General features: G+C 43.4%; 5 protein-coding genes across 8 annotated transcripts; 2 read left to right on the top strand and 3 right to left on the bottom strand.

The window, feature by feature from the left end:
• The first annotated feature begins 128,849 nt into the window (after positions 1 to 128,849).
• Positions 128,850 to 181,349, top strand: NAT8L (N-acetyltransferase 8 like). 2 transcript variants are annotated; one of them, XM_073342731.2, is made up of 3 exons: positions 128,850 to 129,584; positions 132,118 to 132,282; positions 180,677 to 181,349. In XM_073342731.2, the coding sequence occupies exons 1-3, from the start codon at positions 129,251 to 129,253 to the stop codon at positions 181,042 to 181,044; spliced, it is 867 nt and encodes a 288-aa protein (XP_073198832.1). In that variant the 5' UTR covers positions 128,850 to 129,250; the 3' UTR covers positions 181,045 to 181,349. The 2 variants fall into 2 exon arrangements, with proteins under 2 accessions (XP_073198832.1, XP_073198833.1); XM_073342732.1 differs by lacking the exon at positions 128,850 to 129,584 and adding an exon at positions 130,522 to 130,874 and having other exon boundaries at positions 132,086 to 132,282.
• An 86,395-nt stretch (positions 181,350 to 267,744) lies between these two features.
• Positions 267,745 to 503,927, bottom strand: POLN (DNA polymerase nu). The gene is made up of 23 exons (XM_073343208.1): positions 503,849 to 503,927; positions 491,458 to 491,508; positions 489,946 to 490,092; positions 484,581 to 484,666; positions 467,089 to 467,604; positions 461,863 to 462,059; positions 452,691 to 452,797; positions 441,492 to 441,649; positions 434,979 to 435,047; positions 408,014 to 408,074; positions 407,399 to 407,463; positions 376,651 to 376,734; positions 375,641 to 375,730; positions 365,909 to 365,965; positions 365,033 to 365,086; positions 364,723 to 364,788; positions 320,130 to 320,187; positions 317,881 to 317,958; positions 316,880 to 316,994; positions 287,174 to 287,256; positions 282,156 to 282,287; positions 270,539 to 270,649; positions 267,745 to 267,917 (listed from the first exon to the last, which is right to left on the bottom strand). The coding sequence occupies exons 3-23, from the start codon at positions 490,085 to 490,087 to the stop codon at positions 267,745 to 267,747; spliced, it is 2,502 nt and encodes an 833-aa protein (XP_073199309.1). The 5' UTR covers positions 490,088 to 490,092; positions 491,458 to 491,508; positions 503,849 to 503,927.
• On the bottom strand, positions 491,855 to 503,936 carry HAUS3 (HAUS augmin like complex subunit 3). 2 transcript variants are annotated; one of them, XM_073342730.1, is made up of 5 exons: positions 503,849 to 503,936; positions 502,288 to 503,290; positions 498,453 to 498,895; positions 494,943 to 495,171; positions 491,855 to 493,317 (listed from the first exon to the last, which is right to left on the bottom strand). In XM_073342730.1, the coding sequence occupies exons 2-5, from the start codon at positions 503,197 to 503,199 to the stop codon at positions 493,084 to 493,086; spliced, it is 1,818 nt and encodes a 605-aa protein (XP_073198831.1). In that variant the 5' UTR covers positions 503,200 to 503,290; positions 503,849 to 503,936; the 3' UTR covers positions 491,855 to 493,083. The 2 variants fall into 2 exon arrangements, with proteins under 2 accessions (XP_073198831.1, XP_073198830.1); XM_073342729.1 differs by having other exon boundaries at positions 502,288 to 503,287.
• A 2,236-nt stretch (positions 503,937 to 506,172) lies between these two features.
• Positions 506,173 to 520,193, top strand: LOC144930518 (uncharacterized). The gene is made up of 3 exons (XM_078852598.1): positions 506,173 to 507,231; positions 514,754 to 514,872; positions 518,537 to 520,193. Exons 1-3 carry the CDS (start codon positions 507,037 to 507,039, stop codon positions 518,631 to 518,633), a joined length of 411 nt encoding a protein of 136 aa, XP_078708724.1. The 5' UTR covers positions 506,173 to 507,036; the 3' UTR covers positions 518,634 to 520,193.
• Positions 511,965 to 568,284, bottom strand: MXD4 (MAX dimerization protein 4). 2 transcript variants are annotated; one of them, XM_073342728.2, is made up of 6 exons: positions 568,078 to 568,284; positions 567,441 to 567,537; positions 548,161 to 548,190; positions 525,137 to 525,251; positions 520,035 to 520,194; positions 511,965 to 517,486 (listed from the first exon to the last, which is right to left on the bottom strand). In XM_073342728.2, the coding sequence occupies exons 1-6, from the start codon at positions 568,139 to 568,141 to the stop codon at positions 517,338 to 517,340; spliced, it is 615 nt and encodes a 204-aa protein (XP_073198829.1). In that variant the 5' UTR covers positions 568,142 to 568,284; the 3' UTR covers positions 511,965 to 517,337. The 2 variants fall into 2 exon arrangements, with proteins under 2 accessions (XP_073198829.1, XP_073198828.1); XM_073342727.2 differs by having other exon boundaries at positions 567,441 to 567,540; positions 568,078 to 568,283.
• Positions 568,285 to 576,716: the final 8,432 nt, after the last annotated feature.

Genomic DNA, 576,716 nt, shown 5'->3' with positions numbered 1-576,716 from the left:
CCTTTCTCTATCCCTGGATCACTCTCTGGTATTCTAGCCATTGATTGCTATTGCCCGTGTTGCCCTGTCTCTGTTATCAGACAGCAGGTCTAAGACTATGGATGTTCTCAGGGGGAGCAAAGAAGAATAAATGAGGCAGCTACTTGAATAGACCCCATGGGTGGTTGCAGCAGGAGCCACTGTGGAAGCAGAGAGGAAAACCCACAGGACACCAGCTTAAAAGAAGTCACTTGTGGGTGTTTCCAGCATCAGCTCTGATAGCATGGCATGTCCCTGCAGAAGAGGCCATTATACTAACTCGCTGTAACCATCTCAGATCTCCCCACTCCCTGGTGCTCCAGTCCACTGCATTTATAATTTCTTCACCTGCTGCTGCTCCTCCCCCAAGATGTCTGGCCAATTGGAAAGCAGGATAGGAGAAAGGGTGGGACTTCAATCACCTTAGTTTATTCTGGCTGCTGGGGCTGCAGGCCTGCTGGTGCTGGCAAGCAGAATCCAGTGCCTTTTCAAATATCCTGGGTAAATCGGTACAGTTGATGGGTCAGTATTCAAACTCTATTGCAGCTTGTAGCACACAGTGAGTAATCGGAGGCAGCACAGTGCATGAAAAACTTGAAATCCTTATGCTGCTTTGTTTGGGGCTGGGTCCCAAATTGTGGCTTAGCTGGCATGCTCTTTCCGACAGGGTTATCTCTGAGGAAGTGTCTGCAATGTCGACTGTGTCATGTACTGCACTTCTATAGCACACCCATCTGCCTGGCAACAGTCCAAGTACTGGAAAGAATCCACTTGCCCCAGGAGCTCTTCTGGTTTTGTCTATTTAAAGTCCTCCTGTTCTCGGATCTTTATTCCAAACACATCCAGACCGTTCTCCTTGTCTGCTTTGGTTCCGCTTGGCACAGATCTCCAAAAGGTTGCTAGTGAGATGCATTTCTTACCGCATCTGAGATCTGAAATATAGCTGAAATGTGGTTAATTAAAATGAAAGTTTTTGCCTCACTTCCTCAGGATGGTAGGGACCCAGAGTGCTAGGCTGGCAGTTGATGTCAGACAGCAATTTGAACAGTGTGGGCGGCGGCGAGGAACAGACCCTTGCAATAGGCCGGATCCTCAGCTGGTGTAAACTGGCATAGCTTTATTGATTCCCAGTAGATCACCCCCATTGACTTCATTGCAGCTGTGACAACTTAAACATGCTGAAGATCTTGCCCATCAACCTCTGGCCAGCCCAAGACTGTCATTAACCAGCTACAAAGGGAGCTCTCCTTATCCAGGTCAGCTCAACGTTGAGCTGTTAAAGAGGAACAGAGGAAAGGAGAATAGGAGGAATCCGCTCTCCCAGTAAAATTATTTTAAAAATTAACCACAAAACAGCACCATTTGGGGCAATTGCAACCAGGGAACCTGTTGTCAGGGGTTCTAATCCAGGCCAGGTCTATACTACAGATTTCTGCTGGCATACCTATCTCTGTCAGGGTGTGAGTTCGGACTGCCGTAGCTATGCTGACAGATGTTCCTAGGGCAGACCCAGCTATGCCAGCAAAACTGCTCTTCCGCCAGCGTAGCTGTACAAAGCACAGCTTTGCCAGTGTAGCTGCATCCATTTTCAGAGCACTCCGCTAGTATGGTATATTTATGGCTATACCAGTAAAATGCTTCTAGTGTGTAGACATGGCCCTAGTCTCCATCCTGTGCTCACGCTGGATTTACAAGCAGAAGAACTTGAATGATAACTGTTATCAAATGAATATTTTATGTCCCCCCTGCCCCATTAACATGTTTCATTAGATTGGTAAAGCGCGATGTAAGCTAGAGGGAAATGGGTTTGCCACATCCCGCTGAGCCCCAATGCAGACAACATCACAGATGAGGGGGGTTTCTCCAGAAGATGGTGTCTGTGTTGGATGCCGCTGTGCAGTAGTAGACACAAGCCCTTTACTTCCAGACCAGAATTAAAATTTTGATTCAGCTCACAAACAGTCATCCCCGCTGGCCATTGCCAACAACTCTGTACTGGTCTGCCACCACTGGCAGGCTTTGCTCAGGAGAGGCCTAGCACTGGACCACAGGAAAACTGGGGTGAGTGATTCTGAATGGCACCTGCTTTATGCTATGTCAAACTCAAGATGGTGCGTAATCCCACCAAACTCTCTCTCAGAAAAATGCTGGTGACAGGAGCCAGGGAGAGAGATGACAGCAGCCCCTGTTAATGAAAAATTATTTTTCAAATATGATTCCGAACTGTAAGAGATGTTAGTTTTTCAGGGATCCCACAATTCTGCAGTAAGTGGGGCTGGGCTTATTCTCAGCGCTACCAGCATGCGTTGTATTTGCAATGAAATTCGAGAGGTTTAAAAATTTAGCATTTTCACAGTTTGTAGCGAATAAAAGCACGAAAAAATAATTTAAAAAAAAAAACAATAAAAATTGGAACGAAAATGCTCCCATCTTCAAATGTTTTGTTCATGCAATGTTTCACATGGCTCACAATCTAAATAGAAAGGCAGGCAGAAAGGGAAAACATAGGCATAGAAAGGTAAAGTTACATGCCGAAGGTCACTCAGTGGGCAGTGGCAGACTTAGGAGGCAGGTGTTCTATTCCTGGTTCTTAGTTCAATTTATTATGAAGAAATACTTTACTTGTGTAACCCTTTTGCCAAGTGGACTTGGTAGCAGCAAGGGCTGGGTTCAATATCTAGGGATTTCTTTTCAACAATGCAACACAGAACCGGCTTGAGCCCCCGCCCAGTAACCTGGGAACATTATACACACACCATGGGCATAATTAAGAGGCAACAGTTCCCCTTTCGCAAGCAGAGTCTGAGTGTAGAAAAGAAACCATTAATGAAAGGAGGGAAGTCACCGAGTGCTGTTTGGGAAAATGCTGCAAGCACGATTCAGCCCTGAGCAAAACATCTGCCCCAGGGTATGTTGCTCAGTGTCTTTTGCCTCAGGTTCTTGAGTTCAACAACCAAAAAATCCTTTAATGTGTCGCTCTCCCTCCACCACACCCCACTCACAGTGGTTGTCTTTGGTCAACGAAGACCCAGAGTTCGGAGGTGCATCTGTGTGAGTTTAGGTCCCACCACAGGGGGAGATGGGAAGAGAAGGCACTTGCTCGCTCTGCCAGCCACTCACTGCGTCTCTGGCCGCCCCGCCAGCCGCTGGCTGATGCACACATCACCTTCAGCTGCTATCTGCTTCGCTACTGTGACCTCTGAAGGTCAGTCTCTTGAGGTTCCACCCAGTTCTTAGTGATTTCCAGCTCTCAGTGGGGGAACTTGACCGCTGAAGCAGGCTGGATGGAAATGCTGTCCCACAACATGTGAGTTCAGCTCTAGTGATCACTTAACAAAACAAAAGACTCCCAATTGAGTCTTTATTAGCGCTATCTGGGGAGGGACAGGTTAAACTATGTCCAGGACTCTTAGGCAGAGCCCACACCTCCCTGCAGGGACATCTGTGACTAAGAGAACCAGGCAGAGGAAAAGACGGGCTAGTGAAGGAGAAACAGCTCAGGAACAGGTTTGCGGAGTTGGAAAATGAAGAAAGGGCACAGCAGGTGGTCACTGAAGGTGAGAGGGCAAGGAAGAAGAGAAGAGCAGCTAGTCCTATAGGAAAAGGGCAAGAGTCGATGGACATAACACCAATTATGAGCCCCAGGAGGATATGGGATGGGTTGCAGAGGATTGCAAGGGACAATAGGAATCGAGAGGACTTGCAGCCAGAGGGAACATAGGATAGACTGGAGAATCGCACCATCACCAGGAAAAGGCAAGTCTACGTGATTGGGGACTCCTTACTGAGAAGAATAGACAGGCCTGTAACAAGAGCTGATCCAGAGAACAGAAGGATGTGCTGTCTGCCAAGTGCTAAGATATGGGATGTGGACCTGAGGCTGGAGAGGATCCTAACTGGAGCGGGAAAGAATCCACTGATTGTCCTTCATGTGGGAACAAATGATACGGCTAGATTCTCACTGGAATGTATCAAGGGAGACTATGCCAGGCTTGGGAAGACGCTTAAGGAAATCGAGGCTCAGGTGATCTTTAGTGGGATTCTGCCTGTTCCTAGAGAAGGGCAACAAAGGTGTGACAAGATTATGATGCTCAACAGATGGCTCAGGCAGTGGTGCTATAAGGAGGGCTTTGGGATATATGGCCACTGGGAAGCATTCAAGGACAGAGGACTGTTCTCTCGGGATGGACTTCACCTGAGTAAGGTGGGAAATAGACTTCTAGGATGGAGGATGGCACAACTGATCAAGAGAGCTTTAAACTAGGAATCTGGGGGAGGTGGTTGGGAAATGTCCAGGTAATCTCCATGCTGGATTTTAACGGTGAGAGGGAAGAAAAGGAAATAAGAAAGGATACAGCCGTGGGTAGGAGAATGGACATAAGGAGGAAGGGCAGTGTGGATACCAGTCTAATAGGTGATACTGGCCGTAGAATGTCTGTGCCTAATCGGGTACAGAATGTGAGCGAGGCCAAACAGCAATAATTAAGATGTTTGTTCACCAATGCGAGGAGCCGGGGTAACAAAATGGAGGAACTAGAGCTACTGGTGCAGGAAGTGAAACCAGATACTATAGGTTTCAGAGGAGCAGCCGGGTTAGTCCGTCTTCGCAAAAAGAAAAGGAGGACTTGTGGCACCTTAGAGACTAACCAATTTATTTGAGCATGAGCTTTTGTGAGCTACAGCTCACTTCATCGGATGCATTCAGTGGGCCCGCTCTTCTCCGCCCTCCCCACTCCCTGCTGCTGCTGCAGAGCAGGCAAGCTCCCCCCTCCCCTGCCTCTTTCCCCAGCGTGCTCGGTTCCTGCCCCTCCTCCCTCCCTGCCACCGATCAGCTGATGGCCCTTGCGGGGGAGGGGAAGAAGTGGAGCAGGAGCACGCTCGCTGCTCGGGGAGGAGGTGGAGAAGAGGTGGGGACGGGGCCTTGGAGAAGGGGCGGGTGGAATCAGGGCATATCCCCTCCAGCCCCCTGCCGTGAGCCGCTCTGGAAAGGGGGCTGGGAGTACCCCCACGACCCCAGCCCTCTGCCCTGACCCCTATACCCCCCCACACCCCAGCCTCCTGCCCTGAGCCCTGCACCCCCCTCACACACACCCACGACCCTTGCCCTGCCTCCAGTACCCCCCCCACCTAGCCCCCCCCTCCATGCCCTGACTCTTGCACCCTCTCCCGCCACCTTCCCACCTGCACCCCTTGCACCAAATGGGAGCTGCCCAGGTAAGCACTCCACACCCAAACCCCAACCCTGAGCCTCCTCCCTCATTCTAGCTCCTGGCCAGACCCTACACCCCAACCCCCAGCCTGCTCCTTCACCCCCAGCCCTGTGCTCAGTGCACTCCCACCCTCAGCTCAGTGCAGAGAGAAAGGAAGAGAATGGGCTAGAACCAGGGAGAAGGTAGGTACTCACTATGTGGGCAGGGCCGGGATCCCAGACTGGCAGCGGGCTGAACCCTGGCTGGCAGGAGCCAGCGGACCGAATCCCGGACCGAATCCCAGACCGGCAGCGGGCTGAGTGGCAGCAGGCTGAGCCGCTCAGCCCACTGCCAGTCTGGGGTCCCAGCCGCTGGCCCCACTCAGCCCACTGCCGGTCTGGGGTTCTGGCTGCCGGCCCTTTGCCAACTGGGATCCCAGCCGCAGGCCCCACTCAGCCTGCTGCCGGCCTAGGTGAACGGAACCCCAGGCTGGCAGTGGGCTGAGCCGGCCGGGGGCGTAAGAGCAGCATTTTAATTTAATTTTAAATGAAGCTTCTTAAACATTTTGAAAACCTTGTTTACTTTACATACGACAATGGTTTAGTTATATGATATATAGACTTAGAGAGAGAGACCTTCTAAAAACATTAAAATGTATTACTGGCACGCGAAACCTTAAATTAAAGTGAATAAATGAGAACTCGGCACACCACTTCTGAAAGGTTGCCAACCCCTGAATTAGATGAAGGCTTCTAAGGGTCAGAGGAGTGAAGTTCTGGAACAGCCTTCCCAGGGAAGCAGTGGGGGAAAAAGACATATCTGGCTTCAAGACTAAGCTTGATAAGTTTGTGGAAGGGACGATATGATGGGATAGCCTAATTTTGGCAATTAATTGATCTTCAACTATTAGTGGTAGATATGCCCGATGGGATGTTAGATGGGGTGGGATCTGAGTTACTACAGAGAATTCTTTCCTGTGTGTCTGGCTGGTGAGTCTTGCCCACATGCTCAGGGTTTAGCTGATTGCCATATTTGGGGTCAGGAAGGAATTTTCCTCCAGTGCAGATTGGCAGAGGCCCTGGGGGGTTTTCGCCTTCCTCTGCAGCGTGGGGCACGGGTCACTTGCTGGAGGATTCTCTGCACCTTGAAGTCTTTAAACCACGATTTGAGGACTTCAGCTCAGACATAGGTAAGGGGTTTGTTACAGGAGTGGGTGGGTGAGATTCTGTGGCCTGCATTGTGCAGGAGGTCAGACTAGACGATCATAATGATCCCTTCTGACCTTAGTCTATGATCTGTCCCCACCCCCTCTACTTTTACAGGGGTCTGGCATTCAGTTCAGTTGAGGGTGGCTGCCCTCAATAAGGACAGGCTAAGCACAGTTCGGCTGCCCTTTACTCATACGATAAGGATAGGTTTCAAAGTAGGCGCCGTGTTAGTCTGTATTCGCAAAAAGAAAAGGAGTACTTGTGGCACCTTAGAGACTAACCAATTTATTTGCGCATAAGCTTTTGTGAGCTACAGCTCACTTCATCGGATGCATTCGATGAAGTGAGCTGTAGCTCATGAAAACTTATGCTCAAATAAATTGGTTAGTCTCTAAGGTGCCACAAGTACTCCTTTTCTTTTTACAATAAGGATAACAACTTTTCATTACCCCTACATTCAAATTTTCTTCAAGCTTATGTTAAAATTATCTAATGCACAGGTTAAGGAAAGAGTCTACATCTGGGTATAATGCTTAAATTATCCCAAAGTACAAAGTTTAGTTTAAAACTCAAATACATACAGTATATAATCTGCAATATTCCAAATTAAGGTGAATAAATTTAATGATAGTTAAAATATTAGCATCCAAAATTCAGGTACATCACTCATAAAAGTCATACTAAGAGTAGCTTGTGGAAAGCAAATATAGCAATGAGTGTAGATTGTCCCTCAGGAATTGAGAATTTAGGACAGGTAGTCCCTCAGTAAATACAATCCATCAGAAAAGTATTTCTGTTACTTTCCTGACTTCACTTCTCAATGGCACTCCAGCGCATCTCTCCTGGTACTGCTGATGTCTGGTAATGTGTCCTAAATAGATGTTCCTTGACCACCTGATGGCATCTGATACCATTGCTGCATCAGCTGAGCTTAGCGCTGACCGATTCCACATTCCCGCAATACTTGCTCGTTACTGGGGTCCCATGTGCTCAGGGCTCTGATGATCAGCCTGTGTATTTGAACCTTATAACCCCTAGCTCTCAAGGCATCGGCCAGGAGGTGCATTTCCCCACCTTTTGAGCTCAGGCATTGTGGAAGGCCTGGGTCCTGTTCTCAAAGGGGGTCTGACATCCACCATGATGATTTTCTTCTGTTCCTCTTTCGTGATGATGTCCGGTTGTAGCTGACTGTCCGTTCCAGGGATAGCGGAGTTCATGCCAACCTTCCCCACAGGTGGCGGGATAGGTTTGACTAAGTGATGCTGGGTGGCATTGTCACAACTGCCAGGCTCTGGAATGGGGCTTGCAGCTGCGCACTCTAGATGTCAGGCACACCCTGGCTTTCTATCTGGAGTGCACCCAGCCCTTCCACAGATTCACCCAGCTCTTTATTGTGGTAGGTGACAGGATGAGGGGTCTCCCGGTGTCCTCTCAGAGGATTTTGAATTGGATCCCCACCTGCATCCGTAGTGTCTCATTGGCATAGCCGCACTTCCTACATTGCTTGTCCCAATTCCTGTGGCGGACGGCTCTATTCAGTGGGACACAGTTGAGCCGGGCCCTGTGGATGAACTTCCAGTTGGCAAATTGGGTGAAGCTGCCTCCAGGGAGGAAGTGGTTGCTGGCATCCCACTTGCATGTCACCTCAAAGGCTTTACCCTGGTCCGTATTCAGGTACTGCCAATGGATGGCATCCTTCAGAGTCCTCTTCAGCATGGTTCTAGCTCTCGGAGTGATGATTGTGTGCTCCGTATTCTTGACCTGTGGTACCAAGACTCCCAGCTCCTGACATTCCTCACCACATCCAGTGGCAGCCGATGTGCTTCTCTCGCCATCACGTAGCATTGCAGGCACGAATCCAAAATGAAGCAAAGTCTCCCCTGTCTCTCCCAAATTTGCTGTCCAGGGAGCCGCTCAGGTTGGTGGCGACATCTTGGTCAGAGGGGTCCTGGTGATTCGCTTCCTGATGACATCATGCATAGCACTCGCTGTGATGTTCCACACTATGGCATCCAGGCAAGTCAGAGGGTGGAAGGCATGAGTAATCACTGCAACGTCACACGGATCACCCATTCGAGGGATGTTGGCGCTGCCCTGCCTGTGTGAGATGTACACCAGTTCATTACTGGCCCTCTAGGGAAGGAACATCCACTTTTTCACTAACTGTCTTACGGTGTTGTCCGCCTTGTTGAGACATATCTTCGCCACTGCAGATCCCCTCAGGACAAATGAAATACGGGGGATCAGGAAGGAGTTCTAGGCATTGAACTTCTACCATGGTGCCCATAGGGAGGAGCTGATCTTGGCCACATCCCGTAGGATCTCCACAATGGTCTCTCAGGTGTCTGCTGGATGCGAAAATCCATGGCCATGCCAAGATGTTTGGTATGTTTGCCCATCCTACTAAAGTGATTTGTAACCTCACACCAACTGAAGCTGATCACTTTGGCAACACAGCTTCACCTGCTGGATACCTAGGCAGAGTGGGTGTGTTCATGTAAATATAGTCTTGTCCTGACGCCTTTTCCCTTCCCCAGCTAGCTGTCAGGGGAGAGCTCATTCGGACCCTGCTTACATTTGGATACATGTTTTGCACACAGCACAGTCTGAATGCAAAATGCATCAGTGTTTCCAAGCTGAGGGGTTTTCCCCTCCACAAGCTTCCTTTTTTTAACTGTTAGGGTCCTGGCAATTGCAAATGACAAGAATTTGTAGGTTTAACCCATCTACTGCTGGCTTATCCATCCCAACAGCCAGGCTGCTGTTCTCTTTGAATAGAGAATTAATAAACTCTCAGGCCCTGTTCCCAGGTCCAGACGAGCTGTGCTTGGCCTGGTACCTGAAGTGATGGAGGCATCTGTGGCTTACACAACCTTTGTATTCCCCCAGTCCTGGGCCAGCCAGGGGCTGGTTTGCCCCCAGGAATCAATCAAGTGAGCATCTGGGCTGTTCTAAGGGCTGTTCTAAGTTACATTTGGCTGGTATCCACCCCGCAGTGGGTGGAGCACATAGATGCTCTCCTGCATGACATGCTTTATCCATGACAAGAGTGGAGTACACCAGCTCCACACTGCTTACACAGGGGGAACCCTCAGCAGGCTAGTCAGGCCAGCTTTATGGTTCCTGGCAGTCCCTGATCTATTCAGCTGCATAACAGGGGTGCACTACCTGGAATGGCCAGCAGGGTTCAAGTGGTTATTGAAACAAGGCATCTGTTCTCAAGCCAATTAACTGGACAGGTTTAACTTGCTGACAACTGCTCGCACTCAAAGCGGAGCATGAGAGTACCACAGGCCAGCCAGCAATGGGCTGGAAGGCCTGTTTTGTTTTTTAAGAAAACATTTTACAGACAAAACCCTGTGTAGCTTGACTCATTAACTGCTAGGAATGGGGGTGGAGGAATGAGAACCTTCTGCATATATTGCGAGACAATAGGACTTGTTTCGGGTAGACCAGCAGGGTGGGGCTGTAACTAGGAATACAGTAATGGAGGTACGCTTAGATGGAATATATAGCAAGACACTGTCTGATCAGGGAGCTGTCTGACTCCGAGGCATGGCCTTCCCAAGGAAAATGGTGGAGGTCCCATTTGAATCATTTGAAACTAGTCTGGACAAAGTACTGGAGAACAGACTATCTGATACAGACCCATCCTGCCTTGGCAGTTGGCTGGTTGGGCTGATATTTTTATGGTTCTATATTCCATAGGGAGGAAACTGTAAACCAAAGACCATGTTCTTTACCTGATTAGCTCTTAGCAATGTCTTGCCACTTTTCTGGTTCATATGAAAAACCAGGTGTTGGGCAATTCTTCCCAGCTTGTTTTCTTTCCCAAAAATGGAGGTCCTCGTTCTGCTTTCACTTCCTCTGGTGTAAGTTTGACGCTTCACTGATGTCCATAAAGTACGCCCAGAAGAGGGCCTAGAGTTATCCACGTTACATCCCTGTTCACACAGAATATAAAACCCTTTTGTTGTAGGCCCCTCTATCAGAGTCTGGGTGGTGTTTCAAATGCTATTCCAGGGTCCGATGCCATGTGCTACACCAGAAAATACCATTTAAACCCCCCCAGTTCAGTGCATTTGGATTTGAATAAATGATCATTCCAAAGAGTGGAAAAGATAATTTGTGTGAAGCAATGTAGGTCACGATATGTATCAGAAAGCGTGTGTAAACTGCACAGCATCACTATGACTTTGTCAATTCCTTGTTCAAAGCAAACCCTGTGGGATGCAGCCTACTCTGGATGTGCATCATTTTCCTATTCTAACATGTGCTTGCAGGTAATTTGTCACAACCTTTGGCATGTTTTACAAGAGAAGATACATTATAGTGCTCACTCAGGCGGTATGTTTTGGAGTAATCCCTGAATCCTCATCAGTAGGAGCTAAAAGGTGCATGAATTAAGCATAATCCTTCTTTTTACCGTTAAAGTGGATGAATGTATTTGCTCCACAACATAATAACCAAGGCTCTTTTCCTTATTAGTCACTTAAATGAGTCAGTTACTCTCAAACATGCCATCTTCACTTAGTAATGTCAGATCTTCATGGCTTCTAATCTCTGTATCCAAACAGCAATGTGGTGGTCCCTGCCTCCCCCAAGTCGTTCCTCCAGATCCACTTCCCCCATAACACCCACAGGAAATTTACCATCCTATAATGGCTAGACAGAGGGGTAGTTGGTGGAGAATTTCTCAATAACTCACTATCATTCTTTTCTTCATTTGTTAATTACACAAATATTTAAGCTCTTGCAACATGAAAAAAACATATTTGAGAGTACATCAATGGATCTGAAAAAAAACAAACAACCAAATCTGAACACCCCTGAAGTAAGTGTGTGTGTGTGTGTGTGTTTGTTTCAGGGAGAGACTGGAGGCAGACAACCTAGCCCAGCTTTGATTTAATTTTGCAATCCCAACCTTTATTATGGGCCAAAGTAGCCATTGGGGAGTTCACAATCCAGGTGTTGTACTTAGATCTATCCTTGCGTAGACCTGGCCTCAATCTCCTTCCCACCCCCTTTCTTTTGGAGCTCAAAGGCAAATAAGGAGCAAATGCAATTATAGGGTGACACCACTGGAGGTCAGCAGGGAGCACAACTCTTTACCTTGGAAAGTTTTCTCTGGTAGCCGACTTAAATTATTTCTCACACTAGGGGGAACTTCAGGCTGTTTACATTTTTATTGCGCCTCATGCTGCTCCAGCAGGAAGGGACTTTAAAATAAAATGCAATCATAATCTGTCTGTGCTGTGGAGAATACAGCTCTCTCTCAGCCGGAAAGATTCCACTCTTAGCATGGTTAGGTTCCCAGAAATCTGAAAGTCAAGAGAGAATGATGCTGCAGCCTAACAGGATGTGGCCCTGTTAACAGAGGCAGGAATCTGGAACTCCAGACTGTGCTGTCAGGCTCCTTGTCAAGACAAGATTGGAAGAGAGTCTACCCTGGCCCAGTATGCATGCACTGGTTAGACTTTGATGCCGTGTGATAAGTCACAATGTGAGTTGGTGGTTTATTCTGCAGCCTCAGCCATTTAATCTAGTGCTGTGCTGGATAAAGTAAAATAAATGCTCCTGGATCTACGACTCTCTAAAATGTTGTTCCCTGCTAAATGCTTCCCATAATTTACCCAGCTAGCTCCCCAGGAGCCCTGCCCATGCAGCAAAGACAGTCTAGTCTGGTGAACCCAGCAGGTAACAAGACAGGCTGAAAAATACATTACAGGGTAAAAAGAAAAGGAGTACTTGTGGCACCTTAGAGACTAACCAATTTATTTGAGCATGAGCTTTCGTGAGCTACAGCTCACTTCATCGGATGCATACCGTGGAAACTGCAGAAGACATTATATACACAGAGACCATGAAACAATACCTCCTCCCACCCCACTGTCCTGCTGGTAATAGCTTACCTAAAGTGATCATCAAATTGGGCCATTTCCAGTACAACTCCAGGTTTTCTCACCCTCCGCCCCCCCCGCCCCCCACAAACTCACTCTCCTGCTGGTAATAGCCCATCCAAAGTGACCACTCTCTTTAAAATGTGTATGATAATCAAGGTGGGCCATTTCCAGCACAAATCCAGGTTTTCTCACCCCCCCACCCCCCTCCAAAAACCACACACACAAACTCACTCTCCTGCTGGTAATAGCTTATCCAAAGTGACCACTCTCTTTAAAATGTGTATGAAAATCAAGGTGGGCCATTTCCAGCACAAATACAGGTTTTCTCACCCCTCCACCCCCTTTTTTTTTCAAAAAAACACACACAAAAACTCACTCTCCTGCTGGTAATAGCTTATCCAAAGCAACCACTCTCCCTACAATGTGTAGGCTAATGTAGTGCCAATCTTTAAAAAAGGGAAGAAGGAAGATCCTGGGAACTACAGGCCAGTCAGCCTCACCTCAGTCCCTGGAAAAATCATGGAGCAGGTCCTCAAAGAATCAATCCTGAAGCACTTGCATGAGAGGAAAGTGATCAGGAACAGCCAGCATGGATTCACCAAGGGAAGGTCATGCCTGACTAATCTAATCACCTTTTATGATGAGATTACTGGTTCTGTGGATGAAGGGAAAGCAGTGGATGTATTGTTTCTTGACTTTAGCAAAGCTTTTGACACGGTCTCCCATAGTATTCTTGTCAGCAAGTTAAGGAAGTATGGGCTGGATGAATGCACTATAAGGTGGGTAGAAAGCTGGCTAGATTGTCGGGCTCAACGGGTAGTGATCAATGGCTCCATGTCTAGTTGGCAGCCGGTATCAAGTGGAGTGCCCCAAGGGTCGGTCCTGGGGCCGGTTTTATTCAATATCTTCATAAATGATCTGGAGGATGGTGTGGATTGCACTCTCAGCAAATTTGCGGATGATACTAAACTGGGAGGAGTGGTAGATACGCTGGAGGGGAGGGATAGGATACAGAAGGACCTAGACCAATTGGAAGATTGGGCCAAAAGGAATCTGATGAGGTTCAATAAGGATAAGTGCAGGGTCCTGCACTTAGGACGGAAGAACCCAATGCACAGCTACAGACTAGGGACCGAATGGCTAGGCAGCAGTTCTGCGGAAAAGGACCTAGGGGTGACAGTGAACGAGAAGCTGGATATGAGTCAGCAGTGTTCCCTTGTTGCCAAGAAGGCCAATGGCATTTTGGGATGTATAAGTAGGGGCATAGCGAGCAGATCGAGGGATGTGATCGTTCCCCTCTATTCGACATTGGTGAGGCCTCATCTGGAGTACTGTGTCCAGTTTTGGGCCCCACACTTCAAGAAGGATGTGGATAAATTGGAGAGAGTCCAGCGAAGGGCAACAAAAATGATTAGGGGACTGGAACACATGAGTTATGAGGAGAGGCTGAGGGAGCTGGGATTGTTTAGCCTGCAGAAGAGAAGAATGAGGGGGGATTTGATAGCTGCTTTCAACTACCTGAAAGGGGGTTCCAAAGAGGATGGCTCTAGACTGTTCTCAATGGTAGCAGATGACAGAACGAGGAGTAATGGTCTCAAGTTGCAGTGGGGGAGGTTTAGATTGGATATTAGGAAAAACTTTTTCACTAAGAGGGTGGTGAAACACTGGAATGCGTTACCTAGGGAGGTGGTAGAATCTCCTTCCTTAGAGGTTTTTAAGGTCAGGCTTGACAAAGCCCTGGCTGGGATGATTTAACTGGGAATTGGTCCTGCTTTGAGCAGGGGGTTGGACTAGATGACCTTCTGGGGTCCCTTCCAACCCTGATATTCTATGATTCTATGATTCTATGTGCATGATAATCAAGGTGGGCCATTTCCAGCACAAATACAGGTTTTCTCACCCCCCCACCCCCATACACACACACACACACAAACTCACTCTCCTGCTGGCAATAGCTCATCCAAACTGACCACTCTCCTTACAATGTGCATGATAATCAAGGTGGGCCATTTCCAGCACAAATCTAAGTTTAACCAGTATAACAATGTATACCTTCAGATCAGCGGCACTGCTATGGGTACCCGCATGGCCCCACAGTATGCCAACATTTTTATGGCTGACTTAGAACAACGCTTCCTCAGCTCTCGTCCCCTAACGCCCCTACTCTACTTGCGCTATATTGATGATATCTTCATCATCTGGACCCATGGAAAAGAAGCCCTTGAGGAATTCCACCTTGTTTTCAACAATTTCCATCCCACCATCAACCTCAGCCTGGTCCAGTCCACACAAGAGATCCACTTCCTGGACACTACAGTGCTAATAAACAATGGTCACATAAACACCACCCTATACTGGAAACCTACTGACCGCTATTCCTACCTACATGCCTCCAGCTTTCACTCTGACCACACCACACAATCCATCGTCTACAGCCAAGCTCTGCGATACAACCGCATTTGCTCCAACCCCTCAGACAGAGACAAACACCTACAAGATCTCTATCAAGCATTCTTACAACTACAATACTCACCTGCGGAAGTGAAGAAACAGATTGATAGAGCCAGAAGAGTTCCCAGAAGTCACCTACTACAGGACAGGCCTAACAAAGAAAATAACAGAACACCACTAGCCGTCACCTTCAGCCCCCAACTAAAACCCCTCCAACACATTATTAAGGATCTACAACCTATCCTGAAGGATGACCCAACACTCTCACAAAGCTTGGGAGACAGGCCAGTCCTTGCCTACAGACAGCCCCCCAACCTGAAGCAAATACTCACCAACAACCACATACCACACAACAGAACCACTAACCCAGGAACCTATCCTTGCAACAAAGCCCGTTGCCAACTGTGCCCACATATCTATTCAGGGGACACCATCACAGGGCCTAATAGCATCAGCCACACTATCAGAGGCTCGTTCACCTGCACATCCACCAATGTGATATATGCCATCATGTGCCAGCAATGCCCCTCTGCCATGTACATTGGTCAAACTGGACAATCTCTACGTAAAAGAATAAATGGACACAAATCAGATGTCAAGAATTATAACATTCATAAACCAGTCGGAGAACACTTCAATCTCTCTGGTCACGCAATCACAGACATGAAGGTCGCTATCTTACAACAAAAAAACTTCAAATCCAGACTCCAGTGAGAAACTGCTGAATTGGAATTCATTTGCAAATTGGATACTATTAATTTAGGCTTAAATAGAGACTGGGAGTGGCTAAGTCATTATGCAAGGTAGCCTATTTCCCCTTGTTTTTTTCTAAACCCCCCCCTCCCCCCCGACGTTCTGGTTAAACTTGGATTTATGCTGGAAATGGCCCACCTTGATTATCATGCACATTGTAAGGAGAGTGGTCAGTTTGGATGAGCTATTGCCAGCAGGAGAGTGAGTTTGTGTGTGTGTGTGGGGGGTGTGTGTGTGAGAAAACCTGTATTTGTGCTGGAAATGGCCCACCTTGATTATCATGCACATTGTAATGAGAGTGGTTGCTTTGGATAAGCTATTACCAGCAGGAGAGTGAGTTTTTGTGTGTGTGTTTTTTTGGAAAAAAAAAGGGGGTGGGAGGGTGAGAAAACCTGTATTTGTGGTGGAAATGGCCCACCTTGATTTTCATACACATTGTGAGGAGAGGTTTCAGAGTAACAGCCGTGTTAGTCTGTATTCGCAAAAAGAAAAGGAGTACTCTGTAGTTCACGAAAGCTCATGCTCAAATAAATTGGTTAGTCTCTAAGGTGCCACAAGTACTCCTTTTCTTATTGTGAGGAGAATGGTCACTTTGGATAAGCTATTACCAGCAGGAGAGTGAGTTTGTGTGTGTGGTTTTTGGAGGGGGGTGGGGGGGGTGAGAAAACCTGGATTTGTGCTGGAAATGGCCCACCTTGATTATCATACGCATTTTAAAGAGAGTGGTCACTTTGGATGGGCTATTACCAGCAGGAGAGTGAGTTTGTGTGTGTGTGGGGGGGGGGGGGGCAGAGGGTGAGAAAACCTGGATTTGTGCTGGAAATGGCCCAACTTGATGATCACTTTAGATAAGCTATTACCAGCAGGAGAGTGGGGTGGGAGGAGGTATTGTTTCATGGTCTCTGTGTATATAATGTCTTCTGCAGTTTCCACGGTATGCATCCAATGAAGTGAGCTGTAGCTCACGAAAGCTCATGCTCAAATAAATTGGTTAGTCTCTAGGGTGCCACAAGTACTCCTTTTCTTTTTGCGAATACAGACTAACACGGCTGTTACTCTGAAACAATACAAACTGTGGCCTCTTAAGAGATTGATTCATAGAGAAGGTAATAGCAGTCTTTGTTTGAATCTGAGACCCTTTTGAGTAGTTCAGTTCAGTCTTGAAGATACAATAACTAACTGCCAATCTCTCTTAAATTATCTTTTCCTTTCTTATGCTCCTGCCTTTGGCCTTCTCATTTTCTTTTACTCTTTCTTTCGTTGATAGTTAAGTATCTGACACTGATGCATTAATTTTTCCCCTCTGTAGTTATCAGTTGTCAGTGACCGAGTGCGTTGTCATCTGAGGGGGATTTTCCTATTCTATAACATAAAGCAATAGTAGGTAATTTGGGGTAGATCAGTAGTTATTATCATTTTGCCTAGAATGAATGTATGCTTTGGCTTTTATATTTGCCATACTCTTTTGTGGGGAGCTGCATGCACCCTGTAGGGTAATGAGAACAGGAAATAAGAATAAATACTGCAGGATTGGGGACTTGAATTGAGACAGTATAAGTTGTGCTGTAATAATGCTTTCCATCCAGGGATGTCAAAGGCTTTTACAAACAAGCATTAACTAGGCCTCAAGCCCCCCTGGGAAAATAGATATTACTGTACCTATTGTATGACTGGCAAAACTAAGGCACAATGAAGTTAAGACCCAAACTTCCAAATGTGACCTCTTGATTTTGGAGACCTCCAAAAACCAAGTTACCAATTTCAGATGCAGATGGTCTGATTCTCCACTGCCCTGCATCCACACCAGTGAAAATTGAGGAGGTGAAAGCTTATGAAATTAGAATGGAAGGCAATTTATATGCACTTTATGTTCACTTTTCACTTGTGCAAATAACTACACAAGGTGGAAGGCAATTGTTAACAGGAGTGCTCTTTAGGAATTCTCTAATATATATTACACACACACAAACTACATTAAGAGCAGTTGCAAAGTCAAGCAATCAAAAGTTAAGAAATGCCAGAATTAGCTCCTGTGCAACTTTAATTTGGCCCCCTTATACATGATCACATACTGTTTTTCTACAAGACCCCTGCTTCATTCACGCAGGATGGACAGGGCTCAGTTAGCGAGCTGGTATTCAATATTTTGTTTTCTCCTATTATTCATTATGTGACCCTAGCCCTTATTTACTATACCCAATTCAATCCCTGCTTTGAAGTCAGAGATATGAATTCCTCATGGGCTTTTGTATGGTGCTCATCATTAGATTATCCTATTGCTTCACAAACATTCATTTCTCTCCACAGTACCCCTGGGAGATGGGGGAATATTGTCCCCATTGGACAGATGAGGGTCTGAGGCACAGAGAGATTAAGATTAAAACCCGCCCCCTCACCCTGCTAATTTTGGGTACCCAATCTGAGATACCTGGGATCTGATTTTTTTCCAGAGTATTTAGCATTATGTAGCATGTTATATGTTCAAAGCTTCTGTTGACTTCAGTGGCTGCTGGGAGTGCTCTTTGCTTCTGCAAATCTGATCCCAAGGTCTCAAGTCAGGCACTGAGAAAATGAGGAGCATGCAATTCATGGCCATCTGTGAAAAGTTTGGTTTAAGTGACATGCCCAGCATCACACAGGAACTCTGTGGCAGAGGCAGGGATTGAATCCGGTTCTCCAGGATAGAATTCAACTGCCTTAATCATGTGGTTTGAGCATTGGCCTGCTAAACCCAGTGTTGTGAGTTCAATCCTTGAGGGGGCCGTTTAGGGATCTGGGGCAAAAATTGGGGATTGGTCCTGCTTCAAGCAGGGGGGTTGGACTAGATGATCTCCTGAGGTCCCTTCCAACCCTAACCTTCTATGATTCTATGAGACGGTCCTTTATTTTCCAGTCATTCCCTGCCTCATTCACCACAGGCAGGGGTCCTACAGACAATAGCTTCCTTTACTACACAACCCTGATTATCTCTAGAGTAGCTCCATCCTGTGCACAGAGTGAGGCAGGCGTTCTCTGGAGAAAATAGTAAGTGATCATGTAATTAAAGACAATATCCTAATACATACATATATACATACATGAAGGCTGAATTAATTCCCCCTGGATTCCAGTTGTCTTGTGCTACAGTCTGTTTGCCTGCCTCCTCCAGCTCTCAGACCCAGTCCTTTTCCCTGCCAAACACTCAGTCAGTTTCTCTCCTCCCCACCTGCATCCTCTAGTCTGTCTCACCTGTGTGCTATATTGAAAACTGTTAAAATTGTAAGCTATAATTTAAGTCCTCAGAGTCTGGTGCCGCTTGCAGACTAGGGAATTTTCTAGGGAAACGTGATTAGAGTCAGTTCTGCAAAGAGCCAGCCTAGAGTAAAGGGAATTGGATTGTGCCTCTCTGTTTTAGGGAGCAGCCTGCTTGTCTGTCTCTGTATCTGGGGTCTTGTGTGTTAGGGTTCTAAATGTTAAGTAGTGTTATGCTGCAACCTTCCAGCAAGAGTATTTTTACCTAACTTTGTTTGAATGCTGGGAACATAACAGAAACTGGCGACAAGGATGGGATTATGGGAAAAAAAAGATATAAAATTGCTACATATGGCAATATGGACAGTTTCCAGTTTAAGGAAAAGGAGGAAGATTTTGTGGCACATACTCAGACTTGAGCAATGTTTTTATGAAAATGCTCTAGAAGATACTGATATTTGCCTAACACTGGTTGTAAAAACCACATTTTCAGTGCTTAAAGACTTGTTTTACACAAGAACCTGGTGAGTTGGAGAAGTACAGAATAGAGCTTTTAAAAAAGCATTATGCACCTACCATAAATTTAACAGAGAAGCCAAACAGAAGGCAAAAGCATCTCTGAATTTTTGGCAAGCCTGAAAAAACTCTTGTTGCTACTTGTTGGTTTGGTAATTTTCTGAAAGAGGCTCTCAGAGATCAATTTGTTTTTGAAGTAAAACACCCTGAATTCAGAGAGAAGGAGGCTGTTGAATGTTGGGTATAAGAAGGAACTGCCACTCGAGAAAGCTGTGGAAACTGCTCTGTTAAAATCTACAAAAGTGTGCCAAACTTGAAAACAATCTGGCCCCATTGTGCCAGGCCTGGGAAGAAGGCCCTCAGGAAGGGGTGAAAGAGGACAAAACTGCTCAGCACTACTCAGAAGATTCAAACAAAATGGAGGGAGCCTTGTTTCCACTGTTTGGGGACATCCTACTGGCAGGAGCAAGGTTTCTTTAACAAGCTGCAGTGCAATAAATGGGGTAATGGGGACATGCCAGCTGGGCTTGCCACAGTACACCAGAGGATATGCGGAGATGAAGGAATCCGTGCCTACTGTCATAGGTGCTGACTTCCCCTGTACCCGGGGGGTGCTCAACCCCCCCAGACCCACTCTGCCCTAGCCCCACCTCTTCCCTGCCTCTTTCTGCCCCCACTCCTCCCCCTCCAACTTGTATGCCTCAAAACAGCTGTTTGCGGCAGACGGGAGGCCCTGGGAGGGAGGGGAAGAAGTGATCAGTGGGGCCACCAGCAGAGGAGAGATGCTGGGTGGTAGTGGGGAGCTAAGCACCTGCTAATTAGCACCTATGCTTTCTGTAGTCCATAGGGCTAACCTGCTGGCTTACTTCATTATATTCTGCCTTTATTTACTGGTTTGCTTTATTATGTTTGGTTAGCATTTTTGTATTGAATTACTAGATATGTTAACCTAAGAAAGTCTGGACTTAATGGTAATCACAGGGTACACCACAGAAACATGGAAGTGACAACCATAAACCACTTTGGGCAAGAAATAATAGGTTTGAGAATGATCTAATTGGAATTAATATTGTGATACAGCATGGCCAGAAGGCAGCAGGAGAGTGATATAAGAGAGAGCTGTAAGTCCCAGGATGAGGAGAAGCCTTATTCTCTGTAGAGAGAAGAAAGGTTTCTATAGATTAATTAAAAGCACCTGAAGCCAATTAGAGCACTTGAAGCCAGTCACCTGATTAAAAACCCCCTGCTTCAATCTTCCAGGTGAAGGAGTTAGAGCAGAGAGGTTTAGAGTTGGAGCAGAGGAGAGTTTGGAGAAGTGCCATGGCTGGCTAGAAGACCAAGACCCTAGGTAAAGAGACACTCAGCTTGTGCAGAGAGAGGGCAGGAAGCCCACAAGCTGAAGAGCAAGAGAGGGAAGTAGCCCAGTGGAGGGAAGCACTAGTTCAAGTGGTTTGCCACTATCCCTAGGGCCCCTTGGCTGGGACCTGGAGAAGAGGGTGGGCCCGGGTCCCTCCCTCTCCACTACCCTTCTCTGGGTTACTAGTGGGACAGTAGATACCCTAGTTCAGGGTCCAGTTTCCTGCCCCTTAACATCCCTCCCACACACAAGAAGAGGAAGCGTGGGACCCATCATAATCATGCTAGCAATTTGCCACAATATGTATGAATATGCTACCCTATAAGTGTACCTCAATCTTATGTGGGTGAGGAAGTTAGATTTGGGCATGGTTATTAGCATGAATATTCAGGATAGTCCTCAGGCCCTATAACAGGGCAAACCACCATGTCGGGTCAGCCTTTTTCTCCTTTAGCCTTTGAGTTTCTTGGCTGTCTGTTAACTTACCTACTTGGTATTTGACACTTTTGCTCTATTATTCACCATCAATCTCCACAGCACAGAGGAACCTGGACCATCAGAGTCATTTGGCATGTCAGGGATGCAGACGGTCCTTTGCCTCTTACCCCCAGCTCCCCAAGGAAGGGTGTATGTGCTAATCTAGGAAGCTTCTGTAAAGAATGCCCCTTTTGGTTTGGAGTTTTGAAAGGCTTTTTCATTTATTTTAATAAGTCTCTAAGGCCATGTTTTGTCCTCAGCATGAGTGTTCTTGCCATACCCCCTCAGGGTCCCTACAAGATATTGAACTCACTACATTTAATTCTGTGTAGTCTGACACCGGGACAAGAATCTTATTATCTTCTGGTCAGATCAATTGGCGAGCCTATTTTATAATATACTAACTTCTAAATCAGGCAGCACTACAAGTAGGAGCCACCAAACTAGTTATGTGACTGTGGAGGAGTCAGACTCAGATGCAGCTTGTTATGGTGGAAAATGAACATACATATCCCCCAATTATGCTAATGTAAAGGAAAATGATGTGACATTGAGAATGGAAATAGATGCAGGAGAAATAGGTGGATGAGGTAATATTTTTTTTATCAAATCAACTAAAAGATATTACCTCACCCACCTTGTCTCTCTAATACCCTGGGGCCAACAAGGCTACAACAACACTGCCAACAATAGATACAGGAGCAGCAATGTCTGTGATTTCCGAAGGGGTGCACCAAAGAACATTTCCTGGAGTAAGACTAAAAGAAACTAAATGTGCTTTTAGAGAACTATAGAAAAAGGCAGATAGGAGTATTGGCAGTTTCCCTGTCACAGTAACTTATCTATTTACCATTAGTTAATTGTAACTGAAGGAAATGGCCCTCCACTAATGGGCAGACGCTGGTTATTAAATGGGATTCGAGTGCAGTATGCTGCATACCAGACAGAGTGGGAAAACTGAAAGAAAAATATAAAGCCATATTTAGTACAGACATGGATGTGGTAAAAGGCATACCAGCAAGGCTAGTTGTGTCTGACAAGGCCATGCCCAAGTTCCTGACGGCTAAACTTCTATGCCATATACTCTGTGAGAGACTGCAGAAAAGAAACTAGATAAACTGCAAAAGCAGGGCATAATTTCACCTGTGAAGTTCAGTGAATGCTCCTATTGTGTGTATCCCAAAGTGTGACAGCAGCACAAGAATTTGTAGTGTCTATAAGGTCATACACCCCTGGCTGGAAATGAACCAATATCCAATTCCAAAACCACAAGATTTATTGGCAAAACTGGCAGGGAGAGAGAAGTGTACCTAACTAGACTTGTTCTAAGCCTACAAATCTGTGGCATTGGAGCCAGATTCAAAAAATTGACCATGAACAGACACAAGGAGCTATTTAGGTCTGAAAGTTTACCTATGGGGTAGTCAGTTCACCTGCTGAGTTTTAAAGAATAATGGATCAGGTACTGCAGGGGGTTAATGGTGGTTGTCTGTTTGGATGACATTAATAACTGGGAGTAATTCAAAGGAACGTTTAAAACAAACTTAGAGGAGGTTCTAAAAAGACTGTAATTTTTTTGGTTTTAAAGTTGTGTCCGCTTTTTTCCAAAATCAGGGTACTTACTTGGGGCATTGTATAGATGCAGAAGCAGCAGGTCCATTAAAAGAGAAGACAAAAGCCACTGAGAATGCACCAGACCACAGAATGTTTGGAGCTTAGATAGTATAACAGGCCCAGAAACAATTGTGGAAAATCCATTCCAAACTCACCATCAGCCTGCCTGATGGCAGCCCTGTTATGGAAAAATGATGTGGATTTGGACAGAAAATTAAAATGAGGCTTTTGAGGAAGCAAAAAAGGAACTCGGCAGTTTCCAGTCTAGTGGCACATTTTAACCTGGAGCTTCCCATGACACTAGGGTGCGATGCCTCCCCCGGAGGAGTTGGGTTGTCATTGCGCATGTGGGTAAAGATGGGAGTGAGAAACCCAGAGCATTTGCTTACAGAACATTATCAATGGCTGAGAGATACTATTCACAAACAGAACAAGAGGTGTTGGGCATCATTTTGGAGGTTAAATTCTTCCAATACCTATGGGGGGTGGGGGGAAAATTACTCTCATCACTGATTTGTAAACTACTGATGAAAATACTGGGCCTACAAGCAGGCACTCCCTGGCTAACGGGAGCGGGTTTAGCTGCCTATCAGTGTGACATTTATTACTGACCACCAGAAAAACCATACTAATGCAGATGCACTGTCCTGTTTGCCCCTTTACATTTAAATTCTGTGTATGGAATCACTTTCCTAGATGACCTCGCTAATCCAAGTAAGGAAACTGCTTGGGAAACAAGAAGAGACCCCCTTTTGGTTAAGATGATGCACTATACGCTGCCGGAATGGCCAAATCACATAACCAAAGAGAACCTTAGTCCTTAACTCCAGTTTCCTGAAACACTATCCTTGAACAATGGCCGTTTGCTATGGGGACTAAGTAATAACAAGGAGCTTATACGTGAGTAGCACCAAGAAGTGGTGTGAATGAAAGGGGTGGCTGGAAGTTATTTTTAGTGGCTGGTTTCAGATTGAGATGTAGAAATGGAAAGCAGCTACTGTGACTTCTATAATAGCCACTGAAACAGGCCGGAAATGGCACCGTGTCACCCATTGAAGTGAGCTACAGAGCTGCACATGGTCTTTGCAGGAAAAAAAAGTACATGTACTTTTAGTCATCCATTGATGCTTATTCTTGGAGGCCGGAGGTGGTGTGCATGACAACTTTCTCTGTAAAAACAATGGAGTGCTTTACAATATGTTGGTAACCTGTGGGTTACCTAAGGAGTTGTTTCAGATAACATTCCACAATTTGAGGGATGTCAGACATTTCTATGGCAATATTGGGTGAAACAGTCTAGATCACCTGCTTATCACCCATCCTCAAATTGATTGACACAGTATTTTGTGCAGAAGCTGAAATGAACATTAGACCCAAATGATGGGAGACCCCTGCCATATTGCATTGCAACTTTCTTGTTTACATGTATATCTACTCCAGTCTACCACTCAAAAGACTCAGTGGGTGGGTGAAGAGGGTCGGGGGGACGGTGTGGGAAAGCAGATATTTGGACCAGTGACACATTTGGTAGAGGTAAAAGGGGAGTTAATGAAGAGGCACATTGATCAACTGTTACCAGATAAAGAAAAGAGATAAATCAGTGTGTGGAAACTATTGAGGCATTGCCTTGCTATCTGCAGCAGGGAAAATTCTTGCCCGTATCCTCTTCAACTGATTACTTCCCCTTGCTGAGGAAATATTGCCGGAATCTCAGTGTGGATTTAGACTATCCTGTGGGACAATCAACATGATCTTCATTGCCTGTAAAATCAAGGAAAAGTCTCGGGAGCAAATTCAGGATCTGTACATGGCTTTCATCGATTTGACAAAGGCCTTTGACTCTGTCAATCACGAAACCCTGTGGAAGGTGCTGGCCAGATTTGGCTGCTCTCCAAAATTTATTAAGGTCCTAAGGCTTCTCCATGATCAGATGATTGCCACGGTTCTCTGTAATGGCCCTGAGATGGAACCTTTTATCATTAAAATTGGGGTTAAGCAAGGATGCGTTATTGCCCCAACCCTGTTTTCCATCTATTTAGCAGTCATTCTGGTCCTCGTTGAAGATCACCTCCCCAGTGGAGTTAACATTCAATATAGACTAGATGGGCGGCTGTTTTATCTTCGATGTCTCGGCTTGAAGTCTAAAGTCTTCAGGGCATCCATTACTGATCTTCAGTACGCTGATGATTGTCATCCTCGCACGCACTGACCATACTGGATTTTCTTGCACAAGCTTACTGAAGCCTAGGACTTACTCAATACTGAGTAGACTAAAGTGCTCTATCAACCTGCTTCAGGCCTTGCACGTGACCCACCACAAATCACCACCGAGAGTCAGACTTTGGAGACAGTTGAGCACTTTTGCTACCTTGATAGCCAACTTTCTCAAAATGCAAAAGTCGATGGTGAGATCCAGCACAGGATCCAATGTGCAACTGCTTCCTTTGGAAAATTGCTCCGACGTATTTTCATGGTCCGTGACCTACGGCAGGACACCAAGATCCAGGTCGATAAGACAATTGTTGTTCCTACACTTCTCTATGGATGCAAAAGCTGGGTGACCTATTGAATCATAGAATCATAGAATATCAGGGTTGGAAGGGACCTCAGGAGGTCATCTAGTCCAACCCCCTGCTCAAAGCAGGACCAATCCCCAGTTAAATCATCCTAGCCAGGGCTTTGTCAAGCCTGACCTTAAAAACTTCTAAGGAAGGAGATTCTACCACCTCCCTAGGTAACGCATTCCAGTGTTTCACCACCCTCCTAGTGAAAAAGTTTTTCCTAATATCCAATCTAAACCTCCCCCACTGCAACTTGAGACCATTACTCCTTGTCCTGTCCTCTTCTACCACTGAGAATAGTCTAGAACCATCCTCTCTGGAACCACCTCTCAGGTAGTTGAAAGCAGCTATCAAATCCCCCCTCATTCTTCTCTTCTGCAGACTAAACAATCCCAGTTCCCTCAGCCTCTCCTCATAAGTCATGTGTTCCAGACCCCTAATCATTTTTGTTGACAGCACCTCAAGAGTCTGGAGAGGTCCCACCAATGATGCCTCCAGAAGATCCTTTGCATTAAGTGGCAAGATCGCCACACTAACACCAGAATCCTTGCTGAAGCCAAGGTCATCAACATTGAAGCAATGATCCTCATGCACCAACTTTGCTGGGCTGGACATTGTGTGTGGATGCCAGACTCTCACCTCCCAAAACAAGCCCTCTACTTTCAGCTCACCCCTGATCAGAGATCCCTTGGTGGTCAGAGGACACGCTACAAAGACACACTGAAAGCGTATCTTAAGAAAACTGATGTGGACATCGCAAGCTGGAAAGAGCAAGCCACCAACCGACCCCAATGATGCCATATCCTCCAACAGACAGTGGCCCGCTTCGTGGAGAAGTGCCTTGACCTCAAAGCTGAAAAGAGAGAGAGGAGAAAGGAAAAAGAAATAACTTTCTCCCAGCAGGCTTCTGGTCTGCCACAAAATGTCTGTACCTACTGTGGGCGGATTTGCAGTTCCAGGATCAGACTCCTGAGTCATCTATGTAAATCCGTAACAGAGATCATCCTCGAAATCGAGGGAAAGCCAATCAATCACCAGATGAAAGCTTGATATGGTTACAGGATGTGGCCCCTGAAGTCAGTTAAAATGGTTGTAGGTTTTATTGCTGAGAGGAAGAGGAGGAGGTGCTGGTGGTGCCAGAAGATGGTGGCTGAGCGAGGGAGAGAGTGTGCAAGTGATTCTGCTGGGAGTGACCCAAACAGTATCAGTAAGGAACCAGACAAAGGTCGGGTATCATTTTCTCTCCCTGACAGGCACCACTGGCCACAGCGAAATCCGATTAAACTTGTGATTTTCTGTGTGTGTGTCTGGTAACTGAGGAATACACAGGGAAGTGTGGTATATTCAACTGTGTAAAAAAAAAAAATTACAAGCAGTTACTTTAAATCCTAAAGGTTTTCCTGGTCCTGCTTGCAAGGTAGGGAGTTCTGTAGGAGTTGTGTGATCAGAGTCAGTTCTGCAGAGAGCCAGCCTAGAATAATGGGGTGAGTTGTACATGTTTTAGGGAGGAACTTTCCTTTCTTTCTTTTTCCTTTTCCTTTGTCCGTCCCTTGTTTTTAATCTAACAAGAAAGAAAGGAGGACGGAACGAAAGAAAGAAAGTACCCTTGCTGGAAGTTTGCAGTGTACCACAACTTTATTTCTTAGGTTTTTGAATTCTAACTTCTCTGTGTGTATCCTGTGAACATAACATATGCAAATACCGGACAAACTGGCAATGACTGCCTCGGGAGATGGCAGAGGTAAAGCCAGAAAGTCTAGCCACACAGGAATCACCTGTGGGACAATGGCAAGAGAAGGAAGGGATCCAAAATAAAACCACTCCAAGTGGAACAGCAGAGCAGTGCAGTGTATAGGAATTGGTAGTGACCCTTTAAATAGTTTGTGAACTCTCTGGTCACCTTCACTACCGTCAGTGTTTCAGAAGCCTGCCAGAGCACCAGCACAAGTGCATGTACCTTGTATGTTGTGTATGGTTAGTCAACACGGTTATTTGAACACTGCTGTGCCCTTATGGTTCCTTCTTCTTGTGTGTTGTGTAAAGAACAAAAGACGGCAAGCAGCAAAGCTGCCTACTCATTTCAAAGACATGGAATGATTCAGTTTCCTTTATAGGAATATATCTGTGCAGGAATGCTCTGTAAAACAGATGTCTGAATCTATGTAACCAGATAAGGGCCAGAAGGTGGCACTCAGCAATACACGGCATAGTTCCTGGGTTTTGCAGGACCAATAAAACTACTCCTTGTGCAGAGCAAATGGCTTCTTGCGTGATGCTCTTTGTCTGGGGCTATTTTCAGAAATGGGGACTCGACCCTTAATGTATCCTTAGCCTTACTGTATGCTCAGAGCTTGATTTTTTTTTTCCAGAGGCGATAGGCAACCACAAAACCTCTATGGAGGCCAACAGGAGCTGTGGGTGCTCAAAATCAGACTCAAGACGTGTGGTGCTGGGTATCCTACAGTCACATGGCAGTTTAGGTAGCTCCACTTACGATGGAGTTTTCAGATGTCACCCAGGAAATGTGTAACAGAACACAACCAACTCTCCCAGCATCCAGTCCTGGGCTTTAACCATTAAACCACGCTTTCCAAATATCATCCATTAAACAGGCAACCCATCCATTAAACAAGCAACCTATCCATAGATCTCTTTTCAACAAGCAACCTCATTAAGGTGGAATCATTTTGTAAGCTTTCCCCTTTAAGCGTTTGCCAGAAGACTAACACTATTTTAATAGTAAGCATTCATAGACAATGGTGAAAATATTTTTTTAAGCTTATCTTCCAAGCATTCCAAATACATTTGCTAGCTTGCAGGGGAAAGCTTAGTGGAATCAGAATTGTAAATTAGCAAAGTGACCTGCCTGCTTCTCTAAAGAGAATTAGCATATCAGGAACCAAATCAAAAGAGAAGAAATGCTACAGTTTATTGCCTTCAGAAATATTAGCAGTAAATGGTGCAATGTGTCAGAGTGGCACTTGGGATGTATCCAACTTAGCTTTTTGCTGCATGCAATTTATTTTAAGTTCCTCTATATTTCCCCATTGTTCCCACACATGAAATCTTTTGGCATTCCTCACTGGGGTTCTCCACTGATGTTTCTGCAAGTCTGCCCAGGTCTTTGTGACTAGGGCTCATGTTTGACTGGCACTATGCATACCTGGTGAATCAGAGTAGACCTGGTGCCCATGCAAGCATCGTTCAGATGACTTTGGTTGTCTACCCACATGCCCCAAGTCTGCCGTACACAGAAAGTGGTAAAACTGTCTTCACACCATCCCTAAAGGATATTATTGCAACACATATTTGTAAGGCACCTGTCACAATGATGCTTTTGCAGGGAACAACTTAAACGGTTTAGATTAAGAACATATGGGAGGGGGAAGCTTGTGTGGGAAGTTTATTTACTTCTAGGAGCATGGATTTGTCAGCTGTTCTCTCTCTCTCTCTCCTTGATGGACTGAGCATGAGCAGTCTGTTGTATTGGTGAAACAACCCGCGCTCTCCTATCCGTAATCGGTCAGAGTGCAGGATGGGTGCCTCTTTGCAGAATAACATCTCATATACATCAAAAGAGTAAATAAATAAAGTAACTCGTGGGGCCAGATTCTGTTGCACACTAGTGTAACTCCATTGGCTTTGGTGGAGTGTCTCCTTGTTTACTCAAGTACCACAGAGATCAGGTCTGTGATGAGAACCCTGTGGCAGGAATAAGGGTACCGCAGGAATGGTGTAGTTTAGAACCTCACTAGCACACTGAGGCATATATGCCATATGCAAACATAGATGTCTCCCCCATTCTCCCTCATGCCTTGCCCCTTCTAACCCTCTCCATTGGCAAGCAAAGGAGTGGGCATGCAGAGAGTGTTCAGAATTATCACCACTCACTGTGGGGCCTCTACCTTGAAGGAACCCAACTGCAAAGCTTCTGCTTGCTCTTGTATTAGTGGATAGAAAATGTTTTTTACATTGTTGAATGAACTGATCAAAGTTACTTTCATTTGCCACTTAGTTTTCTTTGTTAAAGTGGAACATGTTAAACTGATAGTTGTCATTAGTACCTTTATTTCCACTATCGGGCAAGAATAACGTTCTTTTGTTGATTAAGGTGTACTATTAAAATTTCTATATAACTAGTCCTAAAAGAAAAGGAAATCTAAATCAACGATATGCTGGCTAAAGAGGGATCCTTGCACTGGCGGGAAAAGCCCGATGATATGTAACGTAGCCAGAAATCCACTTGTGTGTTGCCAGTGGATGAGGGGCATTGGGAGTCTCCCAGCAGAGACTTGGGAGTCTCCCAGTCATTTCAAATGCCATGATACACACTGGCTTCTAGTGAAACCTTGTTTCGAGAATGGCAATTTATTAGAGATTTTTGAACAATCAAGTGCTCTCTTTTACAGACCAGCTTCACCACCTCCCCAAGCTTGTACTGAAATCACAGCCCAGATTCTGTGACATTAAAGTGGTGGTTGTGGTAAGAGATTTATGGGCCTAAATGCAGGATTATGGTTTCACTGAAGGATCAAGAAGCAGAAGTCATTACAATTGTGAGATTAGGAATTTTAAGAGGCAGATTGCTGTGAGGAATGAAGGAGTTTGACTTTGACCCTAAACTCTCTCCTTTCCAGTTCAGTAAATGGGGGATACAAGATTAGAATAGAGGTAGGAAATGGAAAAGTTGAGTGAATGGATTTTCTCTATCCGCTACAAGAATATCCGTTGTGGAAATACAGCTCAGGCAGGAGTCGGAGCGTATGGGCCAGCAGAAACTAAAGAAAAGCCTGAAAGAGCAATAAGGAATTCAGACTTGGGTATCAATATACACAGTTTGCACAAGAAAAGAAATGGCATTCTGGGATGATGCCTCGCAGAATCCAGGACCGCACCCTGGGAGACAACATATTAGTGTTCAAGAAGTGGAGGTCTATTACCTATCACAAACCCTAGTGGTTAGGTAGAAGAAAGACAGACAGGCAAACTAAGAAGCCAAAGAAGTAGACAGACTGTGTCCAGGCATGATAGTATATAATGCACCACTGAGATGAAGACAGAGAAACCAAGGGTCTAATGACAGAAGATCACTGACTGCATATAGGAGGGCAGGTTTCAGTGCCATGAAGAAGGCAAAGGCCCTGCTGGAAATGATCAAGGTTTTGCTAGCTCAGGTAATTGTGGTGTGTGTGTGTGTGTGTGTGTGTGTGTATTTGTATTTTGAGGAAGAGGGATGACTTATATGATATCAGTGGCATCCGATTAAGTTATTGCTGCCATATAGGGACAAGGAGAAACACAGTGGAAAAAACAAAAACATGACACATCTGAGGTGCTTCTGTTTACTGTAAAGATATCAGAAGTCATGGAAGCTGAAATGGATTGAGGGAGCAAATGAGGACACAGTAGATTGGAGCTAGAGATGGGTATGGTCTCTTATGGAATAAAGGAAATTGCTTGTGTGACTCAGTGGTTCTCAACCAGGGGTACACGTACCCTTGGGGATACACAGAGATCTTCCAGGGGGTACATCAACTCATCTAGGTATTTGCCTCCTTTTACAACGGGCTACATAAAAAGCACTAGCAAAGTCAATACAAACTAAAGTTTCATACAGAAAATGACTTGTTTATATTGCTCTATATACTACACACTGAAATGTAAGCACAATATTTATATTATGGGTAAAAATGAGAAAGTAAGCAATTTGTCAGTAATGTGCGGTGGCACTTTTGTATTTTTGTCTGATTTTGTAAGCGAGTAGTTTAAGTGAGGTGAAACTTGGGGTATGCAAGATAAATCAGACTCTTGAAAGGGGTACAGTAGTCTGGAAAGATTGAGAACCCCTGATGTAATCCACTGATGAGTGTATGTTACAGGTGCCACGCTGTGCCAATCCACAAAGGATATGAATTGTGACAGGCCCCAGATCAAAAGCTTTAGCTCAAGATGTAGCAGCTTATGCTTTTAATTTTGGAGGTCCCTGGCCCAACCTCCAGTGTGTCGGCCACAAGGCAGCTGTCACGCTTGTGCTGGGAGGTGGAGAGAGAGGAAGAGGAGTTCACAGGGCTAAGGAGGAGCATGGGTTGCTTTTGGCAATTTAAAATCTAACATTAAATCTTAGTATTCTAGATTGTATCATGTGTAATATGCAAAGTGGCATTGAGAACCTGGAGAGTTCTAATCTACTTTCTTCCCCTTTCTGTGCCCATCTGTAAAATGGGAATAATAATAATACTCTTCTACCTGAAAGGGATGTTTTGAAGATTATGAAGATATGATGCTTTGCATCTTCAAAGCACTTTGCAAACATTAACTATTGTTATTTCCAGATCTCATGATGGATTCTCAAGCCAGCAAAATCCATGGCTTCTGAATACACCAGTCAGTGATTCTGTGCACAATGAGGTCATTGTATCAATGTGAGCGAACAATGTTAAAGAAAGTAATGGTCTTTAAATGGAGTAAGTTGGTACAGAATTGAGGACCCACTTACAGAGGAAGGAACCAGAGGAAAAAAATTTTAATTGAGAATATTTAGTTTGCAGTAGTTGCAAGGTTAATATTTTGAGGTGTAAGTGGGAGAGGGAAGTTGGGATTAGGTAGAGAACTGTTAAACTCAGCTAAGAAATGGTTGTTTTAATGCTGTCACAAATGTAGTAGTGCGGAGGAGAAGGTTATATAGAAATAATATCTCTAGTACTAATCTCCAAGTTAGCCACAAAAGACTAGAGTTTAAATTGCTCACCAGAATTAATCACATGATGCATCAGTATGCCTTGGAAATCGCCACAGAGTAAATCAGCTCAAAGCAGTGATGGGCCAGATCCTCATCAGGTATGAATTCAGTCTCCCCTAAAACCAGCACAAATAATCAAATGGCGTAAATCACCATCAAATAATTCAAACTGCAACTCTGAAAGTGAGATTTCTGCTGTCAGATCCTCCAGTACTAATGTTACCAGACCAACTGACCTATGAAAAGCTTCACAAAAGGCTAGATACCAATCTCAGTAACACCGGCATAAATTCACAGGGTCTCCACTGGAGCCAATGAAGTTTCTGAAGGTTGATAGCTTCATAACTGGGAGCAGAATATGGCTCCCAACAAAGAAGCATTTTGAGATGAATTCAGCTCTGCTGCTAGTCTGCACTCACTGGTTACTCCATCCAGTGGTGATCCCAACCTTGTTCCCTCTCCTGACACCCCAGGAAAACTCCTAAGTGGAAAAATCATTGACCATTTTAAGTTGCAAGTAGCAGCTTCCAAGAAGCTGCTGACTGTGGTAAAAAAACCAGCCCAAATGATAGATGTTATGGTTCAAGTCATTGCATGATTGCCATTAAAAGCTCCTCTAAATATGGCACATAGTGAACATATGGATCCATCATCAGTGAATGATTTGAATTAAATTAGCAGCCAGACTCTTACAGACCTTCTCATGTTACAAGCTCTGTTGTATCATTAAACGAGCAGACCACATAGATAACATGGTGCCTTTTACAGTGCACTTCCATTTGCTCAGCAGATGATCCAGTTAATCATTCTGAATGAACTATGCCTCAGCTGAAACTTTCAGTCTTATGTGCACAGGGAAGTTGTGCTCATCACAGGTGTCTCTCTCTAAGTTTTTGGTTGGTCTTGGACGGGTTGGAGAGATGACCACGGATATCAGGGTCATAGATCAAAGTAGTAACTCTAGGTCTTCAATGGTCAATGCTCACCATTTCTCCCTTCTGATTCCTGGGATATGATTCTTAGGCATCAGTGGGGTCCTGTGAGGGATGGGGAAGGACTCCCTGGATCCCCTGTGTCCCTTTGTCCTTTATGTGTCATTTCCACTGTCCCAGCTGGCAGTCTTTGGGGGGACCTCTCTGCAGGCCGCTGCCCATAGGCCAGGGTTTGGCTCTTGTTCCTCCCCTTCCCTTGTAAGTGTGTGTGTGTGGAGATCAGGCTGGAACAAGGACCAGTCTCTCAGGCAGCCCCAGGAGAGTCAGATCTAAGGGCTCAGTCCCACAGAGTCTATTGCCTCCTTACAGGGTTTAGCTTCTACCCCTCTTCCTGGGGCATGTGGGGCATGTTGTATACCCATCAGTCAGGATGGCTTCAGCAGCTGTCTCTCTCATGGTTATCTCCTCCTTTGCTGGATTCCCTCTGTTACCAGCAATCCCTGGGTGGAGCAACCTTCTTCCTGTTCACCGCTCTTTCTGTGGTGAGTTCCTCTTTTTTTAAGCTCCTCCCCTTCCAGGCTGAGCAAGCCTTGCAGTTGTGTCTTTTTGGTGTGGAACGGACCCAGAGGAGCTCGTTAGCCTCCTTCATACCAGGGTGAGGGCTTGTCCCTTCACAGGTCCGCTGGCTCTTCATGGATTTCAGTGTCTTGTCTCTAGCGGGTCTGCTACATGGATTAACTTTTCAGATTTAGTGACTATAGAAGCTAGTTGACATTCCGGTCAGGAGGAACAATATTCTCTCACTTCATGGTGCACATCTGGCTGGTAGAATCAAGCTAAGACCCAGGCCAATGTCTTTTCTCTTCTCGGGTAACCCGTGCAGGGCACGTCCTGTGCCAGTTGCAATGTGGCCCAGTGGTACCAGTGCGGTATTAGCAGCTGGTCCCACAGCACCCGTTTGATTCTTCCTGAGTTCAAAGTGTGGTAATAGATCGCCTCCCTGGGACTGTCACTTCTCCATCTATGGGGGTCAGTTGCTTGTATGCACAGCTTAGCATAGGGTCACTTAGAATCATAGAATATCAAGGTTGGAAGGGATCTCAGGAGGTCATCTAGTCCAACCCCCTGCTCAAAGCAGGACCAATCCCCAACTAAATCATCCAAGCCAAGGCTTTGTCAAGCCTGACCTTGAAAACCTCTAAGGAAGGAGATTCCACCACCTCCCTAGGTAATGCATTGTGCTTCACCACCCTCCTACTGAAATTTCTTTTCCTAATATCCAACCTAAACCTCCCCCACTGCAACTTGAGACCATTACTCCTTGTTCTGCCATCTGCTACCACTGAGAACAGTCTAGATCCATCCTCTTTGGAACCCCCTATCAGGTAGTTGAAAGCAGCTATCAAATCCCCCCTCATTCCTCTCTTCTGCAGACTAAACAATCCCAGTTCCCTCAGCCTCTCCTCATAAGTCATGTGTTCCAGTCCCCTAATCATTTTTGTTGCCCTCCGCTGGACTCTTTCCAATTTTTCCACATCCTTCTTGTAGTGTGGGGGCCAAAACTGGACACAGTACTCCAGATGAAGCCTCACCAATGTCAAATAGAGAGGAATGATCACTTCCCTCAATCTGCTGGCAATGCCGCTACTTATACAGCCCAAAATGCCGATAGCCTTCTTGGCAACAAGGGCACGCTTGACCCATATCCAGCTTCTCGTCCACTGTAACCCCTAGGTCCTTTTCTGCAGAACTGCTGCCAAGCCATTCGGTTCCTAGTCTGTAGCAGTGAATGGGATTCTTCTGTCCTAAGTGCAGGACTCTGCACTTGTCCTTGTTTAACCTCATCAGATTTCTTTTGGCCCAATCCTCTAATTTGTTTAGGTCCCTCCATATCCTATCCCTGCCCTCCAGCATATCTACAATTCCTCCCAGTTTAGTGTCATCTGCAAACTTGTTGAGGGTGCAGTCCACTCCATCCTCCAGAACATTAATGAAGATATTGAACAAAACTGGCCCCAGGACTGACTCTTGGGGCACTCTGCTTGATACCGGCTGCCAGCTAGACATGGAGCCGTTGATCTCTACCCATTGAGCCTGACGATCTAGCCAGCTTTCTATCCACCTTATAGTCCATCCAGCCCATACTTCTTTAACTTGCTGGCAAGAATACTGTGGGAGACCGTATCAAAAGCTTTGCTAAAGTCAAGGAATAACACATCCACTGCTTTCCCCTCATCCACAGAGCCAGTTATCTCGTCATAGAAGGCAATTAGGTTAGTCAGACATGACTTGCCCTTGGTGAATCCATGCTGACTGTTCCTGATCACTTTCCTCTCCTCTAAGTGCTTCAGAATTGATTCCTTGAGGACCTGCTCCATGATTTTTCCAGGAACTGAGGGGAGGCTGACTGGCTTGTAGTTCCCCAGATCCTCCTCCTTCCCTTTTTTTAAAGATGGACACTACAGTAGCCTTTTTCCAGTCTTCTGGGACCTCACCCGATCGCCATGAGTTTTCAAAAATAATGGCCCTGCAATCACATAGAATCACAGGGTTGCAAGGGATCTCAGGAGGTCATCTAGTCCAACCCCCTGCTCAAAGCAGGACCAATCCCCAATTTTTGCCCCAGATCCCTAAATATCCCCCTCAAGGATTGAACTCACAACCCTGGGTTTAGCAGGCCAGTGCTCAAACCACTGAGTTATCTGCCAACTCCTTTAGCACCCTTGGATGCAGTGTATCCGGTCCCATGGACTTGTGCTCATCCTGCTTTTCTAAATAGTCCTGAACCACTTCTTTCTTCACAGAGGGCTGGTCGCATCCTCCCCATGCTGTGCTGTCCAGTGCAGCAGTCTGGGAGCTGACCTTGTTCGTGAAGGCAGAGGCAAAAAAAGCACTGAGTACATTAGCTTTTTCCACATCCTCTGTCACTAGGTTGCCTCCCTCATTCAGGAAGGGGCCCACGCTTTCCTTGACTTGCTTCTTGTTGCTAACATACCTGAAGAAACCCTTCTTGTTACTCTTAACATCTTTTGCTAGCTGCAACTCCAAGTGTGATTTGGCCTTCCTGATTTCACTCCTGCATGCCCAATCAATAATTTTATACTGCTCCCTAGTCATTTGTCGAATCTTCTACTTCTTGTAAGCTTCTTTTTTGTGTTAAGCCAAGCTGGTCACCTGCCATATTTACTATTCTTTCTACACATCATGGTGGTTTGTTCCTGTAACCTCAATAAGGATTCTTTAAAATACAGCCAGCTCTCCTGGACTCCTTTCCCCCTCATATTATTGTCCCAGGAGATCCTGCCCATCAGTTCCCTGAGGGAATCAAAGGGACTCACTTCTTTGTTCTACCATGAAATTCCTGTCCCCTAGGACAGTATGGGCTCCGACCATCAGCTATAGCCGCTGACTGGGGTAGGTCTTGACATCGCCATGGATACATTGAGGTTGGATCATTTTCTTGGGAGTGGCATCACTTCCCCCCATGGAAGTTTGGACCACCGTCTGGCTGCAGCCAGAGTCCAAGAGTCCCTGACTCAGCTTCTTCTGGATCATTACCAGTACTATCAACTTAGGAGAAGTTTTTTTTCTAGGGCCAGTTTTTTACTGTCCAGCTCTGAGCATACACACATTCCATCAGTGAGCACACACTCTCTTTATGTGCCTTTTCTGCCCACAAGAATGGCATGTTACTGGGCTGGGTCACTGGCCTCTTGCCTAATTATAGGGAGGCCTGATGCTGGCCAGACCTCCACCTGTGAGGCCTGCCTCCATCGTCTCGGGTACCGGGTGGTTTCATGGGCAGCGTGGCCCTTGTGCTTGGCCTCCTAGCCCTCTTAGGCCTGCCTCAGTCTTAAGGTGCAATCTACCTGCCTGAGAGGACCTGTTTTTAGACGCATCCCCTGAAAGGGTCTGCGGTGGGCACTGGCTCACCCCTGCTGATGTCTGGGGTGACTCTACCTTGAGTGACTCTTCTGCCTGTACAAAATCCACAATTAACCTAACTTCTTCTGACAGTGTCCCTAGGCGATGCCATAATGCCCATTCCCTGCCTTCCATGGGCAATATCTTTCTAATTTGCTCTGTTACAATGGCCTCAGCCATTTGGGTCCCTGGGTGTTCCTCTGGGTGTAGCCACTTCCAGCAGTGCTCCTTCAACCACTGTACTACCATGCACAGTCAGGCCCCCTTGGGTATCTCTCTGCCCTAAGCCATTGGCGGTAAGTTTCATCTGAAATATCCAGATAGTCTAAAATGGCAGACTTCACTTGCTTTTAATCCTTCACCCGTTCCGAGTCCAGAGTATGGTAGGTGACCAATGCTGAACCCATCAGGTATAGGGCTAGGATTGAGGCCCATCATTCTGGGGGTCACTGGGCTGCTAGTGCCACCCTCTTGAATGTGATTAAAAAGGCTTCAGGATCATCCTCCAGACCCATCTTAGTGAGCTGCTGCACTTCCTTTACCCACCTATACCACTTCTCTGGTTCCATCTTGTGTGGAGCTCCTATTGAGATCTGGGAGCAGGCGGGCACAAGCCCACCCATCTATATAGGTCCCTCTCCTAGTCTAAGGGAGGGAGCAACTGAACGTAGGGCTCAAATAGCTCTGGGGAATGACTAATAAGAAAACAGGGACAGGAGTCAGGTCATAGGGCCCTGAGCAAGGAACCAAAGGGGGACACTGAGCAGAGAACCCTGGACAGTGCCCACCGCACTTCAAAGGTGTCTAGGAAGCCAGCGGACGCGGCCCAGAGGAACTCTGCCAAGACGCATGATTGGACAGAGGAGCAAAAATAGGTCCAACAGTCACCGAGCACCTCCCTCTCCAGGCTCCTCCTCCTTGTTTTATAAATGGCCACTTTGGCTAATGCCAGGAGAAGGCTGATGAGGAGGTCTTGTGACTTCATTGGGTCATGGACAGGGTATGCATAATTCAGGAGGTGCAGGGAAAAGTGCAGCCAAAACTTCAGGAGAATGTTCTGAAGGAGCCGTAAAAGGTGCCGCAATCTGGTGCACTCCAGATAAATGTGTGCTGGTGTCTTCCTCATGCCACAAAAAAGGCAAGTGTCAGGGTTAGGGGTGAACCATGCCAAGTACATGCCCATGCTCTCAGATCCATGAAGAAGCCGCCACCTGATATCCCTGGAAGGTTGTGGAACTAAGGTGGAATACAGACTGGTCCACTGGGTTCCTCACCCTCCACAGATGGCCTTATTGAAATTCTGGGAGGTGGGCGGGCACAAGCTTCTAAAGGCCCCTCCCCCAGCCTCATGGGAGGAGCCACTGGACCTGGGACTCGGCTAAATACAGGGAACAACTAAAGAATAACAGGGTGAGGAGTGGAGGTCAAAGGTTCAAAACTAGGATTCTACAGGGAGACACTGAGCAAAGAATCCCGGACAGTGTCCACTGCTCCTCAAAGCTGTCTAAAGACCCAGTGGACATCACCCAGAGGAACTCTGTCTGCATATGTGAGACAAGGGAGGAACGGAAATAGGCCCCACGGTTGCAGAACACCTCCCCATCCAGCATCCTCCTCCTGATGTTCTAGATGGCTACTTTGGCCAGTGCCAAGAGGAGGTTGATGAGGAGGCCTTGCAACTTCGTGGGGCCATGGACAGGGTGTGCCTAGGGGAAAAGTGCAGCCAGAACCTCATCAGGAGGTTCTGGAGGAGCTGGAATAAGGGCTGCAACCTGGCACGTTCTAGATAAGCATGCACCAGGGTTTCCCTCACACTGCAGAAGGGGCAGGCATCAGGAATGGGGGTGAACTGCCTCAGGTACACGCCCATGCTCACGGCTCCATGAAGAAGCCACCAACCCATATCCCTGGTGGGCTGTGGGACCAGCGTGGAGTACAGGCTGGCCCACCAGGGTTCTTCCTCCTCTACAGGTGGTGGTAGGTCCTGCCACTTGGTGTCGGGGTGGGACACGAGGGTGAGGAAGTGAAACGTGTGGCACACAAGCATGTAGAATTATTCTCTAGGCGCGGTTCGAAAGCGAACTGGCTACAGGGTGCGCAGCTGGCTTGGGTTGTGGAAGGGAGGGGACTCACAGGGCAGGGGCCCGATGAAGAAGTCTGGAGGGTCTGGGGTGAGGGTTGGGCAGGGAGCACCCTCCCTCAGGACCCGCTCAAGGAGAACCTGAGAGGCAGGTGCTAAGGCTGCCCTCAGCTCCTGGAGTATGCACTGGGGAACATGAGGGGTGGACAGCCCCAGGTGCCAGTCAAGTGCTAGGGGATCCACCCAATCCCCTGGTCGCAGTCCAGGAGGTCTCCGATTCTGGTGATTTCTGCAGGACCAAACTCTTGTGATCTGAGGAGGACTCTGCAACCTGCACACCAAGCTGGGGGTTGTGTAGAAGGGGCTCTATGAGGAGATCTACCCACACGGTGACCACCGCAGATCTGGTTGCCGAGACTCAGCTTCCAGGCCAAGAGGAGGTCCTGGTAGAAGACCGGAAGCTCGGAGAAGTCTCTTGAAAGACCTTTCAGATAGAAGGGGAAAAAAAGCTGCTGGGCATGACAGAGCCCGCACAAGCAGTGGAGAAAGGCATGTGCCAACACGCTCCATGCCACACTACCTGCACTGCCAAGGAGTCTCCGCAGGGCCTGGTGCCAGAATACATAGACCTGGCTGCGAAGGTAGGCCAGGTCCTGTCCTACCACCTCCAGGGGAAGACTCAAAACCCCCATAGAGACCCAGTGCAGTCCTGGCCCAAAGAACTCCAGAGCCAACCTCTGGAGCTGAGCCAGGATTCCTGGGGCTGGTCTCAGGGTGTTGAGCCAGTGCCAGAGCATGGATAGGACCAGCTGATTGAGCACCAGCACCCTCCCATGCAGGGAAAGGCACTGGAGCAGTCCTGTCCACCTCCACAACTGCTCAGCCACCCTGTCCTCCAAATCTTGCCAGCTCTCCAGTGGGAAGGGATGGCTGGCAGAAAGGTAAATGCCCAGATAGAGCAGTGGACTCATGCTCCACCGCATGGCCTGAAGCATAGGTGGGAGGGAGCTTGCCTGCCACCCATCCCTGACCCATCAGGCCAGAGCTCTTGACCCAGTTGACCCGGGCAGAGTAGGCTGCTGAGTAAATGGACTGGCAGGCCTCCAACTGCACCAGGCTGCCTGGTTCCTGGACCACAAGGAGCATGTCATTGGCATACACTGACAGGACCCACCCACAACTCCGGCTTATGGAGAACCAACCCCATCAACCTCCTATGGAGGAGGGGCTCAATGGCCATAATCTACAGCTGGCCTGACAGCAGACAGCCTTGACGCACCTCTCGCACAAAGTTGACAGGTTCCAGTTGAGCTTGACCAGACACTCCATGGAGGCATACAGCACCTGAAGAAAACCCTCCAGCTGGGGCCTGAAGCTGAGTGGCTGCAGAAGGCCTAGGAGATACTTGGGATCCACCCTGTCGAACACCTTCTCCTGGTCCAGGGACAGGAGGGCAAACAGACCATCCCTACACCCAAGCTCCAGGAGGTCCTGAATCAAATAAAGGCTGTCAAACATAGTACGGCCTGGGACAGAGTAGGTCTGGTGGGGTGGGACACATCAGCATGGCTCACCTCCACAACAGCAGGCGCACTCCACTCCCCTATAGACATAGCCCAGACAATGGCAAAGGTCGGGCTGAGGATCTCCCAGAACACACAGTAGAACTCCATGATTAGCCCGTCTGTGCCCGGAGATTTATTGTGGGCATGAGATAGAGGTCTTCTGAGAACTGAGTCAGAGTGAGAAGTAGTGCCAGTCGGTCCCAGTTGCCCGGGCTAACTGCTGGGAGTCTGTCCCAGAGCACCTGCAGGTATCAGCGTCAATTGGCTCTGGGGAGAAGAGGCTGGTGTAGAAGGCCCTAGCCCTCCCATGCATCTCCACCGGACCTGTGGAGGGGGTATCATTCCCTTCTAGAAGACAGGGAACATGCTGCTTTGGCCCCCTCTTTTTCTCTAGGGCATAGAAGAAGTGGGAGCTGTGATCCATCTCCCAAAGGAGACTGATGTGGGATTGAATGAAAGCACCTCGGGCCTGATGGTCCTTGAGGGCCCAGAGTTGCTTCCACTTCTCCTGGCATGTTCTGCAGAGGGATGGATCTCTGTGGCTGGCAGCCAGATGCCTCTCCAGCTCCAAGACCTCCTGCTCCAGCTGCCCTATCATCCCCTCCCTCCGCCAGCTGGCCTCCTGGGTCTAGTCACGGCAGAAGAGCCAGGCGCAGACTTTCTCCACATCCCACCACCACTGTGCAAAGGGAAAGGCATGCCTTTGCCAGGTCAGCCAGAACTCCCAAAGGATGCCACAAAGCCCACGTCCTCCAGTAAGCTGTTATTAAAATGCCAATAGGCTGGCCCTGGCCTCTCCATGGTGAAAGAGGCTATCATGGCCATCAGATGGTGGTCCAAGAATGGGGCCAGCCAAATGCTGGAGAAGTGGGCCCATGAAAGATGAAAATGAGACAAATAAATGTGATCCAACTAGGAGTAGCACAGCGGATCAGTCTCCCCTGGACCATAAGTAAAGGTGGAATCATCGTCAGGGGGCTGGTTGCACCAGACGTCCACCAGGGAGTGGTGGCCTACAATATCCCTGAGGATGCTTGCAACAGTCAGGCACCTGAATGGTCCCTGAGTGGTCCCGCTCTTTGAAGGTGGTATTAAAGTCCCCACCCAGGACCAGGCACTCTCAAGAATCCAGGCAGCTGAGGAAGGCGGACGCCTGCCGAAAGAAGCGCACCTACTCCGGGCCTGATGTCAGGGCATAGACGTTGATGAGATTAATATCAACCCCTCCATGTAGGTGCAGCATCTACTGAAGTCTGGGAGGGAGGCAGGCACAAGCCCACCTGCATCTGAAGGCCCCTAATCCACCCTACATGGAGGAGCTACTGGGCCTGGGATTCAAATAATGATGCGGGACAACTAATGAATAACAGGGTCAGGAGTGAGGGTCACAGGTACAAAATCAGGGAGCCAGAGGGGGACACTGAGGAGAGAACCCTGGACAGCACTCACTGCTCCTCAAAGGTGTCTAGGGAGCAAGTGAACTCTGCCCAAAGGTGTGAAACAAGGCTGAAATGGAAATAGGCCCCACAGTCACTGAGCACCTCCCCATCCTGCATCCTCCTCCTCATATAGATGGCCACTTTGGCCAGCTCCAGAAGGAAGTTGACAAGGAGGTCTAGTGACTTCATGGGGCCATGGACAGGGTGTGCATAGATGAAAAGTGCAGTCAGAACCTTAAGAGAAGGTTCTGGAGGAGCCAGAAAAGGGGCTGCAGCCTGGCATACTGAAGGTAAATGTGCACCAGAGTCTCCCTCATGCCACAGAAATGGCAGGCATCAGAAATAGGGGTGAACTGCGCCAGGTATATGCCCATGCTCATGACTCCATGAAGGAGTTGCTGATATTCCCAGTGGGCCATGGAATGAAGGTGGAATACAGGCTGCCCACCAGGGTTCCTCACGCTCCACAGGTGGTAAAAGGTCCCTCCACTTAGTGTCAGGGGGGACATGAGGGTGAGGAAATGAAATGTATGGAGCATGAGCCCTTGACATGGTTCAGAAATGAACCAGCTGCATATCAGAGCCAGCTGGATTATGCTGTGGGGATCCAGGGGAATTTGCAGAGCAGGGGGCCCAATGAAACAACGTGGAGGGCCGGGGTGAGGGACAGGTGGGGAGCGTGCTCAAGGAAAGCCTGAGAGATAGGCAGTAAGGCTGCACTCACCTCCTGGAGTACATGCTTTGGAGTATGAGGGATGGAGAGCAGCACCTGCTGACTGAATGCCAGGGGATCCATGCAGCCCCCCCGGTCGTAGTCCAGGACCCTCTGATCCTTCTGGTTCCTGCCAGGATCAACCTCTGGTGCACAACTCGGTGTGCAGGTGGCAGTTGTGTGGCAGGGGCTGTGAGAGGAGATCTACCCCCTGAGTGACCACCATGGACCTGGTTGTCGAGACAAGCTTCCAGGTCCAGAGGAGGTCCTGGTAAAAGACCGGCAGCTCAGAGTGGTCTGGCGGAAGACCCCTTGGATGGAGAAAAAACTGCTGCTGGTCATATCAGAGGCGGCGGAGTAAGATGTGCACCAACACGCTCCACGACAGACTACATGCACCATAAAGGAGTCTCTGCAGGGCCGGGAGGTGGAAGACATGGACCTGACTGCAGAGGTAGACCAGGCCCTGTCCTCCTTTCTCCAGGGGAAGACTCAGAACACTATGGAGACCCAGTACAGTCCTGGTCAGAAGAACTCCAGAGCTAACTCCTGGAGATGGCCAGGATACCTGGGGCTGGGCTCAGGGTGTTGAGCCGGTGCCAGAGCATGGACAGAACTAGCTGGTTAAGCACCCGTGCCCTCCCCTGCAGGGAAAAGCACTGGAGCGGTCCTGTCCTCCACAGCTATTCAGCCATCCTACCCTCCAAATATTGCCAGTTCTCCAGAAGGATGTGGAAAGGTAAATGCATAGATAGAGCAGTGGACCCATGCTCCACCAGATGGCCTGAAGCATGGGTGGGAGGGAGCTTGCCTGCCACCTGTCCCCGACCATCAGGCCAGAGTTCTTGACCCAGCTGGCCAAGGCAGAGGAGGCCACTGAGTAGATTGCCTAGCAAGCCTCCACCTGCCCTAGGTCGCAAGGAGCATGTTGTCAGAGTACATCAACAGGATCACCCACAACTCTGGTTCATGGAGCACCAACCCCGTCAACCTCCTATGGAGGAAGGGCTTGATGGCCCGAGTGTAAAGCTGGCCTAACAGCGGACAGCTTTGATGCACCCCTTGCCGAAAGCTGACATGTTCGGTCAGGGTGCAGTTGAGCTTGACAAAACACTCTGTAGAAGTGTACAGCATCTGGAGAAAACCCACAAACTGGGGTCCAAAGCTGAATGGCTGCAAAGGGCCCAGGAGATACCCATGGTCCACCCTGTTAAATGCCTTCTCCTGGCCCAGGGACAGGAGGGCGAATGACAGGCCATCCCTACACCCAAGCTCCAGGAGGTCCTGGACCAAATACAAGTTGATAAAGATGGTACGGCCTGGGACGGTGTAGCTGTGGTCGGGGTAGACCATGTCTGCTAGCATGGACCCCAGTCACAGCGAGATGGCCTTCACTATGACTTTATAGTCTGTGCTGAGGGGAGAGATGGGATGCCAATTTCAAAGGTCACGGAGGTCTCCCTTCTTCAGCAGCAAGGTGAGCACAGCTTGCCTGCACGACAGCAGGAGAACCCTACTCCACAAGCACTTGGCCCAGATGATGCCGAGGATGTCCCAGAACACGTGGTAGAGCTCCATGGTCAGCCTGTGTAGACATGAGACTGAGCGCTTCTGAGAACTCGGTCAGTGCGAGAGGCAGCTCCAGCCGGTCCCAGTTGCCTGCGCTGACAGTCAGTTTATCCCAGAGCACTCTGCAGACATCTACATTGGTCCTATCCAGGGAGAAAAGATTGCTGTAGAAGGCCCAGGCCCTCCCATGCATCTCTTCCAGATACCTGAGGGGGGCACCATCCTCCACCAAAAGTCAGGTGGCATGCTTCTTAGCTCCCCTCTTTTTCTCAAGGGCATAGAAGAAGCAGGAGCCATGATCCATCTCCCAAAGGAGACGGATGTGGGATCAAACAAAGGTGCCCTAAGCCTGGTGGTCCTTGAGGGCCTCGAGCTCCTCCCACTTCTCCCAGCATGCTCCACAGAGGGATGGATGCTTGGGGCTGGCGGCCAGATGTCACCTCCAAAACCTCCCACTCCAGCTGCTCTATCACCACATCCCTCCGCTGACTGGCGTCCTGGATGGAGTCGCGGCAGAAAAGCCAGGTATGAACCTTCCCCACATCCCACCAATGCTGCATCGAGGGAAAGGAACACCTCTGCCCTTGCCAGGCCAGCTAGAACTCCTGGAAGGACACCACAAAGCCCACGTTCTCCTGCAAGCTATTATTAAAATGCCAGTAGGCCAGCCCTGGACTCTCTATAGTAAGAGAGGCCATCACAGCCATCAAATAGTGATCCAAGAACAGGGTCTGCTGGACCGCTGGAGGAGTGGGCCTGCAAAGGATGGAAATGAGGAAAAATAAATGCGGTCCAACTAGGAGTGGCACAGCTGATCGCCCTTCACCCCAACATAAGGAAAGGTGGGTGATTGTAGACCACCGCTCCCTGGTAGACATCTGGTGCAACCATCTCCCCGAGGACGCCCATGGTAACCTGGCTCCTCTCAGTCCGCAAGTGGTCCCGCCCAGGACCAGGCACTTGTGAGGATCCAAAGTGCCAAGGAAGGTGGACACCTGCTGAAAGAAATGCACTCTCTCCAGGCCTGATGTCGGGACATTAAATATTGACATGATTCAACATCAGCCTCTCCCCATGGGCCCAGAGGTGCACCAGGTGACCCAGAAGTCTTGTGTGGAGCAGCTGAGCTCTATCACCTCAGAGGCTTTGTTTTGGATTTTTTTTTGGACCCCTTGTATCCAGCGTAATGTGCCTGCATTCTCCACCAATTTGGTGGGGGGTGGAGGGAAGGACTCTCTGGACCCCGTCCTTGGGTCCCGCTATCTTTGGATACCCCCTCCTTTCCCCCAGTTGGCAGTCTTTGGGGGGACTTCTCTGCAGGCCACTGCCCACAGTCTGGGGCTTGGCTCTCATTCCTCCCCTTCCCCTGCAAAAGGGGGATGATCTGGTTGGAACAAGAACCAGTCTCTGAGGTAGCCCCTAGAGAGTCAGCTCTAAGGGGTCAGTCCCACGGAGTCTATTGCCCCCTCACAGGGTTTAGCTTCTACCCCTCTTCCTAGGGCTTGTTGTGTACAGTCAGCCAGGATGGCTTTGGGAGCCATGAGTCTCACGGTTATCTCCTCCTTGGCTGGATTCAGTCTGCCTCCAGCAATCCCTGGGCAGAACAACTTTCTTTCTGTTCACTGCCCTTCCTGCGGTGAGTTCCCTTTTTAAGCTCCTCCCACTCCAAGCTGAGTGAGCGTTGCAGGCATGGCTTGTTGTCATGGAACAGACCCAGAGGAGCTCGTTAGCTTCCTTCATACCAGAGTGAGAGAGTGTCCCTTCACAGCTCCTCTGGTGCTTCAAGGATTTCCGTGTCTTGTCTCCAGCGGGTCTGCTCCGTGGTTTAACTTTTCAGATCTCATGAATGCAGAAGCGATGGCACAGGCTTTTGGTCCATTTCCAGTTCTGCGCTGGTGCTCTCAGGATTTCTCTGGTAGCATTAGTCTGGCGATGCAGTTTGATTCTGGAGGTCTGGACAAAGTGTAAATATATCTGGACTGAATAAATACTTCTAGGGAAGGACGAGACATGGGTTGGAGTTGTTCAGAACAAAATGCTCTCTCCTCTCTAGTGCGCAGTAATGCTTTCCTTTATCTTAACAAGGTCCTTGTGCTTAGATAGGTCTAGTTGTTTAATCAGGATAATTTTATCACATTTGTGGCGTGTGTCAGGCCAAGTTCTCTCTCTCTCAGGCAGAGTTCTACCGTTTCCCTTCTCTGTTAAAGGTTAGTTGTGTTGAACAGAGCAATTATCCTGCGCTGCATCTCGGGGGCATGATTGACACACACTGTTGGTCAAAAGCTGTTAAATAATCCTCTGGTAGTAAAGTCCTTTTGTTCCCAAATCTGTGTTCAGTCTGTTAGCTGCCTGCTTTGATTTTCTCCCTCTCAGCCTAAGGAACCCACAACTAAATGGCTAGGTCGTGCCACTGAAATGCAGTGCATCAGACGGGGTGATGCAGAGCTGCACTGCCCCACAGGAGCCCTGAAAGGCCACACCCCTTGTGTGTGCAAAGGATGCGTGTGATGCAATTTATTTCCCCCCTTGTGGCTGGCCAGGGCATAGGTGTCGGGTCATTGCCTTGCCACTTCCCATCCAATTTGGGAGCCACTAGAGTGTAAGCAGGGAGCAGTTCCTCAGAGCACAAAGGTGATGGATTTCCTGGCACTTACACAGACTGCCACTGTTGAGAATCAAGCCCTGTCTTAGGGAATCACAATGCCACAGACAGACAATAACTCTACATACCCTGGAGCTCAGGAGGCTAGAGAAGATGTCACTATGGCCACCATATTGCAAAGCAGCAAACTGGTTGGGAGGGATAGTGGCAAAAGGTCTGAAAAATGGCCATATAGTGGGATTTCCTGCCCAACTCGGGACATTAGAGTGGATTGTGCACCCAGGAATCCTGATCTTTCATCTCTCTCGTAAACTGTAGTTGTCAATTCTGGTGGAGAGCAAATTCACTACTGATATTTGCCGCAGATCTTGTGTCTGCTGGGAGCTGCCCTGAAATCAGCCATGATTGGCCACCCCCAGGTGCAGCTGGACCCAGTGCAAGCTGGAGCCAGTTTAATTGAAACGGACTTCTATGATAAGTGGCTTTTAGACCAAATGGAATCTTTTACAAGAAGATCCATTTCATAGATTGGTGGGGTGGGGTGGGGGGAAAGAAGGCTGCTGAAAAAATGAAAGCTGGAATGTTTTAGTAGCTGGCATTTGAAAAAAATCTCAGTTTTCATTTTTCCTGTGGAAAAACCCTCAAAACGTATCCAAAACTTTACATAAAAGTGATTTTTTTTTTGCTTTTCTTAACTTTTTGAAGAAAATAATATGTACACGTTGGCTCTCTGACAAACAACGCTGTGACTGATTCAGCTTATTTCAGTGTCAAGCAGTCAAGGAGTAAGCTGCTCTAGTACAAATCACAGCTCTCCTTGTCCACAAGGTCTACAGTGGTGGCTGGTCACTGAAGGCTAGAATTCTGGCAAATTCCTAATGTAGGCAAAGCCAGGGTATAAAACTTCTTCGTGATGAGCCTCCTAGCTGGGAAAGTGATTAAAGTAATTACAGAGCTAGTCCCAACTGGAAAATAATATGTTTGAGAAGATGGCAATTAACAGATTAGCAGTTCTATTGTTTCTAATTGTCACTTTGCATATAATAGAAACCATCCCCTGTGGCTTGCAAAGCATTCCCAGGCTTTGTCTTCACTGCCCTCCACCCTCCCAAAAAGTGTGTGTTACTAGGATGCTCTACTGTAAAATCCTAGTGGAGACAAGGCTCTGTAGTTTTTACAGTGGGGTAGTTAGGTGGGCTCATCACTAAACCTCTGCCCATAGTTGAGCAAGCCTAGATACATACCCTTAGTTATTACTGTTTTCAAGTTATTACTCCTTTTTCTTGGCATAGATGGGGCCTAAAGGGAGAGTCAGAGGATGTGTTGTATGTTTGTTTGTCCTTGCGAGGAAGAGGATACAGAGCATTGTCCAAGAAGTCACTGGGGAGAAAAGCACTGGCTAGGTGTGAAAGCTTTGAATGTGCAGCTTTTCCTATTGGAATCCATTTCTGTTCAAAGCCTGTCTCTGCAGGACTGCCATATCTGTACATAACTGGTTATTTTAATATGCCTTTGTCTGCTGTCCACACATTTTCTCTCCTCAAAGAAATACTTTATTTATCGGGTCCCAGAGCAGCTGCCTTTTGCCTTTTCATTATAAAGATTTTCTCTTTCATATTTGGCTTCAGTCATCTTGATTGGAATGATTGATTAATAAGGAAATATTTGCTGTACAAACTCCACTGGAGAACACAGAACCTAAAACTGAGGCTACTCCAGCTTGATTTACAGCAGTAAATCTGTCTGCTATGGCCCTAATTCTACTCAGGAAGAGTTCCACTGAGGATTTTATTGGAGTTACAAGTAGTATCTACATGTCTGCAGGGTGAATGGAGTACTCTTCAAGTTGACTCACTGAGCATTTTTCTATTTTTTTTTTACGATTATCTTTTAAGAAAATCCGAACAGATTATCCTTTAATTATGAATATAAGATAGCAACATTACACTGCACAAATACAAACTTCTTTGAAAGCACAGGAGTGCAAATTTTCTTATTTACATGACTTGCATGTACCATATTTAATTATTAGTGGTAAAATTCCAGTACCCAGGACATCTTGCCATACTTTATAACATTGCTCGCCCTTTCACTGTATGTAGGCTTTTCAGATTTAAGGCAAAACAAAAAATCTTTCATTGTGTAATGTGCTTGTGAAGGATCCAATCTAGCCTTTCTTTAAATCAATGGGAGTCTTTTTTCCTTGACTTCACTGGGAGTTTGATAGGGCTATTAGTGTGTCTCTGACTGATAGGCATTACCTTTCTCTGTTCTTCAGACGTCTTTCCAGCCAAAGCCATTACTTGTTGTGGGGAACTTTCAGGCTCCCTGGTTATTTTCTAAACTGTGTCAGCTGGTACATAGCACAGCTGAGCTCACTGCACTGTGAGATTGGTATACATTAGATGAGGTACCTCAAGAGCATTTCATATGAATACCCATAGAAAAATCTATTCAGAGGAAGTAATCAGAAGCCGATCCAATCTCCCAAGGCCCAGTGCACAATTGGTGTTATGCACATGAAACAAACAAACAATAAGCAAGGCTTTTGAGATTTCTTTAGGCATGAAAGCCGCTAACAGGTACTCTGTCACACAAAATACGTTTCGCAACAGGGACAGTGAACAAAATACAATCCAAGCCCCTCTCCCCGCCTCCAATAACTGTCATTTCAAAGAGGATAATGCTATATATGTGAAAGATCAATTAATTCAAGCTCCAAAGCAAATTAACTGATGGCTTTTATAGCCATGTTCACAGTAGGGGTTACCCCATACATCATGGCAATAGAGGTTATGCCATACATCAACACCAGATGTTGCAGACCTTGTGTTTGCAGAGGATAGAAGTGACACCTCCTACACCTATGATAGGGTGCAGGATGAGTTTCCTTGCCAAGTACCATGTTCTAGTGGCTAGTGAATGTGTAAGTAGGGCAATGTGAGGCCTTGGGAATTCTGGTTCCTGAACAGGCTCGCAAGAAGGGGAAGGGCTCAGTCTGGTCACAGATATACTGATGTTGAATAAAGGGAGGAATAGCCAATATATTAGAGTCACAGATTTTAAGGCCACCAGGGACCATAATGATCATCTAGGCTGATCTGCCTAATAACACAGGCCGTAAAACCTCACCCAGTAATTCCTGCATCAAGCCCTTAATTAGGAAAAATACCATTTCTATCGAACCCCTCTATTGTCCCTGTAAGGAGGGGAGGTGGAGATGTTGATTCCTACAGGTGCAGGCCTTCCAGTACCTTCAGAGAAACCGAATGGGGAAGAATTTTCTGAAATCTTGGTAGTTGGGGTAGTGCATAATCCGGGAGCTGTGTGCTTTGGAAATACTTGTCTTTGTGTGTTTTGTGTAATGAGTGTGGGCTTTTTCTTTACACACAATTACCTGTACGCTTGCGGTGCCTATTTTTTTAGTAATGTACAGCTAATGTGAAACCAATGAAAATGACAGAGCCCCTTCCCCTCACTGTAATACTAAAAGCATATAATGAAGAGGCCATGCCTGTTTGAGGGATAGGCCAAGCAATAGTTTGACAGAAGGAGCAAACTGGAAGCAAATCCAGTTTATTAGACAAGTTACTAGTCCGTTTTGGACACATCCAAACTCTGGATCTGGATCTGTAAGTATTTAATGAGAAACTGGGTAGGCTGTATAATATAAAGGCAGTCACGTAGGTGAACCTCTCCGTGCCACCTGCAATTTACAAGTGTTGTTCCCTGCTGTTTGTCTTAACAGTCTGTGGACAATGGGTTTGTTAGACTAGAGAATAGTAACTGTCCCTATAAAGCAGGATGAATAAGGAACTCAGTGAGCCTGTTAGACAGAAAGGACAAGGCTAAGGGTGCGGGGCAGGGAATGTAAAGTGACATCAACATCAGTGTTCCATCCCTGCCTTTGGGTGGAGGAGCTGAGTCCTTCTCTCTGGGGTGCAAATGTGTCCTCCAAAGCTGGACTGGTAGGGGCAAATCAGCAGGCTTGATTAGATGGACTCCAAAGAAATACAAGACCATTAACACCAGAGGGGATTGATTATTCAGCCTGGTTAAAGAACACACAAACTTCATTAGGGGATTCTGGGGAAATCGATAAAGGTGTTAGAGTAGTCACGTATTTGGATAACTTCTTAGGGCCAGATTATATCATATACTGGCCCTCAGCTGGCACAAGTCTTTCTGGTTCTCCCTGGAGCACAGAGTTTGCACTGGCTGGATCTCCCCTCTGGATGGTATAGTCTGCCCCTGGTGTCTGACCAGTTCTGCAGGCTGGTGCAGAGGGAGGGGCAGTGCCATTCTGTTTGTACAGCACCTAGCACAATGCAGTCCTGGTCGCTGACTAGAGCTTCTAGGCATGACTGCAAAACAAATAATTCATAATGGTCCTGCTGCTAGCCCTCCCCCTTGTGGGTGGTTTGCAGGGGAGCTATGTGCTCTTCCAAGTTCTGGGACCACTACTGTCTCTGGCTTTGCATGAGGGCTGAAAGGGAAAAGTATTCCTTGCACCCTTCCCCCACACGCACACCAGCACTAAGGCTAGGCATAGCCTTTGTTTGAATATAGGTTTTAAGGCCAGGAGGGACCCATCATCTTGTTTGACTTCCTGTCTATCAGAGGCAATAGAATTTCACCTTGTTTTGAGCCCAATAACTTCTGTTTAAAGTATATATTTCAGCAAGGCTTCCATCCATCCAGTATTGAATAGAAGTCCCCTTCCCCACTTCATGGAACGTTTCAGGGAGGGGGATTAGGAATATGGCCTCCTCAAGCGGTTTCTCTTGAAGTGCAACCAGAGGCCTCAACATGTCTGATAGGTCCTTCATGATCCGCAGCATCTCATCCTGCATGCCACGCTTGAGATCCTGGGCTGCTCTCATGCTCTCCATGTCCAGTTCTTCAGACAGTGAAATCCTCCAGGCTCTTAGCTTTGTGTCAGCTGTGTCGGCTGTCCCAGAGGTGTTCATTATCTCGTTGAACATGTCATCACACATTCTTTTTTTTGTATTCTAATCTGGGAAAGGCTCTGTGCTGGTGTGGAGGATCAGTTGAAAGCCAAGCTTTCCATTGTAAGGCATGCAAAACACAAGGCAACCACTGTCAGTGCATACCTAGGGTTTAGTAAAAAATTGCTAGTTAAAAATCATTCCCCTTATTCCACTGAAGTGCAAGCCAGAACATAATTAGTATCCCTAGCTATTCAATGAACTGATTTGCTGTTCCAGCCATGGTGAGTATGGCCCAGGGGCATGGGTGATGGGCCTTTGCTTTGCAACTTGTGGGCAAGCTGTGTCGGGAGCACAGGTGGACAGTGCCCCCTCCCCTTAGCAACATGGACTATGTGCAGACACCAGGGACCAGTATTGAGCCTCCCAAAGTGTGTTCTTTGTCCAAGGTGGGCCCTGGTAGTGTAGGGGGCAGGAGGATTGCAGCTACAAGAGAACATAGGAAGCCCTCCACCCCCAAACCCCCTACTTCCCTTCATGCTGCTGGTAGCAGTCATCCTGTGTTTGCAGATGCTTAGGTCAATGCCAATCCCTGCCACCCAAACCACCAGCATGTTCGGGAAACTGCGGTTGAGGGACCCAGAAATCACCATGGGTGGGAGATCACATGCTCTATTGGCTGTGGTGTGAGCCCTAGTAATGAAAACTGCCACTCTCTTCCCTAGGTGATATCAATCTCCTGAGGGTAACAGAGGTGGCAAGGGAGCAGATGCTGCAAGCGTCTCAGTGCAGACCTGATCCTTTTATGTTGCAATGCTGTGTATCACAATGATGCCAGCGGAATTAATACTGGAGTGGCGTGGGAAAGCATCTTACCATGCTAGAAGAAATAAGGCAGCCCTCCCCAGAAACCTTTTGCAAGGGATTGCAGAGAACCTCCATGAAAGTTTCCTGGAGATCTCCACAGAAGATTCCCAGGCCATCCCTGTGCACATAAACAGTCTTTTCTGGGGGTCAACCTCTTCGTAGCTGGAGCGGCCACTGGGAATCAGACACCCACTGCCCCTCACTTTTTCTTCAGATTAAACATCAAATATAAGAGCATGTAACTCCTACAGTTTGAATGGAATTGCATACTCACCAGAGGTGCCTTCCCCTGTGACTAGCTGGACTGCTTCCAAGGTTAAAAATAGCTCCTGGCTCTCTGGGAGAATGGATCCCGCTCTTGCCTATCTCGCATTCTCCTCCTCCTCATCCAAAATCTCTTCCCTATGGTTCCCTATGGTACCATCTTCCCTATGCAGTCAAAATTACCAGAGTCCATAATCACTTGTTTAGTCAAGTATCCCATAATGGATTGTTGACTGACTTTTCCCCTTAATTGCTTCTCAAGTAGCTGTGGCTGATAATGTTTATGAGAAACATTACCCTACATTTACCAGTTGGCTGAGACCACTTTGGGAGCTAAAATAGTGCCCACAGCCACCAGTGCTTGAAACTTAAAAAGAATGTCTAAGAAAAACAGGAGCTTTCTGGTGGGAGAGGAGTATAAAATGGTCCCTCTTAAAAAGGGACAGTTGGTATATGTGAAACCAACTGGACTAAAGCCCAAGCAAGATTCATCCTCCTACTCGGCCAGTATTATATGGCACCTATTAGCACTGGGGAAACCATTCTTGTGTATAGGTTAACTCCCCTTCCACTGCACTGGTGCTGTATTTCAGCTCTCCTCTATACTTGGGTGCTGAACTGGCTTGAAGCAGGTGAGAGGGTAGAACTGTTGCTGTTTTCTTTCAGGGCGTTAGAAGTCTGTGTTATAATCTATAGACAGAGCAAATTGCCCCCAAACACTAAACACGTAGCTGGAGCAAGGAATTTTTATCAAGAGTTTACAGAAATCTTGGTCCTCCTTTGTCCTTGCTCCTTGACACACAAAGTTAGGGAAGTTCCTCCTCGTTGGAGATATGTCAGTGGCAAAAGAAAGCACTAAATATATCTGCAGTTTGTTTCCAGCCCAGCAGAGCTGAAGGTCGAGTGCAAAAACAAAAAGGGGGGAAACCTTGTAACCTTGTTTTGTGCTGGTTTTGTTTTGCAGTGGGCTGGGCTCTTTGGCAGTTCAGGGGAGGCCACCCACAAACTCAGAACTATCTATCGTGTGAATTTGAGCAATAGACTGGGGTGGGCCAAAGTTTCACTCTGGGGCCAGAGGCAGTCCACAGAGGTCTACCATGCACCCTGCAGCCACCATCATCTTTAATGTGGAAGGACAGCCTATGGACACTGTAGATGCTAGCATACAGTATTCCTCCTTGATCCCAGGCCCTCTGATAAAATCATAGATTGTATACCAGGGCCTTGTGATGGGGGCACATTTACCCTTAGATTAGAGCGTCCCCTTGCATCAGGGTTTATGATCACCAATATTCTCATTTTCAGTGCCTCCTGCAGGCTGTCTGCCTCTCAAGAGATCTTCCAGGGTCTGGCCAAGTCACATAAAACTTCAGTCCCTTCTGGGGTAACAGACAGTTGCAAGTGAAAGTCCAAAGTAGATCTCTAGAGTCTAAGCTAATACATTATTCTGCTTTGCCTCCTGGGCTATTGAAATCTTCTGCTTCTGGGCCCCTTCTACTGGCCACTGCAAAGCTTCTGAGATGCTGCTTCTTCCTCAGCAGGACTCTCCCACTGCCATCCTTCCCCAAGGATTTGGGCAGTTTACCTCTGGGGTCTCCCTATTCCCTCTTATAAGCCGCTATCTCAGGACTTCGCCCATAGGAGCCTAACCTGCTCTCTGTGGGTTTCTTCTACCCATTGTAGGTCCTAACTCAGGGATCCCCACACAGGAGACTACTCTGTTCCACGCCCTGGGGACTACCAGCCAGGTTCTCCCAGGCCCTTCCTAAGGGGGAACCCTCTTTGTTCCTCTTTCCTGGGTCTCCTCTTTCGCAGAATACTCTTCCCCTCCTACTTCCTTCCCAGGAGCAGTCTTCAACTGTAAGATATTCTGGTCTGGAGGCTTATGTCAGCTTTCTTCCCTGGAGCTCCCCACTGCCTGCCTTCCCTAGGGACCCTGACAGTGCTCTTTGGGGCTCTTACTGTCAACTCTGAGCCCTCATTCAGGGCTTGCCTCCACAGAGCTGTGGATTCCTTCCAGCATGCAATGGCTGTAGACCATCTCCAGAGACAAAATTCTTTGAGCAGTTCTTCACATTCTGGAGTGCAGTTAACTCATCCTTCGTGCAAGTATGAGGCAGTAGCTTCTTAATTGTGACACGAGAGATGTGTGAGGATTCAATGAGTTTGTATTGGTCAGGTGGCAATACCATGAAGTCTTCTTTCTGGTAATATTTTTAATTGATTCCTCTGCATACATGTCAAACACAAGGTGGACTTAGTCATAGTCTAGTATTTTCTCTGTAGCCTCATACTTCAGGGTTCAACAAAATCTCAGCAGATATTAACAGTTTCTGGTTTGTCAAGAGCTTGTACCTCAGCCTGACCATCTATGATTGCTACTCTGAAAGGCCACTACACTCATAGAAGATGATTTGAAATAAAATAGCAAACCTGCTGGTATTGAGGTCGCTGCGACCACCGATACACCACTTAAAGTAGCAGCACAGGTCACACAGTGTTATTTTGTCAGGTTTGGGGCATCAGCTGTAGATCCCTGAAACTCCCACGTACTACAGGATAGAATGCTGTTCTCTAAAAATTTAGCAGCTGGACATCAGCACTGTGGACATCAGCACTTTCTTCTGCTTTTCATAGTGGTAGGTCTTTTGCAGCTTTTAAGGATATTCGCTGTGATTCACGTCTATGGATACGATAGCTAAAAACTACGTCCATATCTCACAGTTCATCTTCAATAAGTGCTTTAAGAGCCTTTCTGCTCAGCATTTGTTCCTCTTTGATCCCTAAAAGCACATATTTCTCTGTACTTAGCCTCTATATTGGCCATCACCACCACTTTTCCATTCATTAAAGCCTCTGCAAGGCAATTTATGAACTGAGTCACATGGTTTTCAGTAGTAAAATTAGTATTTGTTTCTGTTGCTTTTACTTTTTCACCCAACACATTACAGACATTCTTGGTGTACCACTTGATGTGCTGTGCAATATTGTATGCATGTGTGTCTCTTGGGTCAATGCATCCTCTTAACTCTACTTTCCATGCAACATTCTTGCTGGGAGTGACTGCTTCATATAGTTTCTCACCTGTTGAAACTGTGCTTAATGGATACCTTCAGGTTTCTGGCTTTTTGCAGAAGATGCAGGTGTTCTTCTCGATAGGTAGCCCTTGGGACCTACTATAAGGCAGGTTTAGCTCACAGCTGGCACTTGTCATGACGTTTTCCATTTTTTCCTGATACTCGATGTACTTCCTCTCCTACCTTCCATAAACTGGATTTGGTGTGCACTTCTTATAGCATTTAAGATGGCACAGAGCATTGTGTTTAACCTGGTCCTCCGCGGCAGTATTCTCCGAAGATTCAGCTACGAGTCAATTCTCTTCAGCTCCCCATTGATGGTGAAAAATGATCAAGACCAAAGTTATAAATAAAAAAGGATTTTGTGATAAATTTGGGGATTGCAATTAATTATGTTCTGTTATGTAACTCTGTCCATACCATTTGTGGTGGGAGTTGCCTTACCAAGTGTGAGAAATCCAATCTTTTCATATATTTATACCTGCTCCTGTATTTTCCACTCCATGCATCTGATGAAATGGGTTCTAGCCCTCAAAAGCTTATGCCCAAATAAATTTGTTAGTCTCTAAGGTGCCACAAGGACTCCTAGTAATTTCTGGCTTGATGCTGATGTCTTAACCAGTACCTTATCACAACTCTTTTGGCATAACAAAAAAAAACCTGATAATTAATACCACTGAACCACTTCTTTTTGCTGCAAATCAACTTGAAGCACTCCTTCCATTTCAAGTAGTCTGCAACACTAAAAAAATGAATCAGGTATCCTGTTCTGAGCATTAACTGATAGCACCGTACTGTCAGTGGAGGTCACAGGTTAACCTTGTGAGGGCTGCAAGTTTGACATGCCTGTGTTAAAGTATAATTACAAAACGTTGATTTTTAAATGTTTTCTCGAATATATATCTACATGATTGTTCTAGGTTTGACGTGTTTGATCCCATTGTGTTTGTGGGAGAAAGGACTTTTGAGGAATATCCGACTTAACTCATTTCCAACAATACGTATTATAAACTTTCCACCAACCGAAGAACCTGGAGCTGAGAGCTAGGGTCATGGGGGGGCAGCAAGTCCCCCCTCAACACTGCAGGGAGTGATACCCGTGACACTGGCAGACAGCTTGACAATACTATTGAAATTATGATTCTGTGGATTTTTACTAATCAAATGACATCTCCCTTTCTATCATTAATTTACTCAGGGAATTACACACGCTCCCAGACTAAAATCCCTCCTGTTGGCTCAACCCATGTTTATACAGCCTCATTTTCCAAATGATTAGTTGGGGACAGGAAAATGATTAAAGATCTCTGCACTGGCCTCTGTGGAAGAGACTGGCCAAAGGCACAAGAGAGGAACTATCACAGGGATAAAGCTGATTGGAAAATGAAAAGGTACTTTTTGGGGGGGAGAAATGGAAAATTGTTAAGTGTTTTTTCATTTTGAAAGGTTCAGAATTGGACCATTTTTTCAAAAGAGACATTAAAATGTTTGTGTGGAAACTTTTATCAAAAATATTGAAATTGTTAATTAACTGAAAATCTGGTTTCTGATATACACATTTTTTTGTTTATTGATCACGGATTTTTCTGGAAATGAAAAATTTCTATAGTATTGCCACCACAATCTTTCATAAAACAAACCAATCATCAATCTTTTTGCCAAAAAAAAAAAAATTCTCCAAAACTTTGATCATCCCTACTCAGAAGTAATTATGGGAGAACTGGAGCCTGCAGGCTGCAACCGGAGCTGGCTGGTTGACTACTAGAAATCAAAGCAACACAGGAAAAGCTCTTAGGGCACCCTCCACACACACATGAATTGCTCTCTTCCATTAACAAACAACATGACGAGACAGATAAGGACAAAACCTTATTTAAAACTCCAAGGGAAATATCTATAAAGATGATGGTGATCAATTGTTTTTCATGTCCTGATATCTCCATGCGCAGGTGTGGCTCCCACAGCTCCCATTGGCCACGGTTCCCGGCCAATGGGAGCTGCAGAGCCAGCACCTGGAGTGGGGTGGGAGCAGTGCACAAAGCTGCCTAGCCGTGCCTCTGCCAAGGAGCAGCAGGGCCATGTCTCTGTTTGCGAGAAGCCTCCCAAGGTGAGCACCACCCAGATCCAGCACCCCGAAACCCCTCCTGTGCCCCACCTCCCTGCCCCGAGCCCTCCCAGAGCCCTCCCAGAACCCCTCATCGCCGTTCCTCCACCTAGGAGCAGCAGGGACATGTCACTGCTTCTGGGGAGCCACCAAAGCCAGGTATGGAGCCTGCCGGGCCTGTGCCAACTAGCCTATAAACCAGACTTTCAATGAAGATCAGAAATGCCGGTTTATAGAGCTTTGCGGTTGGTAAAGTGCCAGATAACACAGCTTTCACTGTATCTAGGGTTTCTCTTAATAACTAAACTGGTTGAGTCCCCACCCAGAACTGGGGAAGACTAAACACTCCCTCCCATGGTGTCCTTAACAGGCAGAACTTCCCCACTCACAAACACTCTGGGACTATTTACGAACAAAGGAATCTTTATTAGGGGACAGGGAACACAGTCATAAACTCAGCAAAAAGCAGCAACGGAAAAGATATGGAAATAAAGAGTAAAAAACCCCACCTTCCTTGGCAGCAGTCTGTCTATCTCCCTTCCAACCTGCTGGCGAGAATGTCCTGCAGGTCATACTCTTGGCCACACACTTTCCCCATTAAACTCCATTCATGGTTTGGATCAGCAAGTAGAAATAGTCCAGGTGTCTCTTGTTAGGTCTGTCTCTAGTCCCAAAGGAGTCACTTGCCTGGTCTGACCTGGTAGCATCATCACCTAACCAGCTTAGTAATTCACCTTTATTATAGTGCTCAGTAGATAGGGCCTCACCTGAGTCCACTGATGCCATCTCTTGCTACGAGTCCTCTGCATCCTCTCTCACAACAAAGTCACTATGGGTGGGGAGCACTTCAGACTCTCAAGTAGAGTCTTAGCTGCTTGGAAATGAGCTCTTCAACAAGAGATAGGAGCTCTTTCCCTCTCTGAGCTTCTTTGGGAGCCTACTACCCACCCACCCCCTGCCCAAATCCAAATTCATGTATATTTATGGGGACCTCCCAAGCGTCACTAGAGGAATTGTGGGATAGGCAGCCTATGCAAATGAAGCTGATTATGGCAACACTGTCACCTTGTCATGACTGGAGGGAGTAGAGAGCTCTTTTCCTTCTGCTTCTCGCTAAAGCTGGGCAGAAATTTTTTGACAAAAGCTTCATCAGAAAAGCCAATTAGTCAACCCCAATATGGCTTGTGAAAATGGTCTGGGGTCAGTGGTGAGCTGGAGCCAGTTCGCACCGGTTCACGTGAACCGGTTGATAAATTTTGAAGCCGGTTTAGAACCGGTTGTTAAAGGGGTGGACAAACTCCGGCCCGCAGACCACATCCAGTCCAGGGGCCCATTCTGCCCGGCCCACCTGAGCTGTCGGCTGGGGAGGCTCCCCTGAGAATCCCTTTGTAATTTTTACTCACCTGGCAGTGCTCCGGGTCTTCAGCGGCGGGTCCGTCACTCGCTCCATGTCTTCGGCGGCAGTTTGGCGGCAGGTCATTCAGTGCCGCCGAAGACCCTGAGCGACTGAAGGACCTGCTGCCGAAGTGCCGCAGAAGACCCAGAGCGACTGAAGGAACCGGTTCTTCAGCTTTTGGCAGCTTATCACTGCCTGGGGTCCATTATTTTTTGTTGCGTTGCAGCCTGGGTTTCGGGCTCCCTGCTCTGGAACTGGGAGACTGACAGCCTTGTGAGCCCTGGCTGCAGCTGGCAGTCTATTCCCAGATCAGGCAGGGAGCCTGGAACCCTGCAGAGCCCCAGCTCAAGCCAAGTCTCCTTGCCATAAAGCCAGGAACCTGGAAGTCCTGGAATGGGCTTCCAGGATCTATGGCTCCAAGGGAGCCCTGTCATGCAGACTGCCCTAGGATCCCAGGAATCCTTCCAGACTGTCAGGCAAGCTAGCTCCCTGTGTTACCTGAATCCTGAGCAGGCATCCTGGGGAAAAGTCTGGCTGCAAGTCTGGAGTCTGAAGACCCTGGGGTCTTTTGCCCAGGGAGTATGGGCCGGGGGGCCTGCCCCAGAGCCATACACCCTGGGAGCTGCTGACTGAAATTGACATTCTTGTCAGTTTCACTGCTATTATAGGTTTCAGAGTAGCAGTTGTGTTAATCTGTATTCCCAAAAGGAAAAGGAGTACTTGTGGCACCTTAGAGACTAAATAAATTGGTTAGTCTCTAAGGTGCCACAAGTACTCCACTGCTATTATAGTGATTTCAATCAACAGCTGCCAGGGTGCTGTTGTGGAGTACATTTCATGGTGGTGTTTCCAATTATTTTGGAATTTCCAGTTTTCTAGAAATTTCAAAATATTGAAATTTGCCTGCAATGAGAAATCCCAGGTAAGTCAGTTCTACTTCTAGCCATAGGGTTTACATAAGAAACATATGGCAATCCATATGACTATGTCCCTCAAGTGCTGAGAATGTTTAACCCCCTGGTAAACAGGGACTGATTCTGACTGATCAGAGGTTTTATGCCCTGTAGCTCGATTGATGATGGAATTACTCCTGGTGTATGCTATAAGTGAGATCCCAAGCATTCCCACTAACCTGAGTTAAGTGAAAAGGATAGTTTAGAGACACACTTAAATTGCCTTTAGAAGCTTCGTGATGCGGGTAGTGTTGGGAAATTCAGTAGATAAAGAGAAGAGATTATTTTTAAATGTTTATTTTGTTTTATTATTCTCCTGCTCATTATCTGGGCAATTCAGGTTGAGCCTTGTGTATCTTTGAAGGTCAGCGCTGGCAATCAGGCAGCTAATTGCATCACAAATGACTTTGTAATTGAGTGGAGTGAGTGAGACTCTTCAGTCTGGCAAATTTAATAGAGATGGGCCTGAGCTGCATCTTTCCCATTCAAATCTATTAATCAAATCTTCTGACTTTGGGGGTGTTTTTGGCTGAGGAGTTAATTGTAGGTTTGGGGTGGTATTCAGATCTGTGGTTTGACTGCTTGCCCCCCTGTAAAATGTCATTTAAATCACTCTTTGCAAGCACCAATGTGCTTCACAAAAAACGTGATATAAAGTTTAAAAAGAAGAGCAACTAGAGAAATGAGTTTTTAAAGATTTAATTTGAATTGAAACCATTCATTTAAAAAAAAAGACTCAAACCAGAGAATTTGTTTGCTGTCCTAGTTCTTTCAAAATAAGGTTTTAAGTATGGTCTCGTGGATCCTGAAAGATTATTTAAAGCCTGTGTAATGCAGCATGGCAAATGTTGGGATTCAGATAACACCATGGTAATTTATCTCATTGTATTCTCATGCCATAAATTATGCACATATTGGAGCTTTGTTCTGAATGAATCTCTCTGGAATGCTACCTACCAATATCCAGCCATTAGAAAGACCCTCACTTGCCTTGATTTGTGATTTGAGGCCCCCTCCCCCCAGTCAGTGTACCAGGAGTACTTGATGAACATGAAGGTACCCATAACAACAGTGTCATCTTAACTGTCTTGAACAATCTTGTTATCAAAATTATTAAAACAATTCTCCCATGTGAGAGCAATATGGGTAAAAGCCTAATGTTTAGAAATAGCCAGTAGTAAAAATGTAGTTACTAGAGCAGGGGTGGGCAAACTTTTTGGCCCGAGGGCCATATCTGAGTATGGAAATTGTATGGCTCCGGCTGGCGGTGCATGCTCTGGGGTGGGACTGGGGATGAGGGGTTTAGAGTGCAGGAGGGTGCTCCAGGCTAGGTTCAGTGGGTTCAGAGGGCAGGAGGGGGATCAGGGCTGGGGCAGGGGTTGGGCGCGGGAGGGGCTCAGGGGTGCAGGCTCTGGTGGCACTTATCTCACATAGGGCTAGCAGTGGCATGTCCCCACTCCAGCTCCTACGCAGAGGTGCGGCCAGGCAGCTCTGCGCACTGCCCCGTCTGCAGGTGCCACCCCTGCAGTTCTCATTGGCCACGGTCTTTAACTTGAAGTCTTTAAATCATGATTTGAGGACCTCAGTAACTCAGCCTGAGGTTAGGGGTCTATTTCAGGAGTGAGTGGGTGAGGTTCTATGGCCTGCCATGTGCAGGAGGTCAAACTAGATGATCATGATGGTCCCTTCTGGCCTTAAAGTCTGAGTCTATGACAAAGATGCAGCAAAAGCCAACCCAGAGCAATGCACTTCAACAGATTTGCAGCCAAATATTTTTTCTCCACACCCATTTTTATCTTGTTTCATATTCTGTAGGATTTTGGCCTTGTAAAGAGTGTTGTTAAATGTTACAATAATCCTCTCTGATTGCATTATTTATGGGTGTGTGAGACACCAGCAGAGGTGCTCCTGAGGTGATGATACAAAGGGAGAACCGTTCAATGAGGAATGGAGTTGTCCTGAATGTAGTAACTGGTTAGAAAAGAGACTACGGAAACTGTTGTCTCATGCCTAGAAAAGCTGGGGAGACTGTACAGTTGAGGTACTTGGGTGTTGTGTAGACATTCAAGCTATATCATGTGGGCATGCACACCCTCACTCACTCATCCAGCACAGATCCAGTGTACTCTACTGACTTCAGTGGAATTACTCTGGATTAATATTTATGTTCCTGAACACAGAATTTTGCCCTTACATAGAGGTGTCTATAACACAAAGCCTTAAGAAACAATCTAGTATGAGTCTTTATGGCAGGGGCATAGTCCCTTCATAAATCCTTCTGTGCTTCTCTGACTCTTGTATCTGGGATTCCCTGAGGATGGACAAATTCAGTCATTATGAATGTGAGACCTAGAGTGATCTTAGTTTCCGGGCCTTGCTCTGGGGTAAAGTCTTTATCCTGTGATATTCCATATGTGACTCATTTGGTCAGTATAAAGGTAGTTTTATCCAGCTTGTTCTGTCCTCCTATAATGTGCACCCAGACAGAGAAACTCATGTGCATGACAAAGTGTGCTAGAGTAGAGTACATTCACAAGCTGGCGAGAATAGTTTCCTTGCACTTTCATTTGCACAGGTGAAAAACTAGAGGTTATGTGGGAGGCGGGGCTCCCTCCTCATAGACAATAAAAGGCTATATTGGCTTTACCTCCTTCCAGGAGCTCAGCCTTGCTTCCCTTGCAGCTGTACCTGATACCACCCTGCAGAAGAATGCACTATTTATTTCAAGTCCACTTCAAAAAGGAGTGTTGGCTGAATGTTATCAGTTCAAAGGAAGTGTCTTCTCCAGAGAACCTATTTCCCCAAATTAGTCCACCGTGGCAAGCAACCATTAAGAGACTGAAGTTTACAGCCCTGTGAGTGTTGTGCTTAGAACTCCTCATCCTCCAGTTTTGCCAAAATGTTTAGCAATTCGGACACTGCTTGTAGCCCAAAGCGAATCTTGGGGTTCTTCCCCATATCTCACTTTGTACGTAATTTATAGGTATGTAATTATGATAATAAATGTTTCAAAGCTAATTGTTTCATTAAGGAAAAAAAGTAGAAGCCCCTCCATTCCTGAGCAGCCCAACAGTAACCTGTCAGTCACTTCTGGAAAGGTGCTATTGAATTCAATAGGAATTAAACAATGAGAATGAACAGATATTACTCTGAAAACCTGGGTCATTTCAGACAGAGAATACTGTCCTGTCTATAGAACTTGTAAACCAGCCTATAGCATTCTGTAGCCAGGATATAATTCTCTATTAATTCTACAAGATGGTTTAAGAACCCTGGAGAAAGTTTGTTATTTTCTATAAGACTTTTCCACAAGAGGTTTGCCTGGCAAACAAAATGGAGGTGAAAGACTTGGGGGATCATATTTCACTTGCAAGGTTTACAGGAGTAACACGGCCAGCTACTGCAAACTTCCTTTGCAGGGTAACCAGGGCTTCTCCCTAGGCCCCTCAGTAGAACTCAAAACTAGAAACAAAATTAAGCACTAGTGAAACATTTTCCACCCCTCACTGGGCTTCAGCCTCTTGTCTTTCTTGGGCTCCTCTTCAGCTCCCCAGTCCTTTTCTGGAACATTGGCCCCAAGACTCCCCTGGACCCTGGTCCTGGTTCCATGGTCCGCCTCTATATTTAGTGCTACTCCTGTGGTTCCCGCTCCAGCCACAACCCAGCTCAGCCACTCTCTTCCACAGTCAGCACCTTGCTGCTGAGCCTCCTTCTTAGATACAACTCTGCCCACATGTAGCAGGGCAGAGCTAATTAGGGGCAGGCCATGCTGTTACAGACAGGTTATTCCATAGCTGTACCCCATGCGGTTTCTTACATTTTCACGTGAAGCATCTGGTGCAGAAGTAGGATAATGGACTAGATCCAATAAAGGAATGTTTATGTTCCTTCTTTTTACCTGCTGTTTAAATACTCCCTTTCAATCTGCTTTCTAGGAACCACTCTTGTAGCCCCACGGAAACCAGTGGCCCAAATTAATCTCTCTTATAATTCCACTGAAGTATATGGAATTACATCCTGGGGAAATTTGGCCCAGTGGGGGCAACTCCCATGAGTAAGGGCTGCAGGCCCAGGCCCATATTCAGCTCTTATTTCTTTCTCTCAACTAGCTTGTGATATAGAGAGTGTAACATTTTCTCAAGCTTATTGGTTTCTGCAAGTCATCACCTGGTTTCCCATGACTGGCCTGCTGCAGTGATTCTTCTTTTACAACATTTTTGCATATTCTTACTCTGAAATATCTTGAGAGCCAAGCAGGGGGGTTGGTCTGTTGGGAGGACAGATGAGTCTATGAGATGACCTAAGATGGTCTGCAGGATAAAAAGACAGGAGAACCCTATACCCAATGTGTACTTCCCCTATTCTGCCTTCTAAATCTCTCACTTCATAATCTTGCTGTATATATACATCAGTATTGATCTTTCTAAAAGAAGTTTGTGGAATTCTTTGTGGTCTACCTTCAGTGCCTCTCTCCTTTACTGCGTTGTCTGTTTACAGGAATTTCCCCAGGAAGCTGTCTGCTCTATACTACAGCAGCAGCTGCAGCAAACGGTTTTCAGCTATTGCTTCTGTTATCCGCTAAGTTTGCCAGTGCTTTCCTTCTAGCTTCCTACAGTTCAGGCCTACCTAATTATTCCCATTGTGTTATCTGTTCTTCCTTCTCTGACTCACTGGCAAACCCAACAAAGACAGAAAAGCTCATCGAGTGAGCCAGGGGATTATTTCTGCCATGGTTATACACACATTTAGCACAGCCACTGCACTGTTCTGTAAACTTCCACTGCAAAAGCAATTTCAGTGTCTCGGCCCATTAAGCAAACACAACACAAATCACTTCTATGTGAGCAAGCTGTCAATTTCCCAAAATATCTTTAGAAGCAAACCTGAGTAGGTATGTCTGCATTCCTGGTGCAAAAAGCACAGATTCTTATAACACTGGAGTCATCATGGTCCACAAGGACAAAAGGCGTGTTTCACATCTCAAGCACATGACTCCATTGAAGAACAATGTATTCAGACACACACTGCTCTCTGCAGGTTAACAAGAGTTAGTTATTAGTGAAACACCCTTAACGTCAGATAAAGATAACAGTTATCATCACTGATATTATTCCAAATCTTACAAAGCATTAGCGATAATTTAAAGTTGGGATGATTCATTCAAAACAACCCTGCTATATGTCGGACATGAAAATGTCACCAGTTGTTAGTTCATCAGCATATATAACAGCAGGGTTTTAGTTTTCTTAGTTGGGTAGGTCTGGATTACAATGACATTAAGTCCTATCACTCAGGATACCCTTGCTCTCTTTTCCATGGCTTGATTTATTTGTCATTGTAATCCGGACATGGTATTATGGAATACACCTGTAATCTGTCCCTAATTTATTTTTTCCCCACACATAACACCCTCCTTTGATCACAGTATCACCATTCTTAGGGATAGGGTCTGAATCATCTCTAGCCTTGATAACCCTTTCATTCACTTTGCTCACAATCTCTGCACCTTTTCCCTGTCCCCTCTTAGGCACAGAACATCTTCCCAACTCTGGCCTATCAAACTGCTCGTCCCTAAATGAAATCCCTCCTAAAGACTCTCTTGTTCTGCAATGCCCACAATAAGTGAGTCAATAATATTGTCTTACACAATGATGATTTGTGTCATGGTCATACTCAATACATAGCAAAGGATGGCCTCTGTCCTGAAGTGCTTCCACTCTAAAGGGACAAGCAACAGACAAAAGAATTAGGAGTAAGATACAATGTACAAGCAAAGTGTTTGGGATGCTGGTAGTTCCATGTTGTTCATTTTGCTGGTTGCTGCAATATGTGAAGGGTTGGGGTGGCAAGGGAACAAAAAAAGTATTTACAATTTGTTATACATAACATATTTTACATACATTACCAGTTTTTTTTAAGGGATACAGGTCGGGTATATCCAGCAGCCCCTCAGCCTAACTATCACAGCTGGTTGAAAAAAAGAGACTTAATTCTTTCAAAAAGTTTCACAAAAATGTCATCCCTTTTTGTTATTATTGAGACTTTGAGAAACAATGTTGAAAATTTGAAACCAGCTCCCCTAGCCATTGTTAACTGGCTGATTTCTCGCAGACATCATCAGTGAAGTGGGTCTCAAGGAGGGATTTGAATTTATTTTTTGTTTCACGCACACATAAGCTTGACTAAACCACCAAGCTGTGCACATGCCTAAACTGAATAACCTTGGGGCCAGTTCTTGTAATTTTCCTTTCCCATCTGTTCCCTACTGGTTGTATTGTAGCTACAATTTACTTGATAAGCTCTTTTGAGGGCAGGGACCATTGGTGAAATCCTGGTCTTATTGAAGTCAATGGGAGCTTTTTCATTGACTTCAGGAGAGCCAGGATTTTACCCCACGTCTTTCCAAGTCTTCTGTGAACAGCTAGAGTCTCTTTGGGTAATAAAAACAATAATTACTATGACTAGCCCTTTAAAGCAGGGACTGTCATTTACTAGATGTTTGTACAGCACTTAATACAACAGGGCCCCCACCTGGTTGGTCTCTAGGCCTGACTGCAATATAAATGTTAAATAAAAACTGAACCACCTTCCAATGCATCAGTTGTACTACACTGTTTGATTTCTTTTGATTATAACGGAGACTGTACTTCTTGAAAACATACTTTTTTTTTAGAAAGCACAGTATAAAGGACCACTTACAAGGTTGCGGTGGTTTTTGTTTCTTAAGGCCCCCTCTTGAACACATGTATGCATGTAAGTAACACTCCTCACGTGAGTAACAGCACTGAGGTCAAGCTGTTATCATGCTATCAAACACCAGTAATCATGAGGGGGCACTAGAGAGCTGTCAGCAGAAGAGACATTTTGAATGAGACCTGAGGAAAGCTTATCTCAGAAGCCTTTCAAACCAATAGCAAGCTGTAGTTTCCTTTTACCATTTTCCTCTCACCATCTTAAAAAAAAATGGGTACAATATATCATGATGCAATAACAGAGCAGGTGTCTGGTAAAGGTGGAACAATGGGTTTTTTAATGATGACATTCCCAACATTGCCTGCCTCCAAAAACCCTGAGAGATCTTTATTTCCAAGTGTATGGTATACACTAGGCTTTCTGACGTGTGAAAGTACTTCACAGCAGAAATGTGCAACTAAATGAATTAATAAAACTAATAAAATGAATCTATAAAATGCAGACTTGAAGTCTTGATTAAAGAAATAGAAGTTTTTAAAGAATGGACTGTGGATTTAATGAAACCCAGTCCGCTAGAGAGTCAAAAGAAAATCCTCTAGCTTACAGGAAAAACTAAGGATTTGAAAAGTTGCTCCAGGGCATTTCATTTGCATCTTGTTGGCATACCGGGGTGGGGGGGTGGGGGGGCTGGTGAGGGCCTGGGTCACATCATGCTTGTGACCATGCTGCTAACAGATGTCCTTGAAATTGATCTTTCCTACCCTCTTGAAATGGAATGCACATATGGCACAAAAACTGCATCCAGAACCTCACAAACTCAGACTCACATTGGCCATTAATTTTGGGTGCCCACTTTTTAAAATGTGGACAGTAGTGAACGACCCTGCTCCAATGGAGTTAATGGTGCAAACCTCCCATTAAAATCAATGGGAACAGAATTGGGATCCAAATTACCCACAACAAAAAACACATGCTTAATTATAATCTATTTATAGCAAACCCAGGACTTTTCACAGAGCTTTAATTCCATGGGCAGTTTGAAGGAGCAGTAACAATTCTTTTTGAATTAGAGGGAGACAAAAGGATGTTAGACAAAATTCCAGGTTTTGAGTGTAAACTCAAAAATGGCTTAATATATTTTTGAGACTTTCCAGAAATATTCTCTGTAGTCTTGAGAGGAAATATGCCAATTTCGAAACCAAAGCTATAGGAAATGTTAAAATAGGGCTTTAATATGGAAGCTGGTCGTAATCTTAGCTATGGAGAAGCTACTGCCTCTGTATCCACAATACAGAATATTTACTTGCGCCAGCCTAGCTTTGTAGGAGGGAAGGGGTGCATTTCTATCCAGATATATATTCCCTTTAGGTAGGTGATTGTTTTTTGAAATAGATTACCCTTGGGAAAAGACTCCATTATCATAATTACAAGAAAAAACTTTTGCAAACTCAAACTAGCTTTGTGATCTAGTTTGCAAAAAACCCCACAACCTTCACAAGGTTCACTTATTCTTACTTGAAATAATGCAGAAGCTTGTTGTGGTTGCACTACTTTCTGCCCACTGGTTATGTAAATGTATTTACTGCTGCCCAGAACTTCAGGTTGTTAGTTTGAGAATAGCTGTGTTCTGGGCTGGAGCACAAGCGGTGGTTTGATCTAATAATCACATTAAGTTGCAGCCCTAGCTGAACAGAACATCAGGATCTGAGTCAGTTCTTACGTGGGTTTTGCACAGATGTACCTTCATTGACCTTAGTGGACTTAATCTTAATTTACACCAGGGTGAGACTGGAATTAGCTCTGCAATATCTTATTGCTGTCCAACATATGGGTTGGAAACGAGTGATCTGACAAGGGATCGTTGATTATGCATAGCTCTGTGGGTTGAGTTCCATTGTAACAAAGACTGCCACAGAGAGAGAGAGAGAGAGAGAGTTAAATTTGCCTTTTTCCTGGATTAGAGGGCTCAGCCTTTGCATTTTCCTTCAACAACCCTCTCACTCCATGTTCACCCTTTGTCCTTCCAGTTTATGTTCACCCACTACCCACTAAATTGAGATCCTATTAAGCTTCACACCTGCAGTGGCTTTGTCCTCAGAATACTTTGCTGCAGCTAGTTAACTCTCTTCAACGTAGCATAAATTCAATACAGGTGCATTTTTATCATTCATAGGCAGAAAATGAGCGAGCTCTGGGTTGATCATGTGCCTGGGCCAATGTGATCAAGTTAGCAGGTTTAGAGCTGATCTGTCATAGTCTGGCATTGAGACTAAATTCCAATCCCTACATTTTTTTCAAGCTATTTTCCCATAGTCATGGTCTTACCTCTTGATGGGAAAGATTGTGCTGAGGTACAGCTTGGCACATCTTGCAGCAAAATGGCTTCTGACACTGTACTGCCTTCTACCCTTGTAATTAGCAAAGGGAAGGCCTGTATTTTCAGACTCCTTCTCCTCCTCAGTTCTCCTTTCCCTCTCTTACAATCTCCCTCTTCCGTCACTTGCATTCTGCTTATAGCAGTCACTCTTAAAAAACATTCCCATAGTGCCTTAGGTAGTTAGAGAATGTTACCTAGCATTTATTGTATTCTTTCATCTTCTCAGCAGCTGGTATACAGAATGCAGAGGGAACTAGGCTCAAAGGGGGTAGCAATATTTAAGGATGATGAGTGTACTTAAAAATTCCATCTGAAGTTTCACTAAACATGATGTTTTTCTTCACCTTTTATCCTAAACTCTTGTGTTGCTGTTAAACAACTGCTGTCTTCCATTCCAAAGCACTTCAGTGGAGGGGGTGAGTGTGCGCAGTTGTAAAGCGCTGTTGTGATCTTTCTAGCTAAAAGGCACTATACAATGGAAGATCACTACCGTTTGCAACCAGATTAATTACTCTTTATTGTTTGAGATGAATGACATATATTGCTTCTTTAAAGGGGCTTCCCAAGTCAGTTTTAAACATCAATAGAAGATGGGATATTCAGTTCATCACTGATTATAAACCAATATGGACACATTTAGGCTATATAATTATTATCAACATGCTTTCAGTGTGACGAAGGGTCTAAAAATAATCAACTATAATAGAAGATAAGGAATGGTGAGATTCAATCTGAGAGTCGAGTGAGAGTAGGGAGAGAGGGAGCAGGCAAGAAGAGGAGAGCATACTTTAAATATGAGAGTTTACTCCATCCAATTTAGGAATGAGCATTTTGTTGTCCTGGTAATAACAATATTTATAGAATGCTGAGTGCAGGCCTTGCAATGTTCTGTTTGCACAAAGTATTTGATTTTAGTAGCAATAACCGTGAAATTAAATGTTGGCAAATTTTCAGGTGTTTTTTAATTTTAAGACATTATATTAAAAATCAGACATTCTACCAGAAAATCTTTTAAGCGAAGAAGTGTCAGTTTATCAACGAGGACATGGAATTCCTAACACTCCCTGAACTCATTCTTTCTAGAAGGTTTTCTATAACACCAATCACTCTAGTATCTAAGCCTTTAGGCTGCATATAACATTTCATGCAAAATCCAAATTATTTACTCATCTGATGGACAAAGACCAATTTTTATATTTTAAAATACAAATTGCTCCCAAACCCGGATTCTGCAAGGTACTTGCACAAATGCCTAACTTTAAACATATGACTATTCCTGTTGACTTCAGTGGGACTAGCCATGTGTTTAAGTACCTTGCTAAACTTGGGCCTTAATATTAATATATTTACACTCATAGATCCCTGTCAAGGTTCCTTCCCCACTCTGAACTCTAGGGTACAGATGTGGGGACCTGCACGAAAGACCTCCTAAGCTTATTCTTACCAGCTTAGGTTAAAAACTTCCCCAAGGTACAAACTTTGCCTTGTCCTTGAACTGTATGCTGCCACCACCAAGAGTGTTAAACAAAGAACAGGGAAAGAGACCACTTGGAGATGTCTTCCCCAAAAATATCCCCCCCCCCAAGCCCTACACCCCCTTTCCTGGGGAAGGCTTGATAATAATCCTCACCAATTGGTACAGGTGAACACAGACCCCAACCCTTGGATCTTAAGAACAATAAAAATCAATCAGGTTCTTAAAAGAAGAATTTTAATTAAAGAAAAGGTAAAAGAATCACCTCTGTAAAATCAGGATGGTAAATACCTTACAGGGTAATCAGATTCAAAACAAAGAGAATCCCTCTAAGCAAAACCTTAAGTTACAAAAAGATACAAAAACAGGAATATACATTCCCTCCAGCACAGCTTATTTTACCAGCCATTAAACAAAAGAAAATCTAACACATTTTCTAGGTAGATTACTTACTAACTTTACAGGAGTTGTAAGGCTGCATTCCTGCATTCCTGTTCCCAGCAAAAGCATCACACAGACAGACCAAACCCTTTGTTCCCCCCCTCCAGATTTGAAAGAATCTTGTTCCCTCATTGGCTATTTTGGGTCAGGTGCCAGTGGGGTTACCTTAGCTTCTTAACCCTTTACAGGTGAAAGGATTTTCCCTCTGGCCAGGAGGGATTTTATAGCACTGTATACAGAAAGGTGATTACCGTTCCCTTTATATTTATGACAATCCCTCTATCTTCTTTTATAGTATCCATCATAATGGAATTAGAGCACATCCCAAAACTACAGTGTACACATTAAAATATATTTCTCTCTCTCTTACTCTCTCCCCCACTTCCCTTACAGTCAACTGGGACTGGGCTTGTTTATTTTTCTATTTTTTAAGGGATTGTCCTCTGAAAACCAGGATGAATGGAACATGCTTAGGCTCATGTACTAAAGGAGAACTATAGCTGCACGTAAATGCTGATGGAATAAAAATATGGTGCACATATTAAAAATGAATGTTCAGCCACGTCTGGAAATATTAGCATCCACTTCAGAACCCAGTCCCTGAAAATGAAGCTAGATAGAGTCCCTTTTGGAGAATGCTGCCATTTTGCTGATCGTCTGGGCCAGATCTTGCTCCCAGCAAACTCAGTGGGAATTTCACCCTGTGTTGGGACGCAGGAAATGAGCTCATTTCAGAGCATGACAAAGCAGGGGATTTCAAAGATGTTGTCAAATATTGTCATTTCTCATATTTTTTATATTGATCAGACATGATAATAGAATTTATCTTACAACAGCTTTGCCTACTTATTATTAATTATTTTGATTCCAATAGCACCCCGAAGCCCCAGTCAGGATCAGAGTCTAATTGAGCTGGATGCTGTCTCTTTTAATCTATTCAGTGCTGAGTTATGTTTCTGAGGCCAAATTCAGTGCTAGCATAAGTGGGGGCAACTTAGTTAACATCACTGGTGTTGCCTCCATTTGCATTAGAGTCTAATTAAGCCCTACATCTCTTACCCTACATCACCAGGCTGTCATGATGGTCCACTGATTGTTTATTATACTCAACATACTTATTATTTTACTGATTTGCTCTCCTTCACACATAGACGTTGTGACCTGAATATCCCTTGTATTACATTGCAGCTCCCTACTAAATTTTTCACTTCTGTGTTCCTTTTGCACTCTCTTGGGAAGGGTCTGACACAGAGGTGTAGAAACACTAGCGTAGGAGCTGTGCAGAGCTTTACTGCAAACAGTCACTTCCAGTAACTTCTATTGCTAGTGAACTTTCCTGATTGGCCCATAAATCCCTTTGGGCTGGGCTCTGCAACAGTTTACTCAGTAAAGGATAAGAGTCCACTGGTCATGCTGAATGGCCCATTTGTGTCTCCAGACCTCCTGGATCTCACTTCCTCTTTTCTTCCCAAGTCAGCTTTTCCTGTGCCCAATCACGTTTTCTACCCGGAGTGCTGCTGTTGGCATGTTGTTGTCTGGAAGCTCCAAATGGAGAGTTCCTCACGAGGATTTGTTTTAACTTTCTCTTCCACCAAAACACAAAGTTCCACATTGTTCTAAAATACTTTTAGGACACGAACATCGCTACACTCCACATACATAAACACCAGCTCTGGAAACATGGCCTCATTCTGCCACAGCCCTGCATTCCCAAATAGTTATAGCACTGGCTCTTCCCCGGGAAGGCTTATAGGCTTACAGCGTAGCTTCATGCTGCGTACAAAGAGTTCATTTAGACAAATGCTATGTGAGAGACTGTGGTTTCAGTCTCCAAGGAAAATTGGCACCGAAATCTTACAGTATTTGTACTTTGCAGAGATTATCATTATTTTCTATTAATATCTCTGCTCCAGTTAGGCAAAAATGTGTGACACGGTAAATAGAAGAGTGATACTTTTAACCAAAGTTACAAATTTTACAAAACAACAACTCCCGATTTGTGAGCCTTTAGTTTACTCTTGGTTCATATTTTCAAGTTTCCCGCCATTAACTTTGAGGACTAGAAACTTACTTTAAAAAAATTAAATCTGAGATTCTCCTTTAATCGGTTGCTCCCCAGAGCTGAGGCTTAAAGATAAAACCCAGACGTTATGAGACTCATGATAAAATCATAAGAATTGGCAACACTAAGTCGTAAGAATAAAAATATTCTAGAAGGGTTGTACTATAGTCCCTTGAGGAGGAAAAGCATATTTACTGAACAGTTTTTAGGGATAGCAGAGAGCCAACTAAGTCTCTTAAAAAAGGCAATGATGGGTGATCTCAGCTACCCACATACAAACAAGTCAAATGTCACATTGGGACAAGTTTTAGAGAAGCAATTTCTTGATATGTTAAATGATCATGTCTTGGAACAGCTAGTTCTAGAACACACAAAAAGCGAGGCTATTCTTGACTGAGTCCTAAATACAACACACAGGAGTTGGTTGAAAGAGTAACTAGCCAGTCAGTGCCAGATTTTCAAAGATATTTAGGTGCCCAAATATACAGATAGGTGCCTAGTGGGATTTTGAAAAGCACCTATGTAAATAAAGTGCCTGACTCTATAGGCCATAGGTGCTTGCCTGGGTGCTTTTGCAGATCCACTGTGTCTATCTGCATCTTTGAAAACCTAGCCCTACGTGATGATCACTATGGTATAATTAAGTTCATCTTTAGGGAATGGACAATATCAAGAGTTAACATTGTGACACTAAACTTCAGAAAGATGGATTAAAAAAAAGAAGCTAGTTAAAAAGACACTAAATCTAAAGTGAGGAAATTAAAAACATTAATGTAAAATCCTGTCTCTGTTGAAATCCATGGTAACACCCCATTGACTTTAATAGGGCCAGTAATTCATCCTTAGACTCAGCATATAGATAACTTAAGTAGCCATAACTGAGTCATAGAAGGGTGGCCAGACTCCTAAACAAAAAAGAAAACAGGAAGACTGTGATGGTGCTTCTGCAGTGAGTGAACCCCTTTACAAAGACAATAGAAAAATTCAGGATGGTTAAATGGCAAAGTTGGCTGAGCCAAAGCAGTCATCCATCAGGAAATGGAAATCCAGCCCAAGTGAGACCAATAGAAAGAAGCATAAAACTTTGGTAGGTTCAATGTAAAATAGAAATTAGAAAAGATAATTGGATGTTGGAGGCATATCTACTCTTTTCAGTTACTAAAAATGCACTGTCAAAGACTAAAGTGTTGAAAGATAAAGTATTGGAATAAAAATAGTTAAAGAACAACAAGTCCACAAGACTGCCTGGGATACACACAGGAGTTCTGAAGAAACTGAAAAATAAAGTGAACGAGCTGCTAATACAAATATTCAGGGTACATTTTCAAAAATGCCTAAGTAAGGTAGGACCCTAAGTCTGAGGCCATCTGTACACTACAAAATGATGTCGACCTAAGTTACATCAGCATTCAGCCGCCACAGTTATTACATCACTTGTGCATGTTCACACTATGTTCCTTGTGTTGGCAGTGTGCATCCTCCCCAGGAGAGCTTATCATAGAATCATAGAATATCAGGGTTGGAAGAGACCTCTGGAGGTCATCTAGTCCAATCCCCTGCGCAAAGCAGGACCAATCCCCAACTAAATCATCCCAGCCAGGGCTTTGTTAAGCTGGGCCTTAAAAACCTCTAAGGATGGAGATTCACCACCTCTCTAGGTAATCCATTCCAGTGCTTCACCACCCTCCTAGTGAAATAGTGTTTCCTAATATCCAACCTAGGCCTCCCCCACTGAAACTTGAGACCATTGCTTCTTGTTCTGTCATCTGCCACCACTGAGAACAGCCTAGCTCCATCCTCTTTGGAACCCCCCTTCAGGTAATTGAAGGCTGCTATCAAATCCCCCCTCACTCTTCTCTTCTGCAGACTACATAACCCCAGTTCCCTGAGCCTCTCGTCATAAGTCATGTACCCTAGCCCCCTAATCATTTTCGTTGCCTTCTGCTGGACTTTGTCCAATTTGTCCACATCCCTTCTGTAGTGGGGGGACCAAAACTGGATGCAATGCTCCAGGTGTCACCTCACCTGTACCGAACAAAGGGGAATAATCACTTCCCTTGTTCTGCGGTAATGTGCCTACTAATACAGACCAATATGCCATTGGCCTTCTTGGCAACAAGGGCACACTGCTGACTCATATCCAGCTTCTTGTCCACTGTAATCCCCAGGTCCTTTTCTGCAGAACTGCTGCTTAGCCAGTTGGTCCCCAGCCTGTAGCAGTTAATGGGATTCTTCCTTCCTAAGTGCAGAACTCTGCACTTGTCCTTGTTGAACCTCATCAGATTTCTTTTGGCCCAATCCTCCAATTAATCCCATCATCCAGATCATTAATAAAGATGTTGATCAAAACTGGCCCCAGGACCGACCCCTGGGGCACTCCGCTTGGTCCCGGCTGCCAACTAGACATCGAGCTGTTGATCACTATCCATTGAGCCCGACAATCTAGCCAGCTTTCTGTCCACCTTATAGTCCATATCTACTTATATCGATGCAGAGGCTAGATTGCTGTGGGACGTAGAAAGAGATCATTCAAGGTTCCTGGCAGCATTCAAGGAGCAGCTGGAGACAATGGAGCTCCAGGTCTGGGCCCAAGAAACAAGCACTGAGGGGTGGTTTGGGATGACAAGCAGTGGCTGCAGAACTTTTGGATGTGCAAGGCCACATTCCAGGCTCTGTGTGCCAAACTTGCCCCAGCCCTCCAGCACAGGGACACCAGAATGAGAGTCACGCTGACAGCTGAGAAGTGAGCAGCGATTGTACCGTGAAAACTTGCAATGCCAGATTGCTACTGGTGAGTCGGGAATCAATTTGGAGTCGGGTAATCCATCACAGAGGCAGTTGTCATGCAAGTGTGCAGAGCCATTAATCGCCTCCTGTGACTCTGAGCAATTGCAGCTCTGTGACTCTGAGCAACATGCAACACGTAATGGATGGTTTTGAAGCAATGGGGTTCCCAAACTGAGGTGGAGCAATAGATGGCATACACATCCCTATTTTAGCACCAGAAAGAGCTACTTTTCTATGGTTGTGCAAGCACTGAAGGATCACCGGAGATGCTTTACCGACATCAATATGGGCTGGTCAGGGAAAGTACATGATGCACGCATCTTTAGGAACACAGGAGAGCTACAACCGGGGACTTTCTCCCCCAACCAGCAGATTACCATTGGGAATGTTGAAATGCCAGTAGTGATGTTGGACGACCCAGCCTACACCTTGCTCCCATGGCTCATGAAGCTGTACACCGCCCACCTTGACAGCACCAAGAAGCATTTCAAAAACAGGCTCAAAAGGTGCAGAATGACAGTTGAATGTGCCCTTGGTCATTTGAAGAGTTGCCAGCATTGTCTACTTACAAGAATGGATCTCAGTGAAAAAAAGATCTCAGTGGTTATAGCTGCCTGCTGTGGCCTGTATAATATCTGTAAAGCAAGAGGGAAAAGTCTCTGTCATGGTCGAGGAGCTCACTGCTGAATTTGAACAGCCTGATACAGGGGCTATAAGAAGAGCTCAACGTGGTGCTATATGGGCTCATGGAGGCTTTGAAAGACTGCTTTAACAGTGAGCCAGAATATTAATATTGTCTGAGAATGATGTTATGGGTTCTGTGACAAAATGAAATAACAGGAAATTGTTGGGTGTCAGACCTGCTCAGACCAGGCAACTTATGTTGTGAACTAATAAAGATAAATTATGTTCCAAAAATAGAATTTTGTTCTGTAACATGAACCAGGCAAATAAAAAATAGTTAGAACTTCCTAAACTTAATAAATTAAGGAAACACAACTTATGAAGGGGAAAGAACAGTCATGTCCATTTCAGGTACACATACACCAACCATGTATTTCACACTTCAGTGTATGACTAGCTGTGGTTGCCTTTAATGTCCCCCAGGGTGGAGTGGTAGGGAAAGTGCAGCTGCCCCTGATGTCACATTGAATCAGGGAGGTCCTGACATTTAGTTGTGTATCAGTTGCATAAGGAGGCAAGCACAGGAATCTTGGATCTGCAGGTCCACCAGAGTCAGCAGCATTTGTTTGCTGCTTGAGAAGCCCCATTATGTCCTGGTGCATCTCCCGCTCCTTTTTCCTGCTTGGACTGCCAGGCCTTTCTCCTCTCCACTCTTTCCTTCTCCATGCTGTCTGCAGGGTTCATCCTCCAGGCCCTGGTCTCATTCTCTGATACAGCACAGGCTTGCAGGATCTCCTGGAACACGTCATCCTGAGTCGACTGGAACGCCCAGTCGAAAAGGGACCGTGGCAGCTCTGGTCAGCACCGCTGACCAGGTCATTAAAAGTCCAGTTGGTGGTGTAGGCAGGCTCCCTGCCAGGCTCCGCATGGCTCCCAGGAAGCTGCCAGCATCTCCCTCTGGTTCCTAGGGAGAGGGACGGTCACGAGGGCTCTGTGCGCTGTCCCCACCCCCAGCGCCAGCTCAGCAGCTCCCATTAACCAGGAACCATGACCAATGGGAGCTGCAGGGGTGGTGCCTGCTGGAACAGGCAGCGTGCAGAGCCATGTGGTCATGCCTCCATTTAGGAGCCAGAGGGCCATGTCACTGCTTCCCAGGAGCCACTTGAAGTAAGCGCCACCCAGAGCCCGTACCGTGAACCCTCCTCCCGTGCCTCAACCCCACTTCAGAGCCCATACCACCAGCTAGAGCCAACCCCTCATTTTTGGCCTCACCCTGGGGTCCGCACCCCTAGCCCAGAGCCTCATACCCCCTCCAACACCCCAACCCCCTGCCTCAGCCTGGAGCCCTCTCCTGCACCCCAAACTCCTCATCTCTAGTCCCACCCCAGAGCCCACACCCTCAGCCAGAGCCCTCACCCCCTCCTGCACCCCAGCCCGGAGCCCTCTCCTGCACCCCGAACCCCTCATCTCTGGCTCCACCCCAGAACCCGCACCCGGAGCCCTCACCCCCTCTTGCATCCCAACCCCCTGCCCCAGCCTGGTGAAAGTGAGTGAGTGAGCAAGGGTGGGGGAGAGCGAGCGTTGGAGGGAGTGGGGATGGAGTGAGCAGCGGCGTGGCCTTGGAGAAGGGGCGGAACAGGGGGCAGGGCAAGGGTGTTCGGTTTTCTGCAAATAGAAAGTTGACAACCCTAATCCACAGAGCTCTTGCTGGTGGTGATGGTGGGGTCTCCGCCAAGGATGACATGGGTAGGATCCCCCGGGGGAATAACATGAGGAGGAAAGGCTGATGGGTAGGATCCCCTGGGGGAATAACATGAGGGGGAAAAGAGTCCAGGAGAGCTGGCTGTATTTCAAGGAATCCCTATTGAAGTTACAGGGACAAACCATCCCGATGTGTCGAAAGAATAGTAAATATGGCAGGCGACCAGCTTGGCTTAACGGTGAAATCCTTGCGGATCTTAAACATAAAAAAGAAGCTTACAAGAAGTGGAAGATTGGCCAGATGACCAGGGAAGAGTATAAAAATATTGCTCGGGCATGTAGGAATGAAATCAGGAGGGCCAAATCACACCTGGAGCTGCAGCTAGCAAGAGATGTTAAGAGTAACAAGAAGGGTTTCTTCAGGTATGTTGGCAACAAGAAGAAAGCCAAGGAAAGTGTGGGCCCCTTACTGAATGAGGGAGGCAACCTAGTGACAGAGGATGTGGAAAAAGCTAATGTACTCAATGCTTTCTTTGCCTCTGTCTTCACGAACAAGGTCAGCTCCCAGACTGCTGCGCTAGGCAATACAGCATGGGGAGTAGGTGGCCAGCCCTCTGTGGAGAAAGAAGTGGTTAGGGACTATTAGAAAAGCTGGAAATGCACAAGTCCATGGGGCCGGATGCGTTGCATCCAAGAGTGCTAAAGGAATTGGCGGCTGTGATTGCTGAGCCATTGGCCATTATCTTTGAAAACTCGTGGCGAACGGGGGAAGTCCTGGATGACTGGAAAAAGGCTAATGTAGTGCCAATCTTTAAAAAAGGGAAGAAGGAGGATCCTGGGAACTACAGGCCAGTCAGCCTCACCTCAGTCCCTGGAAAAATCATGGAGCAGGTCCTCAAGGAATCTATCATGAAGCACTTAACACGAGAGGAAAGTGATCAGGAACAGTCAGCATGGATTCACCAAGGGAAGGTCATGCCTGACTAATCTAATCGCCTTCTATGATGAGATTACTGGTTCTGTGGATGAAGGGAAAGCAGTGGATGTATTGTTTCTTGACTTTAGCAAAGCTTTTGACACGGTCTCCCATAGTATTCTTGTCAGCAAGTTAAAGAAGTATGGGCTGGATGAATGCACTGTAAGGTGGGTAGAAAGTTGGCTAGATTGTCGGGCTCAACGGGTAGTGATCAATGGCTCCATGTCTAGTTGGCAGCCAGTATCAAGTGGAGTGCCCCAAGGGAAGGTCCTGGGGCCAGTTTTGTTCAATATCTTCATAAATGATCTGGAGGATGGTGTGGATTGCACTCTCAGCAAATTTGCGGATGATACTAAACTAGGAGGAGTGGTAGATACGGTGGCAGGTAGGGATAGGATACAGAGGGACCTAGATAAATTGGAGGATTGGGCCAAAAGAAATCTGATGAGGTTCAACAAGGATAAGTGCAGGGTCCTGCACTTAGGACGGAAGAATCCAATGCACCGCTACAGACTAGGGACCGAATGGCTAGGCAGCAGTTCTGCGGAAAAGGACCTAGGGGTGACAGTGGATGAGAAGCTGGATATGAGTCAACAGTGTGCCCTTGTTGCCAAGAAGGCCAATGGCATTTTGGGATGTATAAGTAGGGGCATAGCCAGCAGATCGAGGGATGTGATTGTTCCTCTCTATTCGACATTGGTGAGGCCTCATCTGGAGTACTGTGTCCAGTTTTGGGCCCCACACTACGAGAAGGATGTGGATAAATTGGAGAGAGTCCAGCGAAGGGGAACAAAAATGATTAGGGGTCTGGAACACATGACTTATGAGGAGAGGCTGAGGGAACTGGGATTGTTTAGTCTGCAGAAGAGAAGAATGAGGGGGGATTTGATAGCTGCTTTCAACTACCTGAGAGGTGGTTCCAAAGAGGATGGTTCTAGACTATTCTCAGTGGTAGAAGAGGACAGGACAAGGAGTAATGGTCTGAAGTTGCAGTGGGGGAGGTTTAGGCTGGATATTAGGAAAAACTTTTTCACTAGGAGGGTGGTGAAACACTGGAATGCGTTACCTAGGGAGGTGGTAGAATCTCCTTCCTTAGAAGTTTTTAAGGTCAGGCTTAACAAAGCCCTGGCTGGGATGATTTAATTGGGGATTGGTCCTGCTTTGAGCAGGGGGTTGGACTAGATGACCTCCTGAGGTCCCTTCCAACCCTGATATTCTATGATTCTATGATTCTATGACATGCAGCAATTTGTAAAAGCAGCAGGTCTGCAGCTCTGCACCAGTTCTATTGTTGGCCTCCCTTGTCTACTGGTATGCCTACTGCAGCTCCTTGGCTTTCATACATCACTTCTGCTGGTCCCTGTTGTAGCCCTTCTCCTGCATGTCCCGTCCAATCTGTTCGTAGATGTCAACATTTCTATGGCTGGGTCAGAACTGTGTCTGCATGGCCTCTTCTCCCAACAAGCCCAGGAGATCCAACACTTGGAAGGAACGCGTCTGCAGAGGGTAGCCACCATGGTCAGCTGGGCAGTTACACACAACAATGGAGAGTTGCTAGGTGTGCTTGCCAAGCCGGGCAACCAGGAAAAGGAATTTAAAAAATTCACGGGACTTTAAAGGGGAGGAGCAGCTTCCTGTCCACCTGGCCCCTGAGCAGTGGAGTTCACAACAGTGACCAGAGCAGTCAGCGTGGGGCATTGTGGGACAGCTTCTGGAAGCCAGTAACTGTTGATATAAGTAATGGAATGTCTACACTGACACTCCCTCAACCTAACTACATGGACCTTGATTCTTGGGGAGTTGGTGTTATTAAGTCGGCGTAGCAGGGCAGTTATGTTGGCAGGAGCAAAATTTAAGTATAGACACATCCACGGCTAGGTTGATGTAAGCTGCCTTGCATCAACCAATGTAGTGTAGACCAGGCCTGACTAACTTAGAATTTTATAATGCTGCCTATCACCACAGTGTTTGAGTATCTTCCACATAAAATCAATAGCAATAGTGAAGTCCCTAGTTAACTTCACACACTCTCTAGTACTCTGGGGTCAGAACTCTGCCTGGCATAGATGTTTGGGGGGAGGGGGAGGCATTGCAAGGAGTTTGGGAATCAAAGGGGTGTTTGAATTCTGAGTGCCACTTATGATAGAAAGTCTTTGCAATGGTTCATAAATACAGTCTGCTATGGGTGTTGTTTGGATTCAGAATCTTCACTGGAGGAGAAATTTGGTCAGTCTTTTAATTGGTAGACTGCCGATAAACATCTGATGGGCATGGCTTGCCATCTCTTGGCAGTTCTGAAGTGCACTTACAAACCATGTGCTTATACACCAGCATTTGATTATTTTATGTCCAAATAAAAGGAAAGACGCAGTGCGGAGGAGACAAGGATTTTGGCTGAATCTTGTCTGTCTCTCCATGCATACAGAGAGCAGGGCAGGTCATCTTAGTTAGAAAGGCTTAAAGACATCTGGAGTAGGTGGGTGGTAGTTACCGGACATATTCAGGAAGCTGTTTCTGAAGCTGCACAGAGGGTTTCCACTGAAGGCAAGCAATCTTACAGGTTCCACATCTGAGAACTGAGCCAATCAGAGCTCGTCAGGGGAAAAGTTATAAATATAGGCGGTGGAGACAGCCCTGTGTACTCAGCAGCTGATCAACACGGGACCAAGAGATGTGTCTGTATCGCATGCATTCCAATACCTATATCAGTCTGGATACAGGCAGGCTTTATGGATTTTCCGCCTGTTGTTTGTTGAGGAGATTCTGCTGAGACACTGCCATTCTCCTCAGGCTCTGGAGAATCCAGGTGATGGACACACATGCATTTTGAGGCCCCCCTGTAAAGACTGAGAGAAACTATCCCTGCGAGAGCAGAATGGAATGTGACTGTATGTGGTTGCCAAAGTTCAAAAGCATAATTGTTTTATCAGAATCTCTCATTGAAATACATGTAAGAGCAGCATAAAGAACAAATAAATTTACTACCTAATAGTTTAGTTTAAGAACATTAATCAACATATTTCTAATATTTTTTGGAAACGTGTTTTTATTAAGTGTTTTGTTCACTAAGAATCTGTATGGTACTCTCCTTCTGAGGCTGACTGGCAGCTGTTATTACCACGCACATTCAGGGCTTTGCATATCTTCGCTCAGAGGTTCAATTCTGGGGTTGTCTACACAGGACACTCAGGAAAATTAATCTGAATTCATTAAAGGTGTGAATTTAAAGTGGATTAGTTCAATTGCTTTATACCTGTATATGGACACTCTCATTCAGAATTGAAGTGGCCTTAATTCAGTTTAGCTTACTTCACTTTTGGAAGCCCTCTGTATAATACTTTTTCCCCCCTGAAGAGTTCTGAAAAGATAGAACTCTGTCCTGTGCTGGAACTGAGATGCAGGAAAAGGGAAGTTATAAGTATCATTACCTCAGCCCATTAAATACTGAATTATTTAATCTGTCTCTTGAACTACAACTGATAAGAATGAGACAAATGGCATCTGACGGCCATTTATATTTGATTCATGTTTGAGCTTGCAAGCTGCACCTTTGAATGTGTGCTAACTTATCAGTGTGTTTTTATGCATTTTGATCCTACTCACCAAAATACCCTTGCAGGTTTTGTACAGGTTTTCAGCTGTATTACATGGTTGTTGGGTGCGATTTTCAGAAGCACAAGGCATTGGTAAACTCAGTGATTTTGAAAATCCTACCTAATGTTGGTGATAAAATAGTGATACCTTTAGTCAGAACTATCCCTTGGGTATGGCGAATTGGGGTGACTGCTCCGGGTTGTGCTCTTTGGGGGACCCTGTGGGCCGGCACGATTGGCCGGCGCAGTCAGTCCCGGAAGTGACAGGTCGGTCCCCAAAGGGATGGATTTGTCATTTCTGCCCTGGGCCCCACAACCCCTAGGGACGGTCTTTCCTTTAGTGGAGAACTGTGCTCTACCTAAGCAATTAAATGTCCCGTTTCAAGAGGAGTATTCAGCTATGTGTTTGGAACCCCTTTTATGGTCTTTTTGTGATGCCGGTAATGACACAAAAGGACTGAAGATGTGCCAGAAATTAGATTCCATGTCTTCCTACCTGCCTGCCAAGTGCCTTGCATATCAATGGTGCTAAAGAAATAATAATAATTATTATTTGGTAAGTTCCTGCATTGTGCAGAATAAGGCCTTTGTCAAAATGGGAACCACATGATCAAAAAGGGAACCAATTTGTCTGGCAATTCTTATATAACTCAAGAGAACAACCATTGGGCACTTGGGTCTTACCTAATTGCATGTGCTTAATTACCTGACTGCATGCACCTAATTAATTTCTAATACTATCATGGGAGAATCCAAGGTCTTTCCAAATAATCCTCTAGTTTCCAGAGATTAATCCCCTCAAGAAAAGAATCAGTTTGTTATTGACCCTTGGGCCTGACCAGCACTCTGTTCCATTTTTCTTCCAGCACACACTTCAGAGTGGCAAGTAAAGAACGGTTTCAGAGTAGCAGTCGTGTTAGTCTGTATCCGTAAAAAGAAAAGGAGTACTTGTGGCACCTTAGCGACTGATGACCCATCACTCTCACAGATCTTGGGAGACAGGCCAGTCCTTGCTTACAGACAGCCCCCCAACCTGAAGCAAATACTCACCAGCAACCACACACCACACAACAAAAACACTAACCCAGGAACCTATCCTTGCAACAAAACCCGTTGCCAACTATGTCCACATATCTATTCAGGGGACACCATCATAGGGCCTAATCACATCAGCCACACTATTAGAGGCTCGTTCACCTGCTCATCTACCAATGTGATATATGGCATCATGTGCCAGCAATGCCCCTCTGCCATGTACATTGGCCAAACCAGACAGTCTCTACGTAAAAGAATAAATGGACACAAATCAGACGGCAAGAATTATAACATTCAAAAATCAGTCGGAGAACACGTCAATCTCTCTGGTCACTCGATTATTGATCTAAAAGTGGCAATTCTTCAACAAAAAAACTTCAAAAACAGACTCCAATGAGGGACTGCTGAATTAGAATTAATTTGCAAACTGGATACAATTAACTTAGGCTTGAATAACGGCTGGGAGTGGATGTGTCATTACACAAAGTAAAACTATTTCCCCTTGTTTATTTCCTCTCCTACTGTCCTTGTATACTGCTGGAAATGGCCCACCTTGATTATCACTACAAAAGGTTCCCATCCCCCCAACCCCGCTCTCCTGCTGGTAATAGCTCACCTTTCCTGATCACTCTTGTTACAGTCTGTATGGTAACACCCATTGTTTCATGTTCTCTATGTATATAAATCTCCCCACTGTATTTTCCACTGAATGCATCTGATGCAGTGAGCTGTAGCTCACAAAAGCTTATGCTCAAATAAATTTGTTAGTCTCTAAGGTGCCACAAGTACTCCTTTTCTTTTTGCAAGTAAAGAAGAGTGCTGATCAGAGGGAGTGGGGCTCCCACATGCAACGGCAAAACCCAGTGCAATTGACAGGCACATGGAAATCCCCTACCCTTTCATTTAGGAAATCAATTTCTGACCGTTTAATTTTCATTTAGAAAAAAAATCTGTCCCTACTTATCTTTCATAGGTCTAACCTAGTCACATTCTCTTTCCATCTGGCCAGCAGCACCTCTGCAGTCACTACTTTAACTTGCCCCATGTAAAGTTCAAGAATTGCCTCAGTTTCCCTTGCATAAAAGACAAACAACGCCTTGCACTTTCATAGGAACACAGGAATTTTTACACCTGAGCACTGGACTGGAAGTCAGGAGTTGTAGCGCCTAATTCTGGCTCTACCATTAACTTATTAAGTGACCTTGGACAAGTCGTGTAGTAACATTTCTGTGCCAGTTTCCCCATCGGTAAAATGGGAATAACAAGACTTACTTCAGAGGCATGTTGTGAGGCTTAATTTATCAATGTTTGTCAAGTGTTTTGAGATCCCTAGATGGGAGGGACAAAGAAGATCAAGGGATTGTTATTAGTTATTTATTATTTATTTTATTATATCAAATATGGTCCATTTTATCCTTTATAATTTCTCCAGTGAAGGATACCTCAGAAGAAAGCATACCCCACTCTGGACTTAATTCCAACATTATGCACCTCAGGAGTAAATCTCTTCCTACCCCAAATAGTGATTGGCTTGTGGCTTAAGGAATGAGAATTTATACCCTTTGTCATTTCATCCTGCAATTACATATGCTACATTTTCCAGGTAAAGATCTAATCCTTACTGGAGTCTTACTAAGCTGTTGGCCTGCAGCAGTAATGCAGTGGTCATGCACTTAGGGACTAACAACATGAATTTTTGCTATAAACTGGGGGTGTATCTGTTGGAAATAACAGAGGAGGAGAATGACCTGGGTGTACCAGTTGATCACAGGAAGACTATGAGCTGCCAATGTGATGCAGCCATGAAAACGGCTAATGCAATCCAAGGCCTTGCATCAGGCAAGGTATTTCCAGTGGAGATAGGGAAGAGTTATTACCATTATGTAAGGCAGTGGTGAGACCTCATCTGGAATACTGTGTTCAGTTCTGGTCTCCCATGTTTAAGAAAGATGATTCAAACTGCAACAGGTACAGAGAAGGGCTACTAGGATTATCAGCAGAATGGAGACCCTACCTTACAAGAGGAGATTTAAGGATCTTGGGTTGTTTAGCCTAACCAAACAAAGGCTGAGGGGAGATTTGATTGCTGTCTATAAATACAGAAGAGGAATAAACACATTGGAGGGAGAGGAGTTATTTACATTAAGGGCCTATGTTGGCACAAGAACAAATGGATATAAACTGGTTATCAATAAGTTTAGGCTTGAAATTAGATGAAGGTTTCTAACCATCAGAGGAGTGAAGTTCTGAAACAGGACAAGGGCAGCAGTGCAGGCAAAAAACCTTAGTTGTTTCAAGACTGAACTTGATAAGTTTGTGGAGGGGATGGTATGATGAGACTGCCTACAAAGGCATATGCGCCATCCATGACTGCTATTAGCAAATATCTCCAATGGCCACAGATGGAGCGTTAGATAGTGAGGGCTCTGAGTTACGACAAGAATTCTTTCCAGGTGTCTGGCTGGTGTCTCTCGCCCATAGGCTCAGAATCTAACTGATCACCATATTTGGGGTTGGGAAGGAATTTTCCCCCAGGTCAAATTGGCAGAGACCCTGGGAGGAGGGGGCAGTTGCCTTCCTCTGTAGCATGGGATACTGGTCACTTGCTGATTTAAACTTGTGTAAATGGTCGATTCTTTGTAAACGGAAGTCTTTTAAATCAAGATTTGAGGACTTCAGTAACTCAGCCGGAGGTGAGCGGTCTATTACAGAGGTGGGTGTGTGAGGTTCTGTGGCCTGCAATGTGCAGAAGGTCAGACTAGATTATCCTGATGGTCCCTTCTGGCCTTACAGTCTATGAACAGGTTATGCAGGTTAATTATATGGTTAATCACAAGTTAATTATATGTGGTGTAAATAAGTGCTTCCTTGTATTCTTGTTTGGTTTGTTGTCTTTTAATTTAGAGTGCCCTCAAGGTCTTGTACCATGGGAAAGGGTAGATAGGAGTGTCCATTTTGCCTTCTCTGTCCCATCCTGTATTTGATATACTCTGTCTCTATTAAATAAATTATAAATTGTCTCTTTACTCTCCTCATAAAAAAAATTGTCAACTTTCCTCCTCTTCCATTAGTCACGTGCCTTGACCTTCTCTGTACCATCTCAATTTCTGCTACGTCTTCTTTGAGATCAGGGACCTATTTCAGCCCTGGTGTAAACAGAGGCAACTCCACTGTGGAACTTCTGCTCGGATTGGACGCAATATTGTAGGTGGGACTATACTACCATGTTATAGAATGGCCTGTATTATTTTCTATATTCACTTCATCTCTATCCTAGAAGAGAGCTTTATTACCTAACTTTATCTTAGTATAGCTGCTTTTTTCACTAATTTCTGCATACTGACCAGCCATCTTCACTGAGCTGCCAGCAGTGTCTCCTAGAGGCAGATTCTCAGTTGGTGTAAATTTTCATATCTCCATTGAAGCCGTTACCTTGCATTTGTCTACTGTGACTTTCATTTGCCATCATGTTGCCCAATTACCTAGTTTAGGGCCCCATGCTGCAGAATATCTCCTAAGGCATCCAGAGTGCTCTCAATTCCCTTGCAAAATTGGACCATGAATTAGTTTTTTCCTGAGTTTCTAGTACTTCTTCGTGGTCTTGACTGTCCTGAATAATTTTGTATCATCGGTATGTCTTTGCCTCCTGGATAGCTATACACACAACACCAGCCTTAGTTCTAATCCCTGAAGCAACCTATTATTAATCTCTTTCCGTTGCTTAGAATTGACCATTTGTTCCTACTCTTTGCTTCTTATCTCTTACCAGTTTTTAATCCATGACAGGACTTTACCTTTCACCTCATGCTTGCCAAGTTTCCTCAATAGCTTCTTGTGTTGGACTTTATCAAAAGCCTTTTGAAAGCCCACTGGGTTCTCATTTATCCACTATTTTGTTAACTCTTTGAAAGAATTCTAGCAAAAGAGAGAGATGTGATTTCCACTTATAGAAATTCTGCTGGTTGGTACTAACATTTATAATATTTTTCTATAATGTATTTCCTTGAAGTAAGGTTGAACAGTTTAATTCCAGGAATCACACTTAGTACTTACTTTTTAAAAAATTAAATGTGTACAACCTGGGCCAGCCTCCAGTTCTCAAGATAGTGGGTGTTTTTAGTGATAAACTGCATAATTTTAGTAGGTCATCTACTTTGGTCTTTAGTTCTTTCCTTCAGAACTCTTAGGTGCCTGCCACCCAATCTTGGTGATACATTGACATTGAGTCCCTCAAGTCATCCAATTATCAGTTTGTTTGTTTGTTTTAAACACCTCTGCATCTGGCAGTGCCTTACCATCAAAATCTGGGAAGGGTAACCCGAGATCGACTGCTCCTTAATCGTCCTTTGGGGTGAAGAGGGAGGCAAAGAAATCACGCATCATCTTCTCTGCAAACCTCCTTCACCCCTTTTATTATCCCCTTTTATTTCTTAGCAAACTCATTGACTTCCTTGTGAGTTTCCTACTTTGGATGCACTCAAATATAGAATTAGTCATATTTAGCACTTTGTACATGGCTTTCAAAAAATATAAAGAGCTAAGGGCCAGATTCTCTCATGCTCTGTAGTACCTTACTCAGCAAATAGTCTCAGGGAGTTTAGTTGGCTGCTCACAACATAAAGTCCTACTCCTTTAGACCTGTAATTTTGATTTGGAAACTTCTGGACTTAAGAGACTGATGTTTAAAAATTTCACACTTATTTAGCATCGTATTAAATCACATCTAACTCCTTTGTCTCACGAATCTTCATGGCATGATTTTTTTTTTTTTTTTTTTGCAAATAATGTCCCATTGCAGCAGCAATCATTGTCATTCACTATTTTAAATTAATTCAGCTCCCTGGTAGCTGTCCCAATAAAACAGCTATCTCTGTTAAGGATTTACCTAGGCCAGAAAAAGCAGTCCGTGTTAACAAACATATTTTATAAACTTGTCCTAACCACAACCTTTTTCTGACCTTGATCAAACAGTTTAAAAGAATTACTGTCCATCTACACTAGGGAAAATGTCAGTTAGCTAACCCCAGCATCTCTTCCTAAGCTAGACGTGCCCTAAACGTGTTCGTCTTTATCTATATTTGTTCTGCTGATTGCTTCTTCACCCTTTTAAGACACCATCCTGCAAGGGGCCAAGCGTCTCTTCAGAAATTCTGAGCACCCTTAAATCCTACTGAGCATCCTCTTCACTGGGAGTTGAGTGGGTTCAGCATCTCTTAGGATATGCTCAGCACTGCACAGATTGAGCCCTTTCACCTCCATTTTACCAGCCATTTCACCTGGTTTGTATTAACATCTATGTGGTTGGACTTCCATTTTCACATCCTTTTGCTCTAATAATGAAACTGATAAGAAACATCAAAAATACAGTGAATGAATAAAGGATGTTCTTGTTACACTGCATTTAGGTACAGCTGAAAATACTTTTCATACAGTGGGCCTGACTGTTCACTGTTCCTGTCCTCCACCAGTGATTTAAATGGAATTATATTGATGTAAACGCTGGAGTGATGCAGTATGAAAGTAGGCCCAGTGGATTGAATTCACCTCCTCAATCCCCAGTTTATACAGGCATAAACTCTGGCTGAGGACCCTGGTGGTGGAAACTCTGCCAGGGGACCAGGTAGTACTGGCAGAAAGTGCCGCAACCTCATGCAGAGGATGTGTGAGAATGGATAAAGGGCAAGTGCAGCCCCAAAAGTGGGTGGTGCTGGACAAAAGGGAGGCATAACTAGCAGAGCACCAATTCAACTGCTTCCCACAGGGGCTTCTATCCGTGGAATTCCTAGAGAGAATTAAAGCTGCTACTGGGATAGGAACTTCAGCACAGCCTTCTACAGGCATGAGCAGTTGCTGTCACAAAGTCAGTTTAGCTCATGGAGGCGAGTGTACTTTACCTTTCCTGGCACCAGCTGCTTTTCAGTTTGGCCCAATACGTGTCTAATTGCATCAAGTCATCCCTTGGGAATTCTGGGTGCAGTTCTGGCCCCACTGAAGTCAATGGCAAAACTCCCATCTGCTCTGAAAAGCAAGCATAGCTTTTAATTTTGGTTAAGGTAAGAGTCAGGAGAAAGATCTTAGAGTCATCTTGGATAGTTCTCTGAGGACGTCCATGCAGTGTGCAGCGGCAGTCAAAAAAGCAAATGGGATGTTAGAAATCATTAAAAAAGGGATAGAGAATAAGACAGAGAATATCTTATTGCCTTTATATAAATCCATGGTACGCCCACATCTTGAATACTGCATACCGATGTGGTCCCCTCATCTCAAAAAAGATCTACTAGCATTAGAAAAGGTTCAGAAAAGGGCAACTAAAATGATTAGGGGTTTGGAACGGGTCCCATATGAGGAGAGATTAAAGAGGCTGGAACTTTTCATCTTGGAAAAGAGGAGACTAAGGGGGGATATGATAGAGGTATATGAAATCATGAGTGGTGTGGAGAAAGTGAATAAGGAAAAGTTATTTACTTGTTCCCATAATATAAGAACTAGGGGCCACCAAATGAAACGAATGGATAGCAGGTTTAAAACAAATAAAAGGAACTTCTTCACTCAGCAGACAGTCAACCTGCGAAGGCTAGGACTATAACAGGGTTTAAAAGAGAACTGGCTAAAGTCATGGAGGTTAAGTCCATTAATGGCTATTAGCCAGGATGGGTAAGGAATGGTGTCCCTAGCCTCTGTTTGTCAGAGGGTGGAGATGGATGGCAGGAGAGAGATCACTAGATCATCACCTGTTAGGTTCACTCCCTCTGGGGCACCTGGCATTGGCCACCATCAGTAGACAGGATACTGGTCTGGATGGACCTTTGGTCTGACCCAGTATGGCCATTCTTATGTTCTTATGTCCCTGCACAGGAGTTCTCCAAGGGTGAAATCCTGGCCCCTCTGAAGTCAATGGGAGTTTTGCCATTGGCTTCCATGGAGCCAGGATTTCTCTCCAGGTCATCTTCACTCCCACATTTTCTTTCTTTAAAAAATGACACATACATCAATGATTTTTTTTTAAAAAATAGTAATTCAGAGCATTGTCAGCATGGAAGTAGGATACATATTCAGTGAAATACTGTGTAGCATACTCCTTAGACATCCACTAATATAGTGTGACTCTCTCCACAGGGCCACAGAGCAGAAGTACAGAAGTCTATGGCTCTCACAAGGAGCCACAGAATTCCCAGGACTGTGGAAAAAGGTAAGGCAAAAGGAGTTAGTGTACAGCTATAATCCTCAGGAGTGTCAGAAACTGTGCAGATGTCTGAGTGCTGATAAAGGGTACAGAGTTTGAGCATTACAGTTGCCAAGGAATTAATTCCCAGATCATATAGACAACTAATTAGCAGAATAACTGAAAGGAGAAAAAACTACCTGAAGGTCTGACTGTGCCCTCTCTTATGTGCAAGCAGCATATACAACTGCATCTCCTGGGACAGCAAGATTCCAAGAGCTTTAAATCTGCCAAATCTGGGGTGAGTGGCCATGCACCCCATATATGTCAGCAAATCATAGTATTTAAGCCACATGCCTCCTTTGGAAACAAACTGAACTTTTCTTAAAGATGTCTTGGGGCGTGAGCCAAAGGTCATTAAAAACAATGGAAAGACTCCCATTAACTGCATCAGGCTTTGGATCATACTTTCGTGTAAAAGCAACCAGAAAGCTGGCTACACATGTAGAGAGCTGCCAAAAGAGCAAACCTGAGAAGAGTAAAGAATTTAGTATAACTGTTTATTTAAAGAAGAAACATTCAAACAAACTAAGTCACTGTTACCTCAGGTAGAGAAATCAGAGTCTTATTCTGCTTCCAGAAATTAGAAAAGTAATCTTCATAGAGTGAACCTTGTTTCTTCATCTCTGCAAATACTTGACATCTTTTCATCAAATCCTGGCAAGTTACATTAATGTTTCAGCTGCTCTTGCCTTTTTAAAAATATTGCTCCTGACCCCCCAGGGACCCACAGACTACTAAATTCTCAGAATATCGGTGCTCTTAGGTGTATTTTCGAGGAAGTCTTTTGACAGTTGTAAAAACAAGTTGCCCTGTTTATGCTGTGGAACACTATTACGTTTGGGTTTCTCTAATGGGACCAAAAGAGTTGATCTGATGGAGAAAATTACAGAGGTGGGAAACTCAGTCGTGTTTCATACCTTCTTACAGTCAAGAGAGATTGACCAACAGGGTATGAAATAAGATACAATACAGTGCTACCCTGGCCAGAGGAGGGATTAGGAAAAAAGTAGATAATATTTGCTGGAAAAGGAAAGGAGTTATACACAATGGGAAGGCAGTACATCATTTCCTTACATGTCAGTGGGCTGACTGATTGCATAAAATGGAAAAGAGTTTTGCTGCACCTGAAAAAATGGAATAGTGCCTTTGGATTCCTGCAGGAAATATATCACCTAGGCCTAAATCCAAATGGGTAAATCAGGGTTCAGCCCTAGAGCATAAAAATCAAAACAAACACCTGATGTTCCGTTCTTCAAAACCCTAGCTTTTACCGTACTTACTTATGGGACTAACAAAGGGGGAAGATTGTTATGGGGCAGGAATAAATTTTGTTTAGTATGAATTAACTTTTTATCAATATCACTGACCTCAGCCTACAAAATACATCACAGCTCAAGTTTATCTAGCCTTTCTTCAGGGACTTTCAGGGCTCCAGCTGGAAGGATTGTGCTTTCAGATACATGCGGATTAGTCTTTCAAGAGCTACAAGCTGACTATTATACCACTGTTACAGAACCTGGCCATAAGGAAGTGCCTGCTCATTTCCTTAATAGGGAGAGTAAAGGCAATGAAATGAATGCACTCTTAGTCAGGTTTTAGACTCTCCCTAAACCCTTCCCAGAGAGAGATTTTGCCCTTTTGAACTGTTGGATATCACTTTCTCCAGGCAGCTAGGCAACCAAGAATAACACCATGCCATATAGCTGAGAGAAAGTGAATGGACTCACACTTCCAAACTTTCTCTTGTACCATTAGGCAGCCCTGATCATTGTTACTACAGTGGCTGGGGAACCTGGATGGAAGACCTTGGCCATACTGTTATAACCTGGCGCAATCCTCCTCATTGAATGGACCCCAGCCCTGGCCCAGGTGCTTCTAAGATCCCCTGGATCTGTGTACTGACTGGTCACTGTTTCTCGCTCTGTGTCTCTCGGGCAAATTCCCAGGATCAGGCCCTCCATGTCTGACACCCTCCTTGGGCAGAGGGACCCTGCTATTCCATCACCATAGGCTCTGAAATCGGCGCCACATCCCTTCTCAGCCCCCAGTTGCTTAGACATGTTCCTCCAGAGTCCATCTAGCTCTGGGAGCACTAGTTTCTCAATTAACCCTCTCAGGGATAATGTGACAGTAAGGCAGATACTGCAGCCTTAGCCGAGGAATTTCTTAACCACAGAGACTTTTACTCTTGAAGAGCAGTAGAGTGTTAGAGACCTTTGGAAAACAACAAACCTCTGAACGCTAGTCCCCTGGTCAGAACTCCCCACTCCTCTGAGCCCTAAGCTTGGCCAGAGTCCATAGCCAGGCAGCCCTTCCTGTCTTCTGGGCTTGGTTGTTTTATTTCTGGCATTGGTCAGCCTCCCCATTGTTACAGCCACTCAGGGTATGTAGGGAGCAAAACACATGAAGTCTGGTTTCAACAACTGCTTCTTTATAACTTACCAATTGGCCTGCAGCAACCTGGCAAAACTCCTCACCCTCAAATGCATGTTTAGGGACTATCCTAAAATAACTGTCCTGAACATACAACATCCCTCCCCCTTAAAGTTCAACATAAGTTTCTTGATAGGAAAATCAACAGCTCAATATAGTAACTGGAACTCTAACTAGAGGTGCTGGGCAGACTGCCTGATCTTGTGTGGCAAAAAAGGAAAAAGGTGATTATTCTGCCCAAGTCACCCACTATCTACAGATTCAAGAGTTTAGGGGTTTGTGTTGTCTCATGGAGTGGTGGCAGACTGGAGTAGATATTCCTGGCATACCCAGGAGAGGAGAAAATGCTACAGACACAGTAGTTCTAAGAGACTGAGAGTCCCTTGAGAGGTCCACTCCAGTACATGCTCCAACAGGAGTAGACTCTATCTCCCCAACTCTGAACTTGGGTGAATCACAGGAAAAGTAGCATATGCTGATCCTCTGGCTGGAGTCCTTTGAGCCTGACTCAAGTTCTTTGCTTCCTGTAGCTTTTATGACTGTGCCAGGCAGCCATTTGGGCATTTCCACAAAATTGTGACCCTGAATGAGTACTCCAAGAGTCAAAAAGTATGTGCCCTGTTGACGGTCATGATTGTATTTAATATTTTCTTGATGTTGATGCACTTGTTTCTCCAAGCAAGGTTTCAAGAAACTCCAGCTGGTACATACTGGCTGCCTCATAAGTACTTCCGCAGGCGATATCCCCATTATGGCATGAGGGGTTGTTCTCTAATTATTCAAAAACTGAGACAGCCTGGTCTGCAACCCTGTCTAGTAACCCTTCTAAGTCCATTCTTAAAGGACTGAACAGCCTATTTGTGGATGGGTAGTAGGGAGCAGATGTGATATGTTTGATCACATTAGCCCTCAAGAAGGCCTGAAATTCCTCATTGGTAAAGACACTAGCATTGTCAGAGACCACAGACTCAGGGAGTCCATGTGTTCTAAATAAGAAACAAAACTCCTCAATAGTTATAAATTAGGTAGCTACTCTGAGCAAAATTACTTCCATCCTCAGGAGCACCACAGCACTGCATCCATGTACAGTGCTTTGCACGTGTCAGTCAGGGCACCTCGTCGCCAATATGTTACAGCTGCTCAGGGCGTGGCGGGAGCACAACACACATCAGGTCTCAACAATTGCTTCTTTATTAACTTACAAAAAGGCCCCCAGGGTCCAGGCAAAACTCCCCATCCCAGAATACATGTTTAGGGACTATCCTAAAATAACTATCCTGAACCCCAAGGAGACAACACCCAGCCAGAGAGGACCCCTCCTTAAATAAAATCTCCCCTCATTAGCCAGGTGGAGAAACTGCAGCTCTCCCAGCTAAGAGCTTAGACAGGGGAGTTCCAGCCCCGCGCTCCCAGACAGGCTTCTCTGTAGAGTCCATTCAAAGTCACTAGCTTTGCTGGTAGAAAAGCCATTGTTCCAGAAGGGAGGAGTCATCAAATATTGATGCCCTTGCTGGCTCTTTCATTGTTAGCTGTCTCTGAGCCCCCTGCGGACATGAACATGCAGTGTCTAAAGCAGCCTGATCTTGTCAGGCCAAGACAGTTTTTCCCCAACATGGAACACAAAATGACAGCACACAAAATGGATGGTCATACTTTGACACACAAGTCTCATGCGCAGGAGCCCAACTGAACATTCTACCATTAGCATGTAAGGTCCAAGACATAAGCAAAGCCTTGTTCATCTGATGGGTAACCCACACCTAAACCTTTCATGTGATACTTAACGGACAAGTTGTCACTCATTCCCTTCTGCTGCAGGTTTGCAGCATCTGCTTGTCTTTCCAAATATTTGCCTGAACCACCTGATTAGCTTGAGGGGAAAAAGCTATGTTTACATTTAGCTTTTGGAGGAAGGAATTATCTTATGCCTATCACACAGGATTGGAAGCCAGAAGATTTGTATTCTCTTCCCAGTTTTGCCAAATACTGTCTCTTTGACTTAGGCAAGACCCTAATACTTCTCAGTTTCAGTTTTCTTAGTTCTAAAATGGGGCTAATAATACTTCATTACCTCATTTTGGCATTGTGAAGCTTACTTCATTAATGTCTGTAAAGCACTTTGAGATCTTTGGAGGGAACATTCTACAGAAGTAAGAGTGTCCTAAACTGGGCTTTCAAAAATATAGGCACCTACAATTAGTGGCCATTTCTGAACATGTTGGCCTATATTAATTGTCCTCCTCTTTTTAGCCCAAGAGAAGATCTTGCTTCTGGGACAGGAATGTTACTATAGGTGTCTCAAGCGGGACGCAAAAAATTAGGTGAAATTTTTGGCAACAGTGCCCAAAGTGCGGTAATCCCTCATTAGGTGCCCAGGCCCTCCCTATTTCTGCCTTAGCCGACCTAGCTAGTTAAAGGTTCAGGCAGTTAACCCTGATGCCTGTTATCTGATCCCCTCTTGAATACTGAAAACCAGAGGAAAACCCTGAGGACAGTCATGGTCAGGACAGTCCCTGACAGTCTGGCAGCCCCTAAAGGAACTGTGTTATCGAGGAAACCTGGGAGGCAGAGTTGAGGCAAAGGACCAGCTGTAGGAGAGACTAAAAGAACATATGTACCCGATAATAAAGCATATAGTTGGAGTGTCCCATGAATCAGTTCAGGAACTATTTCCAACCCAGTGGAGGTTAAAAAAATGATCAAATCTAATTACTGTCTCTTGTTGCACTTCTTGGGATCACTGCTCCATGTGCCGACTTTTTCAGGTAGTACTAGTCCTCTGGAACAAGAGTTGGGAGAGCTACTTCTGGGCCTGCAATATGGCTCAAGCCATTTAAACCTGCCCCTGACAAAGTACTGGCGAATTTAGGGAGCAACAGCATGTGGCTCAATCCTGCACTTCGTGGGGGATGGATTTAAATCGTCTCCAGTTCTTTTCCATTTCTAATTTCTTTGACATTTTAGGCGGGGTTTGCTTCTCCTCTGCTTTGTGACGTGGTTGGGATCCCTGCTCTCCAGGTTGCTTGTGGTCATTGTTTGGAGCAAGTCTATAATCTTACTGGACTCAATTCTGGCATTCTATGACCATAGAGGGCCCAAATATGCATAGAAAATACAACTTTTCCCCAGCAAGGCGCAATCATACCTTGTACGGGGAATTGATTTCTTCTTATCATTAACATTGAAATATCTGCTTTGTCTTGGAGCTCATTAAAAGATTAGTGTCATGTAAAACTTGCATAGTGATAATATATGACTTAGTTAAAGGTAACCTCTTCCCACTGAGTAGTTAACTTTCCTCAGGCACTAACTAAACCTTCTCCTGGAGCTGTCTTTCAGAAATAAATCTGCAAGTGCTACCATCCCCCTGAACGCCTCCTGTGATGAAGTGTGTAAACCCTGTCCCTGACGGGAAAGGGATAACCAGCCATCTGAGGCTGAATTAGCCACCTCCTGTTACTTCTGGCTTGGCTGTTAAGCTTGAGAGAAGGAAAAGGGGAAACTCCAGCCTATGGAGGCTGGTGGGGGAAGTAAAGCAGACAGGCTGTCCTGTGAATGGTCAGGAGCCTGACTGGAGTTAGGATCCCTGATGAGCTGCAGCCTGCCTGACCCCCTGAGTAAGGGAAGGAATGTGCCAGCCCCTGGACGGTGAGGTTTTGTTTGAGGCACAGGAGTGTAATGACAGACTGTAGTGGCCAAGGCTTGCCTGTGAGGTAGAGACAGCAAGCTGAGCCCAAGGGTTGGTTGTCTTCATATTTTTGTTGCATTTTGGTAAAAGGCCCCCAGAAGGGGTTGGACTCCATAAAGTGGTTTGACCAGAGGGCCAGGTCATTCCTGCAGCTGGAGTAGGTCAAACACTGGGGAAACTGAGGCAAAGTTGCTGCAGCACTAAATCTGGCCACAAGCAGGTGTGCTGGAGAGTGACAACTTTGCTACATCTCCCCACACCACTGACCACAGTCCTGGCAGCTTCATCTGTGACTTCGCTTCCCCTGGATATTGTAGTCGTCACTGGCTGATGGGGCATTGACCTGAGGCAGCTGGGCATGCAAGTGGGTTGATGCACACTCCTTAGTTCCACTCACCGCTCTCAATTTCCTGTGCTCATCCTAGTGACAGGTTCACACAGGGTGGGCAGGCTGGGAAACAGCAGCACAAATGAAGATAGGTCATTTGGAAGCACAGCCATAGGGCAAAAACCAAGACGATTCCTTGAGGAAGTCAGGAGCATGGTGGACTGCAACCAAATCTGGGAAACATAAGAGAACTTGCATAGTTCATTCCTTATGCTGCAGCTGTCCCTCCCATGCTTGCAAGGGTGACAGAGTCTGACAAGAGGTGCCTAGTCTTGATCTTATTGGATGGCAGCTGTTTGAATAAGCTTGCCAGTACAGCTGGTCAGGAATTTTTCAACAAAACAATATTCATTGGAAATGTTGATTCATTGAAACTGAAATTTTTCCTGAGAAAGCTGGTTTCAATTAATTTTTCAACTGAAATTTTTCTTTTGCAATTGTCATCATTTTGTTGTGATATTTTCTAAGTGGAAAAATTCCAGTTCTTCCATTTGAAACAATGTGTCATTTTGAAATTTAACCTATAATAAAAAAAAATACATAAAAATGGTTGAAATCAAAATGAAATGTTTCAAAATGATCAAAATGCAGTATTTTGATTAACACAAAACTGGTGTGTTTTTCCAGCTTCTGAACATTTTCAAGATTTTCACTTTTTGTGCCAATTGGGGACTTTTTTCAGTATCTCAGATTTTCATGGGACAGGAAGCTGGTTTCCCACCCAACTCCGGAGCACAGTTCGGGCAGATTACACTCAGACATTGTTTTGCATGGAGTGCTGCCGTGTGTACACTTGCAACCAGGATTATCCAAAGGGCAGTCGTGCAATGCGCTAGTTACCCCAAACAATAATATTAGCAGTGAACACATCAGAACAATTTTGACAATGCTGGTCCTAGCACTACACCCCACGGTCTTGCCTCTGGCAGATACTCACCCATTTGGGGGCAGGGAAGAGATGCTCCGTTCCACTGGGGGCTCTGGGAGGCACTGTAACTGACTCCCGGAGCTCCATGTGTGATATCCTTGCGTCTCAGTACCTGGGTAGCTCCACTTTCCAGTGCAGGGAGGAGCCCTGGCCCCACCCCTTCCCAGAACCCTTTGGAGATGCTAGCATAGGCAGCCGCACTAGCCGTAGGGAGTTCTTGCCCCCCATGGATGCAAGGACACCATTGTGCTCTGCCCCTGCAAGGGGCTGAGAGTTTCCTTGCACCCTCTCCCTCTCATGCATATCTGCACTGGCACAGCCTGGCACTGAATGCTGACAGTGTATTAAAGCTGAGCCACCATCTGTCTAAGGGGCAAGCTTTCACCCATCTGACTCTTGTTCTGGATGAGAGTCCCTTGTGTCTGAATTGGCACCAATACTCTGGCACCTTTCATCATAGTATAGGAGCAATGACCTTAGACACAGGGAGGTTCAGTGACTTGCCCTAGGTCACACAGCAAGCCAAAGGCACAGTCTAGAACAGAGACTGGCATTTTCAAAGGTGCCTATGAGAGATAAGCATCCAGCTCCAACTAAGAGCCTATTACAGTTGGATAGATGACTTCCTTGGATACCTTTGCAAACCCCAGCAAGAAATTAGACCTCCTGATCGCCATTCTCATATCCTAACCACTAGGCAGCGAGGCGGCTCCGGTTTTTGGGTGTCAGGACTGAGATGTGTGGTAAATAACATGACACAGTTTTAGTCTGAAAAATCTTTTAGTTTTCTGGTCCCAACTGGCAAATACTCCATGGACTAGATTGAAACCTGGTGTGAGAGGTACAACTTGAAGTCAATGAAGTTTCCCACCAGACCTGAATTCTCCACTTATGTTGAATGTCTGGGAACAGGCAATAATGGTTCTGCTGGCCACCAGCTCCTTATTTATTGCTGTAGTTCTTTTGATGCTGTATGCCCACTCAGTACAGATTCGGTTCCTGCAATATCTAGCTTTAGGTCCTGGGGGATCCATATCAGTGGGAACACTGGGGGGTATTTTGTGCTGGTAGGTTGAGCAGATGAGGATTTTAAAGATGATTTGATGGTTCAGGGACTGGGCTCGGGGGAAGGGGTCAATCTCCAGCTCCGTCACAGATTTCCTGTGTAATCCTGGGCAAATCAAATAATCTCTCTCTGCCTCAGGTTCCCCTGTAAAATGGGGATAACACTAATACTTCCTTTCTCCTGCCCTTTGTCTGCCTTCTTGATTTAGATTGTGATTTAGATTTAGATTTAGACAGTCTTGGTGGCAGGTGTCTGTCTCTTCTTTACTCTGTGTTTATACAGTGACTAGCCCGAGGCCCTAACCTTGATCTAGGCACGACTCTAATACAAATAGCAAATGTTCATTTGATTCTGGAAATCCAGGGGTTGGATTTTATTTTGAAGACCTTTGTCTTTTACGAAGGATGTGTGTAACTTTGTCACAGGAGTATGTTTTCTCATAGAAAGCTTCCACTGGCCTCAGCAACAAGGACCTGGCTGTTGTTTCTTCTGTCACTTCTGGCGTCTCTCACACCCCACGCAGGCCAGCACATCATCAGACACTTTACCTAGGGCTGCTGCTGGGCTCGGTGCACTCCTGCATTTGCTGTGAAAGGCCTTTAGCGTGGCACGGAGAGATTTGCCTTGCCCGATGTTATCTGCTGCATCCCCTCCAGAAGGATTCATCAGGCACGATGAGGCGTCCTTGCTGTGGAAAATGTTGTTCATGAGCCTTATCGCTGTTTGTGGCATGATTCTTTATCAGCTGGGTTCCCAGGATTCTCTAGTTCTTGATGAGTGTTTTCATCTGCTAAACTACACACATAACTTGTTTTAGGAGAGAAGGGCCAACTCCTGAGAGGTGCTGACCCCTGCAGCCATGTCTCAGGATTGGGCCCAAAGTAGCCAGGGCATTACTCCTCTGAATCTTTCTTCTAGGTTGGTCCAGCCTCTTTTTTAAAATGGATTTACTAGCACCCAGACAAATGGTGACTTAATTAGGATTACTCATAATTTATGCCGCTGTAAGTGGGAGGAAAGCCAGGCCCACGCTGTTTAGTCTGTCAGCTGGCATCTCACTATCTGACTTCCTTTTCTAGCAGGACCAGCTGTTCCTTCACAATCAGTTTCACTAAGATAGTAGATTCATCTAAACATGCCATTCTTATGAATGTCCCCAGACTAAAATCAATCGTATGTCCTCCAGACACAGTCACTGTTCACACAGGGCCCTGTTTCCCCTGTCCTGCAGAAAAAATTGTGTGGGGTGGGGAGGAGGGGGCAGGCGTGGAAATCTTCACAGGACTGTTACTGGAGTTTTTGCCACAGTGGTTCTGTCAGAGCTATCTTTGTTGACATACATAAAGCTCCACATTCAGGCACACAACGTGAAAAGCTGCTTTAAGGCAACTTTAGTTATCCCTCCCCTCCCCCACAATCTATTACCGAGGCTTTTCTAGCACTGGGGGAGCCGATGAGTTTGTTGTACTGTCATAGCACACCACAAGAGACCCACCCTGTGTTTGTCATATACCGTTGGAAGAGGGGGGGAAGACAGCAGCAAGCTATTTAGAAACAGGAAGAAACAGCAGTACAGCCTCACACCGTAGGGAGGGTTTGGAAATCCCAGGAGCTGGGTAGCCAGCTGAGCTGAGGCATCGAACAACGTTGTCAGCAGTGAATGCTGAGAGCAGGTTTTTGAAGCATTAGTACCCACATTCTGTTCTGACAATTCCCCTTGTTGTCTCAGGCCCCCAAACTGGGTACCCCTATCTTCTGCAGTCTTCCCAAAAGAGGCCCTTTGAGTATTCAGCTCTATGCCTGTCTGTAGCTTCTACAGAAGAACATGTGGGAAAGACCCCAGGTAGCTATGTAAGCATACCAGCCCCAGGCGCTGTGCTAGAAGGCAAGAGATAGGTAACATTGGCACTATCCTGAGAACAGCTCGAACACAAAGCAATCAGGGGGATGAAGCATAAGACAGAAGCTGTGTGTTTACCCTGAGCTGGCATTACCCGCTCTTTGGATTTGGGTAAAGACAACACCAGAGTTTGCAGGTCTGATTCTGCCCTCATTCATATCTTCTGCACCAGCAGCAGGCCATGGCCTGTGCCAGCAGGCCAACCACTCTCCAGAGCAGAGGGAACCAGTCATTGCTTCTTCCACCAGGCCACCTGAGCAGACAGAAGAGTCAAGCACATGAACTAGAGGAAGTTGCCCCAGAAAGCCATTGCTGGGAAGGTGGGAAAAAACCACCTCTGCCCCCCAGAGAGGGGAGCAGCAGGAAGCCCAGGAGGAGCACAGCTATGTCAGTACAAATCACGCCCCTGACTGTGATAAGTACCAAAATCTTCAGGGTTGACCCAGCCTTAGGTTTGTGTGTAACCCTGGTTATCAGCAGGTGGGTTTGAACCTGGGATCTCAGGAGCTTAGTGCACAAGTCCAAAACCAACTGGCTGTTTATTAAGGCTGTAGAGCAGACTCAGTTTCTCTCTCTCTCTCTTTCTAAGTGGTCTCAGTCCCACTAGATGGGACAGAACACCCCACCCAGAAGGTGTTTGGGTTATACGTGCATGTCCCTGTATTTCATTGTCTTCTTAGGTAGCTGTTTCTTTTTTTAATTAATGTGTGCAGTGGTCAGTTACAGCCCCTGCCCTTTTGGCACTCTCTCGGGCATTTTGCATCCTTCCTCTAGGAGCAGGATTGCTGCACAATACCTAGTTTTTCTCTCTAGACGCATCTCACTGATATCACCTTAGACTGAAAGTGGAAAGCATTAGCGGATCCTCCTAGGATTTAAACCCATGGTTCCTAGGGCTCCAGGCAGCCTAAACTTGATACTTAAGCCAGTGAACTACACCTTCCAAGTAACCAACTCACTAAATCTTCAGGGACAGATTGATTGATGCTGCTGGAAGTCTGGAGACATTACGGTGACCTCATGCTATTGAGCAGGAACCAACTGGTCCTTCAGGTGCTGGTGCTTAAAACAGGTGGATTAAATCCCCCTACACAAGAAAATACAGCATTTAAGTTACTAGACAGCGTCAAACTTGCATCTGATGAACTCTTAATAGATAAGTGCTGAACAGTCAAATAGCGTATCACCCAGAACAGCTGGATCTAATATAAAGTGACTCAGGATGATACATAGCTGGCATTGTATGAATAACAGATGGACACTGGGTTGGTTGTAGCAGCTTGTTGATGTACTGAGGCAACTGAAAAGAGACTCACATAACCATGGAGAGTCATTCTTTGTCTGTACACTGAAATTGAGATGACAAGAATTTGGGTTTACAACAGATGTTAATATACAGATTTTTGATGCCCAGTTCCCAGAGAGATGGATAGAAAGAAAATCTCAAGGCAAAAGATGGTTTTATCAAGTGGGAGTTGTAGTGAGGAATGTGGTCCAAGAGCAGATTGCGAGTTAACTGATATAATTTGCAGATCTGATTGGCGTTGGAATCCCTGTGTATTAATCTTTAAAGCCTCCCTCTAGTCAAACAGGCTCAGCAATGTCTGTGGTAGCATCCTTGTGCAAATGTGCAGGACATCCAGATTGGATGCACTCTTGTCAATTTGAGTTCCTGACCTTAGTAAGGAGATGATGACAATGATGATTCCAGGTGAGAATAGTATCTGCATTGCTTATAGCATCTCCTGGTTGCTAATGTACAGTGAGACATTCTAGGTTGGGGCAGGGCACATGGAATGGTCTTGGTAGGCATAATGAGCTCCCCCTCCCTTCCCCCAGTGGTCAGAAAACTTTCCCTTTATTTTTTTTAGTAGTTTATGTTTAACACAGTACCATACTGTTTGCTTTTTTGTTGTTTCGGCTGCTGCCTGACTGCATACTTCTGGTTTGAAGTGAGGTGTGTGGTTGACTGGTCAGTTCATAACTCTGGTATTCATAACTCTGAGGTTCTACTGTACAAAACAAGAACTAAAATCCCACTGGTAAATTGCTGAGTACACTCCCTGCTGTGCATAGCCAATCAAGTTATGGGGAGTGAACTATTTTCAGGAGATTTGCTGAAAATAACATGGGGCAAGCAGTAAACAGAATTATCTGCTAGATCAGTGTTTCCCAAACTTGGGATACTGCTTGTTCAGGGAGAGCCCCTGGAGGGCCGGGCCGGTTTGTTTACCTGCCGCATCCGCAGGTTCGACCAATCGCGGCTTCCACTGGCCGTGGTTCGCCGCTGCAGGCCAATGGGGGCTGCGGGAAGTGGCGTGGGCCAAGGGACGTAATACTGTGCTGGTAGACTATAGACCCTAGCTCTGCCTCTAGAGACAGCATGAGCTTGTGGATAAGGCACTGGCTTAGGTTACAGAAGCCCTAAATTTTATTCCTAGTTCACAACAACTGACTGTTGGGTGAGTCACTTCCCTTCCTGCCTTTTATCTATTTACATCACAAGTTCTTTGGGGCAGGAGCGCTCTTACTATGTGTTTGGTTAATTCCTAGGACATTTGGGGCATCTGTAATACCGGTAAGAGTACGGAATAGGTGTGACTGAAAAAGCAACTTGTGTGGGAGATCACAGCTTAATTGTATACAGCATCCACACCAAGGTTAGTTTCTAAGATCCAAAAAAAATGCAGAGCAACAAACTCATGTAATTAACAATAGTTTCAATTGTTCTGCTCTACTCAGCACTGGTGAGGCCTTAGCTGGAGTATTATGTCTAGTTCTGGGCACCACACTTTCAGAAAGATGTGGACATATTGGAGAGAGTCCAGAGGAGGGCAACAAAAATGCTAAAAGGTTTAGAAAACCTGACCTCTGAAAAAACTGGGCATGTTACAGTCTTGAGAAAAGGGCCCTGATAACAGAATTCAAATACATTATGGGCTGTTACAGAAAGGATGGTGACCAATTGTTCTTCATGTTCACTGAAGGTAGAACAAGAAGTAATGGGCTTAATCTGCAGCAAGGGAGATTTAGGTTAGATATTAGGAAAACCTTTCTAACTGTAGGTACTGGAACAGGCTTCCAAGGGAGGTTGTGAATCCCCATTATTGGAGGGTTTTAAGAACAGGTTAGACCAACACCTATCCGGGATGGTTTAGGTATACTTGGACTAGATGACCTCTCAAGGTCTCTTCCATCTCTACATTTCCCTGATTCTATGAAATCAGGAGAAATTCCACTGAAATCAATGGAGTTACAGGGTTGTAGCCCAAGGTTAAAGGTATAACAGAAATAAAAATCAAAAGGATCAAATGTGTTTTCAGTTTGACCACTACATTCAGAGTTCCTCCAGCTGAGAAAAGAACTGGGCCCAGGGTGTCTGAATCAAGACTTCAGGTTCTGTTCCTGGTTCTGTCACTTCCTTGTTATGTGACCTGAGGCAAGTCACTTCACCTCTCCCCATCTCAGTTTATCTAACTGGGAAATGCATGTAGTACTTTTCATATAACTCTTCCATATTTCTGTCTATACCAGAATTCATAAAGCACCTATCACTGAACAATCTAGGTGCTGAGTGCTATGTGGGCATCTGTTTCACATGAGGTGTTTGCAGAATGTTTTGAACTCTTCAGTGCTTATCTGCTGAACTTTGGTTAAATGAAGGTTGATTATACCAGGCTCTTCGCCATGCTCTGGATCCCCTACCCGCCAAGTGTGCTGCGAAGATGTGACATTTTGTTTGGATGAATGGCTTTAAAGTCTGGAGTTGGTTTCCCCAAGCCTGGTGCACTGTTAAATAAATACCAGCTGGCTTTAAAGAAGCAGCAATCCAATTAGTGGCTGCTGGCATTCTCCTTCCTGTGCTCTAGGCTTTTGGAATGTGGAGTGCAGCGTTTCTCTATATAAGCTAGCTGGACAGCTCATACATTCACTGCACTCAATACTTGGAGAACCTGGAGTTAAGTACTTTCAAAAGTTTCCAGCAGTTCCCCCAATCAATCAAACTCATTTGTCCAAAGAATGACCTCCAAGGTCTCTGGAATTATACTGCTTATACATGTTTCAGAGTAACAGCCATGTTAGTCTGTATTCGCAAAAAGAAAAGGAGGCACCTTAGAGACTAACCAATTTATCTGAGCATAAGCTTTCATGAGCTACAGCTCACTTCATCGGATGCATACTGTGGAAAGTACAGAAGATCTTTTTATATACACAAACCATGAAAAAATGGGTGTTGACCACTACAAAAGGTTTTCTCTCCCCCCACCCCACTCTCCTGCTGGAACGTCTTGGGGGAGGGGGGGAAGAACTCTATTTGTGGGTATTTTCAAAATATTGCATACGTTCCTTCTGCTGTAATGAACTGATCTGTGCTTCTCAGCCTCAGAACAGTCAGGCAATGATGAGCAACTGATCAACTGGCAAACCAATTACTGATCAGCAACAGAATGCAGCTACCAATACAGAAATTGTATTTAGAAGCAGATGCTAGCTGCTCTCTTGGGAAAGCTGAGAGGGCCAAAGTGTTGAGGAGCTTGCTTTTCCAAGGATGCATACTTCACTTGAAGATGCTAAAATTAAACCTTGGGTGTTTATCTCGAGTGCTCTGAGCTTCTCTTCAGTACTGCACAGTGCTGCTCGGTTTTTGGTCTTATATATAAAATCATTTCCCCTTCTCTATTTAAACTAACTCTTTAGAAGATTGGTACTGAAATAAGGTGACCAGATGTCCTGTTTTTAAAGGGACAGTCCCATATTTAAGCCCTCCTGCAGGTGTCCTGACTTTTTCTTAAAAATGGGCAAATTGTCCCGTATTTTCTGTCTCCCCCATCACATCAGTACTGGCGGGTCCTGCTGCTGGGTGGATCCCTGCTAGCCAGCCGCCCACCAGCAGTGACTGGCGGGGGACCAGTGGCTCATGCTGGGGCTCATCAGGCTGGTGGCGGGGCAAAGCTGCAGCACACAGGGCCAGCCACTTCCTCTGCTGGTCCATCAGTGCCGCCCCCACTGCGTGCTGGCTCTCGGCCAGCAGGGCCCATCCCATTTCTGGACGGCACTGGCTGCGCGCTGCGGTGGCTGGTGAGTGCGGGCAGGTGCCAGGCGGTGGCCAGTTACGTGTCACCTCTGCTGGACATTCATCAGCCCTTTACGTCCTCCCCCTTTCTCTCTCCTCTCCCTGCTTTGCCCCTTCATCCCTGGCAGCTCCTCCATATCCCCCCGGCGGGGCTCACCCCACTCCTTGTGCTGTGAAGAGAACCAGCCCCTGCTCGGAATGCTCAGCTCATCAACAGCCTGACCAGCAGGCTCCTTCCTTCTCCCATTGCCTCTGGCCGGGCTGGCACCCCAGGAAAGCCCAAGACTCTCCGGCCCGGGGCGTTGGACAGTAGCCGAGTCCTGCATGTGCAAAAACCCTGCACAGCGCTAGCATGGGGAAGCCTCTCCGCCCTTCAGCTAAGTTCTGGAGCGGCGGGGAGGGGGGGAAGCAATTTCCAGCCTGTTCGCATCCTGGCCCTGCAGGCTCCAAAGCAGTCCCCCGGGCAGGGGCTTAGCACCCTCGTTGCGCCCCCCGCCCCAACATCCTGGGTCTTGCCCCTAAGGAGCCTGGGGCTGCTCCATCACTCCTCCTCTGCTGAGCCACCTTTCTGGCCGGGTTCACTGAAATCCCTGCTGTCAGGTTTCCAGGGCCCTGGTGCACAATGCATCCTCAGGGCTTAATCCCTTCCTGCTCACCTTGGAGCCAGGCCAGGGGATAGGAGGTGGCTGGGTTATGTTGGTGACCAGCAGCAGCTTTTGACACTGTGTGGGCAGGAAGGGACAAGCTGCTTCCAGACAGGGGGCGGGCAGGGAGAAATGAGTTCTGCAAAGACATGGGCCAGGTCATCCCTTCCCCCTGCGGCTGGAAGCAGCTTCAGTCCCTTCCCTCTCTCACAGTGCAGGAAAGCTACTGTTGGCCAAATTCTGGTGTGAACCCTGGCAAAATTCTGGGGAGGGGGGGGCATGTGACCCTGCAAGCCCACCCCCGCATGTATTGCCTTGGGAAAACACGGCGCCAGGTACCAGGAGAGCCGAGTCTGTCCCAGGGGCCCAGCCAGACATGGAGGGCGGAGAGCACCGGACAGGGAGGGTCGGGTCTGTCCTGAAAGGTGCACGGGAGTGTGTGTGTGTGTGTCACCTCTCCACGTATGAACCCTAAAGCCTTAAAGATAAGAAAGTAAATAAAAAGAATCCAGCTACACAGTGTTTCTTTTTAACAGGGGCTCAGTCAATTTGACGTTAATTTGAACGTTTGTACAGCATAGTTCTGATTGATTGCCATTGAACTTGCTTGACTATGAGTAATTTTACCAGGTGTCCCGTATTCAGCATAGGGAAATATGGTCACCCTATACTGAAATCTGTTTCCTAGCTGATTTACCCCTGCCTCCATCGTGCACCCAGTCTGGGTTGTTATTGCAGAGTAGGTTTGTTATTGTAGGGTTACTGGTGGCAGCTGGGCTGCTGCCTGCCATGTTAATATTTGTTTTTCAAGAGCAAGAATTTGAAGCTCTATTTAAAAAAAAACAAAAACAAAAAAACCCCAATATAAAGAATTCAGCATACTGGGGAAAAAACAGATGTGAGATCAAAATCAATCAAATCGTGGCCTTGGATAGTTATCCTTTAAATTGGGGACTGGATACCTCAGGGAATGGACATGTGACACGGGAACCCTTCACCTTTACACTAGAACTTTGCCTCCAGCCCAGATTATTATTATGCTCAAATAAATTGGTTAGTCTCTAAGGTGCCACAAGTACTCCTTTTCTTTTTGCGAATACAGACTAACACGGCTGTTACTCTGAAACCTGTCATTATTATTATGGGCTCTCCAGGGCAGGCACCATGTCTTCCTTCTTGTTTGTATCACAATGGGGAGCTCAATCCTGATGAACCAGTGTGCATCAAAAAGTAAAATACCCCCACCACAACTGCCATCCTTGTTGACAGTCTCAGCTGGTAGGCCATGGAGCAAGAAGACAACTACCTTCTCACTGCTAACTATCCTTCCAGCTCCAGATTCAAAGCTATAGCTGTTGTGCTATAGTTTTTACTACCAGGACCTTTGTTTTTCAGAGAGGACTTCAAGAGCCCAAAGAATCAAACCCATTTCATAAGGGCTAAATTCATATATATTAACAAACAGATGGACAACCGACCTCCCCTCCCCGATCCCCTCACCGAGTGTTGCTTTCAATATATGATGTCTCAATGTAAAGCTACATGGAGCTAAGACGAAAAAGGATTTTATTTCAGTTAATATGGTCTCTGAACATAAGATCTGGTAACAAGATCACAAGAAAGAGGCAGTTAGAGTCAATTTGATACCTGCTTTTAATTTTCAAATAAATTTGCCCTTGTTACAGATTGCACAATCTGTGTACAGCAAAGGATAGGGGAAGAAACCTATGGAATTGTATTGAAAAACCAAGGCTGAATAGAAAGTCATTCAACAGGTAAAGCGTTTCATATTGTAGCAGAAAGAGTCCTGCCAGTGAAAGAAAATTCGTCTGAATTCTTGTCCAGGGTAACTAAACCCTTGAATACAGCTGTTTGTTTTCATTTGTTACCCAGGGAAGCCATCAAAGAAAGCAAGATAGGATTTATTTTGGTAGCTGCAGCACTCAGAGTACAACCCAGCAAACAAATCATCATATCTGATACTGGGGTTCCATTTAATACCCAGGTGTTAAAAGCTAGAACCCTACTGGCCATTAAGAGAATCTTGTGGCTAGAAATAAGATAGATGCATACTGTTGTTCTTCCCTGTAGATGTTTTGTTTCTCATGTGCTGTGAGTGACAAGCAGTCTATGTCCTGAAGGCAAAATGCATGTTAATACCCTTGAAGCCATTCCTTTATTGAGACTATTTGCTACATTTGCACTGAGAATTCCTAACATGAGGATTAATCCACAGTCATAAGACGTGAGGTCACTATACTTATAGTCCTAAATTCAGGGAGACAAAAATAATTTAAATGCTATTATTTTCTCAGCAGCTACAGTAATTTCTAGTAATAAAATTACACCGTGACTGTCTCAAACTCCAGTGTTGCTATGTACCATTAACACTAAGAAGCAGAGCGGAGCCTAGCTCCAAATACCAATCGCCAGGACCAGAATGCTGTATAATTCAAATTCAGTATTAGAATTGTGAAGCTTGAAGCCATCTCTGCTAAAGATGCATATTTTTGCCACTGAGTCAGTGGGTCTTGAAGCAATCTTGTTGCAGGAAGAAAAGGAAAAAGAATATCTAGAGCTGTATGTTAGCTAGAGAGGGGAAATGATTTTATATATAATGTCAAAAATCCAGCAGCCCTGCACAATATTGAAGAGAAGCTCAGGGCACTTGAGATAAAGACACGAGATTTAATTTTAGCATCTTGGAGTGAAGTATGCATCCTTGTAAGAGCAGGCTCCTCAACATCTTGGCCCTCTGAGCTTTCTCAAGGGAACTGGGTGGAGTGACCCTTTGTAATTACAACCCTTCCTCAGCCACCCAAACTTTGTGGTGTTTACCCATAGGAAAAAACCTCTCTCTTAAATTCAGTGGAATTAACCAACTCAATACTAGGTGTTGCCGCTAGATGACTTTGCCTTTTCGCTGTTTCCACCCCAGTTTTCCCTTCTGGGTACCAAGACACTCCAGCCTTTGTGGTAGAGAAAATTAGATACAATCCAAGATGAAAAGAGAAGTGAGAGGCTCACCTGGATTGGGTCCAGAAGATATCAATGGGCATCTTGTATAATTGCAGTGCTGCTGCAGAGAGATCAGCAGAAGTCTTCAGTTCCGAGCCCCCTCAGTTTGACATCCAGGGAGCTGCTTGCAGGATGTCCTCTACCAGGGGCCCTCAAGTTTAGAATTAATTTCCCCGTGGCTCAAAAGAGCCTGAATCTGTTGACCTTCAGGATGGGATCTCATCTATTTCCTTGGGTGAGGATTCAGAGGGATGTGCTGGTGATAAGGGCTGGGGGTTTTAGGCTTGACAGAGTATGTCTTCATCCAGGCAACCCAGGAGAACATCTTGTCCTCACCCCCTCTTCTCCCTTCTTTCAGGGTAACCTATATAAAGCTATCAACAGCTCTAGCTGGGATGCATCCTGCTTTCTCAGGCCTGTATTATCGCCTTCCTTGCTTCTCTGGTGCATGACATTTCTGAACACCATCAGAGACCCTTTTTTGGTTGTGACAAGCTCTTCTGTCACAGCTTCCTTGAGTAGATTTTCAATCAAGTGATTGCTTTTTCAAATAAGCTTGTATACTGCCAAATGCTATCAAAATAATTATAGCCGTGTATGTTTATATGGCAATTCTCATCCTAAAAGAAGGCAAACCTACTTTACAAACTCAGCAAACTGATAGGCATAAACACAGCAACTGTTTGACAGTGAACAACCACAGGACACACTTGTTTTGAACTGGAAGCCAGGAATACCAGGGCAGATCCTCAGCTGGTGTAAATGATCATAACTCCAGGACAATTTACCACAGATAAGAAGCGGTCCCACTGTATCCAGCTGAAACTGCAGGGATAATTTATTCTGTTCTATATACTCTCCTGTGTTGGTTCTTACACTATGCTCATCACTGTCGACAGCTATAATTACACCTGTTGGAACTTGTCCAGGGCACTCGTGCTAACACCTTCACTCTCGTAAAAGTGCCAGGGGATTGTTAATGGTCACAAATGATGAAGACTTCAGTTTTATCTGAAAGATGGCACATCCAGCCCCACACTGCCCCCTAGCACCATGCTGTGGCGTTGGTCAGTGCTGACTCAAAGGAAAGAGTAAAACTCCTCCTCTAGGTTTCCAAGTGCCTCTAGTCTTTAGATTGTAACGTCCTTTGGGCAGGAAATGTCTGTATTTATGTGTCTTGTACAGTGTGGAGCAGCCTGTTAGCACCCAATGTATAATAATAAAAAAGTGTCACATACCAAATCCCCTACACTATATCCTGCAGCATGTAAAAGACTCTCCACCCAAATATCTGTGCTGCCAGTTCCCACAATTTTATCATGACAGCTGGTGTTTTTCTTAAAGCCCCATCTGCTGGAATCAAGAGATTGCATGAGTCTCTCGTCTTTCTTGTCTTTTTTTTTTTTTTTCTGTAAGGGAAGTTTCTAGTTCTCCTGATTGTGGAGAAAAGCTTGAAAACAGGAAGTGAGTGAATCTCAAAGGCTCAGAAGGCAGATAAAAAGAACCCACCATTTATTTATTTAAGCCAGTCTCATGATTTCTTGTGTCCTGACACATGATGTTAGAACACGTAGGGTTGGCAGTACTAAAGTATTGCCCCATTCCTTCCCTGTTTAGCTGTCAGAACTGACAAGAATCCTTGCATGAGATGACATGACTGCAGATCCACTATGTCATCCACCTTCCTCCATATCTTGTACTCGTTACTCATGAGTGAATTACAACACTATTTAAACAGGAATGACTGCATTTCTAGAATATAATTTAATATAAACTCAGTTACAGAGAGCATCATGTACTGTTTGCAGGAAATCACTTTGCTCCACTGGTGATCATTTGATGTCAAAAGGACAAATTCACAGCTGAAATAAGCAGACATAACTCCCTTGACTTGAATGAAGTTGCATCTACTTACATGATCAATGAATTTGGTGTTAAGAGTCCCTGATCTCTCCTTCCTATGTTTATGATGCTCTCTACACCGTCGCTGATGATTTGTTTGTGAAAGCTATACTTCTCTTTACACTTGTTTTAGGCATTCCAGCTGTTTGGAGAGAACTGATTTCTCTAATTAACCTTGAAACTCTCAGACTGACTTTGTATTATTAGGGCTCTATCTTTCATCTTGTTTTCTGTTCCTTTCAGCTTCAAAAATTTACTTTCATCCATTTTAAATTTTGCAGACTTGGTCCAATCTTTTCAGTGCTGTGCGCTGGATGCTAGCTTTGGGGCACCACTGCGGGCCAGGTACAGAAATATAATTCCAGATTCTAGAATCAGATTGTTTTTTCCCTCGAGTTAGGAGGATTTAGCCACGAAGGCAATAATGGGGTTAAGAAGTACTGTAATAAAATTACATTAAAGAAGAGAATAGCTCACCTCACAGTGAGAACCTTGAGGAAAAGGATTTTTTCGCACCAGAGTCCCAGGGTTGACATCAATATTCATAGTGGTAAATTGGAGATAGCAGCCAAGGGTTTCACTCTCCAGCTGGTTGCCATGTTTTGACTTCATATGTTTCCTTACTGAGACTGCACTACTGCAGATGTATGTGCTTCTGAACACTGAACACAGCTTCAGTGCGTAGTCTTAAATTGGGAAACCAATCCTGAGGAACATGTTTCCAGACATTTCCATGCAATTCATTCTTCACAGAAAGAAAAAAAGGATCAGTCTGCAGTTCAAACAGCTGTAGCTGAAGATCTTGTTGCTGCTCAAGGGGTACCTCCATCAGCCATCTATTCCATCAGGAGGAGGATGCTGGATGGGGAGGTGCTCTGCGATTGTGTGGCCTATTACTGCTCCTCCCTTGGTTCACATACCTGGGCAGAGTTCCTCTGGGCTGTGTCTGCTGGCTCCTTAGAGGAGGAGCAGTGGGCACTGTCCGGGATCCTCTACTCAGTGTCCCCTTCTGGATCCCTGATTTTGAACCTGTGACCCTCACTCCTGTCCCTGTTTTTCATTTGTTGTCCCCTGTCATTATTTGAGCCCTGGGTTCAGTAGCCCCTCCTCTTAGGCTGTGGGAGGGGCCTTCAGATGTGGGCAGGCAATAGGTGGTGCCTCCATCAGATTGTTGTACTGCAGTTGAATGCTGGATCTCAAACTCTCAAAATCTGCATAACTGATACTGAACTCGACTGATATAATTTCCAGGAAGCTGCAAAAATCAGCTTAATCAATCTCAGCTGAGAATTCCTTGCATGATGGAAAATGAATGATGCTGTTCTTCTGAAGGGATGCATTGAAAATTCCACGTTTTCTGTGGAAGGTGTCAACATGGCCCCGAACAGCAGAAATATTCTGATCTCTATCTTGCAGCCTGAGACTGAGCATATTGAAATGAGTTGTTATATCTGTTAAGAAGGGGACAGTGAGCAAAGAAATGCTGGGTCTTTCAAGTGCTCTTACACGGGATGGTTTTGCTTATTTTCTCTTCTTTCAGAAATGCAAGGATCTGCTTTCTAAGTTGAAAAAAATGTAGAAGGCACTTTCCTGCACTCAGCCACTGAAATTGAGAACAGAAAAGAAAACCTTCATATTCTGCATTTAACTCCTGAAGGAAATGGATACATTTTCTTTGCCTCTGTGCTGTTTCCTCGATGGATGATGTTGACAACTTAGTTTGAAATGCCCTATTCTCTGCATCAGTTTTTCTTTTCTTGCCTGCAGTTCTCTGCAGTGACTTGTACCCTTGCACATGGATCAGTGTTGCACCATGTTTTATTTAAAATTCACAAAGCACATGCCACCATAAACACTGTCAAGATTCCTTCCCCACTCTGAACTCTAGGTTACAGATGTGGGGACCCGCATGAAAGACCCCCCTAAGCTTATTTCTACCAGCTTAGGTTAAAACTTCCCCAAGGCACAAAGTCTTTGCCCTTGGATTAGGTAAAACGCTGCCACTACCAAGTGTTTTAGACAAAGAACAGGGAAAGGACCACTTGGAATTCCTATTTCCCCAAAATATTCCCCCAAGCCCTTATACCCCCTTTCCTGGGGAGGCTTGAGAATAAACAAGATGAGCACAAACCCCTTGGATTTTTAAAACCCAAAAAACCCAATCAGATTCTTAAAAATCAGAACTTTATTAGAAGAACACAAAAAAGATAAGAGAACAACTCTGTAAGATCAGAATGGAAGATAATCTTTCAGGCAGTCAGATTCAAAACATAGAGAATCTCTCTAGGCAAGACCTTAAGTTACAAAAAGACACAAAAACAGGAACACACATTTCCTCCAGCACAGCAAATTTACAAGCCAAAACAAAGAAAACCTAAAGCATTTTTTAGCTAGATTATTTACTAACTTTACAGGAGTTGGAGGGCTTGTATCCTTGATCTGTTCCCTGCAAAGGTATCACACAGACAGACAGATAAAAGCCTTTCCCCCGCCCCCTCCAGATTTGAAAGTATCTTGTCCCCTCATTGGTCATTTTGGGTCAGATGCCAGCGAGGTTACCTTAGCTTCTTAACCCTTTACAGGTAGAAGCTTTTGCCTCTGGCCAGGAGGGATTTTATAGCACGGTATACAAAAAGGTGGTTACCCTTCCCTTTATATTTCTGACAAACACAATACACAGATATGCTCACAGCAGAAACTCGAAAACAGCTAACCTCCCAACTCAGGGAGGAGACTCTGGCAGAGGCCTCACAGTTGCCTTAGGAAGCCGGGCTGCAGGCAGCTGAAAATCATTCGGAATCATCCCATGGGCTGGATCCCGCCTTCAGGCTGTGGTTGGGCCACCGGTGTTTGTAGTCTAGGCATGGGGGAAGGGTCCACCCACTCTGCTAAGCAGTACAGCTGGTCGCAAGCATTCAAAAATCATGAATCAAGCCTGAAAATATGATGAGCTTAGCTTAAAAATCATGAGATTTTGAAATGATACTGTAATTTTGTGGTTCGTTTTATTTGCTTTCTAGTTTCTGAGCCTTTAGGTGCACCTGGGTCACATTTTTAAGCTTTTCTCAGAAACTATGAGGGGCAGAGAGTTACTCTCTGTCTTTTTTTTTTTAATGGAAGATGAGATTCTTTCCCAATCTCATGACTCTGGGAGCTAGAGCTTTGACAAAATCCTCAAGATCATGAGACTTGTGATAAAATTGCAAGAGTTGGCAATGCATTTGCAAAAGTGCATTTGCAAAAGCAGCCTTAACATCCCCAGCTCGGGGTATGTCTACACACAGCTGGGAGGGTGCTTCTGTGTGCTAGATGCCAGAGTATGTACGCAGGAGGGTGGATGGGACTATACTTGAGTTAGTGCATCTGTCTACCCATGCTGGAAAGCACACTCCAAGTTGCTGTGTAGCCATACCCTAAGGCCTGGTCTACACTATGGGGTTAGGTCAAATTTAGCCGCGTTAGGTCGATTTAAAAATGACCGTGTCCACACAACGAACCCCATTCCATCAACCTAAAGGGCTCTTAAAATTGACTTCTGTACTCCTCCCCGACGAGGGGAGCAGTGCTAAAATCGACCTTGCTGGGTCAAATTTGGGGTAGTGCGGACACAAATCGACGGTATTGGCCTCCAGGAGCTATCCCAGAGTGCTCCATTATGACTGCTCTGGACAGCACTTTCAATTCCGATGCACTAGCCAGGTACGCAGGAAAACCCCCGGGAACTTTTGAATTTCATTTCCTGTTTGGTCAGCGTGGCGAACTCAGCAGCACAGGTGACCATGCAGTCTCAGAATCGCAAACGAGGGAATCGCTTACAGGGAATTAAAATCAACAAAGGGGGCGGGTTTGCATAGAGGAGAAACACACACAACTGTCACACCAAAGCCTGGCCAGTCATGAAACTGGTTTTCAAAGCCTCTCTGATGTGCAGCGCGCCTACCTGTGCTTTTCTAATCGCCCTGGTGTCTGGCTGCTCAAAATCGGATGCCAGGCAATTTGCCTCAACCTCCCACCCTGCCATAAACATCTCCCCCTTACTCTCACAGATATTATGGAGCACACAGCAAGCAACAATAACAATGGGAATGTTGGTTGTGCTGAGGTCTTACCTAGTCAGCAAACAGCACCAGCAAGGTTTTAAATGTCCAAAGGCACATTCTACCACCATTCTGCACTTGCTCAGCCTATAGTTGAACAGCTCCTTACTACTGTCCAGGCTGCCTGTGTACGGCTTCATGAGCCATGGGAGCAAGAGCTAGGCTAGGTCCCCAAGGATAACTATTGGCATTTCAACATCCCCAACGGTAATTTTCTGGTCTGGGAAGTAAGTCCCTTCTTGCAGCTGCTCAAACAGCCCGGAGTTCCTAAATATGCAAGCGTCATGCACCTTTCCCGGCCATCCCACGTTGATGTCAGTGAAACGTCCCTTGTGATCCACCAGTGCTTGCAGCACCATTGAGAAGTACCCCTTGTGGTTTATGTACTGGTTGGCAAGGTGGTCCGGTGCCAAGATGGGGATATGCGTTCTGTCTATCACCCCACCACAGTTAGGGAACCCTATTGCAGCAAAGCCAGCCAGTATGACCTGCACATTTCCCAGAGTCACTACCCTGGATAACAGAACATCAATGATTGCATTGGCTACTTGGATCACAGCAGCCCCCACAGTAGACTTGCCAACTCCAAATTGATTCCTGACTGACCTGTAGCAGTCAGGCATTGCAAGCTTCCACAGGGCAATCGCCACTTGCTTCTCAATTGTCACGGCAGTTCTCATCTTGGTATTCCTGCGCTTCAGGGTGGGGGAAAGCAACTCACAGAGTTCCAGGAAAGTGGCCTTACGCATACGAAAGTTTTGCAGCCACTGGGAATCATCCCATACCTGCAACAGTGCGGTCCCACCAGTCTGTGCTTGTTTGTTGGGCCAGGAATCGGCGTTCCACTGTATCAACCAGCCCCACTGCTGCCATGATGTCCCAATTGCCACATCCCGTGCTTTCAGTAACATCGGTGTCCATGTCCTCATCAAAATCCTCCTAGTGTTGGCGTCTCTTAGCCCGGTTCTGCATATACTCTAGGATAATGTGCGAGGTGTTTACAATGCTCACAACAGCAGCAGTGACGGTGAGCTGAGCGGGCTCCATGCTTGCCATGGTATGGTATCTGCAGGAGAGCAGAGTTGCAGCAGAAGCAGTGGATGATGACGGTTAGCAGTCCTACTGCACCATCTGCTGACAGCAGCACCCAGGACACAACAGAGGTGGTGATGGTGAGCTGAGCTGAGTGGGCTCCATACTTGCTGTGGTATGGAGTCTGCATGGAAAAAAGGCACGGAACGATTGTCTGACATTGCTTTCACAGAGGGAGGGGCGACTGATGACATGTACCCAAAACCACCTGCAACAATGTTTTTGCCCTATCAGGCATTGGTAGCTTAACCCAGAATTCCAATGGGCAGTGGAGACTACAGGAACTGTGGGATAGTTACCCACAGTGCATCGCTCTGTACGATGCTAGCCACGGTAGTGAGGACGCACTCTGCCAACTTAATGCGCTTAGTGTGGACATACGCAATTGACTGTATAAAATCGATTTCTAAAAATCAACTTCTATAAGATTGACCTAATTTCATAGTGTAGACATACCCTAAGTGACTTCAGGATTTTGCTGATTGCTCAGCAAGATGGTGGTGGTAGCAATGGGGGAAAAAAGGATTTTAGCTGATGTGTGCCAGAAGATGGACAGGAGCTGCTCAACCAGCCAGGGCAGAAAACAATTTCAGCCACCCCTCCACCCTCACCCTAGTGGCCATGCAACAAAACCAAAAAAACCCACTAGCCAATAAGTGGAGAGAGGTGGGGGAAAATAGTCAATCAGCAGAGCAAAAATGGCTGGCCCATCAGAGCTGTGGGGAAAAAAAGCCGAGTGGAACAGCAGTCCAGTCCCCCTAGAAGCTGGTGCCCAGGGTGGCTGCCCTGCTCGCAGGCCTCTAGGACCAGCCCAGGTTACAGGCTGGGCAAGAACCTTGCTCCTTGGTAGGGGAGAATTTAGGCCATACTCTGGGTGCTTGGAAAGGAAATAATTGCAAAATTTGTGTCATAGTGTAGCATAAAAATAGACTTTTAACACTACCTTTACTGACAGCCACATAATATGCTTAACATTATATACAATTATAATACACCTGTACATATAACACCGAATAGAGCACTGGACTCAGGACACCCAAGCTATATTTCTGGTTCTGCCATTGTCCTGCTGGCTGACCTTGGGAAGTCACTCCACCTCTTTGTGCCTCAGTTTCCCCACCTGTCAAATGGGGATAATGATACTGACCTCCCTTGTAAAGCACGTTGGAATCTGTTGATGCGGAGCACTAGATAAAGGCTAGGCATTGTTAGGAGCACCCATAGTACAAGTGTTTAACTACTATTGTGATGGGTGCTAGAGGAAACCCCTAATATATTTAGGGTATTATTTATTGAACCTTGCAATGCTTGACTCTTTACAAATACACAAAACACAGACCCTGCTCCCAGGAGCTTACAGTCTAGTCTGGACACAGACAAGACAAATCTGATTGAAATAGCACGTGGCATGCCAATATGAGAGGGAGGTAGAGTAAGACTGCAGCAAAGACTTTGCAGAAGATTTGAGAAGGGATCTGAAGGAAGTTTGCTTGGCATACACAAGGGAGGTGATTCCAGGCTGGGTGGAAGAAGGTCCAAAGACAAGAGAGGTAGATTAATACAAAAGGAGCAGCCAGGACAGGGCCTCCGGCCAAGCCAAGAGAGCTAGAGGAGGAGCAGAGATGTTATTAATGTGACCCTACTAAATTCGCGGCCATGAAAAATGCATCACGGACCATGAAATATGGTCTCCCCCCATGAAATCTGTATAGTATAGGGTAAAAGCACACAGAAGACCAGATTTCACGGGGGGAGACCAGCATTTCTCAAATTGGGGGTCCTGACCAAAAAGGAAGCTGCAGGGGAGTTGCAAATAGGGAATCGCGGTATTGGCACCCTTACTTCTGCACTGCCTTCAGAGCCAGGTGGCTGGAGAGCAGCAGCTGTTGGCCAGGCACCCAGCTCTGAAGGGGGTAACCTGCCAGCAGCAGTGCAGAAGTAAGGGTGGCAATACCATACCATGACAGAGCTGGGTGGCTGGAGAGTGGCAGCTGCTGACAGAGGGCCCAACTCCGCAGGCAACAGTGCAGAAGTGAGGGTGGCAGTACCATACCAGGCCGTCCTTACTTCTGCGCTGCTGCTGGCAGCGGCTCTGCCTTCAGAGCTGGGCTCCCGGCCAGCAGCCACCGCTCTCCAGCTGCCCATTACTGCCGCTGCCAGCAGCAACGCAGAAGGGTAGCAGTACTTCAACCTCCACCCTATAATAACCTTGCGGCCCCCCCCACACACACCCACAACTCCATTTTGGGTCAGGATCCCTACAATTACAACACCGTGAAAAAGAAGTAGCACCTGAATGTCAGCAGCCAACCTCCACTTTCCCTGTTGTAAGCAAAACAACGGTACATGTGCAGCTAAATTAAGCTATTTCACAGGAGATGTCAGTTTTAGACTTCTAAGGCCTTGCCTGCACAAGGAAAACTAGGAATCCTAATTCTTCAGCAAGGACTTGCGTATGAGACATAAAAGTCGCTATACTCAAAAATCACACTGTTCTGATCCACCTATTCTGGTATTTTGCGTCCCCATAATGCATCTAGCCAGCTGTGTAATGCTGTATATGGGGAGGGAAGGGGAGGGGAAGAAATTCTTCCGGATCCCTGCAGTGATCTTGATCAATAACAGAGACAGTAGATACATAAGTGTAGTATGTCCCTGCAAGCAAGTTATTCCTGTTCTTCCCTGTATGGTGAAAACAAGGGGCATAAATTAAAGTTGCTTTATTTCACCTTAACCCGTGATTGATTTTACCATAATCCCAACAACTTCTTCCCAACTTTCTGTTCACTGAGTCTCCCTTGCACATCACACACCCAGTGAGAATGTGTTAACTTAAGTATGGTTTAGAAATCCACTTTACCTTGCTTGCACCCAGTAACACAAGACCAAGAGGCTATTCAATCACATCAAAATGTGGGAAATTCATTGCAACAGAAAGTTGTTGAGGTCAAGAATTTAAGATTCAAAAACGGGATTGGGCATTTATGTGGCTATAAAGAATATCCAGAGTTGTTATAATTAATGAAACCAAACATTTCAGAAGGGATATTAAAACTTATTCTTCGGGGATCTCTATTAGCAATCAGGGGGTAGCGGGATGGGAGATTGACCCTATTTCCCTACTGTGGGGTTCTTATTAGAGCTGTGTGAATAATGGGGTTTTCAGTTTGCTGACAATTCTGAAAAACTGGTGGGGGGGGCTGGGTGGAAGGGGAAATCATTTTGAATCAAGCCAGAAATGAAATTTTTCAAAGTATTTAGCTAATTGAAAAGTAAAAAAAAAATTGTCTGGAGTTGAACAAAACATGAGTTTGACCTGGAACAAAATGCTTCATTTAGCTTCATCATAACATTTCATATCAAATTTAGTCTAGACTGAGGGACTTGGAATCACTTCTGCATAGACATGTTGTCACTTAACCTCTTTGTTTAGTCATCTGTAAAACGGGTACTGTAAAGCTTCCCTCCCTAACTCATTCAGTCAATCGGTAAAATTCATTCAGATCCTTACCTGAAAGGTGCTCTGTAAATACAAAGAACAGTCACAGCAGTGATCATTTTAAGTGAATGACAGAAAAACCTGTGAAAAATCAGACCTGACTTGAGCCGTGACCATATAGGGTTAAAAATAGGTGCTTTCCCCATGGCCATATTGACATTCCATGCTGACAAATATGTGGGCATTTAAATCACTGCCGGAGGCAAAGCTGCAGCCACACACTTTACTATTTGAATGGGAGGAGACTGGGCAAACCATAGGTATAGCCATGTGTGTAATCCAAAACCAGAATGGCATGGGGCGTACCCTTCAGAGAGAATTCATCCTTCATTAGATATGATTTTAACCCTTTATGAACCTCCAAAATGCTGTTTGTTCCATGCCAGTACTCTTAGAAAAAACGTGGCACTGCAAATACTATCTTATAATTGCATAAGCAAAGCTGTGTACACTGGGAGTGAAAACAGCATTTCGGAATTGGTTAGAATAGGGTTTTTATACACTGTGATTGTAATTAGACATTGATTTTTAGACATTGGGGGCACTAGGCTGAACTTATCCTATTTACCATGCTCCCAAATGCCCAAAGAACAGTTTAAATGCCTGTGGAGAAAATAGCAGTAAATAAGGGGGTTATAAAGGGTTAAAATGAAACTTCTATATATCAATTGAGACAAAATGTGCAGTGATGTGACAAGAGCTCTTGGGCGTACTCAGCAGTGTTGCAGAATGCTTTTTACCGGTGGTTTTCAACCTGTGGGCCGTGGACTATGTTTACGGGGTCCATGAAAGGTTGTCATAACTATAGAACAGTGGTTTTCAATCTGTGGTCATAGAACAATAGGGTTAAAAAGGAACGCAAGGGTCATCTAGTGTAGTCCTCTGGGGGTCCACAGACTATGTCTAAGATTTCCAAAGGAGTTCACACCTCTATTCCAAATTTATTAGGGGTCCGCAAATGCAAAAACGTAGAAAACCACTGCCATACACTGAGTGAATATAAGGAATAAACTATGAAAACCCAACACATCCTTTTCTAGAGCTCCCTAGATGATTTAATGATCAATCATTAAAAGCAACACAATGTTCTCAATGAAGTACACGGAACCATTGAACTAAAATTTCAGATTTGCTTTGGCCTTTCGCCGATATTAAAATTTTTAATGGTTTAGTACCAGGAAATGTTGTGCAAGTTATTACAGGCTCCAGCCAGAGCCCGGAAGTCTACACAGCAATGAAACAACCTGATAGCCCGAGCCCAGGTCGGCTGACACAGGCCAGCCACAGATTTTTCTTTGTTGTATAGACATATCCTAAATAATCCCTTTTTAGGATTAAGCAAGAAATTTTTATGCCCCAGAGACACAGAAAATTGTCTTGTATTCATATGCCCATCTTACAAATTAACAAAGTCAGAGATCAATTTACATTTTTCTTCCTTCCCAACCCTACGCAGATGAAATTCAGCGTATACGGCCTCCAGAGGTTCCAGAAGAGACACAACAGATAAGAACTCTTGACAAGTGGGTTATCAGAGTGTCCATGCCCAGGTTCTCCAGCCAAATGCTAGTGTGTGCTCAGTATCTTGAAGAAGTTTTTAGTGGACGTATGAGAAGATTCTCAGATCTGTGAGCCAAGTCATGGATCTGAGGAATTCTGGAGAGATATAGCTCTTTCTAATTAAGAACAAAGGTTTGTAAATCTTGATATGTTCCTTGATTTTCTGATGATGGAGATATTAAGGGTACAACACAAAACTGCCTCCCAGGAGAAGTTCCAGGTAATGAAAGAAGGATGCTGTAGATTTTCTGCATTTCACAGAACTTTGTGCTCTTTCTGCTTTAAATTGATTAATCACCAAATCTGAATGGTAAAATTATTGTAGTGGCTTGTATTACTGAGACCTAGCCATTGTACCAGGGGTTTCAGCCCAAGGTTCTACACTGCAGAGCACACCAGAGCCTCTCTCCTCAAGTCCACTGGATGTCTGCAGGCCTGCGAGCAACGGCTTACAAAAATTTGGTTCTGTGCAGCATAGGTGCTGGTATTGGGGGTGCAGCAGCACGCCCTGGCTTGAGGTGGTTTCCATCATATACAGGGTTCAGTAGCTCTCAGCACCCCCCCACTAAACAAATTGTGCCAGCACCCCTTCTATGCAGTGTAGTTGTAGCAGTGTCACTCCCAGGATATTAGAGAGACAAGGAGGGTTGTGGTAATATCTTTTATTGGACCAACTTCTGATGGTGAGAGAGAGACCATGTTGGTCCAATAAAAGATATTTCTTCACCCACCTTGTCTCACTGAAGATCTGGTTGAAAGGGGACCTACCCTGGAGAATACCTCTCCTTAAGGAAGAACATATAAAAGCCCTTTTCTAGCAGAGGAAGTTTCATTTGTTTAAAGGTTGCAGTAGTCTGGGTTAGAAGAAAAGATTTGATCTGGCTCAGTCCCTTTGACTCCCATCTTTGACACCTAAAAGTTTCACAGAGTATGCATGTAGTGCATTTCTCTGGGATGGGATAGAAAGATTTTGTGATCAAGTACCATGCCTTTGGAGTTTCTCTTATGATTGGGTTGCAGGGATGGTGTCCCTACCTTGTTTGCCAGAAGCTGGGAATGGGCGACAGGGCATGGTTCACTTGATGATTACCTCTTTTGTTCATTCCCCCTGAAGCATCTGGCATTGGCCACTGTTGGTAGCTTGGCTAAATGGACTGGGCTAGATGGACCTTTGGTCCGACCCAGTATGGTCATTCTTTTATTCTTATGCTCTGCAAAGTGTTATGGCAAGTGACTCCCCATTACCACAGATCAAATCTGAAGCACTTCCAGTGCTTACCAGCTTGATATGTTTAGTCTCTAATTCTTCTAAGTGGAGTCAGTCACAAATAGGGCCACCCAATTGTAAAGTTTCTTGTGTAGAATATTCAGATCTCTCCAGTTCTCAACCATGTGTAGTTTACTCAAACTGATTCTGGGGATTTTGCCTTTCCGCAGGAATGCATCAAACATCCATAAAAATTGTCTTCTTATACCAAACAGGGAGAAGGGCTGACAGCAGCTGAATAAAATTCAGGACTCTAAAAAGAATGTCCATCTTAATTAAATTAGCTAGATCCATCAGGTTCATGGGAAGTTCATGCCATCTGGTTAGATACACCCTTAGGTTCTGGAGAAGCAGAAGTAAATGAAGAGGAAAATGCTTAGTGACTTGGGATGACAACTGCATTCTAAAATACTCAACGCCCCTGGCAAAGCAGTTGGCTTGCCAAACATTTAACAATTTCCCTTCTTTTCTTAGGGCCCAAATTGGCTCCCTTTAAAGTCAATTGGAGTTTTGCACGATGAGAGCAGGATTGGGCCCTGACTTTTCATTGACATTTGCTTCAGTCAGTCACGGTTGACTGCTCTTTCACTAATTCCTCCCTTTATTTTCCACAGCTCAGCAACAGAGTTAGAGCTTCTAGTGTCCTCCAGTTTCTAGTGAAATCTGAAAATCTAGGTTTAAAATAAAGGAGAAAGAACAGTTTTGTGGTTATGCCAGTGGTTACGCCAGTACCAAGATTCAAGAGATCTGGTTCAATGCCTGCTTTTGTAACAGACTCATTGTGTGACCATGGGCAAGTCATTTAATATCTCTGTGCCCCTGTTCCCTGTCTGTAAAATGAGGGTAGTAGTACTTGCAGGAGTGTTGAGAGAATACATTAATCAGTGTTTGTGAGATACATGGGTCTCATCACTGTAGTATCTGGGTAAGTGCTAAAGGCTTGCATACACATGGAATTATTCCTGATTAACTCTATTAACTCCTATTCTGGAATAAGGATGTCCACACATAGAGTTAATCAGGAATAATTCTATATGTACACAAGCCCTCAGACAGGTAAAATAGGGGAGTCCTGGGCTGGACGGGAGGGAGGAAGCTTCAGTGATTACAATACATCCAGGACATTATTCTTCTTAAAAAGGAACGGGATGGGTTCTTACTACTGATTTTTATGTATCTTGGCTAATTATTAAACAACAAGTGCACACTGCTAGTTGTCTCAGGAAAGTGAAATGTCTGACTAGAAGAGGTCAAACAAAAATATATGGACCTCTGACTTCTACATAGCCTAGCTAGATGAAAATTAAATATTGTTTAAAATATACTTCAAAGACATAAAGATCTTGCCTGAGGTCTGTAGTTTTCAGGGTCTATATTAGCTGTTACCACTCAAGAAAGAGATCTTGGAGTTATCGTGGATAGTTCTCTGAAGACATCCGCTTAACATGCAGCAGCAGGCAGTCAAAAAAACTAACAGAACATTAGGAACAGGATACTCTCCAAGAATACCATGCCCACAGTCAGCAGCAAACAATTGCCATGCGTACACAAAGATGCACATTGACAGGGCACACCATCCTGTGTGCACCTTATTACTGCGGCTTGCATAAACTGTATTACCTGATGCAGCAAAAAGCTGCAGATTAACCTTCCTGTCTGGACAAGACCTAAAGGGCTGTAAATTAAAAAGAATACTTCAGCTCAGTGTTTGCCTTTAGATTTTAGAAAATAAGAATGGCAATAGTGGGTCAGACCAGTGGTCCATCTAGCCCAGCATCCTGTCCTCTGACAGTGGCAAGTGCCAGATAATTCAGAGACAATGAACAGAGCAGGGTAATTATCGAGTGCTCCACCCCATCATCCAGTCCCAGTTTCCGGCAGTCAGAAGTATAGGGACACCTAGAACATGGGGTTGTGTCCCTGACGAACCTGGCTAACAGCCATTCGTGGACCTATCCTCCATGAACTTATCTAGCTCTTTTTTTGAACCCAGTAACAATTTTGACCTTCACAACAATCCCTAGCAATGAGTTCTCCAGGTGGACTGTGCGTTGTGTGAAGAAGTACTTCCTTATGTTTGTTTTAAACCTGCTGCCTCTTAATTTTATTTGGTGACCTGTGGTTCTTGTGTTAGGTCAAGGGGTAAATAACACTTCCTTACTCACTTTCTCCACATCATTCTTGATTCTACAGACCTCCCTCATAGCCCACCTTAGCCATCTCTTTTCCAACCTGAAAAAGTCCCAGTCTTTTTAATCTCTCCTCATCTGGAAGTTGTTCCATCCCCTTCATCATTTTTGCCAATTCTAATATATCTTTTTTGAGATGGGACAACCAGAACTGTACACAGTATTCCAGGTGTGGACGTACCATGGATTTAAATAGTGACTTTACCATATTTTATGTTTTATTATCTAGCCCGTTCCTAATGTTCTGCTAGCTTTTTAGACTGCTGCTGCACATTAACCAGAGGTTTTCACAGAGAGCTATCCACGATGACTCCAAGATCTCTTTCTTGAATGGTAACAGCTAACTTAGTCCTCATCATTTTATATGTATAGTTGGGATTATGTTTTCCAGTGTCCATTACTTTGCACTAATCTACACTGAATTTCATCAATCATTTTGGTGCTCAGTCACCCAGTTTTGTGAGATCCCTTTGCAACTCTTTGCAGTCAGCTTTGCACTTAACTACCATGGGGTAATTTTGTATCATCTACCAACTTCGCCACCTCACTGTTGACCCCATTTTCCAGCTTAGTTATAAATATGTTGAACTGCACTGGCCCCAGTACAGTTCCCTGGGTGACTCTGCTATTTACCTGACCCCACTGTGAAAACTGACCATTTTATTCCTACCTTTGTTTCCTAGCTTTTCACCAGTTACTGATCTCATCAATACACTGAACAGCCGCTGTGCTTGTCTTGCCTAGTAAATTCTCAGCAGTATAAACACAGGGCGATTATAATTCAAGAGTTATCAAACCACAAACATTTCCTTTATTGCCAGGCATTATTCCTATTGTTTGATCTCATGGCTGTTAACGGAAGAGCAGCTCCACTCGCAGGCACTTAAATTTCAAGTCTCTCTGGGTCCAACCCCTGCACCACTGTTTGTAGCCAGCGCCTGGTGCTCCAGCCTCTTGCAGTAAAACCCAGCGGGAACCGGCAGCCTGGGGAGAAGGCAGCTCATGCCAGCAGCCTGGGCTCCAGTGGGAGAGGCGGGCGATTGCTCCTTTCTTCGCCGCCCGCATTAATGAAGCTGGGAAGCGCTGTCGCCAGCCCTTTCCCCACGCGCCTCCTCGCCAAGCCGCGCTGCGCGCAAGCCAGTGGCTAAGCCGCTACCTGCACTGAAGCTGCAAGGCGCATGCTTCAAGCGGAGGAGGGAGCTGGAGGAGTGGGGGGAGACCAGCGATGCTGTCCCGGCCGGTTGAAACCGGGATAGACTGAGCTGTTGGGCGCTGCGGAGACGAGAGTCCTTCTCCTCCTCCTCCTGCGGGTCCGCGCCCCTCCTCCAGCCCCAGCTCCTTGTGGGTTGCTGGAGTTGGCGGGTCCGCCTGTTTGAATGGCTTTGCCGAGCCCTAATTCTCCAGGAAGCCTCGAGGGGAGGCTCCGGCCAATGCACAGCCCGAGTAACGGGCGCAGGGTTGTCCCGGGCAGGGAGACCCCCCCCACACACCCTGCGTCTAGTCGCCCGAGGAGCAAAACGCGCTGCCCTGGCAGTCCGAGGCGCGAGGGCGCTTCATCGTGGGAGTGGCGCGCCGGAGCCTGCTGGCGGAGTGCGCCCCGGGGGCTGGGGCACGTTACTCACCTTTATTGGCGCCCGGCGGAAAACAATGCAGCGCCGTAGTGCCGGGCACGGGATTCCTGCTGCAGAAAAAGTTCAGCGCGACCTAAGCTTGTGTGTGTGTTATTTGATGACAACTGAAAATGTTTCTTTTGATTGTTTTCTTGTAAGGGGGGGAAGAATCGCGCGAGGAAAGCAATCCCCTAATGTTTGCCACACCAAAATCCCTTTGAATGTTGTTCACGTGGGTTCGAGATCGCTGTTTACTTCTGTGGAGCTGAGCGGTGTATTTTTAGAAATAGGGACTGGGGGTGGAGAGTGCTGCTTTTATATGCACGAAGGGAGGGAAGAAAGAATTAATCCCCGGAAACTATCCGCAGTGGTGAGTGACTTGCTCTCCCACTCAAGAAAAGCGAACTCCCCCCCAGCTGAATGTGGCCTCCAGCAGGAACTTAGCCAGGTGTTAGTTACATTTTTGAAAAGTAAGCAAATGCATTTTGAAACCAGAATGTTCCCTAATGAAAATTCAAAGTTGTCATTAGTTTGTCACCCCTATCGCTTTTGATATAAGGCCTTATTAATAAATACATGCCGCACTTCGTGCATTATAAACTCTACATACTTTGAGACCAAATTCGAATCACTAGGATTAGGTGCCAAATCAACCTCAAGTTTTCCACTTTCTTGAGACCATTAATGAGATTCCATGCTGCAGAATAATGACTATATAGGTATATATCAGTGGATTTTTAGACAGATGTTCTAGATAACTGGCTATATATGCGCATGTATACACAAGAATCTATATACATACAGCCATGTAAATGTATGCAAGCATGTATATACAGAGAGATAGTCACTATTTCTAGAACAATCTGTGCATGTTTTTCCTACATAGATTTTACTGAAACAAAGAGGAATTGGTAGTCTTTTAAGGAGCAGGTAGTTTTCAAGAAGAATTCTAGATTACCTAAATGCCAGACATTTTATGCTGCGAACTCTGCAACGTGTCAACCTGAACCTCAGTCAGAGCCCTTGCTAAACAAAGTCAATCATACTCCTCTCCTCTCCAAGGAGACAGGCCCACCTCTGACAGATTTGCGTAGTATCTGTATACCCCAGCAGGGCTTGGATAGTTAAAAGAAGAGGAAATGAAATGCATGCTGTAGTAATGAGCAATAAAACGCAAGGCAAAGGAGGTGTTTCTCCTCCCCACCCCTGGAGATCACATGGTGACCCCTGCCAGCCAATACAAAGGACGCTAGGACCCTGAGGGACCCCCTGATTCCGAATTGCACCGGCTCTGCTGCATTATAAATACTTCTCCAAAATGCACTGGCCCTCCTTTCTCGCTTTCCACGCAGCTCCGTTTGTTTCGCACTCATAAAAGCTGCTCCTCTCAGTTACTGCTTGGCGTGTTTTGTTTCTTATTTAAAGCCGGGCTCCTTTTTGTTTCTCGGCCAGTTTGCATGCATTGTTCGTCTCCCAAAATGGTTTGTGAGACTAAGATTGTGGCGGAAGATCATGAATCAATTTCAGGATCCAAAAAAGATGCGATCATTGTGTCTTCCTCCCAGATGTGGCCCTCCTTATCTGGCTCACCTTCCTCCTCCGCAGCTTCTCTGAGTGGTGTGGAAGAGGATTTCAAGAAAGACAACGTTTATATACGAGAATTTCATCCTTCCGAGCAAGAGGTGGTGCGCCGTATATTTTATGAAGGAATCATGGAAAGGATTCCTAACACCGCATTTAGAGGGTTAAAACACCACCCCCTCATTCAGTTGCTCTATGGGATACTCGCTAGTAAGTATATTCACTTTTTTTTAGGGGGCACACTTGTTCAGCAATTGTAATAAAAAGGAAGAATGGTAATAAGATCTGTGTTGAAGGATGGAGAACCCATCCCTGCATCGATCCTATTAATATTTGGTGCAGAATTGCTGTCTCAGAGCTGCTGGTGCTGGAGGGAAAGAACAGCCGCAGCCTCAGCATCTTATCCTGTCATGGTGCAAAAGTCAGGCCAGTTAAAAAGTCGCAATATTGCAAAGAGCGGATCTCTACCTCGGGCGACTGCGAGGAGCAGGAACGCAGCACTGGACCGTGAGCCCCGCTTTGGAGATCACTGCAGAGCGGAGTGTGCAACACCGATCGATGCACTCCGCCTGCACTCCGCATGCGGGCAGCAGCCAGCCTGCGAGCAACGTGTGGGTGGGGGTTCCCTGCTTGCACATGGGGTGCGCGTGGCTACTGGCTAGGGGTGGGGAGCGTCCTCCGGGGAGATAAGTTGGGGGCGGATGTTCTCTGCAGGTCTGAGGGGCTGCGTGTCCAAGGGGCTTCCCTCTAGAGGGAGCGGGGCGCGCGGCCGGCTCCGGTGGCTCTGGGTGTCTAGGAGAGGTATCCCCGGACTGGGTGTCGGGGGCAGGGACTTGCGAGCTCTGCTTCTGCCTGTGTGTGAGCGCGCGCAAGGGGAGGGGAGGGGAGGTGAGGGGGGGCCCCTGCAGCTCGCTGGGGAAGGGGGTGCAGGGGTGTGTATTGTGTGCGTCTCCCTGCACTGGCGGGCGGAGGAGAAGTGTGGGGCGGGGCGGCGGGTGCTCCTCTCTGCAAGCCTGCGGGGGTTTGCTGCCCGGGGCCGGTGCGCCCGGCGCAGCCTGGCCGGAGCGGGGCCGGGAGCTGCTGCCGCCTGTGCGGGAGGCGGCGGCGGCGAGTCCCTGCGCGGCGCAGACAGACTCGCCTTTCCAGTTATTCCAGGCCGGGATGCTGCGCTCCGCTGGGGCGGGGGGAGGTGAAGCGATGAATGGGAGCGGCGCCGCCGCCGCCGCCGCTCTCCGCCCGCCGCTTTCCCCGCTCTCTCTCGGCACCTGGGCGGGGCAGCGGCTGCAGCCGGGTTCCAGCGTTACCTAGAGACCGCCGGGCTCGGGCGCGAGACGCCGCCGCTGCGGGACGTTGGACCCGGGAGGTCTCGCGCCACCTCCTGGCTGCAGAGGCGGCGGCTGGGGTCTCCCTGCGGCGTGCAGCCGCGCGGGGCCCTGACCTCAGCGGGGTCGAGGGGCGAGACGTTGTTTGTAACCAGCGCGTATTGCAGAGAGCTGCCCGGTTTAGTATTAATTCAAAGCCGCGTGCCTTATGAGTTTATTAAACATTGCATCTTCGGGGTTGATGCAAGTTACAAAGCTGCATAAAACGTAAACTAAGGCGGGATCCCTGCCTTGGCCAGCTGGCAGCCGAGAGGAAACTAGATTGTTCCGATATTTACTTGCTCCTTGATAGGGTTTAATAGCTGAAAAAAAATTACCTCTGCAAGATAATGTCAGTTGCCGTCAATGCAAAAGCCCCCCCAAAGAAAACACCATGTGGACCCTTTTTCTCTCTCATGCCCTTGCCCTTTGCATGCGGCAAGACGGCTGGTTCCTTCACTTTTTGGGCCAGGGAGAGAGAAGGGAATGATAAAGAATGTCAGGTAACTTTGTAATTATTGGTAAGATACTAAATGCACCTGAGAACAATGAAGTCTATGCCCGCCTCTCTCTGTGTGCCTATGTGATTGATCTAAAAACATCCTTGCTTAAGATTCACAGCTTTCAAAGTGGTAAGTGATGATGGGGCCAGCAGCCATCTCAGTGCTGTCTGCTGTTTTATTTTCGGTAGGCCAGCATTACGTTGCTTCCTGATACTGAAGCAGGCTAGTGTAAGGTTTTGGGATGACTGGCCCTTAGGGACCTTCTGGAAAACCTGTATAACTTCCAGTGACCAAAATAATTAATTAATAAGCACACAGCTACTGGGTGGTGTGCACAAAATATCTTCCTTAGTCACAGTTGTGCTTTGTCCCCTGTAGTGCTGTAGAAATGGAAAGTCACATGTGGACATCTTGGTTTTAGTGCTTTGATTTCTCTGCAGGGACTGGTGATGCAGTCAAATCTTGTCTGAGCAGCAATCGCAGACATATCTTAATAGAGACACCATCTGTCTTTGATATTTGTGTGACGCAATGATATTTGCAGGATTTTTCAACTGTGGCAAGTTGGATGGGAGCTTTTACAGAAACACACTGCAAAATCCTTCATCAAATGTGATATAATTATTATAGTTGAATTTTTTAAAGTAACTTGTGAATTGGGAGTCTTAAATAAAACTTTTTACAGGCTGTTCTTAAATGAAAAATGTGCTATTAATCTAAAATACATTATTGTGAAAATGTAAATTGATTAGCTTTTGTTTATATTGTACAAATGTATGTTATGTCTGATTTTTTTTTTAAATGGGTTTCTATTCCGAAATCAACACTAAATTCTCTTTTCTGACAGGTATCGTTTATTTCTCTTCCTTATCTCCATAGTAATATGCTTTGTTGTGACCAAGTCCTTGCTGCTGACCTGCTGTTTGCCCATCTTTCTGATGGGTATGAGGTACTACTTCAGTAGAAAAGTTATCCTCAGCTATCTCGAGTGCGCGCTGCATACGGACATGTCTGATATTGAGAATTATTACATGAAACCACCAGGTGAGTATTAATTCCATGGAGGGAACATTCACCAAATCCTGCTCATGGAAAAATGGCCTTTTAATAGCTTTTCTCATGTCAACAGCACTGAGAAATCTTACAAATGGCCAGAATGCAACCTGCTGGCTGCACAAAATATGAGGAACCACCCTAATCTTTAATACGGATATACAGCCCAGGGAGCCTACAGGTTCCAGAATGCAGTGCTCGCTCAATTTCAGCATTCTGGCATAGTAGCTGGGATCATGGAGAAGCACTGCATGCTGGACCTATAGTTTCCTTGGGATGCACTTTTGTGTTAAAGGTAGTTGCGCCAGTCTGTTCTATTTAATGAGAATTATATCCATTGGACTCTATAAGTTGCCCATGCATCCTCCAGCTGACAGCATCCAGCACAGGGTGGGACAGGGAGATGGAAGGAATTTTAGCAAAACTGCTTAGAAGGACCCACTTGCATACCACCACTTCAGATTTGGGAGCCACACATTTTAGTTAGTCTGTATATTTTCATATATCATTCAAGAAGAACTTCCCATAAACAAGTGTTTTGGAAGAGGTATGAAGCAGGTAGGTAAAGAGGTACTGTCTATCTGCACATGTGATGTATGCATCTATATATTCATAATGTGTGTGTACTGTGTGTTATACAATTCTTATTTTTTGTTACGTAAATATGTTGTTAGGGTCTCCTAAATGCTCACAAATAGAAGGTGAATTGTCACAGGAATCTGTCAAAGAAACAGAGGAAAGGGAAAACCTTGTTTTTAAATTATATATATTTTTTGTTTTAATTTATGATAGACACCAATATATGGGGATATTTGAGTTCCCCTTGATACCTAATATGGGTGATTAATATTTGAGGCTACAAATATATTTCATTAGTGACTGGTTAGGAGTGTAAAGCTAATGGCCAGTAACTTTCTGAAGCCAGGTTATTATTGCTACTGTAGACTTTTTTTTTTAATGTGTTTTCATTTTCCCCCGGCAACATTTCTGTTCTGCAAGTGTAAGATCCTCCTACTGGCCATTTCTAGAGGATTAACATATTATAATACAACAACCAAGTACATTTTTTCTCCATTTCCAACATTCAGTATTCTTTAAAAAAATTGTTCATTCTGTAATAAAAATATTAATACGCCTTTGAACAATTTCTTTCGGATCTTGTTTCTCATCTAAATACATTAACTGGTTCTCACAAATATTATGTCTGATTCTACAGTGTCTAATTTAAATTGGGAAGATCAGTGTTTTATAGCAATTGACTGATTTGGGGTGATGTATAGTGTGCATGTAATTAAAATGTCAAACTTCATTAAAGGAGGTGCTACCTTAAAAATAAGGGTTAAAAATGAAAAATGTTTAACCTCTGCAGTGGTTATTAATGAAAGAAAGTGTGGGCTCTTGTGCAGCTTTTTTGACAAGTGATCTGGAATTCTTGACAAAGGGTATAATCTGAATTTGAAAAGTGTTTTTAGACATGCATCTTTCATTAACGCTTGTGAGTTGTATGGCTAGTGCTCAAGTTATGAATCTCAATGAATATATTTACAGCATTAGTATGTATAGAAAATTAAGTTAGAAAATGTACTCAGATGAAGAATGAGAAACTTCAGTAGTTATTTGCTTTACGTTACTGCAGAGAACAAGTAATCAGTGCAATCACATTCTCTTTATGAATGAGACGCATCTGATTTTTACAGTGTTAAACTCTGCCTTTATTTACTGACATCATGGGTCATTCAATTTTGGAATAAACTCATGGACTTCCCTCTTGGTTTAATCTGTCAGAATTTAAACACGAGTAGACAGGGTTCAAATGTGCCTTAAATGGCAGGTTTACGCCAGATTTATAGTATCAGTACTGCTTATTGAAGGGTTGCTCATGTCAGAAGTGTTGAACAACTTGGCACAATTCATAGCCTCTGCTGAGGAGAGCTTCAGGGCCAGAACGGGACTGAAACTGCAGGTCAGGGTTGAGGCTTAGTGGTGAAGCTACTAGGTGCAAGCTTTATTATATGTGTGGGGAAGCTTCCAATGCACCTACCTATTCAATGTGGAACCCTATGTAATGCTAGCTGGCCTCTGTTTTCATGAGCATCAAATTCACCCTTCCCTCCTATTCCCAAAACATATACAGCTTTCAGTTTCACATTCCCTCCCTTTGATTTAAGATATCAAGACAAACTGTCATTTTTCCAGCACTGCCTTGAATGTGGTAGGCTTTTGAGATTGTAAAGTTTGCTTACATCCTGGAGGTGGCTTGGAGTGTGGATGAGTAAGTCAGTTGTATGCTAAGCCAGTTATATTCTATCAGTTTGCACAACATGCAGACGTGATGATATACAAATTCCAACCACAAGTATTTTATTCCTCATAATCTGCTGTTAGGACACAAGCCACAAATTATTACAGTGCTCTCAAATGAAAAGTGCTGGCTCCCTGTTACAACTTGTACAGTACTGACAGCAACTACATAGATAATTTGCTAACACCTTTTCTGAAACCAAGGTGTGAGTGAACTCCCATAAGTTTCACAAGCTCACCAGAGTCTTCTGTGTTCTCCATTATTTTGCTTAAAACTGGATTTAAATCCCTTTATTTTTCCATGAAAATATTCCTGTATCATCGCCAGACTTGCAAACCTTTCTCTGCAGGTATGGAGGGGAAATCATGCTGTCCTCAGGACTGAGTGAAAAAACACAAAAAAATGGAATCCTAATATTTGAGTGGAACGTAAACATCAAGACAGATAAACGTTAAGGCTGGGATTTTCAAATACTTGGTTCCCAACTCCCATTAAATTCAATTAGTTGGATGCCTAACTCCCTTTGGCTCCTTGGATATCCCTATGTAAGTGCTTGCTATTTTTGAATTTGAACGTGGAGGATATGGGAACAGTGTTTCATACAGTGGTACATCAGAAAAAGGACAGATGGCCAGTCTTGAAACTGCTAGAACCATAATGTCTGATCATGCTGCCATTGAAGAAGTTTTGCTATTATCTTTGATGGGATCAGGATTATTTATTTGTAGTGCACTAGCAACTGGAGGCCCTAATGAGGAGCAGAGCTCGGTTGTACAGTGAGACGTACAGACGTGTGGTATGTATGGCAGTTGTAGGCCAGATATAGCAATAGCCCACAGTGAACAAATATGACAAAACACTGTTTAAAAATGACCCAAAAGATCTGATCTATAGGGACTCAGTAGGCAGTATATGGGGTCACTTTTACAGACATTAACCAGAAAGGACACAGCTTCCAATGTGTTTTGAAATCCCAGCCAGAGTAATTACTAATGGAAGCTTTGAAGTGAATTGCCTCTGTTGCTATTTCATGACCTTTGGTATAGATGCATTACTTACTCATCAGGCTTGAAGACCCAATGTTCAGCAATTCTTTGCATTATTGGTGTGGTGTTGTTTTTTCTTTCTACATGTTTTGTAGAATAGCTGTTTCTTTCTGATCCACTGGTCCCAAATAAATGTATTTTAGTTATTGCTGGTTTTTAAGTTTTCTCTAGTGCTCAGATACTTGGAGATGGGCTCTGTATATACAGATAAATACATAATGCTGACTGGAGTTTTGCAGAATTAGATTTGACAAAACTCAGTTTTTCAGTTTTCTCTCTTACTTGCCCCATTATTTAGGGACCGATCTAGCAAAGCACTTATGCACACACTTAACTGTAAGCACACAAGTAATCCAATTGACTGCAACTGACTTTAATAGGATACTCATATGTTTAGTACTCTCCTGGATTGGGGATTTAGTGCATAAGAGCAGATTATTAAAACACCCTGATGCTGTAAGTAATCTTGTCTTTCTAATTTTAAAAATGTGAAAAGACTAACATTTCATGTTTGAAATGATGGCATTGACACATTCTTCCCAGATACTAAGAAAGAGTAGTGGGGAAAACATTACAGATGACGGGGCATCACTGTTAATTGTGAGTGACTTGAATTTTAGTGTAAAGAAATTAATCTTTATTGCCTGTCAGGGAAATAGATGAGCTGAATTTTTGGAAGTGACTAGCCTTACATTTAATGATAGATTCACTTATCTGTCTTTAGAAAATTTCTGAGTCTAATGTTGTCGTGTGTGGGCTCTACGATGTAATTAAGTTTTTAAATCAGTAGTTGCAACAGTGAGAAGTTAATTTGAAATTGAACCCTGCCTCTAGTAGTTCTTAACATAAATAAGATGTGCACAGCTGGATTTTTGTGTACAGTACTTTTGTGGTATGACAGTTTTATTGCCTAATCAATTTCACAGTGTCTTCTTAAGTTTTAACTGTAACATTCTTTCACAGTTTTGATGTTTTGTATATTTTTGTAGTGGCTCAGGATTCTTCAAAAATTGGGATCTAGACTGGAAAACCAATGGAAAATTAAGTAGTTGCCACTAAAAAGGATGATCACTTTTAAGCCAAGTAAATCTAGCCTTTTTATCATTTGAATTCTGGTTAAATGTGTTAAAATCTGACAATAGCCTGGGTATTTAGGATTTTTCTGTATTCTGAGTGGCTGCAACTTAATATATGGTGTCTTATTAACTGATTCGGACTGGTGTAAAAGGCTGTGAACACACTCCTATTGCAAAAACAAAAGGAGACTTGTGGCACCTGAGAGACTAACAAATTTATTTGAGCATAAGCTTTCGTGAGCTACAGCTCACTTCATCAGATGCATTCAGTGGAAAATAAACTTCAAAAACAGACTCCAACGAGAGACTGCTGAATTGGAATTAATTTGCAAACTGGATACAATTAACTTAGGCTTGAATAAAGACTGGGAGTGGATGGATCATTACACAAAGTAAAACTATTTCTCCATGTTTATTCTCCCCACCCCCCACTGTTCCTCAGACATTCTTGTCAATTGCTGGAAATGGCCCACCTTGATTATCACTACAAAAGGTGTCGGTGTCCTCCTCTTCGTCCCCCCCCTCCTTACAGTGTGTATGGTAACACCCATTGTTTCATGTTCTCTATGTATATAAATCTCCCCACTGTATTTTCCACTGAATGCGTCCGATGAAGTGAGCTGTAGCTTACGAAAGCTTGTGCTCAAATAAATTTGTTAGTCTCTAAGGTGCCAAAAGTACTCCTTTTCTTTTTGCGAATACAGACTAACACAGCTGCTACTCTGACTCCTATTGCAGTTTAGTTTAAATTGACCAGGAACAGGTTTAATCTAAAGTGAAGTAAGCTACTCTTAGATTGAAATGACAGGAGTTTATACTGGTTTATCTCAACCCTTTTAACTGAATTTATTTAACGAAACTGGTGCAGGCTTTCAGAGTGACCAGCTCAGTCAGTGGGCTAGATTGTGATCTTGTCTTACGTGTCCAGGCAGGAGAGTAAGAGGACATAAGACCCCACCCTCCTGAATCCAGGTCTGGTGCTGAGCACAGCCCCTGCATTCCCTGTCCCCTTCACCCTTTTCCCTCCCAAGGAAATGGGCAGAGCATGTACCGCTGCCCTCGATGCACCAGTGGGTAGAGTTAGGCTGGCACAAGGGGGATGGTAAGTTGCACTCTGTATTTAAGAAAAAGGAGCAAGGGAGAAGTGGTGATTCCAGTACAGTTTCTTCGAGGGCTCTTCCTTGAGTGGCACAGCTACACAGGGCAGAGCCCCAGAGAGGTAGGCCCCTGTCCTACTTCAGTGAATTTGATAGAAGTTTTGCCAGTATTGTGACTTTATTCTAGTCTAGCTGAGATCAGAAATTTGTCCAGTGAGTTTATTTGTCCGTTAACTAAGGAGTGGGTCAGTTACACAGAGGAGTATTGGTAACTTATTTTATCTCGGAATTTTCTTTTTGGTGGCCTCTTGTCTAGCTAGAGATCAGAGAATTCTGTGCTTTATGCTGTAGTTCTTGGGCCTGCTTCCTCTCATCCTACAATGGGTTTATGCCACTGGAACACCATTTACCTCCTTACCAGTTTAGAGAGTTCAGAACCTGGCCCATTGATATTAAATGAAGGGCCCCATCCTGAAAACATTTGCACGTGTAAGTAGCCCTGTTGCATACAGTAGAGTTATGCTGGGTATGTCTACACAGCAAAGAAAAACCCACAACTGGCCTGTGCCAGCTGACTTGGGTTGTGGGGCAGTTTTAATGCTGTATAGACTTATGGGTGTGGGCTGGAGCCTGGGCTTTGGGACCCTCCCACCCCACCGGGTCCTAGAGGACCCTAGAGGGTCTTTTCTGTTGAGAAGTCAGATCCTTAAAACTATTTTGAAACCCTCACACAATTGCTTTATTAAAGAGGATGAAGGTAGGAACACTTGAAGTTAAAATTGCCTGATATTTTCCATTATAAGGCTCTGTTTTCAGTTGCTTATAACTTTGCCCAGTTTAAACTGTTTGGGCTGAAATTTTCCATGCTGTGTGGGTGTCTGCCTCAGGTTGACAGGATTTATGTATTGTATTTTTCTTTGAAAAAAATTAACAAAAATGGGTCAGCTGAGAAAAAAATGTTTTTGCCCACGTTAACAAATTGGTTGTAAGGATTTCCTCCGAGATTGTTGTATAACTTCATTGGTGTGTTAGATACAGAAACTCTCATGGCTACCACCGTTAAAGTGTTATTTCCTTTTAATTGCCCACCTGAGCTTGAAAAAATAAAGTCCTCAAAGTAAAGGTTGAAATACTGCAAAATTTGATGTCATCTGTTCGTTTTACCTAACTAGGGTGTTGGGTTTCTTCAAGAGCCTGATTGCATATGTGCAAATGGGATAGAAGTGCATTATCAAGCTCCATCCCTCATCTTTGTCTGTCTGTTCCATTTTTGCTAACAGGAAGGGTATTAATGTGCAGAATTCTGCTCTTGAATATGTATATCCATAAACTAAAAGCAGATCTCACTTGAGATGTACCATCTTTGATAGTTTCCTGTATTAACATTAGATTCCTCATGGTACATTTTGCAATATGCAATAACAAATTATTTTTGTGTTACTAGAAAACCTGGATTAAAATATATACATAGCCCATAATTGTACATACAGATATATATATATTATGCAAGAATATATTAAATTAATAATGGGATTGGTGGTTTGTGATTTTTTGAATCCCATAACAAGCCATGTGTATCAGTATTATAAGGTTTTTAATAGGCCCCCCATATATAAAAGTGCCATTAATTAAACTGTCATGCTGGAAGTTGCAAGTGGAGTAAAGTAGACATCAGCAGTTACGCAGAGGTAATTATTTTTTCAAGACTTTCAAACAGAAGCAACGCAAGGACATTTTAAAAGTAAAATTACAGTAGCATCATTCATTTCTGTTTGCTCTACATCTTAGAGTAGCTTTTAAAAACACTTTGATTTCTCATAATTTTTTCTGACTGCATTCTACTAGCCAGCTTCTCTTGTGTGTATTAATGTACATCCTAAGGGGCCGTGTGGAAATATAATCCCCAGTTTGAAAGTGAAGCATTGGCATCAATGGCTGCAACCAGTGGCTGGCTCTTTTTTCCCAGTTGCATGTTTGTCCTCTTCTCCCTCCTCTCATCCCCTTGCCTAGGAATAATTGCCAAAATGGGTGCCTAAAGTTAGGTTCCTAGCCTAAGATTTTCAAAGAGGGTCTTAAAATGAGGCGCCATGCTTGGGTACCTAAATAAGTGGCAAAATTTTCAGAAGTGCTGACATCCATTGAGACACAACTTTGGATTTAGGAGTCTGACTTTTAGCGCCTGTTTTTGAAAATCTGCACCCTTAAGAGCCAGATAGGCAAAATCAATGAGTGTTAGGCATCTCAGTGCTTTTGAAAGTCCCAGTGGGTGCTTATCTGCTTCTTTAGGCGACTTAATACCTTTGAAAATCTGGCCCTACATCCTTATTTGGTACTTAAATAAGAGTTCTGATTTTCAAAAGTGCCAAACGCTATTTGTTCCCACTGACCTCAGTGAGAGGTAATGAGTGGGTACTCAGCGCCATTTACATATAAGATGCCTAAATAAAGATTTAGGAACCTAAGTTTAGACACTTACTTTTTTAAAATCTTGGCTGTACTGTTACCCTGGTTGTACTGTCCATGGCTGTCTCTAACACAGGATTTCTTTTTGTATTGCAGTATTACTGAAGATTTTTTTTAAAAATCATAACAAAGCTGTGTACTGCTACATCATCAGATGTAACCCCAGACTGCTGCAGGGGAGAGCAACATAGCCGAACATTTTGTCAATACCTGGTTCTGTAGTAGTTAGGAGAGCACTGTAAAGCCTTTTGTTGTGCTTTTTTTTTTTTTTTTTTTAAAGACCTAAGGAATAAAGTGGAAAGTTCACCAGTGGTTCATAGCATAGTTTTAGTTTTTTCTTGCAAGAAGCAAGGAATTACTCAGGAATCTTGTTCTGACAAGTGCTTCGTGAGATCATTCTGTAATCTTCTGATCTAAAACCATCAAACAGTGTGTCTCCCCCCCTTCCCCCCCGCATCTGTTATTCCTATTCGGTGCCAATCATGATACAACTTTTGCTAATGGCAAAATAAAATCACTAAAAAGCCTGAGTTATGCTTTATATGAATAATTTAACACTTATGCAACAGTTAATAATGCTCTAATAAACGATACAGACATGAGTGGTTACAAGCGTGCGATTTTTCAGCTTAGGGCGTATCTATACGACAGGCACTGCAGTGTTACTGCTGCTGCTCTGCCACTGTGGCTCTGTAGTGTAGACTCCTCCTATGCTGACAGAAGGGGTTTTTGTGTCCGTGTAGGTAATCTGCATTGACCATTGACCTAGCTGCATCTACACTGGGGGAAGGTTGGTTTAACTGTGGTGCTCTGAGGTGTGGATGTTTTACTCCCCGGAGCAACATAGCTAGTTTGATCTAAATTTTAAGTGTAGACCAGGGCTATAAGGGTATGTCTAAACAGCAAAAGCTGTGTGCAGGCTAGCCTACTTGAAGTCCCTTGCATCCAGCTCGTGTGGGTACCAGTAGCACAACATGGGTTTCTGAACGTGCCAGCAAGCGGCATACCTGTCCAGGAGCTGTGCCAGGCATGTACTGCCGATGCTGAAGACTGCACTGCCCTGTCTTCACTGCTGCTGTTACCTGCACTAGCTGGATTCAAGTTAGCTTGGGCAGGCTAGTCCATGCATAGCCTTTGCTGTGTAGACATACTCTGTTAGATGATTATAAGACATGTTTATAAGCAGCCTGTTGACCTGTTGGACTCTCACAATAAGTTGATTAGCCATTTATTAAAACATCTGCTAATCATTTAATCTTTTTATAAGCAATTTTTCAATGTATCATCAATATAAAATGTGACCAACATCTCTTTTAAGAATGGAAAGTGTGGAAATACCTGGCAGGAAATGACAATTCTGCCTTTTTACGGGTGTGAGAGCTCCTACAATTTAACAGCAAGTTAGGGTTTGATATTTTTTTAAGCCTAATTCGGCAAGTAGAAAAATATGAATTTTTAAAAAATGGATCTCAGAAAAGATTCATTTAGCTTTGTGTATTTTAAAAAATCAACTGAACGGGACCTTACTATTGGAAAATATGGATTTAAAACACTATAAAAGTTCCTGAAATATAAAGCAAACAACCATCAGGCAGGTTTTTTTCTTTTTTTCTTTTCTGTTAAAGTGACTGTGGCTTGTGTGAGGTACCTAACTTATATCAGTGGAAACAGAGTTTTCTCTCTCTCTCTCTCTCTCTCTCAGAGAGACAAAGAGAGAGAACCAGAATCACAAGTTGCAAGTATGGAAGCTTCTCTGGCTCTGTCCCATCAATGTACTTTTGAATCTGACTTGGAAGCCACCTCCAGAGGTGTGAGTACTTACCTTTCTGCATATGCAGTTGTAGGTCTCACTGCTAGTTGTCCTGGTGGTGGTTTTGTGATGGAACAGCTGTCCACTAGAAAATGACCACCACCACGCATCTCATACAATAGAGATCTGAACAGCTATTATGTAATAACTTGGTAGTAGTGTTGAATTATTGGTGACTCGTTACTAAGTCTTTGGATTATCTTCTACCTGTCCTTCTTTTTCTTCCCTCCCCATCCCCCAGTGCTTTCAGTGTATGATCAGCAAGTTATGTCCTACTAGTCAGCTAACATAGACTACACTACAACTGTGTCATACTGTAGGCCACTTGCATCTCTAATTTCTATAATTCCGTTAGGCCATTTTGTCCATCTCCATGTCATATTCTCCAGTGAATTTGGACTTGTTTTGAAATTTTTGTAACTGTGGAGGTTTCCCACATTTTGTTAGGGTGACTGTTCCAGAGCCCAGGAAGTTTCTCCCTGCTTTCCCTTCCCCCCACCTCTCCCACCAAAGGTCTTTCTTTCCTTGGAGTTTACAATGCTCAGATACTTGAGGATGCTTATTATAGTGCCTCTTCATTTATGTGGAAAATGAGAACATCCAGCGTTATAATAAATATTTAAAAAAAAACCACCCCAACAATAGACAATCAAGAGGTCTAGAAGGGATATAAATCCTCATGATGCAGAGCATAAAGCAGCCTCTAACACATGGAGGTTAGGAGGACACTTTTCTTGGAGACAGTTTAACTACAAACAGCCACAGTTTCTTGCCCCTTCCTCTAAAGTGTCTGGTGCTGGTTACTGTCAGATAGAGAACACTGAACAAGATGGACCACTAGTCCTATAGAGCATGGCAGTTCCTGTGAGAAGGATCAGTGCAACCAGAACTATAAGAAGTGGTTCTATGGGACATGTAAAATAACCACTGAAATCAAGACTGCATAAGCGACATGTCTCATGGGATGGTTGTTGGTTTTATGAGGTTAACAGGTACTTACCATGCCAAACCTTGCTTAGCTTATGAAATGTAGAAAAATCACAGTCCATTGCAGTAGAGCTGTGGGCTAGTGGATATTTTGTTCTTTTCAATGTTTCCCCCAGAGAACAAGGTAACAGCATCAGAAACACTGCATAACACTACGAGTGGAGCCCTGGAGAAGCCCCTGACTATCTAGTCTTCCAAAAGAAAATAATGTCAATAATAAAATAGTTCTGTGCAACTTTTGATACCAGCGAGACAAAAAACAAAAGTAGAGCACCTGCCATTTTCAGGCACTAATCCGTCCAATCACTAACCAGGCTTAAACGGGCTTAGCTAAAGAGTAAGCCATTGTGGCACTATCTGAGTTTGTAAAGCTAGTGGTATAATACTTTTATAAAATGCTGTAAGGCTGAAAACCAGGGAATGTTCGTGATGTAAGAAAAGGGCAATTTAACAGTCGTCAGGTGGAATTAAAAAGTCCAAACTGTTTAAAAGATGTATTCTTTAAAGTGTCATTTCAAACTTCTCCTGCCTCTGAAGTCAACTAGATTTACTTAATGGGTCTGGAAGAAAAATCTGGTTTTGGTTCAGAACCTGCAGGTGTTCTGAGGGTCACATCAAGCTGTGTCTTTCAGCATCTCAAAGGCCCTGGTTTTCATTCAGGAGAAAGGCTCTGAAAATGTTTATCCAAAAACTTCACTTCTGGGCTGAGATTGAAGTAGGAGAAAGTTCAGATTAAAGGCCTAATTCAGCAAAGTGCTTAAATCCAGTTGTTGTCCGTGAGAATCAAGCTCGTGCTTCGTGCTCCTCTGAATAGAGATGGGATTACTTGTTTACTTTAGGGTAGGGCATTGCTGAATCGGGGCCAACATTTTGTGGAGGTTTTCTTCTTTTGTTCTTTTCATGTTTTTGTGGCCATGTCTATACTATAAAGTTAAATCGACTTCATGGAAGTCGACATCAAGCCTCCGATTTAAGCCAGTCAATCTTGCATGTCCACACTAGGCTCATTGTGTCGGTGGAGTGCATCCTCACTAGCAGGGCTTTCATTGACGCACGGAGCACTCCACTGTGGGTAGCTATCTCACAGTGCACGTAGCCAGGTGGAATTTTGGGTTGGCCTTGCAATGACTTATGGGACCAAAACATTGGTGGTGATGGGAACATTGCGTTAGCTTCCCATGATGCACTTACCTCCCTTCCTCCCTGAAATCAACAGCAAACAAGCCAAGCCTTTTTTGTGTCTTTTTTTGTAAGCTAGGGTTACCCACGCAGACACCATAGCACAATAAGCATGGACCCTGCTCAGCTGTACACTGTTGTTGTGAGCATTACAAATACCTCGCTCCTTATCCTGCAGTATTTACACAGCCGATGTAGGAGCCACCACACGGAACAATGTGTTGCCATGCAAGGAGTCCTGCTGGAAGACCTAGAGCAGAGCAATTCGCAGTGGCTGGCAACAGTCACACCTCACCTTGATGCGGTTGAGCGTCATTTCTGGGCCCGGGAAACAAGCACTGACTGGTGGGAACGCATCGTTATGCAGCTATGGGATGACGAGCAGTGGCCGCAGTACTTTTGAATGTGTAAGGCCACTTTCACGGAACTGTGTGAAGAGCTTTCCCCAGCGCTGAAGTGCAGCAATACTAAAGTGAGAGCTGCTCTGACAGTGGAGAAGCGAGTGGTGATAGCTCTGTGGAAGCTTGCAACGCCAGACTGCTACTGGTCAGTGGGGCATCAATCTGGAGTGGGTAAATCTACTGTGGGATCTGTTGTGATCCAAGTTTGCAGGGCCATCAACAGAGTTCTGCTAAGAAGGGTAGTGACTCTGGGCAACATGGAGGACATAGTGGATGGTTTTGCCGCAATGGGGTTCCCTAATTGCGGTGGGGCGATAGATGGAACGCCTAGTCCTATCTTGACACCAGACCACCTTATCAGAGTACATAAACCGAAAGGGGTACTTCTCAATGGTGTTGCAAGCGGTGCGGGATCACAGGGGCCATTTCACTGACATCAAAAGGGGATGGTCGGGAAAGGTGCATGATGCACGCATCTTTAGGAACACAGGTCTGTTCAGAAAGCTGCAAGCAGGGACTTTCTTTCCAGACTGCACAATAACCATTGGTGATGCTGAGATCGTCTGGCAGCCAATTTTGAGCTGCCAGACACCAGGGCAAAAAGAAAAGCACATCGAGGGGCTCTGTCTCCGTGAGGCTTTGAAAACCAGTTTCAGCAATGGTCCAGAGTAATCTGTGATGTTCCTTACCAATCTGTCCCCTCCAGTGCATTTTATCCCCTGTAAACTTCAAATAGTTTGTTTTTTACAAAAGCGGCACTGGTCTGGGCAGAGGGAAGGGAGAAAAACAGGAAGCCGCCACCCCCCCTCCCTTTCCCCCCCCCTCTTTGCTTGCAATATACGGTGATCCCTTCCAACCACAACCATGGCAGCTTTGGGAAAAAGTAGTTGTGTGACCCAGATTTCACCAAACGGGGTAGATTATTTGTTGAATTGTTTGTGGTTTAAGGGATAGCATTCAAAACTTCCCGTTTCCCCTAGGTGACCCTATGCAATGTAACTCTCCTCAGGGTAACAGAGGCGGCAAGGGACCAGATGCTGCAAGCCTCTGGGTACAGATCTGGTCCTGATGCTGCAATGCTGTGTGCTGCAATGATGCCAGCAGAGTTAATACTGGAGTGGCGCGGGAAAGTGTCCTACCATGGTGGACGAAATAAGGCAGCCCTCCTCAGAAACCTTCTGCAATGGATTGCAGAGTACCTCCATCAACGCTTCCTAGAGATCTCCATGGAGGATTCCTGGGCCGTCCCCGTGCACATAAACAGTCTTTTTCGGAGAGCGCCCTCTGCGTAGCTGGAGAGGCCTTCACTACACATACTTTTTTATTCACATTAAACATAAAAAAAGAACAGCATGTAACCCCTAGAGTTTGATTGGAAATGTGTACTCACCAGGGGTGCCTTCCCCGGCCTCTTGCTCCACCGCCAACTGATCCTCTGAAGGGATGGGCTCCAGGGTTAAAAACAGTTCTTGGTGATCGGGGAGAATGGATCCTCCGCTTGCCTGCCTCATATTCTCCTCCTCCTCCTCCTCTTCTTCCTTGTCAACAGTGTCCTCCTCATTGTTGCTCGAGATCACGCGGGGCTCCTGGAAGGTATCCACGGAGCGTTTTGGGGTAGTGGTGGGATCGCCGCCGAGAATTGCATGCTACTCCTCGTAAAAGCAGCATTTCTGTGGGGCAGAACCAAAATGACTGTTCGCCTCCCTTGTCTTCTGGTACACTTGCAGGGGCTTTAACAGGGAAGCAACTGCTTCCTGTGTACCTGGCTGACGTGCAGTGGAGTTGAAACCGCTCTCCAGAGCGGTCGCAGCGGAGCACTGTGGGACACCTCCTGGAAGATAATTCATTCGAATTACACAACGCGGTGTCTACACTATCTCCATGGATGTTGAATCAAGCGCTACTCCTCTCATGGAGGTAGAGTACAGAAGTCGACTTTACAGGCCACTTAGGTCAGCGGAAGGGACTCGGTAGTGTAGACACATACATTATTAGGTCAACTTAACACTGCTTAGGTTGACATAAGTTTGTAGTGTAGACCAGACCTGTAAGTGACAGATGGGGGATTTATATAGAAATCTTGTTTCAGCATTACCATACAGCATTTTACTGCAATGCTGGAATAAACATATCTTCATGGGACTGCTTTGGATTCTTATCAGTGCCCCTGCAATGTGTTTATTCTCTCCTTCAGGAGAGCCCAGGTCCTGGCACACAAGAAGAGACAGTTGGTCCAACTAATTCAGTATCCTATCTTTGACAGTGACTGAGAGTGAATGTTCATTCTACCATGCCTAAGCATGAGACACCATAATGTCTAAGCCTAATGTTTTAGAGGAAGGCAAAAATCCGTCATAGTGCATGGGACTGTGGAAGTCTTCCTGATCCTAAATGCTGTTAAATTAATGCTCTGATTCATTAAGATCGTTATTTCTCATAAACCTAGCTAGTGTAACAGCTGATGCTAATCTCATTCGTGAGTCTGGTCCTCTTTCAATGCTTACTCAGCTGCCAGCCTCAAATATCCCAGGGAAGGCCATTCCACAGATTGAGTATACTCCGCATAGAAAAGTGTTTCCTTTCAGCAGCCCTGCTGCTTCTAATTGCATTCTGTGTTCCCCTCACTCACATAATTAGGTATAGTGGAGAGGCGTGGATACACCTGGGTATTTGCTATCCCACATTGACTTGTTTTACATACTTCTCTCAAGTCCTCACATATCTTGATTGATCTTTAATCTGAAGCTACTGCTAATGAAATCCTGTCAACATGTAACTTGATTATAAATGCTATATTAACATTACAAAGTTGTGAATAATCGGACTAGATTTATAGGACAAACTTTTGGCCATAATGTGGTCTGAGCATATAACAAAAGAAAGGGTTGATCTCACTTTTGATCAGGGATTTCCATGTGTAATTTTTATTAGGGCTGTCAAGCAATTAAAAAAACTAACCACATGATTAATCGCGCTGTTAAACAATAATAGAATACCATTTAAATATTTTGGATGTTTTCTACATTTTCAAATATATTGATTTCAATTACAACACAGAACACAAAAGAGTACAGTGCTCACTTTATATTTATTTTTATTACAAATATTTGTGCTGTAAAAAACAAGAGATAGTATTTTTCAATTTACCTCATACAAGTACTGTAATGCAACCTCTCTATAGGAAAGTTGAACTTACAAATGTAGAATTATGTACAAAAAAACCTGCATTCAAAAATAAAGCAATGTAAAACTTTAGAGACTATAAATCCACTCAGTCCTACTTCTTGTTCAGCCAGTCACTCAGACAAACAAGTTTGTTTATATTTGCAGTAGATAATGCTGCCCGCTTCTTGTTTACAGTGTCACCTGAAAGTGAGAACAGGGTTTCAAATGGCACTGTTGTAGCCACCGTCACAAGATATTTATGTGCAAGATGCGCTAAAGATTCATATGTCCCTTCATGCTTCAGCCACCATTCCAAAAGACATGCGTCCATGCTGATGATGGGTTCTGCTCAATAACTGTCCAAAGCAGTGCACACCAATGCATGTTCACTTTCATCCTCTGAGTCAGATGCCACCAACAAAAGGTTGATTTTTCTTTTTTTGGTGGTTCAGGTACTGCAGTTTCCACACTGGAGTGATGCTTTTTAAAAACTTCTGAAAGCATGCTCCACACCTCGTTCCTCTCAGATTTTGGAAGGCACTTCAGATTTGATTGAGTTCTTAGATCTAAATCTTAGATTGAGTTCTGTAGCTATCTTTAGAAATTTCACATTGGTACCTTCTTTGCATTTTGTCAAATCTGCATTGAAGTGTTCTTCAAACAAACAATGTGTGTTGGGTCATCATCTGAGACTGCTATAACATGAAATATATGGCAAAATGTTGGTAAAACAGGCATACTATTCTCCTCCAAGGAGTTCAGTCAAAATTTAATTAACACACTTTTTTAAATGAACATCATCAGCATGGAAGCATGTCCTCTGGAATGGTGTATACGAAGCATGAAGGGGCATACGAATGTTTAGCATATCTGGCATGTAAATACCTTGCAATGCCGGTTACAAAAGTGCCATGCGAATGCCTGTTCTCACTTTCAGGTGACATTGTAAATAAGAAGCCGGCAGTATTATCTCTCGTAAATGTAAACAAACTTGTTTATCTGAGCGATTGACTGAAGAAATAGGACTGGGTGGACCTTGTAGGCTCTAAAGTTTTACATTGTTTTGTTTTTGAGTGCAGTTATGTAACAAAAAAAATCTACATTTGTAAGTTGCACTTTCACGATAAAGAGATTGCATTACGGTACTTGTATGAGTTCAGTTGAAAAATACTATTTCTTTATCATTTTTACAGTGCAAATATTTGTCATAAAAATAATGTGAGCACTGTATACTTTGTATTCTGTGTTGTAATTGAAATCAATATATTTGAAAATGTAGAAAAACATCCAAAAATATCTAATACATTTCAATTGGTATTCTGTTGTTTAACAGTATGAGTAAAACTGATTAATCAATTAATTTTTTGAGTTAACCACGAGTTATGGAGCAGGTCCTCAAAGAATCAATCCTGAAGCACTTACATGAGAGGAAAGTGATCAGGAACAGTCAGCATGGATTCACCAAGGGAAGGTCATGCCTGACTAATCTAATCACCTTCTATGATAAGATTACTGGTTCTCTGGATGAAGGGAAAGCAGTGGATGTATTGTTTCTTGACTTTAGCAAAGGTTTTGACATGGTCTCCCACAGTATTCTTGTCAGCAAGTTAAAGAAATACGGGCTGGATGAATGCACTATAAGGTGGGTAGAAAGTTGGCTAGATTGTCGGGCTCAACGGGTAGTGATCAATGGCTCCATGTCTAGTTGGCAGCCGGTGTCAAGTGGAGTGCCCCAGGGGTTGGTCCTGGGGCTGGTTTTGTTCAATATCTTCATAAATGATCTGGAGGATGGTGTGGATTGCACTCTCAGCAAATTTGCAGATGATACTAAACTGGGAGGAGTGGTAGATACTCTGGAGGGCAGGGATAGGATACAGAGGGACCTAGACAAATTGGAGGATTGGGCCAAAAGAAATCTGATGAGGTTCAATAAGGATAAGTGCAGGGTCCTGCACTTAGGACGGAAGAACCCAATGCACAGCTACAGACTAGGGACCGAATGGCTAGACAACAGTTCTGCGGAAAAGGACCTAGGGGTGACAGTGGACGAGAAGCTGGATATGAGTCAGCAGTGTGCCCTTGTTGCCAAGAAGGCAAATGGCACTTTGGGATGTATAAGTAGGAGCACAGCGAGGAGATCGAGGGACGTGATCGTCCCCCTCTATTCGACATTGGTGAGGCCTCATTTGGAGTACTGTGTCCAGTTTTGGGCCCCACACTACAAGAAGGATGTGGATAAATTGGAGAGAGTCCAGCGAAGGGCAACAAAAATGATTAGGAGTCTGGAACACATGACTTATGAGGAGAGGCTGAGGGAACTGGGATTGTTTAGTCTGCAGAAGAGAAGAATGGGGGGGGATTTGATAGCTGCTTTCAACTACCTGAGAGGTGGTTCCAGAGAGGATGGTTCTAGACTATTCTACTATTCTGGTAGAAGAGGACAGGACAAGGAGTAATGGTCTCAAGTTGCAGTGGGGGAGGTTTAGGTTGGATATTAGGAAAAACTTTTTCACTAGGAGGGTGGTGAAACACTGGAATGCATTGCCTAGGGAGGTGGTGGAATCTCCTTCCTTAGGAGTTTTTAAGGTCAGGCTTGACAAAGCCCTGGCTGGGATGATTTAATTGGGGATTGGTCCTGCTTTTGAGCAGGGGGTTGGACTAGATGACCTCCTGAGGTCCCTTCCAACCCTGATATTCTATGATTCTATGAACTGCGATTAATCGACAACCCAGATTTTTATTTAATGTTAGTGCGTCATACAGAGCAGATCTGTAGCCTGTGCCTAGCCTGAGAGATGTTCATGTATTTATGGATGCAGAATTCTCTTCTGAATGACATCACACTTAAAATAAATGAGCTAGTGTCATCCGTGGTGTAAGAGGGGTCAGTGGAGTTACAGCAGGGATGAATTCGGCCTGATCTGCCCAAAGAAGGGTGGCACATCATTCTCAAAAACAGCCAGCAGTAATATGCACGTAGGCCTGATTCACTTTTTGTGTTACTCCAGATTTACACTAGTGTAACTCCATTGGTTTCATGGGAGTTAGATTGGAGTATTGCAGGGATAAATCGGGCCCATGCTTTCCAGAGAAACTGCTCAATGGGTTCTTTACTTTTTGTGGTGCTATTTCAGATAGGCGGAGATAGAAGTACTTGGGAGTGCAGGAGGCTTTGTGTTCACGAGTCACATAATTCACAAACAACAGAACAAGGTGAAGCTTTGAGTGATTTGCTGCATTGTTAAATCATACCACTGTTGTAATGCTCCTATCAGCAAGTTGTTGAATAAATGGGCTAAATTCAGCCCTGGCATAAGCAGATGCAACTCCACCAAAATAATCTTACACCATGGATGGAATTGGCTGTATGTGGTAGGTATGAATATAACAATCCTCAAGGGACTCACTGTTTACAACGGATCCAGAAAAGCAGGCAGACTGCAGTCAAGAGGGTGTTAGATTACAGCATGGAGTGAGAGAGATCAAAGAAGTTGGGAGATAACCAAGGAAGGATGCTACAATTAATGAATTGAATTCATAGGGTGTTTTCAGCTTCAATGAAAGAGACCTTGGGTTTATACTCCATAAGAAACCAGTGTTACTATTTCCTGCAATGTTACTGAGCTTATTAATGGACATTAGTGGCCTGATTTTCAGAAGTGCTGAACACTCCCAGGTACCACTGAAGTCAACAGGAACTGCAAGTGCTCAGCAACTTGAAAAGTTAGGCCAGAAGAAAGAATTGTATTGACATACTCAGGGCTTGTTGGTGGCATTGCCTTATGTTATCCATTTTATTTTATTTGTATTCATCATCATGATAACTGAGCACCATATACTGTTACTAAGAATTGCAGCCTCATCTTGGTAGGTTGTTCCACCAGGAAGCACCTCTAATGTACAAGGCTGTGTATGTGGCTGATTGCTTCATTGTCAGCTCCGTTGTTCTGGAAGAGTACGTGTGCGCTGGTGGGTCGAGAATGGAGAGTCACTGTTGTGGGCTGTGTTTAAGTATTTGAAGACCTTAAAGTCCATGGCCTTGAAATGGCACAGGAAGCAAACTGGGTGCCATTGGAAGGTGCAGTGTTTTGTCTTGCTCAGGAGGTGGGCAAAATTGCATAAACTGGTGTTTCTGCACGGCTTCTACCTCCCAGTTACAGAGGTGACTAGCATAGCACATTCTGGCTAGCTCCTCTCCACAAAGGGGAAGGGCATATTTTCCTTGCAAGCTGTAGACAGAATACTGCAGTTCTCATCACTCTTCCTACCTGGGGGACCAGGATTAGTAAAGAGCCTGATTAGCTTCAAGACTATGTAGTACTTCTGTGAACAGAAGGTGGGTCCTTCAAAGGAGGGAGGGGCTGTTGTCTTGGTTAGCTCATCGAAGTGCTTTCCCCTTTCTGACAGCATCATTTCAGTCTTTCCTGGACTTACTTTGAGCCATCTACTCTTTATCCAGGTGTTCTTGTGTTAATGTGTTTGTGTCTGCAGATGAGGCGATGTGGAGCTGAGTGTCATCAGTAAGTAGTAGCCAATGAAGCCTGTAGTCCTGTCTGTGTCTCCAAAGGGGGTTCATATCGATATTGAAGCAGAGTGGGGACAGTACTGATCTGTGCAATAAACACACAGATGAGGGCCCTCAAGGATGTGAAGCAGTTGTCTTGGGGCTGTATCTGAGAGGAATGCAACAAAGTATCATAGTGCTGCACTATACAAATCCAGCTAGAATTCTCCTTTCTACAGTGTATTGTGGCAGACTCCATATTTTGATATGCGATGCTGCACATATTGGTATAACTCCATGGTATGAAATGTGTGATCTGAGTGTTGGGTGTGGTTGATTTTTAACTGTCAGCCTATTTAATACTTGCTTGTATTTCATGGAGGGTGTATGTATGTGTCCACACACACAGGTTGCAGTTCTGAGCTACAGTGCCAGAAATAGGGGGAAAAATCCTTGCCCAAGACTGGTTCTAGGAAACCAGCTGTGTATTTTTATTTTGTAGTTTGTACTGAATCTGTGGCTTGAGCCTTTTCTTTGCTCACTGTTGTCATAAGAACAGCCCTCTTGGGTGAGACCAAATTCCGTCTTCCGACAGTGGCCAATGCCAGATGCTTCAGAGGGAATGAACAGAACAGGGCAATTATCTAGTGATCTATTCCCTGTCATCCCCTCCCAGCTACTGGCAGTTAGAGGCATTTGAGTAACACATCCTTCAAGGTGGTTTTTAAAGCTGCTATAACTCCACATCACTGATGGTTGTTCACTCCAATGGATTATTAATAGAGAATAGAGGCTGGGGGCAGTCTTATGTTTTGTATTAGCTGAAAGATGTCATCCTGTTTAATTTGGTTTAACTGCAGGAAGAAATGCAAGCTGGCATACAATGCAGCATGAGTTTTTCATTTTTAGATTAAAGAAAATGCAACAGTAGGTTCTCCCTCTGCAGTGAAGCAGCCAAAAAACTTCAGAACACTCAAGAAAGTAAAGCTGATAAACTAATAAAGATAAATGTTGATGTCAAAGATTTTTCAGGGCCCTGGTGTTTGCTGTATACCATTAAAGTGTCATTTATTTATTAACTAGCACCTGTTACTGTAGTAACTAGGATCCTGATCTGAAACCAGTTCAAGTCAATGGGTGTTTTTCCAGTTACCACATTGGGAGGGGGAAAAAATAATCATGTCCAGGTCATTCAAACACTTTACAGGTAAATACATGATTCTTTCGGTTAGTGGTACTTGTTTGCACATATTTGTTTGGAGGGCTGATCAGTGAGTGCAATAAAATGTATGAGTCTTCTCAAAGTTGAGAGAATTTACACCCAGTAAAAATGAGACCATTTAATTAACAAAAAAATATAGAGGGGCCCCTCCCTGCATTCACTGAAGTTAATGGCAGAACTCTTACTGATGCTGGTGGGAACAGGAGTAAGGCCCATAATGAACAACAGCAAAAATGTTAAAGTTCTAACTTATTTTAATACGCAAAATATTTAGTTTGTTTCTAACTGGCTGGAATTAGTGATTGGTTATTCTGTCCTAAAGCATCATTTATGGCTCATATTAGATGTGTGTAATCTAGACCGTACCACTAAAGTATCTTGGACTGCGTCCTGCTCATTGGGCAAGTCCCATTGGTGTCCACCAGAGCCGGTCAGGAATTTTTCAATTGAATGTTTTTTTTGCAGAAACGTATTAGTGTTGATGAAACTTTTTTGTCAAGAGGGTTTCTCAGATCCAGAATAGGTTTTTAGGTGGGAGAGAGAGGGTAGCCTAGTTGTTAAGGTATTCATCAGTGATGTGGAAGACCCAGGTTCAAGTCCTACTGAGCTTTCAAGTCCCACTGGGCTATCAAGTCATTTTCTCTCTGAGTCTCATGTTAGAGCTGTTCCACTTCATATAAATAAATATTCATTGGGGTAGAGTGAGACTGACCATATAGTTAGGGCACTGACCTGGGATATGAGAAACCCATGTTCATGTCCCTTCTTTGCCTGACATTGAGAGCAGGGACTTGAACGTGGGTCTCCCACATCCAAGTGAGTTCCTAAAGCACTGGGAGCTGGGTCTCTTGTATGACTTTTGTCTTTCTCTCTTCAAAAAAAAAAAAAAAATTAAAAAGGTCTTGGTTTCACCCTGATGTGGAATGGAAACAAATTCTGAAACCCCAGTTTTTCACGAACTGGAATTCTTGCTTTCTGGCCAGTCCTAGTGTTACCAGAATAAGTTATGTGAATAAGGTGAACAGGATTTGGACTGATATATTTTGTCCAAGGTTTTTCTTTCTTGATGATTAAGCCATCTTCTAAACTAAGACTAGTTCATTTGATTATTGTTTATTGTCTTTATAACAGTAAAAGTACGCATTGTAATAAAAACCTGTCACTTTACAAATAAATCTAGATGTTCTCTAATTCTCTCCTAGTTCTTTCAATCTGTGGAAATTGAATGATGCTCATCTATGTTTAATAGATCCAGAAAGCAATAAAGTCACAGTAGTAGATTTATACAGGATAGTAGAAACCAGGCATTAACAATGTTCATTTTATATAGCTCACTTAAAAAACCCAAAACAGCAACATAAAATGTATTTTGTAAACTAATAGCATGAGAATCCAATGTTTAGCAGCTGCCTTCCAGAATTAGTTCTAGGAAGATAGTTTTATATCTGGAATGTAACACATGAAGTGTGGCTAGATTTAGATTTTTTTTTTAAGCATCTATCTAAAAATTATTAATTTACAGAGGGTCTGACCCGGCACTTCATTAGCTTCACTGAGAATTTTGGATGCGTAAGGAATACAGAATCAAATCTCTAAACTGTCAAATCTTTTCTGCAGAACTAAGTTATAATAAATCAGGTGTCTACCTTATTTGACCCTTCTATTTATACCTTTCATGATTAAAATCTTGAATTCCCCCCACCCCCTTTTGGTAGACTTTTGGAGACGAAGCCTGCCTTCCCTCCTGCTGATGCAGACCCGTTGATTTCACTGGGGTTATATAGTTGGTACTGATGACAGCATTTGGCCAATATTGTACATTTTGGAATTCCATGCTTGATCAAATGCTTCAGCAGGCTTTTATGCCTACATTTAAAGCATCTTCAGTTTACTGGTTAACTTCAATTGCTCACTGAAGGGGTGGGGGGAAGCATGTTCTGCCAATCCACGGCTCCCAAACGTTATGGTTCATGTGCCATCGTCTTAAATTGTGAATGGGTGGAACATCAAGCTCCACTCTCTGCCACAGCTTGGGGAGCCCTGCTTTCCCTCCTGTAACTGTTAGAATGAGGGATTGTCTTTACACACAACGCTAAAGCGACACAGCTTCATCAGGGCAGCTGCAATGCTGCAGGGCTTTAGTGAAGACACTACTACGCCAACGGGAGAGCTTCTCCTGTCGGCGTAGTTAATCCACTTCCCTGAGAGGCAGTAGCTATGTCAATGGGAGAAGTCTTCCCGTTCACATGGTGCTGTCTACATGGGACAAGGGCACGATAGGGGGTGGATTTTTCACACCCCTGAGTGACACAGTTACACCGACATAGGTCTGTAGTGTGAACCAGTCCCTGAGGGTTTTCTAATCATTTCTCAGCAGACAGGCTGCAGTTATTTATTTCTGGCTGGCTGATAGGTGGTACCTTTTTTTGGTGGACTACATTGCTGATTTCTTCTGGTTTTCCATTAAATTCTTTCAGCACCACTGCACAGTGCAGAATTTGCACAGAATTAATGTTCCGCACAGAATTTCCTTTTCCTCTGCAGAATTGGTGCTGAAGAGCTGCTGGCTGCCACTAGGGGCTGCTGGACCCGGCAGAGCCCAGCTTACAAAAAATACAGGACACTGTATGGGGGAGGAAGGAGAGAGGGAGTTGGAGGGCTCCAGACAGCTGCAGTTTCCGGGTCGTCCTGAAGGAAGAGGTGATGTGCAGGAAAGTACATATAAGCCCAGGACCCAGCATCCCTGGACTCTGGGGGGTGGGAGGTGTGGGTGTCTGGGTTCGGGGGCATACCGTGGCTGGGCTCTGGGGGTAGTGAATGTGGGTGTCTGGGTTGGGGGGCGCCCCGTGGCTAGGCTCTGGAAGGGAGGGGATGCAGGTGTCTGGACTCGGAGGCGCCCCGCGCCTGGGCTCTGGAGAGGAGGGGATGAGGGTGTCTGAGCTGGGGGTGCCGCATGGCTGGGGTCTGGGGGGGAGGGAGTATGGGTGTGTGGGCTGGAAGAGGTCCCACAGCTAGGCTCTGTGGGAAGGGTGTGGTGTCTGGGCTGGGCGGTGCCCCATCACTGGACTCTGTGTGGGTGTCTGGCCCTGTGGCTGAACTCTGGGTGGGAGGGGGTACGGGTGTGTGGACTGCAAGGGGCCGCATAGCTAGGCTCTGGAGGGGGCAGTAAAACAGGAACTAGGTAGAGTATTTTTTTTTAACTTTCTACTCTTGGAGGAATCTTTTTTGTTGTCTATATTGTTACAGTCACAGTTGCTTACAGGTATACTGAAATAAATTACCAAAATGAAACTCGCATGATTATATAATGTTATTTTGACAAATAAAATATGTAGAATTTTGCTGAATTTTAACATATTGTTCGCAGAATTTCTCCAGGAGTAACTTATGTGCATTCCCTTATGTTCTGGCCAGCGCAGCTGGTCCGCTATGGTGTGGAGAGTATGCTGTACCTTTTAACGGGGTGTTGCAGAATACGCTGTCCTCTACAGAAAGGTACCTGGGCCATTTGGCTGCCTCTTGGTGCTTCCCTTGAGATGGTGTGGCTTTGCACTCCCTTTCCTACAGCCCAGGCCTTTAAAGGCATAATCTGACATACCATGACCAACAAAAAGGCCAAAATGCACGTTTTAAAATTCCTACTATTTGCAATTCTAGATTTCACATAATCAGTGCTTCATCAGAGCCTTATCTCCACTCTGCTGCTTACATCTTTTCAATTGAAAAATGTTTCCAGCTGTCTTGTTAGGGGCCTGATTCTGGTATGTGCTGAGCGTTCCTGAAAGTTGCTAAGCACCATTCCCTCCCATTGTTATCAGTGTGAGATGAGGACACTCAGCATCATGCAGGGCTGGGCCCTCATCAAACAACTAAACAGTAAGATGCAGAAATGATATGCTGGCACTGGGCTGATTGCATTGATTGCTGGCTGGCTAGGAGGATTTAGTTGGGGATTGGTCCTGCTCTGGGTGGGGGTTGGACTAGATGACCTCCAGAGGTCCCTTCCAACTCTGATATTCTATGATTCTATGATTCAAGGGTCTAGTCTAAGTAATGTCTTTGGGCCCACTTTTCCTTTCACTTACTACAGTAACTCAGCTGTAGTCAGTGGACATATAAGAGTGTGAAGCTTAGAGGAGAATTGTGTCCAGCATTTCCATTATTTTAGGGCTACTTAACCTAGTGGTTAGTGTCTTCTGCTATAAATCTCCCAATTCTGCCTTCTTCCCATTGTCTTCAGCTGGAAGATGTTTGTGGGTAGGATTTGGCCTTTGCCGCTTCAGAGTTACAGAATGAGCCTTGACACATGTAGCTTCAGCTGTTTTTTCTGGGCAAATAAGTATTTAATAACTATAATTTACAGATTAACACACAATCTGAAATCTTGAGAAATTAGCTCTCTGTCTGTGTGTGAGAGTGAGACTGACTCCTGGGACAAAAACAAATTAGATAAAATGGCAAGATGTTCTTGAAGTATGCTAATTACTTCGGGGGCAGTTTGAGAAGAGGAGCGAGTATTGTTCGGTTGATTCTCTGACAACTGCAATAAATCCAACCCACCCTCACTTTCTGCTCAACCGCACTGATAATAAATCCTCTCCCAAATAGCAAGCCAAAGGAAAAGCCAGGTTAAATAAATGCATCATCACAGTATGAAAAAATATGTAGAATTCATAAGCATGACCCAAGTGCAACAGTTCCAAGTTTTGTAGGGGTCCCTGAAGGATAACATTCCCCACCCCCTCTCTCTGTTTTTTTTTTCTTTTAAAGAGTCATTCACTTAATATTTTCTCAATGCTTAGTTGAAGATTAAATATGAATGATAGATACATATTTCTGGCTAATTTTTATTCCATTTCTTAAAGACTTAGGTTAGAGTGGTTGTCTTGCAATGCCTGGGAACCTCTGCTGTTAATCTCCTTTCTCATATTTAAAGTGCTTGTGAATGAACTTCTAGGTGAAGAAAGTGATTGATTTAGCGTGACTGGCTGAAGCCATAAATAGCACAGCCAGGTATTGTGCAAGCTACTCACACCTGAGTTGGATCTGCAACAAACTCTGACACTATGTGGTGAGTTTTCACAGGAGGCCTGGGCTCAGATGCTGACATGGAAAAGAAAGGTTCAGACAAAATATAATCATGAGAGCAGCACTAGTGTTCTGCCTCTGGATTGGACTCTCTTGGGGCAGTTTTCTGATATGCAGGGAGATGCTTGAATCTTGCAATGCACTGGCTGTAATACTTGTAATATAAGGGATGTTGTGTATGACTGAGGTGAGTGATGGTGAACACTGGCAACTGTCCCATAGAGGATATCGGCCCAGAGCATGTTAACAGTTTTCCTTTTGCTCAAGTGACAGAGGCCTGTGTTTGAGGAGCAAGGACAAGAGTTCAAGTCCCAACTCCCTGGGTACGTGTGATGTATAGTAAATCTGTTTTCAGTGTATGAGGTTTTTATGAAATCTCACTCTGATTGCATTAAAATTCTGATCTCTGTTTTAAAAATGCACATGAAGTGACCTGTCCAGGACTGATTGGAAGTGGAATGCATAGGAGCAGAGATTATGGGGGAAGATCATTGGGGGATGAGGTGTTAAATGCCTGTCTTTTTCTAGATGAGAAGGGAGTTCTTACAGGAGTTCTGTGTGCTCTGAGCACTGCCCATTTTGATGGTAAAATTTCAGATGTTTTGCCTGGTAGGGGGGAGACAAATGAGCATGTGATCTTTTTACAGTTTAATTAAATTAGTAAAAACTGTTTACCACCAGACAGTTGATCCTGAGATGAAGACAGACAAAGAGAAAGGGAAAGGAAAAAGAAAGAAGGAACAAGGATAGCTAGCTGAGCTCCATTTCTGGCTGGAGGCTGATCCTTCTGTTCTACATCTATCTCCTTCATCTAAACAGCAGCTCTCCAAAGCATGTCTTTCAAATGTTGCCTGATTCAAGGGATGTGACCGATTTAGTGCCCTTCATTCTTACTGCTGAGAGTTATTTATATCAGAAATAAGGAATCATGAAAGTGAGGTTATACGGAGTTATTTACATAAAGGAAGGGATCCCACGACATTCTTAATTTCATGTTGAATAATTTTTGTGTCCCCTTCAGTTTAGGTATTTGTGTTTCCCCATTTAGGCCTGGTCAGATTGAGAGGGATGCTAACAGGTGTTAGAACTAGCAAGTCCTATTGGGTATCCAGGATCTCTGAAATGTAGCACGTTTTGAGCAACAATGCTAGGCAGCTACAAACTATTGTAAAGTTCTTTAGTTGACAAAAAGTTCCACAATAATGTCTTTCAGCCTAGGTCCAGTATAGACTTGTGACTAAGAGTGAAAGAAATGCTGGCCCTACTGAAATCGAGAGGAAAAATACAAGGGCAGGCCCAGAGAATGGAGAAACTTGAATATCAGAAAGAGAGAAAGAAAGAGATGCCCTGTAAAAATGTATGTCAGCCTTCATGCTGATTAGTTACACAATTGCAATCATCTACAACTGGTACAAATGCCATCTAGCCTTGGTGGCTCTCTTCATACAAGAGCATCTAGATTTCGTGACCAGACAGAAGGTAGATGTCCTGTATATATGCCTGAAACTTGTAAAATCAGCAGCATTCATTTATTTTGCAACAGACAATGCTTTCCCCAGAAGTCTCTGCTTTCTTGGTTGGCATATGTTTAATCTGCCTGGCATGTCCCTTTAATCATAGAGAAATGGAGAAATTTGCCTGGACTGGTAAGTTGCTCTATTCTTTTTTAAGCGTATCTGCAAGATAAAAGGTCAAAATGATTTAAATAGCACCACAAACGTCCATGGCTCTGCACAGAACGCTTTGGCCTAGGGATCTCCTCTGTGCTCACTTCCTGCCATGGTATCTGTCTCTGTCTCACCTTAAAGCTATCTATAAAGGATCTGGTGGAAAGATGAGATACACCTCCTTTGCCACCAGGTCATTTCTAAATATTGACAAACTCCCAGGCTGTGAAGGACAATTTGTGATTGTCAATAACAGATACTTGAGAAACAAGACAATTATACTCACCACAGCACTTTTATATAGTGCCTTACAAACTTTATATATCTAATCCTCATATACCACTGTGTGGTAGGTGATTGTTCCTACATCTGCTTTGCAGATAGGGCAGCTGAGAGGCCAGGTGACTTGCCCAGAATCTCATGCAGAGATGGAATTGGAATTCAAAAATTCTAAGTTAGTATTTGCCCAAGGGGATATAATTAAGGCTCCATCATGTTGCAACTTGTTGCACTGAAATGTCACGACCTAGCAATGCAATATCATTGTATTGGATCAGCATGTGGGCCTTTGGAGAAGGGATTTTGAGACATGCTAATTCATCTTGCTAACTAGGGACTAGATTGTGACAGGTCTATGGGTGGACATGCAGGAGACTTGGGGTGCAGAGAGAGACCCTCCCCACCCTCCCGACACACACTGCACAAGGGCTTGTCAACATTACAGGCCCTGTCCTTTGGGGAGCCCAGAGGGTGATATTTTCTCCCTATAGAGTGTAGGAGGAAGATTACTGGGTGGAGATTGCTCTATGGAAAAGATTGTTATAGAACTCCTTGGCTGTGTTATCTCTTGCAGTGAATCTGCAGAGCTAGAGGGCAGGAATGGCATGCATTTCCCTAGGCCCTAGCCACTCCCCCACCCCTTCCCTTTGTTCAAACCCAGAGGTCACCTTTGACAGAAGACAGGAAGGGGGATAGTGCCATACAGGAGCTTGAGACCTTCCTTTCTGCATGAAATTCTGTGCCTGGATGGGACCTTCCCTGAGTGGAACGTGGCAGCAGAGGGAGGCAGGGGACTTTATAGGCTGGCGTTAACTTCCGTCTCGAACTCCAACAGATGCTATTTCCCAGTCATGGTGTGCTCTCCCTGGTTCCAATGAACACACAGTGTTCACTTTGCTTTCCATGTTTCCCTCATGGTAATTCCCTTGCAGCCCTCCCCGTTGGCTGTCTCAGGTAAATTATATTTGTAGTATATCATATTGTACAGTGTGCTGCAGTAGCTTGGCCAACTGGTTTTGAGTTGTAGGTGGACATCTGCTGATTGTTTATGCTACTGAGACCTGCTAAAACAGAATGGAACATAATTGTTAATTTACAGACACCATTAAAGGGACATTGTCCACTTAAGTCATATTTCTGTCTGAAAATACTTCATGTACTACAGGTTTCAGAGGAGCAGCCGTGTTAGTCTGTGTCCGCAAAAAGAACAGGACGACTGGTGGCACCTGAGAGACTAACCAATTGATTTGAGCATGAGCTTTCGTGGGCCACAGCCCACTTCATCGGATGCAGAGCATGGAACATATGGTAAGAAGATATATAATTAGTTAAGATGACCTATTATCAGCAGGAGAAAGTTGTTTTTTTTAATATTTTTTTAAAATATTTTTTAATATTTTTTTTTAAATTTTTTTTTTAATATTTCATCTTAACTAATTAGCCTCTCGCAGTTTGTATGGCAACTTTCAACTTATCTCTGTGTGTGTGTGTGTGTGTGTGTGTGTGTGTGTAATCTTCTTACTATATGTTCCACGGTATGCATCCGATGAAGTGAGCTGTAGCCCACGAAAGCTCATGCTCAAATAAATTGGTTAGTTTCTAAGGTGCCACCAGTCCTCCTGTTCTTTTTATGTACTACAAGTAGTAGCTAAGGTTACCAAATTGAAAGAGACTTGATTTCTCTTTTCTGTTTGAATACTCTGTACGTTTGGCAGCATTTGTTCCCTGTATAATCAGTTTCTCCTGTCCATGTGGAGCTTTCACACAACAGCAGGGAAGAGAAAAGCATTTGGGGTCAGGTTGTGAACATCTTACTTGCATTGGCAAGCAGTTTACTTACGCAAGTCGCGATACTGCAGTCTTCAGGTCTGATTGTGTGAGTAACTGATCAGCAGTGTCAGTCAGGGGCTGCCAATCTGGCCCTTAAGAAAAATCTGGTTTTCGGGTGGGATTTTCAGAAGTGCTCCGTTTTGGTCTAAATCTGTTCCCATTGATGTTGATGGCAGCTTTACCTGTAAGAGAAAGGTTAGTCCAGTAGTGAGTATTTTTGAAAATTCCATTCTTGAATGGGCAAAACTTGGCAGCAGCTGTCAGGCTCAGGTACAGCATCTGAAAGTATTTGTCAGTCTGTCTCTTTTTTTCCTTTTTTTTTTCTTTTTGGACATGACTTGACTTCCAAGCTAACAATATTTCACAGGGAGCTGCTGTTGGTTCCCCTGCTTAAAATTAATAAGGTTTCCTCACAGGTTAGATTATTCCAGTGTCTCAGCAGCTACTTCTGTAGGAATCAATGGGGTTTCCAGAAAGAGAATAAGTGAAATACAAAGGAGAAATTTTTGTAAAATATTAACTTGATTCCTTTAAATAAAATGGGAATGTGAAATACTAACATTACCCCTGACTTTCAGAGCTTAATTTGTCCATTTCTGGAAATGAAGGATTTCCAACCCTTGGGAATTTCTCATGTTTCCACTGGACCATGTCCCACCAAAAATACTACAGAAGGTTCTCCCTGCCCTTATCTAAAACACATATATACACACCCTCAGGGAAAATGTAAAAGAAAATAACTTTCCTATAGTTTTTTTTCCCAATCATCCTATATAGGAAAGACATAATTTGTTATTAAATTTTACTAGTTTTTAGGGTAGTTTCTGTAGACTCCTATTAAATGTCCCAAGAAACCTTAAGAAATTGATTTTAAGTTTATTACATTCTGTAGTACTTTTCCTGTGTGGTGTCTCACTTTTCTCTCCTCTTACACTTCTCCCTCTTACTTCTCCTCTTTGCTTCCACTACTGGTTCCAATCTTCCCACCCATCCGTCCAGTGCTCTTTCATTCATCTAAAGAGGCAGAAGAAATTGCAATAAAAATAAATAATTTTGGTTTCATCCACCGCCCCTGGTGGCTTGTGGGAGAGAGCTGTCGCTGTGCAGCACACGATGGGTGGATTTGTGCAGCCAGGGAGAGGAGTAGAAATGAAAGGTGTTTCACAAATTACACTATGTTCTGGAAGGGGGAACTGGAGTAATCTGAGAGGGGAATCAGCAATGAGGGATGGGGGTCAAGGCAGGGTTAGATGAACCACAATCTGTTGGGAAAGTAAAAAATTCCCAGAAGCAGAAAATCACTCTTAAATCTAAGTAGTAGACTAGAAAGACTGCCATGGCATGTGCTGGTCATGTCTTAGTGTAATACTAGCCTTTCAAAAGCTAAGAAACCAAATATAAAATGTTTAGAACATTAGTCTTTCTGTCATTTGGTTGGTGTGGTTTCTACACCGCTGAAATTGCCCTTGTTCATGCTCTGGTTTTATGACTGCCTTGTTCCACTCCTTACAATACAGCCTGTCTCGTGACCACCCAGAGAACCAGCAAAAGTTCAGATGCTTAATAGAACTGGGACTTGATTCAGTTGATGTAGATGTTTGTTACATGCTAGTAGGGTGGCGTAAATTATTGCCAAGGATACAGTAAGGTGTGGTTGTAAAAAGGAAAAACAACCAACAAGAGAGTGTAAAAAGTTAAAATAAAACAAGTGGTCTCTAGCACACCAAAGATAGTGAAAATAACTATAAGAAGGCATAAGATAAAAGGAGCCATCTCTCTGCTTTATCTTTCTTTCCTTATCCTGTTATGACCCCCGTCTTGGCCTGTTGAGCAACACCAACTTCCTGATGCATAACGTATATTAATATTTACATGCTCTCTAAATTGACCTGTGACCCATGGACTTAAATACAGCTCAAGCAAAATTGTACTGTGGTGAACCTTGGAGATACCTTAATGTGGCCTTTTAAGAGAGGGGGTGGCTGCTTTTTGGAGGTTGTCTTGACTGCTAAATACACTGCCAGCCGTACATGATTAAACCTGCCTCTCTACCTACCACTGGTATGCACTGTAATTCCAGTGACCTCTGGCTGACCATCAACCTCAAAAGATGTCCAAATGGAGGAAGATGTATAAACATGTTAGCAATAAATATTTGAAACAGGACTGTCCACGATCTTCTTTTTAAGGATGTTGCATAGCCTTAACTCAGATTTTTTTTTAGTTGCGAGATAAATCACTATCCATATGTGCTTTTAACGTAGCTTTTAGCTGTTAGTTTCTGTTGAATTCAAAGCTCTTTGATTTGAATGGAGAGGCATCTGAATAGCAGTACAAAATAGGTAGAGACACATTGTTATACTGCTGTAACTTGTGCATCCTCAGTGGCGGTACAGCATGCTACCTACTGTTCGAGAATGTTCATTTGCTTTATCATAATCATAGAGGTGCTTTATCCAGGGGTGGTCTAATCCATCCACCCATGCTGAGGCAGGACCAAATATACCTAGACCATCCCTGGCTTCTAACCTGTTCTTAGAAACCTCCAATGACTAGTCACCAAGGGAGGTTGTGGAATACCCATTCCCATGCTTAACTATTCTTATTCTTAGAAAGTTTTTTTGTTTCTTAATATCTAACCTAAATCTCTCTTGCCTCAAACTAAGCCAAATACTTCTTGTTCTTCTCTGGGTGGACATGGAGAACACGTGATCATGTCCTCTTTATAACAGGCCTTAACTTATTTGAAGACTGTTATCAGGTCACCTCTCAGTCTTCCTTTCTTAAGACAGAACATGGGTTATTAACCTTTCCTCGTAGGTCAGGTTTTCTAAACCTTGTGTCACTCTTGTTGCTCTCCTCTCGACTCTCTCCAGTTCGATCCCATCTGTTTTAAGTGTGGTACTTCAGCTGAGATCACACCAGTGTCAAATAGAGCAGGACAATTACCTTCCATGTTTTATGCACGGCACGCATGCTAATACATCCCAGAATAGAATCATAGAATCATAGAATATCAGGGTTGGAAGGGACCCCAGAAGGTCATCTAGTCCAACCCCCTGCTCAAAGCAGGACCAATTCCCAGTTAAATCATCCCAGCCAGGGCTTTGTCAAGCCTGACCTTAAAAACCTCTAAGGAAGGAGATTCTACCACCTCCCTAGGTAACGCATTCCAGTGTTTCACCACCCTCTTAGTGAAAAAGTTTTTCCTAATATCCAATCTAAACCTCCCCCACTGCAACTTGAGACCATTACTCCTCGTTCTGTCATCTGCTACCATTGAGAACAGTCTAGAGCCATCCTCTTTGGAACCCCCTTTCAGGTAGTTGAAGCAGCTATCAAATCCCCCCTCATTCTTCTCTTCTGCAGGCTAAACAATCCTAAAACATAGCATTTGTTTTTTTGCCACAGCATCACACTATTGATTTATGTTCAATTTTTGATCCCCTATAACACCAGCTCTTTTTCTGCAATATTGCAAGCCAGTTATTCCCCATTTTGTATTTGTGCATTTGATTTTTTCCCTCCTAAGTAAAGGAAACATGAACCCTCTCGCAGTCCGGAGAATCACTACAGAATACCCAAGCTGGGGATCGATGAAGAGTTGGGGTTGGATGGGTGTTTGTGTTTTTGAGTATGAATGAGAAGGTGAGCTAGTACATTTTTAGAGAGGCTGAATATGTGGACTTATAGATTCATAGATATTTAGGTCAGAAGGGACCATTATGATCATCTAGTCTGACCTCCTGCACGACGCAGGCCACAGAATTTCACCCACCACTCCTACAAAAAAAACCTCACATCAATATCTGTGCTATTGAAGTCCTCAAATCGTAGTTTAAAGACTTCAAGGAGCAGAGAATCCTCCAGCAAGTGACCCGTGCCCCATGCTACAGAGGAAGGCGAAAAACCTCCAGGGCCTCTTCCAATCTGCCCTGGAGGAAAATTCCTTCCCGACCCCAAATATGGCGATCAGCTAAACCCTGAGCATATGGGCAAGATTCATCAGCCAGATACTACAGAAAATTCTTTCTTGAGAAGCCTGGGAGTTGCAGTAAAGACAAAAGAGGGTGAAGATCTAAGTAACCCCTTTTTTTTTGGCAAAGTTCACATGTGGGGATGTTTTGGGTGTGACTGTAATAGGATTTACAGACATGTGACTGTCCAGAAAATGAGAGTAGAAACTAACCTCTGTATTCCTTATGGGAGGACAGTGAAGTTGAGCTCAGTGATGCCCCTATGTGACAGTTAGGGTCCAGACACCCCAAGGGGCGAACAGAAGGCCAAACCCCCCCAAATAACCAGTACAACCAACTGATTGCATACTGTGTAACTGGATAGGTTTTTATAGTACAATAAGGTGTCTTTTGAAAGCTTGTAATGTTCTAAGTGGAGTAATTGTTATGTGGATACGTATACAGGCTTGACTGTGGAGTGTATGTATTTGTGTGTAGAAAACTGGTGCAGCTTCAGTTCCATGTCAAACAGGGAAGGGCACCCCCTAAACTAGTTATCTACATGAAACTGACTTTGAGTAACTATCCATTGCCCAGCCCAGGAGAAGAGATTGGTGGACCATTAGAGATGGTGAAATGACACTGAGACAACTCAAAATGGAAAAGAACGTCCTGACTGTCCAACATCAAGTCAGGAAGCAGTTTCCCCTCTCTGACTAACCAAGAGTCACCGGGGACAAATGTGAGGGGAGGAAAAAGCTTTTTAAAAACTGGCTTGGAACTGAGCGGTTTTTGTTGTTTTTTTTATCCAGAACTTGGGGGATAGCTCGAGGTAGGATGATGTCTGTGAGCACGGGATCCCTCCCATAGCTGGGGGGTATCCTCGGAAACTGTTCTAAGACAATAGGTAACTTATTAGAAAAGGGATTTTATCTAATATGAAAGTGTAAAGGCTGAAGTTGTCTCTTGGTTTTGTTTTCTGTGTAACTTGTGTTTGCTTTCTGTTACTATTTCATCTTGGAATATGTGTTTTTTTCTTTTAAATAAACTTTGTTTTTATCCCAAGCAGATCTCTGATGTGCAAACCATGTGGAGTGTGTGTGCCAAAATGATGTGATAACTGGGGGGCTGGTTTCACCTTCAGGGGTGACAAACCAGAGAGGATCATTCTGTGTGTCTGGTAATTAAGAACATAGGAGAGATGTGTTTGGGGAAACCCAGGACTGGAAGAGCTCTTGGTGTCACCCTAAGATGTAATTAGGCTGGTGAGACAGGGTGAAACCTTATGCTTGTGGGCAGGTTGTTGATGTCAGGGAATTGAACCAAAGCTGCCCATCATAAAGACCCCTGAAGTTAAAGGGTGGGCAGAGACAGAATCTTTTAGTGGTCTGGGTGGACCCCAAAACGTCACACCTTAACAATCAGGGAATTGCCTATCTTGGATCTACTGAATGAAGGATATTATGACAAAGTAAATAACTCTTAGGGTGGGATGGGCTGAAAAGGGCTGTGTTATGGTTAATTCACTCATATGTTGGGTATAATAGTTTTTTTTTTCTTGGGGTGGGGAGAGATTAGAATTAAAAGTGTGTTGCATTTTAGAATAAACAGGAGCAGGTATATTCAAATAGCTTAGTGGCAGGGTGATAGAGGAGGCTGTATTGTGGGCTACAGAAAGGTGGTTGTAGTGTCTGGAGTTGAAACCAGGAGGGTAAGAAGGTTAGAATTTCAGGGAATTGTGCTGAGCTGGAGGTGGTGATCCTTTGATCTCAATTCCACGTTGGATACAAGGAAGTAAAGGCAGGAAAGCCATGTTTGAGCAGAAATAATCATGAGTCAGTAGTGACAGGAGAGTGAGCCATGCTGAGAATATTGAAGAAGGCTGTGTGGGGAGAACTTGCACCAGGCTTGTAGTCAGAAAGGGAAGACCTCTCAAAGGAGTCTGAAGGGACTTTTGAGAGAGCTGTGGCACACTGAAGGTATTTGGGAATGTATGAGTGGGCAGGTGGTTAATTATCCTGGGATACGGGAGGTGAGGTTTGAAGGAGAATAGGATGAAGGCATGAGGTGCTTTTATTGTCTGACAGGGCCTCGTGGCACAGAGATATTGGAAGGACAGAAAGATTGTGGGTAGTAGTTACCTGAAGTGATGTAGCTGACATTAATGGAAGAAATAAGGCTCTAGATTCACCAGTACACTCTGGGCCTGCTTTGTGCTTCTCTGGCAGCTGAAAGGAGCCATAAACATGGATTAAGTGGCCAGTTAAATTAGCGATGCGAAGCAGCAGTAAACCCAGAGTGGCGCAAAGCAGCTGGAGCATATCAGTGATTCTGGTCCATTGAGTTCTTTGATCACAGGGGTAGAGGACAAAGCTTATTATGTTAGAGGTAGCAAATTTCTTGGAGTCCCTGGAATTATGGTCAGAATTATGGTCAGGCCAAATACTCTGTTGGTGTAAATTGGCTCTGCTCCAGTGAAGTCAAGGGAACTAGACCAGCTTACACCAATAAAAATTTGGCCAATGATAGCATTTGCTAGAACAGCAGTTCTCAAATTGTGGGTTGGGACCCCAAAGTGGGTCGCGACTCCATTTTAATGAGGTTGCCAGGGCTGGCTTAGACTTTCTGGGGCCCAGGGCCAAAGCCCAAGCCTCAGGGCTTTAGCCATGGGCAACAGGGCTCAGGTTATAGGCCCCTTGCCTGGGGCTGAAGCCCTTGGTCTTCAGCTTTGGCACCCCCAAGGCAGCAGAGCTCGAGTGGGCTCAGGCTTCAGTTCCCCCTCCTGGGGTTGTGTAGCAATTTTTGTTCTCAGAGGGGTTGCAGTGCAATGAAGTTTGAGAACCCCTGCTCTAGAAGGGTCTTATCTAAAACCTGAGCTTTTTATCTAACTTAGGAACTTATCTGGCCCCCAGTATCTGAGTGCCTGACCATCTTTAATGAAGTGAACCACACAACACCCCTGTGAGACAGGGTAGTGTCATTACCTCCATGTTACAGAGGAGATCCTAACTGACTTGCCCAGGGTCACACTGGAAGTCTTGTGGCAGAAGAGGGAATTGAACCCAGATCTCCCAAGTCCTACATGAGCGCCCTCAACTCCTGGGCCATCCATCCTCCTCCTTTACTTATGTCTGTACTGCCATCATGGGATGTGTTTGCAGTTCCCGTAGCTATACCGGAAATAGCTTTAATCTAGCTATCTTGGGTCCCTGAGCAGCAAACCTGGGGCACTGTGGGCTTCAGCCTGGGCTAGTCCTTCAGGTAATTACTCTGGGTCCCAGACTGGCTTGTACTGCCCATGCTGAAGCATGCATTGCCACGGCTTCACTGCTCCAAGACCCAAGCTAGCTAGATTGCAGCTTGAGAAGACATACCCGAACTAGCTTGAATCACACCTTGTGATTGCACTCTAGACATGCCCTTTGTTGTGTAATGGACACCTGGGAATCCCTGCTGTTTTTCAAGGCACTGACCATATGATCGCCCCAGAATGGCCATTATATCAGGGAAACAGTGAAGAGAAGAAGAAAGCAATGGTATGTGTAGAGGAAGGTGGTTAAAGAACACAATTAGAGATGTTTGTAAAGAAGGGCTCGTTTAAGGAGATTTTCTTGCAATAAGTGGGCAAGATCAAGAATTTTGAGGGTACTTGAAGCTGGGTGGAAGTGGTGGATGATGGAAAGGAGCTAAGCCTGTGGATGTTTGTTTCTGTAGTTTTGTTGGTCCAGGCATATTAGAGAGACAAGATGGGTGAGTTAGTATCTTTTATTGGACAAACTTCTGTTGTCTCTTTCGCCAACAGAAGTGGATCCAATAAAAGGTCACCTCACCCACCTTGTCTCTCTAAGTCTATGAAGGTACATGAGGGTGAAGTTGAGGAAAATTAAAAAGGAACAGGTATCGCAATGGAGGCTTGTCACTGACAAGGTGTTTATTCATCTCTCCAGTCATGATTATTTTCAAACAGCAAAAACCAATTTATGCGAGAATAAAATGTGAACTCCTGGTATTAATAGCACCCTATTAATTCTGTTGCCTACTTCTGCCAAGCAAGATCTGTTAGCTATTTTATTTCAGTCCAGACAAAAATGTATGAAAAGCAGAAAGACTGCAGGCCTATGACTCATACCTGTAATTTCAGAATAACCGGAGGAAGGAGATACACATTTTCCACCCCATGCACGAAAAATGTCACCAGGGAAGGAATAGGAGGCTTTTCCCCCTGAATGCCTTTGCCAGTCCTCATTCAAGAATGTTCAGATTTGAACTTCTGAGGGTAGTGATTCTGTTTAGTGGCAGTGCTTCTAGAACTAATTCAGCAAGACGGAAGGACCAGTCACCAAGAAGAATTAGTGATAGGCCTGTGAATCAGCACAGGCTAAACTGACCGTTAAGAGACAGGCTGAAAAGGTAGAGTTTTCCTGTTGTTCTGAAATGTGATGGTTCACTCTCCGAGCCAGTGTCTTATTTGGGGGGTGGATCTCAGGTCAGCAGTTTACCACCAGTTTGCTCCCCTTCAGATTATGCTCAGCAACAGACCTGCATTGGAAAAAGTAATGGGAAGCAATTTCATAACCCAGGTTTAAAAATAGATTTTCTTTTCCTGTTTAAAATTGTTACAGTAATTTGCTAAAAACAAAGCAGGAATCTCAGAGGATACTTGATTTACGTGTCTCTAAATCTTAAAGGGGCATTTGTGTCGTGGACATAGGCGCCATCCCTCATCCTAGTCTTTCTGTAAACCTAACTGCCATACGTCATTGTGTTGAGAGTAGAGCCGGTCGGGAATTTTTCAACCAAATATTTTTTTTGTTGGAAAATGCTGATTTGTCAAAATTGATACTTAATGGGAATGTGTGCATGTTTCAGTGGAGAATAACTTCTCAGGTTTAGGATGGAATTGCTGAATTTGGCAGAGTAGGGCCTTGAACCTGGGTCTCCTACATCCCAGGTGACTGCCCTAACCACTGGATTATTGGCTAATCTGAACACTTTTTTTGCACCCTGCCCATCTCTTGATCTGAAATAGGAAACTTTAAAAAAATATCTGAACACTTTAGCAGGATGGAAAACCATTTCCCGCCCAGTTTCCATTCTGAGTTTAGTGGACTGGAGGGAAAGGGGGTGCGTTGTGTTGATAGAACAACAAACTACATTTGATCTGGAACTAGCCTTGTAGTCTGGTTTAGTGGCACCATCATTTACTGCCATTCTGGTTCCAGGGCTGGCAAGTGTCAATTTGCTGGGAAGGCAGCAATCTGAATTGCTGGGGGAGCAGAGGACATCTTAGTACTTCCCAGTGAATCATATTTCTCGTGTCGACTCCCAGAATTGACCTGATGTGTTGCCAAGATTCAGGGAAGTCAACCTGGGACCTAGTCTCTCACCTCCCCCCCTTCTTGTGAATTGTCCTTATTGCTTGATTAGCCTTATTCAAGCCATGGGGGAGTGGGGGTGGGGTTGCTCATACGGATAAGGATGTTTTGCAGGATTAGGCCCTAAATGCTAAAGTAGGAATTACTTTATATAGAATACAGTGAGCTCTTCAGCTAGGTTTGAGAATTTTTTGCCATCACTGAAACATCATTTGGAGAATTTATCCACTTCAGCCTTGCCTAATTAATTCCTTGATCAAACTTATTAATACAAAATTTAACATGTTTTGCTCTTGGGGCCAAATACTACTTTAATGTGAATCAGTGTAAATCTGGAGTATCTCCATTGGCTTCTCCCACCCAATAAGCATTCCGGTCATTGGAGGAAATTATTTCAGTACCTCTGATTAGCAAGGCACATCTATCCTTTGTTTCTAAGTTTTTTGTAACCTGGGATTCTTGGTGGATCTCATGGTGCTACTGGGTTCTCAGATTGCAGCAGTGGTCATGTGCATTTCATCATATCATCAACATCTAACAAGCAGATTCCACCTCTTCCTTTTGGATGCAGACCTCCCCGGACTAATCCATACTCTTGCCACTCCAAGTTTAGATTGTTGCAGTGTTTTCTCCATTGGGCAACACCTTTGAACCATTCAGAAATTGCAGCTTGGGCATCCTTTTCAGTTTCCCTGTTCCTCCCTGAGAGCACATTATGTCTTTGCTCTGGGATCTGCACTGGCTACTGACAAGTTTCTGAGTGAAGCTTGTGGTGAGTTTGATTATTAAAGCCCTAAATACTTTTGATCCAGGCTACCTGAGAGATGCACTTCCAGTCGTGTGTTACTGCAACCCCTGATTTCATATGAGGCACTTGAGAGAAACAGAAGCAGCCAAAGCAGGGACCACTGCACTGGGCTAGGAAGGGGTAAAATGGGGCCCAGCTGGGAGCACCCTTTGGGACCCAGAACTGTGCAGGGGAGGATCCCCTCCCCTCAGCCATGTGGCATTGGCTGGGGGGAGGGACAAACTTCAGAGTGGAACCAGGCAAAGACCCTGGCCAATAGGAGCAGCTGCAGGTGCCACCCAAGCAGGGACCATCAGACATTCAGAGAACTTGCTACAGTTCTGACTCAACTTTCTCTGCCCTGTACTGATTGGCTCTTTGAGGGGCAGGGTTGGACCAGTCTCTGCACCTCAGTTTCATTCCAAATCTTCCCTTCCTGAGCCCCCTTACCTCCTTTCCTCTCCACTTTTCTTTCTGTCTGTGGCCCACCCCCAATTATATTTATTTATTTGTTTTGTAGCGCTAACATGACAGTGTTGTTCTACTCCTTTCCCATCCTGTCTGTCTGGTCTAGTCACATGGCAAGCTCTTCAGGGCAGGGATTATCTTCTACTCTGTGTTTTGTGCAATGCCTGTCAGAATGGGACCCTGTTCGTAGTTGGTCCTTAGGCACTATCCTAAGAAACTTGATAATAATAGTCAGGAACAGTGCTAGAGCATTGTCAGTGGTGAGTCCTTGGCTTTGAAACACGCTTCCCTCCTTGGTCCTCCAGTGCCAGGGTTTGGTGATGCTTGGCTCACCCCACAAGCCCTGCTTGCTTTCCAAGGAAAAGATGTGACTGAGGGGATGGGTTGGTTAATGTTTTTTGGGCTTGGGAAGTGTTTTTCATTTTTAAGATGTATGGGTCCCTGTCTATCTAGGTACTGAGCATGCTCACGTATGTGCTCCATCTTTTGGCTTTATTAAAAAGTGTGTTTTTAGGTAAGCCCTGTAGTGAGCCTGCAGTCAGAGAAGAGGAGTTATATTTAAACCAGTACAACTGTGTGAGGAGAGGTCAAAGTTAAGTTGGAGTCCTTGTTTGTGTTGTCTTTTATTTAAGTAGGGTTGTTATTGGTGGAAACATTTACTTAGGGGGACAATGCTTATGGAAGGCTTAGACCTTGCTGCATTGTTGCCAGGGGTCTTCTGTGGGCATGCTCAGAGCAAGTGCCCACTATCATCAATGGTCAAGTTAATCGTGCTTCTCTGCATTTCTGGCAGTGTATTGATGTACGGCAACAGGTAGTGTTCTTATCATAAGAGCAGGACGATAGCTTATCAAGGACGATAGCTGTAGACATGCTTTGCTTGCTATTTCTAGGAAAGCAATTACTAGGTGAAGAAGGATATTCCCTGCTTGCTTATTAGGTTAGCACTTCCTTTTTATGATGATTTTCCCTTGCACAGCATATTTCATCCACATAGATGCTACTGTTTACTGTTCTTAGGGATTATTTCACTCACCATTCATGTGAAGTCACCTGTAGAGTAAAACACAGCTCAGCAGTGCACAAGAGTGAGAAATAATATTCTTCTTCCAGTGCTTGCTCATGTCTATTCCATTCTAGGTGTGTGGGCACCCACGTGTACAGTTGGAGATTTTTGCCTTAGCGGTATCTGTAGGGTCAGTTGTGGTGCCCCCTTGAGTGCCACGCTCACGCGCTGGTATATTAGGCGCCGCCGACCCTACGCCCTCTCAGTTCTTTCTTAATGCCCCTGAGAGTTGGTCTGAGCACTTTGTCTTGCATCACAAGAGCGTTAGTGGTTCTTACAGTCCATGGTTCGGTCTCCTTTGTTTTTTGGTTTTTAGGTACTTAGTTAGACCATTACGTCAAGTGTTAAGAGTAGTAGTTTAAGAGTTAGTCCCAGCTGGGACTCTGCCTCGGAACAGGGCATGCCCCATCCCCCAGGCTTTAAGCCATGCTCATTGTGCAGCCAGCCAATACCCATTAGTCACCCTCACGATAGCTGTTTGGGGAATCCCACAGAAAGGACAAGTGCAGGATCTGCAAAAACTTTTGCCCTCAAACTCAAACGGAACAGGATATTCGCTTAAGGGCCCTCCTCATGGAGTCTGTGCTTTGTCCTGCCTCGGAGCCCTCTCGATCAGACTCCATACCCGGCACTTTGGCATCTGTGCGCACTTTGGCATTCCACCGACACCGGAATCCGCCCAGCACCATTCCCTCTCACTGGTGCCTAAGAAGCGGTCAAAGTCAACGGGCCCCCTGGCACTGCAGAAAAAGGGGGCTTTGGGCAAAGGACCTGTGTTAGGCCACGTGCCCGCCCCGGAGCTATTTGGGGGCACCAGTGTGGTCAGACCCCCTAGCCCAGCCAGGGACCCACCTCCGACTCCAGGGAGTAGCAAGGGGTCCCAGCCCCTCATAAGGCCATCTGTGCCCGAAGCTGGCCTGGCTGCCAAAGCAAGTAGGCCGTCCGGCACCGCAGACTCCAAGCCAGGCGATGGACCTGGCTAAGGCCATGGCATCTATGGGCAAGCCAGTTATGGGACTGTCCCCTAAAGCAGCGGAGCATCCCCAGTCCCCGTACCACAGGCATCAATCCCCATCACCGCAGCCTCGGTCCCCTTTCAGAAGACCCAGGTCCCTGACACCAAGATGTCCACCTATGAGGCACAGGATACGTGAGTCACAACGCCGATCCTCGTACACACAGTACCATCGGGCCTCCCACCAGAGATTGCCACGGCGCAGATCACCATCACCTAAGCAGTCTCCCAGGCGTCAATCCTCTCCAACCCCCCCCAGTGCCGGATCGTTCTCAGAGGCGGCACCGACCTTCAGCTCCCCGACACTGCTCTTTGGGCAGGGACAGTTCTTCACCCTCTCCTTGCCAGTCGCCGACAAGAGTAAGTCGGCAGACTGCGGCATCTACAGTTCCGCCCTGATCACTGGAAGAGCAATGGTCCAAGTCTGAAGGACAGTTCAACCCCTCACCAACAAAGGTGAATCACCACCAGGCTGCGAGACTGGCATGGCTCCTGCGGTGGAGGCAGGGGCAGTGGCCCGCCCAGTGGCTGTACTGGAACCCGTGGTATGTACCTTTTATGCCCGTCCCATACTCCCACCATTCCTCCCGGGTTGCATCGGACAAGCTGCCCTTGGCACAGCCAGCACCAGAGTCGGAGCACGGTGCAGAATCCTACACAGGGATGACAGTGGGGCCCGATGCCCAAAGAGCCATCCCCAAGGGAAGCTGCCCCTCCCACTGCGGCACAGTTGTCTTCATCGTCTCCAGATGAAGCGTTGGCAGGCCCCTCGCAAACAAGCAGCCCCCTGATGACTTCAAGGAGCACCAAGCCCTGCTCAAAAGGGTGGCTGCCAACCTAAACTTGGAGGTCAAAGAGCTATTGGAGGAGTCCAACCTCTTTAATGTCATGCCCTTCTCCACCCCAGCCCAGGTCACATTACCTGTCCACCCAGGGGTCCTAAAACTTGCTAAGTCTGTGTGATTAAACCCTCTCTTCCATTCCGCCTACTTCCAAGAAGGAGGAAAAGAAGTACTATGTCCCAGCAAAGGAATTTGAGTACCTGTGCATCCCCCTCCAGCGGGGGTCCCTGGTCATGTCTGCTGTCAACAAAAGGCCCAGACAGGGCCAGGTGAACAGCACACCGAAAAATAAAGATGCCAAGAGGCTGGACTTGTTTGACAGGAAAATTTATTTGACAGCCATCCTGCAATTTTGGGTGTTTAACCATCAGGCCCTACTAGGCACATACAACTTCAGCCTGTGGGACTCCATCAGCAAGTTCAAGGAGGGCCTCCCACAGGACTGAACCCAGGAGTTCGCCACATTGGTGGAAGAGGGAAAAGTGGTGATGAGGGGCATCTTCCAGATGGCCTAGGACGCTACGGACTCGGCAGCCAGGGTAGTCGCTTTTGCAGTGGTCATGAGGTGCAGCTCCTAGTTACAGTCCTCTGGGTTGTCCCAGGAGATGCAGACTATCCTTCAGTTTCCTGTTAGAGGGAGCAGGGTTCTTTTCAGAGCTGACTGATGCATGGCTCCATGGCCTTAAATACTCCCATGCCACCCTCCATTCCTCAGGCCTACACACCCCTCAGCAGGCTAGAAAGCCATTCTGTCCCCCTCCACCTCCGTCCAGGTCATGAGGTATCCCTCGGTCCAGCTCCTACAGAAAGAAGGACAGAGACAAAGGACCTGTTCCTCTGCTCAGCCTGGTTCTTCCGAAAGCCAGAAGCAGGCATTTTGAGGATGCGCCCGAGGATAGTGACCTAGTCACTTCCCAGGATCCACCCCCCTGTTCTTTCCTCAACCGCCTGCGCCCCTTCCGATCGGCCTGGTCGCAGCTGACCTCAGACGGTTGGGTGCTCGACATAATATCTTCAAGCTATACCCTGCAGTTCATGGCCAGCCCTCTGTCCTACTCCCCCTTCCAGGTCCCTCTTCAGGGACCCTTCTCATGAGCAACTAATCGTTCAAGTGATCGAGAACCTTGTAAGCCTGGGGGCGGTAGAGGAGGTCCCTCCAGACATGAAGGGGAAAGGGTTCTACTCCCACTGTTTCCTAATCGCAAAAGGGGGCCTCACACCCATTCTGGACCTGCGCTGCCTCAACAAGTCTCTCAAGAAGCTGAAGTTTCGCATGGTCTCTCTGGCCTCCATTATTCCCTCCCTGGATCCAGGAGACTGGTACACCACCCTTGACTTAAAGAATGCATATTTCCATTTTCCTGGGGCACAGGCGTTTTTTCCGTTCTACGTTGGGTCACTGCCATTTTCAATTCACGGTGCTGCCCTTCAGTCTCTTGTCAGCCCTGAGAGTGTTTACAAAGTGCATATCATCAGTGGCTGCTGAGGTGCCAAGGGGTGCAAATTTATTCGTACCTCGATGACTGGTTAATTAATGGCCTTTCCCATCAGGTGCGGCATCATCTCAACCTGGTTTGCTCCATCTGTTGCGACCTGGGGCTGTTAATAAATGAGAAAAAGTCAACTTTAATTCCAGTGCAGTGTGTAGAGTTGATTGGAGGGGTCCTCGACTCTACTGAGACCAGAGCCTTGCTCCCTGAGGCTAGGTTCCAAGCCATGGCAGACCTGATCTCATGTATGCAAGCCCACCCTCCCACCACCGGTCACACATGCCTGCAATTGTTAGGCCATGCGGCGGCCTGCACTTGTGATCCGGGACGCGCATCTCCGTCTCAGGCCTATGCAGGCGTGGCTGGCATTGGTCTGCATCCCCAAGAAAGACAGCGTGGACTGTGTGGTCAGGGTCCCAGACCATGTGCTGTCATCACTCACATAATGACAGAATCCTGCTTCGGTGTTGGAGGGAGTTCCCCTCACAGCTTCTTCCCCGTCAGTAACCTTTGTCTCCGATGGCTCAGACCTGGGATGCGGAGCCCACCTGGGCAATCTCAACATGCAAGGTCATTGGTCGAGTCACAATCACTCCTTACACATCAACGTCAGGGAGCTCAGAGTGGCTTGCCTGGCCTGCCAAGCCTTCCTACCTCACATAAAAAGCAGGGTGGTCCAGGCGCTGACAGACAATACAGCGGCTATGTTCTATATCAACGAGCAAGGCAAAGCCAAATCATCTGCCCTTTGCCAAGAAGTCCTCAGGCTCTGGAACTTTTGTATACAACACAACATCCTTCTCGTAGCCGCACACCTCCCTGGGGCCAGGAATGCTTTGGGAGATTGCCTCAGCATGATCTTCTCGTCTCGACACGAGTGGTCCCTCCATCCAGAAGTGATCAGCATCATCTTCCAGAGGTGAGGGACTCCCCAAGTGGACCTGTTCGCGTCCAAGCAGAACAGGAAATGCCATGTTTTCTGCTCCTTTCAGGAGATTGACAGAGGCTCCCTGCCGGATGCTTTTCTGCTCCCATGATCATGGGCTCTGTTATATGCCTTCCCCCCAATGCCGTTTAATTCACAGAGTCCTCATGAAGATCAAACAAGGTGGGGTAATCCTCATAGTGTCAGCTAGGCTGCACCAGCACTGGTTCGGCACATTGCTGGACCTCTCAATTGCTGCTCTGTTACAGCTACCGCTCCTGCCGGAAGTGCTGTCCCAAAACCACGCAGTCTTCTGCATCCGAACCTGGCGGTGCTTCATCTGACAGCTATTTTGTACATGGTTAAAGCTGTACCAAGCAAATTAAAAATTGCATTCCCTAGATGTCTGGAGGGCACTAGCCTTCTGCATTGAAAGGTCCAAGCCATTCCGCAAGTCAATGCAATTGTTCGTTGCAGTGGCCGACAGGATGAAAGGTCATCTGGTGTCCACTCAGAGAATTTCTTCTTGGATCACTGCCTGCATTTGCTACTGCTACGATCAGGCAAAGGTGTCCCCTCCAGCGATTGTCACCGCCCACTCAACCAAGGCGCAAGCCTCTACAGCAGCTTTCCTAGCCCAGGTGCCTATCCAGGACATCTATAGGGCGGCCACCTGGTCATCCATCCACACCTTTACATCCCATTACGCACGTACCCAGCAGGCCCGGGACAATGCTGGCTTCAGTAGAGGGATGCTGCAAGCCACTAGACTGTGAACTCCAAGCCCACCTCCAGGTTTACTGCTTGTGAGTCACCTAGAATGGAATCAACATGAGCAAGCACTCAAAGAAGAAAAAACGGTTACCTACCTTTTTGTAGCTGTTGTCCTTCAAGATGTGTTGCTCATGTCCATTCCATTACCCACCCTCCTACCCCTCTGTCAGAGTTTCTGGCAAGAAGGAACTGAGAGGACATAGTCGTTGGCACCTAATATACCAGCACATGAGCGCGGTACTCAAGGGGGTGCCTCAGCCGACCCTATGGATACCGCTAAGGCAAAAATCTCAGACAACTGCACACATGGGCGCCCACACACCTAGAATGGAAGGGACATGAGCAACACATCTCGAAGAACAGTTACAGAAAGGTAGGTAATTTTTTTTTTCCAGTTGACAATGCCATGGAAATTTTAAGTAGACAGACTGCAAGTACTCAATGGGAATTCTGACATCCATTTAGGATCAACATGCATGCTCTGGGAGGAAAGCATTGTAGGACACTAAATGACATGACTGGTTTTACATTTCACCTAAAAGGCAACAATATGCCCAGTAACTCCTTAACACTGTGACGGGCTCTGGTTCATTACTGATTCAGAGGGGAAGAATGCTGCCTACTAAATCACTAATATAACTTCCTCCAGCTACTGGGTTTTTTTTGTTGATCTCCTGTCCAAGTACTCCGTGCACCTAGCCCTACTTAGCTTTGAGACCACAGCTGAAGGCGGTTGGCTGCAGGGCTACTCAGTTACTGCATTAGGCTGAAGTTTCTCGTTATGTTGGATTTATCCTGACTTGTACTGTACACAAGCTATTCACATGTCCCATGGAAATAGAGTCCTTTGACAATGCTGGCTATATCAAAGAAGGAATTTTGCAGTAAAACCTACAATAAAGAAGCTCATTTTGCAGCTGCTTTTGACACAGAGCTCCCTCTAACTAAGGCCGTTCCAAGAAACCAAAGATATGTAATGTTGTTGTGTTAGGGAGAGTTAATAAATTCCCTTTGTGTGCTTTATTGAGATAAGTGAAACACCCTTATAATGGATAACCTTCTAATAGGGCAGGGTGGCGTATGGGATGGTTCCACTTCACCTTTCCCATATGATTTAGGAGAAGTGAGCTCCTGAGTTTGACACATTTTCAGGCTTTCACCTGAGAATTAAATCTTGGTGCAGGTTGAGGACAAATTCCCCTGGTCACCTTACACTGGTGTATTGTCTAATGTCCTTTACAATTTTGGTCTCAAATAGGAAGTCTTATATTTCAAATTGGAGGAGATTTTTTTTACCCGTCTCCCTCTTGGGCAATAACAATCTCTTATCAGTCTTAAGAAAGCAATTTTGGGCCAGATGCACAAAGGTATTTAGGCACCTAAATATGCAGATAGGTGCCCAGTAGGATTGTCAACAGCACTTAAGTAGGTTGGGTGCCCAACTCCCATTGATTTCAGTACCTTTATAATCTGGCTCTGTGTCGGCCTAAGGTGATGTATTAAGCCCAGGTAGGCTTATGCAGAAGGGCAGTTGCATTCTTCAGCTTCAGATTCTGCTTTATCTTCTGTAGGCTCCTGCTTCTGGGTAGCTGTGTTGGACGGAAATGTGGTGGGAATCGTGGCTGCGAGAGGCAACGAGGAAGACAACACCCTGGAGCTGCGCCGCATGTCCGTAGATTCCAACTTCCGGGGTAAAGGGATTGCCAAGGCCCTGGGCCGCAAAGTGCTGGAGTTTGCCATGCTCAACAACTATTCTTCCATTGTACTGGGAACCACAGCTGTCAAGATGGCAGCCCACAAGCTGTATGAATCCTTAGGGTTTAAACATGTGGGCATCACTGAACACTACACCCTCCCTGGGATGACGCATTCCATACTTGAGAGAATGTTTTTCCAGCTTCGCTACCACCGCTACCGTCTGCAGCTGCGCGAAGAATAAAAACAAAAGCAAAAAAAAAGTTTTTTCTCCCATCCCCCCAAAATTGCCCTTGTTTTGTTTTTCATTGTTTTTGTTTTCAATTGTTTGTTTCGTTCCCTCATTTCATTTTTAATTTGCTTTGTACAGCTTGATTGTACAAAATAAGGATCCTTCCTCGCATGCTGTAGGTGGTGGTGCTGAGGCTGGAAGTACTGCTCTCCTAATGCATACAGTGTTAATGACCTGGCAGGTCAGAGTGGACCTACAGCCTGTTGTTCCAATCTTACCCAGGTACCTACATAAAGCACAGAAACTTACAAACATAATAGTACCACTGGTCTGGTGTACATAGTATTTTTTTTTCCAAATGTAAGATAATGTAGTGATGACATTCATAATACAGTAAGTGCAGAAATATTACTTGAATGCATTTCTCAGTATTTCATGCACCAGTAACTAAAATATGCATTCATCTTACTATAAATTACTGGTTAATAGTTTTCAAAGAAAATGTGAAAAAACGCTTGCTACAATGCATGAAGAGGAAGTGTGTGCACGTACTCAAACACACAGCACTGCCATCCAGGCACTGGTGTTGCACTTTTTTTGGATGTGCCTCATTCTGCCAAATATCTGAAAGAACCTTGGTGCATCCAGTAACCATGACTTTTTCTCCATTCTCATTTTCCTTCCTAAGCCAGCAAACAGACTTGAACCATTTGAACTCTGAGCCCCATTGTAACATATTGTAAAGTAAGATCAAACTTAAATATCTCCTGCGCTGTTCTATATCCATGCATAACCTGCAGTCCTGGGCCAGACTTCTGCATGTGCATTGGAGTTTCTCTTTGCTGCCTTCTGGGTTTGTTTGTTTTTTTGTTTGTTTGGGGGTTTTTTTTAATTTTTTTAAATTTTATATTTGTTTTGGCTTTTGCTGAATGGTGTCATTGAAGCATAATGGAGGCTGCAGTTCCTATGGCAACACATTTGCACATTAATGTGAGCACCAAATCTAAACACTTCAGACAAGCAATGTGTGACAGATAATTGCATTTTGGGAGTGTGCGGGGGGGGGGGGGGAGCATACATATTATCTTAACCAGCTGCTGTTTAATAATTATAGATGGCCTCACTGCAGCCTTCCATAAAAGGTAACTAACTGCTTTAATGATGTCAGATTTGTGAATTGTACAATGCAAAAAGCAATGCAAAGCAGATTCGGCATGTGTCTGTACCTAATATGTATGTACAGTGCCTGCCAACAAAAGAATAACCAAGACTACAGCTTCTTCTAGCCTGAAATACCAATTTTTATAACTTATTTAAACAAATAACAACTTTGCATGAATTATGTCGGGGGGAAGATCAGTAGGTTTTAATTTTTAAAATGTGGTATCAGAAATATTAAAAACATTTCTGGTTGCACTTAATTTGGGGTGGGTGATGGGATTCAGCTATCTTATAACCTTTAAAGGGAAACCCCCTTTAAGTTAAGTTCCTGAAAAAAAAAGTTACTATTCTATGAAGTATTATGTGTGTGCGGTGTGGGAAAAAAAACCATGATGAAATTGATAAGGGACTGAACGAATGTTACTAACACTTGTAACTATAGTAGAAGCAACTAGGTAGGAGAGTTTCAGAGAGGAGGAAACAAATTTATCCTTGTCAAATCAAATAGTGGAAACAAGTAAGAAGGGTACTAGAAAGAATGAAAGGAAGACCAGACAGAAAGCTTAACTAATAAGAAGTGGGACAGAACACACATGTGAATTATATTGTGAGGTGGAAACCAAAATGCTAGTCTTTCACTTCCAGTCCAGGGTCTTTCCTGCACTGAGATTCATCAATGTAAAGGTAGGAATTGGGTCCACAGTTCATTAGTTCCTAACTGGCTGGTAGCCTATGGTACTGGCCAGTTAGACTGGAGAGCCAAACTCAGGACTGTCTGTGCAATTCCTGTTTACCAAGGGCGGGAGCATCTCCGTGGGTGCTTCTTTCAATCAGGAAGAAGCCTGCACATACTTAGCAAGTGTTAAGGAGAAAGGCAGCTTTCACAGTAGAGAAACTGGAGCCTAATGAGAGGGTGTGAGGTTAGTCTCCTGAGCCCACCCTTTTCATTCATTGTCTGCTCTTGCTTCTAGCTAGCAGGGTGGGAGAACAGATTCCAGCCTCCATACGCAATGCCAGGTCAAGGGGCGAGCAGGGTGGGGGGTACAAAGGGGTAGGTGCAGGCACATCCGAGCCAGAAGATTTTGTCCTATTACTCTGTTAAGCAATTCACACTCTCAGCCCTGGATTTCTGCCTGCCTCAATCTATACCATACATAAAATGGCAGTGCCCTAAGGTATATTGTCCCGGTAATAAAGGGAGAAAGTAGATAATGGAGGGCACTATGTCAGGAGACCAAGAGCTTAATTAACACAATTTCTTTGCGGGCTACTATATATTTTTAAAAGTCTTTTAATGCTGTACATTTCTCCTGAAGTGGAGGGTAGGGGTTTTTGTATAGTGTACAGAAATTGGCATAATATTTTCTTGCTGCTTTCAGTGATTTATTAACCTGGGTAAAAATAGACCATTATAAAGTGTTAGCAAACGTGAAAGAAAAAAAAGTTTGTGCCTTTTTAAATTTTTTTTCAGTTGCTGTAGAGTCACCACACTAAAACCTTTCCAGATAATGAAAATAGCTAGTCTCTTAATGAAGGGGAAAATACATAAATTTAATTGTTGTTTTTTTATTGGGGTGTCTAATTAAAAGAATGTTCTTGGTTTTATTTGATACCTGTGCCTTTGTAATATGCCTCATTCATATCTATGTCATAAGCCAAAACTGGTTCAAATGCCCTAAACTCCCACAGAGACAGAAACACAGTTAAGTCACCAACTTTCTTTAAAAAAAACAAAACAGTTAAAATGTAACATTATTATTGTATCTCTTACCATAACACCTTTGATTTGCATAAGCGAGATAATGCTTTTACAATATGCAACTTGGAAGGCGCTATGGGAACTCGGTACTTCTGAACAGGCGGGCAGGGCACCGAAGTTGTAATGACCGGAATCAAGATGCTGCCTCTCAGAGATTTATTGTTGTGCAAATTTATTTCTCTTAATGCTTGTGTGAAGTCACCCCTGCTTTGTCAGAAATGCATTTTGGAATATTTTGTTTGGTGAGAACACCAGGAGCCATTGCTGTCTGTCCTGTTCGCTAGCTTTATCTCCAAACGGAAGTAGTTCTTGCTGAATGTCTTGCTTTCGTTTTGCCAAACCATGACACCAGAGTGATTGGTAGAACTCCTAGTAATCTAAGCCCTGTCTGTGCTGACATTCGCTGGGAACTCTCCAGCTGCTACAGTAGCTTCACCTCTGGTAGCAGGAGTGAGAGTGCTAGTGTAGACAAGGCTTGGGTATCTTTATTGCTGTTTGCTAGATCTCCTTTGAGTATGGTTAGACAACTCAGAGGTTGAAAACACTGGACCCGTCAGTGCAGTCTTAGTTGTTGGACCTGCATCTCTGGGGAAACTTTCCCCAAGCATGTTAATATGGACCCAGCCTTGGAGCCCGATAATCCCCTCTATTTCCTGTAGAATCTCTGTGGACTTCAGGCTACAGACTACTGATGCTTATCCCTTCCCATCAGAGGGTCCAGTTTGGGCCGAAAGGCCAACTCCTGCAGTCCCTACCCAGGCAAGTCTCCCACTCTGCATAGAGACTGCAAGATCAAAGACTTGTTTGTGTTTTTATCCATCCATAGTCTCAGATTTTATATATTTAAATGGCATCATAAAAGATTAGTTACATCCATTTTTCTCATTGCAAGAACCCCAGAGCACATGTGAAGTGACACTTCTCACCACAAAAACTCCCAGCTTTGCATTATGTATTAAAATGCAGCTTGCTCTTAACCTACTGCTGCTGGAAGCCATATTGCTGGGTGGACTTCTTGTGACAATACCGGTCCTCCTTCATTCTGCTTGAACATTTCTTCAAGTGATGGTCCCTATTGTATTCCGCTGTGGGTTATATATGTGCACCATGCGTCCGGAACTGGAGAATTTGAAAGTAGTGTCCGTTGGTCTGCACATGCTCCCTGGCTCACCTCGTGCCTCCAACCAAGGGGATAAATGGCAGGGCAGACCAAGCACCTCTCCAGTTCCTTCTTGTCGCCTCATGGTCCGGATCAGAACCTCTCTGTCTGTAGCTTCAGCTTTGGTCTTTAAAATAGGATTTAGTTTTGTAAATAGTTCTAGCATTTTGTACAGATTTCCCCCAAGGTTCTTGCAGAGTTTTGCTTGAACTAGTCGATCTGCTTACCTGTGTTCTTCCCTAAACTACACACTTCCTCAGAGGAACAGAGACTCCATACCCTCGACGTGCAGCGAGCCTTGGCCTTTTACCTACACAGAACAAGACCAATCAGGAAATCCCCAGGACTATTCGTCGCTACAATGGAAAGAATTGGAGGACAAGTGTTCTGCACCTAGGGGGTTTCCGAATGGATCTCTAACTACATCCTATTCTGCTATCAACTGTCGAACCTTCCCACCCCGCCCCATGGGGTAAGCTCATTCCACAAGAGCACAAGCAGCGACTATGGCATCGCGTCAGGAAGGGCCCCACCTTGATGGGGTAAAGCAGCCATGTGGAGCTCCATTCACACCTTTACGGGACATTATGCCCTAGTCCAGGGCTCCTCTCCTAATGCCTCCTTTGGAATGTCTGTCCTTCACTCAGCCCTAGTGTCTGCCTCCTCGCACCCTCCTCCTGCTGAGACACTGCTTGTTAATCACCCTCAGTGGAATACTAGAGGGCCCATCGCTCGAAGAAAAGGAGGAGGTTACTTACCTGTAACTGGAAGTTCTTTGAGATGTGTAGTCCCTATCTGTATTCCACATCCCGCCCTCCTTCCCCTCTGCTTCAGATCTTCCCTGATCTGGGGTGGAGAAGGAACTGGAGAGGCGATTTGGTCCATCCTGCCTTTTATTCCCTGGGTCAGAGGCATGAAGTGAGCCAGGGCGCATGCGCTGACCAACAGACGCTACTTTCAAATTCTCCAGCTCCGGACACACAGTGTGTGTGCGTAACCCACAGTGGAATACAGATCTTGAAGAACCTCCAGTTGCAGGTAAGTAACCTCCTCTTACTGGCTGTTGTTATTTAACACTGGTATACAGCAGTAAGTGTGTAAGGGGCTATACAAAGACACCGTCCCTGCCCTGAGAAACTCTCAATCTAAGTCCGCAATTGAAAGAACCTTTACAGGATCTTTCCAGGGGGGTTATTCTAACATTGTAGAGAGTTAATTTATGTACTAAATAAGAGACTACATTAAAATTGAATTTTTAACAGTGTTTAGACACCTGTTACTATTCCCTGTCTATGAGCAGGCTGTCAATGGGAGAAAAGGGGCTGCCATTTTAGTATTTCCATGCGAGCCCTCCAGACTGATGCACAGTGTGGTGGAACAATCACAGATTCTGTGTGTGTGTGTGTGTGTGTTTGTCTCTCTCTCATCATAAGGGTTGGAGTTTATAACCACCTTGAGTTCAGCTGGAGAATGTTTTTAAGAAGTACTAGAACTTAGTATTTTACAACAGCTTTGCCACTGTCTGCTTTTCCCATGCATGCAAATGGATTATCCCTGCTCTCTGCCCCATTCTGCACTGTCAGCGTCACAGTTGCAGCTTTCTAGTTAATTTTTATTTTAGTGTCAGGATTCTGTTTTGGTGATTTGTTTGGCGGCCAAACATAGATTTCCTGCCTGCAGCCTTGATCCTACCATGAGCTCCATGTGTGTGGATTCCTGCAGGAGACCCGACTGGGGTCGGGGTCAGGACCAGGATCCTCCTGGCTAAACCCTCCTTGCAAGATCAGGGTCTAATATATTGCATGGTCCTCTTAAAATTGTAAATCACTAAAGGGAAAAATAAATATTTGAGTCACATGTGTCTAATATTAACTTCATTAGCACGTGAGCCCTCCTTGGGAGACACCTGGGCAGTTCTCGCTGAAACAACAGGAATTGTGTGTCCATGCTAAACTGGGGGGCAGAACCGGCCCCTTGGCGCCTGCTCTGAGCAGTGCCACCTATAAACCATGTGTCTCATTGACATCTAACCCTGAGCAGCAGGAATCTAGGCCCCTGACTCTGCTCAGCTCCATTCAGTGATGCTAAGTGGTTAAAGCAGTATGGAAAGTGGGTTCTAATCTTCTCCAGGCCTCCTCAACTGATATTGTCACAAACTCATGCCATTCCCCCTCTAGTGAAATGGTCAGCACCTGCAGAAGGTTTAGAAATGGCCGCTTTAATCTCCGCTTTGACAGGCACTTCACAGTGCTTCTTGCCATGGGAGCTTTCAGAATTCTGCACTGAGAGGGATGACGCCAGGCTTTCCCCTAGGTTGCTACTGCTACAGGGTATGTACAATATTATTTTTCAATACCACTTTAATGCTTCCTAGGTTCCCCTCTCCATAATTGTATTGCAGTCTCTATTCGCACACAGGACTGTGGGCTCCAGATACTGTTTTTATGCACAGAGTCCTACATGTGTCAGTAGAATAAGTTTCTCCTTCCTAGTGCATCCATGGAACAAAATTATTGGGTATAACTTGTGGGAATGAAACTTAATTCCAAGAACTGTGTTTGTGATTAATTTGTAGAACTAAGTTGATTTTAAAATTGCTAATTAGCAAATATCTACATTAGTTCATTACTTTGCCTGTATGATTTTAAAATGAGTATTTGTGTAACAGCCTGGCATTTTATGTAGTTAAATCTTGTCAAGGGTTGAACAGTTTTTGATTAGTTGATTGTACGGTTGCAGGATGAAGCTTGGTTCTTAAAAGTGCTTATCTGAAATGAAAACAAGAATTTTAACTAAAATGTAAAATACCGTAACAATGTTCTATGCATATGTGATCTTGCAATGTCACAACAACAAATTATTTATTTGAATGGTCACTGAAACGCCATATGAAAGTAGAGTACAATAGCTTATCAATAGCTTATCAATGTAAAAATTAGTGCAACTTCCTTGTAAAGGATCAAGTGGCATGAGTAACATATTAACGTCCAGAGGCCCAATCCTGCAGCCCTTATGGACATCAGTGACAGAGAATGGACCGTGCAAATGACTGGAAGTCAGGAAACCTGGGCTGTGTTCTTGCCTCTGCCAATGACCTGCTGGGTGACCTGAGGCAGGTCACTTTTGCAAAACTCCTTGAGATCCAAGTATTCTTATTACTCACATGAGATGCAGGATTAGGCCTTGGCTGGCTGCTATTCTGAAGTGCACACTTCTAGGGTGCAAACCCATGCAGTGAGGAGCACTCTCAAGTCCCTGTAACTTCAGTTGGAATGGAGGGTGCTCGGCATCTTGCAGAATCAGGCCCTTAGATCCTTGTGCTCCCACTGCAGTGGGTGGCAGAATTCCCACGGATTTCATTGGGAGCAGAATCAGGCAATCGGATAAAAAAATCTGATCAATGAAAGTCAATTGCTTAGATGTTTAGAGAAGGCTGTCACTGTCCTTATTATTGTCCTTTGTAGCGTTGAACCGTATCAGTTCATGATCTGTATCTTCTGCCTTTAAATTTTTCCAGAGTTTATGACTGAGATGCAGATGACTGGATAACTAATCCTTTCTGCAAGGTGTTCAGAATTGCTAGACAAACAAAGGCAAGAGCCAGCTCCTGTTACCTTTGAATTAACAGTCTAATTTTAAATTTGCGCTAAGCCTGCATTTCATTAGAGCCTGGTTTAATGCTATTGATATGCATTCTATTTGAAGTCTAATAAAGGTGTTTTGATTCCAAGCCATCTGGAGTCCTGGGGTTGCATACACTATGCCACATAAAGAAAAATTAATGGATGTGCAATTATTAAATCAGTTTGAAAATGCAAAAGGATCAGTTTCCTTCTTCTCAAACCATACTCACACCAAACCTTGATCAAGAAATCTCACACCCTTGTGTTTGTAGCCAGAGGTTTTTACCTCTCCTCAGTGAGCGGGATATGTATAGATGTTGTATTTTCCCTCTCTGCCACTAAAAGACTTACCTGAATTATCTTTCTAAGCATCTTTAGCTGAAATTAAAATAAGCTAGCATGCAATGTAAACAACTGAGAGTGTAGTTAAAAGACAATAACTTGAAGTCAACAATAAGCTAGAAGTCAACATTTGGAGTGTACAAATCAATGCTTGCTTTGTTTTGCAACATGGATAGTTTTTTGAAAAGCAAAGAGTTTACTGTTAAAGTTTAAATAGTAAAAGGTGGAAGTTAATTAAATCAACAGTGTAACAGATACATAATGCAGTTGTAAATTTCTTTATAAATAACACATGTTTGAATGTGAAATCAGCAGCTGTAAGCATGATGACTATATACTAATTTTGTTTTCAATATCCTTTAGCCAAAGCTAAGTTTAGACATTTGCCTTGTATGTATTTTTTTCTTTTCTTTTCTTTTTTAATAACAAAAGCATCCACTGCGTTTTGGTTGTTCTTATGACTGGGCTGTTATCTTTAAGCAGTTTGTGTGCTTGCGTTATTTTATTAAGGCTAAAAAATCTTCTTGAAACTAATGCAGTTAAGGTAAAATCACTTCTTTGTAGTGTTAAACAGATTGTGTAGTATGCATTTGCAGAAATATCCATTCAATGTCAACTGAAAAAAATTGGGGCTAGATTAGCAGAATTGTTAGTGTCCAAGTGAGTGCTCGCCTAGTAAAAATCATGGGTTATCAGATTTAACATGCTCCTCAATGGAAACTCAGACTCCCCTCAACAGTCTCCTGTTCTGCATCTCTTCATACCTCTACAAGACCAATGTGAAATAAGTCTTGTGTTTTCTATGTTCAGCATGGTAAGTGCTGTACTTTGTAACAGGAAGCGGCTACAAAACCTTAAAGACGTATTCTCCTATGAATATACTTTAAAACAGCAATAATTACCACTGTAAAGAAAATGAGTGTGTTTGCAAAGACGGGGGGAGGAGAACGGGAAAGTAGTAAATGAAGACATAGTAATGAACACGTTGGCAATCAAGTGCTGCTATTGTAACTGGGGATCGGAGTTAAGTACTATCATGGGCCATTGGTCTTTGAGACTTGAGGTCAGATTGGAAATGAACTTGTTGATCCACGATCATCCAACTTGAAGACAATAGAAACACCCCAAGTTTTTATACAATGCAGTATCTTCTTGGTAGAATCTTAAAAGTAAGTTAAAGTAATCCACCATTCCTAGCTGGAGAGGGTTGTCCTTTCAGCAGATAGATGAGAGCACTGTCAAAAGTAGCATAGAGCAGTGTGTCTGTTTCTGCAGTCTCCTAATCCAGTTTTACGCTACAACTCTGACTCAACAATAGCAGAAGATAGACTAAAGGAATGTACTTTTCTGTGCCAGCACACAATGAGGATAATCAGTGCTGCTGGTAAACATTCGCATACTGTCCATATCAAAACAAACCAGTTACTACAGCATGTGTCAAGAAATGTTGTGCATGCAAGTTACTCCTCAGTACATCTTTAGGCATTGGAGTCCTTGCCTATAAACTGCTACTCAATATAGTGATCTCTCTACTCAATCTTCCTTTAGCAGAGTACGGACACACTATATCCACTCAGCTCTGAAATGAATGCAGCGTGTCTTTAAGAAGAACCAAGTTCGATATTGTAAATTAATGACTTGTAGGTACTTAAGTTCTGTTTCTGATGGCCGTTGTAACTGTGAAAATTAACCAGACCTGCTGTGATAAATTTGGATAAATAAGGTTTATTCGGTTAATTTTTTATAAGTGAAAACTGAAAAGATGAAAGAATTGTAATATGAAAGCAACTGCTGTAAATGTGTGAATGAATAAAATCTAAAACTTACATAAGTTATTTCTAAACTGCATTGCAGTGAAATTACTGACTCTGTTCTTAGAGTACATGAAGTTTCAGAAAATTCGTAAGCTTTTGTCAGTGGTGGAAATGCTGCAGTAAAAATACCAGTTCTCTCTCTCTCTCTCTCTCTCTTCACCCCCCCCAACCCCCCCCCCCACTGGCAAATAGGAAATACATGGGTCATACATGCCTCCGTTTTACCATCCCCAGGCACTCGTGGTTCACTGACTAATCCCATCTTAGTTAGAAATGTGTTCTTCTGAAGATATGTATTTGGTAAATAGACAGTCACAACTAGGCCTTGTGTTCACACACATTAGTCTGCCAAGACAAGCTTTGCATTTGACAGACTATTGGCTTGGAATCGCATACAGTACGGTAATTAAGAGGAGTTGCTTCTTGAGGCTCTTGTAGATGCCTGTGGAAACTGCTTGAGAATTTGTGCTCAATGCTAGAACTAGTGACAGATGTAGCTAAAGCCCCAGCTGAGATCAGAGCCTAATGGTGCAAGGTGCTGTTTATACCCAGGGCGTGAGATAGTTCCTGCTCTGAACAGTTTACATTCGGAACAAAGGACAGAGGGAAAAAAGAGGTGTTATCCTCATTCTGGAGACAGGGCTATGAGGCACAGAGAGTTTGACCCATATCCTCCGAAGTATTTAGGTTTTAAATTCCATTATTTCAATGGGAGTTAGGCACCTATATACTCTGAGAAGCTGGGGTTAAAACCGGTTGCCCAAGGTCACATGTGGATAGACTCTATATCACCTGCATTCCAGGCTAGTATTACCCCCAAGACCACCCTCCCTCTTGTTCCCTTCAATGTCTCTTTTCCTTTTATTTATTTTTTAATGTAGTTAAACTAGCACAGACGACATACCCATTACAAATCCTCACACTTTTAGGTTGGTGTAGTTGGTTAAAAAGCTGTTTTATCTCCTTCTACCTTAGATACTTACCTGACCTTCTGTCCCTATTACCTGAGTCCCACACAAGCTGCAATGTATTTATCCTCCTAACACCCCTTGCCTGTAGGGAAATGTGAATTAGGGGGGGAAAACTACACAGCCTCTACCCCTTAGTCACATGGGCAGAGCTCAATGCACTGTATAATAAAAATAAGCTAAACTGAGCCCCACTGAGGTGACAGAAAACTTCTCCTAAAAGCCGATTTACAATGCCAGGAGAAACTCAACAGCACACTGCCCTGTCAGTGGGGTTGGTCCAAGTGTCTCCTACCACAGGGACATGTCGGTACGGGTACTGCAGTGGGGAGTATGCCACCCAGCCTGGTTAATGGTGTTAAAACTAGCTTGGTGGACGTGGAGGCTCAGGCTAGCTGCCCAAATTAGGCCACCCCCCGCCCCTGGGGCTGAAGTTTCTGCTGGTGCTGCAGGGTCTAGACTATTTTTAACACACTAGCTCGAGTGGAGGTAGTATGAAGAGTCTGTGTGTTTGGGCCGGGGGCATGCTCTTAGCTGCAGTGTAACCATAACCCTAAGAGGTGATTCCAACTTAGTGGGTTCTGCAGTTACTTGCCTTAGTGCTCCTGCTGCCTTGGTAAAATGAGCTGTAGATTTCCCTCCCCCCCCGCCCCAGTGCTGTGCCTAGATGAAATCCTTGTCTAAATGCTCCCGCTTAAATCACTGCATCACTCACGTGACTTGTTGCTGAGCTTGCATACAAGCAGCTGGTTGGAGCCATGCAATGAAGTGTATTATGTGATATAAAAAGCTGCCCCCTGGTCTGTGTGTCTATTATACAAGTGTACAACCACGGGGGAGGGCGATTGCACTGCTGTGTCTGAGGTCTCTGTATGGCCATTTAGCGTTTAGCCTGATTCCAGCTGTGCAAATTCCCTCCCCGGGGCAATTATCAGCTGTGCCCGCAGGGCAAGACTTTTTTTTTTTTTGTACCTGTGCTAAAAAAACAACCTCAAAAACAAACCCTAAAAGGCCTTTGACTTAGTTGTGGAGGAGGGGACTCACGTTTTTTCAGTTTCTGGAGCAGTATCTTTCCTCTGACATAGGCTGTAAAAAATGCTTTGAAAAATTAAATGTGGTGGTTAACCTGTAACTGGGTTCTAAGCCTTTATATGTAAAAAGAAATCCATTAACGTAGGTTGGGGGTGGAGAGGCAAGTTAAGAACAGGATTAAAAGCTATCCCAAAGGTTCATCTAACCTTGAACAGAAACGCATGTTCTGTCTCACTCACTTGCACTCTCTCTTTGATAAGCATAACTAAAAGAACATACTTATTTTTGTGAAAAAAAATTACACATCAAAAAATTGTTCATGGGCTTATTGAAAATTCAAATAAAAGCTCTGGTTGGTTTTTGACAAGTGAAAGATTTTCACCTTGTGGGTTTTTGACCAAAACATAAAATACACATTTGTAACGGGGGGGGGGGTGAGGGAGGGAAATCCCTCCTTGCCTGAGCAGCTGCTGCTCAGCTGCTGTTGAGGCCCGACCTGAGCCACAGCGCAGCTGTGATTATGGCCAGGTCAGGCAGGAGGCAGGTGCACAGGTGGCTCAACATCCAAATTTGTGAAGGCCTCGTAGCCCTTGCGCCAGCTCCCTTTGCCCCATTACTAGCCAAGGAGGAGGGGTTTTAAAATAATCATGTTGCCCCTCCACAGTTTGCAGTCACTCGGCAGGGGCGTGTGCCACATGTTGAGTGTTGCAGAAATAAGTATGGTCAGAGCGGGGCAGCCACCCAGGGTGGAAAAATGATGCAAAAAAGAAGGGTAGGGGGCACAAATATGCCTGCTCTCCCCAGGCGCTAAAATGCCTAGTTCTGGCTCCAAGTATTATAGACAGTGTACAACCCCTTGTTACCTTAATAGCCAAACACTTTTGATTTAGTCTCACAACACCCCTCTGTGGTACAAGAGCACTGCTAGCCCCCGTTTACAGGTGGAGTAAACAGGCCCGTAGCTTCAGTGTACATAGGCACCTAATGCCCATTGAAACTAATACTTGCCCAACATTACTCAGGAAGTCTATGGCAGAACAGGCCCTTGAACCTGGGTCCCAGCTGACTGCCTTAACTACTGGACCATCCTTTCTCACTGAACCGTAAATGGATACTGTTAGTGTCAAGTGGCATCCTTGGCATGGTGCCGCTTCATAGCATGTAGGGTAATGACGGCAGAAAGTTTGACTGATGTCCATGAAATGCACTGCCAGCTCTACAGCCTTTCAGCACAGCGGGACTTCAGGACCGCACTGCGGTGCACAGTGCAGGATGCTGGCAATGAACATTCAAATGACGACCAGTGCACAAACACTGGCTAAACAGCAAGGGAGTCATTAAGCTGGTCAGCCCTAAGCAGCAGGCCGTCTGCCAGCTGCATTCGTTTTTTTAACCACCCACTCTTCCTTGGAAACAAAGCTAAACGGAACGAAAACAGGGTCGGCTTTAAGCCCCTCAGAGCAAGTAAACGTAACTGAAACGAAAGCCTGGCAACAAACTAGCGCGGAGTTGCTCAGTAGGGCCTGTTTCACAACTGCATCATTAGTAGTAATATTACTGACATGTTTCCTCATAAAGGAGAAGCAATTGCCTTTGGCTTGTTCCTGTCCATGGCAGCCAGGCACTTCCATCGCAACTAACGCATTCTATGTGCCAGCATGACTTGGGGGAGGAGGGCAGGGCTCTCTCACACACACACGGTCATAGAGCCCTTCTACTACACCATGAGGTGTACACTAAGGGGGCCAGCTAGAAAACTACAACCATGCAGAAAGGGTTGGACCATGGACGCCTTGGCCAAGTGGGCCATTGATAAATCTAACAGCAGGTGACCTATGGACCCTGTCTGGAGCACTGCTGAGAGAATATACGTAGGCAGAAATGGTCACTGGTTCCTTGCAGTCCTTCCCAGAGTATTGGCACCCAGCTGGGCATATTCCCCAGCATCCCCAGCTACATTCACTAGAGGATTGCCCCTTTTTCCCCGGTGCTGCTGTTAAACTTTGGCACCCTTCCCTTTTAGTAGAAGGAAGAGGCTAATGTTCAGTAAAGGTGAATTTGTCCTTTGCCTCAGACCATTGTGTACTGGCCTCATCCAGAAAAAATACACCACTACTGCCACACCAAAACGACATCACGTCTTTTAGTTCAAGCTGTAGCCCTACCCTTCTGGATGCAAAGGCCCTTGAATGACTTGCTTGTTGAAACAGATTTCTCACAAAGGAGGCTACTGGATGTTTACTGCTGAAACCCTGCCTGGCCCCTCCAGGCAGGTTTTATAACTTATAGATAGTCTAGACACACATAGGAGCCAGCTGCTTTTCTTTAGTTTAAGTTTTCCATACTGAACTTGTCCAGGTGGGAAATTGAACCATTAGGGAGCCTGCCCATTCAGGCAGCCAACTTTCAACCTTCTAGTTTGCTGATCGGATTGGCCATCCAGTGGCAGATTACTGCAGCGGCTCATTTGCTGACCCTGCAAGAACACCAGCACTCTGGCCCCTTTCCCTGCTGCTCGTGCTGCACTCCCCCGCTGCACCCCCCAGCTCCCCACTCCTCAGCCCTGCTCCTCTCCCCCTGAGCGCCCCCCTCCCCCTCCCACAGCCAGGCTGTAAGATGAAGCTGGTGCAGAGTGAGTATATTTCACACACATACACCCCCCAACCCCTGCCGCTCTGACACCACGTGAGCTGGCTGAGCCACTTGCCCGAGCCCCATGTGGTGCTGGCCAAAGCCCTTGTCCCTTTCCCTCCCCCGGGCAGAGCTGGCCTGAGACCCCCCCCCTTCCTCCCTGCCCCCAACCATCCAGGCCAGATTAACCTTTTGTGGGCCTGGCGCCAAACATACCTGGCGCCAAACATACGCCCCCCCCCCCCCCCCATGGGTGCAATGGGGCATGGCACAGGGGGACAGAAGGGGTCAGTCCCCAGAGCAAGGGGCCAGCCACGGCAATGGGGCACAGTGCACTGGGGCGGCCCCCCCCGCTCTGCCCAGCCCAGCGTGAGGGCACTGTCTACAAACTGGCAGCCCCCCCACACACACACACACTGGCACACCCGGTCCTGGGCTGCCAGTGTGCCTCTTCCCCCCTGGGGAGGGCCCATGCTGTGCCACTTTGCCCCCCCACAACCCCAAACCCAGCACCCCTCGATGTCCCCTGGTCCCGGGGCGAGGAGCGCTCCGGTCCCTTGGGAGTGACGTGATCAGTCGGGCCGGAATTGGAGTGGGGCCTGCCCCAACTAGGCTCCCTCAGGACCCATTTGCCTGGCGGGGTCCGGCCAAGCTCTCCAATCTAACCCTCCCCACGCCCCCCCCCCCCCCCCCGGCCAAGACCAGCCTGGCCTCTGCACCAGTCCCAAGCGGCTTGGCCCCAGGGAGGCAGCTAGGACGCCACAGGTGGTGGGCAACAGAGCCCACTCGGAGCCGGAGTCACACTGGGGAGAGGGGCAGACCGCTGGGAAATGACCCTTGAGACCTCGCCCAGCCCGGCTGCTGGGCAGTGAGCTGCCTAAAGGCGAGCGGGACCTGCTGGCTGGGAGCCGCTCACACAGCAAGTCCTGGGCGCTGGAGTGGGCCAGACCCAGCTGTGTGGATGGCTTAGATGGGGCCATGATGGGCCCCCTTCCTGGTGTGGGCCTGGCACCATTATTGTAAACCTGGACCAAGCCCCCTCTCCCTGCCCCCCTTCCCTTCCCCACGGAGCCAACCCGAGCCACTTGCCCAAGCCCCCTCCTCCCCTACAGAGGGCTGTCCCGAGTCCTGCCATTCACCGTCCCACCCCTCCCCACCCCACCCCCTGCTGCAAGCCCCTTTTTGGCAACACTGGGCATTTATACAGTTTGCTCTTGCCCAGTGTTGCCATAAAAGTTGGTCCACCTGGTGCCAAAACAGAATGTATGGTAACCTTAGGCCGGGGGGGGTCCCCAAATTTTTTTGATTGTGCCCCCCCCCCCTTATTTGGTCTGCAGGGGTGGGGTGGGGCTCGAGCAGAGCTGCGGGAAGAGCAGGGCTGGGTGGCTCTCTCCTCCCACTTGCCCGTGGAGGCTGACCCAGCCCCAACCCCCAGCACCTCCCCCGAACATTCCTCCATGCCCCCCCGGGGGGGGCAGTTTGGGGACCACTATCCTAGGTTGCAGTAAGAGCCACCCAGGAAGCTCAAGCAGCTGTGCGGAGCCCAGAGAGCCCTGGGAGGGGATCGGGAAGCCCAAGAACAGACCCTGGCCCTGCCCTTGCCCCCCGTAGGGCACACCGCCCAGTGCAGGTGGAGGGTCCAGGGCATCCCACAGTGGCCTGGACTCCCAGGGCAGCTCTTACCACAGCCCCAGGATGGGGAGGAGCAGGGGTGGGGCCCCATGGCAGGGAGGGCTGAGGGGAGCCCAAATGTTCTTTGTGCTCAGGGCCCCAGTAAATCTTGTGAACATCAATTCTGTAGCTAATATGGGCCTGTAACGACTGGGGTGCTGGTTTGAAGCCTGCAATAGGAGGTTGGGGCGTGGTGGGTGGGAAGAAGTCGACTTGAGTTTCCTGTACTATTTGATTTTTCCTTAGTAAAGAAATTAGGTCATTCATTCCTTTAAGGCTCAGCTCTGATCTCTTCTGTGCTTGATTCTGTTTGGAACTGCAGCAAAGTAGCTGTAGATTCAAAATGCTGAATGGGGACAGTTCAGTATTTTCCAAGCACATTGGATGCAAAAGGGCAATCAACCTCTGCTTAAGCAGCAAGCATTTCCCTTTCAACTGCTGCTTCCAATGAAGCTGCAGTGTCTGCAGCAGCCACCTAAAGCCAGAGTCCCAACAGTGAACTGTGCTCCTGCAACCTCTCAGAAATGGGGGCTAGTGTTGCAGAGGTTTGATGGGCAATAAGGGAAGAATACGTCCGGTCAAATCCCATAATGCCTCACTGTCAGCATTAGGGTTCCACGTGCCAAGGCAAGGAAGGGGAGATCTGAACAACCAACTGCACTACTTAGACCCCCCCAGTCCGGCTCCTTTCGCTCAGCTGGCTTTTAAGAAACAGGAACGAGTGAGAAGAGATGAATTAGCCTTCTTCAAATAACACATCCTGCGGAGAAGCACAAGGGATGTAGGAGCAGAGAAGAGAAGACCACAACATACTGGATTGCCTCTGAGTCATCGTCACTTGTCCTATGTCCCATTTTATCTGGCCACAGCCTTGAGTAGCAGCAGTAGAAACCCAGGAGCATATCTACACTGGCTCTTGCCATCCAAATTTAGAACCTGCCATCCCTGGCTCAATTGAAGTGGGACATCTGAACTGCCAAATAATATATGATCAAATATTACTTTTAATTAAAATGATGGCTAGAGCAAGTCAATTTTTTTTAACTGCTCCCTTGTTGGTAGTCCTTAAAGGTCAAATCCTGCTCAATTTACTCACTAAGCCTATTCATAAGCCTATAAAACCAGCTGGATTTGATCCGAAGAAGCTTGAGCAGAACAGCTGACTTCAACCATTTTGCTAAACAGAGAACAGCAAAATGGTTGAAGTTGCTGCTCCTGATGTAGTAGAAATATGGTGCCCTAAAAAAATTGTTTCTATACATCAGCATCGTGGATGCGCTACCCAGGAATGTGCACGGCTTTGGGGGTGGACATATGACCCCGTGTTGTAGAGCAACAAGCAGTACCAGGTTTTTTTATGGTGCCAGTGGGTCCATGGCACCGGGCTAGGGTTGCCAACTTTCTGATCACACAAAATCAAACACCCCAACCCGGCCCACTTCTCTAAGGCCCCACCCCCTCCGCTTGCGCCATCCCCCCCCTTTCCTCTGTCACTCACTCTTTCCCATCTGCACTCACTGGGACAGGGGAGTGGGGTGCAGGAGGGCGTATGGGCTCTGGCTGGCGATGCGGGCTCTGGGATGGGGCCAGGGATGAGGGGCAGGAGAGGACTCTGGTCTAGCTGGGGCAGGGATGTGGGAGCGGGTGCAGGGTCCCGGCAGCACTTACTGCAGCGCCAAGGAAGCAGCCGCCAGGTCCCTGCGACCACTAGGCACACGGACACCCAGGTAGCTCTGTGTGGTGCCTTCGCGCCCCCCAGCTCCCATTGGTCGCAGCTCCTGGCCAATGGGAGCTGCAGAGCTGGCATTGGGGCCAGGCCAGCACACAGAGCCTCCCAGTCCCTGGCCACTCCAGTGCCTAGGGGCCGCTTCCGGGGGCAGCACAGAGCCAGGGCAGGTAGGGAGCCTGCCTTAGCCCTGGGCCCCCACTGCGCCACCAACTGGACTTTTAACGCCTGCTTGGTGGTGCGGACTGGAGCCGCCATGGTCCCTTTTTGACGGGGCGTTCCTACACTGGGCCCATCACCCCAGAGCAACCCTACACTGGTTCCTGCCTGGCAACCCTACACTGGGCCCATCACCCCAGAGCAGGTTTGTAGGGTGAGAGCAGCAGCTTTTGCCCTGAACAGAGCAGTCAGAGGTCGCGAGGGGGCAGCAGCATGGGGTGCCCAGCCCTGCCTCACTCCAGCAGCTAATACCATTTCATAGCTGGGAGAAGGGGGTTCGGCAGGCCTGGGTCAGGGGTTTCTGGCTGCCGTGTAGTCAGCTGGGCTCCCCCGTGGCACCTGTGTGCAGATCGCACAATCACCGCCTCCTCCCTGGGTGCTTGGGCCCCCTGCCAGGCCAGGGGGGCAGCGCTGGCAGGAGGATGCCGCACACGCAGCTGCCCCACCCCGTGCGCCTGCCCCAGCTCTGCCATTATTCGAACGCGGAGGCCGGGGAGAGTTGGGGATCCCAGACTATGCTGGGCAGGAGGCAGCAGTGGCACCCAGCAGATGGGCACCCTGACCAGTGGGTGCTCCTTGCTCCAGGTAAGCCTCCTCAGACTCGGCCCCACAGAGCAGCTGGAGCCCCAGCGCCCCCATGCCCCCGACCTGCGTCCCTGGAGGAGACCCATCCCCTGGCCCCATACACCCACCAGCGCCCCTGGGGGAAACCCAGCGCCCCTGCCCCGTACCCCTCATCAGCACCCCGGGGAAGACTGGACCTCCCTCAGCCCTCCCCGCCACATCCCCCTACCAGTGCCCCTGGGGAGACCTGAGCTCCCCTGGCTCACCTATGCTCGAGGCCCAGTGGGGAGCTGCACTCAGCAAAGCTGCAGCCACGTGTGGCCTGGCTCGATTCAGTACGGTTCTGAGGAGAACAGGGGCAAATCAACAGCAAGGGGTGATTCTGGAGTTGGGGGCCTGAGAGGGTCTGGCTGCGGATTCGGGGGCGGTCTGGTTCGTGAATAAAGGTTTGGGAGGAGCCCTGTTCTGGTAGGCAGTGGGGTGGTTCAGGTCGAGAGGGGTCTGTTCATAGAGGGATCTGATCCAGTTGAGGCTGGAAGGGGATCTAGTCCAGTTTGGTGGTTTTGGTCTGGGGAGGAATGTGGGTCTGGTCCAGTCTGGTCCAGTTTAGTCTAGGGAGAGATGTGCGTGTGGTTCAATTTGGAAGGTTGTCCCGGTCTTTTGGGGGCACAGCTGGTCCTGATCCTAGTCTCTGTGCCTCTCTGCCTGGAGGGAAGGACTAGCAAGACTAGTATGAATAATGACCCTGTAAAGAAAAAGTATTAAAGTTTTTCATATTTTTTATTTTTAAAACTTTAAAAACAGTTTTTTATATTTGCCCCAAATTCATACAAAAATTTAATTCAAGCCCTGGTAGTTCAAGACAGCAATGTGAACAGAGAGCTAGAGTGACAGTTCCGTTTTAGTGGGAGTAGCACTTGGCTGGTTTTGGTTTTTGTTAGTTGTTTTTACCCACTGTGTTTTACTTTGGTTTTTTTTTCCTTTAGAATTTATTTTATGTGGACTTGTGTGTATTCTTTTTGCCCTAGGGCTACCATTGTGGGTACCCTAATGGCATAGGATTGCCAACTTTCTAATCACACAAAACTAAACACCCTTGTCCTGCCCCTGCCCTGCCCCGTCCCCTAGGCCTTGCCCCGACCTGCCCCCTCTCCAAGGCCCTGCCCCCTGCACATTCCATCCCCACTCCCTCTGGCCAACCCACACTCGCTCATTTTCACTGGGCTAGGGCCGAGGGTTGGGGTGCGGGAGGGGGTAAGGGTTCTGGCTGGGGTGCAGGCTCCGGGGTGGGGCCCGAAATGAGGGGGTTTAGGATATGGGAGGGGGCTTCAGGCTGGTGGGGGGGTGGAACTGAGGGATTCAGAGTGTGGGAGGTGGCTCAGGGCTGAGGTAGGGGATTGGGGTATGGGAGAGGTACAGGCTCTGGGGTGGGGGTGCAGGCTCCGGGGTGGGTCCATGGTGTGGCAGGGGACTCCAGACTGGGGCAGGGGGTTGGGATGCAGGATGTGAGTTCTGGGAGAGTGTTTGGGTGTGGGAGGGGGTTCAGGAAGGAGTGCAGGGGTTGGGGTGCAGGAGGAGGTGAGGAGTGCGGGCTCTAGGCGGCACTTACCTTGGGAGCTCCCCAGAAGCTGTGACATGACCCTCGGCTCCTATTCAGAGGCGCAGCCAGACAGCTCTGCACACTGCCTCTGCCCACATGCGCCACCACTGCAACTCCCATTGGCTGCGATTCCCAGCCAATGCGAGCTGCGGAGCCAGCACTCAGGGCGGGGGCACTGCATGGTGCCTACTGGCTGTGCCTCTGCCTAGGAGCCGAGAGACATGTTGCCACTTCCAGGGAGCCACGCGGAGCCAGGTAGGAGCCTGCCAGCCCCGCCAACTGAAATTTTACAGCCCGGTCAGCAGTGCTGACTGGAGCCGCCAGGGTCCCTTTTTGACTCAGCTTTCCGGTCGAAAACCAGACACCTGGCAACCGTATAACGGCAGTCACCTCCATCTGCAACTTAAACTTGTAAATATTGTAAATGAAACCTGTGCAGCTGTGTCACAGACAACTTCTGTGTCATCTCCTGTCTTTTACAATCATTCCTCATGGGAGCCCACAAATATGTTAGGAGCCAGCCTGGCCTACACAAAAATTTAACAACATGGCAACAAGGAGACTGCAGTGTATTCAGCATGGAATTTTCCAAAAGACTAAGCACTGGCCTATCACTGCTCCCATTGAATTCAGGTTAAACACCCATTGGCTTTAACAGGAGCAGGGGTAGGCCAAAACAAAGCGCTTCTGAAGAGCACTTCGGTAGTTAATTGCTCGGAAGAGTGCATTTTTAAACTCCTTCAGTGAGGTCATTTTCCTTGGGAGAACTGTGGATTTTGTTTAAACACACCAAACAGTTAAAAAAAAAAAATCTAAAACAAACACTCCCTGCCAATTATAAAAATGTTTCAGCAGGTGAGGTTTTGAATCTAGTAAGATTCGTTTTCAATTTTTAAAGTTCAAAGTACTTGTAGAAGTAATCTTATGAAATAGCTTTCCCTGCAGTAGGAAAGTCATCCCCACTGTTTAGTGGTTGTTTCTGACTCCTCACTAGAAACATTATGAAGCTGGGGGCAGATTTAGGTTTCTACAGCATTTGCTGTATTTTGCAATATCTAAACTTTCCATAAAAAAAACTTCTAGCCCTGTTGGTCCTGAAGAAAAACTTCTCTATATCCATCACTGGATTGCCACCTGGTTTGTCCTGTAGCTACGCAAATCTAGAGACTATATCAATGCAGATATGAAATTATTCTTTTCATCTCAATATAACTTAATCAGTAGGCATCATCTAAATCTTGAAGGTAAGAACATAGCATTCTTCATGGATCTTTACTGCACAGATAGTGCAAAGGTTAGCATTCTGTTCAGAGCAAACATTCTTAAACACAGAAAGCATTGGGCTCATTATAAGCATTTTTTGATTATTAGAAGCATGTATATGCTTCAGTGCCTTGTCTAACAGCACATAAAAGCACATGTACATCCACCTATCATAGTACACCACTGCTTCTTCTTCAGTAGTGTCTCTATGGGTGCTCCACTGTAGATGTGTTTGTGCCCCTGCACTGCTGATCGGAGAACTTTGGTAGCAGTCTCTAAGGTGCCACAAGTACTCCTTTTCTTTTTGCGGATACAGACTAACACGGCTGCTACTCTGAAACCTTTGGTAGCAGTGTCCATTAAGTCCACACATGTGCTGTCTCTCCTTTTGCCCTGCCAGGAGGCTAGCCAGTGAGTGTGGGCTAACCCTCCCCGCCCCGCAACCCTCAGTTCCTTCTCAACAGCCCCTGGCTAGTGAAGGAGCTATTTGCAGTCCATTTGCAATCGTTAACTTTTTTAGCATTCCTAGTAGTTAGTTAGTGTCCTTAATCTTAGCTGTAATCTTTCTTTTTATGTTCTCTACCCCAATCAAAAAAACAACAAACACACACAAAAAAAGAGACTTTATTTCCTCCCTTTTTTCTTTGGGGTCCCCTTCCCCCAATGGGGTACGTCCAGTTCACCGGGCTTCAAGGAGTGCCCCTGCTGCAAAGAGGCCATCTTTGTGGTAGACAAGCACTCTCGCTGCATACGCTGCCTTGGGCAATGCCACATCCCACAGAACTGTGCTCAATGCCAACAACTTAGACGCAGGTCTCGAAAGGACAGGAAGTTAAGACAGAAGATCATCTTCATGGAGGCATCCCTCCAACCCTCCCTTGAGATGTGCTGAGAATCACCTGGGAAACATGAGTTGTCCTCAGAGACCTCAAAATCTAAGGACTGTGGTCAAAGAAATCAGACACCAACCCCTTACATAAGTCATTGAAAAAGAGAGTGGGAAGTCCCCAGAGTGAGCCCCAAGCTTCCCACAAAAGATCTCTGGCATGCTCAGAATCATCAGTACCATCAGCACCAAAGACAATCCCAGCCTGGTATCCCCAGCTCACGAAGATCCAGAGCGGCAGGTATCGTTGATGCACCTAAGGACCTGATGGGGACAGGCACCGAATCAATGGTACCGACTGCCAAAGACAGGATTGAAGGGCACTCCAGTAAGAAGATGCCGTGGCTGGAATTCATAGAGGCCGACCTCAACCCCTACAGGTCAATGTGATCATACCTCAGCCCAGGTTCCTCATACAAATCAGTCCCCAAATATTAGCCAGGCATTGCCTCCAACTCTTGGGGCATATGGCAGTGGGCACAGCGGTAGTACCACATGCCAGGCTTCACATGCAATGTCATCCGATGTGGTTCAGCTTGGTGTACAGTCCAAACAGAGACAGACTAGTCAAACCAGTGTCACTGCCTATCAAAGTCAAGATATCTCTGGACTGGTGGAAATGCCCAGAAAATGTTTGCAAAGGGATCCCTTTTGTGCAAGTTCCCCGGTCTTACCCCTATGGATCCCTTATAAGATGGGTGCACATCTAAACAGCCTTACAACACAAGGCAAGTGGTTGCCCACGGAATTATCCCTTCACATCAACCTCCTCAAGTTCAGGGCAGTCAGAAACACCTGTGCCCATTTCCTCCCACTGATCAAGGGAACACACACCAAAGCATGCATGGTCCATCAATGGCTATTAGCTAGTGTCACTAGCCTCTGTTTGCCAGAAGCTGGGAATGTGTGACAGGGGATGAATCATTTGATGATTACCTTCATGACAGGTTTCAGAGTAACAGCCGTGTTAGTCTGTATTCGCAAAAAGAAAAGGAGTACTTGTGGCACCTTAGAGACTAACCAATTTATTTGAGCATAAGCTTTCGTGAGCTACAGCTCACTTCATCTGTATGCGTCCGATGAAGTGAGCTGTAGCTCACGAAGGCTTATGCTCAAATAAATTGGTTAGTCTCTAAGGTGCCAAAAGTACTCCTTTTCTTTTTGATGATTACCTGTTCTGTTCATTCCCCCTGGGGCAGCCAGCATTGGCCACTGTTGGAAGACAGGATACTGGCCTAGATGGACCTTTGGTCTGACCCAGTATGGCCGTTCTTATGTTCTTATTACATAAATTGACAAGGAGGAGCCAGGACACCCTCCCTCTGCGCAGAAGTGATAAGGCTATTGAACTGGTGCATCTCCCACAACATTACACTATCAGAAGCTTACCTTCCGGGCACACAGAACTCGATAATGGACAGCCTAAGTCCCAAGTTCCCTCACGACCATGAATGGGAAATAAATCAAGCAATACTTCACAACCTCTTCAGATGCTGGGGGACACTAACCGTGACGTTGCACTCCATAATGTTTTATGGAAATATGCTTATGAGTGTAAATATGATGTAACTGGAATATGCTCTATGCAAAATGTCTCTTGTAAGGTATCATTACAAAGCTTATGATCTACTGAGTATGTCTATCCCATTTGTATGCATGTATTATTTCTATGTCTGGAGTTAGGAGAATAAGATATAAACTCGTATTACTGATGTAAACATATTAAGTGGAAGCCATTAAGGGTGCTTCAGAATCAATGACCTGTGAATGGCTCTGTTTACCTGCAAACCTTTTGGGGTATGTGCGGGCCAGCCCTGGAAGAATGGAGACTAGGGGTCTCACAGGACATGTGATCATGTCACCGGACACTGGAATCCATCTTAAACCTGGTGCTTTTCCATTTAGAAGGAGGGTTGGGACCCAGAGAGACAAAGGATTCCCACTTTGTGCCAAAGCTATAAAAGGGGTGGAACAGAACAAAGGAGATTCCAGTCATGAGAAAACCCCTAGTTTCCACCTAAGATGTCTGCTGGAAATGACAAGGACTGTACCACGGGAAAGGATTGGGCCCAGACTAGGAAGGTGTCTAGTCTGTGAAAGAAGCTTATTGGAACATCTCTGAGGATGAGATTTATATGTAATCAGTTTCTTAATGTATTAGGCTTAGATTTGCATGTTTTGTTTTATTTTGCTTGGTAACTTACTTTGTTCTGTCTGTTATTACTTGGAACCACTTAAATCCTACTTTTTATACTTAATAAAATCATGTTTGTTTATTGATAAACCCAGAATAAGTGATTAATGCCTGGGGGAGCAAACAGCTGTGCATATCTCCCTTCCAGTGTTATAGAGGGCAGACAATTTATGAGGTTGCCCTGTATAAGCTTTATATAGAGTAAAATGGATTTATTTGGGGTTTGGATCCCATTGGGAACTGGCTGTCTGGGTGTTGGAGATAGGTAACTTGCTGAGTGGTTTTCAGTTAAAGCCTGCAACTTTGGGGGCGTGGTTCAGACCCTGAGTCTGGGTTCCAGCAGACTAGCGTGTCTGGCTCAACAAGACAGGGTTCTGGAGTCCCAAGTTGGCAGGGAAAACGGGCTCAGAGGTAATCTCATCACATCAGGTGACAGTCCCAAGGGGGTCTCTGTGACTGAACCTGTCACAGCAAGTTACCTCATGACCATGAATGGGAAATAAATCCAGCAGTACTTCACAACCTATTCAGATGCTGGGGGACACCAACTACAGACCTGTTCACTACTCATCTGCACAAGAAATGTCCACGCTACTGCTCCAGAACAGAGATAGAAGAACACGCTCTAGGCGATGCTCTCCTTCCTCCCTCGGACAGGGGCCTTCTTTATGCCTTTCCTTCAGTCCCCTTACTGTCAAAAGTTCTGTATAAATAAGAAGGGAAGGAGTGCACATCATATTGATTGCTCCCACTTGGCCAAGATAGACTCGGTATCCTTACCTGTCACAACTCATGACGTGTCTACCAATCTCTCTCTGATCCACTCCATACCTCCTCTTGCAGAATGAAAGACATGCTCTACATCCCAACCTGGGCATTCTTTGCCTCATGGTTTGGCTCCTTCATGGTTCCAATGCACAGAGAACTCCTGCTCAAAAGAGGTAAAAGAGGTATTACTACAAGAAGAAAGTCCTCAACACGTTGTACTTACCTGCAAAAGTGGTCCAGGTTTCAGATTTGGTGCAACTCCCAACAAATTTCCCTGGCATCTGCGACCCTTCCAAAGATCTGAGATTATGTACTGACTCTAACTGGGACTATCTCTCAATTTGCTTAGGGTCCATCTAGCAGCTATAGCAGCCTTCCACCAACAAGTAGAAGGGTACTCAGTGCTATCACACCCAATCACTAAACAATTCCTCAGGGGTAAAGTAAACCTTTTCTCACAATCCTGACATCCCACACCTACATGGGACCTAAACCTGCCATCGAAAGGTCTGACTAGGCCTCCCTTCAAATTTACAGCCACCTGCTCACTTACATACCTGTCAATGAGAATGGCCTTCCTGATAGCAATCACTTCAGCTAGGAGGATGGGAGAAATAGTGGCTCTGATGGCACATCCCCCCTACATGGTATTCTTTTGGGAAGAGGTTATGCTCAGGCCAAACCCAAAATTCATCCCTAAGGTAACCTCTCTGTTCCATATGAACCAAGCGATTCACCTCCTGACTTTTTACTCCAAGCCTCACCATGACAACAGGGAGGCTGTATTATACACATTAGATGTCAGGAGGGCACTAGTCTTTTACCTGGATCGGATGAAGGCTTTCAGAAAGTCTCTGAAGCTGTTCCTCTCTATGGCGGAAAGATCCAAGGGCTCAGTGATATCAGCCCAGAGACTCTCTAAGTGGGTCTTGGACTGCATTAGACAATGTTATCAGATTTGCAACGTGACCCCTTCAGATGCTATTCACACGCATTCCACAAGGTCAATCTCTTCATCTGTCACCTTCTTCAAGAATATCCCTCTCAGAAATCTGTAGAGCGGCAATGTGGGTATCAGTCCATACCTTCACAGAACACTACGATTACTGGGGACTCTGTCTCCAATGTCATCTTTGGTTCCACAGTACTGTCAACTGTAACTACCGACTCGACGCCAAAGCCCCAGCCCTCCAGGAGAGATACTGCTCGGGAGTCACCTACAATGGAGCACCCATAGGGACACTACTCAAAGAAGAAAAAGAAGTTACTCACCATGTGCAGTAATGATGGCTCTTCAAGATGTGTGTCCCTGTGGGTGCTCCACAACGCACTCTCCACCCCTCTACATTGGAATTCTTGTCAATGACTCTGCGGTAGAGAAGGAACTCAAGGGGCTTAGCCTGTGTGCGCTGACTAGCCTTGTAGCACAGCACAAGGAGAGACAGCGCATGTGCGGGCCTAACAGACGCTGCTACCAAAGTTCTCCAGATCAGCAGCACAGGGACACACACACACCTACAGGGACACAATTGCAATAGTTGTACTCTATATCAAACACATGCTGACTGGTATACTAGCTTTTAAGCAGCAGAAGCAAGCTATGTTGCTGTCACTCTTCCACCTAACTCTGAAACCGAACTATTTGGGTGTACTACATGCTGATGCACCTTAGAGACAAACACATTTATTTGAGCAGAATGCATCCGATGAAGTGAGCTGTAGCTTGTGAAAGCTTATGCTCAGATAAATTTGTTAGTCTCTAAGGTGCCATAAGTCCTCCTTTTCTTTTTGCGAATACAGACTAACACGGCTGCTACTCTGAAACCTGTACATGCTGATGGTCATTGTTTCTGAGAAGGTATGTCCAACCTCTGTTCAAAGATTGACCAGTTGCAGTTTTCATAGTTTCACAAATTCTCTATCTTCTTTACGGATTTTTGTCTTCATAGATTCTGCACAAAGCACAACTCCATAGTAGTATAGTCTAACATCTTGCTAATGAATATTATAGCATCAAGGAAAATCTGGGCCAACAGAAAAATGGTCCCATATCTGGGTAATAAAAAAAATAAAGATGTGTTTCTATGAAATGAGCATGGTAATTCCTGTGTCTGGTTTTCATTTAAAGAAAGTTAATCATAGAATCATAGAATCATAGAATATCAGGGTTGGAAGGGACCCCAGAAGGTCATCTAGTCCAACCCCCTGCTCAAAGCAGGACCAATTCCCAGTTAAATCATCCCAGCCAGGGCTTTGTCAAGCCTGACCTTAAAAACCTCTAAGGAAGGAGATTCTACCACCTCCCTAGGTAACGCATTCCAGTGTTTCACCACCCTCTTAGTGAAAAAGTTTTTCCTAATATCCAATCTAAACCTCCCCCACTGCAACTTGAGACCATTACTCCTCGTTCTGTCATCTGCTACCATTGAGAACAGTCTAGAGCCATCCTCTTTGGAACCCCCTTTCAGGTAGTTGAAAGCAGCTATCAAATCCCCCCTCATTCTTCTCTTCTGCAGGCTAAACAATCCCAGCTCCTTCAGCCTCTCCTCATAACTCATGTGTTCCAGTCCCCTAATCATTTTTGTTGCCCTTCGCTGGACTCTCTCCAATTTATCCACATCCTTCTTGAAGTGTGGGGCCCAAAACTGGACACAGTACTCCAGATGAGGCCTCACCAATGTCGAATAGAGGGGAACGATCACGTCCCTCGATCTGCTCGCTATGCCCCTACTTATACATCCCAAAATGCCATTGGCCTTCTTGGCAACAAGGGCACACTGCTGACTCATATCCAGCTTCTCGTCCACTGTCACCCCTAGGTCCTTTTCTGAAGAACTGCTGCCTAGCCATTCGGTCCCTAGTCTGTAGCTGTGCATTGGGTTCTTCCGTCCTAAGTGCAGGACCCTGCACTTATCCTTATTGAACCTCATCAGATTCCTTTTGGCCCAATCTTCCAATTGGTCTAGGTCCTTCTGTATCCTATCCCTCCCCTCCAGCGTATCTACCACTCCTCCCAGTTTAGTATCATCCGCAAATTTGCTGAGAGTGCAATCCACACCATCCTCCAGATCATTTATGAAGATATTGAATAAAACCGGCCCCAGGACCGACCCTTGGGGCACTCCACTTGATACCGGCTGCCAACTAGACATGGAGCCATTGATCACTACCCGTTGAGCCCGACAATTTAGCCAGCTTTCTACCCACCTTATAGTGCATTCATCCAGCCCATACTTCCTTAACTTGCTGACAAGAATACTATGGGAGACCGTGTCAAAAGCTTTGCTAAAGTCAAGAAACAATACATCCACTGCTTTCCCTTCATCCACAGAACCAGTAATCGCATCATAAAAGGCAATTAGATTAGTCAGGCATGACCTTCCCTTGGTGAATCCATGCTGGCTGTTCCTGATCACTTTCCTCTCATGCAAGTGCTTCAGGATTGATTCTTTGAGGACCTGCTCCATGATTTTTCCAGGGACTGAGGTGAGGCTGACTGGCCTGTAGTTCCCAGGATCTTCCTTCTTCCCTTTTTTAAAGATTGGCACTACATTAGCCTTTTTCCAGTCATCCGGGACTTCCCCGGTTCGCCACGAGTTTTCAAAGATAATGGCCAGTGGCTCTGCAATCACAGCCGCCAATTCCTTCAGCACTCTCGGATGCAACTCGTCCGGCCCCATGGACTTGTGCACGTCCAGCTTTTCTAAATAGTCCCTAACCGCCTCTATCTCCACAGAGGGCTGGCCATCTCTTCCGCATTTTGTGATGCCCAGCGCAGCAGTCTGGGAGCTGACCTTGTTAGTGAAAACAGAGGCAAAAAAAGCATTGAGTACATTAGCTTTTTCCACATCCTCTGTCACTAGGTTGCCTCCCTCATTCAGTAAGGGGCCCACACATTCCTTGGCTTTCTTCTTGTTGCCAACATACCTGAAGAAACCCTTCTTGTTACTCTTGACATCTCTGGCTAGCTGCAGCTCCAGGTGCGATTTGGCCCTCCTGATAACATTCCTACATGCCCGAGCAATATTTTTATACTCTTCCCTGGTCATATGTCCAACCTTCCACTTCTTGTAAGCTTCTTTTTTATGTTTAAGATCCGCTAGGATTTCACCATTAAGCCAAGTTGGTCGCCTGCCATATTTACTATTCTTTCGACTCATCGGGATGGTTTGTCCCTGTAACCTCAACAGGGATTCCTTGAAATACAGCCAGCTCTCCTGGACTCCTTTCCCCTTCAAGTTAGTCCCCCAGGGGATCCTGGCCATCCGTTCCCTGAGGGAGTCGAAGTCTGCTTTCCTGAAGTCCAGGGTCCGTATCCTGCTGCTTACCTTTGTTCCCTGCGTCAGGATCCTGAACTCAACCAACTCATGGTCACTGCCTCCCAGATTCCCATCCACTTTTGCTTCCCCCACTAATTCTACCCGGTTTGTGAGCAGCAGGTCAAGAAAAGCACCCCCCCTAGTTGGCTCCTCTAGCACTTGCGCCAGGAAATTGTCCCCTACGCTTTCCAAAAACTTCCTGGATTGTCTATGCACCGCTGTATTGCTCTCCCAGCAGATATCAGGAAAATTAAAGTCACCCATGAGAATCAGGGCATGCGATCTAGTAGCTTCCGTGAGCTGCCGGAAGAAAGCCTCATCCACCTCATCCCCCTGGTCCGGTGGTCTATAGCAGACTCCCACCACTACATCACTCTTGTTGCACACACTTCTAAACTTAATCCAGAGACACTCAGGTTTTTCTGCAGTTTCGTACCGGAGCTCTGAGCAGTCATACTGCTCCCTTACATACAGTGCTACTCCCCCACCTTTTCTGCCCTGCCTGTCCTTCCTGAACAGTTTATAACCATCCATGACAGTACTCCAGTCATATGAGTTATCCCACCAAGTCTCTGTTATTCCGATCACGTCATAGTTCCTTGACATCACCAGGACCTCCAGTTCTCCCTGCTTGTTTCCAAGGCTTTGTGCATTTGTATATAAGCACTTGAGATAACCTGTTGATCGCCCCTCATTGCCAGTATGAGGCAGGAGCCCTCCCCTCACAGACATTCCTGCCTGTGCTTCCTCCCGGTATCCCGCTTTCCCACTTACCTCAGGGCTTTGGTCTCCTTCCCCCGGTGAACCTAGTTAAAAGCCCTCCTCACTAGGTTAGCCAGCCTGCTGGCAAAGATGCTCTTCCCTCTCTTCGTAAGATGGAGCCCGTCTCTACCCAGCACTCCTCCTTCATGGAACACCATCCCATGGTCAAAGAAACCAAAGCCTTCTCTCCGACACCATCTGCGTAGCCATTCGTTGACTTCCACGATTCGACGCTCCCTACCTAGGCCTTTTCCTTCCACGGAAAGCACTTCAATATGCTAATACCCTACAAAAATATTCATGGAGCTAGTTTCTTCCTCCATCAGGTTCTTGTGTCAAAGGATTTCATTATGTCACCAAAGCCTCTACATAGATTTTTCTATATCTTGTGCATGTATAAAGAAGTCTGAAGGGAAAACAGGACATGAGTTTAATCTTCCTTTCAAGTATGGAAAAATCTCTGTTGAGGTGAGGAAGAATGTACTGTTAATTTAACATAGTGCACATATGCTAATAGGGAAATAGTTACGATAGTATTTCATACAGGCCAATAGACAAATATTTACAGTACCTTTTACCATGTAGGGTGAAATCTACAGATCTGGCCGGTAATTCATGCTCTCCATCCCCCTCGAATTAATACAAATAAGGTGGTGAAAGGAAGTTGGAATATAACTGCATACTGTTCCAAAAGAACACTGATTCCACAAAGACAATGTCTCAAACTTGGAATGCTGCTGCATGCATTTTGACTGAGTATCTAGTGTTCCAGATGCCATAATTAATTATGAATAAAGATTAGTTAGTTATTTTATTCTATAAAAATATGCAGTTCAGTTAACACAAGCAGCATTTTATTCAAATGTAACTTTTACTGATGTGTCTTCTACCTAATATGGGTCTCATTGATTGCATCTTACTGAGTAGCAATATTAATGGACTTCATTGGTCTAGAATATATATAATCAAGGTTTATTTAGACAGTCCTTTAACATCTATAATAAGATAAATTAAACGAAGCATTCAAGGTGGAAAAAACCCTAGACATCTTGGTTAACTTATGTTTGAAATTATTAAGTATGGTATCAACAGTGCTCTATCAACCAATACATAACTTATGTTATCTCCCTGGAGATTAAGGAGTACTCAGGAAAGAGAAGGCCGTTGCAGAGAAGCTAAATGATTTTTTTTGCATCTGTTTTCAATGCAGAGGATATGGTAGAGATCCCCATACCCGAACTGTTCTTTTTAGGTGACAAATCTGAGGAGCTGTCCCAGACTGAGGTGTCAAAAGATGAGTTTTTGCAACAAATTGATAAAGTAAACAATAAGAAGTCACCAGGACCAGATAGTATTCACCCATGAGCTCTGAAGGACCTCAAATATGAAATTGCGGAACTACTAACTGTGGTATGTAACCTATTGCTTACATCAGCCTCTGTACCAGATGACTGAAAGGTTGCTAATCATAGCATAGCATATCAGGGTTAGAAGGGACCTCAGGAGGTCATCTAGTCCAACCCCCTGCTCAAAGCAGGGCCAATCCCCAATTTTTGCCCCAGATCCCTAAATGGCCCCCTCAAGGATTGAACTCACAACCCTGGGTTTAGCAGGCCAATGCTCAAACCACTGAGCTATCCCTCCCCCTAATGTCTATTTCTGAAAAAGGCTCTAGAGGTGATCCTGGAAATTACAGGCTGGGGTAAGCCAAACTTCAGTACCAGGCAAATTCATTGAAACTATAATAAAGAACACAATTATCATATGAGCATAGATACTTTGGGGAAGTCAACACAGCATTTGTAAAGGGAAATGTGCCTCACCAATCTGTTAGAATTCTTTGAGGGCGTCTGTCAAGGTTCCTCCCCCACTCTGAACTCTAGGGTACAGATGTGGGGACCTGCATGAAAAACCTCCTAAGCTTATCTTTACCAGCTTAGGTCAAAACTTCCCCAAGGTACAAAATATTACCCCCGTTATCCTTGGAATGGCCGCTACCACCACCAAACTAATACTGGTTACTGGGGAAGAGCTGTTTGGACGCGTCCTTCCCCCCAAAATACTTCCCAAAACCTTGCACCCTACTTCCTGGACAAGGTTTGGTAAAAAGCCTCACCAATTCGCCTAGGTGACTACAGACCCAAACCCTTGGATCTGAGAACAATGAAAAAGCATTCAGTGTTTTACAAGAAGACTTTTAATAAAAAATAGAAGTAAATAGAAATAAAGAAATCCCCCCTGTAAAATCAGGATGGTAGATATCTTACAGGGTAATTAGATTCAAAAACATAGAGAACCCCTCTAGGCAAAACCTTAAGTTACAAAAAAGATACACAGACAGAAATAGTTATTCTATTCAGCACAATTCTTTTCTCAGCCATTTAAAGAAATCATAATCTAACACATACCTAGCTAGATTACTTACTAAAAGTTCTAAGGCTCCATTCCTGTTCTGTCCCTGGCCAAGACGACTACAGACAGACACACAAACCCTTTGTTTCTCTCCCTCCTCCCAGCTTTTGAAAGTATCTTGTCTCCTCATTGGTCATTTTGGTCAGGTGCCAGCGAGGTTACCTTTAGCTTCTTAACCCTTTACAGGTGAGAGGAGCTTTCCCCTGGCCAGGAGGGATTTCAAAGGGGTTTACCCTTCCCTTTATATTTATGACACGCCCCCCAAATCTCAGCTAGGGTGAAACACTGGCTGGGATTTCTTCCTGGAGCTCTAGGAAAACAGAGTTAATAAGACACATGCATCTCTAAATATACTACCAAGTACATAAAGACTAACAATATTTTCCACATCTCAAGGACGATTTTAACCAGTTGATTCTGGGAAACTTTCACGGGAGAGTGCATCAGCCACTTTGTTAGAAGCTCCTGAGATGTGTTGGATGTCGAAATCAAAATCTTGGAGAGCTAAACTCCACCGAAGAAGTTTTCTGTTAGTTTCTTTGACGGTGTGAAGCCACTTTAGTGCAGCATGGTCGGTTTGCAGGTGGAAACGCCGTCCCCAAACATATGGGCGTAGCTTTTCCAGAGCGTAGACAATGGCATAACATTCTTTTTCAGTGACTGACCAGTTGCTTTCCCTCTCAGACAGTTTTTTGCTGAGAAACACTACAGGGTGGAATTCTTGATCAGGTCCTTTCTGCATTAAAACTGCTCCCACACCACGCTCGGATGCATCTGTGGTTACTAGGAATGGTTTGTCAAAGTCTGGGGCCCTTAGTACAGGGTCAGACATGAGTGTCGCTTTAAGCTTGTTAAAGGCCTTCTGACACCTTCCGGTCCACTGAACAGCATTTGGCTGTTTCTTTTTGGTTAGGTCGGTCAGTGGGGCAGCGATTTGGCTGTAGTGCGGTACAAATCGTCTGTAATAACCGGCCAAGCCTAAGAAGGATTGAACCTGTTTCTTTGACTTTGGGACAGGCCACTTTTGGATAGCATCCACTTTGGCCTGTAGGGGGCTGATAGTTCCTTGACCCACCTGGTGTCCAAGGTAAGTCACTCTGTTTAGGCCTATTTGACACTTCTTAGCCTTAACAGTTAGTCCTGCCTCCCTTATGCGCTCAAGGACTTTTTGTAGATGTTCCAGGTGGTCTGCCCAGGAATCCGAAAATATGGCCACATCGTCAAGGTAGGCGACTGCATATTCTCCTAATCCCGCTAGGAGACCATCTACAAGTCATTGGAAAGTGGCGGGTGCATTTCGCAGCCCGAAAGGGAGTACATTAAATTCATACAGCCCGAGATGTGTGATGAAGGCTGACCTTTCCTTGGCAGATTCATCTAGCGGTACCTGCCAGTACCCCTTGGTTAAGTCCAAGGTAGAGATGAACTGGGCCCTTCCCAGTTTCTCTAATAGTTCATCTGTGCATGGCATGGGATAGTTGTCTGGGCGAGTTACAGCATTTAGCTTACGGTAGTCCACGCAAAAACGTATTTCCCCATCTGGTTTGGGAACTAGAACCACTGGAGATGCCCATGCACTTTCAGAGGGGCGGATTACACCCATCTGTAACATATCCTGGATCTCCCGTTCTATAGCAGTTTTAGCTTGAGGAGACACCCGGTAAGGGTGGACCCTAATTGGGTGAGCATTACCTGTGTCAATGGAGTGGTATGCCCGTTCAGTCAGTCCTGGGGTGGCTGAGAACGTTGGCGCGTAGCTAGTGCACAGCTCCTGGATCTGCTGTCGCTGCATACGCCCAAGGGTCATGGAGAGGTTCACCTCTTCCACACCACCAGCACATTTCCCTTCGTAGTAAACACCTTCAGGCCACTCAGCGTCGTCTCCTCCCTGGGCTGTAAACTGACAAACCTTTAATTCTCTGGAATAAAAGGGCTTTAGAGAATTAATATGGTACACCTTAGGCTTTCGGTTGGAGGTGGGGAATGCTATGAGATAATTAACAGCTCCCAGGCGCTCCTGGACCACGAATGGCCCTTCCCACGATGCTTCCATTTTATGGGCCTGGAGCGCCTTTAAGACCATGACCTGGTCTCCTACTTTGAAGGAACGCTCTCTGGCATGTTTATCATACCAGGCTTTTTGCTCTTTTTGAGCATCCTGTAAGTTTTCTCTAGCAAGGGCTAAAGAGGTTCGGAGGGTGTTTTGTAGGTTGGTTACAAAGTCCAGAATGTTAGTTCCTGGAGAAGGTGTAAATCCCTCCCATTGCTGCTTCACCAACTGCAATGGCCCCTTAACCTCACGGCCATATACAAGTTCAAATGGGGAAAACCCTAAACTGGGATGTGGTACAGCTCTGTAGGCAAAGAGCAACTGCTGCAATACTAGGTCCCAATCATTGGAGTGCTCATTTACGAATTTACGTATCATGGCCCCCAAAGTTCCATTAAACTTCTCCACCATGCCATTTGTTTGATGATGGTAAGGAGTGGCAACCAAGTGATTTACCCCATGAGCTTCCCAAAGGTTTTTCATAGTTCCTGCCAGGAAATTAGTCCCTGCATCTGTGAGGATGTCGGAGGGCCAACCTACCCTGGCAAAAATGTCTGCTAGTGCCTGGCACACACTTTTAGCCCTGGTGTTGCTTAGAGCTACTGCTTCCGGCCATCGGGTGGCAAAATCCATGAAAGTCAGTATGTACTGCTTTCCTCTGGGTGTCTTTTTCGGAAAAGGACCCAGAATATCCACAGCTACTCGCTGAAATGGAACTTCAATGATGGGGAGTGGCTGGAGAGGAGCTTTGACCTGGTCTTGGGGTTTTCCCACTCTTTGGCACACCTCACAAGACTGGACATAGGTAGAAACATCCTTGCCCATTCCCTCCCAGTGGAATGACCCCCCCAAACGGTCTTTGGTCCTGTTCACCCCAGCATGGCCACTAGGGTGATCATGGGCTAAGCTCAAGAGCTTGGCCCGGTATTTAGTTGGAACTACCAACTGTCTCTGAGGATGCCAGTCTTCCTGGTGTCCCCCAGAAAGAGTTTCCTTGTATAAAAGTCCTCTTTCTACAACAAACCTGGATCGATTAGAAGAGCTGAGAGGCGGTGGGTTGCTCCGTGCCGCCGTCCAAGCTCTCTGGAGGCTTTCATCTGCTTCCTGTTCGGTCTGGAACTGTTCCCTTGATGCTGGAGACATCAGTTCCTCATGGGATTGTGGACCTAGGCTTGGTCCCTCTGGAAGCGATATAGGGGATGGAGCTGTTTCTGTTGACTGTGAACCGCTCTCCGCTGGTGCACTATGTTGGGATTCAGGCTCCGGCTGAGCCTCTTGTGTAGGGTTATCGGCTGCTGCCAGTTCAGGTTCGGTGGGGCCCTCTGGTGTTGAGGTTGCAAGTACTGGATTCAGTGCTGACACGGGGTCTGGTGTTGGTTGTTCGGCTGGTTCCGGTTCTGGGACTGGTTCCGTCTGGGTCTCTGGGACTGGATCCACTACTGCTGTTGCAGACATTGGCCTGGGGTCCAGGTCCATCACCTCTGACTGGGTCCTGATAGAAGTTTCCGGAACAGAGCTAGGCCTCACGGCTTGTTTAGCCTGGTTGCGGGTGACCATTCCCACCCTCTTGGCCTGCTTCACATGATTGGCCAAGTCTTCCCCCAACAGCATGGGGATGGGATAATCATCATAGACTGCAAAAGTCCACATTCCTGACCAGCCCTTGTACTGGACAGGCAACTTGGCTGTAGGCAAATTGAAAGAGTTGGACTTGAAGGGTTGAATCGTCACTTGGATCTCTGGGTTGATTAAATTGGGGTCCACTAAGGAAGCATGGATAGCTGACACTTGTGCTCCGGTGTCCCTCCACGCGGTGACCTTCTTCCCGCCCACACTCACAGTTTCCCTCCGCTCCAAGGGTATCTGGGAGGTATCTGGGCCTGTGGACCTCTGGTGTGATTCCGGTGCAATGAACTGTAATCTGTTGGGGTTCTTGGGGCAGTTGGCCTTTACATGCCCCAGCTTGTTACACTTAAAACATCGTCCAGCTGACGGGTCACTGGGACGAGGAGGGTTGCTGGAGAACGGGGTGGTGGGACGATAAGGGGTCTGGAGGGTTCTTTGGGAGGTAGGTGGGGCTTTGGGCGGCCCCCGGTAATAGGGTGTGGTCTGGGGTGGTCCCTTCTGGTCTCCGCTCCAACTGCGACCAGTTTTCTTCTTCTCTGCCACCTCCACCCATCTGGCTCCAATCTCTCCTGCCTCGATTACAGTTTTGGGCTTCCCATCTAGGGTGTATCTTTCTATTTCCTCAGGAACACCCTCTAAGAATTGTTCCATTTGCATTAGGAAGGGCAAATTTACTGGAGATTCAACACTTGCTCCTGATATCCAGGCATCCCAATGTTTCACAATGTGGTAGGCATGTCGGGTAAATGACATGTCTGGTTTCCACCTTAGGGCTCTGAACCTCCGACGAGACTGCTCGGGTGTTATCCCCATTCTGACTCTCGCCTTGGATTTAAACAGTTCATACTTGTTCATGTGTTCTTTAGGCATTTCAGCTGCCACCTCAGCTAAGGGTCCACTGAGCTGCGGCCTCAGCTCTACCATGTATTGGTCAGTAGAGATGCTGTACCCAAGGCAGGCCCTTTCGAAGTTTTCTAAGAAGGCCTCAGTATCATCACCTGCCTTGTAGGTGGGGAACTTTCTGGGATGGGAAGTGGTACCTGGAGAAGGATTGCTAGGGTTTGTTGGTATATTCTGCTGGGCCTTTATCCTCTCCACCTCCTCCACATGCTTCCTCTCTTTTTCCTTCTCCTCCTCCACATGCTTCCTTGCCTCCATTTCCCTCTTGTGGGCAGCCTCCTGTACCTCCTTCTCCAGCCGCATGAGTTCTATCTGTCTTTCATGTTCCCTTTGTTTTTCCTCAGCCTGAAATTTGGCTAATTCCAGCTGTAGTCGAGCTGAGGATTTGGTCATTCTAACCTCTCTGTTTTTAACTAACTTTACACCTGAGGTTTAGAAATAAACAAACAAAACTTGGCTGTAAAATTTTGCTGTGCTGGAATAGAATACCTATTCTCTGATAGTGATTGTCAGCCTACAGAAAAAGACAATTCCCTTGTCTCTGCTCTGGGCCCAAATTAAAGCAAAAAACCTCCAACTACTTGGAAACCTGCTTACCCAGCCCAACGAAGAAAAAAAAAAAAATTCTTTTCAAACCTGTGCTCCTTGTAAAACAAAAAAAAAAAATCAAAATCCTAAAAAAAAACCTGCCACTTTTGTCTCCAGGCAAATGGGTAGAGTACACACCCCCTATTTACTTTTAGGAAGAAAAGAAAAAAAAAAAACAAACCTCTGGGTTGGAAGACTGTGAATTTCCCTGCAGGAGTTAAGTACCCTGCCTCCAGGCAAATGAAACCTGCAATTCACAAGATAATCCCCTTTTGTCTCTGCTTGGCCACAAAGCAGAGAGAAACCAAGCTGCTTTCAGTTTCAAAGCTGCCTTCTGGACTTCCTAAAAATTCCTTTTTAAAATCTGTATTTCTAGTTCAAAAAATCTCAACTGGATCTCAAAATGATTTCAGGTTAATCCCACCACTGTGCCACCATGTCAAGGTTCCTCCCCCACTCTGAACTCTAGGGTACAGATGTGGGGACCTGCATGAAAAACCTCCTAAGCTTATCTTTACCAGCTTAGGTCAAAACTTCCCCAAGGTACAAAATATTACCCCCGTTATCCTTGGAATGGCCGCTACCACCACCAAACTAATACTGGTTACTGGGGAAGAGCTGTTTGGACGCGTCCTTCCCCCCAAAATACTTCCCAAAACCTTGCACCCTACTTCCTGGACAAGGTTTGGTAAAAAGCCTCACCAATTCGCCTAGGTGACTACAGACCCAAACCCTTGGATCTGAGAACAATGAAAAAGCATTCAGTGTTTTACAAGAAGACTTTTAATAAAAAATAGAAGTAAATAGAAATAAAGAAATCCCCCCTGTAAAATCAGGATGGTAGATATCTTACAGGGTAATTAGATTCAAAAACATAGAGAACCCCTCTAGGCAAAACCTTAAGTTACAAAAAAAATACACAGACAGAAATAGTTATTCTATTCAGCACAATTCTTTTCTCAGCCATTTAAAGAAATCATAATCTAACACATACCTAGCTAGATTACTTACTAAAAGTTCTAAGGCTCCATTCCTGTTCTGTCCCTGGCCAAGACGACTACAGACAGACACACAAACCCTTTGTTTCTCTCCCTCCTCCCAGCTTTTGAAAGTATCTTGTCTCCTCATTGGTCATTTTGGTCAGGTGCCAGCGAGGTTACCTTTAGCTTCTTAACCCTTTACAGGTGAGAGGAGCTTTCCCCTGGCCAGGAGGGATTTCAAAGGGGTTTACCCTTCCCTTTATATTTATGACAGCGTCAACAAGCATTTGGACAAGGGTGATCAAGCTTGGACTTTCAGAAAGCCTTTGACACAGTCCCTCACCAAAGACTCTTAAGCAAAGTAAACAATCATGTGATCAGACGGAAGGGCCTCTCACGGATCAGTGACTGCTTAAAAGATAGGGAAAAAAGGGTAGGGATAAATGATCAGTTTTCACAAAGGAGAAAGGTAAACAGTGGGTTCCCCCAAGGATCTGTACTGGGACACGTGCTGTTCAACATGTTCATGAATGATCTGGAAAAAGGGGTAAACAGTGAGGTGACAAAATTTACAGACAATACAAAATTACTCAAAATAGTTAAGTCCAAAGATGACTGCAAAGAGTTACAAAGGGATCTCACTAAAGTGTGTGACTAGGTAACAAAATGGCAGATGAAATTCAATGTTGATAAGTGCAAAAACAGTGCACATTGGAAAAAATAATCCCAATTATACATACAAAATGATGGGATCTAAATTAGCTGTTACCACTCCAGAAAGATATTGGCGTCACTGTGGATAGTTCTTTTAAAACATCTGCTCAATGTGCAGCAGCAATCAAAAAAGCTAACAGAATGTTAGGAACCATTAGGAAAATGATAGATAAAAGAGAAAATATTATGATCAACACCCACCACATCTTTCAAAACCATGGGTTCTACACATGCCTATCTCAAGATGTCGTGTATCTCGTCCTGTGTACTAAATGCCCCAATAACAATTATGTGGATGAAACCAGATAATCTCTACAGTCTCAAACAAACTCACACAGGGAAATGATAAAGGACAAAACCACCCTATCACCTATGGGTGATCACACTCTAGCTGACCTATCATCCTCATCCTCAAAGGAAACCTGAATAATACTTTCAAGAAACGAGCCTGGGAGCTTACATTCATAACTTTCACTAAAAATAATGGTCTTAATAAAGACACTGGATTTATGGCTTATTACAACAATCTGTAACCCACTAAACCCCCTTTTTGGCCTATGATGACAGTGGTGTTAATGGGTCACTTCTGGAGCCCTGCGTGGATACAATGTGTATCAGCATCCGATCGGCAAAAATTGTCTGTGGAGATCCACATCTCCAGATATCCAGGGATTTTCAGGGCTCTAAACAGCTACACAGGTCACTCCGTAGCAGTGACACAGGGTATGCCAAACCCCCAACCACCATCCCCCCCTCCAGCCCCACTGCTCCCCAGAGACCTCCTGCCCTGCTTCCGGCTCTGCCCCCACCATACCTCCTTCCCCACTGCAGGCAGGGAGGCTGCAATCCTGGACCCTTCTATTCAGTACCGTCCTCCCAGTGGTGGGTTCGGACACCCTACGCAGTTGTGGCGGCTCTAATGCATACAGCCATTGCCACCCAGCGAGTTTAAAGAACAACCACACCTCTTTCAAAATGGCGCTTGGCTCACTCCCTTCTGGGAGTTGTAGTTTACCTCCTCCATCCCAGCAAGTTGGGGACTACAACCCCCAGAATGCCTGGCCTACCGCTGCGTGATCCAGAGAGGTGACCTAGAGCCTGAGGGCTGGGTGACAGCCGCTCCGTTCGGGTGAGTGTGTGCTGCAGAGCCCTGTGAGGATATAAAATTTTTATCTGCATCTGAGCTGCGATCCTCAAAAATGGTCTGCAGATATCTGGTGCGGATAAAAAGCAGATATCCCTGGATTTGCAGGGCTCTGGTCTCTTCACCTTGAATGGTCCCTTAGAATATGTGCTAACTACTTATGCTAAACCACCTGTTTGATCTTGTATTTAGCAGTGACATTCTGAATACCTTTCCGAGGCCTGAAGAAGAGCTCTGTGTAGCTCGAAAGCTTGTCTCTCTCACCAACAGAAGTTGGTCCAATAAAAGATATTACCTCACCCACCTTGTCTCTCTACTATCCTGGGACCGACATGGCTACAACACTGACTACAACAATGGGGACAATACGTCAGTTGGTGTGTTAAGGTGAGGTCTAGTATAGGCACTGATTCTACTTGAGCTGACTGGATTTTTTTAAATTGCTTGTGCATGAGACTGGAACAAAATTTCAAAAAGTGCTTAGGCCCCAGATCCTCAAAGGTTTTTAGGCACCTGACTCTCAATAGAAGCCCAGGTCCCATTTTCAAAAGTCACTGAGGGCTTGTCTACATGGTGTGTTAATCTGCCCTAGAGGGCAGTAAATTCTAGTGCACACTAGCACTTCATGCACTGACTGGCCCATGTGGACCCTGCTAGCACAAACTAAAAGTTATATAGTGCTCATTAACATAGCACTATTTGCAACAGGAGGACATTATCACATACTAGGGAACTTCTAGTGCAAGCCATCAGGGTCCACATGGCTAGTTAGTCTGCAACACACTTGTGCACACTAAAATTTATACCCCTCTAGTGCAGACTAAAACACCGTGTAGACAAGCTCTTAGGCATTTAGGAGTCTAAGTTCCACTTACTTTCAGTGAAACTCCAGCTCCTACATGAATTCTGAAAATGGGACTTAGGCACAATTTTAGAAATTAAAACAAACAATTTTCTTGAACCCCCCCACAAATATTATAATAATAATTACTATTAATAGTAATTAATAAATGATAATATAATTAAATGACTTACAAGTATTCAAATAATTAAAAACTATATTTAAATAATGTAAGGGTTTGACCCGAACTGAAAATAGCCTGCAAATGCTAATTGGAGGCTGAGGATTGCAACCTTAGAGCCTCAGCCAATTCACAGACTAAACTGAAGATGTTGAGTGTGAACCTTGAAAATAGCATAATGTGACTTTTGTTGGCTTGTGCTCTAACCTTAATGTTTTTTCGTTGTTATTGTTGTTCCTTAACAATTTTTTTAAAAGAAATGTAAAATCAGGACATGCTATTAAACGGTGCTCAATCAGAAAACTGAATTTTTAAAATTCAGTCAATTTTAAAAAATCCCAGTTGAGTCTGTCCTTTAAGGTGAATCTATACCATCTTGTGCTGTGATCTAGTAAGATCTCACAAATGGGCTGGGTGAGTACCTGAATGGGAGATCTCCAAACGACTAGGTACTTCAGTTAGGGTCGGCAAAGGTAGATGGTAATCTTTCCTATGACTCAGTATAGAACAATTGCACCAATGTCCTGTGAGTGGGATATTGTGATGTTAATGGTGCCATTTTTAGTGGAGATGTAAAGTGAGACTCTGCCCACTTGTGATAACTGAAAATCCCATGGCACTTTTAATAAGAACAGGCAAGTTGACCCTAATAATGTGGATAAATTCCACTTTGCTGATGTTCTGCTCATCTTAAATTTCCTTGAAGTTTCAATATATTTTGGTATCCTTAACTTCCTGCTCTAAACTTATTGTGTTCAGCTGCTGTAAGCTGTTAAATAGCTACTATATTTCACCCCAGAGGTGCATTCCAATTAAGTGAAATGATACCTCTATAATATGGATATTGGTTTGCTAAATTTGAAAAGAACTTTGGAATTCTTTGGGATGAAAGGGGCAATATAAATGCAGAATTATCAATAATATGCACAGAATTAATTGCTTTTAGTCCTTTATTGTTAACTCAGGAATAGATCACATACTAATACATAATAGATTATTATTATTATTATTATTATTATTATTATAGCTAGAGCACTAATGACATATACTACTGAAGTTGCCTATGTGTTTCCATTCTAAGCCCATTCCAAAAGCTTTCTAAAACTTTCACATAACAAGCTGAAGTTTTCCCTATCTAGTCTCTGCCCAAAAGTGAATTTTTTTGGTCACTTTCGAGCATTATTCGGTCATTTTCAAAGACAAGGACAGTGGGGAAAATATACTTCCCTCATTATAAATAAATTCTTCTGACTTCTTTGGAACAGCACTGCAGCTGAAATGAGTGAGAGTGGAAATCTGAAATTTGGCAGCGCAATACCACTTGCTGCCCAATGCCTTTGAGTGTTACAGTGATAGCTGGCCTTAATCTGACCAAGTTAAAAGACTTTGAAAATTGCACTTTCCTTTATGCCCAGTGCTTAAGAAGAGCATGATCTCAGCAACATTTAGAAGGAAGGTCTCCTCTGGACTGGTGCTTCATACAATACAATCTCCTAATGTATGCATTTAATCCACAGAAACCCTTGACTCACTGAGCGTACACTTTGTACTGGGCAGGAAGCTCCCAGTAGTGTCTAGCCAAATAATTCCAGAATATATGTATTTTTTCTTCTCTTTTTCTTTTAAAAAGCCTTGGGAATTCTACAGTATTTAAAAATCCCATATCAAGAGACTGCTAACGTTGCACAATCGAGCATTCAGATGTCACAAAATGCCAATTATAAGGTTGCACACACAGCCTTTACTCTACTTCCTCGTGCATAGGCATGCAGCACAATCTTAGATAATTAGATACTGTGTCAAATAATACTGCCACCATACACTTGGTCTATATCCTTACTAAGTGCGGAAGGGCTCTAATGCCCAGATTCTCAAAGGTACTGTTTAGGCATTGCTCCATTCAGCATTGCAACACTTAACCCCTAGGCAACCTGCAGTAGAATTGCAGTAGTCCTGAACTAGCCAGGAGTGAAATGACTGAATTGCTGAGGAGAGGAGCAGAACTGAGGCACGTAAGCCACTGACTTGGTGCACCTAGCTGATGGGCCAGAGATAGGTCCCTCCCTCTTCTTAGGATTCTCTTCTGCCAGTCCTCTCCTGGAGTCAGGGAACTAAGCCAAGTTAGCTGCTTTGGTAGCCTGTGCCCTAGGAGTTGAAACCATCTCTCTCTGTGTGTCCAGCCCTCATTCAATGTCTCTCTCACACTTGCTCCACAATTTTAATTGTTAATTTAGGAATAAGCAACTTAATCTATTAAGAATTATCATCATCATCGCTGGTGAGCTAGAGGAAGATGTTGACTTAGATGTTGACTTTCTTTTTCTCCTGTTCCTTCTGTCATATAATGCTGGGCTTAAGAAGGCAGCATTAGGGACTGCAGGCTCATGGAAGGCGTAGGTCTTCCAAAGAAATTTGAATGAGAAGCTGGTGGGGCACGACACACTGATTCGGAGGGCATTCCAGATATAAAAGCAGCATAGAAGCAGGCATGAAAGTGCCTTTCTCTTCTTTAATTGAAATTTACCTTGCTGTTATATTAAATGTGTTCATAATGTGTAATGTAGAATTAGTGTTGTAGATCAAATATACTTACACCAATATGTAAAGCAGCATAAAGGAGAATAAAATTGTCCCAACTTCTTTGCTGTTATTGAAAATATAGCCAAATTCTCAGCTCATGTAAACTGGCGCGGCTCCATCAAAGTCAGTGGAGCTATGTGGATTTACCCCAGCCACAGATCCGGCTTATAATTAAAAGGTAGAAGGTTCTAACTTGTTTAGAAGCCAGCTGCTAATTTTAAAACAGAATCAGTTTTTAGAAACAACTTGCTGACTCACTTTGGCTGACAGGTTAAGCATGATTAATATGTAACATGAGAAATAAAATGATGGCTATGAAACTGATTGTTTTCAAAGTTTAATGCCTTTTAACACAATAAAAAGATTGTTCAATTTTAATTATACAAATTAAAACTACAATAAACTGTTTCACTGCACGGAATCTAAAGCTGAAATGACACTACTGAAGCGTTAAGCATTTGGGGCCCAATCCTGTGAGATATTGAGCATCTCTTGGAAGGCTCTGTGTGTGTCCTTAACTTCTAATTAGGTCAGTGGGACTTGATGGTGTCTGCACTTCTCAGGAGGACCAGACAGGACTGGGTCTTTAGTAATGCTGCATAAAACAACAGATTTACAGAACAAGCAATACTAAACAAGACTAAGCTATCAACCATAAATCTAAGCATTAAGCCAGAAAGGTGAGCCCAATTTTGGACCTAAACCTTTATCATAAACAATTATCTAGTAATATTTCTGTATTTTAAATAAATTAGGTGAATTTTCCTACAACATTCCTCATTCACTCTAGCACATATTGTATACTGGATAAATTCATATACCCTGAGTTTGAAAAAAAACAACTCAAGCAGCAATTACCTGCACTGTTGGCCTGGCTCTTTGAAAAGCATTTAGGCGTCCAGGATCTGTCTACCTGTTTTGCTTAAAAAACCTCACAATGATTTAAGGTTGAATAACCATTTTTGTCTGAAGAAAGCTAATACAGTGCCTCATAAAAGCCAAACAGACACATCATTCACAAATTATGCAATAACATGTTGAATAAAACTGTTGGTAAATTTAAAATTGTGTAGTTGAGTTATTTCAACTATCCTGCATTCATAAAGGCATCTGACAAAATATTTAATGTTAACATGCCATATGTGTATGAACTAAATATATATTATGTTCCCGAAGGGTTAATGTTGTCTTGCTTCATTTCTTACATGTGGTACTTTAGCTCTGAACAAAAGCAGCTCCCTGCTGGTTACCTTGGCTAAAGGAAACACAATGAACTGGTAAAAACCAGTTTTATCTTACTGCTGTTGCCTAGGGCTACAGACAAAATGAAGTAAAAAAATTCACATGCAGAGTATTAGGTGCTTATGAAAGATCCAGCAGAGCTGTTGCCTAGTGATTCAGTAAAGAATCAGTATAGGCCAATGATGTGTACTGATACTGAATAACATCCCTGATGACTGTTGTTTTACAGCTCCCGTAATTCTGTCATGCAACCCCATGACTTTCCAGTGGTAAGAATCACTTTCAAGGGGACCTGTCAATAAGATTTAAACAAATAAATAAAAAGTATACAGTGAAAATATTCTTATTTTTGCTTCTCCTTTTGGAGTTCTTGATCTAGGCTACGAGCTTCACTAATTTGAAATATCTTTAATTAATGTCTATTTTTATTTAATTATCATTAACCACAATTCCTAATTAAAAAGCTATAACATTTAGGACCACAGTTTGTCTTTAAATGTGCCCACACATCTCACTAAATTCAAAAGGAAATCCCAAAATGTGGGGGGGGGTTAGGGAGCTACATCATTGTCAGGAATATCATAAAGATACCATTCTTTACCATTTACTTTTCTGGCCTTCAGTTTTGTTTACTTCAGTTAATTTGTGATCACTGGTACTGGTTAATCCTCATTAACAGGAACTGTACATTTTGGAGAAGAAGCCACTTAAAAGATACAGAGTATCTTGTCCTTCCAAAACAAACAAAAAAACCTTTCTCCACTAAAATTGTGTGTGCTCTACTTTGTGACACTTCCTTCTCCATATTAAAGGGGCAATATTCAGATTAACAGAGCATACAAATATATATGAAATAGACGCTAGGTATATGCTGAGGCATTTTATAAAAGCTTATCGTATTCATCATTCACATCTCAGAAGCATTATTCTCATTATACAAGATAAAATATGACAACAACAAAAACAGATTTTTGCTTTAGTGAGCACAGGATCAGCTCAAACTATTAGTCCATTAAATCCGATATCTGGCACTGATCCAAACCTGATACTTCAGAGGAAGGTGAAACACCTTCATAATGCTCCTACCCTATTGTGCATTAGAGGGAGAAGGTCTTTCTGAATCCCACAGGGATGCCCTGAAGCAGGAGATGTTGATTACTCTTATTTTAACCAGATTTAGTTACATATATTTTTGGTCATAAAAATACTCCTAACTTTTCAATAAACTCCGCTCAGCAATTTCAGTGAAACCCAACTCCTGACTACATATTGTCTGAGCATGGATTTCCTTTCACCTGTTCTAGATGTACTTGTCATTTACTTGGGAAATGCCAAGCTATTGTGGGAGTGGCCATATTTGATCAGAGCAGTAGTCCAGTTAGTCCGATATCTGACAGTATCTGGAACTAGATACTTTAGAGGGAGGTATAAGAAACCCTTCAGGCCCCCTCCTCCAAGGCCCTGCCCTCACTCTGCTTCTTCCTGCACCTGCTCTGCCCCTCTCCCAAAGCCCTGCCTGCATGCCCACCACTCACTCCTCTCTGCCTCCCCAGAGCACCTCCCACCAGATGCTTGCTGCTCCACCCCAGAACCCGCCATACAGCTGATCAGCAGCCAGCCCGGCCCTGGAATCACTGCGGCTGGTGGGTGCTGAGCACCCCCTATTTTTTCACATGGGTGCTTGAGCCCCGGAGCACCCACGGAGTCAGTGCCTGTAGGCAGATGTGTAACATTTTGCCCATAGGAACTTTTTCTTACCAACCCCTGCCAGTTAGTAGTTGTTTATGCCCTGAAACATGAAGATTTATATCCTCTTATGTAACTTGAGATGTTTGCATCATCCATGATCCCTTTTTAGAACCCTCCTAAGTTCTTACATCAATACCACCTCATGGCAATGACTTCCAAGGATTAATTATGTGTTGTGTAAACCAAGTATTTCCATGTACCAGTTACAAACTCATTCCCTTTCAGTGTCATTGAATGTTCCACCTCCTACCCCCTCATTTTTGTATTTGAAGGAGGGGTAAATAAGAGTGCCTGGGCAATTTTAATCTTGGCATTTCCTAACTTTTCAGTGATTGACTTTGCAACCTTAATGTTCTTTTAACACATTTTTGTATGTAATTTAATCATAGAATCATAGAATATTAGGGTTGGAAGAGACCTCAGGAGGTCATCTAGTCCAACACCCTGCTCAAAGCAGGACGAACCCCAACTAAATCATCCCAGCCAGGGCTTTGTCAAGCCAGGCCTTAAAAACCTCTAAGAACGGAGATTCCACCACCTCCCTAGGTAACCTATTCCAGTACTTCACTACCCTCCTAGTGAAATAGTGTTTCCTAATATCCAGCCTAGACCTCCCCCACTGCAACTTGAGATGATTGCTCCTTGTTCTGTCATCTGTCACCACTGAGAACAACCGAGCTCCATCCTCTTTAGAACCCCCCTTCAGGTAGTTGAAGGCTGCTATCAAATCCCCCTTTACTCTTCTTTTCTGCAGACTAAATAAGCCCAGTTCCCTCAGCCTCTCCTCATAAGTCATGTGCCCCAACCCTCTAATTATTTTCATTGCCCTCCGCTGGACTCTCTCCAATTTGTCCACATCCTTTCTGTAGTGAGGGGCTCAAAACTGGACGCAATACTCCAGATGTGGCCTCACCAGTGCCGAATAGAGGGGAATAATCACTTCCCTCGATCTGCTGGCAATGCTGCTACAAATGCAGCCCAATATGCTGTTAGCCTTCTTTAGGGTGACCAGAAGTCCTGATTTTATAGGGACAGTCCCGATATTTGGGGCTTTTTCTTATATAGGCTTCTAATACCCCCCACCCTCTGTCCCGATTTTTCACACTTGCTATCTGGTCACCCTAGCCTTCTTGGCACCCTGTTGACTCATATCCAGCATCTCGTCCACTGTAATCTCCAGGTCCTTTTCAGCAGAACTGCCGCTTAGCCAGTCGGTCCCCAGCCTGTAGCAATGCATGGGATTCTTCCATCCTAAGTGCAGGACTCTGCACTTGTCCTTGTTGAACCTCATCAGATTTCTTTTAGACTAATCCCCCAATTTGTTTAGGTGACTCTGGACCCTATCCCTACCCTCCAGCATATCTACCCCTCCCCTCAGCTTCGTTTCATTTCTATATATTGAGGTTGTGGCTTGTGAATACTTGCCCCGAGGAATATTCAAACAGTGAATAATTGTTGTTACATACTCAATTTTTGCAAACAGGGGGTATGGCCAAGTTTTTAAAAGTGACTAGGGACTTGGGGTGCCTCCATTTTGGGGTACTCCATTTCAAACATTTTAGCGAGGCTGACATTTGAGAGGGTTCAGCACTTTCTGAAAATCAAGTACCTTTAAGGTGTCTCAGGTTAAACAAACAAAAACTAAGGTTTCAGAGTAGCAGCCATGTCAGTCTGTATCCGCAGAAAGAAAAGGAGTACTTGTGGCACCTTAGTGACTAACAAATTTATTTGAGCATAAGCTTTCGTGAGCTATAGCTCACTTCAGCAGATGCATTCAGTGGAAAATACACTGGGGAGATTTATGTACACAGAGAACATGAAACTATGGGTGTTACCATACACACTGTAACGAGAGTGATCAGGTAAAGTGAGCTATTACCAGCAGGAGAGCTGTGGGGGGGGGAGGGGGGAACCTTTTGTACTGATAATCAAGGTGGGCCATTTCCAGCAGTTGACAAGAACATCTGAGGAAGGAGGGGGAGGGGGGAATAAACATGGGGAAATAGTTTTACTTTGTGTAATGACCCATCCACTCCCAGTCTTTATTCAAGTCTAAGTTAATTGTATCCAGTTTGCAAATTAATTCCAATTCAGCAGTCTCTCGTTGGAGTCTGTTTTTGAAGTTTTTTTGTTGAAGAATTGCCACTTTTAGGTCTGTAATCGAGTGACCAAAGAGATTGAAGTGTTCTCCGACTGGTTTCCAACACACCTGTGAACAACATACTAACCCACAGAAACCTTCCTACCAAGACTACAAAAAGTGGGTGGACTCCTTCTGAAGGTCGAAACAACAGACTGGACTTCTAAATAGAGTGCTTCCGCCGACGTGCATGGGCTGAAATTGTGGAAAAGCAGCATCACTTGCCCCATAACCTCAGCTGTGCAGAACACAATGCCATCCACAGCCTCAGAAACAACTCTGACATCATAATCAAAAAGACTGACAAAGGAGGTGCTGTCGTCATCATGAATAGATCAGAATATGAACAAGAGGCTGCTAGGCAGCTCTCCAACACCATTTTCTACAAGCCATTACCCTCTGATCCCACTGAGGGTTACCAAAAGAAACTACAGCATTTGCTCAAGAAACTCCCTGAAAAAGCACAAGAACAAATCCGCACAGACACACCCCTGGAACCCTGACCAGGGGTATTCTATCTGCTACCCAAGATCCATAAACCTGGAAATCCTGGATGCCCCATCATCTCAGGCATTGGCACCCTGACAGCAGGATTGTCTGGCTATGTAGGCTCCCTCCTTAGGCCCTACGCTACCAGCACTCTCAGCTATCTTCGAGATACCAGTGACTTCCTGAGGAAACTACAGTCCATCGGTGATCTTCCTGAAAACACCATCCTAGCCACTATGGATGTTGAAGCCCTCTACACCACCATTCCACACAAAGATGGACTACAAGCCATCAGGAACAGTATTCCCGATAATGTCGCGGCAAACCAGGTGGCTGAACTTTGTGACTTTGTCCTCACCCATAACTATTTCACATTTGGGGACAATGTATACCTTCAAATCAGCGACACTGCTATGGGTACCCGCATGGCCCCACACTATGCCAACATTTTTATGGCTGACTTAGAACAACACTTCCTCAGCTCTCGTCCCCTAATGCCCCTACTCTACTTGCGCTACATTGATGACATCTTCATCATCTGGACCCATGGAAAAGAAGTCCTTGAGGAATTCCACCATGATTTCAACAATTTCCATCCCACCATCAACCTCAGCCTGGACTAGTCCACACAAGAGATCCACTTCCTGGACACTACGGTGCTAATAAGCGATGGTCACATAAACACCACCCTATACCGGAAACCTACTGACCGCTATTCCTACCTACATGCCTCCAGCTTTCACCCTGACCACACGACATGATCCATTGTCTACAGCCAAGCTCTGCGATACAACCGCATTTGTTCCAACCCCTCAGACAGAGAAACACCTACAAGATCTCCATCAAGCATTCTTACAACTACAATGCCCACCTGCTGAAGTGAAGAAACAGATTGACAGAGCCAGAAGAGTACCCAGAAGTTACCTACTACAGGACAGGCCCAACAAAGAAAATAACAGAACGCCACTAGCCATCACCTTCAGCCCCCAACTAAAACCTCTCCAACTCATCATCAAGGATCTACAACCTATCCTGAAGGATGACCCATCACTCTCACAGATCTTGGGAGACAGACCAGTCCTTGCTTACAGACAGCCCCCCAACCTGAAGCAAATACTCACCAGCAACCACACACCACTCAACAGAAACACTAACCCAGAAACCTATCCTTGCAACAAAGCCCTTTGCCAGCTGTGTCCACATATCTATTCAGGGGACACCATCATAGGGCCTAATCACACCAGCCACGCTATCAGAGGCTCGTTCACCTGCACATCTACCAATGTGATATATGCCATCATATGCCAGCAATGCCCCTCTGCCATGTACATTGGCCAGACTGGACAGTCTCTACATAAAAGAATAAATGGACACAAATCAGATGGCAAGAATTATAACATTCAAAAACCAGTTGGAGAACACTTCGATCTCTTTATTCACTCGATTACAGACCTAAAAGTGGTAATTTTTGTGAACTGGATACAATTAACTTAGGCTTGAATAAAGACTGGGAGTGGATGTGTCATTACACAAAGTAAAACTATTTCCCCATGTTTATTCCCCCCCCCCCTTCCTCAGACGTTCTTGTCAACTGCTGGAAATGGCCCACCTTGATTATCACTACAAAGGTTCCCCGCCCCGCTCTCCTGCTGGTAATAGCTCACCTTACCTGATAACTCTCGTTACAGTGTGTATGGTAACACCCATTGTTTCATGTTCTCTGTGTATATAAATCTCCCCACTGTATTTTACACTGAATGCTTCCGATGAAGTGAGCTGTAGCTCACGAAAGCTTATGCTCAAATAAATTTGTTAGTCTCTAAGGTGCCACAAGTACTTCTTTTCTTTAAACGAAAACTAAGGCACCCAAAATCACTATTCACTTTAAAAAATCTTGGCTAACCCACACTAAGATTTCAGCATAATCTGTGAGGGGAACAGATTCAATTTTTTGGGCTGTGACTGACTAGGCTTAGTGAAGATATGATTGAGGTCTACAAAATCACGAATGGTGTGGAGAAAGTGAATAGGAAATTTTATTTATCCCCTTCACATAACAACAAGAACCAATTACATTAATTTGCAAAGGTTTAAAACTAACAGAAAGAAGTATGACTTCACACAACACACAGTCAACCTGTGGAACTTATTGCCAGGGGGTGTTGTAAAGGCCAAAAGTATAACTGGGTTCACAAAAGAATTAGATAAGTTAATGGAGGATAGGTCCATCAATGGATATTAACCAAGTTGGTCAGGGATGCAACCCCATGGTCTGGGTGTTCCTAAACCTATGACTGCTGGAAACTGGCACTGAATGTCAGGGGATGGATCACTCAAAAATTGCCCTGTTCATTTCGTCTGAAGCATCTGGCACCAGCCACAGTTCTCAGTTTACAGGAAAGCCAGATACAATGTAAGCAGTTATTTAAACTTTCTGTACATTGTATTTGCCATTTACATGAATCATGGCTTGGAAAACATGCCTTCTGAAGCAGTCAGATGTCCAGTACTTGAGTCGGTAGCTTAACTCATAAAACAAAACCTGGACTTTTGCTGTGAAGAAACTGTTAAATATACCAAGCAGCACTGAATTACTGAATACTTTTTGTGGTTTGGATCTAACTGAAACTGACTGAGGAGAGGTGTTTTGGAATAGATTTTCAATACAGGATGTCTGAGACACATTTTAGAAAGCCTTTGCAGGATATAAATGATTTCTCATATTTTTCATTCTTCCACTCTAAACAGGAATTCCACAGCAATGAATGAAACAGATGTTAGAGCGATCACAGTACAATGTTGACATAAATGTCAGAATCTGGACATGGCCTTAGAAATTTAGAGAAGGGTTTCTTTCAGTCAGTTGTGTTTAGAGCTTCTACTGTGATTTTAAGTCTATAGTACTTGCAGATATGAAAAAGAAACTCGTGAAGTGAATTCCAAAGTAACCATCTATAGGTTCTTGAAATAATTAACAGTAACCTGTAAAAGCCAATATGATAGAGTCTTCAGGGTAAATGTAATTCAATCCAGAATTGTCCATACCTTTAGGGGCATTTCTAAGGCTTTGATTTGCTGCAGGGATTCCATTGTTCTTTTTACAAGTGCTATAATAAAAACATAAAAGTTTGAATATATTCATCTTTAATTTCTAATTTAGAACTATTATATAGAAAGAAAATACTTTATTTGTGTCATGCTGAATACAGTCTTTACTCCTAGATTGAATACACATTTGACTATTCAAAAATTACTCAAATTGTTCTTGTATATCAAACAAAGAAATAAAATGGAAATCCTTTTCTGTTGTGGAAGAGACCAGTTACTTTTAAATAAAACTCACATTCAATTTAAATGAAATTAGCAATTTTAGAGACAATTTTAAAAATATCTCTAATATCTATAATATTTTCAATTAAAAATAGTTTTTGAAGTTTGAAACTCAAGAAATACCAAAGCACAGCACTTCAAAGAGACATAAGTATGTAGAGAATGTCTGATTGCTGTGGTTCAAAGTTGTATGGCTTGGCATTTCTTTCCTAATAAAGTATGGTTAAATTTTAAATATGTGAAACTGGGTCTAAAACAAAACTAACAAAAACAATAATACATTTTAGACAGGCTGTGTCACTAAAGACTGGAGCTCTCTTATTCTATGAACCAAAGAGACCAATGCCAGCTAAACAATCCTCCATGTGAGATACCTGGGCTGTTGCTGTTACCACTGCCACAACACTGTCTGTGCACAACACTGTCTTTAGTCTATGTCCAGTGAAATCCTAATCCATGCTTAATCTTCTCTCTCTCAGAGGCTTGGTGTACACTACAGAGTTAGGTCGACATAAGGCAGTTTATGTCGACCTAACTATGTCAGTGTCTACACTACAGCTTTGCTCCCACCAATGTAAGTGCCCTACTACACCAACATAATAACTCCACCTCAAGGAGAGGCACAGGGCTAAAGTTGGTGTAGTTAGGGCGATGCGATATCCGTGTAGACATTGTGTTACCTACATTGTCTATTGGCTAAAATTCTTGTTAATTTCATGGCTCCCTTCTGGAGCCATGAAATTGACAAGCAAGGCTGGTAGGTTCCCTGCTAGGAACCCTGTGCCTGGCTCACAGCTTGGGCTGTCACCCCAGGGCAGGTGAGGGGCTCCAGCTAGAGCCCGGCTGCCCCTGGGCTTTCGACTACCCGCTCCCAGTGGGCTGCTGCTCAGGCTCCTCTCTCCCGCCGGGCTCTTGGCTCCTAGTGGGCTGCTCCTTGGGCTCTCTGCTGGGAGCCCTGCTTTCCCCCAGTTCCTGGCTCCCTGCTCCCAGTGGACTGCTGCCTGGGCTCCCCTCTGTCTGCCGAGAGCCCTGGTGCCCCCCCGCCAGGCTCCCGAATCCCAGTGGGCTGCTGCCCAGGCTCCCTGCTCCCAGCCAGACTGCTGAGCACTGAGAGCCTGGATTCCCAGCCCTCCACAGAGCTCCCAGAGCTGCCAAGAGTGCAACATCTCTGAGCAGAGACAATAGCTGCGTGAAATTGACAAGAATGTCAATTTTACCACTGGTAGGCTCTGTGCTGTGAAACTAAGCTTGTGTGGGGCTCACAGCTGGGACTATCACCCCAGGGTGGATGTGGGGCTTCAGCTGTGAGCCCTGCATGGCTGTCAGTGCCCCACTTTAGTCAAGTGCAAGAGGATGCGCTCCACCGCCAGAAGGAGGGTAGTGTGGACACCAACAGCCAATTGAATTACTGCGGTGGCTGTAGGTTGACCTAATTTTGTAGTGTAGACAAGACCTTACTGTTGTAATACCCTTCTCTATTGTCTTTCCTAGTTTGAGTTCTGAAACCTCTCATATGCCCAGAATGCTGCTGCCTGTTTATTTACAAAATTAGGAGTCCAGAATGCCCACACCATGAACAATTTCACTGTGTCCTCATTCACTTCTACAATCTATTTAAAACAAGCCTCTGTGGACTTGCTCAGTCTACCTCACAGCTTTTCTTCTCTCAGCTCTGCTTCTCATTCCCTTTTCTCATCTAGCACTGGCCTCCTCTCTGCCAGTCCCTGCTCTACAGAGTCCAGCCAGAGACCCTTCAAACTTCAGGGATCTAGGTCTTGCTATATCACTGTCTTATAAAATCAGACTCTTAAAAATATGATCTGAAAAAACATTGCCTTGCCTATCATACTTCAACTTTTTTCTTCTACTGTTATTTATTATGTAAATCTGTAAACCATTTTGGGGTACATTATACAAAACTGTGCTGGATTGCATGGTGTTCTTATCTCTGGGTGCTGATTTATTGCTTGGACTCCTGAAGGAACCAAGTTCCATGAGTTTATTCTTCTACCTGGTTAGAATGTACTGGAGGACTGAATTTAGACTCACTCTTTGTCTGACAGACATGAAGAACTGCAAGAGACGTCCATCGCTGTGTCTTGATTAATTTGTCCACTTGACCACAATCACTACACTTATCCTCCTAGCCCTTCGAGCTGCCCCACAACTTTTGAATGTTTCCACTGTTTCCTCTACTTCAATCACTTCAGATTTAAGCTTCTCATTCTGGCCTTCAAGTTCCTGTATAACTCTGTCCCTTCACACTTATTTGACCTCTATTTAGCTCTACCAGTGATGCCAGCCTCAATGATCCCCTTCATCTATTTTTCTCTCAGACATCTCTGTTCCCTTTTTCATACCATCCCCTTCTTTCTCTGGTTCTCCAAATCACCATCTCTCCTCTTTAAAATTCCTCTGAAAAGTCACCTCCCCATACCCATAATAAATATCCATTCTTAGCTTTATCTTCCTTATCTGTTTATACATTACAAGGCAACATAAGTGAACCACAATGTTTAAATGCCTACACTAAATAACCATGTAATCATATTACTGCATTTCTTTGCAATTTCTTGCCTCCTCCTCTTCCTATTGCTCATTACTTCCCTCACTGTGTCATATCTAATATTTAGATTGTAAAACTTTTGGGGCAAGGACTCTCTTTTGCTCATTGATGTGAAGCACCGAATACATCTTCGGGCATTATAAATAATAACAATAAAAAGTTATTGTGCAGGCAGACATATCCCATCATTTCAATTCTGTCTGTAGAATTCAACTCCAACCTCTGCAATTCGACATATTGTTTCATACAGTATAGTTTACAGTCAGGAATTACAGTATCCCACAGATTATTTTTATTCCCGCTCACTTCACAAATGCCGGTAATGTCATGTTTACTATGCTCTGTACTCTGTCACTACCCAAAAGCATTGTTGGGGATGAGATGAGGTGGAGAAAATCAGAGGAAGTGAAATATTAACAACTAGTGGCATTCTCTTGGTAATGACCAGAATAAATATACTTACTGAAGAAGTTATAAATAGGTGCGAAGAGAAGGAATGAATGCTGTAGGTGGAACAAAAGCTTGTTTGAACCAATTCCATTGAAGAATCTGTTCAAAAATCTTTCATCCATGAGAGAGTATGAAAAATAAAATTCTTAGAGAAGGGAAACTGTAACTTTCTTGTGACGGCCAGTTCCTCCTTTTCTCCTTCCAATTATCGTAGCCCTCTTTTGAACATGTGCCCTTCCTTATGTAGTTGGCAAGTTTCCCAAGAAGTGCATCAAATTATAGCTAAGTAAATAATGATTTATAGAATTTGGCCATAAGCCTACTATTTTTATTCAGATTAAATAAATCCAAGACACTGGACTTGTGATAACTAAAGACAAAGTCTTGAGTCATCAAACCAACTGCGCTTTAAAAGGAGATGGCTATGTTCAGTCTGATTTTTCTGGTATGTGTTGGTTTGTTTGTTTTACACTTAAAGCAATTATTTCTGATGAAAATGTTTTACCTTTTGAAATGTATGAAATATTACCCAAATCTACATGTATTGTATTTGCCAGATAAAAATAAATACAAGGACAAGGAATTCCTAGATTCAGTCCTTCTACCAAAAATGCACAGACAGAACCTAATTCTAAAAATTGCCATAAAATTATATTAACTTGTGCTATAGCACACCACAGATAAGGAAGTAAAACAGAGACATTTACACAAAAATGCACAGAAGGTATTTTTGGTGGTAAATGCCCTTCAGATTAATTGCTCTGCTCAGTAATGGGTGTAATGAGGTATGAATAGGAGTTGTGGGGGCAAGCAACTTAACTAATTTTAAGAGAACTGACCAAATTTATGAGTGCAATTGTATGTGACGGGGTTGTTTGTGATGGGAGGAGGCAGAGCTCAGAAGGCCTGGGGCTCACTTCCCGTTTATATCTTATGGGGTTCCTATAAGCTTCAGGGTTTCAGCTATCCACTGACAGGAGTCAGGAAGGGATTTCCCCCCCCCCCCCAATGTATTCTGGGTTGGTTTTTTTTTAATCTCCTTCCTCTGAAGCATATGAGATGGCCATGGCTGGAGATGGGACATTGGGCATGGTGGGCCAGGGCTCTGAGGTGGCACCAAGCATTCTCTCAGGTATGTAGGTGGCTGGTTCTTGCTCACATGCTCAGGTTCTAACTGATTGCCTGGTTCAGAAGGAATTCTCCCCCCAGGCCAAATTGGTTGTGACTTTGGGGGGGTTTTGCCTTCCTCTACAGAGTGTGGGTGCAGGTCACTTCCCAGGATTATTTGTATACATATGTCACTTAATGAATTCCCTGCTATTGCAGGGACCTTGTGCACTAGTGCACCTCAGTCCTCCTTATTCTTTGCCTGTGGGCTATAATATTTTGGTCTAATTTCAGTTATTGGGTTTAGTGTGCAGGTGCTGGGGAGTGCTGGTGGCCCATGATACACAGGAGATTAGACTAGATGATCTGGTGGTCCCTTCTGGCCTTAAACTCTATGATTCTATAGAGGGAACACTCCTTAGTAATTATTAAAGATAAAGCTCACCTCTCAGATCTGCTGGGCAGATATGGAATATGCAGCAGAAAATCAGGCCTTACAGTCATAGCCACCTGACTATCCCTATACTGTAAGGAGATTACTTTGTATTCCTCCAAAACAGGCACACTCCCACTATAGGCATTAACACATTCAAGGTGACCACTGCTTATTTGCTGAAATGTGTAAGTATGTTGCCACTGCCAGCTGTGGGGAGAAAAGTAATTCCGTTTCATGGAAGTTTTCGATATTTTGAAATGTGGTTTAGTTCCAGTTTGAAACAAACCCCAAAATTTCAAAATTCTCTAGGAAAGGGAAAGCACTGGGGTCCCAAGCCCCAGAGCTACAGCCCCAGCAAGCCTTGGGACTCTGGGCTGAGCTGCAAATCTAGCAGCTTGGGAGACACCAGCGCTTGCAGGGCTTCCAGGCTCTTGGCTCCCCATCAGGCAGCAAGGTGGGCTGTCGAAGAGCTAGAAGTCTGATAGCACCCCTGCCCCCCCCACACCCACACCCACACCCACACCATGCCAGGAAGACTGCTGAGGAGCCAGGGTGCAAGCTGGCAGGAAGAAAGACAGGTTAGTAATATGCTTCATTTCAGTCAGCATATTCATCAAAATCGAACTGTCTTCGTAGAACATTTTGATTTTGACGAATTGGCATTATCTAATGGGAAAACCTGTCTGATAGTTTCCAAACAACTCTACTGCCATTTCCTCTATTTGGGCAAATAAGAATTAGTGCCAAATATACACCACATCCCTGTTGATTACATGAATTACCAAGGAGGAACATGACCTAGCCAAGTTTGGATATTTTAATGAATGGCAAAACAAACCTCTTGTTTGGATCCTGAAATTAAGGCTTGGCTAGGCCCCTGAATGGAGAAATATACTGCATATATACACACAGAAGGATCTGTGAATGTTGGGCAATGTCTGGAGAATATGTGCCCCCCATACCCAAATACAGCAATTGTCCTGTATGTGACATCACACACCATGTGTCTCTGTCCAAACTATAGGAAAATCAACTTACTATATACCCTTTACAGCAGTACACGAACTTCAAAAGACTCAAAATCATCTGCTGGCCAAAACTTATGAGGTGTACTATCCTCACCTCCTACAGCCCATAAATCCCCAATAAAATTCCTTGCACTGTTGATGACATTATGTCGGGAACGTACACATATGGTGAGTGAAGATAATAATAATAATAAGTAATAATACCAAGTTTTTATTTTTATACCTATTTCATCAGTAGACCCCAAAGGGAATCACAATCTTTAATGTATTTATCCTCCCAAAACCCCTGTGAGAGAAGGAAATGCTATTATCTCCATTTTACACAAGGCCCAGAGGCCCAGATTTTTAAAAGTATTGAGGCATTGCTGCATTCAGTATCAGCATCTAACAGATTTAGGAGCCTAAACCTCATTTCCAAAAGGGATTTAGACTTTTAGGAGTCTAAATCCCATCAATTGTCAATGAGACTTTGGCTCCTAAGTGCCTAAAACCCTTTTGGAAATGAGATTTAGGCATCTAAAATAATCAGGCATAGCACAGCAACACCTAAATACCTTTTGAAATCCGTGCCAGAGAGGCTAAATGACTTGCCCAAGGTCATCTGTAGGGGAGCAGGGAATTGAAGCCATCTCCCAAATGCTAGGCTAATGTCCTAACTTCTGGACCAACCCTCCATTCACCAAGGGAAAGTCATGCCTGACTAATCTAATTGCCTTCTATGATGAGATAACTGGTTCTGTGGATGAAGGGAAAGCAGTGGACATGTTATTCCTCAACTTTAGCAAAGCTTTTGACACGGTCTCCCACAGTATTCTTGTCAGCAAGTTAAAGAAGTATGGGCTGGATGGATGCACTACAAGGTGGGTAGAAAGTTGGCTAGATTGTTGGGTTCAACGGGTAGTGATCAATGGCTCCATGTCTAGTTGGCAGCCGGTATCTAGTGGAGTGCCCCAAGGGTCGGTCCTGGGGCCGGTTTTGTTCAATATCTTCATTAATGATCTGGAGGATGGTGTGGATTGCACCCTCAGCAAGTTTGCGGATGACACTAAACTGGGAGGAGTGGTAGATACACTGGAGGGTAGGGATAGGATACAGAGGGACCTAGACAAATTGGAGGATTGGGCCAAAAGAAATCTGATGAGGTTCAACAAGGACAAGTGCAGAGTCCTGCACTTAGGATGGAAGAATCCAATGCACCACTACAGACTAGGGACCGAATGGCTCAGCAGCAGTTCCGAGGAAAAGGACCTAGGGGTCACAGTGGACGAGAAGCTGGATATGAGTCAGCAGTGTGCCCTTGTTGCCAAGAAGGCCAATGGCATTTTGGGATGTATAAGTAGGGGCATAGCCAGCAGATCGAGGGATGTGATTGTTCCTCTCTATTCGACATTGGTGAGGCCTCATCTGGAGTACTGTGTCCAGTTTTGGGCCCACACTACAAGAAGGATGTGGAGAAATTGGAGAGAGTCCAGTGAAGGACAACAAAAATGATTAGGGGACTGGAACACATGAGTTATGAGGATAGGCTGAGGGAACTGGGATTGTTTAGTCTACGGAAGAGAAGAATGAGGGGGGATTTGATAGCTGGTTTTAACTACCTGAAAGGTGGATCCAAAGAGGATGGATCTAGATTATTCTCAGTGGTAGAAGATGACAGGACAAGGAGTAATGGTCTCAAGTTGCAGTGGGGGAGGTTTAGCTTGGATATTAGGAAAAGCTTTTTCACTAGGAGGGTGGTGAAACACTGGAATGCGCTACCTACGGAGGTGGTGGAATCCCCTTCCTTAGAAGTTTTTAAGGTCAGGCTTGACAAAGCCCTGGCTGGGATGATTTAGTTGGGATTGGTCCTGCTCTGGGCAGGGGGTTGGACTAGATGGCCTCCAGAGGTCCCTTCCAACTCTGTTATTTTATGATTCTATGATTCTACAGGGTGTAATGAACATCTAGCAATCCCCAATGCTTCTCAAAGCACTGACCATCAATGAGTAAAGGGACATCATCCAGTAACATTCATCTTTGATCCTGTTACAAACTGTCATTTAACACTGTTACTATCTAGACCAACAACCATTTTTTTAAACATGGGGACCCATCTGACCCATTTATGGCAAGCAGTTACAATTCCCCTTTTATGCTGGCATGTCAATAGTGCCACATGTTCTGCTGCATTTTTCCATATCTTAAAATGTAATTTCTGTGGCCAGGATGACGAACGAGACTTACATGTAATGAAAAACAGCAGCCACACGCCCCCTGAACACAAATGTTGGGGATGCAAGAACTCACGGCTCTTTGCACCACAGTATTATTTTTAAACAGCAAGTCTTGCGGTTATTTTGACAAATATTCATAATCCTATATATCATGGACTCATCTGGGATGAAGACCAGTGGAGGGATTTTCAGAAGCATTTGAATGAGTTCGGAGCACAAGTGCTGTTGACTTTCACTGATTTTCAGAAACTCCCACCTTTCATCGGCTTCTTTGGCTAGTAGGCCCTTAAACCCGTGTTTCCCAACCAATGTGCCACCAGACCTGAACAGGTGTGCTGCAGAATTTTTTTTAAAAACTACATGCGAGAACAAAAAACCCTTCCCTTGTGTTTTAATCAGTGTCAGATCTGGATCACATTCTGTACTTTTGCTCTCTGGGACAAGGCCCCTTTCAAGTATTATGCACGCATCACATTCCATTCTCCAAAAGAGTTTAAGATAACAAATTTGAGTCCTGCAGAGTGGGGGCTGGCGAGAGAGAAGGAACGGGGGAAGGCTGCCTTCTGATTAGCCATCTGCCCCACTTCCTCCAGGGGTAGAGCAACCAATCAGAGCTCAATCTACCTCTCCTCTCCCCTCCTGTGAGCAACCAGTCAGCTTCTCTACCCCTGCCCCTCTCTCCTGCAGCTGCTGGTTGGGGGTTGGAGGGAAGAGCCCATGGAGCCACTGCCCCAAGCCTGGAAGGGGAGCAGGGATCTTGCTGCAGCCCCCCAGGGTTGGGAGTGAGGAAGAACCCCAGGAGGGGCTGAACTCAGGAGTGAGGACCGGGTGTGAGGTGGAGGAGCTGGGGGGCAGAACTGGTGGGGGTGGGAAAGCTGAGAGGCAGAACTGGGGACTTGTTGGTGTGAATGAGTGAATTGACTGAAAATACTTGTCACAATCTGCAGAATAAAGTTAATGATGTTAGAGTCTAACACAGGGCTGGGCAAACTATGGCCCGTGGGCTGGATCCAGCCCGTCAGGACTTTGGATCTGGCCCGCAGGATTTCCACCCCATGGTGCCGCGGGCCTCGCACCACTCCTGGAAGCAGCCAGCAACACGTCCCTACGGCCCCTGGGGGGGGGGGGAGGGGGAGAGGGCTCCATGTGCTGTCCTTGCCTGCAGACACAGCTCCCCGTAGCTCCCATTGGCTGGGAACGGGGACCCACAGCCAATGGGAGCTTCAGGGGAGGTACCCGCAAGCAAGGGCAGCGCGGGGAGCCCTCTGCCCCCCCCTCCCAGGGGCCACAGGGACATGACACTGGCCGCTTCCGGGAGCAGCGCGGGGCCAGGGTAGGCAGGGAACCTATCTTAGCCCTGCTGCCACCCCGGAGACGCTCCAGGTAAGCGGCGCCGGGCCGAAGCCCGCACCCCAAACCCCTCCTGCACCCCGCACCCCAACTCCCTGCCCTGAGCCCCCTGCCTCATCCCTTCTGCACCTCAACCCCCTGCTGTACCCCTGAACCCCAGCCCCCTGCCCTGAGCCCCCTCCTGAAATCCACACCCCCTCCTCACCCCAACCCCTTGCCCTGAGCCCCTTCCTGCACACTGCACTCCCTCCCACACCCCAACCTCCTGCCCCAGCCCTACATTCATGGCCCTGCATGCAACTTTCCCACCCAGCTGTGACCCTTGGGCCAAAATGTTTGCCTGCCCCTGCTCCAACATCAGTAACTGTATTGTACAGACTGTGAATGGAAAGGGTGGTAAACAGATTAAACCCAGGCGATAAGAGGGTGAATCCATTTGGAGACAATATGGTAGTGTGTCTCAAAATAATTAAAGATATCAAGGTGTGCTGCAGCAGGGAAAAGGTTGGGAACCACTGCCTTAAAATGACTGGAAAATATTAGGAGATGGATTCTCACTGGTGCAAACAAGTCAGTGGTGGTTTCCTTAGTATTTAACACAGAAGATAAACACTTAGGAATTCAGTGCTCATTCTCTGGGATAATGAAATCTTGACCATGCCTATTCTTCTTTCATGATCAGCTACAAGGTGAAGGTGAACTTTATTATTGTTGTTCAAACAAGCTACAGGTGCCGATGCGGATACATATAAAGGTGGAGCGCAGATCGTGGTCCACATACAAGTCAATTATTGAGGATGCAGATCCAAATTTTTGTATCTATGCAGGGCTCTAAAAATATAATCCAAATTTTTTAATGGTTTTGGAACTGATTGTTCTTCAGAATCCAGATATCAGTAGATTTAGATTCATATCAACTCCTTCAATTTTTCATACTAATACTCAGGCAACCATGTCTTCTACAAGCACAGAAAGCAGTAAATGACAGATTCATTATTTTCAAGATCTGGGATGCATAGTAAATATGGAGAAATGTCTTTGATACCAGTTCCAAATCTGTCTCATTTAGGGGTTGATTTTGATACCTGTAAAATAGTTATTGGCCCTACCTCAGAGAGTAAAAGTACATAACATCAATGCACAAAATGTTATATTTGCATCTCAGCAAGAGATGTAGTAAAAATGTTAGGTCTGATAATCTCTTGTATTAACTTAGGCTGAAATCCTGGCCCCACTGTAATATTCAGTGATTTCAGTGGGGTACCCGCATCAGCACCCTATCTCACTGTGCCTCTTAGGAGGAGCATCTGTGTGAATGAATGTGTACTATATAAGAAAGCTATATGGCTTAATAAATGGGCACACTATTATTGTTATTACTACTATTTTAAACATCAATCTTATTATATAACATGCATCAGAACAAATAGCCTTTTACATAAAAAAATAATAAAATAAACATCTCATGTCAATAATGCTCAAAATTACAAACTGAACTATAAAATAAAAAAGTTGGACGCCTATTTAGCTTGTGATGTATAACAGCCCTGAATTGAGGGACTTCCTCTCAAATGTCTTCCCTGGGAGAATTGATTTTCTTTGAAATATTACTGGTAAAAACATTAAATCAGCCACAGTTTCTGGCTTATATGAAGTATGATTCTCATTAATTGTGTAAGCAGAGACTGAGAAGGCTCTCTTGGAGGGTGTGCTGGATACAGGGATGGAATGCACAAACCATGCAACTCAACTAAGAAGGGGGAAATTGTGCTTGTGTTGTCTCCACCACTCCAGCAGTTGCTCATCTTCATTCTTCATCAGCTTCAGGGTGATATACCTTGATACTTCATCATCGTCTATCTCGCTATCCAAATCCTCAAACTCTGTATGTGACCATTTTGTCTCTCTTGGTGATGGTGTTTGTGTAGCTGACGAAAGAAGGATAAGATTCATTGCAGGAATATTTTTCTCCTGCAATCAGACAAGCATGTGATAAACTTCCTCTCTCTCCTCTTCAGTGAAAACTTTCATCCTCTTCATTTGTGGGTGCAGGAAAACCGCTACTCTGTGCATAGGCTTGATTTCAAACTTTTCAATGAGATTTTGCAAGGCTTTGGATTTGAGTTGACTTAGACTATTTTCATCAGTGACAGAAGAATGGGGATCCTTTTTCAGCCTTTTGTACAAAATTGGCACCAAGTGGAGACTAAGCTGTGATGGTTGCTCTCGCGCATATGATGCTTCCTTAAAAGGCTGCAGGAACTCTATTAAGATGCTTGAGGTGTTGTGATCAATGCTATCAGTGAGCTGAGTATACCCCTCTTCTGTCAAAATTTCATATATTCTGTCCCACTGTTCTTCGATTATCTTAAACATGAGTAGTTTGCTGTTCCATCATGTTTCTACATCTCCTTTCAGAGACTTTTGGCTGTCTGCTTTGAAGTCCAGATCTCCTGAAATAATTAACAAGATTTTGGCTTGCGTGGATCAGTTCGGTTACCGCTTCCTCTTTCTGGTTTGCCGGTTTGGTAGTGTGCTCAAGTACACTATTTATAATGTGCGCTGAGCAGCTTATTCACACATAGGACTTCAGGGCTGCCACTACATTTTCTCCCTGGTCCATAACAAAAACCATCTGGTTGGTAATGCTGTGTATATCAAATCTTCTGAGTGCTTGAATAACAGCATAAAAGAATAAAAGGTTCTCTGCAGTGTTTGGTTTCCTGCTGTCAAACTGAGTCACACAAAGCACCTGTTCCACCATTCCCAACTGTTGCGGGTCTGTGTAATGAACAGTTACTCCCAAATAGGCAATCTTTCTGTAATCAACTGTCTACAGATTGAGGGTAATGTTGTGGAATGTCGTATTAGCGTATGTGTATCCATTTGGCACCCATGTCAATCAAAGATTGAGAATATGCAAGGAATCCCTCGCCGCTGACTACCTTGAAAAGTCTTATGTCTGTTGCTACAAACTTCAGCAATTCCTGAGTCATGGTTCTCTTCATGTCCTGTCTGATAGTGACACATTTCTTGGGAAAAAGAAAAGAAGTACTTGTGGCACCTTAGAGACTAACCAATTTATTTGAGCATAAGCTTTTGTGAGCTACAGCTCACTTCATCGGATGCATTTAAAAATCTTTTTCTTTTTGCAAATACAGACTAACACGGCTGCTACTCTGAAAACTGACATTTCTTGGGGAATATCTTCAGCAAACTGGATCCCAATTCCGGACTACATTTATGTTTAAGTGAGTTTGAAGTACCAGTTTTATGGCTAGTAAAAGCACAGACTTTTTTGCACACAACACATGTGACACATCCAGGCATAGTATCTCAGTTTTCATGAATAAGAAATCTGAATGTATTCCAAACTGGTGATTTGCCTTTCTCCTTTCCCTTCAAACTGTATGCAGCAGCACTTAATTTCTTTTGAATTTCTTTCTTCATTGGCTTTTCAAATACAGAGTTTGGGATCTTTTCTGGAGGCAACTGCAAGGAAGTGCAGAGGGGTGACACTGTGATGATTTCAGTTTTTGCTGATGAACTGACAATGCGATATAGAAGCAAATTAAACTTTCACTGGCATTAGCTGAATCTGAATAATTATATCCATGTCCGATTTGCAATCTGCAAAGATGGCAAACAATACAACCGCATCTGCATCCGCGGGTGCAGATATCTGTGGATATCTACGGATTTGCAAGGCTCTATATATTTTATTGCTATCTGATAAAGATTATACCTCATAATTATGTTAGAGTGCCAAGTAATTTTTGAAATTAGAGGGAAAAGAAGAAAGATAGGAATTTAAAGCGGCGCCACTAAATATAAAGGGTTCTTTCCATCGGTACCCTGTAATCCAAATTCTGAGATAGAAAAGACAGTATATCAATTGATGCATCTTAAAAACAAACAAAAACCCCCAACTCTGTTGCAAAAGAAATTAAATCTTGTACTTTTTAAATCCTCCTTAAATTCTTGTGCCTGGAGACTTTTTAAAAATCAATAAACCTAACCATAATCTCTTTAGAAGCACAGGAGGAGTGTATGGCAGCAGTTAGGAGTTTAGAAGAGGTGCCACACTTCATGTCAGAGCTGTGGACAGTAGTTCCTGCAAGGTCAGTGAATCCTTTATGAGAAATGAGGGACAGGGGAGGTTTTTTTGGTTTTGTTTTTTTACAGAAAGCTGATGGAGGGTCAATTTTAGGCACCAATCTCCAAGATATGATTCTGATTTAGAAAGTCTAACAGACATAACATGGTTAGCAACCAATTTTATTACCTTGGTATATTCTCACTGATAAGAAGTACTTTTCATTATTTCCTGTTTTAAAACATTGCTTTCTTTCCCAACCATCCTTTATAGTTAGACAAGTTCAGAGAGTTAGCTGAATGTTTTGATGTAATTGTATAAAAAACTTTGGCTTCTGAGAAGTTGAGAGATATCTGTTGAATCTGACATGGCCCTTTCTTCCTTAGTGAGGTCTGAGGAATTATAACTATCTGCTCATTCTCCATTTGGTCTTAGAGGAAATACAGAGGCCAGTGGAGATACGGAGGACATTATTATTCCACAATGGTTGCACACGAAGTTGCTTCTTTTTCTTTACCTTAGATCAAGCGAAAGCCCTGATCTAGTGCCGCACTGCAGACCTCCCATTTTTACCACAAGCTGCATGCCAAACTTGGTGGAGACATCACCAGCACCCTGCAGACCATCCTGGATATCTTGGAGAAGCCCTGACAGACACCCCTGCCATGAACAGTGAGAAGGAGGAGGGGGGAGATGTTGTGGGCGAGGCAGGGTCCAGCCATACCATGAACCAGGAGCTGTTTGAGACTCCAGCACAATCTAGGTTTAGGAAACCACCTCTGGCTTCAGTGACAAAGAATATTAATACTTTAGTCTCTCACATGTGAAGACATGAATGAGGTCACATCTGAAAATGAGTCTGGTGGCCTGATCTAAATCCTCAATATATGTCTGTCAACATCATGATATTAAAAATACTGTACAATATCACACAATCATCAACCCCTGAACAGTAGAGATTCAGGACTGGGATGACATGGGGATTGATAATCAGCAGAGAGGTAGACTGTGGAAGAAGCTTGCGCAATCTTAAAAGCATTAGACGCTGCAGCTGCCAAGATTTAGCGCCATTAGTCCTTCACTTTTATGATCATTGAGTTCATTTCACATTTTAGAAAATATTTAACAATTTAATAGTTTTCTGCCTGTTTTTAGTGAAAAAATTATATTCTTATTAGTTATACTGAGATAATTTAAGACTATTCTCTACACAATGGGCCAAATTCTTCTCTCAGTCATACCTGATATAACTCCGTTGATCATACTGGCGTTGTTACAGATTCACACTATTGTAACAAAGATCACAATTTGACCCAATAAAAACAGAATCTCTGGGTGATAGATATACTTTTTATCTTATTGGAATAATTTTACTGCTAATGAAAACAGGCCTAAAATAGAGTAGGAAAGGTCTGTACGTTTCCCCACAGATCCCGGCCAATGACTGCACTACTGTGTGCAACTCTGAAACTCTGGTATCTCAGCCACTGTCCTCTTCTATAATCTGTGCTGAATGATATAGTGGTTTTATAATTCAAACCAGATTTGAACTCCTGTATTCAGAGGTCAAACACTAATACATTAACCTAATTCATTACATTGCCCCCATAAAGTGGGCTTAAATATTTCTCAAGTTCTTTGTTTTGATTAGGTGGACAGTCTCTGTTCTCCTTATGAACTAATACTCATAAGGGGAATCATGATGAAGTGAGACTCATAAGGCAAATTACCTTGTTTAAATTAACACAACAGAGAAAGGTTAAAGTCATTTTTATTTGGGAGGCTTAGGTTACAGTGGAAAATATTTATTGTGCCAATTAGTAGAAACGATTCATGACCTTATACCGATTATCTTAGCTGAGGGTTTTGTTCAGCTTCGAACTAGATTGAAGATTGTGAACAAACATTTAGTGCCTCACAAAAATAATTTCACCACTCCTCATTGGAGAAGAGACTCTGCAGCCTCATGAGTACCCTTCTTGGCTAGCTAAATCTGAACCAGATGCAGAATCAATCTCTAGATTAGGAAACAATGCTTGGAAGTATGCCAGGTTACAGGATACAAATTTAGGCATGAACTCAACTGATCCTTAGCCTGGAAGATCCATCAAAGTTCTCAGAGTAAAAAAAGCAGAAAAAAATCAGGAAACTAATAGGCACTAACTACATTAAGGATTTCAGTATTTCTTTTGCATTGGGTCAACCTTACTATTTAACCTTATATTTGTTGGAAATTTCAACCACTTTTGTTCATTTCTTCTATTTAAATCACTGCTTTTAGACTTATTTTCTCCGTTTTCTTTTCAGGTCTTCTGAACCATTATAGAAATGATTACTATTTTACTGTTTTTAGGCTCCACACTGTTTTTATTTTTCTTCTCAGGGTTCGTTCATTCAAATCAATGGTGTTTTGATTAATTCTGGATAAGCTGCAGTATATAAGATTTTGTATATCACATAGACGGTGTTAGGAAAACCTCAGAAAAGTCTGCACTGTACATGTTTTGTAAATCATGAAGAGAAATATGGTTCCTGCTCTTGTGCCAACTTTTTATACTCACAAATTGAAAGTATTCTGATAAGAAAAGAAATGAAAAAGTTTTAGATTGTACTAACCTGAAAACTCCTGAATTTGAGAATCTTCCACTTCAAACAATAATTCATCATGAATTTGGGCAATAAACCTAAAAAAAAAGAATTTAATGTTAGTCACAGAGCCTTTAGATTTCATTAATATTATGCTCCTGTCTTAGCACAAAAGAATTCAATTCACATTGTCATATAACTGTTGCCATATGCTAGATGCCAACATTAAATTGAATGCAATCATTCCTAGAAAATAAATGTATTCTTTACTAAAGGAAGAAGGCAGTTTTTTGTTTTGTTTCTTTAGTTACTTTTCTGAAATATATGGGCCAGGTCCACACAACACATTTTTGTCACATTTTTGGGCCAGCATAACTATGTTGGTCAGTGGTGTGACAAGGGCCACGTCTACACAACAAACTTTGCTCAATACTAGTTGCATTGGCATGAAACTGCCACTGTTAGTATATCACTTATGCGCGTGCACACATGGTTCCTTGCTTTGGCACTGCTGTATTCACCAGGAGCGTCTGTGTCATGAGTAGGTATCCCAGTATGCAACTCACAATAGTCCAGCACACTATCTTCTGGGAAATAGTGGCCATGCATGATGGGGCAGAAATGAGTCATGCAGCAGTAACTGGGAGCAAGGCCTCAAGTTTCCGTCTGCAACTTTCTCAATCCCATAATCTTCTTGTCTTTTTTTTAAATCCCACAAACCCATACAGCATGATGATTTCATGGAGGACAGATTGCTGTGGGACATAGTGAAAACCAGTTCAAGGTTGTTGGTGGCATTCATGGAGCAGTGCAGATAGGGGAGCACCACTTCTGGGTCTGAGAAATGTGCTTTGACTGGTGGGATCACATCATAATGCAGTGGCTGAAGAACATCTGGATGTGAAAGGCCACATTCCTGGATCTGTGTGTGAACCTCACCCCAGCCCAGGGACCAAAATGAGAGTTCCACTGACAATGGAGTCAGGAAAGAAACCTTTGACATATAAGTGCAAGGCAAGTATCTACATGCTGACACACTAGTAGAATGGGGGGCATTGTGGTCTAGTTGATTGAACGTAGAATTGAGATTTGAAACTCCCATGTCCTAATCCTAGTTCTGCCATTGACTTTGTGTGGCATTATGCAAGCGGCTTACTTTCAGTTCCTTCATCTAAGAAACAGGGAAAATATCTAGCCTTATTGACAGCCAGACCAAGTGAGGCCTGTTAACTCTAACCCTGGAAACTCTGAAGGTCCTGCTAAATCAGAAGGAGCCAGGGACAAAGAAGGCCTACAGGGAACAACCATAGATATAGCCACATTCAGGAGTAAGCTCAGGCAAGAAGTTTACATTTGTTGGGATTTAAATTATTAATAAATCAAATCCAAGGAAGGGGCTATGATTGGATCTTATCTAGAGTGTGTGTATTTGTCTCTCTCTCTCTCTCAGTCCTCAGCTGGCCCCAGCTTTTTAAGGAGTCCCAGCAGGTCTTTATTCAGGTTCGCAGAGTGGATTTCTTAATGTTTTTTTCTTGTGGGTGAAAACAGTATGGAAGGTGGTTCTTGAATGGTTCATCCTTCTGTCCAGTTTTCTTCCATTTTAAAAGTCAGAACAAAAAGTTCTGCAAGTGCTTATTGTACCTCACTCCAAAAGAAAGATAAGAGGATGGTGTATTTCAACTAATTGTAGTGAAAACCACTAATCAGTGTACAGAGATACCAGTTGTCTGCCAAGACTCCCTGCAGAGCAGGACTCACCAACTCAAAGCAGCACCAGATCCTGCCAGAACAACAGATGCAAAACCTGAAGACATATCTCCACTGCTACAATGATCAACACCCCCCACAACACACCTTTCCAGATACACACAAGCCTACCACAACATGTGGGTTCTCATCCAGTGCACTAAATGCCACAATAACAACTGTATGGATAAAACCAGTCATAGACTCATAGAATATCAGGGTTGGAAGGGACCTCAGGAGGTCATCTAGTCCAACCCCCTGCTCAAAGCAGGACCAATCCCCAATATTTGGCCCAGATCCCTAAATGGCTCCCTCAAGGATTGAACTTGCAACTCTGGGTTTAGCAGGCCAATGCTCAAATCACTGAGCTATCCCTCCCCCCTGGGAGGAAGTCACTCTGTTCTCAAATGAATTTACACAGGAAAATGATAAAAGATAAAAACACCTACTCTTGAGGGAATTCTGAATCAAAAATAAATTCTGCACCAAAAAAAAAAATTCTGCACAAATTTAAAAAAATTGGCAAAATTCTGAAAATTGTATTTGTCAGTAAATAAATGTGCAGGCTCCAGCATGGAAATGGGGAACACAGGTGACTGGCTGCACAGAGGTGGGAGATTGCCCTGTAGCCCCTGTTCCCTTCCAGGATGCAGACTCGGGGATGAGGCTGCACCCAACCCTGACATAGTGCAAGCGGCGGAGAGGGTTGCAAAGCTGGGGGAGGTTTCTGGAAGTCGGTCTGACCCAGCTCCAGACCTGAGCCACCCTGGCTGCTCTATGTAGGGGAAGTGAGCTCCTACTCTGCTCCTAGCAGCTGAGACCAACGCAGGGTAGGAGTCACTGATCAGGGTAGGGCTGGGAAGGACAAGGTGTGGGGGTGGTAGGGCTTGGTGGGGGTTCTGGGTGCAGGGGGACTCTGGATGTAGGGGATGAGGCTTGGCAGGATGTAGGTTTCAGTGCGGGGGCCTTCGTAGGGGGGTTCTGGGTGTGGGGGATGAGGCTCGGCAGAGGGGTCTGGGGAATCTGGATCCATGGGCATTAGACGGATCGGGAGTGGGTCAGACCCAGGACGACCTGGGGCATCCCAACCCCACCCCACCCCAGTGATTTACCTCTCTGCCGGCTGCTCTGGGTGCCAAAAATGACATGCCCATGCTCATGGGCAGCGGGTATAATAGGCCAGGGAAGGCTCTGCCTCCTCCAGTGCTGCTGTGGTCACCAGACCCCCAGTGGTGGGGTTTGGCAGTGAAGTTTTTGCTTTATTAGGCCCCGTGCAGGTTCCGGTGAAGCGGAGGAGGCACATACTGCCTCCTCAGCCACTCCCAAAACCTGCATGGGTCATATCAAAAAGTGTCTTCTACAGACGCTTTTCCCCTGGGTGGTGGGTGGGTTGGCTCTGGGGATGGAAAGCTTGGCATGGCTGCGGCCAGCCCCAGGCTCCTCCAGGCAGTGGGAGGCTTGGCTCAGGGCTTCGGCCAGTCTGGCCGGGACTCCTCTGGGTAGGGGAGACTCAGCTCAGGGCTTTGGCTGGCCCGGGCCTCCTCAAGCCAAGTCGGGGGGGGGGCGTTTCCGGGCTGCAACTGGCCTGGGGCTCCTCCGGGCAGGTGGAAGGTGGGGGGCTCAGGGCTTCAGCCAGCACGGGGCTACTCTGGGCAGGGGGATTGTGGCTTTGGCTGCAGGGGGTCTTATGGCTCTGGCGTGGGTGGAAGGGGCGGAGTTTGGAGCTAGCCTCCCCAGAGTGGGGCTCCACCCATGCCCATGCTGTTGCGGAGGGGCATGTGACTGTTCATGCAGCTTCCCTTTGTTTCCCCATCAGAAAGTCATTTTTCTGTGAGGAAGCAAAGAAATCTGCACAGAACATTAATTCTGCAGGCATGCAGTGGTGCAGAATTCCCCCAAGAGTAAACACCCTATCACCTGTTGGTGAACACTTTTCACAAAGCAATCACTCTATATCTGACCTATCAGTCCTCATCCTCAAAGGAAACCTGCACAATATATTCAAAAGACAAGTCTGGGAGCTTAAATTCATATTTTTGCTAGACACTAAAAATCATGGTCTTAATAAAGACCACTTCACCTTGAATGGTCCCTTAGAATATGTTCTAACTACTTATGCTAAACTATATGTTTGATCTTGTAGTTAGCTGTGACACTCTGAGTACCTGTCCCAGATCTGAAAAGCTCTGTGTAGCTCAAAAGCTTGTCTCTCTCACCTACAGAAGTGGGTCCAATAAAATATATTACTTCACCCACCTTGTCTCTCTAATATCCTGGGACCGACGTTGCTATAATAACACTGCATTTATCTTCCACAGATTCAGCCATTGCCAGGATATGTTGGCTTACAGCTTACTGAGCCTTTTCCTCAAGGCTCCTGGGGGGAGCTTTCTTCTCTTCCTTAGTACCCCATCTTCCAAGCTCACTTTGCCTTAAAGCAGAAGTCTTTATAGTAGCTGCAGGTGTGCTTAACTGAACCACTTCCTGTGTCTCTTTGATCCTGCATGAACCCCTTCTTTATCTTCACAGTGTATAACATCTATACACCCCATCAAAGAGCACCCTGAGAAAGTCAGTAGGTATGAATTCTGCAGAACACTATCCATCACAGAGGACTAAAAAACTTACATAGTATATGTTGTACGCATCACAGTAACAATCACTACCATCTGGCAACCACCTGTGACTACTGTACTTACTAACTTAGGCAATATATCCATCTCTACTCTTACTTTCTCTCCCACCTCCATCCCTCCAATTTTTCTGTTTATTTACTTGTTACATATTGTCTAAATCTTAAATTGTGAGCTCTCAAGGGCAGGGACTGTTTTTGTATTATTTGTTTGTACAGCGCTCAGTACAATGGGGCCCTAATCCTTGTACAAGGATACAATCGCAATAGCAATAATTAATAAATTCTACTGAATCATTTCCATTGTGGAGTGCATGGAATCTGGCATAGATTTTCCTTGAGACAAATTCCCTCTCATAAGCCAAACGTAGAAGATAATGTTATATGTGATCATATTTTAATCCTGCTCAATTTACTTTATTATCTATTTTAATTATGTCTCTCTTTGAAAAGGACCATAAAATAGTACCAGCTATTTCTGAATTGCTGTGCAATCCACATATTACATTTAAATTCAATGCTTATTGCACAGTTTGATTAAGACCTAACAGTTTGTCAAGTGACTTTTTTCTTAGAAATGGCTGAAACATCAGAATGGTTACTAGGTTTAACTTTTTACAGCTTTAGATAAAATAGCCATCAATAGTTTCACACTGCTTAAATAATAATATGACATTGACTAACAGTGTGGGGAGAGCTAATAATAGATCTTAAATTATTAGTCACTTACACACCATGATCAGAGGCTGAGTGAAACAGATTAACATATTTCTAAGAAAACTGGGGCACAGAATACTGAAAGAAATGAATGAGGGCAATATAGTCTGTGGCAAGAGAACACAGCCAGATGAAATGTTATAATTTCCAATAAATAGATAAATCATTATATTAACTTCCTCTCTACCATTCAAATGAAGGTCACAAATCACAAAGAATTGTAAAAATTTTGTTTGTAAATCTTCTGGTTATATTGAAAAGTAATACAATAAATGAAAACTATTAACTTTATTGATTAAATAAATACAGAAAGTATGTGTTATACTGGTAATTATTAATTATTATAATTATTATTACCGTAGTGCCTAGAGCTCCAACCAAGATTGGAACCCTATTGTCTTCAGCACATTGTACCTATACATTATAAGAAACAGTGCCTTCACAGAAAAACTTACAATCTAAAGGGAAAGATAGCATTATCCCCATGTTACCAACGGGGATATGAAGCACAGAGCGATAAGGTTGTGATTTTTTAAAACACTCAAACTTTGATCAGCAGTAAAACTACTTTCAAACTGATTTCAAAGGATCAAAATTCAAAAGACCTAGGAAGCACTGGGAATTCAACCCATATTTCTCACATCGCAACCTAATGCTTTCTGTAAGCCACATGACCATCCACTATGGGTACATCTACACAGCAATGTAAGTCTGAGCTCAAGCCAACCCCCCCTTGCATTCACACACCAACTAGGTTAACCTAGGGCTCGAACCTAGGGTCCCAAAACCCTGCAGGGTTGGAGGGTCCAAGCCCTATGGCTTTCCTGTCTGCATGTGGCCCCAGCTTGACTTGGGTCCCACAAGTCCTCCAGATGTATTCCAGAGTTCCCTGGGGCAACTTGCTTGGTCCTCTCTATGCTGACAATCTGTGGCGCAGTCTATTGCCCTGCAGGGAGGGGAAGGGCCCAGTTTCCAGCTCAGTATGGCCGGGGGAGGGATGATCCCCATCCCTGCTTCTCCCCCTCCCTGCAGAGCAGTTGCACGGTCCCCCTCCACTCTTTGGCTCTCCCTGCCTGCCCTGGGGCTGTGTACACAGGGGTGCCTGGACAGCATGCACTGTGAGGGAGATGAGTGGGAGCCAGCCCCAAAACCTCCCTGTGGCTCTGGCTCCTCCTGGCTGCTGTGCAGAGCTTGCCCAAAGCAGGGAGCAAAGTTGTTAGGTGGGAGGCAGCTTCTGGTCCCCCTCTATTCTCTGTCCCTTACTCCTGGGTCCCCCGGGGCTGCATGTGCAGAGGCTCCTGGACAGCATACACCATGAGGGCAGTGAGTGGGAGTCAGCCCCAAAACTTCCCCACAGCCTTTCAGGGATCCCTTATCCCTGCCTTCTGGGATGCGGTGGGGGCAGGAATAAGGATTCCTGCGCAGTGCTGGAGCACACTGCACCCCAGTCCTGGGGATATACTTCACTGCTCTTCAACCGGCAGCAGCCAGGCTGGGGCATGCATGTGTTTTTTCTCTGAAACCTACATTTTACGTCAAACTTCAAAACAAAGAGACAAAAATAAATAAATAAAATCAATCAAACAAAAACACCTTCACTGAACATCCCATTTTAAAAATTAAGAATTGCAAGGGTTAATTTTAATAGTTTGACAGCCCTGGAGACTGATGGCCTAGCTGTCCTCAGAACAGGTGCATGGGGGCATTTTCCTGCTAATGGGACTCAGCCAAAAGGTGGAGAGCCCAATTCTCAGATTAGATGGTAATTCAGTATAAAGCCTTCTCAGACTGCACTCATGCTACTGAGACAGCCACCAAAGGCGCTAATTCTGCAGGTTATGTACTCAGATGCTCCTTCTGAGCACCTGAGTCCCACCAATAACATCACCACAGCTAGGAAACAGGATGGGCAGTAAAGTTTTCCCATAGTGCAACTCATTCATAGGGCTAGAGTGTTGACATGGGGCGGGGGAGGGTGCTAGGCACTTTGGGATAGGGCATGGGTGGCGCGTGAACTACCCCTTTGGGAAGGCTAGCCCCTGGCCTCACCCCTTCCACCTGAGGCGCTGCCCCTACCTCACCCTTCCGTCCCCTCACCCGCCACAGCCCCAAGCTCCCCCACACACTGTGGCCAGAGGAGCCCCAGCCAAACCTCCCCAAGCAGGGATTTCCCTACCCCCCCCCCCCAATTTCCCCAACCCCCCCTCCCAGTTACAACTAGTTCTGTAAACTAGTTACATGCAGTGTTGTCAATTTAGTGATTGTTTGGACATTTGAATTGAAATTGAAACATTAATACACACTTTAAAAGCATATAAAGTGTATGATAAAATATGTGTATCTGAAAAAGTATAATAGATTTGAAAAGTATGAACATAGACTAGCTTCCTTATACAGCTGTTGTTTTTATGCCAATGTCAGTGCATTCATTTTGGTGATGTTGGCCAACCTAATAATTTCAAATTATGATTTGTAAGCAAAGTCTAAATGAGCTCTCCCTGACAGCTAGTGATGAGCTGGCAGCTGGGGGGAAAGGCTTCAAAACCAGATTGTATTTACTTTCACACCTAATCTACCTAGGTATCCAGCAAACAGAGCTGTCAAGTGATAGATTTTGGCTGGGGTTGGGTTACAAATCACTTGAATGCGGGGGGAGGGGGAGTTTAATGAAATGTTGTTATTCTTACTATATGAGTAAAGGGCAGTAGAACTGTACTTAGCCTGTGCTGATTGAGGGCATCAGAAAAGAGGGTGGGGACAGGTGTTTTGCTTGATGGTCTGCCTGAGTCACAAGTACTATTTGACCTGCCCCTCTCCACTGTTTAAAGACAGAACTGATTGGGCTCCATAGATAGTCTCTTGTTTTGTTAAGTGACCACTACAGCTGAAATCACTGATAATCAGGTCTCAGTGCTTAGACCTGCTGTGGGACAGTGTTTCTGTGGAAGAGATGGCCCAGTCTGCACTAGCAGCAAGGTTCCCCCACTGAGAGCTCAGCTGAAATCACTGAGAGCTGGGTGGAACCTCAAGAGACCAACTCGCAGAGGTCACAGTGGCAGGTAGCAGCAGAAGGTGATGGTGCAGGGCCATTGGCAACAGAGCAATGGAGTGAACAGTGGCACAACGAACAACAGGGCCAGAGCGAATAGTGAGCAGCTGGAGGAACGAGCAAGGTGCCTTCTTGCCCTCCACCCGGGAGGTGAACTCATGAAAGTACCTCTGAACTCTGAGTATCCACTGACCAAGGACAACACTGGTGAGTGTTAATGAGGCTGTTAAGAATGCTCAAGACACAACACAGTTCATGCGAACAAACATGACTGTGGCACCATACTTTCTATTTAAGCAAGAGATACCACACACTACAAACTGGAGGCCAATGTTAAGTGCATTGTTGCTTGTTCATCCTGAAGTTGAACACTGGTTCCGAACAAGACCAACAAATGCTCACTATCTTTCTGCAAGAAAATCAACTGACTGGCTAGAAGCATGTGATGCAACAGTGAAAGACTCAACAGTTGAAAAAGTGAAGAACGCTCTCACCACATTCAAATTTGCACACATGGCTGATGAATGCACCGATGCAAATGGACATCAAGTATTAAGTCATTGTGTATGTTATCTTGATGTCAGTGGTAGGCCAGTAGATGCATTTCTAGATGTTCAATTATAGAAGACATATTGGGTGCATCTGTGACAACCCACATCTTAGAAGAGTTAAATGCTTGTCAATTGGATGCCAAACAGATGGCTGCTTTTGCATTTGATGGAGCTGCAAATTTCTCTGGAAGACATGGTGGAGTACAAGCTTTGTTCAGAGAAAAGTGTAACCCTAATCTCTCCAATACACACTGCAGAGGCCATCTACTCCAACTAGCGCTAGTACGAGCTGCAGACTCTTCAAAAGACATTAAAAAAGCTATAAATTTAATGTGTTCATTATGTTCTTTTTTCAGCAAGAGTCCAAAAAGACTGAATTTCTTGGAAAATATAGAAGATACACTGGGACTGAAGTTCAAATTAGTCCAACCTGGGAAAACCCTCTGGCTTTCTCATGAACAATCCTTGGCTGTTGTCTTAAAATTACTCCAGCCTTTATTACTGGCTTTGGAAAGTATCTACCAAGATGAGATGGAACTAAGTAGTGAGGCTGGTGGATTACTTTTGCCATTCTCTCTCTTGTAAGTCTACTGTTGAAACCACTTGGGTCATTGAACAATGCCATCCGGGCATCTGCTACAACAGTAGTAGATTTTTGTCTAGAAGCTACATTTGGATCACTCAGAGATCTATCCATTGAAAAAGTACTGGAAGAACCCTAAGCAAAGACTTCAGTCCAGAAGTTGACTAATGAAGGCATTTATATTGAATCCTTAAGTGAAGGGGACAAGAAATGTTTGTTAAGACAAGTGAAAAAGTACACAGACTTGCTTCTTAAAAATCTAACAGCGACTTCTAGATTCTACTCAACCTCTACGTAGCTTTTACAGATCCCTGTCTTATAAAACACAGACAGTTGAGTGGAGTGAGGCACTACCAGCAATGGGGCTGCCATGTGCTCAGGACAGAATAGAGAATCTGAACACAGAGTGGAATATCATATGACGAATGAATGAAGATTTGACTTCAACTTCTTTTTTAACATCACTAGTGGCTCTACCCAATTTTTATGCTGTTTCCTGGTATGAAAGAAGTAGGAATTCATCTCTTGCTACTCCCAGTCACAACAGCTACAATTGAGCTTTCTTTTTCATCATTGAATAAAATTTTGTCTTCTGAAAGAAGTCGCCTTCTGCCTGATCATGTGAATGAACTAATGAGCATATCAGTTGAAGGAATGGCAGTTCCGGACACACGAGAAGCCACCAAAGATGAACGCATTGCATTCAAGAAGTTCATTAATAGAGTTGTGCAAAATTATAACAAGAAACCAAGAAGGATGAAGACATAGTGCTTCATAGAAGGCTTGAGTAGCCAACTTTAATTTGTGTGATGATTTTAAAACATGAGTTAAATCTAATAAAATGGTAATGAAACATTTTTCAGTTTTTACTATGGTGCAATACAGCCCACTTTCACCCTCATGGTCTCACCCCTCATCGGCCCTGATTCCCACCCCCCTGTAAATTAGAACACCCCCCCTAATTTCAATTCCTGGGGAAAACACTGTCAGGCTGCCAGCCAGCCCGACCCCCAGGTTGTCGGCTGGCCCATGCCACCTGTCTGGCTAGCCCCGAGAGCCCGCCTGACCCCAGGTCCGCTGGCTGGCCCGAGTTGCCACAGGTTGTTGGCCATCCTGGGCCACCAGCCAGCCCAAGCCCCCAGCTCCAGACCGCTAGCCTGAGCTGAGCCCCTGCTGGCTTTGGGGAAGACAGGGAGCAAGAGCGGGGCCTTGGGGCGGAGCATGGGCGAGGCCACGGCCTGGGTTAGGGGAGGCTTAACCTCCCCTGGCCTCTGATACCCCCAACATATGGGACAGGGTTACTTTGACTCGAGTCTATGCACTGCAGAGTGGATGCCAGAGCCCTAGGTTTGAGAAGAAAATCTTTAACCTAGAGTTAAAATGCAGTATAGATGCTCAAGCCCAGTGTTCCCTGACAGGGTTCAGCTGACTCACATCCCACTAACCCGAGGCTTACATTGTTGTGCGGACATACCCTATGTCAGCTGCAGCACAGAGCTAAAAGTTAGGATCTTAGTTCTCTTCCTAGTCTCTTTTGTGAGTGTTTTGCTAAATGATGCATGAGCCTCAGTATACTCAGTTGTTAAAACTGGGACAGTACTCACTTATCTCATGTGTGAGGTTTGATACATTAACATTTGTAAAACCCTTTGACCCTCAGATGAAAGGGTCTGCATAGATGCTAGGTAGCGCTATTAATACATTACACAATTTCCTAGTTTGGTACTGTGTAGAGGTGGAAGACTATACACCATTTTCCTGGTTTCAACTGTCTCTGCTAATCCTTCTGTAATTTATGAACTAATATGATATTCCTTCTACTCTCCTCCCTCTGTCTTTTTATAAGCTCAAAATTGCACATTGTATTCTTGAAGCTATGTAGTACAGGTCTTTGTTTTGTGGAGTTGTCAATGTACAAACCTTTTTATATAATGCACTGTACTCCATATAGCATGGGGCATTAAATTCTACATGAGTATAATTCAAAGAGAAAATCATCACAGCTGTTTATAGATTCAGTGTGTTTGATACAGTACCAAAAAGACAGCTGTGAAATATCTCAGTTCTAGTCAGTGCGCATATGCATTTTGCAGGCTTGGTGAGTGTAATCACAGTAGCTGTGTGTGAGATATTTTGAGAGAATAATTTGGGATTCGAGCTTCGACAGTTTTTTAAATAACCAACCAGTAGGCTAATCAGCCTATCTTCTCCAGTACAATCTTGGAACAGGAGTGACTGGAATCACTCTTTTGCCAGAATCAGTGATGGGATAGTTTCAGTACTACAAGTTAGGCACCAATTAACTGTGTTTCCTTTTCTGCAAGCGATATTAAATGCTCCCTAAGATTTTGATTTAAAGGCTTACATTTGCTTAATTAATTCTTTGGCTATACTGCGAAAGAATGATTAAGTGCAGCATGCTCTGCAGCTAGACCAGTGTAACATTTTGAAGGCGTATTTTTAATACTAAAACAAAACAATTGCTTTTTGAAACATTAAATATGGTATTAATTTTTCCTTAAAAAGCTATTGAAATCACAAAGATCAAATTTCAGGAAACAGTAAATCACTAATCTTGTTCATTAGAAGGTATTTGTTTTAGGGTTTTGAGAGCACTGCTCCCTTTTTGTCCTAGAAGCCCTGCAATGCGTGAAAAACTGCTTTCTATGTCAACAACAGAGTGTGACCAAGAGGGCACCTGGAAGAACAGCACTGCCTGCAGAAAGAAGACACAAGACAGCTGTTTCAAACAGCACTTGTGAACCTCTCAGAGAACCTAGGCGCCAGAAAGACCTATTTCTGCCCAAGGGGAAAAGCAAGCTGCCTATCCCTCTCTTCCTATCCACCACACAAGCAATCTGGCAACGGGGTGGTTTTGTTGGGAGGAAGAAGAGAGAGAGACACTTCCAACACACCCACTAGCCCAGGCTAGCTTTATTTGGGAGCATTTATAGGGTGGATGGGATCCTGAGGGGCACCGATGGGTGCTGTGGTTAGGATATAAAGGGAGCACTGCAAAGAAATGGTCAGAAGTCAGTAATGCTGGCCCTAGCAATGAACTGCCTTTGACCTATCCCTGCCGAGCTAGTGGTCTGGCCTGTCCACACCTGATCTCTTTTCCTTTCAGCAGCCCTTTAAACTGCAGCTAAGAAGATGTCTGATAAATGAGGTATTCTTGCTCCCGCTACAAGTCTGTAACACAGAGAGTCTCTCTCTCACCCCAGATAAATCCTCTGACAGGAAATTCTTTGCTGGCACTAGATCGAAGGGCCACTTGTCAGAGAAGAGACCAGAGGCAGGTGGTCCATACTAGCTGCTGTGCAGGAGCAACAACAGGGCTGACTCAGGCTTGCCTTCACAGTTCCTGAGCTGACCTTAGATTTTCATTCCTGTGCTCCCAGCAGTACGCTCTATTATACCCTTTACCACAGTAGTGCTTCTTTTGGAGGTACAAGGCTTGCCCACAACACCCTTTCAAAACTGACCAAATGTCCTATGTGCTATGGAGATTTAACAGGAAAATTACCATGATCCCCCATCTAGTGCTTGTGGTGCTACATCATCATTCTTCCCACCTTCGGTGAAATTGCACTAGGATTGGGGCCGGAGTTGGGTGATAACAAAGGATCCTATGCACGCAAGCCTGAATTCACACCAAAACCTGATGTGTATTAAGCAAACAAACAATTTAAGTACCTATTCATTTCCCAGTGCCTCAACAGATGCAATCAGTGATCATCACCAGAATATCATTATATAATAGATTCCATGCATGCCAAAACAGATTAAACCTTCTGTCAAGAGATTTTTTTATAACGTATTCTAAGGAAAACGTATGCAGTAATTCACATCTTGAAAGCGGAGACACATAGGAGGTCACAGAAAGTACAAATGTTAGTTTTGTGACGATGGAATCACCTAAAATGATCAGTTTACCATTAACTGGGACTGAACTGAGGATGCTATCAAGGGTTTGATAGAAGTCCTCCTTAACCTCATCTGGATGTATCATTGTTGGGGCAAATGCACTGATGACAGAAGCATAATGACCTTTAACAAGGCCAGTGTTGAGCAGCATAAATCTGTCATTAATGCTCTTCAGCAGTGACTCAAGTTTGCAGGCAATCAAAGATCTCTTGAACTCACTACATACTACCCATAGAAACTACATAGCAAACAAGGATTTGGCAGCTAGAAAGGCTGCATATCATCGAACAAAAGAAATGGTCCAGACCAGACTTCAACAAATGAAAAACCAGTGGTGGAAAAGCAAGTGGCAGAGTTACAACTGGCAGCACACGGAAAAGACACCATTACAGGGAGACAGCAGTGCACATGCCCAGAGGCAGAAACAGAGGCACATAGGGAACTACTGCAAAAAACTTAGGGGTCGAGTGAGTTTAGGTGCCTACAGGGCTCAACAGAAGTTTTGTGCATCACGGTGGAGCCAAAGCTAGGACTTGGATCCTAAAACAGAGAGTTAGGTGCCTAACTCTTTTTGTTCCATAGTAGCTAGCTGTGTTAGTCTGTATCTGCAAAAAGAACAGGAGTACTTGTGGCACCTTAGAGACTAACAAATTTATTTGAGCATAAGCTTTCATGGGCTACAGCCCACCTCATCAGATGCATAGAATGGAACATATAATAAGAAGATAAATATATACATACATACAGAGAACATGAAAAGGTGGAGTGAGAGGCTAATTAATTAAGATAAGCTATTATCAGCAGGAGAAAAAAACTTTTGTAGTGATAATCAAGATGGCCCATTTAGACAGTTGACAAGAAAGCGTGAGGATACTTAACATGGGGAAATAGATTCAATATGTGTAATGACCCAGCCACTCCCAGTCTCTATTCAAACCCAAGTTAATGGTATCTAGTTTGCATATTAATTCAAGCTCAGCAGTTTCTCATTGGAGTCTGTTTTTGAAGTTTTTCTGTTGCAAAATTGCCACCTTTAAATCTGTTACTGAGTGGCCAGAGAGGTTGAAGTGTTCTCCTACTGGCTTTTATATGTTACCATTCCTGATGTCCGATTTGTGTCCATTTATTCTTTTCCGTAGGGACTGTCCAGTTTGGCCAATGTACATGGCAGAGGGGCATTGCTGGCACATGATGGCATTATAACATTAGTAGACGTGTAGGTGAATGAGCCTCTGATGCTGTGGCTGATGTGATTGGGTCCTCTGATGGTGTCACTAGAGTAGATATGGGGACAGAGTAGGCAACCAGGTTTGCTACAGGGATTGGTTCCTGGGTTAGTGTTTCTGTGGTGTGGTGTGTAGTTGCTGGTGAGTATTTGCTATCTGTAAGCGAGGACTGGCCTGAGTCCCAAGGTCTGTGAGACTGAGGGATCATTTTCCAGGATAGGTTGTAGATCGTTGATAACGTGCTGGAGACATGTTAGCTGGGTGCTGTATGTGATGGCCAGTGATGTTCTGTTATTTTCCTTGTTAGGCCTGTCCTATAGTAGGTGATTTCTGCGTACCCGTCTCACCCTGTCAATCTGTTTCCTCACTTCCCCAGGTGGGTATTGTAGTTTCAAGAATGCTTGATAGAGATCTTGTAGGTGTTTGTCTCTGTCTGAGGGATTGGAGCAAATTCGGTTGTATCTTAGGGCTTGGCTGTAGACAATGGATCATCTGATGTGTCCTGGATGGAAGCTGGAGGCATGTAGGTAAGTACACCGGTATAGGGTGGTGTTTATGTGACCATCACTTATTTGCACTGTAGTGTCCAGGAAGTGGATCTCTGGTGTGGACTGGTCCAGGCTGAGGTTGATCCACCACACTCTCTTGGTATGGTGTGGTTACACATAACCAAAAGGTACCAACTCTAGGCTATGGCAATGGAGTCTAGCACTATAGGAATATGAGATGGAGATTGTGCACACAAGAAAGAAAGAAAATGTGGTAACAGACACCCTGTCCAGGAAAGAGCACTCAGAACTGACACCTGCAAAATAGCCAGCAGCTAGCCCTACTGTGTTAATGTCAGATAGGAGGTGTGATACAGAAGCCTATTGGTGCCAAGAGGCAAAGGGTTCTTTATAAGCAGCTCATGTCTCAGACCTGACAAACACACTACACCAAATATCTCACTTTCATAGTATTTACCCATGAAGGGTAGCATGTGAGGTCTCTACTGAAACTTGTAACTTATTAATATTCATGCTCATAATCATTGTGAGATGTATGTATGGGTAAATATTTAAGGAATAACAAATATATTTACCATGTAAAGAGCTATATTATTATTTAATATTACTATATGCATTACCATAGAATTAGGAGCCCGAGTCATGGTTATAGGTGCTGTACAAATACAAAACAAAAAAGACAGTCTTGGTCCCAAAGAGCTCACAATCTAAGTATTATATTATTGTAAAGTATATTTATGGGGCCAAATCCTGGTTTTTTTTGATTAAATGAAAAGTCCTATTGAATGATTTGATATGTTATTATCACAATTGAGATTTTTTACAAAAATCCCAATATCACATAAAAATATTCCAATAAAAACTTTGACATTTTGCAAACCTTTGTTCTCTGCTTTTATCAGAAATTCTACTTCAGATTCCTCAAGTTCTATTTGACCACATACCACAGCATTATGAAAGACCAGGATTCATTTCTTTTTCCCCCATGTTTGCCTTCAAGGCTTTTGTCATAAATATAAAGGGAAGGGTAAACACCTTTAAAATTCCTCCTGGCCAGAGGAAAAACCCTTTCACCTGTAAAGGGTTAAGAAGCTAGGATAATCTCGCTGGCACCTGACCAAAATGACCAGTGAGGAGACAAGATACTTTCAAAAGCTGGAGGCGGGGTGGGGGGAGAAACAAAGGCTCTCTCTGTCTGTGTGACACTTTTGCTGGGGACAGAACAGGAATGGAGTCTTAGAACTTAGTAAGTAATCTAGCTAGATATGCGTTAGCTTCTGATTCCTTTAAATGGCTGAGAAAATAAGCTGCGCTGAATGGAATGTAGATTCCTGTTTTTGTGTCTTTTTGTAGCTTAAAGTTTTGCCTAGAGGGATTCTCTATGTTTTGAATCTAATTACCCTGTAAGGTATTTACCATCCTGATTTTACAGAGGTGATTCTTTTTATTTTTTCTTCTATTAAAATTCTTCTTTTAAGAATCTGATTACTTCTTCATTGTTCTTAAGATCCAAGGGTTTGGGTCTGTGGTCACCTATGCAAATTGGTGAGGGTTTTTATCAAGCCTTCCCCAGGAAAGGGGGTGTAAGGGTTGGGAGGATTTTGGGGGGAAAGACGTTTCCAAACGGACTCTTTCCCAGTAATATACCGGTTAGATGTTTGGTGGTGGCAGAGATAAAGTACAAGGGCAAAGGGTAAAATAGTTTGTACCTTGGGGAAGTTTTAACCTAAGCTGGTAAAAGTAAGCTTAGGAGGTTTTCATGCAGGTCCCCACATCTGTACCCTAGAGTTCAGAGTGGGGAAGGAACCTTGACAGCTTTTTTCTATTAGAGCTAATAATAATAATAATAACGCTTAGTGACTTTTTGCACCAATAGTTCTGTCTTTTATGACTGAACATTAGGTTCTATTCTTCTTGCGAGTCATATATAAGAATCTGGAGGCTGTCCTGTCATCTATTGCCCAACTGTGCGTAGCTATACTAACAAAAGGAAATTGTGATGCATTAGCTTTCCCTTACATTCTATAAGATATTTCCCTTTATGACATAAAATACACATAAATAAATAAATAAATAAATAAAAGTTGCCTGCCGAGAAGCACAATTTGTTCATACAGTTCGCTTCAGTTCTGGTGTCCTGGCTACTATGTTTTTTTCCCTAATCCATTGAATGTGTTAGTAATTTACATCACATTCAATCAACTTGGTAGAATAAATTTAGAATAAGTAAAGACATGACCAGTGGGCTTAATTTTTAAAAAAGCTGAACACCAATGATTTCAAATGAAGTTGGGGGTCCCCATTATATCTGATGACTAGGCACAGTATATGTGGATAGAATTACACAGAAATCTACTTGAGCACAAAAATATAAACAAAAATCTTCCAGTAAATATACAAAGTAATAGCATCAGCCCTTGCTTGTTAAACGATTCAGATGCATACTAAACATTCATCTAGCTGAATACAGTAACAAGAAAGAAAAGTCATAGTTAAAGTATAGGTACAATATGTCATATTACATGGAACAATAAAGAATAAAATCCCAGAAATGCCTTTATCTCAGCTACTTCTGTCATAAAATGAAAAAGAACGTCGCTTACTAACCTGGCTGTTAAAGTTGGAGAAATGGCAACAGAGGTAAAAATCTCAACCATAGCCATTTTACAAAGGTCAGCTGCAGATCCTACAAAAGAAAGTGATCTGTTTTAAATATAAAATATGGGGGTGGGCGGGGAGGAAGAGCTCTTTAGTCCTCTGAACTATGCAAAATGACAGCAGGTCTGAAACTGACTCCATAAAGTTAACAAAGATTCAGTATTACAAAAGAATAAAAAATGCTTATTAATACTATTAATGAAGGTATGAATTCATCTTTAATATTGATATGGGAACATAGGAATTGCCAGACTGGACCAGACCAATGGTCAAGTGAAACACAGTATTCTGTCTCTGATAGTGGCTAGTAACCAACTGCTTCAAAAGAGGAAGATGCAAGAAAGCCTCTAGTAGGAAGTTATGGAATAGCCTACCCCGCCCAAGAAATTCTTTTCTGAATTACCATTAAAGGTTGGCTTACACCCTGAAACATGAATCATCCCAAATATACATACCGTGTGCATGGGAGAGAGAGAAAAGGAGTTTCTTAACTTATCCATGAGAAAAATCAAAGCGCTTAATAGCCTAAATAACCTAGATTTTAGCTATGGTAAGGCACTGTTTCATGAGTTAAAGCTATAATAAATCTATGGAATAGAGTTAGAAAAGACGACAGAAGCTCAGTTAAGAAAGTTGAGCTAGGGAATGGCTAATAAGACAAATATCTTCAAAAAATAATCATGTCAAAGTCAATGACAGCCATTTCAAATTGGTACACCATACATTCCTTTCACTATTTGTGCCATAACAAATATAGTTTTTTAAGCATAAGTTGTCACCAAGATGAGATGCTACCTTACTATATGAAATCAGTACTGTATCTTTTACCACAGTAACTATAGTCAGTATAAATAGAGGAGTTTAATATAGTTTTTAAAATTATCTAAGCTGAAATTCTGAAATTAAAATCTCAATGTAGAAGGAATTTTTTGTTACTATTAAAAAATAATTGAATATTTTTAAATTATAAACCCATTTTAACACCCTTCCGAAATACCTATCATAATTCTGTAAATAGCTGAAAGATTTCCAGTCGAACATTTTTCAACTGGAAAATGCTGATTCAACTAAATGAAACGTTTTGTGGGAACATACCAATTTCATTGAAATTTTTGACAATAAATTACTGAAACATTTCATTTTGATGAGGTCTAAGTGCTTCATTTTTACTTTAGTGTTTTGAATATTAATAAATAAATATAAATATAATATATTTAGTCAAAATGATAAAGTCGATAAAAAGCTACAATAAGGTCATTTCAAATTTCATTTCAATTTAGGAGAAAAGAAAATTTTGAAATGTCCTGTGGAATGGAAATTCCAAGTTTCAACCAATTCTGCAAAATTCTCTTCTCGTGTTTCAATAATGAAAAATCCAAATTTGTTGTCTGAAATTTGGGGTTCAGTCCTGCAAGACACCAAATGTCTTCTGCGAGGTGCTGAGTGTCCTCAGTTCCCACTGACTTCAGTTACAGATGCTCTATACCTCCTTGTAAGATGCAGCTGCCAATGGACAATAGTCCAGAATATTACATAATTAATTTGCCTATTTTGAAAACAAAACATTAAAAGAAAGTAAGTTTGAGGGCAAAAAAACCCAACAACTCATTCTTCCTTCCTAAAGGAAAATTCAAGCCACTTTCATGAGAAGCACCTTCATAAACATGTCTAAAAAGCATTTTTCATTTGCATGATAGGGTTCACAGCTCCACTCTAACTTGCAAACATTATGCAAATCATACCAACATCAGCTCTTTAAATAAGTAAAAACCTGTAGATTTTTAATGCAACCTCTTAAAGCAGCAGAAAGGGTCATTTAAAGACACCACATTACTTCAAATGAGGTTTGAACTCAGCAGACTTACATAAGTAAATTATGTGGATTTATTGCATTTTGTTTGGCAAGTTTGCTAATTTATATTGCGAAGATAACACCTGTTTAACTCTTTAATGCTTTCTTCCTGCACATTACACATGAAGAATGAGCCCTGGTTTCAACAGAAATAATAATAAAACAATATAAAGTCCCTTATAATAGGTATTTCCCAAAAAACAGAAATCTGAAAAAATAAAAATTTGAATCTCTTAGTAGTAAAACCATTGAAACCCTTGTTTCTGTGCCATGGTCTACATGACAAATTTATGTCTGTATGACTACATCTCTCAGATGTGTGGAAAATCCACCCCCCTGAGCAATGCAATTATACAGACTGAACTCCCAGGGCAGACAGCGCTATGTCAACAGGAGGGCTTCTCCTGTCGACATAGCTACCACCTCTTTGTTAGGTGGAATACGAGCTTCTCCCGTTGGCATAGGTAGTGTCTTCACTAACTGCTGCAGCTGTACCACTGCAGGGCTGTAAGTGTAGACAGGCCCTCAGTCACAAACTGACAAAGAAACCAAAAAGAGACAGCCTTAGGAAAACTGCATCTGAAAATCTTCCACCTCATACAGCTAGCTACCATACTGTATTGTAGTATACCATTGTGTTCTTGTTCTCTACAGGCTAGTGAGTGTTTCATACTTCTGTCACTTAAAGCTGTAAAATACAAAATTAATTCATGCCACCCATTTATTATTTCTTGTTTTTTTACTTCAATTCTCAACCTCCACCCAGCCAGAGGAAATTAAACTTTTTTTTTAAATACCTTGGACAACAAAGTTGACAGCCTGCCTCTCTGCTTGAGCACGTAGTCTGTAGTCTCGAGCATTGATATTAGGCAAGTGTCTTTTACGTCCCATGATGGAAACCACATATCCTTTTGATATGTAAAATAGAAAACAGCGTTAATGGAGTGGTTAAATATGAGATTTGAAACAAATCTTCCATTTGTCATACATACATTTGTCAGCAATTGCCTGATGCTTTTGGTCAATATTACAGATTACTGAAAATAGTCTAAGTCACTTGATGCACAACATTTGTTTCCCAGCTATTCAAAAGTAGTCTGACTGGTAGAGTGAAATGTGGATGTAACCACGTATCACTGATATCTCCATTACTCTAACCCTGCAAGGCATTAAGCACACTCAATTCCAGTTCAGATCATTAGAGGTTGAAGTTGCTCAGGCCTGGTCTACACTTAAAAGTTTTGCTGGTATAGCTATGTCGGATAGGACGGTGTGGGGAAAAAAAATTATACCCCTAACCAACATGCCAATGCCAGCAAAAGCCCTAGTATAGACTGAGATGCCAAAAAGTCCTTTTGCTGGTATAGCTTCTTTTATTCAGGAAACTGGTATAAGCAATTTCAGCAAAACAACCCTTCCCAGTAAAAATTGCACCTCCTCTAGGAGGGTTTGCTGGTATAGCTATACTGGTTATATCATAGCTGACAGCTCATAATGGACTCAAGTAGAGACAGGTGTCTTCCATCTCTGCATTGGCTCGCAGCCAAGGATTTTAGCTATGGGACTTTTCCTGGTTATATACATGGATTCATTATCACAGAAATGGGAATGTTTTTTGACACATCTTTCAAGAAAAGAAAGCTATATTATTTTAAGTAGATCTAATCAAAAATATATTGCTTGAGTAGCACTTCATCAAACAGGATGTTTAGGAGTTATTTATGGCTTTAAATATCTGCAGTAATCCACTACTCTTTAGTAGAACTAACTTATTAATGCAGTTATGATATGAAATGACAGCTTATGGTTATGTGCAGTGTTGTGGCTGTATTGGTCCCAGGATTTTCGAGAGACAAGGTGGGTGAGGTAATATCTTTTATTGGACCAATTTCTATTGGTGGAGGATGTGATGACCTGAAAAAGCGCTCTGTGTAGCTTGAAAGCTTGTCTTTTTCACCACAGAAATTGGGGTTCAGTAAAAGATATTACCTCAACCACCTTGTCTCTAAAAATCTATGGTGATAGTAATTTTTTAAGCATTGCAAAGAATAAACAAGGAACAGCATGTCTTCTGTGAGTAGAAGTCTGAATCAATTATATGCTGTTATAAAAAGAGGTTGAAAATGCTATTCTGAGAAAATGATACAGGAAAATGATAAAACACAAAACCACCATATCACCTGTGGGTGAACACTTTTCACAAGGCAATCACTCTATATCTTACCTATCAGTCCTCATCCCCAAAGGAAACCTACACAACACTTTCAAAAGTTGAGCAAGGGAGCTTAAATTCATAACTTTGCTAGACACTAAAAATCATGGACTAAATAAAGACGGAATTTATGGCTTATTACAAAAATATCGCACACACTAACAACCTTCCCCACCAGCTGTTTCTCCCACCCTTTGTTTCCTCCTTATGATTGGATGGGTGTTAATAGGCCACTTCACCTTGAATGGTCCCTTGAAATATGTCTTAACTATTTATGCTGAACAATCTGTTCCATTTATATTTAGCTGAGTAAGTGTCCCAGACCTGAAGAAGAGCTCTGTGTAAGCTCGAAAGCATGTCTTTCTGACCAGTAGAAGTTGGTCCAATAAAAGGTATTACCTCACCCACCTTGTTCTGAGAAAAGTAATTTTCCTGACACAGCATTACAGTTGCAGTTATTAAAGTAACACATTTGATGACAATGCACTCTTCTTCATTGTGACTGGTAACAATAGATGGCAAATCTGTTGATTTTTTCTATGAAATGTTTGTATTGAAAAGTATGTTATGAATTTTGGGGTGAGTATATATATTCTTTGACAATTCGGATAATACACTGAAAAAGAAAATGTCAAATATTTACAACTTCGCCCCAGGGGCGTAGCCACAGGTGGGCCTGGGTGGGCCATGGCTCTGCTCTGGCCCCAGCACTTGGCACCAAGTGCTTGGGAACCAGTGGCAACCTCTTCCCTGGCCCTGATTACTATTATGACACATGGAGTACATTGACACTGGGTACCCCATTCGGCTATACCTGAGTCCAATTCACCATACCACCTAAATCAGTGCCAGGAAAATGTGTGGTTCCAAAGGATCTAGAAGTTCTGGAGGAGCTGGAGTGTTGTTTACTTTGGGTTCAACTTAACATTCCTTTGGTATGCATGTCCATTGTTACATCAATACTGGCCTCTTCCCCCGCACAACATCCGCTCCAATGTTACACCCAGTACTCCTGCCTCAGCAGCCCCTCCTTTAGAGGTAGAATTCTTTTATTCCTCATCTGACTCACAGCACAGTGGGAAGGGATCATCTATCTATTCCCCTAAAGCCTCTTCTTCTGAATTCTATGGGTCAGAAATGGAGTCTTGGGTCTCCTACAAACCTAAACACCATAGTGTTTTCCTTGGGCCTTTATGTCTTATCCATATAATATCCTTGCACGGCCATACTGGAAACTGTGCAGTCCTTATCATGGGCATTCCCCCAAGCTCCACCTCATAGAGAAAGAACTGTGCAACCTCAGACATTCCCAAATCATTTTCAGCCTGTAGAAGTCTCTGAGCTCCGGTCTCCACTACAGGGTTAGGTCGAATTTAGCCGCATTAGGTCGATTTTATAATGAATGCGTCTACACAAGCAACCCCGTTCTGTCAACCTAAAGGGCTCTTAAAATTGACTTCTGTACTCCTCCCCGGTGAAGAGAGTAGCACTAAAATCAACCTTGCTGTGTCAAATTTGGGGTAGTGTGGATGCAAATCGATGGTATTGGCCTCCAGGAGCTATCCCAGAATGCTTCAATGTGACTGCTCTGGACAGCACTATCAACTCCGATGCACTAGCCAGGTACGCAGGAAAACCCCCGGGAACTTTTGAATTTCATTTCCTCTTTGGTCAGTATGGCACGCTCAGCAGCACAGGTGACCATGCAGTCCCCCCAGAATCGCAAACGAGCTCCAGCATGGAGAGAATGGGAGACACTGGATCTGATTGCTGTATGGGGAGAAGAATCTGTGCAGACAGAACTCCGATCAAAAAACAGAAATGCTAATATACATGCCAAAATCGCACATGGCATGATGGACAGAGGCTACTACAGGGACATACAGCAGTACCACATGAAAGTCAAGGAGCTCAGGCAAGCCTACCAAAGACAAAGGAGGCAAACGGTCGCTCTGGGTCAGAGTCCCATACATGCCGCTTCTATGATCAGCTGCATGGCATGCTAGGGGGGACCCTACCACTACCCCACCACTATCTGTGGACACCTGAAAGGGGGAGTCTCACGTAACACAGAGGAGGATTTTGTGGATGAGGAAGAGGAGGAGGAGGAGAATGCACAGCAGGCAAGCAGTGAATCAATTCTCCCTGGCAGCCAGGACCTTTTCATCACCCTGGAGCCAATACCCTCCCAAGGTGGGATCCCCGACCCTGAAGGCAGAGAAGGCACCTCTGGTGAGTGCACATTTGTAATTACAGTACAGGGTTTAAAAGCAATAGTGTTTAATGTTTGATTTGCCCTGAAGACTTGGGATGCATTCGCAGGCAGTACAGCTACTGGAATAGTTTGTTAACGTGTCTGGGGATGGTGCGGGAATCCTCCAGGGACATCTCCATGAAGCTCTCCTGGAGATACTCTGAAAGCCTTTGCAGAAGGTTTCTGGGGAGGGCTGCCTTATTTCGTCCTCCATGGTAGGACACTTTACCACGCCAAGCCAGTAACAAGTAGTCTGGAATCACTGCAGCACAAAGCATAGCAGCGAATGGTCCCGGGTTTTTGTCGCATTCAAGCAACATTCAGTCTTTATCTTTCTGTGTTAGCCTCAGGAGAGTGATATCATTCATGGTCACCTGGTTGAAATAGGGGAATTTTTGTAAGGGAACAGTAAAAGGATCCCGTTCATGCTGGACTGTTTGCGCTTGGCTAAAAGGGATCATCCCAAATAGCCATGCGGAGTTGTAGGGGCACATCCACCCAAAAACCGCAGCCCCTCCTTTTAAATGGCAAACCCAACTGGCATTGCTTGCTATGGGAAAGGAAGATGCTGCAGTTTGAAAACATTCCCACATGTTATGAAGGAGTTTGAAGCCAAACCCGCGTACCCTTTGCCTTACCATGGCTGCCTGGAAAACGAATTCTGTTGCCCAGCCATGTGTGATGTCACTCGCAATGACATGTTTTCTGAGATCATGCAGTCCTCCCGCACTGATAGGGCACAGCTGAATGCATGGAGGCATTCAGTGGCAGAGTCCAGGAAAGCATTAAGTGAACGCGATGAGAGAGGCAGGATGTAATGCTGAGGCTAATGGGGGAGCAAACAGACATGCTCAGGTGTCTGGTGGAGCTGCAGGAAAGCCAACAAGTGCACAGATCCCTGCTGCATCCACTGTACAACCGCCTGCCCTCCTCCCCAAGTTCCATATCCTCCTCACCCAGATGCCCAAGAATGCGGGGGTGGGGGGGGGATGGACAGGGAGGCTCCGGGCACCCAGCCACTCCACTCCAGAGGATGGCCCAAGCAACAGAGGCTGTCATTCAAACAGTTTTGATTTGTAGTGTGGCTACAATAAGCAATGTGCCCTTGTCCTTTCCTCCTCCCCCACCCCACCCCACCCCACCCACCTTATCACTTATCTCCCCTCTTTTTTAATTAATAAAGAAATAATGCATGGTTTCAAAACAATAGTGACTTTATTTCCTTTGCCAGCTGTGATCAAAGGTGGGAGGGTGGTTGGCTTACAGGGAATTAAAATCAACAAAGGGGGCGGGTTTGCATCAAAGAGAAACACACACAACTGTCACACCATAGCCTGGCCAGTCATGAAACTGTATTAAGCCAGTTACTTCTTGTCCTACCCTTGGTGGCCATGGAGAACATTTGATTATTGTCCTCTTTATAAAATCCCTTAACATATTTGAAGACTATTATCATGCCTCCCTTTGGTCTTCTTTTCTCAAGGTCAAACATGCCCAGTTTCTTTAACCTTTCCTCAGAGGTCAGGTTTTCTAAACTTTTATCATTTTTGTTGCTCTCCTCTGGACTCTCTCCAATTTACCAAATACTATTCATTAATGGAAGCTTCCAGAGCAGGCGTTTCTTATGGCAGGACTGTATTGCAATCCATTTTTAGATAGACTCCAAGCACCCACCAAATTACATCATGTCCACTTACCAGACAGGCAAATAACTTTCTTTTTGCTTGATTATCTGCAGTGGGTAATGCCTTAAGTGCCTCAAAATCTATTCTATTAATTGCAATGAAGCTTCAAAGCAGATCTCTCTCTTATCTACCTGGTCTCTTATACACATAACTGAATGGAAATAGGGATGTCTTTTGGCAGGGATGGGCATCTGAAACTTCGTTGTTGAACAAGAGCCACTCAGGACTGGCCTTCTGGTGAGTGACTACAGTGATTCTTGTATTACACTCACAATTTTCTCAAGTCCTACACTTTGGAGAGTCTCCCTCCAGGTCATGTCTCTACCCTGACTTTCTCAGAGTGAGATCAGGCTTCTTCTTATATAGTCCCCTTCCGAAAGCAGTCACATGCTCCTCCAGCCCCATAACTCCTTCCTGGTCATGAGCTCCAGCTGGGGGAAACTACAGGTCCCAGAATGTTCCTTTCTGACAGGGCTGAGGAGTATGACATGTGAGCTAGGATGTATGCATGCACCCAACAGACCAGTGCACTTTTACAAATTGTATAATATTTATTTCATTAAACTTAAATTTTCATAAGTCATTGTTTGGGGTAGTGAAGGAATTGGTTCATCATCTTCTTATTCATTACAAATTACTGTAAAATTGTAAAACCTGTCCTCTTTTTTTTTCTTTGAGATACTTGCTGAATAAGACCTCTGTTCCCAGAATGAACCCTGCTCATGTCAAATTATACTACATTTTATTGATATATGATGTGCTCCAGCAGAAAACAGCCTAAGGAACCTATTCTTAAATAAACAGACTTGATGGCTTTGGGCCCACAAAAATTCAGCCTCAGAGTTACAAAGCCATAATCCAATTCAGGAGCCAAAAATTTTACATATTTCTTCGATGCAGTCAGCCAGCATTTGTGCTCTTGAACTGTATTTAGTATCTGTGGCTGCAGGGCCATGGAGAATGGGTTTTTTTGGGCCAACAGCTGCAGACTCTCCTTGTATTAAATCATGTGCCCTCTACACATCCCCATTTGTCTTTAGTGAGTATCCAGACCCTAGGAGTGAAGTAATGAGAGAGGCGAAGCAGTGACATAACCACTGGGCCCATGGAGCTGTGCCCAGGGGCCCTGGCCAACTGGGAACTCCCGGAAAAATAGGTGCCCCCCTGGCCCAACCTGCTCCACCTGCCCAGCGCTCCTGCCGGGGAGCAAGGTTGGCCACAGGGGCTTGCCTCACTCCACCTGGTGCTCCTGCCAGGGAGTGGGATTGCGGGTGGGTGGATGCCAAAGTGGGGCAAGCCCCTGCACCCCAACCTGCTCCCCGACTGGAGCCCCAGGTGGTGAGTAGTGGTTGGTCCTGCACTGCCTTTTATGCTTGTAGTATGGGAGTGCAAGGACATTCAGGATGCATGAATGGCCCCAGCAGACACTGCTGGCCAAAAGACTCCAATCTTAACCGCATGGGCCGCATGTGACCAACAGTGAAATATAACATTACTCTTGAGGGAATTCTGCACCAAAAAATTTAAAATGCTGCACACAATATTTTAAAATTCTGCAAAATTCTGCAGATTTTATGTCAATAAATAAATGTGGAGGCTCCAGCATGGTAGTGGGGAGCACAGGCGACTGGCTGCACAGAGGTGGGAGATCACCCTGCAGCCCATTCCCCTCTGGGATACAGACTCAGCAGTGAGGCTGCACCTGACCCTGACATAGCGCAAGGTCTGGGCCCGCTCCAGAAGTCTGTGTCTTGGTGGGGGGGAAGGCTGCAGTGTGGTCTCCCATCTCAATGCAGCCAGTGGCCTGTGCTCCCCACTGCCATGCTGGAGCCTCCACATTTATTTATTGACAAATAAATTTTGCAGAATTTTAAAATACTGTCCACAGAATTTTTATTTTTTTGGTACAGAATATTTAATGTTTTGGTTCAGAATTCCCTCAGGAGTAGCAGGTGAAGCAACTCACCAGGGTTAGCAGCCCCGTGTCAGGTGTACAAGGTGTGGGCAGGCAGGTTCAATCTGACAGGATCCAAGTGTGGAGGGGCTTAGTGTATGTGGGGGGATCCAGGTGTAGGGTGAGAGGGTTCTGTGCAGGACATCTGGGTGCGAGCAGCTCAGTGGGTGGGTCCGGGTGTGGGGAGGATCTGGATTAACAAGGGCTTGTGGGGGGGGGTTCGAGTGCAGGGGGGTTCGGGTGCAGGGGCAATGTGATTCTGAAGGGGGGGTCCAGGTGAATGTGGCTGCGGCTCAGTAGGTGGGGTTCTGGTTGTGGGGAGACTGGGTGCTGGGAGACTGGGGCTTGGCGGGGGGGGGTACAAGTGCAGCTGGTTCGAGCTAAGCAGGATGGGGGTCTGGGTGGGACTGGCTTGTGGGATGATCCAGGTGCATAGAGGATGGGACTTGTCAGGGTTGGGATTCAAGTGAGGGGGGCTCAACAGAGGGTGGTCTGGGTGCAGGGGTGAGGGTCTGGATGCAGGGATGAGGGTCTGGATGCAGATGTGAGGGGAATGGCAGGGGTCCAGATTCATGGGGAGTAGGCAGATGGCGGAGTAGCTCCCTGTACAGTGACCCCTCCCTGCATGGCTGAGAAATGATAAGGGCAGATGTTTCTCCATCAGACAGTCATTTTTATGCGGGGAAGCAAAGAAATTTGTGCGGGACATGAATTCTGCATGCAAGCAGTGATGCAGCATTCCCCCAGGAGTAATAATATATATGGGCAAGTACTCTAAGAAGAACTTAGAGAAACTTTAGGATGAAGTGACACATCTAAAGAGATCGGGTAGGTTGGTGTGAGGAAGGAAGCACCAAGTAAATGACTAAGCAACTTGTTGGGGAGGCATCTAATGCCATTTGCACCAAAGGGTACCAATGCTCCTAGGAACAGCCTTGTCTTGTTGCTAATTACTTTTTTTCCTGAACAGCTCTACATGCCTTCATGCATGTGCATATGCACACAAATTCAAAACCAAGCATAAAGTCAACATGTCAATAACTTTGTCTACATCGAGCACTAAATGTTTATTGTTATATATTTAGATTTTTCAGTTATGCCTATCACACACTCTAGATGCACTACCAAAAGTAGCAACACAGACATTAAACAGACCAGATCAACCTTTGAAAAGACAGACCTTTACGCTATCCTATCATCCTGCAACCAACTTTCTCCTCTGAGAAAGTTTGCGAAAAGAACAGCTGAGTCTAGTGCTCTGCTGGACCAAAAGCAAAAAGTTAATTCTAAAGTGAAAACCCTCTCACTGAGGACATCCTGCCACCAACCCAAATCTAAGGCTTGGTCTACACTACCAACTTATGTTGATATAACTACATCACTCAAGGGAGTGGAGAATCCACCCCCTTGGGCAATGCAGTTATACCGACCTAACCCCAAGCATAGACAGTGCTATGTTGACAGGGGGCTTCTTCCATTGACATAACCACCACCTCTTGGGGGGTGGAGTATCTAAGCTCTCACATTGGCATAAGTAACATTTTCCCGGTGCAGCTGCGCTACGGCAATGCTTTAAGTGTAGACAGCCACTAAATTGTTAGTGTAAGGGGTCTGTTGCCCCCTTACTAACATTCAGTGGGGGTGTGTTGGTTGGCTAGCTCCCAGTACTAAAAGGGAAAGGGTCTATGTGAAATCAGGACCCTGAGACTAATAGTCCCCAGGAACAATGGGGAGAGGCCAATGCTCCAGGTCAGCCTGAATGACAGGGCGAGCAGGCTAATCAGGGAGTCAGGAGGCCAGGGAGGTCCCGTCCTACGTGTGAGCTGGATTTGCCTGGGTCAGACAGAGTGGGGCCGAGCTAAGGAGAAAGCAGGGGCCCAAGCTAAGCTGGAGAGCAGAGCCAGATCCAGAGGGATCAGAAAAGCAGCCCAGAGAGAGCAGACTTGCCCTGGGAGCAGAGCTGCAGCAACCAGAGCCAGAGGGGCCAGAAAAGCGGCTCACAAAGCAGGTCAGTGCTGGGAGCAGAGTCACAGAAGCAGCCTGCACAGCAGACCTGTCCTCGGAGCAGAGCTGTAGCAAACAGAGGCAGAGGGGCCAAAGAAGCAGCCCAGGGAGCTGAGCTGGAGGCAGAGCAGCAGCAGTGCTGAGACAGAGTGGTGGAGCTCGGGCTGGAGCAGTACGGAGCTGGGTGCAGTGACCAGCTGGGGAGAGCGAGGGGGACCCTGGGCAGTGGGCCCAGCACAGGGAGACGCCTCAGCCAAGAGGCTCTGCAGGCCAGGCTTGGATTGTAACCCCGACAGGGCGGGGGCGACACTGGGCAGAAGGGTCCTACCACTTAGAGCCTGAGAGCGTGTGGCCACCACCAGAGCGAGTGTCCAACCCACAGCATCCCTGAAGCACAGCCAGGGCCTGAGAAGAAGGCCTGGGACTTACAAGGAACAGACTGTGAACTGCCCTGACATTCCAGAGACACTGTTTGTGATGTTCCCTGCCACAGAGTGGGTTGATGTGTTTTCTTTAACCTTTCCCATTTTTCCTTATTCTTTTTAAAATTAATTGTTGATTAAATAACTTGCTGTCAAGGTTCCTTCCGCACTCTGAATTCTAGGGTACAGATGTGAGGACCTGCATGAAAACCTCCTAAGCTTACTTTTACCAGCTTAGGTTAAAACTTCTCCAAGGTACAAACTATTTTACCCTTTGCCCTTGGACTTCCAATGCCACCACAAAACGTTTATCTGGGTTTATTTATTAGGAAAGCGTTGTTTGGAAACATCTTTCCCCCCAAAATCCTCCCAACCATTGCACCCCACTTCCTGGGGAAGGTTTGGTAAAAATCCTCACCAATTTGCATAGGTGACCACAGACCCAAACCCTTGGATCTTAGAACAATGAAAAAGCATTCAGTTTCCTTACAAGAAGACTTTTAATAGAAGTAAAAAAGAATCACCTCTGTAAAATCAGGATGGTAAATACTTTACAGGGTAATTAGATTCAAAACATAGAGAATCCCTCTAGGCAAAACCTTAAGTTACAAAAAGACACACATACAGGAATATCCATTATATTCAGCACAGCTTAATTTCTCAGGATTTAAAGAAATCATAATCTAATGCATATCTAGCTAGATTACTTACTAAATTCTAAAACTCCTTTCCTGTTCTGTCCCTGGCAAAAGCATCACACAGACAGACACAGACCCTTTGTTTTTCTCCCTCCTCCCAGCTTTTGAAAGTATCTTTTCTCCTCATTGGTCATTTTGGTCAGGTGCCAGCGAGGTTATCCTAGCTTCTTAACCCTTTACAGGTGAAAGGGTTTTTCCTCTGGCCAGGAGGGATTTTAAAGGTGTTTACCCTTCCCTTTATATTTATGACACTTGCATTTGTTTTAAATTGTATGTAATGGTCAGTGGGTCAGAGAAGTGCCCAGTGCAGAGAGAGTACCCCGGAGTGGAGACACCCTAGCCCCTATCCTAGGTGACCACAGCAGGGTTGGGGGTTGAGCCCCTCAGGAATCCTGGGCCCAGCCTTGTTGGGGTTACGAAGACTCTGCCAGACAGGAGAGTGGAAGGGGAGTCCTCAAGGGCAGGGAGGCCACTGAGTAAAGAAAGTGGGAGCAAGGACTCAGATCCTTTCGCTAGCCCACTTCACCAGGGTAGTGCAGAAGCCAGGAAAGTTCCCCACAACAGCGGGACTATTCCCCCGCTTACATTAGCTTAGACTCTTCAGATGATCACATCTACTGTGACATGACATGGGATAGACAGATGGTGTTTTGAGTTCATATCTTTTAGGGCTTTATAGCCTTGGATACCCAAAAGCTCACCAAGAAATCATGGGGTAACCAGTGCAGATCACAGGCCATACGTGTAACATGTTCTCTTTGTGAAACAGTGCTTACTAAGCAGGTTGTGTTATGCCCTAGCAGCAACTTCTTACTAGTTTGACAATATGGTGGTATGTACATTGCATTGCAATAAACTAATCTCGAAGTATAAATATGGATAACTGGACTTTGAGAGCCATATTGAAAAAGAAAGGAACTTCTTGCCATTCACAAATGATAAAGAGCATTCCTGGTAAATAACAATATCTGGGAAGCAGCAGCTGTGGTGGATCCAACCTGATCCTCCCAGTTTGCCAGCATAACACAGGGCAGACCACATTCATCGGGGTGGATATTTTCATCATTTCTTTCAACTTTTTCTCTCATCCTACAAGCATTATCTGAGTTGAGTCTCTGTCGTCATTGTAAAATGTAGCATAGCAGCTGAACGGTAAACAAGAATGTATCTTATAGGTTTTATTACCTTCATTGTGGCATTGCTCAATGGTTTTCTTTGTAAAGTCATGAATTTTCTTGTATTTCACCAGAAAACTCTCTATAAATTGACCAGCTTGAAGAGCAGTAATTCCCAGACATCCAGCAAGACGTTCTTTACCTTGTGCACAATAATGTAGAACAGAAAATCATTTAAATATTGCTTCATTATAAATATTAGTACTGAACTGTACATTGACTAGTGGAATATGACCAGTGTAGTTATTTTCACAAATTTGGATGGTCACATATACTAAGGTCCTGATTCAGCAAACTACTTAAGTATATGTTTCATTTTAAGCTTAAGTGTTTTAACTGATTAAGAAAGGACTAAACTCGTCGTTGAAATACCTTACTGAATTTGGGTGTAACTCAGCAGAGGTTTTTCCCCCTGCATATTACATCTTAATAGCTTAAATACAAATTTTAGGATAATATCTGTATTTTAGATTCATAACATGTATCCTGTAGGGTTCTTAGTTTTGTTCACTTTTATTCATAAACTAGTCAGGGGTAGATTTATGCAGAGCCTTGATACGAGGATTAGAAGATTGAATTTAATGTTGAATAAGCAGGGAAGTGAATGCAGAGATGTGAGGATGGTGGTGATGGGGCTGAATGATTTTAGGTAGGGTGTTTTGGACAAGCTGGAGAAGTGCAATGCAGGGAAGCAAAAGAGAAGAATTCAGTAATTGAAACAAGAGATGACCAAGGCATGGACCAAGGTTTTAGCAGGAGCGATGGAAAAGAAAGGATAGATTTTAAAGGAAGCATAGAGAAAGTCGCAACAAGACTTACCCAGCATCTAGATATGTGTTATAAGTAAAACTATGTCAAAGTGAATCTATAACAAGATAAAGCAAAGGAGTATGAGAGAAAAATGAGATCAAAGTTTTCCATGCTATGAGATTAAAAGGTAAGAAGTACAATTTAAAGAAATTTATGAACCAAGTAGTTCAAGTGCAAATAAAACCCTACATCAACATTACTGACAGCATTGTGTCTGCAAATAACATTTGCTGAAAGGCAATGTCTTGAAGCACCAGAGATATAAAATATTAGTCGTCACAGTAATAATGTCAAGAGAAACTAGATGGTGTTTTTGAGAGAAGTAAGATTTCAGCCACCCAAATGCCATCACTGTCAGTCTGATATGCATTTCATAATAATTCTCTAGTATTTTGTACTCAGCTATGTCAGGAGCTGCACTGATGCCTAGAAGAACAAATCTAGCCAAAGTGCAAGAATCAGAAATTTGCAAGACATCTGGGATGACTCCTAATGGAATTATTCCAGTGTTGTATTATTGTTTGATGACCAATTAATTTAACTCTCCCCCACTTCCCCAAAATTTCTCATTCATTGTTCAGAAAACATTGTTCAGAATTACCAGTCTCTCTATACCAGTTAGGAATCTGCTTGTGGCTTCAAGAGAACTGTAACAAATGTCTAAGCTGGCCACATTTCCCATCCAAAGAACATTTAATAAATAGGTTAAAATATCACATATGAAAACATGCAAATTAATCAGCAATAGCAATGAAAAACTGAAAAGGACAGAAAGTGTCAACAATAGCTTTACACTTTAAAAAAAATCATCTTAGAAGACTGAAAATACAAATTCTTTTGTTTTTTTGTCTCCCCTTCGTCCACCCAAACACTCAGATATTGCACAGAGGGATATCAAACAAAGGCTATGTCCACACTACAACCTATGCTGGCAAAACTTATGTGGCTTAGGGGTGTGAATATTCCACCCCCTTAAGCGACATAAGTTACACTAACGTAAGCACTCATGTGCACAGCACTATGTCAATGAGAGAGCTTCTCCTGCCAACATAGCTTATGCCACTCATGGAGATGGTGTTATTATGCCAACAGGAGAGCTCTCTCCTGTCAGCATAGAGTGTTTTCACCAGACACGCTGTAGCAGTGTAGCTGTATCCGTACAGCTGTACGCTGCAGTGCAGTTCATACAGGCATGGCCTAATTTAGGGTTTAATGAATTAATTAACAGATAAGTTGGTGCCCCTCATTATATTTTTTACAGATGAACAAGGCACAGACAGGTGAACTGAATTGCTTCAAAGTAGACAGGAAGTCTGTAGTGTTGTCACTTCTCATGCTGTTCAGTTTGTGTGTTAAAGTACTAGCTTCTGGAGGCAAGTGATTTGGTGAATGTCTCACGGGTTTTGGTTTTGTTTTTTAAGTACATATCTAGTTCTCATGGAAGACCTTGAAAATGTGACCCAAGTGTAATCTAAAGGCTCAACAACCAGAAAAGAACTCTATATGATATGATCACCATTTTGTTTTCTTCATTTGTGATGTTGCACTTCAGACATAACTAAATTTGTAAATATGTAGAGCTCTCTGAAATGGTGGAAGAATTCCTGAAGACTACGAAGTGTGAGACAAAAAAGAAAGATCAAGGACAGTGCGAGTCCGCTGCTCAGTGGAGAAGGTGAGCTGGTAACAGAAGATGATAGAAAGACAAAGCTCCTCAATGCCTACTTTGCTTCAGTCTTCTCATAAAAAATAACATGTGACTGCATCTTTGAAAAGGGGGGAAAGGAGGAGCCGGGGAACTATAGACCAGACAGTCTGATTCAATATGTGGGAAGCTACTAGAGTAATGTATAAAACATTCAATTTGATAATACCTGGAGGATGAAAGGGCAATCATTAGCAGCCAGCATGGATTTACCAAGAACAAATCATGCCAAACCAGCTTGATTTCCTTCTTCAACAGGGCAACTGGTTTGGTGGATAGGGGGAATGCGGTGGACATAATATACTTGGACTTCAGCAAGGCTTTTGACATAGTCCTACATGACACTCTGATAAGTAAGCTGGAGAAATGCGGGCTTGATGGAACCACCATTAAGTGGATACATAATTGGTTAAACAACTGCCAACAAAGTAATTAGTAATGGAATGATATCAGATTGGAGGGAGGTCTCAAATGGGGTACCACAGGGATCTGTTCTGGGTCTGGTGTTGTTTAACATCTTTATTAATGACCTGGATGTAGCATACTGATCAAATTTGCAGATGACAAAAAGCTTCAAGGGTTGCCAACACTTTGGAGGATAGAGCTAAAATTCAGAGGGATCCAGATAAATTGGAGAACTAGGGTATAGACAACAAAATGAAATTCATCATAGACAAATTTAAGGTACAGTATTACACTTCAGGAAGAAAAACCAAATGCAGAAATACAGAATGGGGGATAACTGGCTTGGGAGCAGCACTCCTGAGAAAGATCTGGGAGTTGTGGCGGATCACAACCTCAACATGAGTCAACAATGTGATGCTCTTGCAAAAAAGGCAAATGCAATTTTAGATTGCTTTAACTGAGGCATAGCATGCAAGTCATGGGAGAGGATAGTTCCGCTCTACTCAGCACTGGTTAGGCCTCAGCTGAAGGACTGTCCAGTTTTGGTCACCAATGTATAGAAAGGGATGTGGAGAAACTGGAAAGGATCCAGAGGTGAGTGACAAAGATGATCAAAGGGATGGAATGCAAGCCATAAGAGCAAAGGTTGAAGGAACCGGGTATGTTTAGTTTGGAAAAGAAGAGATTGAGTGGGGACAAGATAGTGGTCTTCAAATACTTGAAAGGTTGCCATTAAAAAGACGCAGAAAAGTTGTTCTCTCTTGCCACAGAGGGCAGGACAACAGGCAGTGTGCTCAAATGACAGCATAGCAGATTTAGATTAAATCTCAGGAAAAGCTTCCTAACTGTAAAAACAGTAGGACAATAGAACAGACTTCCTATGGAGGTTTTCAAAAGGAGGCTGGATAGCCATTTGTCTTGGATGGTTTAGACCCAACAAATCCCACACCTTGGCAGCGGGTTAGACAACATAACCTTTGCAGTTCCTTAACCCTATGATTCTAAGTCACATACAAGTGTATATTACTGTACGGCTCTAGTTTTTAATGTTTTATGGTTTATACTGCTACCAGATTTCTTATTTCAATGCTTTATTAAACAGTTAAATCAATGAGTTGTGTTAGTAAATTTGCCTTTAAGAGCACTAGCATTTGTCAGTCTAACAGCCAAATAAATATTAAAGGTACATGCAAAGGAATAAAAATTGGGTTTGGGTCCTTTATTTTTTTTCATGATGTAGAAATGCCTGAAAGCTATTTCTATTTATTCTTTACATTAGAAATCTAAACTTTGGAATAATATATTTATTAATAAGACAAATTCCAAGAAAGTGAGAGGGGAAGTGATTTTTATTCAGAATCTTCACTTGTTTCAACCAAAATCTTTTGAGGGGGGTGTCATAAATATAAAGGGAAGGGTAAACCCCTTTGAAATCCTTCCTGGCCAGGGGAAAGCTCCTCTCACCTGTAAAGGATTAAGAAGCTAAAGGTAACCTCGCTGGCACCTGACCAAAATGACCAATGAGGAGACAAGATAGATTCTGAGCTCCAAAGAGCAGGGACCTTATTTTTCCTACAATATTTTGGAAATAGTATTTATACTTATGGTACAGTACAGAGAGTTTAATAAAAATACAACATTCAAGGCCAAATTCTGACCTTGATTCAATAACCACTTCTTTCATCTTCTATGTGTGCATCCACCGGTGGTATGCAGAGGATATTCCACACTGAATTATACTAATTTTAGGTAGGTAAAGACAGATGTTTGAATTACATTGACTCATGAGTCTCCTTATAGTAGCTCAGATGTACTTAGAAGTCAAAATGCAAAATAAGTCAATGCATCAACTTAGCCAGGGAATAACTTTCATATTATGTTAATGCTGCTATATTATTCTGAATGATTTTTAAGTAGACTATTTTATGATAGTCAAAAAAATCAAGATGCAATATTCTGAGATCACTTTATTCACTTTCAGAAATTCAGTGCATGGCTAGTGTTAAAAAATGTAAATTAACTCAAATCCATTGCAGCTCTAGTTAATCATCTAAAAACGTAAACAGTAGTGAGAATAAACTTGTCTCTAGTTCTATACAGATCCCTACCTGCTCCATAAACTACTGAGTAGACAACACGCTTTGCCTGTTCTCTATCTGCATGCTTCACTTGTTCACTTGGAATACCCCTCCTAAGCACAAATATAATATGGTTTTCATCTTCTATTTCTAGTTAAAAGCAAATATATATTCCAAACATAATTGAAAATACATTTTAAAGTCAATAATTTAATAAGTAAGTGCAGACATGTAGCATATAAACAGAAGCTCAAGGAGGCTTTAATCTTGGCCTTTGAATCCACAGCTTTTTTGTCATATAATTTGGTGGGGGATGTTGTCTCTAGTGAACCAGGCTAATCTTGACCTTTTATCTCCCTTTTCCACCAATGGTTTGGTTGGAAAAACATCTGCTCTTAAAAGATTAATTTATTATTAGAGATGGATGAACTGGTTCAGATCAAATAAGAACTGACCCAACCCTTTGATATTCCTTGACCTGAACAAAAATCAAACCCAAATATTTGAAGTTTGGAAAAGTTTGACTGAGGACTAGAACTGTGAAAAATATTTGCGCCTATTTTGATTCCACTGAGATTCTGTGAAAATTCAGTAATTTGCATGCATTTTCCTTACAAGTGAAAATGTTGAAGATCTGGAATGCAGATTTCTACATTGTTTGGATAGTTAGATAAAAATTCACAGAAAGGTTTTGCACTGCATTTTCAAGTTGAGTTGGTTGATATTAGTCACCTGAATTAAGTAAGATATTAAGGTCCCAAACCTGCAAACACTTATATGTGTGCTTCACTTTACTACCATGAGTAGTCCAACTGAACTCAACAGGACTACTCATGATAGTAAAGTTAAGAACGTGCTTACGTGTTTGCAAGATCGGGACCTGTACTTCCGGTTCAAAATTGTCTAAGTCTACCACTGAAGTCTGAGGAAACTGCTTTGACTCATTTTCTTCTGGGAGAGATTGTAGATAAAATGCTCTATGTGAGTTAATGAGAAGCCATTTTAGCTGTGATATTTTTCTCCTCCTGCCCCCCCTCCCCCCAATATTTATTTATTTCTCCTGGGAATGGATTGCTTTTCGGGTATTCTTGAAAATACGTAAGTCTCCCACTGTTTAGGGTTATTCACAGTTTTAAAAGGGAAAAACAGGTACTCCAAACTGAAAACTATCATAGAAGCCTTCAGTCCTAAAAGTTATTTTGCCTTCTTTGATCTCATGATTTATGCAGCAAGGAAAAGGTAGGTCCTTTATGGAGGAACCACGTCTTGCATTTCCCTATTTCATGTTATTTATGAGACACTAAACTAGAGGTACAATTTTAGTAGTGCTTAAGGAATTTAGGAGCCTCAACCTCATTTTCAAAGTGATGTGGTACTTAGAAGTCATCTCTTTGAGAGTCAATGGGACCAAGGCTCCTAAGTCACTAGGGTACTTTTGACAGTCCTAACCTAGATTTATGACATCTTACAAATACCTCTTAATTTACCAGTAATTATACACATATATCCATACATACACACACAGTCAGACTTAACTAATCCACACAACCTGCAATTCTCACTCAAATAATGGTGCTCACTCATGACAGCCCAGTTAAGATTTTGTAGCGGTTGGCTGAAATGAGGTCTCCTATTAGTAAGACTCATCAATATCACTTCTGTTGGCTGCCTTATCTCAAACAGTCCATGCAGTCTGCACTCATGCCAGTCACACACTGTTAAATTTAACATTTTCTCATCTTTTATTATTCAGGAGATATGGATATGCTGTCCCCAAAGTGATTAAAACCTTAGTACTTGATGTCATTCCTTTTAATATAGTGCTAAAAATAATATGGTGAGTCAATACTTGTATTTGTGTGTCAGACTAGGGAATTCCAGTATTTGGCAGTAAGGGATTAAGTCTAGCACTCTATGCAAGTTTAAATGTGTGTGTATCACACATAGAAACGGCGTATAATAAAGCAAGAGACAGCATAATTCACAAATGTTTGAGCAAATGGCAAGTCATGAGTCAATTAAATACTGTTTGTCATGCCTAAAAATGAAAATAACTTGTCTCCCTGCCTATCCTCACAGTTTTTGGTTTTATTAATAGCATATTTGATTCCTTCTGTAATTCAGAGTAGCACTCCTCAGGTGTGAGGTTGGCAGGGGGATGTTATTCCTTTGAAGAATGAAATGACACTGGTGGGTCAGCTTCTCCTAAATGCAGCTGTCAGGTGAGAAATCCCTAATGGACTTTCCCCCTTAACCTCCTTTCTATTGGCAATGTGTTTATTTTTACATTAACAAATATGATTTGTTGTAGGAGGTATTGTACAAATCTATTTCTAGATAAGAATCTTATTTTAATTTGAGTTTCATCTTTCATGTTATGCAATGTTATGGTATCCAGGGTAAGCTAGTGCTGTTTCCAGCTGGGATAATGATACTATAACTATAGGCTCTAAGAAAATGATATATGCAAATAGCATGAAAACTTCATTATATAATTGAATTGTGGTATAATGCAAAACAGACAGAGCCAATGGAGTTGCATCTTCATACACCAGGTCTGAATTTGGCCCACACAGTAATCAGCAGTGTGGTCTAGATGCATTTTTTTAAATAAACTTGAGCCTGAGGGAAGATGCTGATTAGGCCCAAATGGGGTTCAGCTGTTAACCCTAGACATTCAGATAAAGACAGACTGCAGTTAAATCAGAATTGTCTGTATCTGGAGAAGGCAGGTGGGATGAGTACATGTCAAGGGAGTAGAGATCAGTGCAGAGGAGAACTCAAAAGAATTTGTTGGAGGCTTTGATTCTGAACTCTAGCAAGGAGATTCAGGGGTCCTTCCCTGAAAACACAAATTGTAATTACTTTTGACATGAAGCCTTCTATACTTAGCCTTCTTTTGTTTCTTCCCCTCAATTTTCAACTTTGCATTGTCCAAAAGTTTGGATTTTCCATTTTTTTCCTTCTTCTACCTCTTTTTTTCAGTCTCCTGGTTTTCTTCCTCTTCTTTCCCTCTTCTACCTTGTCTTTCCTTTTATCCCTCTTCCATTGTCAAATTCATGTTCATCATCCACATCCTTCCCCACCCCCACTTCTTCTCTCAACTGTCCATCTCCAACACGTACAACATTTCCCCGTCTGATTTCTCATCCTCAGGATGTCCATCCTTGCCTGCATATCTTTCCACAACAACAGTTTGCTTGTGGAGTACCTTCCTTTGCTTGATACTGCTTCCTATGTTACCTGATACACACCTATTAGATAGAAAAAAGAATGGAGTCCTTGTACTAGAAGGCACTTACAGAGTTAATGTTTTACAGCTCTCACTAGAAGAGCTAAGCACTCTAAGAGGGCTATGAGGTCAGCAAAATCCCCAGTGCAGAATACAGTTAAGGAGAATAGCAGGCAGGGCCAGGAAATGTAAACTCCTTAAAGAAGTGGCTCTTCTGAGACATGGGTTGCAGGCCAAAAACAGAGCAGCTTCAGCAAAGATGCCTAAATCCAACAGAAATAGACACGGAGGGGGCAGTTCTATAGTAGCAATGAGGGAGGGGAAGAACAAGCTACCTTAAAAGTACATTAATGTCAGAAAGAAGAATTAAAACCAAGCATATATAATTTGTTACTTTTCAAGGTCAGTGACAATAATATTCCCCCAAAAGCTTTAACGTTGTTGATTCATTAGTGTAGTCAGAATGGATAGGCCGTCTCAAACAGTTTCTAGTGCATCAGGACTTATAATGAGGAATACCATTTTTTCTTATATAGACCATGGGCAATGAGGCAGACAACATACTGATGATGAGACCTAACTCTAGATCAGAAAAGTATGAACAAAACAATGAAGAAATTCTGACGTACATTTCCTTGGAAAACCCGAACATCCCTCACAAAATATAAAAAGGGAATCTGAAGATGCATATTTCAATGCACTGTGGTTCAACAAAAAAGCTCAAAAATACCCACAAAACAAAAAAACCTGAACAACTCTGAGAGAAGATGTTGGGAACATGTGACAATGAATGGAAATCAACCTTTGAAAGATGTGCTAAGACACTTCAGCATTCCTGGTCAAGGTTCTCCAACTGAGAAGCTGACTGCAATAAATATAATAAAAAAGGATATTGGCAGCATTATGTAGACCTTGTCAAAGGAGCTGTGATTGATACATGCTGAAAAAGAATCACAACAGAAAAGGTTACAGAGCTGCCCCTGTGTGATTATGTGTAGCTGCCAAGATTTGTAGAGCTCTATGTGTGATGTTTCGTAATGGGCTATTTGCATTTTATAACTAACTGAACTGTATATACACTTCAACTTAAAAAAAATGTATGCCAGTGAAAGGGACTGGTGTGACAGCTTTGGTGAATGTCGTACATACAGGAAAGTAGCAGGACAAACTTCCAACACACAGCAACATGCTAGTATGCCTCAGCCCTGATCTGAAGCACTCCACCTCTATGGAAAACTGGGATAGATCAGTTTCCATGGCCCACTCATGCAGTTCTTGGCCTCTCTGCTAAGTCTGCCAATTAAGGCAAAGCTTGGTGGTGTGGGAACAGGGATGGAGTGTCACCAAACTGCTCTCCTATATGGGTCACCAAATGGGAACAGGCTTTAATACCTGGTGAGCTGGGCTAGATTGAGACTGGTAACCTACAGGAGAAAGACTGTAGCTCACTAGCAAAGCCCTCAGACAGCCAATCCCCCCAAATGTTACACTTTCAAGAATGAGGCTTGCTTTCCTGAAAGATAAGTTGACTAAATTAAATTATTTTCTTTTTGGAGCTTACACAATAAAAATTATTCCACTTTCGGGGAACAGGCAAAACCTTCCACACTGCTCTCAGTCTCATATTTTTATTTATTTATTGTATTACCATAGTCCTAGGCCCCCTAGTCATGAACCAGAACACCACTGTGCTAGGCATTGTAGAAACACTGAACAAAGAGACAGTCCCTGAAAATACTCTGCAATTAAGTGTACCACTCTGTGTTTAAAGGAACAACTCCCATTAAGCAAGATACAACAATTAAAAAAATAACATGGAAACAAATATTAACATAACATGTAACATCACTACTAAATACAATTTTGCGGTATAAAATCAGTTCAAAAATTACATCTATTCTAAGGTCCTCACAATAACTTAAGGATTCATATTATATATTACATACAAAAAACCTCTACCTTAAAACATTAAGATTGCAAAATTAAGCACTCAAAAATAATAGGTACATTCTCCTTCTTTTTCTTTATGCTGCTTTTCCTGGTGAGCGTCACAGTGGCAGCACTGAGAGTAGGGAGGACCACACCTCTCTTTCCTCCACAACAGGTTCCAGCTCCTCCTAAGGGATTCCTCAGCACTCCCAGGCCAACCGGGAGATATAATGCCTCCAGCATGTCCTAGATTGGCCTCGGGGCCTCTTCCCAGTGGGATATGCCCGTTAGAGTTTGAAACAAAGTCTCCCAGGGGGCATCCTTATCAGGTGCCTGAGCTAGCGGCTCTACTCCAAGGCTCTCTCAAATCGCCGAGCTCCTCATCCTGTCTCAGAGAATAAGCCCAGCCACCCTGTGGAGAAATCTCATTTCCGTCGCTTGTACCTAAGATCTCTGTGGGAGCATGAGATCAACCGGCAGATTGGTGTGGGGGCGGCAGTGATGCGGGCACTGTACTGATCCATGGTGGTGAAGCAGCAGCCGAGTTCTCAGACGAAGCTCTCAGTTTACAGGTCGATCTACATCCCCATCCTCATCCTATGGTCATGAACTTTGGGGAATGACCGAAAGGATAATAGTTACCTGTGAAACCTTAATTTTGCCTCCCTGCATGTGTGTATTATGATACAGTGTTTAATTACATATCTTATATATTATTTCTCCCCATACACACACACACACCAGTCATCAGCAGTGTTTGAATCTTCACATACATAGCACTGAAAGAACTCTTTCACTTGAGCTAAAGGAGCAAACTGTTATAAAAGAAGGCTGTCATCAGCCGTGGGGAGCAGCCTCCAGAAGGGGAAACAGCCCCATGATGCCTGGCTTCTTGCTACCGAATTAAAGGAACAGCACACACATCCTCAAACTACCTGCCCTCTTGTTAGAGTATACAGGGAGACAATATTGGGCTCTTGACATTAATACTTTTTTAAAACTGAAAATAACAGTCATTATTTCAGAAGGGTGTTTTTATTGGAGGTCTCATCACACCCAGATCGAATGCTGACTCTTCACATTACTTCTGGATTATCACTAATAAAAGCACGGTGTCACAACCACATGCTATTCCAGCCGCCTTTCTGCTTGCACATGATGTCACTTGACTGGAGGTTATATAAATTGCCAGACTCTGAGCATTGCTCTGAACTACTCTAGCACAAATGTACGTATGACTGTAATGACTGCATATCAGTTCTCTAAGAAATATATTTCTATTATTTAATAAGAGTGAAATGTATACTATATGTGTGGGATTTTTAAACAGCTGTTGCTGTTTACTATGGGTTAAAGGTTGGTCATATTGTATGTGTATGTCTGGAATCTTGGCACATGAGATTGTGTTTTGGCTGGAATTCTAAATAATTGGTGACAGCTGTAAGGCTTAGAAATACTTCCAGTTTTATGTGGATACTGTTATGTTGATTGCATAAGATAAATACTGTAAATTTATTCCTTAAATCATAGAATCATAGAATATCAGGGTTGGAAGGGACCCCAGAAGGTCATCTAGTCCAACCCCCAAATGATGTAGATAGGATTACATTTACAGTGGGTAAAATATATGAGCCACTATATGCCTTGGAATGACAGAAGACAGAGATGGAAAAAATGTTACATCATCATCTAGTCCATCCTGCTGGTCACTTTGGATAAGCTATTACCAGCAGGAGAGTGAGTTTGTGTGTGTGGTTTTTGGAGGGGGGTAAGGGAGTGAGAGAAACTGGATTTGTGCTGGAAATGGCCCACCTTGATTATCATACACATTGTGAAGAGAGTGGCCACTTTGGATGGGCTATTCCCAGCAGGAGAGTGAGGTTGTGGGGGGTGGGGGGGGAGGGTGAGAAAACCTGGATTTGTGCTGGAAATGGCCCAACTTGATGATCACTTTAGATAAGCTATTACCAGCAGGACAGTGGGGTGGGAGGAGGTATTGTTTCATGGTCTCTGTGTGTATATAATGTCTTCTGCAGTTTCCACGGTATGCATCCGATGAAGTGAGCTGTAGCTCACGAAAGCTCATGCTCAAATAAATTGGTTAGTTTCTAAGGTGTCACAAGTACTCCTTTTCTTTTTGCGAAGACAGACTAACACGGCTGTTACTCTGAAACCTGCTGCTAGTGTAAGGGTCATGCCAAAAAGTCCATTTTCTGAAAGTCGATATACAGTTTCATGGTTAAAGCAAGATACTAATGTAGCACAGATGAAAAATGTCTTCCATTAGACAATTTAACCATGGTATCTGGGAGATAAAGGAACCAAGATTGCACGTATTCCAGTATAACCATAGTCTCCCTAGAAAACTGTTTAAATTTGGATTCAATTTAATTTAGCCCTTTTATTCAACCTTCTGCTACAGTGATGTATCGAATACAGCTTTTCTGATCAAAAGGCTGCAGAGCTCCCAGCTTCTTGTAATCCTTTCTGTGGTAGAGGTGGTTCTGTATCTCCTCCCTCAATCCCTCTTTTCCTCTTCCCAATCCAGCCTGTTATCTATCTACAAACTTCCTTCCTGTACACTACTTAACTATTCCTGATCTTCACCCATCTGCCTGTCCCCTGTCCTTCCTAATCTATCTACTTTAGCAGAGGGTTCAAATGTTTTCCTTAGCCTGTATTGTATCAGGATTGATTTCTTTATTCTTAAATCATCTCTAAAATGGGCATAAAGTCTAGCTTTCAATATTTCACTACAGCTTCATCTCCTCCTGTACTGCCCAGCTCTCTTCTTACCAAATTGTGGGTCAAGAGAGATGCAGATAATGAGACTAGATCCAAGGCTATGTCCTATATTATGTCTATTGCCAGTATAAATTACTGAAGCATGCCTCGGGGAATCAGTAAAACTTGTAAACCACCTTGAGAATGAGGTTTTCACCATCAAGCTAAACCCAAGGACATTTGACATCTAGGAGATCAGGGTGCATTAGGAAATAGTTATTCTCCATGTTGAGACAAACAAGAACTCAGAGACCTCTGATGGGAGGTCAAGAGTTCTGGACTTGTTCCAGTTAAGAACTTTAGGTTCTCTGACATTAACTGAGAAATTTGAGAGTGCTCATCTCCCCCTCTTCACTGCTGCAGGAGTGGGAATGTGGCTGTCTTCTCACAACTATAGCTGTCTCAGGTCTGCCAACTGATCTGAGTAGGAAAGATCTATTTCCAGGTCCTTGGATGAATTAACTAACTGGGGAATTATTCTGCCTCACTCTTTGTGGCTGTGAATACAGAATGAAAGGAAGTGGGAAACACTAGCTCAGGTCCCAGTGTAAACACCATTGGGGTGGGCAATGGACCTGAAAGAATAGTGAAACATCATGTCAAAGAACAAAGAGTGGTTCCATGAATTGGGTGAGGTAGCATCTCTCAGAGATTGCATCTCTGACACTGTAAACAGATCAACACTACTGGACCATTTTCTTTGCCTGCCACTCCTAATTAACTAGCTTTGTTGTGGAGGCTTCAGCCATTGAAGGAGGAATGGAAGCCATTCTGGGAGATAATACAGCAACTTCAGAAAGGGCTATATCAAATCATTTCTGGTCTTGGTCTTGATACAAGGAGGCAACTCATACAGGAACTCTGCAGAGGCCTTCCCACAGAGACAAAGGAGGCTGCCTGTGCCATGGGCAAAGATGATCTTGGCTGAATCTCCAAACCCAGAGCATGGTTGAGGCTGAAGGCAGGAATGAAAGAACAACCCTGCCTCAGATGGATGGCATAATACATCTGCTTTCTCCCTGCTTCCTATTTTGGGAATGAGACACCAAAGAAGCCCACATTCTGTTGAACTACAGGCAGAAGGAAAACTGGAGTGTTTGGAATGGGATGTTCTGGAAAGGGATTGGGTTTGGAGTCAGAACTTCAGTAACAGAGTAGCTCATCTATCTGTGTGAAGAGATGACTGAGAAACATTCCATTACTTCCAGATCAAGCAGTAAAGGCTTTCTAGCTCTTAAGATTAGAAATTACACATGCTACACCTGTGTTTTCTAAATGTTGTATTTAATTTATTTGACATCTACTCTTCTTAATTCAGAGTATTAGTATACAGCATACACGCATTAGCTCATCAGCTTCCATTTACCAAAAAAATCCAAGAATGTAAATCTCAATTTGATGTGTGCAGTCCTGAGATGCAGCTGTTTATAAATTTTGTCCAGCTGTGCTTTAACACTTCAGACCATTTTCAAAAAGACATGGACCAATAATATATGCCCAACCAGACCTATTCATTCTCAATTTTAGCAAGATACAGCTTGACCTTAGCATTAAAAGGTGAAGAAAAAAGGGTTAACTGAGAATAATGAAATAAAATGAACTACAGTCAAGTCAGCATGTCAAACTATATTCTGTTCCCATACAACACATGCTATTTTCTTAAAGCAAAAGAAGCAACAGAATAAGAATATAGTAAAATGGCCTCTTTTATACATAGCTGTCTGTGGAATTAGTAGAGTCATACACTGATGCTGGGACAAAGGACTGTTAGGATGGAATTGTCCTATTCTATCGCAAAGCCCACTTATTTTGTTGCATGCATAATGGAGAAAATTATTAAAATTATAGCTTCTTTTTCAGCAGTTTTAGATCAATTATAGGAAACTAAGTATTGTACAACAACAATAATCGTCCAGTCCTGACATCAAATTAAGCTATCTTGTTAAACTTCTGGTTAAAAAAAATGGTTTCACTCATGCTATTGTTTAACTCATCTAAAAACAGAAGCAAGTATTCTTCTCAAAGACTTTCCCCCTGTGCCTTATCTGCTAGTCTAAACAAATGTCACAGCTGCATATCTTCAAGGGAATTGTGAGCAACATGGTGAAATTGCTGTAAGCTGCCATCCAGACAGTCTGTCAGAATGCAAAGCAAGACAACTGTTACATTTCATTAATATCAACTACTGCTTCTTGCAAGAGAGTTTTTAAAATAGATAGAAATTGCTTTGCTGCAAAAGCAAAGCTGTTAAAATATTCCAACTCAACAGTCTTGGATGTTTTGAAATCATTAGGGCTTAAAAATATCTTTAAAACTCTGATTCTGAGAAGGTCAAAGAAAGAATATATTTTAGTATTTACCAATTACTTTTGGGATGCAATATCCAATGAAAATATTGGAGGAAAACTAATTGAAAAACTCATGCTGTAATTAAAGATGTGGTTGAACCAGAACCCAAGATCTAAACCTTATGTTTCTATAAGAATCTGAACTAAAAATCCAGAATTTGAACACTCCTGGAGTTGAGGGTTCAAAATCTAGATTTGAACCTTCCCAAATTTAAGGGTGTTCAGATTCTGTCCACTATAGAGAGATGTGTGAGCAATGACCTCTAATCTGAACTCCCAGTTTTGGTTCAGGCTCATCTCTAACCATAATGTCCCTAACTAATTGTGCAATTTATCAGGAGCTGAAGAGAACTCATTCCTAACTGCTACAGCTGACTGAATAGAGTGAGGCCATCCATGCTTGAGTGTTTTAATGCCTCTACTTCACAAAAACTACTAAGAAGACACTCTCATCTTTTTGGAGTACTTAAGACAGTATAGGGCAGGTGTTGTTATGTCTGCTAAACTTCATCATAATCAATCACTCATTAGGACATATGAGAACTTTGCCAGTTCACCCTCAAAGCCAGGAGACTGCTTATTTCTCTCTTTTGCAAATATGTCATACATGTATTGATGAAAGGCCATTTTGCTACTAGAAAAATATTCTTTCACTCCCTGAAGCAAGACAATAAATAATAATAAAGGGGTATGTTAGATATATTATAAGTATGCAAATCAAGTCATTGTGAATTTTGGGTTTATAGCTCATTAATGTGCAAATTCCAGATCTCTTCCATCAAAAGATCATTATGCTTTACCTCACTGCCCTATAATTTATAGTTTTTATTGTGTACACTGTATACAACACATTAACAATTTAATTAAGTACCTTAAACACCATGAGTAGTATCTTGAAAACAGCCTTAAGTATGTTTCTTAAAAATACAATTAATCACAGCCACTGTAAGTCTATTACAAGATTTCAGTAACATGATTTCAGAATTCTAAGATCACAACTTTTGAACACTTCAGAATGATGTGAGAATCCAGTCTTTGTACAGTACCTATATCCATGTTCTATTCTCACACTGTATTTTTGATAATACATATGTAGAAAAATCTGTTAGATCTGCAATTGTAATATTGGATTTTCCAAGTTCAGTGGTAATGGCTACAGTATATTATAGATTAAAATCTGACCTTTTCGAAAGAAAGAAACAAAGAAAAAGCATAGCACATTTTGGTGCCAAAGTTGCCTCATATGAAAAGTAGGCATTTCAAAGGTGAAATAACTATTTCAAAAACCATTAAATATAATATTTACAATAGTCCCACTAATCCCTTTAGGCTTGTAGCTGAGAGATTTCAAAATCTTCCATAGCAGAAACTTACATTCCTGTGAAGAGTACATATAGCTTATTACACTAATATAAAAATTCCAACAGTTACTGTAACTACTAATTAAGAAACAGGTATGTTTTCAGAAGTGATGCTACATAAGAAAGGAATGCAGGATCTGATACTCTGAGGGTTAGTGCTTTGTGCCTGATCCAAGTATGCAACGTCTTAAATAATCACACTTTCCCAGAACAATGATTCAATCTGTTATCATTACAGTTATTTAGATAACCAGCCTGAGATGCTTCAAATTTATGTGCATGATTACAAATCATATACTGGTTTAAATAAACTCATAAACCAGAATTATTAGCTGAGGACATGGATACAACAGATTTAAGGAGCAGCACCTTCAAATAGGACCAGATTCTGCCTACCCGATAAGTGAGTATATAACAGGAGTAGGAAGAACGGAAAATAGAATTGCAGTCCAGAGGAATACACAACTGCTGCTTTCTATCATTCTCCCATTGGTGCATTCTGCTGCAATAGGTGCAGAGGAGCAAAGTATAGGTGGCATCAGGGCTCCATCTTGTCCCCTCCAGCTGTGTGTGAGGGAAAGTATGTTGTACCTCTTAAGGGTATTGCACTCCCTGTGAGCTGGGGAGCTCCAGGAAGAATTCTACTTCACAGAATCTAAGGAACAATAATGAGGATAACAGACTGAATAACTGTTTTTCGGAGAAATTTGATTACTTAAGATCAGGCCTGCTTGGATCAGGCACAACATTAACTTGCAGAGTATGATATCTTCCATTCTTTTCTTCCAGAGCTTCACTTCTGAAAACATACCCATGTCTTTATTAATAGCTGTAGTAACTCCGTTAACATTTTTCATTATTACAATAAGCTATAGCTATCCTCCACAAGAATTAAAGTTTCTGTTATGGAACATTCAGAATAAAATCTTCTCTCTCAAATACAATCCTATGAAATCTTTCCAGAAGAATGCTTCCTGGCCTTCTTTTGGAGCCACACAGTTCTGCACTGTTACAACTGTAGGGCTCTGCCAAAACCTAGCCCACAATTATATAATCAAAATATCTAATTATTAAGAGCCAGAGAACCTAGCACTACTGCTCACAATGAGTAGTACTACAGTTCACAAGAAGACCTATTGATATCAATTAAGCTAATTTGGAGTAAGGAACTACTCCACATGAGTAAGGGTGGCAGTATCTGCCCTTAAATGTTTTGGAAACATAATTAGGTTATGTTTTTCTTTGGTCAGCTGGGTGAAACAAAAACTTGAGAACGTGGATTATTTAAATGCCGTAATAAACCAGAGTGCAAAGCGTTGCACATGGTCTACCTAGTCAGTAACTGCACAGCGTTTCTGCACTCTTTTTGGCTGAGGCCACTCCAGTTCAGTATAAATATAGTTGAGAGAGGAGGTTGCTTGCCTGTAACTGGAAGTCTTTTGAAGTGTAATTGTATTCCACTGAGGAGTTATGCATGCTCTCTATGCCTCCAGATTAGGAGAATTTGAAAGTAGTGTCCATTGGTCCACGCCTGCGCCCTGGTTCACCTTGTGCTTCTGTCCAAGATGATAAAGCATGGGGCAGACCAACCGTGTCTTCAGTTCCTTCTCCACTACAAATCCAGCAGATCAGTAGTAGAGGGGAAAGAGGGTAGGAAGTGGAATACAGATAGGGACTACACATCTCAAAGAACCTCCAATTACAGGTAAGTAACATCCTCTTCTTTTTTTGAGTGGTAGTCCCTCTTGTATTCCACTGAGGGTGATTAACAAGCAGTACCTAAATTGAATGAGGGTGTAAGGATGAGGATGGTATAGTAGTGTGGAGGACTGTTGTGCTGAAGGAGGCATCCATGGCTGAGTCCTGTACTAATGCGTAGTGCACAGTGAAGGTATGTAAAGAACTCCACGTGGCCTCTCTACATATGTCAATGAGTGGCACATTCTGAAGGGAGGCCAAGGTCGAAGCCTGAGCCCTCATGGCGTGAGCTTGTACTCCTGCAGGGGGACACAGACCGGATAGTTGGTTGCAGAATTTAATACACCCCAAAATCCATTTAGAGATTCTCTGGGTGGAGATGGCCTGTCCCTTGAGTCTCTCTGCTACTGTGATCAATAGAGAAGACTGGGGAACCAGAACTGTCTGGGCCACTGTGGGGTGATCAGAATTATCATGGCTCTGTCTTGTTGAATCTTGTGTAGTACTCAAAGAAAGAGTGGTAGTGGAGGAAAGGCGTAGCTGAGTTGGTTCAACCAGGGGAGTAAGAGGGCATCACCCTGGGAGCTGTGGCCAAGGGCTCCCCTGAAGCAATATGTCACGCGATTGCTGTTCACCTGTGAAGTGAATAGGTCTCTGGTCAGGGTCCCTCATTGAGCAAAGATGTCATGTACTATCGAATCGTGAAGTTCCCACTCGTGGTCAATCACAACATGTCTGCTGAGTGAGTCTGCTTCTCTTCTATTGGCTACTAAAAATTTCTTATCCCTGATTGTACTGTCCTCAGAACTTCCCATCCATACACCCATGTGAAACGTGGCCACCTTATTTCCTAACCTCTCACTCCATCTGTCCTAGACTCATTATGTCTCCCCACTCATCCTTGCCCCTGAGGAAGGAAGGGATCATAAGTGAATAAATAATAAATTGCATCGCAATTAAATTGTATTTTTCAATTGCTTATTCCAGCCACCATTCTCGTCTTCTGCACAAATAACAAGAGTAATTTGTCTTTAATCTCTGTCTAAACACGGAAGGGCTTGCCCAATCAGTGCTGCTGGTAACAAAATGGGAGAGGAATCTGGACCATGCACAAAATCCTACTAACAGATAGTCACAACAGTTTTCAAACCACCTCTTCTAAGAGCCATGAGCTGTACCCCTCAGTAGTATATTTGAGCAGCACCTCATCTGTACCCCATTTCTCATTTCATTAACAGCAGTGCTGAATGGAAGAGTCTGATATAAACAAAATAGAAATAACACAAGATATAGAATTAAAGATATTTTGGAAATAAAAACTAGAACAGAAATTAAACTTAGCTTATAAAACAATAGAGACAATGGGCAAGTAGAAATCATTCTTAGGTTAAAAAAATACAGTAGGAATTATTTCTTCAAATCTGTCTCAACAGAAGCAAATGACTAGAGGGTATTCAACTAATTTAAAAATGATTAAATTACTACCACATAATCAGTTTTTCCAGTGTTCGCAAAAGAAAAGGTTAGAGTATATGTAATGTGATGCCCCTCGATGGACCTTGCAGCAGCTAGGATCAAACCAAAGACCTTTGAATTTAAAATGAACCTCTACTGCCTGAGCTAAAAAAACCCCAGGGTTCATAGCTCAAAGGCTACAGCAGACTCATCAAATTCTATACATGGGCTAACCACTGGAAGGGGAATTCAGAGCCACACTGTTAGTGGGTGTTCGAGTGGGAGGCAGCATGGACAGGGTGCTGGACTGGGCCTCAGGAGACCTAGGTTCCATTCCTTGCTCTGCCACTGACCTGCTGGGTGATCTTGGGCAGGTCACATCACCTCTCTATGCCTCTATCAGGTAGGTGCAGCTTGCCTGCGGTGGCAGGCAGCACACCCAGGAGAAGGAAAACTCCAATTTCAAACCAATAACATCAGGCCTGGCCAGCCAATTTGTACAAGTTGTGCCAATCACACAAGCTCTATGGGTTACATATATGATACATAAGCCAACTTCTCTCCTATTTCTTCAGAGGAAGGATCCTAGAAACCACTGCAATATTGCAATGTACAGAGGCACAGGGAAGAGATATGTATTGGCATATTGTTTTACTAGTGTGAAGTTTAGATTTCAAGCCCTATTTATGTCCAGTGGCTTGAAAGACAACTTCACTGCAGCTCCAAGAAAACAGAGATATGGGTTCTTTCCATCTTTTGGAAATGAAGGAATTCACCCTAGCAAGCGAAAGAGAGTCATGAACAGCTGGTGCCACTCCTAACTGAAATAACCAATGCCTCATTCAGAGTAGGAATCGTCCCTTCCTCCTTGACCAACACTGAAGAAACCCACCCTGGATACTTCAGTCCTAACCAACCAGTGTCAAACTTGTCTTTCCTGAACAAACTCATGGAGAAGCTACCAAAAATTAAACCACAAGCTCATTTAATTGAAGCCAGCATCCCAGACCCGGCACAATCTGGATTTAGGCCAGGACACAGAGTTGAAACTACTTTAATGGAACTGATGATCTCCTATTAATAGATAGAGGGCAGAATCCATTCTCATCCTCCTGGACCTCTCTGCAGCATTCAATATTGTTGACCATGAGATACTGCTCTTTTGCCTGATGGAGATGGCAGGAATCCCGGGTAATGCACTAAAACGTTTTGAGTCCTTCCTGGAGTGATGCATCCAATGAGCAATGATGGGAAACTACATCTCTCCACCCCTAACTTATGGGGTTCCACCAGGATCAAGTTTCTCTCTGGTCCTTTTCAACATCTACATTCATCCACTACGTGAACTGGTCAGATGACAAGGAGTTAAGTGGCAGCAATATGCAGATGACACACAGTTCTGCCTCTTCCTATCCCCCAGCACATGTGACATCATGACCACCACCAAGATGGCCCAGTGCTTGGATGAGATCATTTCATGGATAAAGAACATCTGGCTGAAGCTGAACTAGAGCAAAAGAGAGGTGATACTGATACTGGTGGGCAGAGGAAAGTAGTTTGAGTGCAGTCTCTTTTGACAATGTTCACATCCACAATTGATCAATTCAGTCCATAGTCTAGGAGTAGTCTTAGATTCCTCACTGAGCTCTCACATTGCAATGGCCAGGAGTAAAGTTTTCTACCCTCTCCAGTTGGCTAGGAGACTGTCCCATTCTGGCCTGAGTTATTCATGCCTTCGTCACCTCACAACTGGACTACAACAGCGTAATGTAACTGGACATCAAATCTTAGCACTTAGGAAACTCTAACTAATACTGTAGCAGGTCTCCTCAGTCACAGAGGCTACAGTGAGCATACCACCCGTGTCCTCCACTCTCTACACTGGCTTCCCATAGAATTTCAAATGAGGTCTGAGTCTTTATCTTCAAAGCTCCCCATGGCCGGGGCCCAGGATACCTAAAGACCATTTAAAACTCTGCGATAAATACTGTGGTTGACAACTTCACTTTGCTGGTGTAATGGAACTCTCAATGGTAAGATAAAGCTCATCTGTGTGGGAACTGAACCTTCTCTGGGGGAGGTCTGAGACTGTGGAATGAACTAGAACTAAGGACTATCACAAACCTCACCACTTTCTGCTCCCAGTGCAAAGAGCAATTCTGTGACCTTCACTTATCTAACATGAACCCACAACAACAGGTATATTTATCAAAAAAACAAAAAACAAATCTACTAAAATAAGACATGTCACTCCTCTCTCTATGGGAAGAGGATGAGAGAGCAAGCAACATGTGACAGAAGTGTAGTCACATTGCCCTAATGCATTACTGGAAGCCGGTGCTCAGATACAATGGTAATGAGCAAATTGTTAAAACCTATACAGAATAAATGTAGTTTGGAGCTCAACACTGAGAACAGTGAGAAGTTGGGCAACCACATTCAGAAAACAGCGTGCTCTAACTTATGTATAAGCAGCACATGGAATAGTCTGTGACTGTCTGAAAAGCCTGTCGACAAAGATGGAGCCCTAGGCTGATATGTCTCATCCATAAGACAATGAAGAAAAGTCTGATTGCTTGATTCCCTAGACTACCTGAACAGAAGCCCAGACATCTCCTGAGTAATGTGAGACACTGTTGGTAATATATTTATAAAAATATGTAGGTAAGCACAAGTAATCGTTGTTGGCTTTGTAGCTATTATCTAACATTTTCCTGTATGTAAAAGCAATTTTTCCTTTGTAAAATGTATATATTCCATTCCTGTTTTTTTATCTACTGTTATTAAAATTTAGCTTCCAACTTTTAAGTATTAGATTTAGGACTAGTCTTAATTTCTTTCCCCTTGTGACTGATGTTTATACTTATAAGTAACAGTAGGTGGAAATCAGCCTAAGGACTGCCATTAATATATGCTACTGTAAATTTATATAGAGGAATCAGGGCAACAACTAGGATTGTGCAAAAGGTCCTGAAAAACCCTTAATTCACCTGAAATAAGGGTAGGCCAAAATCTACCTAAATATAGATACAATGAGCCTAGCTCCAGACTTGAAGAGCCCTGGCACCCTGCCCTTTCATATCCCTCTACCCCCTCACAGCTTCTCCCTCATTTCTGTGTCCCTTCTGCTTGCTGCTGCTGACTTTCCAGAGGTCTTCAGGAAGTGCAAGGCATTTCCTCTTCTATATTATATTTTTAGGGCTGCCTTAGGTAGAACTACTGTCCACCACAATCCACTGCTTTTCTGGGGGATCAGGAAGTAGCCTAAACCAGCAGGGAGAAGGTACACAGTCACCGTGTCTCATTGTAGCTCCTGCTAGACTAAATGGCAATCTTCCCATTATCAGATATGGCCAGTGCCTCAATTTATCTTATTAGTTGGGTGGTTTAACCCTTCAGCTGAACGAAAATCCTCCCTCTCCCAGAGTACAATATAGCAGTCCAAAAGGAAAAGACATTACATCTCTGCATTACAGTCCACTCAACAGGGTCTGGGTGAACATCTCGTCCCTTTTTCAACAGTTTTCTCCCCTTCATGAAAGGTTCCTCAATAGATCTTTCTTCAGCTCCTCTCCAGGCTACTTTTGCAGGCTTCTTCCTTAAGCCCTTTCCTTTCAGCAACATCAGCACACTTGTCTCTTGTCTCCTCCTTGCCAGAGAGATTCACTGCATGTCTGACCATTGCCCTGACCTCCCTCAGACAGAGAAAAGCAAGCCTTTTATACCCAACATACTCTGTCGGCAGCCTACAGTTCCCATGACTTCCAAGTTCTCAGATTCCTCTGGTTTTGGCAGAGGCGATGTCCAGAGAAGTGAGGTGAACTTCATCCTTTTAAGGAGCCAACCAAGCTCATCCTGTGACAAGATGTAAAGAAACACTCTTCAAAGTAACTAACTTTAAAGAGGAGTTTTATAGATCCACTTGGATTCCATTGCTTACATGCACTGTCCTAATATGGGACACTTGTTTCCTCTGCTACTCATCTAGCAGTGGTATACAGGGAAAGGGTGCGTCCCCTTCTTTCTGGATGCCTTTGAAGAGGACAAACCTTTTCCTGACCTCTCTGAAGACCCAGTGGATTTAAGTGAGCAGTGGCCCTACCTGAAGAGACATGGTGCAGGAAGCCTCATTACCCAGAAAGCAGGAAATCTATAACTTACCCACCAATGGAGCAAGGAATGGCAAAGAGAGGTGGCTCAGGGTCTGAATAGGAAGAAACAGATTGGGAGGAAAGGGGTACATTGAAGGGGTTTCATGTGGGTTTGGCTTTTATAAAATGCAAACCATAAAGTGGAACAGTAAAAGTTGGGTCACTGTCAATCCCTTCAGAGTTCTCTCAGTCCTGGACTACCCTAAGTCTTGAGCACTTTATATTACCACAAAATTATATCTTCTTTCATTTTTATAAACAACTTCAATTTCACCATTCAGAATCATACACCAATTTTCTTGTTATTGTTAGTTTTTGAGAAAGGAGAAGCCAGTCACATCAATCACACTAAAAGAAATTCAAGACTGAATCCTGACCTAAGCCTTTTCTACCACAGACTAATCAGTCCTATCCAGAATCTGGTTAAGTCATTAAACTTTCAGTCTTAATATTTTATAACATTGTTTTTGTAGCATCAAAGATAAATAGCAGTGAAGGACAAATGCATCATTGTACATCTGGAGAGAGATTGTTATCATCATAATGTGTGTAGGTTAAATTATATACTATTTACTGGGGATAATCTATTTTAATATTCGAATACTGTCAGTTAGCTACATCATTCAGGTAATTCTCTTTCAATGCATACCACATATAGGTCTGGAATTTCATTAATATGTCCTTCTGTCTTCATGGTACTAAGTGGTTTATAAAAGAAATGGTTAAACTTTGTATTCTCATCCTATTTTTAATCTGTAGAAGATAAGAAAGAATTTATTGCACACACAACTCCGAAAATGTTCTCTTTGCTCCCATATTCAGATGATAAAACTCTGAAATGAAAGTGAACTTGGAAGAGCTGAAAAGTACTTGAACTTGACTAGTAAACACCACACTTTTCCAACAATCTATCTTCTTTAGTTGCCAGGAGGTGCTTCTGAGGCTACAGTTTCATAGGGATTTCTTTAGAGTAGACCAACAAACTTCATATGGAACAGCATATATATGGGGACATGACTAGATCTTTAGTCACTTCCTGAAAATGATTACCTACAGAGATAATTATCTTTCTGACACCAGGGTCTGAAATGGAAATATGCATTTCAGGGTAATGGAAGATTTATTTTTGCAGTTATATTACACTATATACGTTTGTTTAAGGAGCTTCAGTAATTGCTGTTATCCTCAAATAGCTTGTATAATTTGGAGAAGGCCCTGAAAAAGTAATATTTACTGAGATTCCTAGGCTTATGTCACCATTTTATCCAGGAAGGAAGCATGGTATTGTGATTAAAGGAATTTTCCTGGTTTCACACATTAAGATAGCATTCCTAGTGGCTCAATCAGCAAGGATAGTAACTATAATCCAAGTTCTGATATCTAAGCCTTTCTACAGAGTGTTCCATAAGTATAAGGTTTCAGAGTAGCAGCCGTGTTAGTCTGTGTGTGCAAAAAGAAAAGGAGTACTTGTGGCACCTTAGAGACTAACAAATTTATTTGAGCATAAGCTTTTGTGAGCTGCAGCTCACTTCATCGGATGCATTCAGTGGAAAATACAGTGGGGAGATTTATATACATAGAGAACATGAAACAATGGGTGTTACCATACACACTGTAACGAGAGCGATCAGGTAAGGTGAGCTATTACCAGCAGGAGAGCAGGGGCGGAGGGGACCTTTTGTAGTGATAATCAAGGTGGGCCATTTCCAGCAGTTGACAAGAACGTCCGAGGAACAGTGGGGAGTGGGAGGGGGGGATAAACATGGGGAAATAGTTTTACTTTGTGTAATGACCCTTTGTGTAATTTTCCACTGAATGCATCCAATGAAGTGAGCTGTAGCTCACGAAAGCTTATGCTCAAATAAATTTGTTAGTCTCTAAGGTGCCACAAGTACTCCTTTCTTTTTGCGAACACAGACTAACACGGCTGCTACTCTGAAACCTGTCATTATGCAAGGCACTGAATTTAGCCGTATGGAGTGGAAATCTATCAACTTCATGAAAAAACTGGTACAGATACAGACAGGCATCATCTTCCTTTCCAAATGCAAACAGATGGACATCATACCAAAAGGACTGAAGGTAAAAAATCCATTACAATCTACATACCACACAGGCTATGCTGACAGCTTGTGCCACACGCTCTCAAAGAAACTGCGGAACCACCTGATCAACATCCTCTATAGGAAACAGAGAAAGATTAAGAATGAGCTCTCAAAACTGGATACTCCCATAAAAAACCAACCTTCCACACAAACTTCCTTGTGGCTGGACTTTACAAAAACTAGACAAGCCATTTACAACACACACTTTGCTTCTCTACAAAAGAAAAAGGACACTAAACTATCTAAACTACTACATGCCACAAGGAGTTCCCTTAACCCACCCAGCAATATTGTTAATCTATCCAACTATAATCTTAGCCCAGCAAAAGAATCTGTCCTATCTTGGGGCCTCTCCTTCTGCCCCTCCACCGCCACGAACATGATACAGTTCTGTGGTGACCAAGAATCCTATTTTTGACGTCTCCGACTCAAGGAATATTTCCAACACACCTCTGAACAACATACTAACCCACAAAGACCTTCCTACCAAGACTACAAAAAGAAGGATTCTGGGTGGGCTCCTCCTGAAGGTTAAAACAGATTGGACTTCTACATAGAGTGCTTCCGCCGATGTGCACTGGCTGAAATTGTGGAAAAGCAGAATCACTCTCCCCATAACCTCAGCTGTGCAGAGCACAATGCCATCCACAGCCTCAGAAACAACTCTGACATCATAATCAAAAAGGCTGACAAAGGAGGTGCTGTCGTCATCATGAATAGGTCGTAATATGAACAAGAGGTTGCTAGGCAGCTTCCAACACCACTTTCTACAAGCCATTACCCTCTGATCCCACTGAGGGTTACCAAAATAAACTACAGCATTTGCTCAAGAAACTCCCTGAAAAAGCACAAGAACAAATCTGCACACACACACTCCTTGAACCCCGACCAGGGGTATTCTATCTGCTACCCAAGATCCATAAACCTGGAAATCCTGGATGCCCCATCATCTCAGGCATTGGCACCCTGACAGCAGGATTGTCTGGCTATGTAGACTCCCTCCTTAGGCCCTACGCTACCAGCACTCCCAGCTATCTTCGAGACACCACTGACTTCCTGAGGAAACTACAATCCATCGGTGATCTTCCTGATAACACCATCCTGGCCACTATGGATGTTGAAGCCCTCTACACCAACATTCCACACAAAGATGGACTACAAGCCATCAGGAACACTATCCCCGATAATGTTACGGCAAACCTGGTGGCTGCACTTTGTGACTTTGTCCTCAGCCATAACTATTTCACATTTGGGGACAAAGTATACCTTCAAATCAGCGGCACTGCTATGGGTACCCGCATGGCCCCACAGTATGCCAACATTTTTATGGCTGACTTAGAACAGCGCTTCCTCAGCTCTCGTCCCCTAATGCCCCTACTCTACTTGCGCTATATTGATGACATCTTCATCATCTGGACCCATGGAAAAGAAGCCCTTGAGGAATTCCACCATGATTTCAACAATTTCCATCCCACCATCAACCTCAGCCTGGACCAGTCCACACAAGAGATCCACTTCCTGGACACTACAGTGCTAATAAGCGATGGTCACATAAACACCACCCTATACCGGAAACCTACTGACCGCTATGCCTACCTACATGCATCCAGGTTTCAGCCAGACCACACCACACAATCCATTGTCTACAGCCAAGCTCTACGATACAACCGCATTTGCTCCAACCCCTCAGACAGAGACAAACACCTACAAGATCTCTATCAAGCGTTCTTACAACTACAATACCCACCAGCTGAAGTGAAGAAACAGATCGACAGAGCCAGAAGAGTACCCAGAAGTCACCTACTACAGGACAGGCCCAACAAAGAAAATAACAGAACGCCACTACCCATCACCTTCAGCCCCCAACTAAAACCTCTCCAACGCATCATCAAGGATCTACAACCTATCCTGAAGGATGACCCATCACTCTCACAGATCTCAGGAGACAGGCCAGTCCTTGCTTACAGACAGCCCCCAACCTGAAGCAAATACTCACCAGCAACCACACACCACACAACAGAACCACTAACCCAGGAACCTATCCTTGCAACAAAGCCCATTGCCAACTGTGTCCACATATCTATTCAGGGGACACCATCATAGGACCTAATCACATCAGCCACACCATCAGAGGCTCATTCACCTGCACATCTACCAATGTGCCAGCAATACCCCTCTGCCATGTACATTGGTCAAACTGGACAGTCTCTACGTAAAAGAATAAATGGACACAAATCAGACGTCAAGAATTATAGCATTCATAAACCAGTTGGAGAACACTTCAATCTCTTTGGTCACTCGATTACAGACCTAAAAGTGGCAATTCTTCAACAAAAAAACTTCAAAAACAGACTCCAACGAGAGACTGCTGAATTGGAATTAATTTGCAAACTGGATACAATTAACTTAGGCTTGAATAGAGACTGGGAGTGGGTGGGTCATTACACAAAGTAAAACTATTTCCCCATGTTTATTCCCTCCAACACACACCCCACTGTTCCTCAGATATTCTTGTCAACTGCTGGAAATAGCCCACCTTGATTATCACTACAAAAAGCCCCTCCCCTGCCTCCCCCATGCTCTCCTGCTGGTAATAGCTCACCTTAAGTGATCACTCTCATTACAGTGTGTATGGTAACACTCATTGTTTCATGTTCTGTGTGTATATAAATCTCACCACTGTATTTTCCACTGAATGCATCCAATGAAGTGAGCTGTAACTCACGAAAGCTTATGCTCAAATAAATTTGTTGGTCTCTAAGGTGCCACAAGTACTCCTTTTCTTTTTGCATAAGTATAAGGTGGCCCTGCATTCTCATTCTAAATTTCTGACTTAAGGTAGTGTTGGAGTTTCACCTTAATACATCTGTAAAACTACTATTTGGTAGAGTTTTTCTCTAAACCTTATGATTTACAGGCGAGGCTAGGTTATATAGGCTATATATTAAATGGTCTCTTAGTTACTGTTTAGACAGGACAAAGGTTTTTCATAAATCTCTTAGGGTGTTTGTGGTATATGTAGACAAGTCTGAGTAGAGATTGTCTCAGTGGATTCAAACCTGTTATGACCTTGCTGGTTTCTGCACATGAATGTCTTAGAACATGAGGTCCGAAAGCAGCGTTTCTGCTGCATAACAAAATACTTAAGGCTGATACCTGAAGCTCAGTTCACACATTTATGCAATATTATTGACTTGGCCTCTAGCCTGATGTCTGATTTAGCAGAGAAGGGCTTCAATCATTATTTAACCAGTTATGCTCAAACACACTGCCTTTGAAGATTATTAGTAGTTCATTTTCCACAAATCTATATGGGCAATTCTTGAAAGAACTGTGGAGACCTAGTCAGACACCAGAGAAAGAAGCAGCAGAAAGAACTTTGTTCAGTAGTTCTGGACAAGTTAAAAGGAAATAACCAAAGCAGAAAGGTGAATTCCAGTAGTTTGACTCAGGGGAACATATCAGCCACGTACTGATGGCCCCGTTCAGGGAAGCACTTAAGCACATGCTTAAAGTTAAGTCTGTGCTTAAGTGCTTTCATAAATAGGTATGCCAAGACCAGGACTAGCACATCCTGTGTTGGTGAACTGCTCCCCAGCTGACAAGCATAACAAACCTCCATTTTATATCAGAGATCTACAGCCACAATGCAGTCAGGAAAAACATTTTGCCACAGGACACCAAAAGGACTCATTGACTTTTAACTTCATTTATTCTTTAATCCCAGTCTATCTTTGACAGAGAATTCATAAACTATTGATCCCTCTGTCTAGCTAGGAATGATACAGCACTTTACCTTAGTATTTGAGTGCCTCCCAGATTTAAGTCATACTCTCTCTTTCCTTCTTCTAAGTGGAATTTTTAAACAAAATTGCTTATTATTCATTTATTGTGGGAAGGCTAGGTCAGAGAAGTCAGATTTATACTTTACTCTGAGTTGGTTGTCATTTGGATCTTTTGTGGCAGTAAACGCCACAGTGCTTGGACAGCTGCCAAGAAAGCTTTCATTTTCCCTCTTATGAGTCTCAGTCTTGTGGTGACAGTTCTATTCTTCCAGAGAAATGAAACTGTCATGGGGAATCATGATTATGGAGAGCGAGGTGATCTTGCAGGTTGCTTGGACCAATTATATAAAGCATTTTGAAGATTAGGACCAAAATCTTGAACTTCACTGTATTTGATGATGAGTGGTGCACTAGGGCAATGTATTTGTGGTTGTCTATGTTAGAGATAAAAGGGCTGGTTGGGAATTTTCTACTGGAACTATTTTTCAACAGAAAATGCCCTTTTCGTAAAATCAAAATTTGATACAGGTAAATTTCAATTTGCTAAAAAATTTTCATTTTCCATCCAGAATATTGCTGGCAATTTTAAAATCTAGATTGGACTTTTTTTTTAAATAAAAATATATGCTCTAGTTCAAACAGGAGTTATATTGGGGAAATTTTATGGTCTGTGTTATACAGGAGGTCAGACATGATCACAATGGTCCCTTCTGGCTTGAAAGTTATAAACCTTTGAAAATTGGGCTCCTGGCTGCCTGCCTGGAAGGATCTTGTCAATTTCACTTTCAGCCATCAGGGAAAATGCGAAATTGACAAGAGCTTTTCAGGCACACTGCTGGGGAGATACAGTGGGCCTGTGGGGAAGGCAGGGAGGATGAGTGTGCCTCCTATTGCCTCTCATTTGCCTCTCAAGTCAACCTCATAGGATCTATAATTAAGTCTTAATTTATTAGCATTGAAATTATTCTGTTTGAATCACAATCATCTTAAAGGGAAAATTCAAATAACTTATTTATTGTTTTAAGATTATTGTGATACGTTGACATATATAATTATAAAATTGAGAACTTATATAGCACTTTAAAAAGGTAAAACACTGTATAAACATGAATTAACTCTCATAACACTGCTGTGAGCTAAGTATTATCATCCCTATTTTACAGAGGGGAGAAAATCAGAGAAAATATTTATATCAAGTTATTTCCAGGACCAAACAGAGCCAGTGACAGAGCAAGACTTGAAATATAGGAGGAGTTCCTGGCCCAAGTGCAGGTATCTCTTTCTAGCAGATAATGGTGCTTTCTCATGTAGGTAGTGTTAGCAGTTAATCATTGCTTAAGAGCCATCAAAGGGCAAAACAGTGTCTTTGAGTGTGTAACTACAAATCACAACTAACCTGCACTCAACTTCCTTCTACAAGATCTTTACATTTTAATTAATTTTAGTTTTATATAAAAACTATTTATTTGCTTATTTCTTCAATTACTGCACTTAATATGCAATAAGCAAACACTGTGTCTTCTAACCTTCGTTAGGTTTTAATAATTGGAAAAATGTTTTATCTACTAGATGTTTTTGTTTTACCAGTGTTTGTACTGGCTATGTTTAAACACAGTGTACTCAGTGTTTTTGTCTTTGCTATTTTGTTTACTGTTTTTTAGATTGTTATGTTTTATTTGCCATGTATTTACATAGAACCACCACATACACAAACTGTACCCTAGTGTATGGAAATTAGATATTTGCACACATTCAGATACTCAATGTTTTCCAGGCAGAATGTAGGGCATGAATTTTAAAATATGTCCCTAAGTGTTAGTTTGGATCCATACAGCTTATAACCCATCTGAAACCATAAGTCTCTTTGCAATATCATAATCGTTTCCACAGCAGCTAAACATATGTCATAAATTAAGGATTCTGACTACAAGAGCTGAATAAGAATTAGGAATGACAAAATATTCTAAAAGTTCTTGTTTTTAATAGAAGACTTCTTAACCAGCAACAAGGAGAGAAAACTACAGAAAGTCTGTGTGCTCATACAGAACCTAGTACACTAGATCCCCGATCCTGGTTAAAGTCACTGGGTGTTTCTGTAATTAATAATGATCATAATAATATATATATTATAAAGTTGCTTCCAAACAGAAAGTTTTGTTGAAGTTGAAAAGAGAAGGCAGCCACTGTTTGAAGAATCATTATGTAATAGTTTTGTAGACTCATCATCTCACTCATATCTGATAAAAATATTTGACTGTAACATTTCATTGAAGTTGAAGTTCCTGTGTAGCAACTATATGAGGCTGGAAGCTGCCAAGAGCTGTGAGATTACTGACGAGAATAACATATCTGGAGCCCTGCCTAGAACTGAGACAAAATTTGATTCATATTCATGCATACGCTTACAATATACCTCCAAAATGGAATAAGGATTTAATTCCAAGAGGTTCCAATGACATGATAATATGTCACAATTATATCAGGAGATGCTCAAAATCGAATCTAACAATTATTTTCTAATAAGTGTGCTCTTATCAGTCGATTGTCTTTCTAGAGCTCCACTCCTGGGGATCTGTGCATCCGTGAGTCTTGTACCATCAGGCTACCCATCCCACCTGCATTGATTGAAGAATCGTAAGGTGGATGCATCCGATGAAGTGAGCTGTAGCTCAATGAAGTGAGCTGTAGCTCACGAAAGCTTATGCTTAAATAAATTTGTTAGTCTCTAAGGTGCCACAAGTCCTCCTTTTCTTTTAGTAGAAACTCAGTAGCAGAGAAAATCAGCAGATGCTGGGACTGATGGACTCTGATGATGTTATCGGTGCCTGACTGGTTTTTACACCCTTTACTGTGGATGGCCTCTCTCCCCACTTTGCTCCCAACAAAATTCCATACAAACAAATAAAAAAAAGAAAAACAAAAAAAGGGTAATTTACATAAGGCTTGCAGACCATCACTTTGTTCACTCTGCTTGTACGCTACGCCCTCTCTCTCCAATCATTTGTCTATCTTGTCTATTGAGACTGTAAACTCTTTGGGGCATGGCCTGTCTCTTACTGCATGTTTGTAAAGTGCCTAGCACAATGGAGTCCCAATCTCAGTTGGTGTCTCTAGGTACTACCATATACAAACTAATAAGTAAGGCTGCAAGTTTGTCATGGAGGTCATGGATTCTGTGACTTTCTGTGACCTCCATAACTTCTGCAGTGGCCGGTGTGCCTGGCCAGGTGCATCGGCCACTGCTGGGGCAGTTTCGGGCCGCCGTCCCCCCACAGCAGCTGCAGGAGTTTGGATGTGGGAGGAGGCTCAGGGTTGGGGCTCAGGAGGGGGTGAGGGTTAGGGTGGTGCTTATCTCGGGAGGTGCTCCCTGGAAGTGGCAACATCCCTTGGCTCCTAGGCGGAGCCATGGCCAGGGGACTCTGTGCGCTGCCTCCACCTGCAGGCGCCACATCTGCAGCTCCCATTGACTGTGGTTCCTGGCCAATGGGAGCTGCGGAGCCGGTGCTCGGGGTGGAGGCAGTGTGCAGAGCTGCCTGGCCTCGTCTCTGCCTAGGAGCTGAGGAAGGGGTATGTCACTGGTTCCAGGGAGGTGTGGAGCCACGTAGGGAACCTGCCAGCCCCGCCACCCCTCCCCAGCACCAGTGGGGGTCCCAGGCCACGTGCTGTCCGCCTTCCACCCGAGCGCCCATCCCCGAACACCCGTGGCACCCCCAGGCTACCCCTAGCCCAAGATTTAGTCAGGAGTATATAGTACAAGTCATGAACAGGTTGCGAGCCGTGAATTTTTGTTTACTGCCCATGACCTATCCATGACTTTTACTAAAAATACCTGCGACTAAAACATAGCCTTACTAATAAGTATACACTTTAAATAATGCAGTTACTAGAAATACACCATTTTTTCTTCATTCTCTGGAGATCAACAAAGAGTAATAATCCCAAGAACAGGGCTGAGAAGGACTTAATTAAATAAGGAGTGAAACACTGCTCTTTCTCTGAGGGTCTGCCAGGAGACTGAAGTATCAACAAGTAGATAAGCCCTGATTGGAGCCACAAGAATCCCATGAGTGCTGTCCTCTCTGTTTTCTGTACAGGCAGAACTTTGTTTTCCAACGCCTTTAGCAGATGTCTAAGGTTTTCAAAATACTTGTGATGTAATTAGAAAGAATATTATCATCAGGAGACTTGACAGAGAGAAAAGATGTTTTGTAATCCTTCAGGAAGCTAATTTATGTCAACAGCTGAGCTGATCCTTTTAAAATGTATTTGTGAATAATTATGCAATAAAAAATTGTCAAGATTTATAACATGTTATTTGCAATGAGTTACTTGACCAGTTCTAGTCGTCAGGCTCATCTAGGTCAGTATTATTTGAGCCTTGAGAGAGATTATTCATATATTAGCCAATGGTAATGAGAGCTGTGGAGGAGAAGGGGGTGAATAGAACCCCTGCATTGCTTTGGAGGACATGGGTGAGGAACTCTAATACCCTTTCATAATTCTGAAATCCTTTTGGTATGCTTGTCAGCTCCCAATCTTTTGAAAAAGTAACAAATTTTCAAGGAAATAAGTATTGTTTCTAAATACAAGATTTCACTATGAATATACAGTAATACAAGAGTTGAAGGTACTTTTGTCATTTTGTTGGTCTAGTTCATTGGTTTTCAACCATTTTTCTTTTGTGGACCCCTAAAACATTTCAGATGGAGGTATGGATCTCTTTGAAAATCTTAGACATAGTCTGCAGACACCCAGGGGTCTGCGGATGACAGGTTGAAAACCACTGGCCTAGTTTACATCAGATGAGGTGAGCTGTAGCTCACGAAAGCTCATGCTCAAATAAATTGGTTAGTCTGTAAGGTGCCACAAGTACTCCTTTTCTTCTTACCATTGAGAAGCCAGTGTAGTAAACACATCAGTGGTTTCAGGTTCTTGGAATAGTTTCAGAAGTTCTGGATCACAGGATAGGTGTGCAAGGATTCTTAATTCAATATGGGAAAAATCTAGCAAATAAAACTCTCTCAATTAGTACCCTTGCAACTTTTCTATTATTATACTTTTTAACATCCTTTCCATATTTATTTCCATTCTTATATTTTTCAGTTACAGGGCAACAGAATTTTATAGAATTCATGTTTTTTCACAAAAGGTTATACTTTTGTGAAAAAAACTCAAAAACAAAACAATGTAAAACTTTAGCGCCTACAAGTCGAAGCATGAAGGAACATACAAATGTTTAGCATATCTGGCATGTAAATACTTTGCATCATCAGCTACAACACCTGTTCTTACTTTCAAGTGACATTGTAAATTAAAAGCAACCAGCATGATCTCCCATAAATGTAAACAAACTTGTTTGTTTTAGCAATTGACTGAACAAGAAGTAGGACTGAGTGGACTTCTATGAGGTGAATAGCAAAACATCCAAAATATTTATAATACATTTAAATTGGTATTCTACTATTAACAGTGTGATTAAACCTGCAATTAACTGACTACTTTTTAATCTAGTTAATTTGCTTTGAAATAATCACATGCATTAACTGTGATTAATTGACAGCTCTAGTGAGAATTAACCTTGCCCAAGGCATGAAAACTTTCTGCATGAATGATTAAAGTTTGGCAAAGTTATAGGTGCTTATGCTGAAAAGTATTAGGTAGCTTTACAGATAGATGTTGCTTCCAGCACTGCCTATAATGCAGACATTCAGACTCTGCTTGTGAGGAATGGGCCACACTTGAAAATAACTACACTTAACAATAACTACACTTATCAATGCTTTTTCTTCACAAGGTCAATGAAGATGTAGTGGCATCCTAAAGAGGACTGGCAGCAGATATCACAGGACATTTGTTAATAATAAACAATTATAATGGAAATTTTCTTACCTGCTGCTAAGAACGTATATCCTTTAGCTGAAACAAACAATGTTCTTGGAGAAATAGTTACTATTTCATTTTCTTTTCCTAGAGAGGAGATGGGAGAAACATATATTACATCACAGAAACAAAACAAAACAACAATAAAACTTTGTTGTAAAACAGGCAAGGTTGCTAAGCACAGGACCTATCTGACAGACCACCACAAATGCAAGGAATTGAAAAGTTAAGCCATCTAACAGCACTTACCCTGTACTCTACAAATAAATAATGAATTAATTTCCTACTGCAGACACAATTTCCTAGGAAATTATTTCCATGTGTACTGAGTCTTTACAGAAGAAAGGACAGGATGACAAGTAATGTGAATGCATTACTGGAATCCTATTCCACTTGGTGTAGGAAAGGCAACAATGCTTGAAGCATAGTATATTTCCTCTACTACTGATTGTTACCAACTGACTGTAAAAGTTGCAAAGGAGGAAATAAGAATGTCTGGAGTAGTTTGCAAAGGGAAGGAAAACCTGAAAAAAATGTAGTTTTGCAAAGTACATATGATTAGGTCTCAGTGTTTGTCACGGACGTCACAGAAGTTACAGATTCTGTGACTTCTTGTGACCTCCGTGACTTCTGCAGCAGCCAGTGTGGCTGACTGCAGGGCCGCCCAATCAGCTGGCCCCAGAGCCAGCTGCTCAGGCGGCCCTGCAGACAGCCACACCGCTCCCTACTCAAGTGTCTCTGCATCCAGTCGCTTGGGCGGCCCCACAGCCAGCCGCTGCGGCTGGCCCTGGGACCACCTGAGCAGCAGTTTCAGGGGCGGCTGGAGCTCCCGCAGCTTGGCAGCTCCCAGCAGCAGTCCCAGGGCAGCCGGAGCAGTGGCTGGCCCTAGGGCTCCTCACTCCCTGGCAGTGGCCGGAGCAGTTGCTGGCCCCTGCAGGGCCTCCCCTCCGGTGGCAGTCGGAGAAGCCACTGGCCCCCCAGGACTCCTCCCATGTCGTGTCTGGAGCAGCCACTGGTCCCCTGGGACTCCCCCTTCCACGGCGGTGGCCAGAGCAGTTGCTGGCCCCTGGGTCTCCCCCCCGAGCAGTGCCCCTTCCCCTAAGATTCATTCAGGAGTATTTATGGTATAAGTCATGGATAGGTCACGGGCCGTGATTTTTTGTTTCTTGCCCATGATCTGTCCATGACTTTTACTAAAAATACTCATGATTAAATTGTCGCCTTACATATGATCCATGAGCATCATTAATGAATTTTGGCAGCCTCAGTCTAGGTCTGCCTATGTGTTGTAGTACACATTGGGTAGCATGCATATGTATCCACTGTTTGTACAGATGACATAGCTAAAAATGACATGGGAAATTACAAACAAATTGCCAGCTTTAGAAATTTAGATTTTTTTCTCATCTCAGATAGACTCTTATCATTTTAAGGTTTTTATTGTTATTCCAAACTCCGCTCCTCCTTTCACTTGCACTTATATAAACCCTTTTGCTTCATTATATTGAATTGTATCCTATTCCAAAGCCTCCAGTGCAAAGCCAACCACTACTCCCTCCAAAAACAAAGCGCAACAAAGCAACAGCAGCAGTTCTACACCGTGGTCCTGTGCAGCTACCTGCGGGAAGAAAAGGTTATGTAAGCAAGTCTCTCTTACGCTACATTCACTGTTGAGGGTCCAGTCCTTTCTCTATCACTTGGGTCATGATTCCCTAGGACTTACAGCCCTCTCTGTACTATCTTCCTTGAATCCAGTTTATAGCATCCATCTGACAAGCAATCAAAGGATATTTTGGTCCTTAGCCATTAGTTTGATTTACATGGCCTAGTCAATCTAGCATTGGCAACTCCCTAGGAGAAGCTTTCTGAGATGAAAGCACAGGAAGACTTCTTAGTAAGATAAGGCAGGATAACTTGGTTCCATTACAACTATGCAAGCTCCAAACTGTGGGAAAAGAACACAAACTGAAGGTAGGGGGACTGGCCAGGAGAGCAGAGAATATTTAAATTGATGAACTTGCTTGCATAAATCAAGGAAGAGGCAGCAAACCCACATTCTGTACCTGCAAGAAGCAGCAGAAAGATAATTTAAAAGATAATGTTGTATTATAACTACACAGTTTGAATGTAGTCTTTTTTCATTTTTGAGATGTTGGTATGCCTTAATAGTACTTGATCACATATTTTTATTCAAACACTTACTTAGATAAATGCATGTCCTTTTATAAAACTACATAAACAAAAGCTTTTACCTTTACCTTTTACATATTGCTTCTTAATAATTTGAACTGGATACTTGGAGATACCTTGGATATTCTGTAAATAAAATAACAGGAAGTAAAAATTTACAGGAATTGAAAATGTATTTTAAAAGTATAATTTAGCAGAACGTCAAATATTAATTTGATTATATAATGTTAACATATTTTGTTTGTTTTATATTAAACAATATTTGAACTATATTTTGACAATATACATATACTTAATTTTTCAGTACATAATGTAACATTAAGATTTTGAATTATATGACATAAAAACCCAACTAATGGAAATGATAATTATGTATGGCATACACTCACATGTATGTCATGAAATGTACACTAAAATTTCAAGTATGGAATTGGGGTGTTAGAGAGTCTAGTGGGGTTAAGCTGGGTAACTAAATTATTGTATCAACAGATGAGAAAGAGAAGCAAGCACAGCAAAACTATGAAAATTGAGTGTGGTCTGGAAAGCCATATTAAGTAAAAGAGAAGGCTATAAAGACTTACATGATGGAGAATTGAGAAAGTCTAAAAAGCTTAAGAGAAGAGAAGGCATTATTATGATAAGAGAGATTTGAAGTAAGTTTTGGGTGGAGTGATTGCCATATATGCAGGTTACTCATGTTGGCTTAAGAATCATTAAATTAGGGTACGAGGTTAAATCTGGACTCTTTCATATCATAATACATAGAATTGTTATTTTGCTTATCTAAAAAATATGTTTTTAGTTAACCCAAGTAGCCATTCTGTGTACTGTATATACTTGAAGCCAATCTGTCAGCGCAGGACAGGATGCTTCAGGGCAACTTGGAATAGTGGGGGAAACACATGGCTGGGTACACCTTTCTGCTCCTTCAGAGAAACAATATTCATCCTAGCTGCAGACTACGGCTTACACACTGAAAGGCTGATCAAATCCCCAAGCTAGCAGATCACTTCTCCCAGCACTGTGATGCACCAGCCAGGGCAGTCAGCCAGAAAGTTACCCTAAATCTAGAGCAAAATCCCTCTCTGCTGATACACCGATGGGAAGGGCCTGGGCCAGGCTTAAATTCAGCCGGAGATGTCCAGAGCAGAGCTCTAGTAAATATCTTCAAACCCTCAGGAGCCCCGGTGTGCCTTGCAGGGCTGAAGCCCTGAGCCCTGTAGCTCTGGGAAATACTCAATGAGAATTTAAGCCCTGGGAAAATTAAGGGTTCTGAACACTCTTTTCCTCTACTAGCACACCTCTGCAACACAGGACAAAGTTTTGCCCTATATTTAGCATTTTATTTGCTATTCCACATTTTTCTTCACCCTTTTCTTTGGAACCATCACCTGGTAAAAGCAAGTGGGCATACATTGCTGTCAATTTTTCTGTGACTGAACAAGAAAGACACCTGTGGATCTTTGCCCTTCTTTACTATAATATTTCTGGCGTACTGTGAAACTTTGAACAATGAGAATGGATATCTAGATGAATCATGCTTTATGTAAGGATAGGATTTAAGTAAAAATCTAAGATTTTCCAAAGTTATAAGATGTTCTAACACAGTTGTCTTCGCTTTTGGGAATAAAATTGAATTCTACAGGAATTGTTTATCCTTGAAAGACTCTTACATGTTGATCCTGATTTGTGGATGAACCACCAAACATAATAATTCAGGCAAAAAGCTTTTTTTAAATTTTAACCTGTTTTATCTCAAATATTATTTTCAGATACTATAGCATCATGAGCTTACACTGCCTACTATTGTTGCATTTTTAAATTTATAATAAATTATGGAAGGGGTTGTTTATTAAGTACAGCAAATGTACAAGTATAAAAGCTGAGAACTGTCTAGCTTATCAGTAAAGAAGACAATGCAGGGCTAGGTGTCAAAGGGATAATAATTTAGCCTTCACTTTTAGAGACCTGGATTCACAGCCTGTAAGAATTACCAATGAAAGGTATCACTGAAATCAGTAAGGACTATCAGTGAAGTGTGAAACATGACATCCGTGATAACTTCCTCCTGTTACTTTGTAACACTATTCCCCATCACCTGGACAGGCAGCATCTAACAATACATGATACGTAACATCTAGCATATGATAATGTGTGTCAACCCAATTGTTATCAGTTCATATAATACATCTGTACATAACTCAGTGGTTAGATGAAAGTGCCAAAGTTATATGTTGGAGGATTCAAAAATGTTGGGAGCAGGGATGTACAATTTCAAAATAAGAAAAGTCACTCCCTATGCAGTTTTGAACTCAGAACCATTTTTTTTAAAACTAAAAGGTATGCAATCAAATTAAAAAGTAAATTAAGTTAAAATTTTAGCAATCCATGTACACCTATAATGGAATAAAATAGAAAAAAGTAAAAATGATTTCCCCCAGTACCACTATGAGGGTATTCACAATTAAATGTTTCAGAGTAGCAGCCGTGTTAGTCTGTATTCGCAAAAAGAAAAGGAGTACTTGTAGCACCTTAGAGACTAACCAATTTATTTGAGCATAAGCTTTCGTGAGCTACAGCTCACTTCATCAGATGCATTCAGTGGAAAATACAGTGGGGAGATTTATATACACACAGAACATGAAACAATGGGTGTTACCATACACACTGTAATGAGAGTGATCAGGTAAGGTGAGCTATTACCAGCAGGAGAGCGGGGGTGGTGGTGGTGGTGGTGATAACCAAGGTGGGCCATTTCCAGCAGTTGACAAGAACGTCTGAGGAACAGTGGGGAGTGGGGGGGGGATAAACATGGGGAAATAGTTTTACTTTGTGTAATGACCCATCCACTCCCAGTCTCTATTCAAGCCTAAGTTAATTGTATCCAGTTTGCAAATTAATTCCAATTCAGCAGTCTCTTGTTGGAGTCTGTTTTTGAAGTTTTTTTTGTTGAAGAATTGCCACTTTTAGGTCTGTAATCGAGTGACCAGAGAGATTGAAGTGTTCTCCAACTAGTTTATGAATGTTATAATTCTTGACATCTGATTTGTGTCCATTTATTCTTTTACGTAGAGACTGTCCAGTTTGACCAATGTACATGACAGAGGGGCATTGCTGGCACATGACAGCATATATCACATTGGTAGATGTGCAGGTGAACGAGCCTCTGATCGTGTGGCTGATGTGATTAGGCCTATGATGGTGTCCCCTGAATAGATATGTGGACACAGTTGGCAATGGGCTTTGTTGCAAGGATAGGTTCCTGGGTTAGTGGTTCTGTTGTGTGGTGTGTGGTTGCTGGTGAGTATTTGCTTCAGGTTGGGGGGCTGTCTGTAAGCAAGGACTGGCCTGTCTCCCAAGATCTGTGAGTGATGGGTCGTCCTTCAGGATAGGTTGTAGATCTTTGATGATGCGTTGGAGAGGTTTTAGTTGGGGGCTGAAGGTGACGGCTAGTGGCGTTCTGTTATTTTCTTTGTTGGGCCTGTCCTGTAGTAGGTGACTTCTAGGTACTCTTCTGGCTCTGTCAATGTGTATAAGATGGGCCTCTGCCTAAACAACACACACAAATATATAGTTGTAACCCTTCTGCCCGTCAGAGTTGGCAGCAACAAGGGCCGGGTTCAATATCTAGGGGATCCATTCCAATAACACAATGCAAACCGGCTCGAGCCCCCACCCAGTGACCTGGGATAAATATATACCACCCCCCGCTGGGCGCCTCCAAGAGGCAATACTTCCCCTCTCGCAAGCACCTAGTCTGAGTGTAGCAAAAGCCTTTTAATAACAGAGAGAAACAATGTGGCATTATGTTTGGGAAACACCACTAACAGGATTCATAACACAACCCATGAGGAAAAAAAAACCCACCCCAAGCAAATTGGGGCATGCCCTTTTCCCTTTGGTTCTTGAGTCCAGCAACCCCAAATCACCCAAAGTCCCAAAAGTCCAATGCCCCAAAAGTCTCTGTCCCTGGTCAGGGCAGCCCCAGAGTTCGAAAGTTTATCTGCGGAGCTTTACCTCCCAACCTGGGTGGAAATGGGACGGGGGTAAGAGGCACCTTACATGATCTGAAGCTGACCGCCCCATAGCTCCATAGCAGCGCTCTGCTCCACCAGCCGCCCCACAAACTCCTTCGCTCAGCTGCGCTCCGCTCCGCCAGCCACCCCACGAACTCTTTCGCTCAGCTGCGCTCCGCTCCGCCAGCCGCCCCACGAACTCCTTCGCTCAGCTGCGCTCCTCTCCGCTCCGCCAGCCGCCCCAAGAACTCCTTCGCTCAGCTGCGCTCCTCTCCGCTCCGCCAGCCGCCCCAAGAACTCCTTCACTCAGCTGCGCTCCTCTCCGCTCCGCCAGCCGCCCCAAGAACTCCTTCACTCAGCTGCGCTCCTCTCCGCTCCGCCAGCCGCCCCAAGAACTCCTTCACTCAGCTGCGCTCCTCTCCGCTCCGCCAGCCACCCCACGAACTCTTTCGCTCAGCTGCGCTCCGCTCCGCCAGCCGCCCCACGAACTCCTTCGCTCAGCTGCGCTCCGCTCCGCCAGCCGCCCCAAGAACTCCTTCGCTCAGCTGCGCTCCGCTCCGCCAGCCGCCCCACGAACTCCTTTGCTCAGCTGCGCTCCGCTCTGCCAGCCGCCCCACGAACTCCTTCGCTCAGCTGCGCTCCGCTCTGCCAGCCGCCCCACGAACTCCTTCGCTCAGCTGCGCTCCGCTCTGCCAGCCGCCCCACGAACTCCTTCGCTCAGCTCCACAAGCAGCTCCTGCCATCCACAAACTGCTCCACCAGCCGGTCCGCAAGGCACTCCAGCCGGCCCACCAACCGCTCCACAATATAGCTTGAGGCTCCCCCACTACTTAACACAACACTCAGTGATTTCAGCTCTTAGGTGAATTCAGCTTGTAGTAGGGGAGTCCCAGTGCTGGTGCACTGTCAGCCCAAAATGAGCTCAGCAGCCTATAGCTAGACTTCTAATGAAATCAAAATTAGCTCTGATATTCCACAGTGGAGAGAGGAGGAAGTGCAATTAGCATGTAAGGCCCTCACCAAGGGGCCCATGCCACCAAGCGTTAATACTTGTCTCCAGCCTCTCTCCATTCACTCAGTTTTGGAACCCATGACCCTTGCCTAGCGAGTGCTACTTAGTTGATGGTGAATCCCTCCATCATAACAAAAGGCCACGTACAGTTCCAAGCACAGTTCCCATAATCAGGGTAATAACAATTTATTCTTCCTGCCCCAATAACAGAGACACTGGGGATCCCACAGCAGCCAAAGTGACCATTTGGGCAGCTATGGTCTCATTCTAGGCGTGGTGGATGTGCCTATGCAAATGAGATCAGCCCCTGAAGTTCTTTTCCACAACTTGCCACACCTCACCACCAGATGTCAGGGTGGAGCTCATCCTGACACTGCTTACATAGTGCATTACTAAATTAAGTCCATTATTTTTTCACATTACAGGAAAACTAAGAACATTTTTCTCAGCCCACTAATGTGCAGACTGACAAGGAAAGAAACACTTATTACCACGAATAAAAGTTTTGAAATTTATTTTTTGTTTTTTAATTCTTGATTTGAAAGTAGCAGTTCTAATCATTTGTGTTGATAGCCATTCTGATGTAAAATAATGTGGGGTTTGTGATACCAGGGATAAATTTTCAAAATGACAGCTACATAAATTGTGTGCACATAATCCACATTTATGTGCACAAAACAAGTATAGTAAATGGGTGTCTATGTGCTTGTTAATGTGAATAATGTGGACAGTCTAAGTGGGTGTGCGAGCTGCTGGATGCTCAGCATTTTTGAAAATCAGATCACTGATTGAAATCAGATCACTGATTCCAATATTTCTAGGTATAGATTTAAGAGTCTACCTACCCATTTTTGAAAAATTTGTCTTAAAAGTTTTTTTTCTGACAATTCAATATTGAATATTATTTTATATTCTTTTTCATTGGGCTTTCACAAGGCGAGTGACACTGCTCACCAAGATGTGTGATTCCAGCTCTATGTTAAGGAATGCCACTTGTAAACAAAAACTTTAAAAACAATAACTTTCAGTTATTCCTGCTGATTGGAGAGCCTGAACTTGTGAATTTCCAAATTCCTGCACAAAGTGAAAATGATACAAATTTCCTTTAGAAATTACTTTACCAAGGTAAAAGAATGCTGTATTACAATCCTATTCTCACTGAAAACCAAATGCAAGCACAGTGTTCATCATGTTAATTTTAGTGTTTTCAGAAGTTTTACTAATGTCTCTTAAAATTCCATTCATGCAATCCCAAGGGAAGAAAAATGTATACTGCACCTATTTTCTCATGGAAAATAGTCAGCAAATTACAATTTAAATAACTTCAGAAGAGAATTTGGAAAATGTGTGCAAGTTAATGCTGATTTTTAAGAGCATTTAGAGATGTTAAAAGGTAGAGAAACAAAGACAAGGAACTTAAAAGAAGCCTCTTCATAAAAATCTTCTCACTACTTGAGTCTGACAGTTCTCTAAAAGTATTATTTATTATTTCAGACGTGGATGGTTGATGTGCCTTAGGAATATGGCTATAACTTCTCTAGTAGCACTTTGCACAGCCTATTAATTTATGTATCGAGTACAATACTGTAACCATGTCATAAATGCTATCTTGACATGTGATTATGGTCCTATGATGTTAGATGGAGACATCCACAGGATTGTAAGAAGTAACACAGAAACAGAACCATTCTCTCCCAAGTTATAATATTGTTATGTTACTCTGAATTGAGGCTCTAAACAGGGAAGAAAAAGCAAGTCATGAAAGAATCCACCATTGGCACTTCCTCATTGTTTCTAGATGATCAAAGGCCCTGGAGGTTTTTCGCCTTCCTCTGTAGCATGGGGCACGGGTCACTTGCTGGAGGATTCTCTGCTCCCTGAAGTCTTTAAACCATGATTTGACGACTTTCAATAGCTCAGACATAGGTGAGAGGTTTTTCGCAGGAGCGGTGGGTGAAATTCTGTGGCCTGCGTTGTGCAGGAGGTCAGACTAGATGATCATAATGGTACCTTCTGACCTTAATATCTATGAATCAAAAAAGCAAGCTATTCTACTGTATGATTAACAAGAAAACTCTGGAATTAGTTTAAAATGTCAGTAGTTGTACATGGAAATGCCAGATAAAGAATAGTGATAGCCGTGTGTAAAAATAAAATTTTAAAAAAGAGCCTACAAATTTCAGTAGACTGCTCAATCATCTTTCTAGAGAAATATATATTTTATATATAAGAACAAGTGGGTTCCCTATGTGTAGTACACTTCAGGTTGCACATGCACTCCATAACCTGGGACCAGAGAATTTTTCCTATCAGTGTGTGTTTGGTCTGCACGTATACCCCCACTCTCCTTTGTGTGCTCCACCGATGGTATAAAGAGGGCTGCTTCTCCATTGCCATTTTAGTTCCTTCTCCACCAGTAGGACCTGAGGCAGAGGGGCAGGAAGATGGATAATCTACTGCACATAGGGACAACACATCTCATGGAACTCCAGTTACTACAAGGCAAGTTTCCTTCTGTCATAAATATAAAGGGAAGGGTAAACACCTTTAAAATCCCTCCTGGCCAGAGGAAAAATCCTTTCACCTGTAAAAGGTTAAGAAGCTAAAGGTAACCTCGCTGGCACCTGACCAAAATGACCAATGAGGAGACAAGATACTTTCAAAAGCTGGGAGGAAGGAGAAAAACAAAGGGTCTGTGTCTGTCTGTGTGATGCTTTTGCCAGGGACAGAACAGGAATGGAGTCTTAGAACTTAGTAAGTAATCTAGCTAGGTATGTGTTAGATTATGATTTCTTTAAATGGCTGAGAAAATAGCTGTGCTGAATAGAATGAATATTCCTATCTGTGTGTCTTTTTTGTAACTTAAGGTTTTGCCCAGAGGGATTCTCTATGTTTTGAATCTAATTACCCTGTAAGGTATTTACCATCCTGATTTTACAGGGGTGATTCTTTTTTACTTCTATTAAAAGTCTTCTTGTAAGGAAACTGAATGCTTTGTCATTGTTCTAAGATCCAAGGGTTTGGGTCTGTGGTCACCTGTGCAAATTGGTGAGGATTTTTACCAAACATTCCCCATGAAGTGGGGTGAAGGGTTGGGAGGATTTTGGGGGGAAAGACATTTCCAAACAACGTTTTCTCAGGAACCCAGATAAAGTTTGGTGGTGGCAGTGGAAGTCCAAGGGCAAAGGGTAAAATAGTTTGTACCTTGGGGAAGTTTTAACCTAAGCTGATAAAAGTAAGCTTAGGAGGTTTTCATGCAGGTCCCCACATCTGTACCCTAGAGTTCAGAGTGGGGAAGGAACCTTGACACCTTCTTTGAGTGCTTCAGGTGATTCAGTGTCCTTCTCAAGGAGGCAGGTACCCGGAGTCCTATGCCACAATGAAATGTAGAACTGACCTGCCCAGGAAAGCATCCAAGGCAGCTAATAGTGTATACAGAACTCCAAGTCGTTGCTCTACAGATGTCAATAATAGGGATATCCTGGGGGGAAGCTACCAAGGCTGCTTGGGTTCTTATTGAATGTGCTTCATGCTGCCCTCAAGGAGGACATTACTACTCCTGGGGAAATTCTGCACCAATATATTAAAAATTCTGTGCACAATATTTTAAAATTCTGCAAATTTTATTTGTCAAAATAACACTTTATAATCACACCAGTTTCAATTATTTTGGTAATTTGTTTCAAAAAACCTGTCAGCAAGTATGTCTGTAACACTACAGACACATACAAAAATTCCCCCAGGAGAAGAGAGTTAAAGAAACCCCTATGAAACCCAGTTCCTGCTTCTCTGCCCCTTCCCTCCCAGAGCCCAGCCACTCACAACCCCTTTTCCCCAGAGCTGAGCCCAGCCATGCCCCCACCCCAGCCCAGACACTCTCACCTCCTTCGCCCCAGAGCCCAGCCATGGGCCGCCCCCAGCCCAGACACTCACACCCCTCCTCCCCAGAGGCCAGCCACAGGGCCCCCCCCCAAATCCGGACACACATATCCCCTCACCCCCAGCATCTCCGACACTCACACCCCCTTTCCTCCAGAGGCCAGCCATGCCCCCTCCTCCCCAGAGCAAGCTGCATCCCCCACCTCTGCCAAGACACTTACCGATCCTACCCTCCTAGATCCCAGGGATCCAGAGGGAGAAATGGCTTGATGCTGGGTTCTGGGCTTGCACAGACTTTCCTGCTTTTCAGACTTTCCAGACTTTTCCTTGCACAGACCTTCCTCCAGGGTGTGTTGGGAATTGCAGCTGCTGGGAACCCTCCAATTCCCTCCCTCTCCCCCTAGCCTTGTCTTCTATTTGCAAGCTGAGCTCTGCCGAGTCCAGCAGACCCTAGTGATGGTCAACATCTCTGCAGCCCATTTCTGTGGGGAGAAAAGGAAATTCTGCGTGCCCAACATGAATTTCTTCAAAATTCTGCATTGTGCAGTGGCACAGAATTCCCCCAGTAAATCATTGTACTGCTCATAGCAAAATATTATGCATCCTGAGATCCATTTTGACAGCCTAAATTAATGCAATAGGTTTACCATGAGTGCCCCTAACTCCTCTACCCTCTAGCCAATGTGATCAGGTACAAAATTGCCACCTTTATGGAAAGGTCTTGTAGACAGCAAGATGCCAGATGCCACTTCACTTCTTCTTACTGGTGTGTGGTTTACAGTAGGACACAGGTAACTGGATACATTGGTTGATGTGAAAGTCTGACACTACCTTAGGGATGAACTTCAAGTATAGCCTCATGGATACTTTGTCCTTGTGAAAGGACACGCAAGAGGATTATGTTGTAATAACTGGGCCTACAAATTTACCCTAATTGTGAGCTCAACTGTAAAAAAGTAGAAGTGAGTGAAAATTCAAAAAGTTTCAAAATAACCTGTAACAACAAATGTTGATGGGGAAATGTGCAAAAAGAAAAAAATCAAAAAGGCCCACTAATATAACTCAAGGATTATGTTAAGATGATGACTGGTGAACAACAAAAGTGGGGGACCAGAAATGAATTAGAGTATCAGAAATTAGACTTTTGGGGGGACAATTGTTAACTGAAAGAAGGGAAAGGAGTAAGCTTCACCATCATGGCTGCCACCTCCACCATCTTCTCAGATCGTGGGATCCACCAGGGTGCTTTGAAGTCCTGGCAGATGGATCATAGGGCAACTTACAGAGGTATGCACCAGGACAATGGCCTCTACATATAGCTGTGAGCAGCATGCCCCTCCATGCCTGTTGATGGAACAGACTATCATCAATATTGTTCAAAACATCTAGACTGACTGGCTACGAATCATGGAATCATAGGACTGGAAGGGACCTTGAGAGGTCATCTAGTCCACTCCCCTACACTCATGGCAGGACTAAGTATTATCTAGACCATTCCTGACAGGTGTCTGTCCAACCTGCTCTTAAAAACCTCCAGTGATGGAGATTTCACAACCTCCTTAGGCAATTTATTCCAGTGCTTAACCACTCTGACAGTTAGGAAATTTTTCCTAATGTCCAACCTAAACCTCCCTTGCTGCAATTTAAGCCCATTGCTTCTTGTCCTATCCTCAGAGGTTAAGAAAAACAATTTTTCTCCCTCCTCCTTGTAACAACCTTTTACATACTTGAAAACTGTTATGTCCTCTCTCAGTCTTCTCTTTTCCAGAGTAAACAAACCCAGTTTTTTCAATCTTCCCTCATAGGTCATGTTTTCTAGACCTTTAATCATTTTTGTCGCTCTCCTCTAGACTCTCTCCAATTTGTCCACATCCTTCCTGAAATGTGGCACCCAGAACCGGACACAATACTCCAGTTGAGGCCTAATCAGTGCAGAGTAGAGCGGAAGAATTACTTCTCGTGTCTTGATTACAATACTCCTGCTAACACATCCCAGAATTATGTTTGCTTTTTTTGCAACAGCTTTACACTGTTGACTCATATTTAGCTAGTGGTTCACTATGACCCCCAGATCCCTTCCTGCATTACTCCTTCCCAGGCAGTCATTTCCCATTTTGTATGTGTGCAACTGATTGTTCCTTCCTAAGTGGAGTACTTTGGATTTGTCCTTATTAAATTTCATCCTATTTACTTCAGACCATTTCTCCAGTTTGTCCAGATCATTTTGAATTTTAATCCTATCCTCCAAAGCTCTTGTAACCCCTCCCAGCTTGGTGCCGGCAGCAAAATTTATAAGTGTACTCTCTGTGCCATTATCTAAATCACTGATGAAGATATTGAACAGAACCAGACCCAGAACTGATCCCTGTGGGACCCCACTCGTTCTGCCCTTCCAGCATGACTGTGAACCACTGATAATTACTCTGGGAATGATTTTCTAACCAGCTTTGTGAATGTGAAGGAGAAATTGTTTGCAGGACAGCCTGATTGCTCTAAACTTCAATATGATGATGTGGAGCATAGATTCTTGAGGAGACCATGTCCCTTGCACTACCTGCCCCTCCATGTGTGCCCCTCACCCTATGAGGGATGTACTCATTGTTATCATCTTTGTTAGCAGTGGGGAACTAAACAGGAAGCCCCCCCACACATCCATACACCCCTATCTTTCCACCAGATAAAGAAGTCCAGGACTTTTCAAGGAACCATGACTAGAAAGTCAAGACTGTGTCTGCCTGAGGCGTACGCTGTCTCTAGCCATCCTTGCAGGCATCTGAAGTGAAGTCTTACAAATGGGGCCATGTATGTTTTTGCAGCCAAATGACTCAACAGGACCAGGTAAGACGACACAGATGTCCTGGGGTTCATCTGAATTTACTATGAGAGTCTGCTCATACCAGACAATCTCTTTCTTGATAAGTATGTCCTGGCCCATACTGTATCTAGCACTGCCCTGATAAACTCTATAGTTTACATTGGTTCCAGGGTAGACTTTTCAAGGATCACCCTGAGACCTAGCCTCTTGAACAAGTCCAGATACACTGTGGTCACTTCCTGAGTTACCCGGTAAAATATTACCTGTAGGAGCCTGTGACAGGGCGCGCCTGACCCACACTGGTACTGCAGGGGTTAACTCCTCCCTTTCGGCAAACTCCGGCTAGAGACCAGGCATAAAAGGGAGCAGCCCAGCTCATTCAGGGCTGACTACTGAGGAGGGAGGATGCATGTTGCAGGCTCCAGCCTGGGAACTGCAGAGGCCCCAGCTGGCAGAACCAAGAGGTGCCGAAACCCAGGTAGATGCCCAAGCATCTATGAACACTCAAAGAGTGTTGGAGTGGCTGAAAGCTGCCCAGGCTGAGGAGCCCAGAGACATCTGGGCCAATGCACCAGGACAGGGTAGGAAGTAGCTCACAGGGACTAGTCATTGTGCTGGTGGCATCAGTGTGTTTTGGTCAGATTCTCCACTGACTTAGTGGCGAGCACACTTGCTACTTCCAGGGCCCCAGCCTGGGCCCCAGTGGAGCAGGGAGGGCCTGGGTCCCTTGACCTGGCTGCCTCCCACCCCGAAGTGGTGGCCCACTTCCCTGACTGGCCACTAGGCCAATCAGCCCTGCTGAAGAGGGCAGCAATACTGACTTTGGCTGCTAGGCCACCCCAGCAGAAAGGCAGCCATATTGACCTTGGCCGATAGACTATGCAGATATATAGACCCTGGTCAGTAGGCTACATGGCCCGCACCTGAGGGCAGCCATCTAGACTTTGGCCATTGGGTCACACAGCCTGGAAGGAGAGGGCAGCCATTTTGACTTTGGACATTAGGCCACACTACCCCGAAACCCAGAGTGATCATGCAGACTTAGCAGCAGGTCTATAACAACTCTTACCCCATCCCAGAAAGGGGACGGGGCGCACCTGCCCCATGACAGAACCAATCCTCAAAGCAGGGGTACACTGCCACCCCCTGCTGGTGTAAGTGAGTTGACACCACTAACAGTAACTTGATGAATCCTCTTGGTGCCATTGAGGATCCAAATGGAGCACCAGGTCCTGGCTGGGTTGCTAATCGGAGACAAACCTCACAAATCTCCTGTGTGCCAGATGGATGTTGTCATAAATATAAAGGGAAGGGTAAACACCTTTAAAATCCCTCCTGGCCAGAGGAAAAATCCTCTCACCTGTAAAGGGTTAAGAAGCTAAAGGTAACCTCGCTGACACCTGACCAAAATGACCAATGAGGAGACAAGATACTTTCAAAAGCTGGGAGGAGGGAGAGAAACAAAGGGTCTGGCTCTGTCTGTATGCTGCTTTTGCCGGGGATAGACCAGGAATGGAGTCTTAGAACTTTTAGTAAGTAATCTAGCTAGGTATGTGTTAGATTATGATTTCTTTAAATGGCTGAGAAAAGAATTGTGCTGAATAGAATGACTATTTCTGTCTGTGTGTCTTTTTTGTAACTTAAGGTTTTGCCTAGAGGGATTCTCTATGTTTTGAATCTAATTACCCGGTAAGGTATCTACCATCCTGATTTTATAGGGGTGATTCCTTTTTTTCTGTTTACTTCTATTTCTATTTAAAGTCTTCTTATAAGAAGACTGAATGCTTTTTCATTGTTCTCAGATCCAAGGACTTGGGTCTGTGGTCACCTATGCAAATTGGTGAGGATTTTTACCAAACCTTTCCCAGGAAGTGGGGTGCAAGGATTGGGAGGATTTTGGGGTGAAAGACAAGTCCAAACTATGTTTCCCAGTAAACCCAGTTAGAGTTTGGTGGTGGCAGTGGATATTCCAAGGACAAAGGATAAAATTAATTTGTACCTTGGGGAAGTTTTAACCTAAGCTGGTAAAAGTAAGCTTAGGAGGTTTTCATGCAGGTCCCCACATCTGTACCCTAGAGTTCAGAGTGGGGGAGGAACCTTGACAGATGTTCATGTGAAAACAGATGTCTTTGAGATGGAGAGGTCTGAACAAATTTCCTGGATCTAGTGAGCGGATAATTGAGGACATGGTCACTATTCTGAACTCCACATGGTAGATAAACTTGTTCAGTTCCCTGAAGTCCAACATGGGTCTTCATCCCCCCTGTCTTTTTGGGATATGAGAAAGTACTTCCAGAATAACACTTTCCCCTTTGCTGCTGGAAGCACAAGTTCTATAATCCCTAGTTGAAGGAGTGACTCTGCCTCCTGCAGAAGAACCTACTCATGAGATGAGTCAATTTCTAATACCCATCTGTCTGTGGTAATCTCTGTCCAGGCTAATAGATAGTGGGATATTCACTCTCCAAAAGGGGTGAGGGGAAGAACCATGAGACTAGTCTAAATCCAACAGGGCTGCTTGTGCTTGGCTCTTGAGAGTTTCATCAAAACACCAATTTAGGAGCCAGAGTTGGCTGAGAGACAGAAGACGACTGCCCCTGGACAAGCTCCCTGTGCACAGGCACTGACTTATTTTTCCGGGTGGGTGCTCCACCCCCACTCCGCTCCTTCCCCTGAGGCCCTGCCCTTGCTCCGCCTCTTCCTGCTCCCGTTCTACCCTATCCCCTGAGGTTCCCTGCCCGCTTGCTGCTCTCTACCCTCCCCCTAGCTCCTCCAGCAGCCACCTCATAGCTGATTGGTGGCACTGCTGAACAGCTGTAGTTGCTGGGTGCTGAACACTCCCTATTTTTTTGCTGTGGATGCTTGAGCCCACTATAGAGTTGGTGCCTCTGTCTCTGTGCATTCTCTGACATTTGCAGGACAGCTCATGCAGAATGTTAGTGGAGGCTGGTGTCTTTGCCTAAACTGGGGCTTGCTGGATTTCTGCTTCATTGCAGTTGTGTATATACCAGCTTCATGAGTGTCAGTTTCTAGCAGTCAATACAATTCTTGAAGCCGGGGATCCTTGGTATGCTCTCTGCCACTGTAGAAGTCAGCACAAACACTGAATCTCTCTCCTAGACCACAAGCAGTAAGAAGGAACCAAAACAGTGACAGGCCGGCATCCCCCTTTATACCCTCAGTGAAGAGCATAAGGAGAGTGAGGGTGCATGCATGGACCAAATGGACACTGCTAGGAAATATTCTCTGGTCCTAGTGTCACGTTGCCTGGAGTGGCTCAGAACTGTGAGTGCCTATCTCAGGGCAAGACAGTCTTACCATGGAATCACAGTCAGTCCCCTTAGCCTCTCCAGTCTATCTTGCCACCCAGACAAACAACTTTGTGATAAAATGCTATTAAAACAAAAAAAAAATCACACCATCAGGTTTCTCCCAATCCCAAGAGACCAGTCACTTACCCCAGATCAATTGGTACTCCAGATCTTACACCAAAGACAATGCTGGTAATCACAGTTTGTAACTCCAAATGGTGGCAGTGATGTAATAAACTGTTAGTTTCCCAAAAGTCTTTCAGGGTAACCAGATTGTCTCTGGGGCTCTCCACTTTGCATCTGGTATACTTCCCTGAAAGAAGGTATTCTTTGAATCCATATTTATAGTATCTTCACACATGAAGCAAGCTGACAGTGTCTCTATACACCTGAGCTTTTCCTTTGATGGTATGTGAGGAATGCACTTAGTCTTTTGACTTCCAACCATGATACATAATGGCCATTTCTTTGAAATTAGCTTTTTTCTGTTAAAGGTCTTAGGTCCTTCATTGGCATTCCACAAGATTTCTTTGAGGGGTTATTTAGTTACACGGTGCATACAATGTAAATGTTTGCTGTCACATTATAACAGAAACAGATAAGTGAAAACAATACAAGTAACATTCCACTAGTTTTCATGAAGTTTAAACATCTGAATACACACTTATATATTTAACACTTTGATCTGTACTAACACACAAGTGTTAATAAAATCAATTTTTTATAAGCAAGCAAAGGAAAATATTCACCACTGCTTTAATCTTGCCAGGTTCAATTACTTTCAGAAACCTTGCCCCAGAAAGTCAACCACATTCCCTAATGTTCAAGGAAAGCCAAAATTTCCGTATACTTCCAGCAAAGTTCCATTTTATTAACCCATGATTTGAATATTTCAGCAAAAATAAATTAGTTTACCAGCAACAAAACATATTTGTGAAGTCTTTGTGACAGGGTCGGGCCAGATGGCTACAGGAGAGTAATAGAAGGCAGATATATTAATCCCAGGTTAAGTAGGTCCCTTTTCCCTGGGTAAGGTAACAGGTAAGTTTCCAGAACAATCGGGAACCTTCTGGAGACAATTAAGACAGACTGATTAGAACACCTGCAGCCAATCAAGAAGCTGCTAGAATCAATTAAGGCAGGCTAATCAGGGCACCCTGGGTTTAAAAAGGAGCTCACTTCAGTTTGTGGTGCAAGTGTAGGGAGCTGGGAGCAAGAGGTGCTAGGAGCTGAGAGTGAGAAGGTGTACTACTGGAAGGCTAAGTACAAGCATTATCAGACACCAGGAGGAAGGTCCTATGGTGAGGATAAAGAAGGTGTTGGGAGGAGGCCATGGGGAAGTAGCCCAGGGAGTTGTAGCTGTCGCCCAGCTATTCCAGGAGGCACTCTAGACAGCTGCATTCCACAGGGCCCTGGGCTGGAACCCAGAGTAGAGGGCAGGCCCAGGTTCCCCCCAAACCTCCCAACTCCTGGTCAGACATGGGAGGAGTTGACCTGGACTATGGGTTCATGAAAACAGCCAAACTGAGGGCTACCGTGAAGCTCCAAGGAGAGCAAATCTGCCAATAAGCGCAAGACCCACCAAGATAGAGGAGGAACTTTGTCACATCTTCTACCGTATTCTCTGAATATCTTGTTCTCCTGGATTGGAGTCACATTTTCAATGCTAGCACTAGTGATAGGTCTGCTAGTTCCACTGTCAGAACATAATTACATATTGATATTGCCCTTGTTTCCTATCCCTTTCAGGGTATTTTACTCTCTCAGAGGTCTGGTGAAATTCATGCAGAGAACTCTCCAATAAGAACCCAAACCCTACAAGGGAACATATGAGAACACATTTTGATGCTTAGTACTTTTGTCCTTCTGAAGCAGTGTTGCCCAGCACTTGTGTTGGAGATCCTTTGACAGACTGGTGGACGGACACGGTCCAGAACTTTGCGTACCATGTTCCCAGCAGAGTTTCTATATCTTTCATTTTTTGTCTTTATTCCTCTTTTGTCTGTCTTTTTTAAATGAAGTTTTGCTCTCTCTTCTTCCTCCTTTTTTGGCGGGCTCTCCTTACCTAAAGCCTACATACATCTTCAAAGTGGGGATGCGAAAGGACTGACTCATTGCTGGCACTTCATTGTGGCCAGGAGTGATGTAGTAGCTCTCTCCCCGCTGGGTGTCTCTGCCAACAGCCGATCTGTCTTTGTGGCAGTCTGCCTCTTCCTGTGACATGACCCTCCAGCCAGGTCACTTGAGAATCTCTCCCCTTCTAAGGTCCTCCATGAACAAAATAAGTAAGGGGAATTAACACAAATAACCTGAGTTAATAGGAAATAGAGGGAAAGGATTTATTCTCAAGGTGCATCTGAATTTGGCCCTCCCTTCCCTCAGGAAGGGGCGTTTGGCCAGTGGTGGTCTGGGAAGATCCTGCCTTCAGTCAGTCATTTCCTCGGGAGCTGAGGGCTGAAGGTCTGTTTTCTTCTTTGGTTTGCCAACAAGTAACAAAAGTTGCTCTGTCTCCTTTTTAAGTTCCTCCTCCAGCCTGTGCATGCCTTGCAGTTATGCCATGGCAGAGCTGCCTAAGCCCAGAACAGCCCCTTAACCCCTTGTTGTCCAGTGTGGCGTTAGGGTTGCCAGATGTCCAGTTTTCAACCAAACAACTGGTCGAAAAGGGACCCTCCCTGCAGCCTGGTGAAAATGAGTGAGTGAGGGTGGGGGAGAGCAAGCGATGGAGGGAGGGGGGATGGAGTGAGTGGGACAGGGCCTCGGAGAAGTGCTGGGACAAGGGTGTTCGGTTTTGTTCAGTCAAAAAGTTGGCAACCCTAGGGGTTTGTATACTCCATCACAGAGGGGCACCTATTGGTTGCTCTGTGGAGCCAAGACATGCTCCCACCACTCAGCTAAGTGTCATGAGAGAAGAGATGTAAAGTTTGGTCCGGTGAGCTGCTTCCTGATTCCGAAGACCTGTACTTGTGAACTGCTCCTTTACTACGGATCATGGCTGCTGCCGAAGTAGGGAGGGAAATTGCACTCCACTTGCAGCAGTACATTTGCAGCGGGGAGACAATGAAGACTTCCCCAACCGGGCCATCCTAAACCAGACTAGCACCTCCTATGTTGGGAAATGCTATTCTAGAGAGATTATACTACAGAAAGATGAAAAATATGTACTATAAGACTTACCATTTGAAAAATTCTATTGTTTGAATATTGGTCATGGTAGCTTTCTCAGTGTAGAAGAATAAAAATAGTATGTGGCTATTAACATTTCTACAGGAACTTTGTGAGACAAATGGTTACAGTAAAAAAGATACATTTCCCAAGGTCATGTCTGTAAGGTTTAGAGAGATAGAGTATGCAGTACAAAAAATAGGGGAAGTATGGCAGTGATCAAAGTCACCATGGTAACAACATCAGACTTGGAACTAGTGCGCATATGCAGTACCAAGTAGCTGGTTTGACTTGTGTGTAGTTGCCACCTAGTGGCTACTAACAAATTAAAGGCATACATTTTCATTGAGGACAAAGCCACAGACACTGTTTTCAAAAAGGAAAGATTACTCACAAGTAATGCAGTTGGTCATAACCCTGTTCACCCATCTTATTCAAAAGAGCTGTAACTATCAGGATTATGGCTCCACCTATCAAGAAGAAGGGAGCAAGATCTATCAATGAACTGTGGTATTTAAGTTCCTTTCCCTCGGTTTGAAAAGCTTGTAAAAGCATGAAAGAATGAGAAAAAGTAGAATAAGTGAAGAAGAACCCACGCTAAGTAACACTCCACGAGACTTGGCTGAAAGAAGACTACAGCATACTGGCTTACAACACACTGATAGGTTACAGTCCTTTACCAACAGACAATGGAAGTCTTGCATGCAGCTTGGCTCTTAAGTACTTAAACCCTGCCAGGGTCTCCATGTGGAAGATAGTTGACCATCTGGTAAGCAAAGCATGCATATAAGCTGCTTATTGTTTTTGAGAGGCATTTTCTCTGAAATGCCTTTTGTTCTGAATAAACAGAACTTTACTTTATGAAAGCTGTCTGTGCCACTGGATAAACTTTTCATTGCCCAGAGACAACAGAACTTCAGGTGCTGAACTGAAGTCAGATCTCCTGAGGTGATCACGGTGAACATCAGGAGCCTGCAGTGTAAGACCCTAGCCTGCAGGGAGAGGACTGTGGGATCCCACGCCAAGGAAGGTGACAGCTGTAGGCCTGAGACCTAAGTAAGGTGCCTTCGAGGAGGCCACAAGGGGGGCAGAGGTGCAATTAACTCAGGAAGAGTGACAGCATGCATTAGCAGGGAATTCACCATCAGGCCAATAAAAACCCTGTCAAGAAAAGCCTGCAGACATGAGGATGAATGAAGAAATCCAGAATAAATGTCAATATGCTTCTCTTCCTCCCAGTGAGAGATGGTACTCCTGAAACAGGGAGTATTTCAGAGATTGTGGAGCTCGTTGAGTGCCTGTCACACAACAAAAATCCTTCCCTAGATACTAGAGGTATTCAATCTCCAGTCTGTTTGAGTTGGATTTTCTGGACTGGAAAACTGAATAGGGCCTACACTGAGATCTTGTCTAAGTCAGCTTCCACAGACAGTAAGTGATCAGACTCATCATTTTGGAGAGCCAACGACAAGGTCTCACGCAAGCCAGCAGAATGACCTCTGCCCTATTCTGTCTATCTTCAGTAACACCATGGTAAGCAATAATTCACTTCTGTGCTCCAATCCTGAGAGAATGCTTCTATTCACAGAGTTCTAGGGACAAAGTGCCTGGAGAAGTATCTGGGAAACATTGCTGTCTTTTTAGAAGCAAAGTACTTGTGATCACTATGACCATAAAATATGGGGTTAATAGTAAATAGTAATGTTACACATATCATGGTGGTTATATGGAGAAACAACTTGCCTAAAAGCTGCAAGAAAGGCTAATGCTGAGAAAATGCTTTTAAATTTTGAAAAATGGAAAAAATATTGGACAATTGAAAAGTATTAGAAAAATGAAAAATAGAAAAAAATAATTTTAAACATTTAGATGGGGTAATTGCATCCCTGAGGGATAGAGGAAGAGAACCTTTCAACCAGTCCCAGTCTTAGTGTTTAGAACAGTAAACACATCATCACTTTGTTCGAGTTGAAACACTGATTACTAATCCATTAATAGGTCCCGACTTCAAGATACAATGTTTCTTCTCTAATAGATGATTATATAACGATACTTATCACACTGAAAATCAGAAGGCTGTAGATGTGTTTTGCAGACAGAATAAACTGGAATGAGTATAAAATCTTCCGATAGTTCCTGAAAAAGAATTCTCACTACATCCTTCTTCTCTTTTCTAGATTCATTACAATAAAGGTAGCAATCCGCACTTTGATAGTAGAGATTAGATTTTTGTTTCTCATGTATGTGCTATGTGCAGCATTTACAAAATTCTGATTGCAAAATTTCTGATTTTCTAGCTTTTCCTTGCTTTCAAATATAGATGATCAAGCCTTTAAATTTATTGCAGTATGAAAGGGTTGTCAATCAACGTAACAGACAATAAAAATATCCCTCTAAAACTATAAAAACTATTTAAATCCTACTTGTAGTATATTAAGTTCGTACTTCTCATGCAGAGTACCATGACACTACTACAGGCATGCAAGAATCAGGAGGTAAGATTTACAGACAATAGGTTCACAGGTAAAGAAAACTCATCTTCATTTCTTCTAAGTAATATTTCTCCAGATTTAAAAGGAAATAGCTTAGATCAACCCTGTATTATCTTTTCCAGTACTAGAAGAATACAAATATACGCAAGAAAGTTCACATAGCCATAAACATTTTGGGTAAATGAGGTCAGATACTCAGAGGTGATTATAGGTATTTCACTGAGAAAGTGAATAAAGGTTACTTACCACTAACTATGGTTATTTGAACTGAATGTCTGTACATATTTACACTTCTGAGGTATGCAAGTACCTTCAGTGAAGTCTGAATGTTCTGGAAGATAGTAACTGTAGGGACTACTCATATGCTCTCTTGTATCACCAAACATTCCAGTTCTTTCCACTTATTCAGAACCCTCTAATAAAGGGGCAGACTGTCCATAGCGCTTTTATGGGTGTGCATTGTAGCGAAGGAGGGCTCAAGGAGCTTTTCTCTCTTGTGAACTCTCTATAAAGGTCACAAATAAACAGCACAGGGAATGAACAAAAAAAGTCTCTGGTACTAAAATCATTGGGTTGCAAAGAAGGCTAATCCAACTTGACTTCTGAACTGATCATGCAGATGTTAAAAACAGCTGTCAGAACACATTTGAGTTCCTCTAACCCAAAGGATCTTCCCAGTATGGCAAGAGAGCAGGGCTGAAACACTTGCTACATGCCTTCAGTCAGCCTTAAACAGATGCTTACCTCACAGCTCCTGGTTAATTTACTTACAGATTACCTGGTGCTTTAGAATATCTGGTGGTACTTTAGATTAGTACTATACTCCACAATGATGTATCATAACCAAGAAGTGCTCTATTTATTAGGCACTATTTCTATCTTATAATTCTAGGAACAAAGCCATGGGAAATCATAGGGAAAAGAGTAAGAGGTATTTATATGTAAGAATACTTTCTACTTCTGGAATTTTATTTGTGATGTTTCTTTTTGTGCTGAACAGTTTGTTTAAATTCACAATCCCAACGTGTTTATATCGTATGTGTTTAAGTTATCATTATTGGAGAGATTTTGGCTCCCTTGGCATGACTTGTGGTGAAGCTGTCTTACATGATATTACCCTATGGTATCAGACTGCATTAGATTTATATAATCTAGAGAAAAATCACTTTTGTTAATAGGTTTTCACCATAGAGAGCAGACCACATTAATCTGTGTTCACTGACTGGAAGCTTCAGTATTCTATAGTTTGATTCCATATAACCTTGAAGTTCAATTGCTATTATAAATCAGATTTTTTTTAGTAACCCTCCCACAGCTACTTTCTTAGTCTGTTTAATTTTACTAAGTTCATAAGAAAACAACATGTATTAGCCAGTACATAATTTAGTGGAGTTTTGATTGGGTTTTTTTTTCCTGATCAAAAATCCCTGGACATTTATTTGCAGTGTCAATGATTGTTGGCCACATATGCCAAAACCTTTCTATTTTTGAAACATAAATATAATTTTTACAGCTTTAAGTGTTGCTGAATTATTTATGAATTCTGTTTAAAAAGTTGAAAAAATAACATTCCAATCCAATCAAAATATGGCTAGTTTGCTTTCCAGTAATCTGTAAGTATTGTCCCTACAGATTAAATAACACTAAGTTATAAATTTTACTTATGTAACTTCCACATCCATGACTTCCATTGAAGTCAATGGAACTAATCACACATTTTAATCTAAAATGTGCTTAAGTGCCTTACTGAATTGGGGCCTTCACTGTGATGTCAACAGGTGAGAAACACAGAATCCTAACCTCAGGTCTTCACAGATATGCAGCAATTGATTTTCAATTCTTATTTTAATAGCTATGCACATTTATTTATAAGTCTACAAATACATCTTTTGTCTTGTTTACAGACTCTGTATGTTAATTTATTAAAACAAATTTTAAAACTATTTAGTTCACCTTTTCCTATTTTACAATAAAAAAGAAAAAAGTTACTAATCTTTCAGTAATGGGAGTTCTTTGAATTGTATTGTAAATATGTATTCCACTTATGGTACACACATACTTCATATGCTCAAAATCAGAGTCATTTGGCCAGCAGTGTTTGCCAGGGCTGTACATAGAATCACAGAACTGGGAAGGGACCTCGAGAGGTCCTCTTGTCGAGTGCCCTGCACTCAAGGCAGGACTAAATATTATCTATTTCATCCCTGACAGCTGTTTGTCCAACCTGCTCTTAAAAATCCCCAGTGATGGAGATTCCACAACCTCCTTAGGCAATTTATTCCAGTGCTTAACCACTCTGACAGTTAGGAAATTTTTCCTAATGTCCAACCTAAACCACCCTTGCTACAATTTAAAACCACCATTGCTGCTTGTCCTATCCTCAGAGGTTAAGAAAAACAATTTTTCTCCCTCCTACGTGAAACAACGTTTTTCATACTTAAACTGTTATATCCCTTCTCAGTCTTCTCTTTTCCAAACTAAACAAAACCAGTTTTTTCGATCTTCCCTCATAGGTCATGTTTTCTAGACCTTTAATCATTTTTGTTGCTCTTCTCTGGACTTTCTCCAATTTGTTCACATCCTTCTTGAAATGTGGCACCCAGAACTGGGCACAATACTCCAGTTGAGGCCTAATCAGCAGAAGAATTTCATCTCATGTCTTGCTTACAACACTCCTGCTAATACATCCCAGAATGATGTTTGCTTTTTTTGCAGCAACGTTACACTGTTGACTCATATTTAGCTTGTGATCCACTATGACCCCCAGATCCCTTTCTGCAGTACTCCTTCCGAGGCAGTCATTTCCCATTTTGTATGTGTGTGTGACACAAGATGGCTGATGTTAGTCTGGTGAGTCCTGCACTTTTCTTGGTGGGGAGCTAAGATGCCACCCCTTGCCCCTGTCCTTGGGGCATCGATGGCCCCACTAGAGTCCTAGGAAGGTGGTAAAGGAGGGAAGCAGGGGAGGGGGTCTGGGTTTGCCCCTCACTCTGAGCCCCAGCCCCTGTCAACTCCTGTGGGTTCTTACCCTCTTCCCCCTTGGGTGGGGTACCTGCAGTCCTTAGATGCTGGGGAAGGGAGTCTCCCTCCCCTACTGGGGCAGGGTCCCCTAACTTCGGTTCTCTGATTTTCCAAGTCTCACAGCACACCTCCAAGCTCCAGTCCTCTCTCCTTCCTCCTCCTCAGTCTGCCTGAAGCAGGGGGTTTTATTAGGTTCTTAACAGGGCCTTAATTGACTGCAGGTGCTCCAATTAACCTGCAGCCACCTTCCCTAGTCTACGGGGAATCCCACCTTAATTAGCCTTGAGTTTATATATTTCCCCTCTAGCACTCTCCCACTGCTCCCTGGCCCTCCTGTATTACAGTGTGCAACTGATTGTTCCTTCCTAAGTGGAGTACTTTGCATTTATCCTTACTGAATTTCATCCTGTTTACTTCAGACCATTTCTCCAGTTTGTCCAGATCATTTTGAATTTTAATCCTATCCTCCAAAGAACTTGCAGCTTGTATTGTCTGCGAACATAATAAGTGTACTCTATATGCCTATATCTAAATCATTGATAAAGATATTGAACAGAACCGGACCCAGAACCGATCCCTGCAGGACCCTACTCGTTATGCCCTTCCAGCATGACTGTGAATCACTGGTAACTACTCTCTGGGAACGATTTTCCAACCAGTTATGCACCCACCATACAGTTGCTCCATCTAGGTTGTATTTCCCTAGTTTGATTATGAGAAGGTCATGAGAGACCATAACAAAAGCCTTACTAAAGTCAAGATATACCACATCTATCGATTTCCCCCCATCCACAAGGCTTGTTACCCTGTCAAAGAAAGCTATCAGGTTGGTTTGAAACGATTTGTTCTTGACAAATCCATGCTGACTTATTTATCACCTTATTATCTTTTAGGTGTTTGCAAATTTATTGCTTAATTATTTGCTCCATTATCTTTCCAGGTACAGAAGTTAAGCTGACTGGTCTGTAATTCCCCAGGTTGTCCTTATTTCCCTTTTTAAGATGGGCACTATATTTTCCCTTTTCCAGACTTCTGGAATCTCTCCCGTCTTCCACGACTTTTCAAAGATAATTGCTAATGTCTCATATCTCCTCAGTCAGCTCCTTGAGTATGCTAGTATGCATATCCTCAGGCCCTGGTGATTTGAAGACATTTAACTTGTCTAAGTAATTTTTGACTTATTCTTTCCCCAGTTTAGACTCTGATCCTACCTCATTTTCACTAACATTCACTATGTTAGACGTCCAATTGCCACCAACCTTCTTGGTGAAAACTGAAACAAAGTCATTAAGCACCTCTGCCATTTTCACATTTTCTGTTATTGTCTTTCCCCCCTCATTGAGTAAAGGGCTTACTCTGTCCTTGGTCTTCCTCTTGCTTCCAATGTATTTGTAGAATGTTTTCTTGTTTCCTTTTATGTCCCTAGCTAGTTTGATCTCATTTTATGCCTTGGCTTTTCTTATTTTGTCCCTACATACTTGTTGCTTGTTTATATTCATCCTTTGTAATTTGACCGAGTTTCCACTTTTTGTAAGACTCTTTTTTATTGAATTTTAGATCATCGAAGATCTTCTGGTTAAGCCAGGGTGGTCTCTTGCCATACCTCTCCAATTTTTCTAGAAGATATAATTGCTACCAAAAAAGTGTTTTTATAGATAAGTGCAATAAGGAGCAGCTTCCCATGGGTTCAAATGGTGGGGGGGGGGGGGGCGGGAGCGATTTCATTACACCTGCCAAAACCACATTAAGTTCCCATGGGGAAGGTAGTTCCCTTACTAGTGGCAAAACACAAATTAGGTCCTTAAGAAGTTTAACCATAATGGGGTGGAAAAACCTGTCTAGCCTTCAAGAGTTCACATCCTTGTTGCGTGAATCAAGGGCACCAGAACTGTACTTGGCATACCCTGACTGAGGGACTCTCCCTCAACTAAATGGCACTCACTGGGCAGGGGACATGGGTTCCAAAGCCCAGTGAGTTGAGCGGAGGTGGGGACCATTTTGTACATGGTGATGTGAGCCCTGCTTAAGGGTCTTAGACACTGTTTGACCCTTTTGCTCTTCACTGTGTAATACAAGAGTTAATTTAGACTCAATTGAGAATCTTGTTACACATCCCAGAACTGAAATCACTGATACTTAGGTCTAAGCATTAGACCTGCTTTGGTACAGTCTCTCTGATAACAAGAGACTGTCCAGTGTGCACCAGCAGTGAGGCTCCCCCACTAACAGCTGAAATCACTGAGAGCTGTGTTAAGTGGTGGGACCTGAAGACATCCTGGTGGATCAGCAATCAGCTGGCAGGGCAGCCAGTGGAGAGGTGCGGCAATCAGCTGGCAAGGCAGCCGGCAGAGAGGAACAGAGCCCCACAGAGCGCCGTGGCAATCAGCCAGCAGGGCGGCTGGCGGAGAGGAGCGGAGCCCGGCAGAGAGGCATGGTGATTGGCCAGCAGGGCAGCCAATGAAGAGGAGCAGCGAGCAAGTGCCAAGGCAGTGGATCGAGTAAGGTGCTTCTTATCCCTCCTCCACTCACGGTGGGAGTGAACTCTACAAATGTACCTCTGAACTCTGGGTCTGCACTGGCCAAGGAGAACAACTGTGAGTGGGGTGCAGAGAAAGGACGGGCATATTAAAGGGACTTTTGGTTGCTGGATTTAAGAATCTAAGGGAAAAGGCACCGCACAACTTACTTGGGGATGGGCCTTTTGCTAACGGTTTATGTTTATGAACCCTTTGTGCGGTGTTTTCCCAAATTAATGCCCAGTTACTTCCCTCGTTTTATTAAAAGTTTTTTTGCTACTCTCAGACTCTGAGCTTGTAAGAGGGAAGCTTGTTAGAGGCACCAAGGTGGTGGTGTGTCATTGTCCCAGGTCACAGGGTGGAAGCTCGAGCCGGTTTTGTGTCGTATTGTTGAAAAGGAACCCCTAGATACTGAACCCAGCCCTTTTTGCTGCCAACTCTGACTGGCAGAAGGGTTACAAATCTATTAACCTCTGGTCATTGTGCAACTCCTGACCAACCCATCAAATGGTTGTTTGGAAGCAGGCGCAGAGTGGGATAAAATAGTAGCACAGGCAGGAGGTCTCCATTTCTGCAAGCACTGCCTCTTTCCTGGGGGCTCCAAGATTCTTTGATGGAAAAAGGAATCAGGTGATGGTCTCTATTTGAAGCAAGTGAGCGTATGGCCCAGGAATCTTTCAATGAGTGAAGTGTCTCACCAGTTTTCACACTGAAAAGATCTAGCGCCCTCAAAGGGAAGATATTAATGAAATTCTATTATGCCACATTATAGATGTGTGCAATATAATTTCAAAGGCATTTACAAATCCAGATTCATCCTGTTGACACGAAGATGCAAACTACACTTGCTTATATCAACCTTTGCTGCTGTGCTCCAGGGGCATTCACTTGGGAGAGGGCAAGTGGTTGTACCACCAAGTAGGATTTCCATAAGGGATTGAGTGGGCAGTTTTAGTTTGCACCAGAGCTCCAAAGTAGCACCACCAGCAGAGGATGTCTAAGACAGTGGTTTTCAACCTTTTTTCATTTGCGGACCCCCAAAAAATTTCAAATGGAGATATGGACCCCTATGGAAATCTTAGTCTGCGGACACTCAAGGGTTCATGGAACAATGGATGAAAACCATTGGTCTAGGAAACAAAGTGAAGCAGCACATCCCCAGCTAGCTTAACAAAACCTACACAGCAGTCAAAATAGCTCACATTTGCGACTGTGCTGGTCACCTGTCTCTCTCTGAACAGAAAAGGTTTACAGGTACTTTACAATAGTATAAATCTCCCTTCAAAAGGCTAAACTTCCCTGAGGAGCTATCTGTCAGGATGTGCATTAGCAAAAGGCCACCGGTGAATCTGGCCACAAGTAAATATTTTATTATGTTCTAAAAATATATTTTAGTTCATATTATCTTGGATTGTGTGAAAAATCATTTCTGAGCTACTAATTTTAATTGTTCTAAACTATTGTTCATATGTTATCCTTGTAGTATGTTAAGAAGAAATAGTAGCAAATAAATGGAGTATGAATTTTTTTTAAAATAGCCCCTAAAATTATGCATATACATTTTATATGCACACTTATTCAGTTTGTGTACACTCAAAAATTCTGTAGCAGAAAAATGACTTCCTTAATTTTAGAGGTAAGATTGGTGCCCTTGGAAAATTTTGCCAAGTATGAATGAGCTATTTAAACATTACATTTTTCTTTTCGGTTGAAGTTTTGGGCTGTTGGCTAGAAGACTGATTAAAAGGTATTGTGCTTCCAAAATTTGTGATGGGGCCTACCAGTCTGTTTTTTACAAATAGAAATGTTTTCCTCTGTATTGATTTCTGTATGACAGTAGGTTTTGTAAGCTTTGCACTATTTATCTCCAACTACAACCCCAAACTACGTAACTATATATAAAAGATCATCCCAAATACATAAATAGGTTTTAACTGTGTTTCTGCCCTGATCTTATTATTTCAGTGTTACAGATCCCATCACATGATGCTCCAAGCTTTTGAGCTCAAGATGCAACAAAGCATGCAAGGATTTGTAGTTTCCACACAGACCACACCGCTATATTAATTATGCAGTTTGCTATGTTACATAGATTATGCATAAGGTTAAGATTTTTGTCAGTTATTTTTAGTAAAAGTCACAGACAGGTCACAGGCAATAAACAAAAATTCACAGAAGCCCATGACTGCCCCTGACTTTTACTAAAAATGACTGTGACAAAATGGGGAGGGGGAGTCCAGCATCCACCACTGCTGTGGCTAGGGTGACCAGATGTCCTGATTTTACAGGGACATTCCTTTATTTGGGACTTTTTCCTTATACAGGCACCTATTACCCCCTACCCCCTGTCCCGATTTTTCACATTTGCTATTTGGTCACCCTAGCTGTGGCTCTGGGGTCCTCCTGCCACTCGCAGCAGCTGAGAGTCCTGGAGTCCTGTCCCCCCACGCTTCCTCCCCGTGGCAGCTGGAAACTGCAGGGCCTGAAGCAGAAATGTCATGGAGGTCTCTGGAAATAATGGATTCCATGACCTCCGTGATATAATCTTAGCCTTAATTATGCACACTGCTTTCCAAAATTGCCAAGGGTATGCACAGAACTTACAGTGGGTATCCATAAAGGCAATTCTCACATAATTAAGCTCTGAGGCAGGGGCTGTCTTTTTGCTTTGTTGTTCGTTCAGTGCCTAGCACAATGGGGTCCTCGTCTTTGACTAGGGCTCCTAGGTGCTATGGTGGTAATAATAAATAACAACCTTTAATAATTTGGTTATAATTACCATAGAATTCTCAATGCTTCATTTGTTCAATTGCTTTAATTATGTAAATTCTCATTACATTCTTGTCAGTATGCTCATTCACTGTGGAGGAGTGAGTCCAATTCTGGGTGCTACACTTTAAGAAAGATGTGGACAAATTGGAGAGAGCACAGAGGAGAGCAACAAAAATGATAAAAGGTTTAGAAAACCTAACTTATGAGGAAAGGTTAAAAAAACTGGGCATATTTAGTCTTGAGAAAAGACGACTGTGGGGGGGACCCAATTACAGTCTTCAAATATGTTAAAGGCTGTTCTAAAGAAAATGGTGATCAATTGTTCTTCATATTCACCAAGGATAGGATAAGAAATAGTTGGTTTAGTTTGTAGCAAGGGAGATTCAAGTTAGATATTAGGAAAAACTTTCTAACTATAAAGGATAGTTAAGCATTGGAACAAGTTACCTAAGGAGGTTGTAGAATCCCTGTCATTGGGTTTCTTTATGAACAGGTTAGACCAGGGGTTGGCAACCTGCAGCTCCGGAGCCACATGCGGCTCTTTGGCTGTCCCCTTGTGGGCAGCCATTTTTTGAAGGGATGTGAGGTGGAGGCTCTGGCAGGGAGGTGCTTACCACAGGCGGCTCCCAGCCAGCGGCACAGCCGGGCTCAGCAGGCTGCCTGCCGGCCCTGGCCCCATGCCGCTCCCAGAAGTGGCTGGCTGCTGGCATGTCTCTACATCCCCCTTGGGAGAAGGGGAGCAGCGGGTCCCCTTGTGCTTCCCATGCCTGCAAGCACCGCCCCCGCAGCTCCCATTGTCCAGTTCCCAGCCAATGGGAGCTATAAGCACGGTGTTGGGGGTGGGAGCAGTGCGTGGAGCCACCTCCCCCCCGCCAGAGGCACACAGAGCCATGACAGCAGCCAGCCACTTCTGGGAGCGGCCTGGGGCCACGGCAGGCAGGCAGCCTGCTGAGCCCTGCTGCGCCTCCGGCTGGAAGCCGCCTGCAATAAGCACCTCCCAGCCAGAGCCTGCACCTCACACACTCTCCCGCACCCCAATGCCCTGCCCCAGGTCAGAACCCCCTCCTGCACCCAAACTAAGACCCCGCACCCCCTCCTGCACCCCAATCCCCTGCTTTTTAATCAAGGAAGACTGGCACCCAGCAGAAGAGGTGGGAGGTTTGCATGCAGGGGTTTCAGAGTCCGATACAAAGCCAGGGTGAGGTTCTCATAAGCATATAATCCACTGCAGCATGGGCGTAGTTATTGTGTCATCTCAGGTACACAATGCTCCTGGCACCCCGTGATTCAGAAGGGCAGAGACCACTCAGCCCCCAGGGAGCACACACATTGTACAGTGACATCACATTTTACTGTGACCCCCTGCCAGGATACTGGCCTAATTCAGAGCCTCATTTGAGGGACTGTCCCATCACTGCACGCCCTGTAGCAAATGCATTTTAACATACCCAAATCTGAATGCAAGTATTTGCAGGAGAGATGGGTCCAAACTTATTTGTATGTCAGTAACTTTTCAGTAGACCCAACTGAGATCAGGTCTCCATTGTGCTAGGTGCTGTACAAACACAAGGGGTGTGCCTACATTGCCATCAGGAGCATGACTGCAGCTCTGCTAGCTTTAATCCAGCTACCCTGGCTAAAGATAGCAGTGCAGATGCAGCGGCACGGACCCACCATGGTCTAACACTGTGGCTACATACCCAGGCTGTGGACAGACTGGTACAGTCCTTGTTGAAGCACCTAGATTCTAGTCGCATTGAAACTATTGGTGAGTAGTAATAACTTTAATATGTTCAATTATTATTAGTTGATAAATTCTAACTCTACAAGTAGCTTTGTGTGTGATGCGGCTCTCAAAATACTTTGGTCAAAGACAAAAACAAAAAAATGGCTCTTCTTCTTTGAAAGGTTGCTGACCCCTGGGTTACACTAACACCTGTCAGGGATGGTCAAGGTTTATCTGGTCCTGCCTCAGCAGATGGGAGCTGGACTAGATGACCTCTTGAGGTCCCTGCCAGCCCTAAATTTCTATGATTCACTTTAAAACAAACACCAACAATAACAAAAGAAGGTGGATAGAGCATTTTAGTCTCCAAGAATGTAAATCCAGCTCCTTTCACAAGCACTAAAACCTTAATTCAAATACTTTTAAAGTTTAAAACAGCAAAAAGAACTGTAAACGCATTAGAACTTGACAACATGTACATAAAAAAGTCCAAGACTCTTTTGGCAGTACTAATGCAGTCATAGTCATCTTGTGACTACATAGTATTGGGACAAATAAATAAAAAGGAACATGATCCAAAATTAAAATATGCTTTGAATGCAAGGGATACTCAAAGAACAGAGATCTACTATAATAAATGGCATGTGTGTCCTGACTTTCTCTATCAACATGTCAGCACATCTGAGTGATGCATTGTTTTGTATCAGCTAAAAAATATGACACTGAAATGCTTTGATCCAAAGGTCTAAGAATATGCCTAGACAAAGTCAGTCCAATTTCTCATCCCTGTTAAGACAATCTACCATTATTTTAGTGAAGCTGATGTCACAGCATACTTATCTGAAAAATGCTTGTTGCTAACTCTAGATAATGTTAAAAGAAGCCTTTCAACTAGATGCCTCAAATGAGCATGGTAGAAGTGTCACTTATGTGCCAATTTCCATGGTGTTTTTCAATAAAGACCCCATTTTTTTCTTTATTAATCAAGACATACTAAAACAGGTACAGCACAAAGTTTAATGGCTATAGTGTAACATTACTTGCCCATTTCACAATGTCAATATTGGATAAGCAACGTGTGTGTCTAACTACATGAAGGCCGTGCATAACAGTACTCTTATCTTCATACAAAGTGTATTTTTTCTTTCAGATAATTGTGCAAATGTACAATGTATCTTTGAACTTTTAGAATTTAAAAGAAGAGAGAGTCATAGCCTACTGGTTCCTGTAGCTGAAACAACAGAAAAATTTAATACCTTTAGATCAACCATTGATCACTGTTTGATGAATGTCTATGCCTAAATTTAAGTAAATACTAACTATTGCGCTTGAGTGTTCTAGAATTCTTTCAAACTGTGCATAGAAATCGTGCATCTGTTCCTAACTAAAACTTTTATTATATGAGGAGTTTCTAAAATGTGCTACAGTCTTTTAACTGTACAACTGTTGTGATGCTATGGATGTGTATTTCTACCCCTCTCTTTTCTGCTCCAAAAGAAGCAGTATTAAAAAGGATATGTTTCCTTTCAATGAGACTTTCTTGGCAAGATATTTTAAATATATGGATTACTGTGTTTCCTAAAGGCAAGAAAAAGTACTTCCCAGTTAGTTCTTATATATTGCTTCTTCAGAGTCACACTGTTGGAGTCATACACCATGCTCATAAGCTACAGAATCATTGATAACAATGAAGCCAGTAGAGGGCACTTCTCCACATGCAAGTATCTAGATAATTTATGGCCTCAATCTATAAAATGTTCCCCCTGTATCCCTATTCAGTTCCTTTCTGGCTCAAGGCATCCCAAAAAAGTCTCTACAGAAGAGAGAATGAAGAGCCATGTGGATCTGCAGAGTAAGTAACCTTCTTTCCTCCTTCGTGAACTGCCTCTTTAGATCAATACTGAATTAAACTAAGTCAGCAGTATCATTATTCAGCAGGACTGAAGAACTCAAACAAGGTTAGAGCCACTGCCCTCCCAAACAACGACTATAATTCAGTTCTAAAATGAAAAAATGTCTAGGTGCCCACTTGATAAAATTTTAAGAATAGAAATATTATGCAGACAAGCAGCTGATGTAGGCATTCCTCTCAGAATGATTTCTTAATCTTTCTGTTTCACCCCCTGCTCATAACAGACATAAAGACAATGAACTAAGAGGGCTTTGGCCTTTGGACTTCTCTCCATAAGTAACAGTTAAACAACAAAGTTACAGTATGGCTTAGTTCTTTCCAAATACTAATTATATCCTTTTAATATCTAGTCTGTGCAATCTCATTTCCCCTAAAGACTGTGAGGCCTAGGAAAAAATATAGGGAGAGTTATACTGTTTTAATTATCGTAAAAAAAATCTGTTACCATCCTTAGCAAAAATTTCAGATGAGATTTAAAACACATTTAATCCCTTATGAAAGGTACTATAGCAGGGTCAGCCATAAGAACCTCCAATTTCACTTTCTGAAATCTCCAACTTTTTTGTCCACATACATTCTTAGCATGGACTTAAGAATTCCATTGAACCTCTTTGTCTCTGGGTAGTAAGGGGCAGACTAACTGTTTTATCCCGCAGTTCTTCCACAATTCACTCAATATTCAGGGACATAAAATGTGACCCTCTATCTGATAGGATTTCCTTTGGAAAGCCCACCCTGCGGAATATAGAGAACAGTATATCTGCAACTGTCTCAACTTCCACATTTGCCAGGTGACTGCCCTCTGGATCTCTGGCAGCAAAATTGACAACTAATATGTATCTTTTCCCAGTTTTGGATGGCCTAGGAAATGATATCCATGATGACCCTGTAAAGTGTAATTCTTTAATCACAGGCAAAGGCTGCAACAGAGCTTTGTGGCAACCCGTTGGTTTCTTCCACTTCTCGGTCACAAGTTTTACAATACTTCTTAACTCCTGAATATGGGGCCAACAGAAATTTTTCTTAAGCCTCATAAGTTCTCTGTATTCCCAAGTGACCTGCAAATGGGCAATTGTGCATTAATTGTAGCAGCTCTGCATGATGCCTTTGGGGAACTATAAATTGACTCAAGGGCTCCCCAGGACATCAATTCTTCCCGACTGTGGCTTCTGTGTAAACTCTGCCCTCCTACAAAAAGAGCCAGCCCTGTTCTCTCTGTTGGGGCATCAGTGCAGATAGCCTCCCTTATACTTTCTAGAGAAGATCAGCATCTTGCTCTGTGGCAAACTTTGCTGTGTTTTTGTTTATACCCAAAGCTGTCTTACACAAAGAGGCTGATTTCTCAACTCCCTGCTCTGAAGACCAGCTGCTACTTCCTGCCACTAAGGTTACAGAGGTTTCTCCTCCTTCTACAAGGTCAGTGTTTGGGGAGTCACAATTATACTCTTTCTTACTGAGAGTTATAATTTTAGCAGCTTTACGCAAAGACCTTTATTATTACCCTTTAACATATCCACCAGAATGGTATCCTTTATACTAATATTTGAAGTACCTTTTAAACTTTCCCTCTCCAATTCTATTTAGGCTAAAGGCACAGTGGCTTCAAATTTTCCTAATTCAAGAAGTATTACATTTTCCCCTAGGTGGAAATCAGCTTCCAAAACCATATATTTTCTGACCAGAGAAATCTGGGCATTAGTATCCCTGCACCCTTGGCATATCTTGCCATTTACATTAGCATCTTTAATAAACTCTTTATCAAATTCCAATAGATCAGCCCTTCCAAAATTCACTAGGCAAAATTCACCCCCTCTGTGGCTCCTGAGTCTAAGACAGCCACATTAATCTGGATTGAACAGGGTTTGAACTTGGATTCCCAGTGATTAGGGAAATCTTATTTTCTATGCTCAGTGGAGCCACATGACTAGCCCAAGTATACAGGATAAAAGACAATATGAAAAGAGGGAGAAAAAGGAAGTGAGAATTCTCCTTTCACTAAATGAAAATCAGCAAATCAACTGGCTATAAATTTACAAAAATTCTAAATGCACATAACACCACTACCATAAGGCAAATATTTTCTACACTCTTTTATGCTATTATCAGGTCTTTCATTGCATACGTACCCAGGGCAGATGCAACCTGTAGCAGGTATCTTCCATAGCAAGGACCACAGGATCTTTTAATCATAGAGTATGCACTTGTCGAACAGTATGTATGCTTGGCTAAATTTCAGCTTGTTCACTCATTTACATTAGTTCTGAAATATTGTTTGGAGATGTGATTTTATTAAAAACAGTAAACAATTTGAAATATATTTGTAGATTTTCAGAACATTGCCATGTTCTCCATCCTGAACACAAGAGAAGACACGAGAAAAAGAAAAAAAACAAGGGAACATGGAAAAACTAATCATACAACCTTTCATGAGTAGTTATCAAAGCTGCATCTGTTTTACAGAATCACTGCAATAGTGATATATGATAGAATAGCAACTATCATCTTAATAAAAGGCAAGGTACTTGTACATCCCTATTTCAATTAATATACCATTCCATACTGAAATCTTCCTAACATCTGTTATGACTTTCTTTTGCTATAAATGTTCTTAGGCTGAAAGTCACATCTTATGATAGATGGAGAAAATAGCAAGTGAATTTGTATTTCACTGTTAATTTAGGAATGTAGTCAGTACATTTAATAAGATTAGCAGCAAAATAACTAAATACTTAAATAAGCAGCATGAAGAAATGGAAGGTAAGATTCTAACATATGTATTCATTCAAGAAAAGAATTTATTTAGTTATAAAAATATACTCAGAAAAGGGACCCCCATTAGCTCTATTTATAATAAACACAGATTATCTGCATCAGAATGAAAAGAGGATAACTAGGAATGGTATGGTACTGTAATAAAGGAATTTAACTGAAGAGTTTGTTTTATTTTTAGCTTTTCACAAATACAAAATGTATTCAGTCATCTAGTTGTAAATAAACATTTATAATGCCTACAGAAAGATCACAGTTCCAAAATGCACTCTTGTTTAAGGATGTGCTATATTACTATCCATCGCTTTCTGTTGCTAGTGAGAAATGAATCAGCTATGCACTGTATATTTATAATGCAGGTGAAGAAATCAAACTCCAGACACACCAGCGTTGAGGAAAAATAGAAGAAACAAAGTTAAACTAAACTGGGTCATGGGGGGAGGGGGAGATAATGTGAACACTACTGCATGAAACAACAAAAAAACAAAAAACAACATCAAAAAGTCACATGCACTGACTGTCGAGCATGCTGATCTATTCAGGGTAAAGTCTAGTTCACTGAAAGCCAAAAAGAAATATTTGAGAGTTGTGGAGCTGCTGGGGGACAGGCTAGTGGAAAGTTACTGTAAGTCACAAAATCACAGAAATGTAGGGCTTGAAAAGGGACCTTGAGAGATCATCTAGTCCATCTCCCGCCTCACAGTGAAACAGGGCCAAGTATACCTAGACCATCCCCGATGAGTGTTTGCCCTTGGTAGCCTATTTCTTATAGATAGAAAAATCTCTCTTGCTGAAGATCAAGCCAATTACTTCTTGTCCTATCTTCAATTGACACAAAGAACAACTAATCACTGTTCTCTTTATAATGGTCCTAAACATATTTGAAGACTGATCAGGTCCCCACTTCACTCTTCTCAAGACTAAACATGCCCAGGTTTTTAACCTGTCCTCAGGGGCCATGTTCTCTAAACCTTTTATCATTCTTTTTGCTCTTTGCTCTTACTTCACTATGGAATCCTACAGACAACTATGTACAAGAAACCCACGGATCACCACATCTACCTTCATAGATCTAGTAACTACCCCAAAACAAACAAAGAAATCTGTTATCTTTAGCCAGGCACTCAGATACCACAGAATATGCCCTGAGGAGAAAGTCTGGGATATACACCTTAACACACTCGAAACCACCATCACCAAACAAGGACACTCCACCAGAGAAGTAGATTGCATCATGGAATGGACCACCCAAATACCCTAAGAGAACCTGCTTCGATATAGAAATAAAACCCACTCCGACCACACACCCTTAATTGTCACCTACCACCCCACACTTGAACCCATACAGTGTATCATCAAACAGCTACAACCCATACTCGATGGGGACCCCATCCTGAAAAAAAAATCTTTCCTGAACCCCCTCTTCTGGCCTTCAAACTACCCAACTACTCCTACCTCATCATCAGAAGCAAGTTCCCCACAGACCACGACACACCAACTCAAAGCAGCACCAGATCCTGCTAGAAACAACAAACACAAAACTTCTACAACAAGGGCTAGATTTCCAATTAGGCACAGTAGGCATGTGTGTTGGGGTGCCGGCATTCTAGGGGTACCTTACCTCTCTAAAACTGTGTGCAACACGAAGGTCAGCCATAGGCAGGAAGCAGCGGTGCTGCAGATGCTGTGCCTTGGGGTTTATAAGGTGTAACTCTGGCCCCGGCTACAACGATCAATGCCCCCCCCCAACACATCTTTTAAGATTCATGGGTCCTACACTTGCTTATCATAACACGTGGTGTACTTCACTCAGTGACTAAATGCCGCAACAAACAACTATAAGGGTGAAACCAGACAACCACTATGCTCTCAAATGAACTCACACAGGAAAATGATAAAAGACAAAAACACCATATCACCTGTGGGTGAACACTTTTCACAAAGCGATCACTCTATATCTGACCTATCAGTCCTCATCCTCAAAGGAAACCTGCACAACACTTTCAAAGGATGAGCCTGGAGCTTGAATTCATAACCTTGCTAGACACTAAAAATCATGGTCTTAATAAAGACACTGGATTTATGGCTTATTACAACAATCTGTAACCCTTAACCCCCCTTTTTGTCCTATAACTACAAGAATGTTAATGGGCCACATCACCTTGAATGGTCCCTCAGAATGTGTGTTAACTACTACTTATGCTAAACTATCTGCTCTACCTTGTATTTAGCTTTGATACTCTGAGTACCTTTCCCAAACCTAAGGAAGAGCTCTGTGTAGCTCCAAAGTTTGTCTCTCTCACCAACTGAAGCTGGTCGAATAAAAGATGTTACCTTGCCCACCTTGTCTCTCTAATATCCTGGGACATGCCTACAACAACACTGTATTTGGCCACTCTTATCAATACTGACATACTCACTACACCTCACATCCTGGTGTCGTATTTATTTAGAAGGTGACATGTAATATATAGTTTGCTCATTGATTTCACTGTGAAATGATTGGAACAACACTGTAGGTGAAATTACGGGGACACTGATATTATGTCTGTCATCTGGCACTGGGCTACATGGACCATTGGTCTGACCCAGTATGGCTATTCTTATATGATGTCTTGGATACTATGAGCAGACAAAGGGGACAAAACGGGATTTGCCATATAAAGGGGAAAGAAAACATGGTGGCCGATGCCCTGTCTAGGAAAGATGATTCTGACCTGCTGCCTCCAGGTCAGCCAGTGGCTAACCCTCCTCCAGTTTTGTAAGAGGGGAGGTGTAACCTTAAGAGTATCTCACTGCCAGATGGCAAGGGACTTCCTAGTATGTAGCTGTGAGTTTCAGCTGGCTTGACCAGCCCAGTGTATGCTAACTCATTATTGTCATAATCTGTATCTAAAATGGGTCACATAAGGTATCATATGTGAACTGGTGACACATTGGTGATTAATATCATTGTGAAATGTATGTATTAGCACTATATGAGGAATTATGGATACTCACTAATATTATGCTTTAAAGTCTGTGATCCTTCCCCACAGAAGGACAGATCTCTCCTTCTGATTTCCCAGACCAGTGTTTGTGGACATTTGGAAGGAATAATTGTCAGCATGATGGATTACATCTCTACTCTCTGAGTGAATTCAGTGACAGAGTTTAGCCATGCAAATGCCATCTTTGGGCTCAATGGCCCCATTAAAATTTCTTCACTGCCTGAATATCAACCATATTACACAGGGGATATTTCTGGCTCTTACTTGGGTGCTGTCCCTAACTCCTTCTCCCATCCACACACAAAAGCCTCTCACCCAAGTTAAGTGGTGATTTTTAAATGGGTTAGCTGGCACAGGTGGGGTGTGGATTAGCATTGTTTCCACTTTCACTCTGGAGAGTAACCTGCCATGCACTCAGGATGCAGACTAAATCATCTGAGTGCTGATAGTCTTCCAATGCCTTCCCAAAATTCCATCCCATGTGTCCAGAGGGACAGACAAGTTATCTCACAATTCACTGGGCAAGAATCATAGAGCAGCTCAGCTTACTGTAACACAAAAGAAAAAACAGTCTCTCACCTTTCATGACTATTGTTCTTCGAGATGTGTTGCTCATGTCCATTCCATTGTAGGGGTGTGTGCTCGCCTGAAGTTTTTCCCTCAGTTGTATCCATAGGGGACTGCCTCTGGTGCTCTCTGGAGTGGTGCGTATATGCGCTGGTATAAGAGGTGCTGCCGGCCCCCTCCTTCCCTCAGTTCCTTCTTCTGGAACTCCAACAGAGGGGAAGGAAGGTGGGTCATGGAATGGATATAAGCAACATCTTGAGCTGTAGCTCACGAAAGCTTATGCTCTAATAAATTGGTTAGTCTCTAAGGTGCCACAAGTCCTCCTTTTCTTTTTGCGAATACAGACTAACACGGCTGTTACTCTGAAACATCTCAAAGAACAACAGTTATGAATGCTTGCTCATGTCCATTCCATTGTAGGTGACTCCCAAGCAGTACCTTCAGAGGCAGGTAGGAGTTCACAGACAAGTCGATCGCAACACAGCTCTGCCAAATCCAGCATCATCCCTGGCTTGCTGGATGATAGCATAATGCGTTGTGAAGGTGTGCACCGACGACGATGTCGCAGCTCTACAGATGTCCTGAATGGGGATATGGGCCAGAAATGAGGCCAATGATGCATGAGCCCTCATGGAGTGAGCAGTTATTAATGGTGGAGGCACCAGCCATGCCAATTCATAATAGGTACGGATGCAGGTAATGATCCAGGATGAAATCCTCTGAGCCAACACTGGGAGGCCCTTCGTTCTGTCAGCCATTGCAACAAAGTGTTGAGTCAATCTGCGGAAGGGCTTAGTACGCGCAAGGTAGAAACCCAGGGCACGCTGGATGCGTAGGGTGTGTAGACGCCTTTCCTTGTTGGACGCATGGGGCTTTGGACAGAAAATTGGGAGGAAGATGTCCTGGTTGACATGGAAGTGCAACACCACCTTTGGCAGGAAAGCAAGATGGGGACGCCGTTGGACTTTATCCTTGTAGAACACCGTGTACAGGGGCTCCAATGTAAGAGCCTTAATCTCAGAGTCTTGCCTCACCGAGGTAATCGCTACAAGGAATGCGACTTTCCATAACAGGTGCGAGAGAGGGCGCAAGAGGCCCAAGGCTCAAAAGGAGGACTGGTGAGCCTGGAAAGGACCAGGTAGAGATCCCATTGGGGAACTGGATCCTGGACTGGAGGAAACAGTCTCTCGAGGCCCTTCAGGAGCCTGATCATCCTCTTATGTGAGAATACCAATCTACCGTGGACGTCAGGGTGGAAGGCCAATATGGCCGTCAAGTGCACTTTGATCAATGAAAAGGTAAGGTCTTGATGCTTTAAATGCAGGAGGTAATCCAGGATGGACTGCAGAGACATGCTGACTGGAAAGATGTTCCGCTCTGACGCCCAGCAGGAGAAGCGCTTCCACTTTACGAGGTAGGTAGCCCTAGTGGAGGGCTTTCTGCTTTCCAGAAGAACCTGCTGGACTTGACTGGAGCAGGCCTGCTTCTCAGAGTTCAGCTGCCCAGCATCCATGCCGTGAAACGGAGAGGGGTGAGATTCGGGTGCAGCAACTGCCTGTGATCCTGAGAGAGCAAGTCTGGACGGTTGAGAAGAGGCCATAGTGTTGCTACGGTCAAGTCCACGAGCGTGCTGAACCAATGCTGATGAGGTCAGGCCGGGGCGATCCTAATGACCCGAGCTTTATCCTTCTTGATCTTGGAAAGGACCCTGCTGATCAAAGGGATTGGCGGGAAGGCATACATCAGAGTGCCCGACCAAGACAGGAGAAAGGCATTGGATGGTGGGCCACTATCAAGGCCTTGAAGAGAGTGAAACTGGTGGCATTTTCTGTTCTGCCTGGTAGCGAACAGGCCCACTTGGGGAGCTCCCCACCTCTAGAAGAGCATCCTGATGACCACTTGTGGTGAAAGAAGGACATGCTAAGGTAATCCGCCAATGTCTTCCAAACACCGGGGAGGCGGGAGGTTTCCAGGTAGATCGCATACTGGATGCAGAAGTCCCACAGGCAAAGGGCTTCCTGACAAAGGGCTGATGGGTGGGTTCCCCCGTCTGCTGACATAGAACATGGAGGCCATGTTGTCTGTCAGCACCTGAATCACGCAACCAGACAGATAGGGAAGGAATACCTCGCAAGCCAGGTGGATGGCCTTGAGCTCTCTGATATTTCTGTGAAGCGACAACTCTTGCAACCATAGGCCCTAAATCTTGGGAGCTCCGAGGTGCACATCCCAACTGAGGTCAGACTCATCTGACACCAGAGAAACTGTGGGTCGAGGAGTCGCAAATGGAACATCTTCCAACACTGGATCCGGTTTGGACCACCATTGAAGGGAGGTGAGTACCTGGGGCAGGATCGTGAAGAGCCTGTCCAAAGGGTGTCTGGCTGGGGAATAGATCGATGACAGCCACATTTGAAGGGGCCTTAGCTGCAGCCTTGCATGCCGGACGACATAGGTGCATGCAGCCATGAGTCCTAGGAGTCTGAGGCAGACCTGAGCTGTGGTGAGCAAGTGTGCGGTGACTTGGATCAGATCTGATATTGCCCTGACCCTGGCCTGTGGTAAAAATGCTCTGGCCTGTGTGGAGTCAAGGATGGCTCTTATGAACTCTATCCTCTGAACAGGGACCAATGTTGATTTTTGTTCATCAGCAGGCCCAGAGCTTGACAAGTGACTCGCAACATTGTGACACTGAGCTGCACCTGCTCTTTGAAGCGGCCCTTGATGAGCCAGTCGCTGAGTTAGGGATAGATCTGGATACCTTGACATCTGAGGGAGGTTGCGACTACTGCCATGAACTTTGTAAACACTCTTGGTGCTGTCACTAGGCCAAATGGGACCACCACGAACTGGTAGTGTGTCTGACCAACCACAAACCGTAGGAAGAGACAATGCAGGCAAGTAAATTCTTCATTAAATTGTTACTCCTTACTTTTTTAGTGGGGTGTTGGGATTTGGGGATTTTTTTGGGGGACTGCTAGACTTAGCCTGAAAAACAAAGGAGTATATCTCTGTTCCTTGTTGAAGTATTAAAGCTGCCATGAAGTCCTGACTAATGTCTTGTGATGATCTCAAGCATGCTCATGATGGGAGATGTGAACATGAGACACAAAATGCCCATCAGTTTCTTTTATGCCTTATACTCTTCACACAGAAAACCCAAATGGATCAGATTTTTAAAACTCAACCTTCTTTAAATGCACAGTTTGCCAGCATAAGTAATGGTGCAATTTGCACAGCTGATAAGAACATGGTGGTAGTGCAGTAAGACTAACCTCACAGAAGGGAGCACATTGTGAGATCCTGGTCAAAATTAGACCCTGTATAGTCGTCCCTTCAATATTTTTGCATAATAGTGAAAACAGAAGCTGACGATCATTGCAAAAATATTTAGTTGTATATTTATGAAAACTATAAGAAAAATTTTGTTTTGTTTATTTGAAACAGGAGGGAAGATATTGGCTAGATTTTCAAAAGTGCTCAGCACCAACAACTGGGACCATAATTTCAATATTTTCAATAAGAGTTGAAGAGTGCTGACTGTTATTTAGGTGCCTAAAGGGCAGCAGAGTGTTTTTTAAATTCTGCCCCCACTTCTGGAAATTCTGGTCATGGTGTTAATACATACTACGACGCAAGTATCAGTTTACTGTGAAATACAAAAGAAAAATGTTATGTTTAGTTGAACTATACTGCGTTACAGACAGAATAATCATCAACCTTTTAGCATTCTGCTAGTTCATTTGTCGGACTGTAGTATGTCAGACATAAGTGCTTTTTCACAAACATTTATAAACCAAAATCATGAAAAGTATAATGTAAATAACGTAAAATGATGATAATTTTGAATGCTGGAGTGTAAAAACACTATTTTCTCCTCCTGTCCCTCCATTTATACACTTTGAAGAGCTCAGGTTAAAAATGCATAACCTTCTTCTGTTTGCCACATACCCACAGACAATTTATATGGCATGTTACCTAATGCTGACAATGAAAATGTCTAAAAATACAATCTTGTGCAAGAAACATGCACAAGATACTTTGTAATGTCAGAGAAGTCATTCTGAAACATTTTAAAAACTTCATATACACAGTGCACTTATAAGCAAACATGTTTCCCTGCCTCAAAAAAGGCATGAACAGAAATCAAATTAGTTTTATTTATTAAAAGACATGTCAGTACTATTAGAACTAAGGTATTTGTTTTGTATAAATGCCTCTTGAAAGTTTCTAACTAGGTAGTTATGGGGTCCCATCAATGTCATAAGAAGTAATCACATTTAATATGATTTAGTAATTCAAGATATCCAGAATTAGGTTAGCAAACCAGGTAGGTTTCAATGTAAAATGAAATATAGACCCACTTGCATTAACATAAGAAAGGTAAGAACAATTAGCACATCTTAAATATGTGTGTTAAGCACTGATCTCTCTTTAGGTTTCTGCTTTAGTTCCCTCATTCTTTAATCTTTACATTCCCCAAAACTATTAGCAATAATTGTGGCACATTATTTTAAATACATTTAACCAGGTTTAGCCTTTTCTCCTTTTTACTGTACATGTACACTACAATGTCAGAAATAGCAAAATGTCATTAATTTTAAACATTCATACTGATAAGGTCTGATACATATTTATTTTTTGGTTTATCATTTTTTGACCCAGTGAAGTTGACATGACCTAAGACGTGCAAGCCCCAGAAGGATGCAGATACTAGCTCAATGGCAGGCTGACCTATTCAGTAGAAAGATCCCAACTCCCCTTAATACTGCCATTTCACAAATGGAAAAGGGAAATTATGTAACTTGACCAATGTCACAAACCAAATACATGTCAGACTCAAAAGTCAAATCCAGTCACTCTCTGCAATCTAAACAAATGGCACATGAGTTTTACTTAAGCCTTTTAAATAAAAAAGTCACCTTGAAGCAGAGACCAGGCCTCAGAATTTCAATCCAAAAAGATGAAAGTTTTGGAAAATTAGGAGCAACTGAAAACAGGAGTTTATATAATGGGTGTGATCTGGCACTCATTACAGCTCTAGCTACAAGGAGTAAAGAATTAAGGTAGAAAATTAAAAAGAAAAGAAAAAATAAATAGAATAAATATACAGACACTGAAATGAAACAAAGGTAATGAGACAGAAATTCAAAGAAAAAGTATCATCTTATGTATTGGGTTTAAAGGCATGAAGGGTTATGTTACAAAGTGTGGGTGTGATTTGCTGTCCTTGCAGAGCACAATGGTTGTACCTCAGGTCAAAAGTTTTCACTAATTGCTCTAACAATATCAGGAACCAGAGGCTACATGGCTCAGAACTGAGGATTTGTAATATCCCTGTCTCTTTTAGGTAACCTAAATGCTAAGCAATGAACATTATACTCTGTTCTAAAAGTAGTTGTCAATATTATTTAATGTAATCTCTGTCTAAAGTGCAATACCAACTTAACTATATATTTTGTTCCTCTCTCCCATCTACATACAATATTGAAATTACTAGTTCTTTGATCCCTCTGATAGCCAAAGGAATACTAGTTTGGAATTTTTCATGCATATTAAAGAGTATGAAGCAAAATTATGTAAAGGGAGTGTATATTTCCATTTAGCTAACCTGGAGCCCTCTATTGGACATGGCTGACACTGAAATGCATTTTCACCACACTTTCTTTGAATGAAGAAGGCTTCTAAAACACTCACTTACAGGATGCTTGGCTGAAAGTCTGCCAGTCACAGTTGCTGTCTGATTCCATGTAGATGAAATAAATCCCTTTAGAAGTAAAAAAAAAATCCAAATATAAAAGCATGTTGTAAATTGTTGCAGAAGTCAATATGTGAAAATGAAATTTTACTCTAAAGCTTATATATACTATGTTATCAATATTTCCATATAAATAGAAACAAGGATTATATTTTTAATAAAAATGTTATAATTTTAAAAAACTTCAGAATTATTTCAAAGCATCTTATATAGAATACTCAAATTTACAGGGGGAGCTTTTTTACATTCTTACCTTTTTCATGCATGAAAGTAGTCCATCCACATAGGTTGACTTTATCTTGTGAACCTAAATTAGAAAAAGAGTTTAGTACCTCTCTCTCTCTCTATATATATATATATAGTTATGTAAATTGTAAGAGGTTTTCAAGTGGAAACTCATACTCTTCAACCCATTGACAACTATAGAAAATGTGTAGATACCGCAAAACATTTTCAATAGAAGGGATGACAGAAATATTCAATAATGGTTCAATACACTGACTTTAATGGTGTTGAATATTTGGCTCTAGTCTAAATATTTGGCTATGCAGGTGTTGCAGTGTGAAAGTTTTAGAGTTTGTCGCTCAGAGATGCAGAAACAAAGGATGACACAAGAAAGCCAAAGACTGATTTTTCAGTTTTACTCTGGAAACACATCCATTGAAAACGCAACTGTTAAATGAAATGGGCATACTAAACTAATGTTGTGATGGATTGTCAGCAGACTATTGTAAAAATAAGAAATAGCAACATATCAAAAAGTCCACTGATGTAGCCCCTTACAATCTCGAGCTCTGTTCTTGTTCCAGATTTTCTCATTGGCAGTGCACTGTATCACCAAACCAATTTTGTTAGTGAAGTTTTCTAAAATTGTTTGTGCAACAAATATTTAGCAAAAAATGTGGCTTCAGCTGTTAACTGCAAAAAATGTTGTGCAAACCAAACCTATTTTTGAACTCATACTAAGAATTTACCTACTGCTCCAGAAATATGAAGATTATTTAAAGAAATACGTGAAATCATATGCTAGCCAAAAGATTCTCAGACAAGTGGTGTAGTAAAGCTATATTTTTGTTCAGTTAATTCTTGCTTTCAATGCAAATATGTTCTTTATGAAAAATGAACTCACCTGTCGGTATTCTAAAATTATCTTAGGCAATGGATGAAGATCTTGCAGTTTATGTAACTGGGGAATAAATAAAGAATTTGACTTAGTAGTGTGCTAGTTATTTAATTAAATTTTGTTATGTTAACAAGCTTAATTTAGCATTTAGAATACTGACTGATTTCTAGATGGCTGAAACCTGAATACTACCTCTTTTAGTAGTTAGGAGCAGCATCAGTAGTGTTAAAGGTCAAGCAGAATTTCTAGAAGCTGAGAAGTGGGACAGGAGGGGACTTTTCATAGAATATCAGGGTTGGAAGGGACCTCAGGAGGTCATCTAGTCCAACCCCCTGCTCAAAGCAGGACCAATTCCCAGCTAAATCATCCCAGCCAGGACTTTGTCAAGCCTGACCTTAAAAACTTCAAAGGAAGGAGATTCCACCAGCTCCCTAGGTAAAGCATTCCAGTGCTTCACCACCCTCCCAGTGAAAAAGTTTTTCCTAATATCCAACCTAAACCATACTTATACATCCCAAAATGCCATTGGCCTTCTTGGCAACAAGGGCACACTGTTGACACATATCCAGCTTCTCATCCACTGTAACCCCTAGGTCCTTTTCTGCAGAACTGCTGCCAAGCCATTCGGTCCCTAGTCTGTAGCGGTTCATGGGATTCTTCCGTCCTAAGTGCAGGACTCTGCACTTGTCCTTGTTGAACCTCATCAGATTTCTTTTGGCCCAATCCTCCAATTTGTCTAGGTCCCTCTGTATCCTATCCCTACCCTCCAGCATATCTACCTCTCCTCCCAGTTTAGTGTCATCTGCAAACTCACTGAGGGAGCAATCCACACCATCCTCCAGATCATTTATGAAGATATTGAACAAAACCGGCCCCAGGACCAACCCTTGGGGCACTCCACTTGATACTGGCTGCCAACTAGACATGGAGCCATTGATCACTACCCGTTGAGCCCGACAATCCGACAGCTTTCTATCCACCTTATAGTCCATTCATCCAGCCCATACTTCTTTAACTTCCTGGCAAGAATACTGTGGGAGACCGTGTCAAAAGCTTTGCTAAAGTCAAGGTATAACACGTCCACCGCTTTCCCCTCATCCACAGAGCCAATTATCTCATCATAGAAGGCAATTAGATTAGTCAGGCATGACTTGCCTTTGGTGAATCCATGCTGACTGTTCCTGATCACTTTCCTCTCCTCTAAGTGCTTCAGAATTGATTCCTTGAGGACCTGCTCCATGATTTTTCCAGGGACTTAGGGGAGGCTGACTGGCCTGTAGTTCCCCGGATCCTCTCTCTTCCCTTTTTTAAAGATGGGCACCACATTAGCCTTTTTCCAGTGGTCCAGGACCTCTCCCGATCGCCATGAGTTTTCAAAGATAATGGCCAATGGCTCTGCAATCACATCCACCAACTCCTTTAGCACTCCAGGATGCAGCACATCCGGCCCCATGGACTTGTGCTCGTCCAGCTTTTCTAAATACCCCCGAACCACTTCTTTCTCCACAGAGGGCTGGTCGCCTCCTCCCCATGCTGTGCTGCCCAGTGCAGTAGTCTGGGAGCTGACCTTGTTCGTGAAGACAGAGGCAAAAAAAGCATTGAGTACATTAGCTTTTTCCACATCCTCTGTCACTAGGTTGCCTCCCTCATTCAGTAAGGGGCCCACACTTTCCTTGACTTTCTTCCTGTTGCTAATATACCTGAAGAAACCTTTCTTATTACTCTTACCATCTCTTGCTAGCTGCAACATCTAGGTGTGATTTGGCCTTCCTGATTTCACTCCTGCATGCCCGAGCAATATTTTTATACTCTTCCCTGATCATTTGTCCAATCTTCACTTCTTGTAAGCTTCTTTTTTGTGTTTAAGATCAGCAAGGATTTCACTGTTAAACCAAGCTGGTCGCCTGCCATATTTACTATTCTTTCTACACATCGGGATGGTTTGTCCCTGTAACCTCAATAAGGATTCTTTAAAATACAGCCAGCTCTCCTGGACTCCTTTCCCCCCTCATGTTATTCTCCCAGGCGATCCTGCCCATCAGTTCCCTGAGTTTGTCAAAGTCTGCTTTTCTGAAGTCCAGGGTCCATATTCTGCTGCTCTCCTTTCTTCCTTGTGTCAGGATCCTAAACTTGACCATCTCATGGTCACTGCCCCCCCAGGTTCCCATCCACTTTTGCTTCTCCTACTAATTCTTCCCTGTTTGTGAGCAGCAGGTCAAGAGCAGCTCTGCCCCTAGTCGGTTCCTCCAGCACTTGCACCAGGAAATTGTCCCCTACACTTTCCAAAAACTTCCTGGATTGTCTGGCATCAAGAAGCAGAGTAAATTCTTCACTGCTGTGAATGCCTGTGTATGACGCTCTGTACCTCGGGGAAACACCCAGCATACCCCCATGTTCATTCTTCTTAAATGATTGTGTGGTATCCCTTGCAAAAGTTTGTCATGTCAGGTGTCTTCAGAAGGCTCATGATGCACTGAACATTGTTGTTATAGTGATGTTATAGTAATTGTTGTTACAGTAATGTTATAGGTTGTAATTTCATGTATATAGTTATGAGGCTGAAAATGTGTCTTCATGGCTTAAAATAAGTCCAGGCAAAAACTCTCTAACAGCACCTCATCAAGGCATGTATGGGACAAACCCAGCCCAGCCTCACAGAAACAAAGGACGCTGGCCTCAGCAGCAACAAAACGATTTGTTGGACTCAAGTGAGTCACCCCCCTTCCTTTGGTCAGTTTGGGACTGCGATGAGGTAATGCTCACCTGACTCTGACGGGGAGGGGGCAAAGCCAAGAGGGAAGAAAGAACATGATAAAAGGGAGAGATGTTTGCCATGCTCTTCCTCCCTCTTCCACCTACATCTACAGACACCACCAATAGCAAGTGATTGAAGCGCTAGCGGATCAAAGGGGAGAGCCTGGCTGAAGGGCAACCAGCCAGTCTCTGGTGAGAAGCATCTAAGTTTGTAAGAGTACTGAAAGTGTTAAGATCAGCTTAGAATGTGTTTTGCTTTTATTTCATTTGACCAAATCTTACTTGTTATGTTTTGACTTATAATCACTTAAAATCTATCTTTGTAGTTAATAAATCTGTTTGTTTATTCTACGTGAAGCAGTGTGTTTGGTTTGAAGTGTGTCAGAGACTCCCCTTGGGATAACAAGCCTGGTCCATATCAATTTCTTTGTTAAACTGACAAACTCATATAAGCTTGCAGCATCCAACAGGCATAACTGGACACTGCAAGGCGGAGATTCCCAGGGTTGTGTCTGGGACCGGAGATATTGGCTAGTGTCATACAGTTGCAGAATCCAAGGAGCAGCTTACATGCTAGAGGCTCTGTGTGAACAGCCCAGGAGTGGGGGTTCTCAGAGCAGGGTAAGGCTGGCTCCCAAAGTCAAAGATTGGAGTGACCTAGGAGATCACTGGTCCAGATAATACCTTAGGGGAACATCACACTCTGGCATAGTTGGCACTGAGATCATATTTGGTCGATGCGATGATGCTGAAGTTGACAGTGTAGTTTCTGGAACGGGACTCAACGGTGCCCATTCTTGCACTACGGTCAATTAGTGGTGCTGTCTTAGGCACTAATTTGGAGGAGGAATGCTTGGTTCTCTCTTGCACTCTAGTCGACTCCCTTTCCCCCTGCTTTACAGAGTTTGTGGGGGTGGAGATCTTCCTCTGGTCAAATCTGGCATCAGTCCTTCGTATATGCCTTGCCCAAGCACTTGAAACAACTGTTGTGCAGGTTCCTCACAGGCATAGGCTTTGACAGAAAGCACATGGTTTGAAGCCTAGTGATCAGGGCACGACTCGGTACTGGCAACAGAACCCCAAAATGGGGAAAAACAATAAAAGCAAAACGTTTAAACTACTAAAATTTACTAACGACAGTAACAACTAACGATAACTAGACTATGTACATAAAGGTTGAGAGAAAACTGCACTAGCAATTGACAGGCATTCCAATGACTGTTAAGGGTGGTAAGAAAAAAAACTATCGGGGACCAGAGGTGGTTCTGCTCTTTATACCTGCATGCAGTGGTGTGCGGCAACAGAGGGTGCTTGAGCTACCCAAGAGATACTGATGAGGGAAAAAGTTTCCTATGACCGTGCGCTGGGCACAGAGACACCAAGAGCAGCATGCACATGTGCAAACACTCAAAGAAGAATCTGTTCTCCATATCTCATAATATATGACTAAAAAAATATCCAATGAAATTGAAAGGTGGCAAATCCAAAATTAATCAAAGGAAATAGTATCTCACACAACACTTAAGTAGACCGTGGAACTCATTACCAAGGACTTGCTGCTGAGGGCAAGAACTAAACAGGATTCAAAGAGGAACTGGGACATTTATACAGACAAGAACATCCAGATTTATTATAGTTAATGCTAACTAAAAGAGTATGTTAGTAAAGGAGATGAAACTTCATGTTTTAGGGTTTACGCACATTTCTAACTATTATGGATTAGATTACACCTGCAGGGGGGCTGATTGCCTCATACCTGCATATTGTGAGGTTTATCACACATTCCTCTTACGTATCCTGTGCTGGCAACTGTTGGAGGCAGAATACTGGACTAGATGAACCATGCATCTAATCCAGTATGATAATTCCTATGTTCCTATGACACAGAAGACAGGTTTTTCCATGACTTTGTCTCCCAGCCACTGAATCAGAAGTAGTCCACATTTTTGTTGTTGACTGATACAGAAAACTCTGTCTGTGGTATCCCCTATCTTGGAATATAGACTGCTGCAAATTGTTGTTCAGTTCTCATTTCCTTGGAGACCGTTCTGAATGTCGAGTTTCCGCATGAATATATTGAAAAGCTGAAAGTACCGCACTCCAACTTTTCACTCAATTAAGTCAGTCCAAAAGACTTCCATTCTCAACTGACAGTTGAGGGTGCTACTTTGTTACATAAGCTACAGCCGTGCAACTGTCACTCAGAGCGGAGAGACAAAGTGGATAAGGTAGTATCTTTCATTGGACCAACTTCTTTTGGTGAAGGATACAAGCTTTTGTGCTTACACAGAGCTCTTCTTCAGGTCTGAGAAACTAACTCAGAGTTGCAGGGGCAGTTGCGGGGGTCACAAGGCATCTTATGTCTTATCCGTTATCCACAGTGCTCCTCTTGTATTCTAGAGAGGAACCATTTTTCCCAACAGGAAAGTGTACCCATGTGCACCCACAAATTGGCCAGGCAGGCTTTCATAGTGATCCTGAATTCAGGAATTTCAGACAAAGATTTCCCTTTGGTCAGGTTTCTATATCTGCTCCATATCATGAACTGAAGGACTGAATAGGTCAAGTGAACTCACACTGATAAAAGAAACAGGTGAAAAGGCCTCATTTAAATAACCACTCACTTAACTATATCTAAACAGGAGTCAAACTGTATCTGAATCCTAGGAGACCAAGGGCCTACCAAATTGTTGTAGTTGGATCTCAGTAGGGTCTGAAGTAGCTGCTTGATGTTTGTTGCTCTAAGAGAAGTAAGATACTCTGAGAGTGAACAGAGCCTGGCACAAGGTGTCAAATCTTGTGAACGGGATAAAAGAATCTTGTCCTAATTGTTCACAAACTCATGTTGTTTAAGAACCTCTCTCTCTGTGAGCCCAAAATCACCTTCTGTCTGCACTGAAATCCAATGGAGAGATCATACAAGTAGTGAAAAATGCAGATACCTCATCTTTGAAGGAGGCAATAATCATACCACAAAAAGGTTGAAGAAGATTCTTGGAGCTGATGAAAGGCCAAAGAAACAGGTGAAAAGTAGGGCTGTCAAAAGATTAAAAAAATTAATCACAATTAATCGCACTGTGAAATAATAATAGAATACCATTTAAAGATGTTTGGATGCTTTCTACATTTTCAAATATATTGATTTCAATTACCACACAGAATACAAAGTGTACAGTGTTCTCTTTATATTTTTTTTTTATTACAAATATTTGCATTGTAAAAAACAAAATAAATAGTATTTTTCAATTCACCTAATACAAGTACTGTAGTGAAATCTCTTTATCATTAAAGTTGAACTTACAAATGTAGAATTATGTATATAAAAACTACATCAAAAAATAACACAATGTAAAACTTTAGACCTACAAGTCCACTCAGTCCAACTTCTTGTTCAGCCAATTGCTAAGACAAACAAGTTTGTTTACACATTTGCAGGAGATAATGCTATCCGTGTCTTGTTTACAAAGTCACCTGAAAGTGAGAATAGGCATTCACATGTAACTGTTGTAGCTGGCGTTGCAAGAAGCGCTAAAGATTCATATGTCCCTTCATGTTTCAACTACCATTTCAGAGGATGTGCTGATGATGGGTTCTGCTCGATAATAATCCAAAACACTGCGGACTGACAGACATTCATTTTCACCATCTGAGTAAGATGCCACCAGTAGGAGGAGGATTTTCTTTTTTGGTGGTTTGGGTTCTGTAGTTTCCACACTGAAATGTTGCTCTTTTAAGACTTCTGAAAGCATGGTCCACACCTCATCCCTCTCAGATTTTGGAAGGTACTTCAGATTCTGAAACCTTGGGTTGAGTGCTGTAGCTATCTTTAGAAATCTCACATTGGTACCTTCTTTGCATTTTGTCAAATCTGCAGTGAAAGTGTTCTTAAAATGAACAACATATGCTGAGTCATCATTTGAGACTGCTATAACATGAAATATATGGCAGAATGCGGGTAAAAGAGCAGGAGACATACAGTTCTCCCCGAAGGAGTTCAGTCAGTCACAAATTTAATTAATGCATTTTTTTTAATGACCATCATCAGTATGGAAGCATGTCCTCTGGAATGGTGGTCAAAGTATGAAGGGGCATACGAATGTTTAGCATATCTGGCACGTAAATACCTTGCAACACTGGCTACAAAAGTGCCATGTGGATGCCTGTTCTCACTTTCAGGCGACATTGTAAATAAGAAGCGGGGCAGCATTATCTCCCGTAAATGTAAACAAACTTGTTTGTCTTAGCAATTGGCTGAACAAGACGTCGGACTGAGTGGACTTCTGGCTCAAGTTTTACATTGTTTTGTTTTTGAGTGCAGTTATGTAAGAAACAAAAAATCTATATTTGTAAGTTACACTTTCATGATAAAGAGATTGCAGTACAGTACTTGTACGACATGAACTGAAAAATACAATTTCTCATTTATCATTTTTACAGTGCAAATATCTGTAATAAAAAAATACAAAGTGAGTACTGTACTCTTTGTATTCTGTTGTAATTGAAATCAATATATTTGAAAATGTAGAAAAACATCAAAAATATTTATTAAATTTCTATTGATATTCTATTGTTTAACACTGCGATTAAAACTGATTAATCGTGATTAATTTTTTTTAAATCACAATTAATTTTTTTTAGTTAATCGTGTGAGTTAACTGTGATTAATTGACAGCCCTAGTGAAAAGGCCTCATGTAAAGAAGGCTGTACATAAAAAAAAAGGGTGATTCCTATTCCAGCCACAGGCATCAAATGTCATCCCACAGAGCTGTTCACTTAGCAGGGCTGAACGTTTGTGCCATCTCCAGAGAGGGACCAACAAAAGCTGCTGCACCCACTAATGAGATAGCCCGTGCTAATAGTTCAGCCGGTATATCTTGCAGCTGGAGGAAGACACTGGCAGACAAGTTGCATTTACCTACTCCTAACTGGTCCACCATTGAGGTAGATCAGTCTGTGTCCTCCGAGGTGGAAGGGTGAAGAGAGATGACAGAAAAAGCAGGAAATAGACTGTCTCCAAGATCTGAGTCTGATGGTTCTCTCAACAAACCAGGCAGAGACAGCAGAGTGAGGTGCTTCTACCAAATGGAGGCAAAACATTGGACTTTTGGCAGAGTTCCAAGCTATCGATCTATAGGGAGCACTTTTGTGCCAAAATCTCTCCAGTGAACTGCCTCCATGAGTGCCTGTGAGTATTGTTACCTAGTAGTCTGTTCCTGTGCCTGTGAATAAATATTTTTAAAAACCAAGGAAGGAATCCTGAAAGTTAAAATATACCTAGGCAGCCCACTGCCAAGTTCAAGAGAGTCCCTTCTACAGGCGAAAAAATACCTGCCATTAGGTGTATCTTCCCGGCAATACCAAGGTAAGGTTCTGGGGAATTTTAAGAACTTTATAGCCAAAAAGCTAGAGAGTACTCCATTATCCCTGAAAAGCCTTGTAGTAGCTAAATAGAATTATAATCGGAATCTTTTCTATATTAAGCCTGCAAATATCAGGAGCAACTGAGTTCTTCACTAGCCTTTTTATTATTGATAAACAGTACCTACATTGGACAAAAATTCTTTTTAATTTTTGGCACAAGAAAACTAAAATGAGATTATGACAATTCAGAAAGTGAAGGAAAATTTTTAAGCAAATGACAAGTCTACTGATGCAATAATAAATAAATTGTATTCCTATAAACTCTCACTATTATTACTGAAAATAACAAGGATGAAAACCACCAATGTAATAACAGACCCCCAAGGTTATACTCCTGTAAAATGAGAGCATTAAACAGGTATGCATGGTTTCTTAAGTACAATATTTATTTGTAATAAACTGTCAATCAATTTTCTACTTAATAATTGTAAAATGTAATTTACTGTGTTTCTCACTTTTGCTATGCCTTTTTTCTGTTCCTGAGTTCACTTTTTCTTATCCTTCCTACAATAGATTTTGATGTAATTTTTCCTGCATAGTTTACAGTTGTGTTTCTTCTTTTCTTACTTTCTCTTTCTTGCACTGCACTCACTGTGTGCTCTATCTGAGCCTCCATCATTTGATTTTTTTTAAATAGTTTCAACGGATAATATCTAGGGTTATTTTTAAGCATTTTTCTTTTATCAACATAAATTTTCACAGTTGCAGGAAATTATGGAGAGATCAGAAAAGGGAAGATCAGGATTGTTTAATAACAATAGACTTTGAGATTCAAAAAGTTAAAGCTTCATAACTATTACAACACAAATTGTTAATATCAGATGTCAAAATATACAAAGTAAATATCCTTATATCAAACTCTAAGTTCACAAGAGGCATTTTTCTTACTTTGCCTAGATGTAAATTTCTATTATGAATGGAAATATTTTTTCGTTTGTGTGTGGTTGGTAAAATTGATGTTTACCAACATTTACTGATTAAAATCTAATCCTTCCAAGCCTGTCTATATTTTTGCCTTTCCAACTTCATTCCATTAAATGTCTTTCTACTATGTCATTTTTCCAAGTTATGCAATCAATTTTTCTCACCTTCCCAGCCTTTCATGCATACAGTTAGTCAAATGTTCCAGGCACATGAGAGCCATAGAACTAAACTAAGACAAGGGACCCCAATGTCCAGAGGCAACTCCCAAGAATACTTACTGGTGGTCAGCAGAAAGCTGCCTGGAAAGCTGGATGCCAGCTCTCCTCCTGGTTTCCAGATGTTAAATTGCATCAAAAGACAGCTAGAAATACACTAAACACTTTCTTAATATTATTTTCTTTACATTATTGCTGTAGAAGCCACAGGGATGTAATGTGATCATGAATAGCAGTAAGTTCATCCATAAGACATCTCTCTCCATCATATGAAAAAGTTTGACAATTTCTGAACTAAGTAAACTGGACCGTAAATTTGAATCAAGTTTAAAACTTAAAAAACAACAAATAAATATTTATGAGTTTTGTTATGCTAGCAAATTCTAAACTAGGTATATGTTTAAAAAACCTTTCAGTTCTCACCACAACTTCAGAAGTGGATTGAAGATGCTGCATCTCAGTTCTGGGAACTTTCTCACACAGCATATGGAGCTTTAGTTTTTCGAACAATACCTATATTAACAAAAATATATATATTTCAAGGTGATGAAAATGTTTGAAAATTGAAACATAATGGAGCATTACTATTGTGCATCTGGCCTTAAACTCTATAGAAAACAAAAAGCATTCTGTAGCAAAGAGGGAACAAAATGGGTAAAAATTGTTAGATATTTGTAAAATTGTTGTATTTATCAACATCAAACAGATCTTTAATTTTAAAGATGCCTAAAACAGATGAGTCAAATATATTGCTATTGCTATGACTTGGGTGAAACCTTTTATGGATTGAGTTAAAACCCCATTGAGATTGACAGATATGAACTCACCCTTCAATTAACATGACCCATCTAAGACAAATGGTGTGTGGTGACCCTGCATAGGAACTTCAGCTAAATATTTTTTTGGGTTGTGTGGTTGTGTGTGAAGGGCAGATCACACAGAAACAGAGAACAGACAAGAACAGAGAGAGAGGGACAGACAAGAAAGCCAGTTTGGAGGTTGGAAGCATGATGTGACGCTGGAAAAAGCAAGTGAAAAAGCTTTTGATCTGGTGTTGGCTAATGAGGCTTAGGGACTTAAGCTAAGAAATTGCTCCTTTTGTTCTTGGTTCCTTCTGCATTCAGAGTCACAGGACTTTGTACATTCCTTGTAAGAAATAAACAAGACTTCATCAAAGAAAATACCAGTCTCCATCAATTTCTTCTTCCAGTTGGAACATCCCCAGGACCCCAAACTTTGCTCAAGTCAAAAAGGGGCAACGCTATGTTTGTGAGAAAGCTGATGACATATCCTCCATCATCATCATAAAATGACATAACTAGTACAATAAGGACAAGATTTCCAAAGTTGTGAGCATTACTGCTTTATAATCCCTCTCCATGAATATTTTATAGTGTTAATAATTTAAAGAAAGGTAGCAATCTAAACAGTACCTCTCTCAGCTGACTACTGCTGGTCAATAGGAATTGTTGTCCAGCAGCTCGATGGGCTTCCTGCTCAAGCTCTTTCAATCGCAACTATAAAATTGGTACATCATAATTATTCCACTTGCACTACTTTGTTCTATTTAGAGTTACAGTCTAATTTAACAAGCATTCAGGACTATTTTTACTTACTTGCAATTTGATCACTGTATGTGTCACCATTTTTGGCTATGTTTAGTTTGAGAACATAATTTATTAATGATTTGGAAAGGGGCTGAGTAATAAGTAGTGACTAGCAAACTTTGCAGTGGACCAAGTTATTTAGGTTAGTCAGGACCAGAAAGGACTGTGAAGAACGTTAGAGATCTACACGATCTAGGTGAATGGGCAACATGATAGCAAGTTAAGTTCAGTGTTGATAAATGCAAAGGAATGCAAATTGGAGGGCAAAATTAAAACTACTCATGCACTTTACAAATTTCTAAATTAATTGTATCAGCTCAGGAAAGGGACCTAGGCATTATTATGTGGACTGCTCAGTGAAGACCTCTGCTGAATGAGCAGTTGCAGTCAAAAAAGCAAATAAGATTTTTGGATGCATAAGAAATAAGATGGAGAATAATACAGAAAATATTACAATTCCATTATATGAATCAATGGTGTGGCCGAATCCACAATACTCTGTTGCAGCACTTACCACCTCATCTCAAAAAAGATATTACAGAATTGGAACATGCTCACAGAAGGGCAATAAGAATGATAAATGGCATGCAAAAACTCTCATATGAAGAAACTGAAAAAAACCTGCAATTGTTTACCTAAACAGAAGACAAATGGGAGGAGATGAGACAAAAGTATATGAAATAAAGAATAGTATAAAGAAGGTAGATCAGGAACTTCTCTTCTCTGTCTCACAACACAAGAACAAGGGACATTCTATTAAATTAAAAGTGCAGAAAATTCAAAATTGATAAAAATACTTTTTTCATACTTTATGCAATAAGACTGTGGAACTCATTGCCACAGGACATTGCTGATGTCAAAAAATTAGCAACATTCAAAAAGGGACTGGATATTTATATGGATAATAAGAATATCCAGAGATATAATTACTGATGAAAAATTGTAAGTGATATTGAAGCTCATGCTGCAGGTCTTAAGCTAATCTCTATAGAACAGGATGAACCCTAATATGGAAGCAAACTGAAAAACAGTTTACCTGGTAACAGAAACAAAATTATCACTTTCTCTTCTGATTCATCACAAGGGAGTAATGCTTGTGGACTTTGGAGGTGATTTTATGTTGTTTCTGAAGGCTTCAGGACTAATCTCCACCCTTCAACTCAGGCCACAGAAAGTTCTTACAAAGCTGTAAAAACTCTTCAACCACCAATTATTAGCATTAAAACAACAACTTTAAATTATATTGCCTAACCTTAAGGCCAAAAAAAAAATGTTTAAGTCTCTGTGATGAGGTGTTCACCCCACATTTGCCTTGAAAGGGTTAATGCAGACTGAGAAGGGAGCTATTTAACCCAACAGGCCATAGCTAGGAGAAATCAGGTGGCTAAGCAATCCCCTGACCCAATGAGGAAGCCCAGCTGAGGGGAAACGAGCTGGGCGGGGATAATAAAGACAGGAAATTGGCAGCAGAGGGGCACTGCTGGGAATGTCTACAGTCACTCTCTGGGAGAAGGGAGGTGCATTTGGGCTGGCAAACCCAGAGGAGGGAAACCAGGAAGGTAGGACAGGGCTCAGGGAAATGCCATAAAGTCTAGAAGGGAACAGGCCTTGACTGCTGGCTAGAGGGTCACTGAGCCGGAAACCAGAGTAGAGGGTGGGCCTGGGGTTTCCCTGCTAGCCACTGAGGAAGTGGCACCGAGGTAGTGAATGGGAAGACTGCCTAGCACTGCTAGCAGGGAAAGACTTTGATACCCTGCAAGGGGAACCAACTTAGTGACCTGGCCAGAAGGCTGAATCACAAAGATGCTGCAGCAGCTAGTGGGATTAGAGAGGGGCCGCAGACCCGTGGAGAGATGGCATGCAATTGCAGGAAGGGACATTGACCTGGTGAGCTATTCCCCAGAACAATCAGGAGACGCTGCCTTCTTGACAGTGAGTGGATCACCCCATCACAGTCCCCCTTTGGAGAAAAATTCTGATTTGTATTCCAGTCATTTAGACTATCCAGGTGGGTTGAATGAGGAGAAAAGCTGCAAACAGAAAGACAATTATCAGAAAAGAATTTTTTGTTTCTGCTGCACAGCTTCTGTCCTTATCCATATAACAAGATTCTAGGATTGTCACTGTTTGTCAAGCATCGTTGAGGGCACTTTTTGTTCAGATATCACCAGGTTCAATCATCACTGGGTTTCACAGTCTGTTACCAAGCAATTTTTAAGTTCTCAGCCATTTTGACTTTACATATTACACTTGTGCAGTGTACAGCTATAGTAAGGGATGTATCTATGCCATTCCAAGAGTCCCAAACCATTGTGATATACAGGTAACTCAACCAATCACCATTCTAACTCTACAGCCAATTAGCATGCAACAATTTCATTGTATGAGGGAGACTGCACAGATGGTGGATTACTTGGCCAACTGCCTCATCCACGTGCCCAACTGTTACTCAGCCAAATCAACATAACTATCCATATACAACCAGCACATACAATAACCCCAAACATCACTCTGAAGCCTAGAATTTCTGTTGGAAACAGCTGCAAGCATGGCGAGTTTCTTTTGTTTAGAATATCACCAGGTTCAATCATCACTGTGATTCGGTGTCCATCTTTTAAGTTTTCAGCCACTTTTGGCTTTTTTCCCCCACACATACAACTTACGAATTACACCTGTGTGACAGCATGGGCCTTCAGCTACTAGTTCACCACATATGGAAAGTAAAGAGCAGTGATTCACAGAAGTAGGAGAGGAAAGGATAAAGCAGAATTTTAATTATTATTAAACAGTAGAACAATAGGAATAAAAGTTCCCCCTCCCATATAGTAAATGCTTCATAATTTAAATAATTATTTGAGAACCAAGCCAGCAGCACCTTCCTACCAAAGGATGCCACTGCAGAGGAATGGAAATCTACTTTGCCAATCTTCCTCAGATGTGGCTTAGCCTCTTTCTTCTGACAGTGATACCAGGAGCCTTGAAGAAGTCGTCCTGAGTCCCTTGGTATATGGTTTCACATATCTTTTAACATCTTGCCTGCAGCAACCTTGAGGTCTTAACACCTTTCTACTTTGGAGTGAATGAGACAAACAGGATACAATTGGTATGTGTACTCTGTATGCATGAGATGTATCTTTAGAGGTCTCGGAATGTCCATTTATGCCACAGCCTTCCAAAGGAAGGCCAAGGAAAAGAAAACAGTTCCCTAAACTGATGCAATTATCTCTGGTGAAACATGGGTTTGATGTTCCATCAAATCACTTCACAAGAAGGTTAAGAAGGTTGTAAGTGAACAAATTAAGTTTGTGAATTAGAGCAAAATGGTGGAAGAACTATTTCCCAGAAATTGCAGAAAAAGAATTTACCATGGGCACAATGATTTCTGGAGCTATAACAACTTTTTCCTCACAACAGCAGCAATGTATTTCTTTTATAGACAGCAGAACTAATGCCAAAACCTGTCTTTTGAAGGCAATGGTAACTAGAGAAATCAGCCACAGTTTTATTTAATTTGTCATTCTGATTAATCTTGACATTTAATTATACTCAATTCAATGCCTAACTAAAGAATGCTCCTAAGGCTGTTACCCACTTTTCTGTGATACTTGGTTTTAGTACTCCAAGCAACCATCTTGGAGCAACTCTACTGTAGATAAGATTTCCAGAACTTTATTGTTATTATTTCTTTCTATTATGATAGCATCTGTTAGGATACAGATATTCAGGCCTGTCTGTAAAGGCCTGTACGCTAAGAATTTAGGTGTATTCTTATCACTTGGCTAGTTAGAGAGATATAAAAGAGAGAATCAAAATCACTGTCTGCCGGTGTAAGGTCTTTCTCTTACTGTGACAGTCTGAGGCCCGGTTCTTAGGCTAAGGCCTTTGGATAAGCAACAGAGGCAGCCATAAGCTGGGAAGCAACCAGTCACCTCCTCACATTCCAAACTAGTCACATTGAAATAAGGTGCTATTGGGCTGTTAGGAATACAATCCTGTCCTGATAGCGCCCATCACCTCCAGAGAAAGGGAAGTGCCTAAAAGATATAAAAGAAAACTTAGTTTGATAGCATCCTGTCTGGCAAGAACTCACTTATCAATAGCTGGGATGTGAAATCCTCACTTCTGTATTGTTTTGTCATTATAGTTCCCACTTTGCTATTGTTTGTCTGTATAACCTCTGTCTGGTTCTGTGATTGTTCCTGTCTGCTGTATAATGAATTTTGCTGGGTGTAAACTAATTAAGGTGGTGGACATAATTGGTTAAATAATCATGTTACAATATGTTAGGATTGGTTAGTTAAATTTCAGGAAAATGATTGGTGAAAGTATAGCTAAGCAGAACTGAAGTTTTACTATATAGTCTGCAGTCAATCAGGAAGTGGGTGGGTGTGGGTGGGGGAGATGGGAACAGGGAATGGGGGTAAGAAAATTGGAATCATGTTTTGCTAAAGGGGGAAATGGGAACAGGGAATGGGAGTAAGGAAGTTGGAATCATGTTTGGCTAAGGGTAGGAATGGGAACAGGGACACAGGTGTCAGGCTTTGTGGTGTCAGAGCTGGGAAGAAGGATACTAAGGAAGGAAACTGGAATCATGCTTGCTGGAAGTTCACCCCAATAAACATCGAATTGTTTGCACCTTTGGACTTTGGGTATTGTTGCTCTCTGTTCATGCGAGAAGGACCAGGGAAGTAAGTGGGTGAAGGAATAAGCCCCCTAACATCTTGGTGCTGGTGACTCGGATGCATCGCATTGGATATGTGAGTGGCAGCCTGTAAGTCCCCCTCCCCAACAGTCCGCGCAGCTGCTTGGAGGGGGTATCGTGAACTCTTGTGATGGTAGTTGCGGGTTCTGGCAAGCCAGGGTAAAGGATTTTTTAGATAAATGGATAAGGGAGAACCAGGGCCCATACCAGGTACAGGGGTCAACCTGGGATGAGATTAAAAAGGAAATGGAGGAAGTGTTAGGGGACCCAGAGGGATGGGGGGTGGCTGAGGAGCCCACCCTCCTTGGTACATGGGTAGTGGAAGAAGGTCCCTGCCCATGGGGACTGAATGCCTTCCAGGGAAAGGAGGCACTTCAGTCCCCTTGTGAGAGGTTTGAAGTAAGGGCAGCATTATGGGAAGCTGCCAGGAATCTTTCAAGTTTGGTGCTGCTTCAGCAAGGGCTGCTGAAGGGTTGTAAATTAGTTAGGGGTAGTTAAAGATGATTTGGCACAAAAGGGTTTAAAGTCAAAAGCAGAGTTAACAGACTACCTTTAGAGACTGGATCTGAGACTTGGTCCTGGGGGAGTGGAGAAAAAAAAAAGTTTCAAAGTGCAACCTGCCATTCCACACTCTTTTGTTTCTCTGAAGTTTTAATGGAGGGTTGTCAAGGTTCTTCCCCCACTCTGAACTCTAGGGTACAGATGTGGGGACCTGCATGAAAAACCTCCTAAGCTTATCTTTACCAGCTTAGGTCAAAACTTCCCCAAGGTACAAAATATTACCCCCGTTATCCTTAGACTGGCCGCTACCACCACCAAACTAATACTGGTTACTGGGGAAGAGCTGTTTGGACGCGTCCTTCCCCCCAAAATACTTCCCAAAACCTTGCACCCCACTTCCTGGACAAGGTTTGGTAAAAAGCCTCACCAATTTGCCTAGGTGACTACAGACCCAGACCCTTGGATCTTAAGAACAATGAACAATCCTCCCAACACTTGCACCCCCCCTTTCCTGGGAAATGTTGGATAAAAAGCCTCACCAATTTGCATAGGTGACCACAAACCCAAACCCTTGGATCTGAGAACAATGAAAAAGCATTCAGTGTTTTACAAGAAGACTTTTAATAAAAAATAGAAGTAAATAGAAATAAAGAAATCCCCCCTGTAAAATCAGGATGGTATATATCTTACAGGGTAATTAGATTCAAAAACATAGAGAACCCCTCTAGGCAAAACCTTAAGTTACAAAAAAGATACACAGACAGAAATAGTTATTCTATTCAGCACAATTCTTTTCTCAGCCATTTAAAGAAATCATAATCTAACACATACCTAGCTAGATTACTTACTAAAAGTTCTAAGACTCCATTCCTGTTCTGTCCCTGGCAAGCGCAGCATACAGACAGACACAGACCCTTTGTTTTTCTCTCCCTCCTCCCAGCTTTTGAAAGTATCTTGTCTCCTCATTGGTCATTTTGGTCAGGTGCCAGCGAGGTTACCTTTAGCTTCTTAACCCTTTACAGGTGAGAGGAGCTTTCCCCTGGCCAGGAGGGATTTCAAAGGGGTTTACCCTTCCCTTTATATTTATGACACGCCCCCCAAATCTCAGCTAGGGTGAAACACTGGCTGGGATTTCTTCCTGGAGCTCTAGGAAAACAGAGTTAATAAGACACATGCATCTCTAAATATACTACCAAGTACATAAAGACTAACAATATTTTCCACATCTCAAGGACGATTTTAACCAGTTGATTCTGGGAAACTTTCACGGGAGAGTGCATCAGCCACTTTGTTAGAAGCTCCTGAGATGTGTTGGATGTCGAAATCAAAATCTTGGAGAGCTAAACTCCACCGAAGAAGTTTTTTGTTAGTTTCTTTGACAGTGTGAAGCCACTTTAGTGCAGCATGGTCGGTTTGCAGGTGGAAACGCCGTCCCCAAACATATGGGCGTAGCTTTTCCAGAGCGTAGACAATGGCATAACATTCTTTTTCAGTGACTGACCAGTTGCTTTCCCTCTCAGACAGTTTTTTGCTGAGAAACACTACAGGGTGGAATTCTTGATCAGGTCCTTTCTGCATTAAAACTGCTCCCACACCACGCTCGGATGCATCTGTGGTTACTAGGAACGGTTTGTCAAAGTCTGGGGCCCTTAGTACAGGGTCAGACATGAGTGTCGCTTTAAGCTTGTTAAAGGCCTTCTGACACTTTCCGGTCCACTGAACAGCATTTGGCTGTTTCTTTTTGGTTAGGTCTGTCAGTGGGGCAGCGATTTGGCTGTAGTGCGGTACAAATCGTCTGTAATAACCGGCCAAGCCTAAGAAGGATTGAACCTGTTTCTTTGACTTTGGGACAGGCCACTTTTGGATAGCATCCACTTTGGCCTGTAGGGGGCTGATAGTTCCTTGACCCACCTGGTGTCCAAGGTAAGTCACTCTGTTTAGGCCTATTTGACACTTCTTAGCCTTAACAGTTAGTCCTGCCTCCCTTATCCGCTCAAGGACTTTTTGTAGATGTTCCAGGTGGTCTGCCCAGGAATCCGAAAATATGGCCACATCGTCAAGGTAGGCGACTGCATATTCTCCTAATCCCGCTAGGAGACCATCTACAAGTCTTTGGAAAGTGGCGGGTGCATTTCGCAGCCCGAAAGGGAGTACATTAAATTCATACAGCCCGAGATGTGTGATGAAGGCTGACCTTTCCTTGGCAGATTCATCTAGCGGTACCTGCCAGTACCCCTTGGTTAAGTCCAAGGTAGAGATGAACTGGGCCCTTCCCAGTTTCTCTAATAGTTCATCTGTGCGTGGCATGGGATAGTTGTCTGGGCGAGTTACAGCATTTAGCTTACGGTAGTCCACGCAAAAACGTATTTCCCCATCTGGTTTGGGAACTAGGACCACTGGAGATGCCCATGCACTTTCAGAGGGGCGGATTACACCCATCTGTAACATATCCTGGATCTCCCGTTCTATAGCAGTTTTAGCTTGAGGAGACACCCGGTAAGGTTGGACCCTAATTGGGTGAGCATTACCTGTGTCAATGGAGTGGTATGCCCGTTCAGTCAGTCCTGGGGTGGCTGAGAACGTTGGCGCGTAGCTAGTGCACAGCTCCTGGATCTGCTGTCGCTGCATACGCCCAAGGGTCATGGAGAGGTTCACCTCTTCCACACCACCAGCACATTTCCCTTCGTAGTAGACACCTTCAGGCCACTCAGCGTCGTCTCCTCCCTGGGCTGTAAACTGACAAACCTTTAATTCTCTGGAATAAAAGGGCTTTAGAGAATTAATATGATACACCTTAGGCTTTCGGTTGGAGGTGGGGAATGCTATGAGATAATTAACAGCTCCCAGGCGCTCCTGGACCACGAATGGCCCTTCCCACGATGCTCCCATTTTATGGGCCTGGAGCACCTTTAAGACCATGACCTGGTCTCCTACTTTGAAGGAACGCTCTCTGGCATGTTTATCATACCAGGCTTTTTGCTCTTTTTGAGCATCCTGTAAGTTTTCTCTAGCAAGGGCTAAAGAGGTTCGGAGGGTGTTTTGTAGGTTGGTTACAAAGTCCAGAATGTTAGTTCCTGGAGAAGGTGTAAATCCCTCCCATTGCTGCTTCACCAACTGCAATGGCCCCTTAACCTCACGGCCATATACAAGTTCAAATGGGGAAAACCCTAAACTGGGATGTGGTACAGCTCTGTAGGCAAAGAGCAACTGCTGCAATACTAGGTCCCAATCATTGGAGTGCTCATTTACGAATTTACGTATCATGGCCCCCAAAGTTCCATTAAACTTCTCCACCATGCCATTTGTTTGATGATGGTAAGGAGTGGCAACCAAGTGATTTACCCCATGAGCTTCCCAAAGGTTTTTCATAGTTCCTGCCAGGAAATTAGTCCCTGCATCTGTGAGGATGTCGGAGGGCCAACCTACCCTGGCAAAAATGTCTGCTAGTGCCTGGCACACACTTTTAGCCCTGGTGTTGCTTAGAGCTACTGCTTCCGGCCATCGGGTGGCAAAATCCATGAAAGTCAGTATGTACTGCTTTCCTCTGGCTGTCTTTTTCGGAAAAGGACCCAGAATATCCACAGCTACTCGCTGAAATGGAACTTCAATGATGGGGAGTGGCTGGAGAGGAGCTTTGACCTGGTCTTGGGGTTTTCCCACTCTTTGGCACACCTCACAAGACTGGACATAGGTAGAAACATCCTTGCCCATTCCCTCCCAGTGGAATGACCCCCCCAAACGGTCTTTGGTCCTGTTCACCCCAGCATGGCCACTAGGGTGATCATGGGCTAAGCTCAAGAGCTTGGCCCGGTATTTAGTTGGAACTACCAACTGTCTCTGAGGATGCCAGTCTTCCTGGTGTCCCCCAGAAAGAGTTTCCTTGTATAAAAGTCCTCTTTCTACAACAAACCTGGATCGATTAGAAGAGCTGAGAGGCGGTGGGTTGCTCTGTGCCACCGTCCAAGCTCTCTGGAGGCTTTCATCTGCTTCCTGTTCGGTCTGGAACTGTTCCCTTGATGCTGGAGACATCAGTTCCTCATGGGATTGTGGACCTAGGCTTGGTCCCTCTGGAAGCGATATAGGGGATGGAGCTGTTTCTGTTGACTGTGAACCGCTCTCCGCTGGTGCACTATGTTGGGATTCAGGCTCCGGCTGAGCCTCTTGTGTAGGGTTATCGGCTGCTGCCAGTTCAGGTTCGGTGAGGCCCTCTGGTGTTGAGGTTGCAAGTACTGGATTCAGTGCTGACACGGGGTCTGGTGTTGGTTGTTCGGCTGGTTCCGGTTCTGGGACTGGTTCCGTCTGGGTCTCTGGGACTGGATCCACTACTGCTGTTGCAGACATTGGCCTGGGGTCCAGGTCCATCACCTCTGACTGGGTCCTGATAGAAGTTTCCGGAACAGAGCTAGGCCTCACGGCTTGTTTAGCCTGGTTGCGGGTGACCATTCCCACCCTCTTGGCCTGCTTCACATGATTGGCCAAGTCTTCCCCCAACAGCATGGGGATGGGATAATCATCATAGACTGCAAAAGTCCACATTCCTGACCAGCCCTTGTACTGGACAGGCAACTTGGCTGTAGGCAAATTGAAAGAGTTGGACTTGAAGGGTTGAATCGTCACTTGGATCTCTGGGTTGATTAAATTGGGGTCCACTAAGGAAGCATGGATAGCTGACACTTGTGCTCCGGTGTCCCTCCACGCGGTGACCTTCTTCCCACCCACACTCACAGTTTCCCTCCGCTCCAAGGGTATCTGGGAGGTATCTGGGCCTGTGGACCTCTGGTGTGATTCCGGTGTAATGAACTGTAATCTGTTGGGGTTCTTGGGGCAGTTGGCCTTTACATGCCCCAGCTCGTTACACTTAAAACATCGTCCAGCTGACGGGTCACTGGGGCGAGGAGGGTTGCTGGAGAACGGGGTGGTGGGACGATAAGGGGTCTGGAGGGTTCTTTGGGAGGTAGGTGGGGCTTTGGGCGGCCCCCGGTAATAGGGTGTGGTCTGGGGTGGTCCCTTCTGGTCTCCGCTCCAACTGCGACCAGTTTTCTTCTTCTCTGCCACCTCCACCCATCTGGCTCCAATCTCTCCTGCCTCAATTACAGTTTTGGGTTTCCCATCTAGGATGTATCTTTCTATTTCCTCAGGAACACCCTCTAAGAATTGTTCCATTTGCATTAGGAAGGGCAAATTTACTGGAGATTCAACACTTGCTCCTGATATCCAGGCATCCCAATGTTTTACAATGTGGTAGGCATGTCGGGTAAATGACATGTCTGGTTTCCACCTTAGGGCTCTGAACCTCCGACGAGACTGCTCGGGTGTTATCCCCATTCTGACTCTCGCCTTGGATTTAAACAGTTCATACTTGTTCATGTGTTCTTTAGGCATTTCAGCTGCCACCTCAGCTAAGGGTCCACTGAGCTGCGGCCTCAGCTCTACCATGTATTGGTCAGTAGAGATGTTGTACCCAAGGCAGGCCCTTTTGAAGTTTTCTAAGAAGGCCTCAGTATCATCACCTGCCTTGTAGGTGGGGAACTTTCTGGGATGGGAAGTGGTACCTGGAGAAGGATTGCTAGGGTTTGTTGGTATATTCTGCTGGGCCTTTATCCTCTCCATCTCCTCCACATGCTTCCTCTCTTTTTCCTTCTCCTCCTCCACATGCTTCCTCTCTTCTTCCTTCTCCTCCTTCTTCAGCCGCATGAGTTCTATCTGTCTTTCATGTTCCCTTTGTTTTTCCTCAGCCTGAAATTTGGCTAATTCCAGCTGTAGTCGAGCTGAGGATTTGGCCATTCTAACCTCTCTGTTTTTAACTAACTTTACACCCGAGGTTTAGAAATAAACAAACAAAACTTGGCTGTAAAATTTTGCTGTGCTGGAATAGAATACCTATTCTCTGATAGTGATTGTCAGCCTACAGAAAAAGACAATTCCCTTGTCTCTGCTCTGGGCCCAAATTAAAGCAAAAAACCTCCAACTACTTGGAAACCTGCTTACCCAGCCCAAAGAAGAAAAAAAATTTCTTTTCAAACCTGTGCTCCTTGTAAAACAAAAAAAAAATCAAAATCCTAAAAAAAACCCTGCCACTTTTATCTCCAGGCAAATGGGTAGAGCACACACCCCCTATTTACTTTTAGGAAGAAAAGAAAAAAAAAAAACCTCTGGGTTGGAAGACTGTGAATTTCCCTGCAGGAGTTAAGTACCCTGCCTCCAGGCAAAGAAAACCTGCAATTCACAAGATAATCCCCTTTTGTCTCTGCTTGGCCACAAAGCAGAGAGAAACCAAGCTGCTTTCAGTTTCAAAGCTGCCTTCTGGACTTCCTAAAAATTCCTTTTTAAAATCTGTATTTCTAGTTCAAAAAATCTCAACTGGATCTCAAAATGATTTCAGGTTAATCCCACCACTGTGCCACCATGTCAAGGTTCCTCCCCCACTCTGAACTCTAGGGTACAGATGTGGGGACCTGCATGAAAAACCTCCTAAGCTTATCTTTACCAGCTTAGGTCAAAACTTCCCCAAGGTACAAAATATTACCCCCGTTATCCTTAGACTGGCCGCTACCACCACCAAACTAATACTGGTTACTGGGGAAGAGCTGTTTGGACGCGTCCTTCCCCCCAAATTACTTCCCAAAACCTTGCACCCCACTTCCTGGACAAGGTTTGGTAAAAAGCCTCACCAATTTGCCTAGGTGACTACAGACCCAGACCCTTGGATCTTAAGAACAATGAACAATCCTCCCAACACTTGCACCCCCCCTTTCCTGGGAAATGTTGGATAAAAAGCCTCACCAATTTGCATAGGTGACCACAAACCCAAACCCTTGGATCTGAGAACAATGAAAAAGCATTCAGTGTTTTACAAGAAGACTTTTAATAAAAAATAGAAGTAAACAGAAATAAAGAAATCCCCCCTGTAAAATCAGGATGGTATATATCTTACAGGGTAATTAGATTCAAAAACATAGAGAACCCCTCTAGGCAAAACCTTAAGTTACAAAAAAGATACACAGACAGAAATAGTTATTCTATTCAGCACAATTCTTTTCTCAGCCATTTAAAGAAATCATAATCTAACACATACCTAGCTAGATTACTTACTAAAAGTTCTAAGACTCCATTCCTGTTCTGTCCCTGGCAAGCGCAGCATACAGACAGACACAGACCCTTTGTTTTTCTCTCCCTCCTCCCAGCTTTTGAAAGTATCTTGTCTCCTCATTGGTCATTTTGGTCAGGTGCCAGCGAGGTTACCTTTAGCTTCTTAACCCTTTACAGGTGAGAGGAGCTTTCCCCTGGCCAGGAGGGATTTCAAAGGGGTTTACCCTTCCCTTTATATTTATGACAAGGGTACTTTGGATACTTATGTGAGATGTCAAGAAAGAAGTTTTGTTTAATGATAAAACCCAGTTATATACATGTAACTGTATGTGCAACTCTGTGCAGTCACATTGGATGGAAGCTTGGTAATTAAATTATCCAAGGGGGTCAGGTCGGGTGGCTACTACCACCACTATGCTTCTGTCCACAGAAGCCTTTACAGCTATTCTGAGGGAACATGGGCCCTTTTCCCACAGAAATAGTCTATAAGGGACTGCTGCAGGCAGCAGGCAGAGAGAGAATCTGATCAAAATTATTTGACTTTTGGGTAATGTAATCAAAATCACTAAAGGATGGAAGGGGTTTCTTTTGGAACTTAACTTGGCTGCCCCTGGTTGTGTCTAGTTGTACAAAATGGAAGTGTAATCGGGGTACAGTTGTGTAAAAAGAGTAATTACAGTGCAAGGGATGTTAGGCAAAACAGAATTTTGTGCGCACACACAGGTAAAAGGAAAAGGGGAGGAATGATGGGAACACTGAGCCTTGGGGTGGCTCTGGGGGATCAGATTGTTGCTTTGGTGGGTGTGCATGAAAACTCTGTGGGCATGAGAGGCAGTTACACCTTGTGTAACATTAATATGGCTAATATGTTATGAAGGTTAAACTATCTGGAAGGAATGTGCATTTTCCCAGGATGTGTACAGTGCTAAAATCTGAAGCTGTGTCTCAGCTATTACCTGAGAATAAACTTAAAGCTTGGTACAGCAGAGAAACTATTGCAAACATGGTCTGTTGTACAAGAGGGGAAACTGAGGTATACCACCTCATGAATTTCATAAATGACCAGCGAGTGGGGTAATTCACTAGCCTGACTATAGAACAAAATAAGGATAGCCTGGAGGTAATTCTTCTGTTTTTCCTGCAATTAACAAGGAAATTTGTAAAAGAAAGTGATATTATTAAGCAATAATCTGTCCCCACCAGGGGGGTGGAAATTATTTCTTTTGTTTTTCAGACACTCTACAAGCTGGCGCCAGTGGGAAAAATAACTCAGAATACCATGGATCAATGTTTTGTGTTTGTCTGTGTTGTTTGTCTTGTTGCTAGCATTGCTGTGCTTCAATGAACAAAAAATCTCATGACATGGGTGGGGGATGGCTTCAGAAGGCTGACTTTGGGGGGCAGATGTGTATGGGAATGCAAAATGCTCAACTAGGAGGCCAGCACCTGTGTAATAGCTACCGTGGTACCTGGAAATGGAATGGCAACTAAGGTGGTTCCCACGAGCCATATGGAATAATGAGAAGGGGAGGAGCTCACTGGGAATCAATGGAGGTGTGTAAAATAGTATAAATCAACAGAAGATGTTAAATGTGCCCCTCTCCTGTGACTATGGAGGAGCAGGATCAATGGTCTATGCAAGGGGTGGACAATTGGGTGTACTGTGTATAATTTGTTTTGCTGGGAATGTACATATTACTGGGGGCACAATTACACCAGCCCATAACCAAACTACACCCATCTATATGCTGCTATCTGGACTTTGGTGCACAAATGGATCTGTGAATCTTATTGCTGTGAATAATCAAACCAGGGCATACTGCCTGATTCCATACCAAGTGGTCAAGCTGGTTTGGACAATATCACATTTCTCTGTGAACATTCAATGGACTTATGATATGGACAAAAGCAAGCAAAACCTGCAGGGGCAGCTTGTTGCAACTGCCAGCAACTGGACACATAAGATCATGACCCTGTCAAAGCAGGAGAGGCAGTGTTTTGGGGGTATCTTGGATGTTGGACCATACTGCAGTGGTCAGGACTCGGTGTTGCTGTGGATTTTGTATCGTTAACTGTACTTGTGTTACGTTGCATATGGAGATAACCTATAAGTAATAAGCCCACCAAACCCTGCAGTGTACTAGATAACCCGGACCCAACCTTCTCTGGCCCACTATAATGGGAAGTCTGGAACACTAATTGGAATAGGTGTGGTATGCCCAGATGAGCGAAGGTCCAGGGCACTATACTACACAAGGGGCAGTGGGACAAATGGACTATTGACACTGTCCACCTTGATGCCTGGCCCTATCAGGAAATGTGTTGCCATATGTCCTATGCTTTTCCAGGGATACCTGGGCAGGAGGATCCCAAAAGGAAAAAAAAAAAAGGCATGGAGTGTTAGGATACAGATATTCAGGCCTGTCTGTAAAGGCCTGTACGCTAAGAATTTAGGTGTATTCTTATCACTTGGCTAGTTAGAGAGATATAAAAGAGAGAATCAAAATCACTGTCTGCCGGTGTAAGGTCTTTCTCTTACTGTGACAGTCTGAGGCCCGGTTCTTAGGCCAAGGCCTTTGGCTAAGCAACAGAGGCAGCCATAAGCTGGGAAGCAACCAGTCACCTCCTCACATTCCAAACTAGTCACATTGAAATAAGGTACTATTGGGCTGTTAGGAATACAATCCTGTCCTGATAGCGCCCATCACCTCCAGAGAAAGGGAAGTGCCTAAAAGATGTAAAAGAAAACTTAGTTTGATAGCATCCTGTCTGGCAAGAACTCACTTATCAATAGCTGGGATGTGAAATCCTCACTTCTGTATTCTTTGGTCATTATAGTTCCCACTTTGCTATTGTTTGTCTGTATAATCTCTGTCTGGTTCTGTGATTGTTCCTGTCTGCTGTATAATGAATTTTGCTGGGTGTAAAACTAATTAAGGTGGTGAACATAATTGGTTAAATAATCATGTTACAATATGTTAGGATTGGTTAGTTAAATTTCAGGAAAATGATTGGTGAAAGTATAGCTAAGCAGAACTGAAGTTTTACTATATAGTCTGCAGTCAATCAGGAAGTGGGTGGGTGTGGGTGGGGGAGATGGGAACAGGGAATGGGGGTAAGAAAATTGGAATCATGTTTTGCTAAAGGGGGAAATGGGAACAGGGAATGGGAGTAAGGAAGTTGGAATCATGTTTGGCTAAGGGTAGGAATGGGAACAGGGACACAGGTGTCAGGCTTTGTGGTGTCAGAGCTGGGAAGAAGGATACTAAGGAAGGAAACTGGAATCATGCTTGCTGGAAGTTCACCCCAATAAACATCGAATTGTTTGCACCTTTGGACTTCGGGTATTGTTGCTCTCTGATCATGCGAGAAGGATCAGGGAAGTAAGTGGGTGAAGGAATAAGCCCCCTAACAGCATCTAGAGGTCAGGGCTGGGCAGCATTGTGCTGGGAACTGTACAAAACACAGTTCTTGCCCCCAGATATTTTCCCTTCACATCAGAAATGTAATCTGAGCAGATGAATGAAATTTCTTGGTTGAGTTGACTGGATACCAAAATGTGGCAATGAGGATAATGGAGAATCCCCATTGAACAACACTTCTCTTCCAATGCCCAGGCTGTAACAGTAGGTGGCCCAGATCCAGATGAAGGAGTCTGCTTTAAGACGTCTGACCTCTGCGGGTGCAATGGAGGTTCCTGGGCTATCAAGTCCAAACAGGTGCCTTGTGAGCCAACGTAGAACTAGGAGAACGACTTCAGCTCTCTCTTTTTTAAAGACACAGATACCGAAAAGAGGAAAAAGCAGATTTTTTTCTGCCCAGAACATTATTTCCATACAGAGAAGCTTTGACTCCTGATTATTTCCTGGTTTTGGAAGGAATATAAATACTCATGCTTCAGATCATAAGCAAACCTCTTATTGGACTAAATTTCCCCTCTGGGATATTCTCTAACTTCCTTCTGTAGGGTTTCTTGCATCTGGTACTGACCAGTGTCATAGGCAGGATACCGGACTCAATGGATCATTGGTCCAATCCTGTATGGCCATCCGTAAGTTTTTGATCAGACACAACACTGATAGAATTACGTGAATTAAAAGGATGTGTACTCTAAGATTTTGGAAGTTTGTCTTGCAGGCGTGCTGCCCAGCCTGCAAGGCTTGTCCCTGCAAGAGTCTAGAGTGAAAACCGATGGTCTTTCATCATGTTTGTAACTACTGCTCACAAAGGGACATTTGGATATGACCTGGGAATTATGCTGTCATGGGGTGATATTGACCCTTTAAAAGGGAACAGGGCCAATGCGCTCATGCCTTACCTGCACGCTCCAGTTTGGCCAATTGAACTTAAAATAGGGCTCTAGAAAAGAAGACCTAGTGAGTCAGGGCTGCCTGGAAGGAGGAGACTGAGTAGGAAATGAGCACTGGTAGAGACTGTATGTTGTTACTGGGTGGAGAGTGAATGCAGAAGAGCAGCAAAAGGAGTTTGCTGTCTGGTGTCTCCATCCCAGAGAGCCTGGGCTGAAGGGCCAGGGAGCAGCACAGGGAGCTGCCGACTCGCTCTAAGCTGGAGCCAAGGGCCAGAGAAGGCTGAAGGCAGGGGAGCAGCAGAAGGGTTGACCCGCTGACATCTCCAGGGCCAGACAGCTGAACCTAGAGGAACAGTGAGAGGGCTGTGGAAGTGTCCCAGCAGGGAGGCTGTGGGGGTTCCTGTGGGGAAGAGCAGGGTTGCAGTCTAGCTTAGAGGCTGGGGGGGGCTGCCCAAGGCCAGAGGGACAGAAGAAGGCTGACAGTCCAGATATGGCCAAAGGTACTGGTGTATGGATGTGGGGCATAAAAGGCTGAGATGTCAGGTGAACTTAATGAGTATTTGCACTGGAAGTGAGAAATTGATTTTGTGTTAGGACTTTTGCTATGGACCGGTTTTCATGAAGGTTCTTTTTATAATAAATTAGCCCCAAGGAGCGGTATTTTTGATAGAGAAGAGATTGCATATGAAGTTACTGCACTACTTGAGAGCAAAAACTGATGCAGGGAACCACTGAGGCATCCTCAGCCATGAGCAGGGCTCAGGAGACGACTGACCCTGTTATAGATGCCTAATTTTGCATTGCATCATGCGAGTGATTCCATATCCTCAGAAAGAATTTCTGGAGGCACATTTTGTCAAATTCCATGCATGGCACCAACAATCCTAGCCACTGGCAATAACTGTCTATGAATGACCACCGACAGGAAATGACTGATACAATAAAGTTTTGGCTCTTTGCAAATCTTTACTGTGGTGATAAAATTATGGCCAGAGTCATGCCTGTTTTTGCCCCTGCATGATCAGTTCTCTGTAATGGATTTAAAAAATTCTTCTTGATTTTAAACACCTCGTGATTATGTTGGATCATATTAAAGAAGTTCTGTATTAAAATCACAAATGAGTTTGATTCCCCATAGTTTCAATTCCAGGGTATTACTAATTAAGAGGTCTCTTGGTTTTTGGTACTGTTTCTCTCCCTCTATGTGTGAAACTTGCAAGCTGCTAATTGTGTTAGTACATTCTAAGACAGAGTCTGTTCTCAAAGCAGTTCACAGAGAGAGAGACTCAAAACAATACTCTAACAACAGAAACAACACCCAGAGACTCCCCGCCCTTTTGTTGTATTAACAATTGTGATTAAAATAGAGATAGAGGATGTATGTGGATGGATGCTTGGTGTGGATAATAACTGAATGATCAGGGAGGTGCCAGCCTAAGAATCCAGTGTCCATCGGCTGAAGAAGGCGTCAAGTGGAAATAACCAGAGGACCCCCCCCGGAGGGCAGACTGGAATCCACCCAACAGCCTCAAGAATGGGAGAACCAAAGAACAAGATAACATCTTGGAGCCGTCAGGAATGTGCTATCTGCTGATTGATTCAGCAACAGCATGATGAAGCAATTCCCATAGACTGGCATAGGAAGAAATTCCTATAAAAATAGACTCTAAAAAGTGAGAACTTTGGGGTCTGATTCTGCAAACCAACTTCCAGGAGCATCAGATGAGCATCTGACAAGGCCCTGCTCCCTCCTCATGTCCAGGCCACCTGGCCAGTGACTTGGCATGAGCAACTCTAAGGCTGGTAACTATGATAACAACCTTGCAGAACCTGTGTGTGTGTGTGTGTGTGTGTATGAATGAATGTGAGAATAAATATGAGATTGAATGGAATGTTATAGCTATAACTAACTGCTTACTATGATTCTTTCTGTATTCACAATAAATGTGGTATTTTGCCTTTTTCCCTTTAATAAGATCCTGCTGGTTTTTATTTTATTGGTACAACAGTGGGTTTGAATCCTTTTCAGCAGCTGGTGAATTACAAGTGGGTATGTTTTTCTGGACAGGGCACTGACAGGTAAGTTGTCCATGAATGGAATAGATGTGTAGCTTGCGACATGAGCCATGCTATGGCTACTACCAGCCATGTAAGACTCTGGGTGCAAAGGGTAGATCAAAAAGAAGATCAAGACTGTACAGGAATTGTAATAACTCATGCACAAATGTTCACTTTGTCTTTGAGAGAGATAAGGTGGATGAGGTAATATCTTTTATTGAACCAACTTCTGTTGGTGGAAGAGACTAGCTTTTGAGCTACACAGAGCTCTTCTTCAGATTCAAAACCAACAGAAGTTGGTCCAATAAAAGATTTAATAATTTTATTAAGATGATGTTGAAGTAAAAAGAAAATGGTACAGAGTTTAAGCATAGAAGTTTCTGGTTATCAGGGAATAAGGTACAGATTATCAACGGTGCAAAATTCGGTTTAGGAATGGATGGCGTAAGGAATACATAATCTGCAATCTCCCCGATTGGGGGTAAAAGTTTAAGGGGTCAAAGTACACATTGAGATATGGGGGTATGTTTTTCATAGATATTTAGGTCAGAAGGGACCATTATGATCATCTAGTCTGACCTCCTGCACAACGCAGGCCACAGAATTTCACCCACCACTCCTGCAAAAAACCTCACACCTATATCTGTACTACTGAAGTCCTCAAATCATAGTTTAAAGACTTCAAGGAATCCTCCAGCAAGTGACCCGTGCCCCATGCTACAGAGGAAGGCGAAAAACCTCCAGGGCCTCTTCCAATCTGCCCTGGAGGAAAATTCCTTCCCGACCTCAAATATGGCAATCAGCTAAACCCTGAGCATATGGGCAAGATTCATCAGCCAGATACTACAGAAAATTCTTTCCTGGGTAACTCGGATCCCATCCCATCTAATATCCCATCACAGGCCATTGGGCCTATTTACCATGAATATTTAATTACCAAAACCATGTTATCCCATCATACCATCTCCTCCATAAACTTATCGAGTTTAATCTTAAAGCCAGATAGATCTTTTGCCCCCACTGCTTCCCTTGGAAGGCTATTCCAAAACTTCACTCCTCTGAAGGTTAGAAACCTTTGTCTAATTTCTAGTCTAAATTTCCTGGTGGCCAGTTTATATCCATTTGATCTTGTGTCCACATTGGTACTGAGCTTAAATAATTCCTCTCCCTCTCTGGTATTTATCCCTCTTATATATTTATAGAGAGCAATCATATCTCCCCTCAACCTTCTTTTAGTTAGGCTAAACAAGCCAAGCTCCTTGAGTCTCCTTTCATAAGACAAATTTTCATTCCTCGGATCATCCTAGTAGCCCTTCTCTGTACCTGTTCCAGTTTGAATTCATCCTTCTTAAACATGGGAGACCAGAACTGCACACAGTATTCCAGGTGAGGTCTCACCAGTGCCTTGTATAACAGTACTAAAACCTCCTTATCCCTACTGGAAATACCTCTCCTGATGCCTCCCAAGACCACATTAGCTTTTTTCAGGGCCATATCACATTGGCAGCTCATAGTCATCCTATGATCAACCAATACTCCAAGGTCCTTTTCCTCCTCCGTTACTTCTAATTGATGCGTCCCCAGCTTATAACTAAAATTCTTGTTATTAATCCCTAAATGCATGACCATACACTTCTCACTATTAAATTTCATCCTATTACTATTACTCCAGTTTAAAAGGTCATCCAGATCCTCCTGTAGGATATCCCTGTCCTTCTCTAAATTGGCAATACCTCCCAGCTTTGTATCATCCGCAAACTTTATTAGCACACTCCCACATTTTGTGCCAAGGTCAGTAATAAAAAGATTAAATAAGATTGGTCCCAAAACCGATCCTTGAGGAACTCCACGGGTAACCTCCCTCCAACCTGACAGTTCACCTTTCAGTAGGATCTGTTGTAGTCTCCCCTTTAACCAATTACTTATCCACCTTTCAATTTTCCTATTGATCCCCATCTTATCCAATTTAACTAATAATTCCCCATGTGGCACAGTATCAAATGCCTTACTAAAATCTAGGTAAATTAGATCCACTGCGTTTCCTTTGTCTAAAAAATCTATTACTTTCTCAAAGAAGGAGATCAGGTTGGTTTGGCACAATCTACCTTTTGTAAAACCATGTTGTATTTTGTCCCATTTACTATTGACTTCAATGTCCTTAACTACCTTCTCCTTCAAAATTTTTTCCAATTTAAATGTTCGGTGAGTTTATGGTTCCAGTTCATATGGTCCAATGGATAAAGTCTCTCAGTCCCTTTCCCATAGTTGATGCACGATGTCATACCGGCTCACACTTCCTGGTACTGTCGGTGGCCGGTGATGTGTTCGATGTAGATGTCCCTGGACCATCGGATGGAGTCCGAGACCATGAGGCGCCGCATGAGCCATGCGTAGCGTCGACCGATCCCACAGGTCTGCGGCACATGCTCGTTGCAGGGGTCCCAAGCGCCCAGGGCTCCGATGATCAGGGCATCCATCTGCACCTCGTAGCCCTTTGCTCTCAGGGTGTCGGCCAGGGGGGCATATTTTTCCAGCTTACGAGCCTGGGCTTCACGGAAGGCCAGGGTCCTGTTCTCAAAGGAGACCGTGACATCGATGAGGATGATCTTTTTCTGGGCCTCGTCGGTGACTACCACGTCAGGTCACAACTGGCTGTCAGTACCAGGGATGGCGCAGTTCACAGCGACCTCCCCCAGGCACAGTGCGATGGCTTTCACCAGGCGGTTCTGGATGGCGTTGTGGCGCAGCTGCCAGGCTCTGGAGTGGGGCTTGCAGCTGCACAAGACGTGGGGCAGGGTCTCGTTGGCATAGCCGCACTTCCTGCAACGCTTGTCTCAGTTCCCGTGGCGGACGGCTCCGTTGAGAGGGACACAGTTGAGCCGGGCACGGTGGATGAACTGCCAGTCGGCAAAACGAGTGAAGTCGCCCCCAGCAAGGAAGTGGTTGCTGGTGTCCCACTTGCTGGTCAGTTCGAAGGCTCTACCCTGGTCCAGTTTACGCTTCAGGGTTTCCATGTACAGTGAGTGGATGGCTGCCTTCAGGGTCCTCTCCAGCATGCCCTGGGCACTTGGGGTGACGATGGTGTTGTCATCGGACCTGATCTGCAGCACCAGGACTCCCAGCTCCTGGCGCTCCTCGCACCACTCCCAGCGGCAGCCGATGCGCTTCCCCAGGCGACGCGAGCATTGCGAGCCCGGGACCACAGTGAAGCGATGTCACGCCCGTCCCGTCCGAATTCGCCATCCAGGGAACTGCTCAGGAAGGTGGCGGTGTCTTGGTTGGAGGGGGCTCTGCCGATCCGCTTCTTTGTTGCGTCATGGAGGGCGTTTGCTGCGATGTTCCTTACCATGGAGTCAGGACACGGCAGCAGACGGAAGGATTGGGTGATTACCGTGATATCACAGAGGTCGCCCATGTGGAGGACATTGGCACTGCCATGCCTGTGGGCGATGCAGACCAGCTCGTTGCTGGCTCTCTGGGGAAGGAACAGCCACTTCTTCGCCAGCTGCCAGACGATCTTGTCTGCCTTGTTGAGGGGTACCTTCGCCATGGTGGATCCCCTTAGGATGAACGAGATGCAGGGGATCAGGAAGGTGTTCAGGGCATTTATCTTCTGACACGGTGCTAGCAGGGAGGCATCCATCTTGGCGGCATCCTGCAAGATCTTCTGGATGGTGTCCTTGAGTGTCTGCCGGACACGGAAACCCGTCGGCGTGCCGAGGTGCTGGTACGCCTGCCCCTCTGCCAGGGGGATGATGGGCTTGCCCTGGATCTGGAACCCTGTCGTCTGCACCGAGTCCCTTTTGCTGCTGTCGATGTGGAGAGTTGCGTACTTCTTTGCATTGAAGCAGAGCCCTATCCAATCGGCAGCTCGACTGGTGGCATCTAGCATACGTTGGAGGTTCTCTGGGTCATCCGCGGTCAGGACCAGGTCATCCGCATAAGCCAGGACGCTCACCCTCTCACCGTGGAGGTTGAAGCCATCTGTGCCATTGGAGGTTGCTCGCAGCAACGGCTCCATGGCAAGGTTAAAGATGATGGGGCTGAGGGGACAGCCCTGCTTAACTCCGCTCCGGATTGGGATCTCGGCGGTCTCCCCTTCGACCGAGCGAATGGTGGTGCTGCATCCCTTGTACACCTCTCGGATCACACGAAGGAAGTTCTCTGGCATCCCAAACTCCTGGAGTGTGGCAAAGATGTGGTGGTGGGACATGGACCCAAGGGCGTTAGCCAGGTCGAGCCACACTACCATGCACTGCCTCCACGCCCTTCTGGCTATTTCGATGGTGGTTTGGAAGACAAAGTTGTGTTTTACTACAACACCCACCTTGTCTCTTCTATATCCTGGGACCAACATGGCTACAACACTGCAAACATTTTGTCTTAGTCATGTTGAGAATTCTCTTGGTTTGGAAAAAATGTTTATAGGTTTCCTTGGGAGCCTCTGCTCCAGATTTTCCCCTCTGCTTGGCTAACAGTCCCTTCTTCAACACCATTGGTTTTGGCAGTGACTTATGAACTGCTATGCTGGCTTTGCCAGTAAGGGACAAGGCCCCTCTGCATTCTCAGCTAGCAATTTTTCTAACATTCCCAAACAACTGCATACCTGTTAATTTGGATACACAGGGTATCTGCTTACGATGATTGACTGCTATTCATGGGTGTAACATGCCTTTATTATAGCTACAGAGTTAGAGCCATTGTTCTTGTCACAAATCACATTAAGGATTTGACCAGAATATGAACCCAAGACTTATTACACTCAAATCAGATCTCTAGATGATGAGCCACTTGCTGGTCACCAACTAGGTTTTCTTTATTAAGAGAGAGTTCCTCACTTTGTGTAGTAATTGAGGTTCTTCAGGATGGGTGTCCCTGTGGATGCCCAACTTTAGGTGAATGTGCGTTCCTTTGCCTGTGATCAGAGAATTTCAGTAGCAGTGCCTGCTTGGGTCACACATGTTCTCCCAGACTTGTGCCACTCCTGGGAGCTACATACTGCGGTGCTATCAAACCGTCCTCAGTTCCTTCTCCACCACAGAGTGTATATATGAACTCCGAAGTAGAGGGAAGGAGAGCTGGTAGCGACACACCCACAGGGACACCCATCTGGAAGAACCTAAGTTAATGCACAAGGTAAGTAACCCTTTCTTTTTCCAGGAGTGTCCCTGTATTTTTTGCAGTTCATTAAGCTTAGAACAGACCTTTAACTTTCGGAAACATCCTATTAGGACAAGGCCCCATGAGATTATTCTGAACCTGCCTGGGGCTCTAGGGGTGTTACCCCACTACAAATAATAGACTAGAAACTGACTTAAAATAGGAGTGAAACTGACATTTCCAAGTCACTTTCATAGTATTGCCAACCCCAAATGTTCAAAAATCATGAATCAGGCTCACCAAACAATATGAGATTGGCTTTAAAATAATGAGATTATGTAAAAATAATAGATTTGATGTCCTTTTTATTTACATTCTGCTTTTTGAGACTTTAGGGTGCACTGGGGTCATATTTTGAAGCTTTCTCCACAGCCACAAAGGCTAGAAACTTCATTTTTCTTTAAGAATGAAGGCTGAAATCATCACATATCACTTGACTCCAGGAGCTGGGACTTTAAGGAAAACAATAATTGTCATGAGACTCATTACAAAACCATGAGAGTTGGCAACGCTGCTTTCACTTCTGTTTAAAGGCTAGTTACTTTCCGGAAGTGTCTTAAACACAACACTACAGTGATTGAGTTGCAGTTTACATAGGAGAATGTTTTAAACGAAACACCAAGAAAATTCCATGTTTTAAAGTTGAGGAAAAAAATTAAGATTTCTGAGGTATATCAGGGCCACAGCAGGAAGGAAAGGAAAGGAAAATAAACAGGCACAGAAGCTCTGCGTAGCTCTTCCTCTTGAAAGAAAGTTGAAGGGTCAAATCTTCTAGTCCTTAATCCAGTAAAACTTCTATTGCTGTCAGCATCTCCATTCATAGATATTAACATGTGCTCAATAACTATACACTTTGTACTTAAATATCTGAGTCATCTTATCCAGAGTTTCATGTTTTATGTGCATTGGCTCAGGGACTACAGTTTCTGGCATATTCTGAACTGTGGTGAGCACACAGATGGTGCCCAGTGAATAATACAAACCATGACAATAATCATCGACTTTATGGACTCTGTGGATGCAATTTCTGTTCTTTGTTCTGGAATTGGCCTGAATACAGCTGAAACCCTAAGAATTTGAAGTAGAATTACATTTGATACTCACATGAAACTTTCTCATTCCTTTCTTTTCTTAAACTCAGAACAAAAAAATGACAAAACAAAATGGTTTTCAGTTAAAATCTAAAATTGCACAGCAGCCATTGCTGTACAACCCAGCCCGGGGCAGAACATGCTACCCATTGGAGGTTTAGTTCTCTCCTCTCATCTGACTCTGATTCTTTCTTTCTGTTTCTTTCTTTCTTCATCATTCCTGACCTCTGTGCTGCTTTTCATACCGTCAACCATGACATCCTTCCCAATCGCCTGGGACCAATTGCTGGAGTCTGAGAACTGGACTTCTTGATTTTGCTCCCATCTGAGTCTTCTTTTTTGCAGCTTGCAGCAGAGAGAAAGGCTGGTCCAGTGAGACCAGGGTTCTACTTCCCGACCCCCATGGACTTCCTGTATGATCACAGGTCAGTGCCTTAGGGACAGAGTTTCAAAGGTTTTTAGATACCCAAAGATACAGCTAGGCATCTAGTGGGATTTACAAAGCACCTAACCTTCTAGGCACTTTTGAAAACCCCACTAGGTGCCTCAATACCTTTGAAAATCTGGTCTTTAGTCTGTGTCTCTCAGTGCAATGGGAATAACAGCACTGCTCTACTTCACCGAGGGGCTGTGATGTGAGGCGCTCAGATACTATGGTGATGGGGCCACATAAGTACCACAGTAGAGTGGGAACTTCTCTGTACCACTGCTATCCCTTCCCTGAGTTTTGGCCCCTTCTTTTCATCTACTTCCCTCACATCTCCCTCTTTTCTGAATGTAAACTTGGCTCAGAGGGCTTAGCTGTATTTCTTCTGAGTCCCCTGCCTTCTCTCTTCAATTACCCCTGCAGGGATTCATCTAACCACTTCACTTCCAGAGCCTTAATTTAATTACCAGCTCTTTCTTATTTTAAACACCCTCCCTCTGCTTGTAAACAAAACACTGACTCCCTGCCCCGGGGCACAAGCTGGGAGAAGCACCTTTCTGCAGAACTCACATTCCACACTAATTTTGTGCAGTTAAGAGCTCTGCCTGATAGTACACCTCATGTATGAAACTCGGGGGTGGCAGGAGTCCCCCGGCCCTCCCTAATTGGTGCCCCTGACAATATGACAGTACTGGTCCGTGGTAGGCCACACATGCCCTCCAGACCTGAAGAGCATGTTCCAACTGGAGAGGAAGCTTAAAAGGGAGCAAATCAGCTCCAAAAAGGAAGGTTGGAGAGTAAGACAGACCTATCCTAAGGGCTCCTGAATAAAGGTGCCAAAGAAGACTCCCTGTGAGGAAGAAGACTGCCTGCTGAGCCAGGTTGGAAATGAAGGTTTTGTGCTTTTCTTTTGCTATCCTATATTAGATTTGGAGATGAGAGGTAGGCAAATGATAGAAAGTGAGCCAGGAGGCAACTCTGTTATAGGGCCCTGGGTCAGAGCCCAGTGGACTAGGAGGGCCTGGGCTCCCCGACCAACTTCCCTTGTTGCAGGAGGGGCATAAGCCTCATTTCCACCCCACTCCCCTTCTAGTAAGGAGAAGGTAAGGATGTTGAAATCCCTGAGATGAAGCTAAGCCATATACAAGGGTTAAGAACTGGAATGAAAGCCTGGTGAGACTGGAAACTGGGTACACTACCCACTAGGCCACCCAGAACTCTGAAGACTATTAGACTCCCTAGCAACCATTTGAGAAACCTTCTACCATTTGGGGCTTTACTCAGTAATCAGGAGATATTTTGAATATGGGAAGGGATTTCTCTCTTACCTCTTTGTTATCTTGCAGTAGTGCAGCTGCATGATACATTATATGACTCTGTTCTGGGCACAGACTGCTTGAAGTACTCCGTATGCTTTAATGTGGAGAGAGTATATGTTGAGAAGGAGGGATGAGAAAGACCCCCTCCCACCGACTACAATTCTTTGAGGGGGTCAACAAGCATGTGGACAAGGGGGAATCCAGTGGCTATAGTGTACTTAGATTTTCAGAAAGCCTTTGACAAGGTCCCTCACCAAAGGCTCTTAAGCAAAGTAAGCTGTCCTGGGATAAGAGTGAAGGTCCTCTCATGGATTGGTAACTGGTTAAAAAATAGGATACAGAGGATAGGAATAAATGGTCAGTTTTCAGAATGGAGAGAGGTAATTAGTGGTGTCCCCCAGGGGACTGTACTGGGACCGGTCCTATTCAATATATTCATAAATGATCTGGAAAAAGGGGTAAAAAGTGAGGTGGCAAAATTGGCAGATGATACAAAAATATTCAAGATAGTTAAGTCCCAGGCAGACTGCAAAGAGCTACAAAAGGATCTCTCAAAACTGGGTGACTGGGCAACAAAATGGCAGATGAAATTCAATGTTGATAAATGCAAAGTAATGAGCATTGGAAAACATAATCCCAACAATACATATACAATGATGGGGTCTAAATTAGCTGTTACCACTCAAGAAAGAGATCTTGGAGTCATTGTGGATTGTTCTCTGAAAACATCCACTCAAAAAAGCTAACAGAATGTTAGGAATCACTAAGAAAGGGATAGATAATAAGACAGAAAATATCATATTGCCTCTATACAAATCCATGGTATGCCCACACCTTGAATACTGCATGCAGATATGGTCGTCCCATCTCAAAAAAGATATATTGGAAAGGTTCAGAAAAGGGCAACAAAAATGATTATGGGCATGGAACAGCTTCCATATAAGGAGAGATAAATAAGACTGGGACTTTTCAGCTTGGAAAAGAGACAGCTAAGGGGGGATATGACTGAGGTCTATAAAATCATGACTGGTGTGGAGAAAGTAAATAAGGTGGTGTTATTTACTCCTTCTCATAACACAAGAACTAGGTGTCACCAAATGAAATTAATAGGCAGCAGATTTAAAACAAACAAAAGGAAGTATTTCTTCATTCAACACACAGTCAACATGTGGAACTCTTTGCCAGAGGATGTTGTGAAGGCCAAGACTATAACAGGGTTCCAAAAAAAACTAGATAAATTCATTGAGGATAGGTCCATCAATGGCTATTAGCCAGTGGACAGGGATGGCGTCTCTAGCCTCTGTTTGTCAGAAGCTAGGAATGGGTGACAGGATGGATCACTTGATGATTACCTGTTTCGTTCATTCCCTCTTGGGCACCTGGCATTAGCCACTGTCAGAAGACAGGATACTGGGTTAGATGGACCTTTGGTCTGACCCAGTGAGTCCATTCTTATGTTCACCTCATAGGTAGGGAAAAGGGCTCAGAGTCTATCAGCTTACATGGGCTGAAAACCAGACAGACATAATTCCTGTTACTCCTGTGAAGTTCTGCATCAGACTACAATGTAACAGACTTCTCTGTATACCCAGATATTGGGCGGCGGGGCAGGGGGAGCTGGGAGCAGTGAGCCTGATAGAGAGAACAGTGAGAGCTTCTGTGTATGAGAAATGCCCCAGCAAACACTCCTTCAGGGTGGGAAGGCAAAAGAGGAAGACTTTATACCCTTTTTTTTACACCACTTGCTTGTTAACAATATGCGTTGCTGCCTTATGAAGGGGATACTTGCTTTTTGGAACTTGGTCTCTTGTGGGCAAGTTTTGCAATCTCCAGAAAGCTGTGAGGAGTTTTCCTCTCCCTGGGGATCCTCATACAACTCATCAAGCTTTCCTACAGTGGAGTCATTGCTTTGGGTGGTGGTCTAGGCCTCTGCATGCCTAAATGACTCAGAGCTCATTGTGCTGGCAAAGGAAGGGTCAGGAGCTTGCAGCAGGAAGACATAACTTGATCTCTGAGGCTCCTCAAAGCTGCCTATAGAAACTCAGACTTAGCCTGATGCTTGCAGGGCTTTACTGCTGCTATGGTGGGAGGCAGAGGGAACCCACAAGAGAGGTGGTTGTACTGGAGAAACTAGAGGGCTAGAAACTCAAAACTCTAGTGATTCCTCAATTCTTGAGAGAGAAAGCAAAGGCACAAATTGAAAGGTAGTAACCACTGCATTAAAACAAGTAAAAATTACAATTATACAACAAAGTGGTGATGAGAAATTGAACCGCCAACTTGTTCCACTGCCAAAGGCAGAAACTCTTGTGGCTTGAGTTGAAGGGTAGGGCTTAGTCCTGGAACCTGCAGCATCAACGTTGAACCACCTCCGGATTCCACAGGTGAGAGGCATTACCCATTTGTGATGAATGTGAAGAGAAGCTATATGACAGAATATCACACATCTGCCCATTGCAGGGATTTTATACCTTTCTCTGAAATATCTGGTACTGGCCACTGTCAGACAGGATACTGGACCAGCTGGATCTCAGGTCTGATCTAGTATAAGGTCTACCAACTCTTGCGATTTTCTCACAAGTAACCTGCTTTTGGCTGAGACTGGAGCCAGTCTCACTATGATGCAAGATGTGCCACCCCTTTAGCAAATTTCATTCTTTACTGGGAGGAAAACACCCTCTGACTGGCTGCCATCCCCAACTTCCCCATCCTCCAATCAGAGCTGTTGCAAGAGTTAGCCATATCTCTCTTTCCCCTTCTCTCAGGTGCCAGAAGAATGGAGGGGTAGAGGAGAGGGAGCAGCTGAGACCATTCTCATAGGAGAGGCAGTGGGGAGGAAACAGGAGAAACATCCTGGCAGCTCAGGATGGTTCTGCTCCCTCTTCCCTTTGCCCCTTCTGCGAACTCTGGGTCAGTCTACTTCCTAATATTCCCCCATCCTCACCTTCCCTGCAACACCAAGCCTAGTAAGAGGGGAATAAGGGGGTGGAAAAGCCCCAGTAGACACACACACTCCAGCCTTGAGAGAGGGTGCTGAAAAACCCGAGGGGAGGTCAGGGAGCAGAACTGATAGTGGGGAATGAGGGGCAGAATTAATTGCTCGACTGCAGGGGATGAGCAGATGTGACGGTGGGAGACTTAATAGATCAGAATTTTGTGGTTTTAGGGAGAAGCGGGAACTCCGCACCCTCAGGCAACAGGAGCTAAAATCACTGTAATTCATAAATTTGGGAGAGTTGCCAACACTAATTGTCACACACATACAGTAAGGTTGGGCAAGGGGAATTCAAAAAATCAAAGACTAAAACACAATATTTACTTTTAAATCTCATGATGTTGGAAGGCAGGGGGGTTGACTCATGATTTTTTTTTTTAATTTTGGAGATGGCAATACTGCAGCATGGCAATTCCTATGTGGAGGCAAACCTATGAAAATACTTGTTTTGGTCGTCAAATCTGACCCTAGAAGGCTTTGTTATACCTTCTTCCCAAAGTATTACTCCAAAAGCAGGAATACTAACAGATAAGAACAAAGATAGGAACAAAGAGGTCTGGTGAATGGACACTCAAATCAGAAAAACAATTTACCCATAAAACAATAAACTGTCTGCCGTATAAGGGGTTTTGGCAAATAGATCTATGTCTTGCTTTTATAAATAAATTTAAAGTTATCCCAACTTTAAGTTAACTCATCATTAGCTACAATACATTAGAGGACCCACACCTATATTTGAACTTTCATACAACAAAAGCCTACGGGTTACAGGACTGTTAACTGGAGAACATATTACAAAGTCAAAATGGAAACGAATGTTAAAATAATTTTCTAACTATAATCTTGTCCTCTCCCAGTCAATGGGGGAGTGGTCCTCACACTATATGTAGCACAATTTCAAAAAAGGAAATACAATAGTTTACCCCTAGAATCTCTGATGTTCTTTTTAGTTCTTCTTTATTCACATGTATTTTATGGGTTTCCATCACTGTAAATACAAGTATATAACTGAGAACAAAATACAATTTTGAAAAAACCTTAGAGGCATCAATTCTACATTCAAGCCATAATATTAAAAAATAGTGTTGTATAATGAACTAAGCACCACCTTGGGAACCAGGAATTCCTGGGTTCTACTCCCAGTTTTGCCACTGACTTGCAATGTGACCCTGAGTAAGTCACAAAGGACAAATTTTTTAAACTTGGGTGCAAAGTTCAGAATTAGGCACATATGTCCATATTTAAGTACCTAGAAAAATGGCTTGATTTTCAGAGGTACGCTTTTCTAGATACCTAAATATGGATTTGAGTGCCTATCTTTAGGCACCCAAATTTGACAGTTTTGTCTGAAGCTCTGTTTCTCCATCTGTAAAATGAGGAAAATAGCATTAGAGAAGTGTTGTGAGGATGATATGATGATTATATAGCACTTTAAAGGTGCAATGTTCTATTTAACTATTAAGCATTATAAATCATACTAGAAAATGCTGTCTGAAAAAATTGTTGAACAATCTTATATTTTACTCACATTTTCTTACCTGCCAAAATTTTTATCAAGGGAAGCTCCAAAGTGCAAAACAGTTTCCACAAGCCTTGAACCTGTAAGGCAGAACACAAAATCTTTCCAATATAAGCTTATTTTAATTATGAAATTGGGCCAGGGTGAGATACTGTTATTCACCATGAGTACTACGTGAATCCACAAGTAGTACTATTAAGTAAATGGGACCGAATGTGGAGTGAACTACTACTCTATGTGAATAACAGGATCACAATCTGGCCCATAAACATGTAGTCTTCCTGGAAGAGGTACAATTACGCTAATGATGAGCACATGTGTCTCATTCTTCGAAGTGATATATAAAGAGAAATACTCATTGTAATGTAAATTCATATGCATGCTGAGACATTTATATGCACAGATAATAGCATAGAGAGTACACTGAAAGTTTGTGGATGATACCAAACTGGGAGGAGTTGCAAACGCTTTGGAGGATAGCATTAAAATTCAAAATGATCTGGACAAACTGGAGAAATGGTCTGAAGTATATAGGATGAAATTCAATAAGGACAAATGCAAAGTACTCCACTTAGGAAGGAACAATCAATCAGTTGCACACATACAAAATGGGAAATGACTGCCTAGGAAGGAGTGCTGCAGAAAGGGATCTGGGGGTCATACTGGATCACAAGCTAAATATGAGTCAATAGTACAACACGGGGGGCGGAGGGGGGGAGAAAACATCATTTTGGGATGTATTAGCAGGAGTGTTGTAAGCAAGACACAAAAAGTAATTTTTCTACTCTATTCCACGCTGATTAAGCCTCAACTGGAGTATTGTGTCCAGTTCTGGGTACCACATTTCAGGAAAGATGTGGACAAATTGGAGAAAGTCCAAAGAAGAGCTACACAATTATTAAAGGTCTAGAAAACAGTACCTTTGAGGGAAGATTGAAAAAACTTGATTTGTTTAGTCTGGAGAAGAGAAGAGTGAGAGGGGATATGGTAACTGTTTTCAAGTACATAAAAGGTTGTTAGAAGGAGGAGGGAGAAAAGAGAATTACCTTTTTGTAACTGTTGTTCTTCTAGATGTGTTGCTTATGTCCATTCCATTGTAGGTGAGTGTGCTCGTCACATGCACTGGTGCCATAAGTTTTCCTGCAGTGGATGAGGATGAGCTCTGGTGCCCACTGGAGTGGTGTGTGTATGCACCAGTATAAGAGGCGCCGCCAGCTCCCCGCCCCCTCAGTTCTTTCTTGCCAGAAACTCTGATAGTGGGGAAGGAATGGAATGGACATGAACACCACATCTCGAAGAACAACGGTTACGAAAAGGTAACTCTTTTCTTCTTCAAGTGCTTGCTCATGACCATTCCATTGTAGGTGATTCCCAAGCAGTACCACTGGAAGCGGGTAGGAGTTCATGGATGTGTTGATTGCAAGCAGCTCTGCTGAAGCCAGCATAATCTCTGGCCTGCTGAGTGATGGCATAATGCATCGTGAATGTGTGTAGTGAAGACCACGTCATGGCCCGGCATATATTCTGGATAGAGACATGCACCAGGAAGACAGCCGAAGATGCCTGCACCCTAGTCAAATGGGCATTCACAATCAGTGGAGGCACAGCCTGAGCCAACTCATAACAAGTATGGATGCAGGTGGTAATCCAAGGAATCCCTGTTGAGGTTAAAGGGACAAACCATCCCGATGTGTCGAAAGAATAGTAAATATGGCAGGCGACCAGCTTGGCTTAACAGTGAAATCCTAGCGGATCTTAAACATAAAAAAGAAGCTTACAAGAAGTGGAAGATTGGAAGAGTATAAAAATATTGCTCGGGCATGTAGGAATGAAATCAGGAGGGCCAAATCGCACCTGGAGCTGCAGCTAGCAAGAGATGTCAAGAGTAACAAGAAGGGTTTTTTCAGGTATGTTGGCAACAAGAAGAAAGCCAAGGAAAGTGTGGATCCCTTAGTGAATGAGGGAGGCAATTTAGTGACAGAGGATGTGGAAAAAGCTAATGTACTCAATGTTTTTTTTTGCCTCTGTCTTCACTAACAAAGTCAGCTCCCAGACTGCTGCGCTGGGCATCACAGCATGGGGAGTAGATGGCCAGCCCTCTGTGGAGAAAGAGGTGGTTAGGGACTATTTAGAAAAGCTGGACGTGCACAAGTCCATGGGGCCGGACGAGTTGCATCCGAGAATGCTAAAGGAATTGGCGGCTGTGATTGCAGAGCCATTGGCCATTATCTTTGAAAACTCGTGGCGAACGGGGGAAGTCCCAGATGACTGGAAAAAGGCTAATGTAGTGCCAATCTTTAAAAAAGGGAAGGAGGAGGATCCTGGGAACTACAGGCCAGTCAGCCTCACCTCAGTCCCCGGAAAAATCATGGAGAAGGTCCTCAAAGAATCAATCCTGAAGCACTTACATGGGAGGAAAGTGATGAGGAACAGTCAGCATGGATTCACCAAGGGAAGGTCATGCCTGACTAATCTAATCGCCTTCTATGATGAGATTACTGGTTTTGTGGATGAAGGGAAAGCAGTGGATGTATTGTTTCTTGACTTTAGCAAAGCTTTTGACACGGTCTCCCACAGTATTCTTGTCAGCAAGTTAAAGAAGTATGGGCTGGATGAATGCATTATAAGGTGGGTAGAAAGTTGGCTAGATTGTCGGGCTCAACGGGTAGTGATCAATAGCTCCATGTCTAGTTGGCAGCCGGTGTCAAGTGGAGTGCCCCAGGGGTCGGTCCTGGGGCCGGTTTTGTTCAATATCTTCATAAATGATCTGGAGGATGGTGTGGATTGCACTCTCAGCAAATTTGCGGATGATACTAAACTAGGAGGAGTGGTAGATACGCTGGAGGGCAGGGATAGGATAGAGAGGGACCTAGACAAATTGGAGGATTGGGCCAAAAGAAAGCTGATGAGGTTCAATAAGGATAAGTGCAGGGTCCTGCACTTAGGACGGAAGAACCCAATGCACTGCTACAGACTAGGGACCGAATGGCTAGGCAGCAGTTCTGCAGAAAAGGACCTAGGGGTGATAGTGGACGAGAAGCTGGATATGAGTCAGCAGTGTGCCCTTGTTGCCAAGAAGGCCAATGGCATTTTGGGGTGTATAAGGAGGGGCATTGCCAGCAGATCGAGGGATGTGATCGTCCCCCTCTATTCGACATTGGTGAGGCCTCATCTGGAGTACTGTGTCCAGTTTTGGGCCCCACACTACAAGAAGGATGTGGATAAATTGGAGAGAGTCCAGGGAAGAGCAACAAAAATGATTAGGGGTCTGGAACACATGACTTATGAGGAGAGGCTGAGGGAACTGGGATTGTTTAGTCTGCAGAAGAGAAGAATGAGGGGGGGATTTGATAGCTGCTTTCAACTACCTGAGAGATGGTTCCTGAGGGGATAGTTCTAGACTACTCTCAGTGGTAGAAGAGGACAGGACAAGGAGTAATGGTCTCAAGTTGCAGTGGGGGAGGTTTAGGTTGGATATTAGGAAAAACTTTTTCACTAAGAGGGTGGTGAAACATTGGAATGCGTTACCTAGGGAGCTGGTGGAATCTCCTTTCTTAGAAGTTTTTAAGGTCAGGTTTGACAAAGCCCCGGCTGGGATGATTTAATTGGGGATTGGTCCTGCTTTGAGCAGGGGGTTGGACTAGATGACCTCCTGAGGTCCCTTCCAACCCTGATATTCTATGATTCTATGATAATCCAATTCGAAATTCTCTGAGAGAACACCGGAAGGCCCTTCATCCTGTCAGCTATCGCGATAAAGAGCTGGGTCGATCTGCAGAAGGGCTTGGTGTGCTCCAGGTAGAATGCCAGGACATGCTTGACATCCAGAGTGTGCAACCACCTCTCCTCTTTGGTCGAATGAGGCTTCAGGCAGAACACTGGGAGGAAGATATCCTGGTTGACACGAAAGTGAGACACTACCTTATGCAGAAAAGCTGGATGGGGCCACAGCTGGACCTCGTCTTTGTAAAATACCATGTACGGGGACTCTGAAGTGAGGGTTTTAATCTTGGAGACACGCCTTGCCGAGGTAAGCGCTACAAGGAATGTGACCTTCCATAACAGGTCGGAAAGGGAACAAGAAGCCATGGCGGACCCCGTGAGCCTGGAGAGGACAAGGTTAAGGTCCTATTGGGGAACCTGGTCCCAGATTGGCGGAAAGAGCCTTTCAAGGCCCTTCAGGAACCTGATCGGCATCTCATGCGAGAATACCGATTTACCCTGGATGTGAGGATGGAAAGCCGGTATGGCTACCAGGTGCTCCTTGATCGAAGAGAAGGCGAGGCCCTGGTGCTTTATGTAGAACAGGTAATCCAGGACGGTCTGCAGAGATGACTGGGTCAGGGAGATGTTGCACTCTGACACCGAGCAGGAGAAATGCTTCCACTTTGCCAGGTAAATCATTCTAGTGGAGGGCTTTCTGCTTTCCAAGAGAATCTGCTATACCTGACTAGAGCAAGCCTGTTCCTCTGGATTCAGCCACCCAGCATCCAAGCTGTGAGGTGGAGAGAGGCAAGGTTTGGATGCAGGAGCTGACCGTAATCCCGCAAGAGTAGGTCTGGGCGGCTGGGAAGTGGCCATGGGGCTGCCACTGCCAGGTCCATGAGCGTGCCAAACCAATGCTGGCAAGGCCATGCCAGGGTGGTGTCAGCAGCGCACTCCACACTGAGCCATGGTGCTAGGAGCATTATCTGATCCGGTCGGCTCTGAGGCCGGTGCAAGGGCCGACTCCATAAGTAGTGCTCAGAGACTAATGTCCCGCTCCTTTTTGGTCCGCGGAAGACGTTCTTGCAGATGCAACACTTGTCGCTAACGTGGATTTCCCCTAAACACTTCAGACAGCTTCTATGGTGATCATTGACTAGCATGGGCTTCTTGCAACAGTCACTGGGGTATGCCCGTCCCTAGGCTAAGTCCCATTTGGAACTAACAAACTATCACTAACTCTACACTAAGGGAACTATAAACCTGTAACAACAAAGTTTTTAACAACAATATACAAAAAGTTCACAACTAGGCACAGTTGAGAGGAGTAAGCTTGCCAAGGCAAGGAGACATTCCAGCACCATCACTGGTGGTAAGAAGGAACTGAGGGAGGGGGAGCAGCTTGCGTCCCTTATACCGGTGCATACGTGCGCCACTCCAGAGGGCACCCGAGCCGGTCCCCTATGGATACCACTGAGGGAAAAACTTCCGGTACCAGTGCATGTGGCGAGCACACACACCTACAATGCAATGGACATGAACAAGCACTAGAAGAAGAAAAATTGTCGGTGGTCCTCCAGCCCCATTCCCACAATGCAGTGAACCCTTTTCTGCCTACCCTTTACCCACATCTATAAAAGGTCCCTGTTGCCCTGCTGTCACCACTAGTAGCAAGTTGTGCTGACCACTTGAGAATGATTTTTCACTGCACTCCTTTGATCAGTACAGGTGACCATGGATAATGTTTGGAGAGCAGCCACTTGCTCTGCCAAGCACACAGCAGTCTTGATACATGTGTGGTCAGAGAATACCATCCTCTATGTCTTCTCCTGTACCAGGAAATGTTACAGAGGCTGGAGAAAGTGGTCATTCTCTGGACTCCAGCCCAATGCTAGGAACACATGAAGCACCTGAGGCTCCGTACCGTAGAGCAAAAAGACTCCAACATTCACTCCAGATGGGATCGTCATACGTGCCTTTTCTATGATGAACTGGACAGGGTGCTCTCCAGGGCTCACAGTACAGAGCCTGAAGTGGGTCAACCCCCTCCTCAACCCTGCCAATCTCATCATCTGACAGGATGCTGATGAGGGCCAGGGCAAGGCAAGGAGGCAGCAAGGGACCATGGAGGAATACCTGAAAGACCCAGATGAAGAGGAGCGTGTCATTTTGCACCTCTACCCAGAGAAGCCAGTTGAGCAAGCCCCCCAATTAGCCTGAGGAGGACCCCGAGGCATGGCAGGAATGAGCACCCAAGACTGGTAAATTACAGTAGACCCCCCCACCTTCCCTGCCAGTATCCCCTCTTGCTCTAATGCGATATACCTGATTTTAAGCCCAGCGCCTGGCTCTGCATCACCCCAAAATGGTCCCCAAGCAAAGGCAGCTATAAAGCAATGATTTTATAGAATTTGTATGAACCACTATTACATATTGGCAGAGGCTATAAAAAAGACTTTTAAACTACCCTTGTGCCTGTACATTTCTCAGCCAGCATGCTGTCAGTGATAGTCCTGGGGCCCTGTGGACCAGGGAAAAGGGAAGAGGGCAGGTTTGGAAAGAGCCCAGTTGAGGATAGGACAGTTGTAGAAACCTGATTGTTGTCCAAAGTTACAGCGGTCTTTGGCTCCTTTGAAGATTACAAAAGAGTTTAAGTGATTTACCTGAGTTAACCCTGCCCCACCTTAGTCTTCCTGTCATCTTACAACTGTGAGCCACGCGGCACAAAGGTGCACGTGTGTTAGGTACAGGAAGGGAAAGGGAATCCTTTGGTTGTCTGAGGAACATCACAGCAGTCCTCACTCTCTTTGAAGATTACTTTTTTTTTTAAACTGTTCCAATGATGCAGAAGCCATGAGAAATGTGGGTGGGTGAGAGATGCACTCTGGAGGTAGCACAAACACAATGCCATGTCCTTTTGCAATGGACAGGTGAGTGGCTTGCAGTGTTGATTGGAAGCTTCAAGGAACAAAAAGAAGTTGTGGTGTGTGTCTTTCTTTCCCTGAGCCTTTCACCACTGTTCAGGGGACACCGGGACTGGATATTCTGATGCTGCGGGGGGCTGGAATTGCGGGGGGAGGGGTTTGCTTCTCCTGTTCCATGGAAGCTCCATCTGCAGGCTTAGAATATCATCAGTTTCCTGTCAAATTGCCTTCCCAATCCTGTAAGCAGGGCCGGCTCCAGCTTTTTTGCTGCCCCAAGCGGCGGGGAAAAAAAAAATCCCGATTGAGCTCCTGCTGAGGTGGAAGGGAAGGAATGAAGGACTCACCGCCGAAGACCCAGACGTGCCTCCCCAATAACTGATGGTGTGCCGCTCCTTTCTATTGGCTGCCCCAGGCACCTGCTTCCTTCACTGGTGCCTGGAGCCGGCCCTGCCTGTAAGCTCATTTCAGCAAATGTCTGGTTTAGCAGAAATACCAGCTTGTTTTGAAGTTCAACAGCAGCACAAATGTACTTGGTCCAACTTCATAGCTGACCAAACCCCTCCAAGCAGCAATATGTAGAGGGGTGATGTCATAAATATAAAGGAAAGGGTAAACCTCTTTAAAATCCCTCCTGGTCAGAGGAAAAATCCTCTCACCTATAAAAGGTTAAAAAGCTAAAGGTAACCTCGCTGGCACCTGACCAAAATGACCAATGAGGAGACAAGATACTTTCAAAAGCTGGGAGGAGGGAGAGAAACAAAGGGTCTGGGTCTGTCTATATGCTTCTTTTACCGGGGATAGACCAGGAATGGAGTCTTAGAACTTTTACAGGTTTCAGAGTAACAGCCGTGTTAGTCTGTATTCGCAAAAAGAAAAGGAGTACTTGTGGCACCTTAGAGACTAACCAATTTATTTGAGCATAAGCTTTCGTGAGCTACAGCTCACTTCATCGGAAGCTTATGCTCAAATAAATTGGTTAGTCTCTAAGGTGCCACAAGTACTCCTTTTCTTTTTAGAACTTTTAGTAAGTAATCTAGCTACGTATGTGTTAGATTATGATTTCTTTAAATGGCTGAGAAAAGAATTGTGCTGAATAGAATGACTATTTCTATCTGTGTGTCTTTTTTGTAACTTAAGGTTTTGCCTAGAGGGATTCTCTATGTTTTGAATCTAATTACCCTGTAAGGTATCTACCATCCTGATTTTACAGAGGTGGTTCCTTTACTTCTATTTCTATTAAAAGTATTCTTGTAAGAAAACTGAATGCTTTTTCATTGTTCTCAGATCCAAGGGTTTGGGTCTGTGGTCACCTATGCAAATTGGTGAGGATTTTTACCAAACCTTTCCCAGGAAGTGGGGTGCAAGGGTTGGGAGGATTTTGGGGGGAAAGATGTATCCAAACTGCGTTTCCCAGTAAACCCAGGTAGAGTTTGGGGGTGGCAGTGGATATTCCAAGGACAAAGGATAAAATTAATTTGTACCTTGGGGAAGTTTTAACCTAAGCTGGTAAAAGTAAGCTTAGGAGGTTTTCATGCAGGTCCCCACATCTGTACCCTAGAGTTCAGAGTGGGGGAGGAACCTTGACATGGTGGCAGAGGGGTGGGATTAACCTGAAATCATTTTGAGATCAATTTGAGATTTTTTGAACCAGAAATACAGATTTTAAAAAGGAATTTTTTTTTCTTTTGGGGCTGCTGGAAAGGAGGTCCAGAAAGCAGCTGAAACTGCTCACTATCAGAGAATAGGTATTCTATTCCAGCACAGCAAAATTTTACAGCCAAGTTTTGTTTGTTTATTTCTAAACCTTGGGTGTAAAGTTAGTTAAAAACAGAGAGGTTAGGATGACAAAATCCACAGCTCGACGAAAGCTGGAATTAGCCAGATTTCAGGCTGAGGAAAAACAAAGGGAACATGAAAGACAGATAGAACTCATGCGGCTGGAGGAGGAGAGGGAAAAAGAGAGGAAGCATGCAGTGGAGATGGAGAAGGTAAAGGCTCAGCAGAATATACCAACAAACCCTAGCAATCCTTCTCCAAGTACCACTCCCCATCCCAGAAAGTTCCCCACCTACAAGGCAAGCGATGATACTGAGGCCTTCCTAGAAAACTTTGAAAGGGCCTGCCTTGGGTACAACATCTCTACTGACCAATACATGGTAGAGCTGAGGCTGCAGCTCAGTGGACCCTTAGCTGAGGTGGCAGCTGAAATGCCTAAAGAACACATGAACAAGTATGAACTGTTTAAATCCAAGGCGAGAGTCAGAATGGGGATAACACCCGAGCAGTCTCGTCGGAGGTTCAGAGCCCTAAGGTGGAAACCAGACGTGTCATTTACCCGACATGCCTACCACATTGTAAAACATTGGGATGCCTGGATATCAGGAGCAAGTGTTGAATCTCCAGTAAATTCGCCCTTCCTAATGCAAATGGAACAATTCTTAGAGGGTGTTCCTGAGGAACTAGAAAGATACATCCTAGATGGGAAGCCCAAAACTGTAATCGAGGCAGGAGAGATTGGAGCCAGATGGGTGGAGGTGGCAGAGAAGAAGAAAACTGGTCGCAGTTGGAGCGGAGACCAGAAGGGACAACCCCAGACCACACCCTATTACCGGGGGCCTCCCAAAGCCCCACCTACCTCCCAAAGAACCCTCCAGACCCCTTATCGTCCCACCAACCCGTTCTCCAGCAACCGTCCTCACCCCAGTGAGCCGTCAGCTGGACAATGTTTTAAATGTAACGAGCTGGGGCATGTAAAGGCCAGCTGCCCCAAGAACCCCAACAGATTACAGTTCATTGCACCGGAATCACACCAGAGGTCCGCAGGCCCAGATACCTCCCAGATACCCTTGGAGCGGAGGGAAACTGTGAGTGTGGGCGGGAAGAAGGTCACTGTGTGGAGGGACACCGGAGCACAAGTGTCAGCTATCCATGCTTCCTTAGTGGACCCCAATTTAATCAACCCAGAGATCCAAGTGACGATTCAACCCTTCAAGTCCAACTCTTTCAATTTGCCTACAGCCAAGTTGCCTGCCCAGTACCAGGGCTGGTCAGGAACGTGGACTTTTGCAGTCTATGATGATTATCCCATCCCCATGCTGTTGGGAGAAGACTTGGCCAATCATGTGAAGTGGGCCAAAAGGGTAGGAATGGTCACCCGTAGCCAGGCTAAACAAGCAGTGAGGCCTAGCTCTGTTCCGGAAACTTCTATCAGGACCCAGTCAGAGGTGATGGACCCGGACCCCAGGCCAATGTCTGCAACAGCAGTAGCGGATCCAGTCCCAGAGACCCAGATGGAACCAGTCCCAGAACCGGAACCAGCAGAACAACCAGCACCAGACCATTTGCCAGCACTGAATCCAGTACTTGCAACCTCAACACCAGAGGGCCCCACCGAACCTGAACCAACAGCAGCCGATAACCCTTCACAAGAGGCTCAGCTGGAGCCTGAATCCCAACATAGTGCACCAGCGGAGAACGGTTCACAGTCAACGGAAACAGCCCCATCCCCTACATCGCTTCCAGAGGGACCAAGCATAGGTCCACAATCCAATGAGGAACTGATGTCTCCAGCATCAAGGGAACAGTTCCAGACCGAAAAGGAAGCAGATGAAAGCCTCCAGAGAGCTTGGACGGTGGCACGGAGCAACCCACTGCCTCTCAGCTCTTCTAATCGATCCAGGTTTGTTGTAGAAAGAGGACTTTTATACAAGGAAACTCTTTCTGGTGGACACCAGGAAGACTGGCATCCTCAAAGACAGTTGGTAGTTCCAACTAAATACCAGGCCAACCTCTTGAGCTTAGCCCATGATCACCCTAGTGGCCATGCTGGGGTGAACAGGACCAAAGACCGTTTGGGGGGGTCATTCCACTGGGAGGGAATGGGCAAGGATGTTTCTATCTATGTCCAGTCTTGTGAAGTATGCCAAAGAGTGGGAAAACCCCAAGACCAGGTCAAAGTCCCTCTCCAGCCACTCCCCATCATTGAAGTTCCATTTCAGCGAGTAGCTGTGGATATTCTGGGTCCTTTTCCGAAAAAGACACCCAGAGGAAAGCAGTACATACTGACTTTCATGGATTTGGCCACCCGATGGCCGGAAGCAGTAGCTCTAAGCAACACCAGGGCTAAAAGTGTGTGCCAGGCACTAGCAGACATTTTTGCCAGAGTAGGTTGGCCCTCCAACATCCTTACAGATGCAGGGACTAATTTCCTGGCAGGATCTATGGAAAACCTTTGGGAAGCTCATGGGGTAAATCACTTGGTTGCCACTCCTTACCACCATCAACCAAATGGCATGGTGGAGAAGTTTAATGGAACTTTGGGGGCCATGATACGTAAATTCATAAATAAGCACTCCAATGATCGGGACCTAGTGTTGCAGCAGTTGCTCTTTGCTTACAGAGCTGTACCACACCCCAGTTTAGGGTTTTCCCCATTTGAACTTGTATATGGCTGTGAGGTTAAGGGGCCATTACAGTTGGTGAAGCAGCAATGGGAGGGATTTACACCTTCTCCAGGAACTAACATTGTGGACTTTGTAACCAACCTACAAAACACCCTCCGAATCTCTTTAGCCCTTGCTAAAGAAAACTTACAGGATGCTCAAAAAGAGCAAAAAACCTGGTATGATAAACATGCCAGAGAGCGTTCCTTCAAAGTAGGGGACCAGGTCATGATCTTAAAGGTGCTCCAGGCCCATAAAATGGAAGCATCGTGGGAAAGGCCATTCACGGTCCAGGAGCGCCTGGGAGCTGTTAATTATCTCATAGCATTCCCCACCTCCAACCGAAAGCCTAAGGTGTACCATATTAATTCTCTAAAGCCCTTTTATTCCAGAGAATTAAAGGTTTGTCAGTTTACAGCCCAGGGAGGAGAGGACGCTAAGTGGCCTGCAGGTGTCTACTACGAAGGGAAATGTGCTGGTGGTGTGGAAGAGGTGAACCTCTCCATGACCCTTGGGCGTATGCAGCGACAGCAGATCAAGGAGCTGTGCACTAGCTACGCGCCAACGTTCTCAGCCACACCAGGACTGACTGAACGGGCATACCACTCCATTGACACAGGTAATGCTCACCCAATTAGAGTCCAACCTTACCGGGTGTCTCCTCAAGCTAAAACTGCTATAGAACGGGAGATCCAGGATATGTTACAGATGGGTGTAATCCACCCCTCTGGAAGTGCATGGGCATCTCCAGTGGTTCTAGTTCCCAAACCAGATGGGGAAATACGTTTTTGCGTGGACTACCGTAAGCTAAATGCTGTAACTCGCCCAGACAACTATCCAATGCCACGCACAGATGAACTATTAGAGAAACTGGGACAGGCCCAGTTCATCTCTACCTTGGACTTAACCAAGGGGTACTGGCAGATACCGCTAGATGAATCTGCCAAGGAAAGGTCAGCCTTCACCACACATCTCGGGCTGTATGAATTTAATGTACTCCCTTTCGGGCTGCGAAATGCACCCGCCACCTTACAAAGACTTGTACATGGTCTCCTAGCAGGATTAGGAGAATATGCAGTCGCCTACCTTGACGATGTGGCCATATTTTCGGATTCCTGGGCAGACCACCTGGAACATCTACAAAAAGTCCTTGAGCGCATAAGGGCGGCAGGACTAACTGTTAAGGCTAAGAAGTGTCAAATAGGCCTAAACAGAATAACTTACCTTGGACACCAGGTGGGTCAAGGAACTATCAACCCCCTACAGGCCAAAGTGGATGCTATCCAAAAGTGGCCTGTCCCAAAGTCAAAGAAACAGGTTCAATCCTTCTTAGGCTTGGCTGGTTATTACAGACTATTTGTACCGCAATACAGCCAAATCGCCGCCCCACTGACCGACCTAACCAAAAAGAAACAGCCAAATGCCGTTCAGTGGACTGAAAAGTGTCAGAAAGCCTTTAACAAGCTTAAAGCGACACTCATGTCTGACCCTGTACTAAGGGCCCCAGACTTTGACAAACCGTTCCTAGTAACCACAGATGCGTCCGAGCGTGGTGTGGGAGCAGTTTTAATGCAGAAAGGACCTGATCAAGAATTCCACCCTGTAAGTGTTTCTCAGCAAAAAACTGTCTGAGAGGGAAAGCAACTGGTCAGTCACTGAAAAAGAATGTTACGCCATTGTCTACGCTCTGGAAAAGCTACACCCCTATGTTTGGGGACGGCGTTTCCACCTGCAAACCGACCAAGCTGCACTGAAGTGGCTTCACACCGTCAAAGAAAATAACAAAAAACTTCTTCGGTGGAGTTTAGCTCTCCAAGATTTTGATTTCGACATCCAACACATCTCAGGAGCTTCTAACAAAGTGGATGATGCACTCTCCCGTGAAAGTTTCCCAGAATCAACTGCTTAAAATCGTCCTTGAGATGTGGAAAATATTGTTAGTCTTTATGTACTTGGTAGTATATTTAGAGATGCATGTGTCTTATTAACTCTGTTTTTCCTAGAGCTCTAGGAAGAAATCCCAGCCAGTGTTTCACTCTAGCTGAGATGTGGGGGGCGTGTCATAAATATAAAGGGAAGGGTAAACCCCTTTAAAATCCCTCCTGGCCAGAGGAAAAATCCTCTCACCTGTAAAGGGTTAAGAAGCTAAAGGTAACCTCGCTGGCACCTGACCAAAATGACCAATGAGGAGACAAGATACTTTCAAAAGCTGGGAGGAGGGAGAGAAACAAAGGGTCTGTGTCTGTCTATATGCTGCTTTTGCCGGGGATAGACCAGGAATGGAGTCTTAGAACTTTTAGTAAGTAATCTAGCTAGGTATGTGTTAGATTATGATTTCTTTAAATGGCTGAGAAAAGAATTGTGCTGAATAGAATGACTATTTCTGTCTGTGTGTCTTTTTTGTAACTTAAGGTTTTGCCTAGAGGGATTCTCTATGTTTTGAATCTAATTACCCTGTAAGGTATCTACCATCCTGATTTTACAGAGGTGATTCCTTTACTTCTACTTACTTCTATTTCTAATAAAAGTATTCTTGTAAGAAAACTGAATGCTTTTTCATTGTTCTCAGATCCAAGGGTTTGGGTCTGTGGTCACCTATGCAAATTGGTGAGGATTTTTACCAAACCTTGTCCAGGAAGTGGGGTGCAAGGGTTGGGAGGATTTTGGGGGGAAAGATGTATCCAAACTGCATTTCCCAGTAAACCCAGGTAGAGTTTGGGGGTGGCAGTGGATATTCCAAGGACAAAGGATAAAATTAATTTGTACCTTGGGGAAGTTTTAACCTAAGCTGGTAAAAGTAAGCTTAGGAGGTTTTCATGCAGGTCCCCACATCTGTACCCTAGAGTTCAGAGTGCGGGAGGAACCTTGACAGGTGACAATTAGCAGAAACATTTCTCTGGCATAGATTGTTGGCTCTCCTCCAAGGACTGAAAAGGCATCTCTGATGACCAGCCTTTAAAGAAGAAATTGACACCTGGTAACATAACTCTTGGACGGAACTGAACTCCACTCCAACTGCCCCCTTGAGACACTGTAAACATTATAATATTTTTAAAACATTGCTAGATGTATCTTACCATTATTAGCCTCGGCTCCTTCTTTGGAAGCTGCAAAAGTTGTTTGAGAACAAAGAACAGTCTAACAGTCGCATTCTTGAAATGCAAAAAAGTACAGACATGTGGCCTTCTATAACAACGTTATGTTATGTGTGGGGATTTCTTAGCTTCTTTCTAAATGAATAAAAAAAGAATTGGAAGGCCCTTCAGCTGCTGAGAGGAAAACCATTTTGCTAGGAGGGCAGGAATATCACCACAGAGATGACAGAGGCAGATGGAGAAAGACTCTAGAGCAGTGGTTCTCAAAGCCGGTCCACTGCTTGTTCAGGGAACCCCCTGGTGGGCTGGGCCAATTTGTTTACCTGCTGCACCCGCAGGTTCAGCCGATTGCAGCTCCCACTGGCTGCGGTTAGCCGCTCCAGGCCAATAGGGGCTGCAGAAAGCAGCACGGGCCGAGGGACGTGCTGGCTGCCCTTCCCGCAGCCCCCATTGGCCTGGAGTGGCAAACTGCAGCCAGTGGGAGCCGCGATCGGCCGAACCTGCAGACGCGGCAGGTAAACAAACTGGCCCGGCCCACCAGGGGGTTTCCCTAAACAAGCAGCGGACCGGCTTTGAGAACCACTGCTCTAGAGTACATGCTCATTGCATGGACAGGAGTGACCAGGAGCCATTTGAGTTTCTCCTGGCATGGGAGGGTCAGGTTCTTCAGCATGAAGACACACAGAATCCATGCCACAGGGCAAGAGAGCATGCCCAAAGGAAACAGGAGAAGGCTTAAAGGAAACAGGAGCTTGCCCAAAGAGAATGGAAGCATGCCGATGCAGTCACTAATACAACTGATGGCCAAACGAATTTGGGGCCCACCTGCTGCTGTGACTACTGCTACTTTCTGGGACTCCACCTCTGCTACTCCTCCTCTTCTAGCTGCTGCCCAGGGTGCTACTGAAGCAGAGGACCCACACCCGCAAGTGATTGGGAGGAGCCTGCAGGACTCCCGACACAACACCCTCCACTACTACCTTAAACCCCTAACAAGGAAACCCCTTGAACATGCAGGAGGGGAACAACGAACCGTTACCTGAAGCAATCCCTGAAGCCCAGAAGCCCCAAACCCTGCACAGGAGACGTCCCTGGTTTGTCTACTCCAGAAAATTTTCCGCACCTGTTCCCCCCCCTTGTTGGGAAGGGGAAGGAGAAAGGCAATGAGATGGGTTTAGAGACAGTAGCAGGCATGGTGCTCAGGAAGCCAGACCACTTGTGATTTCATGTGCAGTTCCTTTAAAAAAAAAAGTTTCACTTTTACATTTCATGTGTCGCTTTTAATAAAGGTTACAGTTTCCTTAGTCTAAATAATAAGATGGGTGAACTAGAGTGCCTTGTGCTAAAGGAGGATATTGATATAATAGGCATCACAGAAACCTGGTGGAGTGAGGACAATCAATGGGACACAATCATTCCGGGGTACAAAATATATCAGAAGGACAGAACAGGTCCTGTTCTGGACAGAACAGGTCCAGAACAGGTCCCAAGAAGGGTTTCTTCAGGTATGTTGGCAACAAGAAGAAAGCCAAGGAATGTGTGGGCCCCTTACTGAATGAGGGAGGCAACCTAGTGACAGAGGATGTGGAAAAAGCTAATGTACTCAATGCTTTTTTTGCCTCTGTTTTCACTAACAAGGTCAGCTCCCAGACTGCTGCGCTGGGCATCACAAAATGGGGAAGAGATGGTCAGCCCTCTGTGGAGATAGAGGTGGTTAGGGACTATTTAGAAAAGCTGGACGTGCACAAGTCCATGGGGCCGGACGAGTTGCATCCGAGAGTGCTGAAGGAATTGGCGGCTGTGATTGCAGAGCCATTGGCCATTATCTTTGAAAACTCGTGGCGAACCGGGGAAGTCCCGGATGACTGGAAAAAGGCTAATGTAGTGCCAATCTTTAAAAAAGGGAAGAAGGAGGATCCTGGGAACTACAGGCCAGTCAGCCTCACTTCAGTCCCTGGAAAAATCATGAAGCAGGTCCTCAAAGAATCAATCCTGAAGCACTTGCATGAGAGGAAAGTGATCAGGAACAGCCAGCATGGATTCACCAAGGGAAGGTCATGCCTGACTAATCTAATCGCCTTTTATGATGAGATTACTGGTTCTGTGGATGAAGGGAAAGCAGTGGATGTATTGTTTCTTGACTTTAGCAAAGCTTTTGACACGGTCTCTGTAGCCAGACAGCCAGCCCCCGCCCCTCAGACCAGCATTGCTGGAAACACAGGAGGAAGCAGGAACAGGGCACTTAACATATATTCCAGCACAGCCTTTGAAGCTGTGAAAGCACAGGTGTGCTGCTACAGTGTGCCTCTGGGAACAGATACAACGATTAAGCTCACAGCAGGCAGAGGCCCTGTGACAGACATGGCTCTTAGCCCCAACTAAATAGCGTGATGCACACACACCAACATCCTAGGTGGGAAAATATTTACCCTGATAAAAGAAATGTCCAGTAGTCGAAACTTATTGTTTCTCTCCTTTGCAAGTGTAAACTACTCTTGCAAAAGCTGGCGTCACCCCGACAGACCAGCCTCAATTTGGCATAAGAAAGGAGAAAGAGAATAAAGGAGTACAGAGGTATAAGTAGGGGACCTATAGCACCATGATTTTTGAGTGCTTTTCACTATCTATCTGCTGGTCAGATAAGTGACAGCCTCCCAAGGCTTCTGCAGCTAAGAGGGTCCCTATGCCTTGTCCCTTATTCGTCTTTCCGCGGAATTGAGTGACCGATCCTGGCTTGGCACCGCTGGAATCGAGAGATGCAAGGAGGGTAAGAAGCACCCACACCTGATCTCCTATCTTTAGTGTACACATATTTTGAAATAGAGCTCTATACTTTGTTTTCTTTCTTTGGGATTGTGGCTTCAGTTTTGTAACTTGTTTGTGTGTGTAACATCTCTACATTTAAATAAGTAGGCACTAGCAATTTTGTAACCACATGATTAGAATCTAGCTTAATAAATTTTGGTAACCATTTATGCATAAGCCTGACTTGTTTTCTCTGGTTTAGCAGCTGTAAAGCAGCCAACACAATTAAAGAACCTCAGCCGTTTTGGCTCTAAAGCCTGGCCATTAGGTGAGAGTACTAAGAGCCTAGCGTTGAGTTGTGCCGCCTCCACGGGGCAAACTCTTGGGGCACCTGTCAGTCAATCCTAGCTGCCCACTGCGAAGGAGCTCTGAGCTCTAGCAGTTAAAGTCACGGGTGTGGAGAGGCTCTTAGTGCTGCCATTGGGGCACCTGTCAGTCAGTATTGACTGCCCGCTGCGAAGGAGCTCTGAGCTCTAGCAGTTAAAGTCACGGGTGGTTAGGACCTTGGGGCATCCGTCAGCCTAGCCCGGGCTGCCCGCCGCGAAGGGACAGTGCGTCCTAGCGGTTAAAGTCACGGGTGGTATAAACGGGCATAGCTGGCACCTCACCAAACATCCTTGGCCGTCGGCTAACAGTCTCCCACAGTATTCTTGTCAGCAAGTTAAGGAAGTATGGGCTGGATGAATGCACTACAAGGTGGGTAGAAAGCTGGCTAGATTGTCGGGCTCAACAGGTAGTGATCAATGGCTCCATATCTAGTTGGCAGCCGGTATCAAGTGGAGTACCCCAAGGGTCGGTCCTGGGGCCAGTTTTGTTCAATATCTTCATAAATGATCTGGAGGATGGTGTGGATTGCATTCTCAGCAAATTTGCGGATGATACTAAACTGGGAGGAGTGGTAGATACGCTGGAGGGGAGGGATAGGATACAGAAAGACCTAGACAAATTGGAGGATTGGGCCAAAAGAAATCTGATGAGGTTCAATAAGGATAAGTGCAGGGTCCTGCACTTGGGACGGAAGAACCCAATGCACAGCTACAGACTAGGGACCGAATGGCTAGGCAGCAGTTCTGCGGAAAAGGACCTAGGGGTGACAGTGGACGAGAAGCTGGATATGAGTCAGCAGTGTGCCCTTGTTGCCAAGAAGGCCAATGGCATTTTGGGATGTATAAGTAGGGGCATAGCGAGCAGATCGAGGGACGTGATCGTTCCCCTCTATTCGACATTGGTGAGGCCTCATCTGGAGTACTGTGTCCAGTTTTGGGCCCCACACTTCAAGAAAGATGTGGATAAATTGGAGAGCGTCCAGCGAAGGGCAACAAAAATGATTAGGGGACTGGAACACATGACTTATGAGGAGAGGCTGAGGGAGCTGGGATTGTTTAGCCTGCAGAAGAGAAGAATGAGGGGGGATTTGATAGCTGCTTTCAACTACCTGAAAGGGGGTTCCAAAGAGGATGGCTCTAGACTGTTCTCAATGGTAGCAGATGACAGAATGAGGAGTAATGGTCTCAAGTTGCAGTGGGGGAGGTTTAGATCGGATATTAGGAAAAACTTTTTCACTAAGAGGGTGGTGAAACACTGGAATGCGTTACCTAGGGAGGTGGTAGAATCTCCTTCCTTAGAGGTTTTTAAGGTCAGGCTTGACAAAGCCCTGGCTGGGATGATTTAACTGGGAATTGGTCCTGCTTTGAGCAGGGGGGTTGGACTGGATGACCTTCTGGGGTCCCTTCCAACCCTGATATTCTATGATTCTATGATTCTAGGTCATGGGGGGGGGGAGGGAGGGGAAGGAGTGGCACTATATGTGAAAGAAAACGTAGAATCAAATGAAATAAAAATCTTAAATGAATCCACATGTTCCAAAGAATCTCTATGGATAGTAATTCCATGCTCTAATAAGAATATAACAGTAGGGATCTATTTTTGATCACCTGACCAGGACAGTGATAGTGATGATGAAATGCTAAGGGAGATTAGAGAAGCTATCAAAATAAAAAACTCAATAACAGTGGGGGATTTAAACTATCCCCATATTGACTGGGTACATGTCACCTCAGGACGAAATGCAGAGACAAAATTTCTCAATACTTTAAATGACTGCTTCTTGGAGCAGCTGGTACAGGAACCCACAAGGGGAGAGGCAACACTCGATCTAGTCCTGAGTGGAGCACAGGATCTGGTCCAAGAGGTAATTATAACAGGACTGCTTGGAAATAGTGACCATAATATAATAATATTTAACATTCCTGTATTGGGAAGAACACCTCAACAGCCCAACACTGTGGCATTTAATTTCAGAAAGGGGAACTATGTAAAAATGAGGGGTTAGTTAAACAGAAATTAAAAGGTACAGTGACTAGAGTGAAATCCCTGCAAGCTGCATGGACACTTTTCAAAGACACCATAATAGAGGCTCAACTTAAATGTATACCCCAAATTAAAAAACACAGTAAAAGAACTAAAAAAGAGTCACTGTGGCTTAACAACCATGTAAAAGAAGCAGTGAGAGATAAAAAGGCATCTTTTAAAAAGTGGAAGTCAAATCCTAGTGAGGTAAATAGAAAGGAACATACACTGCCAAATTAAATGTAAAAATGTAATAAGAAAAGCCAAAAAGGAGTTGGAAGAACAGCTAGCCAAAAACTCAGAAGGTAATAAAATGTTTTTTAAGTACATCAGAAGCAAGAAGCCTGCTAAACAACCAGTGGGGCCCCTGGATGATCGAGAAACAAAAGGAGCACTTAACGACGATAAAATCATTGCAGAGAGACTAAATGAACTCTTTGCTTCAGTCTTCACAGCTGAGGATGTTAGGGAGATTCCCAAACCTGAGCCAGCTTTTGTAGGTGACAGATTTGAGGAGCTGTCACAGATTGAAGTGTCACTAGAGGAGGTTTTGGAATTAATTGAGAAACTTAATAGTAACAAGTGACTGGGACCAAATGGCATTCACCCAAGAGTTCTGAAAGAACTCAAATGTGAAATTGTGGAACTATTAACTATGGTTTGTAACCTGTCCTTTAAATCAGCTACTGTACCCAATGACTGGAAGATAACTAATGTAACGCCAATATTTAAGAAGGGCTCTAGAGGTGATCCTAGCAATTATAGACCGGTAAGTCTTATGTCAGTACCGGGCAAATTAGTTGAAACAATAGTAAAGAACAAAATAGACACACAGAGGAACATAAATTGTTGTGCAAAAGTCAACATGTTTCTGTAAAGGGAGATCATGTTTTACTAATCTATTAGAGTTCTTTGAGGGGTCAACAAACATGTGGACAAGGGGGATCCAGTGAACATAGTGTACTTAGATTTCCAGAAAGCCTTTGACAAGGTCCCTCACCAAAGGCTCTTATGTAAATTAAGTTGTCATGGGATAAGAGGGAAGATCCTTTCATGGATTGAGAACTGGTTAAAAAACAGGGAACAAAGGGTAGGAATAAATAGTAAATTTTCAGAATGGAGAGGGGTAACTAGTGGTGTTCCCCAAGGGTCAGTCCTAGGACCAATCCTATTCAACTTATTCATAAATGATCTGGAGAAAGGGGTAAACAGTAAGGTGGCAAAGTTTGCAGATGATACTAAACTGCCCAGGATAGTTAAGACCAAAGCATACTGTGAAGAACTTCAAAAAGATCTCACAAAACTAAGTGATTGGGCAACAAAAATGGCAAATGAAATTTAATGTGGATAAATGTAAACTAATGCACATTGGAAAAAATAACCCCAACTATATATACAATATGATGGGGGCTAATTTACCTACAACTAATCAGGAAAAAGATCTTGGAGTCATCGTGGATAGTTCTCTGAAGACGTCCAGGCAGTGTGCAGCGGCAGTTAAAAAAGCAAACTGGATGTTAGGAATCATTAAAAAAGGGATAGAGAATAAGACAGAGAATATCTTATTGCCCTTATATAAATCCATGGTACGCCCACATCTTGAATACTGCATACAGATGTGGTCCCCTCATCTCAAAAAAGATATACTGGCATTAGAAAAGGTTCAGAAAAGGGCGACTAAAATGATTAGGGGTATGGAACGGGTCCCATATGAGGAGAGATTAAAGAGGCTAGGACTTTTCAGCTTGGACAAGAGGAGACTAAGGGGGGATATGATAGAGGTATATAAAATCATGAGTGGTGTGGAGAAAGTGAATAAGGAAAAGTTATTTACTTGTTCCCATAATATAAGAACTAGGGGCCACCAAATGAAATTAATGGGCAGCAGGTTTTAAACAAATAAAAGGAAATTCCTCTTCACTCAGCGCACAGTCAACCTGTGGAACTCCTTGCCTGAGGAGGCTGTGAAGGCCTGGACTATAACAGGGTTTAAAAGAGAACTGGCTAAATTCATGGAAGTTAAGTCCATTAATGGCTATTAGCCAGGATGGGTAAGGAATGGTGTCCCTAGCCTCTGTTTGTCAGAGGGTGGAGATGGATGGCAGGAGAGAGATCACTAGATCATTACCTGTTAGGTTCACTTCCTCTGGGGCACCTGGCATTGGCCACTGTCGGTAGACAGGATACTGGGCTTGATGGACCTTTGGTCTGACCCAGTATGGCCATTCTTATGTTCTTATGTGTGGATCCTCCTTCCTGACAAATGGGAACTTTTTATTCAGGTTCAAGTTAGGGCCCCATGATACATAGTACATTTTTGATTTGTGTAACTCAGTGGTGCCATCAGACTGCAAAGAATTCTTTGTCCCTCCCATGCCCCTTCACCGCCGCCACCACAGTTCCGTAAATGTAAGAATTCCAAAGAATACACCAGAGGGATAGCTAAAGTTATGCCCAGAACACACTAATAGTTTTAACAGAAGACACAAAACAGGTTAAGTAAACTTCTTTATTGCTCGGTTCATACATAGAACAAGGAGGAAACACAATTAAAGTGACAGTAAAGCCAACAGATGCTGAACAGTGACGAAATGACCCTCTTCCCCCACTCTCAGGAAATCAAGGCCAGTTTTCAACCTTGGGTGTACTCATGCATAATAGCTGACAAGTGCTGTTATCTCTGCACTCAGTCAAATGCTAAAAGAATTTCTGAAGCCCCTCCCAAACCCTTAAAGAATTGTTTTGAAGGTCATTGAAACTGACTGAGTGCTCCCCTTAATATAGTCTTCAAAACAGATGTTAACATTAACACCAAAGCATTTTATAATGATGGCAACAGAACTGAGTAAACACACTCCACAGCAAAAACTCAAGCCCCATAGTGCTAATGCTGTGGAGGTGCCCTGCCACAACTGTCCATAAAGAGTCAATAGTTACAGAAATGAATGGCTAATTACACAGTTACAGGGAACTAAACCCTCATAAACATAAGAACAGCCATACTGAGTCAGACCACTGGTCCATCAAGCTCAGTATCCTGTCTTGTGAAAGTGGCTGGTGCCAGATGCTTCAGAGGAAATAAACAGAGCAATTTATCAAATCTTCCATCCCGTCATCCAGTCCCAGCTTCTGGCAGTCAGAGGTTTAGGGACACCCAGAGCATGCGGTTGCATCCCTGACCATCTTGGACAATAGCCATTGATGGACCTATCCTCCACAAAGGTACACTCACACCCAAATATGTGCCTATGGTCACTCCTGTGCAACTCCAGCAGCTCCATAGGGTGTGATATTGTCCCTCAAAAATGCAGAAGTCACCCACTGCATCCCACTGTTCCAGAATGCATGCACATCAGGTATCCCAGATTTTTCTTGCCCTCCAAGAACCAGGACCACCATGCAAGCAGGCAGGATCTGGCTGTCTAAACGCTTTGCAAACAAGTCCTCTCTTGTGCCCACACTATATGGAAGTACCCGCCTTTACCCTCACATACGCTGTGAAGGGCACAGCAGGCCACAATTATGAGAACAGCATTGGCCACACTGGCATCCAGACTGGTGTGTAAGCATCATCGAACTTTCAGCCACCCAGACTTGAACTTCATGACCATTCGCTATCTATGCAATTTGTAGTTGAGTTCCCTTTTTCCAGGGTCATTGATGTCAGGGGTATGGTTTCATGAGCGAAGCTAAGAGTGGGTATGCAGGGTCTTCCAAAATAACTGTTGGCACAAACCCACTGTAGAGTACTGCTTAGTTTCTAGGGAATGAAGTCCCTTCTTCCCCCAAAGTACAATCCCAATCTCCTCAGCACCCTGGTGTCATGAATCTTTACTGTGTTTCCAACAGTGTTCATGAACTCTGTGGTCCACTGAGCCCTGAAGAATGATTGAGTAGTAACCTTTTCGGCTCATATACTCACTCGCTCCTTTCGGTGGGCAAAGTATTGGGAAATGGATGCCATCAGTGGCCCATGCAGAGTTCGGAAACCCTATTCTCTGAAATCCAGCTATAATGTCCAGTACTCGGATTATGGCAACCACTCGTGGGTAGGTGACAGTACTATTTGTCTCACAAATCTGTACAACCATGACCCTGACAGTAGACTTCCCAAATCCATACTGGTTTGCAACTGACCAGAAGCCAGCTGGTGTTACCAGGTTCCACAAGGCAAAAGCCATGTACTTCTGTATTGGTATGGCTTTCCAAAATCAAGTGCTCTGGCACTGAAGGGTTGGAGCAAGCTCTCTCACATCTCCATCAAGGTCTTCTTCCTCGTTCGGAAGTTCTGAACCCACTGCTCCTAATCCCAGGTTTCCAAAACCACGTGATCTTACCACATCGTGCTCATTCTCCTGGACCAGTAGCGGCAGTCTACTCATGGGCATACCATGGCAATAGCAGCAGACACCATATCTGTTCCATGGGACCATAGTGGATTGTCAGTCACCTGCTTGGTCAGCTGTCTTTGGCTTTTCAAAAAGTTCTAGCACAATTCCATCCAGTATCTCTCACTGATTGCTGTGACAAAGCTCTGTCCTTGCCTCCGTGGGTCCTGCATTTCCTGGCAGATTTCGGTAGCCTCAGAGGCTCACTGTGACCCTCCACATAACCCTTCTCTCTCTAGAGAGAAGGGTCACAGTCTACTGAGCCATTTTCATCATAAGCCAGCGAGGGAAAGGAGGAGAAGTTATCCTTCATTGCACAGTCTCTGTTGTCTCCCAGTCTCAGTGATTAATCAGGGGGCAAAAGGGGGGGGAGCCCGGGCCCACCCTCTACTCCGGGCTCCAGCTCAGGGACTCTAATAGTATCAGCTATGGTATCTGACCTTTTAGAAACATGACATGTACAATTCCCTGGGCTACTTTCCCCACAGCAGCCCTCACTTCCTCAAGCTCCACTTCACCCTTACCTCAGGGCCTCCTTCCTTATGCCTGATATGGTGTGTACTGCTCAGTCTCTCCAACAGCACAACTTCCTTCCTGACATGCACACTCACCTGACTAACTGGGAGGCTTTTAACTAGTTTCAGCCAGCCCCTGATTGGCTTCAGGTGTCCCAATCAACCTAGCGTTCTCCCTGCCTTCTGGAAAGTTCTTAATTGGCCCCAGGTGTCTTAATTGACCTGGAGCAGCTGCCATTTCACTTATCCTGGTACCAGGGATTTGTTTAGCCTGGAGCTAATATAGCTGTCTCCCATTACTTTTCTATAGCCATCTGGCCTTGCCCCGTCACATTGCCTATTGCACTGGAGAAAACTATGTCCCCAAGACGGAGCAGGAGCAGAACCACATCATCATTCACTTGCTCCACATCTTCCACCTAGTTTGGCAGAAGGGAGAGGTGAACAGGAACTGCCATCGGCAAATATATGAAGGTGGAGGACAGCACCAATACCAAATAGCAAGGCAGTTCCTAGAGCTTCTCCTTTGATGCACAGAAACCTGGGATATGCCTCTGAAATGGTAGTGCTAACATCACATACCAAACACCGGCAGTGTGGATGGCGGTATACACAGGTACAGCATACATGGACACTCAGTACAGGTGTGGGGTACACGTGGAAGCGTACCTGAGCATGCGTGCAAGTATAGATGTAGCCATAATTAGAAAGTTTTTCCTAATATCTAATCTAAATCTCCCTCGCTGCAGATTAAACCCATTACTTCTTGTCCTATGCTTCATACAGAACATACAGAACAATTGATCACCATCCTTTTCAAAACAGCCCTCAACGTAATTGAAGACTGCCATCACGTTACCCCCACCCTCAGTATTGTTTTCTTAAGACTAAATATACACTTTTTTTAAAATCTTTACTCATAGCTTAGGTTTTCTAAACCTTGTATCATTTTTGTAGCTATCCTCCGGACTCTCTCCAATTCGTCCACATCTTTAAGTGTGGCATCTAAAATTGGACAATACGCCAGCTGAGGCCTCACCAGCACAACGTAGAGCAGAACAATCCCATGTCTTCCACATGACACTCCTGTTATTATACCCAGTATATTTGTCAGCTCCACACTGCTGATTCATATTCAATTTGTGATCCACTACAACCTCCAGATCCACTTTAGCAGTATCATGGACTAGTCACTTATTTCCCATTTTCTATTTGGGAATTTGGTTTTTCCTTCCTAAGTGTAGTACTTTATACTTGTCTTTACTGAATTTCATCTTGTAAAATTAGACCATGGAACTCATTGCCACAAGGCCTACAACTCCGAAAGATTTAAAGAAAGTTTTGACATTTATGTGCATAATTAGAATATTCAGTTATAATAATAAAGACTAACAAAGAATATTGGAAGGGATATAAAACCTCATGACTCTGGGTTTAAACCAATCTCTAACAACTATTATTTTCACAGGGCACAGATTATCCCAAAACTGCGTACTACTAGTGTTTTTTGCATCTTACTCTTATGCATCTAGTGCTTGACACTGGCAGAGATAGGATACTGAACTAAATATAAAATGGGTCTGTTCTAGTATGGCAATTCCTACATTCCTAAGTATGAGAGAGAGGGCTTCTGGCAGGCCATTTCTGTGAGAGCTCCGTTCTTTTGGAATTTTTCCTCCTTGGACCAAAATAGTCTGTATTTATTGGTATTCAAGACATATACTGCAAGGCTCATCTTTTTAAGATACCTTTTGGGGAGAGAAAGCTTGCTTAAGGAGGTTACATTTAAGGAGTGTGTAATATTTCTTTTCATTTTATTTGGCTAGAGGTTTATTTACTTATTTCCCTTTGATTTATATTGACTGTGCATGTACTTAAATGTTAGTGGCACTGAAAGATGAAATAGGTGCCTCTTGTGGTCTTATAAATTAAACAAAATCATCTTGAGAACACTTTTGGCATAATCTTCTGATGCCAACCACAGGCCATTACAGGGGCCTCAGGCATTGGTGCACCTTGGTCCCTCCTATTCTCTGCCTCTGGCACATAGTAGTTTAGATTCCTGATAATTTGGTCTAATTTCAGTTCTTGGGCTTGGGGTGTGCTGGTGGCTGGATGGTGTTGATGGCCTGTGATATACAGGAAGTCAGACTATATGATCTGGTGATTCCTTCTGGCCTTAAATTCTATGGTTATGTCTACACAGCAGCTGGGAGCATCCCTCCCAGCATAGATGGAGAGACTCACCCTAGCCACAGAGCTAAAAATAGCAGTGAGGATGTTATAGCACTAGCAGCAGCTTGGACTAGCCATCTGAGCTCAGACACAAGGTCAGGCGGGTTTGGGCTCAGATAGCTAGCCTGAGTCACCACCCATGCCACAACCTCCTCACTGCTATTTTAAGAGCGCTATCTCAGACAGAACTAATGCTAATCTGTTTAACCAGGTGGGAGGCAACTGCAGTGTAAATATACACTATGATTTGGAAACAGCCTTCATTAGCTCTCACTGCTTCAAAATCTGTGTGAACCCCACTTAGCACACATGGCCCTAAATCATGGGAGTGCCTCTGTTACTGAAAACAGCACCACTGGTGGATTCAGTGTCTAATAATATTTAACATATGAGGCCTTCTTGTCTTTTTCCATATATAGACTCTGACTTTACTTTTAATTAAAGGTAAATCACAAATGTTTTTTTTCATTCACCATATCACTATGTAGGTACAATTTTTTGGTATATTTTGCTATGAAAATCTTACCTGTAATTCATCAGCCAGATCCATCATTATGCTGTAAAGTATCTTCAAGTTTAGAACCAAGTTCTGGTGCTGATTTAAAAATAAATAAATCAAGAATACTCAATTACTAATATAAAACTGGTAAGATTATTACTTCAATACTAAGTGACTAACCAACATGAAAGCATTTTTCCTTGTGCATCTACTGATGCTAACTCTTGCATATCTAGTAATATTCTTAGGCCACTGATAATCACATTTCAAGAGCTCCTGGGGAAGTAATGATCTGGAATATTTAGAACTTAATGTATTCCTTATTTTACATACCGCACCTGGGAACACAATCTGAGCATGAAGATTGAAGAGGTGTACTTACTTTTAAGAGATAATATTGTAACATTGGGCTTTTGATACTAGAGTTAAAGTTCTTGTAGTAAAGTGATCATGATAGGGTTAACTGGGTTATCGAGAGCATTATGGGATGGAGCCATGCTCCTCTCCCGTACCTTACTTCCTGTTTTAGTCCATGGGAGTGTTCTCCCCACTCTGTTGCGATGCAGTTAGATATACAGCAAGTCCCCAGCCTGAAGTCCTGCGAATAGACTTATCTTTGTTGCACTGAGCAGTCCCTTTTCAAAAGTTCTACCATCATGTCTACACAATGGAAAGTTTCTTACCTGATCATTTCCATTCTGCTAGCAGTATCTGCCACAATTCTGTGACTTTGGGCTGTTCCCCTCCTCTCTGAAAAAATGAAGGCAGTTCAAAGTTGCAGCATAGCTCATGCTGGCTATGTTCCCTTCTCCAGCTGCACACCAGAAGAGTCATTCCAAAGCTGTGTAGAAACTCTTACAATATGATTAGTAACAATAGTGCCAGTCAGTGAACTACGTACAGTAGGCTATCTGGCCCACAAATTGTAGACATAAAATAAATGTTGTCCTTTGGCTACTGGAATCTCATCAGGGACTGGTAGAATTGTGGGAGATGCTGCTAGCAAAAAGGAGATCACCAGGTAAGGCACGACATTCTGTAGCCCAGCGTCTCAATTATATGATGCTTGGGAAGTAACGAGCAATGAATTATAAGAAAGAAAGGACCAAAAAAACAGACTGAAATAGAGAACTCTCTGTTTGAAAGTACATGGCAAGTTATTTTTGTATCACCACATGCAGAACCTTCATTCCAAAAGAGGCCTCTGCAGGGGATAGAAAATCCATCTTACAATGTTTGATAAAGCTGTTGACAGAAGACCAGGTTGGAGACCTTCAGATTTCCTCAGTTGAGGCATACATCCTTTCTGCTAGATGATATTGGTAGAGATCTCAGAGGTCTTCAGGAATAGGTGAACTTGATGCCATGTGTCTCCATTACACATAACTTCATCCATCTGGCCAGTGATTGGTAGAATGCCAAAAGGCTTTGGCACTTTGGGTGAAAGAATACAAACAAGGAGCTTGATCTTCTCATCAATTCATTGCACTTGAAGTAGTTCTTAAGTGCTTTACATACATCCAGAATATGCCACAGCTTTTCTGTAGGATGCTGGGTCTTTGGACAGAATAATGGGAGGATCTCTTCCTGTGTGGTATGGAAAGAGAAATCTCACCTTTGGTAAGAAAGATTCTGGAGTCCTTAGAACCAATTGTCATCATGGAACAGTGTGTTGCTGTATGGATAGAGCTGCCAACTCAGACTTGTCAAGCTAACATAATAGTGACCAAGAAGCATGTTTTGATAGATAAAAAACAAAGGCATAACTGTAGTCCCTTGTCTATACTGTCCTGAAGAAAATCCAGAATAGCTGGAATTCCAGGGTATTTGGGATTTCTGTTTATCTCCAGGAGTTTAACCATGCCCATATGGAGGAGTAGGCCTTTAGTGCTAAAGTCTGTCTGGAGACCAGCAGAGTGCTGACCATCTTGGAGAATAAAATGACTGCTTATGCTTCCCTCTCAATAGCCATGCAATCATATTGATTTCCATTACAACTCCGAATATGAAATGTACAGTGCTCACTTTATATTATTATTATTATTACAAATATTTGAACTGTAAAGAAGATAAAATAGTATTTTTCAATTTACCTCATACAAGTACTGTAGTGCAATCTCTATCATGCAAGTGCCACCTACAAATGTAGAATCTTTTTTACATAACTGCACTCAAAAATAAAGCAATGTAAAACCTTAGAACCTAGCAATCCACTCAGTCCTACTTCCTGTTCAGCCAATCGCTAAAACAAACAAGTTTGTTTACATTTATGGGAGATAATGCTACCTGCTTCTTATTTACAATGTCACCTGAAAGTGAGAACAGGCGTTCACATGGCACTGTTGTAGCCAGCATTGCAAGGTATTTATGTGCCAGGTATGCTAAGCATTCATATGCCCTTCATGCTTCGGCCACTATTCCAGAGGACATGCTTCCATGCTGATGATGGGTTCTGCTCGATAACAATCCAAAGCAGTGCAGACTGATGCACGTTCATTTTCATCATCTGAGTCAGAGGCCACCAATAGAAGGTTGGTTTTCTTTTTTGGTGGTTTGGGTTCCGTAGTTTCTGCATTGGCTAGCCTCCCCGAGTACAAATATACCTGGAACCGGTTGGTATATATTCAAGGAGGCTAGTCCATGGAACCACTCAACACTGCTCATGCTACTGTGTCTACACTATTATTTTTAGCACATTAGCTTGAGGCAGAGCTAGCATGAGTATGTTTACATGAGCTGGGAATCACACTTCTAGCTCCAAGTGTACAGACAGACTTAGTGTCTTTCATCTCTTCTACAGCATCATCCTTTATTTTTTTTTTAACTAGACTGATCTTTCCTCCTTAAAATGAAGATCTTCATTCTGTGAATGAGCCTTCACAAACAAAAAATTTTTAACCATGAAAAGTAGTTCAAGGTAACTGTTGTCACCTCATCTCTTGCAGAAGTGTCCAATATTTTTAATTAGGCAATCTATACAGTTCATTTCCATTAAACCCAATAGTGCTGATCATCAGATTACATTGCAGAGCTTTAAATTTTGAGAGGCTGTGTGAGTGGTCTTGGGTGAAGAGGAGAAAATTACTTGCCACTCTGGCATGGAATTTATGAAAACGCTTCTCAGTTAATCTAGTTGGTTGTAAAATGTTTCCCTTCTGTTGACTGCTTGACTAGACTAAACTTAAGGTTAAATAAAATTAGGTAGGGTAGGGTAAAATTAACAATCTATTATCACTTCCTACTCCTAACCACCAAAATAAGAGAGGTGTGGGAAATGCAACAAGATGTACTTATCTCATTTACCTTTTTAATTTTTTTAATTTCTTATTTCCTTCTCTTGCTTGGCTCTACTCTGTCTTCTCTCTCTCTATTTCTCTATATTTTTCACTAAAATTTTAACATTTTTCTTCTTTTTGTGAAAAGAGTAGAATCCCTTGCCCATTTCTCTTTCCTGCTTCCTGGGAGTATTTTCCATTTTCAATTACCTCTCCTCTTTTCTTATACTCCGCTCTCTTTCTTAAATGATATTCTCATTCTGTACATCCCATTCCCATGCCCAGTGTTCTCTCCATATTATTAACTCACCATACTCCCCCAATTTCTTATTGCCTTTCTTCTTCCTGGATGTTCTCTCGTCTACTTGCTGGATTCCTCTATCTTTTACTAACCTGCCCACTTTTTCCTCCTATGACACACTACTTGATTATTTCATTCCTCCCTTTGCTTACGCTACACCGCTTCATTCCCTTGTGTGTGCGCCATGGGATGGAGAGTGAAATGCAGCTGTGGTTCACATAGAATGATGTAGTACAGAAGCAGTCACAAGCAAGGGAGGGGATTGGCACAGAAGACAAAGAAGAGTAAGTAATGTAGTAGCCAGAAGGTGGAAACCCTCAGAAGGCAACAAGACAGCTACACAATAAATGGGAGGAAGTAGAGGAAAACTCCCATTATGTCTGAGTATTGCATGCACCTTGCAGTACAAAAATATACTTTTTAAACATGAGTGTTTTAGGATACCTAATAAGAACTTCAAGACATGTCTATTACTGCACATTCAATCTAAATGTTCTGCTAATTTCAGTGAAAAGAAAAGGAGTACTTGTGGCACCTTAGAGACTAACGGATTTATTTGAGCATAAGCTTTCGTAAGCTACAGCTCACTTCATCGGATGCATTCAGTGGAAAATACAGTGGGGAGATTTATATACACAGAGAACATGAAACAATGGGTGTTGTTATACACACTGTAAGGAGAAAGTGATCACTCTCCTTACAGTGTGTATGGTAACACCCATTGTTTCATGTTCTCTGTGTATATAAATCTCCCCACTGTATTTTCCACTGAATGCATCCGATGAAGTGAGCTGTAGCTCATGAAAGCTTATGCTCAAATAAATTTGTTAGTCTCTAAGGTGCCACAAGTACTCCTTTTCTTTTTGTGAATACAGACTAACACGGCTGCTACTCTGAAACGTAATTTCAGTGAAGGATTTCTACAGCATCAGTCAATAAAATTCCTCAGATAAGCTAGATGTTTTGGAATTTTTTAAAGCATTCTTATAGGGTACACAAGAGACAAGACTGTTCTAGTGATATCAAAAGTAACACTTCATTTAGACTACTGGACACGGATTGAGATCTGAATAGTTCTCCCTAACTCTCTAAACTCCCAGAATAAATAACACATCCTGTGAAGCCTTGTCTCTCCAAACTGGGTCTCAAATTTTTGCTCAGACTACACTGTTGTGGCCAAAAATATGACCCCAAACCCTTGGCTACATAACATTGTTCATGAAAAAGTTTTGCCAGCAGAATGGTGATTTCTGTGGAACATTTCTATTGCAGCAGGGCTAACAATTAAGAATTCTATTTTTTTAAAAAGCTTCATTAAATAGACAAAACATTTCTATTCTTCTTTCATATGACTAGTGTAGAACAGCAACTACAATTTCACCTGAAGTTGATCGAGTCAAATGACTACATCAGTAATAGCAGAATTTATTGCAGTAATGCCTCCTTCATATTTATAAATTGGGTAGTAGGTAGTGATATGTTTGATGGTCTGTCGTGGGGAGCCACACTCACGCACTGGGGAGTCCTTGATTTTCCATTTGTGCATTAGATATCTGCATCTACCATGGTTGGTTCAAATTCAGTTCAGAATTGACCAAGATGAGCGTGGAAGGTCAAACCAGGAACCTTCTGCGTGGGATCTGGCACATGGTGCTTATTTTTTAAGTCTTGTTTAGCCCAATCTACTTTCCAAGCCAGGAGGGAGCAATGTTAGACAGAACAGGTAGCCATGGTGTTGGAGTTGACTTAAGGGTTCCCGTGATGCACTGTATTTAGCTGTGTATCCACAAGTCATGTGCGGCTGCATCTGCTCCATACTGGTGCACAATATTCAGTTACTGAATATACAAGTGCAACTGCAGATATTCGCAACACTGATGCTGATGCACTCCAGGTTGTACCTGCTAGTTTCAGGATTATGTTGGCTCTCATTTTTATCTTTGCAGCTACCTTGGATTGTCATGGCAAGATCATCTGTATATCCAAATTTTCGTGATTTAGTTGGAGGTATCCCATTTATGTATATATATAAAAAAGGGGGATATGTTCAAGAAGTTTATAGGTCGTACATAGTAGAGAAATTGGCCTATAGCTTCCAGCTTCATCAGGGGGCTTTTCACGCTTTGGAATGGCAATTACCATTGCCTCATGCCATATATTTCTTCCAGAGTGTAAGATGACAGCCTTCTCACTCTGTTAAGTGAGAATTCACAACAAATGCCATCAACTCGGCAACCAAACATTGCTCAGCAATCTTCTAGTCATCAGAGCAGCAACTAAACAAAATTTCTATCATACTGACTGTGACAAATTCACAGATTTTCTGTGTGCATGTTGTGTAGTTGTACATAAAGTTCCCCATGATTCCATGACTATGTAATTTGACATTTTCCCAAGATGCCATGAAATTCAGCATTTCTGGCATGGAATTCACCATTTTGCTGCAGCCAAGTGCTCAACATTTTGTATTTTGTCACCCTACCAGCACTCTGCCTGCAAATGCATCTCTCTTTTCAAATTTACCTCACAAAGGAGAATTAATTAGATTATAATGCATGCACCCTGTACTATTCCATGCAACGAGGCAGCAGGGCATTGGAGATGCTGGGAGTGAGAGTTGCAATCCAGCTTGCAGCCAGGGAGTGGGAGGAAGAGAACAAAGGAGATTTCATGTTGATAACACTAATTAATGTTGCCATGGAATTTAGGGTTTGTTCTGCAGGATTTAGGAGCTACTCATAGGGAATTTGGTTCCATTGGCCCACAGAATACTACAAGCCCTGATTAATCTATACCAATTATCTGGCATATATTGCTAACCAAGATAACCCTTTGCTCTCAGAAGAAAATCCTGCATGTATTTTTACGGTATATTTTTCTCTATTGTACCTTACAAAGTATCTAAATATCTTTACTATTTCACCGTTTGGTTTATCTGACTATGAGTCTCTAAAAACTACTTACCAATGTATTTCTCAAGGAATCTGCATTCATATTCACTGTTCTCTCTGAGACAGGCTTTTCAAAATGCTTATGTATCAAATATTCAAAAGAGGGGACAGTGTCACTGGGGTTTATCAGCCATGCAGCAATCCTTGGATCTAACACAACACAATCAGCCACTACAAAAATAAAAAACTATTTTAATCATTCATTGCTGATTTAATAAAAAACGGTTACTGACCTTTAGTAACTGTTGTTCTTCGAGATGTGTTGCTCACATCCATTCCACATTAGATGTGTGCACACAGCATGCACCATTGCCAGAGATTTTTCCCTCAGTGGTATCTGTCGGGCCAACTAGTGCCCTTTGCAGCCACGCGCTTATGCGCTGATATAAGATACCCCGCCAGCCACACAACCTCTCAGTTCTTTCTTGCCGGTTTACTCCAACAGAGGGGTGGGAGGGAGAGTCATGGAATGGATATGAGCAACACATTTCAAAGAACAACAGTTACAAAAGGTTAGTAACCTTTTCTTCTTCTTCAAGTGCTTGCTCATGTCCATTCCACGTTAGGTGACTCACAAGTAGTACCCCAGGAGATAGGCTCAGAGTTCATGGACATGTTGACTGCAACATCACTCTCTTTAATCTGGCATTGTCTCCGGCCTGATGAGTGATGTCATAGTGAGATGTGAAGGTATGTACTGATGACCAGGTTGTGGCCTTGCTCATGTCCTGGACTGGGACCTGTGCAAGGAATGCTGCTGACAAAGTCCGAGCTTTTGTGGAGTGAGCAGTTAAGATGGCTGAAGGCAGGACATTTGCCTGCTTGTAGCAAGTCTGAATACAGGCAGTTATCCAGGACGAGATCTTCTGGGCTGACACAGGTAGCCCTCTCCTCCTTTCTTCTATCGCTACGAAGAGTTGGCCTGGCTGCTATGGAATTGTGACACCACCTTTTGCAGGAAGGCCGGGTGGGAGTACAGTTAGACCTTGTCCTTGAAGAACACTGTGTAAAGTAGTTCCAACATAAGGGCCTTGATTTCAGACCACAGGCGCCAGCTTCTAATTTACCCCATGGTGCTCATTACCCCAACTCAGCTCCAGGCCCTGCCCCTGCTCCACCCCTGTCCGGCCTCTTCCCACCCACTCCCCTGAGTGTGCCCCGTCCTCACTCCTCCCCCTCCCTTCCAGCGCCTCCTGCATGCCGCTGAACAGTTGTTCCACAGTGTTCAGGAGACACTGGGAGGAAGGGGAAGGAGCTGATCGGTGAGGGCTGCCAATGGGCAGGAGTGGGGAGGTGGGAGGGTAGCTTGGCTGCCAGTGGGTGCTAAGCACCTGCTAATTTTTCTGCGTGGGTGCTGGCTCATGTCCACACAGGGTCAAGGACTGAGCCCCTCCCTGCTTGTTGATATAGAACATGGCTGCAGTATTGTTTGTCAGGACTAGCACCACCTCGCCTGAGATCTGGGGAAGGAACATTTGGCATACTAAGTGAATCGCCCTGAACTCCCTTACATTTATGTGCAGGGAGAGTTCTTGGGACCAAAGGCCGAGTCCTGAAGTTGTTGAGGTAGGCCCGCACTCTAGGTCTGACACATCTGAGACCAAAGACACTGACGGTTGTGGGGGAACAAAGGGCACCCCCATCATTTCTGATCTTGACTCTTTCCACCAGTCTAGGGAGGCAAGGACCAGGGGAGGAATTGTTAGCACTGAGTCCAAGTGTTGTCTGCTCGGGGAGAACACTGAAGCTAGCCACATCTGGAGGGGTCTGAGGCACAATCTTGCGTGTTGAACCATGTAAGTATTTGCAGCCATGTGCCCCAGTAGCCTGAGGCAAACCTGAGCTGTCGTAATTGGGTGGACCATGACATCGGATATCAGGTCCAATATGGTCTGGAATCGGGTCTCCGGCAGGAAGGCCATGGCTTAGGTCAAGTCAAGCACTGCCCTAATAAATTCTATTCTCTGAACTGGGACAAGAGTTGGCTTTTGTTTATCAGCAGACCCAGTGCTCTGCAGGTGGCTTGGACAGTGCTGATGCTGTTCTGTACTTGAGCCTCTGACCGAACTTTGGTCAGCCAGTTGTTGAGTTATGGGTAGACCTGGATGCCTCGCCGTCTAAGTAAGGCCACTACTACTGCCATATACTTCATGAAAACACAAGGGGATGCAGAGAGGCTGAACGGTAGGGTGGTGAATTGGTAGTGGTGTTGATTCACAATAAATCTGAGAAATCTTCTGTGGCCATGGAAGATACAAATGTGAAAATATGTGTCCTTTAAGTCGAGGATGCCATACCAATCCCCTGGATCCAGAATGGGAATGATAGAGGCCAGGGAGACCATGCAGAAGCTCAGTTTCTTGGGATATCTGTTGAGGCAATACAGGTCCAGAATGGGCTGGAGGCCCCTCCCGGCCTTTGGGATAAGGAAATATTGGGAGTAAAACCCCTTCCCTCTCAAGTCTTGCAGAACCTCCTCCATGGCCCCATTCGTAAGGGGGATTGTACCTCCTGGACTAAGTATTGCTCATGAGAAGGGTCCCTGAAGAGGGACGGGGATGGTGGGTGATAGGGAGGGTAGACAAAAACTGAAGGGTATAGCTGACTGTCACTGTACTTTGTACCCAATGGTCCGTGGTTGTGTGGGACCACACTAGGCTGAAATGGGACAGACAGTCCAAAAATAAAAGGGAAGTTGGATCTGAAGCAGTGACAGCACACCTTCAAAAGGTCCGCTTGGGCCCCTCAGAGTACCTCTGAGACCTGGATGGGAGGTTGAGGTGGACAGGAGCGGTTGGCACAGTTGATAACTTCTGACGCTGAGAATGAGGAGGCTGCTGGGGCCTGAATAACTTCCTGGAAGCCGTCGGAGCGTAAAGGTCTAAAGACTGGAGGGTGGCCCTTGAGTCCTTCAGGCTGTGAAGTCTTGTGTCCATCTGCTCCAAGAATAACGAGGAGTGGCCGTGGATGGTTGGACTTTGTGAGGAAGTCCCAAGGACAGGAGTCAAGATCACCACCTCATGGAGTCCATTATCCTGGCTGCCAAGTTGGCTGCATCCAGAGCTGCCTGGAGAGAGGTCCCAGCCCATTGTTACCCTCCAAGAGGGCAATGACCTTCTGCCTTTAATTTTGAGGCAGGGAGTCCTTAAATTTACCCAAGGAGTCCCACAGATAATAGTTGTATCTCCTCAGCAAAGCTTGCTGGTCAGAGATACGTAGTTGGAGGCTACCCATCGAATAACCCTTTCTTCCAAAAAGACCCAGTTTCTTGGCATCTTTTTGTTTGGGGGTAGCACTCAGCTGGCCCTGCCTGTCTCTCTCATTGGCTGCTGACACAATCGGGGGGTATAATTATAAGCAAAGTCTGAATGAACTCTCCCAACAGCTAGTTGGAAAGGGGGAGAGACTTCAGGAGCAAATTGTATTTACATGAACACACCTATTCTGCCTAGATATCCAGCAGATAGAGCTGTGTTGCTCAAAGTGATCAACTTTAGCTGGTGTTGGGTTACAAATCACTTTAGTACTGAAAGCAGGGGCAGTGAAATGTTATCAATGTTGTTCTCTTTATTGTATGAGTAAAGGGGATAAGTAAACGCACCTTGTAAGTTATTTTCTGACACTACCATTGGAGCGCTGTCTGCAGCCGAGGATAGTTGAGAAGGAACTGAGGGGGTCGGGCCGCACGAGTGCTAGATGAAGCGTCAATGACACCACGAGACAGCTACTGCACATGTGCGTCCCAACCAGGCACTGCTACCAAAAATCTCTGATCAGCAGTGCCGGGATGCACCAACACCTGAAGTGGAGCACCCACAGGGACAGCACTTGAAGAACTGTGCTTAACTGTCCTAAATGAGGGAGTCACCTTCAGCTGAAAGGACCTCACTAAGCCAAGGGCTCAAATGTCAGACCCCAGACCCCTGTGAAAGTAAGAGGGGTGGAGACAGGTGTCCCAGCCAGGAGGTGTGGACTCTCCCTAAGGGTCGCCAGTCTGGTTTAACCTGTTCCTCCCCACAGTTCAAAGATAGAGCTAAATAGGCTCCATTAGGAGTCTTTTGTTATGTTAATTGCTCACTAAGAACCGAAAGTCACTAAGGGTTGGGTGGACTCTCAAGAGACTGACTTATAGAGGTCACAGCAGAGAGGCAGGTAGCAGATGGTGACTGGTGAGAGGAACAGCAGCTGGTGAGGAGGCCAGTGGAGAGAAGCGGCAGCCAGCGAGGCGGCCAGCCAGACCAAGTGCTCAGATGGCGGAACAAGGTGCCTTCTTCCCCAGGTGGGAAGTGAACTCACACAGATGCACCTCTGAACCCTGGGTCCTCACTGACCAACAACCACTGTGAGTGGGGTATGATGAGGAAGCAGAGAGGGGCTCAATAAAGGAACTTTTGGTTGTAGAAGTTGGGGTCTGGTGCCGGGCAGGAAGAAACAGAAGCCTGCCTCTTGGAAATCTGAGTAGGAGAGGCAATGGAAGGGAAGACCCGGTATGAGGGGAAAGCCCCAGGGGTTCTGTAAGGCCACTGTATCAGTCAGCGACCTGCTGGCCAGGTGCCATCTGGGGGACCAGTACCAAAGTCCAGTGGCATGTTGACTGGCTACTGGTGGTGACCCTGAGGTTGCACACAGGGTTCCCTTTCAGACTTGGAAGAGAAGTCCTCTCTTAGAGACCATGGCACAGTGGTACCTGCCTCTGCCTCCATGTGGTGCCAGGGGTCCAGGGACCTGTGGCAAACTAGAGATGGTTGGGACATCAGGGTCAGGGACAGCTTGCCTCTAGAAAGTGCTGGAGGGCCCAGTGCCGGGAAGGAGCTCGATGCTCCTTGCTCCTTCCAGTAATCAGAGCTGGCAGGTATCCCATCAGAGTTGGGCAGGGGGACCAGGAGAGATAGTAAATCCCTGTTGATGGGACAGTCAGATTGCTGGTGCCACGGTGGCTTCTGGGTGTGAGCGGAGAATACCACACCGGACTCAATGCTCTGGGCATAGTTGATGGTGCCATCACGGAGCCAGGAGTGGAAGTGTGGCACAGGTCTCACCGTGATTCCTTCCCTCCTCCTCCCCCCCCCCCCCGGCTTGTCCTTCTTCTGCAACAGTGAGCGCCCTCTATGGGGCGCTATTTTTTGTGCTTTTTCCATAGCACCAGAGATGTCAAACGGTACCAGGAAGAGCTTGGTTCTGGAGGAGCACTTTGCACTGACACCGAAGTGCTCGGTGCCAAATCAGAGCAGCTCAGCTCTGAGGCAGGTGTGAGGGGAGCTTCCATGATGATAGTCATTGACCTGATGTGTCTGTCTTTTTTAGTATGGGGTCTGAAGTCCCAATAGATCTGGCATTTGTCCTTCACATGAGTCTCCCCCAAGCACTTCAACCAGCTGGAGTGCAGATTGCTCATGGGTATAGGTTTGCCACAGGAGGCACAAGGTTTGAAGCCCGGGCACAGAGGCATGTCCCTTGATGATAGGGACTATTTACAGTAACTATGTACACTAACATTAATCACAATAACTATATACTCTAAACAATGATAAACTAAGAGTTATAGTCCAAAAACTACTGGGGAGAAGCCTTGCCAAAGCAAGAAGGCTCATTCAAGCAACTGTCATGGGCGGTAAGAAGGAACTGAGAATGTTTGTGGCCGGTGGTGCCCCTTTTACCGGTGCATAAGCACGCAGCAACAGAGGGTGCCAGAGCCAGCCCAATGGATACCACTGAGGGAAAAATCGCCGGCAACAGTGCACACACCTAACATGGAATGGACATAAGAAAGCACTCAAAGAAGAATATTTCAAATTTATTTACATTATAGCAAAAGACTAAAAAAAAGGTTTTGCAAAGTAGCACTTTCCCATCTTTTTTGAAGACACATTCCTATGACAATACAACTAAGATCTAAATTAGAGTCAATACTCTATGACTCATACTTTTGTTGAGTGCCTGGGAAGAGATGTTTTTAAAAGGTAGAGAATTTAAATTTGAGGAATAAACTGGGTGATACCAGTAGTTCAAAGTTGAGTTTCTACAGTGAAGGGATAATTATTTACTTGTAATACTACTTGTCTGACTGTATTGTTTTACCAGATTCCTACTTTTCTACTTCCACTCGCTAGTGCAAAGAAAGTCAGAACCCCCTAAATCTCAAAGAGTTGGGGTTTTTGAAGCCCAGGTAGTTTAGCCCTATTCTGAGACCAATTACCAATGCCTCAGTACCCCCTGGATCATTCTACTGTAGTTTCTTCAAGAGAAGGAAGTGGAGTTATCCCTAAATTCTAAGTGTAACTAACAGTCAACGAATATTTATAAGGTAGGAGGAGTCCATCAGAAAAAAAGAATCAGCTTTTGAAAAATTATTGCCTCCTCCTCAATAGTGAGGGGACACAGGTGGACGAGTAAGAATCCGGTCAGAAGATATCTTCCAAGAAGCACAATTACAGGTTAGCCTTTCTCTAAAGAAGCCATATTAACTGGATTCCTATGCTTAGAGACTAAAACATATGAGGAGAGTTTTCCATGAATCCATAAATTTTCCAGTCATAGAACAAAGGAAAAGGGAACAAAGAACCTAGGGAAAGAAGTCACTCACCTTGTGCAGTAATGATGGTTCTTTGAAGTGTGTCCCCCTATGGATGCTCCACTGTAGATGTGTCTGCATCCTTGTTCTGCTGATTGGAAAACTTTGGTATCACTGTACATTCTGCCTGAGCTGTTTCTCGCCTACCACGAGGTTAGCCAGCATGCACAGGAAAACCCTCCTCGATTCCTTCTCTACCACGGAGTTAATGACAAGAACTCTGAAGCAGAGGGGAAGAGGGTGGGTTGTGGACCACCCACAGAGAGAAACATCTCGATGAACCATCGTTACTGGACAAAGGTGAGTAACTTCTTCTTTGAGTAGTGTCTCTATGGGTTCTACATTGTAGGTGACTCCCGAGAAGTGCCCACCACTAGTGACTGGGGCTTCAGAGTCGAGACTGTTATAGATGCTGGCTCCATGGCACTAAATCTGGCATATGCAGCCGAGTCCCCCAGGATGGCATAATGTTCTGCAAAGGTATGTGCAAGATGTTCAGGTAGCTGCTCTGCAGATTTCTGATACAGATTTTCTGATATCCTTGGAGAAGGTGATGGAAGAGGAAACCGATCTCATAGAATGCATGCATATTGAAGACGGGAGTGTTACATTATGCATCTGGTAACAGAGCTTAATATAGTTCGAGACCCATTTGAAGAGTCTTCGAGGTGAAATCGCTGTACCTTTTAACCTATCTGCAATGGAGAGGAAGAGTCTCAGAGACTTTCTGAAAGCTCTTGTCCTGTCCAAACAGAAGGCCAAGGCTCTCCTCACATCTAGTGTATGGAGGATGCCTTCCCTATTATCCTGATGAGGTCTGGGATAAAAGGTTGGAAGCCGAATAAGCTGATTTATATGAAATGTTGAAGTCACCTTGGGAATGAACTTTGGATGTGGTCTAAGAGTGACTTTGTCAGAGAAGAACACAGTGAACGGGGATGCACCATTAGAGCCACTATCTCCCCTTTCCTTCTTGCTGAGGTAATGGTGATCAGGAATGCTGTCTTCATTGAAAGGTGAGTTAATGAACAAGCGTTCATGGGTTCAAATGGAGGTCTAGTCAGTCCTTTTAACATTAGGTTGAGACCCACTGAGGACTGGGAAGTCTGGGTTAGAGAAAGAGGTCTGCTATGCCTTTGAGAAACCTCTTTGTAATTGGATAGAAAAAGACTGAGTACCCTTCTACCTCCTGGTGGAAGGTTTCAATTGCTGCTAGGTGAATCTTTAGTGAGCTAATAGAGAGAGACCCGATTTCTTGAGAGTCAACAGGTAGTCCAGGACTACTGGTAGGGTGGCTGCATTTGGGATGACACCTTTGGGCCGACACCAGATTTGAAACCTTTTCCTTTTGTAGGTAGGTACAATGAGTACCTCCTTTCCTAATGTGTAATAACACCTCCTGTACCTCCTCAGAGCAAGATGTCTCTATGTGCTGGAACCATGAAGGAGGCAGGCTTTGAGTCAAAGAATCCGCAGGTTGGGATAGATAGCAGGTAAGGAGTGACTGGAAGAGTCATAGGTGCACAGTGTCAACTGTGTCAGGTAACGGTACCATTTCTGTCTGGTCCAGGTGGGAGAAATCCATATGATGTTTGTTTTTTCTCTTTTCACTTTCAACAGGACTTTCAGTATTAGAAGGAATGGGAGAAATGTGTAAAGAAGACTGTCATAAATATAAAGGGAAGGGTAAACCCCTTTGAAATCCCTCCTGGCCAGGGGAAAGCTCCTCTCACCTGTAAAGGGTTAAGAAGCTAAAGGTAACCTCGCTGGCACCTGACCAAAATGACCAATGAGGAGACAAGATACTTTCAAAAGCTGGGAGGAGGGAGAGAAACAAAGGGTCTGTGTCTGTCTATAGAAAGAAAAGGAGTACTTGTGGCACCTTAGAGACTAACCAATTTATTAGAGCATAAGCTTTCGTGAGCTACTGCTCACTTCCACGATATGCATCTGAGGAAGTGAGCTGTAGCTCACGAAAGCTTATGCTCTAATAAATTGGTTAGTCTCTAAGGTGCCACAAGTACTCCTTTTCTTTTTGCGAATACAGACTAACACGGCTGTTACTCTGAAACCTGTCTGTCTATAGTCTGTCTTTGCCGGGGATAGACCAGGAATGGAGTCTTAGAACTTTTAGTAAGTAATCTAGCTAGGTATGTGTTAGATTATGATTTCTTTAAATGGCTGAGAAAAGAATTGTGCTGAATAGAATAACTATTTCTGTCTGTGTATCTTTTTTGTAACTTAAGGTTTTGCCTAGAGGGGTTCTCTATGTTTTTGAATCTAATTACCCTGTAAGATATCTACCATCCTGATTTTACAGGGGGGATTTCTTCATTTCTATTTACTTCTATTTTTATTAAAAGTCTTCTTGTAAGAAACTGAATGCTTTTTCATTGTTCTCAGATCCAAGGGTTTGGTCTGTGGTCACCTATGCAAATTGGTGAGGCTTTTTATCCAACATTTCCCAGGAAAGGGGGGGTGCAAGTGTTGGGAGGATTATTCATTGTTCTTAAGATCCAAGGGTCTGGGTCTGTAGTCACCTAGGCAAATTGGTGAGGCTTTTTACCAAACCTTGTCCAGGAAGTGGGGTGCAAGGTTTTGGGAAGTATTTTGGGGGGAAGGACGCGTCCAAACAGCTCTTCCCCAGTAACCAGTATTAGTTTGGTGGTGGTAGCGGCCAGTCCAAGGACAACGGGTGGAATATTTTGTACCTTGGGGAAGTTTTGACCTAAGCTGGTAAAGATAAACTTAGGAGGTTTTTCATGCAGGTCCCCACATCTGTACCCTAGAGTTCAGAGTGGGGGAGGAACCTTGACAAAGACCCTTGTCTCAGAAAAGGAGGAGAGCATCTCCCATGGAGTGTTGTCCGATCCCCACTCTAGAGCAGTACTGTGGACATTTCTTGTTCTTGTAAGTAGCTAATAGGTCTACTGTCGGTGTCCCCCATTGTTGGAATATGTCATGGAGGAACACTGAATCTATTTCCCATTCGTGGTCATGTGGGAATTTGTGGCTGAGACTGTCCACCTTTGTGCTGCGCACGCCTATGTTTTTCATGCCCCCGCAGTACTGGTGCTTCTTTGCTTGTGCCCATTGGGTCTTTAGGCAGCCCAAATTGCTCTGTCAACTCGGTACCACCATGCCCATGGTACCAGATATAGATGGCTTTGGTGCCGTTGGTACCAATGATACTGATTGAGCCTGAGATTGTTTTGGGCTTGATTGGGGCTCACTATGCGGCCTCACAAACCTTTTCTTAGAGGCCTTATGTGAGTGGTTCGCAGGTGTCTCCCTGGACTCACCTCCCTTCAAAGGAGAGGGTTGCGGTGAGGGCTCCTGCCAGGACTCCAGAGGTTGAAGGCCTGACTCCATGAGTAGAAGTTTGAGTCTCAGTTCTCTTTCCTGGATATGGGCTTCAGTCGCTGACACAAGAAACACTTCTGTGGAATGTCAGGTTTCAGAAGTGAGCTGTAGCTCACGAAAGCTTATGCTCAAATAAATTGGTTAGTCTCTAAGGTGCCACAAGTACTCCTTTTCTTTCTGTGGAATGTATTTCTCTCCCAGGCAGTGAACACACTGCGAGCGTCTGTCAGTCGCTGGGATAGATTCCTTGCAACTGAGGCACTTTTTGAAGCCCGGGGAGCCGGGCATACCCTTGTCCAGGGTGTTGGCAGAAGACTGTTTGTTTTTTAAAGCAAGGCCAAAATAAAATGCAAACAAAGTTGGGAAAGAAAAAAGGCTTCAAGGGAAGATAAAAAATAGCAATTCTAAAAGAGTTAATCTGCAAACGAACAGCTCCAGCTCCATCTCTAACCAGGGATGGTTGAGAAGGCACTGAGAAGGACTCACCCAGGCACGTTGGCTAATTTTGTGCCAGGCGAGGAGCAGCACATGTGCAAACGGAATGGATACTATTACCAAAATTCTCCGATCAGCAGTGCAGGGATGCAGACACACCGACAGTGGAGCACCCATCAGGACACTATTCAAAGAATCCTGGAGACTTCCAAAATGATAAGAACTGCCATACTGGGTCAGACCAATGGTCCATATAGCCCAGTATCCTGTCTCTAACAATGGCAGATACCAGAACTTCAAAGGGAATATACAGAACAGAACAATTTTGGAGAGATCCACCCTTATCTTCCCCTCCCAGTCTCTGGCAGTCAGAGATTTATGGTTGCGTAGTGGGTTAGCAGTAGTCCCTCCCACTCGGGGTCAGTGGGAGGCCACTCACTGTGCGTTGCTCACTGTCAGGGAATTAGCAGATCACTGCACAGCCTATGGCTCTGGCCTGCAGTCCAGGCAGAGCAGCAAATGAGTCTCTGGGCCCCAGATCCTCAAGCAGAGCGAGGCACCAACCAGTCTCTGACTCCTGCCTATAGTCAGAACAGAGCAGCAAACAGTTAGAGGTTCTGGCCCATGATCTGGGCAGAGCAACGCAAAAGTCTCTGAGCCCCGGTCCAGAAAGAGTGGGTAAGGGTCAGTTCTGATATGATTCTGTCTTTAAAATTACATGTAAAACGATTAATGTCACTGTATAATTGTTTTAATAAAGTATATTTATTAACAATTATACACTGATTTCAATGGAAGTTTTGCCAATGCAAAGATGGCATAATTAGGCACAAAACATCTTACCTTGTTTCCAGTTAATATCATCACCATAAACATGAAGCAGTGTTCTCAAAAAATCCTTTGCATTGAAGCAAACAACAGTACAGTGTAGTATTTGAAATAGTATTTCCCTATATAAGATATAAAAATAAATTCACTAACTGAGCATTTCATTTTTTCATATTACTGAATGCAAAATTTACATTATGTACATTTCTGTTGAACATGAATTAATATCACTTATTTAGTTAAAACAAATAAGGATTCTTACTTCTTGTACAAATAGGCTATCGGGGATTAGAAATAAATGTGGTTTCCCTCTCCCTCCCCATTGCTTCTGCTGAGCAATGAATAGGAAAACAGGATTGTATTTTCATTTTACTAAGTTAACTTTTTTCCCCTAAATTATGTTTTTCAAATAACAACCACTTAGTTGATATGCTTTCATAAGAGAAGGTTACTCACCTTGTGCAGTAACTGAGGTTCTTTGAGATGTGTGTCCCTGTGGGTGCTGCACTCTAGGTGATGGTGCGTCCCAGCGCCATTGATTAGACATCTTCAGTAGCAGTGCCTAGCCAGGCCACGCATGCGCAGCTGCTGTCTCGTGGCATCACTGGAGTCTGTTCAGTGCGCACACAGCATGACCCCCTCAGTTCCTTCTCTACTGTAGAGTCCTCTTTTTTCCAGAGTAGAGGGGAGGGGTAGTGGAGCATAGACAGGGACACACATCTCGAAGAACCTCAGTTACTGCACAAGGTGAGTAACCAACCTTCTCTTCTTCTTCAAGTGCTGTCTCTGTGGGTGCTCCACTCAAGGTGAAAGTAGAGCAGTACCCACTATGGTTGGGGGGACTTTGGAGTTATGTGCATGGTAGCAGCAGAAAGGACAGTAAGGCCTACTATGGCATCCGCCCTGGGGTCGTGTGTATTGGCATAGTGCTTGGCAAAGGTATGGTCTGAGGCCCATGTGGCGGCTTTGCAAATATCTGGAATGGATACATTGTGCAGGAATGCCACAGGTTGTTGACACGGCTCGAGCAGACCTTTGCATTTTTCTGTTATTAAGAGAATCTGAGTCCAAATTTAAAAAAAAAAAAATAGCACCCGGTGTTAGATTTTAAGGCCTGTTTCTTAACCATTCCTAGACTAATTAACAGATTCACTTATAAATTCTCAGAAAAATTCTATATTCAAAGAGGTGTAATTTTAGGAAGGATATGATGTATTCTTCCTATATAGCAAAGGGGTTAAAAATCCCTACTTTAAATGCAAAACTCAACTCAATATTCTTATCAAGCCACAACTGGCATCTCCATAACAAACTTAACCATGCTAATGGTGCTAAAATAAATTCAATCAGCAGTTTATGCAGGCACATTAGTGAAACCATGATTTAAACAGTTACTGAAAGCTACAAACAAATTGTCAATATTTTAACACTGTACAAAGTGATATTTAAATATAACCTGCTTGTTGCTCTAAGATCCCTTGGGAAAGCATAAGCACATCACACTACTTTTCGTCCTTCTCAAACTAGTTACAGTTTCTTTGCCTGTGCTGTATTTAATAATTTATGATGCACAGTTATAAAAAGAAGAGAGATTTATGTAGACTTTGCTATGAATCAAAACTAGGATGTCACTAAAAGGAGTTCTCATGGACAAAAAAGATTGTGTTTAATAGTAAACAAAGCTTTAAATAATAGTGGACTAATAGATATAGGTTTTGTCTAAATGCTAATGATTCCACATTAAAATGATATGCTGGTTTTATAGAGGTGAACTATTGTATACAGTAGTACACTGATGAGTTGCACAATTTATAATCTGAAAGAAAAACTAATGCTGGGATTTCATATTACTGAAACTTCACTTTTAAAAGTGCTTTAAGGAAGGGATTATTCTATTTTTATGAATTGCACAGCACAGTGCCCAGTGTAAGTATTAAACAATAATAATTTACATTAAAATTACTAGCAGAATATGAATAGTAATAACTAGCACCTTTATATTTACAATTTTATAGATGGAGAGAGAGAGAGACATAAAAAAATAAAGTGACTTGCCCTTTGATATAGTTAACTCAAGAACTGTGACAGAACCGAAGTCCCTGTCCCCCATCTTATACTTTGTCAAAATTAATTATACTTTATAATCTGATTTTGTTGTTGTTGTTTTGTTTTTTACTTTTTGCTCATTTAAAAAATTCAGTAATTCACAATAGACCTCCCAGTCATTAGGGTAAATTAGCTAAATTCTAATAAATTTTAAAAAATTGACTAACATTACATTCTGGTCCCTTTAGAATTCTAAGTCCTGTGTCTCCCAAAGTCTGACATATAATAATATATTAATTTTTTAAATAAACTAACAATGGAATTTGATTAAATTTAAAAAAATGGATATTTAAAAGAAATAAATGCAATCTTTAAAATTAAGTGGCAATAGCAAAGAGAGATTTATACTTTAAACAACACTATCTCATAATTTTGACTGAACTTTTGATCTATAATGTTATAAAAATTGCTACTGGCTGCTAAGAAATATCCTCAGGAATGTTAAATGCTATTTTTAAAAAATCTACTCTATTCAAAAATTTTAAAAAATTATGAATACAGTTCAAAAAGCTGTGCTGTAATCCTGTTCATATGGTCTCTTTACAAACGCCTATCAAAAATCTCCCAGAAATGAAGTACAACATCCATAGGCAAGAAAGAAAAATAAAATTGGAAAGGAAAGTTATTTACCTTTAGTAACTAGAGCTATTCAAGATGTGTTGTTTACATGTGTTCCACTTCGAGTTGTATGCATATGCCCCATGCACTGGAGATTGGAAGGCTTTAGCCAGCAGTGTCTGTTAGTCACACCTGCTCCCCGATGACCTTGAGGCCTTCTCACTATGTGATATAAAAGGGTGACCAACCATCCTCAGTCCCAGCACCACTATCAACTCCAGGCTATTGGTCTGCACAGTAGTGGGGAAAAGGAGAGTGGGTTATGCAACACATGTAAACAATTCATCTCTAAGAACTCCAGTTACTAAAAGTAACTTTACTTTCCATTTTGAATGCTTGTTTACATGTGCTCCCATGCAGTAAGTAATAGATGGAGCAGAGTACTGCAAGTCTAATTAAATAGAGAATGCAACACAGCCTTCCCAAACTGGGCATCTGAATGAGATTCCTGAACTAAAGTATAATGGCTTTGGCTAGTGAAAGTATGTATACTACTATAAGTAGTAGCCCTACATATATCAGCTACAGTTATCCCTCTAAGAGGTTGCGGAAGTGGCCTGTGCTCTAGTACAGCGGTTCTCAAACTATGGGGCGCACCTTCCAAGGAAGGCATGGGAATGTGTCAAGGGAGGCGCAAGTTTTGTGCTGCCGCTCCCCCCTCCCCTTTTTTTTTTGGAAGAGCTCCAGCTGTCAGCCCCTGGTGGCTGAAGCTCTTGCAGAAGAGCTGGGCACACCCGGGAGGTGGGATGGAGGGGATAAAGGGGACAGTCAGACCTCCCACTGCCTGGGGCTTACTGCCAGACCCCCTCCTGCCTGGGCTCTCCTTCCCCACCCCTGGCTAATCCTTCATCGGGAGGCAGCCTGGGCTCAGGCTCTACTTCCCTAGCCTAGGAGGCTCTCTGAATGGTTTTGTTCTAGACAAAATGATAGGGTTGCCAGGCATCCAGTTTTTGACTAGAACACCCAGTTGAAAATGGACCCTGGCAGCTCCAGTCAGCACAGCTGACAGGGCCGCTAAAAGTCTGGTTGGCCTAAGGTGGGCAGGCAGGCTCTGTGCCCAGCAGCTCTGTATGGCTCCCAGGAAATGGCGGCATGTCCCTCCAGCTCCTAGGCAGAGGGGCAGCCATAGAGGCTCTGCGTGCAGGCGCTGCCCAGAGCACCAGCTCCACAGCTCCCACTGGCTGGGAACGCCGTGGCTGCAGCCAATGGGAGCTGTGGAGCCAGCGCTTGGGACAGCGCCTCCGGGCTGCGTTCAGTGCCTGTGGGCGGGAGCAGCTTGCAGAGGCCACCTGGCCGCCGCTCCGCCTAGAAGCTGGAGGCGCATGCCATCACTTCCTGGGAGCCATGCGGTCTTCCTCAGTCCCCAAGAAATGCTGGGGCCACCTGAAGTCAGAGCCACCTGGAGCCCGCACCCCCTCCTGCACCCCAACCCTCTGCCCCAGCTCTGAGCTCCCTCCTGCACTCTGAACCTCTCGGCCCCAGCCTGCAGCCCCCTCCTTTACCCCCAAACCCTTCATCCCCGGCCCCACCTGAGAGCCCACAACCTCAGCTGGAGCTCTCATCCCCTTTCACACCCCATTCCCTGCCCCAGCCCAGTGAAAATGAGCAAGTGAGCGAGAGTGGGGGAAAGTAAGCGATGGAGGGAGGAGGGATGGAGTGAGCGGCCGGCGGGGCCTTGGAGAAGGGGTGCGGGCGGGGCCAGGGTGTTCAGTTTTCTGCAATTAAAAAGTTGGCAACCCTACAAGACAGAGCTTGGAAAACATCAGAGTATGTAATGCAGCCTCACACTTAGCTGAATGAGGCTTTGGGAAAAAATAGGTAAGTGAATGGACTGATTTAAATAAGTGTCAGAGATTACTTTGGGAAGAAATTTAGGTTGTGACCAGAGTGTAACTTTAACCCTGTGAAAAATTATATATGGGGGGTTTCACCATAGAGCTTGCAATTATCTGAGGAAGGATGGTCCAGTGGTTAGAGCACTAGCCTGGACTGTGGAAAACATGGGTTGGGGGGAGGGATAGCTCAGTGGTTTGAGCATTGGCCTGCTAAACCCAGGGTTGTGAGTTCAATCCTTGAGGGGGCCATTTAGGAATCTGGGGCAAAAATTGGGAATTGGTCCTGCTTTGAGCAGGGGGTTGGACTAGATGACCTCCTGAGGTCCCTTCCAACCCTAATATTCTATGATTCCCAGACCCTGCATGCCGATCTATAGGGCCCTACCAAATTCACAGTCCATTTTGGTCGATATCAAGGCCCCAGGATTTTAAAATTGGTCAATATCACGATTTCAGATGGAGGTGAGACTGATCTCCCTGTGCTCCCTCACTTCTGCGCTGCCACTGGAGGTAGATCTCATCTCCCCACCCAACCCAGGTTAGCAGCTAGGAGCACCTGGCTGAGGTGCTCCCAACAGTACATGGAAGATTGGACCACCACCTCCAGAAGCCTCTTCTGGCTGCAGAAAGCTTCGGGGATGCTGCCCAGCCCCAGAACTTCCTGCAGCAGCGGGAGGTATGCAGAGGTGGGTCTGATCTCCCCCCGAGAGTGGCTGTGCTGTGGAAGAACAAGTCCTGTGTCTTGCCAGCCAAGCCTGGACTAGCAATTAGGAGCCTGCAGCTGGGGTGCTCCCCGGAACATGGGAGAGATCACATTTCTCGTGGAAAGGCTTATTTCACAGTCTGTGACATGTTTTTCATGGCCATAAAACTGGTAGGGCCTACCAATATAACTGCAACAAAAAATGCCATCTTCATAGACAAATGGAGTAATGAGCACAAGGCTAATAGCTCAAATGGAGGTCCCTCCAAGTAGATAAGTACCACATTAAGATTCCAAGATAAAAGTAAGTATTGTAAAATAAGTTATTGAAGGAAAAACTCTCAGAAGACCTTTCACAAACTTTTTAACTGAAGGATGAGATGGTCGTGAATTGGTGGATGATGTGCAGAAATAGCAGCCAAACACACACGTAATGAGCTTAGCAACAAACCAAAGGTTTTTAAGAATAATAGATACTCGATATGAGGGACTGATGTCTCTCATGGGCAAGAATTTACTGAATGGATAAAAAACATTTCCATTTTTCAGTCCTCAGAGACTCCTTTCTGCTCTGAATCAATATGCTGTATATATCAACAGAACTGTTAGCCAGAGAGTTTCCATGCTGTGAGGTTTAGGAACAACAAATCTAGATGAAATGTTGTCCCATTGTTCTGAGTAATTAAGTCTGGTAGATACTGGAGGTGTCAGAGAGATTTCTGATTTCCTTGAACCAGTATTGCCTGGGCCAGTCTAGGGCTATTAGGATGACTGAGGCCTTGTCCGGTTTGACCTTCCTTAACACACGTAGGGTCAGAGGAACTGGGGGAATAAACATACAATATGGCCTGAACCCAGGGGATTAGGAAGGCATCTTCTTGAGAACTCAGACTTTGTCCTCCCTTGGAACAAAATACTTTGTATTTCTTGTTCTGGTCAGCTGCAAACAGACACTACTGATTGAAAATGGACTTGATGACCAAATCCTTTAAGGACCATTTACAATTCGGAGCAATAGGTCTGCTTAGATTGTCTGCCAGCCTGTCGTATAGTCCTGGAAGGTGATATACAGTTGTTGTGCAGGATACATCAATTCCATAGATCAACTGCTTCCCTGCACAACATTGTTGATCTAGTTCCCACGTTTGTTTACATAAAACTTTGTGGTGGTATGGTTGATTCTCATCTGTACACTCTGATATTTGATATGAGGTAGAAAGGCCATGCAGGCAAGCCATATTTCTCTGAGCTCCAGGACACTGATATGAACCCAAGCATCTCTTTGAGACCATTGACCCTGTACTGTACACTCAAGCAACGACACATCTGTCACTACTGACTTAGTGGGAAATTCTGAGGAGAACAGAAATCCCTTGCAGACCTAATATGGATCTTTCCACCAGTTGAAGGAGTTCAAAACTTCTTGAGGTATGTGTACCCTCATATCTATATTGTGGCCATCAGGGTGATAAGCCATCCATTACCACCCCTTACGACAACAGAGACACGGTCTAGTGTATCAACAGCTGAACATGATCTCCCAGAATGACACTGCCCAAATAGGATAATGCTATCCTCGGATGCATAAACAGAGGAATCTCGAATAGGAGTAGAGTGGTTATTTTAACCTCTGTATTTGGCTCTACAAGAATACTGTGTCCAGTTCTAGTGTCCACAATTCAAGAAGGATGTTAATAAACTGGACAAGTCCAGAGAAGAGTCATAAGCAAGACGATTGGAAGAATTGGAAGACATACCCTACAGTGACAGATTCAAGGTGCTCAATCTATTTAGCTGAGCAAAATATAAGGTTAAGAGGTGACTTGATTACAGTTTATAAGTACCTACACAGGGAACAAATATTTGATAATGAGCTCTTCAATCTAGCAGAGAAAGGTACAACACGATACAAGTTGAACATAGACAAAAATTCAGACTGGAAATAAAGTGTAATTTTTTTTAAACAGTGAGAATAATTAATCACTGGAACAATTTACCAAGGGTCATGGTGGATTCTCCATCACTGGAAATTTTAAATCAAGATTAGATGTTTTTCTAAAAGATATGCACTAGTACACCTGTGTTATATAGATAGGCTGGACTGTCACAATGGCCCCTTCTAGTGTTGGAATCTATGAATCTGTGAAAGAAAAAAAATCTATAATTGGGGTCACCAGAGTACCTGAAGCCATGTGACCTTAAAACCAGAGACATGTCCTTGAAGTAGATTTGTTTTGCAGTTCATTTATCAACTCTGACCTACTGTTGAATCTGCCCTGCAGTAGGTACGCTCGAGCCATCATGGTATCGATTAGAGTCCCAATAAACTATCTTTTGTGTTGGAATTAAATGAGACTTCCATGTTCATTCTCAGTCCCAATCTGGACAACAGAAGTATGATGTACTGAACACTGCTTATCACCTGCTCTGGAGATGATCCTCTCACCAACCAATTGTCCAATAACATGGACACCAGAGAAGCCTTCCAGGATGCCTCCTGCTGGAAAGAGAAGGGAGGGGCTGCTTTCAGAGTTTTCTTCTTCCTGAAGACATAAAGAAGTGACCCAATCCTCTTTCTTTTAAGGGATTCTTGAGAGATCTTCCTCTGTGCTCCTCAGAGGTGTGATGCCTATCCCTGCTCGCAGCCACAGAGGTAGGAGCAGGCAGAGCCCCAGAAATAAAGGCAGTTACTGGGACACTTTTCCCTGAGGACAATCCCAGACTAGACGGATCCTGTCTCCCATCCAGTCAGAGACCAGCCTTATAGCTTTCTCTAAAAGGAACTTCATCTTGATGTCCCTAGATTTAGTTGTCCTCTTGTAAGGATTTTACAATTCTTAAGCTTTTCTTTTACATATCCTTCACTTTAAAGCCTGGGTTTTTCTGTCCCAACATCATGCCAGACCCACCCATCCCCACCTTCTGTACAGGGTAAAAAATGAACCTAGAGAAAGCTGAAACCTACACTCATCACTATACTAAATATGTAGTCTAAATAATTAACTATTTACAAAGTCAGAATAAAATATGCAACTGGAAAAAGGGTGGACATTGTTGGCTGGCTCAGTCTCACATCCAGGAGCAGCTGAAAGGAACTGAGGGCCAGTTGGACACTTTGCCCCCCCGCTTTATACCTTTGAGGCCACCAGCGGAGCAGATGCAACCAAACAACATTGCTGGCTAAAGCATTCTGATCTCTAGCACGTGGGTAGGGTGACCATATGTCCCGTTTTGGCCAGGAGACTCCCTTTTGTAAGCCCTGTCCCAGCCGTCCTGACTTTTTTGGCAAAAGTTCAGAGTGCACCCCCAGAGAGGCAGAGAGGAATGTGCGTGTGTGTGTGGGCGAGGGAGGGGGGGTGAATAGGGCTCTGGCGAGCAGCAATGCGAGCCAGGGGAGAAGGGGCAGGCAGGATATGGACAAACAGTGATGCCAGCCGCATGAGGGGAGGCAGGGTTCAGGCAAGCAGCGACACCAGCCTTGTGGGAGGCAGCAGGGATCAGGCGAAGAATGACACCAGCCCCACATGGGGAGCAGGCTGGGCTCAGGTGAGAGCCCTGTGCATGGTGGTGGCAGGGCTGGGGCCAGCAACTCAGGTCAGCCCTGTGCTTGTGGGGAGAGGAGGCAGAGCACAGGCCAGCCCCATGTGCAGGGAGGGAAGAGGGTAGGGAACAGACAGCCCCAGGTGCAGAGGGGGAGGGGGTATGGCTTGGATGAGCAGGCCCCACGCAGTGTCCCGTTTTCCCTTTGGGAAATATGGTCACCCTACACATGGGGCATATTCACGCCACCAGAAATGGAACATATGCAAATAAGCACTCAAAGAAGAATTACTTAGACATTTGTTGTAGTATTAGACAACAGTGACAATCAACATCACTACTATTTACACACATACAGAACAAAGATTACTGTCTGTTCCCTCACCTGATGTACTTCTTATGAGTCTGTTCCTGTTGCTCCCAAACAGAAGAGTGCTCTATTTTTAAATAAATAAACTTATCATTTCTGGTACAGGCATCCCAAACAATTGGATTAACAATTGAAGAGCCATTGGAAGGACGAAGTTGGTCTGTCTGTCTCTTTATTAACATAACAATTCCTCTTACTGATGAGACTACGCCCTATAAGTACAATTGATTAAGATGAGTAATATTTTTCTACTGAACACCTTTATGCAATTCTATATAGAAATTTCCACATTTCCCTAGATGCAGTGTGTTACGTACAGTACATTTATTTAAAAAACAAACATATTTTAGGGCCGTCAATTAATGGCAATTAACGCAAACAATTAATGCAAAACAAATTAACTAGATTAAAAAATTAGTTCCGATTAATCGTAGTTTTAATCATACTGTAAAACAATAATAGAACAACAATTTACATTTATTATAAATACTTTTGGCTGTTTTTCTACATTTTCAAATATATTGATTTCAATTACAGCACACAATACAAAGTGCACAGGGCTTTATATTATTTTTATTAGAAATATTTGCACTGTAAAAAAGATAAAAGAAATAGTATTTTTCAATTCACCTAATACAATTACTGTAGTGCAATCTCTTTATTGTGAAAGTGCAACTTACAAATGTAGATTTTTTTTAACGTAACAAAAACAAAACAATGTAAAACTTTAGAGCCTACAAGTCCACTCAGTCCTACTTCTTGTTCAGCCAATTGCTAAAACAAACAAGTTTCTTTACACTTACAGGAAATAATGCTGCCCACTTCTTATTTACATTGTCACCTGAAAGTGAGAACAGGCATTCACATGGCACTGTTGTAGCTGGCGTTATAAGAAAACCAACCTTCTGTTGGTGGCATCTGACTCAGATGACGAAAACGAACATGCACTGGTCCAGTCTGCTTTGGACTGTTATCAAGCAGAAACAGTCATCAGCATGGATGCATATCTTCAGGAATGGTGGTTGAAGCATGAAGGGACATAAGAATCTTTAGCACATCTGGCACGTAAATATCTTGCGACACTGGTTACAACAGTGCCATGTGAACACCTGTTCTCACTTGTAAACAAGAAGCAGGCATGATTATCTCTGGCAAATGTAACCAAACTTGTTTGTCTAAACAATTGGCTGGAGTAGGACTGAGTGGACTTGTAGGCTCTAAAGTTTTACATTGTTTTATTTTTGAATGCAGTTATTTTTCTGTACATAATTCGACATTTGTAAGTTCAACTTTCATGATAAAGAGACTACAGTACTATTGCACTACAGTACTTGTATTTGATGAATTGAAATATACTATTTGTTTTGTTTTTTTACAGTGCAATGTATTCAAAAATAGAAAGTGAGCACCGTACACTTCGTATTCTGTGTTGTAACTGAAATCAATATATTTGAAAATGTAGAAAACATCCAAAAATATTTAAATAAATGGTATTATATTATTGTTTAACAGTGCGATTAATCACACGATTAATCACAATTCATTTTTAATAGCTTGACAGTCTTACATATTATTACATATTTCTATTATGGTAGCACCTATAAGCTCCAGTCATGCACCAAACCTCATTGTCATAGGCGCTGTACAAACACAAATAAAAAAGATGGTCCCTGACCCAAGAGTTTATAATTTAAGTCATTAACCCTGGATACTCATCCCATTTAAAAACAAACACAGTATAAAATACTATATAATATTAAAGACTAGTCATAACATCCTGACATATAAATACATACACATCCAACTACTAATATGAGAATAGCAGAATAAATTAACCCTTCCAACTCTCGGCACACACTTTCTCAAAAACCTGGAGGAAAAAGATGGTCTTTGCCTTATTGTCCAGAAGTTTCTGGTGGACCAAGGTAGAGCAGTGAATTTCAAAGTTAGGGAAATCTCAATAAATACCTGCCAATGACTCTCTGAGTTTGTGTTGAGGGAGCTTCTGCTCAAGCACCTTACCTGTTCACAACTGCAGTATGGCCTAACATTACTATAGTGTATTAACATCTTTTAAATAAGCAAAATAAAAAAAAAAAAACCACCCTGCATCAAAATGCACCCTTCTCAAATTTTAGTGAGTTAGAGGATGCTGTTTTTTAAAGTACATACAGAAATGGGAGAGGGGGAATAACTTTTTAAGATCAATACAAGCTTTATAAATATGCCACAAAACCATGTACTACAATAAGTATCTACAATACTTGTGGTCTTCATAATAGAGTGGATGCTGATATTTACATTTTTCCAAATATAAGTATTTTCAGTTTCTGTTGTGCAGAAAAGCTTTTGCATTGGTTATTTTTGGTTTCAGTTAAGAGGTACAGAGATAATATTTTCTTCATTGGGAATATTTCATTCAAAGTTGAGAAACAGAGCGGGAGATGAAAAAGCAGAAAAGATTATTTATAGATTGGAAAACAAAAACCAGCTGAGAGACAATGAGCTCTACTAATTCTAAAAAACTTGAAGGGCATGGGGCTAGATTTTCAAAGGTATTTAGGCACCAGAAGATGCAGCTAGACAGCTAAAAATACAGATTTCAATGGGAGTTAGGCACCTAACCTGCTTAGGGACTTTTGAAAATCCTACTAGGTACCTAAATACCTCTGATAATCTGGCCCATGGAAACCAGAAACAATCTGTGAATTCATTAACTACAGTTAATACTTTGCTTAATAAATCAGTTTTAAATGCAAAATATGTTTTGATATATTTACTTTTTTTTTTCCTTATGTATCCAACACATTTAAGGTAGCCATGTTTAATTAAAAAAAAATTAAGTGCTAGTTCTGTGTATTTTTAATTGAATTTCAATTTCAATTCAAATGCAGCTTGATACAACTCATGAATACAAAATTAAGCATCTAGTACAATAAGAAATGGATCAGTGACAATTTCTAAATCAAGATTGGCTGTTTTTCCAAAAGCTATACTCTAGGAATTATTTTGAGTAAATTCTATAGGCTGTGCTATACAGGACATCAGATTAGATCAGGAGTTCTCAAACTGTGGGTCGGGACCCCAAAGTGAGTCAGGACCCCATTTTAATGGGGTCGCCAGGGCCAGCATTAGACTTGTTTGGACCCAGGGCTGAAGCCCTCTCTCCCACTCCCCAGGGCTTGGGCTCCACGCCTCCCCACACCCCACGGATCATGTAGTAACATTATTGTCAGAAGGGGGGTTCCAGTGCAATGAAGTTTGAGAACGCATGGATTAGATTATCACAATGGTCCCTTATGGCTTCAGAATCAATGATAAATTTTCATATTCTAACACAATAAAAATGTAAACATTTAAAATCTGAATACATTCAGATTGAGCTATATAAATGCTTAAATAAAATATTTACAGATATAGTGTTTCCTCCTGGTTAGCAAAGAGAACCACCAAATTTAGTAAAGATTTATGTATAATATTTAGCATATATGTATATTATAGTATATGTAGTTGCGAATTAACATATTTTAATTGTTATACCCAGAAGTGCAGCAAACCCTACAGAACCTTTCCTTCGAGGGCGTGGGGATTTTTTCAGAGCAGACAGACTCCAAGCTACACAGCTTGAAAGACTCCAGGGCGACCATGAAGCCGTTGGGAATGCATACGCCGGCAACCCAATGCAAGCACTTTAGTCTCAACCACAACAACAGTGCGTATATCCTCCTCGTCAGAGGCAGGATTTTTATAGACGAAGGGGCAGGAACGGCAGGCAGAAACCTTCCAACCCCCCTTTGGGCAAGGTCATGGCCAGTCTAAACAGGCTCTAAACAGGCCTTTTGAAGATGTGCCCAAGGATGGCGCACCCACCACGCTACCATGTTTTCTGAATCATCTATCCCACTTCTACCATGCTTGATCCCAAATAACATAGGATCACTGGGTTCTTTGCATGGTAGAAGTGGGATACTCTCTCCAATTCTGTTCCTTCCCCCTCTCCCCCCCCCCTTTCAGGGACCCCTCTCATGAGCAACTCCTTATCCAGGAGGTGCAATCGCTCCTCGCCATAGGGGGAGTGGAGGAGATTCCTCAGGAGCTAAGGGGAAAGGGCTTCTACTCCCATTATTTCCTAATCCCCCAGGCAAAAGAGGGTCTCAGACCCATTTTAGACCTGAGAGGACTCAACCAGTTCATGGTGAAGTTGACGTTCCGCGTGGTCTCCCTGAGCACTATTATACCTTCCCTGGATCCGGGAGACTGGTACGCCGCACTCAACATGAAAGACGCATACTTTCATATAACCATTTGACCTGCACACAGACATTTTCTCCAGTTTGCGCTCAAACACTATCAGTTCACGGTCCTCCCATTCGATCTGTCAACAGCCCCCAAGTATTCACCAAATGCATGTCGGTTGTAGCAGACTTCCTCTAGAGGAGGCAGGTGCAGGTATACCCTACCTAGATGACTAATCTGTGAGAGAAAAGCCAGCAAAGGGGGGTGGCTATTAAGAGCTATTGTACCAGTAGTGGAAGACAAAAAACTCCTAACTATTGTGAGTAGTCATTTGGGAATCAACCATGTCCCTTAAGGATACCTGAAAACATCCTGGTTCCAACCGCCATTCAAGGAGGATCATCAGATCAAGTCCCTCTCCAGTTGGAATACATGTACCCCAACCTCAAACCAAAGGAAACCATAAGTATCTGACATGGGTAATATCCAACCCTCCATACTGCACTCTCAACCCAAACATTAGATCTAGTGTGTATCCAGCCTTAGAAGACTCTATAACCACCTGAGACAGACCAATTGTTGGCATGACAATCATAAAATTCTTGATTAATCCAAAAGAATCATCACCTATGCAGATTTCTGAAGTCCTCAAACACCATTCCATGTTGACTCCAGGCTTCTCTGTACAATCAGCCCCAATAAAGCCTCTTTCCTTGAGTGAGTCGATCTGTATACCCATCAACATATTCACCCATATGGTTCTATATTCCATGAGTTTTGCTTTGAATCTAAAAAGAAAATTCACCTGGAACCTCTATGTTTCACCTGGTTTTGCATCAATATTTTTCAAAACTCCACAAATTGGCCAAGTTCTCTCAAACCATTTATTGATCCTTGTCAGAGCTTAACAAAACTCAAAATCAGGCAAGTTTCACACATTTTTCACAGCTCTAGTATGAACATTTTCTTAAATTCATAGAACAAAAACTATTGTTATTCACTAACCTGATCTGAGCTCAGCTGTGAAGAACCATCTTGAAATACCATAGTAACTACCAGAGCTACTGCCTCTTTTATAGTTGTGATTAACTGGCTTTTTTCCTCATGTCCTAAATTTCTGATGTCACAAAATGTTTTTTCTGCTTGTTCAGCAGCCCAATCATGCTTTGTTTTATGTGAATTAACATCTTCTTTCATTGGTAACCACCGTTCCATCTTGTATGAGTAATAAGTAGATATATCCTGCTTCCTTTTAAGACTGGTGATTTTATTATTTTCACTATTCTTATTTTTCTTTCTTTGTGCTGACGAGTTTCTCTCTCTATAGTCCCATTTTGGTAGGTCTACATCCTGGTAATTTATAAAAGTGCTCATACTAGAAGTGAGCAATACTGAGCTCACTATTTTAGTGTTTTGATCACAGAACATTTTGTCCGTAAGTTCTGTACTAGCTAACAGACTACTGCTTTTTGCAGTGCTGGTATTCATATTTAATGATACAGCCATAGAATCATGGATCTCCTGGAAGAATCAAAAACTTTTTAGTGGATATATTATTTACCTTAGTATTATATGTCAGAAAACTAAGCAAATATAAATTTAACATTTCCTGAAAAGCTTTTCAAAATGATTTATGCAGGAAAAAACTCAAATATGTTGATATTGTCTTACTTTCATTTTAAAATAAATCTGCCTGATGCATTTTATGAGTTCTATTAAGATAGAAAGATTCAGTTTAACAAGACTATATAACAAAGAGAAAACACTATAAAGACTAAATATGCATCCCTTTAAAAAAATCACTCTACTCCTTTATATTATTTGTAATAAAAATTACTATTATTTTTCAATTGTCGCTGTTGGGGTCATATTTAAGTGAATTAAAGGGCTCATGGAAAGTGCAAAGTTAACTGACTGCAAAACTGGTATTAGCAGCTGCTGTACAAGCTTCTCTATCATTCATATTAAAGTGCTTCATCCATGACCTGGAAAGACAGTCTTCAGAGGCCAAATGGAAGTTTATTTTCCATGCCCATTCACTCTTTCGCCTCATTTATCAAGCAGGGTACCAAAAATGTGACATTAATTTCCCCTTCCTCAGCTTATTCCTCATGCTTCCTAGCTTCAAAGTTATGAAACCAATTCTCTAGCCTGAGACTACACACTCTGGGAACAAGTTGATAACCAAACACAATTAACAGAAAAATCTGTCTTCTTGTACGTGGCTTGTCTGCCATCAACGTAGCTAATGGTTCTGACTGATATAGGGTGACTAGATGTCCTGATTTTACAGGGACAGTCCCGATTTTTGTGGCTTTTTCTTATATAGGCTCCTATTACCCCCCACCCCCGTCCCGATTTTTCACATTTGCTGTCTAGTCACCCTAGACTGATAGTATCTGGTTAGGGAAGAAGACAAACTGAATGAAAATGAAGTGAACAGAGTGGGGGGCACTAAAAAGAGTTTGCCCCAACCAGCATTCCCAATCACATGTGCTGGAACCCCCCCTGGCTTGAAGTGGTTTCCATTATATGAAGGCTTTACAGTTTGGTTCAATAGCTCTCAGCACTCCCACTATAAAAATTGTTCCAGAGCCCCTGTTCCCAATAGGACACCAAGGCTGAAAGAGAGGGAATATCCTTAGCATGACACCCAAACATTCTATCAGCTGCTGCAGTGGAGTGAATTCTACTGCCAAATAGCAAGCAGCGAGTTCTACATTTTTTGTAAAAAGAAAAGGAGTAGTTGTGGCACCTTAGAGACTAACCAATTTATTTGAGCATGAGCTTTCGTGAGCTACAGCTCACTTCATCGGATGCATACCGTGGAAACTGCAGAAGACATTATATACACACAGAGACCATGAAACAATACCTCCTCCCACCCCACTGTCCTGCTGGTAATAGCTTATCTAAAGTGATCATCAAGTTGGGCCATTTCCAGCACAAATCCAGGTTTTCTCATCCTCCGCCCCCCCCCCCCACACACACACAAACTCACTCTCCTGCTGGTAATAGCCCATCCAAAGTGACCACTCTCTTCACAATGGTCATGCCTCCAGCTTTCACCCTGACCACACCACACGATCCATCGTCTACAGCCAAGCTCTGCGATACAACCGCATTTGCTCCAACCCCTCAGACAGAGACAAACACCTACAAGATCTCTGTCAAGCTTTCTTACAACTACAATACCCACCTGCGGAAGTGAAGAAACAGATTGATAGAGCCAGAAGAGTTCCCAGAAGTTACCTACTACAGGACAGACCTAACAAAGAAAATAACAGAACGCCACTAGCCGTCACCTTCAGCCCCCAACTAAAACCCCTCCAACGCATTATTAAGGATCTACAACCTATCCTGAAGGATGACCCAACACTCTCACAAATCTTGGGAGACAGCCCAGTCCTTGCCTACAGACAGCCCCCCAACCTGAAGCAAATACTCACCAACAACCACATACCACACAACAGAACCACTAACCCAGGAACTTATCCTTGCAACAAAGCCCGTTGCCAACTGTGCCCACATATCTATTCAGGGGACACCATCAAAGGGCCTAATAACATCAGCCACACTATTAGAGGCTCGTTCACCTGCACATCCACCAATGTGATATATGCCATCATGTGCCAGCAATGCCCCTCTGCCATTTACATTGGTCAAACTGGACAGTCTCTACGTAAAAGAATAAATGGACACAAATCAGATGTCAAGAATTATAACATTCATAAACCAGTCGGAGAACACTTCAATCTCTCTGGTCACGCAATCACAGACATGAAGGTCGCTATCTTAAAACAAAAAAATTTCAAATCCAGACTCCAGCGAGAAACTGCTGAATTGGAATTCATTTGCAAATTGGATACTATTAATTTAGGCTTAAATAGAGACTGGGAGTGGCTAAGTCATTATGCAAGGTAGCCTATTTCCCCTTGTTTTTTCCTACCCTCCCCCCCCAGACGTTCTGGTTAAACTTGGATTTAAACTTGGAGAGTGGTCAGTTTGGATGAGCTATTGCCAGCAGGAGAGTGAGTTTGTGTGTGTGTGTTTCGGGGGGCGGGGGTGAGAAAGCCTGGATTTGTGCTGGAAATGACCCACCTTGATTACCATGCACATTGTAGGGAGAGTGGTCACTTTGGATGAGCTATTACCAGCATGAGAGTGAGTTTCTGTGTGTATGGGGGTGGGGGGTGACAAAACCTGGATTTGTGCTGGAAATGGCCCACCTTGATTATCATGCACATTGTAAGGAGAGTGGTCACTTTGGATAAGCTATTACCAGCAGGAGAGTGAGTTTGTGTGTGTGGTTTTTAGAGGGGGGTGAGGGAATGAGAGAACCTGGATTTGTGCCGGAAATGGCCCACCTTGATTATCATACACATTGTGAAGAGAGTGGTCACTTTGGATGGGCTATTACCAGCAGGAGAGTGCGTTTGTTGGGGGGGGGCGGAGGGTGAGAATACCTGGATTTGTGCTGGAAATGGCCCAACTTGATGATCACTTGAGATAAGCTATTACCAGCAGGACAGTGGGGTGGGAGGAGGTATTGTTTCATGGTCTCTGTGTGTATATAATGTCTTCTGCAGTTTCCACGGTATGCATCCAATGAAGTGAGCTGTAGCTCACGAAAGCTCATGCTCAAATAAATTGGTTAGTCTCTAAGGTGCCACAAGTACTCCTTTTCTTCTTGCGAAAACAGACTAACACAGCAGTTACTCTGAAACCTACATTTTTGGTGTTCACTTTGTGTGCATGTAAAATTGAATTATGACACTGGAAGTATTACACATAAAACTGTGGGTGACAGTTCTCCTGTAAAGGCTCAACGGCAGAACAGACAAATAAAATGATTAATTTACTCTATTTCAAAATGTCATTTTGGGAGGAAGGAAAGGTTTGACTCATGAATTTTCAACACTTGGGGCTGGCAATACTGTAATCCTGACTGTTCCAGGCTATGGCTCCTAGGGTAAAAAATGTTCTTGCTGGAAACAGGAAGCAGAAATTTGGGCATGTCTCCTTTCCTCCTCTGCTCACTAGAATTCTTTTTCTGCTAGTTAGAATATACGCCTCTGAGTGTGTTTATTTTGGGGGTGGGACGGGGTTGACTCCACATGCACAATATACCCTTTCCACTCACCTCCCATGGCTGACTACAGCTATGTCCCCAGGAGCCACAAAGAAGCAAGGTAAACAGTCCCCATATTATACTAGTGGTGGAAAGAAATGGCACCTCAAAAGTAATACCAGCTTCTTCCTGGAGAAACAGCTAGAGACAACTTGGGAGTCATTAGAGTGAGCTGACAAAGAAGGCAGAACTGGAACCAAGACTCCTGCTGCTAACTGGATGACAGAGGTAAGACAGAAAGCTAGAAGAAGGATGCATATTGTCTGAATGGGTGACTAATCATACACACAGAGTTTGTTTATAAAATTTATGATGGAAAATAAAACAACATAAAAAATACATTTTTTGAACTTTTTCCTTAGTTTTACAATATACTTGCCTCTTCATTTTCCAAAGTGATTTTCTTTCCCCTGAATTTATACTCATTCATCTTCTTACTATTACCTTAAAAAAAAAAAAAAAGTGGCAGCAATACCTATGGCTAAGATCTTCAAAACCTTTCCTTTAAAAGGCCCTATTTCCAGTTGCTTTTAACTTCACCAAACTTTAAGCTTTTGCACTGAAATTTTCCCTGCCATTTATATGCTTCAGGCTGAATTTTTTTTAAAAAGATTGTGTTAAAGTGATTCAGCTGTTTCCTAGAATAATTATAAGGAAAAATACATTTTTCCCATGTTGAAAAAACCTGCACAACTTCGCTGAGATACATTAATACCTCTGTGTGCTGTTGCAAGGGCTTGACATTTGGCAGAGGTCAGTCTCTGGTGTTAAGGATGTGCGTTTTCCCATTCCTGTGAAAAAGCCATTCATTCACATTTGGGCAAGTTATAAGCATCTGAAAAATTGCAATTCATATACAATTCTAACCCTTAGAGGCTGGCAGCTTTATTCTCCAAAGAGTCCTCCTTCACCAAGAGGCTCCATTCGTGCACACAAATCCTGTGTGTCAACCAGACTGCGCATGCTTCATCCCCACAGAGTGCCTGAGCATGCCTTATCCCAGAAGAACTGCTAGGGCTGAGCAGGATTTTATTTATAACTGACCCTTCTGGCAGCAGGTGATGCACTCTGGTGCCAGGCACAAGAACTGAGAGCAAGGAAATTCTTTCCTCTTGAGCTTACCAGAGCTCAAGACAGATGGAGGAACAAGAACAATCTGCAACAAATGCAAAGGGATGAGAAGAAGGGGTAGGCTGGGAGAGGTTAAAACAGAGGGGAAACAGGGACAGGAGCCAGGGTAGTTGATAGGAAGATAGGAACCAAGGAGAACAAGGATAGATGCCAACAGAACAGGAGCAGAAGGGTGAACAGGGACAGAAGGGTATATAACTTCTAGAGAACATCTCCCTCCAGAACCTGGAATTGAAACTGGTATTCCAAAGTCTCAGCATTTTTCTGCTGTCTAGCAAATAGACATAAAACCCACTGGCAAAGTGCACGCCAGCCCCTTTTAGTTGCTGGCCCAGAGGATAACAACTTACTACCGTTACCAGCTACCAGTTAGCTCAAGTGATAGAGGTCTGTGCCGTGTATCTAAATATCCTAACCGTGCTAATGACCCATGTGGGGATCAGCACCATTCCACATGATGGAATTATTTTTTTTCCAGTTTGCTGAATTAAATTGTTTCAAAAAATTATTGGCAGAGTGAACAAGGCCCTTTACTCAACTTGATGGAATTTCTCAGTTTGTCTGTAAGTAACCCAATAACTTTGCAAAAAGAAAAGGAGTACTTGTGGCACCTTAGAGACTAACCAATTTATTAGAGCATAAGCTTTCGTGAGCTACAGCTCACTTCATCAGATGCATATCGTGGAAACTGCAGCAGACTTTATATATACACAGAGAATATGAAACAATACCTCCTCCCACCCCACTGTCCTGCTGGTAATAGCTTATCTAAAGTGATCATCAGGTGGGCCATTTCCAGCACAAATCCAGGTTTTCTCACCCTCCACCCGCCCACACAAATTCACTCTCCTGCTGGTGATAGCCCATCCAAAGTGACAACTCTTTACACAATGTGCATGACAATCAAGTTGGGCTATTTCCTGCACAAATCCAGGTTTTCTCACATCCCCCGCACCCCCATACACACACAAACTCACTCTCCTGCTGGTAATAGCTCATCCAAACTGACCACTCTTCAAGTTTAAATCCAAGTTAAACCAGAACATCTGGGGGGGGGGGTAGGAAAAAACAAGAGGAAACAGGCTACCTTGCATAATGACTTAGCCACTCCCAGTCTCTATTTAAGCCTAAATTAATAGTATCCAATTTGCAAATGAATTCCAATTCAGCAGTTTCTCGCTGGAGTCTGGATTTGAAGTATTTTTGTTTTAAGATAGCGACCTTCATGTCTGTGATTGCGTGACCAGAGAGATTGAAGTGTTCTCCGACTGGTTTATGAATGTTATAATTCTCAGGCATTGGCACCCTGACAGCAGGATTGTCTGGCTATGTAGACTCCCTCCTCAGGCCCTACGCTACCAGCACTCCCAGCTACCTTCGAGACACCACTGACTTCCTGAGGAAACTTCAATCCATCGGTGATCTTCCTGATAACACCATCCTGGCCAATATGGATGTAGAAGCCCTCTACACCAACATTCCACACAAAGATGGACTACAAGCCATCAAGAACACTATCCCCGATAATGTCACGGCTAACCTGGTGGCTGAACTTTGTGACTTTGTCCTTACCCATAACTACTTCACATTTGGGGACAATGTATACCTTCAGATCAGCGGCACTGCTATGGGTACCCGCATGGCCCCACAGTATGCCAACATTTTTATGGCTGATTTAGAACAACACTTCCTCAGCTCTCGTCCCCTAAAGCCCCTACTCTACTTGCGCTATATTGATGACATCTTCATCATCTGGACCCATGGAAAAGAAGCCCTTGAGGAATTCCACCATGATTTCAACAATTTCCATCCCACCACCAACCTCAGCCTGGTCCAGTCCACACAAGAGATCCACTTCCTGGACACTACAGTGCTAATAAACAATGGTCACATAAACACCACCCTATACCGGAAACCTACTGACCGCTATTCCTAGCTGCATGCCTCCAGCTTTCACCCTGACCACACCACACGATCCATCGTCTACAGCCAAGCTCTGCGATACAACCGCATTTGCTCCAACCCCTCAGACAGAGACAAACACCTACAAGATCTCTGTCAAGCTTTCTTACAACTACAATACCCACCTGCAGAAGTAAAGAAACAGATTGATAGAGCCAGAAGAGTTCCCAGAAGTTACCTACTACAGGACAGACCTAACAAAGAAAATAACAGAACGCCACTAGCCGTCACCTTCAGCCCCCAACTAAAACCCCTCCAACGCATTATTAAGGATCTACAACCTATCCTAAAGGATGACCCAACACTCTCACAAATCTTGGGAGACAGCCCAGTCCTTGCCTACAGACAGCCCCCCAACCTGAAGCAAATACTCACCAACAACCACATACCACACAACAGAACCACTAACCCAGGAACTTATCCTTGCAGCAAAGCCCATTGCCAATTGTGCCCACATATCTATTCAGGGGACACCATCACAGGGCCTAATAACATCAGCCACACTATCAGAGGCTCGTTCACCTGCACATCCACCAATGTGATATATGCCACCATGTGCCAGCAATGCCCCTCTGCCATGTACATTGGTCAAACTGGACAGTCTCTACGTAAAAGAATAAATGGAAACAAATCAGATGTCAAGAATTATAACATTCATAAACCAGTCGGAGAACACTTCAATCTCTCTGGTCACGCAATCACAGACATGAAGGTCGCTATCTTAAAACAAAAAAACTTCAAATCCAGACTCCAGCGAGAAACTGCTGAATTGGAATTCATTTGCAAATTGGATACTATTAATTTAGGCTTAAATAGAGACTGGGAGTGGCTAAGTCATTATGCAAGGTAGCCTGTTTCCTCTTGTTTTTTCCTACCCCCCCCCCCCCAGATGTTCTGGTTTAACTTGGATTTAAACTTGAAGAGTGGTCAGTTTAGATGAGCTATTACCAGCAGGAGAGTGAGTTTGTGTGTGTATGGGGGTGGGGGGGATGTGAGAAAACCTGGATTTGTGCAGGAAATAGCCCAACTTGATTGTCATGCACATTGTGTAAAGAGTTGTCACTTTGGATGGGCTATCACCAGCAGGAGAGTGAATTTGTGTGGGGGGGTGGAGGGTGAGAAAACCTGGATTTGTGCTGGAAATGGCCCACCTGATGATCACTTTAGATAAGCTATTACCAGCAGGACAGTGGGGTGGGAGGAGGTATTGTTTCATATTCTCTGTGTATATATAAAGTCTGCTGCAGTTTCCACGATATGCATCTGATGAAGTGAGCTGTAGCTCACGAAAGCTTATGCTCTAATAAACTGGTTAGTCTCTAAGGTGCCACAAGTACTCCTTTTCTTTTTGCGAATACAGACTAACACAGCTGTTACTCTGAAACCAATAACTTTGGAGCACCATATTTGATCGATTCCAAAATTTCAAGGAAAGTTCTGGGCAGAACCTTATTGACTTTTTGGGACCGGAGAGAATCAGCAAACAGGAAAGTGGAAATGAGGGACACACAGAGCCCCTTTGCATCTGCGTAGCTCACTTAGCTGTTTTAACCAGCTCAGTAACTGACCTTCCATCCCAACCCCTAACCCCAACCTCCATCTCAGCTCTGCCCATATCCCAATAGAGTTTAAAATGTTGATATCCTGTAAGATTTATCTCCCAGACAGAAAGGAAAGAAATATCAGGGGGAGCCAGAGGGAGAGGAGAATGAAAGAGGTTTTATTCCTTCCTCCCTCTTAGTACTTTGCTTCCCCAAAGCCAATTCCATGTGGGAGAGGGCACCAGCTATCTGCCCATCCCTTCCAATCCAGTGGGAGACTAAATTTACTTTGGAGACACATAGAGACTCTGGCATGGGAGGAGAGGTGGAGGGGAGATGCACAACCCCTGGCATGAGGTGGGGTGAGTGCAAGATGAACTGAAAATACTCCTGCTTTAGATATTTGGATTATTCAACACTCCTTCTTATGGCTGTTTGGAGGTACTTAATTTAAATTCACCACTTATATTTATGTCATATGTAGGTGTATTATGTTATGTTTTTGAATGTTATGATTTATCATAGCATGGGCCCAAACATTTGAGGGAATTATGTTTGACCCTGGGTTCAATAACTAACATTTATATATATATAAGAAAAAGACGAGCAGCTTAAATGACAATTGAATTTAAGTTCTGTGGCAGTACACTGTAAAATGGCTATAGGCTCTAATCTAGCCATACATTCCACGGATTCTCACTGCATGTTTTTTCCTCTCAAAAGCCATTTGCACTTAAAGAGTTAAACAATACACAGACCTCAGCCTGCATGAGCCACAGTGGGGATGGCACATGGAGGTATGTAACTTACATCCCTGGTCTGCACAATGAGCTTGGGCTACAGAAACAATGAAACGTGCAACCCTCTAGTATCACATTCATTCACAATAGCTTCCCCCTGCTCTCCCCCAATGTGGATCATCAGCAAGGGTTTGAAACCTGGCCCTGTAGAATCCCGAGACCCTGAGCTAGAGCCATAGGATTTATGCCCTTAAGACTTGAGCTAGCCTTTCTGTGGACCAGACAGTAAGGGGCGGGGAGGGGAGGGGGGGAGACTTGGCAATTTCCCATTGGATTACACCACTCTTTGCTAGACAACTGTAGAAAACCAGAGATGAGGAATCCTGGATTCTATTCCCACTATAATGGATTTTGAGGAGATAACCAAAGCATATAAAAGTGGATTAAGTGGGTAAGGTTTGGATCTACCACATTACAGAACTGGGTTCTATATTCCCAAATATCAGAATGACCTTATGTAATTTTGCTGTTAACATATTTGTAAAACTGGAACCAATGTGGGCCAGGGGGGCGGCAGAGAAGCAGCAGCTCATACTTACCTGCCTTCCAGGGTTAGGATCACAGCCTTGTTTGGTAATAAAGGTGGTGAATGTAAGGAAATATAAAGCACCCTCAGTAGAGAAGATTTCACCTCATGGTCTCCTATTTTGCAGCTCAGGGAACTTTCCCATAGACCAATATTATATAATATATTATATTACAGAAAAGTCCTACAATGCAGACAACACTTGTCACATGCCGATGATAGTGTTGAGAGTGCTTAATATGTCTGCTTCATGCAGACAAAATTAAAAAATAGTAACGTAAAAACAAAAAACAAAAAATAGGAGTACCTACTTCTAGTTAATATTGTCCTACTTAGCAGATGTAATGTGCGAGGCAAAACTCAGACCCCTTGGAACTTATACGTTTTTAACAAAAGGCACCCAAAATAGTCCTTATCCTATTAAAAAAAAATTGATCATTTTTACATCAACATGTAATGTATCCAAATGTATTAAATTGATCTGCACCAAACCAACATAAAAATTCAAATACAATGACTTTTAATTTCAATGGCGTTTCCCTGCTCCACACATACTTTTACATTTCACAGTTTTGTCAAAATATAAATGTTGCCACAACCTTAACTATGGTATCACTACAGCTCAACCATAATATATACAGAGTATATATATTTATAAAACAAATTATATTTATTTATATCTTGAATATCAAACTGCTATTACAATGAAACAGGCAACCAATAGGTAAGTTCTATTATTTATTTAAAAGCAACAAGTTGGCCAAATTCTGAAGTATTTATTCAGGTAAAACTCTTATTGTAGTAAGTGGGACCTTTCCTTCAGTAAGGCCAGACACTAAAAACATAAAGCTAATAAACATCAAATAAATTATACTACACTGTTGCATTATAGGATGAAGATCAGTGGACAATATTAAATGAGAAAAAATTGTAAAACATTAATTCTGCTAGGTTTCAGAGTAACAGCCGTGTTAGTCTATATTCGCAAAAAGAAAAGGAGTACTTGTGGCACCTTAGAGACTAACCAATTTATTTGAGCATAAGCTTTCGTGAGCTACACATCCAATGAAGTGAGCTGTAGCTCACGAAAGCTTATGCTCAAATAAATTGGTTAGTCTCTAAGGTGCCACAAGTACTCCTTTTCTTTTTATTAATTCTGCTAAGGACCTCATTTAATGCAATTAAAAAAATAATCCATTAACGTTCTAGATTTTATTCAAGGGAATCTCTAGTTTTACCCACTTATACCTTCCTCACCATGCACTGCTCAGTGGCTCTCACCTGTATCTTAATATCCAACTAACCTTAGTTCTGTTTTGTATATTTTTTCCTGCAGTCTGAAAAAAATGACACTAGATGGCACTATAAACCTATCTTTGCTTTCAAAGATTTTAAAGGCTAGAAGAAAGACAATTGTGATCATCTAGTCTCATACCAGAGGCCATAGAATTTCACTCAGTAAATTCCTTCATAAAGCCCATAATTTTTGGATGAAATAGAGACATACAAACTTTCCAACAGGCACTTCCAAGAGATTAGCAAAATCACATTCAATTCTCCATGTATCACAATAAAATACGGTCTAAAAGTGTCTCCATAGAGGGGGTTCTAAAAGGCTTATCTCAGAAGTTGAAGTGTGTGTGTCTTACAAGAGAAACAGTTAAAACAGAAAATTGTGATTCCTCTCCATTTTGAGTCTACCTGTTCTTGAGAATTGACTTCTTTTTCCATCTATCATACAAATTAACAGGCTTAAACCTAGGAAATTCTCAGAATAGAGCACAAATTGTAAACTTATTTTTAAAAGTATAGAATAGGAATAATCAAGACCTTGTTTACTAGGTTGAAAGTGGTTTCACAAAAATGTTGTATTTTCTGTAAGTTTGTTTTTAAAAGTATCCAGTTTTAGGTAAGTAGGACAATTCTATTTAGAAGTAAGTACTCTATTTTTTGTTTTTCCTCAAGTTTACAAATTACTGTTTTTATATCTACTTTCTCTTTTCCACCTACAAAAGAGTTCTGTGAATTGTCTACATTTTCTTTTATAAAATACCTTTAATTTCTCATTTTAAATATGAAGAGAAGAGAGATCACAAAGATCTAGCAGCAGAGCAACATAATATCACACAGAAAAATGGACCTACACTAGAACTCAGTCCCTCGTTTCCAAGGAAGTAGGGGCTTGAGAACAGAATAGAGGCAGGAAGCTTATCCCTTTGAGAGGAGGGCCGGGATCTTGGAGGGCAAGACAGATTAAAAAGTGTTATGGATATTGTTGCATATGTATTTGTATACTTTTATTTGGTAGGTATGTTTGGGGTTGTCAGGATGTAATAACAGGCCAAGTCAGAACTGCAACCTTTGCACAGGGACTATTTTTGTTAATGTTTCTCAAACTGGAAATCTTTAGATTGTCATCTAGTTTGTGTAAATTGTATTACATAAATTTACAGCTATGACTAAATCTACTATTGTAGCTTTTTCTTAATTATGTTTTTATAGTTCTAACAGTTTAAGAGTACTGAAAGGTATATATAAGTTATAACAAGCAATAACATGAAAAGCATAACTTCATTAGGCTAACTGAGGACAGTTTAGGTTCTTGTTGAGATGTAATGCTTAGGGACAAATCACTACCATTCTAGAATTAGAAAGTACGTCCTAGATAAAAAATTAACTTTCCAGCTACTACTGCGTCATACATAAGATACGATTTAGCAAGTAGCCCAATGGTTTTTATCAAGTTTTTGAAGCATGGGTCAAGAGATATTGCTGCTGACAAATCACAATTTTTTTCCAAACACAAGTTTCCATATTGCTTTAATTATTCCTGAAGCATTGCTGTTCTTTTTCTCAGATGGGTCAGTCACCTACCCAAGAAGCAAATAAAGAAATGGAAGAGTTTGGTTCAAGCATGACATGTCTGAACACATTACAGAGGTTACTGCCTCAATGGACTACGGAAAGGAAAATCTACTTAGGCAAGATACTTTAAAAAAAAAAAAAGTTAAAAACTGGAAACGTGGGGGTCAAAAAGCAGATCTACACTACCAGCTGTTGGCCTGGAATAAGTAATATGTTCTCTGTCAGTCCACCTCATGGCAATGTAACATTTAGATGACATGTGTGTCATGTTTAGGTATATTTGACTGTGGTATAGTTCCTAATGTTTTATGTTCCTTTGAGTAAGAACTTTTTATTGGTTTGGTTGGTCTTTAGAACAGTGCCCAACTAACTCCATTTTAAAAAAAAGTTCAAGACCAACAACCTACAAGCAAGAGTACATGTATATACTATACCTGACTGCTTTTGTATGTATGTAAGACAAGGGCGGTAACTGTTGCGCTCTACTCAGCATTGGTGAGGCCTCAGCTGGAATAGAGTATCCAATTCTGGGCACCAAGCTTTAGGAAAGACCTGGACAAATTGGAGATGGTCCATAGGAAAGCAACAAAAATTATAAAAGATTTAGAAAATCTGACCTATTAAAAAAAACAACCTATGTATGTTTAGTCTTGAGAAAAGAAGACTGAGGGGGAACCTAATAATAGTCTTCAAGTATGTTAAGGGCTGATATAAAGAAAACGGAGACCAATTGTTCTCCATGTCCATTGACGGTAAAACAAGAAATAACAGGCTTAATCTGCTGCCAGGGAAATATTAGGCTAGATATTAGCAAAAAGAAAAGGAGTACTAGTGGCACCTTAGAGACTAACCAATTTATCTGAACATAAGCTTTCGTACAGCTCACTTCATCGGATGCATTCAGTGGAAAATACAGTGAGGAGATTTATATACACACAGAACATGAAAAAAATGGGTGTTATCATACACCTTGTAAGGAGAGTGATCACTTAAGATGAACTATTACCAGCAGGAGAGCGGGAGGGGGGGAGAAAACCTTTAGTAGCGATAATCAAGGAGGGCCATTTCCAGCAGTTAACAGGAACGTCCGAGGAGCAGTGGTGGGTGTTCCTCGGACATTCCTGTTGACTGCTGGAAATGGCCCACTTTGATTATCGCTACAAAAGGTTTTCTCCCCCCGTCCCGCTCTCCTGCTGGTAATAGCTCATCTTAAGTGATCACTCTCCTTACAAGGTGTATGATAACACCCATTTTTTTCATGTTCTGTGTGTATATAAATCTCCTCACTGTATTTTCCACTGAATGCATCCGATGAAGTGAGCTGTAGCTCACGAAAGCTTATGTTCAGATAAATTGGTTAGTCTCTAAGGTGCCACTAGTACTCCTTTTCTTTTTGCAAATACAGACTAACACGGCTGCTACTCTGAAACCTGTCATTATGATAGATATTAGGAGAACCTAATTACAAGGGTAGTCAAGCTCTGGAATAGGCTTCCAGAGAGGCTGTGGAATCCCAATCATCAGAGGTTTTTTAAGAACAGACTGAACGAACACCTGTCAGGAATGGTCTAAGTTTACTTGGTCCTGCCTCAGCACATGGGGCTGGACTTGATTTCTCAAGGTCCCTTCCAGCCCAACAATTCTATAATTCTATGCTTTAACAATATTCTTACATGGGATTAAGATATCCAATTTTAAACAGTTAACTAATTTACTCAACAACTCTTGCAGTAATGCCATGAAATTTGTAAATATCCTGAAACAAGTGCAGTCTTGCTTGTGAAAGTAGTCAGTGCACACATTATCAACTCTGACTTGCAGCAATGGAACTACACAAATTTAACATGTTTGACTTGTACACTGACTTCCAAGATGACTTCCACATATGGGGACAAATTCTATTCTGTAATACTGATGCAACTCCTCAGCGAAACTGTTGAGGTTGAACAAGTGTTCAGAATTGGACCATATTGTTCAAGTCACCATGAACTTGCACACCAGAAAGGCACCACACCAACAGCTTTCTTTGTCCAATAGATCCTACCATAGAGCTTTCAAACTAAATTGGTTAAGACTGAAGCCACATTACATTACATGAGAATACTCTATATTGCTGTGCCATGCACTAGGTACCTTCAACATCAACAAGTTTCTTCAACAAGCTCGCCTCTGCCCCGCGGCATAAGGACACCAGAATGAGAGCTGTGCTCACAACGGAAAGGCGAGTGGTGATCACTGTGTGGAAGCTGGCAACTCCAGACTGCTACCTGTCAGTTGCTAATCAGTCTGGAGTTGGAAAGTCCACCATGGGGATTATGGTGATGCAAGTGTGCAGGGACATTAATCGCTTCCTACTATGAAGGACTGTGACTCTGTGTAATGTGCAGGAAATACTTGATGGCTTTGTGACAACGCTATTCCCTAACTGTGGCGGTTCGATAGATGGCATGCATACCTCAATTTTGGCCCCAGACAATCTTGCGATAGAATACATCAACTGAAAGGGCTACTTCCCCATGGTCTTGCAGACACTGGTGAATTACCAGGGCCGTTTCACTGACATCAGTGCAGGGCTGGTCACGGGAAGGTTCAAAATGCATGCATCATTAGGAACACTGGGTTGTACAGAAAACTGCATGTTTGGACTTTCTTTCTAGACCAGAAGATTCCAGTGGGGGATGTGCAAATGCCCATAGTGATCCTGGAAGAACCCACCCACCCCTTGCTCCCATGGCTCATGAAGCCTTACACAAGGAACCTAGACAGCAGCAAGGAACGCTTCAACAACAGGCTCAGCAGGTGCCAAATGAATGTGCCAGTTTGGCAGATTAAAAAGTTGCTGGGACTGCCTTTTTGGCAGGTTAAACCTCAATGAGGAAAATATTCCAATGGTCACAGCAGGCAGCTGTGCTCTGCATAACATTTGCAAAGTGAAGGGAGAAGTTTCCCCAGGGTTCGAGTGCTGATGTGGATCAGCTGGCTGCTGATTTGGAGCAGCCAGATACTAGGGCAATTAGAGGGGCTCAGCAGGAGGCTATTTGAAGGAGCATTTTGATAATGTGCCCCAGTAATGTGTCTTTATGTGATGCATTCAGCTAGGCAATGTTTACTTACTGCCTTGAATGACCCCTGTAATGCTTCCTTCCTGAGCATTAACTGTGATGAGCAAATGTTCTTGCCTGTAGCCACTGTGAATTTTAGCAGCAACTACTGTGTGCATGACACAAATACTCATTTTGTTTCAAAAACTACACTTTAATTAAAAGGATAAATTTTTTTTTTTATTTTTTTTTTGCACAGAGGAGTGGCAATGAGGAACAGTCTCACGGTCAAGGCTCTCACAGCTGTGTGTAACTCCAACTTTCATCATGAAACCAGTCTCTGGGGGTGGAGTGCAAGGAGTACTGCGACACAACAGAAACATGAGAGGAATGTGTTGAGGGAGTTTGAGGAAGTCATGGAACAGCGTTCTGTGAGCACGGATGTGCTCAGACTGCAGCTCTGTGAGGGACTTGAGCATCTCTGTCTGGCCCTCCAGTGGCTTTATCATCCATTCCTGTCCATCTATCATCAACGCCTGCCCCTGTCTCCGTTCCAGGCTATCCAGCCTGAGTTTTTCATTAACGGTCTTCCTCCACACTCTTTTTGCTATCTGCTGTATCTATTGACTGCAGTACTTTGAGAAACATATCCTTCTTACTCCTCCTGGTTTGCCTCCTTAATCTGACGGAGGAGCTCTGCTGATGTGTTGGAATTGGTCCTCAAGGGCACATCTGCAGAAGCCAAAGAAACAATGAACAGACACAGCATTATGACTGCACTCTCAGACATGAATCACAAAAGCCACATACACCTCTTTCTCACTGTCCCTTTGCTAACACACAGCTTGGTGAGAGTCCCAAATATGGGGAGTTCGGTGAGTCAGGGCGGGTTGGGAAGAGGGAATGGCTAAGAAGAGACAAAGGGTATGGGTGATTTGCAAAGAGGGTCACTAGACATGCCTAGGGAGATATTCTGAATATTGGCACCCTTTTCCACAGGCTGGGACAATCAAATCTGATATCTCATTCCATAGGGTAACCCGGCTGCAAGGGTCCATCTCCTGCATGCATATGCCTTCAGACCGGGTCCATATGCTACTTACCTATGTGCCACTGTGGTCCCTGCAGAAACAATTGCCTGTTGGCATGATAAAGTTTCCTACACCAAGGGGAGAAACAAGGCAGCTCTGCCAAGGAATCTTCAGCACAGGATTTCAAGAGTACCCACATGAAAGTTTCCTAGAGATCTCTATGGAGATCTCTTGGACAGTGTACATTAACAAACTTTTTCACCAAGCCCCCACTACCTAGCTGCATAGGCTTTATTGTTTGTTATATAGTAGAAGAGGGATAAGGGATAGAAACTAAGTAAATGAGACCTCAGTCACCGTGCAGTATGAAAGCAAAATGGGTGCTTACCAGAGCTTGCCTATCCTGCTTCCTGTGTGCCGGAGCCTGAGTACTGGGACTGGATAGACCCCTCTGGAGTCAAAAATAGGTCCTAGCTTGCAGGGCTTTGGAGCGGAGCCTGGAGCTGGAGCACGGAGCAGTGGAGCTGCAGGTTTTTGCCCGGACCTGGAGCGGAGCTGGAGCACAAAAAATCTTGACTGCTCCAGTTTTTTTTTTTCCCCTCCATTTTCAATCCAAAATGAATGATATTTAGCAAGGAAGTCCTAAAGGTGCCCAAAAGTTTCAGCTTGTATAACAATTGATATTAACATCTACTTTATATGTCACAGTTATTCTCACTTTGGCCAAAATCAAGATTTAATGTACAGATACAAAATTACCAAGTTTTTTGGAGATATGTTTTATTAAAGAATCTGATAATTATCAGACAGCCGGCAACACTGCAGACTGCTCCCACCCTTGTGCCAACGTTAGGCGAGTACGTACTCACGTAGATTAATTAGATAGTTAAGATTAGTATGTGTTGATACTTCTTTTGTAAGGGTTGATCAACGACACGCTATGAGCGCTGCGATTATGGAAAAGTGTGACGCAAGACACAACATTTTAGATATCACAAACAGGTATATTGAAAAAAATATGTTTACTGATATATTAAAATATTGCAAGACATATTAACCACTTAAGCTCATTTCTCACACGGGCTCCCGTTTCCAGTACATTTGTTCATTTGTACCTGCTCCCATATCACTCTGGCAGACTTATTTTATAGGTCATCTGTTCAACTGTCTTTTGGTAGCGTTGTTTGTAATTTTACATTTACTGAAAAAGTCACGTACAGCAGGCATATAAATATACAGTAAACTTTTGCATAAATTAGGAGTGATTTTTGTGATATATCCAGAATGATTGGAAAATGTCCAACACAACTTTGGGGGTGAATCTTTAGGTCATTTTAAGAAAAAACATTTGTGAACACGTGTCCTAAAATTCTTTCTAAGGGAGCTACAGTCCCTTCAAGGAGATGATGAAAAGTTAATTGCTGATTAATATCTCAAAAACACTTTGAAAGGCTTGTCGTTGACTGCCCCTGGCTACGAGCGGTAATATGTTCCATAATAAGGTAATAATTTTTGGTTATTTAATACTACATTTAAAACTTTGGAACCATAAATTTTAAAAATAAGTAAAATTGTTTGTATCATTCTAAGCATCTAAGCAGTTTAAAATTTTTAAACAGTTCTCGGAAATGGTTAATTATACAAAATAAATTAAGAGTACCATTTTAATGCGTGTTTTAGCATTAAACCACATTCCATGGTTGTACCTGTTAAACAGCGAAGATTTAAAAATATTAAATAAAATTGGCCCAGTCCCCCCCCAGTTCACGATGCCTGTAGTTTAAATTTTTTTTTTTTTAATGATGTTGTATGATAGAATGTTCAAAATAAACTTTAATGGGAAAGCAGATTCAAATTGCAAGCAGTCCTTTTAGTAAAGAGAGCAAATTTTCAGAAATCTTTTTCCTTCATCAGGCTGGAAACATTATACAAGACAGAACCTGTTATTTGCTCTATCTTGTATAATCTAATCAGGCTGATGAAGCAAAAACATATTTCTGAAAATTTGTTCTCTTTACTAAAAGGACTGTACTTGCAATTTGAATCCACTTTCCCGTTAAAGTTTATTTTCAACCTTGTAACGTGTAGCCTCGTTACTTCAACAATTAATGTTGTAGAACAGCGATAGCATGTACTAATGCTACAGCGCATACCAAATTTCATTGATATATCTATATTAAAGAGTTTGAGATATTAAAAACTTGCAATTTATAAAAAAGGTATATTAAAAATACTTGTTGTATTGTAAACTGCAAGAAACATGTTAAAATATTAAAATATACTTTAATAATTGTGTAAAAAGAAATGTGATCATTTTTGCCCAGAAAATCCAAAATAAATTTGAAGTACCTCAGTGGTTAAGATATCACAAGCAGGTACATTATAAAAAAAATGTTATGATCTTCAAAAAGCAATGAACAAAAGCATTACAAGAAACATTTGGCTGCAGTAGCAGTATAAGAAGATTTGGCCATGGCTTATAGCCGATTTACGGAAAAAGGATCTAAACAACGTCTTTACTTTTGAATTTGAAAAAAGCCCAAATTTGAGCTTTTGGGAAAAGCAAAGAAGAAATCAGCAACGTGCAAAGTGGAAAAGTGAATGGCGAGCTCAAACCATGTAGCTTCAAGACAAGTGAAGCAAATGCGCGAAAAGTTACAACTTTTGGCAGCATGTAACACGTAACCATCCTGAAAACTTATGCGACTCTGGTTACCAAAAAGGACCAGGAAGATGAAGCAAAAACAGAAAGCTGACACGGCTAAATGACATTCATCTGGCTCTTTGAAAACTCCTGGAGAAAAGATTTTTCGTGGAGCTTCATCTGAGAAGAAGCCCATAACTGAGCAAACAAAACTTGACTCATATTTGAAGTCCTCAAAGGTTACAGTCACCATGGATGCCAATACTTTCCATGAAGGGCTGATGGAAATGGTTTGCTTGAGTTCAACACTGCTCACTACATTCAGGCTAAGGAACAAAGGATTCCAAAAAACTGCAGGTAAAATGGGTCGGCAGCTTTGTGTTTCGATGGGGCACAATGCGGTTTGTCATTTAGTTGTCAACACAGCTGAGTCTGGTTTCAAAGAGCTCAAGAAAGCTTTGGAGCAAAAACTGTGCTACCTGAAAATGGATGTGGCAATCTGTGGAGACAGAAATTTCCTTGCAATCAATGCTCAATACTACAAAGAAGGAAAAGATAAAGCTGTGGTAAAAATCTTGGAAGTAATCGACACAGAAGGGCGTCACAATTCTTCATATGTGAAAAGTCAAGTAAAAGCTATTTTAGAAAAATCTGGGGTCAAATGCAAGTGCTGAGCATCTGCACTGACAATGCAGCAAACATGATGTGTGCCATCAAAAATTTCAGCGAGGACAATGAAACCATTTCTACCTCTGAGAACAGGGATGTGGACAGAACTGAAGCTATTTTGCCTGATGAAGGAACTAAAGGAATGGATGAATTAAACTCAACATGGATGCTGCTGCGCAATGGGTTAATGACCCTAGCCTCATATTTCCAACATGGCTTCAGGAGGACGACTCAAAAGTCCAATTAATGAGGGGTGGTATTCACACTCTTCACCTGTGAATCTGGGATGGACTGAACAAAGAAAATGCGAAGAAATTACTGGCAAAAATTCGACAAGTCGTTGTCAAACTACGAACCCCAAGTATTCAAAGTGTTCTGCTTGATCTACCTGGGGTAACTCAATCATTGGATACTGTAACTTGCTGGGGTTCAACATTTGCGATGATTGGTCGGCTTCGTTTTTCAATCTTACTGTGAACAAGTGGCTGCTGCTGGAACAAGAGAACTCAAGTTAACAAAAGCTGAATGGGACGAAGTGAAGAACTTGCGAGACCTCTTGGCAAAGCCAAGCCAAACCAAACAACCATGAATCTTCAAGCTGTTGATGTAATCCCAGGAGTTTTAATGAAGGGATAGTGAAAACTGTCAAAATTCTTGCAAGAAAATGGTGAACAAATTGCAGAAGGAATTCTATCCTCCATGCAGAAATGTGAACAATATTTTTAACAATATTCATTTTCTTGCTGGGGTTTGTTGACCCACGGTATCGGATTCTTTTTACCTCAAGGGAAATACCAAAGGCAAAGGAAGGGCTCCTGGATACTGCTCGATGACTCAAAACCCAAGGTCTATTGCTACATTTGAACTCTGCAAAAGAGGATGAAGAAAACAAAACAAAAAGGAGTCATCAATCGAATTTGCGGTTTCGGAAAGTTCACATCCTTCAGAAATAGCAGGCTGTTCTCAAACTTTGTCTCCACTCTGAACTTGTTCAAGCATCAGTCCCTGAGATGTCTTCAACCATTACAGGAAAATGGAGATAATTCAAGCACCAATTCTTCAGAAGATGATGCCTTCAAAAACGAATTGGATAAACAAGAAAGACGCCGGCGAGTTTCTGCAATTCATAATGGTAATGAAGCATTATTCAAGAGAAACTTTCGGGAAGATTGTGAGGCGATGGAGTCTATTGGTAAGCTAAAAGTTAAGTCTGTTTTTGAGACTACCCACACCGCATTCAGGCTGCCTGTAGAATTGCTTCGAGCACGCCAACAACTCAAAATTGTGTAGAGCAACAGTTTTCGGCTTTAAAGTTTTTTAAATGATTTGCGGCAGGCTATGAAAGACTACTTGATTGCTGCAATAATTTTTTTACAGAATGAATTATGAATGATTCTAGTTTGTATCATTGTTGATGACATTTAAATTGTTTTAAAAGTGAATAAAAATAATGTTTTTTCAAAATTACAGTATGCACTTTTTTATTTACTTAAAAATTAATTTGAGTCAGAGTACGGAGCGGAGTCAGAGCGGAGCTGGAGCAGTCACTATTGGTGCCGGAGCAGAGCAATTCAAAAATTTGATTGCTCCAACTCCCTGCTAACTTGCCATCGCACCAGAGAACCCTGTTGCACAGGGCTCTTGGCAGTGGGTCACAGCCGAGGATAGCGCGCAGCTCCTTGAAGTGGTATGTCTTCGGCAATGCACCAGAGCAATAGTTGGCCTCCCTTGCCTTCTGGTACATCTGCCTCAGCTCCTGATCTTAGCACAGCACTGCTGCATGTCCCTTTCAAGTCTGTTCTCCTGCATGCCACGAGCATTGTGCTCCTAGATATCAAAGTTCCTACAGCTTGAGTGAAGCCGAGACTGCTCAGCCTCCTCTCCCCACAGACCTAGCAGATCCAACAGCTCTGGCATACTCCAGGCAGGAGTGCATCTGTTGTGGAAAGCCAGCATAGTCAGCTGGGAAGATGCTGTGTGAACAGTACACACCGAGCAAAGAGGAAGAGGAATTTCAAAAGTTCCCAGGCCTTTAAACAGAGATGGGGTGCATGTCTGTGTACCTGCAGCGCAGCAGACTCCAAAGCGCTAACCAGAGCGGTCAGAATGGGCATTGTGGGACACCCCTGAAGGCCAATTATGGCAACATAAGCAAGCGCAGTGTCCACACTAATGCTGTATCACTAACTACATCCCAAACAGTTCTATGCCTCTCATTGAGGTGGTTGTATTATGTCGGCATAACAGGGGAGTTACATCAGTGGAAGGAGCATTTCAGTGTGCACACCTCCACTGGTTTGTTGATGAAAGTTGACTTTTGTTGACAAAACTGTGTAGTTTAGACAAGGCCTTAGTGTTGGAGATATTTCTATGTAAAACTATTGAAATTCTACTTTTACCCCTCAAGATGCCAAAGTGAGTGTTTAGAAAGATAATTTTTCCTTAAGTCTTTCCATTTTCATGATCCATTTCCAAAAATACATAATATAGTACAAAGTTAAAAACTGAACAAGTTACTCACTCTGTTCACCTTCTCTGCTATTCTGAGCTTCCTCTAAAGGAACAGACTGCATAGCTGACATAATCCTTTGAGCAATATTTGATAGCGGCACTTTACAAAGGTCATGTCCTATGTACTCCTTGTAACCCTCCATTTTTCTCATCAACCCTGAATACAAGATATCACATGTGTATTATACAAGAGACATTAAGATCATGAAATAATTAGCATCTATTACATAAGGCTGAAGATGGAATGGATAATGCATACATAATATCTAGTATATCCACCCTCTACCTAGAGCAGCGGTTCTCAACCTGTGACCTGCTTGCAGCTGAATCAGCACACAGCTGTGGCTCATGTAACATCCTCAGAGCCATACAGGTAATATATATATGTTGTGTGGACAGGGCCCACATAATACAGAGAGCTGCATATGCGGTCCACAATGGTTAATAGGTTGAGAACCACTGACCTAGAGACTTTAATATATACAAACTGATTTTTTTTCCTTACTACCATGTATCCACATTGGTTTGTCAAACAGTTTCTTATGAGTACTGGCAGCTGCCAATTTGAGAGAAATAAGCACTGAAGCATGACTGAAACAGTTTGATACACGCTACCAACAGATTTTCAAAAAGAGGTAGTCACAGCCTTTAAGAGGTGTATTCAGCAACACACAGTGCCTTTAAGAATCAGTCTGACAAGAACTCCAAATCAATGTCATGTGTCTTTGAAAAGTCTCCCACATTGTTTTCTAATGAAGATCTAAAAATTAATGCATGCAGATATTCATTACTTTCTATCCTTACAGCAAAGCACAAACCTCTAAACAGTTTTCAAGTCTTAAGGCTAAAAGCAAAAAAACCTCAGAAGGCTGAAACATCATTAAAAGATGGAAAGAAGAGCTGATTATTTAGACACAAAGTTCAGCATTTTCAATTGTTCTCTGATGTTTAAACCTCCACATATATTACTACTGGTCTGGAATCTTATATTTCAATCGACCTGCATTTAATCACATTCTATAATATCTAGATGCAACGTAAGTACAGAATGTAATCACATGGGCCACTGGGGAGCATGAGAAGCAAAATCGTTCATGTCAGTAGAGAAGACTATCAGTGTAAATTATAACATGGAGACTCAGACAATAGGGATAACATTTTGAACCATTTACAACATACTACAAATATTTACATAGCATGCCTTACAGTATTTCTAGGGGGTCAAGTTCTCAACTGGGGTTCAAACTCCATAGTGTTGGTGGATACAACTGGCAGTTCAGTAGTGGTTAAATAACTTACTCCCATACAGAGGTCTTGACTATTCACTGGCCAATCTTGGCTCCCTTCACATGACTAGAACATTTCCAAATCAAATTCTATCAGACAGTATTTTCTCCCTCTTTAAAGGGAACCACTCATCTTAGCTCAGGAGAAACATTTGCAATGCCTATGGTCATCTCTGTCCAGTATGTGTCTCAGGTCAAGAATGGTCATATAGTCATGACCAAGCCTCTTTTCCTACCTTGGATAGAAAAACAGTCAAGAGATTGTTCCTTAGGTCTGTAGCTTCTCCCTAAAGGAAGAGATTTTTTAAATGTAAAAAAACTTTTTCTCTTGTGGGAGGGGTCAGTCTTACCTCAGGTGGCAAACCTAGATTAGATTTAGAATTTGGCAGGCAAAAAGGTACAATATACCATGGATCAGAATATATAGAAATGTTATGCATTTCACAACCAGATCCCACCATTAATCTGAAACATTCTTATGTTTGTGGATTTAAATCACTTAATATTAAGGATATAAATGCACATATTGTGTTTTTTCTTTTTAATAAAGGGTGTAGGACACATTCCATTAACTTGTAGTGTTTTTACCCTTGATATGATTTATTAATGTTTATAGTCAAGATGATTAAACATTTAATAGGGTTCAAAAAAGACAGTGCAGACTTACAAACATCAAATATTTTAAAGTACTTAATACTTTTAACAGAGGTTATGCTCTTATTTAAACATGAAAGGTAATCAAATACAATTTTACAGTTAAAAACAAATTTAAAATGTTATTTATACACTAAAAATAATTTTACCTGAAGTTATAAAAATAGTCAGTCTTAATTTGCTTCCCTTTATCAAATACATATTATAAACATATCTGTATATGACCTGAAAGCAAGAACTGCTGCTCCCATCAGGATCCAGATCCAATGGACACAGTAGAGAAAAGGCATCATAATTGTGTGCAATCACATTAAATTTTCTTTAATCTGTAGTAAGTTTCCTATATAGTTTGCTACACATATCTTGGGGTTGCAGTTGATGAGCCAAAAAATCTCTCTTATTAAAAATTCAATAATTCTGGCAGAGTTATTAAAACATTCTGAAATTTGTGTTACTACAAATTCTACAGTGAGCCAAAAAAAGAAACAGACCATAGCAGATTAATTATCTGCTGAACACAAACATCCTTGGGACACCCTGCTAAAAAAGGCAAGTTCAAAACTCTTGCTCTTAGAGCTTCAAGATTCTAGGAAGAGTAGCATGAAGGGGAAAGAAGGGCAATCAATTAATCCAAAGGATTTTGGACAGTTTGTAGAAAAAAAATGCAGACACACTTGGTCTATAACCAAACATGCTGTCACTTTTGCACAACTGCACCTTACGTCCTCTCAAAGGATCGCAGGACAGAAATTAGTGTAAAATTTTACTATTAGGAAAACCATCCGCTTCAGAAGGAAGCATACTATATTCAAAAGCTGTTCCAACCCCTAAAATGCCCTCTCTGCACTAACTTTGCAGATCACACATGAAGAGGATTTCATAACATCTGAAGACAAAGGAAAAGCACATCATGGAAGCAGGAATCTGCATTTACTCTGCACATTAAGTAATAGAGGATAATATGTAGTCTAGCAGTATCTAGATACTTAATGCATTCCCTCTCTCTTGTAAAGCAAACCCTCAAAACTGAAGTATGAGCCCAAAGTCTCTGTATGCCAAAAGCTATAAAAGGGGCTTACAGTCTGTTCTTGATAAACTAATATATCATTATTAGCCTTATCAAAACAGTTTGTTTTCCCATTGAATCATAAAAAGTCTACACTAAATATTTCCACATCTTAACAGTAGAACAAAGATGCATTTAATGTTTAATCCTCTAGACCAATGGTTTGAGCCTGAGACTGATGCTCTAGCTTCTCCACAATAGCTTTCAAATAGTCTTCATCTTTGAAAAAATACACATACAATTTTCTTTCCATCTGATGCAGTGTATGTGACTCTAAAACCTTTCTTTTGGCCTTTACATCAGCAAGAAGATCCATAATAAGCTGATTTAGTTTATTTAAGTTCATTTCTAGTTGATAAAGTTGATCTGTTAGTTCCTAACAGAAAGAAAGAAAAAAAGGAAAGTTTATTACATTTGCATTGTTGATACATTAATTCAACTAAAATATAAAACAAATTAAGTTTTGGAGGCAGGTTTGCACAGCACACAGGATATGCCTAATGAAAGGAAGCAAAAGTACAAGGTAATGAATCTCATTTGATTTATAGAGCTCATCTGGCCAGACTGTAATACCCTTACTCACACTGAGTAGTATCTTACTTTACAAATAGTCCCACTCAACTAAGTCAGATTACAAATAGAGACAGCTAGTACTTAATGTGAACAAGGGTATCAGAATCTATGCATCTGTTTTGTATTGGATCAAGATGGTAGAACAATTTTACTCACATTAAAAGTGGTTACAATTCTACAAACTACTCCTCGCACTTAGACAAAAATAATACTTTGTAGATTTAAACTGGAACCAGATTATTGGCACCTGTATTTTTTCATCTTTCACTGCTTCATAGTTTGAATTAATCTTCATTTTTTGTAGCGCAGGTAGGCTATTCATTTTATTATGTTATAAGCACTCAATGCAAATGTCTTGTTATTACTATTTGTATTATCATGGAGCCTAGTCACTGGCCAGGACCACATTACATTAGGAGGGGGTGTGTTGTGCAGGAGGGGGCTCATGGCAAGGGGTTGGGGTGCAGGGTGTGGCAAGGGGCTCAGGGCAGGGGATTGGGGTGTCTGAGGGGTGCGGGCTCTGGCCTGGCACCACTTACCTCAAGCGGCTCTGGAATGGCAGTAGCGCGCAGCAGGGCTCAGGCAGGCTCCCTGCCTGCCCTGGCCCCATGCCGCTCCCAGAAGTGGTCAGCATGTCTGGCAGCGGCTCCAGCAGAGCGGAGGCTGGAGGCTCCGCTGCACGCTGCCCTCACCTGTGGGTACCACCCCTGAAGCTCCCATTGACCACGGTTCCCAGATCCTGTCCAGTGGGGGCGGTGCCTGCAGGTGAGGACAGCGCACGGAGCCCTCTGACCCCCACCCCGCCAGTGGCCGCAGGGACATGGTGCCGGCCGCTTCTGGGAGCGGCGCAGGGCCAGGGCAGGCAGGGAGCCTGCCTTAACCTCTCTGCACCACAGGGCTGGCAATCCTGTGGGCCGGACTGAAAGCCCTGATGGGCCGGATCCAGCCGGCGAGCCATAGTTCGCCGTCCCCTGCACTATATGAACCACAGAACAAAGACATTCTTAGAAAGAGTTGCTGCCAGGAAAAAATATTACTATAGATTGTTAAAGTGGTAGTGTAACATTATATTTCAGCCCAAAGATTTCTATCGAACCATACCACAGTAGCAGGAAAGAAACATCTTAAGTTTTTCTATTAGAAATTCATAGATGCAATTTATGACATAATATACTCTGATGAAACATATACCCTACAAAGAGGTATACATCAGTTGTTAAACTGCCATGGCTAATGATGACCTATATATGATCATTACACATTTGGAAAAAAGCTACTTTTACTTCAATACTAAAGGAAGTATTAATTCATGAAATAGATAAAAATATATTACATTACATGTTCAGACCCTTTTGTCTGTATAACTAATCATTTGCAAAATATGCTTACTAATGTAGCAATAGCTGTAATTCTACAATAAGGACTTACCTGGTTACTAAGCAAGATCTGATTTCCTCCCCAATACAGAGAGTCACAAAGTGCATCTAAATCACTATCCAGCTTAGACAAAAAGAGAAATTGTTCTTGAGAAGATACTGCTAGCTGATCTTGCACTGAAGTAATGTCTTGCTTTAATTTCTGAGCCATTTGTTCAATGCCTTCATGTGTTCTGAACAATTGTTGTTTCGGATTTTCTCCTTCCAAAAGCTGGTATAGCCTACAGTGACAAAAATTTGAGATGCAGCATTCATCTTTTAAAAAATTCAGTACATATTTATGCCATCAGTTGATTAGGTAAGGCAGAGCTTTTGCACATTCATCTCTGGGAAGTCATTCTGATGAAAAGGCAAGTACAGTCCTGCCCAACAATGTCAGAGTGATGCGTGTTGCTAACTTCTGAGCTGCTCCTGGTCACTTCTAAGACCACCCTAATTTTTTGGTTTAAGCCTTGGTTGGTAGGAGACGGAAATATTTCAAGCTACAATTAAAGGGACACTGTCATCTTGAAATCTAGTCTATTAAAAACAATTAGTTTAAAAGTAGTCTGAGGACAATACTCCTACCCAAGTCCCACTGCCAATTTTTGTGCTTCAGCAAGCATTTTCTTATATTTGAAAAATAATTCTCCCTGAGAAAAAAAAACCTACACAAACAAGAAAAAAAGACTGTATAAAAAGGTAAGCAGTGAAACTAGCCACAAAGTACTTTCAAATACATTAAAAAAACTGAAAAAAAAATCAGAAAAATGTTTGTCCTCTATTCAGTTGCAGTAATCTTAGGAATTACTCGTTTAATAGATGGTAAAACTGATTCTGACAGGAGTGAATTTTAAGATAACTCTCTAATGGCAGTAATTTTTAAGTATCCCTAAAAATATAGAGTACTTGTGAATTTGTAACATATGTTCCTTCCTGTAAATGGTAGAACTCTAGATACTCAACCGCTAACCTATTTAAAATGGTATTCTTTACCAAATTCAGACACATCAGTGTCCCAAAAGTACACTGTTACTGCTCTATGTTGCCATACATTCTACTATTTTAGCAATACAATCAAAAATTGAATATAATTAACAGTATTAAAAAGAAAATCTTTATCACTTAGTAGTTTATAGATCTGTAGAATAAAATTACCTTGCACTTCTCTAGCATCCCAACCCACTCACACTGCTGTACCTGCTAATCTGAATCAAAACAAAGCCAGTTTTGTACATTATGGCCTACATTTTCAAATTGGGGTGCCTAAACCTCAGTCCCTATTTTGACACCAAATAAAATACGACTTAATTTTTCAAGAGTGCTGTGCAACTGTAGTTCACAGTCACTTCAGTGGAAATGGGAGACTCTCAGTATCTCTGTAAATCAATCTACTTTTGGACCTTGACATACCTGCCATGAATCCATACTAATCTTCATTAAATTTTCAACGTGGCATTTATGACTAAATATGAAGAGGGAACTAGGCCAAAGGTAATATTTTAATTGACTGCATCGAGGGGATAGCAGTTACTCAGCAAATAGTGATGTCTCCTATATTGTGTTGCATGCTTATAGCATGAGGTGGGAAAAAAAATGTAATCATGTTATTAAAGATTGTACAGTAGACCCTCAGAGTTATGAGCACCTCAGGAACAAAGACTAACTCTGAACAAAACATTATAGCTGTTCCTTCAAAAGTTTTACAAGTGAACATTGACTTAATACAGCTTTGGAAGTTTACTATGCAGAAGAAAAAAAGCTGCTTTTAAGCATCTTAATTTAAATCAGGGGTTCTCAAACTGGGGATCGGGGCCTCTCAGGGAGTCACGAGGTTATTACGTGGGGGGTCGCAACGTGTCAGCCTTCTCCCCAAACCCCGCTTTGCATCCAGCATTTATAATGGTGTTAAACATATAAAAATGTTTTTATATATTTAAAGGGGGGAGTCACACTCGGCAGCTTTCTGTGTGAAAGGGGTCACGAGTAGAAAAATTTGAGAACCATTGATTTAAGTGAAGCAAGCACAGAAACAGTTCCCTTACTCTGTCAAATTACTTAAAAAAAACTCAAAGTACAGCTCAGTACTGTGTTAAACAATTTTTTTTAGTTTTTCATCTCTGCTGCTACCTGATTGCATACTTCTAGTTCCAAATGAGACATGTGGTTGACTGGTGAGTTTGTAACTCTGAGGTTCTACTGTAGTGGTTTCTCAACTTATTTACTACTGTGGACTGCATCCAATACTACTTGTATGGCCCTTGAGGATGTCACATGGGCCAGAGCTCTGTGCTGATTGGGCCTCAGGTTGAGAATCACTGTTCTACCGTATCATAGTTACTGCTAACTGCAAACATTCAGAACTCATGAGTTGTGCCCCCCAAAATCATAAGATATGCGTTTTACAAATATGTTTAATTTTTAAGCCAAAGGTTCTTTTCATGTGCCTTTTGGTTTCTGAGCCTTTAGGGTGCACTCTATTCTTGTTTTCAAGCTTTTCTGCACAACCATGAGGACTTCATTGTTGTTTTTAAATGAAAAGTGAGATTTTTATGTAATACTCGGATTCAAAAAGTTGAGGCTTTAAGTAAAACACAAATACCATGAGACTCAAGTTATGAATATACATGCAGTTTTACCAAGGGAGCAGAATTAAAATAGTACAGGGAACCATAAATCCAACTTTTCTTATCTTCTGAGAGCTTCACCGTAATCAAAGTGTTATTTTAATATAGTTATTTTGCTATGTATTTTAATAGGTTTTTTTTTTAAAGGTAAAAATAAGTCTATAAATATACAATTGGAACAAAAGCCCCCAATGTGTCTCATCAGCCGGGTTTGAATCCTGAACCTACAGCACCCCACCACATTCCGACCACTTGAGCTACAGGACTAGATAGCTATATTAGTTAAAAGCAGGAGAATCCTATTATTCCAATGTAGGGCGGTGGTCTCTGGGGCTATGTCGGGCCTGGGAGTATTTGGGAGGGAGCCAAACCCAGCTCTGTACCCCCTTCAGAGATGGGAAGGATCCTGCCCCCGATGGTAACCTAAAGGGGTGGGATTGGGCTGATGGGGCCTCATCCTTGATCCAAGGGGCAGTTCATTCCAGCCTGGTACTCGCCCTCTTTACCCTGCTCTAGCTGGTACTAGGTATTCCCAGTTCAGTGTGTTCTGCTGCCCCAACTGTAGCATGGGCCTGGCCTTAGAACAGTCACACTCAGTTATTCTGGCATGCTGCTAAAGTTTTCCGGAGCAATACCATGGAAAGGAGGGAAATGGCAATTTGAACTATTTCAGCCAAATCCAAACAGAATTTCACAGGACAAGTAAAAGCAAGTCTCTAGCCACAGGGATTTGTCCCTGGTAGGAATTTTAAAGGCCTCTTGCAGTTAATTAGAGCGTCTCAGTAAGAGATAGCAAGAAGATTATAATGACAAATGGTAGGCAACTTACATGGAGATCTACAAGCTCCCACATAATACTTCATATAAAAGTTTGACAACCACTGTACAACATTTACCTATGAGAGACATCATCCCTTGAATCAATAGTGTTCCTTGGTACTGCATGCTGAGATATAAGTGGGTCAGACATCACCTCCAGTCTCTGTTCTAGGGCCTTGCTGCTCTGTTTCAGATCTTGTATTATGTTTTCGAGTTGACGATGGATATCCCGATGTTTCCTCAATTCAATTTCATAAGCTAGCTGAAGAAGTTCAAATGATGCTTTCTGTTTTAGCAACTGATTGCATACTTGATCTTGTCTTGATGTATAGTAGTCCTGTCTAGCAATCTGCAAATCAAAATCTCCTTTCACCACAGGCATGTTCAATAGCTGTGCATTCTCCTTCACCAGGGAAGGCAGTATTTCATTATTTATTTGAGTTAGCTGTTTTTTTGTTTTTGAAATTTCACTGTTTAAGCTACAGATTCTAGCCTCAAGGTGTTCTTCTTTTCCAAAAGTCTATAAAAAGCAAAAGTACTTGTAAGAACATATTCAAAGACGACTAACATTTTTATTCATGTTCCATGCATTTCCCATTTTCCCTAAAGAATTTAGTTTTAACTCCATATTAAGGATCATACAATTAACAAGTCAAATGGAAAATAGCTGAGGAGATGTAAGATTAAGGAAAGACCCAAAGAAATATTTCCATAGGACTGTGGAAAGTAATCAGATATTTTATTACAGAGATAAAAAATAGATTCAAATATTAATATTTCAATACCTACTAATGGATTCCATCTTAGAACATTAAAGTGTTATAATTTAAACCATTTGCTGCTGGCAGTTAATGAGAAAGGTGTGCTGAACAAAATATATATTAAATTTTGCATAGTGAAAATCCTTCATGTACAAATACGACAACTAACATGCTCAGCTGATGGAAGCTAGTTTACAATGGGTTCACAACACTGCTGATAGCAGAAGCTCTGTCTTTTTATGAAGACTTATCAGGTTCATCTCAGTTACTCATCCATAAATAGAAATACTGTACATGAATTAATGTGATGGCTACAAGTCACTTCTCTCTGGTATTGACTGGGCAAATGGTGGGTGATTTGAGATTCTTTTTTCAGCTAAATTTTAATGTTATGGCTCTCACCATCTATACTTGCCCCCAACCAAGTTTGTTTGTGTGTCTTGTAGTAATGTGACATGTAGATTATAACTCTCTGAACAATAAATGTCTTATTTGTCTGTACAGTGCCCCAATCCTATTATAAAACAAATAATGATGATTTAATTTCAAGAGATGCAGTGTCTGAGCTTTTGAAAATACACCTGAGGTGCCAAAAATACGTTCTGGAAATTCAGAAATTCTTCTGCAACCACCATCAGCCTCACAGCTGGTTGTATGGGGACTGGATCCTCTATTTTCCAGTAACACTAGATGGAACAGTCAAGAAAACCTGTGTCTTTATATTTGCGTACAACTATCTTAAAGTATGCTGTTTTCAGTAAGCACAAGAAGGACTGATCAAAACAATAGCTCATGTTTTACACAACAAGAAACTCTAAAGAAACTAAACTTCCAAAATCAAGTGGAGGAGACTACACAGAAAGATTACAGGCTGATGACTCTACGGTCACATGGAAATCTGGCATAATCTAATAATTACAAAAAAACTTGGAACAAGCAAGACTGGAATCAAAAATAATTCAAAGAAATTATAGAACTTTTCCATTATTTAGTTAACACGACTGATTCCAAATTCAGGTTCAAAACCCTATGACTTCTGTAACATGAATAGGCTGCAACATAATCCTACACCATAAACTGCATAAAATTGAAGATCCAGATTTCTACCCTAAATCTGCCACCATTTGTTGAATCAAAGTGGTAGAAAATTATGGAAGTAAAATCAGAGGACAGAACAGTTGAGTTCAGAGTTTTGTCAATTAATACCTGCTCTGATGTCCAGACAGCACACCATGCAGCGTATTTTACCACATTTTCAGATTGGTTTTCTAAATATTTCATAATAAACTAGGTGCTGAAGCTAAAACATTAGCATATCAGTCTCTAAGGCTAGATAAAAAATGGTCATTTGTCAGCTCAGTTATTGTGTTTGTATTTTACTTAGAATTGGCAGCTTTTCATCTTAGACAATGTGAGCCTTTTTATGTCTGAGAAGTAAATACAATTAAAAGTGAATCACAATGTATATGCATTAAACACTTTTCTTTAATACTTAAGTTTTTCAGGACAATGAAAATCACAACCACCGAAGGTAGTGCCTGATGACCTCGTTCACAACAATGCTAGCTATCTCTGTGCTGCTGAGGAAAGGAGTAGGAACAGGCAGACATGTTCTTATCCAAGAGAACAAAACTTTTAACAGACATGTTTTGCAGTCTCTCTTACCAGAACCACAGTCCTACTCATCAATCATTATTAAGGCTCCGTGTTTGTCACAGATTCTGCAACTTTCCAGGATCTCCAAGACATCTGCAGCAGCACCGTGTGGCTGGCCCAGGAGCTGCCTGAGCAGCTCGGGCAGCCCCGGGGTCAGTCGCACTGACTGCTGCTGGGGCAGTCTCTGTCCCACCTCCCAACTCCAGCAGCAGGAGTTTGAGTGTGAGGGGGCTCAGGGCTTGGAGCCGCTGCCTACCTGGGTGGGGGCTCCTCTCCCTCAGCTCCTGTAGCTCCACATGCTGCCTGTGCTGGCAGCCAGGCATGGCCCCACAGCTCCCATTGACTAAGGTTCCTGTGAACTTTTGTTTTCTGCCCATGACCTGTCCATGACTTTTACTAAAAATACCCGTGACTAAAACGTAGCCTGAACCATTATGCCATATGCAAACAATTCTTATGGTACCAGATAAATAACCAAGGTTTTAAAGTTGTATGGTGGGGAGGGAAATCACCACCACACTTTTATAAGGTGATTCCAAAATGACTGGAGTTTTATTTTGGAAATTTTTTGAGATACCAGTCTTATCTAACCCACCCTTTCCTCTTGGTTCTGTATGTAGCGTTTTCCATTAGTAGTGTGACATGGCCTCCAATCTGATTCCCTCAGGCCAACCCAGCTCCCTTGCACGCACTCTTGCCTTACAAATTAGCTCCCCATGCCAAACCTCCCAAACAAAATGTTTCCTTCAGTCAGCCAAACTTTTGCAGACACCTCTGATCCTTGTTTCCCCCCACTTTCCCAGCCACTAGACTTCTTTCTCCCAAGGAATGATGGCTCCTCTGTGAAAGTCAAGGGATATCTAGAACTACCATTCCAAAAAGTAAACAAACAGAAAATCCTGAATGGTCTGATCAATAAAGGAAGAAAATCTTTTTAGTCAAACGGAATCCTATTTGTGATTAGCCAGATTCAAAACAGTAATTTGTAACTTTAAAAATTCTTCACACAAAAGGTAGATGGGGTGTGGCAGGTATTAAAAAGTTATGCTAAACAAGAAAAAGGGGCAGGAAAATGTTTCCTATTTTAATTTTTGCCCAACAGGCAACAAAAAATTTTAAACTCAACCTCTACTTGTATTCATATATTATGGAGAGCCTTCTGCATGTATATTCTGTCATACAGTATCGATCAAATGAAATCAACAGTACATAATCAAAGGACCAACCAGCTATTTAAAAATATTTCTAGAATTACTACATTTATAGAAAGCTAGCAAATGTGGTACTACCATCATTGGATACCTAAGAAATTATATTTTGCTAAATGCACCAGAATCTGGTGCTATTTCATAACTATTAAAATTTGTTATTACTACTAAAGAAATACAATTCAAGTTAAAAAGTGAGTAATCGTCAGTTATTCTTTTGTTAAATCCAGAACAAGTCTAGGTTTTTAGACGTCCACTAGATTACATAATTCTCTTTAACAGCTTACCTTGTTCTTTAAGGATTGAAGATTATTCTCTGCCCATTGTACAGCTGAGTTTATGCTTATATCTTTAGCTTTCAGTTGAATCAGCTGATGTTGAGCACAAATATATGCCATCTGCAGCCTAGCCATCTCAAGTCTCTCCTTGCAGACTTCATTGTTCTCATCACAAATTAACGGTTTGCTTATATCTACAAGTTGGAAATTTTCTTCATTTGAGCTTTCAACCAATTCTGATATACCTTGAAAAAACTGTTTTTTTGTGTATGAAGTAAGTGCTGCAGTGCTTTTCTCTTCCTGACACAAATATTTATCCAAGGCAAGTTGGGATAAAAATACTGGATGAGGACCTAACCCTTGTTCTGAGTCAGAAAAGGTGAAGAAAAAGGTCAACTTCTTAACTCCTTCAGTAAGAGAGTGAAGTTCATTATTTATCTTAGTATTTACAGCAGTGAAAATTCCTTGTCCCTCTTTCAGAATTTTAACTGCTTCTTCTGCTTTATCATTTAACTTCAGTGACATATGGCTGTTTGTTGAGGCCATCATTTGAAGCTTATTACGACGATGAATTTTTAGGTTTTTAATTTTCTGAAGAGCTTGAAACTCTTCCTCTAGCTTCTGAAGTTCTCCTTCTTCCATGCTACTTGATTTTGAATCAAAGGTTTTGCAAGTTTTAAGAACTTCATCCAAAGCCTCTTCTTCTAAAATGGGCTTGCCAGATTTAAGAAGAGCATCAAAAGCTTGCAGTTCTTTTTCAGCTAACACATGCTGCTCATTCACATTTCCACAAAACCACACCAAAAATGATTTATCTTCCACAGTTTCAAACAACCAGTCAAAGTCTTCTCCATTAAGTTGAGCAGCTTTTGGATAACCAACTTTCTTCAGAGTTTCCACAAATTGATTTCCACTGTTCATGATTATAAGCAACACTTTTGCTATGAATATAAAGATCTACAAGCAGTCTTAAAAAATTATCCAAACACAAGGAAAATCTGGAGTCTGTCTGCTAGCCCAATGATAAATAAAAAAAAGAAGTTGTTTAAAATATGTATACAGTGATTTTAATAAGAAAGGCACTGTACAGAAAAAAGCAAGTGTCAGATCACAAATAAGGAAATACCATGCTAATACGATTTGCACAGTGTATATCAATTCTCCCACATTTACAAAACTGAATTAGCCATCCCTGAATTATAATTGCTTTCTAAATATAACCATTTAACAAAAATATTTTCAGTTGCTTTGCAATTTTGATGCCAAGTGAAGTCCCAACATTTGCTTAACTTCACTACTGTGAGTAGTCCCACTGATTTTAGTGGGACTACTCAGTGTTAGTCAAGTTAAGCAAGTAAGTATTTGCAGGATTACAGCCTAAGAAAGTAGTGCACTTTTATGCAAAACTGCTTGATTTACATTAAAAGTTTTCCCTACAATCCAGACCTACAACTAGATATCCTAGAATCACAGCAACATTTTAAAACATGGTATTTAAGAACAGATATCCAATAAAGTGTAAAATCTACCAATATTATATAATGTGATAAAACACAAAAAAGTCAGTTACCTTTCACTTCGAAGTATTACTTAAGATTATTCCTTCAGCCCCTAGAAATGTGTCCTTTAAAACCTTTTTATTTTTCTCTTAATACTCCAATGTTCATCAATTATTTCCTGTTTGGGGACAGGGAAGAAGTATTTCAGTAAAGCCACTTTGAATGATTAAGAACAAGAAGAGCTGTCAATTGTGTGGTGGGGGGGGGTAGGTGCACATATAACCCACACGTCTCCTGGGTATGGTGTTCTGTTCCATCTAGTGACACTGGGACCACTTAGAGAGAGAAAATGAGTCTGCTCTACAGCCTTACCTAACAGGCCGTTGGCTTTTTGCTCATGCTGTAGGGGCTCATGCACTAAGCTCCAGATGTCCCAGGTTTGATCTTGCTGTTACACACACACACCTCTAAATATTATAATAAAACCTATTAATTGTTAAGTGTGGAATATGAATTAACTGTATCCAGTGTATATACTCTGGTGTGCCAAGCTCTATTACAATACAAAGTCTCCAACCTTTTTTTTTTTTTTTTTAAATTAAAGAAGGGGCCTGAATAATCAGCAGCAACTAAGGAGAGCACACTCCACCATGAGAAACACTGCTAATTTCTCTGTTGCCCTGAAGCTGCACCACTATGGATTGTACCCCTTTGCTTGTTTAGGGCATATAAAGCCCAAAACGGTTCTGTTTTTATTTTTTCTGTTTATTACCTTAAGAGTACCAAGAATGTCAAATATGGGCCTTCACTACTTTTGCTGGACTACTTGTTTGGGGCAGGAGGAGAGAAAGGTGCTGAACACCCAGAATTTTCGTCTTTTCAACACCTAATTAACTACAGCATGGGGGGGAAAGGTGGTGAGAAGGGATAGTTACTAACTGTGATGTCATCACCCTATTTCTACCTTCCAGATCCATTAGAAATTCTGGGGTAAGAACAAGCAAGGAGAAAAGGAGACCTTGTGGCCCCTTAGAGACTAACCAATTTATTTGAGCATGAGCTTCCGTGAGCTAGAGCTCACTTCATCGGATGCATACTGTGGAAAATACAGAAGATGTTTGTTTTTATACACACAAATCATGAAAAATGGGTTTATCACTACAAAAGGTTTTCTCTCCCCCCACCCCACTCTCCTGCTGATTGTAAGGAGAGTGATCACTTTAGATAAGCTATTACCAACAGGAGAGTGGGTTTGTTTGGGGTGGGGGGGGGGAGAAAACCTGGATTTGTGCTGGAAATGGCCCATCTTGATTATCATACACATTGTAAGGAGAGTGATCACTTTACATTAGCTATTACCAACAGGAGAGTTGGGTGGGGGGGGGGGGGAAGAGAAAACCTTTTGTAGTGGTAAACACCCATTTTTTCATGATTTGTGTGTATAAAAACAAGCATCTTCTGTATTTTCCACAGTATGCATCCGATAAAGTGAGCTGTAGCTCACGAAAGGTCATGCTCAAATAAATTGGTTAGTCTCTAAGGTGCCACAAGTCCTCCTTTTCTTTTTGCGAATACAGACTGACTCTGAAACAAGCAAGGAATCACTTTAAAAAATCCGGGATTATAAAATCCTTCAGGACTTCATGACCCACCTAAAAAAACAAGCGACAAACCCACTCCTATTAGTCAGTCTAAAGGGCCCTTTCACTCAGCCAAGCCGCCCACCCCCGACAACAGCCGCAGCGGCCGCCACCACAGGCGCGGGCAGCTCAGCCGACGGGGCAGGCCTGGCAGGGCAGGAGGGGAAAGGGGGGTGGGAGTCATAACCGCGCCAGGCCCGAAGGCAGCGACGCTGAGTACGACCTGCCCCCCACTCCGGCCGCGAGCCACGCGGCGGCCGCGCGGGCGCTCCCTGCTTGGCCGGCAGCCGGGGAGGGACTCGCGGCCGGCTAGCCACCGCCCCCTCGCGCCGCGCGGGACCGGAGGTCCCTGCCGGCCTGGATGTCGAGAGGCCGCCGCAGACGCCAGCCCGGCCACCCCTCCGCCAGGTACTCACACCACACGGCTCGCCCCGGTTCGGAAACAGGACCGCCCAAAAGGGCACCGTGACCTCGCCCTGCCCGAGGGAAAGGCCGGGCCAACGGCCGCGCTGTGGCGAGGGGAAACCGTTAGCGCGGCACCCGCGAGAGCGATTCAAACTCCTGCCACGCGGTGGAAACTGCCCCGCCCCGAAGGGACGGGGGGCGGGAGCGGAGCACGATGCCCGCCTCGGATTCGCTCTGAGGGGGAAGCACTGGGCGGAGTTATTCGGGGCCTCTGGCAGCCGGCCGGCGCAAGCGCCGTACGCCACGATTTCTCCGGCACACTGAGCGAGGGGCAGGGGGGCGGGGAAAGACTACACGACCCAGAATGCAACGCTCGCCGGAGAACGCCTCGGCCTGCATCGACTAAACTACCCAGCATGCAAGGTTTCCCCGTCAGCCCGGTATGGCAGAGAAACGGCGTTTCCCGGGGTGCGTTCCTTCTCGCGGAGGTGGGGCCGCTGACTGAGTTAGGGCTCTCCGCCTTAGGAGCCTGGCGGGTGGGGGGGAGGGGAGACAAAGCATAAGGAATCCACTGGGGTCATTTTTAGGTTCCACGTTGAAATGGGAGAAGTTTGCTAGAAGGGAGCTGAGGCTGCCGGTGCTTAACTCCCATCGGAACAAAACACCTCAATGCCCTTAGTTCTGAGAACACCTGAGGGGAGAGGAGAGCAGCAACCTGAACTTTTAATCCTAGCTCACTTGGTTCCAGAGCTGTAAGGCATGAGGGACGTGTAGGCACAACTAAAGGTTTTCAGTCCTAAATGTCAAGGCTCAGTTCCCTAAGATTGTCAGAGATTAAGGTCTTTTTTTAATTTTTATGTAAGGAGTGCATCTGTGTCATCATCATGGTCCTGTTATGCTCCTGGTATACAAAGCTCCTCCGCTCCTGTCTGTTTCTGGCAAGTCTTTCAGTGGTTCCCCAGCTGTGCCCCAGATTTTTCAGCTTGGCTTCCACAGCTCTTTGCCATGTTGTTTTTGGATGGCCTTGTTTTTCTTGCCTTCAGTTGTACATCTTATTGCTACTCTGGTGATGGAATTAGTTTCCATCCAAAGCCCATGAACAAGGAACCATCTACAAAATGATGTGGCTTATCAGTGGTAAATGGCAGACACCAATAAACACTCTCATCAGGAACAAACAAAGCCACCCACTAACAACTGAGAAAGAATGAGAAATGCACTGGACAGAGTATTTCAAAGAACTGCTGAACAGGGAGCCACCTAAAGAGGAAGCAAACATCCAGGAGGCAGAAGAAGATCCTCATATCAACACAGACGTCCCAACTAAGGAAGAGATCATTCAAGCCATCATATCCTTAAAAAATGGGAAAGCTCTTGGCAAGGATAATTTGAATGCAGAATTGTTCAAGGTAAATCCTAAATTAGCAGCGTCTATCCTGGACTCTCAATTTACATCAGTCTGGGAAAGGGAAAAAGTGCCAGATAAGTGGACCAATGGGGTTATAGTGAAGATACCAAAGAAAGGACCTCTTAGTGATTGTGGTAACTGACATGGTATCACACTTTTATCTGTGCCAAGCAAAGTATTGTGTAAGATCATAGTCCAGCGTATATCAGAGGCAATCGATAGCGTTCTCAGAAAAGAGCAATCTGGTTTTCGGAAAGGGTGGGGATGCAGAGACCAGATCTTCACTCTACAAAACATAATAGACCAGTGCTTAGAATGGCAACGGCAACTCTACATAAAATATGGTGCAGCTATGTGTTAAAGTACAATTTAAAACAATTGACTTCTAAACATTTTCTCAAATATATATCCACATAATAGTTCTAGGTTTTCCATGTTTGTTACCATTGTGTTTGTGTGAGAAAGTTGATACCCCACTTGACCCATTTCCAATGATACTGTATTATCAGAATTTCCACCAACTGGAGGATCTTGGAGCTGGAAGGAGGGGGGTGGGCAAATTCCCACACCATTGAAATTATGGTTCTGTAGATTTTTATGAACCAAATGACACCTTCCTTACCGTTCTGTCACTAACTTGCATGTGGAGTGAGATTTTTCTTCATTAAACTCCCAGACTAATAGGATACAATTGCAAAACCACTATGTGGCCTTATTTCCATTCCAAGTCTCATAAATGATCTTCACCGAAGTTTGTAAAGAAAAATTGTCAATCATTATTGCCTTTGAAAAAAGGGTGAGTAAATAAAAATGGGTAGCAGATATGAAGGCAAGGCACGTGTATTGTTTTCATTTAACTTGCAGAAGGAAACTAAGCAGGCAACGGGATGGAGAAAGTCCAAGGTAGGTGCTCTGCATCGGAAAGAGAAAGTAGGTTTAGGAATAATACTTTTCTTTATTCTAATAAAGTACTTTGTTCAGTGCTAGGTGAGAGCAATTGCTGTTTCTTACATTGTCTCATGGAAGGCTTTGGCTTTTTGTTGCTTTCAAATGTTTACTATGCAAACAAATGGTTAATACCAACTGAAATGAAAGCATTGAAATAAAAATTTTGAACTTATTTGTAACTATTTAGCAACCTATTTTTTTGCATTTGTCCCAGCAGTCCTTTTCAAACAGAAGTGTCATCACTCTTGCTCACAGCCACATCAGCTTGTAACTTCAGGCAAACAGCAGTAGTTAAGGAATTCTTGAAGCAGATCCTTGCTGTATTAACCATTATCTGGTAATGTGGTGTGCAGAACACGTCATTGTTATGTGGATTCATTTTCATTATAAATGTAGCATTTCTAAGAGGTCTCTAACAATTCTATAATGATACATTTACTATGTAAAACAGTTTGGCAACCAAACCGTAAGCAAAATCTACAGGAACAGTAGAGATTCAATGCTGAGACTCTGGTGATGCTAAAAAAATCACAGGTTTCAGAGTAACAGCCGTGTTAGTCTGTATTCGCAAAAAGAAAAGGAGTACTTGTGGCACCTTAGAGACTAACCAATTTATTTGAGCATAAGCTTTCGTGAGCTACAGCTCACTTCATCGGATGCATACCGTGGAAACTGCAGCAGACTTTATATACACACAGAGAATATGAAACAATACCTCCTCCCACCCCAATGTCCTGCTGGTTATAGCTTATCTAAAGTGATCATCAAGTTGGGCCATTTCCAGCACAAATCCAGGTTTTCTCACCCTCCACCCCCCCCACACACACAAATTCACTCTCCTGCTGGTAATAGCCCATCCAAAGTGACAACTCTCTACACAATGTGCATGATAATCAAGTTGGGCCATTTCCTGCACAAATCCAGGTTCTCTCACCCCCCTCCAAAAAACACACACACAAACTCACTATACTGCTGGTAATAGCTCATCCAAAGTGATCACTTTAGATAAGCTATAACCAGCAGGACATTGGGGTGGGAGGAGGTATTGTTTCATATTCTCTGTGTGTATATAAAGTCTGCTGCAGTTTCCACAGTATGCATCCGATGAAGTGAGCTGTAGCTCACGAAAGCTCATGCTCAAATAAATTGGTTAGTCTCTAAGGTGCCACAAGTACTCCTTTTCTTTTTTAAAAAATCACAGTGCTTATTATTTTCCTTGTGTGCTGTTGGATATAAATTTTCATATACAGAATATATGTGCCAATATTTTATATTGGGTTTGCTGATTTCCAACCTGAAATGTTAGTGCAGTTGGATTAAACAAACTTTTTTTGTGTAACAGATATTTACCAATATCATTTAGAATGGTAGTGAGAAACTAAAAAAACTGGTAAAGCCAGACTCTAGTGTAAATCTGGAGGTAATTTCTTGATTTATACTGGTATGTAAGAGAGCAAAATTTGGCTCTAAAAACGAGTAAATAGAAAAAGGGAGAGGTGTTATGGCATCATTTACATTATTCTGTTTCTTCTTCAGGTCCCTATTTACCCTGTCTTTCTCTTACTACCACCAGTGATACTGGTTTAGCTAGTGTAATTACCATATATGATGCACGAAGTTGGCGTGCTTGGAGGGTTATTCTCTTGGACCCTGTTTAAAGCCCATAGCTGGGCTAATAAAAAATCATTTTAATTATCACTAAGTGGTCTTTGTTCATTACAGGTTTCAGAGTAGCAGCCCTGTTAGTCTGTATTCGCAAAAAGGAGTACTTGTGGTTTTATGCATCCAATGAAGTGAGCTGTAGCTCACGAAAGCTTATGCTCAAATAAATTGGTTAGTCTCTAAAGTGCCACAAGTACTCCTTTTCTTTTTGTTCATTACAAGTTGACATGTTTTCTGTACACACACTAGGAGCCAGGGCAAAGAACGGGAAGAGTAACTTGCTCTCTTGCCCCTTCCCTTCTGTTTCTGCTTCCTTGGCTCTGCTTGCATCAAATTGCAGAGTAGCTATTCCCCACCCTCACAGTGAGGGGGATGAGGGAAGTGGCACTGCGAAAAGCTGTGGAGATGGCTTTCTAGCCTCTTGCAGTGCCACTTACTCTGCCTTGGAGCTGAGCCTTTCATGGATGAGAGGGAAGAAGCCCCTACCCCATTGACCCAGACCCAGCCTGCTTACCCACCTTAGTATCAGCCCCCATCCCTAGATCACCCATCAACCCATAATCACCTGGGGGCAGAGGAGTCCCTGGACCAGTATCCTTTGAAACTGAAAAGGATTGTGGAATTGAGAGGGTTATTACAAAAGCTATAGGTAGCATAGAATTTGGAGCAAATCAGTTGAAACATTGCACTAAAACGCCTGTAAACTGGTTATTCTAAAAGAAATTGTTGGCTACCTCATCATGAGACTAATCTACCAGCTATGGCTCTTTCTCAAATTTAAATTGAGTTGCACAGTGGTATAAAATGTTTGTTTGCCCAATTAATAAATACTTCAAAGTTGTAGGCACTTTAATATTTAACCAGCGAAACAGCCCACCATTAATTGGGAGATCAAACGTACCCTAACTGTAAAGAAAACAAATTATAAATACATTAAAAGATTAGGCCTGTACAATCCACAAACTACATGCTGTTTATGAAAGTACTGTCACATTATCTTTCATTACTCATTATTACTGCAGCTGTCCTGCACTACTCACCTAACCTTAGTACTGCCCCAAAATATGCAGAGGTCAAAATAACAAATTAAGATGATTAAATCCTTTTTTCTATTAAAATTTATTTATTTATAATCTAGTAATTTGCTAAATTGCCATTTGTACGCCTTCTGCACCACCTGCATTTTCAAAGCTCTACTGAAAGTAATAGTTTGTGAAGGTTCAGTTAGGTTTTGTGCAAGAATCTTTAGTGATTCTACAGAAGAACAAAGACGCTCAGTCTGATATACAACTGATCTGAATCAAGGCTAATTGCAATTTGACAAATTTCTTGTGATTCATTACAAGTTAAAACCTAAATTATTATGTATTGAAATAAATCTGTCTTAAACCTGCACAAGAAATATAGGTAAGAAGCACTCACTATGGAACAAAGACAAGTGAGATCATATTGCTGAATACCAATTCAATATGAAATGATATAACCAATGTGCTTTTGCATGTTAAATTGCTGTATTTATTTTTTATTCTCACATTAGCAGGCCAAAAACTCAGTCTTTACTCCGGATATTTACCACTTTTGGTGTGAGCTCTATGCTCAGTTTAGTAAAACACATTTTAGTCAAACATACAGCTTTCTATGCTGTGTTAACACCTCATTTTGGTTATACCTTGTATACAGATGGAATGATTTTAAGTGAAGTTATATTTTTTTCATATTTAGAGCAGAAATTAATGTCTCATTTTTTTAGTTTGGTTTGGTTTCACACAAATACAGTATTGGTATGCATGTTCTAGGGTAGTTCTGGGCATACATGTTAAGAAAAAAAAACCCAACTCTTTTAAAATAATGGGCCTAATTAATTCCTGGTGTAATGCCGTTGACTAAAGTGGAATTACGTAGCATTTTTATTTGGGCCAGTATATTTAGCAGAGAACTTTTGACTGGTAGCTCCAAACTAGCTATAGCACCACCATGAAGACTTGCAAGGGTCTTTTACCAATGAGCTTTTTATAAAAATGTTTGTTAACCCTGTGTGAAATGAATTGCAAGGAAAAGGAAAAGTACACACACAAAACAAATGATGAAAGATGAAAAAATTAGAACTGAAAACCACCACAAATCTCAGGTATAAAAATTGTATTTATATTACAAGGAAAGAATAATATAACACAATTCTTTCAGTGTGTGCTACACAGCGTAGCATGCACCATGTATGTGTGTACAAATAAATCTTTACAATATAATACATCTTAGAAGCTATGAAGCATTCCTTTTCAGATATATATTCCAATGGCTCTGGCACAGAACGCACCCAGTACACCTCTAGAATTTCACCAGAAACATAAACCTCCACAGCAGGAGGCTCTTTTTCAATGCCTACCCTGTACTTCACATGTAGTGAAATATCACCCATTAAGACTTATTGCACAGACCCTTTAAACCACATAAATTGAATGTTACCATATTTTATACCCACATTACCTATGCAAAGTTGAAGGCTGAAGTTCTGAAGTTAGACTGCCTTCACTATGATTCACTACCAAGTTTTCTATAGGTGTACTTGGGTCACCAGGAATCTTCGTTGGGATTCATTTCTAGAATTTAGGATAATGACAGGCCCAAATGACCAAATGCTTTCTAGTAGGTCCCACCTTATACTTTCCCTTCATTTTAAGCAGTTACATAGTACACATAACTTGGATATTTCTTTTGGAGCTATCAGTTAGGAATATTGCCTTTCATTCACTAACCACACTAACACACATTCATTGTTGGTGAAACCTCATTCATTCAATTTTGGAAAGGACATTATTGATAGATTGAATGTTTTGTCACAATTTTTTTTTAAACACAAGGCGCTGGCCTCTAGCAGTAAATAAATATAATTAAGAAGGATTCTGAAATTTGGTTTTTAAACATTAATAAGGTAATGACTTCACAAAACAAGTATATAAAATTAATATCCTTTGTTCAGCGATTGTGCTGACTGGGTTCATAATTGAGAACCATTTTATTTTGCACATGGAAATGACCTTTGAGGAAAAAAACAGTGACAATTAAATGGATTAATAATTGATTTAACATAGATAAAAGGGTCAAATGATCACTCGTCCTATCCGTATATACTGTTTTATACAACTGCAAAAAAACTGGGGACTGTATGCCACAGTTGAGCAAGCATTGGTGTAGTGGACAAGAGCACACTTGTAGACCAAACTCACATGTACACAATCTTATTGTTTTTTAAAACATTGTGATTAATTACTTTATCATTTTAACTGAAAATACTAAAATAACATTGGTTTGATAGAACTTGTGGTAAAAAGAAAACAAAAACCACGTAAATATTTATCAAACAAAAAATTCTCCATTTGTCATATTACTCTCCAGATTGTTACAAACTACCTGCTTGCAAAAAAAATTAAGTTGCAGTTGATATGCCTGATCCAATACCCATTCAAGTCAGTGAGAGTCTTTTCTTTAACTTAAATGTGAGTTGTACCAGGCCCTAGCAGACAATACTTCCAAATCTGAAGAAAGTTTTACAATAAGAAATTAACATTTGGTATCTTTGTAAATACCAGACATGAACTTTAGCCTTATCACTCTTTTTTTTTTTTGGGGGGGGGGAGCATATCACAGATTTAATTTTTTTTTGGCCCATTCCTGCATTCTTCACTCTGGCAAAACTCACATTGAAGTCAGTAGGAGCTTTGCATAAGGAAATACAGTATCCAGTTCTTGCACAGATCTTACTCTTCTAAAAAGGGGAGGGTAGGTTGGTTAGCCATCCATTATTTTTTGGAAACACACCTGGGGAGGGTAGGATGGGACATCCATTGTCTCCCTAAGTCTTGTGGGGAATCTGAAAACAATAAAGGCTGCCTTAAGATGCTTTGACTTTTTCATTGCCCCACCCAGGCAGTGGTACAGAAAATACTCACAACGTGACCCAAGTAGAGCTGAGGAGGTGATGAATAATAGGCACCAGAACAAGTGTAGAGGCACAGATCCTGGCCGGGACCTGGCCTCTTGCAGATCCTCTTTCCTGGGACCTGTAGGTTCTGAAGGCAGAATTTCCTCCTTATTCCATGGGTAGGAGAGCAGTCAAACCTCCTTATCTCCTTATGGAACAATCTGAGAAAATTCTGCAAAGAAAATTTCATGGCAATTTCCTCCAGGCCTTCTTCCATGGGAGAGAAGCTCCAGCCCCATACGCCTGTAGACCTCACAACTTTCCACATTTAGAAAGTGCAAAAGAAAGAAACTTAGAAATGTGATATTCTCAATTTTGAAAACAATATAACACAACATGGCAGGATGATTGGATTAGATGCAGTTACTCCAAGAAAATGATTAAATGTCTCTCTCCCATCCCTCCTCCCTTTTTTGCTGTACTATTTTGATCACAACCCTAATAATTACACACAAAACGAATGACAAACATTCACCTTAAAATTATTTAAAAAACAAAGCAAAACAAGAAACTGTATTCATCCCTAGTTGCCATGCCATAAGGTAATGTCATAACACTGTTGAATAGGATGGAGAATAATGTTTTGGAACAGAATCATAGGAATCCATCCATCGCCACAGAAGTCAAAGGGTGATGGAGAGAGCTGTTAGTACTTTGCTACGGGAATGATACTGTTTGGGCTATTGGTCTGATCCTGCACACCCTTACTCATGCAAATAGTACATCAGTTGTGCCATTGACTTCAATAGAACTACTTCTATGAGGAAGGATTTGCAGGAATGGGTCCCATGTCTGAAAGTGTCATATTACATCAGGCTTTAATTAAGACAAACACTCCATGAAAATGATACCATATTTCTTTGTCTTGATAATGGTTACCATGATAATATGCAAAAGAGTAAAAACAAATAAAACCCTTTTTATTTCCATTCAGATTATTGGAGTAATTTTTATTGAAAATATAAGATCTACAAAGCCATGGATACCCAGCGTGGAAGAACTCATTAAATTAGCACATTCATCTTTAAAAGGAGAACTTCAGATCAACATAAGGTACAACAATGTTGGATTTAAAATCTCTACTCCCCTTCTGTGAGTTTCAAATCTCTTTTTATTAGGAGGTTCTGTGCAAGAGCTGCTTGTCACAAAAGGAAACACTTTACAATTTATGAATGTGTTCATTATATAATAAATGAACAGCAACAATATACTAGCCTTTTCCCCCCCTGTTAACAGTCCTGTGTTAAAGTAAACACTTAATTTTTCCAGATTTGGAAATTAGTTACATATGCACCAAAGGAGCTAGTAATTTTTGCTGCTTGTCAGCTACACACAATGAGTATATTGCTGTGTGTTTTCCCCAACAATGAGGATTTTAGTAATATGCAAAGGTGTATAACATAATACCAAAACCTGCATTACAGAAAAGGTTAATTGTTGTTTTTTATTATTCAGCTGCCAGAGTTTATAACCTTAGGCCCCCTCCCCAAAGCCAAAGTACGGATGGCCATAAATTAGGTTATGTAACTTTAAAGTATACATTTTCCTTGTTGGCAAGTTCCAAGCAGTAAGCGAGAGTGCAAACAAGGATTGTAAGCTGCCACAAAATGTATTCATATTTCTACTCTCTGTTGTAAAAGCCAAAGGGAGGGCACATATGTCTAATGTTGAAAGAACAACTGAATCTTTGTTTTGATCATTATGGTCAGTATGTCATGAGTTTTTTATATTTGAATATTAAAATGGTACCACAGTTAGACATCCTATAGCATTATACAATACATTTGTCTCCATAGCCATTTAATATTGGTCTCACAGAGACCCTGGTTCAAAAAGCTAACAAAATGTAGATCTGTGTGCTGAAGAATCAAAGGGAGGGCCTCTATGAAGTATAACGTAATTAATGGTTAACCCTCTCACCAAAACCTAATTTTATAATTGTACTAAAAAGACACACTGATTGGATGTGAGAGAATTTATAGCTCTCCGTGCTTCATTTGTAATAAGATGGACAACTGACCATTCAAACAGAGGGTCTTGAAAGAAACAAAGCTTAGTTGCCTTTAAACAATGAAAAAGGAGAGACATACATAAATGGTCACCAAGGCACAATATGACAAGGGTGAAGAGTCCCTGAGACTCTGGTTTGGGTCTGTACCATTCCCCTCCCTATACAAGTAAATGAGAACATTTAGGAAAATATAATACAAAATCTCTTACAGGAAATATAGACTACACTTGCTAAAATCACTTCTCTAGAAGTGTTTGTAGCTTTTTTTCTTTTTTCTTTTCTTTTTTTTTTCTTTTTTTTTTTTTTTTAAAAGACCTTCTTTATACAGATAATGCAAAGACTGGTCCATTTTTCTTACCCAGCAAGCCAAGCTCTAATGACTTCACTAAGCCAAAGTTGTATTAAAATACAGCTTCGTAGTATTGCTACAATTTGGGTAAATACGTTCTGAACAGCTTGATGAGTACTAAATAAAACTTTGCTGTTTTACAGCATACACTTTATTTTTTTGCACTTTATGTAACAAAAGAAAATGCAATTATAGCGTGCAAAAGAAGAAAAAATGATTAATTATCCTCTAGCTGAATACTGTAATTATAAGCCATGCCTTCCATAAAAATGTATTGGTAGCTATAAATAGGAAAAAAGAAACATTAGCAAACATTCCTTGTAAGGAGAGGTTTAAATTATCAAAATCTGGCTCATTTGAGCTCTGTATTCTTTACAAAAAATACCGAAATGTTTCAAAAGTCATCTCTTCCATGATAACAGGTTAACACTGCAATGTTGCTTTGTGCTAGCTCTGTTATCACGGTGAGAATGATTTGCTGCTGGTTGGATGCTGAATGCAAAAAGCAAAAGAAAGTTGAGATAATCCCACATGAAGTCATTATTAGAGCTGGCTTTTTTCCTCTCCATTTTGAAGTACAGTAGTGACTTGTTAATATGATCTTTTTTCTAAAGATCATCTGAGATTTGGAGATTTTTTTCTGTCTGCCTCTCTCAAACACAACTAGTAAAAGAATTTATACTCTACAGCCTGCTATAAAGCATTAATAATTTTTCATGAAGAAAAAGAAAAAAAAGTAGTTGAATTTTTATAGATTTGAATCACTAACACATCATAGATTCCATTTATTCTTCAATATTTGAAAATGGTTTCTGCAAAATCAAAAGGATTTTCTTATTAAACTATGCCATCATATGCTTCCAACAGTTTGAATTTAATACTTCTTGCATGGAATGATATGATTTTTTAAAATTTGCAGAATGGCTACATCAAGCTAGCTTTAAGTCACAACTGTACCTAACCGCAGTTCTCTGCAGCAAAACCATGATTTACAATATCGAATATTGTGGTTACAGTGCAGGGAACCGTGGGTACGAAACTTCCATTTCAGAGTGCTGTGGTTGGGGTTTCCCGGAAGAGTGGCAGTTGACACCTCTGGAATTTTCTTCTATAAGTGCTTCAGTTAGATGGTCCTGAGCTGAATTGGTAACTCAGGCACTATGAGAGCCTGGCATTAAGTCTGCGGGAATGTGTATAGCCACCATCACTTGAACTGCTTTGCAAACTGTAGTGGTCTTCAACATCACTGGCACTTCCAATACTGTCCATTTCACCTGGTGTAAATTCCATTCCTTCAATGTCTACTTCTAAATGAAATACAAAAGGCAGATTTTCAGAAACGTAGAGAATACAGTCAGTTACCATGGGCTGATATTGAACATGTTATTAAAAGCCTAATGTGAAACTCAAACCACACTTAGTTTTCCCAAATAATATTTTTAAATTCAGTCTTAGTGAAAAGTACCAGACCGACAGCCCTAGGAATTAAATCCTCTACATATTTATCCACATAACAAATACAACATGACATCAGCACTAAAGGCTTTCTCATACTGTCCCGAACCCTGGTATGAAGAGACCATCTCACGATGTGGAAAGATCATCTCTAGGGCTGAAAAATAATAGTTTAGCTCCCAAGACAATTTAATACTAGCTGTCTCTGCTGACACTACCAACAAAGGTGACAGCTAGTGACAGCTATGGTATATCTGTCCCCTTAGAATTGGACTGATACCAACAACTCATTTCACACAAGCCACTGAAAATCCATCATTTGGTAACACGTTTAAGTAATAACAACTAACAAGGGAGGGTACCATAGAGTTGAAAGATCCATATTTTATGACTAATACTTTGAATCACACAGCCCAAACTTTTGGTGGTGAATATCATCCTGGACAAAATTTTCAAGCATTTTCTGGTCTGACTAATGCTTTACACAGAAATAAAACAGTCTATTAAGCAATATAATTTAAGGGAAGATATGTCCATTTTACCAATCCTTCACAAAAACAACTCTAACCATGTAATGCTAAATTTTAAAAAAACTGACAAAAATGCATGCAATACAAATGCTAAGTGGCAGTACAAAACTCTCAATGTATTACTACAGCTGGTCAAAAACCAGACATTTTTGCCAAAATTTTAATAATTTTCAGAAATTTTCATTCCACGGGGTTCAAAGTGGAACAATGTTTTGTTTATTTGAAGTTTCAATTTTTTATTAAAAGAAAATCATTTTTTTGATTTTCCTTCTCCCTTTTTCCTTTTTTGATTTTGCCACTGAAAAAAAGGGTTATGGGAGGGGACGATAAACTGATGAATGAAAAAATGAACTAATTTTTTTTGTCTTTCAGCTTCCGTGGAAAAACTGAAAACATTTTTCTGATGATTTCTGATTTAGAAAAGGCTGTTTTTCAGTTAAAGTATTTTTGTTTGAAAAATCTCAACTAGTTCTGCTTATTATCCAGAGAAGGAAGAACATGAAACAACCAGGTGACAAGCAGTACTAGGGACTTAGCAGCCATCTGAAGAAATGTCCTAACGAAGAGTCAGATTCTGACATTCTTGCTCACAACAAGTAGCACCTTGTTTCACAAACAGTCCCATTCATTCCAGTGGGACCACTTTTGGACTGAAGTCTTATCATCCTGACCGAGGATATCTACATCTAATTCCAAGAGCTCAACACGAATCCCAGTGAAGTCAATGGCAATACTACCAGTGACTTAGAAAGGTGCAGGATCAAGTCCAAGGCACCAGTATGGTACATGCATACAACATAAAGAAAATTGCACTGCAGTTACTTATAAACAAAAACTATTATTGAAGTAATAAATTTAACTTGTGACAGCAAGTAATCAAAACCAGGAAATAAAAAAGCTAAATTTGATATGCCACTCTTAAGTCACAGCTGGCAAGACTGGGACCTGTCTTCAAAAAGGACATAATTACCTCTTAAGAAAATAAACACTCACTATATCCTTCATTATAACTTCAAGCCAAAATAAAAAATGTAATACAAGAAGTAACAAAGATAAATATCTACCAGAGGATATTATCCTTGATGCAGGTGTAAAATTCCCATTAATGTTAGTAGGAACTCATCTCACTAATCAGGAGAGAATAGTCCCCATAATGTATTATTAAAATCATGGCATAGAGGAATTTATGTTGTTATTCACTCAGTAAGATAGTTGCCAATACTCTCTTACATTTCTATATGGTTTACTGCCTTTACAATCCTGCCTTGTTACAGTGCTGCTCACATCCCCTTGTAGAAACTGATAAATGAGCTACTAGATCATGTGCTGGATCATCAACTGGTGAAAATCAGGATCGGTCCATTGACTTCAATAAACTCACAAAGATTTACAGCAGCTGAGGATCTTGCCCTTCGTCTCAAGTATGATGGGCAACAGCATTTGGAAAATGTGCTGTAGTCATGGTTTATATTAACTACAATACATCTACTCTGTAATACATTTTCTAATATGTTACCAATATATATTAGAATAAACATTTACAATCTAATTTTTAATACAAAATTATAATGTGCAATACAGAAGACAATAAAAGTTCTTAACGATAATCCATTATATTGGAGTAAATTTCATTTTTAATACTTGCATTGATTACTGATTTATCATAAATACACTCGGCTAGATTTTGCATTACTCATGTGAAGTAGTAACCTTACTATGTAATTAGTCCCACTGATGACTTAAGAATTTACTCAGAATAGAACAGATTCCAATGGGACAGCACGCAGCATAAGACACTACTAAATTTGAGTAAGGGTGGAAGAAGCTGGTCCAAAGTTTTAATGAACCAGGAGACCTCTTGTTAGATTACCTTGTTCAGAATCAGTGGATATTGTTGATCCCATACTGTCAGTGCGGATACGTTCCATGCCCTGCACGGATAGCTGCTCCAATCTGCGTTTGAGGTAGCGGTGCTCCCGCTGTAATTGTTCTTTAATATTTAGAGCTTTTCGGTCCTGTTCTTCCAATTTCTTTGGGGGTGAAAAATAAATAATTAAATCATTAACATACACCAATTTTAAAATGTAAGTAACTTGTTTCAAAATATTTCAATCTATGTTTCTCATATACATGTAATATTTTTTAAAAAAACCAAACATATATGGTGGGCCAAAATCTTTTCTTTAGTTCCACTGACTTCAGTAGTTTCAACTGCAGAAGCCAGCAGTGAATTTGGCCCATAATAGAACACCTATGCTTTGAAAATATCCCTTAGAAATAGCTGAGCAACTGTCAAGGCTTTCTCAGACTAAGACCCAATTATTGTTACATTAGTGCTGGGAAATACTTAAATCACTGTACCAATCATTAACAAAAGAAATGAAAAACAGACCATATTAGATTAATACAGAATAAAATAACAAGCAAGAACCAGTTTTCAGTCACAATGTAATGGTTGCTTAGGTGTAAAAGGGGTTTTAATCATAGACTTTAATGCCAGAAGGGACCATTCTGATCACTGTCTGACCTGCGTAACACAGGTCAGAGAAGTTTTACTATTTAAGGTTCTCATTAGTTAGGCAATACTGCAATATCATTACATTGGAAATGGTTTGTTAATGGTGAATTTTCTACTTGTTTCGTCTATTTGCTTTCCCCCAAATTTCTCCTTGGTATGTACTGTTCATACATTTGTTATGAAATAGAGGTGTAAAGCCAAATGTCGTAGACAAAAAGCCAATAAGATAATTATATTGTCTACCCAAAATTTCCCTTCTAGTTTTAATAAGAGAAGTTACTGATCAGTTAATACTCAAAAGAAAAACAGCCCCAACATTTTGTACCGTGTTGCTTATATAGATGGCTGCATTATTCATGTCAATTATTTTCTGCGATTTTGTCTTGAGCCTTTTTGCCTAGTCACATAAGGTCATTTATGGAGGAAACAACAGAAGAAGATACTACACTAACATGGAAGTAAATATAAAGAAATTTGGAATCATATGCAAAAAATATCCACAAATCAAGACCTTTCATGTGTACATGTAATATATTTTCCTCAGAGACCAACTCCATTAACAATCAAAAATATGTCATTCTTTTTGCTAGTTGGTTCAGAATGATGCAGGAATTAGCAGTAAGGGTATGTATAGAAAACTCCCACTTTACATGCCTTCACATGATTACCAAAATTCAAGAGACTTATTAGGAAGGACCATGGGTGCTGGAAGGACTCTTCGCTCACCATATGAATTTGTTTATCCCTGATTTTCTAGAGGAGAGTGCTTCGTGAAAGTGTAGAGCAAACAGCAGGTTGCCATCCTGAATGATTTCAAAGATCCTGCTGTTTCAGAGTAGCCATCATAAAATAGACGTATTGACCTTTTGAAGGAGGGAATAATGTGCACTGTTGATCTTGGACATTTGCCTCATATTAAGACTTGTCCAAGGCCAGGTACCATTTGTGTGTATATATATATATATATTATACATAGATACACACAACATACCAATTGGAAGAGAGATTAATCCACCTACACTTGTTGATTTATCAAACTACCTGAGCCCAGCTGATCAGATTTCCTTATTCTCCAGCTGCTACTTATCTGCCACAAACTTGAGCTCTTAGGAACACTTTGACTTTAACTCTTGATTCACAGTCAGACTGAAAACTCTATCCAGTACTTCAGTGAAAATACAGGTCTGTTGGGGGAAGGGAAGGGAATGTTCAAAATCTGTTAAAGTGATTCTGCCATTTTAGCAATAGTGAAGGAAGACAAGCACTAGTGTGACTGTCATTACAGCTACAAGAACAGTTCCAGCCAGTCTTAAGAAAAGTAGTGCTGACAATCTGAAAAGCCTCTACACCTGCTGGAGAGAAGCAATCCAGTGGCCATTCAAGAGGAATAGGTTCAGTCTAACTCTTTAAAAAGAAAAACTATTCACTTTCCAAAAATTGGAGATTAATCATAATGTTCAGTGTGGTCAAGGAACAAAGCAATCAAAGGGCATTTATTCCTAGCTTTACTGGCATCTGAATGATGTTTCTTTGGTTAATCGCACAAACTTGTCACTTTTCAAAGCAAATTGTAGTTCTGAATTCTGTAGTACAAAGGCCCAATACAGGTAGTATCACTTGCAGACCAGAACAAAAAGAGCATTCACGGCCCTTCATTCACTTTAATCTAAACTATGAGAGGCCTGATTCTCAGCTGGTATAAATTTGTGTAGCCTTGTTGAAGGAAATGGGAGTTACAATGATTTACACCAGCTGAGGATCTCCCTAATATATTTATTACTAACAAGGATGGCTTTGCTTAACTTCATCTACAATATTTGACAAGAACTATATGTTCCACTCCTGTTAGGTGCATAATTAATACAATGCTGTATGACAGCAGGCTTCTTCCATCATATTTCAACATTTTTACTAAAAAGTATTATATTCCCTTTAACACTCTTCTCATTACACAGTGAACTTTGCTGTAACTTTAGAATGAACCAACTGAATGACTACAATACTGGATATAAAAGCAGAATTTTTTTTTAAGTAATTTTTGTTATACTCAATTAGTACAGCAGATAAAAAAATATTTTGAAAGCAGGAGCCATCTTTCAGTTTCTTCTTAATGACCATCAAGGTACAGGGCACATAATGTTACTAATAGTAATAAGCTTTTCCACTCCATCAGTTATTTCAGCCGTGAATAGGGTTGTCTTTTACATTAACAGCAGTGCAGTAGCATACCTGCCTGCCCCCAGCCTTTCAAAAAATCAGAGAACAGCCATTATTGACTTGTGCATTATGGTTATAAGGCAGAGTATAAACCAGCAGAGACTGAGCAGAAATCAACATTTTATATGCTTGGGACTGCAAGATCATTTTTTAAGTGTTACTTCAGATGAAACAATACTTGATCTAGAGGGCTTGAGACATAAGGCCTTGCATCTAAGGCCTGGTCCGAGGCCTGGGCTAAAGTAGGAGTAAAAGCTTTGCTGATATAAATAGGGGTGCCAACTTTCGAATTGCACAAAACCGAACACTCTTGCCCCGCCTCTTTGCTGAAGCCCCGCCTGCAACTCACTCCAGTCACCCTCCATCCATCGCTCACTCTCCCCAACCTTCACTGGGCTCAGAAAAGGGGTTAGGGTATGCGAGGGGGTGAGTGCTCTGGCTGGGGGGTGCGGTCTCTGGGGTGAGACCAGAAATGAGAGGTTCAAGGTATGGGAGGGGGCTCTGGGCTGCAGCAAGGGGTTGGAGTGCGGGAGCAGGTGCTGGCTCCAGCTGGGAGTGTTGGTTCTGGACTGGGACCAGGACCAAGGGGTTTCGAGTGTGGGAGAAGGCTCAGGACTGGGGCAGGGGGTTGGGGTACGGGCTCCGGGAGAGAGTTTGGGTGTGGGAGGGAGCTCAGGGCTGGGGTCAGGGAAGGGGCTCAGGGCTGGGGCAGGGGACTGGGGTGCAGGAGCAGGGTCTGGGAAGTAGTATGTGTGCAGGAGGGGGCACAGGCCTGGGGTGCGGGCTCCAGGAGGGAGTTTGGGTGTGGGAGGGGGCACAGGGCTGGGGTCAGGAGTTGGGCTACAGGAGGGGATGTGGGGTCTGGAAAGAGGTTCAGGGCTGGGGCAGGGAGTTGGGGTCTGGGAAGGAGTTAGGGTGCAGGAGGGGGTTCTGACCTGGGGCAGGGAGTTCACAGTGTGGGCTCCTGCCAGGCGGTGCTTACCTCAGGCAGCTCCTGGTTGGCAGTGCAGTGGGGCTAAGGTACACTCCCTGCCTGCCCTAGCTCTGCGCTTCTCCTGGAAGCGGCCAGCATGTCCGGCCCCTAGCCGGAGGTGTGGCCAGGTGGTTCTGTGCAGAACGCGCTGCTCACACCTGCAAGCACTGCCCCTGCAGCTCCCACTGGCCGCAGTGCCCGGTCAATGGGAGCTGCAGAGCCGGCGCTTGAGGCAGGGGCAGCGTGTGGAGCCTCCCTGGCCACCCCTGCACCTACGGGCTGCAGGGACATGCCAGCCACTTCTGGGAGCTGCGCAGAGCCAAGGCAGGCAGAGAGTTTCCCTTAGCCCCGCTGCGCCACCGACCCGGTTTTAATGGCCCGGTCAGCAGTGCTGACTGGAGCCACCAGGGACCCTTTTTGACCAGGCATTCCAGTCTAAACCAGATGCCTTGCAACCATAGGTATAAAGCAAAGTTAAGTTGTGAACAAGAGGCAGGCCCTGCTCACAGAATCTGGCAAGAACAGAACTGATATTGCAGAAACATATATTCCTAAGTAGTGCTAGGTACAAGAATATACACACAAACACATTCCAAAAGGGTGGTACCAGAAAACCCGATACTAGTACATTCCTCAAAGATAACAGGAACACGCTGACCCATCTTAAAGATGAGGTCAGGATGACAACATGATAAATAAATATGTTTTGATTAAACCAATAGGTACAAGGCAATGTGTGGTACCCAAATATGTCAGAGGGTGACACCTAGATACGCCACAGAAGGAATACATAACTTGTTTGTATTGGTGTATAAAGAGGTTATCTCAGAGGGAGTGTCTCTGGCCAGCCGAGGGGGACAGCGGAAAGTCCCATCATTAACTGAGCTGCATCTATTGTCACAGGCATACATGCATTGAGTGTACTTGTAGCAAGTATAAGACACCAATCCCGTGCTTCGTCAACAATAAACCTGACCAAGTTCCTTCACTACGAACTGAGTCTGTGGTTATTGGGCAGTTCAGTCAAAGTCTGCTGTCTCCGCTATCTGTGCAGAGCTGGGACAGCATACTGAAAGAACACACACAGCCAAACATCTGACCACAGTGTTTAATAAAGACGTGGACATAGGGAAGATCAGAAATACTACATGTGGATTTACTGTAAAAAACTAAAAAAAAAAAAAAGTTCCTTTTCAACCAATACATATTCCTGAAGGTTCTATTTTAAAGAAAACAAAGTATGGATGGATATTTTTGTTTTTACCTTGATATGCATCTTGGCTCTTTTCAACAGACTTAGAGTGGTGTGTCTGGTGCTATCTGGCCCAAGAGGCACAAGCTGTTTTAGCTGCTCCAAATATAGCCGGAGTTTAGCCCGTCTGAAATTATTAAAAATGAAGAATGTTGTAGAAAAGTTACTCTGTGATAGCATATCCTGTTTTCAAACACCATCTGCTTGCCTGGATTTCTGTATAGAAGTTGATTCAACAACAATGGCTTCCTTTTCTCTCCCTTTGTCAAAGCTTCAGGCCCCAAAGCTTCAGGTCACTTGAAATAATAGCTGGCACTTCTGTAGTGCTTTTCATATCTAGATCTCAAAGCAGTTTGCAAGTGTGAGTATGAATCATTATCCCCATTTTAGAGAGGGGGAAACAAAAACAGAGATGTGGATTAACTTGGCCAAGGCCACAAAGCAAATCAGTGGCAGAGCCAGGAAGAGAAAACAGGCTCAATCCAACTGCTATTCATGTCAGAGTGAATTTTTCAATTGACTTAAACGGGAATTGGATCGAGCACTATGTCTCCTGACTCCCATTCCTGTGCCCTATCTCCTGGGAAAATATACCCCTCCAAATATATATATATATATATGTTCTATCTTTCACCATACATCAAGAATGGTGTTTGCACTAAAAACAAAAGGGGAAAATGAGGAGTTACAACTATGGCATATTCTGTCATGTTTACTACAATATTCCTTCGTAAGTAACACTTCTAGCCTCCTACATTAAACACCATCCAGTTCATCAGTAAAAAGAAAGATGATAAACATCTATAAGCTGGTATTCTGTGTGTGTTTTTAAAGCATTCTGTGTTTTCTTTCACCAACTGGCTGGCAGTAAAACAGTTTGTTCAATATTTTTACTTTAGAACCCTAAAACAAAGCAAGTGATAAAACAAAACATTCCAAGAGTATATTTCTGCATTTAAAAAAATAAATACTTCCTACTTTTTTGTACATACAATTGAACAAGAAGCAATATGAAGTTCCCATGTATCTTTACAATGACCTGGATATCCACGTAACTACTTAAGCAATGTTTGTAATCTTGTGCCCTTTTCTGTCAATCTTATCTCAGTGAGAAATTAAAATCAGCATTCTTCACATGTGTTAGCATGAATGGGCTTTTTTAACATCAGAGAAGATTAAAGTCTTAATAGACTGATGATCCTAAAGCTGCCTAAGACCACCAGAAGCAGTAATAATAATAATAATAAAAAATTACTAATGAAAATTACAAATATGCCATAAATAATCATTTTCTGCAAAGATATAACTTTTCATTTAAATTCTGCTACATGCTGCAGTACATCCAACCATCTTAGCATGGTAATTATATGCTTCTGAACAAAAATTGCTTACACTTTGCTTTTTTTTATTACTATTTAGAATAAGTATTCAACATCAACATTTAACAGAGTCTAACACAATTTATTAATGCATAAAAGGCCATGTAATTTGCATGAACAAAGACAGAAGACAAACGTAGAAAAATTTTTTTTTAACTTTTTATGACAGATGAACTATTAAAATACAGATAATTGCAAAACTTATGACGTCTATAGTACTGCATGTCTGACTAGATACACACACTTATTAGTTACTTTTTATTGATTGCACAGAGATTAACATATAACATATATGAATAATTAATACAATAAGTGTGAATTAAAATGGCATAATTGTAAAAAGTGCTAATGTGAGATAATTTTTCCTCCTTCAGCCAATCAGGAAAGGAGAACGCTGTAGAAAAATGTGATGTCTTTGGAGAAAGATCACCACAAGGCTTCCTGTCTGTGCATGGGATCTTGTGTTTAAACACAAGGCTTTACTTTCGTAATCTAAACTTTAAAAATGGGAAAAGATCCCATGAATAGGGCCAAATTCAACAACCTCCTCAAGCACATGCGTAACTCTAAACATGAGCAGCCCATTGCACACGAATACTTAAGCAGCTTGCAGAGTCAGGGCCCGGATTCTGATCTTTAAACCAATCAGAAAGGTTAAATAACATTATTAGAGTCTACTTCTACAAATGCAGACACTTTCAACCCGGGAGATTTATCGTCTATACATCTGTAACCTCTAAAAGGTGTCTGGGGATGTTTTGTTTTTTTGAATTAACAATTTGCTTCTTGGATGAAACTAGGGGAAACATTTTCAAAAGGGAAATTTTCTAACTTTGCACAGAATCATTTGTGTGTGCAAGTAGCAGACTTTAGATGCACCAGCAGGATTTTTGCACATACATCAGGAAAGTGGAGATTAAGGAAGAAGCAGCAATGAAGCAGATGAGACTAGAACACAAAGTGGTGCAGTAAAAAGTTAAATAAACTGTACGTTAGCAATCAGTAGATTAAGAGTAGCTAAATTATGTAGAAATATACAGGACTGTTAATAAATGGGATTTGTATTGTTAATCCAGAAAAACTCATATGAAAATGGAACCTTTTTACTAAGCTTACTTGCTCTCTGAGTGAACACACACTAATTCCAGTGGAAATAGTTTTTTCTATTTATTTATTTGTAAAGCATCTATTCCTCTGTATTATGTGCAACTCAGAGATTGCAGCATTTGTGCATACTAACCAGAAAGAAAAACTAACAGAAACTGACTAGACTCTTTTCACTGATCAGTGAGAAAAATATAAAACAACAAATGACCTTAACAGCGATAAGTATATTACATTTTTAAAATGTCTTCACTTTTAATAATCTTGATTTAAGTATTCCAAAGCATGGATACGTTCAGAGCCAGCTCCACATAAATGAGATTCTAACTGGTTGGAAACCAACTTAATGCCTGGAAGTTGGGATCTCCTTAAACTGTTTTCTAATGTATTCAATATATACGTATTCCTGATGCTAAAAGGTTAAACTATTCTGACAAATGTACATACATGTTTACATAAAACAAAGGTAAAGCAATGACCCCAAGTCTGAAAAGGCCAAGTGTATATGGCTTTTCAATATCTATGTTATGAACAGCTGTACCTTTCCAATCTACTGGTCAAGGAACATCAGTTGAAGAATTCTGTAAATCCATATTATGGATGGCTTTTCATGTAATTCAGCCATAAATGTTTCACATCAAAATTTGAGTACACACTGTGTGTGCATATGACGAAGGACAAATAAACTACATATTGTCATGTGAACAAGGTTCATGCAAACGTCAGGTTTAGATAATTGTAATGAAACAGATTATTCTTTTTAAAGTGTCAGAACTGAAAAAACAATTATTAAATTAAATCCCAGGTTTTGTAAAAAAACAACACAAAGAACTCCAAACACTATTCAGCCATCAATTTGGTTATTTATATGCACTGAGTGACAGCATTACTGGGAAAATTTTCAAATCTTTTAAAAAACTGGCTCAGCTAAATTAACTTCAAAATCAGGTTGGAGCAACAGTGTACACGTGGTTTTAGGTAGTTTGTGGTGGTCTGAGCTGTTTTTACTAAACTGCTTTCAAGACCACTTCAACTCTTGAAACTGGTTCTGACAAAATGGGCCAGGCCCCTTTAGGCTGGGTCTACACCTTGACTCTAACCAATTTTAAAATTGGTTTAACTGAACAAGTTTTGTAAGTGTTTAGTAAATTCTCCCAGTGTACATGGGCCCAAAATCTTAAAAACGTCTTTTTAGCACATCAAGCAATGGGATATTAGACTAAGCAGAAAAGTCTTGTGTATGTTAGAGAAATCTATGATTCCAAGAACTTGTTTTTATCACTGGAATACTGGTAAAACACTTCAGGTTCACACACAAAAGTACTCTGACTAGTTTACATGCATTCTTGAGCAGGTTTAAGAACTACTGTAGTTCCAACTGTTTCAGTCTCATCCATTTTAGTGCCAGCATGGATGTGGACTAGCTGAAATGGTTCAACTAGTCCTCCCACTATCTCAACATACAACAGGGACCTTTGAAATGTCCCAAAATCTACTGCTTCTGGGAAATCATCTGGGAACTGCCAGATACCTGTGGGACTGAGGAGGAATCAGAATGCATTGCAAACAAAATGGTTTAGAGGAGCACTAATGAGGGCAAGAGACACCAATTTGCAATGGGTTTTAAATTAAAGATTGGACACAATGAACCTTTTGTGCTTAAACCAGTCCTAACCAACTGTTCAATTTTCTAGTCCAGACAGAGCCTTAGAGTGTATTCAAAGGACCAAATTCTGCCCTTATTTGCATGTTAAGCACCCATATCTTTTGGTATCGAAAAGTTTGGTTTACAGAGGATGGAGTTACTGCATAGAATGTGGATCAACAAAGAACTCAAAATGTAGCTCTGGGAAACAATACTATACAACTATTGAACTCTGGATAATAGTACTGTATTTGTCAAGCTAATTCCAGTCCCACCTCTTAGGTATTAAACTATTTTTTCCACACGTAAAGCCTGCCGCAATCCTACATAATGCTATATGTAAGGGGACGGTTGCCCCTTGCTAACATTCAGTGGGGGTGTTGTAGTTGCTAGCTCCCAGTACTAAAAGGGGGAAGGGTCGATGGGGAATCAGGAACCTGAGACTGACAGTCCCTCGGAACAATGAGGAGAGGCCAAAGCCCCAGGTCAGCCTGAATGACAGGGCGGGCAGGCTAATCAGGGAGTCAGGAGGCTGGGGAGGTACCATCCTCCATGTGAGCTGGAATTGCCTGGGTCAGACAGAGTGGGGCCGAGCTAAGGAGAAAGCAGGGGCCCAAGCTGAGCTGGGGAGCAGAGCTGCAGCCCCAAAGCCAGAGGCACAGCCCAGAGACAGCAGACTTGCCCTGGGAGCAGAGCTGCAGCAACCAGAGCCAGAGGGGCCAAAGAAGCAGCCCAGGGAGCTGGAGGCAGAGCAGCAGCCGTGCTGAGGCAGAGTGGAGCTGGAGCTAAGACAGAGTGGAGCTGGAGCTGGGGCTGCGGCAGGCCGGAGCTGGGTGTCATGAGCAGCTGGGGAGAGCAAGGGGGGACCCTGGACAGCGGGCCCAACACAGGGAGACGCCTCAGCCAAGAGGCTCTGCAGGCCAGACTCGAAGGGGGATTGGTAACCCTGACAGGGCGGGGGCAACACTGGGAAGAAGGGCCATGCCACCTAGAGCGTGTGGCCACCGGCACAGCAAGTGTCCAACCCACAGCATCCCTGCAGCACGGCCAGGGCCTGAGAAGAAGGCCTGGGACTTGCACAGAACAGACTGTGAACTGCCCTGACATTCCAGAGACGCTGTTTGGGATGTTCCCTGCCACAGAGCGGGTTGAGTGTTTCCTTTAACCTTTCTCATTTTCCCTTATTCTTTTTAAAATTAATTGTTGATTAAATAACTTGCATTTGCTTTAAATTGTATGTAATGGTCAGTCAGTCAGAGAAGTGCCCAGTGCAGAGAGAGTACCCCGGAGTGGGGACACCCTAGCCCCTGTCCTGAGTGACCACAGGAGAGTTGGGGGTCGAGTCTCCCAGGAATCCTGGGCCCAGCCTTGTTGGGGTTACAAAGACTCTGCCAGACAGGAGAGTGGAAGGGGAGTCCTCAAGGGCAGGGAGGCCACTGGGAAAGGAAGTGGGAGCAAGGACTCAGATCCTTTCACTAGCCCACTTCACCGAGGTAGTGCAGAAGCCAGGAAAGTTCCCTACAATAGCAGGACTATTCCCCCGCTTACATATATAATGAAATGAGATTCACGAAGAGGGACTGAGTTTGGAAGTGTTACAGCAATGTGAACTTGGTCACATTGAAAATATGTAGTATTTTCATTCCTTGTTAAATGTAACTTCATATAATTTTTTTAAAATACAGGTCACCTTTAGAAATCATTCATGGAATGTTTACCCTGTAATGACTTACGGGCCAACCCTAAAGAGTTAAGTCAGTGGGAGTTTTACATGTTGCAGGATCAGGCCTTTTCTTCATTGAACCACTGCGCCTGCTCCTGCAGTTAACATCTTTTTAATCAATAGTTATCGTTCTGTATAGCAACTAATATTTTACACCTGGTCACACTGCATGTATTGTGCTAAGGGTTTTGCTGTAAATTGCCTTACTCTTTCTCTGTGTGTGCGTTTTACTATCTGCCCACCGATAGGCTTGTGCTCAAGGGCATTGATGAATGAGAGCCTTAATCCGTATTAAATTCTATAACACTTTTTCTTAAAGGAGAGGTATCAAATATATCCTATTTATGGTTCTAATAATATTTTTACAGGCTAATTTTTATTAAATTAAAGTTATTTTGTACCTATGAAAATATAAAATTATCTTTGTTTAAAGTATTCTGTAAGTAAAAGGAAAGCATCAATCAATGCTAATAAGAAATGTTTCTAGAGAAACCCAAGCATCAATCAATGCTAATAAGAAATGTTTCTAGAGAAACCAACTCAGTTGTGGCCTAGACACAATTTAAAAAAAGATTAATTGCAGTGTAAGACAGTATGAACTTTGCTTTTCAAAGCATGACATTCTACTTTTTCCATATTTATTCAGCCACAAAGAGTCCAGGCCCCAGTCAGAAAGAGTCCTGATTATTTTTATTTTTTTTGCCTTCCCTATAAATATTTCCTACAAATATTTTACAGTGAATCCCAAGTCGAATTCAAATTTCACAATATGCTTCAGCTATATAGCAATTTCGCTTTAATGAAGAGGGAAGAGAAACTCTTAGTCCTAAGGCACTGTACCATGGCAAGGCACCCAGTGTGCTGAACTTGAACATTCTGATAGCTATGAGATATGTGAAATAGTTGCTGACAGTCTAGTGCCTTAGAGCTAAAAACTGAACATTCAGTAGTGTTCTCTATCTATAGCAGACCTCCGTGCTTCTATTGTGCAAGCAACAACAACAAAAAGATATATATATGTAGCACATTTTATGGTAGATGTACCGTTTTTTTGCTCACTAAGGCCTCAATTCTGCAAGTTGTTCCGTGTGCATGGAGTATAAGTCAAAGTCCCTGGAAATCAGAAGGGGTCTTTCCATTGATTTCAAAGGACTTTGGATCAGGCCTTAAATACACACACAAGACCTCATGTGGGCCCCCGGACCTAAATTCTGCAGCAAGGTCTGTGGAGTGTGTGTTACTCTGGCACAGCACACAGGAAAAACTGTAGCTGCTTAATTTAATTTAAAGAGGTGGACTGTAGTGAAATAACTCTGAAAGTCAGTCATACAATCCGTGCAGTAGCCCCTGTGTTATTTACTTTAATAGTAGCTCTATTTAACATTCTCTCCCTACATTTTCAGTGTTCTACAGCAGATTTCTATATTGTCCATGCATCTGCATGGCTGAAGGTATCTGGAAAGAAGGTGAACGTTTTTTGCAGCTTGATAAGGATGAGTTGGGGCTTTTTATTTGGAAAGGTATAGGAGGTGGCTTGGGTTTGAGGCATAAGCACATTGGCTGGATAAATCTTGTAAAACGATCAACAATGAAAAACTTAACAATGTTGACATTAAAATGATCTTTTAGCTTCAGTGTATACACCCCACTGAAATGAGTGGTGCTGTTCACGTCTCTTGAGCTAACGTTTCAGGCTGTCTACAGACTGAGGAACACAACCCTACATCAGTTCATGCTTGGTTCACATTTTCAAGCTTTTCTTCACAACCAGACAACTAGAAATTTGTTTTTCTTAAAAACAAAAGCTTTTTGCTTGGAGCACAATTCTGCAGCAAGGGGTGGATACAGTGGAAAGAAAGCTTTGAGCAAAAGTAGAGATGGGTCACTGTAGCTAACCATGTAGGAGGATGACTCAAAAATGGAAACCATAGGAAGGGACAGTGTAGAACCTTATCCATTCTCTGAATTCTTACCAGGGACCACATTGGTGAAACCCTGTCATTTTTATTAGCTTTAATAGGTTTAGTTTTCTAAAAAGTAGGCAACTGGTATTTTTTTCAAGCCCTAAAACATGACCCTGAATAAACAAGAGCCACCATATATACCATCCAGTTGATTGGTTGGTTGTAATGGAACCTCATTCTCCAACCACCTAATTAAACTACGTTATTGTCAAAGTTTGCCTACCGGCTATGAAGTAAAACAAGAAGATTGATGACTTGGGAACCTAGACCTGTACTACAAAAACCTCCTGCAGAAGACAAAGAAAAGACTGACTACCTATTACATTCAGTCTCCTGTGTATTTATCCTTTTTAAGAATGGTGACATCTGGTTTAGATCACTGTACACAAATTTATATTCCATAGTATTCAGTGCATACTTCAGCTCTTAAAAAATGGGACTACATTAAATACTACCTATCCTGAGCCCAGGTTCAAAACTTTGACTTGGGCCTTTTTCCTTTGAAGTCTGAAGCTTGTCCATGCTATAGAAGAATATTTGTGACACACCAGAAACTATTCCTACATCTTTTAGCAAACATAAATACGGGGAAATATCTGTAATACCACAAATGTATAAATTCTTGCCCAGCTCTGCAAGTTGGCAGCAGCATCCAGAAAGATGGGCTTGGAGCAAGTTGGGGACAGGTGAACACAGACTGCATTGTGTCAGGGATGTACTTGACTCATTAGAAAGAGAGTGCCTGGCAGAAAGTCTCTACAGCGTTTTTCTCACAATCAGTTCACAGATGAGTACCACTGATGGCTGCCCTTTAGAGACAAAAAGGGATAGTCACACCACCATGTTTCCTAAATAACAGTGAAGTGCTGACACATCAGCAAACTAGGAGAAAAAGAATTGGAGCAATATGATAAAAGAGGCAGAGCAGCCCCAGAGAATTCCCTAGCACAGGGACAACACCTGACTGTATATGCCAGAATAGAGGCATATTAGAGAGATAAGCTGGGTGAAGTAATATCTTTTATTGGACCAACTTCTGTTCGTGAGAGAGACAAGCTTTCGAGCTACACAGAGCTCTTCTTCAGGCCTGGGAAAGGTATTCAGAGTATCACAGCTAAATACAAGAATGAACAGATGGTTTAGTATAAGTAGTTAGAATATGTGCTAAGGGACCATTCAAGGTGAAGTGGCTCATTAAAACCCCTGTAGTCATAGGACAAAAAAAAGGGGGTTAGTGCATTTACAGATTGCTGTAATAAGCCATAAAGCCAGTGTTTTTATTAAGACCATAATTTTTACTGTCAAGCAGAGTTATGAATTTAAGCTCACACTCGTATTTTGAAAGTGTTGTGCAGGTTTCCTTTAAGGATGAGGACTGAGAGGTCAGATATAGAGTGACTGCTTTGTGAAAAGTGTTCACACCACAGGTCATCTGGTGTTTTTATCTTTTATCATTTTCCTGTTGAAAGAATAGTGATTGGGTTCATCCACATAATTGGTGTTGGGGGATTTAATGCATTGGATGAGGTATACACCACATGTTGTGATAAGCATGTGTAGGACCCATGAATCTCGAAAGGTGTGTTGTGGGCAGTGTTGATCATTGTAGCAGTAGAAATAGGTCTTCAGGTTTTGCATCTGTTTTGGCAGGGTCTGGTGCTGCTTTGAGTTGGTATGTCCTGGTCTGCAGGGAGCTTGCTTCTGATGATGAACTTGGAGAGGCTGGGGGATTGTTTGAAGCCAAAAGAGGGAATGCAGGAAAGACTTCTTTCAGGATGGGGTCCCCACTGATTATATGGGTTGTAGTTGTTTGATGACACCCTGTATGGGTTTCAAAGGGCGGGTAGTAGGTGTAAACTAGGGGTATAGAGGCATGTCAGACACAAGCAGGAATGTTGAGTACTGCCATAACTTAGAGGCAGTTGCTAAGACTGTGGTAAATTAAAGCAGGCTCTGAGCACTGCAATGACTTTCACAGCAACCTAGAGTATGGAAGGCATAAAAATGGCTTGAAGGTATCTTTGTCCCACCATCTCAGCGCTGCACCTTTATCCTACTAACACTAGTACATGGTACCATCTTGATTATACGCAGAATGTTAGGCTCCAATTTGAACTATAGGGCAACGCTCATTCCATTTGTGGTTTTGCCCATCTGGGCAGCAGCTAAGAATCAACTTATATAAATGTATATGTATAAATCTGTTTTCACATAGTTAACTGCACATACCTGGTTGAGAATCTGCAAGGTCTGACAATGCTGGTTCTGTTGCTGGTTGTACAAACCAGTAAGTTTTCACCCTTTGTGACTTTTTTTTTTTGCGGAAGAGTGTGAAGTGGGCCTAGATCTTTTGTTGCATGTCCATTTATCGTACAGCTGGAAACAAAGCACCATTCTTTTGTTGTTGTGAAGAACTGACATTAATTTTGAAGGTTTGAGATGGTATATTAAATTTATCACCTGCATAAAAGGAAATTCTATTTAAAGATATTCCCTGTTTTTATCCCTTTTACTCCTCCTCCGCCCCCATACTGTTTGATATGGCTATGAGTGGCTCTACTGAAATGGTGAACAGAAGTAGGAAAGAGGCCAATCCTCGTATATACCTCTTAAGTATAAGAAATTGAGCAATAACTCCAATGACATCTTGTACAATGAAAAAATACATCTGAATGAAAAAGGTTCATTCATACAGGATTTGCTTAGATTATTTCCTCTTCAGTATACTAAAAAATCCAATGGCATGCCTACATCCCATGGCACCTATATAATTTAGGTAGATGAACAGCAACGACTCTTGGAGAACTATGCAAACTCTTGAAAATACACACACAAATATACATGCATAAGCATACAGAGGGCTGGAAACAGCATTTACAAAAATAAGACTTTTAATGGGTTCATGTCTTCGAAGTTTTTTTTTTTTTTAAAGGCTTACCGCCATATCATAGCCTTTCATTCACTCATTTTGCACACTAACATGCTGGAACTCTTTTCCCCATGTAACACAGCTCCACAAATCCATCTGTTTTAATTTTGGTTTTATTTATTTGTTAACTCTGCAAAATAGAAAATCCCAAATCTTCATAAGTCAGTCTGGTGCCTAAGGAAACTGAAGGCCCAGTCCAACAAACCCTTGAGGGCAAGGAGATTTCCATTGCACGACCTATTTATTCAGATGCTGGTACATTATAGGTTTAATTCCATTACTTTATATATACACCCATCCTGGACATATGTCTTAATACTCCAGGGCCTGATTCTGCCCTAAATTATACAACTGTAAATAAGGAGAAACTCCACTAAAGTCAGTGTGTGGTTAAACTGGTTTTATACCAGCGTAAGGGAGAATGGCATCGCCAGTCTTCTATATATTTACTTTATTAATTTAAACAATACTCCCCCTAGGGTGTGGGTTCAATCAACATGTACGCACACACACTGTGCATAATCAGGCACAAGACACACTGTCGCTCAGCACACACCAACTGGGTATTTATCGACTGACAACACACATCCTGGAGCAAGTTGCTGCTTACAAATCAGCTCATGGCTTGAAACCTGTTTTAATTATCAGTGTTTCCCCACATCAAAATGCTAAACAAGGACATTGTGTCTTTGGACTGTGGCCAAGAGGAAGGGATCTAGAAAAAAAAGTGTAATGCTAGCAAATCTGAGCTGCAACACAGACTAAATCAACAATGCACAGTACTGGGCTCTCAGCAAGTCTTTAGTCTAAGAATGATAGAGGATTTCTTGGGGTTTTTTTACTAAAAAGAAAAGGCATTTTTGAAACACTCAGTTTCCCTTAGCAGGTGGTACTGAGTTGATGGCAAGACAGGCCAAGTTAGATATGGAGATTAATTAGGGACAGTATCCATAAATGCTGAAAACAATATCCTCTTTGCTTTATGACAAAACACAAAGTTGGTGGGAGGTACACACCCTGCTTTGCTAATCACCCAGAAGAAACAGTGATCAGTGGGTGAAAGCAATATATATCCACATTAAATCCCTTCTCCCACCCACAGTTAACTAGAGAATAGATAAGTAGATAAGATAGATGCATGTGTGTTTTTACTGTTACCATGGCAAGGTAGAATATCCTTATTATTGCAAGTTAAATATTTAGGTGCCAGCTATTGACTTCTAAGAACTATCCATATACCAGGCAAATGTCACAGACAAACAGGAATTCCTCCAGGGAGCGAGGGCAGGATACACCTATGCTGCTATCGTAGCTCAGAACCTTGTTTTCAAAGCTAGGTACCCAAATTTAATTCTATAGTGAGGCACCTAACTAAACATCTGATTTTGTGAGGTAACAAGTGCCTTTAACTCTCACTGGCTTTTGTGGGAGGTGTATGTGCCCAGCATCTCTGAAAATCAGGTAACTTTTAATCAGATGACTGCTTCTAGGTACCCACACATGAAGATTAGGCCTCTGACTCAGTTTATATAACTAACATTTTAGTTACTAGAAACAAATCATATTTGGGGGGAAAGTTTTTAAATATCAAAAAACAGAAGTTTTATTCAACGACATTTCTGTATATGCTCAGATGAGCTTCTCTCTCTGCTGGAGCCATCCTGCTCATGATAATCCCTTCTCAGCCCCTGAAGTTTTAGCCGTCACAGGGTCTGAGCACATAGGGTGTGCATATGTAATGACAGTAGGGTGAGCAGATGTCCCGAGTTTATAGGGACAGTCCCGATATTCGGGACTTTTTCTTATATAGGCGCCTATTACCCGCTCCCCCAACCTTCTGTCCCGATTTTTCACTTTCTGTAGGGTCACCCTAAATGCCGGGAACCTGAGTGTATACAAGCAGAGCGAATGCTAAAGCAGCTCTAGCTTTCTGCCTGTGTTTAGAGCTGTGGAAGTCGTTAATATTTATAATGCTGATGTCAGAACAGGGCAGTTGTATTGCTCCCCTGGAATGAACACCATTTGGTAGATCTCTCTGCAAAGCAATGATTGAGTAATGCCCTGAGCAAGAACAGAGAAGCTAAAAACCCTCCTCAGTGATGTGAACATATTTATGTCCCAAGCCTCTCCTACACTGCTTAAACCCCATCTATCAAAACCTTTAGCTTCTGCAACATAATTAGGTGTTAATATAGCAGTCCCCAGCACAAAGAAAACTGAAAATTTAGGGGGGCAAGAGTAAAATAAAGTGAACATAATAGCAATATATATATATATATATATATAAAGCACAAAGGACTCTACTGATTCTATTATTCATTTTCAAATGTAATGAAATAAAAAACTGTAAACTTTCATTTGTTTAATACTTCCCCCAAACTGCTGCAGAATTCCCTGTCTCCCAACCTGGAGCACGGCAAATTAAAAAGGGCTTTGCGACAGAATTTAGATTTACCTTGCCACAGAGTGTGTAGGGCCTTGATATAAAGGCAGTTCCATTCTATTGCCCTTTACATTTAACAGCATGAAACTGGTATTTCTTTGTGCTAGACAGGATGTGGTCAGGTAGAAGATTGGAGCCATCGTTCTGGAGTGGTAAGGTAGGGAACAGCTTTTACAATCTTTTCTCCCCTCCTCCCCCCCCCCCCCCCCCAAAAAAATTGTCTTGCTTCATAAATATCCTGAGAAACATCTGGTGATAGCAGGACAGAACTAGTTACGAGTCCAAATTTTAAACTTGAGCACTGAAAGTTAGGCAGCTAAACCTACAGCCAAGCACCTGAAAGTCTGTTTTAAGTGTCACACATTGGCACCTAAGATTGAATATTGGTTTCACTGCTAAATGCAAAAAAAAAAAAAAACACGCTAACCCACTGCCTGCTTCTAGCCAACAAATAAAACATATTGAGTTTAGATTTCCCAATAGAAATGGATTAAAACCATGCTTGACTTTATCTATCTATGCTGCTTGGTGTAAGAGACCAAACACCAAAGCACTTCCAGTAGTATTAGATCAGCTTTTTGAGTTCTGCTATGATAGACTATGTTACCTTTACATTTAGGAATATTAATAATATGTATAAAAAGTAGGGTTGTTAAGCGATTAAAAACTTTCATCTTGATTAATTGCACAATTAAAAAAATTAATCACGATTAATTGTGTTGTTAAACAATAGAATACCATTTATTTAAATATTTTTGGATGTTTTCTACATTTTCAAACATATTGATTTCAATTACAATACAGAATACAAAGTGTACAGCGCTCACTTTATATATATATATATTTTTGATTACAAATATTTGCATTGTATTAGTGAACTGAAAAATACTATTTTTGTTTTTTACAAGTACTGCCAGGGCAATCTCTTTATCATGTAAGTTGAACTTACAAATGTACAATTATGTACAAAAAAATAACTGCATTCAAAAATAAAACAAAGTCCACTCAGCCAATAGCTCAGACAAACAAGTTTGTTTACATTTGTAGGAGATAATGCTGCCAGCTTCTTGTTTACAATGTCATCTTAAAGTGAGAACAGTCATTTGCATGGCTCTGTTGTAGCTGGTGTCGCAAGATATTTATGTGCCAGATGTGCTAAAGATTCATATGTGCCTTCATGCTTCAACCACCATTCCAGACAACATGGGTACATGCTGATGATGCGTTCTGCTCGATAACAATCCAAAGCAGAACAGACCAACGCATGTTCATTTTCATCATCTGAGTCAGATGCCACCAGTAGAAGGTTGATTTTTTTTGGTGGTTCGGGTTCTATAGTTTCCACATCTGAGTTTTTCTCTTTTAAGACTTCTGAAAGCATGCTCCACACCTCGTCCCTCTCAGATTTTAGATGGCACTTCAGATTCTTAAACCTTGGGTCGAGTGATGTAGCTGTTTTTAGAAATCTCACATTGGTTCCTTCTTTGCATTTTGTGAAATCTGCTGTGAAAAAGTGTTCTTAAAACAAACATGTGCTAGGTCATCATCCAAGACTGCTATAACATGAAATATATGGCAGAATATGGGTAAACAGAACAGGAGACATAGATTAATGGGTTGGGTTTTTTTAACGAGCATCATCAGCATGGAAACATGAAGGGGCAAACAAATGTTTAGCATATCTGGCATGTAAATACCTTGCAACACTGCTACAAAAGTGCCATGTGAAAGCCTGTTCTCAATTTCAGGTGACGTAAATAAGAAGCAGGCAGCAGTATCTCCTGTATATGAAAACAAACTTGTTTATCTTAGCAATTGGCTGAACAAGAAGTAGAACTGAGTGGACTTGTAGGCGCTAAAGTTTTACATTGTTTTGTTTTTGAATGCAGTTATTTAAAAAAAAAATCTACCTTTGTAAATTACACTTTCACAATAACGAGATTGCACTACAGTACTTGTATGAGGTGAATTGAAAAATACTATTTTTTATTTTTAGATTGCAAATTTTTGTAATAATATAAAAAGTGAGCAGTGTACACTTTGTATTCTGTGTTGTAACAGAAATCAATATATTTGAAAATGTAGAAAAACATCCAAAATATTTAATAAATTTCAATTGGTATTCTATTGTTTAACAGTGAGATTAACCAAACGCAATTAATTAATACAGTGATCCCTTCCCCTGTGGCTGAGGAGCAATGTGGGCAGGAAATGAGGGGGGGGGTGAAGCTCCCTGCAGCTAGGGGAGGTTTCTGGGGTTGGCCCTGACCCTGGACCCAGCCCTTTCTTGCAGGGAAATAGGAAGTCACAACATCCCCCACCCTCAGCCCAGCTGGGACTAGCAGCTGAGCCCACCGCAGGGTAGGAGCCACTAATCAGGGCATCCCCAGCCCCCCCTTACCCCAGTGATTTACCTCTCCACCAGCTGCTCTGGGTACCCAAAATGACATGACTACACTGCTGGGAGGGGTGGGTGACCACTTTTGCAGCTTCCCTTCACTTCCCCGTCAGAAGTCATTTTTCTGCAGGGAAGCAAAGAAATCCACGGGGGACATGAATTCTGCATGTGTGCAGTGGCGCAGAATTCCCCCAGGAGTAATCTTAGCAAAGATACAGCATGGAGTTCCCTTCCATACAAACTGCCTGTCACGTTGCTCCCAGGGGGAAATGCTTTTCAGAGTGGGGGCACGACTACAAAAAGAAGTGGCAGACACCCCAAAGGACACCCTCCTCTCTCTCTGCCTATTGATTTACTGCATCAGAAGGAACAAAGGAAGTAACTATTGAAGGGGTCCTGACCCAAGAAGTTTAGTCAGACTGCTGAGAATGTGTGGTGAGAAAAACTTTGCTTTGAATTTAACAGTTGCAGTTTATCTTTATTTTTACTGTAACCATTTCTGGCCTTTGTGCCTCATTTCTTGCACTCAAAAAAATCTTTGTCTTTGTAGTTAATAAACTTGTTTTATTGTTATATCTAATCTGGTGGGTTTGAATTGAAGTGTTTGGGAAACTCCATTTGGGGTAACTAGCTATGTGTATCACATTTCTGTTCATAGAATCATAGAAGATCAGGGTTGGAAGAGACCTCAGGAGGTCATCGAGTCCAACCCACTGCTCAAGGCTGGACCAACACTAACTAAATCATCCCAGCCAGGGCTTAAAAACCTCTAGGGATAGAGATTCCACCACCTCCCTAGGTAACCCATTCCAGTCCTTCACCACCCTCCTAGGGAAATAGTGTTTCCTAATATCCAACCTAGACCTCCCACACTGCAACTTGAGACCATTGCTCCTTGTTCTTTCATAAAATGACCGATATTGTATAAACTTGTATTGTCCAGCAGTAAAGGACATACATTTCTGAAGTATGCTGGGTTCATGGAGTCACCATGCAATATAACCAAGGCTAGTAAGAGCCAAGGTGTGGCTGGTTGGCTGCAGCACACAGACAGACATCGCTGGGAGCGACTTTCATGCTGGAGGCTGTTTGTGAGCTGTCCAGACGGCAGGCGATAGCAGCAAAGCAGCATAAAGGGCACCCCAGGTTAGAGGGCAGAGGTGACACAGCTACTCATTAGTCTGGACTGTACCCTGGGTATGTCACAGAGCATAACTTGGACCACCCACAAAATGGTCACAAAACAAAAGCAACTGAAACACACTGGGCACTAATCCCCCAGAGGCTTTGGCCAGCCAGAAGGGGGAAGAACATACCCTTCCCCTTAGGGTAGCCTAGTTTCCCCCATCTAGGATGGGAAAGGACACACCCTTCCCCTGTAGTAGCTCTTCCCAATCACTATTCACAGTTCTTAAAGTCCTTCCAGGAACTCACAGCCAAGGCTTCCCCCTAGCCAGTTCCTGCTTCCTGCATGCCTCCCTCTTAGGCTTTTTGCCGAGCAGGTTCAGAGAGCCCCCTCCCAGTTGTTTCCCTGACCTTAGGATCTCCCTTCTCTGCCGAAGAGGCAGGAAGCTTAATATGTGATTTCCTATGCAGCACATGACTACATAGGGACAAAGGACTGAAAGGAACCGCCTGGATCATTGAGTCCCCTGAAATCCCCAGGCACCCCCATCATATAATCTGGATCATAAACTTATCAAGCTCCATTTTAAAACTAGTTAAGATTATTTGCCCCCATCATTCCTATGGGGGAGGGGGTTATTCCACCCCTCTGATAGTTAGAAACCTTCTAGTTTCCAACTTAAAATTTATTCCTGGGCCTTTTATACCCATTTGTTTTTGTGCAACCATCATCCTTTAATTTAAATAGCTCTTCTCCCTCCCTGGTGTTTACCCCCACCCTCCCAATGGAATTTACAGTGAGCAATTATATCCCATCTAGGAAAGCAAGCATGTGATCTGCAACTCAGCTCCCAGCTTTAAGAGGTCCAAGGGCCAGAGCGGACAAACTAGGACATATATATATGCATCCCAAGGGCCAGTCCCCTCTTGCACATCCCTTTTTAATAATTGTGGCCATTGATTGTAGGGTATATTTCTGGGTTGCACTCCTGTGTATGATATAATTGTCATTGTTTGGTCTCCAGAGCGGCAGGCTGTGGGCTACAGTGATATGTATGTAAGCGTAGGGAAAAAGTAACTATTTAACACTAAAAAAAAAAAAAAAACCCAACAAACTCCCTGGAAGCCTTCTATTGCTGTCTAATAGGGCTTGGTCTCCAGCTATAAAATATATATACCTACAAAGTTCAGTTTAATCTATTAAAAAACAAAACAAAATGCAAACAAAATAACCAAAAAAAATACAACTTGCCAAAAAATGATGCTTTACCTGGATCAAAAGCATTGAAAGAACTGATCCAATTTAGACTGCTATGAAGAGATAGCATTATGCTTTTCACTAGCATTGTTTATTATCTGCTAGGTTAAATGTTCACATTTAGCACTATTTCTGGAACCCGAACTGCATATTTCACAACACAGCAGGCCCAATTCTGCTCTCAGATGGCATACGTAACTCCCATTGAATTCCCTAAAACTGAGAGCAGATTTGGATAACCAGTCTGCAACAAGCTAAACCACCATATCTGCTTCAGGGGGGGAAAAAGCAGATTAAAAATTAACTGACCCCGAAAGAATTTTGTGCAATAAATTTAAGACACAGATTTTTATGCACAAGTCCCAGCCAACGAGAATGAAAAAGGGTAATATTTCATAAGCTGCAACAGGGACATATACACTGTACAATGCTTAGTAAGTAGAGAGCTTAATTTGGGAAGAAGGCCATCCTTCCAGTCTTTCTACACCAAAAAAAAAATTTGAAGGTAAAGCTTCACTGTTCAGAAAAGGATTATTACTCCTGCAATTGAGGCCCCAGTTCAATCTACAATAAACTGAAGGTTGAAACTTAAGTTGATCCCTTTGGATACACACTGAAAGCAGACTGTAAGAAAAGGCACTATGGAATTCCATGTTTATTGTCCATCATGGATTCTGTGCTCAGTATACAATTTAAAAAAAAGAAGCATTTCTAATGGTCAGCCCTGAAAACTCAACCTGGGTTCTAGATTTCTCATGCCATTATCACTATTAAGGATTCGCAGGCCAAATTCGACCTTTTGTTATACTTGTGAACGCTCATGATCTTCAAATGATGCCCCGCATGACACCTGACACCTGGGTAAACCCGTTGCTCTTTGTAGGTTTCCAAAGCTGTAACTGACTGCAATTTAATAAACAGTTCTGTTGATGATGTACAAGACTAGACTCTACTCCAGATTTCTAGGGCCTGGATTCACAAAGGGACTTAGACATTGTAACACGGAACTTTTAGGCAAGTGGAAAAAACACAGGAACAACACTGTGATCCACAAAGCCGAGTCAGGCGCCCAGGCTCCCTATACAATGAATGGAGAGAGACGGGCACCTTAGAATGCAATCAACAGAAGTCAGCACACGAGGTCAGGAGCCGCCTAAGCTAGCCAATGGGAAATTCTTACAGTCAGGGTGTTGCAAAGCCCTGCCCCTCTCTCAGAGACTAGCACTTAAGTCAGGGCTGCAGGGAGGCGCTTATCTCTTGTTAGTGTTCTACAAACAGGAACCTGCCGCCTACAGGCTTACGTGCCGAAGACATTTCTTGAAGGATGAAATGGCAGAGGAGGAGGGGGGTGCCCACCTTATAACTTTTAGAGACTCAGTTCCCCTCTTTGCTGGTGGGTGAGAAGGAATTTGAACAGGGGTCTCCCACACCACTCAGAAGCAGGGCTCTAACCACTGGGTTATGGGATATTCTGATGTGGGCTTCGCTAGGTCTCTCCTGTTGAAGCTGTTCCACTGTGGATAAACAATGAAAGCGTGATTGGGGCAGGGGATCCTGGGTCTCCCACCTCCCAGGTGGGTGCCATAACCACTGGGCTACAGAGTCATTCCCTCTTTAGCTCTCTCCAGCCCAGTGACTGTGGATAAAAACAATCACTGGGCCAAAAAGAGATGCCGCCCACATCCCAGCGAATGTTCTAATCACTGGACTACAAGTTTTAAGGTGAGCACCGTCACTTCCTCCTCCGGCCAGATTCTGAATGGGACCCAATCCAGTAGGCAGCCTCTGAGCACATCTATCCCCATTCATGAATTGCTCTGGGGCTTAGGCGGCAGATAGGCACCCAGTCACCTAGAGCGAGGCAGCGGTGCTCATGTCCAGAAGCAGGAACATAGGCATTGAGTAAACGTTTATTTCCCCTAAAATGTAAGCACTGAGTGAGTTTAGGTACCTAGAGATGGCAAAGTTTGCACATGATACAAAATTACTCAAGACAGTTAACTCCAAAACTGACTGTGAAGAGTTACAAAGGGATCTCACTAAACTATGTGACTGGTGACAAAACGGCAGATGAAATTCATTGTTAATAAATGCAAAGTAATGTACACTAGAAATAAAATCCCAACTATACATACAAAATTATTGGGTCATTAATCATTAGATTTACCACTCAAGAAAGAGATCTTGGAGTCTTCGTGGTTAGTTCCTTGGAAACATCCACTCAACATGCAGGGGCAGTCAAAAAAGCTAACAATGTTAAGAACCATTAGGAAAGGGATAGATAATAAGACAGAAAATATCATAAGGCCAGTATATAAATCCATGGGATGCCCACGCCTTTTGCCACATCTAAAAATATATATATATTAGAATTGGAAAATGTTTAGAGAAGGGCAACAAATTATTAGGGGGAAGGAATAGCTTTCACATAAAAAGAGATTAACAAGATTGGAACTGTTCATTGTAGAAAAAGAGATGACTGGGGGATAAAATCATGAATGGTGTAAAGAAAGTGAATAGGGAAACATTATTTTATCCCTTCATATAACACAAGAACTAGGGGACACCTGACAAAATTAACAGGCAGTAGGTTTAAAACAAACGTAAGTAGGTACTTCTTCACACAACACAGAGTCAACCCACAGAACCTGTTACCATGGAGATGATGCGAAGGCCAAAAGTATAACTGGGTTAAAAAAAAATTAGATAAATTCATGGCAGATAGCCAAAATGGTCAGGCGTGCAACCCCATGTTCTGGGTGTCCCTAAATCTCCAACTGCCAGAAGCATCTGGCATTGGTCACTGTGAGAAGACAAGTTACTGGGCTAGATGGACTATTGATTCTGACCCAGTATGGCCATTCTTATGTTCTTAATTTTACACATTCATGTTTGCAGGCTGGATTAAGGCTATCTGAAAATTTGGCTTTAACTACAGTTTAACTTTAGAACCTGCAGTATGTAACTACAATTAAATATTCTTAACTGAATGCAATTAGAAGCTATATCTTCAAGTTCCAATGTGAAAATAAGTAAACTGCAGAGAGAAAATGCCACAGTGGCAAGTACTATTGACATGCATGTGAAAAGACACATTGCAGAACTCAAAGTGAGAAACTGAAATGTGATTATATACATATAAAAAAAAACATCACTCCTTTCCTGCACCTGCATGCAGTGCTAATGCCTCCCCCAGCCCGTGCTGCTTAAATGTGCTCAGGACTAGAACAGAGGGAGAAATAGGAAACTACATGCTGAGATAATAAAAGAGGAATGGGGGAAAACGGATACTCAGTAAAGATGGACAGATTGGTAGTGATAGAGCAAGGAAGGGTACTAAGAGATTGAATGGAAGATCAAAAGACAAGAAGGAGGAAAAAAACAACAAGGTGAAAGCACAGGGACAGGAACTTTAATAAAGAAATTGTGATTAAGGTACTTTGGCCTATTTTGGGATAGGACAGGAAGAAAATGTCAACATTACAAATATCACCCTTCCCTTTGGATGCAACACAGTAAGAGTAACTATCAATCACCCTTCACGTAGTCTGAAGAATGCATCAAATCTGTGTGCATAATTTCATGAGCCATACTTGTCACCTATTCTATACTGCCATAGTTTGTTTGCATACATTGTCCTCAGCTCCAGTAACTGCCTTAGGATCCATGGCCTCTTTTTTCTATAGAGTCCAAACCCCAAAATTGTGCACTTGTGTAGTTGTTACAATCGTTATGAAGAGTCTATTTAAAATTCTGGGCCTAAAGGGTTTTGTGAACTTCTTTAATTAATAAATACACCTCTACCCCGATATAACGCGATCAGATATAACGCGGGTTTGCATACAACGCAGTAAAGCTCCAACATGCTGCTCTGAGCAGCACGTTAAGGGTGTGGGCCGGGGGTTGGATAAGGGGCAGAGGGTCTCAGGGGCGGTCAGGGGCTTCCCCCCGCAGGGTCTGGGAGGCAGGAGCTGTGTGGGGGGCACTTTGGGTGGCTCCGCAGTCCCAGAGTGGCCCGGGGGATTAGCGGGGAGCCGGGAGCAGCCCGCTCCCCTTGCCCAGTCCCAGCCACGCTGCTCGGGGGAGGGGGCTTGGGGGAAGGGATCCTCTCCGCACTCACCGGCAGCGGTGGAAGCAGAGCAGCCTGGCCCCAGACCACTCCACTCCGCCAGCTCCCAGCTGCGTCGCTCGGCTTCCAGCTACAGCTGAGGACGGGGGGCATCCTTTCCCCAACCTCCCCACACTCACCAGCGGGGGGAAGCGGAGCGCTGCGGCTGGGAGGTGGCATAGTGGAGCACGTTGCTCCGCTTCCCGCCGCTGCCAGTGAGTGCCTGTCAGGGGGCGGAGGGTGTGGATAGGGGTCCGAGCAGTCAAGGAACAGGTAGCGGGGGGTTGGGTAGGGGGTGGGGTCCTGGTGGTGATTAGGGACGGGGGGGGTCTCTGGAGGGGGCAGTCAGGGAACAAGGAATGGGGGGGCCAAAGCAAGTTCAATATAACGCAGTCTCACCTATAACGCGGTGAGATTTTTTGTCTCCCGAGGACCGCACTATATCGGGGTAGAGGTGTAATAGTTTTTCAAAGTGTTGCAGACACTTCTAGCCCTGGTTTCCAGCCCTGAACATAATCCTCTGGATGGACCCTGCTGTCTCTACAAGGAAGCTGAGTTAATGGGAAATTTGTTTGCACCAGTTTATATAGAGTGGGAGTTGCAAGACTAAATCCTTCCTCTGTGACACATAAGTTTACTTTAAGTGTTGTTAAACAGTAAAGTAATTCTGCATTTCATACTTCTCCCCTAGCCCCAAATTCATGCAGCTTAATCATGATAACTCAATTTCTATTGTATTAATAACTCTAAAGGTTTGCTAGCAAACAACTAGGGGAATCAATTTCTTTAATAACATCATTAAAATTAAAGTTATACTTCTATAAGTACAGTATTAATCAACTATAAGTTTAGATGGTTCATTCAGGACACCATTCTAACACCATATCCCTGTCTATACATGGTCGTCCTAACATCTACGATGCTTTTTCTAGATAATTTCACTTTCTTTTCATGACTTACCTATGTTTTTCTAGTTCGTTGTGTGATGACCTATTAAAAATAGAAAAAAAAATATTTTAGAATGATGAGTACTGGATTTTAGAATAGCTAAAAATGTCACCTATATGGCTTTCAAAAGAAATGTTAAAAGCCTGCAATTTAAAACAGATTATAAACTAAACTAAAGCCTAGACTTCACATGGATTTTAATGCAATATATGTTTTTAATTGGTTGCTTTTAACATAGCTTTCGAAAGACTACAAGGTGTCAACATTTTTTTAGTTGTTTCCCTAGAATATCTAACTACTCCATTTGCATGGGTAAATCTTTTTGCACAGACTACAATTTGTACAGAAAAGTTTCTTAAATGGTCTTCAGGCACTAAGCACACTTCTGCCTCTTAATCTGACCCAAGTGGTACGAGAAACAAACCACACAACATTTTCAGCCATGGAGAAAAGGGAAAAAAGATCAAACAAAACAGTTGCAAGATTTAATTGGTAAAAGATAAGAACTGTAAGAATGAGAGGGACGAAATCCCAAAAGAACAGACTCAAAACTTAGTTTCTGGGAGACCCTGAGGGAAGCATTTAAAAAAAAAACAAACCACCATTTAACAGCTGGAGTAATTGTGAATATCAGTCTTAATGCAGAAAAGATGTCTCTTTTCTTTTGCTAAACCTGTGTATGGATGAGAAACCTAGAACTTTAAAAAAATAAAAAATAAAACTTCCAAGAAATTAGGACCATTTCCCATTCTAGAAAAATTGAATCTACTATCGAAAACTCCGTTTAAAAAACAAAAACAAACAAAAACCCACCAGATTCAGACAGAAACACTAATTACATTTATTTATACAACTGAAATTAAAAACATTTCTCAGATGAAATTATTGTCACTGTTACAAAACCAGTCATTTCCTGGACTAGTAGTTCTAGTTCTCTGAGAATGGAAATAGATGTTTATTATTCCAGTGTGTGAAGATCATGAATATGAAGGCGGCAGCAGCAGCTTTTAGGGTGCAACACACTGCAGCATCAAGATCCATGCAAGCAGATTTTGTTGGATCAGTTTTCCAACAGTATGCTAGAAACCGAACCAGCTTCCGTGCACCGTGTGCTGACAGAGGTTGCTTTGTTCATGCCTTAGGTGTAAAGAGCACAGTCCATTCTAAGACACGTGCAGTTACCAGGTGCAGCACAGGGTCATCGATCGTTCCTACAGAAGCATGTGGCTGGCTCTTAAGCAAACCGCCCACATAGATCTTGCAGCATACTTGAAATTTCTTATTGATGTGAACACTGCAACCAATGTACCCATCTGGCTGCACAGGGAAAGCAAAGCTAGGATCGTGTAATCACCAAATTCATGACCATGAAAAACACGTCACGGACCGTGAAATCTGGTCTTCCCCCATGAAATCCGGTCTTGTGTGCTTTTACCCTACTATAAAGATTTCACAGGGAAACCAGCATTTTTCAAATTGGGGGTCCTTACCCACAAGAGAGTTGCAGGGGTGAGAGGTCGCAGTATTGCCACCCTGGACTTCTGCACTGCCTTCAGAGCTGGGTGGTCGGAAAGCAGCGGCGCCCCACCAGCAGCAGCGCAGAAGTCAGGGTGATAACACCGTATCATGCCACCCTGACTTCTGCGCTGCTGCTGCCTTCGGAGCTGAGTGGCCGGAGAGTGGTGGTTGCTGACTGAGGGCCCAGTTCCGCAGGCAGCAGCGCAGAAGTGAGGGTGGCAGTACCATACCAGGCCGTCCTTACTTCTGTGCTGCTACTGGCGGCAGCTCTGCCTTGAGAGCTGGGCTCCCGGCCAGCAGCCGCCGCTCTCCAGCCGCCCAGCTCTGAAGGCAGCGCCACTGCCCAGCAGCACAGAAGTAAGGGTAGCAGTACCTCAACCGCCCCTACAATAGCCTTGCGACCGCCTGCCGCCCCCCACACACAGCTCCTTTTTGGGTCAGGAGCCCTACAATTACAACACCGTGACATTTCATATTTAAATTGCTGAAATCATGAAGTTTACTATTTTTAAAATCCTATGACCGTGAAATGACCAAAATGGCCCGTGAATTTGGTAGTGTTTAGTAATCACTCATGATCAGACCCCGAAATGTTTTTTTCCATGTCCAAGTCTACCCACTGTGGCCCGAATCCTGCAAACATTTATGCACTGACTTAAATGGGACTACTCACATAAGGGTCGGAATGTGTACATTTTTGAAGGATCAGGGCCTCTGAGCCCAATCCAGGCTTCTGTGGAAACCTCCCCATTGATTTTAGCGAGAGTTGAACAGATCATATACGAGTTGGTATCTTTTTGGGGAAAAAAAAGTGTCTTTATATTTTAAATCTTAAACTAAGTGCACCATATCATAAAGTGAAACAATGGGAATACATATACACATTATTTCCTGCTCAAATTAATCACGTGAAAACTATTTAAACATAATCAGAACAACAGTGGTAGACCAAAAATGTGATCTGCCTTTTTATCAGTTTATCACTTAAGATTATGTAGTTGTGTTACATACACAGACCCCCAAAACAAAGACAGAATTTAGCTCCCAGAAAAAAAAAGCAACCTTGCAACAAACCAACCAGTGTGGCATCCCTACTGAAAAACCTCTCCATATAACTGTGTGTGCATCATTTCTGAACTTGCCCCTGTGTGTCTGTGGGCATATTCCATGCTTCTTTGTGCTGAAATGCTCTAGGATTCTTTCCCAGTCAACTGCAGGAAAATCTGTTGGTTGTTCAGGGAGAACTGTGGAAAGGGCACTGAGGCACTATTAGTTCTCCAGTGATTTTGCCGGCATCCTAGCGGCAAAGTGGGCAGGTTCCAACACAAGTTAAAGCTGAGCCTGGATTCTAACCCAGTGTTTCCCGAATGGAGGGTTATGAAAAGGTTCTAGGTGGGTCACAGGCCCAGTGTGGAGAGGAGGCCCAGAGGAGGAGAAGGGTATTGGAAAGCGAGCCCTCCCTACGCTTATCCCATAGTAGTGGTTTCTGTCCCTGGGGCTGGGCCCAGCTCTGCTCCTGGTGTTGTGACCCAGCACACGAGGTCACAGAGCTGCTCAGTCAAGTTTGGCCCAGCCGCCCTTTCCCTTCGTCCCCACCCCCCCCATCATGAAGGAGGGGTGGCTGGGCCAACCTGAGTGGCATTGGAACTCCTTGTGCCAGGTTGCAATGCTCAGAGCAGGGAGACGGGCTCGGAGAAGACAGGAGCTGCCACTATGAGGTGAGTGTGGGGCAGGCTCACTCTCCAACCCCCTCTTTCCATCCAGGGCCTCACCTCCGCACCAGGCCATGATGGAGGGTGAAGCTGCAGGTTGTTGGTGCCCCTCTGCGAGGGTGAGGAGGTGGTACTGGCAGAGGAGAAGGACATTGGCCTGTGATTTTTGGCCTTAGAACAGCTTAAAGCAAACTCTACACAAAACTGGCCTGTGTTTAAAGCATCCTCCAAACTTGGATAAAAAGTTTTTCTGTGTAGATGGTAGGGGGGTTGGGCTAAACCCCAGTAAGAGCCCGTGTTAACTGTATAGTAAAGACACACATACCGGGAAATAATCTTTCAGCAGGAAAAGATTTCCAAAGCTCTCATGAGCATACCCGCTTAAATTACGAGAAAATTGCTCACATAAAGCGTTTTACATAGCAGATGAAACAGGTGTTGGGCTAAATCATCCCTACTGCACAGTAACTTTATGGAAGTCACTAGAGGTGAACCTAGGATGAATCTGACCTGTTACACACAGCCAATCAGCTCCAACGTCGCTCCAGAAATCAGCCTGCTATAAGACAGACTGTACAGCGTACATCACACTTGAATTATTGGAGCAGACAAAGGTAACAACCCGTATACTGTAGCAGAACAGCAAAAGCAGCAGAATCCTTAAACAAGAATTTTTGCATAGACTGAATCCTTAATGTGCAGGGTATGCTTTGCTAAGTTAAAGAAAAAATTGTTATAAGTCTTACACATGTTTGAAAGTCTGCCTGGGTACAAGTGAAGTTACAACGTTGCTACACTAAGCTATGATGTGACTCCAGACTGCACTGTACATATGAATGTAGCTAAGTGAGCTTTGTAGTAAAATTCCTAGGCCCCCCTATAACCAGGGCCCTAGTGGGGCACCAGCTATGGTCACTCCATTAAGGTGAACTGCAAAGAATGGGGCAGACAATCCCCAGAAAGCTGGTGGATATTCCAATACTTAGATTTACCAAACCAGCATAAAACAGCTTCTTTGTTACCTCATTGGTTACTCAGAAGTCCAAACAACACAGTTCCCTTAAAGTGATCCAGCCTCAGGCCTCCATCCAGGTGCCTAAGTCAAATATGATGATTTCTGAAAATCTTATTTCATCATATAAAAGAAAAGGTTCTACCAGTCCCAAAAGGATCGGACACATTACCTCCCAGGTTATTGAATATTCCAGATCTTACCCAAATACATGCTACAGCCAATTCTTATTAACTAAACTAAAATTTATTAAAAAACACAAGGGGGGGTATGGTTGAAAGATCAATATACATACAGACATGAGTTCAATTCATTGAGGTTCAGATTCATAGCATAGATGGTGAGCTTTGTAGTTGCAAAGAGTTCTTTCAGAAACAGTTCAGAGACTATAGTCCAATATCCAAATATCATACTCAGGACGTACCAGCATAACTGGGACCTCAGTCTTGCGACTCAAACTTCCCCTGATGAAAGTTAAGCATATCTGAGAGAACAGAATCAGGACCCAAGGATCTTTTATACAATTTCCTGTCTTCTGACAAGTTGGCATTCAAAAGGTAATTAGCATGACTTTGAAGGTCCATCACCGGTACTTAGCATAAGGCAATTTGTTTGTTCCTCCACCATTCACAATACATTTCAAAGAGAGATAAATACTGAGATATCCCGTGTTTACAATTCATTTAAATGCTAGGATGTTCTTTTGATCTCTGAATTATCAGAATACAGCACAGACAGGGACTGTTGATTACATTGTGGACCCTACTCATACAGATGTAAATACACAAAAACACAAACATTCTCTCGCCACATGTCTTTTGAGGGTTATTTATTTTGCAGGATGTTTAACCCTTTCTAGCCACGCGTCATACCCCCAACGTGTGGAAGGGAGCAAATAGAGCTCCTGGATACACCTTTAAGACCTTCCAACATTGATATCATTTGTGTTTACACTGAATTCTTTGTAAGGCAAATGACTGAGGCACGCTTTGGCCCAAGTTAAAAACTTATTCGACACTCTGTGAAACACTTTAGTGATTCCAAGGTTTGGTTTATATGTTGACTTAACACAGCCATTAATGTTCTTTAGAGAGCACTTACTCTGGCATTCAGCCATGAAGGCTGTTAGGAGTTGTACCTCAGTTTCCCCTTTTGCACAGCAGTTCAAGCTTGTGGTGGTTTTTCTGCTGTGTACAGTTTCAAGATTAGATACAGGCACTAACTAAAATATCAATATCAACAGGCCTTTTAACATAAAGTGTGTTGTCAATGAAACAGTATAACCATGAAGGCTTTTACAACATGAATTCTTATGTATTACTCCCAACATGTTCAAGGTTTTTCCCAATAGACCCTGCACATTCTACATTTTTACAGTTCTTGGCATCAGCACCACAGTCACAAACGTTAATATTAGCATTAACATCAAATTTATTACAAGTGTACATTTACAATCAGTTTTTGTTATGCCAAGTCTTTTGTTTAGGCAAATCATTCTTTAGGTCAGATTGTTCAATATCCCTTTTGAACCTTTGTAGCTTTTTCTTGACCCTCAGGGTCTTCCTTAACATAGGCTTTTAGTTTAACCACTTCCTTGGGGTTCTGGTGTTTTATGGTTAACCTGTGGCTTTTATATGCAATGTTTAATCCTTCCCTTCCTCCCTATCCAGTAGGGTCAATATCTGAACTCTTGAATAACAGAATCCATTGGCTGGCTGGGTACATCCTCTTTGCTAAGGGCTATGGGCAAGTCTTTCTCCCCCTAGTCAGTCAGGTAATTTGCATCAACACAGACACTAGCCTGTTTACTAGTTTTCAGATCCTCAAGATTTACTGATTCCAAGGCTGGACTCGGTCTTAAAGAGATACCATCCATTTTCACTAGCATGTTAGACACAAGGTTCTTTTGTCCTTCCATTACCAACCTCTGCTTCCACATGGAAACAGATGTCAAGTCCACTGAGAGATTAGAAATCATATTCAAATTGTCTAGAGATGAGAGTTTACTTGCTCTCCTCTGCATCCTTGTAGGTTCAGTTATAAGGCTGTTATGTGCTGAAAAACCAGTAACCCGATCTTTTCTCAGTACCTGAGTCACAGAATGCTTATTTACAGAATCAACATGGAGACATTCATGTTCCAACAACATCTCCCCAACAAGCTGATTAAGCTTATAGGGCTGTTTAAACTCCCTAACATTTTTTATTACATCTGAAATCTTTTCAAAGCTATCCACACTGGGTCTTTCTGAAGCAAGGCCATTGGATTCATACACATTTGAAAGACTCTGGCCATTAGGCACCATCACACTTTCCTCAGAAGAGAGACTGTTTACTATCAACAATGGCCCATTAAGAGTCACTGGAAACAATTCCTTTTCACAGACTTCAAAGACTTCACTACGAAATTCCTTTTCTTTTGCAATATCATGCACTGCAACAGATTTCTTCTGAGCTTTATTTAGGTCTAGAACCAACTTTGGCACAACAGACAAATCACCAAACTTCTTCTGAATTTCACTCACATCCAGAATCACCTCTGGCCCATCAGGAGGATTTTCACACAACCCCCTTTCAGGTAACCTGCTGGACTTCATAGTCACAAGATTAGAAGTATTCTCTGCCTTGTTCCATGTTTCCACACTGTCAGTAGGTAACAGTCAAATTACCTTCATGCTTTCCTTGTGCCCTGGGTATATCACATCACCCTGATCAGACAAGGTTGTCATATCTTTACCCAGCAACACACTAGCAACAGGCAAAATAGAAGCACAAGAATCGCTTGGTCTCTGGGAGCTATATAGGACATCAACTGGATGGTAACCTAGTTGCAGTGTCATCATCCCTAGCAGCTACAAACTTAGGAACACTTCCTTCTTGGGCTTAGTTGTATCCAGAATCAACTTTGGGTCAACTGATAAATTTTCAACCATCGTAGGCTGACAGGCTTCTTCTGTCTGCTTTACAGACAGAAAAGAGCTGGAGAAACATTCCCCTTTAACAGACCAACAGCTTGGGTTATCCTTTCCTTTGTCCCAGCATACATGGCTATTCATAGACAACTGCTTGGAGATTGGTGTAGCTCCCTTTATGGGCAAGTCATTACCCCTAACAGACACAGGAACATTTCCTTCACCATCACAATTCTCCACACTGATAATAGGTAAGATATGGGGATACTCATGTTCCACTAACCTTGCCTTCCCAAACCGCTGATTAGACAAAGCCTTCAACTCAGAAGGCTGCCTACGCTCATCTAAACCTTCTTTGCCTTTCCCTCCCTTAACAGATAAACTGCTGTTTTCCACAAATAGTGTCGTATTACACTGAGCTTCTTTAAGCACATCACTTTTACATGGTCAGGCTTACTTTCCCAAGCTTTACCAGCCAACAATTTAATCACTCACCAAGAATGTACCCCTTCCTTCCTCAGTTAGGGCTTTAACCTGGTCACCAACTTTAATTTGCTCTAGAGAAACATCTTCCTGAGCCTTATCTAATGCCAGATTCACTTGTGAGGTACCAGACAGACACTCAGAAATTTCTTCCACAGATGCACTGCTTTTTTGCACAAACAGCTATTTTCCTCAGACAAACATTTAGAGAAACCCTACATAGGCAAATCCTTGCCCCTAGCAGACACAGGTTCAGGATTATTTCTTTCCTGTGACTGATTTATGTCAACCTGACCAAACAAAGCTTTAATATCATCCCCAATCAAAAGATCCTTAGGCAATAAGCTTCCTTACACCAGCTATAACTTCATGTTTAACACCATTCCATTCAAGATGGATTCTGGCTAAAGGCACACTTACAGTAAACCTCACAGAGGATTACAACATTCACACTCCTATTTGGTAAGTAATCTTCCTCTTTGACAAGATCTGCTTTAACAAGAGTGATGTTAGAAGCTGTAATTTGCCCTAAACATCATTTTCCATTGACTTTTACATTCTCTGCACAAGTTATGGGGTTACCTCCACCTGCGCTCACAGTAAAAGCATTTACATAGAAGGTGACAGTGTTGGGGTATATTTGGTTACACACAGACAACTGCTTAGAGTCAAACAACATACCAACATTGTTACCAACTGGATAGATTCTATCCCCACCTTTGCTGTTGAGAGGAGCTGGCTTTTCAGGATGATACAGTTCCTGTTGTTCCTTTATTCTTTTGAGTTGGAGCTTAAGTTTTTCACTTTTGCCTTAACTTCTAGTTCTTGCAATCAAATATGTGCCATTCTTTGTTCATGGTCAAAACACAGGCGTTTTCTTTCAGCAACTTTTCCTTCCAGATCAGCTATTTTTTGCCTTTGTTCAAGTGCTAGCTGCTGGTTTCTCACTGCAAGCATCTTCAGTGGGTCTGCTTCTTTATCACTAGTAATTACTAGTAAACTAGTAACAGATTTTTCAGTTCCTGTTCTAGGCCTTTTTCTTAAATGACAACTCCCTCTTTAAGCACAATTCTTCCAGGCTTTTTCTGTCAGAATCTTGATCATGAGTCACTCACTGTAACTGATTTTTAACCCTTAAGCTCTCCAATATCAAAATTAATTTTTCACAAGCGTGTGGTTCTGATTCAAAAACCTGTGGTAATGTGTATCCAAGCATGACCACACCACTGTGACCGGGGCCTAATGGGAAGCCAGGTGTGGTCACTCCATTAGGGTGAACTGCAAAGAATGGGGCAGACAATCCCCAGAAAGCTGGTGGATATTCCAATACTTAGATTTACCAAACCAGCATAAAACAGCTTCTTTACTATCTCACTGGTTACTCAGAAGTCCAAACAACACAGCTCCCTTAAAGTGATCCAGCCTCAGGCCTCCATCCAGGTGCCTAAGTCAAATATGATGATTTCTGAAAATCTTATTTCATCGTATAAAAGAAAAGGTTCTACCAGTCCCAAAGGATCGGACACATTACCTCCCAGGTTATTGAATATTCCAGATCTTACCCAAATTCTTATTAACTAAACTAACATTTATTAAAAAACAAGAGAGCAAGAGAGAGAGAGAATGGTTAAAAGATCAATATACATACAGACATGAGTTCAATTCATTGAGGTTCAGATTCATAGCATAGATGGTGAGCTTTGTAGTTGCAAAGAGTTCTTTCAAAATAGTTCACAGATTATAGTCCAATATCCAAATATCATACTCAGGATGTACCAGCAAAACTGGGACCTCAGTCTTGTGACTCAAACTTCCCCTGATGAAGCCTAAGCATATCTGAGAGAACAGAATCAGGACCCAAGGATCTTTTATACAATTTCCTGTCTTCTGACAAGTTGGCATTCAAAAGGTAATTAGCATGACTTTGAAGGTCCATCACCGGTACTTAGCATAAGGCAATTTGTTTGTTCCTCCACCATTCACAATACATTTCAAAGAGAGATGAATACTGAGATATCCCATGTTTACAATTCACTTAAATGGTAGAATGTTCTTTTGATCTCTGAATTATCAGAATATAGCACAGACAGGGACTGTTGATTACATTGTGGACCCTACTCATACAGATGTAAATTCACAAAAACACAAACATTCTCTCTCCACATTTCTTTTGAGGGTTATTTATTTTGCAGGATGTTTAACCCTTTCTAGCCATGTGTTACACCAACATGAGACTGGTGTGGAAGGGAGCAAACCGAGACCTGCAGCACCCTGTGGCTTGAAGTAGTAACAACCAAATACTTGGCTTCTACTTTCAGCACCCCCACTACAAAGATTGTCATAGAACCCCTGCTAGTGGTTTAGGCATTGAAAAAATCTGAGATCTGACACAACCTGCCAGTTTCCCAGTTGTAAAATGGGAGTTAATAGTTCTACAATACCTACCTCCCCACACGATGAGGGTTCATCAGGAAAGGTTGTATAGTTCTTTGAGAGGATAAAGCTCGATATAAGTAATTACTATTTTTCACCCAGTCAGTTCTGAGAAGCACAGAGCACTGCCCCAGGGAGAACCAATATTTCTGCGACCCCTCATCCTGTATCCTCTGCTCTTCACACAACCCAGAGGGCAGATGGGAAGAAATCTAAGGGCAGATTTACACACATACCTGCACCAAAATAAATAAGTGATTTTAATCCATATCTTTTGTTATTTCAGCACAAAACTGTGTTTGGTGAGCCAGAAGCGGAGGAAGAATAGAAGGGACTGGGTAGGGGAATGTTTGCCACAAACATTTCCTGTGGAGAAAGAAGAGAGGCCAGATCCACAGAAACTCTGGCTACTTTGTGCTACTTTAAGATGCAAAGCAGCTGTTGCAAATAGTAATGGCTACTATCTAGGCGTTCTGGAATTCTTCTGGCCAGGACTGCACTGATTCTCTGCAGGGGTCCTCCACCTGCCCCTGGAGGAGGGAGGACAGGGCCTGAAGTGCCTGCACACTCAGGTCCATGTCTTCTGCCTCCAGGCCCTGAAGAGGCTCCTTTATGGTGCAGGTAGCCCAGCGTGGAGTGTACTGGCACATGCCTTCCTGCGCCGCTTTCGAGGGCTCCAATACGACCAGCAGCTCCTTTAGCTCCATCCAAAAGACCTCTCTGGGCTGCCAGTCTTCTACCAGGACCTCCTCCGGACCTGGAAACTGCTCTTGGCGACCAGGTCCGTGGCAGCCACCAAGGAGGTGGATCTCCTCGAGGAGCCCCTGCTACACAACCCCCAGCTCCATATGCAGGTGGCAGAGTCCCCCTCGGTGCACCAGAGGCTGGTCCTGGCCAAAGTCACCAGAGTCTGAGACCTCCTGGACTACGACCAGGGAGACTGGCTGGATCCTCTGACACTCACTCAACGCCTGGGGCTCTCCAGGCCTCATACTCCCTGGCGCATACTTCAGGAGGTGAGGGCCGCTTTACCGCCCACTGCTCGGGGTTCCTCGACCAGGTCCTGAGAGAGGCCGTGCCCTGCCCACCCTACACCACAGGCCCTCAGGACCTTTTCATCGGGTCCCTGCCCGGTGGACCTACCCAGCTATCCCACCCCTTTACCGCGAGCTGGCTGCATGAATATCAGCTGGTTCGGTTCCGGACCATGCCAAGGAAACATCTGTACATGCTCATGCTCCACACTCTTCGTGTCCTCACCCTCGCATCCCGCCCCAACACAAAGTGGCAGGACCCCCCCTGCCACGTCTGGAGGGTGAGGCACCCCGGTGGGCCAGCCTATATTCCACCCTGGTCCCGCCGCCCACCGGGGACATCACCTCCTTCACGGAGCCGTGAGCATAGGCGTGTACTTGGCATGGTTCACTCCCCTCCCAGACACCTGCCCCTTTTGCGGCTTGAGGGAGACCCTGGCGCACCTATATCTGGAGTCAGCCAGGTTGCAGCCCCTATTCCGATTCCTCCTAGATATATTATTACATTTTTGGTTGCACTTTTCCCCTCACCTTCTCATCTATGCACTCCCTATCCATGGCCCCACAAAGTCACGGGACCTCCTTGTCAACCTCCTCCTAGCCCTGGCCAAAATGGCCATCTACAAAACCAGGGAGAGGAGGTTGGCTGATGGGGTTTCCTACGGCCGTGAGGCCTATTTCTGCTTCTCAGTTCATTCACGTATCTTGGCAGAGTTCCTCGGGGCAGCGACCGCTGGCTCCCTTGACACCTTCAAGAAGCAGTGGGCGCTGTCTGGGGTTCTCTGCTCAGTGTCCCTGTCCTGTTCCCTTCGTTTAACCCTGTGACCTCACTCCCATTCCCGTTATATCTTTAGTTGTCCCCTGCAATGATTTGGAATCCCGGACCTGTGGATCTGCCCCTTAGACTGAGGGGAGGTCCTTTAGCAGTCTGCCCACTTCCTGGATCCCAACTGGATATAGGTGAGACAGCATTAGCATTCATTATCTAGTACCAAGGAGTTAAATGGTGATTAACCAGGTGTGAAATTCTAAGCTCTGATTCTTTTAAAATGCAAATTATCAAATAGGATTAAGGGGCATGTTTTCTTCTGTAGCTGGAGTCAGGGATGGCAGCACCTAAAGAGTCTCTAGCCAAGTAATTACAGATTATGGCATTTACATGCTCTAACTGCAATATTTTACAAACCAGCAGTTTCTTAATAGTGAAGACAAAAGCTCTCTCTCCTCCTCATCTTTATTCCTATTTTTTTTTTTAAAAAAAGGTACCCTTAGGAAGTTACCTTTCAGATATCGTGTTAGTGCAATGTTAAGACTACATGTTAAAATGCTCAGATGTACAGAAATATCAAAATTAAGGTCAAAAGGCCAGGACCCTGCCTACCAGCTGACACTGGCTGTGCAGGTGGGGAGCAGAGACCTCTGCACAATGTTCTGTAGTTTGACTGCTTTCCTGTTAAGTCATCTTCCTCTCCCCTTCCCCCACCCATCTGTCTCATCTTCCTCTTCTGTCATGTCAAACCTAGTCTGTGCGCTCCAGGCACTACTGCAGTTCAAACACTGGGAGCCATAGATAAGTTACTGGCTGCCACCATTATTTTAAGCCTCACGTCTATTAGAGCAGCATTGTAGAAAGTGTGCTTAAAATGATGGTGAGCGACATCTAGCATTACTGGTGTACTGTCAGCATTGAAAATATATTAGAAATATTAGCCCAGGCCAAAACACAAGAACAAAGAGTGGCAAGTTCCACAAGATGCTACGTACATATATCCACGCTGGAGGAAAAACACACAAATAAACATATTTAAATAAATTTGTTAGTCTCTAAAGTGCCACAAGTACTCCTTTTCTTTTTGTGGATACAGACTAACATGGCTGCTACTCTGAAACAAATAAACATGACAATGCATTATTCAAGACACAGCATGTGATCATCTAATAAGAGTCTGCAATGTAATAGACATGCGTGAGGCAGAGATAGGGTTGTGTTTCCATCGGCTTTACTTGAACTTGGTGCCAGCACACCAATCTGCAGCGGGGCTGTGTATTGCAGGATCAGGGCCTAACTTTGGAACTACCTGATATTTGAGTGGTTAGAGCACAACTTCACTCAGTTCTGCATTCATTTATTCTGACTCCCACCCCCACCCTTTTTTTTAAAAAAAATTGACCACATATTTTTAAGAGATACTATTTCTCTTTTAGTTCCACCTCACAGCAGAATTTTGTCAGTATTATGGATGAGGGCTGGGATTCTGCAGATAGATACATCGGTGCAGTTCCTTATGCAGAGCCTTGACTCTAGTGAGTATGATAAATCTCAGTGTAAGAGCAAGGCCTGATATTGCTTCTCATTTGGTAACTTTCTTAAAAAAACAAAAACAAAACCACATAAAGACTGCTACTCTGGTATATACTATAGTTCCTCATTGGTAATAGATCAACTTACAAGATGTATTTTATTAGTGTACCACTAGCATTATTTAATTTTTTTAATGCATTCTGTAATATAGACCATTTTCCTTCATGCCTCATTTTCCTGGGGGGAAAATAACAAGAAGGATACACTGAGTTTAGAGAGTGCAAAGCAGATTGTTTTGTTTCCACAGTCTGGCTGTTATGGTATTTTATTCTCTGCCTTTCATTTTAAAAATGAAGGAAAATAGGCGCTGATCCCTAAGCTGCTTCCTCGGATGTAGAGGTCTATCTGCATTGGAGCTTGGCACATAACTGAATTGTCAGTTCTCTTGACAGTTCAGGGGGGAGGGCAGGAAATCAAAATAAGCTTTCAGTTCAGGTTGAACCAAATCCAAACTTTCAGAATTTTCAGTGAATCAAAAAAGTTAGAAAAATGTTGTTTTGGGTTGAACTAAATTTTTTGGGTATTTTTAATAAAATGAAAAGAAAGAAAGGGCTAGATTCACAGCCAGAGGAGAGGGAAGTGGTGCTCTTCTTATAATCTTTAGCCCAGTGGTTAGGGCACCACCCTTGACTGTAGGAAACTCAAGTTCAAAATCCCTCCTCTGCCTGATTTGGAGCAGGGACGTGAACCAGATCTTCCCCATCCCAGATGAGTGCCCTACCACACAGGCTATTCTGGAGTGGATCTCTCAGCCTCTCCTGCTGAAGGTGTGCTACTTTAAATGAAATACTTTAATAGTCATTGGGCCAGAGACAGAGTGACTCGATAGTCCAGTGGTTAGGATTCAAGTCCCTGCTCCAGAGTGGAGATTCAGACTTGGGACTCCCACAACCCAGGTGAGTGCCCTAAGTATTGGGCTAATGGTTATAAGAGGGGCACATTCACCAGTTTTGCTATATGAATCTAGCCTGGAAAAAATCAAAATGAGACATTTCAGAAATGTCAAAAAAATAGTTCCTTTTGACATTTCTGGAGTTTTTTCTTTTTTCCACTGCAACCGAAACAATTCACCAAAGTCAACATGAATTCACAAAATGTTTCAGTTGACCCAAATCTTCATTTTTTGGCTAAGAAAGTTTTGGCTGAACAATTTCACACACCTCTAGTCTGCAAAGAGCAGCTTGCCAGATATGGGCCAGAGACTGGTTTGCAGTGACAGACGTGCAATATTAACAAAAGAATGGAGACATTAAATAATGTTTTCATTTGAAATATCAGACCGTTTTGACCGAACACCTTCTTTTGCACATATATCCCTTCATCAGAGCAGAGTACATTGTACACAACTCTATTTATTGATACAAAAACATTATCAAATATTGATTAGTTTCAACAGATGCAGTGGGGATATTTATAAGCCCAAGTTTTGCTTTCATTTTCCCTCCTTTTTATCAGCTCCTAAATTAACAGGCCAAGCAGGCTACTTCACAGACTTCCATTTCCTGCTCTGGCAGTAAATTTAACTGTGACCCAATAGACAGGCATTGAGCACTAAGGTTTTACTCTGCATATTAATTTAACTTCTGATCTTTTCATGGGCACAGAACACACATTGGGCCTGATGGTCTGCTGCTTTGTGCAGTCTTTTACACTCACATAAAGGTACAATGGGCGTTTTACACCCACTATTAGGGTGACCAGATGTCCAGATTTTATAGGGACAGTCCCGATATTTGTGGCTTTGTCTTATATAAGTGCTTATTACCCCCATCACCAGCCTGATTTTTCACACTTGCTTTCTGGTCACGCTACCCACTATACACAGTGATAAGAGACTGCACAAAGTACAAGGCAGTGGAAAATCAGGCCTGTCTAGTTGTTACATGTGCTGGTGGTACGATGTGGGCCACTGTCCACAAGGGGGTCGGTTCAGGCTACCAGTTTTCCCCCTTATATAAACACAAAAATGTATAGGCTTATCTCTCTTAAGTCGGCATCACAAACAGGAAACAAAACAAGAAAGCTCCAATTATCTGAAAGCTACAGTGAATTCCTATTAACAAATAACTTTCTGCAACCAAGTAAGCTTCTGAACTTCATTGACTTTCTGCTTCTGTGAAATATTCCCTCTGAACAAATTGCAGACATCTACAATACATCCATTTCATTACACCCACTGTACTCAATGGAAAGACATTTGAAAGTTTAACATTTCAACCTCCAAGGCACAACTCTACTAAATATGACATTTTTTCTAGCCTGATTTTATTCCAACAGCATATTAGCAAGCATGTTAATGAGCTCCACTGTATTGCTTTTAGGAACTACAGTTATTATTCTATCAAGAGGAGACATTTTCTGCACTACAACCAAATACTGTCTAGTTATCACCATTACAAGAAGAGCTGACCTGGGTTTACCTCCCCTACCCTGGAAAATCAAATACAAACTTGCGCCTTTCTCAAATCATCCATTCAGATTGGAAAACAAAAATCCAATTTCATCTACTAGGGGATTTTCGTCATAATCATCTGAGGGGAACACTTCCAAATCTCAGGAGAGAACGCTATATAAACAAAGAAGTTTTACATAAAAAAAACCTTTCAAATCTGTTTTGTGTAAAGTGGGAACATTATATATATGAGAGAGAGAGAGCGTGCTCCTGACTCAAGGGCAAGAAACTACAAATCATAAAAGGAAATTTATAGATCAATTCATCATAAATAAATTTAATATATATTATACAAAGATGGGGAAAAAAATGGCATCAAGCAGCATTTTCTACCATCTGCACAATAACATGAAAATGTTTCTTCTATCAACATAAAATTAAAAATTGACAAGTAATATTTTAAACAAACACATCAACAAACAAAAAAAATGTAAAAATTATGAACTCTTTCAATGGACTGCCTAATTATAGCTTTCTGGTAATGGCCAGAGCTACGGCTGAAGAAACACTTTCCCCGATATGCACGTGTGTCCAGTTGCCTGTAACTTGTTTGGGGAGAGGAAATTTTTCATACTTGTTCTCAGTCCAAAGGCTAATTTAATTTTTTTAAGTTTGATACAATTCTGAGCCCGATTTTTGAGTTATCCATGCACGAAAGAGATGCTTTTCAGGCTTTAAAAACAATTGTTTGTGCGCTTTTATTTGTGCTCAAATGACATATGCAAAGGTTAGTTTTCAAACCTGCTGAGACTGCTGGAAGAAATCGGATTTAGAAATAACCAAATTACTGAAAAATAACATTGGTGCAATTTTGCACTATGCAATTGCCCCCACCCCAGGATCCTCCGAACTCTGGCCAGATGTCTACCCCTCTTAATTCCTGAATTGCTTATAAAGATTTGATTGCATGATCAAATTGAACACTACATTCAAATCCTATGCACTCTGAGGCTGTGACCCAACATCTAAATAACCATTAAATTAGCTCCCAATCAGGGGTGCTGGAACAATGTTTATAGTAGGAGTGCTGCGAGTCATTGAACCAAACTATAAAGCCTGCATTTAATGAAAACTACTTCAAGCCCAGGGGTGCAGCAGACCCCCAACACCCCTAATTCTAGCACCTGTGCTCCCAATACGAATAACAGCAGTGGTGTGATTTGAATTTGGGATCATAAGCTCATAGGTAAAAACAGGCATCTCGACCTGTTACTTAAATTTGAAACACAAGTGCATGTTGTAGGCAAGCACAACGCAGGACTGCCAATGTACCTTATCACAAGATCCTGCTATTTCCAGCCAGAGGTGTGTGTTATAGAAAGATTGTCAGGTATGCCCAGCGGAGATGGTTGTTGTTTTCCTTAGGGTGTGAACAAATATCCATGGTGAACTAAACACAAAGCCTGAATCTGTGGCCCTACTTCTCCAGAGGTGTTGCCTTACCACAGTATGAATGAGCCCTTTCTAGTCTATAAACGATAAAGCTGGCAGGAAAATGATAAAAATATCATTATGCATTTTTTAAAAAAGTGTTTGGGTGTACAAGACAAGAATCAGAGTGAGAAAAAAAACTGTGAGAAATATCTGACAGACAATGGTATCTGTCAATAGTGATGTGTGTTCTGGCTTTAATAAATAATGCTACCAAACCTGTAACAATTGTTTTTTCAATTCTGCTGAAATAGATAGATTACATATCTTCTGCTAAAAATTCCTAAAAGCAGCTTACAGTTCAAATAAATGATTGTTTTGCTGTGGACAGCGAGAAACCCAAGAAAGGAAATGATGGAATAATGCTTCCACAAGTAATACAGATTTCTGTCTCTTGTATACAAGAAACAAGGATCAGAACAAGACCATGAACTCTAGAACTAGAAACCCTAAGAATTCTGTTTAAATTAACTGTCTTTGTAGAATATGGAGAAATGTACAGAGATGAAAAATGTCTCCAAATCTAGGTACCCCTGTGATGCCTGATCAGACCCCTTTAAAATGAACGGATCTTGTATCTTTGTACACCAATTTAACTATTACCCCCTCCTCCCGAATTTATAGCCCCAGAAATATCAGCACTGTTTGGAGTAAGGGATGGGGAGAGAAGGATTTACACCCTGTATTTCCTCAGTTGTGTTCAAGCACATTGCCCTGCAGCGGTTACTGCAAGCATAGCTCATTGTGATCTTGTATGTTTCTAAGGGAGATGTTGGATTTTTGTTTAGCTCATATTTTCAAAATTTAATATCCGTAACTGGGCTGTTTTCTGCTTTCCCATTTTGCCAGTAATCCCATTGACCACACTGGGGTTGTGCAGGATTTATGCTGGACTAACTGAGCTCAAACAACTGGCCCGATCAGACTAACTTTCCTCTCATTTGGAAAATAAGTCATGTGCAAGTTTTGTTCATTTTAGGCTATTCTGCAGGGCTCATCATAATCAAACAATTTTTTTAAAGGAGTCATTTTGTAAAGAGGAGAGCACCAATGCTTTGGAGAAGGAGGGAACTATCTGGGCATATTGTGTGTGTGTGTGTGTGTGTGTGTGTGAACATAAAGCGCAAGAAAAGAAGGAATTCCTACGTAAAGAGGAGGCGCTGTCTCTTTAAGACAGCCTTCTGCACGTAGACAGTGCACTCTGAGCACTGCCCGGTCAGGCAAACAAAGCTGCAGGGAGGCTGCGCAGACAAGCTTGAGCTAAGGGTGATCACAGAACAGGTAGTGGCTGCAAGAAAAACAAACAAACAAACCAACAAAAAAGGCAGCTGATAATAATGTAACCATGCACTGTAATTCAGCTGCATGCAGAGGGACTCGCTCGTGCAGGCGATGCACAGACCAGAGCAATGGTGCAGCAGACCCTCCGGAAAGGTCAAGTTCACTCAAACACTTGAAAATACATACATAAATCCAAGTTCACTAGGAGATAAATGTTCCCTCCATTCCCCTTCCCCTCCACTCTTCCCCCGCCATCAAGATCCCGGCGTTACACTGCAGCTGGAGGCTGCATTTGATCTCGCAGCAATAAAGAGATTGTAAATAAGGACTGGGAGGGAATTTGCAAGGGAAGTCAGGATTTTGATTATTATTTTAAAAATACATAGGAAAACAAGGCGCCCACACCCATTAACAAACCGGGGGAAGAAGCGTGAGTGCAGATGGTTTAGAAAGGCAGTGAGTGCTAAGGCGATGGTGTACGCGTGGCAGTGTTTATATGAGAGATCAAAACAGAGCCAAGCCCATACAGGGGGAAAATGGCGACTACTGGGAACTGAGACACAGGATTAGTTATTATTTTTATGCATCTATGCGCTACACACAAAGCTAGACATATAGGAAAGGTTGCCAGTTCACTGTGGAAAATGACGGTACATCTATTACCTGTTATTCTGGGATTTTCTGGCCAGCGTGCCTGCCTTTGTTTTCTTTCTGGAATAGTCACTATCGAAGGGTAAGACTGATGCATAGCCATGTTCTGCTTCTAGGGACAAAGTCAGCATTAGTGGCAATATATTTTCCCATGCATTTTTTCCTCCTTTGCAGGAACGCTAGGGTAAAAAACAAAAATTTTGGTTGATTTGTTTGGATTTCATTCCGGAATTTTTAAAAGAAAGACAACAAAACAAAAAGTGCCAAAATAGGAGGATCATCCGAGTAAATAGTAAAAAAAAAAAAATTTGGCTAGATCATGCACATCTTGAAACATTGTGACAAGGGGGAAGGGAAACTGCAATGCAATCACAAACGGCAACATGCACAACAATGTAATGCTACACTGAATGCTGCAACATACATATGCTCCAAACAGACTCGAGCCACGGCTCGTTTGTTCAAAGATTTTGCAAGAAAATAGCATTTGTTCCCCCCCCCCCCGCAATGCATCTGACAAAAACATGTTTAAATCCCATGGCACCTTTGCAGGTGAAGGAAATATGGACTCAGAAAAGGGCGTCCGAATACCCACGCAACAAAGAGAGTGAAATGTTTAGAAGTGCCTGCTAGTCATTTCTCTGAATACCTCTGTCTCTTCTTTCCAAATACTCAGCTGCTTCCAGGAGAATTAACAGAGAGTTCAGCTCCATTTTTATGTGTGTTCTTTGAGTTACCCCCAAACTCTATGTCTGCCTTTCAAACAGCTGAGGAAGGCAATGAGCATTAAAACTGCACTGAGTTCACAGGCTGGGGACTTCCAAGTCCCCTATATAAACCACCTCTCTCAACCTACATTTGACACACAGGCGACTGGCATAGCCAATCATGGGCAGAATTTCTAGGCAGAGGCGGGCTTTAGTCCGAAGGTAGAGCCAATCAGGGCAGACAAGCGCCCTCTGGTTAGGAGACAGAATGTTGACAGATCTGAATCTTCTCCCTGATAGGTCAGCCACTACAGTAACAATTTAGAAGCCGAAGCTTAGCAACAGCACGTGGTGGCCCAGCCCCCAGCCTCACTGAGTGGCCGGCTTTATGCATTTTAAGCAGTCAGCAGCTGCTGATTGGAGATGAGGAGGCTATGCAAATAAGCAGAGAAAAACTAGCCAATAGTTTTGGAGAGGTGTGTCTTGTTGCAAGCAAGTGAAGGGGGAGGGGCTCAGGCAAGTGAAGGAGGAGGGGCCCATCCACCCATGGTGCTGGTGGAATTATTGTTGCTGTGAGGAAGAGAAGTCTGGGCTGCAGCTCACTTAGGGACTGGGGATAAATGCTAGGGTGTTAGAATAGCAGCCCCCATGGTTCTCTCCTTCCCTCGCTGCAGTCAGATGCATGAGCTATAAAACTGCTAAATAAAACAAATGTATCCACCATCAGGGAATGTTATATAGAGACTGCCTTGCATGACAAAGAATGGTAAAGTACCTAAACTATGTAGTATAGATATACAGCAGCACCAAATGCAGCCACCTCTGGGTGGTAGGGCTGCAGCAAGTAAGGCAAATACATTCGGCACAGGAGATTTTGCTTTTAAGATACCAAGGTAAACTTTCTGTTCTTACAACAAAGGGCCATGGGATCTTGAAGCCAAAAATGTTCCAATTTTGGTGCTTTGATTTGTGAGTGACCAACTTGAAATATGTTGGACTTGATTTTCCGAGGTGCTGGATTCTCAGAATTTAGGGTCACCAGATGTCCTGATATCATCAGCACCATCCCGATATTAGGGGATTCATTTTATATGGGACCTTATTTCCCCCCACACACACGCACACACACCCCACCCTCGGCATAGTACCCTTTCTCCTGTCCTAATTTTTCATACTTGCTATCTGGTCACCATATCACAACTCCAGCTGAAAATAATGGGAGCTGTGGGGTTTTAGCACCTCTGAAAAATCAGGCGTAAGCTATCTAAAGTTTAGAACCCAAAATGAGTGAGCTTTGAATATATTGGCTTTAAGAGTTCTGACAGAGAACACACAAACAGCTTTTAAAGTCTTACTCCAAAGACCCACACAGTCACTCTGCCCCAGAAAGATCTGAACCAGACTTGATGGGATGTGAACTTATGAGTCCAGGGAGTCTCAATTTCAAACATGACAACCTTTTAATGCACCCATATGTGAAAACTGAGCCCATTGTTTTTCAGAGCTGATGCTTATTCCACTAAATCAAACAGGCTTTGTTTTGTTGGTTATGCTTTGTCCAAACTCTTCAGGTAATAAACTATCGTATAGCATCTTTCATTCCAATGGGCTTTATAGATTTAATAACTGTTTCAGCAGTATATAATAATTGATATAAATATAATAAGCAAATATATTTTCAAAATTCTGTTTTACAGTTATATACAATACACATATTTGTAGCCATCCCCTGACTGGATGGCTGTTGCTGTCATAGGGGTGTTGCTAAAAGGAAAGTAAAAACACATCCTGCAGCAAGCAAAAGCAGAGCACTAGAAACAGCAAATGCAGAAGTTTTATGCTGTGCTTATAGCATATTGTACATATCTAGTTTACCAAAAAAGAAACCAATATTGTGGAGCTGTTTACGGGAAAACATGACTTTGCAATTCATTTATGCAACTGATGCTCCATCCTGCTTCTGCTTAGAATGATAGGAGGTATTGCAGTGTGTGGTTTATGCATGTATGTATGTTTTATGCATTGCAACCAGATGGGCCTCCTGTATGTAGGACAGCAGGAGGCAAATGCCCTCAACTCGTTTACTTGCTCTCTGCCAGCTCCCTGTGGAGGCTGAGGTGGGTCAGGAGACTTTAACAAATTTTCTTTCCCAGGCTGACTACAAAAGTATTCTCGCTCCCTCCCCCTAATCCTTTGAGGAAGATAGGAACTGCACTACTTGACCAGTGATCCAGTTTGTGCAGTATTCTGTCTCTGACAGTGGCCAGTACCAGCTGCTTCAGAGGAAGGTGCAAGAAACCCTGCAGAAGGCAGTTGGAGAATAGCCTGCCCATATGGAAAATTTCTTCTTAAGCCAAGAGCATTTTAGGATGCTCAGAAAAACAGATAATTTTGGCTTGAGATCTAAATATTGCAGCAGATTTTTTCAGTCTAGTTCTTTATTGAAGAAATTAAGGAATACACATCTGAAAAGTAACCTGCCATGGATAGACTAGGGCATAGTTACCGACTGTTTCTGTTCATGAGATAAAATGGTATCTCCCTAGAACTGTTACCTGTTACTTAACATGAAGGAGCACAAGGCGGAAAAATGCTTCATTAATAAACATTTAATTAGTGAAACTTTCCTATCTTCAGGTGGGCCCTGATCCTGCACTGATAACCCTGTAGGCACAGCCTTGTGCTGCAGGTTGCCCTGGGACAGGTGTTGGCTCATGCAGAATCCCATATGTTAGTGGGACTCCATATAGGGAAATGGCTCTGTCCAGAGACCCTTCAATGTCATTTAGGCTCTCAGGTGCAGGGGTCTGCCTTCATAGCTCTCAGTGCAGAATTGGGGCCATAAACAAATATACTATGTATCATTTCCCCTAACTTCCAGTTTACCTTCAGCTAGAGCCCTAGTGATACCTACATTTCAAGATTTTAATATTGTATTGTACATCTTCTGCTAACCATCAGTGAGATGGACCAGGAAGAATTTAAAATTGTATGCAGAAATATCATATGTAAAAAACCCAACAATAACAAGATCTCACAGTAGATAATATGTCAATGAGAAGAACTGGAAAAAAAGAGATAATGCACCTGGCTGTCTAGGATCTGTATAAAGACTTGATCCTATGATCCTATAGTTTGCAAAATGTGATTCCATACAGTGACCAGAGGTTTAAAAAATTGCAGTGGTGCACAAATATGCACTAACATTTAAAAAAAGACCAAAACAGAGACAGCTCAAAATCTTCTCTAACCTGAATTGTAAAAACACCTGAAGGGCTCCAGGAACATAGTCACAGCTCTCTGCATGCCACCAGCATATCCAGTTCCCTTTCTTATCTGGATATGCTGTGCACAGGAGCAACCTTACATACCAATCTAGACTGGTTATGAAGGTGCTCAGCACCTCCCTTCTGACGTCCATACTCTTTGCACTACTATAGTTTAGTTTGCGCTTTTAGCCCAGAATGCTGGTGACGGCTGCACAGCTGCTGCTGCTTGAAGACTGGTGATCCATTCACCTTAACAAGAGCAGGACATAGTAACAAAAATCAGGCCATCACCTGACTTGCTCGCTTCTTTAGTCTAATAAGGCCAAATGCTGCATCTGTTGAATAGCACTTACATGAGTAGTCTCATTGACTTCAGTGGAACTATATCATAGAATCATAGAATATCAGGGTTGGAAGGGACCTCAGGAGGTCATCTAGTCCAACCCCCTGCTCAAAAGCAGGACCAATCCCCAATTAAATCATCCCAGCCAGGGCTTTGTCAAGCCTGACCTTAAAAACTTCTAAGGAAGGAGATTCCACCACCTCCCTAGGTAACGCATTCCAGTGTTTCACCACCCTCCTAGTGAAAAAGTTTTTCCTAATATCCAACCTAAACCTCCCCCACTGCAACTTGAGACCATTACTCCTTGTCCTGTCCTCTTCTACCACTGAGAATAGTCTAGAAACATCCTCTCTGGAACCACCTCTCAGGTAGTTGAAAGTAGCTATCAAATCCCCCCCCATTCTTCTCTTCTGCAGACTAAACAATCCCAGTTCCCTCAGCCTCTCCTCATAAGTCATGTGTTCCAGACCCCTTATGAATAAGAGCTATTCAGCATAAGTGAGGGTTGCAGAATCTGATCCATCTTGTTTACCTCATGGTATGGTTTAAACAACTTTTTACTTAGAAGCAGAAAGTAGAGTTTATGTCCACGAGAGCTGGTGATAGCCACACTCCACCACGTGCCCTGCCTGCCTCTTTTCTATCAAGTATGATCCATCGTCTTATTGGTAGTATTTAAAGTCTTAAATAACATAGCCCCATTCTTCTCAAGGGGACTTCAGTTGCCCTATGTCCTGATATATCATTTGAGATAGTATGGTTAGTAGTACTGACAGTCCTGAGTTATAGCCTTTGAAGGACCATAGAGGCGAGGTCTTTAACTCTGGAACTCTTCCATTCACAATTCACCATCTGCATCCTTTTATACTCAGTCCTTGCCCAAGTTTCAGGATTTGTTGCATTGTAGCTATTTGTTATTTATCTATTTTTGTTTTTTTCCTTCCCTGGCATTTCACTATGTCAACACCTGAGCTTCACTCTGACTTTGGGTCAGTCCCTCTGGTTTTTTGGTTTAAGGTGTTCTGAGGCTTAATTCTCTAATGAAGCAGTACAGTTCTCTTTCCACATAGGAAGAGGGGTCTACACACAGGGACGGAAGACAGTTTTCTCCCTGTATGTGGCCATGGATGTCTTAAACTCTGTTTAATTTCATGTTTCACTTATGGTACAAGTTGTTACCTTAGTTTTACAGATGGGGAAACCAAGACACAGAGAGATTAAGGAAGGCAACAATTTCAGCAGTGGCCATTGATTCTAAGTGTCAAATCTGAGACATGCTTGGTCTGATTTTCAGTGGTGCTGAGCACCCACAGTTCCCAGTGAGTTCACTGCCTCAAAAAATCAGGCCCAAGGTGTCTCAGGTTTGGCAACCCCAAATTAGTGGCCACTTTCAAAAACATAGGCCTCTATGGCTTGCCGGGGTAAGGGGGGACATTGTTGGTGAGTCAGACAGGCCCAGGATTTGGAGTCAAGACCCGAGTTCTAATCCCCATTATGGTGCTCTTATTCAAGTCAATGGAAAAACTCCTATTAATGTTCATGATGCAGGATCTAGTCCTATGTGCCTGAGCCAACACACACTGGGGTCCGTGGGAACCTTTCCACTGCCTTCAATGGACTGTGCAACTGACAGTATGAGGCTAGCTTACTGCATGAACTTGAGCTGCTCTTCCGCTGACTTGATGCTTGGCCTGCTCAAGTCATGCACACTTCTCTAGTCTGTGTGCTCCCTCTCTCTATATCTCAGGGTTGTGAGTTCAATCCTTGAGCGGGCCATTTAGGGATCTGGGGCAAAAATTGGGGATTGGTCCTGCTTTGAGCAGGGGGTTGGACTAGATGACCTCCTGAGGTCCCTTCCAACCCTGATATACTATGATAATAGGAATGACAACATTTACTTCTCTAACAGGGCTGATGGGGGGATAAAATAGTTAATGTCTATAAAATGCTTTTGATAATTTTACACTTGAAAATTAAACCTGAAAATTTTAGTACTTAAAATATTTGAGTTCCAGAGCCCTGTTTTCACTCATTGCTGTCTTAGAGAAGGCTTAGGACTGTTACTAGTAATAATACCTACCTCTTATTTGGTGCTTTTCAGGAGTAGACCTGAAAGCACTTTACACCAGAGGCCAGTATCATTATTCCCATTTTACAGATGGGGAACTGAGGCACAGAGACTTGCCCAAGTTCACACAGCAGGCCAGTGGCAGAGCCAGGACTAGAACCCAAGTTTCCTGAGCCCCCACCACTGCTCTGTCTACTAAGGCACACTATTACAGGAATGTGTGTTATGGCAGACTGGGCCTGATTCTCTGTTACTCTATGCCCCCCTTCCCCTTAGACTACTCTAGCATTGAAAAGTTAATCATTAAGTTAAGTTAAGTTAAAAGTTAAGCATTAAATCATACTTACACCCACTTTAAGGCCCCTCTAAAAGTATAATGTAATGCTCCTGGACTTAGAGTAACTGAGAATAAGACCAACTGTGTGTGTGTGTTTCTGTAATAACTACTGTTTGAGCAAGCTGAAGAATTAGAAGCAATTACTTAGCTCTTAATCGGTCACATCTGAGATCAGGCCTTCTTGTTAGGTTATCTTTAATTTTGTTAAGGCATGTCCCTGATTGCAACAAAGAGCATCCTTTAGAGGAGTAAGCACATTTTCTAGCAAGCAGTTGTTATAAGTTGCTTTTACAGTTACACAACTGTTGCAGTTAGGGACATTTCTTAGTAAAATAAAAGATTCCAACAATTCTTAGCCAGGCTGGGCACAAATAAAAAACCCCAGAGGTGAATCCAGTTCAGCACTGGCAAGTGGAACGTTCCATTTTAATAGAAAAGGGAGGTGAGTGTGGGGTTTTTGATCAACCTGTAATAAAAAGATGTAAAGTGCTGTTGTAGTCAGAAAGCGTAAAACCATTTTCTTACCCATTATATCTGCATCCTGTGTGGCTGTGAGTCATATCTTCTGCATTTACTGGAAAAATATTTTTGTATTACTGTCAGCACTGAAAAGTTAGTATAGGTATGGAAGAGCAAGCTTGATTCTATTATGTCTCGTACATCAACAACAAACATCAGACTGCAGAATATTTATTACTGATGGTGAGGAAATAAGAGGCAAAGAGAACACAGCTTGACTTACAGATCTTACAGGGAGTTTTCAGCACTGACCATCTGGACAACCATCTTTTGGCTTGTAAACTCGCAGCGAGAGCAAAAAATAGAGGTGGAACCTTGCAATGTCATTTTTACACAGTAATTTTTCTGACAACAGCCACATTTAATATATAAGCAAGTTTTGTTCCTCAAAAACAAAAAAACAAAAAAAAGATCTGTAATACATTTACAGGCATAGCTGTGTGGCTGCAGAATGTAAGTGTACTCTTACAAGTCTTACCCCCTCCAATGTGGAATTTTTATGACCAGTGTAAATATTTATGACAGATGCAACTCCATTGAAGTCAATAGAACTGTGCCTGCTTGCTTATGCCAGCAGTGAATTTGGCCCAGTAAACATGCAATGGAATACTCTTATAACCTGAAAAATTAAATAACAATAGTTACAGTGCTATGCACTCTAATAGTGCTCTCCCTCAAGCATTTCAGAGTGCTTGACCAATTTTTGTTAAAGGTCAGATTTGCCTTTACCCACGTCACGTTACCTTCATGTCAGCAAGTAAGACACTGCTTAACCAACAGAGGGACTCAGAATCGGTCCTAAGCTGCACAAGACTCCTGTGAGTTAGGTCAGTATTACTCTACTATAGATGGGAGAACTAGCACACCAATTAAACCTGTCCCTTAAGTTGTCCACATTTTAGTAGAGAGATTATGTCTAGTGGAACGGCTAGCTAAATGGCTGAGATTTGTGGTTGACATAGGTTTCTTGGCAGCTGGCCCCAGGCTGTGGAAGTCACTCCCAGTCCATGTCAGAATGACCACGAATCTTGCTGTTTTCAGTATAAAATGCACAATTCACTTATTTGTCTTAGAATTCTTTGAGGTGGAGTGGGAAAGTTTTCACAATGGCAACGCTACTCAAAGTTACCATATCCCCACCAACAGCTATAAGAAAAAAGAATCATTCGACAGAAGACCCCAGTGGGGATAAAACCACATACTTAATCATTACATTGTTTGATTTAGGGAAAAAAATTACTATGAAATCCTTATACATCATATCCACCACAATCTCACCACCACCTAGAGGACACCTATACAGTCCCTGAAATCCAAGCACTAGATAGTGATTAAACCAGCAGAGAAAGGGTGTGCCACCATAGTCCTCAACCATGATGACTACATTAATAAGGCCAATTGACAACTCTCTCTGACACCACCCACAATAAAGAACTCAAAGAAAACCCCACACCACAATTCATCCAGGAACGTAAGGGTATCATCAAATCCTTCCCCAAACAACTTCAAGAGAAACTCTACAACCTCATCCCCCATGAACCCACCCCCAGGGACCTTCTACATGCTTCCCAAGATACACAGATAAGGGAACACAGGCAGACCCAAATCTATCTGGCCTTGACACTCTTACTGGAGGAATATTAGGACTCATAGAAACCATCCTCAAACCACTCTCCATACAGAAGGCCAGCTTCCTCCAGGACACGACCGATTGCCTCCAGAAACTCCACAACATTAACTATCTCCCTCAGAACACCATCCTTGCCACCATGGCTGTCATGTCCCTATACACCCATATCCCTCACAATGACAGCATTGCTGCCTGCCTCAACTATCTAAAAGACAATGGATAACTCTCACATGGCCACTCAACACACATCGACAAGCTCCATTTCATCCTCAACCATAACAACATAACATTCAACAACAAATACTTTATCCAAACCATGGAAACAGCCATGCGTACTAAAACGGCTCCTCGGTACGCCAACCCGATGAAGAATTTCTGGAAAAATGCACCACAAAACCAATGATGTACCTGAAAT

The sequence above is a fragment of the Lepidochelys kempii genome, chromosome 4 (genome assembly GCF_965140285.1).
Source record: "Lepidochelys kempii isolate rLepKem1 chromosome 4, rLepKem1.hap1, whole genome shotgun sequence".
In the NCBI taxonomy this organism is placed as follows: domain Eukaryota; kingdom Metazoa; phylum Chordata; order Testudines; family Cheloniidae; genus Lepidochelys; species Lepidochelys kempii.
The sequence above is the reverse complement of the archived record's forward strand: the minus strand, read 5'-3'. Positions and strand labels throughout refer to the sequence as shown.

What these genes read in the sequence shown, in the direction of transcription:
- NAT8L (XM_073342731.2), top strand. Translation starts at nt 129,251, where the DNA reads ATGCATTGTTCGTCTCCCAAAATGGTTTGTGAGACTAAGATTGTGGCG. An exon ending in GCTCTATGGGATACTCGCTA is followed by an intron (nt 129,585 to 132,117) that starts GTAAGTATATTC and finishes TTATCTCCATAG; the next exon opens with TAATATGCTTTGTTGTGACC. An exon ending in TTATTACATGAAACCACCAG is followed by an intron (nt 132,283 to 180,676) that starts GTGAGTATTAAT and finishes TATCTTCTGTAG; the next exon opens with GCTCCTGCTTCTGGGTAGCT.
- POLN (XM_073343208.1), bottom strand. Translation starts at nt 490,087, where the DNA reads ATGAGAAAAATGGAGGGTTACAAGGAGTACATAGGACATGACCTTTGT. An exon ending in TAGCAGAGAAGGTGAACAGA is followed by an intron (nt 484,667 to 489,945) that starts GTGAGTAACTTG and finishes TTTGTGCTCCAG; the next exon opens with CTCCGCTCCAGGTCCGGGCA. An exon ending in ATATACGTTCTTAGCAGCAG is followed by an intron (nt 316,995 to 317,880) that starts GTAAGAAAATTT and finishes TTTATTTGCTAG; the next exon opens with ATTTTTCCCATATTGAATTA.
- HAUS3 (XM_073342730.1), bottom strand. Translation starts at nt 503,199, where the DNA reads ATGAACAGTGGAAATCAATTTGTGGAAACTCTGAAGAAAGTTGGTTAT. An exon ending in TTCAATCCTTAAAGAACAAG is followed by an intron (nt 498,896 to 502,287) that starts GTAAGCTGTTAA and finishes TGCTTTTTATAG; the next exon opens with ACTTTTGGAAAAGAAGAACA. An exon ending in AGATCTTGCTTAGTAACCAG is followed by an intron (nt 493,318 to 494,942) that starts GTAAGTCCTTAT and finishes TCTTTCTGTTAG; the next exon opens with GAACTAACAGATCAACTTTA.
- LOC144930518 (XM_078852598.1), top strand. Translation starts at nt 507,037, where the DNA reads ATGCACTGGACAGAGTATTTCAAAGAACTGCTGAACAGGGAGCCACCT. An exon ending in TGAATGCAGAATTGTTCAAG is followed by an intron (nt 507,232 to 514,753) that starts GTAAATCCTAAA and finishes ATTTCCATTCAG; the next exon opens with ATTATTGGAGTAATTTTTAT. An exon ending in GAACTTCAGATCAACATAAG is followed by an intron (nt 514,873 to 518,536) that starts GTACAACAATGT and finishes TTTGTCTTTCAG; the next exon opens with CTTCCGTGGAAAAACTGAAA.
- MXD4 (XM_073342727.2), bottom strand. Translation starts at nt 568,141, where the DNA reads ATGGAGCTGAACTCTCTGTTAATTCTCCTGGAAGCAGCTGAGTATTTG. An exon ending in AACGAACTAGAAAAACATAG is followed by an intron (nt 525,252 to 548,160) that starts GTAAGTCATGAA and finishes TAATAATTTCAG; the next exon opens with ACGGGCTAAACTCCGGCTAT. An exon ending in GAGCCAAGATGCATATCAAG is followed by an intron (nt 520,195 to 525,136) that starts GTAAAAACAAAA and finishes TCACCCCCAAAG; the next exon opens with AAATTGGAAGAACAGGACCG.